General features: G+C 46.3%; 10 protein-coding genes, 2 long non-coding RNA genes, 1 other non-coding gene and 3 pseudogenes across 34 annotated transcripts; 4 read left to right on the top strand and 12 right to left on the bottom strand.

Moving 5' to 3' along the window:
• Positions 1–20,647: 20,647 nt before the first annotated feature.
• On the bottom strand, positions 20,648–41,250 carry LOC100936086 (olfactory receptor 7E24-like; annotated as a pseudogene).
• Positions 36,553–51,175, bottom strand: SMIM41 (small integral membrane protein 41). 2 transcript variants are annotated; one of them, XM_063712150.1, is made up of 3 exons: positions 48,616–51,175; positions 45,049–45,959; positions 36,553–44,924 (listed from the first exon to the last, which is right to left on the bottom strand). In XM_063712150.1, exon 1 carries the CDS (start codon positions 49,015–49,017, stop codon positions 48,736–48,738), a length of 282 nt encoding a protein of 93 aa, XP_063568220.1. In that variant the 5' UTR covers positions 49,018–51,175; the 3' UTR covers positions 36,553–44,924; positions 45,049–45,959; positions 48,616–48,735. The 2 variants fall into 2 exon arrangements, with proteins under 2 accessions (XP_063568220.1, XP_024112999.2); XM_024257231.2 differs by lacking the exon at positions 45,049–45,959.
• A 133-nt stretch (positions 51,176–51,308) lies between these two features.
• ATG101 (autophagy related 101) lies at positions 51,309–59,215 on the bottom strand. Of its 2 annotated transcripts, none has more exons than XM_009247750.4 (4): positions 58,931–59,215; positions 58,693–58,819; positions 55,278–55,605; positions 51,309–52,018 (listed from the first exon to the last, which is right to left on the bottom strand). In XM_009247750.4, exons 3-4 carry the CDS (start codon positions 55,527–55,529, stop codon positions 51,614–51,616), a joined length of 657 nt encoding a protein of 218 aa, XP_009246025.2. In that variant the 5' UTR covers positions 55,530–55,605; positions 58,693–58,819; positions 58,931–59,215; the 3' UTR covers positions 51,309–51,613. The 2 variants fall into 2 exon arrangements, with proteins under 2 accessions (XP_009246025.2, XP_054383245.1); XM_054527270.2 differs by having other exon boundaries at positions 59,088–59,186.
• Positions 59,216–69,639: 10,424 nt separating this feature from the next.
• Positions 69,640–91,936, bottom strand: NR4A1 (nuclear receptor subfamily 4 group A member 1). Of its 6 annotated transcripts, none has more exons than XM_009247735.4 (8): positions 91,763–91,936; positions 87,169–87,285; positions 73,931–74,808; positions 72,984–73,113; positions 72,499–72,650; positions 71,885–72,087; positions 71,614–71,792; positions 69,640–70,455 (listed from the first exon to the last, which is right to left on the bottom strand). In XM_009247735.4, exons 1-8 carry the CDS (start codon positions 91,854–91,856, stop codon positions 70,199–70,201), a joined length of 2,010 nt encoding a protein of 669 aa, XP_009246010.2. In that variant the 5' UTR covers positions 91,857–91,936; the 3' UTR covers positions 69,640–70,198.
• On the top strand, positions 77,861–84,471 carry LOC134759502 (uncharacterized). Its single transcript, XR_010135769.1, has 2 exons — positions 77,861–78,999; positions 84,145–84,471. It is a non-coding gene; the product is annotated as an uncharacterized LOC134759502 (long non-coding RNA).
• A 20,271-nt stretch (positions 91,937–112,207) lies between the features above and the next one.
• TAMALIN (trafficking regulator and scaffold protein tamalin) lies at positions 112,208–122,067 on the bottom strand. 3 transcript variants are annotated; one of them, XM_054527265.2, is made up of 8 exons: positions 121,747–122,067; positions 119,786–119,835; positions 118,090–118,144; positions 117,884–117,986; positions 115,562–115,650; positions 115,394–115,465; positions 115,136–115,202; positions 112,214–114,643 (listed from the first exon to the last, which is right to left on the bottom strand). In XM_054527265.2, exons 1-8 carry the CDS (start codon positions 121,990–121,992, stop codon positions 114,138–114,140), a joined length of 1,188 nt encoding a protein of 395 aa, XP_054383240.1. In that variant the 5' UTR covers positions 121,993–122,067; the 3' UTR covers positions 112,214–114,137. The 3 variants fall into 3 exon arrangements, with proteins under 3 accessions (XP_054383242.1, XP_054383240.1, XP_054383241.1); XM_054527266.2 differs by lacking the exons at positions 119,786–119,835; positions 121,747–122,067 and adding an exon at positions 118,309–118,455 and having other exon boundaries at positions 112,215–114,643; XM_054527267.2 differs by lacking the exons at positions 118,090–118,144; positions 119,786–119,835; positions 121,747–122,067 and having other exon boundaries at positions 112,208–114,643; positions 117,818–117,901.
• A 7,235-nt stretch (positions 122,068–129,302) lies between these two features.
• ACVR1B (activin A receptor type 1B) lies at positions 129,303–175,059 on the bottom strand. 3 transcript variants are annotated; one of them, XM_024257180.3, is made up of 10 exons: positions 174,894–175,051; positions 150,899–151,138; positions 149,827–150,075; positions 145,158–145,388; positions 143,512–143,634; positions 142,153–142,320; positions 140,971–141,127; positions 139,384–139,508; positions 134,352–134,482; positions 129,303–132,382 (listed from the first exon to the last, which is right to left on the bottom strand). In XM_024257180.3, the coding sequence occupies exons 1-10, from the start codon at positions 174,982–174,984 to the stop codon at positions 132,257–132,259; spliced, it is 1,641 nt and encodes a 546-aa protein (XP_024112948.1). In that variant the 5' UTR covers positions 174,985–175,051; the 3' UTR covers positions 129,303–132,256. The 3 variants fall into 3 exon arrangements, with proteins under 3 accessions (XP_024112948.1, XP_009246023.2, XP_054383238.1); XM_009247748.4 differs by lacking the exon at positions 143,512–143,634 and having other exon boundaries at positions 174,894–175,059; XM_054527263.2 differs by lacking the exons at positions 129,303–132,382; positions 143,512–143,634 and adding an exon at positions 132,394–133,872 and having other exon boundaries at positions 174,894–175,059.
• Positions 138,591–138,697, bottom strand: LOC112136046 (U6 spliceosomal RNA). The gene has a single exon (XR_002917246.1). It is a non-coding gene; the product is annotated as a U6 spliceosomal RNA (small nuclear RNA).
• A 28,412-nt stretch (positions 175,060–203,471) lies between the features above and the next one.
• On the bottom strand, positions 203,472–219,604 carry ACVRL1 (activin A receptor like type 1). 3 transcript variants are annotated; one of them, XM_024256126.3, is made up of 10 exons: positions 219,166–219,604; positions 214,341–214,406; positions 213,526–213,777; positions 213,106–213,317; positions 212,804–212,903; positions 212,292–212,438; positions 211,372–211,647; positions 210,617–210,814; positions 207,731–207,861; positions 203,472–206,069 (listed from the first exon to the last, which is right to left on the bottom strand). In XM_024256126.3, exons 2-10 carry the CDS (start codon positions 214,399–214,401, stop codon positions 205,935–205,937), a joined length of 1,512 nt encoding a protein of 503 aa, XP_024111894.2. In that variant the 5' UTR covers positions 214,402–214,406; positions 219,166–219,604; the 3' UTR covers positions 203,472–205,934.
• A 5,896-nt stretch (positions 219,605–225,500) lies between these two features.
• LOC134759477 (filamin-B-like) lies at positions 225,501–226,324 on the bottom strand (annotated as a pseudogene).
• An 8,763-nt stretch (positions 226,325–235,087) lies between these two features.
• ANKRD33 (ankyrin repeat domain 33) lies at positions 235,088–237,857 on the bottom strand. Of its 2 annotated transcripts, XM_009247747.3 has the most exons (4): positions 237,695–237,857; positions 237,378–237,518; positions 235,908–236,309; positions 235,088–235,707 (listed from the first exon to the last, which is right to left on the bottom strand). In XM_009247747.3, exons 1-4 carry the CDS (start codon positions 237,813–237,815, stop codon positions 235,553–235,555), a joined length of 819 nt encoding a protein of 272 aa, XP_009246022.1. In that variant the 5' UTR covers positions 237,816–237,857; the 3' UTR covers positions 235,088–235,552. The 2 variants fall into 2 exon arrangements, with proteins under 2 accessions (XP_009246022.1, XP_054383243.1); XM_054527268.1 differs by having other exon boundaries at positions 235,088–236,309.
• Positions 237,858–267,345: 29,488 nt separating this feature from the next.
• Positions 267,346–309,415, top strand: FIGNL2 (fidgetin like 2). 2 transcript variants are annotated; one of them, XM_063712149.1, is made up of 3 exons: positions 267,346–267,397; positions 269,415–269,496; positions 304,118–309,415. In XM_063712149.1, the coding sequence occupies exon 3, from the start codon at positions 304,129–304,131 to the stop codon at positions 306,088–306,090; it is 1,962 nt and encodes a 653-aa protein (XP_063568219.1). In that variant the 5' UTR covers positions 267,346–267,397; positions 269,415–269,496; positions 304,118–304,128; the 3' UTR covers positions 306,091–309,415. The 2 variants fall into 2 exon arrangements, with proteins under 2 accessions (XP_063568219.1, XP_054383233.1); XM_054527258.2 differs by lacking the exons at positions 267,346–267,397; positions 269,415–269,496 and adding an exon at positions 278,126–278,352.
• On the bottom strand, positions 297,134–298,779 carry LOC134759501 (uncharacterized). The gene is made up of 2 exons (XR_010135768.1): positions 298,164–298,779; positions 297,134–297,242 (listed from the first exon to the last, which is right to left on the bottom strand). It is a non-coding gene; the product is annotated as an uncharacterized LOC134759501 (long non-coding RNA).
• Positions 309,416–310,931: 1,516 nt separating the features above from the next.
• Positions 310,932–312,764, top strand: TMDD1 (transmembrane and death domain 1). Its single transcript, XM_054527262.1, has one exon. It carries the CDS (start codon positions 311,664–311,666, stop codon positions 312,627–312,629), a length of 966 nt encoding a protein of 321 aa, XP_054383237.1. The 5' UTR covers positions 310,932–311,663; the 3' UTR covers positions 312,630–312,764.
• A 5,230-nt stretch (positions 312,765–317,994) lies between these two features.
• On the bottom strand, positions 317,995–534,477 carry SCN8A (sodium voltage-gated channel alpha subunit 8). Of its 7 annotated transcripts, XM_054527257.2 has the most exons (27): positions 534,043–534,160; positions 463,078–463,407; positions 442,164–442,281; positions 440,027–440,117; positions 439,266–439,394; positions 437,389–437,480; positions 426,676–426,897; positions 425,267–425,330; positions 423,547–423,688; positions 420,851–421,057; positions 419,759–420,052; positions 404,718–405,080; positions 380,612–380,744; positions 375,036–375,274; positions 363,971–364,144; positions 360,613–360,969; positions 357,311–357,781; positions 356,661–356,778; positions 355,963–356,117; positions 352,273–352,446; positions 345,893–346,015; positions 339,784–340,068; positions 337,835–337,888; positions 337,166–337,303; positions 336,081–336,185; positions 331,953–332,223; positions 317,995–320,276 (listed from the first exon to the last, which is right to left on the bottom strand). In XM_054527257.2, exons 2-27 carry the CDS (start codon positions 463,351–463,353, stop codon positions 319,129–319,131), a joined length of 5,943 nt encoding a protein of 1,980 aa, XP_054383232.1. In that variant the 5' UTR covers positions 463,354–463,407; positions 534,043–534,160; the 3' UTR covers positions 317,995–319,128. The 7 variants fall into 7 exon arrangements, with proteins under 7 accessions (XP_054383232.1, XP_063568218.1, XP_054383226.1 ...); XM_063712148.1 differs by lacking the exons at positions 345,893–346,015; positions 534,043–534,160 and adding an exon at positions 534,403–534,477; XM_054527251.2 differs by lacking the exons at positions 345,893–346,015; positions 437,389–437,480 and adding an exon at positions 437,636–437,727.
• LOC103892040 (heterogeneous nuclear ribonucleoprotein A3-like) lies at positions 412,803–414,713 on the top strand (annotated as a pseudogene).
• Positions 534,478–571,568: the final 37,091 nt, after the last annotated feature.

The raw sequence follows: 571,568 nt of genomic DNA, 5'->3' as shown, positions 1-571,568 counted from the left end.
TTTAGTTTGTTTGTTTGTTTGTTGTTTTTGTTTCCGTTTTTGTTTTGAGACAGAGTGTCGCTCTGTCACCCAAGCTGGAATGCAGTGGTGCAATCTCAGCTCACTGCAACCTCTGCCTCCCAGGTTCAAGCGATTCTCCTGCCTCAGCCTCCTGAGTAGCTGGGATTACAGGCGCCCACCACCACCCCTGGCTAATTTTTGTATTTTTAGTAGATACGGGGTTTCACCATGTTGGCCAACCCTTCCCTCAAGTGATTCACCCACCTCGGCCTCCCAAAGTGCTGGGATTACAGGCATGAGCCACCACACCCGGCCTCATTGTGGTTTTATTTTGTATTTCGTTGGTAACTGGTGAGGGCGAACAACTTTTCATCCTTATTGGTTATTTGGGTATTATCCTTTGTAATGTGCCTGTTCAAATCTCTCAGATTTTCCTAGTGGGCTGTCCATCTTTGTCTTACTGATGTATAACAGTTCATTTTTATAGCTTTATTGAGAAATAATTGATACACAAAAAAAAAACCTGCACATGTTTAACGTATGCAATTTGACGAGTTTGGACATATGCATACACTGTGATACCATCACCACAAGCAAAATAAACATTCATCACTTCAAATATTTCCTGGTGTTCCTTCCTTTCAGCTTCTCTTGATCATCTCCCCACTCTCTCTCTCCCACCTTCCCCCGTGATCTCAGAGGTCCCAGCATCTCTGATCTTTAGAGCTCCTGCTTGCATCTCACGTCCAAATAATAATAGTCCAACAGTCACAGGTGCTTAAGAGGAGATCCGGCCTTTGCCAGGCCCTCCCTAATATCCTCTGGGACCATTTCTGAAGAAACTGTCCCGTTGCCAGTCTGTCCTCACATGGAAGGGCCAGGCTACCTTCTTATGGGCCTGGGCCCACCCTCAATCAAAGTTGCCCCAGGCTCTCAAAACCAGAGTCAGCATATACTCAATTCAGACCTGCCTCAAAAGGGATCAAGAAAGTCCCCAGGGATGCCCCTCTGCTCACAGTGAGGATGACCTTAGACATGCCAGTGCCAAGCAGCTGAGCCCCCACCCTGAATTCCTCCATTCCAGTGAATCCCAATCTCCACCTTCAGTGAGACAAAACACAGCTTACTACCCCCACGCTCTGCCTTCTAGGTTTTGTTGGGTTTCCAAATCCTTATCAACACTGTATCAACACTTATGGAGCTAGAAGTCTCCATAATACTCACCCCTCCCCCAATCCTTCCTCCATCCATAACAAGCATAATGCAAGCTCACATCTATTGAGCACTTACAAAGTGCCAACCTCTATTCTCACCCTTTGAATGTACTAATTTAAACATCCAACCCTTCCAACACCCATATAGCAGTTACTATTACTATGCTGATGCACAGAGAGGTTAAGTGACTCCCCCAGGGTCACACAGCTTCTGATTGGTGGAGCTGCAATCAGTGCCCAGATTCCTGGTCTCTCTGCACCGGAAACTGCTGCAGGGGCCTCTACCACAAGCTCAGGGCTTGCTGCCTCGCTTCTCTCACAACATTGCTCTGCTTCCTTCTTGCGGAGACAAGTCTTGTAAACCCTCCCTTTCTGCTCCAGCTGCTGGGAAACTAGAGACAATGCCGATCCTTAAGCACAGCAATGGTACCACCCCTCATGGCCACCAGGTCTGCTTCTTCCCTCATTTTCTATTTTATCAGTAATGACAGACTGAGAATGTAGGAGGCAACATCCTTCAAAGATGTAAAATGCTAGGCGACAGAAAACAGAGATTGTAAAAGGCAGACCTGAGCGGCAACAGATGCCATGATTACGTCTCGAGGCAGCCAAGGGGAAGAAGAAATCTGATCCATTACTATCTGCAGGAAGCAGACTGTTTGCTCTGCAGGAACAAAGTTTTCCCCTTACAATACATTCTCATAAAATTTGCTCACTTGGGCCTTCCTGTAAGGAATGCTGAGGGATGCGATGGATTGGCTGTGGCCTGAAAAATCACTTTTGCAGCAGAAGGAAAGCATACTTCATGTGACTGCTGACCAATGCAGAGGACACCACGCCAACAACCCTCAGGGATGCAGAGTCCTCCAAAAGACAGGCCAGCGTGGTCCAAGGACACACTCTCCCAGGGCAGAGGGTCTGGTCAGGGCCAGAACTCAGAGTACCCAGCAGCTGGCTGGACAGCTCAGCCCTTGAAAGCCCTGCTCCGAACACCCTCCACCCACTTTTGTTTGCCGAGGAACTGGTTGTCCCTTGAGTCAGAGACTGGTTGTCCCTTGAGTCCAGGAACTGGTTGTCCCTTGAGAGCAGGGACACAATCTTTCTATCTCTGTAACTCAGCCCCTGCCCCACCCTCAACAGCTCAGGTGACTGGAAAGGGTGGGTTGGTAGATGATCCAGGCAGGTTCCTCAATCAAAAGAAGTGGCAGACACTTCTTTTGTCCCCTAGCTTCTGTAGAAGTCATGGATCCCTACTTGTAGTTGGGCACATGGCTGCCCGTGGTGCTTCCTGGCACCCCTGGCGACTGGCAGAGTCACACAACTGAGTCCTGAGCAACAAGAGGGGAGTAGAGTGATAAGCTGGGGACACCCTCTCCCTGACTCGTCCCCTCTCTCTGGCTAGAACACAGAAGAGGTGGTGGCTGGCCATCTCAGATCAAACTTGTCCATCAGCCTTCAGAGCAACCAGACGGGAAGAGCCTGAGGCACTGGCCCTGTGCAGCTGCTGTTCCAGCCCTGAAAGCCTCCTGCCAAGACTGTTATGTGAGAGAAGTCCAAGCTTCCATGTTGTTTAAACCACTGTTGTTTTGAGTCTCTAATGCAACGACAAGTCTATAGATGAGCTCATGTCCCAGGAGCTACCAATGAAATGCCACTGCCTTCCCCCAGGGCCACCTGGCCGGCACCTGAGCACTGTGTCCAACTGCATGTTTTCCTCGCACAGTCTCCACTACCAACACTCCCAGAGGGAGAACAGCCCCCCACAAGGGACTTAACACCATCCCTGTTTTACAGATGGGGAAACTGAAGCTCGGAGGAATGGCCAAATCTGCCTGAGGGCTCAATAGCAATAGCTGGTGGAGCCAGTCCCAAATCCAGGCCCGCCAGCTGCATGATGTTTGCTCCCCTGAGAGAGCTGGGTCCTGTTGTTCACCTGCTCAACCAAGCAGAAACTGCTTGTGCAGTTAGCGGTGGAGGCCCTATTTGTGGGGAAATGCCTGGATAAGCCTGTCTGGAGGCCAGGCCAGCACCTAAGGTCTGCAGGGCAGGCTGTGACCAGGAATCAGAGAGAAGCTCCTTTGCATTATAAAGGGAGAAACAGTGGGGATGGGGTGTTGGGGGCTGGAAGGGAGGGGGAAGGGGGAAAGGGAAGACCAGTGAGAACAATGGCGGGAGGCTGCCTTCCGGACCTCTCAGTGAGGTCTTCCTAAACATCACGAAACACTGCAGTCACGGGATTTCTGTGGAGCCAGATGAAGACACTGAGCCTTGTCATGGGGTCCACTTGTGACCCGGCTGCCACGTAAGGGTGGCACATACAGTGGAGGGGAAGTGAGCCACACATTTGGCAGATCTCAGAAGGTGCATCTGGGAATGACTCTAACAGGGGCCGGGCCCCACCACAACCCACTGATGTTGGAGTCAGCAACCAGCCCACAGCAGGGCTTTTGCAGGGACAGTGACCCCACATTGCACTGAGGTGCTGCTGTGTTTTGAACCACCTCCAACATCATGGACTACAACAGCCATCACTGTATTATGTTTCAGAGTCTGGCAAGGTCAGGGGTTTGGAATTGGGTGTGGAGTGTGACGGGGTGAAGCCTGGAGCCTCAGCTGGGAGCACTGGAATGACTGGGGGTGACTGGGACGGCTGGGTTGGACTCACTGCTCCAACTTCTTCACTCCCATATCTGGACGGGACCATGGCTCAGCTAGGACTGTCAACTGAAGCACCTCCAGGGCACCTCCCCATGGCTTCTCATAGCTTGGCAATGAGGTTCTCAGAGGGAGTGTCAGAGAGGGACACCTGAAGAACAGCATTTCGAGAGACCCAGGCCAAAGCTGCCTGGCCTTTAATGACCTGCACTTAGAAGTCATGTGGCCTTTGGGCGCGATGGCTCACACCTGTAATCCAAGCACTTTGGGAGTCTGAGGTAGGTGGATCACTTGAAGCCAGGAGTTCAAGACCAGCCTGGCCAACATGGCAAAACCCCACCTCTACTAAAAATACAAAAATTAGCCAGGCATGGTGGCAGGTGCCTGTAGTCCCAGCTACTTGGGGGGCTGAGGCAGGAGAATTGCTTGAATTCTTGAATTCTGCCTCTGGGAGGCAGAGGTTGCACTGAACCGAGATCGCACCACTGCATGCCAGCCTGGGTGACAGAGCGAGACTCTGTCTCAAAGAAACGGAAGAAAGGGCCGGGTGCGGTGGCTCATGCCTGTAATCCCAACACTTTGGGAGGCCGAGGCGGGCGGATCACAATGTCAGGAGATCCAGACCATCCTGGCTAACATGATGAAACCCCGTTTCTACTAAAAAATACAAAAAATTAGCCGAGCATGGCGGCGAGCACCTGTAGTCCCAGCTACTTGGGATGCTGAGGCAGGAGGATGGCGTGAACCCAGGAGGTGGAGCTTGCAGTGAGCCGAGATTGCGCCACTGCACTCCAGCCTGGGCGACAGAGCAAGACTCTGTCTCAAAAAAAAAAAAAAGGAAGAAGTCTCTTGGCCTTGCATCCCCTGTGCTCTATTGGTGGCAACAGTCACAAGCCTGCCCAGTTTCAAGGAGGTGGGGACATAGACCTCACTTCCATGGGAGGAGTGTCAAAGAATGCGGGAGCTTGTTTTAAACTGCCATGCTCCATAACACCATAAGCGACTCCCTCTTGAGGTCTCTCCTTTGCCAGCTCAGGTCTATGATTTCAGCGTGTCCTAACATCAAAAAATAACTCCCCTTCCCACAGCTGATGCTTGGAATTCCCAGCGAGAGATCAAAGGCTTTGATCTGGAGGGGACTTTTATTCTAAAGCAGCTCCACCCAGCCCCTCTCCCACCACCACCCTTGAGACGGCACTGGGCCCTGACGCCCCTTCTGCCTCCATGTCAGTGGGCTCGCCAGGCCTCTGCAGGGAGCAGCTGTGGCTGAGGGAGGATGGAACACCTGGGCCATTGTGTTTTTACCAAAAGTCCATCCTGACAGGATCCTGGGAAGGGTGAGGAGAGAAGGAGAGTCTAAGGTCCTGAAGGTCAACTCAGCCAATGTCACCATTTAGCCAAAGGCTGCTCCTCCCAGGAGCTTCTGCTTTATGCCCCAACTACACTTTCCCCTCCCGCCTCACACTGGCTTCTATCACACAGGACTCCATCCAGCCCTGCACCTCTGGGGTTCCTCCTACTTCCTACCGCCAATCCACTGTGGCCCTCCCTTTTACCGCCAATGGTCCCAAAGATCTGTTTAGAAGTAGATTCAACATCCTGTTTTATCCATCCAAGCAGGCTTTTGCTGTGTACCTACTGCATCAGCAGTGCAGAGACAAACCACTCTAGGTAAAAAAAAAAAAAGTGGGGGCAAGTGAGGCACAGGAAATTAGGTGCTTGTAAAATCACGGGAGTGGGTGGTGGGTGGCAGCTGGAGAGTCAGGAGGCTCCCAGTGGGACTGTTGAGCTCGAGGACACACCCACCCACCACCATGCTGCCATCTGTGGATCAATAACCGCTGCACTGCCTCTGCCGCCACCACAACTGCCAGGACACCCAGGACACTCATGACCAGACACTAGAACACAGAATCAAAAGGCCACAACCACTTTCTACAACCCTGCTGGTCAGCAGAAGCAGCGGCAGGAAGATGGCCTTCACCACTCCAAATCCTGCCAAGCACTATCTATTAGAGGCGCCCAGTGTGCTCTAGCTGCAGGGAGTTTGGGAAGTGCATTTGGCTTTCTCATCTCAGCAGTTCAGAAAGATGTGTAGAAGGAGGAAGGATGGGTACTGAGGGTTGGGACACTGTGCCCAGCACACATGAAGGAACCGTCGTCATCTGTGCTCCTGGAGCTCCTGGGAAGCTGGAACCTTCCTTTTCTTCCCAGGGTGGGGTTGGCAGAATTCTCTGTTCTCTGGGCACCATCAGAAGACCTGGTCTCTGTCACCACTGCATATGTCCTCTGGTTTATTTCTCCCACTGCTGTTTTGCCACCTCTAGAGCTGTAGATTGCCCCATAAACCTCCTGGCTATTCAGCAGGCTGACATCTTCTCTGCTGGAAACTGGAAGAAGATGAGTGCCACGGGCTCCCTTTGCCTCTGCATCCATTAAATCTCCCGAGGACACATTTACCAGGCATGCACATTTCTTTACTGACATGTTTGAGCAATTTCAAGAGGGAATTATTTCTCTTCTGAGAGAAAACTGTTAAAGTCCCAACTGACTTGGAATTTCCCTTGAGTTTCATGCAAAAATGTACCTAAAGATCCCGGGCCTTCCCAAGGAAGTGACTCCCTAACCACAGTATCCCCACTCCAGCTGCTTTCGGGGTCTCCCCACCCTCCAGCAACTCCTTCCTTCTTTCCCTGCCCGTCAGGAAAACACCTTGCTCCCAGCCTCCTTCACCTTCACCTTCCTTCATCACCAGCGTCAGATCTGAGTCCTGCGGTTCTAAATAGCACCCCAGGCCTCAGCAAGGGGAGGGTAGGGGAAGAAGAGGCAACTCCTTGTTGCCGGCCCTCAGCAGCACCATGGGAGGGGGCTTGGAGGGAGAGAGGGGTGGGGTCCTGGGGCCACAATGAACCGAATCCTGGCATTTGGTTCCTTCTCAGGACCTCCCACTAGAGGGCGCGACGGTCCCGCCGGTTCCTTCCCAGGTGGCTCCAGCTGAGAGGGACATCAGAGCATCTCCCCGGGGACTAGAAGTTCAGACTAATGAGATTGAGAAAAGAGCATTTCCACATTTGCAAGGCGCCTGTACTGCTCCGGAGGTCCCCATTACTCTGTTCAGAATCCTTTATTGCTTCCTGGTCCCCGAGGGCCTGCTGGAACCAGAATGCTAGAAGGGCTCTGCGTGGTTGGCCTTCCAGGACTCACAGCTTCCCTATGAAGAACCTAGCGGGCTCTGCAACGCCCTGGTCACCCTTTCAGAGTGCTTGAGAGCTTATACGGGGTATGTTTAAGCTGAGACAGGTCCCCAGCCACCCACAGCACGGGCAAGGGAGCATGGGCAGGGGACCCTCAGGGGAAGTGTTCCAGGCCATAGGCCCAGCCTCAGAAGGCCCTGAGGCTGGCGAGGGCAGCGTGCTCAGAGGAGATGGAGGCCAGTGCAGCTGGAGCTGGGGGGACGGCGGGTGGGGGCCACCACCTCCCCAAACTTCTCCATTAAGTAGCTGTGGGCAGAGACTGTTCCTCCCCGAGGCTGGAGGAGGGAAAGAATGGGGGTGCCTCTCGGATTTTTACCCACTCCTACATGGGGCGGGGGGGTGGTGTTGCTGCTGCCTCCCGGCTAACCACCTCTGGGAAAGTCGACAGATCCTCCCCAGCAACCAGCCACTCCTCCTTTTCCTCCTAGCCAACTGTCAGAGGTATATGAACCACAGCAACTCCATCTTGAATAGGGGCTGGGTAAAATGAGGCTGAGACCTACTGGGCTGCATTCCCAGATGGTTAAGGCATTCTAAGTCACAGGATGAGATAGGAGGTCAGCACAAGATACAAGTTGTTCAAGACCTTGATTATAAAACAGGTTGCAGTAAAGGAACCAGCCAAAACCCACCAAAACCAAGATGGTGACAAGAGTGACCTCTGGTTGTCCTCACTGCTATACACCCACGAGCGCCATGACAGTTTACAAATGCCATGGCAATGTCAGGAAGTTACCCTGTATGGTCTAAAAAGGGGAGGCATGAATAATCCACCCTTTGTTTAGCACATAATCAAGAAATAACCATAAAAATGGCTCTGCCTATGGAGTAGCCATTCTTTTATTTCTTTACTTTCCTAATAAACTTGCTCTCACTTTACTGTATGGATTCGCCTTGAATTCTTTTTTGTGCAAGATCCAGGAACCCTCTCTTGGGTTCTGGATTGGGACCCCTTTCTGGTAACACAACCACTCCTCCTTTCCTTAGTAACATCCCTAATTTTACTTCTGGTGTACACACCTCCCCAAGCGATCCACGTCTTTGTTGGGAACTGACTCCCCCATGGGCTCTAGGTTGGGCATACAAAGTTCTCGCTCTGTCGCCCAGGCTGAAGTGCAGTGGCGCGATCTCGGCCTACTGCAAGCTCCGCCTCCCGGGTTCACGCCATTCTCCCGCCTCAACCTCCGGAGTAGCTGGGACTACAGGCGCCCGCCACCGCGCCCGGCTAATTTTTTATTTTATTTTTATTTTTTTTTTTATTTTTTTATTTTTTATTTTTTTTGTATTTTTAGTAGAGACGGGGTTTCACCGTGGTCTTGATCTCCTAACCTCGTGATCCGCCCGCCTCGGCCTTCCAAAGCGCTGGGATTACAGGCTTGAGCCTCCGCGCCCGGCCTGATGTAGGCTTCTTAGTTGGTTCCTTGCCCTCCTGGGAGAGCTTTCCAAAGCCTCTCCCTCCGGCCAGGGACCTGCACCAGGTAGCCCAGGCCCTGGGAGCAGCTATACTCTTAGGGCCACATGGGGGCGCCAGCCTCAGGCGGCTGCACCACGCCCGCCTGGAACAGGAGACCCCAACACCCCAGAGCGCAGTCAAACCGCCCTGCCCTGGCCAGTTACTCTGGCTGATAAGCCCCCTTAACTGCTTAGCCCCAAGTGAGTGAGGTGCTTCCTCGCAAATGAAAATCTGCGGCCAACCCTGAGTCATTTCTCAAGACGCGGGCTCCCATCAGCTCCCCAACCCCAGCCCCACCCCTGAGTGCCGCCTCCCGAGCTAGGCCTGGAGAGTGCAGACAGGAAGGAAGCGCAGCTGGACCTCACCCAGAGAGGGGGACAGATTATCAGCAGGGTGGGAAGTGCTACAAGGAGCCCTCTAGGGCATCCCGCGTGTGCGGGTGATGCAGGCAGGTGCATGGGGGAAGGTGGGGTGCTACCAAACCCCAAGTGAGCCCTGTTGGAACTGAGCCTGGGGTGAGCCGGTAAACAAAGTGTCGGGAGGCGCTCCAAGCTTCAGGGCCAAGGGCCCCGGAGCATGAAGGTAGAGACAGCCAGGTGGGAGTGGCTGGAGAGGGTGCACGTGAGGACAAACAGGAGGAGGAGCAGCAGGAGGGTGAGGTGGTGACAAGGGCGGGGAGGTAATCTGGACCAAAGATACTGGACTCTAGCAGGAGGGAAATGACCCCCAGGGCGGGCTTAGACAAAGTAAACATGATCACAGGGCAACATGCTCCCACAGGACTTTCTGCAGTAAGGAAGTGTGGCTATTGAGCCCTTGAAATAATGAGGCTAGTAAGACGCAGGAACTAATTTTTAAACATTATTTCCTTTTAATTAATTTTTTTTTTTTTTTTTGAGACGGAGTCTTGCTTTGTCACCCAGGCTAGAGTGCAGTGGTGCAATCTTGGCTCACTGCAACCTCCACCTCCTGGGTTCAAGCAATTCTCCTGCCTCAGCCTCCCAAGTAGCTGGGACTACAGGCACGCAACACCACTCCCGGCTAAATTTTGTATCTTTAGTAGAGACGGGAGTTTCACTTTGTTGGCCAGGCTAGTTTCGAACTCCTGATCTCAGGTGATCCACTACCTCAGCCTCCCAAAGTGCTGGGATTACAGGCGTGAGCCACGGAGCCTGGTTCCTTTTAATTAATTCAAATGTAAATAGCTGCACCAGTTAGGAGGCTGTGAAGATGGTCCAGGTGAGGGAGGGTAGGGGCCTGAAATGGGAAGGCAAAGAAATGGGGAGGGCATGGACTCTGGGATTGTCAGGGCACTGGCTATTTAATATTTAACTTAACCACTCAGCCAGTACTGAAACAGTTGTTATGGAGGCCTGCGTTCGTGAGACCTGGCATGCCACAAGTGAGCAGAGCTAGGAAATCGTGGAGACCCACTGAAAGAAGGGAAGGAATGCTCAGGGCCTCGGAGGTCTCCTGGGGGTCTGGCCGGGGCAGTGGGGTGCTTGTGTATCATCATTAGGAACAGGAACCCACGATGAATCAGCTTGGAGATGACAAGTGCGGTTTTGAACACGTGGAAACTGAGAGGCCTTAGGACATCCCAGTGGAAACATCTGGTAGGCTGTTCTGTGTATGGCTCTGATGCTCAGGAGGGAACTGAAAGTGAAGACAGCCCTGTCAGTCATCAGAGGTCAAAAACTGGCAGCCCATAGGCCAGCTTCAGGTCGCAGATGGAGGTTTAGACTGGCTCACACCATTGATCTCCCGAAGTGCTGGGATTACAAGCACTGCGCCTGGCCTCCTATCCCCCACTTCTTTTTTTAAAATTTAAGTTTTTCCATTTGCTGTGCTTCATGCCAAGTATACACTCCCCTCCTGCCTGTTCCCAAGCCAGGGACCAAGGACTATAGGCCGGTACAGGATTTGCGCTTGGTTAATCAAGCTACAGTGATTTTACATCCAACAGTACCTAACCCGTACACATTGTTGGTATTGCTGCCAGCTGAGGACAGCTGCTTCACCTGCTTGGACCTGAAAGACGCTTTCTTTAATATCAGATTAGCCCCCGAGAGCCAGAAGCTGTTTGCCTTTCAGTGGGAAGATCCGGAGTCAGGTATCACTACTCAGTACACTTGGACCCAGCTTCCCCAAGGGTTCAAGAACTCCCCCACCATCTTCGAGGAGGCATTGGCTCGAGACCTCCAGAAGCTTCCCGCCAGAGACCTAGGCTGCGCGTTGCTCCAGTACATTGATGACCTTTTGCTGAGACACCCCAGGGCAGTCAGGTGCGCCAAGGGAACGGATGCCCTACTCCGGCACCTGGAGGACTGTGGGTATAAGGTGTCCAAGAAAAAAGCTGAGATCTGTCGACAGCAGGTATGTTACTCGGGATTTACTATCCGACACGGGGAACACAGCCTGGGATCAGAAAGAAAGCAGGTCATTTGCAATCTACCGGAGCCTAAAAGCAGAAGGCAGGTGACAGAATTCTTAGGAGCTGTGGGGTTTTGTAGACTATGGATCCCAAACTTTGTAGTATTAGCCAAGCCTTTGTATGAGGTCACAAAGTGGGGGGACCAGGAACATTTTGAATGGGGATCCCAACAACAGCAAGCCTTTCATGAGTTAAAGGAAAAAACTTATGTCAACCCCAGCCCTGGGGATACCCGATCTGACAAAGCCTTTTACATTGTATGTGTCAGAGAGAGAAAAGATGGCAGTTGGAGTTTTAACCCAAACTGTGGGGCCCTGGTCGAGGCCAGTGGCCTACCTCTCTAAACGACTAGATGGGGTTCCTAAAGGATGGCCCCCGTGTTTGAGGGCCTTTGCAGCAACTGCCCTGCTAGTACAGAGGCAAATAAGCTGACTCCTGGGCAAAACCTGAACATAAAGGCCCCCCATGCTGTGGTGACTTTAATGAGTACTAAACGACATCATTGGCTAACGAATGCTAGACTCACCAAGTACCAAAGTTCGCTCTGTGAAAATCCCCATATAACCATTGAAGTTTGGGACACCCTAAACCCCACCACCTTGCTCCCGCTATCAGAGAGCCCTGTCAAGCATGATTCTGTAGAAGTGTTGGACTCAGTTGACTCTAGCAGACCTGACCTCCGGGACCAGCCTTGGGCATCAGTAGACTGGGAACTATATGTGGACGGGAGCAGCTTCATCAACCTACAAAGAGAGAGATGTGCAGGGTATGCAGTGGTAACCCTGGACACTGTTGTTGAAGCCAGATCGTTGCCCCAGGGCACTTCAGCCCAGAAAGCTGAACTCATTGCTTTAATTCGGGCCTTAGAACTCCGTGAAGGTAAGACTGTAAACATTTACACTGATTCTCGGTATGCCTTTTTAACCCTTCAAGTGCATGGAGCATTATAGAAAGTAAAGGGCCTATTGAACTCTGGGGGAAAAGACATAAAATATCAACAAGAAATCTTGCAATTATTAGGAGCAGTATGGAAACCTCACAAGGTGGCATTTATGCATTGCAGAGGACACCAGCGAGCTTCCACCTTGGTGGGTTTGGGGAATTCCCGTGCTGACTCAGTCTTGAAAAGCAGCATCTGCCCCCTTCCGGGCATCAGTTACAGCCCCTCTGCTCCCTCAAGCACCTGATCTTCTACCTACTTATTCTAAAGAAGAAAAGGACTTTCTCCAGGTAGAGGGAAGGACAAGTGATGGAGGAAGGATGGATTCGGTTACCAGATGGGAGAGTAGCTGTGCCACAGCTGCTAGGAGCTGCAGTTCTACTGGCTGTGCATGAAACCACCCATCTAGGTCAGGAGTTACTGGTAAAGTTGTTAGGCCGGTATTTCTACATCTCGCATTTGTCAGCCCTTGCCAAAATGGTGACGGTGACGCAGCGGTGTGTTACCTGCCGACAGCACAATGCGAGGCAAGGTCCAGCCATTCCGCCCAGCATACAAGCTTATGGAGCAGCCCCCTTTGAAGATCTCCAGGTAGACTTCACAGAGCTGCCAAAGTGTGGAGGTAACAGGTATTTACTAATTCTTGAGTGTACCTACTCTGGGTGGGTGGAGGCTTATAGAACACGAACTGAGAAAGCTCGTGAAGTAACCCGTGTGCTTCTTCGAGATTTTATTCCTAGATTGGGACTGCCCTTACGGATCGGCTCAGATAACGGGCCCGTGTTTGTGGCTGACTTGGTACAGAAGACAGCAAAGGTATCGGGGATCAAATGGAAACTGCATGCCACCTACCGGCCTCAGAGTTCCGGAAAGGTGGAGCAGATGAATCGGACTATCAAAAATAGTATTATTGTCTTCCCCGCTGGATATTAAAAACAATACCACAAGAGGCGTCAAACCACCTGCCAAATTTGAGGGAATGTTATCCTCTCCCCCGCCCCTGCCCCCGGATATGAGAGACAATAACACAGGGGTAATGTACACCCACTGCTTTATTGGGAGAAGTGCCATCCTCTCCATTCTTGGATATTAGGAACAATATCACAGTGTGCGTGTATGCCTGTCGCAAAATTCAATGGAATGTCATCTTGTGCCTCCCTGGATATGACGAACAATGTCACGGGGGATGTACAACTTCTGGGATATTGGGAGTGATATCATCCTCTCCCCTCTGGAAGTTAGGGACAATATCACAGGGGTAGTGTACACCCTCTGTGATGTTGGGACTAATATCATCCTCCTGCCCTCTGGATATTAAAAACCATATCACAAGGGTCGTGTACACACACTTCGATATTGGTATTAATACCATCCTCTCCCTCTTTGGATATTTGGTGCAATATTTCAGGTGGGGTATACACCACCTGCAATATTGGAAGTAATATTATTTTCTCCCCCCCTGGATATTAGAAACAATATCACAGGTGGTATGAACAACCCCTGTGATATTTGGAGTAATATCATCGTCTCCCCTCATGAATATTAAGAATAACGTAGGGGGAGCATACACCCCCTTTGATATTTGATATCATCCTCTTCCCCCCTGGATATTAGGAACAACATCAGAAAGGGATGTACAGACCCTGCGACATTTGCTGTCATCTAATTGTCTCTCCCCTAGATACTAGGAAAAATGTAACTGGGGATGTGAACACCCCTGCGATATTGGGAGAAGTATCATCTTCTCCCCCCTTGGATATTAGGAACAGTATCACAGTGGGGGTGTACTGCCTCTGTGTTATTGGGAGTAAAATTATCCTCTCTTCCCCTGGATATTAGGAAGAGTATCAGAGGGGGAGGGTGTACATCCCCTGCGGTATTCAATGTAATCTTATCCTCTCCCTCCCAGGGTATTAAGAACAATATTAGAGGAGGGGTGTACACCCTCTGCTATATTGAGAGTCATATCATCCTTTTTCTCTCTGGATATTAGGAACAATATCACAGGGTTGTGTACACCCCCTGCGATATTGGGAGTAATATCATCCTCTCTCCCTCTGGATATTAGGAAGAGTAGCACAGGGCTGTGTACACCCCCTGCAGTATTGGCAGTATATCATCCTCTCTCCCTCTGGATATTAGGAAGAGTTTCACAGGGATGTGTGCACCCCCTGTGATATTGGGAGTAATATCATCCTGTCACCCTCTGGATATTAGGAAGAGTATCACAGGGGTGTGTACACTCCCTGCAGCATGGGTAGTAATATCATCCTGTGCCGCCTGGATGTTAAAAACCAAATTATGGGGGTTGTACACCTGCTGCGATATTGGTAAACATTACTTCTAGTATCCCACAGAGGATACACACTGTGATATTTTTCATAATATCACAGGGAGATATTGCTTCTAATAACACAGTGGGTGTGCACCATGTGTGTACACTCTGTGATGTGATAGCTTATATCCTAGGGAGATATTCCTTCTAATATCACAGTGAGTGCACACCCTGTGATATCATTCGTAATATCCTAGAAAGATGTTGCTGCTAATACCACAGAGGGTGTGCCCCCAGTGACATTATTCGTAATATCCTAGGGAGATGTTACTCCTCATGTCACAGGGGGTGCACACCCTGTTATATTATTCATAATATTCTAGGCGGGTGTTACTTTTAAAGTCACAGGGGTGTACACCCTGTGATGTTATTCATAATATCCTAGGAAGAGGTTACTCCAAATACCACATGGGTTATCTTAGGAAGAGGTTACTCCTAATATCACACTCCTAATATCACACCCTGTGATAGCATTCGAAATATCCAAAAGGGATGTTACTTTAAATTTCACATGGGGTGTACACCCTTTGATATTATTCATAAGATCCTAGGGACATATTACTTCAAATAGCACATTGGGTGTACACACATGGTGTACATATTATGTGTGAACACCTCCTGTGATATTATTCATAATATCCTAGGAAAATGGGACTCCTAATATCACAGTGAGTGTACACACTGTGATATTATTTGTAATATCCTAGGGGAATATTACTCCTAAACCAAAGGTGTGTGTACCCCCTATGATATTATTCGTAATACTCTAGGGAGATGTTACTCCTAATGTAATATCACAGGGGTATACACCCCTGTGTATACTAATGTCACAATATGTGTACACCCTCTGATATTATTCGTTATATTCTCACGGGTTATTACCCTTATGTCACATGGGGTGTACTCCCTGTGATATTATTCGGAATATCTTAGAGAGATTTTACTTTTAATGTCACAGGTGGTGTACGCATTGTGATATTCCTCGTGATGTTCTAGAAAGATGTTACTCCTAATGTCACAGGGGGTGTACACCCTGTGATATTACACAGGCTAACCCCCTGTGACATTATTCGTAATATTTTAGCAGGATGATACTCCTGAAGTCACAGGAGGTGTACACCCTGTGATATTGTTCGGAATATTCCAGGGGGATGTTACTCCTAATGTCACAGGTGTGTATACCCTGTGATATTATTCACAATATACTAGCGGGATATTACTACTAATGTCACCGGGTGTGTACACCTTCTGATATTATTCGTAATATCCTGGGAGGATGTTACTCCTAACGTCACAGGGGTGTACACCCTGTGTTATTATTAGTAATATTCTAGGGGGATTTGACTTTTAAAATCACAGTGGGTGTCAACCCTGGGATCTTATTCGTAATATCCTAGGAAGATGTTACTCGTAATGTCACATGGGGTGTACACCCTGGGATATTATTTGGAATATCCTAAAGGGATGTTATCTTAATGTCACAGGGTGTGTACACCCCCTTTATATTATTCGTAATATCCTAAGGAGATATTACTTTAAAAATCACAGTGGGTGTGCACACATGGTGTACACCCTGTGATATTATTCACAATACCTGAGGGAAGTATAACTTTTAATGTCACAGTGGGTGTACACACTGTGATATTATTCGTCATATCCTAGAAGTATATTATTCCTATTGTCACAGGGGTTTAACATCCTGTGAAATTATTTGTAGTAATCCAGGGGGATGATTATCCTAAAGTCACAGGGTGTGTACACCCTGTGATATTATTCGTAATATTCTAGGGGGATAGTACTCCTAATGTCGCAAATGTGTACACGCTGTGATATTATTCACAATATACTAGCTGGATATTGTTACTAATGTCACAATGCATGTACACCTTGTGATATTATTCGTACTATCCTAAGGGGATGTTACTCCTACCATACAAATTGTGTACACTTTGTTATATTATTTGTAATATCCTACAGTGATGTTGATCCTCATGTTATGAGGGTGTACATCCTGTGATGTTATTCTTCACATTCTAGGAAGATGTTAACTCCTAATATCACAGAGGGTGTACAGTCTGTGCAGTCATTCATAATAGTTTCGGGGGATGTTACTATTAATGTCACACGTGGTGTACAAACAGTGATATTATTTGTAAAGTTTTTTTGGATACGTTATTCCTAATATCACAGGGGCTGTACACCCTGTCATATTATTCTTAATATCCTAAAGAAATGTTACCACTAACGCCACAGGCAGTGTACATCGTGTGGTATTATTCCCAATATTGTAGGGTGATGTTACTCCTAATGTCACAGAAGGTGTTCACACTCTGATAACATTCGTAATACCCTAAAGCGATGTTACTACTGATGTCACAATCCAGGTACACAATCTGTTATTATTTCTTATAACCTCGGGCGATGTTACTTCTAATGTCACAGGGGGTGTACATTTTGCGATGTTATTCGTAATATTTTAGAAAGATGTTACTCCTAATGTCACAGAGGGTGTACACCCTGTGAAGTTATTCATAATAGTTTTGGGGGCTGTTACTCCTAATGTCACCCGTGGTGTACAAACAGTGATATTACTTGTAATATTTTATGGACATGTTTCTCCTAATATCGCAGGGGCTGTACACCTTGTAATATTATTCATAATATCCTAATGAAATGTTACCTCTAATGTCACAGGGGGTGTACACTGTATGATATGGTTCCCCATATTGTAATGGGATGTTACTCCTAATATCACAGGGAGTGTTCACACTGTGATGATATTCATAATATCCTAAATGGATGTTACTGCTAATGTCACAACACGTGTACATCCTCTGTATTTGTTTGTTATATCCTCAGGGGAGGTTGCTCCTACTGTCACAAGGGGTGTACTCCCTGTGATATTATTCATAATATCCTAGGTGGATGTTACTCCTCGTGTCACAGGGGCTGTGTGATATTATTCACAATATCCTAGAAAGATGTTACTCCCCAGGTCACAGGGGATGTACACCCTGTGATATTATTCGTATTGTCCTAGGGGATGTTACTCCAAATGTCACAGAAGGTGTACACTCTGTGATATTACTCATAATGTGTCAGGGAAATGTACTCCTAATGTCACAGGGCATGTACACCCTGTGTGCACAGCCCCTGTGATGTTATTTGTACTATTCTCGAGGGATGTTAATCCTAATATTCCATATGCTGTTAACCATGTGGGAACACCTTTGTGGTATTATTCCTAACATACTAGAAGGATGTAACTCCTAACATCACATGGGGTATATGCCATGTGTATACACATTCTGTGATATTATTCATAACATCCTAGGGAGATGCTACTCCTAGTTTTACAAGGTGTGTACATTATGTGTGTACACCCCCTCTGATGTTATTCATAATATTCTAGGGGAATGTTGCTGCTAATGTCACAGGGAGAGTACGCCATGTGTATGCAACCCTGGTAATATTATTTATAATATCTTGGGGGGATGTTGCTCCTAATGTCACCTGGAGTGTACACCATGTATGTACACCTTCTGTGATATTATTCGTAAATCACAGAAAAAGATTATGCCTAATGTAACAGGATGTGTACACCGTGTGCGTCAACCGCCTTTAATATTATTCGTAATATACTAGGGGGATGTGACTTTTAATGTCACAAAGGGTGTACAAAATGTCACAGGGTGTGTATGCCTTATGATATTATTCCTGATATCCAGAAGGATGTTACTCCTAAGGTCACAGGGGGTGTACACCCTTCGATAATATTTGTAGTCTTATAGGGAGATATTCCTGTAAATCTCACAGTGGGTGTACAGTGTACACCCACTGTGAAATTATTTGTAATATCTCAGAAATATTACAGAGTTATAGCTCTCTGTGTTATATTAGAGAGCTATATCTCTCTAAGACAGCACAAATAATACCACAGTGGGTGTACCTCATGTGTGTACATCCACCGTGATATTATTTGTAATATCCATGGTAAACATTACATCTACTATCACAGAGAGTGTACTCCCTTTGATATTTTTCATACTATTATAGGGAGATATTGCTTCTAATATCAGAGTGGGTGTACACCATGCGTGTACATTCTGTGATATGATACCTTATATCCTAGAGAGATATCTCTCCGAATATCACAGTGTGTGTACACCTTGTGATATTATTCATAATATCCTAGAAGGATGTTACTCCTAATATGACAGAGGGTGTACACCCAGTGATATTCTTCGTAATATCCTAGGGAGATGTTACTCCTAATATCACATGGGGTGTACACCCATTATATTTTTCGTAATATTCTAGGGGGATGTTACTTTTAAAGTCACAGTGGGCGTACACCCTGTGATGTTGTTCATAATATCCCAAGAAGATGTTACTCTTAATGTCACATGGGGTGTACACTCTGTGATATTCCTCGGAATATCTTATGGGGATGCTACTCCTAATGTCACAGGCTGTGTACACCCTGTGATATTATTCGGAATATCCACAGAGATGTTACTTTTGATGTCACAGACGGGGTCCACCCTTTGATATTTTTTGTCATATCTTAAGGAGATATTACTTCAAATATCACAGTAGGTGTACACCCACTGTGATGTTATTCACAATACCCTAGGAGATATAACTTTTAATATCACAGAGGGTGTACACACTATTTGTGTATCCTAATATCCTAAAAATAAATAGGACACCTGATATCACAGTTGGCGTACACACTGTGATATTAATCGTAATATTCCAGCTGGATGTTACTCCTCAGGTCACAGGGGGTTAATACCCTGAGACAGTATTCCTCATATTCCAGGGTGGTGATACTCCTAAAGTCACAGGGTGTGTACCCCCTGTGATATTATTTGTCCTATTCTAGGGGGACATTACTTCTAATGTCACAGGAAGGTACATCCTGTGATATTATTCATAGTATATGAGAGGGATATTAGTACTAATGTCACAATGCATGTACACCTTGTGATATTATTCATAATATCCTAATATCACAGGGGGTGTGTTCCCTGTGATGTTATTCCTAATATCCTAGACGGATATTGCTCCTAACGTCACAGGCTGTGTACACCTTGTCATATCATTCATAATATACTAAAACTATGTTATTCCTCATGTCACAGGGGGTGTTCACCATGTGATATTATTCATAATAGTTTTGTGGGATGTTACTCCCAAAGTCACACGGGGTGTACACAGAGTCACACAGTGATATGACCTGTAATATTCTATAGAAATGTTACTTGTAAATCACAGGGGCTGTACCTCCTGTGATATTATTCGTCATATTCTAGGGGAACGTTACTACTATTGTCACAGGGAGTGTACACCCTGTGATATTACTCATCATATCCTAGCAGGATGTTACTACCAATGTCACAATGCGTGTACACCCTGTGACATTATTTGTAATATCCTAAAGAGATGTTACTACTAAGGTCACAATGTATGTACACCCTCTGATATTATTCGTTATATCCTCAGGGGATGTTACTCCTAATGTCACACGGGGTGTACTCCCTGTGATATTATTCATACTATCCTAGGGGGATGTTACTTTTGATGTCACCGGGGGTGTATATCATGTGTATTCAACGCCTGTGATACTATTCCTAATATCCTAGGGGCATGTTCCTCCTAAGGTCACATGGGGTGTACACCATGTGTGTACACCTGCTGTGATATTATTCATAATATCCTAGGGGAATGTTACTTCTGATGGCACAGGAGGTATACACCATGTGTGTAAACCACCTGTGTCATTATTCGTAATATCCTAGGGGGATGTTTCTTTTAATGTCACAAAGGGTGTACAAAATGTCACAGAAGGTGTACAGCTTGTGACGTTATCTGTAATACCCTAGAAGGATGTTACTCCTAATATGTCACAGGGGTGTACACCCTTTGACATTATTTGTAATCTCATAGAGAGATATTACTTCAAATATCACAGTGGATGTACACACATAGTGTATACCCTGTGATATTATTCATAATATCCTAGGGAGATACAACTCCTGATATGACAGTGCGTGTACCCCGTGTGTGTACACCCTTGATATTAGTCGTAATATCCAGGGTAAATATTACTCCTAATATCACACAGTGTGCACACCCTGTGATATTTTTCATAATATTTAAGGGAGATCCTGCTTCTAATATCACAGTGGGTGTACCCCGTGTGTGTAGACTCTGTGACAGTATATTTTATATCCTAGGGAGGTATCACTCCTAATATCACAGTGGGTGTTCACCCTGTGATATCATTCTTATTTGACCTTGCTGCCTTTTTTAACCCACACTACTAAAGGAATGCAACAGATAAGAAGATATTGAGATTAGACCGTGCTGCCGTGTGGCCGCCGCAGGACACTTTTAATATCCCTGTTTCTCGGGCTGTAGATAAAGGGGTTCAGCATGGAGGTGACCACTGTGTACATCACTGAGGCCACTGCACCCTTTCTCGGGGAAGATGACACATCTGAACTGAGGCACCCTCCAACACCTGTTCCATAAAATAAGCAAACAACTGACAGGTGAGACCCACAAGTGGAGAAGGCCTTATACTTCCCACCTGATGATGAAACCCTCAGAATGGAGGAAACAATTTTATAGTAAGAGAAAAGGGTCCCCGAGGTGGGAAGAAAACCAATGATGGCAGCAGGCAAATACATGATGATGTTATTGGTGAAGGTGTCACAACATGCAAGATGGGGGAGTTGAGAAGCGTCACAGAAGAAATTAGGAATTTCCACCTCCTTGAAGCAGGTCATTTGTAAGGCAATCAAGTTGTGCAGCTGGGAGTCTAAAAGACTGAGAAAAAAAAAAAAAAAACAGCAAAACTAGGAAGCCACAGAAACACGGGTTCATGATGGCTGAATGATATAGAGGGTGACAGATGGCTACAAACCGGTCATAGACCATCACACTCAGGAGCATGTCTCTCTTCCATGCCTCCAAAAATGGCAAAGAGAGACATCTGAGTCAGGCAGCCTGCATAGGAGATGACTCTGCTGCGAGACTGGATGTCCACAATCATCTTGGGGACCGTGGTGGAGGTGAAACCGATGTCAGGCAAGGACAGGTTGGAGAGGAAGAAGTACATGGGGGTGTGGAGGTGGGAGTCAGGGCTGATGGTCAGGATGATGAACAGGTTCCCCAGCACCGTGACCAGGCACATGGACAGGAACAGCCCAGTGAGGACTGGCTGCAGTTCTAGATCCTCTGAGAGTTCTAGGAGGAGGAATATAGAGACATCTGTTAGATTCTGTGGGTCTGTACAGTTTGAACACCTTTTGCCTAGAAAAGAGGGTTGAAAAATCAGAAACAAGTAAACCAACACCCAGCATTGTGTCTGCATTTTGAATACAAGCAATTCACAAGTAATGTTTTCAGATTTCAGAGCAATCCACACTCAGGAATATTTTGCAGTTCTGACAAACTCAATTGTCTTATAATGCTTTCATCATTGATTTCTGTGTTATTCACTTCTTGCTGTACACACCTGCCTTAGAGACACTAGATTCAAGAATGTTCCAAGAACCAGATCATCATATATAACAAATTCGTAATTGCTAGAAAATACAGCCTATCTTTTCCGAAGAAAATTATGTAATAAAACCATTCTCTTCACTTTAAGAAAAAGGTTATCCTAATTAAAGGAAATTAAGAACTCAAATTTTTTTATTCTAATAGATTGATACAAATTCCCTTGATTTAGAACATTTATAAACACTGTATAACAGCTGAGACCATGCCATCTGGAAGTGAAATTAAAGTTAATAGTTCATAAGCAGAAAATAGTTCCACATGCCAGTTAGGTCCTAGTGATTTCATCATTATGTTTTCTGACTTTTCTCCTTCAAGAGAGTAATTGCTTACTCAAATCGGTGGGTCTTGTTTTAAAATTCATGTAAGCTATAACTCCTGTCCTTAGCTTAGGTGAACTTAGAGTTTTCATCAGAAAGTTTGGCCGGACGCGGTGGCTCACGCCTGTAATCCCAGCACTCTGGGAGGCCGAGGAGGGTGGATCACGAGGTCAGGACATCAAGACCATCCTGGCCAACATGCTGAAACCCCGCCTCTACTAAAGATACAAAAACTTCGCCCTGTAAGGCAGCGCGCACCTGTAGTCCCAGCTACTCAGGAGGCTGAGGCAGGAGAACGGCTTGAACCTGGGAGGCAGAGGCTACGGTGAGCCAAGATCACACCACTGCACTCCAGCCTGGGCAACAAGAGCAAAACTCCGTCTCAAAAAACAAAAAACAAAAAGAATCAAGTAAGTCGAAGTCACACTGATGACAGCCAATTTTTGTGAACCAGGGAAGTGTCAATCCAATAATTAACATAGATTTTTACTTTTGCTATCTATCTCCTATGTGCCAAGCAAGATATAGGCTCTGGGGAATCAGAAACAAAAGAGACTCACTTGTTCCTCTCCCAATACTCAGTACTTACTGAGATAAGAACAAAATAAAATGTCCTGTCTGGAATGCAGGGAAACCAGAACTTCAGGTCAGGGGATATTTCCATTGAATTGTATGGAGTTTAAGCTTAAAATATTAACGAATGTATCTAAAATTCACTTTGCCTTTACTTTATGCATCCATCATAGAGATCACGCAGCGGGCACCCACAATCGGTGTAATCATCACTCACTTCCATTGGATCAACTAGAAATCAACTCAGATGAGAGTGCTGAGTCTCAGAGGGTGGACATCTCACCCTTTGCCATACAGATAAGTAGAAAGGGTGGTATTCAAAATTAATGGCCAGACTCTAAGTCCCAGGTACTATACTTCATGGTCTTCCAACTCACAAAAAGTTGTGGGGGGTTTTTTGTTTTTGTTTTTGTGTTTTTGAGATGGAGTCTTGTTCTGTGGCCCAGGCTGGAAGTGCAGTGGAGTGATCTCAGCTCATTGCAACCTCCGCATCCCAGGTTCAAGCTGTTTTCCTGCCTCAGCCTTCCGAGTAGCTGAGATTACAGGCGCCCGCCACTACGCCCGGCGAATTTTTTTCTATTTTTAGTACAGACGGGGCTTTACCATGTTGGCCAGGCTGGTCTTGAACACCTGACCTTGTGATTCGCCTGCCTCAGCCTCCCAAAGTGCTGGGATTACAGGTGTGAGCCACTGCGCCCAGCTTCAAAAAGTTTTAAGCAGAGCTCAGAGGTCTTAACCACAGGTACATCTGAGGAGCATTTTTGAAACGGTTTCCAGCTTCCTCAACAGGAACAGAAGCCAAACTCCGAATTTATGACTCCTTTGAGGAAGTGGAGAGCTGTAAGGAAAGCCAGGAACAGGAAGGGGCAAGGTAGAGATGCATCCCGAATGATCCTGTGCCAATTCTTTCTGGAATCTTTGATGTGATCTCAGCTGCCCTTTCTATATTTGACACAGTGATTGTGGCCCCCACTGTTCTAGCTGTGGTCTACAAGGAACCCCCAAAGGGAAGGGCACAGTGAGCAGGGGCATCGGCCTGAGTGACAAGGATTTGAGAGGGCAGGTTGGATGCAGGGAGAGGACTGGCCAAATGCCATGTGTCTGGACTTAGACTGCCTGGTTCAAACTGGACTTCACCCTTTTTGACTTCATGATCTGGTACAAGTTATATGAAAATGCGTTGCTCCTTTTCTAGTCTGTAAAATAATAATGAAATGTGCACTAATAACTGGGAGACTACGCAGAGGAAATGAAACAAGCTGCATAGACCACAGAGCTCAGAGCCTGGCCTTTAGGAAGCCCTCAGTAAGGGTTCATGATGCCACGGTGTCTGTCATCATCCTCTTTATCCTCATCATCACTTTCATAATCTTTTTATTATTCTTAGGGAATAGTTTAGAGGGACTCATTCCCTGCTATCATGGATGAGATGTCTATGAAAAAGACAACCAGTGGGGGAGGAAAGCAACGTTTTGAATAAGATTTCTGAGACCCCCACCACAACCAAGAACAGAAACTCCACAGTCTGCTGAGCCGACAGTTTGCACATTGGTCTCCTCCCATCTGCCCACCGCACTCTTCTGTTTTTTTCCTGAGGGTGAGGAAACAAAACAAGGCTCCCGACCGTCCCTCAGCACTCACTGAACTGCCCTTCCCCTCTGCTGGGCCATGACCACGGAGAACAGGTCCACTGTCCTCCCTGCGTGGTGCACGATGGAGGCTCAGACTCCGTCCTCAAAGCTGGCAAGAAGACAGGGTGAGACATGAGCCTCCTGATACAGGTGACGGGTGTGGAGCCCACAGGACTGGAACCTCACACTGCAGGGCTGGAGGCACAGACGGAGTATTTACTATTCTATGACCTGGGGGGCTCAAGGCACAGAGCTCCTCATTAGCCAAATTCGCCCAAGTTCCCCAACCTTTAAGGATTTCCTCATAATAATGCAAGAAGAAGAGAAAAGTGAGTGTCCATAGAAGCTTTGGGGCTCTTCCTCTAATCAGGAGAAAGCTGGTGTGTATTATTCGCTTCTTTCTTTTCTTTTTAAAGATCCAACTGCTTTAATTTTAATCTTTCATTATGGGAAAATATACCACGTATAAATATTAAAAATTATAAATATATATTATTTCATATAGAATGGCCAGTATAAACATTTACAATTTCCACTATTTTTCAGTTTACAGTTTAATAACATTAAGTACATTCACATTGTTTAGCAACCATCACCGCCATCATCTCCAGAACAGTTTTATCTTTCAAAATGGAAATTGCACCCATTAACCAAACTCTCCATCCCTCTTTCTCGCCCACCCCTGGGGGCCACCATTCTAATTTGCAACTCTATGAGTTTAACTACTCTAGACCCTTGATATAAGTGGAATCATACCGTGGTTTTTTATTTATTTATTTATTTTTATTTTTATTTTTTTTTATTTATTTTTTTTTTTTGGAGACAGTCTTTCTCTGTCACCCAGGTTGGAGTGCAGTGTCGTGATCTCAGCTCACTGCAACCTCCACATCGTGGGTTCAAGCGATTCTTGTGTCTCAGTCTCCCGTGTAGCTGGGATTACAGGCGTGTGCCACCCCACACACCCAGCTAATTTTTGTATTTTTAATAGAGACGAGCTTTCACCATATTGGCCAGGCTGCCAGGCTGGTCTCGAACTCCTGACCTTAAGTGATCTGCCTGCCTCAGCCTCCCAAAGTGCTGGGGTTACAGGTGCGAGCCACTGAGCCTGGTCGTGTTTATCCTTTTGGGATTTATTCATTTCACTCACGATAATGTCTTCAAGGTTCATCCATGTTGCAGCCTGTGTCAGAAGTGCCTGTCTGTTTTATTTTTTGGTTTTTTTTGTTTGTTTGTTTTGTTTTATTTTGTTTTGTTTTGTGTTTACATGGAGTCTCACTCTGTCGCACAGACTGGAGTGCAGTGGCACAATCTGGGCTCACTGCAACCTCCGCCTCCCAGGTTCAAGTGATTCTTGTGCCTCAGCCTCCCGAGTAGCTGGGACTATAGGCACACGCCACCACGCTCGTCTAATTTTTTGCATTTTCAGTAGAGATGGGGTTTCACCAAGATGGCCAGGCTGGTCTTGAACTCCTGACCTCAGGTGATCCTCCCACCTCGGTCTTCCAAGATGCTGGGATTACAGGCGTGAGCCGCCGCACCGGCCAGAAGTACCTGCCTTTTTAAGGCTGAATAGTCTTCCATTGTATGAATGAACTGCAGCGTGTTTTTTCATTTATCTGTCCACGAACCCTTGGGTTGCTTCCACATTTTGGCTATTGTGAATAATGCTGCTATGAATATGGGTGTACAAATATCTCTTCCACTCCTGGCTTCTAATTCTTTTTGGTAGGTACCCACAAGTGCAACTGCGGGAACATCTGATGATTCTATTTCTACTATTTCCAGTACACGCCATACTATTTTCCCTGTTCCTTCACGGTTTTACATTCCCTCCAATCAGATTCGAGCATTCCTACTTCCCTCTAGTTTCACCAGTGCTTGTTTGTTTATCATATCCATCCAAATGTGTGGTATCACATTCTTGGTTTGATTTGCGCTTCCCTATGATTAGTGATTTGAACATCACTTTAGATGCTTATTGGCTGTTGCTATATCTTCTTTAGGGACACATCTACTCGAATCTTCTGACCATTGTTAATGGGATGCTTTGGGTTTCTTGTTGTTTAGTTCTGGCTGTTCTTTATATATGATGGATATCAGCCTCTTTTCAAATATATGATTTGCAAATATTTTTCCTAATCCACGGGTTATCTTTTCACTCAGTTCACAGTGTTTTTTGATGCACAAAAGTGTCTGTCATTTAGATGTAATCCAAGGAGTCTAATTTTCTTTTGTTGCCTATGCTTTTGGTGTCACATCCCAGAAAGCATTGCCCAATCTGATGTCATGAAAGTGTGGCCAATGTTTTCTTTTAGGCATATTATACTTTTAGCACTTGGAGTTAGGTCTTTGATCCAGTTTGTGTTAATTTTTGCACCTGGTGTGACATAGGGTCCACCTTCATTCTTCTGCATGTGGAGATCAAGTTTCTCCAACACCATTTCTTGAAAAGGCTGCTTTTCCACCAATGAACTTTCTTAGCACTCATGTTAAAAATCATTTGAACATATAGGTGAGAAGTTATATCTGGGCTCAAAAACAAACAAACAACAAGAGACAACAGATAAGGATACAGCATGGGCCGGGCGCGGCTGCTCACGCCTGTAATCCCAGCACTTTGGGAGGCGGAGGCGGGCAGATCACCTGAGGTCAGGAGTTCAAGACCAGCCTGACCGACAGGGAGAAACCCCCGTCTCTACTAAAAATACAAATTAGCTGGGCGTGCTGGCGCATGCCTGTAATCCCAGCTACTTGGGAGGTGGAGGCAGGAGAATCGCTTGAACCCAGGAGGCAGAGGTTGCAGTGAGCCAAGATTGCACCATTACACTCCAGCCTGGGCAACGAGAGTGAAACTCCATCTCAAAACAAAAAAAACAAAAAAACAGCATGATTTCAAGAACAGAAAGAGAAGAGCTTAAAAACCAGCATAATGAGAAAGTTAGGAAGCTTCTTACCAAAGCATCTGGAAATATGCAAGAAATTCTTGTGAGCTAAAATTTTCATACTGTACTATCAAACACTAGAACTCACTTATCCATCTTTCTGTATTTTGGGACCCAATTATCCACTTCTCTTCATTCCCCATCCCACCCCTTTTCTTCCTAGCATCTGCCAACCCCCTTTATACTCTCCACCTTCCTGAGATTCCTTTTGTGTGTAGGTGTGCGTTGGAATCTCTTTCTGTTGCCCAGGTTGGAGTATACAGGCACAATCCGGGCTCACTGCAACCTCCGCCTCCCAAGTTCAAGTGCTTCTTGGGCCTCAGCCTTCTGAGTAGCTGAGACTACAGGCACATGTCACCACGCCCAGCTAATTTTTTGTGTTTTTAGTAGAGACGGGGTTTCACTATGTTGGCCAGGCAGGTCTCGAACTCCTGGCCTTAAGTGATCCGTGTGACTCGGCCTCCCAAAGTGCTGGGATTACAGGCCTGAGCCACCACACCTGGCCAAGATTTTCTTTTTTGTTCCTACATATAAGTGAGGACCTGTAATATTTGTCATGCTTATTTCACTTAATATACAGACCTGCAATCTCATCCATTTTTTCCTGCAGTGGAGAGGATTTTATTCCTTTTTAGGCTGAATAATACTTCATTGTGTGTGTATACTTCAGTTTCTTAATTGAAACAAATTTCTAAATCGCAAATATTTTTAAAATGTCTCAGAATGTGAAACTTTAGGGATACTGTGCCCATTTTATTCTTTTCTATTTCCCATTTTATGTATATGCAAGTGTATATAATAAAGCAGCAATCAATGTGTGTATCAATCTATAACTTCAACAAATGTAAAATGAAAATGCTAAGTGGTGGCTGGGCGTGGTCGCTCACGCCTGTAATCCCAGCACATTGGGGGGCCGAAGCAGGCGGATCACCTGAGGTCGGGAGTTCAAGACCAGCCTGACCAATATGGAGAAACACTGTCTCTACTAAAAATACCAAAAAAAAAAAAAAAATTAGCTGGGCGCGGTAGCACATGCCTGTAATCACAGCTACTCGGAAGGCTGAGACAGGAGAATCGCTTGAATACGGGAGGCAGAGGTTGCAGTGAGCCAAGATCGTGCCATTGCACTCCAGCCTGGGCAACAAGAGTGAAACTCTGTCTCAAAAAAAAAAAAAAAAAAAGAAAATATTACTCCCATTATCGCAGGGGGTGTTCACCCCTGATGATATTGTTTTCTAATATCCAGGGAAGGAGAGTATGATATTACTCCCAATATTGCAGGGGGTGTACACCTTTTTGTGATATTGTGTCTAATATCCAAGGAAACAGAGGATGATATTACTCTCAATATCGAAGAGGGTGGACACCCCCCTGGGATATTGTTCCTAATATCCCAACAGGGAGAGGATGATATTACTCCCCATATCGAAGGAAATGTACACCACCCCTGTGATATTGTTCCTGATATCCAGAGACGAAAAGAATGATATTACTCCCAACAGCATAGGAAATGTATACCTGCGCTGTGATATTTTTCCCAATATCCGGGGGGGAGAGGATCATATTACTTACAATATCGCGGGGTGTGTACACCCCCTCTGTTATCTTGTTGCTAACATCCAGGTTTGGGGAGGACGATATTACTCCCAATATCGCAGGGTAGTACACACCCCCATGTGACCTTGTTAGTAATTTCCTGGGTGGAGAGGATGATATTACTCCCAATATCGCAGGGGTGTACACCCCACTGTGATATTTTTCTAAATATTCAGGGCGGGAGAGGATAAATTACTCCCAATATTGCAGAAGGTGTACATCCCTCCTGTGATATTGTTCATAGTATCCAGGGAAAAAGAGGATGATAGTTTCAAAATAGCCGGGGTTTTCCACGACCCCCACGCCATGATGTTGTTCCTAATATCCAGGTGGGCAAAGAAGCATATTACTCCAAATATCGCAGGTAGTGTACAACCCCCTTGTAATGTTGTTCCTAATATCCAGGGAAGGAGGGAACGATATCACTACCAATATCGCACCAGCTGTACAACCCACTGTGATTTCGTTTCTAAAAACTGTGGAGGAGAGGATATTACTTTCAATATCACACGGGTGTACACCCCCCACCCCATGATATTGTTCCTAATATCCAGAGGGCGAGAGGATGATATTACTCCTAATATCACAGGGGGTTTTACACCAATATCCCAGGGGGTGGACACTCCCCTGTGATGTTGTTCCTAATATCCAGGGGGAGAGAGGATGATATTACTCCCAATATTGCAGCAGGTGTACAACCCCCATAATTTGGTTTTTAACATCCAGGGGGCAGAGGATGATATTACTACCCACGTTGCAGGGAGTGTACACACCCCTGTGATACTCTTCCTAATATCCAGAGGGCGACAGGATGATATTACTCCCAATATCACAGGGGGTGCACACATCCCTGTAAAACTCTTCCTAATATCCAGAGGGAGAGAGGATGATATTACTCCCCGTACCGCAGGGGGTGTACACAGCCCTGTGATACTCTTCCTAATAATATCCAGAGGGAGAGAGGATGATATTACTCCCAATATCGCAGGGGGTATACACAACCCTGTGATATTGTTCCTAATATCCAGAGCGAAAGAGGATGATATGACTCTCAATATCGCAGAGGGTGTACACCCCTCCTCTAATATTGTTCTTAATACCCTGGGAGGGAGAGGATAAGATTACATTGAATACCGCAGGGAATGTACACCCTCCCCCTCTGATACCCTTCCTAATATCCAGGGGAAGAGAGGATAATTTTACTCCCAATAACGCAGAGGCAGTACACCCCCACTGTGATACTGTTCCTAATATCCAAGGGGGGAGAAGATGATACTTCTCCCAATATCGCAGGGGTGTTCACATCCCCAGTTACATTTTTCCTAATATCTAGGGGAGAGACAATTAGATGACAGCAAATGTCGCAGGGTCTGTACATCCCTGCCTGATATTGTCCCTAATATCCAGGGGGAAGAGGATGATATCAAATATCAAAGGGGGTGTACGCCCACCCCTATGATATTGTTCTTAATATTCATGAGGGGAGACGATGATATTACTCCAAACATCGCAGGGGTTGTTCTCACCCCCTATGATATTGTTTCTAATATCCAGGGGGGGAGAAAATAATATTACTTCCAATATTGCAGGTGGTGTATACCCCACCTGAAATATTGCACCAAATATCCAAAGAGGGAGAGGATGGTATTAATACCAATATTGAAGTGTGTGTACACGCCTCTTGTGATATGGTTTTTAATATCCAGAGGGCAGGAGGATGATATTAGTCCCAACATCACAGAGGGTGTACACTACCCCTGTGATATTGTCCCTAACTTCCAGAGGGGAGAGGATGATATCACTCCCAATATGCCAGAAGTTGTACATCCCCCGTGATATTGTTCGTCATATCCAGGGAGGCACAGGATGACATTCCATTGAATTTCACGACAGGCGTACACGCACACTGTCATATTGTTCCTAATATCCAAGAAGGGAGAGGATGATACTTCTCCCAATAAAGCAGTAGGTGTACATTACCCCTGTGTTATTGTCTCTCATATCCGGGGGTGGGGGCGGGGGAGAGGATAACATTCCCTCAAATTTGGCAGGTGGTTTAATGCCCCTTGTGGTATTGTTTTTAATATCCAGCGGGGAAGAAAATAATACTACTCTCAATATCACAGGAAACGTACATCCCCCTGTGATATTGCTACTAATATCCAGGGGTAGAGAGAATGATGTTACTCCCAATATCGTCAAAGTGTCCATCCCCACTTTGGTATTGTTCTTAATATATGGAAGGCAACTATCATATGACTCCCATATGGAAGGGGGAATACACGCCCCTGTGATATTGTTCCCAGTATGCAGTGGAGGAGAGAATGATATTACTCCCAATATCTCAGGAGGTGTACACCCCTCTGTGATCTTGTTCATAAGGTTCAACAGAAAAGATGATCTTACTGGAAATATTGTAAATACACTGTGTGTCCCCAGTGGCTGCTAACGTGCAGGGAGGGACGGGGGTTGGTATCACTCTGCGCATCAGCGGGGAGTGTCCACGCCCCTGCGATGTGGCTCCTACTATCCATGGGGAAGGGGGGTAGATATTACTTCCCGCATCACTGGGGGTGTCCACCCCCCTGCGATATGGCTTGTAATATCCGGGGGGGGGGGTGATATTTCTCCCCGCATCGCGAGGGTCGCCCGCCCCCCTGCGATGTGTATCGTAACATCCAGGGAAAGAGAGGGGGGTGATAGTACTCCCCGCATCGTGGCGGAGCCTATCACAGGTCGGGATACTATACACCCCCTGGGATATTGGGAGTAATATCATACTCTTCCCCCCTGAATATTAGGAACAATATAATGGAGGGGGTGTTCACCCCCTGCCATATTGTGAGTCATATCATTTTCTCTACCCCGGACATCAGGAACAATATCACAGGGGTGGTGTACAACCCCTGCGAAATTGGGAGCTATATCTTCCTCTCCACCTTTGGATATTAGGGACAATATCACAGGGGAGGTCTACACCTTCTGGATTATTGGGATTAATACCCTCCTCTCCCCGCCTGGATATTAGCAATAAGATCACAGAAGGGATGTACACCCAGTGCGATATTTGGAGTAATGTCTTCGTCTACCCCTGGCTATTAGGAACAACATCACATGTACATTTTCTGCGATATTGTGAGGAATGTCACAATATTACGTATCGCAATTAATAATATCAATTATTAATTGATATAAATTATCAATGTTAATAACTGATAATATAATTTTTAAAATCAATACCGATAATAATGATAATATTCAATAGCTATACTGATGATAACAATAAATTATTAATATTAATTATTAATAATGCCTGATATTAATAACTGGTACTGGTCTTATTCATTAGAAAACAGTAATAGTAGCTCCTAATAATTGATATTAATATTAATAATCCAAAAACTTATTAGCAATAATTTCTTAATATTAATATTGGTAATTAATATTAATGTTAATAATAAATGAGTAATAATGAATACTAATACTATGCCTAATACCTCAGTGGGTGTACACCCACCTGTGATATTGTTCCTGATGTCCAGGGAGTGAGAGAGCATGATATTACTTTCAATATCGCAGTAGGTTTACACCCACCAGGTGATATTGATCCAAATATAATATCCAAGGGGTGGAGTATGACGTTACTCCCAATATAGCAGTGGGTGTACATCCACCCGGTGATATTGCTTCTAATATTCATGGAAGAAGAGAATGCTATTACTCCCAGTATCACAGGAAGTGTACACCCCTTCTGTGGTATTGTTCCTAATATCCGGAGGGGGAGAGGGTGATATTCCTCCCAATATCGCAGACTGTGTACAGCCACCCTGTGATATTGTTCCTAATAGCCAGGAAGGGAGAGGACGATAAGACTCCCCATACAGCAGGAGGTGTACACCCACCGTGGGATGTTATTCCCAATATCCATGGAGAGGAGAGGCTGATATGACTCCCAATATCGCAGGGGGTGTACATCCATTCTGTGACATTGTTCTTAATATTCAAAAGCAGAGAGATTGATATTACTCCCAATATCACAGAAAGTATACAAACCCGTGTGATATTGTTCGTGCTATCCAGAAGAAGAGAAGATGATATTACCCCCTATATCGCAGGAGGTGTACACCCACTCTGTGATATTTTTCCTAATATGCAGGGCGGGAGAGGATAATATTCTTTTTAACAGCACAGGGTGTGTACAGCCCCCCGTGATATTGTCCTTAATATTCCAAGGCGGAGAGGATGATATTACTCCCAATACCGCGGAAAGTGTACACCACCCCAGTGATATTGTTCCCATGATCCAGGAGAGAAGAGAATGATATTACTTTCAATATAGCATGGGGTGGACAAGCCCCCAGTGATATTGTTCCTAATTTCAACATGGGAGAGGATGATACTACACCCAATGCTACTGGGGGTAGAAACACTCCTGTGATATTGTTCTTAATATCCAGGGGGAACAGGATGCTATTACTGCAAATACTGCAGAGGATATACACCCATCTGTGATATAGTTGGTAATTTCCAGAGGCGGAGAAGATATTACTGACAGTAACGTAAACACGCTGTGGGACCACCGTGGATCGTAATATCCGGGGGGGAGAGGGGAGTGATATTACTCCCCGCATTGTGGGGGGCGCTCGCCCCCCTGCGATGTGGATCGTAACATCCAGGGGGGAGACCAAGGAGAGTGGATCACTTGAGCCCAGGAGTTCAAGAACAGCCTGGACAACATAGCAACACCCCATCTCTACAAAAAAAAAAATTTTTAATTAAGTGGGTGTGATGGCACATGCCTGTAGTCCTAGCTACTCCAGAGGCTAAGGCAGGAGGATCGCTTGAGCCCAGAAGGCGGAGGTTGCAGTGAGCTGAGATCACACCACTGCACTCCAGCCTAGGTGACAGAGTAAGATTCCGTCTCCAAAAAAAAAAAAAAAAAAAAAAAACAGGGGGGGCAGGGGTATAGGGGTGGGCAGTCTATGTTCCCTCTCCTTGAATCTGGACTGGCTTTGTGACCTGCTTTGACCATTGGTCATATTATAGCAGAAGGTCATCAACTAACCTCTTGGCACCTAGCACCACATGAAGACGCTCAAGCTAGACTTTAAAATGAGAGACCCAGAGGAGAGACAGAAGCTCCACTAAATCCAGAGAACACCTAGACTGATTGAAAACAGAGGAAGCAAGGACAGCAAAGGGCGCTGCAGAGGCCAAGAGGTGAGAGCACAGCAGGAGGGAGGAGCAGCGAATGGCCAGCCGCAAGTGCCTTTGGAGGCCAAGCCATAGCTTGACCAACATCCCAGGGGGTACAGAGACACAGGTTACCTGGATGTGCGTGGAAGAGTTTCCCTCTTTGAGTGAGCCTTAACCCAACAAGAACAAAGCTTTTTGTTGGCCGGGCGCAGTGGCTCAGGCCTGTAATCCCAGCACTTTGGGAGGCCAAGGCAGGCAGATCACCTGAGGTCAGGAGTTTGAGACCAGCCTGGCACACATGATGAAACCCTGTCTCTACTAAACATACACACCAAAAAAATTAGCTGGCCATGGTGGCGCATACCTGTAGTCCCAGCTACTCAGGAAGCTGAAGCAGAATTGCTTGAACCTGGGAGACAGAGGTTGCAGTGAACTGAGATTGTGCCACTGCACTCCAGCCTGGGTGACAGAGCAACACGCCGTCTCAAAAAAAAAAAAAAAAATTCAAAAAGCTTCATAGGAATTGTTCAAGTTAGATTTTTCTTTTTTTTCTTTTTCTTTTTTTTTTTTTTTTTTGGAGATGGAGTCTTGCTCTGTCACCCAGGCTGGAGTGCAGTGGCACAATCTTGGCTCACTGCAACCTCCGCCTTCCAAGTTCAAGCAATTCTCGTGCCTCAGCCTCCCGAGTAGCTGGGATTACAGGCGCCCACTACCATGCCTGGCTAATTCTTGTATTTTTTGTAGAGACAGGGTTTCACCATGCTGGCCAGGCTGTTCTCGAACTTCTGACCTCAGGTGATCCACCTGCCTCGGCCTCTCAAAGTGCTGGGATTACAGGCATGAGCCACCGTGCCCCAGTCGGCCAGATTTTTCCAAAAGGGTTGCTTTTGTTGAATGATAATCCAATTGAATAAAGAATCTGTCCATTTCTATTATGTTAGTCCAGCAATACAGCCAACCTGACAATCTTCAGCCATAACCACAGAAGCCAGCATTACAACCCAGAAGCTAAAGTTCCAAATGTATAACATGATAAAAACATACCAAGATAAGCTAGATTAATTTAGTAAAACATTACCAGTCTCTTGGCCAATACAGCCAACTTCCCAGCACAGACAGCGAGTCAGGCCTTTAGGCTCCCTGGGTTTGGCCCTGAATCCCCACACCTCAGCCAATGGCCCAGCCTACTGACCCCAGTCTCTGGGTCAGTTCATTTTAGACAACAGGGTTGCCGGGCTGCCACAGAGATCAGCAAACAAAATAGTCCACCTGCAAGGAACAGGCCTTCCTTGTGACAACCATGCTACAGGAAAACCAGCCAAGTTGCCGGAACCACAGAGCACAACAAAGTTTGGGTGAAATAGTTGTGGCAAAAATGAAATTCTGGGGCTACATTTCCATCCTGTATGAAATTATTGAATATCCTTGGCCAACACTCCCTGTAGAGATTTGTTTTATGTAAGTTTTAGTTCCAAAATGTGTGGATTTTTTTGCTTGTTGTTGTTGTTGTTGTTGTTGTTGAGACGGGGTCTCACTCTGTCGCCAGGCTGGAGTGCAGTGGCAAGATCTCGGCTCACTACAACCACTGCCTCCCAGGTTCAAGCAATTCTGCTGCCTCAACCTCTCGAGTAGCTGGGACTACAGCTGTGCACCACCACACCACGCCAGTCTAATTTTTTCTTCTTTTTTTTTTGTATTTTAGTAGAGACAGGGTTTCACCGTGTTAGCCAGGATGGTCTCGATCTCCTGACCTTGTGATCTGCCGGCCTCGACCTCCCAAAGTGCTGGGATTACAGTCGTGAGCAGCCATGCCCGGCCCAAAATGTGTGTTTTCTAAATCACTCTTTAAAAGAGTTTTTTTAAAAACTACTTTACTAAAAAAAAGTAAATTTAAATTTAGTAACATGGCATTACAATCCTTGGGAATAAAATTAATTTTATGCTGTTGTCCTGACAAAGCAAAGGAAATGCATCTGAAGTGTCATGGTTTTGTTTTGTTTTGTTTTGTTTTTTTCTAAAATTGTTCTACTCTTCCAAAGGGAAGGTTTTAGAATGTTTCCCAAAGCATGTCTGTTGGAATGGTGGTCCCATGAGATACTCCTCTAAAAAAAGAAGGAGGTAAAAGAATTATTTGGCCAAATCTTCTTTGAAATCCTCTCCCTTTTAGATTCATCCTAATATTGGCATAGTAATGCCTCTTTAAAGAACTACAATAAAGAAGCCTGTTTATCTTTGCTTAACACAAAATCCTCAAGTTATTAACCACTCTTTTTCCAAGTAACACCCACAAAAGTCCCTTGGCGCTAGAGGACCTTGGAACCCACTGAAAGAAACACCGCCTTGGTCTCTGGGGGAGGAGAAGTGGGACATAACTCTCTGCTTTCTGACAAATGGTTTTGAAATATTCATCCTTTCTCTCAAATGACAAAGGATGAAATATTGTTTCTGCTTTTAATTCATTTCCCCTACAATTCTTGTAACGTTTGGTTTGTAACAAAGACATTTTAAACAAAAAGATACATTCAGAATTGGGAACCAGCAGGCAGCAAAGGGTTCCATTCACCAGCCACCTGTGCCTTTGAAGTGGTTGAGTCTGCTCCCAATGTTTTCATAGCCTTTGGAACGCCCTCCCAGGTACAAGAGCATGCCGTTCAAATTTTCAACCAATTACGTGGCCGTATCCCTCTCCACCCCGCCTGCACACTGGGAGAAAATGCAAATCCATGAAGAGTGGTATTTAAAGAATTGACAGCCTTGAAAACATTTTGGAATTATTTGATTTCCTCACAAAACTTCATTATTGCTGAATCCAAAAGATGAGCCTGACAATATCTGTAAGTCTACCAACTGTCCTCCTTAAACTTTGCTATTGATACTTCCCTAAATCCTCTGTTCACGCCAGCAGCATATCATATGACCAACTCCAATGTGCCTCCATTAGATTCTGGGACATTTCTGGGAGTTCATACATTTTTGTTTGAGAAAGTTAAGGAGCTATCATACATTTACAGTTCCCCCCTCCTCCCCACTCTATGATCAAAGGAGAAATTTAAGGAGCAGTGCCACTTGTTCAATAACATATTTCCCCATGGTCCTCCATGTGCAGTGCAAAACGGCAGAAATCCCCATCCTAACGGAGCTGGCATTTGAGCAGATGGCTCGAGCAGGGAAGTTCCCAGCGAATATAGTGGCTCTTATCATGCAAACCAGTCCAAGAAGCAGACACATCCACCTTGAGCCAGATTTATTTGCAAGGAATGGGTTCAAAGTCATGAAAAGAGGAGAGTTCACATAGACTGTCCACTTCAACAAAGAGTAGCTCTCGTAGGGGTCAATGGGTTTAGGTTGCTCAAGAAGAGAGAGATTCCAAAGATGGAGCTTGAGTTGAAGCCCCCAGGAGCTCCATCTGCAGAAAGAGCAGAGGCTCAGGCTGAAGACTGCTCCCTGAATGGCCACCTGAAACCTGAAACCCGTGATGAGAACGCAGAGGGGACCGTGGACCAAAAACGCCAGGGAACTCTATATGGTGGAAAGGAGATAGCCAGATGTGGTGGCACACGCCTGTAGTCCCAGCTACTGGGGAGGCTGAGATAGGAGGATCACTTGAGCCCAGGAGTTTGAGACTAGAATGAGCCATGATTGTGCCACTGCACTCCAGCCTGGTGAAAGAGTGATACCCTGTTTTCATAAGAAAAAAATAACAAAAATAAAAACAAGAAAGGAGAGAGTTGTTTAAGCTTCATCACCTTTGTGGGTTTGGAACCCTTACTTGATCCTTCACTAAAGTACTTCTTGGGCGTCCAGTGAGGTTCAGTGTGTATTGGGAGGATGGTGAGGATGGCAGCCAGGCGTGGGACCTGTATTCAAGAAGAAGCTTCCCCACTCACTGGCCATCTATGGATTTCCAGCCAACAAGCATTTCCAGCCATCTATGGATTTCCAACAACAACTGAGAACTCATGAGACCGGCTGCCCGGTCTTTCCTCTCTGCCAGAGCATGAAGAGTCCTCTGTCATTTCAGGTTGACGCTCTGGTTCGAGTAGAGCACACTCTTCAGTGGCTTCCTGAGAAAATGTGCAAGACAAGTCCATTTTCTGGCTCTCCATGGAAGACCCACTTCACCTGCAGCCTCTCTGTGTTCTCATCGGTGCTCCCTGCTCACTCACTGCAGCTCCCTGGGCCTCCCCATGGTTCCCCGACCACAGCAGGTGTGCTCCTTCCTCTGGGTCTCAGCACTTATTCCATGGCCTGGAGTGCTTCCCCCCTGCCCCCTCCCCACTCTCTCTATTGCCCATTCTCTTTCAGGTCTTCGCTCAAATAACACTTTCTTGGCCGGGCACAGTGGCTCACACCTGTAATCCCAACACTTTGGGAGGCCGAGGCAGGTGGGCCACTTGAGTTCAGGAGTTTGAGACCAGCCTGACTCAGCCTGACCAACATGGTGAAACTCCGTCTCTACCAAAAATATAAAAAATTAGCCAGGTGTGGTGGTCGCGCGCCTGTAATCCCAGCTACTCAGGAGGCTGAGGAAGGAGAATCGCTTGAACCCGGGAGGTGGAGGTTATAGTGAGCCAAGATCACACCATCACACTCCAGCCTTGGCAACAGAGCAATTCTCCATCTCAAAAATAAATAAATAAATAAACAAACAAACAACACCTTCTTGGTGAAACTTTCCCTGATGATTCCATTTAAAATTCCAGCCTTTCCCCTGCTCTCTCCATGCACCCTCCCTGCTTTGCTTTGCTCCATAGGTTGAACTGTGTCCCCCCAAAAAAAGATGTGCTGAAGTTCTAACCCTGAGTACTTCAGGATGTGACCTTATTTGGAAGTAGGATCATTGAAGATGTAATTAGTTAAATTAAGACGAGGTCATACTGGACTGGGGTGGGCCCCCAAATCCAAAAGGACTGGTGTCTTCATAAGAAATTTGGAGACAGAGATGTGGGAAGAACACCATGTGATGGGACAGAGCTGGGCTGTGCAGCTGCAAGCCAAGGGACACCAGATATTGCCGGCCACCACCACCGGTCACTACCGGAAGCGAGGCGGAGGCAAGGACGGATTCTCCTGCAGGTTTTTGTTTTGTTTTGTTTTTTTGAAGGCGGGGGTCTTGCTATGTTGCCTGGGTTAGAGTGCATGGCACAATCATGGCTCACTGCAGCCTCAACCTTCCAGGCTCAAGTGAGTCTCTTGTCTCAGCCTCCAGAGTAGCTGGCATGCACCACCATGCCCAGCTAATTTTTTAATATTTTTGTAGAGATGGGGGAGGGGGTCTCACTATGTTGCCCAGGCTGGTCTTCAACTCCTGGACTCAAGTGATCCTCCTACCTCAACCTCCCAAAGTGCTGGGATTATGGGTGTGAGACACCCTACCCGATCCCCCTACAGGTTTCAGAGGGAGCATGGCCCTGCCAGCACCTAGATTTCCTACTTCTGGCCTCCAGAACTACCAGAGAATAAATGTTTGCTGTTTCAAGCCACCCAGCTTGTGGTATTTGTTATGGCAGCCCCAGGAGCTAATACACCATCTGACAGGCTCTATTTTTAAATTGTGTACTTTATCATCTGTCTCACCTCACAAGAAAGCAGGCAGCACAGGGGCAGGGAATTCCACTGGTTTTTTTCCCTTGGTGCCAGGAGCAGTGCCTGGCACACAGCACAAGCTTTACAAGCAGTGGTGGCTGGATGAGTGAGGGGTGAATGGTTGGAGCCTGGCACTCCTCCACGGCCACTGAAGACTCGGTGCCTGGCAGAGGGGTGGGCACAGCCTCCTCAAAGGCCCAGAAGACTGGAGATGGTGGAGCACATGAGGGACAGTAGTGAGAGATACAGGAGCAGGGAATCAAGAGGGCAACAGTTTGGGGAGCCACAGGAAGATGCCATCCTATGAGCAGTGGACACCACATTGAGGGAGTGTGAAACAGGGACAAGACAGTGTGGCCAGACAGAACGCTCCTCTGCTAAAGATGACTCTGACAACAGTGTGGAGGATGGGTGGGCTGAGAAGCCCCAAGGGACATGGGGACCAGGTGCAAGGCGAGGTGGCGGCCGGGGACATGAAACGAAGCTTTCCATCCGGCAGAAGGGACCATATTTGGTGACGCACTGGCTGTGGAGGGGAATCAGGGACAGCTGCTGGGGTGGAGAAACCATCCTCTAAGATGCAGAACCTGCCAGGGAGACGGCTTCCAAGGGAAGAACCTGGCTGTGGGTGTGCTCTGGCACCTTCCACAGTCCTTCCCCATCCGCACTAGCCTCTTGGTGTCCCTTCAGACACACCAGGCTCATTCCCACCCCAGGAGCTTCCCACCCCTCTGGCAGGAACACTGTGCCCCAGATCTTCCCTGGCTGGAGTCACCTCACAGGTCAGGTCTCAGCTCAAGTGTCACCTCCTTGGAGAGGCTTTCCCTGGCCACCTTCACGAAAGTCCCCCACAGGTCTCCATCCCGTCACCCTGCTGTCTTTCCGTTGCAGCACAATCACTCTCTGCAGGCACTTCACGCATTTGCTTACAGGTACACTGAAGGGCCCTTCCCACCAGCAAGTGCTCAGGCTCTGTGGGACAGCGACCTCTCTGTCTCATGTACAACACGTTCTCCGGTGCCTGGGACAGTAGCTGCTCAATAAATCTCTGTAGAATGGGTGGGCAGATTAACATGGCATTCAGGGGCCAGGTTAGGCTGGGGCTGCTGATTTCAGAGCCATGGGCCGAGAGGTGGTGATTTCCATCCGGGCAAGGGCAGGGAGCCCAGGGGAAGATCTAGGAGAGAGCCCAGAGGAACTTGGTGTTGGGACAGGGAAGAGGAAACCCTGGTACAAGACTCTCAAGGACAGACGGGAGATGCCCCAAGGGCAGGCCTAGGAGCTGAAGGAGCCTGAATTCAACCCGGCAGGCACTCCAGAGCCCCGGTGCCCAGACGCTAAGATGCCCTTCATCTCGTTTGAGTGTTGCCAAGTGGGCATGATCACTATCTCATTTTCCTAAGGATGGAGAGGATTTAACTCACACAGCAAGTGGCAGACTCGGGGAGAAGCCCCAGCAGTGTTCTTCTGGAGTCCACAGTCTCATCCTTTCCTGTTGATGGTACCAAGCTTCTTCGGGAACTGCCACAGGAGCAGGAGGAGATCTGTGAGAAGGGGTCAGCCACAGCAGATGTGGCCAGGAGAGCAGCCGCTGCAGCAACCACCCAGGGGATCTGACGACCTGGCCGTTAGCTTAGCCGGGTGGAGGCCAGGCTGGAGGCCAGGCTGCAGAGGATGGAGACATAAACAGGAGGCAAGGAAGTGGGGACGGCAAGCGTGGGTAACTCTTTGGAGAAGTTTGGCTGTAAAGACAAGTGAGACATAGGATAGTAACCGAAGGCGGCAGTGGGTGCAAAGAGCGCTATTTTAAGGTGGCAGAAACCGGAGTATGCTTGGACGTGACAGCCAGCAGAGGAGCAACTGAAGAATCGAGTTAAGGAGGAAGCGGGGTGGCTCAGCACCGGGGTGGAGGGGCTGCAGAGGCTGCAGAGGCAGAGGCCCGGTCCTCCTCTGGCCACTTATTTTCCATGGGAAGTAGGAGGAGGAGAGGGCACCTGAGCAGAGTTGGGAGGTGGGAGGGTCAGGTTTGAAAGAGCAGGGAAGGCTTGCAGTAATGCAGCAGGAGAGAGAGCTGGCTGCAGCGAGGGCCAGGCAGTGGGACCCCGTGACCATTCTCAGTGCCATCAGTCTGCTCAAGGGTGTGATGTTCTTCGGGGGCACCCAGCAGCCTGGGTAAAAGTTCAAAGGACAGAGAGTTGAAGTCATCCAGGGATGAGGTTTCACCGGGATGGTTCTGTGGATGGAGTGAAGTTAGGTCATGGACAAGACAGTGACTGAGGTAATGAGCCAGGCAATCTACACTGGAAGTGGGGCAGTCGGGAACAGGCTGAGGGTCAGGCAGGAAGCAGAGGTAAAAGAGGTCAAGGGACCAGAGTGACAATGTCGGAGTGAGCAGGTTGAAAGAGTAGAAGGCATGGCCATAAAGCACAGCCTCTCAAGGAGGGATCCCAGAGGGGCCGCAGCTCTGAGCTGGGGCAGGTGGACACCCAGAGGAGCCGTGGGTGTGGGCGTGCGGCTGCAGCCTCGGCCTCTTGGCAGGACACACAGAAGCCTGGTGGAAGTCAGCTGTGGCTGGGAAGGGCAGCCCGGCAGCTGTGGAGCAGGATGAGGATCCTTTTTGCGTGTTTGTTTTATTTTTTTATTGTCTTGTTATGCCTAGGTGAGACATGTGCCTGGGAAAGCATTCATACAGCATGAAGGAGTATATTCTAATAAGTCTGTTCTTCTCCCTGCAGTGGGCTCGCAGACCAGAGGCAACCACACCACCATCTTCCTCTGTGTGGAGCTTTTTTTGGAACCTGAGGGGTAGTGGTGGGAGCAGCTCAGATGGGCAGAAGCCTTCCCCACTTCTTCCTTCCAAGGTCCCAGGCTGCAGGTCCCCTCTCAGCACCCCAGAACTGCTCAGGGTATGGACGCCCCTGGCCAACCCCTCAGTTTCCGAAATCCTCTCTTCCTCAATTGCCAAGACAGCCCACTCCTCGGGCTCCCTCCCCCATCCCTGAGCACTCCTTCTCTGCTCCTGCCTTTAAGTGGTGGTCCAACAGGGCTGCGTCCTGCTTCCCCTGCCTTCTCGCCTCATTCTGATGCATTCCTGCAGCTTTACTTTCCACCTCCAGCAGCATCAGGGATCAGAACTCTCTCTCCTGAACTCCAGTCCTATATACTCATTGTCCACCTGACAGCTCGCCTCCAACTCAAGAAGCCACAGCTGAGCTCATCAGCTGCCCATCTGCCCATGGCCCCATCAGCAGCGGACACGAGTTATCTCACGGCCACCCAGCATCTGTTCACCCCAGGACTGAACAGGCCCAGATTTGGTGCACAGACAGCCCTCTGCTTTGGACCCTGTGGTCTCTGGTGTTCCCTCCACCTCTACCCCAACCCGAGTACAGCAAGTTACCAAAATCTAGAACATTCCATCCTCTCAGCATAGTACTGTTTCAGGGTTAGCACAGAGTCAAACAGGCCCAATAGCAGCAAACCCCAGGGTTTGGCCCGAGTGACGTGGGAGAAGACCTCCCTCTTTCCTGATAGGTTTGAACCTGAGAGGCTTAAAGCCAATGTCCTGCCTCACATGGAGGCCGGGAACGCACACCATCAACACTCACAGTGCATTTTCTTGGCATGAGGTATGTGCCAAGCACCCTACATGTGTGGATCTCACTTCATCCTAACAAAACATGGCACAAGCTAGGCCCTATTTTTCCCCACCCTAAAGACGAAGGAATTGAGCCACAGAGAGGTTCAGGGCCTTGTCAAGCCATGCAGCTAATAACTACAGTGCCAGAATCCAAATCCAGACCACGTGATTCCAGAGTCCTTGCTCTCGACCACCAGGCTACACTGCCAGAAGCCGACACAGGCAAGCAGAGCTACGAGAGGAGGGGAAACTGAGGCCTGCTCCCACCATAGAGCCCTGAATCATGATGGGCCTGCGGCCAGAACCACCCCTAGACTTTTCATTTACATGGGACAATACGCTCCCTTCTGCCTGAGCCAAATATAGTTTGGGTTTTCTGTAAATTCAGACCAAAAAAGTTCTAACTGATAACACATCCTCTCAGTGGGTGGCACCACCACACACACAGTATTCAGGCTGGAAACCAGAACATCGTCCTCCCCTCCTCCCTCTTCCTCATCCCTCACATCCAACCAGTGACCAAAGCTGGCATCCCAGCCCTGGCCCTCTTCTTATCCCTGGTCCAGGCGACTATCATTTATGTTGGGTTTTGACAACAGCCTCCTTGCCTCCTCTCTACTTCCAGCCTGCTATCCCCACCACAGGCTTACCCCCAAGTTCTTTAAGATCCAGAACTTAACATGTCACTTCCCACATGAAACCTTCCAGACACCTCACTGCTCCTGGGGTAAGCTCCAACTCCTGCCCAGGCTGGCCCTACCCACCACCCTGGTCACACCTCCCTCACCCGCCCTGCGCCAGCCCCGTTTCCAAAGCTCACTGCTTCACACCTCCAAATCTCTACCTGAAATGCTCTTGCCCTCTTCTTGCCAGGTAAATGCCCAGTGCTGATGCCACTTCCTCTGTGAGTTGTGCTTTGCTAATCCCAGCAGAGCTCTCACTCTCTGTTCTCGGCTCTTTCACTCTGGGCTCTTTTCATTGTCTACTTTAACTTCAGTTTTGTGAGCACCACTGCTTACTAGAATGTGAGCTCTTCAGGGGCAGGGGTTCTGTCTTGTTTTTTTGTGGGGTTTTTTTGTTTGTTTGTTTGTTTGTGGTTGATGTTGTTGTTATTTTGAGATGGAGTCTTGCTTTGTCACCCAGGCTGGAGTGTAGTGGCACGATCTAGGCTTACTGCAACCTCTGTCTCCTGGATTCAAGCAATTCTCCCCATTATAGGCACGCACCACCACACCCAGCTAATTTTTGTATTTTTAATAGAGACAGGGTTTCACCATGTTGGCCAGGCTGGTCTCAAACTCCTGACCTCGTGATCCACCTGCCTCAGCCTCCCAAAGTGCTGGCATTACAGGCGTGAGCCACTGCGCCCAGCCCTGTCTTGTTTATCTCCTCATCCCCACGTCCTAGAGTATGCCTGGCACAGAGCGGTCACTCAGTAAATACTCATGGAAAAGAGAATAAAATGAGTGTTCCCAGGAATAGAGGGCTGGTTCTATACCTCCTCTCTCCTCTCCACTTCTCTTCTCTTCTCTCCTCTCTTCTTCTCTTCTCTCCTCTCCTCTTCTCTTCTCTTCTTCTCCTCTCTAGGAATGGTCAGGTTCAGGGAAAACAATGATGCCACAGGATGATTACTATGCAGAAAGCCTTATCAATAAATAAGCATGTTACCTATTTGATCAATGAAAAACCTATGATATTGTCACTTACATTTTATAAACTAAGAGACTGAGGTTTAGGAAGGTTTTGCAATCTAGAACTCCATGCACATGCTCACGATACCCACTCTCATCTCAAAGCCGAGGCTCGGGCTGGACTCTGATGAGACAGACCCCAACAGTGACTGGTTGAATGAAGCAGTGCTCTTGCCCACACTGGCCACAGGGGGGCAGCCGAGTGCTGGCGTGAGGGTGGCTTTCTGCCCCACTTCACACCCACCCTCGGAAGATGTGGATCTGAGGGTGCAAGGGGAAAAGCCACCACTGAGGAGAGGCCAGGGGACAGGGGCTGGGGTTGCTATATCTGCTAGAAACAGGTAAAACTGGAGGGGAGTCGGGGAACAAACCACTAATTCCTAGAGTCAAGGGCTGGAGACATAGATCGTAGACCTGAAGCTTGCATCACCAGCGTATTTAATAACAGGCCACAGAAAGTGATGCAGCATTCCTGGATTGCAGGGGTGCTGCAGGCCTGCAAATGGGAGGCACTGACTTGCAGCGGGGGCCGGTCACTGTCAGACCATTGCTGACTCACACCAGACAGGACAGGCGCTGCACTCATGTCCTCAGAGGCCAGAAGGCAGGGGGCACAGCCAGCACCTGCTGCACCAGGCATCCAGGATGTGTGGCCACTTCAGTGCCCAGGACATGCAGCAGGCCTCAAGCGGGCTGGGAGTGCAGGTCTCCCAGGTCCAGGACCACACCGAGCACTTCCGGAGATCCAGTGGAGCAGTTCAGAGGCAGCAGCTGGGTGCAAGGATCCCAGGTTGAGGTCTCACCACAAGCCAGGTATCTCCCAGTCTGTCATCTGCAGCAAGAATGGGCTGAAGGTGGCAGGGGATCCCCAGAGCGGCAGCAGGAGAGCAGGCTCTCTTGTTGGCAGATGATGTGGGGCTCAGGAATCTGTAGAGAGAGCCACCCCCGTCTTTGCTGGAGAGGGAGCTGCACTATGTGGAGACTGAGGAATGGACTACATAAACCTCTCACAGCCTTTCCCAGCTTAGGGAAAATCTCAGGGGCTGGAGGAAAGTTAGGGCAAGATCTGAACCCATCAGCTGCCCCAGCCCTTCCCCTATGGATGGTGCAGTCTAAGTGAGCTGGCTAGTTCAGGTGCCTGGCTTCTCTCCCTGGCACTCAGACCTGTACCCATCCCCCACGTCTCACTCCCAGCTGGAGCCTGATGGGGTAACAGCAGCACCCACTTCCCAATTTTCCACATTCTTTCCTGCCCACTCAGCCTGACAGCCTTGACCAGGGTCAGAATTCCACAGCAAACATCTCAGTCCCTTCCCACAGGAACACTGAGGTCCCTGGCACACCCCACGCCCTGCCCTCCAAGCACTGGACTCAGGAACAGCAACGGGAGGAAGTTGGATGAAGAAAGCCTTTGCCTCCACCTCTACACCCCCACCCCAGCCCTGTCCTTGGTGTGAGCAGACATGATGATGCTGGGGGCACAGCCCTTCCCGGCACCAAATCATTCTACACCCTCACACCACAGGAACTTGAGCCCAAAGGCCAAACGGAAGGTCATCAGCCTTCGGCCCTGATCCCTCAGCTCTAACTGCTTGGATTTTTTTCCACGGATGTTTATTCCAGCTGACCCTCTAAGCCCATCCCCTCTCAGGTTCAGGCCAGGAAAGCTGAGCCCAGCTGGCTGAGGAGCTGCTGCCGGCATCTGGAAGACTGCTCCCCACAGCAAGAAGGTAGGCAGGGCCCCGGGGAAGCAGGATGGGAAGGGGGCAGTGACACAGGGGTTTGGGGGTCCATCCCTGATTCGCAAATGTATGAAGAGAGGCCGCGTTTTGCACCAGCATCTCATAGAGTGATGAGAAAATCAGGGAAGGGAAGAGGACAGAGTGAGAGGGGCCCCCAAGTACCAGAAGGGGGCCTGAACTTGCAATCAGGGCCCAGGGTCTGCTTCCAGCTCTGTCATTCATGTGAGCATGTCACTTACTGTTCTCCCGCATGTAAAAGGAAGGGGTTCCCAGTGATCTGGAGACCCTCTCTCCCAGCTGGGAAAGGAGAGGAGAGTATGGGGCCAGAGGGTGACAGGCAAGGCAGCTGGGTGAAACCGGGTACAATCAAGAGAGGAAGTTCCCACCCTCTCCCCCAGCAAAGGGAGGGGGGAATGTCCCCTGGGCCCAGCCCCCTGCCTGTGCCAGGTGCAGTAACAGACACACCACGCACACCCCTCAGGGCCCTGGACAACCCTCCCTCCTAGGGGGTGGAGTGGGGGGGTGGCGGGGCCCTGAGGTGAGAAGTCCCTGGCTCAGCAAGGCCAGTGTGGTGCCGCTGCGCAGGATTAGTGCCAAATCCTGGGCTGCTGGGCAGGGATCACACGTCGGCGTTAGCTTCGCAGCTGCTTAGCTGCACCTGCCCACATCCTCCCGCTGCCCCTCACAGGCACCCAGCCTGACTCCTTTCTCGGATGGAAACTGGGACCCTGCCCTACCCCAGATAAGCAGGGGAGGGGCTCCAGAATCGGGGGGGGGCACGAGAAGCCAAAGTCACCCCTGACAAACAAACACTCCCACCCACAGAAACCCCCAGGGGCTCCTAGGTGCAAAGCTGAACAGAGGGAACAGAGAAGACCTCTCCAGCCCCTGTGGCTCTGTCCCAGGTGGCTTTCGCCTGTAGTTACCTTGTCCTCAGGCCATCCAGGCCCTTCCCTCCAGATGGCTCCTGTCCTTGGAGAGACAGAGCGAGACACCCAGACAGAGCCCCCACAGCTGGAAATCCTCAGCCCCACTTCCTGGAGCAGCGCTTCCGAGGCCCCCCAGCTGCTGGGAACCCTGCCACCCACACCCCCCAACACACACCACACAAAGCTCCTTGCTCTGGGCTACATCTACTCCCCCACCCCTCACCACGACCTGAGCAGGGTCCAGGGAAGGGCCTTCCACACACCTCCCCATTCCTCAGGGCCACCCAGGCCCCTGGATCTGCCCTCAAACATGACCACACTCCCCTCCCTGTCTCAAGAGGGAGGCCAGGCAAGGAATAGCCCTCAAGCACCCTCCCAGGGAAAAGGCTTCAGGAAGCTGAGGCCAAAGGCTGGAGCTGTCTGCCTGTCTCCTCAGCCCCGTGGAGTGGGCAGTGCTGGGGCCCGCAGAGTTGGGCCTAGGACCTATAGCGGCTGGGGCAGATGCAGACCGTGGAGGTGAGGGTGGGGGCTAGGGAAGAAGCCCCCAAAGCACACTGTGGCCTCCAGACTCCCTCCTCTGTCATCCTCCTGCCTCCACAACCACCCCACAGTTACACAGCAGCCTCTGTTCCTAGAAAAAGAACATAAGGCTGAAACACTTAAGATGGGAGGAGGGGGCCAGAGCTGCAGGAGACACAATCCGGGGCGGGGCGGCCTCCTCCTCATACCGCACACCTGGGTGGGCTGCAGCCCCACCGGCCGTGGACTTACAGAGTTGGGAACCTGAGTCGCTGAAGAGCCCATTCTCCAAAGACAGGTGCCTTGCCGCGCCGCAAGAAGCCTCCTCCGTAAGGAAGCTACTGTAGCCCACCCGAACCCCCGCGCCCACACTCCCGCTGCCCTCCCTCTCACCTGTGTGGGGCGCGCGGCTTCGGGTAAGGGGTCGGGACCGCAGCAGCCGTCGGGCATGCTCCGGACCGCTCGGAGTCAGGGGCTGCCTGGAGGCCGCGACCACCGACCGCAGCTGGGCGCCTAGGAGTCGTCGTCGCCGTCCTCTCCGCTGGCACTGCCGGGTTCGGGCTCGCGGGACGCGCGCTGCTCGCGGGTCAGCAGCGCTGTCAGGCCCTGGGCGCGGAGGAGGAGGCCGCCGCCCAGGAACAGGACCCCGCAAAGCACCAGCAGGGACAGCACGCCGAGCACCACCGCCTGCACCGCGCGCGGCCCCTCGGGGGGCTCCGGCGGCGACCCCGACTGGTTACAGCAGGAGCTCAGCCAGGCGGCCTGAGCCGCGGCGCCCGCCTGAGAGCCGTTCATGCTCCAGCGCCGGCTGCCTAGATGTGGCGGGATCGCCAGATGTGCGGGAGCCCAGACTGGCGGGCGGGCCGGCAGCTGCGTAGGGGAGGGAACCAAGGGGCGGACCCCAGGCGCCCTACGCCCCTACCCCTTGCGCAGAGCGCTCGGGCACTTCCTAGACAAAGAGCTCCAGCCGTTGTGGCTACGGCCCTTTCTCCATAGGCCCAGACTCCGGGCCTGCTGTATTTCTTCTCATCACCAAGGCCCACAGGTACCCTCATGCAAGTCCAGTCAGCCAAAACCAGGAGCCCTGTCCCCAGGAGTCCCTCCCGTTCGCAAAGTGGGCCAAGAGGTACACCTGGGCAGAGCCCTGAGAAGATCCTCAGACCCCATCCCAGCTGCAGGCTGGGGTGCTGCCCCTCTGAGCAGGACACAAGACAAAAGTGATTGTCCCCATTCTTGCGCTTTTTGTCCCTAGATCAAAGTTCTATGCTGCTAGGTGGCCCAGGTGGCTGCTGAGCCAGGAGGCACACGGGCAGCCATAAGGGTGAGTCCCACCCTTCCTCGTCCATCATCCCCTTCAGAAGCCTCCTGGGGCTGGACAAGCAGGCCAATGCCTCCTGCACACTCCACAGCAGGGAGACATTCGGGTACAGCAGAGCAGAGCAGAGCAGAGCAGAGCATGGGGAATTTAAGGCCCGCCCCCACTCCTTTTCTCAGGCCCCATAGGCCAAGGAGAGTCACATTTACAGACCAATGGGAGAGCACAGATTTGATCCACCAGGACTCCAGTCCTGACCCTGGATAAATTAGTCCCCCACTTCAGAAAATCGCAATGCCAGAAGGGAAGGGAATGTTACTGTCCCGTCTACTAGGGTAGCCCATTGCCAGCTAGGTGTCCCACAGCCAAGCCAGGGTGGGAGAGTGGAGCAGAGTCCAGCTGCAGAAAAGCAGAAAGACTGGAAAAGTGGACAGAGAAGCAAGACCCTCCTGCCAGGTCTACCAAAAAATTCTGTAGCAAGCCTTGAGTCCTCTTCTAAAAAATAAAGTCACTGCCAGCCAACCACCTGTACCAGTCCCCTCAGGAGGGATTAGATTAGCTGATGGCTGTCTGGTAGGAAAACAGGAAGAGTCCCCAGACTGCAGCAGGCCAAGTGGGGGGTCACATGCTATCAAGGACTTGCTAGAAATTGGCCTTCTTCAACTATAAACCCCCCTCCTGAGTCCTCCAACTCTCTGATGCCCCAGAGATCAAGAGTAGAAACATCACGTGGCCAAGGGTGACTCGGAATGGGAAAAGCGCATTCCAAGTGCAAACACTTTCTGGTCATCCTGACTACCTACTCTGCTCCAGGACCATGGACAAGACCCCCCACTCCCACCCCATTTCTCCCTCAGCATCCCTCCCTACACACAATTCATTTAGTCTGGTTAGAACTGGCCCAGAAGCAGCCAAAAAGCATTGTAAAACATGGACTGTATTGATGAGAGCATAGCACACAATGGGGGCTTGAGTATGCGGGTGTAGAAATGAATGTGAGTTACCAAGGCAATGGCAAGGGCCAGCCCAAGCTGGAAGAAATGTCACCAGATGCCACATAGTCTCAAGCTGGCCAATGTGTCTCCAGTCATGACCCACATCAAATGACCTTTCTGGTGCACATGGGGATCTGTGTGCTCTATGAAGACAGAGAAGGTACTCTCTGGGGCCATGGTGAAGCAAGACCAGGCAACATAAAGGCCAGGGATATCACAGCTTCCTTAGAAAAGGTGGAGATAACAGGGGAACAGAAAACCAAATACATGTTCTCACTTATAAGTGGGAGCTACATGATGAGAACACATGGGCACACAGCAGGGAACAATGCACACTGGGGCTTTTTGGAGGGTGCGAAGAGGGAGAGGATCACAAAGATAACTAATGGGTACTAGGCTTAATACCTGAGTGATAAAATAATCTGCAAAAGTTTACAAAAAAAAAAAAAAAAGGAAAGTGAGTTTGGAAGTGTTGAAATAGGGAGTCGATTGGTGGGGGGAAAAGGGAGGAGCAGCTCAGTCACATCCAAAAGCAACAGACCCTCACCCTACAATGCACCTTCCTTCATGAGATTGGATATGGCCACGTCTGGGTAACACCTGTTTTGTGTGAATATCCAGCCAAGTGCAAAATCTGTCCATTTTCATACACCTTTAATCCCTTCCACCCACCCCCCTCATCTTGGAGCAATGCCCTCAACACACACCTGTGTCCTCACAGGAATGCCAGAAAGTGTTAACATGTCAGGGCAGACAAAAGACAAGGGAGAGATGGCTCAGCCCAAACTCACGTTCTCAACTTTATTCCCCATCCCAGTGGTGGCTCTTCTGTACGGTGGAGAAAGAAGGGGAACCCCACCAGGGCTATGGAGAGACAGTAGAGGCAGGACTGAACCGTCAGCAAAGATTAAAAGGATGACCAGAGGCTGGCAACCACAAAACCAAGAAGCCAGCAGGGGCTGCCCCTTCCAAGTCTCACCAACGACCCAGAGCAGGTTCCAGAGCCTAAAGGCCCAATAGTACAATCCCCAAAAGCCAAGGTCTGGGAGCCATCAAGGAGCTCCCAGGGATCCGGCAACGCTCAGAGGGCAAGGGTGTCTTTGATGAGCCTGCGCATGGTGGTGGTGACTGAGGTGCCCAGGGCATCGGTGATCTGGAAGGAGATCTTGTAGAGGTAGGGCTGCACGTCCCGCAAGCCTGTGTCAAACACGTTATCCACCTCCGACTGTGTGGGCATCTTGGGCAAGTACTCATGCCGATTCATCACCTCCACGATGTTGATGATCTTCTCGCAGAGTTTCTCGCCTACCTTCTCCCGGCAGATCTGCCGCTCCTGCTCCGTGGCCAGGGCTACCACATGCACCTTGACCGTCCACACTTCCCATGGGATGCACTCGTCTGAGAAAGGCCAGCGAGACTTCTTCTTCTGGTAGAACTCCAAGGACATCTGCCCCAGCCCATCGCCACCAGAGTTGCGCAGCGCATCCTGGGGAAGAAGGGAACGAATGAGCAAGCCAAGGCCTCTGAGTTCCCACCTGTGAGGGCCTGCTTCCCACACCCCAGCGAATTATGGTCTCTTAGCTCTAGTCATCACCCAAGCATGGCAAGGAAACAAGACTGGGAGAGGGTAAACGATTTGGGTTTAGTGACCCAGCAAACTGCCAGCCTGAAATTGTGGAGTTCAAGCAAACCAACAAAATCTGTCTCCAAGCCCAACTCCTCCAGCTTGGTGAAGAACTGATATTACAGGAATAACTACTGGTCTGCAGGCACGTATGCTGTGCTAGGAACTTAACACACACAATCCCACTGGCTCCTCCCAACAACCTCATGAGCTTTCACCAAGGCACGATGAGGCTTAGAGAAGTAAGGTAACTTGCAAGTCACGTGCCTATGGATGGCTGGACCAGGGTTTGAATCTGGATTGTCTGATTTCTAAATCCTTGCTTTTCACCTTTACATTGCATTAAGGGTCTTCTCCTTCCACACCACCCCTTTAGCCCATATCCTTCAAAATGTTCTAATCACCTCGTCAACATCTCCCTCTTCCCCTGTAAACTCTATTTGTCTTCTCCACTGCCAATTAAACATAATTCTTTTGATATTTTTTAAAGAGACTGGGTCTTACTCTGTCACCCAGGCTGGAGGGCTGTGGAGCAATCATGGCTCACTGCAGTCTCGGACGCCTGGGCTCAAGCGATCCTCCCACATTAGCCTCCTGAGTAGCTGATACTACAGGCACACTTGGCTAAGTTTTAATTTTTTTTATTTTGTTAGAGACGGGGTATTGTTACATTATCCAGGCTAGTCTCGAACTCCTGGGCTCAAGCAATACTCCTGCCTCAGCCTCCCAAAGTGCTGGGATTACAGTCACAAGCCACTGCGCCCAGTTCACAGTCTCTTTTATGAGCTAAGGAAGAGGGAACTGTAGAGCCCAGAGTGGTCCTTGCTCAAAAAGAGGGAAACCAAGCAACAGAATGGGGAAGGGAAGTTGAAGGACAGACCAGACCTGGTGCTTCTCCCTCTTCTCCCCTGAGAAGCAAACAGGACCATCCAGTCCAATGATTCTGCCCTTGCCACCCCATGGGTGTCAGTGGCCCCATACTCCTCTTCCTAGGGCAGCCAGGACCCTGAAGTTCCTTTCCATCTGAGTTAATACCAACCCAGAGGGTAAGGATGCCTGAAATCCTGAACCATACTCATTAGGGAAGAGGCTCTCCTTCACTGACAAACCAAGGTCAAGTAACCTTGAATGGCTACCGCATCTGTAATGTTTACTGTGTGCCAGGCTCTGTTCCAAACACTGGGCATATTTGACTTATTCAGTCCTTGCAGTGCACACACCCTTTGAGGTAAGCAGGATTATTATTGCAATTTTGAGTGGAGCCACTAGCCCAAGGTCACACACTTGCTGGGTGGTAGACCCCAGCTCCAAAGCCCATGCTCTTCACCACTCTGCTCCACCTGCCTCTCACGGACACCTGGAGGACACAGGGCTGAGTGCTGCTGCTGCTCTTAAGGGTGACTAAGAAACCACTTATGAACTTGCCCTTTCTGGGTTTGGTGGGACAATGAGGGACAGCTTTCACCTGACACTGGGCAACCCCCCGCAATGAGCACACGGTACCCAGCACAGTGAAGGGCTCTGCAAATATTTATGGAATGAAAGTCAGACACACAGCTCCCCCGTGTTCTAACCCCAGAGCAGATGCCTTTAGGCTCATGCCAGTAATTCAAGACCAGCCTTGAGTTCAAGACCAGCCTGGGCAACACAGTGACACCCCATCTCTACAAAAAAAATTATTTTTTTTGGAGACAGGGTCTTGCTCTGTCACCCATGCTGGAGTACAGTAGAGTGATCATGGGTCACTGCAGTCTCGAATTCCTAGGCTCAAGCAATCCTCCCGCCTCAGCTGCTCAAGCATCTGGGACTACAGGCATGTGCCACCACACCCCACTAATTTTTGTATTTTCTGTAAAGACGGAGTTTCATCATGTTTCTGGGGCTGGTCTTGAACTCCTGGGCTCAAGCAATCCGGCCATCTCAGCCTCCCAAAGTGCTGAGACAACAGGCATGAGCCACCAGGCCTGGCAAAAAAAATCTTCAAAAATTAGCCGGGCATGGTGGTGGTAGTGTACACCTGTGGTCCCAGCTGCTTGGACGGCTGCAGTAGGACTGCTCAAGCCCAGGAGTTCAAGACTGGGGTGACATAGTGAGACTGTGTCTCAAAGAAAAAAAAAAAGGAAAAAAGAAAAATTATCTTTGCTACTTTAAAATTTAAAAGTACGCACTCAATGAAATGGTCAAACACTGTGACTCTGAACAAAGACCAGAGGAGAAGGCACACTACCACTCCCACCTCCTGAGGTGACCAACAGCAGCAGCCGGCCGTGTCCCTTCCACATCTTTCTCCTACCCAGGCACACAATGCCACACTGCCAAAAGGGATACTCGCATCTTGGATGGCAGCCACCTGAACCAAGCAAGCCGCCCTCTGGGGGAGTTTCATGTGGGAAAGGAAAAGTGGATGCAGAAGCAGAGAGAGCTGTAGACAGAGAGGTCAAGACCACAGAAGCAAGGATGGCCCCAGAGGACCTGGCCGCCAACACTGCTCAGCTTCCTGCTCTCCCTTTTCCCCCAGGCACACTTATGAGTGTCTCCCTCCCCCAACACACACACACACACACACACACACACACACACACACACACACCCCCTCCCCTGAAGAGGAGCTCACACACACACACACACACACACCACACACATTATGAGTGTCTACACACACACACACACACACACACACCACACACATTATGAGTGTCTACACACACACACACACACACACACACACACACACACCCTCCCCTGAAGAGGAGCTCACACACACACACACACACCACACACATTATGAGTGTCTCCCTCCCCCAACACACACACACACACACACCCTCCCCTGAAGAGGAGCTCACACACACACACACACACACCACACACACACACACCCCCTCCCCTGAAGAGCGCGCGCACACACACACACACACACACCAACCACACACACACACACCCCCCAACCACACACACACACACACACACCCTCCCCTGAAGAGAAGCTCTCAACATGCCTGTTTCTCAGAACCTGAAAGAACCTGATTCACACACTCAGGAAGAGAAGGCTGGTTCAACAGCAAGCTGGGGTGGAAGAGCACTCGAGGCCCCCCTGCCATCTGCTATGCCACGCCCTTACCTTGAACTCCCCAACAACCTTGCGCAGGGCACGATCCAGTTCCTCAGAAGAGACACGCACGTAAGTGAAGTCGATGAAGTCACAGTCAACATCCTGGGTGCCCACGGTGCCAATGGAGTAGGTGCCCTCCTTCTTGTAGTGGAACTTGCCAGTGCTGCGGTGCAGAAGCACCGTGTGCAGCACAGCCAGCATGGCCTCCTCCACCTGCCGCCCCTCCACCGACACCTCCAGCACCTCCGAGCGACAGTTCATCCTGCACCCAGTAACCCACACCAAGGTGCAGAACTAGGATAAAGACAGGGGATCTTCACCCTACCCAAGGGCCACCCTGCAAGAGGAGCCCAGGTCAGAATGCTGACAAGAATAGTCCACATGTTATCTGTTCACTTCCTTCTAGGCTCAGCTCAGCCTCTGCCTGCACTGGCCCTTCTCTGCATTTTGGCAGCACACACTATCAAAGAATCATCAACTCTCCGGATCAGAAAGCGCAAGAGCTTCAAAGTTATCAGTCCAAATGACAGGCTGGGATTCCATTTTACAGCCTTCAATGTAGTTTACAGCAGATGCTCACTGTGCAAATTTGTCAGGTACTAGACATCAAAGGCAAGCACGGCCCCTGCCCTCAGGCTGACAGGATGAAGAAAAAGCACGCAACTAAACATTATCACCACGGAGAGAGTACAGGGTGGGAGTAACAAGTACAGAAAGATTGGAGTCTGATTTCCTGGGACCTTGAATGAACAGGTTAAGGCATTTGGACTCTGTCCTAAAAGCAGCGAAGAGTCAATGCATCACTGTGCCAAGATCAAATCTGTTCATCAGAAAAGTACCTCTAGGCCGGGTGTGGTGGCTCACATTAATCCCAGCAACTTGAGAGGCCGAGGCAAATCACTTGAGCTCAAAAGTTCAAGACCAGCCTGGGCAACATGATAAAACCCCATCTCTACCAAAAATACAAAAAATTAGCTGGGCCTGGTGACAGGCACCTGTAGTCCCAGTTACTTGAGGAGCTGAGGCAGGAGGATAACTTAAATGTGGGAGGCTGAGGCTGCAGTGAGCTGAGATCATGCCACTGTGCTCCAGCCTGAGTGACAAAGCGAGACCCCATCTCGAAAAAAAAAAAATACAAAGTAATGAAATAAATTGAAAAAAAAAAGACAAGTACCTCTGGCTAAAGGGCAAAGAATGGCTCTAAACCGTATTGGGGTCACAAACTGCTCTGAGAAGTGAATGAAGCCATGAAGGCTGGGCTTTAAAAACATGACTCTCACACACACACATATACCAAATCTCACCTATTTCTAGGGACACCCACATCCACAGAATCCAGGGTAAAAACTTGTGGATTTAAGGCACAAAGGCTGGGCAGGGACGTCCGTTAGAGACCACTACAGTAGACGTAGTTACAGAAGCAGCATAATCAGGTGTGGTGGGTTTTTCATGTCCTACAGTCCTGGGTTTGAATCCCACCTCATCTACATCTTGCTCTGTGACCTTAAGCAAATCACTCAACCTCTCTGAACTTCTTATCCATAAATGGGGATAGTAGTGAGAATTAAGGTAACACATGTAAAATACAGTAGAATAGTGGTTAAAAACGATGATTTGAAAGCCAGACAAACTGGACTGGAACTCCAGCTCTGCCACTTGCTCCATGCTCATGATCTTGGGCAAGCTGCTTAACACCTATCTGCCATATATATAAAAGAAATAATAATGGCTACCTTGAAAGGGTTGAGGGCTGAATGAGTTAGCATGTATAAAACACTTAAAGAAGTACCTGACAAATAGTAAATATCCACTAAGTATTAGCTGCTATAATTCATTATTACATTGTTACTGCCAAGAGATGATGCAAGGCTATACCACAGCAGTGGTAGAGAGTGGGAAGGAGAGAACAAGAGACTTGAGAACTAGAACATAATAACTAAATACATGCCCAGAGGGAGACGGAACTTCAAGTTCCTTATAACTCAGAATATTCAGCTTGCAAACCTCCCCTGACAGGGAATTCACTAGCTCTCACAACAACCAGTCAATGTTCAGGAAGTTCTATTCAGTTATTCTGATTTATTTATTTATTTTATTTATGAGATGGCATCTCACTCCATCACCCAGGCTGCAGTACAGTGACACAATCTCTGCTCATAGCAACTTCTGCCTCCCAGGCTCCCATCCCATCCTACCAAGCAGCTGGGAACACAGGCGCACACCAACACACCTGGCTAATTTTTTTGTATTTTTGGTAGAGAAAGGGTTTTGCCATGTTACCCAGGCTGGTCTCGAACTCCTGAGCTCAAGAGATCCACCCGCGCTCAGCCTCCCAAAGTGCTGGGATTACCGCACCGAGTCCAGTTATTCTTTCTGCTAAAGAATCTGTCTCTTAGTGCTTCAAACCACTTTTAGTTTCAGTTTTGGTACCCAAAGCCACACAAAATAAGTCTCACCTCTTTTCAACAAGTGAGTTTTTATTTAGGGGCAGCTATTCCACCACCCCCTCACCCTTTCTACAGGCTGAAGGTCCCCAGTCCTCAAAAACATGCCTGTTCCACATCACATCTTATCTGCATGGAATCCTAGCAGTTCTCCTCTAAGTATATTTCACTCATCTGGTTGACAGATGGTGAATATAAAAAGTATATTTCAGTTTGTGTCTGCTCCTTTTAAACTGCTGCTCAGTACAGGATACAGGGCAACGGTCTGTGGACTGCACAGAGATCAGGCCAGCTCTGCCTCTCACCTGGCGATCAGCTCGCGTCTACCTGTACTATCAAGCACCATCACGTCTTGTTTCTGTCTGTACCACTAGGCAGACAATTCCTATATTCTGCTTATAGGGCGGAGAGTATATTCCATTCATCACTATAATGGTAATTCCTAGTACCTTCTGCAAAACAACTACTCAATTCATCCCAACCCAGGAATTCCAGGTTCTTCCAGGGGTTGCTGGATTAGTTTCTCCTACATGCTTGGATCAAGAATGAGAAGGGCTCTCTTGCTCGTTTTGCCCTCCAGTTTTACTCCATCCAGCAGTTTTCTTCCCATCTAGAGACTCCCGGGTCTGGTCCGGCTCCCTTTCTTCCACGACTTCTCCCTCTTGTGTCCTCCGCAATCGTTCATACAAGCCACACATCTCACTAGTGCCCCAAGCCTGGGCTCCTCTCTCATTCTACGTGCTATTTTAGGATCCACTCCTCCAAGAAGTCAGTCCTGACCAACCCCGTGCTCCTTCCCACAGCAGCCACATTTGGTCTGTGAAAACCTTGTTGTCCCCTGCCCCACACAGTGAGCAGTGAGCAGCAGGGCCCACCAGAGCAGGGTCTGGAAAGTCTCGTCCCTCTTGTCCCCTCGAGTGGCAGAGGCTACCAGCCGCCTTCTCAAGCCTGGCTGGAGCACAGGGTGCGCCCATTCCCACCTTGAGTGTAGAGTTTGGAGCACCGGTCCCTCAAGCTTGGCTCATGCCCTTCCTCCGCCTCACGCCCTGGTGCGACCTCCGCAGGTACGCGTCAACCTCCGCACGGCGCTGAGCCACAAGAGACCGGCTAAAAGCAAAACCAGAAAGCTTACTTGGCTCCATATCAAGAGACTCGGGACGAACGCAGGAAGGAATTCCCGCCCGGGTCCCGTACCCCCCGCCGCCACTACGCGCGAACCTCCACAGTCCACGTAACCAGGGAGGAACGGACTCCTCGGATGTCTCGGGGGCGGCGCCCCGCGCCCAGGCTGGCTGGACTCGGAAGCTGGAGGAGCGCCCCCGTTCCGCCGCCCCGGGGGATGCCCACGCCGGCACACGGTTAAAACAGCTCCCACCTCCCCCAACCCCCGTCGGCGACCAGCCTCTCAAACGCCACCACTCTCCCGGCAGGGTCCAGACCCCCTGGGTCGGAGGCTGAGCCGGGACCGGAAGCCGCACCGCCCCCCGCGCGCCGGGAGGCTCACCAGATCCCACGGCCCCGGAGGGGGCACCTGCCCAGCTCGCCGGGCCCCCGCACGCATGTAGCCGCCCACATCATCGCGTAGTCACAGGAGCACACACAGATAGTCATGCGTTGCTCTCTGATCTGGGGGCTGCTCCTTTCGTGGTTATGTCTCGGATTTTAAGAGTTGATGGTGATGAAGATCCCCCTGATGTGGACGAGTCCATTCAGCCCACCACCGAGAACGCTGTGGTGTTTCGGCCGGGACAACTCACTTCCGCCATAGAGACTGGAGTGAAGGAGGAGCCCTATGGGCTCTCGGCCGCCTCCCTAGGCGAGCGGAGTCATCGGCGGCGAGCCCGGCCGCGGGACGCTGACGCGGTGCCCAACTCAGTCCGGACTGAGAGGCCTGGAAGGAGCACTGATGCCCACAAGATGAGGGGCGTACCTCGTAGAGAGAGGTCCTGGAGATGAGCCCACACCGCTGTACTGCAGGACGCCCAGTGGATGGCAAAACTTGAGTTTGTTCAATGTGCGTAACAGACGGGATCCCTGGCCCTCCACCCACACGGATGCTGGAGAAAGGGGCTTCATCTCTCAGTGTTGCCTTTATGCAGCAGCACTGCTTGATACTCCACGGTGACCAATCTGGTGACAGTCCTTCGGAGGCTAGTAATTCGGCCATTGCTTCTCTGCGTGACCCTTAACATCACTCATCCTTTCTGATGCTCTCTATAAACAGGTGGCTGTTGTGAGGATCACAGGAGACAACTCATATGAAACATTTTTGTGACCTGTAAAGTGTAATATGAATACAATTGTATTTTTAGTGCTGCGTAACTTCCTGGAGCGCATTTGGTTCTCTATGTAGATTGTGAGCCCAGAGCAGACAAGGGTTCGAGAGCTCTGTTAATACACCCACCTCCAATAAGAGGCAGTCTTTTTTTTTTTTTTTTGAGACAGAGTCTCGCTCTGTCTCCCAGGCTGGAGTTCAGTGGCGCTATCTCGGCTCACTGCAAGCTCCGCCTCCCGGGTTCACGCCATTCTCCTGCCTCAGCCTCCCGAGTAGCTGGGACTACAGGCGCCCACCACCACGCCCAGCTAATTTTTTTGTATTTTTTTTTAGTAGAGACGGGGTTTCACCGTGTTAGCCAGGATGGTCTCGATATCCTGACCTCGTGATCCGCCCGCCTCGGCCTCCCAAAGTGCTGGGATTACAGGCGTGAGCCACAGCGCCCGGCCAGGAGGCATTCTTAAGATGTTAGCTGGGGATTACCATGCTCATTTTCTGGCCATTGGGGTGCCTCACGCCTGTGATCCCAACATTTTGGAAGGCTTAGGACACAGCATCACCTGAGGCCGTGGGTTCAAGACCAGCCTGGTCGACATAGTGAGACTCCCATCTTTAAAATAAAAATTAAAAAATTAGTTGGGCGTGTTGGTGTACCCCTGTAGTCCCAGCTACTTCAGAGGCTGAGGTGGAGGATCACTTGAGCCCAGGAGGTTGAAGCTGCAGTGAGCTATAATCACACCACTGCACTGCAGGCTGAATGACAAAACAAGATCCTGTCTCAAAAAAAAAAAAAAGCTGGGTGTGATGGCTCATGCCTGTAATCCCAGTACTTTGGGAGGTCGAGGCTGATGGATCACTTGAGGTCAGGAGTTTGAGACCAGCCTGGCCAACATGGTGAAACCTCATCTCTACCAAAAATACAAAAAAAAAAAAATAGCTAGGTGTGGTGTCAGGCACCTGTAATCCCAGCTACTTGGGAGGCTGAGGCAGAAGAATTGCTTGAACCTGGGAGGTGGAGGTTGCAATGAGCTGAGATTGCACCATGGCACTTCAGCCTGGGCAACGGGCTGAAAAAATGCACACGGCACTTCAGCCTGTCTCGAAAAAAAAAAAAAAAAAAAAAGTTCATTTTTCTAACACATGCTTTTATCTCCCAAAATGATAATAGATAACATTTATTAGGTGGAATGGAAAGGTCATGATTTTAAATACCATATATATGTACATATAAATTTAAACCTGATACTAATCAATCCTGCAATATAGATAAGAAATTGGGCCGGGCATGGTGGCTCACGCCTGTAATCCCAGCAATTTGGGAGGCCGAGGCAGGTGGATCATTTGAGGTCATGAGTTCGAGACCAGCCTAACCAACATGGTGAAACCCTGTCTCTCTACAAAAAATACAAAAAAAAAAAAAAATAGCCAGGCTTGATGGCACACACCTATAATGCCAGCTACTCTGGAGGCTGAGTCAGGAGAATCGCTTGAACCGGGGAGGCAGAGGTTGCAGTGAGCAGAGATCACACCACTGCACTCCAGCCTGGTGAAAGAGCGAGACTCCGTCTCAAAAAAAAAAGAAAAAGAAAGTGACTGGGGAGAGGTTAAGTAAGTGGCCCAAGGTCATTCAGTAAATAACAGAGCCTTGAGTACAAATCCAAAGCTCTTTGCCACTATGGGAGCTCTCTTTCTGGCTGGCTTCTCCAGCCAACTCTCTCCTATGTACCACCACTCTCCAATACACCCCCACCCACCAGTGGTGTCCTGATAAATGCTTCACACCTGCTCTCTGGTAGGGGAAATGAGTTGGTTTGTAGCATTTGCCCATTTCCTACCATAGGTAATTTCAAACTACAAGACATCAATGAATGCAGAGTCCAGAATGGATGGATGATTGCATCTTGATCGTCAAGGTTAAAATCAGCCCTTGAGGGCCAGTGCCAGCTGGCTCCAGCACACCATTGTCACCACCTCACCCTTAGGCTTCCCCCTCCCATTCGGTTCTTCCAAACCTGGCTGCACAAGCTCCTCCTCTGGCTGGCCTTTCCCCCATCATCTGTTCCCTATCCTCTTTCCTTCCTCCCCACAGTTCTGCCCTTTTTCAGCCCTTGCCTCTTATCCCACGTGTGGGTGCCTCTCCTGGGAGAAAGAGAAAGCTGCCTGCCCTGCAAACCAGCAACCTCTTCGGGAGGCTGCACAAAACCAGAAGGCAATCAGGAGGAAATATTGAGAGAGAAGGGTCTGTAAGGAGCTGAGAGAGGGACCAAGGGAGGTTGGAACCAGTCCTGGAGTGGAGGAGGTGCCAGAGCCCATCCCCAGAGACTGCCAGTGAATAAGGGAAGTGACTGATCTCTCTGGCCATCCACACACTCCACCTCAGAGTCCTTTGTGGCCACTAGCCTGACATCATCATCATCATCATCATCATCATCATCGTCATCGCTACTACCAATCACTGAGCCTTACTAGGTACCATGCCAGCACTCACAGGCCCTATTGTGCTGATTTTTCCAACTACCTTTCAAGGTAGATACAGTCCACCTCCCCAACACTCCACTCTCTGATTTACTTGATATTATAACTGAAGCCCAGTCATACATAGTGATGCATAGTGGTTTGCTGTGATGCTTAATTTTACGTGTCATCTTGACTGGGACACAGGGTACCTAGACAGTTGGTTAAGTATGATTCTGGGCGTGTTTGTGGGGTGTTCTGATGAGCCTACCATTGGAATTGGCAGACTGAGTGAAGCCGATTTCCCTCCCCCGTGTGGAGGGGCTTCATCCGATCGGTTGAAGGCCTAGTAGAACCAAAAGGTTGACCCTTCAGTGAGTAAGGAGAACTCCTGCCTGACTGTCTTAGAACTGGGACATTAGTATTTTCCTGCTTTCAGGTTCCAACTGCCTTCAGATAGGTGCTTCTCCTAGGTCTCAAGACTGCAATGACACCCTCAGCTTTCCTGACTTCAGATCTTAGGACTTGTCAGCCAGTTCCTATCCCTCTCGGCCGGGCACGGTGGCTCACACCTGTAATCCCAACACTTTGGGAGGCCAAGGCAGGCAGATCACCTGAGGTCGGGAGTTCGAGACCAGCCTGACCAATATGGAGAAACCCCGTCTCTACTAAAAATACAAAATTAGCCAGGTGTGGTGGCGCATGCCTGTAATCCCAGCTACTCAGGAGGCTGAGGCAGGAGAATCACTTGAACCTGGGAGGCGGAGGTTGTGGTGAGCTGAGATCTCGCCATTGCACTCCAGCCTGGGCAACAAGAGCGAAACTCCATCTCAATCAATCAATCAATCAATCCCTCTCTTTCTCCTGCCACATATATATGGGGGAGAAACTCTCTCTCTATAGTATGTGTGTCTATGTCCTACTGCTTCTGTTTCTCTGGAGAACCCTGACTAGTACACGTCCAAGGCCATGCAGCTGCTCTTTCCTCCTTCCACCAGTCTTTTCACCCACTTATGTCCCTACTCCGGCACTCACCCTTTCCATGGAGCCTTGCCTGCTGGACCGAGGAACATAAGGAAGGCTGAGTCCTCTCACCTCTTTATCTCACATGCTGACCCACACTTGCCTCTTCCTACCTCCCTGAATTCTTACAGGGAAATTCTCACTGCAACCCTGGGTCTCAGCGCCTCTGAGTAGTCCCATCAGGGAGGACAGGGAGTGGTTAAAAAACTGGGACTGTGTGGGATGAATTATCTCATTCTATGCCCCTACCTCTGATGATTAAGACGTAATCGTCTATTCATTCATTCATGCCACACATGTGGAACTGTCCACATGCCAGGCCCTTGTAATACCTTGTGATGCCAAGGGGGACAAGTCACAGTTCTAGCCCTCTGGGAGCTCAGAGTCTTCAGAGGAGGTGGATCAGGAGATACCTATGGGTAAGAAAACCCAACAAGTGGTATGAAAGAAATGGCAGCAGGTTTTGTGGGGACCCAAGAGGGCCAGGATGGAGAGATGCTGGTTACCTGGAATAAAAAGTGACACATTCATGCTGGATGCGGTGACTCACACCTGTAATCCCAGCACTTTGGGAGGTCGAGGCGTTGGATCACCTGAGGTCAGGAGTTCAAGACCAGCCTGGCCAACATGGTGAAACCCCATCTCTACTAAAAATACTAAAAGTAGCTGGGCCTGCTGGCGCATGCCTGTAATCCCAGCAACTCGGGAGGCTGAGGCAGGAGAATGGCTTGAAACTGGGAGGTGGAGGTTGCAGTGAGCCAAGATCATACCACTGCAGTCCAGCCTGGGCAACAGAGAAAGACTCTGTCTCAAAAAACAAACAAACAAAAAACAGAAAGCGACACATTCAGAGTGAAGAGGAGTCCCAAGCCCTGCTCTCAGCAAGTTGGGAAGTGACCAGGCACCAGGAGCAAACCAGGACAGCTTCAGAGAGCACCAAGCAGCAACCTAAGGAGATGGCAGGGAAGGGGGTTGATTCCAGGAGGAAGTGGGAATTATTCTAGGAAAGCTCCCTGGAGAAGAGGGAAGAAAAAAACCAGGGGGAGGGGGCAGAGAGTGGAAACTGAGGGTTCTGGGGGTGAGAGAGGCAAAGATAAGAGAGCAGACTTTTCAGCCTGAGCCCAGAGCCACAGCTGCCAAGCAGACAGGCGACTGGCTCAGACTCTCCGAGCCATGCCTGCAGCAAAGGCCTGTAGGGAGACCTTGAAGGCCAACCCAAGACCTTGGGAGTAGGCAGCTGGCTTCGCCTGGTGAGTGTGGCCTCAAATGGCCCCAACTCATCCTGGTGTGTGCCCAGGGGAGAGCTGAGCCCCAAAGCTGCCCCTGCAAGCCACCCCAGCTGCTCCAGCGCTGACCCCAGTGGCGTCACAGGGAGTGACTCAAGCCCCAGCAACAACAATGAGTGGGACTGACGTCAGGCCAGGGCTCCTGATGGTGGCCAGGCTGGCGGGAAAGCCAGCACCCTGCCTGCTGACCCTCCAGCCCGGGCAGGCTGCGGGGGTGAGGAGGACCAGCTGTCCCTCTCTGACATTTGCCCCCTGGACCGTGGGCAGGGGCTCTTCCACCTCCCACCCTTTCTGGGATGTCACTTCCAGCCCCCACCCTCCCTGACGGGGAAAATGTCTGGGCGGATGAAAGAGTGTCAGAGAGCGTGAGAAAGGGGTGCCTCCCAGCCCCAACCTGCCAACCTCACCAGGCAGCCCGGAGACCAGGACCAGGCCGGGAGCAGCATGTGTGCTGTCTGTTCTCCTGAGGACCCAGGGATCTGTCCATGTTGGGAAAGTGTTGTGTGGCTTTTTTTTTCTTTTTTTGTGTGTGTGGTTTTTTGTTTTTGTTTTTGTTTTTGTTTTGTTTTGTTTTTTCAGAAAGGTCTGTGTTTGGCCAAGTTGGGGTAGGAGCCGGGCTTTATTTCTGTGCCTCTGTCCCTCGGGGATGCAGGACTGTCTCTCCTTGCTGCAAGATCTGTTCCTTCGGCAGGCCATTCTGAGCATCTGTCATTCTTTAAGGAAGAGGATTCTGGGCGACTGTGCTTGCAAATGGTTAGGGGGCTGTTTATCTGCCCCAGATAAGGCAGTCTCTATATCTGCCTCTGGGGAGCTGTTTTTCTGTCACTGCTTTCTTGCGGGGCAGGGGGCATCTCTATCTGTCCTTGTGGTATCCCAACTACCTGGGGCCCTGGGGTGGAGTCCAGGTTTCCTGCTTGGCTATGCCAAGGCTGGGCTCCCTGGTTGGAGGCCTCTTTCCTCTGATGTTCTCCAGGCTAGGAGTGCAGCAACAGTCAGCAGCCTGCCCGCCCGGCTTGCAGCTGGGCACTGCTCCCTGCTAACGCAGCATGTACCAGGACAGGCCCCCCCGCACTCCCCTCCCTGTCCCAGCTGCCACCCCCAGCCCCTGCGGCCACGCCAGGCCTGATTTATGGTCCTGAGTTGGGACTGGACAGTGCCAGCGCCTGGGTCAGACCTTGAGGAGACCTCAAGTGGCACCCTTGGTCTGGCAGGGTCAGGGCCCAGAAGGAGACGACGGGGAGCCAGGGTGCTGGGGAGGATGAACACAGCAGGGGCCCAGGAGTGGCAGGCAGGAGGTGGAAGCCAAGGCCAGGGCCTCCAGGGGCCCATAGGCTTCCCGCCGGCTCCGAGTCCAGCTGGGGATCCAGAAATGTGCCTCCTGCCTTCAGAAGGTCTGTGGCTTGTGTGGGAAAGGAGACATTGGAGAGTGAAATGGGCTTTTCCTCTGCTTTGCACTGACTCCTTCCTGTACCCACCATCGGAGGCTGGAGGTTTCAAAGTCCCACTGGCCAGCCTAGGCCAAACCAGACAGTCTCCCAGCCTGGGGCCCAGGAAGAGGCCTGAGAGCCTGAAGCTGGAGCAGGGATGGAGGCAGAGGTTTGGGGCAGAGACTGCAGCCCGGAGCTGAGCACTGGCTTCCCCGGGGAAGACAGAGCAGCTGCTCCCTGAGCTATGAGGCTGCAAGGCCAGGCCCCTGAAGGGCTGGGTGCCAGATAGACACCCAGGGCTCACACCTTCAACCTCATCCTCTGAGGAGGCCCAATGGCCCTGGGGCTCTGCTGCACTCAGGGACTTGTGAGAGAGGGGCTGGGGCTCGTCCAGATGTCCAAGCTAAAACTCTCTTAGGATCCCAGGCCCAGCTCACACAAGACCACCCAGCACTGCCTCACCAGGGCACGACTCTGACGTGCCTGGCACAACTGCCTCATGGCTGCAAAAGGATGTCACTGCTGACTGTCCAGGGGCCACACAGTGGCCACCTGCCTCTGACAAGTGTCTCTCAGGCTGCCCTCTGCAGCAGTGGAGCTGCCGCCACACAGCTGAGCATGCTGGGTGCTCAGAGCGGGCCATGTGGACAGGACACCCCATTATAGCACGGTCTCCCGTGACCTTCAGGAGCTTCTCACCTCCTGGAGGCTGACCCTTGCCACATCCCTCCATAACCAAGACCAGGTGGCTGGAGCCCAGGTGTGGGGCAGCTTTCTCCACAGTGGCCTCAGGGAAGGGCTACAGGCAGAGACCCCCCAAGTACAGAGCTCTCCCTCAGTCCCTAGACCTCAAAGCCACCCCTCCCCAGTCACAGTGGCACCTCAGGGCTGAGGAGGGGGCCAGGGGCCTCTAGGCACTGGGCCCAGCGTGGGTGGGGTGGGGGAGACAGAGAGGCAGGCTTCCTGGGTCTCCGCATGAGGACAAACAGCAGACTTTGAGGCCTTGGAAAATCCCGCCTGGGATTCCAGGCCCTGCCGGCGTCACTGCCTTTTGACTATTGTCCCCGTCGGAAATGGGCCCAGCCCCCGGCCAGCCTGGACAGAGCAGCCATTGTGAGGCCCCATCAGGCTCAATGCCCCCTTGTTTGCCCTCCCATCCCATAGCAAGAGTTGGAGGCCAGTTCTTCCAGTTGCTGAGTGGAAAGAAAGGGCCTGCCTCCGGGCTCCAGCCCTTGGGCGGGGCAGGGTGGGGCAGGGTGGGGCTGGAGGAACTAGCCCCCCACCCCGTACCCTAATTGCCAGGGTCCTGAAAAGGAACCACCATCAATGGAGCTTCTTATTTTTGAGGCCCTGGGCAGGGAGACCTAGTGGTTAAGTAGCCAGACGCACCCAGCTCAGCTACTCACAAGCCAGGTGACCTTGGGAAAGTCATGTCCTTTCTCTGAAATGAATTCTCCTCTTTTGTAAAAACAATAGCTAATATTTATTGGGTGTTTGCTGTGTGCCAGGCACTGTTAAAAACACTTTGTATGTATTCACTCCTATAATCCTTATAGTAACTTCATAAAACAGATTCAATTCGTTTTCTTATTTCTAGGTGAAAACACTGAGGCACAGAAAGATTAACAAACTTGCCCCAAATCACACAGCTAGTAAGAGCTGGAGCCAAGATGTAAACCCAGGCCTCGGGCTCCAGGGTCCTTGCTTTCGCCACTCTCCTGTGGTGCCCCTGTGAAGTGGGAATAGCCAGGCTGTCTTCATGGGATGGCAGCTAGGGCTGGAAATTAGCCTCATCCATAGATAGAGAGATGCTCCCTCGGCCCCACTCCACTCCCAGCCCTGGCCCCCCCTGAGCATCTGAGCAGCCCTCTTGCCTTCGCCGGTGCCTGTCCCGTCCTCACATCTGTCTGTGCTAAAGGCAGGGAGCTGGAGGCAAGTGACACAAAGGAAAAGGACTCGGTCCAGCCAGCTGGCGGGAGATTTCCCAGCGAGCTCTGCTCCTAACCAGCCTCACCTCCCCACTGAACAGATGGGAAACCGAGGCTCGGTGAGGAGGAGGGACTTCTCAGAGAGCAGCATGGAGTTGGAGGCAAACAGAAGCCCACCTACAGATGGCCCCATGTCGTCAGGTGTGGGTGCAGCTGACAAAGCCTCGCTCAGGGGTCTGGGGCTGCAGGGGGCGATGCCAGGGATACATGTTTGGAAGTCCACAGCACTGCTGGGAGCATGTCCCACGGTCGGGACCATGGTCTCCCTACCCCAGCCTCACTCAGACCTTCAGCAGGCCTGAGGCTGGACTGTGCTCCCAGAACCCAAGTGAGGGCATGTGGATGGGGGATCCCTGCAAGCTGTGGCTGGAGCACCGGGGAAGGCCCTTGCTTCCCCCAGTCCACAGCTGAGAGCCCTATTCTGTCGGGCCCCATCCAGTAGGAGCTGCCCCTCAGCCAGCCACTTCCCAGGAGCCATGGAGGTGGAGACTTGGGGGTTCTGGGCCAAGGGCTGTGAGGAACACGTGTGAGGGCACTGCCTTCAGGCCTCCTACCGGGTCCTAGAGAAGGAAACAGTGAGGCTGGGTGAGCACTGAGCACAGGAAGGTGCCAGACCCTGCATGATGACCAACTCCCATGGGCCTCAGGTTAGGTCCATCTACGTCTGTTTCTTAAAAGGGTGGCCCCAGGCCACCTGCATCGCAAGCACCTGCGTACTTGCTAAACCTGAAGGTTTGTGGGCCCCTTCACCTCCCCAAATCTGAGTCTCTGGGGGTAGATCCCAGGAATCTGCATTTTAAGCCAGCTGACTAAACAACTGATGAGCCTGGGGGGCTGGAGGGCCTACATGGGGACACGGGCACAGGTAGGGACTTCAGTACAATCTTCTTGCCAAGAAGGTGAGGGCCGCCAGATCCCTGGATCTTCTTGCTGGGGTGGCAGGAGAGTGGGGAGGAATGTTGAGAATGGGGATGTTAAAACACTGAATATGACAGCTACTACCAATGTGGGCTTACTTAAACCCAGCCCATGCTAAGCATTACACACACACTCCTCTGATCCTAAAAGCTCTGTGAGGCTGGGTCTATTCCTGTTTTATGGATGTGGAAATCAAGAATCAGAGAATAATATGTCCAGATTAGGAACCATGACAACCCTGAGATCTGCGGCTAAGTCTATTGCTAGGGCCCTGCAGTAACCCCTGGGCTAGTCGGCCACTGCAGACCCCAGCAATGAGCCAGGCACATCCAGTGCAGGCTTCCCATGTGTTAGAAATTAGTCTAAGTGCTTTGCATAACAACCTCGTGGAGCAGGTGTCATTATTATCCACCTTTTACAAATGAGTACACTGAGGCCTGACAGCTCAGGCTGGTAACATCCAAGTTTCATCTTGAGCGGCCCATCTCTTATGTAATGATGGGGTGTGTCTGGTGGGGGAGTGGGGAGGGGGCATCAGAGACAGACTGAATCCCAGTTCCAGCTACATGTCTATTTTTTATTCAATATATTAAATATATTAATCAGAAAAGTCACATACTATAAATCCAGGAAAATACACAAATATAAATGTCAGAATCTGTCATTTGTCTTCTTCCTAGAGTGACAGTTTATGTACATGTGGAAGGAGGCTAGGAAGAGAGAGCCAGCAGGAGGCTGGAAAGGCTGCCCAGGCAGGTGGGGCCCATCCCTTCCTCCCAACCCCGCTCCCACCTCAAGCTCTTTCTTCCTGTATTTACAGCAGCACTGGGCTTATTTACAGCATGGCGCTATGTGTTAAAAACGGTTTATCTTACAAAAAACATAAAGGCCGGGGCCAGGCTGGGGGGATAAGACAAATCGTGGGGTCACCCCCATGAAGGCATTCCCCCTCCCCAAGGGCTTGAGCTCCCTGCCAACCTCCTGGAGCAGGTGAGAAGGTGGAGTCATTCTGCAGCTCAAGCCCAGGCTTGGGGGTGCTCTGGGGGTCCGTGGACTAAAGGCACGTGGGGTGGCATATGAGAGTGCACATGTGCACGCGTGTTCCCAGGCGGGGGTCAGAAGGGCAGTGTGTCCATGAAGATCTTGTCAATGATGGGTGGAGGGGGCACCAAGTCCTCCAGCTTGAGGTAGAAGATGCGCTGCAGGCCCTGGGTGCACAGGGTCCGCAGCTCGGGCAGTTTGCCCAACAGACGTGACAGGCAGCTGGCTGGCTGGGGCTCGCCCGCCACAGCTGCCACGTGCTCCTTCAGGCAGCTGGCGATGCGGTTCTGCAGCTCCTCCACCCGCCGCGGCTCCTGCAGCCCATGCCGGTCTTCGGGAAGGGTACAGGATTAGCTGCACATCTGAGAACCAGGCCCCCAAAGCCCCAGCCTCCCCCAGGCCCCTAAAACTGCTGCCCCTGACCACCCCTCATGCTCTGCTGGCACTTCACAAAAGTGCATTCACATGTTGGCCATTAGTAAGCATCGTCACAAGTCTGAGAAGCAGTAACTCTCATTATCCTCATACTCCAAGTGAGAACCCGAGGCCCAGGAGGCTAATGACTTGCCCAGGGTCACAAACGGGAAATAAAATCCTAACCTAGGTTTTCTGGCTAGATCATTGGGTTTTTAAAATCTAGACTGTTCTGAGAAACCCAGCCTCAGAACTCAGCACTCCCTCAGCCCAGAGTACCTCTGATTGTGTTCTATATAGTTGGGTCCCCTGTGCAATTTAAGTGAAAAAAGGAACGAGGGTGGATTCTTTCCTTTAAAAAACAGAGAAATCTGAAAACCTCTGCATTCAACACCAGATTCCATCCTGCAGAACTACATTTACATAAAGTCCAAAACAGGCACAACCAATCTGATCTGCACTGTCAGAAGTCACAGTGAAGGGCTGGGTGTGGTGGCTCACGCCTGTAATCCCAGCACTTTAGGAGGCTAAGGCAGGAGGATCACTTGAGCCCAGGAGTTCGAGACCAGCCTGGGCAACATAGTGAGATTCCCATCTTATTTTTAAAAATATTTAAATAAAAAGTAGTGGTTACCCTTGGGGAGGGCAAATGACTGGAAGGGGGCACAATAATGGGTTCTGGGGGACAGTTATATGCTCTTTCTTGACCAAGGCGCTGGTTGGGTAAGTGCGGTTTATGAAAATTTACCATTTGTGTACTTTTCTATATACAGCATAATTGACAGGAAGGTTTTAAAAACAAGCCAATACCCTAGGCCACATACATGACACCTGCAGTCTGGATCCTGACAGTCTGGGGCCAAAGGCTGTCTTGGGCTTTAGAGCTGGATGCAGCTGAGCCCATCTGCAATTCCTGTGGTCCCTACTTTACTGTTGATATGAGCCCAGGGCAGTGCAGGGGCCCAGAAAGTGCTAGATCCCGGCCCACCAAACTCCCTGGGACAGTGCCCTCCTGAGAACCAGTCAACCCCCTGACACCCATTCCCTTGGACCTGGTGTGGTGCTGGTCACTCACCGGTGATGAGGACAAGGGCAGAGAGGCAGGCGAAGGCAGGGACATCGACAACCAAGCTGTGCAGGGACCTTGAGAAGGCCAGGATGCTGTCAATCCAGTCGCCGAAGCCACGGGCACACTGCAGCCGGTGTAGCACCAGGCCTGAGCAGAAGATGAGCTTGCCCTCGCCTGGCTTAGACCTGGCAGGCAGATGGGCATGAAGAGCGATCAGGGTGGTTCACAGGCAAGTGTATCAGGGAAAGGGGCTGGGCAGACAGTCAGTAGCTCTCACCTGTATGCCAGGCGGAGGATGAAGAGCTCCAGGAAGGCCGACTCCAGCAACAGGTCCTGGTCAGCTGGTGACAGCTCAGCAAAGCCAGGGATCTTCTCCGCCCACTTGCGGATGACCTCCAGAGAACCGGAGAGCAGGTCGTAGAACTGCTGTACATCCCCAGCATCTTCCTTCCCAAAGCGGGGCAGCACTAGCTCCTGGAACTAGGAGGACGGTCCAGTGGGGTCAGCACCCCAGGCAGGGTCCTGCACCCACTGCCACATACGGCTGTGTCAGACACTTGGATGCCAGATCCCGGGAGTGGGAGTGGATCTGAGATCCTGCCCAGGCTCTCGCTTGCCAAGTCTCACATATTAACCCAGGGTTGCAGCTGCCAGAAGGACACATTTTTCTAATTGGCCACCTGCCTGAGGGGGTGCATTTTCCCATCTGGTCAGCCGAGAAGGGGCTCCTCTCTTTGATCTGTCAAACTAGAGGGAGTAACTTTTCTTTCTTTCTTTTTTAAACTTCCTTTCTCATTTAGTCCTTCCAGAGGAGGTAGCTCTCCCAACACGCACAAAGGCACTGCATGTGCTCATAGACCTCCCCAAGGCAGATGCGGGGTGGGACCTCACCTTGGAGTAGTCCAGTTTGGCAGTGCTGGGCCCTGAGTCCAGGTGTGCACGGACCAGGGAAGTGAGGAGATTGGCAGGGGAGGCATCTGGGGGCTGCTTGGGTTTTGAAGGTAGCCGGCCCCGCCGCCCCTTCAGGCTGTCTGTTCGGACAACTGCAAAGGAATGGGTAGGGGTGAGGAAGGAAGGGATCTGAGGAAGGGCCTCTCAGCCCAAGCCGTGCACACCACTGCTGAGATGCGCCCCACCGAGTCCCTAGGACCCAGAGTCCCTGAGATCCAAGGTACCCTACAGGAACCTCCCCCTGCCACCACCCTCACAATCCAGGCAGGTGTAGGCTGCCTCCCTCCAAGGCCTGGGGTTCAGAGGTGGGGTGGAAATAAGACGTGCCCTCCTTTGGGTCCTCCAGGGCAGAAGCCTGGGGGCCCTGTGGTCCCACTCCACTCAAGCCTACCCTTGCCCCGCTGGGCCGCACCCCAGCCACACACCTTCCTTCACCATGCCCACCGCCAGGCACTTCTGGAAGCGGCAGAACTGGCAGCGGTTTCGCCGCCTCTTGTCCACAGGGCAGTCCTTGTTAGCCAGGCAGATGTACTTGGCGTTTTTCTGCACTGTGCGCTGGGTGGGGGGGGGCAACACGGAACAGGCTGTCAGAGTGTGGGGTGGGGAGGGGGGAACCTAGGGGAGGGGACTGTCCAGATCCTGCTGCCATTGCAGACAAAAGCGCTCTCTGTTCACAGCTATTTTTCTAACATTTGGGTGGCAAGGGAGGGAGAGATAGGGGGTTGGTGGGGAGAGAAAAGTCTTGAAGACACTGGGGGAGGTTTCTCGCTCTGAGGAAGACCCCAGGACACAATACTGGGGGCCAGGGTCTCCCTGGCAGTCCAGACACCTGTATTTTTTCATGGGCCCTTGTCTGCCTGCCCTCTCCCTAGGGCAGATAGGAGAGGGCCAAGGGGCTGGGGGGTGGGGATGGGAAGCTAAGCAGGCACCATCGCTGGGACAAACACACAGCCTGTTCCCAAGTCCACCCCCAGCCCTCAGGAACCAAACCCTCTGCAGGGATCCTTTCATCTCATGCCAGGAACATGAGAGCCTGGGGGCACCCCTTCCCACTAGAACCTTGAGTTGGGGGAGGACAGGCAGAGGAAAACCAGAGGCTCGCCAGGCACCCCTGCAGCTCCTATCTGCCCCTATCTCACCCCTCCCTCCAGCTCTGTGCAATCCCATGGGCCTGAGTGTCCTGGCAAATGAAAGCTTCCAGCCCTGGCATCTACAGGTCTCCAGGAAGGCGGCCCACCTGGCAGGGCTGATACCACCCTGCGGGACAGGACTTAGCTACGAGGAGAACCCAGGGGAGACCACAGGACCCAATGGGATGAAGCCAGCCTCTCTCCATTTCCAACAAAAAGCCCCACCTGGGGCCGCGCAGTACCTTGAAGAAGCCCTTGCAGCCCTCGCAGGTGCGGACGCCATAATGCTGGCACGACGCGTTGTCCCCACACACAGCACAGCGGCCTTCACTTCCACCTGGGGCCCCGCTCCGGGCCTTGGTTGAGGTCACAGGTGCATCCAGTATCCCCGAGCCCTCAAGGTGTGGAGAAGTGGATGCCAAACCTGGGAAGGCCGTAGGCATGGAATAGCTCTCTCCCTCCCCCAGCTGGTGGGTGGCCTGTGAGGGGAACAACTTCAGGGGGCTCTGAGCCAGGCTGGGGCTGGGACCGGTGGGAGGACTGAAGGAAAAGAAGGCTGGAGGCTGTGGGGGCCCAGAGGCTTTGGGCAGCTGCTCTGTCCATGCCCGCAGGCCTTCGTAAGTCTGGCTAGGCGAGAAGTGGCCGAATGAGCCATCCCAGGGAGAGAGCTGGGGCGGCTGGAAGCTGGGCGTGGAGGGTGATGGGGCCGAGCAGGGGCTGCCATAGTAGTCAGAGCCACTGGAGGACAGGGCCTCATCCACCGGGCCGCTCAGGGGGCCGGGGTAGCAGCCGTACACCTGGAAGTCCTCAAACTTGAAGGAGGCAGAGGCAGGGGAGGTGGCTGAGGACGAGGATGTGGAGGAGGCTGAGGAGGAGGCTGAGGAGCATGGCTGGACTGTTCCCGGCAGCTGATAGAGGAAGGTGTCAAACTCTCCTGTGTAGCCGTCCATGAAGGTGCTGAAGCTGGGCAGGGCAGTGGGGGCAGCGGGGGCCGCCTCGGGGCTGGCCAGGTCCATGGTGGGCTTGATGAACTCAGGGGTCAAGGGGTCGCTTGCCAGGTGGTCACGGGGTCCTGGACTTGGTGCTGGTGTCCCATATTGGGCTTGGATACAGGGCATCTCTGGAGAGAGAGGAGACCGCAGGGAGGGAAAGGAGAGTCAGTGGGAGAAGCCTATAGCCTGGTCTCAAAGTATTTGAGCCCCAGAGCAGCAAGGTGGCAGGAATCCCAGCCTAAAGATGGGACAGAGGCACCAGGACCAGAGCACCCAGGAATCCTGACCCCTGGCCTGAGTACCATCTCGACCTAGGTGCCACAAAGCCCCTGGGCAGCGGCCCAGCATGAGTGGGCTCCATCAGAAGGCCTGCCACACCCTAGTCAGCCTGGGAACCCTAGGGGAGGCATCCAGCCAGCATTTCTCTGCTGGAACAGGGGGAAGCTGTGTTCCTCCAGCCCCCTGCCCCTCCCCACGGGGGAAGGCGTGGTGGGGGCTGGGAGAAGGGTGACTGGGAGAGGCAGCCCAGCAAAGCCTCAGCCCAGCTCCCAGGAGCAGCTCCCTGGTTGTTTCACCAGCCAGGCACTTCCTGGGAATACTCCCAGGCACACCCCAGCCTCTGCAAAGCCCCTTTTCTCCTCCCCTCGCAGTGCCTAGGAAGAAGGACATCGTGGAAATGGAAGAGGAGCTGGGAGTGAAAGCCCAGCTGCCTAAGAAGGCAGCCTAATGCAGAGGCCCTAGCCTATCCCCCATTTCCATCCCAACCCTGCACACTGAGCAAAGGCAGCAGATCCCAAACCCACCCCAATCCTGCCATCTGGGGCTGGGAAGCCACTCTGCACTGCTCAAGATGCTCCCAGAAGCAAAGAGGAAGGGAACCTAGGCCTCCTCATCAGTAACCTGGCTGCAGACCTTTAAAGCCCATTTGCTGGGGACAGGGGAAGGGGGAGGAAGGAGATCACAGCCCCCTGGACTCCCAGGACAATGGACAACAGTACCTAAAAAGAATGTTCTGCTGCCCCCAGTTATTTTAATAAGAGAACTCTGAGAGTCCAGCAGAAGACTTAAGGAGAAGCCTGCTGGTGGGTGGGTGGAAGACATTCTGCCCCTGCCTGGGTCCCTCCACTAAAGCGGGGTCTGTGCCCTGAAGAATCCAGGAGCTCAGGCAAAGGGGGTTACACAGCCCCAGTCCCGAGGAGCCTGAAGAGAGCCTGAACAGAGATAGCATCATTCAGGCAGATCCTTACATTCACAGAATGGTCAAAAAATAACGCAGAGGAGGCTCCAGGACAGTCTCCCTCCCAACCTACACGCCAGGGGTCTGCATAACTCTGGCCTCACCAGTCAATGAGGGAAAGCTGGAGAAGAAATCACGCAGGAACAGAGTACCATAATCAAGGGGGTGCAGTGATGGGGGCAAAGGCTGTCACCACCTCCTGGCCAAGAGCCCAGGAAGTCCTCTCTGGTCCTAGCCTTCCTTCTACCTCCACAGGCCCTGAACAGGGCATCTCCACCCCTAGCCTGACATTCACATAACCAACCAAGACAACAGAGACCCTCGTAGCTTGGGCCCCACACACCCAGTAGCACCAGTCCACAGGCATGCAGCACCCTGCAAGAGGTGAGGGTGGCCACATCTGCCTGCACTAGGACAGCCTGGCCAGGGATGGGCTGGGGGTGAAGGAGGAAAGACAGCAGTTGGGCAGAACTGGGCGCTCGTTCCTGCCTTATTCAAATCCTGTTTCTCCACCTGGACGTCCCACATCCGGATCAACCCCCATCAATCCCTCCCCTTTCATGCAGGTTCTTAACAACACAAGATATAGACCTACATCTAGCCTCACGGGAGGGGGAGCAGTCCCACAGGAGGAGGAAGAGGCGGGGTTGAAGGAGGGAGTGGGGAGAATCCGGCTTCAGGCAGGTCTTGGCAACAATGTGGCTTGCACCTGTTCTGCTGAACAAGCCTCAGGCTGCACCCTACCTGTAAGATCCAACAGAGACTACTGGGGGAGGGGGCATAGGGATGATCAGCATCTGGAGCTGGAATGGTTGGGCGGTATCCTCTAGGCAGCACCACCCCAAGACTCCAACACTGGCAACTTCTATCCAGGATCCCCAAGGACAAAGGTTTCCACCTCTGTCTGTCTGTCTGTCTCTCTCTCTCTCCCTCTCTCTCTCTCTCTCACTCACACCCACACACACGTGATCCAAGCCCCAGCGAAATCAATTCTCCCTGTGCTTACAGAGACCCTGCCCCTGACCCCAAGAAGCCTCCTTTATTCAATACACAGCAAGCAGCCCTCCACAGCTCAGCCACCAAGCCAGTCACTTCCTTCAACGATCCGGAGGCTTCCTAACTCGCCTCAGACAGAAAGCTCAGGGTGGGGAACCCCTGCCAACTCAGCCACAGCCTCTAAAGTGTTAAGAAAACAACCGGGGCACTGGGAGGAGGCTGACAGGCTGGGAGGAAGGAGGGCCTTTTGGAAATCCAATCCCAGTTGGAGTCGTATGGATCCTAGCAGCGCCAAAGCTCTGTGTACCTGTTCCCCCACGGTGCTGTGACCCCCATCCACACCCACCCAAGTTCAGAGCACCGTGCGCCCAGTTGGGCACCCTAGGAGACTGAACTAAGGCCAGCGCCTGCTGGACAAGTCCCTACTCCCGGCGCCAACCCCAACCCCCTACAGCTTCCACTTTGCAGGTAGTCAATCTCCCCTACCTCCCACCCCGCACCCAGTAGCTTCCAGTCTGACCTGGGTTCTCATCCCGTTGCGCTACAGCTGCACACTACACCCGCCCTCTTGCATGCCGGCCCTACAACATCCTCTCTGCCCGTGCGTACACCCATCTCCTTCATGCACCGCCCCTAAAAACAGATGCACGTTCCCCGAAGGGAACCTACCCGGCCGGCTCCCGCTGCCCCTGCCCGGACTGGCGCCCCGAGTCTCAGCCTGGTCCCTGGTCCCGCGTGCGCTCCCGAAGTTCTTCTGTGCACTCCCCCAAGTTTCGCAGCCTCCGCCACTGGGACTCCCCGGGCGAGCCCGACCCTCCTCTTAAGCGCTCCGTGACGCACGGGGAGGGGCGGGGGCGCCACTGACGCAGGCCGCCCGTCGAGCTTTGGCCATACAAGGGCGCGGGGGGCGGCGCGGTTCCGGCGGGAGGCGGCCAGGGGGAGGCGCGGCCCGGGGAGCCCGAGGGGGCGGGGCGAGGAGGGGGGGCCTGGAATGTCTGCGCGCGTGACGCACGCGGGGTTCCATTGACGCAGGGAGCGCGGATTGTTTGATCTATAAATAGGCTCCTCGCGCCCGCCGCGCCCGCTAAAAATAGCAGCTCCCAGTCCCACTAGGCTCCACGCACCGGACTCGGGTCCCAGCTGGGGGCCCCCAGGTCCAGAATAACCAGCGGGAGGGCCAGAGCCCGAGAAGGGGCGCTGTAGAGACGCGGCCGCGGGGCTTCCCCGGATGAGTATCTCCTCGCCCTCCAGTTGCTCCCGGGAGCCAACCGCGCCCGGTCCCTCCGGCTCCCTCCGAGCCCAGCCCTGCCTTTGCACCTTCCCAAGCCCTTCTGGAGCCCTAGGGTGTCGCTGCTGCCGCTGCGGGGCGGTCAGGACAGGCCGCGGGCTGGGGCGGGCAACTTGGACACACCCTGGGGAGCCTGCGCCCTCACCTCAGCCCTACGCACAGCTAGTGCACAGGACGCGGCTTCCCCAGCAGGGTCTCAGGCTGAGAGGCTGCCCCTGAGACGTCAGTTAGAGCCCTGGCTTAGTCCCTCCAGGCAGTCTCCCTACACAGGACCTTCCCGAGGGCAGGCGTTGGCCAGGCCCAAGCTCGGCCTGAACTTGGTTTCGCACCATCCCCTCCCCAGCCCCTTAGAGGGGGAGTGCACCTTAGTTGGGAAATTACCGAATTTTAGAACCGGGTGGAGCCTGAGAAATCTTTTCAAACTTGTGCCAGCTCTTCCCCATTTTATAAATAAACAGGCTCAGAGAAATAATGGCACTTGCTGAAGGTCACACAGGCAGGTGGTGGCACACTGGGTTGGAACCCAGGGCCACAGACTGCATCTCTAGGGATCTCTCCACGCCTCTTATCAATACCCCTCCCCCTGTCCACATCAGGGAGCACTGGCCCTCCCACCCCACCTCCAGCACCTGTGGGGAGGCAGCTCTGACCAGTTATCACCTGCCCGGTGGAGTGTGGAACAGCCCGCCAGGGCCCCGCTGGGCATAGACCAGGCTTCAGCCACCTGAAGCCTTCCCTGGTTCGGCCGTCACCCCTCCACCCTGATCTCTCCTGAGCCTGGGGAGCCCTCACGGAGAGGTAAGAGAAGAGGGAAGGGCAAAAAAACAAGAACAAGGAAAAGAGAGCCCTGCCACCCCACTGTGACCCCCATCCATTCCCTTTCTCCCATGTAAGTCAATATCCATGAGTTTCTGCTTCCATTGAGCCTGCACCCACCCACCCAGTTCTCAACTCATCTGGTCACCCCATAGGACTTCCTCTGCCCCGGAGGCTCTGCCTGCCCCTGATTTCCGCCCTCAACCCCCATCACAGGTTTCCCACACCCTTGTCTCCAGCCCCCGCTTCTGCCCACTCAAAGGTCCCACAAGCACCTCAAATTTCATCTGTTCCAGACAGAACTTGTCATTTCTGCACCCCCTGCCTGCCACCTAATCTCTGCTCCTGATGCCCCATTTGCAACTTTTCATTGTTTCCTGAAATTCTTTTTTGGAACATCTCTTGGGTCCTTTCCTCTCCCCGTTTTTGTTTTGTTTTGTTGTTTTTGAGACAAGGTCTTGTTCTGTTGCCCAGCCTGGAATGCAGTGGCACGATTACGGCTTACTGCAGCCTCGACCTCCCAGGCTCAAGCCTCTTGCCTTGGCTTCCCAAAGTGCTGGGATTATAGGCATGAGCCACTGCACTCACCCTCTCCCGCTTTCCTACTGCAAGCCACAGCCCATGCCTCACTGGTCCCACAGACCAACTGCCTGCGCCCAATGACCACTCCTCCTTGCCCACACCCATGAAGACCATCCATTAGCCTGCCTGTCTCCTCTTTCTAAAGCCTCACTGTCCACCACAGATGAAGCAGTCTTCATACACAGTTGACGCTTGAACACCACGTTTGAACTGTGTAGGTCCACTTATATGGGGATTTGGGGATTTTTTCAATCCAACATGGATCCAAAAACCCACATATACAGAGGGCCGACTTTTGGTATCCACAGGTTCCACAGGGCCAACAGTGAGACTTGAGTATTCGCAGTACAAGTTGGGGTCCTGAAGCCAACCCCCTTCATATACCAAGGGGTGACTGTAATGCTGATGGCATTCAGTCATCTGGTCAGAACCTGCCAGAACCCTCCATCCCAGCATACAGTCTCAACGTGAATGCGTCTGCAGAGAGCTCTGGGTTGCTCCAAACCATCTTCCTTCAAGGCCACTGGTTGAATGTGAAGTGTGGGCAGGATGATGCCAATTGGACCCTACCTCATTTCAGCCAAAGTTTTGCTTTTCTTTCTCTTAGGCTTTTCCGTAAGATTTTGCTTAGATTTTGTGGAATCCTTTTGTGGAAAATGATCCCGCGGCTTAAAAAAAAAAAAAAGGTTTAAAATCACATGTAGAATTCAAGTCCTCCCATTTTGCAGATTAGGAGTCAAGGGTTCCAAGAGGAGCAACACTTTGCTCAGGAGCACACAGCAAGTCTTGGCTGGGTGGAACTGATCCCAGCTGTGTCACAGGCTGGCTTCCTCACCTAGCACCCGCTTTGCCCCAGGATGTCTCCCTCCACCCCAGCAAGGCCTTCCCTAGAAAATAAAACTAACTTTTTTTTTTTTGAGACGGAGTCTCGCTCTGTTGCCCAGGCTGGAGTGCAGTGGCACAATCTCGGCTTACTGCAAGCTCTGCCTCCCAGGTTCACGCCATTCTCCTGCTTCAGCCTCCCAAGTCGCTGGGACTACAGGTGCCTGCCACCACGCCAGCTAATTTTTTTGTATTTTTAGTAGAGACGGGGTTTCACTGTGTTAGCCAGGATGGTCTTGATCTCCTGACCTTGTGATCTGCCCGCCTTGGCCTCCCAAAGTGCTGGGATTACAGGCATGAGCCACCGTACCCGGCCAAAATAAAACCAATTTTGATAGGTAGCAAAAGATGATCAGCCAAGCCATTGTTCTTCCTGCCAACCAGCAAGAACAAGTGCGTTATCTGTGGCTTGACCAGTCTGTGCTCAATCTCAGCCTTGTTAGCTCTTGTTTTGTTTTTTGTTTTTGTTTTTGTTTTTTTGAGATGGTGCTGTCGCCCAGGCTAGAGTGAAGTGGTGCGATCTTGGCTCACTGCAAGCTCCACCTCCCAGGTTCATGCCATTCTCCTGCCTCAGCCTGCCGAGTAGCTGGCACGACAGGTGCCTGCCACCATGCCCAGCTAATTTTTTGTATTTTTAGTAGAGACGGGGTTTCACCGTGTTGACCAGGATAGTCTCAATCTCCTGACCTCGTGATCCGCCTGCCTCGGCCTCCCAAAGTGCTGGGATTACAGACGTGAGCCACCGCCCCCGGCCCAGGCTTGCTAGCTCTTTGAGAGTTGAACCAGCTTCAAGCTCAGGCACCCTCCTCTCCTCCTCACAACTTGGCATTTGTAAAAAGCGGCACAGACCATCTTGTGGGGTAGGCCCACCCATAAGCCCAAGGAAAACTGAGTGTGGTGAGGAGCTGTCCAGGTCCCTGGTCTGAATCTCACCATCTAGCCTCCAGATCTGGGCCTGCAGCCCAGGCCCCATCTCCCCAAGCTGCTGCAGGTTATGGAGGCTGCAGTCCTGCTGCCCCAAAGCCTGGAGGAGGATAAGGAACTACAGCTGCCACCTGGTCATGCTTGCAGGGGTGGGAGATGGTGGGGGTGCTCGACACACCACATTCTGAAAATAAGTAAATAAGGAGAAAAATGCAAAGTCCCTCTGTGGAAACACAGCTGGGGCCACCAATGCAGGTTCCCGTATGGAGCACCTAGCCTAAGATAGAGGCGAGAGAGGTGAAAGGGGCTTGGGGATCCCAGGCCTTGTGGGCCCTCCAGGGAGGATGGCCTGGGCCTCTGAGAGACTGGGGTCCAGCTAGTGGAACTTTGGAGAAAGGCACAACTGACGTGGACTTCGGGAGGCCTAAAACAAATGCTGGTCCCAGACAGGCCAGAGACTCCCAGCACACACCCCTCCAAGTCTAACCTTCAAGAACAAGGTCAGAGTGAACAGCTAATTGTCGGGGAGATGGGGTAGGAGGGAACAGGTAATAATGGGAGAGGTATCCAAAACTAGAGACAGGGACCTGGAGGTAAGGCAAGGCCGTGACAACACGGAAGGGCGGGGAGAGATGTCATGCTGGAGACAAGAAACAGCCCCACCCAGTCAGGCCCCCACACCACGGCCCAGCCTATCCATCTGCCCTCATCACCCCAGTTCCCCACCGACCCCATATAAGGACCTTGAGCTAAACCTTCCCACCACCCACTTTGCACATACTGTTTCACCCACTGTGCATACTGTTTCCCTTCCTCCTAGTAGCCTCCTGAGTAGCTGGGACTACAAGTGCCTGCCACCATGCCCGGCTAATTTTTTGTATTTTTAGTAGAGATGGGGTTTCACTGTGTTAGCCAGGATGGTCTCGATCTCCTGACCTCGTGATCCACCTGCCTCGGACTCCCAAAGTGCTGGGATTACAGGCGTGAGCCACCGTGCCTGGCCCAAATTTTATTTTAAAATAGCCACACCTGAATGAGAGGAACATATTTCTTCATATGGATCCAGATGCAGATGGAATTTATTGAGAACAAATTCTTTCAAGTGTGTTCTTCTGAAAGCACAGTGGCTGTTTCTCATTATGTATTTGTTCTATCAACAGATAGAGCACAAGTATGGTTAGCAGGGAATGCAATATCTCATAGTAGAAAGGGGTCCTCCTGCTGACAACACAGTTTATTTTCTGAGCAGTTCACCAGGCCCTTATCCCTCTTAGTCAAATCTTATGGGGCCCAGGGATTTATCGTGTACTCAGACCCATCCCTCACCCACCAGTATGTGAACACCATGAGGACAAGGGCACTGTCTCTTAGTCCGTGGTGGAAAGATCCTTTGTACATCCTCAGTAGTAAGTAGCCCAGGGCAGGCCCCAAAAGAGCAGCCAATGTCCACCACCATTCCCCAGCCCAGAAGGTAGGGGTGGAGATGGGTAAACAGGGGATGAAGGAAGTAGAATTACACAGCCCTTTTCCCACGCTGCCCCTCCACCTTGGGCTGGGCCCCACCCCTACTGAGTAGAGGTCAGGAACTTGCCCTACTTTCACTGAGACCGTCCCCACCCATGGGCCTCCACACCCTTCCCCTGGGGTGGGCAGAAGGAGTAAGCTTCGCCTTCTCCAGCTCATAAGTGGCCCTGGGAGCTTCCCCTCCTCGGCCCCAGGGCCTATTGCCAGACCTGACCTGGCCACTTCCTCTTCCTGCTCTGGCAGTGGGCAGGGGATTTGCACTGTGGGCAGGGAAGCACTGCCTACTGCCCTGGGGGCTTCCCATGGGCAGCTCTGGGAACCAGGGATGAAAGGTCACGCCCAGGCCCCTGGCTCTGCTCTCCTGACCCTTGCCCAAGCCCTACCATGAGCACATCTATCACTACCTCACCAAAACCAGCCTCCCAGGGACCCAGGCAGGTCAGCCAGTGGCTGCACTCCTCCCCTCAGCTCTCAGCAGGGGCGAAAGATGGAAGAGCTATCAGAGGCATCTTTGTCCAGGAGCTAGCAAGCCTGATGGGTGACCTGAGGCCAGTCCCTTGTCCTCTCCAAGACTGCTTCCTCATCTGCCTAATGCAGACATCACCAGTCCCAGTGCTGGTAGAATTCAGTTCACAATGGAAAGGAGAGGCTCAACATCCAAATGTAGCACTGCCTGGGGCCTGGGCTCCCCCACTGTCGTGGGAAACCTGTAATGGCAAGTGAGGGTGGAAATCGGGAGGCAGGCAGTACCTCCAGGGCACAGGGAAGTGCTACAGGGGGATGGGTTCCAGGACCCCGACATATACCAAAATCCATGCACACTCAAGTCCCGCACTCGGCCCTGTGGAACTCATGTCTGCAATGGGACAACCACAGCGGCCTGCAGCAGAATCCTGGGGCTGGCAGGGAGGGCGGCAGGGGCAGGAGATAGCAGGGTCCTCAGCTGGTCGGGGAGCCAGCAGCCTTCCTGCTCCAGGAACTACAGACAAACAGTAACCCCATCTCTACTTCTCCCACTCCTGGGCTGAGTGAGAGGAAAAGAGAGTGTGCCCAGAGATGTGGCTCTACCCAGCACTGGGAGAATTCCAGACTGTGTATGCAGCGAGTGGTCAATTAATACTCTGGAGGAGCTAGTTAATTAAGGAGGTCAGGCTGTGGCCACAGAGGCTATCTTCAGTCCAGTGATTTCTCTACCCCTCCCTCCCTCCCTCTCAGGCCAGAAGAAATTAACATACAGCACAAAAGAATAAGATCAGACTTCAGGAAGAACAGCCAGACAGGGCTGGAAAACACAGACAAGATCACGGAGTTCCTTTGGGAAAGGTTGCCCCATGCCTTGAACCTCCCTCAGTTTCCCTCTCAGTCTCTTCAGCTCCTGGCCAGCTCTCTTCTCCTCTCGCCTTGGAGGGTCTCCCACTACCTTGCAGAACATCAACACCCACCAAATTCCCTTGCCTCTGCCCAAGGTCTCCACCCAGCCTATGTGGGCAAAATTTCAAATTCCAAAATAAAAACTCTCTGATAACGAGACCCAGCCGGAAAGACTGATGCACTTTCCTATTGTTAAAGTATTTTTAGTCACAGGCTCTGGATTCGTTTAGAGACTCACGTTCAGAAAGGGGAAAATTTTTTTTTGAGAACTGGGAAGGAGAGCACAGGAGCCTCCCACGTAAGGAGCTGCTGCCTGTTCCATGCCAGGCCAGAGTCCCTGGCCCAGGTCCCGGAGCGTGTTTGTGGCAAGCTGGTTGGCGGACTTGCCAGACCTCTCTCCAGCTCTGCTTCTCAGGCACCCAAAGCAGCTGGGAGGCCCAGCAAGGGCCCGGCAAGCGGGGCAGGCCAGGGACTGAGGGCTCAGCAGGACGCCAAGCCCCTGGCCCAGCCACTCAGTCCCAACTAGTGGGGGCTCAGGGGCCCCACTCAGAAGCCAATCCTGAGATACCCCAATGGACACCAAACTCGCCGCAGTGACCAGTGCCTCATCCAGGCGGGGTGGAGAGGAGAGGAGGACGGAGACCCTGTGGGGAAGCTCTGAGGAAGGAGCTAGACTGCATTAGCTGTCTCTGTACACCTCTCCCAGTTCTCAGTCACAGCGTTCACAAGTCCAACTACCATCATCCAGCTGTGGTCAAGCTGCACACTCATGCCTCCAGTTGTCGGTCACCCTTGCTTCCTCCCCGCAGCCCAAGGCCAAGGGGTTTGGCATGACAGTCACAATGGGAAAAAATCCAAACAGCCCAGCTCCCATTCCTCAATGTCCCTGTCCCAAGACTCACCAGCTTCCTCCTCACGATCTGCTTTGACCCTGGAAAAAGGTCCCAGACAACCGCACGAAGGGAGAATCCCAATATTGGTTGGGGGCTCTTCCTGGCGGCCTCAGGGAGCCCTGCGGGGAGAGACGTGCTGCCCAGCCAGCCTATCCTCACAGCCGAGGCTGGACAGCAGCTAAGCGAGCTCTGGATGTGGTGCTGCCTCCAAGCCGGCGTGTCCTTCTCTGTTTATATAGCAGAAACCAGAGCTGGCCTCTGGGGATGGGGGGAGCCACTTTGGGCCCTCTTGGCTGGACCTAACTTTGGCCCAGGTCAGCAAGAGCCCAAAATAGTCAGCTGACGGGAGCCCCAGCATGAGCGTGACCCTGGGCCCGTGCCCAGGCCTGGAAGACAGGTGCCCACGTCACAAGACCAGCAGCTCTAGCACTCATGGGGCCCCGGTTGGCAGCCCCTCAGGGTGGCCTTGGCAGTATATCTGGCATGGGAGTTCCACTCAATCACCACCATCACCCAGACAACGAGGTAAACACAAGGAATTCTGCCCACCAGGGCTGCTGTGTACCCAGAGGGAGGGCTGGGTGCTCAGGAAGCTGGGTCTGGACTGGGGGCGGATGTAGGGGCCGAGTTGAGGGAGGGACACCTGGCCACTGCTGTCATCTTCACTCACGTGCTTCCCAAGTCCAGATCTCCAGCTGACCAGAGAACACCTGCCTCTCCCCCTTACAGTAATTCCTCTCCCTGTCTTCAGCCCGAGGTTGGTGGTACAGCACCTGCTGCCATCGGGAGGCCAGGCGCACACCCAGCCCCACCCCCAGAACAGGAGGCCCTGCTTCCCAGGGCTTCCCCCTTCCCTCCAGGCTGGGACCAGACACCCCATCCTCCCCACCCCAGGCACCTCTCTGGGGCTCTCTGCACCCTGAACGCTGACCCCCCATGAGGCAACAGTATTTGGGAAGCTGAGGGAGATACTGAGCCAGTGCGTGCTTCATCCGGGATTTCTCAAGGCCTGGGAGGGCTGCTGCTCAGAGATGGCCCTCTTCCAGGGAATCTCATGACCCCTGTCTGGGGTGTAAGGCGGAGCTCCAGCTCCTTTAGGCACAGAACCAGGACTACAGTGCCCTTGGCCGCATCTCATGTCCCCAGGAAAGGCCTTCTGGAAATCCCATTCCCGTCCTCTACCTCTCAGCCCCAGATCAGTGTGGGCCTTCTCTGGAAGCACCCTCAGTCAAGGAAGGTATGTCTTCCACAGTCAGACCAGGTGCCTGTGCTTGCCAGCCACCCAGGAGGCATGGTTCTGGGCTTGGCTCTACACATCCTCACCGCAGGACCCCTGGAAAAGTCATTTCTCCCCTCTGTACCTAAGTCTCCTCTTCTGTAAGTGAAGGAGATGTGCTAGAACACCAGTAGTGGAAGGGCTGTCCCTGCCTTCCCATTCAGAGGCCACCCCCCACACCACAGACTCCATAGGCCCTCAGGCCTGCCACAGTGAGGAGGGGCAGGCACCATGCTTTCCACGAGGAAGGGGAGGTCCCGGCCTTCCCTTCATGCACTCACCTGTAGAAATGGCTACACCTGGGAGACAGGCCAGTTCCCCGCTGCCACATCTGCCCCATGATGCTCCCAGCCCAGCCCCCAGATACCCTATTCTACCCTATCTGCTTCCTGGAATCAGGCACATGCTGCCTTGGGAGCAGCTGTCACCCCCTACTCCCACCAGCCCGTGTCACCTGGGCCCAGAGCCCTCCAGCCTATCCTGCCAAGAAAATAAGGCTTCCCCAGTCCCCACACTCACATTACCCCCACCTCTGAAGAAATCAGATCCCGCACACTGAACAGCACCTCGGCTGCCACCTCCCCAGGGCTTCCCCTCCATCCCCCTAACCACATCCGCTTTGGGCAGCTCTACCCCCACCTCTGCCCCCCAACCCCACCTGCTGGAGGGGTGTACAAAGGACAATAGCAGAGCACTTACCACTCTGGATGGACCAACAGGCCTTGGCCAACCACATTATCCCGTCTGCCTTCAGGGCCCAGCAGGAGCCAGGCTGCCTGGGAGGGGCAGGGCCTGGCCTCTGTCCATGGTGGAGGCCTACAGAGGGAGAGTCGATGTGAGTGAAGAGAAACCAGCCAGCAAGCACATTCCCTGGAGACAGCATGACCAGGACACGCAGGAATGGGAGCAATGGCAGGACCTAGGCCACAAGAGGGGGACAAGCCAGCGCCCAAGGACCTCCCTGGGTTAGGCATTGGAGCCTGGGGGCCGAGGCCCCAGGCAATCTGCTTCCAGGGGTGTAGGGTGTGGCCAGGAGCTGCTGATAGCATCTGGGGCATTTCAGAGCCATATAGACACATCAGCATCTAGCCCCTCCACCTCGTACCCTTCCCGGCTCTCGGCCTTTGACATGCACAAAAGGGCATGCTGCAGGCACAGGAAGGGAGCTATTGTGAGGACAGAGCGGAATACCCCACTCTCCTTAAGGGGCTCCAGTTTGGCCCCTAAAGCCTCGGAGGCCCCCAAGAGACAGGGGCTCCACTCAACTTAGAGTAGAGTGAATGTGGGATCCCAGACTGTCTGGGTTCGAATACTAGCTCCACTGCTTATCACCTTGGGCAAATTACATAATCTCTTTGTACCTCATGCTCCTCATCTGTAAAAATGATGACATCTGTAAAATTAACAATCACAGGGTTATCAGCAGGCTTAAAAAAAAGTTAATGTGTAAAAGACTTAGGACAGTGCTGGATACACATATCTACTACATATCATTATTAGGAGACGTTCAATGAGGACACACACATAAAAGCTAGCCCCAGACCCTGGTTCCTAGTCCAAGGCACCCTGGGCACCTGGCATCTCCTTCCAGGGTGGAAGTCAACTGTGTGCCTCACCCCACACCCCAGCCTCTTCAGCTCTCCCCCAACCCCGGTCAGCCAGGGAACCTTGACCCACATCTCCCCGTCTCTTCTTCCATCCCCTCCAGTGCTCTCTCCTCTCGACTACGTGCCAGAGTGAGGGCAGGACCAGGCCTTCACTGGCTATTGGACTGCCCTTCAGACTGAGATGAGGTCTGGGAAAAGAGAAGGAGATGATGGGAGCTAGGAGGGGCAAAGAGGAGGAGGACCCTAGAGGGTGGGCAAAGGGCTTCCTCACCCTCCTGACCGAGATGAGGTCTGGGAAAAGAGAAGGAGATGATGGGAGCTAGGAGGGGCAAAGAGGAGGAGGACCCTAGAGGGTGGGCAATGGGCTTCCTCACCCTCCTGACCTCTGCCCAAGGTCTACAGGCCAAGGGGAGATCCTCTGGCCTACAGTACCCAGGCTCTCCCCTTACAACATTGCCAGCACCCCTCCCTCCCGATCCTGTGGGTATGATGGGAAGCAGGAAAAGGCCACAGGAGACAAGGAGGGAAGGGAGGGCAGACTGAAACATCTGGAGCACCTTTAACCCCAAACAGAAAGCAAGACAAGGCTTCCAACCTGCCCCGGCACGTGGACTACCCCTGCTTTCCAGGATGACAGTCATCCTCCCATCCCCTGGAAACTGGTCTGTAGTTTCCCCCAGCCTTGTCTTTTCTCCCTACCACCCCACTGCTGAGGAGGAAGGGTAGGGAGGGCCAAATACCACCTACCATAGTCAGGCCCAACCTGAGCGCCCAGGTCTTCCCCATCTGGTTCTCAGAACGGGGGCCAGAGTCTGGCACCAGGTGGTGCCCACAAATGATTCATAGCATCTTCAAACAGGTATCTGTTTCCCCACCTGTTCCAGATCAAAATGCCCCCCTCAACAGTCACACCACAAGCATTTACTGAGGACCCCCTGGGAGCCAGGCAGTGTGCCCCGAACAACAGGAGAGCCAAGAATGAGCACACCAAGATCCCAGAGCCCCAGGAGCTGATACGGGATGAACCAAGGTCAAGTACAGTGTGCACTGTGCAGAGAGCAAACCAAAGGCTGAGTGGGCTTGGAGGAGGAGAAAGTGACCCCCAAAATGGGGTGGGCCATCAGGCCAGACTTCAGTCCCCAGCTCCTGCTCCCCACCAACCTCATTTCCCAGCCACTCACTGTGGTACCATCATGTGGGCCTTCTCTCCCCACTCAGGGCCTCTGCATCTGCCATTCCCTCTGCCCAGAACTGGCTCTTCCTCATCAACCAGATTTCCATTCCCATGTCACTTTCCTGAACAGCTTGCATCCCCACCCCACCACACTAGCCTGATTTTATTCATCATAGGTCTAATGTTCACATCTGTTCACTGGTTTATTACCTGTCTACCCAACCAGAATCTAAGGACGCTGTCCATCTCAATCACTGCAGAGTCTGCAGTCTCTAAACCCTGCTCAGCACTGGCAGGTGCTCAGTAAGTGTGCGTGGAAGGGTGGGGGATGCACATGCCTGCATTGGAGCTGTGCTGGGAGGAAGTTCAGCTAGGTGGGGAGAACATTCCAGCTCAGGAGCTGTCCCTTCCATTTGGGGGCAGATCCAAGAGCCAGAGCAGAAGTTCTTCCTTATGTTGAATCACATCCCTGACTCTAAAAGTCCCCAGCCCTGGATCCCAGCTCTGTCCCCTGCACTGGCCCACAGGAAGCCTCATTCTAGTCCTTCCTAGCAAGTATTTTAGTCTTTTCTTAATAAACTGCCCCTTGCAACAGGACACCGCTGACAGGCCCTCTGCCTGACAGGTCCTGGTGGCCCCCTGAGTACAAGCTCTGCATTGGCCAATATCCCTACCCAGAAGTGGGCATATTACTATTATTAGCAATAACAACAGCAGCTAATATTTGTTAAACAACATGTGCCAGATACATTAAGCACTTTACATGCATTTTCTCATTTCAGCCTCACAATGCTGTGAGGAAGGGATTATTATTATGCACATTTTACCAATGAGGCAACTAAGGCCCAGAAAGAAATGTTAAGCAACTTGCCCAAGGTCACACAGCTAGGAACTGGCAAAACTGGGATTAGAACCCAGAGAGCCTAACCAAGGAGTCTAGAATCAGGCATTCTTGCTCCCCCTGCCACCCACTTGGACCTGTGTAGCGGATGGAGGCTTCACACTGCACAGAGCAGTCCCACAGCCTCCATCCAGAGAGCAGGGCAGAAGCTAAGGGCCTGGGTCCCTGGGCCTTTGAGCCAGGCACAGGGCCTGAATTCCTCAGCTGACTTTCTTAAGTCCAGCAGAGGCCTCAGCACAGGCCTTGTCAGTCACATTCACATCGTTAATCTCAGCCCATCCTTCTGCCCAGTTACCTTCAATTAGAATCTTGATTTTATACTGTGCACTTGTCATTCCTCACAGCTCTGGATGACTACAAAGAGTCGGCTGACTTCCTTTTTAAGTCTCCATCCAAGTCACTGATCTTAAACGTTCACTTGGAGTAGGTCTAGGAGCAAGGCTTGTAGCCCCACCACTAGGGCCCCAAGCCAGGCCGACGACAGCCCCCAAATCCATCAGCACCCAGTGGGCATAACTGTTGTGAACCTACCAACCTCTGCCCAGCCTGTGTTTTCCCAATGTGCCCCTAATACTAGCCCCACACCCAAATTAACAATTCACTGTAAATAAACCACCTCTGCAGCATTTCTCCCATCCACCAGGTCATCTATCAAAAACGAAGGCATAAAAAGGGAATGAGCCTGCCAGGCGCGGTGGCTCACGCCTGTAATCCCAGCACTTTAGGAGGCCGAGGCGGGCGGATCACCAGGTCAGGAGTTCCAGACCAGCCTGGCCAATATGGTGAAACCCTGTCTCTACTAAAAATACAAAAATTAGCCGGGCGTGGTGGTGGGTGCTTGTAGTCCCAGCTACTCTGGAGGCTGAGGCAGGAGATTCGCTTGAACCCGGGAGACGGAGGTTGCAGTGAGCCGAGATCACGCCACTGCACTCCAGCCTGGGCAACAGAGCGAGACTCCATCTCAAAAAAAAAAAAAAAAAAAGGGGGGGGGTCGGGGGGAATGAGCCAAGTCAAGGAACTGCGCCCTGCCCTCCACACAGCCCACCATGGTAAGGAGGTCTGGAAATACAGACCCCCCCCCCGCCCCCACCCCACCCAATATAAGGATAGAAAATGCTGCGGCAAAAAAACAAAACAACAACAAAAAAACACGCCTGGGAGACACAAGCCCCGAGTCCTAATCCCCAGCTCTGCCTGACTCCACGAGACCTCCAGCCTTGGTTTCTTGACTCAGTCCCGCGAAGGGGTTGCATCACGCAGCATCGGTCCCTCCCGGCTGGATCTCCTGGCAGACGAGCTCCCGCGCTCCTGGAACCGGTTCCCGCAGCCGGCGGAGAAATGGAAGGAATTTCTCTGGCCTGGCCACCTCCAGCGCCCCTCGTGGGCCAAACCCCACCCTTGGCGGGCTGGGGAGAGAAAGCCTTGGCCGTCGCCCTTGGGGGCTGACTCGGAGCCAGCGGTTCCGCTGGGAATCCAGTCCCTCCCCCCGACTCCCCAGTTTCCAAGCGGGACTCCGGCGTGGCCCCGAGCCCGCCCCAAGGCATCCACCGAAGACCCGAGATTGCCCGGCCTCTCTGGGGCCCACCTCCCGCCACCCTGGCAGCCCCTCACCTGGCCCCGCGGGCTCCGCTCGCCTCTCCACCCCCGCTTTCCGGGGTCGCGCACCAGCCGGCCCTGAGCTGCTCTGCGCCGCAGGGGCGCCCATGCCTGCAGGCCGGGGGTCGCGGGCGCCGCGAGGGGACCCCCGCCAGTTCCGCCGCCACCGCCTCGCGCTCCTGCAGCCGCGCCGCAGCCGCTCGGCGCCCCCCGCCCCCGGGAAGCCCCCCGCCCGCAGTTCCGGCCGCGCGGCGCCCCCCGCCCCCGCGCCCGCGGCCGCCCGCGCGCTGTCCCAGCCCCGGCGCGCCTCCCCCGGCGGGCGGGGCGGGGACAGTGACGCGCGCCCATTGACGTCTCCGGAATCCCGGCGGCGGCGGCCGACGCAGCCTCATCAATGGGGCTAAAAATAGCGGCGCCCGGAATAGCCGCGAGCGCCCCGCCCCGCGGCTCCCCCCACGCCGCACACCCTGTTACATAACCCGCGGCCAGAGCCGGGCAGCTGGTTCTCAGGTGAGGGTGTCGAGGCCTCGCTCACACCTCCCGAGGCTACGCACCTGGGGCTAGGTTATAAATAAACTTAGCCGGGGCTTCCCCAGGAAGAGGTGGAAAGAGCGAGGCCCAGAGAGACTCGGTGGCGTTCCAAAGTCACACAGCGATTCGGCTGCTGGCGAGGACAGGGCCTGGCCTTTGAGTCTGCGGGCGCCCTGCCTGCATCGCTTGGCATTCATGCCACCCCAAGGGCAAGGAACCCAGGTAGCAGGGCACCCAGCTTCCACACGAGAAGGCAGCTTACAGAGAAATTGGACTTTCTCCTGAAGAGGGCACTTCCCGAGGCGGGGGTGCAGGCCCCAGCAAAGCCCAGGTGATGGATTCACTGATGTGGCTGCTCCCATACCACTGTGTGACTTAGGACAGTCACTTGACCTCCTGAGCCTCAGCTTCCTCATCTCTAAAACAAAGATGATATGATCAGATTATCCACCTTATCTGGCTGTCAGGATGATAACAGCTGTGGAGGTGCCTTATACACAGTAGATACTGAGTTAGTTCTCCCTGCTCTCCCCAATCCAAAGAAGTGCTTAATGCACTCAGAGGCCCACCACCGTGGCCAGGAAGCCCTGGGAAGCCCACCCTCCTCTGACCAGAGTCTCCAGGCCCAGGCTTCCATGGTAAGAATCTTCCTGGGGGTGCAGGCACTTGGAAGGTTTCTCTCTCCCATGTGACTGGAGCCCTCTTTGGAAATGGGAGAACCATCCTGTCCTGAGCAAATCCTTCTCCCCCAGCAGCTGCCCACTCAGGAGAGGCTGGTCAGGAAGGCCTGGCCAAAGTTGGAGCAATGGGGTTGGGGCTGGCTGGGTGGGGTTGGGGGTTACCATCTCTGCTCCTATACTCCCATACAGGCAAGGTCATTGGGGAACATCCATTAGGGAGGATCCAGTCATGTGCTCTGCTGTGCCAGCCACTAGCCTCTGATCCTTTTTGGAGCCACCTTAAATTATGAGCATGCTATACAATCTCCAGCACCCAGGCCAGGCCCCACGCAGCAAAGAATCTCTTCTGTGCTCAAAATTCTCCAAAAGAGGCCCCACACCTCCACTCAGCCCTCATTCCAGGGGCTGCATTCCTCTCTCCAGCTGCCTGCCCACCCCCAGAAATCCTTTGCTGGACAAATCCTAAACTCTTGGTGCAACTCAGAATTCCCTTTCTCTCATTCTTCGTAATGATTCCAAGAACCTCTGCAGAGTTTGTCTCAAAATCACCTCCCAAGAACCTGTACATTTCTCTGCCATGTTCAAGTATTAGGTCAATTTACCGATAAAGAAACTGAGGCTTCAAAAATGACAAGGTGTCGGGGTGGGGGAAAGGGACTGGCTTTTCCTCACTCACCCTGTGCCCTCCTGTTTCCTACCCCAGCAGCTTCTTTCACATGGGCTTCTTAGAGGAGCAACTACCCCACCCCCTCTTTTCCTTTCTTTTTCCAGAAGTCTAACTTTTGAAATACATTTTAAAATATTTGCCTGTGTGGGAGAAATACATTTATTTAGACAGGAAGGGAAAAAAAAGGGCTCAGTTACCAGTTTTTCCATGAAGGCTTCCAGCCCACAGAGGTCTCTCCTTTCCATAAATACTTTTAGCATAACTTGTCTTTATTATATATTCTCCTATTTATAATCAAATAAAACATATTCTAAAATGTGGAATGCCAGAACACGCACGCTTTGGGTGGCATGTGGAGGCGGCGTGAGATGGTGGAAGAAGCAGTCTCTAGAGGTCTGGGATGGACACTGGTTGTCGGAGGACCGAACAGCTGTGGAGGTGCCTTGTACACAGCAGGCACTCAGAGTTAGTTCTCCTCCCTGCTCTGCCCTAGAAGTCTGATTTCCCTAACCTACAAGAGTCTCTACCTCTTACCAGCCGCATGACTCCAGGGAAGTTACTTGCCCTCTCTGGGCTTCAGTTTCCTCACCTCAAACACAAAGATGATAAGAAACCTGTCTCACAGGGTTGCCATGAGAGTGCCTCTTTGATAGCAGACATAAAGCATGAAGCGGAGTCTGGCACATCGTGGCAGATCTGCCATTTCCATACAGGAGGACTTGGAGGACTTGGGACCTTGTCTTAAAGCTGTACATCCAAGGTGCTTACCCTAGCTTTGCCCAGCCAGTATGTTTATTGGGAATACTGGGGGCCTTGGGGGCTGGCACAGATAGGAGCAATGTCGCCTCTTAGTCATTACAAATGTCCAGTAAACGTCTGCCCCGTTGTTGTCTCCCTGATCCAGGTCACTCAGCTAGTGAGTGGCCCAGCCAGAACCATAGCCCTGGTCTTCTGTGTCCATAGCCCTGGTCTTCTGACTCCCAGGCCAGTGCTCTTTCTACCCAGCCTCTTGTTCCTTCATATCTAATTCCTCTCCTTTCTACAGGCACTGCTTCACAGCCCCTATTGCAGATAGGAAAGGTGAGGAGAGAAAAGGTGAACAACGTGCATGGCCCAGGGAGTCAGAGCAGAGGGGAGACAGGCCCCAAGGCCAGTGACGCCCCACACTGTGGGAGGTTCCTAGAGGACAAGCTCCTACACAGAAAGCTGGCTCCTAGTCTGATGGGGAGGCAGGACACAAGAATAGGTATGGAAACATTGCCAGGACATCCAAGAACTGGCCTCCAAGAAGCCTTGAGCTGGCATTGGGGTAGAATCTAGAGGAGTAGTCTCAGAGGTCTCCCTGGAGGAAGAGAATTAGGGCCCAGTGTGAAAGAAGAGACAGAACCAGGCAGGGTATAGAGAAAAGGCACTCCATGGAGGAGAAAGGCTGCCCCCAAAGCTTAGGTATGCGGCAGGGCAGGGCTGACATCCTGAGGGTGGGAAGCAGTGGGCCAAGGTAAGCCACAGGACCCAGGACCATCAGCCAGACTCTCAGTGGCCCTCCCCAGGTGCCCTTCCATCTCACAGCATCTGCAACTCCACCCCGCCTAGGAGACACCCTTCCACTCCACCTCCATCCTGGCCCTCTGGGGCAGGGGTAAAAGGATGTCAAGGGAGTTCCCTAGGGCATTTGGGCCGAGAAGGGGCTCCCCTGCTCAGGCCCTGGCCCTGAATAAGGAGAGGGGCTGTGGAAGGGATTCCCTTCATGGTTTCCTTCCTCTTTTTGAGGGTCAAGAACTACCTGGCCGGGGTTCCCCAACCTCTCCCCAGGCTTAAGAGCAATTCAAGGACCGAAAAAATAGAGACACAAAGACGGGTCTTCCTGGGGCTGTCTCAGGGCTCAAGGGCTGTCCAGAGACACCGCCCAGATGGGGTTACATTCTCCAGATTGCATAAGGATGAGGAGACCCCACTTGGTGTTTTCGAAGCACTTCCACGTTTGCTCTACTTAGTTGCCATGGAAGGCGTCAGGGCCCCAAGAGAAAGTGGCCAAAGTCTCCAGACCTGAAATGGCAGAGCTGGAATTAATGCGAGATTTCCCCTAAATCCAGGCCAGGGCTCTTAAAAATCCTCTGCAATTTTATTTGTTAAATTACAAAATCAAACACGCTCGTGGTAAACAAATGTGAGCGTTTCAGGCCTGCGTAATTTACGAAGTGAGAGGCCCGTAATCGCACTCCCAGAGGAGCGAGGATTTGGTCATCCTCCGACGCCGGCTTCCAGATTTCTCTCCGCGTCGCCAGAGATGGGATCTGGCCCGGCGGGTCCTCCCTGAGGGGCCCGCGACCGGAACACCGGGCCGGAAGGAACAGGGCCGAGCCCCAGCTACGCTCCCGGGGGCGGCCGCGCTGCGCTGCGCCGCGCCAGGCCCGACTGGGCGGGGTGGGGCCGGGGAAGCCGCTACGTCACTAGCCAGTCCGGAGGGAGCCGCAGCAGGTCCAGCCAGGATTCCATTACCTCACCCGGCAGCGCGGAGCTGCGGCTGGGTCAACACCCCTGCACACCATTGGCTACCGTGCCGCCCCTCCGACCAATAGCACGGGCGCATGCAAATGAACCATTGAGCCAAAGCTTCCTTCGGGTCTGCTGTAGGCAAATAGACGTCATTGGGAGGATGGGGGAAATGAGTTAAGAGGGGTCCTGAAATCTGTAGAGTGCTGGTTTGGGGGCTCGCCATCCCAAATCTGTTCCAGCCTGTCCTGAGAAAACTGGAGTGTAGTTAAGAGTGAGCGCCCTTAATTCTTGAGCTGTCTTTCCAGATACACCTCGCTGCTTGGAGATTCAGTGAACCTAAGAAAAGGTGCAAAAACTATTTAGGTCAACTTGGAGAGCAGGGGAAGGAAGAAATAAGAAATAAAGAGGTACGGAAAGGTGGAACATACTTCGGAGAAACACCTAGGCCAGCCCTCTCACTGGAAACACAGCACAGAACAAAACAGACACAGCTCCTGTCCCCGGGCTGACAGCCAAGCAGGAGAGACGAATGTTCAACAATCTTGCACATAAGTAGTAAGTGCCATGGTGTTAGCCAGCGTTCTCCAGAGAAGCAGAACCAATAGGATGGATATACAGAGATATAGAAAAAGATTTATTATGAGGCACTGGCTCCCATGATTATGGACGCTGAGAAGTCCCCAGGATCTGCCCTCCGCAAGCTGGAGTAGTTCCAGTCCGCGTCTGAAGGTTCAAGAATCAGAGCACGGATGTCTGAAGCAGGGAAAATAGGATGTCCCACCTCAAAGAAGAGCAAATTCGCCCTTCCTCTGCCTTTTTGTTCTATTCAGGTCCTTAACGGATTAAATTATGCCTGCCCATAGCGGTGAGGGCGGTCTTCTTTTCTCAGTCTACGGATTCAAATGCTAATCTCTTCCAGAAACAGCCTCACAAATACACCTAGAAATAACATTTTACCAGCTATTTGAGCATCCCTTAGCCCAGTCAAGTTGACACTTAAAATTAATCATCACGGTTGTTCAATCCTGTAATCCCAGCACTTTGGGAGGCCGAGGCGGGCGGATCACTTGAGGCTGTGAGTTCCAGACCTGCCTGACCAACATGGTGAAACCCCGTCTCTACTAAAAATACAAAATTAGCTGGGCGTAGGGGTGGGCACCTGTAATCCCAGCTACTCCGGAGGCTGAGGTAGGAGAATTGCTTGAACCCAGGAGACGGAGGTTGCAGTGAGCCGAAGGTTGCAGTGAGCCGAGATTGCGTCACTGCGCTCCAGCCTGGGCGACAGAGCGAGACTCCGTCTCAAAAAAAAAAAAAAAAAATTAACCATCACAACCATAAAGAGAAAATGAAATGGAGGATGTCAGTGAGATATTTAACAGGTAGCTATAATTTTCGCAAGGGAAAATTTAACAGGTAGCTATAATTTTCGCAAGCTACTTCTCCAAGGAAGTAGCTTTTTTGTTTGTTTGTTTTGAGACGGAGTCTCACTCTGTCACCCAGGCTGGAGTGCAGTAGCATGATCTCGGCTCACTGCAACCTCTGCCTCCCAGGTTCAAGCCATTCTCCTAGCCAGGTGCATGCCACCAAACCTGGCTAATTTTTGTATTTTTAGTAGAGATAGGGTTTCACCATGTGGGCCAGGCTGGTCTCACACTCCTGACCTCATGTGATCTGCCCGCCTCGGCCTCCCAAAGTGTTGACATTACAGGCATGAGCCACTGTGCCTAGCGGGAAGTAGCTTTTAAACTGAGGGAAGGCTGGGCACCACTGGAGGCTCATGCCTGTAATCTCAGCACTTTGGGAGGCTGAGATGGGAGGATCGTTTGAGCTCAGGAGTTTGAGACCAGCCCGGGCAACATAGAGAGACTTTGTTTCTACTAAAAATAATAATAATTATTAAAAAATAGCTTGCTTGGTGTTACGGGCCTGTGGTCCCAGCTACTTCAGGGCTGAGGTGAGAGAATCACTTGAGCCCAGGAGTCTGAGGCTGCAGCGAGCTGTGACAGCACCACTGCACTCCAGACTGGGCGACAGAGTGAGACCCTGTCTCAAAATAAATAAACTGAGGGGAGTTTGTCGATGGAGAGTTAGGGGAAAGGGATAAGTTGCAGGGAGAGGAAACAGTAATGAAAGAATGCCAGCTTGTTAGAGCAGCAGAGTAAGGCGAGTGGCTGGAGCCCAGTGACTAAGGGGGACAGAGCTGGGGATGCTGCGAGAGGAGCACTCAGCCCAATCCACAGGTCCTTGTGCCAGGCTCTGTGCTGATGACTTTTTTCCTTTGTCTCTTCTTTCAGCAGCCATCTAAGGTGGGCACTATTTTAGTATTGAGGAAACTGAGGCTCTAAAAGGTTAAGTAGGCCAGGTGTGGTGGCTCGCGCCTGTAATCCCAGCACTTTGGGAGTCCAAGGCAGACGGATCACATGAGGTCAGGAGTTTGAGACCAGACTGGCCAACATAATGAAACCCCGTCTCTACTAAAAATACAAAAATTTGCCCAGCATGGTGGCCTATGCCTGTAATCCCAGCTACTCAGGAGGCTGAGGCAGGAGAATCACTTGAACCTGAGAGGTGGAGGTTACAGTTAGCCAAGATTGCACCACTACACTCCAACCTGGGCAGCAGAGCAAGACTCCGTCTCAAAAAATAATACAAAATAAAAAATAAATAAAAGGTTAAGTAAACATGTCCAGTGTCACACAGCTGAGAAGTAGCAGAGCATGGATTTGCATCCAGACCAGTGTGGCCTCAAAGTCCTTACACTGAGCTGCTATGTTATTGCCTCCCAGAGAAGAAGTTGAGCTTCCCAGAAGTGAAGGGATTTGCCCTTCATTTCATTGCTGCAGAGCTGGGACCCCTGCCTCAGAGAGTTCTGTAGATACTGTGAAGGGAGACAGGGCCTAAGAAAGGGGAGAGGGACAGGGAGGGTGGAGAAAATGCTCCCGCAGCAGCATTCCCTGAAGACCCTGCCTGTGCCCAGACCCTGCCCATGCCTTTGCGCCTTTGTGTTCAAGAGTCCTTCTTGCCCAAGCTGGAACTTAGGGTTTTTGGGGTAGAAAGATGCAGAAGTTTGTAAGTGTCCACTTCTAGGGGTGTGCTGCTGACCAGCAGCCACCGCCCTGAAGGCTGTGGGAGGGCTGGCCACTGGGGCAGCCCAGATTAGCTGGATTTTGTGTGCTGTGTCTGTTGCTAAGTAACGCTGCTCCTGCTCTCACCAGGGGAGCCAGCTCTGGTTACTGGAGACAACCCTCAAGGGAGAGTGCCTGGAGAGACATGAGGCAGGCAGGAGGGAACTGAAGGAAGCCAAGCCCTTCCCCACACAGGTTTATCTGGCAGAGGGGTAGGTATTCCTTAGCTCTCTGGTGTTCTGTTGTGTGCGTGTGTGGTTTTTGTTTTTGTTTTTTGAGACAGGGTCTCATTCTGTTGCCCAGGCTTGAATGCAGTGATGCAACCATAGCTCATTGCAGCCTCAGCCTCCCTGGCTCAAGTGATCCTCCCACTTTTGCCTCCCAAGTAGCTGGGACTACAGGCGTATGCCACCATGCCTGGCTAATTTTTGTATGTTTTGTAGAGATGGGGTTTCACTATGTTGCCCAGGCTAGTCTCAAACTCCTGAGCTCAAGCGATCCACCCACCTCGGCCTCCCAAAATGTTGGATTACAGGTGTGGGCCACCACACTGGCTGTCTCTGGAGTACATTAGGGGCCTGTTTCCCCTGTGCCTTGCCCATGGGCTCAGAACTGCAGGACCCACAGGCACACAAGGAGGGTGCAAAGGCATGGGCAGGGTCTGGGCACAGGCAGGGTCTTCAGGGAATGCTGCTGCAGGCGTTTGGAGGGGAGTCCTGCCCCCACATCTGAGCACCAAGGAGAGAGGTGGAGTGTATGTGCATGTGTGCGTCCCTCCCATCATCGGATAGGCAATCTGTGGTCAGGCAGGTGGGGCAACTCACTCACTTTCCACTGCTCTTTTAGAAAACGTCCCACACTTCTCCAGCTGGGGGCTTCCCACCTGTCAGAGGGTCCCGGAATCAGAGTAAACAGGTCCTAGCTCCCTGGGAGTGCCTATTATGCCTATTCCACTAAAGGATTTGGGGAATACTACAGAGATAATTTCACTTAAAGCATTAATATTTTTAGGGAGAAATTGAATTTTGGTCTTTTTGTTTTTGTTTTTTTTGAGATGGAGTCTCGCTCTGTCACTCAGGCTGGAGTGCAGTGGCACCATCTTGGCTCACTGCAACCTCCACCTCCCAGGTTCAAGTAATTCTCTGCTTCAGCCTCTCAAGTAGCTGGGATTACAATCACCCACCACCACGCCCAGCTAATTTTTGTATTTTTAGTAGAGACGGGGTTTCACCATCTTGGCCAGGCTGGTCTTGAACTCCTGACCTCGTGATCCACCCACCTCGGCCTCCCAAAGTGCTGGGATTACAGGCAAGAGCCACCGTGCTCGGCCTGGTTTTTTTGTCTTTTAAGCAGGTATCTTTTTTGTTTTTTTGTTTGTTTTGTTTGAGATGGAGTCTTGCTCTGTCACGAGGCTGGAGTGCAGTGGCTCAATCTCAGCTCACTGCAACCTCCGCCTCCTGGGTTCAAGCAATTCTGCCTCAGCCTCCCGAGTTGCTGGGACTACAGGCATGAGCCACCACGCCCAGCTAATTTTTGTATTTTTAGTAAAGACGGGGTTTCACCATGTTGGCCAGGATGGTCTCGATCTCTTGACCTCATGATCCGCCTGCATCAGCCTCCCAAAGTGCTGGGATTACAGGCGTGAGCCACTACGCCTGGCCCCTTAAGCAGGTAGGTATCTTAAAGGCGCAGAATTGGCATGGCCATAATCATTCATACTTCTCTCTCTCTTCTTTTTTTTTTTTTTTTTTTTGAGACAGGGTCTCACTTTGTCACCCAGACTGGAGTGTAGTGGCACAATCTTGGCTCACTGCAGCCTCAACCTCCTGGGCTCAAGCGATCCTCCCACCTCAAACTCCCAAGTAGCTGGGACTAAAGGCACATGCCACCATGCCCGGCTAATTTTTGTATTTTTTGTAGAGACAGGATTTCATCATGTTGCCCAGGCTGGTCTCAAACTCCTGGACTCAAGCAATCTTCCCACCTCAGCCTCTAAAAGTGCTGGAATTACAGGTGTGAGCCACCGCACCTGACCAACATAATCATAATTCTTAGCATATGATCACCATATGCTGGGAGAACACCCTCCTGTACTCCTGAGCCTAGCCACGGTACTCTCAGAAGTAAGGGTGTATGTGCCTAGTCCCTGGAGGGGTGTGTGGCTCTGCCCTCTGCAGTGGGCATCAGAGTGTGTGGGTGCCCCCCTGTGTCCAGGGCCACGAGTTCAGTAACAGAGTGGGCCGTGAAACAGGAGGCATGGGGATGTGGGTGGAGTGCAGCCCTGGAATGACACCTGCAGCCCCCACGTGCACCCCGAGTTTCTCAGGCTCCTCTTCCTCTTTTCTTGGGGGCTCTTAGCACAGGACCCGGAGCAGCAGAGCTCTCAGCCCTCCCAGTGCTGACTGTCTGCAGAGATCCAAGTGCTTGCTCTGGGCAAGGCCCTGGCTCCCGCATCCAGAGGCTGCCAGTGGGCACGGCGTGGCTGGGAGCTGCCTTAGCTGCTCAGGCTTGGGAGAGGGACCATCCCGCGGGCGCTCGAACCATAAATGTCCAGACACAGAATCACATCAGAGCCATCCTCAGCAGACCAGGCAGGGCTACCTCCCAGGGAGAGCTGGGTAACCCGAGCTGCTGGCAGGCTCTCAGGTCACTTCAGGAGCACAGGGCGGTCAGCTGATGCTCCTGGAGACCATTCATCACGTCTCCCAGCCCAGCCAGTACAGCCTCAGCTATTTCCAGGCCTGGGTATGCAGCAGCTTATGTAACGGGCTGGAAGTCAGGGCTGGGCTAAGGGGCACTTGTGGTAGGGATGGGGCTGCTCCCACCCCCCACTGTAAGGCCCACCCCTCAGTCCCTAGTCTCCCTATGGAGATTTGTGGGGAGCCCACAGGTCTGGCTGGAATCCCTGTGGACAGCCACTGTGCCTATCAACACACCCCCCACTTCCTGGCCAGAAGATGCCTGGCCATCGTCCATCCATGGAGTTGAGGCCACCAAGCAGCCTCTTCTTCAACCCCATCAGCCCTGCCCAGCCTCTGTGCTCTCACCTTCCCCTCCGCCCTCAGAGGAAGAGTGGGTATGTCTGCTGCTGCCCTCCGAGAGAACCTATATGTCTGCTGCTGCCCTCCAAGAGAACCTGTGCACATTCCCGAAGCCCCTCCTAGCTCCTGCAGGCCTAGTTTGGTGGGTGGTTAAGCTGAGCTCAAATACGCATATTCCCAGTGTGGCTTTAGGCGGGCGTTGTACATCTGCTGAGCCTCAGTTTCTTGTTTGGGAAATGGAATGATAATAATAATATCTCCCTTTTGGTGTGGCTGTGACTGTGGGGCTTTAAGAGCACATTCCAGGAGGCAGATTGCCCAGCCCTGTCTATCTGTGTGGCCTTGGGCCAGTCACGTAAGCTGTGCGGGCCTCAGTTTCCTCGTGTAGAACGGGACAGCGATATGACCTACCTCCCTGAGTTGTTGTGAGGATCCAGTGAGTTTTTACGCATAAAGCACTTAAAGAGTTCCTGGCATGAGGTCAGCACCATGTAAGTGTTGGCTATAATTAGACAATGTTTGGAGATCACTTTCCCCTGCCTTGGCTCCTAATAAGCTCTTGGTGAAAGGTAGTTGTTATTTTTAACTTCTTCGTTCTCCTTCACTGTCTTAATTCCCACCTTCATTTAGCCTTGCAATTCCCTTTAAATACCTTATCTTCTCCCCTCGTTTGTTGTCAATCTGCTGCACTACCAATAAAGGCGTGCATAAATTATATTTGTCCCATGTTTACATTCATAAAACATTTCCCATGCACTCCTGTCCCGACCTCACAGCAAACACGTGAGCGAGCAGTGCGGCTCATGTCATTGCCCTCATTTTGAGAGCCCGGGACAGGGTGTGATCTGTCCAGAAGCATCAGCTGCTCAGGGGTGTGTCCAAGCCACCAGTGAGGGTACTCCGACCTTGGGCACCAGAGCACACCGGGATGATGCACCCAGGGCGTGCCAGCTCGGTGCTGCCAGGGCAGATTAGCGCAGGGGGCCCTCCTGCTTCCGGTCCCAGCTGTGGGAGCGCCCACATTATGGGAGGAGAGGCCTGTGGGCTTTTTAAATACCTCCCATCCCAGCAGGATCCCCTGCGGCCCCCAAGTGCTGTACGGTGGTGTCCTCTGCTGGTAACAGGAGGTACTGCTACCTCTTATAAGGGAGGCAGGTGGATCCCTTCACATTTACGCAAAAAGCTAGCCAAGGCCGGCTATGCGCCAGGCCCTCTTCTAGGAACCACAGAGGAAAAGAACCTCGGAAAGCCCTGGCCTTTCATGGAGGTGCCTTCTATGGGAGGGATAAAGACAAAAACATATATAAGAGAACGGCACATAACGAGAAGTGCAATGAAGAAAAACAGAGCCGGGTGAGCTGCTAGCGAATGATAGAGGGCGCTAGCGATACGGAACGGCCAGAGACGGCTTCTCCGAGGAGGCGACAATGTAGCAGGGACCTGAAAGAAGCTAGGAAAAGAAAGGCCCCTACCCGGGGAAAGGCCATGGAAACACAGGACGGGTGGGAAGGCGCTGAGATGGGGAAAGTCTGGGTACGCCGGAAGAACAATGAGGCCCATGTGGTTGAGGGCAGTGCCGAAAGAGGCCGGGCGCGGTGGCTCACCCCTGTAATCCCAGCAGTTTGGGAGGCCGAAGCAGGTGGATCACCTGAGGTCAGGAGTTCGAGACCAGCCTGGCCAACATGGCGAAACCCCATCTCTACTAAAAATATGACAAATTAGCCGGGCGTGGTGGCGGGCGCCTGGAATCCCAGCTACTCGGGAGGCTGAGGCAGGAGAATCACTTGAACCCGGGGGACGGAGGTTGCAGTGAGCCGGGGTTGTGCCATTGCACTCCAGCCTGGGCGACAGAGCGAGACTCTGTCAAAAAAAAAAAAGCAGCAGTGAGCAAGGTCCGAGAGGCGGAGGCCTCCAGCTCCTTCCTTACCACGTGGTGCGTGAAGAAGGCAGAGCTCGTGCAGGCTCAGGAAGCAAAAGGAGAGCCCTAACCAGCATGCCCTGGGCTGTGTGCGGGGCCTCACCGCTGCCTGTGAGGTGGGTATTCCTGGCATTACCACCATTTTGCAGAGGAGGAAACTGAGGCTGAGGAACGTAGAGGTTGTGTGGTTTGCTCAAGGGTGGAAATATAAAGTCACAGAGCAAGGACCTAAATCCAGGTTTGTCTGACTCTAGTTTTTTGGTTGTTTCTTTTCTTTTTGGTTTTTTGTTTTCTTTCTTTTTCTGTTCTTCTTCTTCCTCTTCCTCTTCCTCCTCTTCCTCTTCCTCTTCTTCTTCTTCCTCTTCCTCTTCCTCTTCTTTTCTCTTCTTCTTCTTCTCCTTCTCCTTCTTTCTTTCTTGTGACAGTATCTCACTCTGTCACCCAGGCTGGAGTGCAGTGGCCAGTGGCACAATCACAGCTCACTGCAGCCTGGAACTCCAGGATTCAAGCGAGCCTCCCATCTCAGCCTCTCCAGTAGCTGGGACTACAGACACTCAGATCATTTTTAAAAATTTTTTGTAGAGACGAGGTCTTGCTATGTTGCTCAGGTTGGTCTTGAACTTCTGCTCAAGAGATCCTCTGGCCTTGGCCTCCCAAAGTGTTGGTGAGCCACCCCTCTGGCCGAATCTGGGCTTTAAACCATAAGTTAAGCACTTGGAGAGAGAGAAAAAAAGGCAGCACAGAACAGCACGTAGAGAATGGCCACAATTGTATTAAAATACTTACATGTATAATTTATATCCAGAAAAAAGGCTGAAGGCAATCCACTGCATGTGATAATCTCTGGAGGTGACTTATGTTCTCCTTCCACTGTGGGGCTGGGGCAGGGAGAAGGATGGTCGTCACCCCCGCAGAAGGCAAAAGACTGCCCTTAGCGTTGATAACAACCATACCTCACACTCACAGGCTCCTTTGCGGTTACAAAGTGTCCTTCTTCACTGCTGAGCGTTTGCTCCTCACCACAGCCGTTTCACAGGAAAGGAAGCCAAGCCTCAGAGAGGCCGCGACTCTCCGTCAGATAGCTCGTGGCACGGCTGGGGCCAGGACCACCTCTGCACGTTCCGAGTCCTGCAGGCGCATTTCCAGGAGAGAGGAGAGCTGGCAGAGAGGTCCAGGAGGGTCCAGGAGCCGGGCCGGGGGAGGGGTGACGAGTGTGGCCGTTCCCGAGTCTGCCGGCAGAGGGCGCCGCCGCCCCGCAAGTCGGCCAGGCCACGCCCCCTACCAGGACCCGCCCCTTTGCAGCGGGGAGCCCACAGCACCTTGTGAGGAGCGGCTCGGCAGGCTGGGGTTCGAGGCCATGGGGATAAGGGCGGTGGACGGGCTGGGCCGGGGCAGGAGGGGGAGCAGCAGGGGAGGGGCTGGGCCGGGGCAGAAGGAGGAGCCGCAGGGGAGGTCACCGGCGGGCCAGGGTCTGCGTGGGTGAGGGTTTGAGCGTGCAGAGGCGCCCGAGTCTGCGGATGGGAGCGCGAGATGGAGGCGGGGTGGGGGCGGGCTAGTGCGAGGGGAAGGTCCTGGTGTGGCGGGCGGCGGTGCGCTACGGCGCCAGGACTTCCTGAGGCGGCGGGACTAGCTGCCTCGGGAGGCGGTTACTCACTCCGGCGCTGCCACCTGCTTCCTTCCCAGATCCCAGCAAAGCATAACCCCGAGGCCCCCTCTGCGCTCCCACCCGACGCGCGGCGGCGGCACGCCCAGGAGGGAGCTCGCCTCTGCAGCTCAACCCACAGCCTCGCGGCCCCGGGGCGGGCGAGGGTGGAGAGGGAGGGCGGCGCCCGGCGGACTCCACCCGAGCGGCACCGCCAGCCCCCAACCGCCGCAGTCTAGCCCGGGCCTTGAAGGCCAGCCTGCAGCCTCTTGAGCAGCGCGTGGGGCTCCAACCCCCAGCACCTCCACGCGTCCCATCTCTCCACCTGTCCCATCTCTCCGAGCTGAGCCCCAACTCTGGTCTAGACGGGAACTCGTGAAGAGCAGACTCCGGCAGGGAACCCCTGCCGGCTGTGCGCCCCAGCCCCGCCTACTCTCCCTTCCCCTCGCCCCTGAGCACTGGCGACACCCAGCCAGCCGGCAGGGGCTGGACAGTGTGTTGAGCCCCGCCCCCACCCATACCTCCCTCCAACCAAGACGAGGATACACATGTGTCAGCTAGGATCTCTGCCCTCTAACAGCTCCCAGTCTGTAGGGAGACGGCCACCATCCATACCAAAGCTTACACCAGGAAGCAGAAAGTGGTTCCGGGCCAGTGGGAGGCACAGGTCCTTAGCTCCCCAAGAAGACACAGCCTCAGGGGGCCGAGTTCGGCCAGTATTTAGAGTCCCAAGGATCTGTGTGGGAGGAAGCTCAGAGATCTCCAGAATTATCTTCAGTCAACATCCTTTCAATAAAGACTCATTGAGCACCTAGGGTGCTTTAAAAATACCAACGCCCCAGCCCACCCTAGAACTCCTGGATCAGAATCTCAAGGGAGCCAGGAGTGGTGGCTCACACCTGTAATTCCAGCACTTTGGAAGGCCGAGTTAGGAGAATTGCTTGAGCCCAGGAGTTTGAAACCAGCCTGGCCAACATGGCGAAACCTCTCTCTACAAAAAATACAAAAATTAGCCAGGCATTGTGGCCTACGCCTGCAGTCCCAGCTACTCCGAACGCTGAGGATCGCTTAAATCCAGGAGATTGAGGCTGCGGTGAGCTATGATTATACCACTGCATCCAGGTTGGACGACAGAGCAAGACCCTGTTTCCTGTTTTGTTTTTTTTTTTCTTTCTTTCTTTTTCTTTTTTCTTTTTTTGAGACAGAGTCTTGCTCTGTTGCCCAGGCTGGAGTGCAGTGTCCCAATCTCTGCTCACTGCAACCTCCACCTCCCAGGTTCAAGCGATTCTCCTGTCTCAGCATCCTCAGTAGCCAGGTTTACAGGCATGTGCCACCACGCCCGGCTAATTTTTATATTTTTAGTAGAGACTGGGTTTCACTGTGTTGACCAGACTGGTCTTGAACTCCTGACCTCAAGTGATCTACCAATCTCCCAAAGTGCTGGGATTACAGGCGTGAGCCACCGCACCCAGCTGACCCTGTTTCAAAAACCAAAAAAAAAAAAAACAGAAAAGAATTGCAAGGGAGAGGGGAAGGGTAAAAAGAATGGCAAGAGTAGGAGTATGGCCCTATCTGCTGTTAAATGTCCCCCACCCTACTGACTGCTGTAGCTGCCAGCCACTGGTCTTGCCTTATTTGCCCAGAGACCACACTCCTCAGAGAGAGTGGCTCGTGCCAAGCCCTCAATTAGAGTGAGATTTGGGGGGCTCCAGAAAAAGACGTTACGTATGCTGGGACCTGGGTGGGCTGTCACTCTGTGTGTTGCTGAGTGGACCAGATCAACTGTGAGTCACTAAAGGCTAAGTGACTCTGTAGGGGAGCAGCTGGGAAAGAGACCCAGAGGCAGTATTTGCATTTTTATTTTTTGCATAAATTTATATGTTCTCCCCACAAAGGCCAACTCCAAGATGGAAGGATCACTGAAGCTTAGGAGGTGTCCCTGAAAGCAAAAATTCATGTGTCTTAGGCAACCTGGTGGCCTCCTGCTCCTGGGAGGTCCCCATATTGATTGCATGCAAGACACATCTCTAAAAATAAAAATAAATTATAAAGAAATAATAAAAACACTCTTGCATCTTGCAGTTGAAAAGTGTGTTTCCTCTCCGCTATCAACCCTAGTCCATGAGCTTTCATACCACACAGGGTTCTGTGCAGAGAAGATCTGTTGGTTGGAGTCATTTAGTCATTTAGTTAGATGTTCTGAACTCAACTGTTCATTCATTCATTCATTCATTCAGACGTACCTGCCTTCGATCAGTGCTGGCATGAGATGGGGTTCACTCCCTTGGGAGCCCACAATCTGGGTGGTGGAGTAAGGAGAGGCCCTGGGGACCAGAAGCAGTGGGAGGGTGTCTGAGCACTTCAGATAAATGGTTGTGGGGTTCAGGGGAGGCTCCACTTTGTACGAGCCTGCAGCAGGCTGAGGAAGGGCTGAAGAGGTGGGCTCTAAGGAGGGAGGGAGGCTGCTCCCAATGGTTGGCTGATGGGAGAGCCCTGCTCTGTACCCCTCTCCACCTGGTATGGTCCCGGCTCCCCACCAGGGGTCAGCACACTGCTGCACTCTGGCTGTTTTACTCGCTTGAACTCTCCTGGGTTTCCTTGGCCCCTCCACAGCCCTCAGCTTCCTTTCTGTCTCACTTCTCTGAGCCCATCACTCCCCAGTTACAGTCATTTCATCCACCCGTCGGTGCAGGACCAGGCAGCCTCCCAGCCAGCCAGCCTGACTTCTCTCCTGAGCTGGGGAATCCCACAGCCTCCCTCACTTCCCAGCCTCGTGAGCTTGGGCTGGGCAGCAGAAGGGGCCTCCTGCTGTCCTTCTTCTTCTCCTGCTGCCATTCAGTGCAAGGTCTCTGGTTTGGTTTCCAGGGGAAATGGGAGGGTCCAGAGGTTCACTCCTTCTAATAAGTTTTCCCACATGTGTTAGCAAAGCTCTTTTCCAAGCCCACCTCCCCTGTTTTGTGGACCCCACCAAGTCTCCAGAGCCCCCCTACGCTCCCCTTAGATGGGAATGCTCTCCCTCCCTCCAGCACAGCACCTGCATGCATGGAACCGGGAACTCTCTGGGCTGGCCCCTCCTCCTACTTCTCCCTGGCAAACCTTGGACCTGCTCTTTCGGGTCCTACCTCTCATATACCTCATATACCCACCATGCCAACACCACTTTTTCCACAGGCGAGGCCCCTAGCCTGAGAGGCTCAGCTCATTACTCACCATCTCTTCCACCCTGTCCTCACACCCTTTCCTCCAGGAAGACTTCCTTCTCACCACCCTAAGCTATAGAGACAAACAGGCATGAGAGCATCCTGGTCTTGCCAGGCGCCAGCTATGCTGCCTTCGCCTAATTCTCAGTCTCTTTATCTGTCAAATAGAGAGAGCTTTCAGATGTACTGTGAGGTCTCAGTAAGGTAATGGATGTGGAAGTGTTAGCCCAGCACATAAGGACACAGAAGTCACCTATCCTTTTCTTTTTTTTTATTTTTTGAGACGGAGTCTCGCTCTGTTGCCCAGGCTGGAGTGCAGTGGTGCTATCTCGGCTCACTGCAATCTCCACCTCCCAGGTTCACGCGATTCTCCTGCCTCAGCCTCCCAAGTAGCTGGGATTACAGGCACCCACCACCACGCCTGGCTAATTTTTGTATTTTTAGAAGAAACGGGGTTTTGCCATGTTGGCCAGGTTGTTCTTGAACTCTTGACCTCAGGTGATCCACCTGCCTCGGCCTTCCAAAGTGCTGGGATTACAGGCATGAACCACCGCGCCCGGCCACCTATTCTTTTCTTGTGGTGCAGCTGCCACCCCCACTGCCCACCCCCCAGCCTGATGATGGGAACCTGCCCTTGCTAGGCACACTGGCTGCTTCTGCAGGGCTCTGTGGGGACCTCAGACCAGAACCCTATCAGCAGGGCCATGTCCCTCCCCTGACCATTCATGAAGCCTGGAGTGGAGGCCTCTGTCCTTCCCTGGAATTGTTGGGAGCCCCTTCTGGCCTAGCATGGGGGAGGGGCTCCCACAGAGTTTCCTGAGGCTTTGAGAGGAGCAGAAGGCCGGTGGGAGGCAAAGGAGGGGCTGCAGGGCAGGGGGAATACCGACCACACAATATTCTGAGTCCCTGCTCCTTTTCCCATCCACCCCCACCCCCTCCGCCAAACACGATCCCTGGGTTAATTTTTAGCATCGCAGCTCGCACATTAGTCACTCCCTGTCACCCACCTACACGGCAGGAGGCTGCTGTGCTGGTGCCGTCATCCCATCAGCTGAGAGGTGGGATCTAGCCCCGCCCTGGGCACCCCTCACCCTCCCCTACGAACTCACGGCTGGCCAGGAGTCCCCTCAGCCTGGGTGAGGGGGCACCGACATCACTCCTGGGACTAGCTACATGGCAGAGGGTGGGGACAGACTGGTGGCCAAGGGACTTGGACTCTACTCGGAGGAGAAATCTAGGGAGGCCCCTGCAGCCTTCCACCCCCTGTAAGGTGCCAGGCTATGCCCAGGCAGTTGGTCTCCGGGCAGCCTTGTATCTGGGAACAAAGGTGTGAGGGGGCCCCTCCCCTAGACCTGAGCCCCTGGGAGCCAATATTTGTCATCGCCACAGAGCAGCTGTTCAAACAGGGAGCTTGGGGAATCTCCATTTTCTTAATCAAATGTCCTCCCTTCCTGGGACTAGGGAGGACAGGGTGGCCAGGTGCAGGTGCCCTGGCTGGGGCCACCACCCAGCCCCAAAGGGATTTTCAGAGAAGGGCCTACAGATGGAGCAGAAGAGGGGCCGTCTCACCCAGCCCCTGGGGCTCAGAAGTGGGGAGGTGGTGGTTATCCCTAGGCAGGGATGGCCCCAAGGAGGCATTCACTCATCGGCATGAGTTAATAGAGCCCCTCCTGTGTGCCAGGCTCTGTTAGACCCTGGAGGTGCAACTTCAAACAAGGCTGGGTTCCTGCCCGTCACAAAGGCAAGACAGAAACAAAAGAAGTCAGTGCGATTCCCAATTGGGAGAAAGTGCTATGAAGTAAAAAAGAAAATAGACGGGCGCGGTCGCTCATGCCTGTAATCCTAGCACTTTGGGAGGCCAAGGCGAGCAGATCACCTGAGGTCAGGAGTTCGAGACCAGCCTGGCCAACATGGCAAAACCCTGTTTCTACTAAAAATACAAAAATTAGCTGGGCGTGGTGGGCGCCTGTAATCCCAGCTACGCAGGAGGCTGAGGCAGGGGAATCGCTTGAACCCGGGAGGCAGAGGTTGCACTCCAGCCTGGGTGACAAGAGTGAAACTCTGTCTCAAAAAACAAACAAACAAACCCAGAAGACTCAAGATAAAGAATAATGGGGTCTGCAGGGCACAGTGGCTCACACCTGTAATTCCCAGCACTTTGGGAGGCTGAGGCGGGCAGATCATGAGATCAGGAGATTGAGACCATCCTGGCTAACACAGTGAAACCCTGTCTTTACTAAAAATACAAAAAAATTAGCTGGGCCTAGTGGCGGGCACCTGTAGTCCCAACTACTCGGGAGGCTGAGGCAGGAGAATGGCGTGAACCTGGGAGGTGGAGCTTGCAGTGAGCCGAGATTGTACCACTGCACTCCAGCCTGGGCAACAGAGCAAGACTCTGTCTCAATAAATAAATAAATAAATAAATAAATAAATAAATAAATGGGGTCAGGGAACTACTTCCTATTTGATAAGGCAAACCTCTCTGAGGAGGTGATGTTTCAGCTGAGGCGTGAGGATAGAGAAATCATTCTTGCAAAGAAGAGTGTTCGAGGCAGAGAAGACAGCACGGGTGAAGGCCAGAGGCAGGAGAGAGCTTGACATATTTGAGGAATAGGAGCAGAAGGGATAGTGTGCTTAGATGTAACAAGTGACATGGAAGGAGAAACAATTTGAGATCAGAGGGAGAGGCAGGGACCAGATTCTAGAGGGATTCATGGACGGCATCAGGATATATAGTTGCAGAGGTTGGGTACTGCACAAAAGGCTCCCAGCTACCAAACTGTTGGGCCTATGCGACTGCTGTCAGCCTGGAGAAAGGGAAGCTGTGTTGTTATTTGTCTCCCTGGAGGGACGTGTTATGGATAGGCCATGGTAAAGAGTTTGGACCTTATTCTTTTATTCCAGGGAAAGGCATAATGGGTTTAAGCAGAGGAGGGTTGTGATCCAGTTTCCTTTTTGAAAAGATCACGCTGACTGCTGTGTGCAGAAGGGATGCTCAAGGAGCAAAAGCAGAAACAGAAATGGGACCCACTCAAACAGCAAGAACCATGGTGCAGGACAGGCGAGGAGGGTCCGCTCAGACCTCTCTCAAAGCCACCCTTTGCATGCTGGTTACTCCCCGAGAGGAGCACTGGAGCAGGGGCCTCAAGTCCCAGGCCCAGCTCTGACACTAGCTTGCTGTATGACCCCAGACAGGTCACTTCAAAGAGGTCATGACCACCACTTGGAGATGCTTGAGCACACACCATGTTGACACACACTGTATTGAGGGTCTACCATGTGCTAGCATCAGTCAAGAATAAAGCAGTGAAGACAGAAAAGGCTCCTGAGCCCTGTGCAAGAAGCGTGCATCCTCCCGGGGTGGGGAGGGCAGGCAAAGATAAACCCATAAAAGTCAAGACAGTCTCGAATGGCGATGCATAGTCTGATGGGAATAAAACAGGGCTGTCACAGGGGAGGGTATGACTGTATTTACCACTGGGTGGGAAGGTCTTCGGGAGGCAGGGCTGAGGACTGAAGGAGCCACCTGTGGGAGGGGTAAGAGCAGAGACGCTGATAGAAGGGGTCTGAAGTGTGCCAGGTACAGCCAGCAGTGCAGCCAGAACAGGGAGTGAGAAGCAGAGGCCGGCAGGGGTCAGAATCTCATCCTGGGAGGCCGGGCACGGTGGCTCACGCATGTAATCTCAGCATTTTGGGAGGCCAAGGCGGGCAGATCACGTGAGGTCAGGAGTTCGAGACCAGCCTGGCTAACATGGTGAAACCCCGTCTCTACTAAAAATACAACAATTAGCTGGGTGTGGTGGCGCCTGCCTGTAACCTCACCTACTCGGGAAGCTGAGGCGGGAGAATCACTTGAACCCAGGAGATGGAGGTTACAATGAACTGAGATGGGGCCACTGCACTCCAGCATGGGCGACAGAGGGAGACTCCATCTCAAAAAAAAAAAAAAAAAAAAAAAAAAAAATCTCATCGTAGGAGTATGGGAAACCGCTGAAGACTGCTAGAACAACAGAGTGATCCGTGATTGGGCCCGTCACAGGCCAGGTGGTAATGCCTCAGGTCCCTGCAGATCTGGCTTGTGCCCCTCAAGGGAGACCTCAGAAGCTGGGAAGAAAGGCATGCCAAGCACACGTATTTCCACAGGGATGGCTAAGGACTGGAGGCAAGCCTTGGCCACCACCTGCTTGGGTATCTGGGGAGGGAGGCTCAAGTTGTGAAGAAGCGTGGGGCCTCCAGCTCAGGCCCATACATGTAAGTTTAAATCTCCCAGCCTATTTCCCTGGCTTCAGGCTGCAAGAAAACAAGATGTGTGTGTGCGTTGGGCGGGGGTTGGGATGGTGGAGTCAGAGCTTGCCCCAGCCCAATCCTCCCCCTCAGGCAGTCACCACACTGACACAGATGCAAAAAACCATCCATTTTATACAGTTTGTGGTTCAGAAGCAACAATATGCAGAACGGTGGAACAGTCTGTGCTGTCCCCACCCCACCTGAACTTGCCAGTTCCTGTCTCCCAAGGGGCACAGAACACAGGCCCCCTGCCTGGCAGGACCCGACTTAGTTACAGGCCCCTGGGAGGGGCGAAGCCCTTAGGGGTCAAGGCCGGGAGGGAGGAGGACCAGCACCTGATGCCCCTGGGGGCCCGCTGGGTCAGGGAACTGTGTGTGTGGAGGGTGGGGGGTCAGCCCACCACGGGCCATTTCTCCCCAAGGCTAAGGGCGGGGGAGCAAGTAAAGCTGAGGAGAGGGCTTCAAGGGACAGGGTTCCCATCCCCTGCTGGGAGGGTGTTCCTGGACACCCCACAAGGCACTACAGATGCAGACTGTAGGCGAGCACCCCCATCTTTGGCCCCCGATTGCCTGGCTCTCCCTCTGCCCCAGCTCCCACTGTGGTTTGGCGGGGGAGAAGAGAAGGGGCTGGGCCCCCCACTCCCTCAGCAGACACCAGCCAGGAACCGACCCGGCGGGCCGAGGCTAGCAAGGACCCTCTCCCGCTGCTCTGGGCTCCTTGGGTCCTCTTGGCTCGGCCTCCCCCTCTTTTAGCGCTGGCTGTTGCGAATAAATAAATAAATACCTCCCTGCCCGCCCCCGCCCCTACAGCTGGCTCTCCTCCTCCTCCAGGGAGCGGTTGAGTCCGGGGATGAACTTGAGCAGCCGCCGGCGGAAGCTGCGGTACTTGGTTTTGCGCAGGCCGGGGCCGCATAGGGCCTGCTCGCGAGCCTCAGTCCAGAGCGCGCCCGGCGCGCCCCCGCCTCCACCCCCGCCAGGGCCCGCGCACCGCACACTGGCGCTGCGGCTCAGCGCGGCCCGCGGCCCAGGGCCCGGCCCCACTGGAGGGGTCTGGGCGGGGCCCGGGCCCAAGGCGCGGGCCGGGGGCGGCGGGGGCGGCAGCGCCGGCGGCTCGGAGTCCCCGAAGAAGCACGTGTGGTAGACGGCGTCGTCGGCGTCGCCCCTGGCCCGTCGGGCGCCTCCGCGGGGACGCCCGGGCACGGCGAGCAGAGGCCCGAAGGGCAGCGAGCCCGGGAGCAGGCCCGCGCCGTAGAGGCAGGAGCGCACCGACTCCAGCGTGTCGTAGATGCTGGGGTCCTTCACCACCAGGCCTGCACAGAGACGGGAGAGGTGGGGGGCGGGTCAGGCCTGGGCCGTGGTGTCCTCCGCAAAGGGTCGGAGGGCATGGGCGGGGCATCCCTGCTCCGTCCTGCTGACCATCTCTGTGGCCCTGGCCAGGCACAAACCTGAGACCCTACTTCCCACACCCGCAAATCAGGAATTATCACTCAGATCCTTATGGGGGCTGCTTAGCACAAACGGGCCTCGGAAAGAATTGACACAAACTCTTTGAGCCCTGGTGTTCCCCTCTGTAAAGTGAAGATGACACTATCTGTTACTTACCTGCAGAGGGCTAGTGTGAGAATAACCAGAAATGTGGCTGCGGCAGTACCCAAAGTAGTAGTAGCTCAACAAATCTTGCTTTACTGTGGAGGTTTACTAGTAAACCGTTCTTTACTAGAACCCGCCAGTTCTGAGGGGGAAACGCAGATGGGGTGTCTGTAGCAGAACAAGTGGCCCCTGACACCCCAGGATCTACTCACCATGCACCAGCCGCTGCTCCTGCACCATTAGGGACCTGTACTCTCCCCACTTCTCATACAGGGTTTGCTGCAAGAGACAGTCCCCACCCCACTGTCACAAGCTAGCAGGAAACTAGCAGGACGTGGGTACAGACGAGGGATCAGGGAGTAGACAAAAGAAACCTTCAGTTAAAGGAGATTCAGCTATGAGTGACCCCCCACAGGGCAGAGGCTTGGGAAGAGGAGGGTGGAGGCTGGACATTATCTAGGTTCCCCTACCTTCAGGTACTGCAGACGAGCCTCCAGTTCTGCCTTCCGAATTGATGTCCCATATAGAGTTTCCAGTCTGAGGTTGGGGAATCAAAGGCTGAGTGAGCCACAGGCTGAGGAAATACCAAGAGGCTGAGCTCAGGAATTCAGGCACCTCGGCTCCCAGACATACCTGAGAACATTGCCTGATGCCTTAATGATGTCCACAATCTCTCGATGCCGGATGCCTTCCACATTCAGGCCATTGACGCTGGCGATGGTGTCCCCTGCCAGGCAGACAAGGGGGTTAGATTTGCTCCATGGGGCATGCTAGAATTCCAGCCTCCTACCTTAGCCAGAAAGGGGAGAAGGGTGGGTAGTAACTCCAAGGAATACTCCTGAACTCCCTCCTCCAACTCCTCATGGTTCTCAGTAGACCTCCTCTGACATCTCTCACACTGGATCCAAACACACAGAACCACAGCCATCCTTCTGGGCCTGCAGTGACTACCAGGTTGTCCAGGCCCAGCACCCCAGCCAAAGGGCAGGGACCTCACACACCCAACACCCTCACTCTACCCTCAAGAAGTTCTGTCCCAGAGCTAAGCCCACCCAGGACCCTGGGCTGCCCTCAGATTTGGTTATTTCTGTCCCGTCCACGCTGGCCATAAGACCCAGTCAATTCAGGGAAGGGCAGGTGAGCAGCACCCAGCTGGGAACCGACCCTGGCCCCAGGCATGGCAGGGCCTCATGGATCCACAGATAATCAGTCCAGCCTCTGGTGGTGGGAGAGAAGCACAGGGAATGACTGGCCCCCAGAGGGATAGTTCTGCTACTCTGCACCACTGGAGAGCCTCCTGACCTCAAGCACAGTGTGCCCCATGTGAGGGCCCCATTCCTATCTGTAAAAAGGGGTATGGATCCCTGCTGTGGATGCTTCAGGGATGATGGGGAGGGAGAGTGGATTTGAAACTACCTTGAGAAGTTGTAGTATACCACTTGGCTACTGCTACCATTTAAATATGGTTTGTCCCCAAAACTCATGTTGAGGCTTCATCCCCAACGTAACAGTGCTGAGAGATGGTAGGACCTTTAAGAGGCATTTGGGGCCGGGCGCCGTGGCTCACACCTGTAATCCCAGCACTTTGGGAGGCCGAGGCGGGTGGATTGCCTGAGGTCAGGAGTTCGAGACCAGCCTGGCCAACAAGGTGAAACCCCATCTCTACTAAAAATACAAAAATGAGCTGGGCTTGGTGGCTGGTGCCTGTAATCCCAGCTACTCGGGAGGCTGAGGCAGGAGAATTGCTTGAATCTGGGAGGCAGAGGTTGCAGTGAGCCGAGATCACGCCCTTGCACTCCAGCCTGGGCAACAAGAGCGAAACTCCATCTCAAAAAAAGAGGCATTTGGGCCATGAAGGATCCGCCCAGTGAAGGGATCTATGCTGTTTTTGGGGAGTGAGTTCTTGCTCTGGCAGGACTGGTTTAGTTACCTGGCGAGTGGGTTGCTATAAAGCAAGATCACCCATGTTTTGTCTCTTTTGCATGTGCCTACTCACCACTCTTGCAGGCGTTCCTGCCATGAGATGCCATCCATCATGTCAGAACGCAGCATGAGGCCCTCAACTGATGCGGCCACCCAGTCTTGAACTTCCCAGCCTCCAGAACCATGAGCTAAATAAATCTCTTTTCTTTATAATTACCCAATCTCAGGTATTCTGTTATGGTAACAGAAAACGGACTAAGATAGCTAGCACGGGCTGCTGGTAAGTGGGAAGGAGGTAGGGGCTTAGGGGCAAAGATGGTGGAGGGGGGATTGATTCATACAGTTTCAGGCTGCCCTTCCTGGAACCTGGGGACTCTAGATCTGCTCAATCCAGGGGCTCCTACTGAGGCATAATTTCCTTGTTAGAGGAAGTAACATATTGCTTTGGGAGGCAGAGGCAAGAGGAGGATCGCTTGAGCCCAGGAGTTCAAGGTTATAGTGAGTTATGATCATGCCACTGCACTCCAGCCTGGGTGACAGACTGAGGCCCTGTCTCTTAAAAAAAAAGTTTTTAATTTTTTAAAAGGGAAAAGGGAGTAACATCGGTTCCTCAGCACTGGGCCCATTTTGGGGCAGGATTGGCCTGATCCCCAATATCAAGCAGACTTAATGGAATGTTGCTTCTTCCCCGGCTCCTGCCCATGCTGACTGCCAGGTTGCTGGGAGGAATCAGAGCAGCAGCAGCAGCATCCACCATTAATTATGCCCTGGCGCTGTGCCCAGGGAATCCCCTTGCTGCACTGTGATGTTTGGATGCATTATTACCCTCATTTTGTAGATGGGGCTGTGCAAGATCACACAGTACATGGCAAATTTGCCTAGATCCAAAGCCCAGATTCTATCCATTCTTCTTTCTGGCCTTCTCAAAGAAGGAAAAGGAAGAGGAATTGATTTCAGGAGAGATTTCTCACCCCCTTTGCTTGGGAGTAAGGTCATATCCCCTTCCCAGACCTGGGTGTCCTGGGCTCAGGCCCCACCTGGTGTGAGCCCAGCCAGCTGGGCAGGGCTAGACTCATGAACTCGGCAGACAAAGGTCACCATTTCCACACGCTGCTCCTCCCGGTGGTGAAGGCCATAAGTCTGTAATGGACAAGGGGACCCTCAGCCCAGGGTTGGGACAAATCCGTTCATCCCTCAGGCTGGTCATCCAACCCCCCCGACCCCTGTGTGCAGCTTCTCCCACCTGGATCTCAAAGCCGAAGGTCTGGTTATCCTCCTTCTCCAACGTCAGCACTTTCCTGCAAAAGACACAGGGGTCAAGACAATCAGGATTAAAAGGTGTAGCAGTCCCATAGCTTGGGCCTCCCTGGATACTGGCAACTGGTCTAGAACATTCCAGCAGGACTCAGTCTCCAGTGACAGCTCAGTCTCATCACAGATTATTGGAATGTCTTTCCCATACCCAACTGAAATCAGCCTCATGGAGCCACAGAGAACCAATCCAGCCTCTAGTGGTGGGAGGGAAGCACAGAGAAGGGCCGGTCCCCTGAAGGATGAGCCGGCTGAGTTTTTTAGCCACATCCCAGCTTTCCAGTGAGCCCTACAGTACCACTTACTGACTAGCTAAGGCCCCAAATTCCGCCACAGCCTGGAGCCTCCTCTGTTCCACAGCTTTGGAGAGAGGACTGGCCCCACCCCCAGAGGCCAGTCACGAGGCTCAGCAAGACCACAGCTGCTCCTCCCAGCTATGCTGGGGCCAGCCCACCAGATGTGGGGGCTGGGGGAGGGGAGCCTCGAGGCCACCCCTTCCCGCACTGAAGGCCTGCCCGCTGGACACAATGGTCTGGAGCTGCTCCAGATCCTCGCCTGCTGGGGGAGCCCAGAGTTTCCTCTGCCCACTCCCACCCCCTTCCTTCCCGCCCAGCCAGAGACACAGTTAAAGCAGCCTCCAAAGGCCCCTTCAAGTAGCTCAGCCTCGGAAAGGCCCTGGAGACCAGGCTTCTCCGCTCCCAGCCTGACCCAGATATTCTCCCAAATGCTGAGCAGCACCTCCCCACTCCAGCTCGAGCCCCTCTCACTGTGAACAGCAGGGCTTTCCCCTCTCTGTACTATTGGGGCAGGCAGCAGGGTGGCTGGGAGTTCCGCGTCTACCCCAATGTTCTAGGGTCTTTTGGAAGGGTCAGCAAACTTTTTATGCAAAGGGCCAGATGGTAAATACTTTAGGCTTTCTTTGCAGGCCCCTTATGATCTCTGTCATATATTGTTATTTGTTTTTATTTTTACAATTCTTTAAAAATTATTAGCTCAAGGGCCAAACAGGCCAATCTGGCCAGCAGGCCAGTTTGCTGATCCATTTTAGAGAAAGTCAAGCCCAAATCAGGGATGGGACATGAGTACAGAAGGGAAACCGTGGGGTCCCAGGGCCTGGAGTCAGCACCTACTTCTGCCCACACTCAGATCCCTCCTAAGAGGGCTGCCACAGGCTGGGACCAGAAGAGGACTGACATTCTGGAGGCAGGGGCAGCCAGCCCCAAGCAGCTGGACACAGCCTGGCTAAGGTCTGGGCTCATGGGGTTTGCCAAGGCTGGGAGGGCTCAGGGGAGCCCAGGAGGCCTGGGTTAGGACGTTCCCCATAGACTTTGCCTACACCCCCTCCCAACTCCCACATCCGTTCATCCAGATCTTCCCAGGGAGGGGTAACTGGCAGGGACTGGGGGTGTGTTGAAGAGCACCTAATGACTCAAAAGTCCCCACCTCCTTTCTCTGCCACCCCCTTCGCACAGCCCACACCCCCACCTGCCCTCACTCCCAGCGGGGGAGCCATGCTTAAAGGCTAGGAGAATGACTACCCTTGCTAGGCTGAGATGCTGTCCTGGCACCCCCCATCCCAGCACCTCACCCCTTTGGACCATGGCAGGGGCTGGGTGCTGGTGACTCACCGCTGCTGTTCAGGACTCTGGCTGAGATTCTTCCAGCGGAATCCTGAGCCCTGGGCAGTAAGATGGTCAGAAGGAGCAGGTAAGGCGGGACTGTCCTTGAGCAGACACTGAGAGCGCTACCCTGGACACAGCGACCCACTTCCTGTCTGCCCCTTCCCAGCTCCACATCCACACCTGTTTTGGTGCTGGTGGAACTATTTGCCAAGTGCCACTACTGGCACCACTCCTCAACTTTCTCTACAGGCCTTACCTTCATACCTGGGACTGCAGGGACACAACCATCCTCCTGGGTTCCAGATCCATGAACCTCTAAGCCCTTGCTGGTTTCCACACTGGCAGGTGGGGAGATCATTATTCTAGAATGGTCTCCACCCCTAGGGCCCATGTCTGTAGAGGCTCAGGCCATCCAGACTCCCAAAGCTGAGGCAGGGGCTGTTCCCCAGTGGGATTCAGAGGATAGGTGTCCCCTGGGCTCACCTATCAAGATGCTCCGAGGACCTTCTGCCAGTTGGGTCTCTCCGTCTAATTTCTCAGCTACAGACAGTGGCTTGGGAGGGCTGGGGTCAGGGACCCTGCCCTGAAGGGCTGGCAATCCCAGCCAGAATGTGGGGTCAGAGGTGCCAGGTCTCCTAAGGTACAGGCCGTTTCAAGGACCAGTTGTGGATCCCAGCTGCAGGTGAGCAGCTGTGCCCAGCTATACCTGGGTCTCTCTCTCCATTGCCATATATTTTGTGCTTTCTGGGACAAAACATCTTAGATGTCAAACTTGTCAGCAAGTCCCACTAAAGGAGCGAGATTGGGAGTTCTTTAGGGGTGGTGGTTGGGGGTGTGGAGGAAGGATGAGAGATGAAGGTCCCTGTCTCTTCAGGGTCCTTGATAAACTAAAGTAGTCTCTCACCCTCCCTAACTTTTTGGTCCTTGGAGGAGGTCCAGTCCCAGAGCAGCCCTTTTCTTTGGAGCCTGCACAGCCCAGGGCCTTTCTGTTCTGTGCCTTTGCTAACCCTCCCCCAAAGCTGCCCAAGGCGAGGAAGAGAAGGGTCAGAACCAGATTGGCCTCAGGGGTGGGGACAGTTCCCAAACGGCCAGGGAGGAAGGACTGGGCAGCACAGAGAGACCCCTTTGTCTTTCAACATGATTTTCATAAAATGCAAATTCTCAACAAGCTGTTCATTGTGTGGGGGCTAGCTGGGGGCCAGGGGCGAAGGAGGGCGGCTGGGTGAGGAAAGGCCACCAGGCCCCTCTCCTTAACCTGGTGTTGTGTAGGTTCTGAGCCTCAGGTCTCCTGGGGCCAGAGGAAGAGGCTGGCAGAGGGGACTCAGAGGTGGGCGCGGCCCGCATCCTTCCTGCCCCGCGGGCGCCCTGCGACCCCTCCCACTGCGTCCGGTTCCGACAGAAGTCCAGGGAGCCGTGGCCCTCGCGCTCCGCACGTCAGACGTGGGGCCAGGCGGCAGGCCCCGAGCCCAGGAATCGGGGAGTCCCCTCGGAAGGGTGTGCTATCCGGAGTCAGCGGCTCCCCACGCACTTCCTCAGAGTGAGAACGCACGCGGCGCAGCCACCGGCCCGCTTCTCCCACCGGGGGCTCTCGGACCTTCAACTTGCCCGGGGCTGTCTCTGCCCCTCGGGCGAGGGGATCCTGGGGACCCAGGACACCTGGCCACGGGGAGGCGGGGCATGGGGGGCAGAAAGCCAGATGGAGCGAGTAGGAGAAGGGGGGTGCTGGGAGGAGTCAAGGAGGGAGAGAGGGGCGCGGAGTTGAGAGCCACCGAGCCTGGGCGCGGTATGCAGGCGAGGGCCACGGCCTTCGGAGCAGCGGGGAACGCGGGGAGTCGAGGCACCCAGCGGGCCGGGGAAGAAGGTGGGGGACTCCGCGGACGCCGAGGAGAGGGCACTGCGGAGTCAGCAGGCCCTGTAGGGGGTCGGAGAGGGGCTGAGCAGGTCCTGAAGGCGGGCAGGGGACGCACCTTTCGGCGGGGCAGGGTGCCCCCGGACACGGCGAGCGCGCGGTACAGCTCGGCAGGGTGATAGTCCTCCAGCGCCGCGTACAGCTCGTCCGATGGGGGCCCAGGGGTGGCGGCTGCAGCAGGGGGTCCCGGGGTCGGGGCCGGAGCGGCGGGCGTGACTTCTGAGTCGGGAGCCCGGGCGGCGGGGTCCGGGGTGGCCGCCGCCTCCTCCTTCTGCTGCAGCTTCCTGAGTCGGCGGAGGGTCATGGCTCCGGCGCCGGGCGCCCCTCAGAGACAGCGCTGACTCCCCTCGGCGGGGCTGGCGGCGGCTAGGGGATGCCAGCCGGGCGGGCCGCCGGTCGCCTCCCTTTATAGGCTCCGAGAGTGGGGCGGGGTTGGGGGCGGGCGGGGAGCTGCCTCGGGTGGCCTCGCCCCCAGCACGGAGGACCCTCCCCGCTGGGCGCCACCGCCCTGGAGCCCCGCCCACGGCGCTCGACGGCCGGGGAAACTGCGGGAGCTGGGCGCTCAGTGGGGGAAAACGAGCCGCGGACGCTAAGGGGCGGGGTGAGGCCCCCGGGGCGGGGCTCGGGGCTGCGTGATACCTGGAGGGGTCTGTGAAGGGACATTGCGCAAGGTTTGAAATTTAGGGACGAATAGCTCTGGCGATTCATGGAGTGAGGCACGGTAAGAGGCCACTGTAAGAAGCCTGGGGAGTCGGGGAGGTAGGGAGAGTCACGGAGATCCAAGGGTCAGCAGGAGACTCTAGGGCACGGAGAGCGGCAGCGGGGCTGCGCAGGAGTAGGGGTGGAGGCCCGATGGAGGAGGGAGGAGACTCCCTGAACTCACTGCGCAGAAGCCCCCAGGGATGAGAGGGCCCAGGATTTTCCCTTGACACAGCTGCCCCAGAAGAGCTGAAAGAGGCTGCCCCCTCTTCGCACGTCTAGGAGAAAGGGAAGAGGTGGAAACCCTGAAAGCAGTAGGCTTAGTTCTGGCCTGTCCCCTCCGAGGGGCTTGAGTGATCCCTGCTGGAAACACCTTTCCTCATCAGCTCCTGATGCCGGGCTCAGATCCCCCTTCCCAGCACACAGACGCTTACTATGGACTTGACTCAGGAGGTTGGGATGAGCCCAGGCTGAGTGGGAGTTCAGGGCTGGGGGGATGGCCAAGCTCAGCCGTTCTCTGACCCCATCTTAGGGACCATCCCCCAGGCTGTTACCATGGCTGCCAGGCGGTAGGAGAGGCGGGAATGGCCCAGCCGAAGTCTCTGTCGTCAGTGGTGCCCGAATAAGAAGTGAGAGGAGGAAGTGGAAAGCAGCGTCTGGTGTCTAAAGAGCGGCTAGCCACCACAGGGCGTCAGCAGCACAAGCTGGGGACTCCATGTCCCAGCACCCATCGGCCAAGAAGCAGAGGAGGCAATGCGGTGCCCTTGTCTGTCCCCTCCTCCCGCAGTCTTCCCAAATCTGTTATGCCTTCACAGTTAACATTTATTGAGCACTTACCATGTGCTATGCACACTGTTTGTTCTGTGTGTCCTTTTACATATGTGCATTAACTCACTTGGTCTTCATAACAACCCTACGAAATAAGCACCATTATCCTCCCTTACAGATGAGGAAACTGAGGCCCAGAGAAGATAAGTAATTTGCCCTAAGTCACTCAGCGGCAGAGCTGAGATTCAAAGCCAGGCGGCCTGGTTCCAGAGCCTGCAATCTAACCACTCTGTGATGTTGTCCAACATTTAAGCCCTGCTGTGTGCCAGGTACTGGCTGGGCACTGGGGTTACAGAGGCTCTTGGCCTGGTAGGGAGTCGTACCTTGCACATGTGCTGTGTTAGACACGTGGCATAAGGAGCACAGAGGGGCAATGGCCATGTCCACCTGCGAGGCCAGGAAAGACTTTCTGCCTCCTGCCTCTCAGTTCTCGCGCCTGGCTCAGTCTTCTTCTCTAGTCTCCTTGACTCTGTGTTCTCCTCCCCACCCCCAGTCCTCTAGGCCCCCATCCCCTACAAGAGGTGTGGGTGGAAGAGGGTGCTTTTCCGCCCCTCAGTGATTGCACAAGTCCAGATGGCAGGATGCTTGTTGGGTGGGGGGCCGGGGTGGATTGAGGACTGCCAGGAGCTAAGAGGTAGCTCTCTTAGTGCCTTCTTCTCCCTCCTCCCACCTCCTGCCTTGGCACCACCAAGTGGCCATCAGCTGAGGGGCCGAGGGGGTGTCGGTGGGGAAACATGGGACTCTATTGTGAAGCATTAGCACAGATGGACCCCGGGACCGTCTGTTGCCTGCTCCTGACAGACAGCATCTGTGGGGGGCGGGAGGGGGAGACGCAAAGCGGAGAGGCAATGATATATATTCCATTCATTCCATTGCTTATCCCGAAGGGACCCAGGAAAAGGGCATCTTGCACAACCTCCTCTGTGAAGGAGCCACCCCAGCTATCACAGAGGGTTACCTAATGGACATGTCTCCTTGCCTGAAACCTGGAGAAGTGGATGCCACAGGTGTGGCACAGCCCCTGTGTCTAACAGTCTGTGGAGCCAGTCATCCTTCAGCTGACGTGGAGGCAGACTTCCCCAGTTTATGCAGGGCAGTCCACCTCCAGGCCTCCAAGTGAGTGAACACCACCAGAGGACTGAAATTCACACCTTGTTTCCTCCTCTTGCTAGGCAGAAAGCCCTAGAGAACCCCAGAGTAAGGGTGGGCCCAGGAAATGCAATTTTTATCAAGTTCTTTGTGTGATTCCTTAAATCCTGGGATTTCAGAGCCAGAAATGGCCTTATGGTCTGGAAAGGATACCGTATGGTCCAAGCCCTCATTTAACAGAAGCAACTGAAGCCAGAGAGAGAAAGACAGAATCATAACAGGGACTAGAACCCACTAGAACCCAAGTCTCTTGACTCCAGAGACTGTTTAATTCAGCTGCTGGTAGCTCCCTGAGAGCTCAGAGATTCGGGCCTGCTTCCTCCTCCCAATTTCCCCAGTTTCTCCAAGGAGGGGCCCCTGGAGCCCAGGATGCCATACTGTGGAGTGGTTATGCCCTCTGGTGGCCATGAGTCTTGGTGGAAAATCTTCAAGCCAGGCGGAAAGGCTGGAATCCTAGCCCTGTTTCAAGATCCCCCACGGCTCCTCTTCCTCCCAAGAGGATCTGGGCACAACTGGGATGCCAAGCTCCACTTTGGTCACTGAATTCTGGAATCTCACAGCCGTCAGGAAGTTTTCTGCATCAAAGCTGCTTCTGCTGCAGGTGAAATTCAGCAGGGAGAAGGCAGACAGCTGGCGGGCCTTCTTGGTGCACTAACCTTCGCATGCCAGGCAGTATATATGAGGCCTCTAAAGCTTTGCGTTCAACTCTCCACAGCTTTCTTCTAAGCTTGAGTCTCCTGGCTAGCATCTGTTCTCATCCTATCCTCTGCAGCCCTTTAAAGCTTGGGCGGTGGGGGAAGCATTCTGCACACCACCTGCAGCTTCATACCAGGATACATCCCCCTCCTCCTCCCTCCAGGAAGCCTCCCCACAAAACCTCCACCACTCTGGCTCCTCAGACATCTGTACTCAATCTGTACCTTCTTCCCAAGCCAGCCTCTCTCAGAATGAGCTCTCAGGTTTCCCTCCCTTTGCTCTGCCTGCCCTGGCTCCTGACACTCGTGGCTGGCCTGGGGTGGGGGCTTAGACAGTGGGGGCCCAGCTAAAGGACAAGGCCTAGGTAACACTCCTTCTCTTTAGGGCAACCCCTCGCCTGGCTATGTAACAGTCAGTAGCCCCCCATGGAGGAAATTAGGAGAGCTGAGTCTTCCACTGAGCAGCTTAAGCTCTAGGGTACCATGATGAAGTCAGAGCACTTGGGGCTAGTGCTGGCCCCTCTGGAGTCTGACCTAAGTCTCAGAGCTCTAACATGGGCCTTGTCCATCAGCGGGGCCCGGAACTGGCAGAGATGAATAGTTTACTGGGAGTTCCTCACTGGGTACTGTCACTGCTCCTAAGCTGGGGAGGTGGGAGGGAGAGGGCCTGGGGCCCTGGCTCTCTGGTCTGCCAGGAATGAGGGGCTGGGCCCCCAGTTGCATGACATCACCTCTTGTGGGCGGTGGACAGCTGGTGGGCAGCTGACTGGGCGGGGAGTGGCTGTTATTCTTCGTGACTCCTATTGCCTGACCATTTCCATGGGACAGTGTCTGTGCGTGTTCGGGGACCTAGAAGAGAGAATCTAGCAGTATGGTTGATCTGGCACAGTCCAGAGATCTGATCCCAGGGGGTCCTGGAGTAGGATCAAGGTAGATGTTGCAGTTTATTTGCATTGAATGTGGGTGGTCTCTGGGTCTAGTCCTGTTCAAAGGCCAGGGATCATCTGGCCTCTTGGATGAAAATGGCAGGGCATCTCTGGCATGAATGGGTTAGAGTGGCAGAGGGAAGGAAGGTTAAGTCTCCAGGTTTCCTACAGCATCTGCACACAACTCTTTAAGACACAGGGTATGTGTTATCTTACCCTGCCTCATTTCAGAACAGGTGCACATAGTGAAGAAAGAAAATGGCAGTTCTTAGGGCCCTAGACTGCCCACATCTCTTTCCGCTTGGCAAACACACTTGCTCAGCTGTTTCATCCCTGGTTCCCTCTCCTAGGGGACAGTGTTGTGCACCGACCCCCCTAACCCCCAAACACATATGCAGAACTGCCAGGCTAAGATTCTCTCTTTTACCCCAAACTGAAGTCAGCTTTCCTCTTTCCCTCACCATTCACATCTGATTATGCCCCAAACCTGAGTATTCTACCCACTGTCTCTCCTGCTGTTCTTCCCAGCTTCTTTTTTTTTTTTTTTTTTTTTTTTGAGATGGAGTTTCACTCTTGTAGCCCAGGCTGGAGTGTAATGGCACAACCTTGGCTCACTGCAACCTCTGCCTCCTGGGTTCAAGCGATTCTCCTGCCTCGGCCTCCCATGTAGCCAGGATTACAGGCACGTGCCACCACGCCCGGCTAATTTTGTGTTTTTAGTTGAGACGAGGTTTCACCATGTTGGTCAGGCTGGTCTCGAACTCTTGACCTTGGGTGATCTGCCCGCTTCTGCCTCTGACAGTGCTGGGATTATTGGCATGAGCCACCGCGCCCGGCCCTTCCCAGCATTTCTTTCTTTTTTTTTTTTTTTTTGAGACGGAGTCTCACTCTGTCGCCCAGGCTGGAGTGCAGTGGCGTGATCTCGGTTCACTGCAAGCTCTGCCTCCCAGGTTCAAGCGATTCTCCTGCCTCAGCCTCCCAAGTAGCTGGGATTATAGGCGTGTGCCATCACGTCTGGCAAAATTTTTTGTATTTTTAGTAGAGGTGAGGTTTCACTGTGTTAGCCAGGATGGTCTCGATATCCCGACCTCGTGATCCACCCATCTCGGCCTCCCAAAGTGCTGGGATTACAGGTGTGAGCCACCGCACCCCGCCCCTTCCCAGCTTTTCTTACTCTGCCACCACTACAGTTCCTTTCTAAAGTCAGCACTGTGATTTTCCCAAAAGACAAACAGGATCACATCACTCCCTTGCTTAAAACCCTGTACCATGGTCTGAATGATGGTGTCCCTCCAAAATTCCTATGTTGGAACCTAATACCCAACGTGATAGTATTGAGACATGGGATCTTTAGGGGGTGATTAGGTCACGAGGGCTCTGCCCTCATGAATGGAATTAATGCCCTTATAAAAGAGGCTTGAGGGAGCCTGTTTCCCCCTTCCACCAGGTGAAGACACAGAAAGCGCCATCTAGGAGAACAGGCCCTCACCAGACACTGAACCTGTTGATCCCTCGATCTGGGACTTCCCAGCCTCGAGCACTGTGAGCATTATATTTATATTGTTTATAAATTACTCAATCCATATTACCTAATCCAAGGAACTTTTTTTTTTTTTGAGATTGTGTCTCACTCTGTCACCCAGGCTGGAGTGCACTGGCATGATCCTGGCTCACTGCAACCTCCACCTCCTGGGTTCAAGCAATTCTCCTGCCTCAGCCTCCTGAGTAACTGGGATTACAGGTGTATACCACCATGCCTGGCTAATTTTTGTATTTTTAGCAGCAATGGGGTTTCACCATGTTGGCCAGGCTAGTCTCGAACTCCTGACCTCAAGTGATCCGCACATCTCAGCCTCCCAAAGTGCTGGGATTACAGGCATGAGCCACCATGTCCAGCCATGAATCTAAGGTACTTAGCAGCAGCAGCCAGAGGATTTAATCAGGATTTAAAAGTAGTGACAGGCTGGTGCAATGGGCATGGTCTATAGTGAAGTTTAATAGAGTAAAACTATAAGGTCCTGCACTTGAGTTCAAAACACCAACTTCCCTTATACAAGGAGGAGAGGGTAGCTGGATTTTACTCAATCAAGAGATGAGATGCAGTCCTGGGATGTGATCTGCGGCATCAAGCACACAGTCTGTGGGGTTCTTGTTCTAGTCTGTGATGTCTGCTAATACCTGGATGGAACATTATGTACACATCCTTTGTGGCCCCAGACTCTAGCTGGGTTCAGAAGAGAGAGGCCAGCCTGGGTGAGGAACATGGAACCAGAGCAGGATAGTGCAGTGGGGGAAGGGCTGTGCTCTGTGGTCAACATCCTGGACCCAAGGTCTTTTCCACCAGTGAGCTACGTGATCTTGGGCAACTTATTTGACTTCTCCAATCCTCTGTTTCCTAATCCATAAAGAGAAGATAATGATGCCCATCTCATATGGTTGCTCTGAGGATTAAAACAGTTAATATACGTAAAGCAAATTTTGGCACATTGCTTAGCATGAAGTGAGTTTTCAATAAGTATTCACTAATATTAACTGAAGAAACTCGAAGCTTTGCCAGAAGATTCATGACAGTTGCCTGTAAATATTTTAAGGGACCTTATAAGGGAAGAGAGAGTAACTGCTTAGAAAACCCTGTAGAAGTCTCATGGAAGTTGCCCAGCTCTACAGAAGGAAGGGTTTTCCACTGAACCACGGAGCCTACAGATGGAGCTGTGGTCCAGCATTAGCAGGAGGCCACACAGGCACCTGACAGGGACATCGCAGGGAAGTTGAGTGCGTGACAGTGAACTAGGGGATCTTGCGGGTCTCATCTAAACTGGAGACTATGATTCTAGGACTTGTTATTTTAGATTCCCTCAGCCTAGAGAGAGAGAGGACATTCACACCCACCACATGCTGAGAATACCAGAGGAGTAACCACTGAAGACTCCCTCCTCAAAGTCACCTAAGCATCCCAGAATTCACAATTTCACTTCAGCTTAGGAGGAGGGCTCATGCCTCTAAGACATGAGTGTGACTAACCAGGAGCATGACCCTCTTTTGTAAATAGGAAAAAACGTGAGAAGACAAATTCAGACAAAGCCCAAGAAAAGGGTGCTTGGTGTCTTCTGTCCCTTACATGCCAGACCCGCCCTCTAGGAACACAAAGCAAGTCTCAGGAAGACGCAGGATGTTGGGATCAGCATTCCTCTTGCTGGGGTCTGCTACAGCTGGTGTGAGCACTAGACCCTGCTTAGAACATCCACCCCATTCCCAACTCCCCTGACAAAAGCTGGGTGGCCGCACTACATATGTGGGACAGATGGCACCAGAGCAGCTCTGTGAATAAAACTTTTAATAATGTACAGCAGAAATTGGACAGGCTCATTCTTATATTAAAACAAAAGATTTCCTATATTACAATTTATTTACATTTGCATACTGAAGAGGTAAAGTGTCTAAGTGGCTATTTTACAGTCCTTTCTAATAAAATGTACAAAAACAAACAGAAGTACCGAGAATGCCGTTCGGGGGCCTTTATGGCGACATAAGAACGGGCTTGGACTTGGTCTGTGAATCCAGAATCCAGAGGTGCAGGTAGCACTATGGATCGGGGTTAGCCTCGGGGGGCCAAAAACACAGCTTCAGTTTCTCCCCAACTCTCACTTAGTGTTAAGAGTGGCAGGGGTGGGCGTGGGAGCTTCCCAAAGACCTGCTCCATCTTCCCCAGAGGTGGAAGAGTCGGACTGTGTGTGGGGTAAGGGCAGAAGGGCCAACTGGGGAGTGCACTAGTGGCTTGGGAGTGGACGTGTGTTGGCAGATCCCAGAGGCTACTTGTGACTCTGGGAAGAGGAGTCTATGTTCCATCATCACCTATAAACCGCCAAGGTTCTGCTGCAGGGCGGATAGGTGGGAGGTCAGCAGGGGTAAAGACGGTCCCCCCAATGACACAATGGTATTTAAACGAAATTAGTGGCCCAAAGGTTAGGGGAAGATCTCCTTTAATGCAAGGAAAGAAGCAATAATCAGTCAAATAAATAGAAGGGCCAGGAGCACTGGGGAGCCTGAGGACAGGGACAGGGCTCTCCCTCCTCCACAGGCTTTGGCAGAGAACTGCTGGGTTGGAGGCAGAGATGCTCTAAGGCTGCATACACAATACACCTCCCCTGGGGACAGGAAGGGGGCTCAGAATGAATGCAGTGATTTGAGGTCTCACCTGGGGTTCTAAACCCCAGGTCTCATCACCCGCCTCTGGTCTCTTTGTGGAGGGGGTTGTGGGGGTTCCTCTTTCTTCAGTGATCTTATATAAGAGCAATAATTCTAGGCTCAAAAGGGTCGTAGAACCAATTATGAAACCTTCTGGTCTCAAAACAGGCATCTACTTACTTGAATCAGCTCTTTTTACAGTGCTCCAGGAGTGGGACCCAAGCATGTCTTGTCCACAGATGTATTCCCAGCACCTGGCACCCAGCAGGCACTTCACACACATTTGTCAAATAAATGCCTGGAGAGGGTACAACCAGCTGGACAGTGCAAGAAAGGGCCCTAGAGCAAAAACCACTCATGGAATTGGGGGTGGGGACAAAATGCGAGAGACTGAGCCTCACGGCAAAAAGGAACTCTCACTGCTGAGTGGGAACAGGCTCAGGTGCAAGGACAAACATTTCCAGTGTGATTGAGCTATGTGCGTTCAATTGGATAATTTTTTTTTTTTTTTTGGGATTTCTTTAAAAACAAATAGATTGAGAGGTAATCACAGAGATGGTTTTCCTTTTACAAAAACTTAATATTTAACAACATTAAAAAAAGTTAAAATCCAAACCCTCCCAATAAAATTAAAAAAAGAAATCAAACCACTCCAGTTAAAAGTTATGGCTTCAACGTTATTATATACCTAAGATATGCTGACCAAATCACCACCCACAGCCGTGCTTCTAGGCTTCGTTAAATACTATACTCAGGTTAAATAACATGTTCGGCTCAGGCTGTTCCCTTCAGTAGGGCTCCTGAAGTGGATGCAAACCTCTCACCTTCCCTCCACCCTGATCAGACAGTCCAGTAAAAGAAGACCCATGCAGATGCCTCCCTCCCACCCCAGACTCCCTCCCCACTCCTTGCCCGCCCTTCCCTTCCCCACCCCAAACCCACCACCACCAAAAATATACACTGCTGTTTCCAGGATCTGGGAGATGAAAGACAGATGTGACATTCCAATCTGAGTCCCGAGATCTGGCTTCACATTCCTCGGCCCTTCCTCGATGCTGCTGAGGATGATGCCCTTGGGCTGGCTCATTTCCCACGGCTGACACTAACACCCAAGACTTCCACCAGGATTCCTTCCCTGCACATCCCACCCGCCACCCTCACATTTTGGCCCAAAAGCCTCTTTTGTCATGGACAACTGGGCCAGCTTTGGTTCCACAGTCTGAGATGGAGGAGGAGAGCTGTGCTGATGCCGGGGTGGGCAGAGTAGCCTGCCGGACACAGAGTACCACTGTGGCATGAGGGGCTCTGGGGAGGGAGAGACCTCCAGGGAAGGGCACCAGGGAAACTAGATGCTGCTCACTACTGAAAAGAGGCACCAGCACGCACGGACAGCATGACGACCACACCCCCGACCTGCACATGCACAGAAAGCTCAAGCAGGTAAGTGCGCACCTACAGACACACACACACACTCACACGCACGTGTAAGGGCATGGCACGAACCAGGCACAACGGGGGACGCACCTCGGCACATGCACACACGGCTGGACAGACAAGCGGCAGATTCCGTCTCCACTGGCAGTCTCCCCGCAGCGTCCATCCCAGGGAGGAGGGGAAAGCGCGGCTCAGAGCTGCCTGTGAGAGGGGCTGCACTTCCGGTTCTTCCGGGCCACCTTGGTGTGCTGTGGGCTGGTCCCCGAAGGAAACCCTCAGCGCAGCTTAGCACTGGCAACACCTCGGCTCCTCCGGCCCCTCCCAGCCACCCCCGTCACCGCTCCTGGCCACGTGCCAGATGCACCGGGTTTCGCGGGACTTCCCACTACAACCAGTTCGAGTTGTGGCACTGAGTTCTCCACACAATTCGCTCTCAGAGTCTCCATGCCATTAGGAGGTAAATAGAAAAGGTGTCTGTCTCAAACCCAACATGGGAGTGAGCGAGTCTCCCGGGCTCTGTCCCTCTTGTGGGCCAGGGCTCCTGGCCACAGAGGGCTGGGCAGAAACGAGAGGTAGGCCTCCATCGTACGCTCGACGCGGCAGCTGTGCGTAGTTCTCGCTGCCAGGAGCTCCGTGTGGAGAGAGGGAGCAGTTAGATCTTCACGTCTTCCTGCACGCTGAGCTGGGAGAGGGTCTTCTTGATGCGCAGGGCCGTCAGGCGGGCCGCGCCGTTGGCATACCAACACTCTCGCATCATCTTCCCCATCACCCGCAGCGCCTGCGCAGAGACCCAGGAGCCATCAGCTCGGTCATGCCCTGGAGAAGCCTTTCTGGTCCCTAGGCTCTCACTCATTTCCCTGCCACCTCCCGCTCAGTGCAGAGTCTGGCAGATCCACATCCACCCGGCAGCCGACCTTAGGGAAATGCTCTGCAAGGCTCCCTTTGTCCCTTGGCTCTTCCTTTTTTTTTTTTTTTTTGAGAAGGTGTCTCACTGTGTCGCCCGGGCTGGAGTGCAGTGTCGCAATCTTGGCTCACTGCAACCTCCGCCTCCCGGGTTCAGGTGATTCTCCTGTCTCAGCCTCCCCAGTAGCTGGGAGTACAGACACACGCCACTACGCCCAGCTAATTTTTGTATTTTTAGTAGAGACGGGGTTTCACCATATTGGTTGGCCAGGATGGTCTCGCTCTCTTGACCTTGTGATCTGCCCGCCTCGGCCTCCCAAAGTGCTGGGATTACCGGCATGAGCCACCGCACCAGGCGGCTCTTCCTTTTTAAGGGACAGCTCGCACAAGTGAAAGGCAAACCCTGCAGCTAACGGCCAGCTCTTTTGGTCTCACCTGCCCGCTGAAGCAAACCCTGCCCCGAGGGTTCCAAGGAGTGCGGTGAGAAGTGCTGCTCTATGATGCAACACGAAAGCATCAGCTAATATGCAATTCTGTTCTGAAATGCAGAAATGCCCTCTAGTGGTTAGACTCTTTAAAGGCAGAGCCAAACTCTACTTGACTAGGTAAGTTCTGGGGCTCTAATGGACAGCAAGGTGACTAGAGTCAACAATACTGTACACCTGAAATGTGCTAACAGTAGGTCTCAACTGCTCTCACTACACACACAGGCAACAAGGTGAGGTGACAGATGTGCTCATTAACTTGAGTGTGGTAATCATGTCACAATACATACATGTATCAATTCAGCACCTTGTACACCTTTGTTACAATTTCATTTGTCAATCACACCTCGATAGAATTGGGAAAAAAATAAGTAAAAGGAAATGCAGAACCGCAAGTGAAAAGGAGGCCCATAAGCACTTAGCTAGGCGAAGCCTGTTCCCCTGAACACTCTTAAGACCCTAGAATTCCATGTTTATTAGTACGTATGTCACAAACATGTCCTTATGTCAACTCTTTCCACCAAATGTTGTTTCCCCCACACCCCTGATTTCATCTGCCATCTCTCCCAAATTCACATTCTCCATCCCAATCCCAGCCCTGTCATACACATCACCTCCCTTCTGAGTTTCTGGAAAGACCACTTTCCTCACAGGCATGTCCTCCTCCTCTGTCTGGTCTCAGGACTTCTCTTATGGACGCCTCCTCCTCACTCTTCCATGGAGCTCAGCTCAGCTCAGGCTCCAGAGCTGTTTTCCTAGTTTGGTGTCTAACAGCTCTGGGTTCAGTCGTCACTTGTTGACCACCTCCCTCATCTGCGTCTTGGAGACAAAGCCTTGTCCTTTTTCTTTTATGAGACAGGGTCTTGCTCTGTTGCCCAGGCTGAAACGCAGTGGCCCAATCATGGCTCACTGCAGCCTTGACCTCCTGGGCTCAAGCAATCCTCCCACCTCAGCCTCCCAAGTACCTGGGACTACAGGTGGTATGCCACCAAGCCTAATTTTTTATTTCTTGTAGAGATGGGGTCTCCCCACATTGCCCAGGTTTGTCTCGAACTTCTGAGCTCAAGCTATCTTCCTGCCTCAGCCTCTCAAAGCGCTAGGATTACAGGCCTATGCCACCACACCAGGCCCAAAGCCTTTTCTTCTTCTAGGCTGTGAATTCCAAATGGCACCCTACAGGGTCCAGGACAAGAGGCTGTAGCTCCAAAGGGCTTGGGATATGTATAATAGCACCTAACAGTAAATAATAACTGACACTCTCAGGGGGCTCCTCTGGGGCCTGACCCCATTGTCAAGAAACGCTTTTCTAAGGTGGAGAAATCAGGCTGATGGGAAAGCCGCAGGAAGCTGGCTTCTTACCTCATAACTCTGCCACCAGTTGGGGATGTTAGGACGCAGCTTCTGATCACATACAACCTTTCGCATTTCCTCAATGGAAGGGTCAGAGGGCACTAAGTCGTAATATGGCAGCTGATATTCTTCATGGACTCCTGGGAGAAAAGAAAATATCTACCTGAGTTATCAACAGCAGGAAAAGATTACTCAGAAGCCAGTGACAAAACCTACATTGTGCTCTGTAAATACCACTACCCCCTAAGGTTCCTTAGAAAGTTAGTTAATTCTAAGTATGGAACAAGAAATACACAAAAGGGGCCGGGCATGGTGGCTCATGCCTGTAATCCCAGCACTTTGAGAGGCCAAGGCAAGCGGATCACCTGAGATCAGTAGTTTGAGACCACCCCCTGCCAACACGGTAAAACCCCATCTCTACTAAAAATACAAAAATTAACCAGGCATGGTGGCAAACACCTGTAGTCCCAGCTACTAGGGAGGCTGAGGCAGGAGAATCGCTTGAACCCTGGAGGCAGAGGTTGCAGTGAGCAGAGATCGTGCCACTGCACTCCAGCCTGGGCAAGAGTGCAAGACTCTGTCTCAAACAAAACAACTAAACAAAAAGAAATACAAAAGAGTAGCCAGGAACATTTTTTTTCATGGCCAAAGCAAGGAATCTATCAAAGACTACTGGGGTCACATCAAAAGGCACCAACTCGATAAGCTCCCAACTGAGCAAAGATGGGAACCTTTAAAAGTAACAATAAGACAAATAACTTCAATGGAAACAAATATTTTTAAAGTCTAAAAAAGGAAACTTCAGTCACCTCTGTGGGAGGCTACAGAACCACCTCATTATTTTGAAAAATGGTAAATAAGTGGAAAGAATCAAGTATTTTTTCTGCCTCTCCTATTCCAACTATATATCATGGGAACCAAATACATATGTAGGGGAAGTAATCATTCGCTTAGTTTTGGACAATATCACCATGGCACGTTAACAACACAAAAATAGAGAACCAACGCTATGCAACTTGTCACGGAAGGACAGAGGAACCCCTGTGAAGGATACGTGTCCCCGAACCCCCAGAAATGATTCTAGCTGCCAGATCTAACTACCAATTCATAGGAAATACCAGGAAGAGTAGAATATGTGAACTCTACCTAAGCAATCTGCAAAATCTAGCCTGGGAAATTCTACAGGACAAATGACCTGGATTCTCCGAAAAAACAGAGTGGGAAGAAAAAATGAGGGGGAACATGTAGACAAGAAGAGATGTAGGAGGTGTATTCATCAACTGCAGGGGATAAAACTTATTGGAACCCCGATTTGAACAAACTACTTTAAAAATTTAGGAGACTGGGGAAATCTCAACACTGACTAGATGTTAAGTGATATTAATGTTTGCCAGGCACAATGGCTCACGCCTGTAATCCTAGCACTTTGGGAGGTCGAGGTGGAAGGATTGCTTGAACACAGGAGTTCAAGACCAGCCTGGGCAACATGGTGAAACCCCGTCTCTACTAAAAATACAAAAATTAGCAGGGCATGGTGGTGCACCTGTAGTCCCAAGCTACTCAGGAGGCTGGAGTAGAAGGTTCGCCTGAGCCTGGAGAGGTGGAGGCTACAGTGAGCTGTGATCACGCCACTGCACTCTAGCCTGGGTGACAGAGTGAGACTCTGTCTCAAAAAAAAAAAAAAAAAAAGCATTAAATTTTTTTTTTTTTGAGAGTTTCACTCTTGTCACCCAAGCTGGAGTGCAATGGCACGATCTCAGCGTAATGCAACTTCCACCGGCTGGGTACAAGCGATTCTTCTGCCTCAGCCTCCGAGTAGCTGGGATTACAGGTGCCCGCCACCACACCCGGCTAATTTTTGTATTTTTAGTAGAGACAGGGTTTCACCATGTTGGCCAGGATGGTCTTGAACTCCTGACCTCAGGTGATCTGCCCGCCTCAGCCTCCCAAAGTGCTGGGATTACAGGTGCGAGCCACTGCACCTGACCCCTAATGTTCTTTTTTTTTTCTTTTTTGAGACGGAGTCTCCACTGTTGCCCAGGCTGGAGTGCAGTGGCACGATCTCGGCTTGCTGCAATCTCCACTTCCTTGGTTCACGTGATTCTCCTTCCTCAGCCTCCCAAGTAGTTGGGACTACAGGTGCACACTACCACACCTAGCAATTTTTTTGTATTTTTAGTACAGACGGGGTTTCACTATGTTGGCCAGACTGGTCGCAAACTCCTGACCTTGTGATCAGCCCACCTCGGCCTCCAAAAGTGCTGAGATTACAGGCATGAGCCACCGTGCCCGGCCTAATGTTCATTTTTTAAAGTGTGGTAATAGCATTGCATTTTTTTAAGTCCTCATCTTTAAGAACTACAAACTTAAAGATTTTCCATAATAAAAAGATAGTTTTAAAAAGCCAATATAGGCCAGGCACAGTGGCTCACGCCTATACCCCTAGCACTTTGGGAGGCTAAGGCAGGTGGACCACCTGAGGTCAGGAGTTCGAGACCAGCCTGGCCAACACAATGAAACCCCATCTCTACTAAAAATAGGAAAATCAGCCGGGAGTGGTGGTGGGCACCTGTAATCCCAGCTACTTGGTAGGCTGAGGCAGGAGACTGGCTTGAACCCAGGAGGTGGAGGTTGCAGTGAGCTAAGATTATGCCATGGCACTACAGCCTAGGTGACAAAGAGAAACCCTCTCTCAAAAAAATAAAAATAAAAAGCCAATTAATTTTTCTCAAGCCCTTTTCCAGAAAAAGAAAAACAAAACAAAACAAAAAAACCCTGCTGTCTTGAGCTAAGGAGACAATTTTATTTTATTTTTTAAGCAGAGATGGAGTCTCTCCTACCTCAACCTCCTGAGTAGCTGAGATTACAGGCGCCCACCACTACACCTGGCTAATTTTTGTATTTTTAGTAGAGACAGGGCTTCACATTGGCCAGGCTGGTCTCGAACTCCTGACCTCAGGTGATCCGCCCACCTTGGCCTCCCAAAGTGCTGGGATTACAGGTGTGAGCCACCATGCCTAGCCTTTATGTCTGGCTAATTTTTTATTTTTGTAGAGATAGAGTTTCACCATGTAGCCCAAGCTGGTCTCGAACTCCTGGCCTCAGGTAATCAGCCCACCTTGGCCTCTCAAAGTGCTGGGATTACAGGTGTGACACAGTGCCCAGCCTGGGCAATATTTTTAAATAGAGAATTGGACTTGGTAATTACCTAAGGGGTAGTTAACAGGCTTAAGCTCTGGCCTCAGCCTGTCCGAGTCTGAACCCTTGTTTACTAAAATAGTTATGTGACCTTGGACAAATTTCCTAACTTCTCTGTGACTCATCTGCTTCATCTGTAAAATGGTGATGATAATAGCACCTACTTATTATTTACTTGTAGTAGTAAAGATTAAATGAGCTTATACATAGCAAGTGGTGAATAAATGTTAGTATTATTATATATTTAGCCTCAATTTCTGGATGTCATAAGAAGAAATAAACTTATTCACAGTTTAAGACCTGTGTGACCAGATTTTTCTTAGTCTGTTTTTTGTTTGTTTTTTCTTTGAGATGGAGTCTTGCTCTGTCGCAAGGCTGCAATGCAGTGGCTCGATCTTGGCTCACTGCAACCTCCACCTCCAGGGTTCAAGTGTTCTCCTGCCTCAGCCTCCCAAGTAGCTGGACTACAGGTGTGCACCACCATGCCCTGCTAATTTTTGTATTTTTAGTAGAGACAGGGTTTCACCATGTTGGCCAGGATGGTCTCAATCTCTTGACCTCGTGATCCGCCCGCCTTGGCCTCCCAAAGTGCTGGGGATTACAAGCGTGAGCCACTGCGCCTGGCCTCTTAGTCTGTTTTACTGCATATACTGATCAAAATTTAAGAGGTCCAATTCCATGAATACTACCTGGGCACTATTTCCATAATTTGGATTTTACCAAACACATCATAAATGGAAGCTGGAAAAGGGTATTAATATATAAAACAGTTCTGCTGGAAGACTTGTCATATTTTTTGTAGATTAGATTTTTTTAATTTTTAATTTTTGTGGGAACACAGTAGATGTATATACTTATGGGGTACATGAGATGTTTTGATACAGGCATGCAATGCATAATAATCACATCAGGGAAAATGGGATATCCATCCCTTCAAGCATTTACACTGTGTTACAAACAATCCAATTATATTCTTTCAGTTACTTTAAAATGTACAATTACATTATTGACTATAGTCACCCTGTGCTGCTATCAAATACTAGGTCTTTAAAAAATATGGAACACTTCAGGAATTTGCATGTCATCCTTGCGCAGGGGCCATGCTAACCTTCTCTGTATCGTTCCAATTTTAGTATATGTGCTGGCGAAGTGAGCACCACCAGTTCTTTTTTTCAATCACTTTCACTGCCCTGGAATCTCTTATATCACAGATAAATGGCTGAGAGTAGGGATCTAGAGGTCCTGGAACTTGATCATGTGGCAGAATATGTGGAAATTATCATAAAATACTGATATACTAAGTTGACAATAAAAAGTGTTTCTGCTAAATCTGATACTATTTCTTACTGGATTCTGTCATGAATAAGAAGCTGCAAATGCCAACGATTTTTAACTATGGGAGTGCACTTTTATGAATCTAGAAATTAGCACTATTACCTTAACAAGGAAACAGCAGGGTTTCCCACGAATGTGGCTTGGGAGCCACTGCGTTAGAATATGCTGCTTCTGCTGTGAAGGAGACCACTGCATGAATCCCGTGCTATTCGCACCGGGCACTCCCCGCCACGGACTAATAAAACAATGTTTGTTTGTTTATAAAGCCAAACGAGCCTTCAGAATGGTTACCACAACACACAACACTATTCAACGAACTGATCCCTGAAGAATAAACACACCCTAAGCACAGCTACCTCCACACCTTTGATGGCAACCTTAAACGATGATTCAGGCTCTGGCAACAGGCATCCAACAGGTTGTAAAAAGAAAGGGGGCAGTAAAACAGCTTTGGGTGATCCAGCATCCTGGAATGGGAGGTAGGAGCAAAGGCAAAAAAGAAAGGTACCTCCAGAATTGCATCTTCGAGCAATCTCCCAATATACAAGCCCGAGGGCATAAATATCAGCACATTTAAAGGAGTCAAAGTGTTTCATATTAATGGTTTCATCAAGTACTTCAGGGGCCATGTATCTGCAATAGCAAAACAAACATGGTCACGCACAAAACATGATGATTGCTCTCTTTAAATCAAAGTATTGATTCAGGAGCCCTCTGAATGTGGAAGAGTATCACCCTGATAAAGTCCCTTGGGGCAGAAGAAGTGTACACATCTCTTCATTGCAAACTCCCATGTTTTAGATTTGATTCTAAATACTTCAGCACAGATTTGGCAATACCAGGCTACTATGATGTGTATCTCTATTTTTAACCATCAAGATTTGTTTATTTGGCCAGGTGCGGTGGCTCACGCCTGTAATCCCAGCACTTTGGGAGGCCAAGGTGGGCGGATCACCTGAGGGCAGGAGTTGAGACCAGCCTGGCCAACATCGCGAAACCCCATGTCTATTAAAAATACAAAAAATTAGCCAGGCATGGTGGCAGATGCCTGTAATCCCAGCTACTCGGGAGGCTGAGGCAGGAGAATCACTTGAACCCAGGAGGCGGAGGCTGCAGTGAGCCACGACTGCGCCATTGCACTCCAGCTTGGGCAACAAGAGCAAAACTCCATCTCAAAAAAACAAAGAGAGAGTAAAGATTTGTTTATTTGAAGCACGTTTTGACTTCTTGGCAGAAGTCCTTGTAATGTGGGTCACAGGGGCAGTAACAGTACATAATGTTTGGCTGACACCAGGGTCTTTCACTTTATTGAATGTAGTCACAGTGATGGGTTAAGCTTAAGTTTCATTCCGAACTTCTTTTGTTATCTTACCTGACTATAGATATGTCAAAATTAATTCTAGAGGTGGTCAGTGGCACCCTTAATGACTCTGAGTAGTAATTATGAATAATTACTATGATTCCAGCCACCCAGCCCCCACAATAAATCAGGGGATAATCTTAATTAAATTCATTTAGATTCAGCAGATTTCCACCTCTTCCACTCTATTGCAGTCCCATTTCCAACTCATGAAGTCAATTTGCAATCACAGCTCCTTACTTCTTACCTCACTTCTGCATGAAGTGGGAAGCAGGCCCATAATCTTGAAGGGTGCCCCAAATCTCTATCCTGGGTTACCTCTGCTATAGTTTGGCAAATCTGCTCTCCAGTCCCTAAGCACATGCTCCCTGCCTCCTTCACAGCTCTCTGCACAGGAGATGACAGTGTTTTCCCTCTTTCCCGAGCCACACCTGTTGCCTGCTATCCTTCTAAATCCTGCTCTAGATTGTCCTTCTCTACCCTCCGACCTTAATACCACCAACACCAATGTGCATACAGTTTATGGAGCTGTGCTCTCAGCACTTTTATCTGTTAGATGCAGTGATGCAACTTTCCAATGTGGGGAGTGCATGTTCAATTCAACTTTCAGTGGGCTGAGAGCAAGGTCCTCGCCTCCTTTTTTGACACCTCCTTCTCCTGCGCATACGGGAAACGGCACAGATGGGATACTCAATAGAAGCTGCTTAGCAAGGGCAGAGTATCAGGCCCTCCTACCGTTTGGTCCCCACCCTCTGATTCGGGGCAATGTCGATGGTGTCAGTGACTGCATCGTGACGGACAGCCAGGCCCAGGTCTGCTATGGCACACATGCCATTTTTCTTCACCAGAATGTTCTTTGACTTTAAGTCTCGATGAGCAATTCCAGGCTTCCCTGGCAGAGAAAAAAACAGGGATCTTTACAAAGAGATGTTATAAATGTTAAAAGCATAGACTATGCAGCCAGACTGTATAGGTTTGAGTCCTGGCTTTGCCTCCTGCTAATCCAGTGACCCTGGAAAAGTAACTTTAGCCCTCTGTACCTCGGTCTTCTTATCCATAAAATCAGAATGACAGTACTTATTTCATGGGACTGTTGTGGGGATTAAATGCATTCATGTAGCTAAGTTAAGACCACAGAAGGACATGTGTATTTAGCTAATATTTGTATTAATATTTACTACTACTACTCGCCTTCCCTGAGCAAATATGCTCAGGAAGAGAAGTGCTGAGGGACTGAAGGGAAGTTGCTGCGATGCCTAGTTCTCAGAAGGAAACAGGCCTGATGATGAGAACTGGCACTGCACAGGCTATAGGAATAGGATCTAACTTTCATGGGTGATTTTCCATTGTGGCCCTGGTCAACCAGGCATCAGGGATCACACCTGCCATTGTGACAAGATCCAGGATCTCCCAAAGAGCCGACATGATAGTCAACAAGCAGCAGAGCTTCAGGTCTTCTTCCTCCAGGAAAACCTTCCCAGATTAGTAAGGCCCAGCATCTAATCCACCAAGTGGCCTTTAAGCCAGCTGTCCCCATCAATGAACATGGAAATCACTAAACTGATGTTCCCCGTACACTGGTTTATCTTTTTAGTTCCATTTTTTCTCATGTCTATTGTGGGATTCTAAGATGATTACTCCTTCATAACAAATGACTATGTCAAGCCATTGATTGACACGTAGCTGAATATTGATGTTATAGGGTTCCTGAGGGAGTTCTAAAGACAGAGGTGAAGGGAACACCCTGTAGATGCCTCACTTAAGTGAAGCTCAAACCTCCTTTCCTTTAAATTAAACTAGAGTTCCTGAGGTCCAGCCCCAACTTCCTCAGTAAAAAGGAATTCTAGGAACTAAATCAGGACACTGCGGACCTTTCATGCCTACATCACTTCACCGCTCCTGTGCTCGTCCACTCACCTTGGGTGCCCACGATCTCCATGTGCAGGTGTGCCAGCCCACTAGCAGCAGACAAGGCCAGCTTAATCATCCCCTCAATTGTCACTGTGTACCGGTTCAGATAATCAAACAGGGACCCATGCTCATGATAGTCAGAAACAAGCCACAGCTGTGTCCAGGTGCCATTATCTGCAGAGAACCACAGATGAGTTCCAGAAAAAGCGTAACTATCAGCAAAACAGTGAAGGTTAGTAAGGATGAGTGTGTACAACACAAAATCCAGTTAGACTCCTGAATTCACATTTCCCACCTCCACGCCCCCTGAAGCCCCATCTAGCATCCTTTCATTTATAGTGGTCTACCAGTTTGGGACCTCAGCAAGGACAGGGGAACACCATTTCTTTCTTAGGACTGCTCCTGATTTCTTTTAGGTGAGCTGTAGGATTCTGAACATTATGTCAAATTTGAAATGTGAGGTACTCAGGAAAGAGGACGCATATGCCCGGGGAAGGTAACAGCTATCACCAGCTTTGTCTGCAGCACTGCTTTGATCCTGACCAAGACTTGCTCATCTGCAAGGGAGAACCACAATGAGCTGGATCTACCACCACCAAACAGGAAAGCCTTGGAGGGCCTCCTGTGTCCCAGCGACCCCCTGAACACAGCCCAAACACAGCACCTGTCTCATCTGTAATGTTTCTTTTCAGTCTGTTGTTCTTACCAGGCTATGATACCTCTGTGAGTAGGAAAGATCTCCTTTATGCATTACTGGACTCCAGGCCAAAAAATGCTTTTCAGTGCATGAACAGCCCACTTCCAAGTATTCCCAGAAAGGCATCTCATCCTTCACAGGAGCAATAGAAGGTAGAGTGCATACACTTTATTTTCTCTTTTACACTACGGACAGCAGGAAGGGGGAGAGCAGGAGGAGGGAGAAAAAGAAACACCAAAGCCAGGAATCGAATTAAGCCATGCCGCTGTCAATTGGAAGACTGGAAATTGAGTTGAAATCTCCAAAATTCCAGGCTGGCGCTGATTCCAGGGCACCATACTATATATACCCCATGTTAAAAAGGCAAGAACGAGGGAGTCCGATTGTTTCCCTTTCCTGGCCTTAATGTGGGTTTTGAAAGCCAGATCCCTACTCACACAAGCTACCAGAATCAATAAAGGGAATGGATCCTAGAAACGCACACATCTTGGCTTCTCTTATCACAAACAAGGGGCCCACCCAACACACTGCTTCTCGCACTCTAACCAGCCCCAAAGTCCTGAGGACCCTGCAAACAAGTTCGAAGAGAAGACATGATTTGATCCTTTTAAAACATGTAAGATTTAAATTTTATCAAAAGGTGATAGTTTTAAAAAGGAATAGCTTACTCAGCGGGAATAAAAATCTTGCTCTTCCCCTTCCTCCCTTGTATTGGAGTCTAAAGCTCCTCAGCTTGGGGGCAGCAGAAGCCATTACAACTTCCCATAGCAATGTGAGGAATGAGCAGTCTGCTGTTGTTTCAGGAATGAAAAACAAATAGCATCTTCTGTAGGCTTTGTAGACACTAACTTCTAAATTGCACCGTGCCACAGGAGCAAGTCATGTCACAACTTCTAGAGAGACCCTTACACAATGTGAACCAGCCACTCATGGCATCCTCTCTGTGCTCCGGGTGCCACTACCTGTCCACGTGTCTGTCCCCTTCTTCCTGGGAGCTCTGTGAGGGGAGGGACTGTGTCTTGCTCTTATGTGTGATGGTCCAAGCAGCCAGCAGAGGTCTGGCCCACAGCAGTCAATAAATGTTATAGAATTAATGAATGAAATTTTAATTACTACCCACTATCTTCAGAATGGAATACAATCCTCTCAAAAAGGCCCCTCATAATCTGGCCTCTGCCTCCCTCTCCACCCACAGCCATCCAAGTTACTTGCTGGGTCCCAAACCTCACCTTCGCACATGTCTGCAGGGCCCTTCCCTGCAAGGAAGGTTTTTCTTCCTGACCAATTCTTGCCACCTTTGTCTCAATTGGGCTCAGGTGCAAGTCAGCCCCAATTTGTGCTCAACAGAACAACTCGTGTTTACCTCCTCTAATCACCCTTACTCGTCATCCTTTGCTAGTCAATGAGGTCCTCAAACATAGGGAGGTGCCCGGCACACAAGAGATTCAAAAACTAAAGCAATAAAAGGGAGAGGAAGAAGGAAAGAAGAATCCTCAGGGACAGGACTGACCAAGAGCAGAGTCTGAAGGCGACACTTTGTGGACTACAGGCTTTTCTGTCGTATCCTCCTTGCCAGGGTTGAGGCCACAATTCCTCACCCTAGTGATTTTCTTTCTTTTTTTTTTTTGAGACGGAGTCTCACTCTGTCGCCCAGGCTGGAGTGCAGTGACGCGACCTCAGCTCACTGCAACCTCCGGCTCGCTGCAACGCGACCTCAGCTCACTGCAACCTCCAGCTCGCTGCAACCTCCGCCTTCTGGGTTCAAGCAATTCTCCTGCCTCAGCCTCCTGAATAGCTGGGATTACAGGTACGTGTCACTGTGGCCAGCTCATTTTTGTATTTTTAGTAGAGATGGGGTTTTGCCATGTTGGCCAGGCTGGTCACGAACTCCTGACCTCAAGTGATCTGCCTGCCTCGGCCTCCCAAAGTGCTGGGATTACATGCGTGAGCCACCGTGCCCAGCCCATCCTAGTGATTTTCAAAATAAGCTTACAGGACCCCCTGCAGGAACTACACTGGAGGTGGGTTTGGGGGAGTGGAGAAAGAGAAATTGAACAGGTAGGGTGAGGGGATGTATCTTGTTTATCTGAGTAAGAACTGCTTGTTTATTTGCTTGATAACCTGGATTTCTGTATAAGCTTTTCATGGAATAAAAGGCTCCACACTTTAAGGAAAGCATGGAAACCTTGACCTTACTCAAGTTTTCTCTCTACGGGTTACAATGATGAAGGCAAACAGAGCTGTGCGCCCCACAGCTATGTACTTTCTCTAGCATCCTCCATCTGGGAATGCTGTATCCAAGCCCAGCCCTTACCTTTATTGTCAGCGGCAATAAATCCAAGGATGTTTTCATGGCGCAGCATGACTGTCTGGTATATCTCTGCTTCCCTGAACCAAGACCGTTCTTCACGAGAAGAGAATATTTTCACAGCCACATCACCACCCCTCCAGCGGCCCCGCCATACTTCCCCAAACCGACCCTTGCCAATAATCTCTTGTAAAACGATGGTTCGGGCCACTGTGCGCTGGACAAAGAGGGGTAACCCTGTGGACCAAAGAATAGGAAGAAACCTGACATTGCAAATTTGACAAATTTTCCAACCCCCACACTAATTGGCACAACGGAAACACCCTTAACATGGTGTCTTCATCCTACACTGGTCCACTAACCATGGAGAGCTGCTGCTGCCCATACACATTTCTAGGTAATCTACCAGAGGGCTGAGCCAGGCGGAGAGATGGGGAAAGAGTGAACACAAACAGGAAACGTGTATGATTAGCTACTCCTTATCTAAGCAATTTCTCCTCTCAGTAGGCACGGATGGTAGATTTGAATGTAAATGTTTGACCAGATTTACCAACTCTTCAGCCAGCCACCTGTGGGCCGAACCACCCACATCTGCTTTATTTTGGTGGAGGAAGGAAAAAGGGCAGAGAACATGAAAGTGTGGGCTCATGTGCTGGGGGCCACCTTTTGGCTGTTCTGCTTATTAGCCACTAGAGGGCAGTGCTGTGAGGCCCATGGGTTCCCATCTCCGAAGAGAGCAATGCTCTGCTCACAAGTGAACTCCAGATGTAGAATGGAGGACTATCTATGTTTAGTCTAAGATTAACTTTACTGTCTTTATAAAACTCAACATTGCTTCATTTGACTCATTCAATGTATCTCTATGTATCCAATCACCCTTACCATCACAAGTGACTCTTAACTGTCTTACTCCCACCTCCAATCAAATAAATAAATACATTATTAATCCCTAGGTCTGGTAGATGGGAACTACCATTTACTGCATGCTTACTATGCATTAGGCTCCATGCTAAGGGCTTTACATAAATTATCTCACTTCCCCAAACCACCTGGAAGGTAAGGCACTGTTATCATCCCCATTTTATAAACAAGAAAACTAAGGCTCAAAGAGGAGGTTATGTAATATTCAAATTCATACAAGCAGTAAGTGGCAAAGCAGGGCTTAAAATCTAGGACTGTCTGACTCTATAATCTATGCTTTTAATGACAACAGTATAGAACCACCAAAATGTTTCTCAAATTAGCCCCCGCCTCTCCATCTCCGTCCGCCTGTCCTACTTTTGGACCTTCTCTAAAAGACTTCCAACAGGTCTTTTGCCTTCCATCTCAGCCTGCTCTTGCCCTGTGCACCCACACACACCCCGCCTCACCCCACCCTTCCCAACAGAAGGCTGGTAGTGAATGAATTCATCCTCCACACCACTGCCAGAATTCCTTCCAAAGGAAAAAATGAACATTCATTTCCCACATGGAAACTTTCAGTAGAAGCCCCTTACCTAGAAGATAAAGGTCAGCCCTCAAGATCCTCTACACCTGGGCCTGACTTCCCCCCTGCTTCCCCAGCACAAGCACATCATGCTGGTCTCCTCATCATAAAAGTTCTTTAAACATACAGTGGACCTTCATGCCTTTGTCTTTTTACTCAAGGTATTTTCAATGGCCTGGAATGTTCTTTGCCCTCTTGCCTCTCTTAAAAATTCCAACTCATTCTTCAAGACTCCTTTTTTTTTTTTTTTGAGATGGTGTCTCGCTCTGTCACCCAGGCTGGAATGCAATGGTATGATTTCGGCTCACTGCAACCTCCACCTCCTAGGTTCATGTGATTCTCCTGCCTCAGCCTTATTACAGGTGCCCGTCACCACACCCAGCTAATTTTTGTATTTTTAGTAGAGATGGGGATTTCATCATGTTGGTCAGGCTGGTCTCAAACTCCTGACCTGAGGTGATCTACCCGCCTCGGCCTCCCAAAGTGCTGGAATTACAGGTGTGAGCCACCATGCCCAGCCTTTTTTTTCTTTTTTTATTTTATTTTATTTTTATTTTTATTTTTTTTTTGAGACGGAGCTTTGCTCTTGCTGCCCAGGCTGGAGTGCAATGGCATGATCTGGGCTCACTGCAACCTCCGCCTCCTGGGTTCAAGCGATTCTCCTGCCTCAGCTTCCCGAGTAGCTGGAATTATAGGCGTGCGCCACTACACCCGGCTAATTTTTTGTTTAGTAGAGACGAGGTTTCACCATGTTAGTCAGGCTGGTCTTGAACTTTTGACCTCATGTGATCTGCCCATCCCGGCCTCCCAAAGTGCTGGGATTACAGGGGTGGCTGCCTGGCCTCAAGACTCCTTTAAATGTGCCCTCTTCTGTGAGACTCTTCCCAACAATTCCTGTGTCTCTGATCCAATCCTGGGTCAGCCTTTTCTTTTTTTTTTTTTGAGACAGAGTCTCGCTCTGTTGCCCAGGCTGGAGTGCAGTGGCTTGATCTCGGCTCACTGCAAGCTCCGCCTCCCAGGTTCACACCATTCTCCTGCCTCAGCCTCTTGAGTAGCTGGGACTACAGGCGCCCGCCACCACGCCCGGCTAATTTTTTGTAGTTTTAGTAGAGACAGGGTTTCACCGTGTTACAGGATGGTCTGGATCTCCTGACCTTGTGATCCACCCGCCTCGGCTTCCCAAAGTGCTGGGATTACAGGCGTGAGCCACCGCGCCCGGCCGGGTCAGCCTCTTTCTAATCTGTTTAAAACCATATCACCCAGAAGGTATTCAGTATATACTTATTTAAATGAATTGAAAGTCATATGAGCAGCATGGACTTACTACTTTAAAAACCACATTATTAGAAACCTAACACCTTGGAAGCTCTGCATATTCTGAATGAAGAATATACTAAACCACTCAGAAGGAAATAGTTATTAACCATTTTACCACAGACGACTAAACAACTACCATGGCCCTTCCCTTGTTTCAGCTGGTCTGGGTCTTAAAAAGACTTTGGAAAACCCAATCTACCCTCCTCTAGCAGCAAATCAATTCCCACAGTCAGCCAGGAGGTTCTAACCACTGCCCTACCTCTTTCAACAAGGAACAAGCCCTAGATTTTTGCTGTTTCTAAAAATATGCAGCTTTTAAATATATCCATCATTTTGGTGCTCTCTACTGCAGAGCTTAATAAAAGCAAAGCCACTGAAATTCAGGAGATGTCACAGCTCAAAGTACTCCTGTGTCAAGCAGAATGTCTGGGCATGACTGATGGCATAATTTCCTCACAGAACAACAGTCTTGTCCCACGTCAAGGAAACATACATAAAAACACGCAAAGCTCTCACAAATAAGATCCTCTGCGTTTTAGCTAGAATGGCAACAGTGATCTTTGTGGATGTTTTTTTTCTTTTTTAAGAATGGACTTGAAGCCAAGAATTTGAGACCAGCCTGGGCAACAAAGTGAAACCTTCCACCAAAAAAAAAAAAAAAAAAAAAAAAAAAAATTTCCAGGCTTGGTGGCACATGCCTGACATCTCAGCTACTCAGGAGACTAAGGTGGAGGATCTCTCGAGCCCAGGAGGTTGAGGCTGCAGTCAGCTGTGATTGCACAATGGCACTGCAGCCTGGGCAACAACAGAGCGAGACCATATCTTAAAAAAAAAAAAAAAAGGAATGCAATACCATTGTCACAAAAATAACGGTTTATCTTCATTAAAAAAATTATTTGCGAGGTGGGTGGATCACTTGAGGTCAAGAACACAAGACCAGCCTGGCCGACGTGGCGAAACCTTGTCTCTACTAAAAATACAAAAATTAGCTGCTGTGGTGGCGCATGCCTGTAATCCCAGCTACTCAGGAGGCTGAGGCAGGAGAATCACTTGAACCAGGCAGGCGGAGGTTTCAGAGAGCAGAGATTGCGCCACTGCACTCCTGCCTGGGAAACAGAGCAAGACTCTGTTTCTAAATAAATAAATACATAAATAAATAAGTAAAAAAATTCTTTTGCATTCATGTTCACATTTAATAGCTAGCTGAGCTATACCCCGAGACCTAAACAACCCCAAGCCCCTTTATCTTAAATTCTCATCTTATGCCAAGGTCCAGTGTTTGGTTCATTTCCCTCATCTGAGAAAGACTTGGTCAACAAAAGGCAGTACAGGAAATAGTGCTGATGCTATGCTGGAGGCCCACACTGCCTTTATTTTCACCCCCACCAAAAACCCTTGGGCAACTGGTACAAGTCAATGATTCACCAAATCCCAACTCTAAGCTTTACTGGATGTCCTTAAACTCCCCTTGTGGTTGCTCAGAGATCAATGATTAGCTGTCACCACCTCACAGGAATCTGGCACACTCCTGTTTCTCAAAAGGGGCCCTGAAATTGAGCACTCCACTGCTCAGGTGGAACCAGCTGAATTTTAATAGATGTACGTACAGTTGCAAAGCTTAGAGAGGCAGGACTTCTGTAGTGGATAATTGTGTACTAGACCTTGGGAATCCCAGGGAATGAGAGATTTTCTGTGAACTCATTATCTTATCTTATTACACGTCAGACTCCAAAATAAGGGGAACTAGGAAACCAAATGACTCAATGCTGGTAGAAACAAATGCAGGGCCCCCAGCCTTCTCTATAAGCACTCTATCCTGCTGGGAAACTGATGAAAGCCAACCACAGACACGATGCCCGGAGAACTCGGTACCTGAGCCAGACCCTGAGGTGGAGAGATCGTAGACAAGATCCTGGAGCGTCTTGTCTTTGGAGAGACACATCTCACATGAGGGATCTTCCATGTCCAGTCTCTGGCGGTTGTGATAGACACGCTGATGATAGTTAATGACAAGGAAAACAATGATGATGATGAGGAACAGGAGGAACACCGGGCCGGCGATGATGCCTACCAGCTCCACCGGGCCCCACATGGACGGGTGCTCAGGCTCCTTGAGGTGACCTGGGTCAAGTGAGAGAGGAGAGGGAAAGAATGAGAAGTAAAAACAAGGGAAAGAGTAAAAACACCTCCCTCAAAGCGAAGAGTGAAAAAGACCCCTTTCCCTGTCGATGTGTTCAGGCTCCCTTGATCTCTCTGATCTTCCTGGGTTAGTCTTGTCTGCCTAGATGCTCTCAAATGCCCAACTTCTTTAGTTAAGGCACCTCTCTCCGCAGTCAAACCCACAACCCACTTGGTAATCTCATGCATTTCGTGGTACTATCCCCGCCTCAGGCCCTACACAGATGCCTGTTTCTGCTCTTTAATTTCCCACAGCTCCTCTAAGCTCTGCTCTAGTTTCTCTCCTTTTCCTGTGGGCTCCACAGTAATGCCTCCTGAATGGTAGACTTGCAAAAGGGTGGTATGTGGTGTTTCTCAGCTTTGGTCACTGGCCTTTTCCTATTCTGTTCCCTCCTCACATCTAACCATCATCCTCCCTTGAGGAGTCACCTTTGCTCGGCTCTGGGGCCATCTCTTTCTGGATCAGTCCCACATCCTCCCGTGGGGATCCCTGCCTGGTTCTTCCACTCCTCACCGCTGCCTATGGCTGCTAAGCCACTACTCAAAACACTGCAGGCACCTCTGGGACGAACTTGAAAATCTGCTTCCTCACCCTCTAATCTACAAAAGCAACTCCTGAGAAACCCCAGCCTTTGTCACCTTGGGGAACATCCAAAAGGCATCTTTATCGTCAAACCAAGTGAGTGGGCAAGAGTAGAAAAAAATGAAACGACGGGGTGCCCTACCTGCAAGCTGAGCCACTAGCCCAACAAGGGCATGCACTCACCACTGGGCACCCTCAAGTCGATCCTGTTGCAGTAGTCAGTGTAGCAGCAGTGGGTGTTGCGCAGGTCCTCCGAGCTCAGGCAGTAGAAGGGCTTCCCGGCAGGGACCAGCTCCACTTTGGGGATGCAGGTGCGCACATGGTGCTCCATCCCATCCAGATTGAAAATGGAAACCATGCAGGCCCCATCTGTCTCACACGTGTAGTTGGCCTGGAGGCAGCTGGTGCACGCACACAGCAGAGCTGCAGGAAATTGGGGAGCAGACATTGACATCAATGGTGAGATCTTTTGCAGGTCCTTTTCCAAACTTAGAATATAATCCCTTAGCATATCTGATGTTCCAAAACAGTTTTTATAGAGATGGGGCCAAAAAGATATCCTTAACTGAACACAACTTCACCTGTTTATTTAGCTCACAAACAAGGCTTTTGAGGCTCCACTATTATCCTCTAAGTGCTCTACTTTATGCCTGTGAGAGACAGAGGAACTACCTTTTCTTCAAATTGAGATGCCTGACAAGAGGAAAGCATCTTCCTTTTGGAGAATGTGGGGCTGCCCCCACTTCATGCAGAGCCACCTAGGGTTCCTGGAGCTATCACCAGCCCTATCTCCCCCAGCAGGAACCAAGCACACCCACGGCTTCCTGCAGCATGCATGCTCTCACACATTCTTTTGCTGCAATGCTTTTTTCCTGCCTAATTCTTACATATCCTTCAAAATTCAACTCAAATGTCACTTCTTTTGAAAAGCTTTCCCTGACCACTCCATTATTGTCCTCCTGCCTTTAGAAGTCCAAGTCAGGTGCCCCTCTCATTCACGAGGGGCAAAAAGGATATCCTCCAAAGAGGAGAACTTGAGAGCCTCCCTCATGAAGTTATTGTGAGAATTAAGGGAGATAATGCATTAAAGTGCTCAATACATTTAACCCATCCTGAAAGGCCCCTGGATAGCATGGACATGTGTTCACGCATGCGTGCATACATACACATGCACACACAAATTTTTTTCAAACAGGCAGTGTACACAATCACCTCTGGGATTAATGAGTTTTGCTGGGTAAGTATCATACATAAGTATGTCCCATTTGACAGGGAATTACTGCAAATGAATTTGGCGCCTCTGAAAGTCTCTTCAGCAGCCCTGGAATCTGAAATCCTTTATTTATTCAACTAACAAGAATAGCACAGACAGCGGCAGTTGGTTCTCCCCAACACTGTCTCCCATGAGACTAACCTAGCTCTGACCTCTTAGCATGGGCAGGAGTGTTGCTTTGCCCACTAGAACACTGAGGCTGGGGCTCGGAAGTGCTGAAGGAAGCACTCACACATTGGCGGGTGGAGGTGGTGGGGGCCCAACTGAGTCCCAGATCACACACTAAGTAAATACTATCTGGATAACAAGTGGGAATGCATTCACACTATGGCCCCTGGAGATGAGACACTTATGGGCAGTCCCATGAAAAGCTACCCTGTCATAACTCACCAATTTAGGCTGTACATAGTCTATCTTCGTCTCTTCCTCCAATATTCTGAAAGGCATCTCTTGGCTTTTCAAATCCAAAGACAGATTCTAAATATCTCAGTGCCCGACCCCTCCTTCCTTAGGCTTTCTATAAATGAGCCGATTCCTTGGTAGTCCCACCCGAGGAAACCAAGGAGGCAGCCCTGGCAGGTGGATAGACAGTGTAGACAGTGCAGATCTTCACTTATGGCCTGTTGTATTTTTTCACGTTTCATCAGATCCCTTTCTTCTGGGAGAAATTCCAAAACATGCAGCCTCTTGCTTAAGAGTTTGGGTAATGTTATTTCTTAAAGTCAGAACATTTAAAGTAGGTGCCTATTAGACTAGGATCCAACTCATAAAAGGGATTTTTAAAAGTAAATTTCTCCTGAATTTTTATTCTAACCCATTTAGACACAAAAAAGACTAAGGAATCACTTCATTTTCCCTTCCAAATACCTTTGTTTGCTCCCTCTCTTATTCTTTCTGCTTTTACATTTACTTCTGAAACTCTCAGAATACTTGATCCAAACCTCTTTTACTCACACTGAAATCTTAACTCAAGAAAGCTAACTCCCATTCCCCTTTGTGGCAGTGGGGACATTCAGGCACTTTAAAAGGGGTTCCCTATGGAAAGCATACCTCTCAATATTTGTGTTGTGATGTCCAGCAAAGAGAACAACATTGGTTCTATTTTGGGAAGCAAGAAGGGAAAAGTAACAACTTCAAGAGAGGACTATTCTGAGCACAGTGAGACACAAGCCCAAACCCACAGTTGCCTTTCAGAAAAGCGCTCACTCCAGAGCCCACCAATTAGAGGGATTGAATAGTCAGCAGCCTCTGCTTCCAGATACTTATGCTTATTTCGTTAGTTCACAACCTCTTTCACAGTGATTCATTCTGGAGAACGAACACACCCACACGTGGCTCATTATTTTTGGGAAGTACTTAAACAATCTTGGTGTAAGACAGGAAAGAACAAAAGTGGTGAAATCTATGCTAGACAGGACGAAGAACGGAACTGGGGGCTGGGCCGTGTGGGTTTGTGATAAGGCGCTGGGTGAGTCCCTGAGCCTATCTGGGCCTCAACTACCCAACCAGAAAACACCATTTATCTTACAGAGATGGTATGAAGATTAGCCAAGCAACTGCTAAGAGCTGCGGGTCCTCTGAGAAAGGCCACTCTACACATATCTATGTCTAATTACATATTTTACAGAGTGAGAAGTATGAAAAAGATATATTTTAAAGATAACTACCACCGCTGCCCATACCCCTGAAAAGGTCAGAATTACCATCACTAGGAGCCACAGTGGGGATCATAGCAGGAACAGGTCAGAAAGGCTCAAATGCCAGCTTTAATATTAACCACATGACCTTGAGCAAGGTATTAACCTTCCTGCACCCGTTTCCTAACCTGTAAAGTGGGGCTGTTAATGTGCAGCGTTAGGCAATTTTGTTGCTGTGTGAACCTCACGGGTGTACTTACACAAACTTAGATAGCATAGTCTAAGTGGTGTAGCCTCTTGCTCCTAGGCTAGAAACCTGTACAGCATGTAACTGTACTGAATACTGTAGGCAACTGTAACACAAGAAGTATTTGTATCTAACACAGAAAAGGTGCAGTAAAAATATAGCATTATAATCTTATGGGACTACCATCATATAACAGTGTGGTCCATCACTGACCAAAATGCTGTTATACGGCACATGACTATATTTCACAGGGCTATGTAAGAATTACACGAATAAATATATATCTATTTTTTAGAGACAGGATTTTGTTATGTTGCCCAAGCTGGACTCGAATTCCTGGGCTCAAGGGATCGTCCAGCCTCAGCTTCCTGAGTAGCTGGAACTACAAGCATGTGCCACCACGCCCAGCTAATATATTTTTTAAAGTACTTAACAACCAGTAGATCTATTCAATAAATATTAATCCCCCCTCAATGTAAAACCTAAAAACAAAACAAAAAAACACCGCCCAAGTAAAAATGTGTCTCCTTAACCACTAATTAGGAAGTGGCAAGTTTCAGTAAGAAACTGCTGTTCAAGTTTCAGCTCTATCAGAAACTAGTTGCATGGCTTTGGGCAAGTCATTTAACCTCTTTGAACCTCATTTTTCTCATGATTAACCAGAAAGAAGGGATTGAACTATATGACCTCTAAAATCCTTTCCAGCTATGTTTGAATCTAGTTTTGTTTTTAAGTTCACACTGTTTGATCACTGACCCAACACTGGACAATTCTGCTCTGTTTTATATGCCTTTTCCTAAACATCTTTTAAAGATAGACATTTTGGCTAGCCTTCTGTTAACATTCATTTTCCACTGAAACAAAAGTGATAAATTATAAAAACATCTAAATTTACTGTAAATCTTAGTTCATTAAACCACGCACACTAAATTCAATTCTTTCTGAAAAGCTAAATCTGGACTAATGATAACAGCCTCTTAGAATCTGTTTCATAGTGACTCATCAGGTTAAAAATTTTACACACCATGTATATAAACAATACATACCTAAAACTCTCCTTATTCTAAGGCGGAAGAATTACGTAGTAGAAATAACACAACTCGGAAAACCAAATCACAGGAGTAACAAAATCACTCTATACATAAACAAGTTAGGAAGTGGTCAGAACAAAAGCCCTACTAGCATAGACTTTTGTCATTAACAAGTTAGTCAAATTTAAACTAAAGACAAAACCACCTTGGCAGGGTTTGAACATGGTTCCAAAGTATGATTGGAAGGTGGTTTGTGGTAGGATGTAAATGCAAATTTGATTCATGAGACAGGCTGTGTTTTGAGTAAGGCTGACAAGTTCCAACCTGGGCAGACTGTCTAGCTCCGTGTTATGGAGGCGCCTAACACAGCTGGAACTCAGAAAAGACAGGCCACTCAGTGACACCATAGCCCAGCTAAGAATTCTCAAAAACTGCCACACAGGGTCAGACTCACCGCCATTTAGCCCAACATCCCACCTCAGACCCTCACCAGGTGCGGTATGGGAGAGTGCAGCATGATGGCGCCCCCTGTGAAAGGGAAGAGGCACAGCACACGATGTCTAAGTTTGTCCTAACAGATGAAGGTCCAGGAGTGCACCTAAAACTTTTTTGAAGCTACAGTAATTTTGAATTTTAACTTAATTACTACTTGGGAATAATAAATTTCATAAATTTAGTACTGGTTGTGGAGCACTGTCCTGTTTAGGTATGCTAGACATTTTCAAATTTCACCGGGCAACCTTCTAGTTCTGCCCTTACTCTTCGTGATTTTATGATTTGATCATAAACTGCTTCTCAGCACTCTTTCCAGATGAGAAATTCACCAAACAGCCCAAAGTGACAAGAATAGCCTAATACAACCACGATTATTTTAATTATTCTTCCCTGGCCCTTATCCCAACCCCCTCCAGTTTCTCTGGGATAGAGCAAAGACCATAACTCTACACAACTGTGATTGCAGGATCAGAGACATCAGTTTTATATTCAGGTAGGATGTTTTCAGTTTGTTTCCCGCAAGAAAACACTGTGCGGAGCTACGCTGTGTTATTGTATCAAGAGTTTTCACTTTCATCCTCTCCTGTGATCCCCACAGGAACTCAGGAGCTGAGGCAGGTATAGCTGTCTCACTTTATGGATAGTAAAGCCTCGGAGAAGTTAAGGGGCTCACAAGCGGTAAACCAGTAAAACGATGGAGCACATCTCCAACTCAGGTCTCCAGGGTCTAAGTCCGATCTTTTCCCCACAACACCACACAGCATTCTACCACACTCTTTCTGACAACACCTGGCACACAGAGCCAGCAGGGCCACGGCCACACTAGGAACACCTTCATGTGATCAGATTCAGCACCCTGCAAATATCATTCACATCACTCTCAACACATTCTTACCCTCCTCGTATCAAATGCACTATTGGTTTTCTGACCAAAGAGCCACACCATGTCTTCCTGCAGTTCATCTCCAGGAATTTAGTGTGTTACAGCCTGGGATAACAATGCCACTGGAAACCTCAAGGTTTCACCATGAATTCCTTACTTCATATTGGTGACTCTACCAATATTACAGAAGTGGTGCTTTATCCCTACTTTATTTTTTAAGACTTTTTAAAAAATTTTCTTAGAGACAGGGTCTTGCTATGTTGCCCAGGCTGGAGTGCAGTGGCTATTTACAGGTGCAGTCATAGCTCACTGCAGCCTCAAATTCATGGCCACACACGATCCCTTCTGCCTCAGCCTCCTCAGTAGTTAGGACTACAAGTGTACCCCACCACGCTGGCTAAGATAGTTCTTTATACACAGTGTAAATTCCTTTAATCCCTTTGTGACTTTAAAATAACTACCTGTACAGACTTTATTAGGGTCTTTCAAAGTCCAGATCAAGTCTTTCTCTTTATTCACATGCATACTTACCTCTATAAAAAATTCCAATTAGCCTGCCTGGGCTTTAGAGAAACCATACTGCCACCTTCTCTCGAGTGGGTAGTATAATGTTTTCTTAGATTCAGTAGCCCTAACTTTTATTATAGGTCTCATCAGCATAGCAACCAGGGTCTTTCTGGAAATCTCTTTACACATATAGGAGTAGCAGGTCAATTTAACAGTCTTCTGGCTGCAGTGCCATTTAAAGAAATAGACTGTGTTCCATTCACCTTTGCATCTCCAGGGCTGAGTTCTAGTAGGTCCACACTAAACATCTGCTCAAAAATGGCCATTTATGATGACAACATTAAAGTCCTTTGAGATGGGAAGAAAAATAATATTGTCCCAGTTACTATGGCCATGTAACAAATTACCCCAAAAACTTGTGGCATAGAACAACCATTTAATCTATGCATGGATTCTATGAGCCAGGAACTTGGGCAGGGCAGCAGGGACAGCTTATCTCTACTCCACAACATCTGGGGCTTCAGGTGGAAGACTCCAAGGCTGGGGCTGGAATCATCTGAAGGCTTATTCACGCTTACATTTGGCGCATGATGCTGGCTGTTGGCTGGGGACCTTCGTTCTTCTTGATGTGGTCCTCTCCAACTACAGGATGAGCATCCTTTATCCAAAATGTTTGGACCAGAAAGTATTGCAGATTTCTGATTTTGGGGGATTTTAGAATATTTTCATATACACCTGACTGGGCAACCCTAATCTGAAAATCTGAAATCAAGATGCTCAATGAGCATTTCCTTTGAGCACGTTGGTGCTAAAAAAAATTTTGGATTTTGCAGCATTTTGGATTAGGGATGTTCAACCTGTAGTCCCTTTGTGTGGGTTAGCTTAGGCTCCTCATAGCATGACAGCTGCCCTTCTCCAGAGCAAGATCCCAAAAGGAAACGAACCTGGCAGAAACTGTATCCTTCTAGCAGCCTAGCCTTAGATACCACAGAGCATCACATCCACCATATACCATAGATCAAAGCTGTCAAGCCTCCACCCAAATTCAAGGAAGGGAGACGGGTAGACCCTGCCTATTGGAAAGAGTGTCAAAGTCACATTGTAAGAAAAACATGTGGGATGGGAAATATAGTTGCAGTCATTTAGGAAATACAATTTGCCACAAAGACCCACTTCTTTAGGTCTAAAACGTCCCATATATTTATCACTACTTAAATTCAGAATAAAATAACATTTATTACAAGCCAACTATGAATATAAGATTGGTTTTAAACCTTTACCTCGAGAGGTATCTAACATCTACAACTTGTCCACTTCGAAATAATTTGGACTTGTATGTTTCCATAGCACGCTTCTCCACACAAGCGAAGACATAATTCTTTTTTTTGAGACAGAGTTTTGCTCTTGTTGCCCAGACTGGAATGCCATGGTGCAATCTTGGCTCACTGCAACCTTTGCCTCCTAGGTTCAAGCAATTCTGCCTCGGCCTCCCAAGTTGCTGGGATTACAGGCACCTGCCACCATCTCTGGCTAATTTTTTGTATTTTTAGTAGAGACTGGGTTTCGCCATGTTGGCCAGGCTGGTCTCAAACTCCTGACCTCAGGTGATCCACCCGCCTCAGCCTCCCAAAGTGGTGGGATTACAGGCATGAGCCACCGTGCCCGGCCAGAAATAATTCTTTTAGTTTCTCTGCTATCTCCTCTATCACTGAGAGCACCTTTAGGGAGATATAATTACATAGTGATTAACAGCCTGGGCTCTGAGGTCAGACAGCCTAAGCTTAAATCCTGGTTCCATCGCTTGTTAGCTTAGCAACACTAGGCAAGTTTCTTAGGCTCACAGGACTCGGGCTGCCCAATTAGAAAATGCAGAAAACTAAGAGAATCAACTTCATAGGGTGGCTCTGAAGAATAAGATAATCAGTATATAAAGCTCTTAGCCAAGTGCCTATACAGCTAAGTGTACAATTAAATGCCAGACATTCCCACTAGCACCAGCCACCGATTCTCTAGCAGGTTTCCCCCAACCTTTAATATTTTTGTTGGTTTGTTTCTGTTTTTAAGACGGAGTCTTGCTCTTGTCACCCCGGTTGGAGTACAATGGCACGATTTCAGCTCACTGCAACCGCTGCCTCCTGGGTGCAAGCAATTCTCCTGCCTCAGCCTCCCAAGCAGCTGGGATTACAGGCACCCGCCACCACACCCAACTAATTTTTGTATTTTTAGTAGAGACGGGGGTTCACCACGTTGGCCAGGCTGGTCTCGAACTCCTGACCTCAGGTGATCCACCAGCCTCGGCCTCCCAAAGTGCTGGGATTACAGGCGTGAGCCACCGCACCACCTTTTTGTTTGTTTGTTTTGTTTTGTTTTGAGACGGAGTCTCACACTGTCGCCCAGGCTGGAGTACAGTGGCACAATCTCTGCTCACTGCAAGCTCTGCCTCCTGGGTTCATGCCATTCTCCTGCCTCAGCCTTCCGAGTAACTGGGACTACAGGCGCCTGCCATCACATCCGGCTAATTTTTTGTATTTGTAGTAGAGACGGGGTTTCACCGTGTTAGCCAGGATGGTCTCAATCTCCTGACCTTGTGATCCACCCACCTCGGCCTCCCAAAGTGCTGGGATTACAGGCGTGATCCACCGCGCCCGGCCTACCTTTAATGTTTTTAAGTGCCTTTAATTTTTTGTCATTGATATTGCAATCTTCCGCAAGTTATATTTTAAATTGCAGTTTCCCACAATATCATTATCATACCTAAAATAACTGACAATAGCCTTAATATAATCAAATATCCAGTCAGTGTTCAAAAATCCTTTATTACCTTGAAAAAATTAACAACTGGCTCAAATCCAGATTCAGGAAGGGCACAGTGGCTCACACCTGTAATCCCAGCACTTTGGGAGGCTGAGGTGGGAGGATCTCTTGAGCTCAGGAGTTTGAGATCAGCCTGGGCAACATAGTGAGACCCTGTCTCTACAAAAAGTAAAAATATCAGCTAGGTGTGGTGGCACATGCCTGTCATCCCAGCTCTTCAGGAGGCTGAGGTGGAAGGATTGCTTGAGTCCGGGAGAATGAAGCTGAGGTGAGCAGTGACTCTACCACTGCACTCCAGCCTGGGTGACAGAGCTAGACTCTGCCTCAAAAATAAAATAAAATGAAAATCCAGATCTAAACGAGGTTCTTCCACTGCACTCAGCTAAGAGATCTCCTAAAACCTTTTTTAATCTATAGGTTCCCCCTTGCGCTGTTATTTTTCCTTGCAAGTTACCTGTTGAAGAATCTAGGCCATTTGTCCTGCAGCTTCCCACATTCTGGATTTTTTGGGTTGACTCTCCAAGGTGTCATTTACCATGTTCCTCTCTCCTCTGTATTTTCTATAAGCTATTAGCTAGAGTTAGAGGTTTGATCTGATTCAGGCTCAAATTTCTGGCTAGAATACTAACAAGTGATGAATGCCACCCCTACCATCCCTCGCAAGGCACAGAACTTCCAGTTGTCTCTTTTTGTGATGTTAATTCTTTTTTCTTTCTTTCTTTCTTTTTTAGTAGTGTTTTCCTCTTCTACTTTTCCAGGTCCTGTGTATGCATTCCCTCTGTCTCCACACTCCCCTCCTCAACCCAACACCATTAGCTACACAGATTTTGGCATACACACATCTTTGGTCTAGAAAAGACTAAGTATTCCCTCTTCCAGACTACTTGAAATTTAGTCTGTAATCGATTTCATCCAATATGCAAGATCAAATTCAGTGTATTTCCTTAAGTAGTTCTAAGACTGCGTATCCTAAGGATGGGTTCTTAACCAAAACTGCTATATTCCTCTCTTGTTCGTGTTTGGATAATCAGTCTCTAATCACTGATGTCCGGCCTAATTCTGTGGCTTCTCCAAGCTCATTATCCCAGTCAGATGGTCTGCATCATATCTCCCCTAGCCCACCTATACACCATCCATATAAGGAAAGGACCTCGCTGAGCGATCTCACATGGTACTGTCTTTATCTAGTAAAGCTTCTACCTCCCATTGTGCTTTGATGCAGCCGCATCCTCCCCACAGGTCTGTACTCTAACATCTCCAACCTACTGGTTGTCCTCCCACCCAGCTGCTGACACTGAATCAAATACATCAAAGCTCTTACTTGCTACTAAGCATTTCAATTCTAATATTTCATTTTGAGGAATTCTACTTGGTGGGGGGGGGTCCAAAACTATAAATGTTAGTTGTGCTATTATGAATATCATATATCAGGGTTTTTAAAAATATACTTTATCTTTACTAGCTTTTTTTCCCCTGCTTACCAAATTAATCCATGTTTCCTTGTTTAAAAAGAACTTCAATCACCACAGAAATATATAATGTAGAGGTTGAGAGCCCCTCTAATTCCTGCCCCAGAGATAATTACTACTACATGTTTGATGTATATTCCTCCAGGGTTTCTTAGGCATACTATTTTTCAAGAGGAATTTTTTTTGCAAACTGATACTGAAAAACTGAGAACCGAACTTGTCCACCAACATAAATTAAATTACACATAGAGTAAACATATGATCATATACGTAAATTATATACATCAGATGAGATTCAATACAATCCGTATCAGAATCTCAGTGGCCTTTTTTTTGTTTTTTTCCAGAAATGAAAAAGCCGATCCCAAAATTCATATGGAATTGCAAGTGACCCTGAATAGTCCAAACAATCTTGGGAGAAAAAAAAATAAAGTTGGAGGACTCATACTTCTTGATTTCAAGCTTACAACAAAGCTACAGTTGCTAAGAATAGACATACAAACCAACAGAACGGAATTGAGAATCCAGAAATAAACCCATACATCTATGATTAACTGATTTTCAACAAGAGTGCTTAGAATATACAGGGGGGAGGAAAAGTCTCTTCAAAAAATGGTGATGAACAAATGGATAACCACATGCAAAAGAATGAAGTCAGACCCTTACCTAATACCATGTGCAAAAATTAACTCAAAATAGATCAAAGACCTAAATATATCAACTAAAACTTAAACTTCTAAAACTCTCAGAAGAGGGGTAAAACTTCATGAACTTGGATTTGGCAATGGTCTGTCAGATATGACACCAAAGCACAAGCAACAAAAGTAAAATGGATAAACTGGACTTCATCAAAATTAAAAACCTTTGTGTATCAAAGGGCAATATCAAAAAAGTGAAAAGACAATGGACAGGAGAAAATATACGCAAATCACATATCTGAAAATGGTCTAGAATCCAGAATATATAAAAAACTTTTCGGCCGGGCGCAGTGGCTCACGCCTGTAATCCCAGCACTTTGGGAGGCCGAGGCGGGCGGATTACGAGGTCAGGAGATCGAGACCATCCTGGCTAACATGGTGAAACCCCGTCTCTGCTAAAAATACAAAAAAATTAGCCGGGCATGGTAGCGGGTGCCTATAGTCCCAGCTACTCGGAGGCTGAGGCAGGAGAATGGCGTGAACCCAGGAGGCGGAGCTTGCAGTGAGCCGAGATCGCGCCACTGCACTCCAGCCTGGGTGAGAGCAAGACTCCGTCTCAAAAAAAAAAAAACTTTTCAAACTCAACAACAACCCAATTAAAAACTGAACAGGAGCCACTCAAGGTGGTGCATGCCTGCGGTCCCAACTATTCAGGAGTCTGAGGTAAGAAGATCTTTTAAGCCCAGGAGTTCAAGGCTGCGATGAGCTAAGAATACAACACTGCACTCCAGCCTGGGTGGACAGAGCAAGACCCCTTCTCTAAAAAACATAATTTTTAAAAAACCAACAAAACTGGAAAAAGACCTGAACAGACATTTCTCCGAAGATATACAAATGGCCTGCAAACACATGAAAAGATGTTCAACATCATCTCTAATGTACTGCAAATTCAAACGCAAATCAAAACCATAATGAGATACTACTTCATACCAACTAGGAAGGCCATAACAATATGAAAAAGAAATTTAATAAGTGTTGGTGAAGATTTAGAGAAACTGGAACCCTTGGTGCATTGCTGGGACATAAAAGGGTACAACTGCTGTGGAAAAAAGTTTGATGGTTCCTTAATAAGTTAAACCTAGAATTACCCTATAACCCAGCAATTCTACTCCAAGGCATATACACAAAATAACTGAAACTAATGTTTAAACACAGACTTGTACATGAATATTCTCAACAGTATTATTCACAATAGCCAAAAGGTGGAAACCACCCAAATGTCCATCAAATGATGAATGAACAAAATGTGGTATATTTATGATGGAATATTATTCAGCCATGAAAAGAAACTATTGATACGTGCTATAATATAGATGAAACTCGAAAACATTATATTACATGAAAGAAGCCACACATTAAGATTCTACGTATATGAAATGTCGGCCGGGCGTGGTGGCTCATGCCTATAATCCCAGCACTTTGGGAGGCCGAGGTGGGTGGATCACTTACAGTCAGGAGTTCGAAACCAGCCTGGCCAACATGGTGAAACCCCGTCTCTACTAAAAATACAAAAAATTAACTGGGCGTGGTGGCACATGCCTGTAATCCCAGCCACTCAGAAGGTTGAGACAGGAGAATCGCTTGAACCTGGGAGGCAGAGGTTGCAATGAGCCGAGATCATGCTATGGCACTCCAGCCTGGGTGACGGAGCAAGGCTTTGTCTCAAAAAAAAATAAATACATAAATAAAAATTAAAAAATAGTGGTGATGGTTTGCACATTATGAAGGTACTTAACACTACTAAATTGTACAATTAAAATAGTACATTTTATGTTATACGTATTTTGCTACAATTTAAAACTACTACCATAAATCCATATTTGCCAAACAACATATACAATATAATCTCAATAACAAAAACAAAAAAAACTACAGTGTTTTTCAAACTGTCTTCTTCCTGAATCTCTAGACTCTCCATCGTGTCCAGGAATCTCTGAACTCACAAAGAGGAAACCAGTGTCCTTTTCAACAGTTTCTCACTGGTATCTAGTACAGCACCTGGCAAATAGCACCTTGCTCAATAAACCTCACTCAACAGATCTCCGCCTAATAATTTCAGGGGCAGAGGGGCCTCTGCCAGAGTTGCTCAGCTTTTACTCACTTTATATACATTTCTACATTTTCATTTTTAAGAGTTCTGCTGTCTTAAAAAGAAAGACAATTGTTAATAGCTACTGATCTAGACAACTGCCAAAATGTTTATGAAAATCTGAATCAGGTTAAAAAATATCTGGCATTAAACTGTTCACAAAATAGAGGCAATGTGTGGCTTTCTTGGGGGACGGGAAGGCAATAACTAGGAACTGATACAGTACTAGCAAAGTTCTAACTAGCCTAAATAGAAAAATCTTGCAGCAGTAAAGCAATCACATGCCATCTGGTTAAAAGAAAAAAAGACCCAAGTTACATTTTCACCTTTCACAATCATCAAAATTAGATTTTAAAAATACATTAAAACAAAAAGCTTTCAAGTACCCACGAGCCATAATAAAGTCAAATTTTACAGGTGCCAATGGTGGTACATAGAAAAAAAAAAAACAAAAAAAATGTACTGGTAAAAAGCACTTATGAAAAAAATATAACTGACTTAATAAAGGAAGCTATTTGTATGGTGGGGGGTGGGGAGAAACACAGATTTAACAATAAGACACTTGATAAACTTGGTATTTAATTCCAATCTGGGAAAAGGTCTTGGAATGGGGTTTGCATAAGAGAAAGGTGTTTGGAGAGCCAGCTCCACACTATATCCATTCTACAAACTGCCTTTCTGACATTCTACTTGGAGACAAACCCAGCCCTAGAGAGCTGTTTAAACAAGTTCAACCTTAAGTCTCAGTTAGAGAATGAAAGCTTTGTTCTCACTCAGAAGAGACGTTTGATGTTTATGCTAAGGAGACCTGTCATTGCAACTTAATTTATGGCTGACTGTAAATACCTGAACATCTAGCAAGGGCCCATCTGCTGCCCAAGAGAATGTCAAGGTAAGACTGAAATGAGTGGGCCTCATTATGAGGGAGTGTGTCCAATGTTCCTGGGACCTATGTGTGCAGACTCAGCTGTCATATTTAGACAATCAGGAAATTGCATTTCTCCTTTGATTTCAGTTTATGATGAACATGTAAAATCACTGTTTTCTTTGTTGGAGTCTGAATAAACATACTTCTGGCTCAATAGAGCAGGGAAGGATATTTATCCCTGGTATTTTCTTCCTGACCTATTTATTATAGTATGGACGAATGGAGAGGAGACAGTGTATGTCACAGTTTTGAGTGAGAAGAGGGATAGGAATGATTGTTTCAGGCAACTGGGACAATGAAAAAAGAAAAATGAAATCAGCCAAACTGAGAATAAAACTAATGAGGTTGAGAGATCAAGTTCATTTGGCTGGAATAAAATGGGTAGGTGGTAGGATAAACAGAGATGAAAGAGGTGAGGTAGAAAGAGAGATGATGATGTTCCAAGTAACTCACAAATGTTTGCGGCATTTTTTGAGTAGGATTAAAATACTATATATACAAGATTATAATAAAATTAGAGCAAAACAGAATTGGAATTATTTACCTAGGATTTTACCGAGAGGATGGAAAAGAAATGAATTAATTCAATTAAACAAACTTATTAAGTACTTAAAACATGCAAGGCTCTGTGCAGGCCAAAGCCATATAACAAATAAGCCAGCTCCCCGCACCAACTCTTTGGGCATGGAGAGCGGGAGAAGAAGACAACTATAAACAGTGCAACTCCAACTACCAATACAGGCTGAGGGGAAAAGCAGAGAGGATGGAATCACTGACCGGGAGAACACAAGAGGACAAAGGTCCACACTGGAGGACGCTGGGTTTGGCTAGGAGGAGAAGTGGGGAGAAGCATTCCAGAGAAAAGGAAAAGGGAAGGCAAAGGGCTGTGAAAAAATATTAGCTATACTGGGTTCACAGTAAATTGACAGTTCAAACAATGCCAAGGTTCCAGCCAAAGACAAGAAGAGTCAGGGAGACTAAGACCAGATGAAACTGACTGCAATGCTAAGCTAAGGGGTCTAGGGTTGATCCTAGAAGCCACACAACCTCTAGGTCAGACAAACAGCGTGCATTTCCAAAGTTAGATCTAGCCGTAGGATGGAAAACAAACGGGAGATTGAAGGCAGAGAGCCTGGTTAGAAGGTCACTTTTACAGTACTCACAGTTTATAGTACAGTACAATATTTAGAGCGCATGTTTTAGACTTGGATAGACTTTGGACCCACTGCTTAACTTCTCTATGCCCTAGTTTTCTCATCTGTAAAATGGGAATAAGAGCCCCTAGTCCCTCAAAGAATAACCACATAGAGTAAATAATACAACACAGGTGCTTAGCATAATACTTTAGTATATATTAAACATTCAGCAAATCAGATGCTTTTATTACAATTGTCACCTGAACTCCTCATAGTCTGTGGTAGTTCCAACAAGCAGAAAAAAAGTCCATTTGTGTGTAAACTTTTTTTTTTTGAGACAGAATCTCACTCTGTCACCCAGGCTGGAGTGCAGTGGTGCAATCATGGTTTGCTGTAGCCTCAATCTCCTGGTCTCAAGCTATCCTCCCACCTCAGCCTCCCAAGTAGCTGGGACCACAGGCGCACGCCACCAAGCCCTTGTAATTTTTAAAAATGTTTTGTAGAGACGAGGTCTCACTATATTGCCCAGGCTAGTCTCAAACTCCTGGACTGAAGCGATCCCCTGTACCTCATTCTCCAAAATGTTGGGATTACAGGCATGAGCCACTGTGGCCGGTCTCTGTGTGTAAACTTCCAAAGGGCAAGGACAGACTCTTTCCTCAGGATCCCTCTCAGCATTCAGCTTGGTGCTAGGCACGTCCTGGATATCAGAAATGAACACTGACTGATTACAATTCAATCTTATCTTCTACAGGTATAAAAGGTAATATGCAAACATATACCAAGGCAATATAAAAGGATGTGGGGCAAGGTGAGTCCTCTACTACCAAAAAAAAAAAAAAAAAAAAACCCCAGAAAATATTTCAATTCCCAGATTCCTCAACTCAAACATCCCAAGCACCTAAAAAACTTATTTCCAAAGCATCCACAGTCCCCTCTCCCCTCCACTCACAAATATCTAGAAAAAACTTATAGTCAGATGAAAGCCACATGTAGTCAAAGGATTTATTTTTGTATGTGAGTGATGGGATGGCTGGGCACCAGGTCTCAAGTACCCTCATGCCTATCTTGGGGTATTTCTCATTATTCCCCTCTTGCTTTACCTATTTTCACCATCACCATTTGATTCACCCCCACCCAATGCATACATTTTTTAAACCACCACCTAGTTACTATTTCACAGTTCCTACAGGTCAGAAGTCCAGGCACAGCATGGACAGTGCCAGTTAGGGCTGCCTTCTCATCTAGGATTGGGTCCTCTTCCAAGCTTACTGGTTGTTGGCAAGATCCACTACCTTGCAGATGAAGGACTGAGGTCCCCATGTTCCTCCTAGCTGTCAGCTGGGAACCACTCTCAGCTCCTAGAGTTTGCCTGCAGTTCCTTGCCATGTGGCTGTTGGGATCAGCAGTTCACAACATGGATGTCTGCTTGCTTCCAAGCCAGCTGGAACATCTGATTTCCTCTTGTGCAATCAGCTGAGAAATCTCTCTGCTTTGAAAGGGCTAGTTCAATCAGGACAGACCCACCATGATAACCTCCTTTAGATGGCTAAAGGTCAACTGATTGAGACCTTAATTCTATCTACAAAGACTAGCATTTGACTGAATACCTGAAGCAGGTGTGTGTACACCAAACATGGGGAATCTTGGGGGAGTGAGGGGCAGAAGGTGGACTGTGGTAGGCACAACTGCCTTACATTTCATACTTTTGTTTATTGTCCACCTCACCTGGCAGAAGGTAAGCTTTCTGAGAGAAGGCAATTTTGTCTTTCGTTTACTACTGTATCCCTAACACCTGTAACAATGCCTAGTCTATGACAGGTGCTCAACAAATATGTGTCAAGGGACCCTTTGGATCAGGGGTCCCCAACCCCTGGGGCCACAGACCGGTACTGGTCCACGGCCTGTTAGGAACCAGGCCACGCAGCAGGAGGTAAGTGGCAGGCGGATACCTGAGCTCTGCCTCCTGTCACATCAGCGGCGGCATTAGATTCTCATAGGAGTGGGAAACCTACGGTGAACCGCGCATGCGAGGCATCTAGCTTGCATGCACCTTATGAAAATCTAACATGCTTGATGTGCCTGATGATCCTTTTTTTCTTTTTTTTTTTTTTTGAGGAGTCTCACTCTGTTCCCCAGGCTGGAGTGCAGTGGCGTGATCTCGGCTGACTGCAACCTCCGCCTCCCGGATTCAAGCTATTCTCCTGCCTCGGCCTCCCGAGTAGCTGAGATTACAGGCATGTGCCGCCACTACCATGCCCGGCTAATTTTTTATTTTCAGTAGAGATGGGGTTTCACCATGTTGGCCAGGCTGGTCTTGAACTCCCGACCTCAGGTGATCCACCCACCTCGGCCTGATGTGCTTGATGATCTGAGATGGAACAGTTTCATCCCAAAATCATATCGCCCCTACTTCCCCCGTGGGAAAATTATCTTCCACGAAACCAGTCCCTGATGTCAAAAAGATTGGGGACCACTGCCCTAGATCACCATGGTGGGTACTCAACATGCATATGTTTAGTTTGCAGTCTGGAAATGGGACTTCTAACTACATGTATTGAAATTCTGGTTTAGTGAAATTCTACAATTTTATTTCTACCACTTTTGTATACAGTTCTAACAAAATAAGGTTAATGCAAATTTATTTGTAACCCCAATATCAACATTCATGGTACCTTCCTGCTCACTGACAGCCACGCACAGAATAGTCACACATTTGAAACACCCACCACATGCGTTCCCAACTGAGGTCAAACAAGGCAACACCCTGCCTTCTTGTTTCAGCTGGCATACTGTAAACAAGTTATCCTTTCTGCAGTATATTTAGTGTCATGCTTTTCATTGATGATTTTGCTGTATAAAATGGTCCCCCACAAGTAGTAAAGTGCTGTCTAGTGTTCCTAGGTGCAAGAAGATAGTGCTATGCCTCACAGAGAAAATACATGTTAGAGAAGCTTAGTTCAGGCATGAGTTAATAGTGCTGCTGTCAGTAAAGTTCAATGTTAATGAACCAACAATATGTATTAAATAAGGCGTCTTTAAACAGAAACAAAGCCAGGCATGGTAGCTCAGGCCTGTAATCCCAGCCCTTTGGGAGGCCAAGGCAGGAGGATAATTTGAGACCAGCCTGGGCAACAAGTGAGACCCCATCTCTACAAAAAACATTAGCCAGGTATGGTGGCATGTGCGTGTGATCCTAGCCACTTGGGAGGCTGACAAAGGAGTATTCCTTGAGCCCAGGAGTTTCAGGCTGCAGTGAGCTATGATGCTTTTTTTTTCTTTTCTTTTTTTTTTTTTTTGACAGAGTCTCACTCTGTTGCCTAGGCTGGAGTGCAGTGGCGCAGTCTCGGCTCACTGCAACCTCCGCCTCCCAGGTTCAAGTGATTCTCCTGCCTCAGCCTCCTGAGTAGCTGGGATTACAGGCACACCACCACACCTGGCTAATTTTTGTATTTTTAATAGAGACGGGGTTTCACCATGTTGGTCAGGCTGGCCTCCAACTCCTGACCTTATGATCCACCTGCCTCAGCCTCCCAAAGTGCTGGCATTACAGGCGTGAGCCACTGCGCCCGGCCTATGATGCACTCTTGTACTATACAGCCTGGGTGATAGAGCAGGACACTGTCTCAAAAAAATAAAAATTAAAAATAAAAATAAACAGAAACACATGAAACAGGCCAGGTTCAGTGGCTCATACCTGTAATCTCAGCAGGTGAGGCCCAGGTGAGTGGATTGCTTGAGTCCAGGAGTTCAAGACCAGCCTGGGCAACATGTCGAAACCCTGTCTCTACCAAAAAGTAAATAAATACAAAAATTAGCCAGGTGTGGTGGTGTACACCTGAGGTCTCAGCTACTCAGGAGGCTGAGGTGGGAGGACTGCTTGAGCCTGGGAGGCAGAAACTGCAGTGAGTGAGATCATGTCACTGGACTCTAACCTGGGCAACAGAGCAAGACCCTGTCTCAAAAAAAGAAAAAAAAAGAAACACATAAAATAAGGTTATGTATTGACAGGTTGAAAAAGTGACCAGAGGCTCGCAGGAACCTAACCCTGTGTTTCCCCTAGGAGCAATGGTTGAAGATTTGGTAATTCAGTTCTACAATTCAACTTTATAGAACTACCACGAATAACAAGACTGTATTAGCCCCATTTTACAGATAAAACAATGAAGCTGAGAGAGAGGTAAAGTGGCAGCTCCAGGCACACTATGGCACAGCATCCTGTTTTATTTTCTTCACAGCACTCACGGACTGATAATTGTGTTTACTTATTTATTTTCAGTCTAAGCCATTGCAATTATAAGTTCCATAACAGCAGAGATTTAGGGACTTTTGTTCATCTTGTTCTCTGTTATTTCCCCATGCCAAAAACTGTTCCAGGCACATACCCAATCCAATGAATAAAGAAATCTCCTATATGTTAACTGTGTAAATATTAGGGGTGATGTTATGGTTTAAAGGGAAAGGCAGTTACTTTCATTATGCTAAATTCAAAATATTTAGGGAGACAAATGCAGGCTTAAGACTGGGTGGACACTAAAGAAAACCAAAAAGCCCAGAGTTGCCTAAAGTGGCACTGTCTCTGAACCCTAGAGAGCGGATAAAGATTGCCTGGGATGGAAACTTCACAGCTAAACCAAACTATGGCAACTCTACAGAGTAAAGGAAAGAAAGATACTCTCTGAAATCATATTTTTGCTTAGCACACCATTTCTCCATAACAGAGAAGAGAGAGCAGACATGGACAGAAATGGTGCCTCTGAAGCCAAAGCTCAAGTTAAACCTGCATGAGAGTGAAAAACTGAGAAGAACAGAAACTCAGAGCAGGTATCTGAACCTGGCCATGAGGCAGTGCCTGCAGAGTGAGAGAAATGCAAGTTGGACTTAAAAGGTTCCCGCATTCCCAGTCCAGGTGGAACTGATGGGCTGTGGCTACCTGCAGTTATGTCCAGCATCAGAAGCACTGGTGAGAAAGGACTCTAGGATTCCCTTTTTATGAATACAGAGAGGAAAATGAGATTAAGACCCTCTTACACCAACTTCTACAACAACAGCTAACACAAGAACTGAAGACAAAGAGGCGAGATCCCAGAATTAATGTTCACTGCTACTCTGAGCAAAAATTGAACAGTAAACAATAAAGATTTCAAAATTATAAAGAGCCACTTCAATATTCTAATTTAACCTTCAAAAATTAAGATGACCTAAAGCACCATGAACTGAGAATTCCATTCCACCTTAACACCCTGTGCTCCTCAGCTATTATGAGAACAGACTGCAACCCAATTCAACTCATGTTCCAAAATGCAACAAGCAGCTTCAACAGGACATGCTGGAAGAAGCAGCACGTCTCGTCGTTTACTGATTCATATTTTGGTAGCAAGGTTACAATTAGCTCACCGGTGGAGAATAAACCTATTTATAACACAGCAGTCCACCTGAAAGACATAATCATCTAAAAAGGTTCTTAGAGGAAAATAAAGTGCAGGTTCTTCCTGTACTGATTGCAGATTCCCAAGGTCCTTTTGGATAAAGTCCTCAGTCTAACCTTCCTGTGTTCACAGTCACCATTCTGGCCACTTCTCAGCCTCCATGTTCTTATGTAACATTTACATAGTGCCATAAACATACCCAGAGTTGCGTAAGAATTAAAACGTTGCCAAACCAATAAAGCCTTAAAGCAGGTCACTCCCTCCAGACTGTCTTTGATTAGCACAGGTATGCTGCCTAGTCGACGATGTAAGAGCCTGCCAGAGACAGAAATTAACTTGAGGAAATCTGAAAGGGGTCTACAAAAAAGCACAAAAAGAAAATAACCACACTGTGACATACTGTACGTCTATCAATCACAGAGTATGCTTTTCTGCTCCTTAAGATAAAAAAGTAACCCAGCATTGCTTATTCACTGAAGTCAGAAACTGTGTCTAAAAATACCTCCCTGCCAACTGGCTATCAGTAAGTCAGTCTCACAAATGTCCCAATAAGAGTGACACAAAATATTTCCTTATTTTTACAGAGGGAAAACTGAGGCAGTCACAGAAAGGTTAAGTTACTTGTTCAAGGACAACTTGTAAGGGAGCTAAGTTCTAGGGCTGAAAACCAGCCTCCTCCCTCCATCTGGCTTTAACCTTTAACCAGAGTAGCCATTTTAATATGTTTTATCACATCTGTTCCAGGAGCTGTTTGAACAAAACTAATCAGAGGTCTCTACAAGACTGCACTTCCACTGTACTTAAAATCCATGTCCACTCAACAAAATTACAAGGCTTGGCTTGAAATTAGATTTTTAGTCCGCTCACAAAATTTCAAAATGTTCCTATAAGAATGTCAAATGTCTCTCTTGTTGCTTTTGTCTTAAGAAATGAATGTCATGTTCTCCTGCTACTAACTCAATTTTACATTTTTAAATGTGAAAATTCCAAAGCCAGGCCTTAAAACATGTACACCTATCAAATGGATGCTATTTTTAACTGAAACTCATTCTCCTTATCACTGGCCTTTTACTAAGTCCTAGTTAATTCATTAATTAATAGAAACACCTATCCCCTTACTGCCCTCATATCATGTCCAAGCATCAGGCATCAGAGCTGTCTGGCTCTGTCACTCCTCCAGCCCACGTAGGGGAGCACTATATAGGAAATGCAGGGGAGGGGAAAAAAATCAACTTCTTGTTATCCCACAGCCTCTATTTTCCCAGAACTGACGTTTTACTTTAAGCCCTTTGCAGCAGTGGTCTCCATAGCATGCACTATTGGCAACTAGACGTGTCCCGGAAAAAACTGTAGTGTCTGGCCAAGAAGTTTAAAGGCCCTGGAGAATGTTTGCTGGACACACAACCTAATTTCCAATTTACCAAAAAAAGAAACGAACTCCCTATTTTACCCACCCACCTTAACCCCCACAAACATCCATTTTAGGAAGGTTACAAAAAAATGAACTCTGCCCCATTCAGAACCACTTGGATTATCAAACATTCTTAACTAGGCTCACAACCAGAAAAACCCCACAAACACTACATCAAATCAGCAGGGAAATGACTGTTAAAACTCCTGGATATATTAGGGGCAGGATAAAAATTCCTATATGAGGATTCAAAGATTTATACATACACACATAAAATGACAAACCTAGAGGTTCAAACTCCTTTTTTTTTTTTTTTTTTTTTACTATCCAGTAGAGAACATTATGTTACACATTCCAAAAACATGGCCCTTAAAAAGGCCCGACGAACATCCTTATTCATGCAAATCATTATCTCACCACAAATGTCAAGCTCTGTTCATACACCTTCACCGTGTTTCTCAAACCCCACAGCACAGATACCTAAGCCACAGAGCAGTGAGGCCGAAGAACACACACGAGGTGCTTAGGAGAAGCATTAGCCCAGGAACAAAGACCCCGCTGCACAGGCTCCACCACTGGGAACAAATATCAAAGCCGGAGATAATGAACTTGTTTTTGAGATTCCAAAGTGGCATGGTGTCTTTTCTTGACTGTCTGGTTTATTAAAGACGACTGAACCCACCTGAGAATCATTACTTTTAGTGTAAGAGAAGAGAGCCACAGAACACACTTTAGCTCCCATTGCTGGAATAGTGTAAGAGAAGAGAGCCACAGAACACACTTTAGCTCCCATTGCTGGAAGGTTAGGGGCTGCTGAGAAGTCAAAGCATCAGGCTTTGTACATCAGGAGCGAATACAATCCTGATCATCTCTCCCAGATCCATCTGTGGGTCAATAATCGCTTCAATATAACTGCCAAATATAACCTTCATCTGCTACCCCAAGGCCAAAACACATTCGCCAAGACTCTCTTAAATGAAATATTTTAGGGTTTCATCTGCTCTTCTCAGCCCCCAAAGCCTCAAAAACAACACAGCCAGCGGAGTGTCCCGCAAAAAGGTACCCGCTTCTACAGAGAGGAGAGTGGGGGTGGTATAAGGCGAGCCGCAGACTGTGGAGATTGGAAGGTGAGGGGTGTGTGAGGGTGGGCGGGCTGGGAAGAGGCATCTTGTAGGAAGGTAAATAAGTACTGACCAAGGGCCGGGGATACAGTCCAGTGGTGGGATCTTTAAATAATCTTGGGGGGTTGAAGACAGGTTCTAGGATTTCACCTGAAAGGCATCCACAAAGTGATTAAGTGAATGGGCCCCCCGGGGTAGGGTGGGGGAGGCGAGGAGGAAAGCAAATACACCTAGATTCAGCTCAACCCTTGGGGAACTCGGTTCCATAATGTTAGGGATTCCAAAGCCAGGCTCCAAAAAGGTTTAGGGGCCTGTTCGTCCCACTTCCTCCAAATAGCCTCCACGGGGCATGAGTGCCGGAGGGCGGAGGGGGGATTGCCCCACTGAACTCAAGGGATTGAGTGAAGGGGAAATGTGACTCCCTTTCCCAGAACATTAGGGAGGCAGTGGAGGGAGGGGAAGAAACACGCCAAGTGCAGGACCTGAAGGAAAGGTTAGAGACCCGTTCCCCTACAGTCTGAGGTGCGCGGGCTCTCAACATCAGGATCCCTCGGAGAGGCTAAGACCCCACCGCCCGAACCCCACAATCTTGGCGGGAGAAAGACTCCCCCCAGGAGCATCTGGAGGGAGGGAAGAAAGCCCCCCGCCCCTGGACACGGTGAAGGGCAGAAACCACGGACCTCCAAATCTTGGAGCTGGAAGCTCAGACTCCCCTCTCTGGAACATGAGGGGGCTGGGAGCGCGACCCCTGAGAGCTGCCCGAATCCAGTTCCGCCTGGAACAGGGCTCGGGTCCCCAGGGGCCCGGCGTGAGCTCCGTCGCCGCCGGGCGGCCGCGCCTCGGAGATCGGGGAAGCTGACTGGGGGTCACCCCGACTCCTCTGCGCCCCCCACCCGGCCATATTGTGCGCGTGGGGAGGGGGCGCGCTGTAGTCCAGCGGCTGCGGCTCGAGGCCTCGCCCTCGCCGGGCCCTCTCCATCCCGGCCCCCGCCCCCCGCCCCAGGACTCACCCTGGATCCCCCGGGGCCCGGACCCGCCGCTGCCGACGAGCAGGAGGACAACAAGGGAGAAGAAGGAGGAGGCTCCGGCCGACTCCGCCATAGTAACCACCACCGCCGCCGCCGCCGCCGCCGCAGCCCAGCAGCGCCCAGCGCGCGCGCGCGCGCCCCCGGCGCCTCCCCTCCTCCCGCGGCCCGGCTCCCGCCTCCCTTTCCTCTGCCCGGCGCCTGCACGTGCGCTCCCGGCGGAGCCGGCGCCGCGGCCGCCGCGCGCGCCCCCGAAGGGCGGGGCCGGGGCGCGCGCGGGCGCCCGCCTTAAAGGGGAGTGTCCCTGTTAAAGGGGTGGGCGGGGCTCACGCCTCGGCCAACCTCGCGGATCGGTGCCGAGCCCGGCGCGGAGGAGGCCAGAGCCGAACGTGCAGTCTCCTCCCTCTCCTGCACCCCACGCAGCGCAGAATTATCTTATCAGAGTCGATCCTCCGCCCCCGTCGAATATTCTACGAATCCCGTGCGTGTTCCAGTTCCTCCATCCCTGCGCCTAGCCTCAAGCCCCCAGCGCGTCCCCTGGGATCATCGCCGCGGTCTCCTAACTGGTTTCCCTGCCTCGCCTTGCCCCCTGCCATCCTCTGGACGCGGCAGCCTGTGTGATGGAATCGCGGCACGCGCCTTTTCAGAACATAGCAAGGCTCTTTATTGATGACAGTATGGGTGAGGGTGCCGTGTGAGGCACTCTGATTGGGCTGGTAGGTAGAACCCTTTTGGTAAACAATTGGCATTATGCATCAAATGCTTTAAAATCTTCATATCCATTTACCCAGTATTGTCCCCTGTCCTCAAGAAATAGTAAGAGGACAGATGTTTGTGAAAAATGTTAACTGTATATTTATCATTGTAAAAAGGTGGAAAATAAGTAGACAATAATAGAAAATGTTAAATTATGGCCCATGCGTATGATGGAACATTATTTAGTAATTTAAAATCCTGTTTACAAAAACTAATGACATGAGAAAATGCTTACAAGATGTTAAAAAAGCAAAATGCAAAACTGTTTACAGTATTATTCAAATTGTACTGATAATATGTGTTTATAGGAAAAAAAGACTGGAAGGATATTTACCCAATAGTAACAGTAGTTATTGCCATAATTTTTTTACTTTTTCTTTTAACATTTCAATAATTTCTAAATATTTTTCAAATAAATGCTACTTTCAAATCTAGAAGAAATGCTTAAGAAAGCAAACAAATCACGCCATATCTTTCTGAAAAGAGGTCAGTTTCTTTAGCTTGAGAAAAAACTTGATATAATGGAAAGGGCAGAATTTTTGCAGCCAGAGAATTCTGGATCTGAATTCTGCTTCTTACTAACTAGCTGTGAAAACTTGGGCAAGGTTTGAACCTCTCTAAGCAGTTTCACCATCTGAGATCTAGGGGTGGAAAGGACGGCCAAGAGATAGGGGGAACAGTTTCTTAAATGGAATTCTCACCTAAGTTTCACCAACCTGAAGAACTCCCATCGTCATATCCGGAAAAAATAAAGCTGAAGACACACTTGCCAGACACAGTGTACACACAATCACATAAAGTCATGGGGAGGCATTGTCTACAAGTTGGTCAGTGTAGCTGGATGAGTAAATAACTTATTCTCCTCTCCCTCATCTCCCCCAAATAGGCACACCCCACCCAGTCCATCTAAGTGGTTTCCAGTCCATGCTCTATCCACCCAGCTGTGGTGCACACAGTGCTGGGTTACTGTGTTAGTTTCCTACCACCAAACTGGGTAGCTTAAAATAACAAATGGATTCTCTCACTGTTTGGGAGGCTAGAAATCTGAAACCATGGTGTTGGCAGGGCCATGTGCTCTCTGAAGGCTCTAGGGAAGAATCCTTCCTTGCCTCTTCTAGCTTCTGGTGGTTCCCAGGATCCTTGGTGTTGTTTGGTTTGCGGAAGCATAACCCCATGTCTTCACATGGTTATCTTCCCTCTATGTCTACATCTCTGTCCACATTTCTCTCTTCTTATGAAAAGGATACCAGTCATTGGATTAGGGCCCACCCTAATCCAGTATGAGTGCAAATGATCTTAATTGGTTACATCTGCTGCTAAGATCCTCGTTCCAAGTAAGATTACATTCACAGGTTCCTGGTAGACACGAATTTTGGGTGGACACTATTCAACCCAGTACAGTCACCAACCCCTGCAGTTAAGAAGGGAAAGCCAACCCCTCAGGAGAACATATCTGAAGCCAAGGGGGAGGGAGGTGTCTTTCCTTATTCCTTGCTAAGTGCTGCCACTGGGGCTTCGAGGCCAGGGGTCCCAGAGGGGACCTGTGGTTGCTTCACTCCTAGACAATAAAGTCAGCCACACAGCTAAATATACAGATCAGGGAACCAGAATGCTGGCTCCACAGAACAAATGCCACCTCTGTCAGCTCCATCAGCTCACTTGACAGCATTGAACTTTGGACAAGATACTTTACCTCCCTAAACCTCAATTTACTCATCTTGTAAAATGGAGCTAATAATAGTTCTATGTCATAGAGATGTTGTTAGTATTGATAAAATATGGTAAAGCATTTAGCATAATCTCTGACACATAGGAAGTGATCTAAAAAGAATAGCTATTATTATTATGAGTTGACCTTCACTACAATCCTAGGAAGTGGTTGAGGCATGTCAGAGTGTGCCCCGATGAAGTGACTGAGACTTAGAGAAGGTAAGCGATTTGCCAAGGCTCACATACAATCCATCATTAAAGCCACAGCCTACTGGTCCTGTGCTTTCTTCAACACCATAGCATCTCCTGCTTTTGTAGGGACTGGTCTTCAGGACCCAGCTGAAGGTGGGAAATGAGGTGGAGCAGGGGAGGGGTTAATCATATACCTCACACCCCATTTGTGAGAGTTTGGGGCATCTCCAAACTAAAGCTTTCCTAGGTGATGTGTCTACCTTCCTTTTAGGTCCCGCGCTACATAGAAACTGCCTAATCCCTACCTGTGCCCTTCGCTCCTTCCCACACCCTGGCCCAAGGATGCTTCCTCCTAGTTCTCCTCACCATCCCTGAAGGCCTCAGTAAGTGTCCATTTTTGTAAGCCTTCTTTTTTTTGAGACGGAGTCTTGCTCTGTCTCCCAGGCTGGAGTACCAGTGGCGCGATCTCAGCTCACTGCAACCTCCGCCTCCTGGGTTCAAGCGATTCTTCTGCCTCAGCCCAAGTAGCTGGGACTACAGGCACGTGCCACCATGCCTGGCTAATTTTTGTATTTTTAGTAGAGACAGGGTTTCACCACATTGGTCAGGCTGGTCTCGAACTCCTGATCTCGTAATCCGCCTGCCTTGGCCTCCCAAAGTGTTGGGATTATAGGTGTGAGCCACCGTGCCAGGCCTCATAAACCGTCTTAATCTTAGGGCTGGACCCACATCACAATCTATGAACTTCTTTTCCCCTCTGCTCTGTCTCTTTGTCATGAGAGTCCCCAGAGCTAGCGGAAGCCACTTCTCCAGGAAAAAGTCTTACTCCTTAGTCCCACTGACTAGAGTGACAAGTCAGTGTGACAGCTGCCACATTGGTCGCAACGCACAGAGACACCACTGCCTAGGGGATCATTTGCCTTGGTGAGCAGCAGGGTCATTCATCCCAAGAAGGCAATAGCTCATCTTCACTCATCCATTCCACAAGCACTAAGCACCTACAGTATATCAGGCATAACATATAGACGTGGATAAGTCATAGTCCTTGCCTTCATGGAACTTAAAATCTGATAGAGAAAAGCATGAGAAAAAAGAGCAACAACGGGTTATCTCTGTGAGGACACAAGCCTATAAAGAGCCAATGGGGGCCACTCAGGGGACATGAATGATTCAGCTGTGAGGGGACAGGCTGAGGAGTTGAGGAAGGTTTCACGAAGAGACAGGCTACGCTGATTCTTGGAAGATCAAAGAGTCCTCCCCAGATAGGCCTGTGTCAGGAGGGCAGGAGATGGCGGGAGACTGTTTTGCCTGGCATTTAGGAGAACCATGAGCAGCCTAGCGGCACACCCAGAAGATGCAGGCTGAAGATGATGGAGAGTGGAAAGGTAATGTTGGTGAGCTAGGCAGACATGGAAGTCTACTTGGAAATGGAGCACACTGGAGTGGGAGTCTAATAAGATACCCTCTTCAGTACACTTGGAAGGGTTCTAAGTGTAAATTGATCATGTTTGTATTTTAGGAAAGGCTAAACTGATCATATTTGTAAACTGATCATACTGTGTTAGGAAGATCACTTTGCTGAACCAAGTGAATTTGAACTTTGTACAGAGGCTGGTTGGAGGAAGACAAGACTGGTTGTAAGGAAACCAAAGAGGAGGCAAAGCCCAGGCAAGATAGGAGGTGGACCTGACCCCAGGCAGCAGCAATGTGAAGGTGGAAAAGAGAAACAGATTCAAGAGTTCAAAGAGGTAGAAATGACAAGATTGATTAGATACGGGAAATGAGGAAAGGGGATGGCCCCATATGACTCTAGGATAATCTTAGGTGACTAACTGCCTGGTAGTTTCATTCAGCAGACTAGAATGGGCAGGTTTGGGAAAAAGAAAATGAGTTCCTTGGCTGGGCGCAGTGGCTCATGCCTGTAATCCCAGCACTTTGGGAGGCCAAGGCAGGTGGATCACCTGAGGTCAGGAGTTCAAGACCAGCCTGGCCAACATGGTGAAACCCCTGAAAATACAAAAATTAGCTGGGCATGGTGGTGGGCACCTATAATCCCAGCTACTCGGGAGGCTGAGGCAGGAGAATCACTTGAACCCAGGAGGCAGAGGTTGCAGTGAGCCGAGATTGTGCCACTGCACTCCAGCCTAGGCGGCAGATACTCTGTCTCCAAAAAATAAAAAAATTTAAAAAATGTAAAAAAATGAGTTCCTTGTCAGGCATACTGAGTTTGAGGGTACCTGGAGCCACAGAGATGTGGATTTGGAAGTTAGCAGCATATCATTGTTGTTCAAGCAGCTCAAGGGACCAAGAGAATTCTGGAAATACAGCAATACCAGCAAAAAAGAAGACAGAAGGAACAGTGATAGAAGTAGGAAGAGAACCTGGGAAAAATAGAATAATAGAGACCACGGCAAGAGAGGCTTTCAAGAGGTCCATAGTTTGTAATGTTGAGAAGAGGTCAAGTAAGCTGAGGAACAAGAGTCTCTTAGGGCTTTGGTAACTTCTGATTGGTGACATTTACCTGAGCAGGCTCAGTGGAGGATGGGGTGAAGGCCTAACTTCAGGAGGCTACAAGTGGGGGTGAAGGCTTAGAAACACTGAGCATCATCTATTATTTAAAATAACTTGGCTATGATGGGAGGGGGAAATTTGGATTTCCTTTGGAATGGTAAACCAGGTTCCTTGAGCAAATCTTCAGCTGAAAACAACTCAAAATGCTCAGTAAACTAGCAAGAAAGTGAATACTCAAGTAAAAGACTAAGAATCAAAGAGGAAAGCTGATCACCAAAGCTGGCTTTTCTGTTCAGAGCCTTTGCATATGGGTGAGCTCAGACTTTGGTTTTCACAGGCAAGCAGGATATAGGGGACAGGAGACAGAGCTCAAGCTCATCCAAAGTGGGAAGTCTAATAACAGATCCTGTGCACAAGGCTGTGACCCACAAAGAGTAATACACGTCGTCTAAGGAGGGACCAGAAATAATTCACTCCTCAGGCTGGGCGTGGTGGCTCTCACCTGTAATCTCAGCACTTTGGGAGGCCAAGGCAGGTGGATCACCTGAGGTCAGGAGTTCGACACCAGCCTGGCCAACATGACGAAACCCTGTCTCTACTAAAAAAAATACAAAAATTGGCCAGGTGTCGTGGCGTGCACCTGTAATCTCAGCTGCTGGGGAGGCTGAGGCAGGAGAATCACTTGAACCTGGGAGGTGGAAGTTGCAGTGAGCCGAAATCACGCCATTGCATTCCAGCCTGGGCAACAAGAGCAAAACTCTGCCTCGGAAAAAAAAAAAAGAAAAAATAAAAAGAAATAATTCACTCCTCCAGGAGACTACAAGGAAAACTGCCTGACTTAAACCTTGGCTCTTGAGATCGCACCACTGCACTCCAGCCTGGGTGACAGAGTAAGATTCTGTCTCAAAAGAAAACAAAAAACAAAAAACAAAAAACCTTTGGCTCTGAGTGAGAATGAGGGAAAATATCCCCTGAGAATTCATAATGGCAAGTTGGCCTCCATGATGTGATTTTATTCAAAATTCACCCTATCTAGGCAGTCTGAAAAACTACACACTATTTAGATTCAAGTGGTCTGAGGTCCATAGTACTTCCTGGTAGTATGTGGAAGAAAGAAGAGCAAATCATCTGTAGAGGAACCCAAATTGAACTCAGGCTACAAGGAATTCTCACAGACCAAATTTTAAGAAATATAATCTGCATAGACAAAAATCCAAAATAAGCCCAAGGGAAAAATAACAGTCAACTTAAAATTGTATACTCACAGAAATGGCTTTAAAGATCAAGGGCTAAATAAAAAATATACGTTATGTATGAATTCATGCATACTTTACTAACAGTTAAGTATTCACTAATAGAAGAGAAACAGAGTGTATAACTTATAGGTTAAGAGAATGAAGAAATAGAATTATACAAAATAATCCAAAAGGAAGTGAGAAAGGAAATAAAAAGGACAATATAGATTGAGCATTCCTAATCCAAAAATCCACAATCCAAAATGCTCCAAAATCTGAAACCTTCTGCACTGACATGATGCTCAAAGGAAATGCTCATTGCAGCATTTCAGATTTTTTATTTTTGGATTAGGAATGTTAAACAGGTGAGTACCATGCAAATATTTCAAAATCTTAAAAACTCTGAAATCCAAAACACTCTGGTCCCAAGACAGGTGTTACTGAATCTATGGTAAAGTGGGATAAATAGAAAGAAAAAAATAAGAGGGTGAAAATAAATCCAAATATATCTATGATTACAATAAACGTAAATGCACTAAATAATCCAACTTAAAAATAAAGATTTCCAGACTGGACAAGAGAAAAAGAAAAGGGGATTGCAGAAGGATACACAAGGTGAAGGGAGTATTTACTCCCTTTTGTTGCTTTAATAAGAGGAGAAAGATCGCAGCTTAGACTGCAATAAAAGAGCCAAGAAGAGTTCGTAGATACAGGAAGAAGTAGTAAGTAATGGAGCCAGAACCCAGGGTAGATGAGAATCATAGGATAAAGATCCAGAGGTACAGTGATTAGCCTTGGCATGGAGGAAGTTACCTTGCTAGAGCTGGAGGAACGAGGTAAACCAAGAGAAAGTTTATAGGCGTGAAGGGTCATCCTGATGTTCTCAGTCAGGCCCTCTGTTTTGGTACAGTATGCTCAGGGGGCATGGTGGCGTATGATGGTAGATGTGCTTGAGGAAGGTGGTAAGGATTTGTAAAAAGCCACTGTGGAGAATGGGAGTGGTGTCCAGGGACATAGAAAAGCAGAAAGGGATTGTCACAGTGGCACTGGGGCCCAGGCAGGATTACAGAACATAAAGTTGAGGTCATAACAAGCCTCTTTTATAATACCATTTCCTCGGGAAATGCTCAGCATTCCAGGCTGGGAGCAGAAGAGGGGCCATTCGGAGGTTGAAGGTGTAGGGGTGGGGCCCTGGTGAAGGGACAAATGAGCCAGGATGGTGAGGGAAGCAGAGGGAGGGCAGGTTAGGCAATGAAAAGAACTTGGATGGGATATGCCTGGTGACTGAGGATGGGGGCTAATTAGAGGGATTGCTGTGGGCCCGAGAAGCCCAGAGGCCAGAGTCAGTGTTAGGGTCTTGCTGTGGTCAGCAGCCTGTAGTCTGTGTTTAGCAGTCCATGGGATGGTGCGGAGCTGTGGTGTACTTGGAGAAAACCCTCCCAGGCTTTTCTTGCTCACTTTCTACTCCAACGGCAATTGCATGATTTTTAGAAGCAAGCCTTCTTTGGTTCTTTTAACCCGCACACTGACCTCATCCTCCCCCTACCCCATCCATTCCTCAGTGCCTCCTTGGAAATAGGCCCTGTGCCCTCAGCCTTGATGATTAATACATCAGTTTATATCTATCTGGGATGCCCAGTGGCCACATGGGATTGCTCTCCTGGTCATTTTCCTTTTGTTGTGAACGTCACAGCTTTTGCCGATCTGGCTGGTCCCCTCCTGCGATGCTACAGTCCAGAACCTTACACAACACATCTCTGGGACTACTGGTGGTGTAACCTCCCTGCCTCCTGGTCACCCTCCTTCCAGTCCACAAGGCACCCTGCGACATAACTGTATTCTAAGAAAGCCTCCTCCATTTTGTCTGTCATCTGCCTTCTTCAGAATCCACAGGCTCCCTATGGCCAAGCCAAAAGCATGGCTTTCTAAACTAAGAGGAGATTTAAGAAATGGTTCAGTTGGACTCCCTTGTTTCACAGATGAGGAATCCCAGGCTCAGAGAAGATGTGTGACTTGCCCAAGACAGAGCCAAAACTGGTAGTGAGGCCTCTAAATGATGAGAACTTACTATCCATCCTAACTCTTCTGCACATCACAATACATGCAGAGACTGCATGCACATGCTTAACCTCTGTGACCTTTGGGTTCCTCATCTGTAACATGGGAATGATAATCTTTAATTTTGGAAAAATGTTGTGAGGATAGAATGAAACTGTCATTTATCAATTGCTAAAGGCTGTAGAGAACATTGACTCCTAAGAACTTGACACAGATTATTTACTCAATCTTCACAGCAACCGCATGAGAGTAGTATTGTTCACCCCATAGTAGAGACAAGGAACTGAAGCATAGAGGGATTAAGTAATTTGCCCAAGGTCACCTGGCTCACCCCCGTCCTGACAGCTCCTCTTTTGTCCTGGCTTCCCCCATCCACCTCCTTCTCACACACACATGCCCACAACTACACACACACACACACACACACACACACACACACACCACACAACCAAGTGCCTCATGTAGTTTTCCTCCTGTCTGGATCACCAGAGTCTGTCGCTGTCACCTGCTACACCCACTTCTCCTAGGGGAGTTTGCATGGTCTGCCCTCTGGCCACAGATGATCGCACCAGGGCTGGGCATTGAACCAAGGGAAAGCAAGAAATAAACTGGCTGAGCCATGCAAGTCCTTTCTCATGAGCATTTGAACTAAGAAGTTACAGAAACCGAGTTACTTAGGTGGTGGCGGGCAATGGAGACTAGCTGGAAGCTACCCTGGGCCAGGGTGAGCCAGGAGAGGAGAGTAGAGCAGAGGCCCAGGGAAAGGAGAGACCAGAGACCCCCGGTGTTTACCCCAGGTGTGCTGGGAATGTGTCCATGCACACACACCCTCTGGCCTCGCCCACTCTAACAGAATCCCCAACATATAACCAGCCCAGCGTCTTCTCAGATCCCATGAGATCTGACTGTATTTTCCACTGCTGGGTTCTCTGAGATTCCCATCTATCTTCCTAGGAAATCCTCTTTTCAGTTCCACTGGTTTGAGTGTGTTTGTCCTTATAGCCTGTGAGCCCTGGCTAGAACACCAGCTCAAGTAATTCGACAAGCTCAGGGCCTGACTCCTCTGGGAAGCCTTCTCCCCACCTCTCTGTATTTGTCTCATCTTCCCCAGAAAGATCCCAAACCCTACCACAGCGGCGGTCACTTCCCTTTCCTTCTCAGCATCCAGCACGTACTTGTGGATTGGCCACATCTTCTAACTTTGGGGTGCCCATTTCCAATTTTGCTCTTTGAAATTATACCATCCTTATGGTTACCACTTAATGTTCTAGCAAATCCATGTATCCGTCCATCATCTATTTATTCTTGGAACATGTATTTAGTGTCTGTGTCAGGCACTGGGCTAGGCCCTGGGAATGATGAGGATAAAGTTCTTAGTTCTTGCCCCATAGGAGTTCACGGTCCAGGAGGGAAATCCAGCTTCCTCTTGCCAAACTGGTCACACCAACATAGCCTTTGCTTTCATGATCCCAGCTACACATAAACACACACTCCAGACATGACTATTAGCCCTGTCACGTTGTCACACACACCCAAAAACAGGCTCTATCTTGTTTTCTCCTCCCCATTCCCCTTCTTCACACCGAGTGCCACCCCTGTTTCCTGCCTGGCCTCTCACTGTGCTCAGCTCTGGAAGATGCCCTGAAGTCCTCGTTCCACCCGCTACTCTCCCTCCTTTTTTGACCCTCATTCTGTGGTACGGGAATTGACACTATAGTCTAAATGTGTGTGTGTGCGTGCGTGCATGCGTGTGTGTGTGTGTGTGCGCGCGCGCGCGGGCCTTTATGCTATTTTAAGACCCCAGCACTTTGCAAAAACCTGATGGAGAATCCTGCCAAAGCCCAAGGGTGGGGGAGGGGAGGCTGGGCAATCTGAGCCTGGGGCAGACCAGGCGTCTGGGGAGCCAGGTTAGCAGCCGCCAGCTGCAGAGCCTGGGCTCAAACTGCCGCCGTCGACTGCTGGTTTCCTGGCCCGTGCCAGCACAGCCCGACCCGGTCCGTCCACCTCCTCTTTGCCATGCCCAAGTCCTCATTCCTCTCCATGGGTTTTTGGGAGTTTGCACACCAGGCATCATGTAAAATTGTTGTGTTTCTGGAAACACATATACACGCAGAGAAGCCTTGAAATTCTTCTTGGAACAGGTCCAGGGATTTATTTATGAAATTCCCAAGGGGTGAGAGAGACAGAAGTCTGGACTTCGCAGACTGAGTGCTGTGCCGTCATCTTATCAACATAACTACCAGCTCTAGTGTGCACTTACTAAATGCCCACTGCGTGCCCAGGCCAGGCTGGAGGGGGCTTGTGGGGAGCACAGGTGCTCAGTACTGCAGGCAGCAGGGATGCCTTCTCTCCCCAGAGGAAAAGAAAACAGACATGGTATTGACATGTTTTGGGCATGGTCCCCAACTCTGACCTCCCTGCTGTCTCTCCCAGCAGCCCTATCTCCTCACTTCCTTGCTCTCTTTCTCTCTCAGTCTGCAGCCTCTCTCTCTCTTACCCACCTTCACTTTGGAGTCCATGCTGTCCTGTGGATGGATGTGTGGGTCTTCCAAAGAAGGGCTTCAAGGGTAACATCCACAGCAGGGAGAAACCGTAGTGTGCTCAATGTGCTACTCCAATTCTTTGCAGTATGGCATGGAGAAGAAATGGGGTTTATGTACAGGCATGGCAGGGTCTGCAGAGGCTGGAGAAAGCTGGGGTGTCCAAGCCTCTTAAGATAGTTTCCAATGGGCACGGTGGCTCACACCTATAATCCTAGCACTTTGGGAAGCTGAGGCAGGCGGATCGCCTGAGGTTGGGAGTTTGAGACCAGCCTGACCAACATGGAGAAACCCTGTCTCTACTATAAATACAAAATTAGCCGGGCATGGTGGCGCATGCCTGTAATCCCAGCTACTCAGGAGATTGAGGCAAGAGAATCGCTTGAACCTGGGAGGCAGAAGTTGCAGTGAGCCGAGATCGCGCCATTGCACTCCAGCCTGGGCAACAAGAGCGAAACTCGGTCTCAAAAAAAAAAAAAAAAAGATAGTTTCCATGTCCTCCCCAGGGACTTTAGGTGGACACTTCACTGGGAACTAGATGGTCCCCAGTCTGGTCAGACTGATGATGTTGGGGATAGAACCTTTGCTCTGCTTCCAGGAACCAAATATGGAGAGCTTTCTGCAGCAAGACAGGTCAACAGGTCTCTTCCCCTTATCTAGCCCACCATCTCCAAGAGAACCCGGCAGGACTTGAGGCTTCTGTTGCCTCCCTTTAATTCAGTAGGGGTGGGTCTGAATGTGTCTTTAGTTTCCCATGTACACCCTGCCTTTGAGGGGAAGCCATATGATCAATATCTGTGGAATGACTGATCTTATGCAAATGTGATTTTAGGGGTAAGCTCCCAGTGGAAAATACAGACTAGTCTATCAGAGATGAGATAGACATTGAGGGCCACTGCACTTACCACAGGAAGTGGGAGACTTTTAAAAATCAAAGGTGGCTGGACGCAGTGGCTCACACCTGTGATCCCAACACTTTGGGAGGCCGAGGCGGGCAGATCACTTGAGGTTAGAAGTTCGAGACCAGCCTGGCCAACATGGTGAAACCCCGTCTGTACTAAAAATACAAAAATTAGCCGGGCATGGTGGTGGGCACCTGTAAACCCAGCTACTTGGGAGGCTAAGGCAGGAGAATCATTTGAACCTCAGGAGGCAGAGGTTGCAGTGAGCCGAGATCGCGCCACTGCACTCCAGCCTGGGCGACAGAACAAGACTCCATCTCAAAAAAAAAAAAAAAAAAAATCAAAGGTCACCACCATCTAGAAAATAATCAAGTCAGGGGAAAGGTAATGAAATATACTAAGTCACTGGAGCGTGAGCAACATAGTGAGACCCTGACTCCACCAAAAAACATTTAAAAATTATCCGGGCATGGTGCTGCGTTCCTGTAGTCCCAGCTACTCCGGAGGCTGAGGCAGGAGGATCACTTGAGCCAAGGAATTTGAGGCTGCAGTGAGGTGTGATCACGCCACTGCACTCCAGCCAGGGCAACAGAGCAAGACTCCGTCTCAAAAAAAAAAAAAAAAAAAAAAAATCAAAGGCCACCGTCTAGAAAATAATCAAGTCAGGGGAAAGGTAATGAAATATACTAAGTGAAAAATGAACACTGGATCCTGAGCAACATAATGAGACCCTGACTCTACCAAAAAACATTTAAAAATTAACCGGGTATGGCGCTGTGTTCCTGTAGTCCCAGCTACTCGGGAGACTGAGGAAGGAGAATCACTTGAGCCAAGGAATTTGAGGCTGCAGTGAGCTGTGATCACGCCACTGCATTCCAGCCTGGGTGACAGAGCAGGATTCTCTCAAAAAAAAAAAAAAAAAAAAAAAAAAAAAGACAGAAAAGAAAAGAAAAAAACAAACACTGGAACAACAATAGGAAGAGTCCTTTAGGGATGACAGAACTTTCCCTACTCTACTCTAAGCAGCCTAGGCTCCAGGCTCTGAAGTTTAGGCTCCCACTTGGTTTAGAAATAAAAAACCCAAAACGTCCCAGGGGTCTCACAGACCTCAGGAATTCTCTCCCTTCCTTGGGAAGCCCCAGCCTGGTTACACAGAATGAGTTGGGGTGGGGAGATATGCCTTCCACGCCTTCCAGCAGCCTCTCCCAGGTGAGGCAATCAGGTGTGGGCAGGCTCACCAGCCTGAGAAGCCTGTTGTGAGTAGGCGGGCCCATTCCTGGCTGAGAGGAGGGCAGCGTCTGCCTGCCAGGGCCTGTGTTCACGCCCATGCGTGCGTGCATGTGTGTGTGCATGTGTGAGTGTGTATGTGTTGGGAGAGGGTTGGCACGGCACTGAGGACACAGAAATGTATCCCACTCATATCTCTAAAGCTAGCCTACGCTACATGACCCTTCTCCCAGGCTTACGGGAGGAGAGGAAGGCTCAGATCTATTTCCTGGCATCTTAGTAGCAACCATGAGCTTTGGGTTCAGACACATCTGAGTTCAAATCCCAGCTCTATTACTTGCTAGCTGTGTGATTTGGGACACACAAATTGCTTAACCTCTCTGACCTTTGGGTTCCTCATCTGTAACATGGGAATAATAATCTTTAATCTTGGAAAAATGTTGTGAGGATAGAATGAAACTGTCATTTATCAATTGCTAAAGGCTGTAGAGATGAGAATTATGACTTCCAAGGGGTCCATAATGCAGGTACTGACGTCAGACTGCCAGGTTTGAACCTCACCATACCTCTGTCACCTCACCTGTAAAACAGGGATAACAATGGTACCTACCTCATTGTCATGAGGATCAAATAAGTCAATACGTGCACAGCACATTTAATAGTATCTGGCTATTGTAAGTGCTCAAAATGTGTCAGCTCCTAGCACAGAGCTGGTGCTCACTCCTCTCTCTGGTCCATGTCCCAGGACCCAGCCCCACTGCAGAGCCCCTGTCCCAGCCTGCCCGGCCTGTGGCTTCTGGCCAGTTTTTTCTTACAGTAAAATCTGTTTTTTCCTCAAGCTGGTCCTTCCCAGGCATGCTGTTGTCATGGGAACCTACAGAGGCCGCCTGGGTTTGGGGGAGAAAGGGGTTGTGGATTAAAGCCAAAGAATCCTGCTACTGCTATTGCAGCCAGTGCAATAGTGGGATAGCCACTATTCTAGCCCTCCAGAATAGAGCCAGATGGTGGGGGGCCAGAAGGGGAGTTTATCTGGAGGTTCACTCCTGCCCTGGCCTCATCTGCTGTTGAGTGGGCCCCTAATCACTTAGCACCGGCTGAGTGGGTAAGACCCTATGATTCAATACTCTCTGCCACCATTCCTCTAGCACCTTTTCAAAAATGGAGCCAGTACTAAGCACTATTGTTTCCTTGTCCTTGTAGGGCTAAACAGAATCATGGCTTAGAGTAGGGCTTTAGAATTGATTTACTGCTCCTCTTTACCTTCAAGACAAATGCGCATCTCCAGAGCAGAGACAATTAGCTTCATTTAACAGATGGGGAAACTGAGGCCTCGGGCACCCAAGTAACCACCTGAGTCATTTAGCCGGTGAAATGTGGAACCAAGACCTGGAACCTAAGTGTTTGGATCTTTGCCATTACCCCCAAATGCCTGGGATCTCCATCTCAAAAAAAAAAAAAAAGAAAAGACCTATCCACAGAGATGTACATTGCAGCATGATTTATGATAGAAAAACCAGAAAGCACATCTATATAGGGGATGGCTTAATAAATTAGATAATACACTATTAAATATTATACAATCATTAAAAGGATTGCAAAGTCTGTGCAGAAATATTAAAACGTTTATACGTTAAGTAAAAAATACTAGACACAAAATAGAATATGCACCATGATTATAAGTATGCAAAGTATGTATGCAATGAAAATATCTGCTTCAATTTGATGGGGTGAGATTATGTGTAATTTTTTTCTCTTTTCAAAGTTACCAAAATATAATACTTTGCCTTTTCAAGTAAAACAAAACAAAACAAAAAAACTCTTGGGATGATATAGGGTTAAGCACTGGGCCCTATGTCTGAAACTATTATAAATAAATGGGTGCAGAGAGTTCCAACATCCCTCCCTCAGTCCTTGCCTCATTCATCTATTGAGTATATATTAAGAATAATATTTTTATTGAATATCTACTATATGTGTACATATCTCGTTTCTAATTTTCACAATAATTGTTTCACAAAATAGGTTAATTATTTAGGACTTTGTTGGTTTCATGTAATAAAAATCCATGCTAGCTATTTAAGGGAATTTTTTTTTTTTTTTTTTTTTTGATACAGGGTCTCACCCTGTTGCCCATGCTGGATGCAGAGTGCAGTGGTGCGATCTTGGCTCGCTGCAACCTCTGCCTCTTGGGCTCCCACCTCAGTTCCAGAGTATCTGGGACTATAGGCATGTGCCACCACACCCTCCTGACTAATTATTTTTATTTTTATTTTATTATTATTATTTTTTTTTGAGATGGAATCTCACTCTGTCACCCAGGCTGGAGTGCAGTGGCGCCATCTGGGCTCACTGCAACCTCTGCCTCCTGGGTTCAAGAGACCTCCTGTCTCAGCCTCCTGAGTAGCTGGGATTACAGGTGCCCGTCACCACGCCTGGCTAATTTTTGTATTTTTAGTAGAGATGGGGTTTCACTATGTTGGTCAGGCTGGTCTTGAACTCCTGAACTCGTGATCCACCTGCCTCAGCCTCCCAAAGTGCTTGGATTACAGATATGAGCCACCACACCCAGCTACTTTTGTAATTTTTGTAGAGACGGGGTTTCCCATGTTGCCCAGGCTGGTCTTAAACTGCTGGGCTCAAGCGATTGGCCAGCCTCTGAACTCCCAAAATGCTGGGATTACAGGAGTGAGCCACCACACCTGGCCTTAAGGAGATTTTTTTGTTTGGTTTTTTTTTTGGTTTAAGGGTGCGGGTTTCTCACAAGCTCAGTGCAGCTGGCCTCAGTCAGTCACTGAAACCAGGACATTAAATGTGCAAGACCCTGTCTCTGTTTCCACCCTCTCTTCCTCTCTGGGCCTTTGCTTCCTTCGTGCATTGGCTTCCATCTACTCTTATGCAGACCAGCTTTTTCTGCTTCCCAGCCACACGGGAACATATGGCTACTGATATATAGCCATTGGGTCTACAGTCAGTTTAGCTGTATGGGAAAAGAGTCCAGTGTGACTCTCTCTGGGTTCCAATTCCTAATTGGAGATGTAGCAGCTGATGGTGCCAACCTCTGGCCCAATCATCTGTGGGGAGTGGGCTGCATCCTGTTGGACTAACATGGTGGCCAGGAACCACCATCGTCTCTGTGTGCATAGGGAAGAAGGGTCAGTTCTCAGAAAAAGCGGGTGAGAGAGGATGGGTGGAGATGGGTCAAGTGATTGAAAAGAGAAATCAACATATGGAGACATGGTGAATATTATGATGCCTCTCTCTGCAGATGAGGACTCTGAGGCTCAGAGAGGTTGGTTGACATGCTTAAGTTTTTACAGCTTGAAAAGAACAGAGCTGGAATTCAAACCCATACCTGCCTCTCTCCAAAGTCCACTCCATCACACCACCCACACGTGTGCTGATAAATGCAAGTTGGCCAAGCTAAGAGTGTCCAAGAGGGGAGAGTATGTGTAGAGGCCTGGTGGCAAAAAGGAACTGTGGGTCTAAGGAGCTGAAAGGGACATGAAGAGAGAGGAGGACTATGGAGGCAGATGTGGCCAGAGCTGTAGGCCAGGTCAGATCAAGCAATAAGGGCCTATTAATAAGGAGTTTGCATTTTAACCTGAAGGCAGTGACACTCAGCGGATAGCATTATGGAATAACAATTTGCATTTTACTTTATCTTATTTTATTTTATTTTAATTTTGGAGACCAAGTCTCACTCTGTTGTCCAGGCTGGAGTGCAGTGACACAATCTTGGCTCACTGCAACCTCTGCCTCCCTGGTTCAAGCAATTCTCATGCCTCAGCCTCCTGAGTAGCTGGGACTGCAGGCGTGTGCCACCACGCCCACCTAATTTTTTGTATTTTGGTAGAGACGGGGTTTCACCATGTTGCTCAGGCTGGTCTCAAATTCCTGAGCTCAGGCAATCCACCTGCCTCGGGCTCCCAAAATGCTGGGATTACAGGCATGAGCCACCACACCTGGCCAACAATGTGTATTTTAGAGGAACTTCTCCAGCTACAGTGTGAAAGACGGACTGGAGGGGTCAGGATGCAGGAAACCAGGAGGAGGTCCCACCACCCTAGGTGAGAATGATGGTAGCTAGGACCAGGGTAGGGATGAAGAGAGGTGGACAGAGTTAAGATATAACAGAAAGTAGGATGGACAAGACTTTGTGTTCATTGATTGATTGGGGATGGGGCCTTTGGTGATAAGAGAGAAGGAAGTACTAACAAATCTCATGTGTTTATTGGCTAGTTATACCAGTCTTGGAATATTGAGGACAGAGCAGGTTTGGGGAGTTCTGTTTCAGACATGATGAGTTTGGGAGGCCTGGGAGCCATCCAAGGAGCCATCCAGAAGGAGCTGGGCCTTGAGGTCTGGAGCTCAGGAGGATGGCATGAGCTGGAGACACAGATCTCAAAGTAACCAATGAGCACTAAAGGCAAGGCATGATGTGCTCACCCAGGAGATGTATGGAGAGGCAGCAGAGGAACTGGGCGCTAGGAACACCAGCATTTAAAGAAGAAGCAAAGAGAAATCTACAAAGAAATCTGAGGAACCCTGCAGAGAGGTAGGAGGGAGATGAGCTGAGTGGGGTAGGAAAGCCAAGAGGCAGAGTGGTCACTGGAATAAGGAATGACTGGGAGTGTCCGCTGGATTTAGCAACAAGACCAGTGGTGACCTCCAAATGATCAGTTTCCATGGCAAAATCAGGGGGCGTGGGCTGAGGAGTGAGTGGGAGGTGAGAAGCTGGCTTTTCCAATAAATGTGAGCAAGAAGGGGAGGAGGAGGGAGTCCAGAGTGGCTGGAGGGGTGTGGGCTTGGGGGTTTCTCTTGGCAGCCAGTTGATGCCTTGTGGGAAGGACCTGATGGAGAAGAGTAAGTTGAGAATTCATTCAGAAGAGTGAAAGGTTATTAAGAGTGAGGAACCTAAGGCCGGGCGCGGTGGCTCATACTTGTAATCCCAGCACTTTGGGAGGCCAAGGCAGGCAGATCACCTGAGGTCAGGAGTTTGAGACCAGCCTGACCAACATGGAGAAACCCCAGCTCTACTAAAAATACAAAATTAGCTGGGTGTGGTGGCACATGCCTGTAATCCCAGCTACTCGGGAGGCTGAGGCAGGAGAATCGCTTGAACCCAGGAGGCGGAGGTTGCAGTGAGCTGAGATCGCGCCATTGCACTCCAGCCTGGGCAACAAGAGCAAAATTCCATCTCAAAAAAAAAAAAAAAAAGAAAAGAAAAAGAGTGAGGAACCTGAAAGGGGGGCTGGAAAGGTAGAAGGAGGAAGCAATAGAGATGCAGGTGAGTTCATAGGTTTGTTGTCTGCCATTGAGGGCATCTTAGGGCTTCTCTTTTCTTTTCTTTTTTCTTTTCTTTTCTGATGGAGTCTTGCTCTGTCACCCAGGCTGGAGTGCAATGGCGCGATCTCAGCTCACTGCAGCCTCCACCTCCTGGGTTCAAGTGATTCTTGTGCCTCAGCCTCCCGAGTAGCTAGGATTACAGGCGCCCACAACCTTGCCTGGCTAATTTTTGTATTTTTAGTAGAGACAGGGTTTCCCAATGTTGTCCCGGCTGGTCTCGAACTCCTGGCCTCAGATGACCCGCCTGCCTCGGCCTCCCAAAGTGCTAGGATTACAGATGTGAGCTACCGCGCCCAGCCTAGGCCTTCTATTTTATTTATGAAGAAGCAAAGTTAGCGTGGGGAGTTTCAGTTGTTGGAGAAGTATAGAATGTTTGAATGAGACTTATTGGAGGATCTGAGAGCCACAAAGAGGGTTGTGACTCTCAGATCCTCCAATAAGTCTCTTATTAAAGGAGTGATTGTGATAAATCTGTTTTTGTGGTTTTACCTCAACACTATGGGGATTAGATTCTCAAATTCACACCTGAAACACAATAAAAGTACAAATCTGGAAGAATGGTGGAAAGACCAGTTTGAATAATGAATATTGATCAAAAAAAATAAAAGAAGAAGAAAGAGAAGTAATTTTATTCGTTTCAGGTACATACAGTAACACAAAATATTACCTAGTGGTTGGGAAAGAATCATTTGTAATTAGCATAGAAATTGTTTGCAATGTAAATGAGTGTTTCTGAAGTACTTGACTATGCTTAAAAACAGTACTTTAGTATTTTAAGAATTCCCCTTGTGGGGTGAAACCACTTTATATCTATTTTAAGACCTTGTTAAGTCTGCTTAAATGTAGTTAATTTTTTTTTCTGGAAAAGATACTGGCTACATCAGAAAACAGTTTCTGGCAAAGGTAAGATTGTGCAACTGCACACTGCACAAGCGCTTTCCAAAGGCCATTTCCACCAGAGAGCAGATCTGATTGCTGGAGATTGTTACTAAGGGAACAGCGGGGCATGAATATAAATTTCATTTCTCTAAAGACCTAACTAAAGTATTGATCCAAAGGGAGCAGCCAGTGAATACAGGATAAAGAGCCTTTTTCTAATTGAAATAAATAAATATAAACAAAGAAGTATACATATATATAATCACAGGTTTTCACCTTTTCACCTTGCCTTGCAAATCTCTCCTATTTAGCTGCAGCCCAGATGAGGAGACCAGGGAGATAAGAGAGCCAGGAGCTGGGGAACAAAGCAAGAGGTGTTGACACCAGGCTGGTCTGCAACTCTGCAGAACTGAATCTGCGAACACTATCAGCAAGGATAGCGTAATATCATTAGCATTATTTTTATTATTGAACAACAATTCTGGCCAGGCCTCTTGCCCAACATGATCACAGTCCTCACAACCACCTTACATATTATCCCCATTCTGAATAGAAGGAAACTGAGTCCCTGGAGGTTCTGTTATGTTTCATGCCCAGGATCTCAGGCTCTGCAGTTGTTAATTTTTTTTTTCCTTTTCCCTCTATGGTCTTCGGGTTAACCACAGGGTAACAGGTTATCATCCTTATTCTGTGCAAGGTAGCGAGGCCTCTCTTAGATTTTATTTTCCAGCTCCTTCTCCAATCTCCCTTTCCATCTCCATCTATCTCGCTCTCCTCACCCCCAGGCACTCTGGTGAGCTTGCTCCATGTCCTAAAACGTATGCATATCCTTGCTAAGCATATAATGTTGTTTTGAATATGTATGCATCCTAAACTTATATAAAAGGCATTGTGTTATAACCCTCATTCTCTTTATTTGCCAATAAATTCCATATTTTTAAAGTCTATCTATGTTGCCGCATATATGTCTGGTTAATTGCTTCCAATGGATGACATCGTATTCTGAACATTTTGCTTATCTGTTCCCCTGGGGATGGACACCAAGGTTGGTTCTAGTTCCCTGCTGCTACAAGCAACAGTGTGTTGAACTTCATCATGTGTCTCCACTTGTGGACTTGTATAAGAATTTCTAGGAGATACATGGTTGACCCTTGAACAAGGTGAGGTTTGGGGTGCTGATCTCCCATGCAATCAAAAATCTGTGTATGACTTTTGACTCCCCCATAATTTAATAATAGTCTATTGTTGACTGGAAGCCTTACTGATAATGAACAGTCAATTAACACATATGTATGTTATATGCATTATGTACTATATTCTTAAAATAAAGTAAGCTAGAGAAAAGAAAATGTTAAGAAAATCATAAGGAAGAGAATATATATATGTGTGTGTATATATATATATTTGAGATGGAATCCCGCTCTGTCACCCAGGCTGGAGGGCACTGGCACAATCTCGGCTCACTGCAAGCTCCGCCTCCCTGGTTCAAACAATTCCCCTGCCTCAGCTTCCCGAGTAGCCAGGATTACAGGTGCACACCACCACGCCTGGCTAATTTTTTTTGTATTTTTAGTAGAGACAGGTTTTCACCATGTTGGCCAGACTGGTCTCGAACTCCTGACCTCAGGCAATCCGCCAGCCTCGACCTCCCAAAGTGCTGGGATTACAGTCGTGATCCACCGTGCCTGGTTGGAAGAGAAAATATATTTGCTATCCATTAAGTGGAAGTGGATTATCATAAAGTCTTCATCCTTGTCTTCATGTTGAGTAAGCTGAGAAGAGGGAGGAAGAGAAGGGGTTAGTCTTGCTGTCTCAGTAGTGGCAAAGGAGGATGGAAATCTGCATGTAAGTGGATGCATGTAGTTCAAACTTGTGTTGTTCAAGGGTCAACTGTATACCCAGGAATGGTATCATGAGGCCAAATGGCATAGGAATACCCATTTTTACTAAGTAATGCTAAAAAGTCTATGCCAGTTTATACTTCTACAAGAACTGCACAAGAGTTCTTATTCCCCCACACCCTTGACAACTCTTAGCATTATCCACTTTTCTCATTTTGCCATTTTGGTGGATGTTAGTTGGTATGTCATTTACATGTACAGTTCTCTGATTATTAGTGAGTTTGAGCATTCCATTCTATACTCATTAGCCATTTGGGCTTCCTCTTTTGTAAATTAATTCTGCGTGCCTCTCACCTGTTTTTCTCTTGGGTCTTACTGATTTGCAGGAGTTTTTAATATGTTGTAGATATTAATGCCTCAACAGTTTTAAGGACTGTAAATATCTCCTTCTAGTCTACCATCTATCTATGAGTTTTATTAATTTTTCAATGTTATATATATAGTGTATAATTGAAGAGTGAACTGATATATTCACATTTTGTTTTACAGTTTGCACTTCAAGGGTCTTCTTCTTTTTTTTTTTTTTTGAGACAGATCCTCCTGTGTCGCCCAGCTGGAGTGCAGTAGCGCGATCTCGGCTCACTGCGACCTCTGCCTCCCGATTCACACGATTCTCCTGCCTCAGCCTCCCGAGTAGCTGGGACTACAGGCACCCGCCACCACGCTTGGCTAATTTTTTGTATTTTTAGTAGAGATGAGGTTTCACCGTGTTAGCCAGGATGGTCTCCATCTCCTGACCTCGTGATCCACCTGCCTCGGCCTCCCAAAGTGCTAGGATTACAGGCATGAGCCACCGCGCCGGGCCAAGGGTCTTCTTTAAGTCTTTCCCCAACCCTGGGTCACAAGGATGTTCTCTTACGTTTTCTTTTACTAGCCTTATAATGTGGCCTTTTACACTTTGGTCCTTAATCCATGTGGAGTCCATCTTTGTAGACGATGTAAGGGAGAGTCCCAACTGCATTTTCTACCTGAACAGTGATCCAGTATTTCCAATACTATCTAAAAAATCTCGCCTTTCTTCACCATATTTTAACAGCTTTATTAAGATATAATTTACATACCATACAATTCATCCATTTAAAGCACATAATTCAATGACTTTCAGTATATTCACAGAACTGTAAAACCATGATCACAGTCCATTTTAGAACATTTTCATCACCCCCTCACAAAACCCTGTATTTTTTAGCCATCATCTTCACTTTTTTTTTTTTTTTTTGAGACAGGGTCTCACTCCATAGCCCAGGCTGGAGTACAGTGGTGTGATCTCAGCTCACTGCAACCTCTGCCTCCCAGGTTCAAGCAATTCTTGTGCCTCAGCCTTCTGAGTAGCTAGGATTACAGGTGTGTGCCACCACGCCTGCTGGGATTACAGGCGTGAGCCACCGCGCCCAGCCTTCATTAATTTCTGATGCAACCTTTATCACATATCAGTTTTCAGATGCATATGGATTTGTTTCTGAGTTCTTTGTTTTTTGTTTTTTTGTTTTTAAGATAGGATCTCACTGTCACCCAGGCTGGAGTGAAGTGGTGTGATCACGGCTCACTGGAGCCCTAGACTCCCACCCGACCAGCGAGCTCAAGCAATCCTCCCATCTCAGCCTCCTGAGAAGCTGGGACCACAGGCATATGCCACCATGCCTGGGTAATTTTTTATTTTTTGTAGAGACAGGGTCTTGCGATGTTACCCAGGCTGGTCTTGAACTCCTGGGCTCAAGCAATCCTCCTGCCTCAGCCTCCCAAAGTACTGGGATTACAGGCATGAGCCACTGCGCCTGGCTGTTCCTGGGTTCTGTTTTGTTTTGTTTTGTTTTGTTTTTCAGACAGAGTTTTGCTCTTCCACCCAGGCTGGAGTGAAGTAGCGTGATCTTGGCTCACTGCAACCTCCACCCTCCAGGTTCAAGCGATTCTCCTGCCTCAGCCTCCCGAGTAGCTGGGATTATAGGCACCCACCCCCACGTCCGGCTAATTTTTGTATTTTTAGTAGAGACAAGGTTTCACCATGTTGGCCAGGCTGGTCTCGAACTCCTGACCTCAGGTGACCCACCTGCCTTGGCTTCCCAAAGTGCTGGGATTACAGGCGTGAGACACCGTGCCCGGCCTGTTCCTGGGTTCTTTATCATGTTCTACTTGTCTACTTGTCTACTTGTCTGGTACTATTCTATTTTTCTGTGACTTGTCTTATTGTCTTCTGGGGCAAGTCTCCCCCTTTGCACTTCTCCACAACTGACTTGGCCAAATTCACATATCCTTTGAACCAGGAATTCCACTTTTTAGAATGTACTTTACAAAAATACTTGAATAAAGGAAAATAATGTATACACAAGTTTATTCACTGTAGCCTTGCTTATAATGGCCCCAAACTGGAAAAAAACAAAACTTCCAGAAATAGGGGACTGGTATATTCAAAGAGTGGAATACTACACTGTTTTAATTTTCTGTAGGGACTAATTCTTTCTTTGCTGCCCAGGTTGGACTCAAACACCTCGGCCTCCCAAAGGGCTGGGATTATAGGCATGAGCCACCACACCCGGCCTTTATTTCTTTATTTTAATTTAATTTTTTTCGTTCCCACACTACTCCAATGTAGATGCATTGGCTTTTGAATCATGTGAATGCATAACATAGAAAATAACCTAAAATAAAGAAAATTGACTTAGTTATTCATGAACTTATACTCTCCCATATAAATTTAGAATAAATTTGTTGAATTACTAAAACAACAGGTGGGCTAGGCGTGGTAGCTTGCACCTGTAATCTCAGCTACTCGGGAGGCCCAGGTGGGAGGATGACTTGAGGCTGGGAGTTTGAGGCCAGTCTGAGCGACATCTGAGTAAGACTTCTATCTCTAAAAAAAATTAAAAGTAAAAAAAAATTAGCCAGGATGGTGACATGCACCTGTAGTCTCAGCTACCCAGGAGGCTGTCTCAGGTGGATTGCTTGAGCCTAGGAGTCTGTGACCAGCCTAGGTGATATAGCAAGACCCCGCCTCAAAATAAATAAGTAAGTAAGTAAGTAAGTAAGTAAAATCCAACAAAACAGCTGGAATTTTGTTTTTGTTTTGTTTTGTTTTATTTTTTGAGACAGAATCTCACTCTGTCTCCCAGGCTGGAGTACAGTGGTGTGATCTCAGCTCACTGCAACCTCCACCTCCCAGGTTCAAGCAATTCTCCCACCCTAGCCTCCAGAGTAGCTGGGATGACAAGTGCCCACCACCACGCCTGGCTAATTTTTTGTATCTTTAGCAGACATGAGGTTTCACCATGTTGGCCAGGCTGGTCTCAAACTCCTGGCCTCAAGTGATCTGCCCGCCTCAGCCTCCCAAAGTTCTAGGATTACAGGAGTGAGCCACTGGGCCCGGCTAGAACAGCTGGAATTTTGACTTGGATAAAACCCTTTGCTCTTTACTCCTCTGCTCCTTCCATCAAGTGTCAAAAATGCAATGAGAGATGTGAGGGCCTGAAGCCAGGATAAGGCCCTAGCTGGGTGGCAACCAGGACTGGAAAACAGTTAAATCAAGAAAATCTCCAAGTTGTATATGCTGGCTGTTGTTTTTCTTTTAAACGCTGGCCACTTAGAACCATCTATTCCACTTTTCTATGTGTGCCTTACTGTCTTATTAAGGAGTTGCATCTCTGGAGAAGAGGGGGAAAGAATCATTGAATATAAAATCTTTAAAACATCTGTCCATGAGCAATGACTACTTAAAACACCAGTAGCAGGCCAGGCCTCATCACCCACCTGGTGGCAGGTTATCTCAACCACAGGCCCAGCGCTTTAGGACAACTACCTTTGTCAAGCTGAACTTAAATTTCCAACCCAAGAAGGGTGGTAGGGCCTGCCTCGAAAACTTGTTTGCTTTGTTTATTTATCTAAACCTCAGTTCTGCCTCTTGGCCTGAAGGATCATAGATTCCAAATTAGTAGACTCAAAATTAATGAGATTTTCCAGTAACAAGCTTGAGACTAAAATTAAGGAAAATGCACTAATTATAGACTATCTAGCCACCTAACCACCACTTGGATCCAAGCCTCTGGGAGGAGAGGAGGAGGGTAGAGGACGGTCCTCGATGAGACCAGCACTGGACTGTCTTTCCTCTAGGTGCTGCTGCCCATTTCCCTGGCCTGGGGCCTCCCAGCACCCAGTGCTTACTGCCTCAGGTCTCCCATCCTGACCCAGGCCAAGCTGGGACCCTCTTCTGAGACCTGTGTAAGGCTTCAGGCCAAATTCCTGGAGACTATCAAATAGGGCCCACGGTGGAGGTAGGGGAATCCTTTCTCCTCAGTTCTGGGAAGCAGTATGAGGTGGGGGTGTGGAGTGGGTGGTGCTGGGAGAAGGAAGAGGGGTAGAAAAGGCAGACAAAATGCCCATTATACCCAAGCCTGTCGATTTCCTTTTTTCATGTCTTTATCAGTGTTTGTGACGGAGCTTCTTATCAACAGGAAACGCCTGCCTGAGGGGATGAGGCAGGTCCTGGGGGCTGGACATGGGACAGGGAATTCTGGGTAGTGCGTGGCGGCTGGGCAGCCAGACCAAGTGGTCTCCCCTTTCCCAGGACCCAGTAAGGTTCTCAGGCTCTTTGCCTTGGCATCTGGTGGATCCTTTGATGTACACAGGAAGACAGCACACCAGACATGCCCCAAAGCCAGAGGGTCTACAGGAGGGAGCCCTGGGTGGGGCTCCAGCCCTGACCCTCTGTGATCAAGGAAGGTCGCCAAACAGCTCAAACTGTAATATGGGAATTGTCTTTGCCCCTAGTCTCCACCAATCACCAATCCCCCTCCTTTCCAGATGAGGAGGCCGAGCAACTGGCCAAGGTCCCAGATAACTTAGTGACAGTCACCTCAACTGGCCCTTGTAAGTCTGTTTCTGCATCTGAGCCCTCAGAGGCTGGTGTGTGTGTCGAGCATCCAGGCCTGGGACAATGAGGTACTTGGTACAGACCTCTAGATGAAGAAGAGGAGGGGACTCCAGCACTGACTGACCTCCTACTGTGTGCCAGGTGCTCCAAAAATATTGATCATGAGACTATGATCCTTATCTCTCAGATAAGCCTCCCAGGAGAGGAACAGACTGCAGGTCAGATTTCCCAAGAGGTGAAGATCTAATCTTAGCGCTGAAAATAAATGCCCATGAGGGATGTCTGGGCCAAGCAAGGCTTTATGGGTGGCTGAAAGAAACAGGTTTATCTATCTAGACATCTTTCTTCAACCCTTCAGAAGACTGAATAGAGAAACAGGAACTGGCTGCTCTCCTGATAGGAGAGGTGGGAAGGGTTTGTGCAGAACAGAAGATGGGTTACCTGGCTTCCCCTTCCTTACTCTCTGCCTATCAGTTGACCCTGAGCAACCAGATTCTGTTTCTGGTGATGCTGGTAATAAGGAAATTCCCTTTATTTCCCTGCCTATGTGTCTCCCTGGACAACCCCATTCTCCCCCTGCCTCACCATTTGCTCCTGCAGCTAGGGATGTAGGTCAGTAAGAGTGGGTGGGTGAGAAAGAACAGAGAAGAGACTCATCCAGACATGATACCCTGTAGGGCAGCAGTGACAACACTTTAACCTGAAAACTGCCTGAAAATAGACTGTGTGTCTATGACATTATGCAAATCATATGCAAAGTCAAGAAGCCCTCTGTCTCTATTTCGAGCAAACTGAATGTGGCCCTGGTGGAAGCAGCTCATTCCAAGAGTCGCCCACCCAGAGTGACGATTGCACAGCTAGCATCAGTCCCAGCCCTGGGAGACTGGACGCAGGACGTGTACCCCCCACTCCTCCCCCAGGACAGGGACTTCTAGGCCTGAGGACTTTGCCATCTCTTGGGCTGTTGATCTTAATGTTGGTGACGATATGGAGGAAACAGCACCCTCCTTGGAGGCTGGTGCAAGGCAGGACTGAGGGAGGATGGTGCCTTGGAGGGTAGAGAGGAAAACTGTTGGTGAGGCCTTGGCAGGGGAAGGGGTGGCCCTCCACATCAAGGCTTATATTCCAGGAGCTACCCTCAGCCCCGTTGTGGCATGCTATGGCACCTATCACCCCTCAGGGAGGGCCTTTACCACACAGATGGTCCTTTCCCTCTTTGTCTACATAGGGAAATTGGCGCCTGGGGTCCCCGAGGAAGTCAGGGCAAAGCTGCAGAGAAGCAAAGTGAGCAGTGGGTTTTTTTCCTCCAAAAGCAGGCAGGTTCCCTGAGGTCTACTTCTAGGCAGGGGCTCGGACGGGGTGACTTCCCAAGGGCTCTTCGCAAGAACTGGAGAGCAGTGAGCCAATCTTGCTGCAGATCCTGCTCAGCGTTCACGTACCCCTTTCTCTGCAATTTCCCCACTGCCCTTCTCCCCACTCTCCAACCATAGCCCGGACATCATGGGGAGGACGTAAGGACAGAGTCTGGCAGGCACAGGGGGAGGGGAAAGGCTGCCTTTGCCGGATGCTAGCAACACTCCTATTTCCTCAAAGCTGGTCTAAGGCTGGGTGCCCGAATCCTCTGGGAAGGCACTGTGTTGTGGGGGGATCCATGAACCCAGGGTAGGAGGTTCCAGGCATGAGGCCGCCTTGGGGGTGCAAGGGGGCACATGGTCATCTGTGGTGTAAGGTGTGCCCTTCCTATGTTTCCCTAAGAGGGCATCTAGCACAAAGGCACAGATTTTCTAGGCTGGGCAGTCCCATGGGCCAGGACCCTCTCAGCTTCTTTTAGTACCTGCCTCCCCCACGGCACGTCCCCGCCCCTAATTTCCGGGTGTGAGAATGGGATGTGTGTGTGAAGTGCTTTCTGATCCCAGGACAAGGAAGGGGATCTTCCCATGCTGGGAATGGGGACTGACTCCTGGCAAGATGGGGACCCCATTTGAGAAGGGAAGTGAGAACAAGGAATTGAGGAGGGAGGGTCCAAGGTGCCGGTTCGGAAGCAGAACGCTCTTTGCTAGGTGTGGTGTTCGGGGGACAGTCCCTGCAGAACAGCAGGTCAGTAAGCACACGGACGCTGGCGCCCAGCGGCGGGGAAGGCTGCCCCACCCTGCCGGGAAAGACCCCGCGGTTCCTGTGTGGGGATGGGAGGCGGCCGCTGGGCAGCCCTCGGCCAGCAGAGGGCGACGTGGCAGGTGCGGCGACCAGGCTGCTCCCAATCTGGGGTAGGAACTGAGATTTGGGCCCCCGCGGGGGTCTGAGCAGGGGCGTGAGGAAACTGTGACCTGTCTAAGGGCAAAGCTGGGCGTGTATCCTGGGACCCTCTCCTCCCCCGATCTCTCTGGTTCTATCTGGACCTCTGCGACGGGCCACTGCAGAGGCATCGGCCTGGGAAGACTCTGGAGCTCAGGATTTAACCATGGTTTATTGCAGACCTATTGTGTGCCAGGCACGAGCCCAGTGCTCCCACAGTGTCTCCAGGTACAAGAAGTGGAATTTCGACCCTGGAACACCTTCCTGCACTCAGACAGAAGCATGTGCAGACTGCTCTCAGCAACACCACCTCCTTCGCTCCCTGGCCATTGGGCCCCCTTCTCTCTACCTGTCCCCTGTCACTCCACTTCCTGCCCCAGGCCTTCTCTTAGGGATTTTCCAGCCTTTGGGGAGCTGCTGCTTTCAGTTTCTGGCTGTGGGGTCTCAGCAGGAGTTTGTTCCAAAACCCAGTAGAAATAAAATCCTTCAAGAAGGAGATGATTCGTGGGCTGGGTGGAGTCCAGTGACCAGAGGACGTGCAAACTATGGCCTAATGATCTGGGAACCTAGCCCATCCATTGAGCTTTCTGTTTTCACCCAGTTTCACTTCCTGGTTCTCCTCCGAGCCTTGCACAATGCTGGGAGACAGGCCTAGAAAAGTGCCACCATGAGGATGGTGGAAGACACACATAAGATGCTGGCCTGGGGAGGCTACTCTGGGTCATTACAGCAGGAGCGGGGAGAGCTTTCTTCACAGCCCTGCCCCTAGGCTGAAGACTACTAGGACAGGTCTTCCCAAACTTGAGGCTGTCCTTGTCCATAGCCTGAGTCCCCACCTCCGCTCCTTATATTCCTCAAGCTCCCCTCCAACTCACTTCCCTGCAGCCCACTTCCCTGCCCCCAGGGGCCAGGACAACCTGCTCCATACGTGAGCATACATACATCCTTGAAATTTCCAAATGCCAAACTTTCTGTGTGTCTCTCTAGAGCCATTGAATTCTCCTGAGACACACTCTCTGGGCCTGGCCAGGGGTGTGGGCCTGAGCCAGGGGCCAGTAGGGGAGCTGGAGGCTTCTTGGATGGAGCCAAATTTCTTTTGAGCCTTGGAAGCTTTGGAGGAAGCCGCCCTGTAGTCCTGGGGCAGAGGAGACTGCGCCACAGAGAGGGCGAGGGGCTGGCTTGTGGTCAAAAGGCCCAGAGCTGTCTGAGCCCAAGAGTGGCCACTGGCATGGTTTTAGGCAAGAACTGGAGCTTGCAGACTTAGACTAGGAGGTGCTCCAGACACTCCTTGAGTCAGGTAAAGTTATTTTCAAACCCCCATCTTGAGGCAAATTGCCAGGGGCTGGAGCATAAGGAATAGATGAGACTGAGGAAGTTAGCTCTGATATAGGCTGAAATGTCAGAGAACTAGAGCTAAAGAAGCCTCAGAGGACATCAGGACCAAATCTTCCAATAAGTAGATAAGAAACAAAGGTCCTGGCCGGGCGCAATGGCTCACACCTGTAACCCCAGCACTTTGGGAGGCCGAGGTAGGTGGAACACCTGAGGTCAGGAGTTCGAGACCAGCATGGCCAACGTGGTGAAACCCTGTCTCTACTAAATATACAAAATTAGCCAGGCGTGGTGGCATGTGCCTGTAATCCCAGCTACTCGGGAGTCTGAGGCAAGAGAATCATTTGAACCTGGGAGGTAGAGGTTGCGGTGAGCCAGGATCATGCCATTGCACTCTAGCCTAGACAACAAGAGTGAAACTCCGTGTCAAAAGAAAAAAGAAGGAAAAAAGAAAAGAAAAGGTCCTGAGACAGGCCTGCTTTTGTCACATGGAGCAAACATGCGGGGTCAGACCTGGGTCTCTTGACACCCACTGACCTTCCCCCTGCCATGCTTGGCCTTGATATTCTCTCAGTTAATCTGAAAGTCCTGGGCCTTGCCCATCTGACCTGCCCCTTTTCCACTGCCCTGTGATCCTGCCACACTTCAGTAGGACCTCTTAGGATTTAATGCCCTAGTAAGTCAGGCCCCAGCTCTCTCAGGCAGCTGACATTCAGCAAGCTGCGCTCTTGTTGAGGAGACAGAAAGCCCAAGGCATCATGGAGCTGAGATACAAATCCACAGAGAGAAACTGATGGGCCCTGGCTCTCTGGAGCTTATGCTAGAGGCTGAAGCCTGGAAGAGAAGTGTGTGCCAAGGGCTGGACAGGGCCCTGTGCCACCCTGGCAGCTCTGGTGGGGCAGTGGGGTTGATCAAGGGCAGAGGGCAAAGTGCAGGCCCAGGCTCTGAGTCTGGGACTGGGATTCCCTGGCTTGGCACTCTGACTCTGAAGCCTCTTTTGCATCCTGTCCTGGGAGTGGTAGGGGGTGCACCCTGCTGGCCATAAGGGGTGGGGAGAGAGCCAGCGTCAGGGAGCCTGCCGCTTTGAGCAGGCCAGACAGCAGGGGATCAGATTTCAGCCCAGCTGTATTTTTGGCTGGGTGGGCTGGGGGCAGAGCAGGCAGGCGCAGCTGCCCATCCCCAGCACACACCACACTCACACTACCTCTACCCAGATAGGGCACCATCCACTGCCCCCCACCCCCCCAGCCCCCTGCGGGCAGAAGGGAATCAGGTGCTCCTGGGCTACTGAATCACTTTAGGCTTCTCTGGACTGTTGCTAATTTTCTGTAGTGTCTTCTTGATCCGCAGCGCGGTGAGTCGGGCAGAGGGGTTTGGGTACCAGCATTCCCGCATCATCTGAGCTAGGCCTGAGAGGACCTGGGGGTTGGGAGAGAGGTGCAGAGGAGAAGAGGCAGAGAGAGAGATGCAGAGAAGAGGAGGGGGTTGGGAGAGAGATGCAGAGGGAGGTGGGTCAGAGAAGATGGGAAGAAGATGAGGAGGATGGCCGGTAATGGGGAGACATAAGCAGGAAAGAAAGGATGAGAGGAGGGAGATGAGAGCATTGGAAAGGAGAGCGAGAGGAAAGACAAGTGGTGAGAGAGAGAACAGAGGATGACAAAAAATCAAAAATGGAAGAGGAAGAGAGTAGAGTGAGAAAGGGATGGAGAAAGACAGGGAGGACAGAAAGAGAGAACTCAGATCTTCAGGAGCACTCAAGCCCCCTTGGGCAAGCAGTGTCTGTGAAACACCTTACCCCCATCCCCACCTTTGCCAAGATGCACAGGAAGGGGCCGATTCTTCAAGCCTGGGGGCTCCCACATCCCCATCCACAGCCTAAGACCCCAGTGCAGAGGGCAGTGTCTTCCAGCCCCTCCATCAGCCATGGCTGGGCCCTGGGGACTGTGGAAGTTTGAGAAGTGGGAACTGCCCGAAAAATGCAAGTGTCCAGGGAGCAACCCATCCCAAAAAGCTCATCAACCCATCCCAGGAAGCTCATCAACCCATCCCAGGGCCTGAAATGAGCTGGCCCCACTTCTGGCTCCTGAAAGTGAGTGTATGTGTGTGAGTACAGGAATGCATACATGTGGCTTTTTGCGGATATGTATGTTGTACAGAAATGTATGTCTATGTATACATACATGTATACATATACGTATACATGTATGTATATATGTATAGAATATATTCATTCTTTCAGTAAATATTTATTAGCACCTATTGTGAGCCAGATACTATGATAGGTAATAGGGACATAAGGGTGAGCAAAAGACACGTTCTTTGTCCTCACGGGGCCAACAGTCTGGCATATATGCGCATGTGTATATTTCTGTGAGTGTATGTTCAGAAGGATATTCACGCTTGTATGCGTTGATATACGTGTGTGTCTTCGTACAAGTGAAGTGTTTTGAGAAAAAACAAGGACAAACAACAACAAAACAGCAACAAACAAAGAAAAATAGCAACAAAAATACCACAGTGGTCAGGTGTGGAGGCTCACACCTATAATCCCAACACTTTGGGAGGCTGAGGCAGGAGGATCACTTGAGCCCAAGAGTTTGAGATAAGCCTGAGCAACATAAAAGACCTTGTCTCAACAAAAAATTTTAAAAATTAGCCAGGTGTGGTGGTGTGCACTACACCTAGCTACTGGGGAGGCTGAGGCAGTAGGATCGGTTGAGCCCGGGAGTTTGAGGTTACAGTGAGCTATGACTGTGCCACAGCACCCCAGCCTGGCTGACAAGAGCAAACAAAACCCTGTGTCTCAAACACACACACACACACACACACAGAGCCACAGATAGCCTCTGACTTTTCACAGGGAAGGTGAAAGTTCTTAAAATCCCAGAATGACCAGATGGCCCTGGGGGCAGGGAGAATGGGCCAGGGTTGAAAGAGGGAGTACCTAGAGAGGTGCCCTAACCAGGACACTCAGTATCTATCTGAGATGAAGCAGAGGCCTCAGACACAAGTTCCTGGGCCCAGAAATCCCAGCTGTGAGCCACCACCCCACTCCATCCTAGTCCCAGCAGAGGCCTCACCGGGTCTGCAGCCAGCCGGTTAGGGATGGTGGGGGTCTGCTGATCCACACACACCACCTTCTTCATGTCCTCAAAGCTGGGGTCATTGGGCACCACATCATAGAAGGGTGGTCTATAGTCCTCCACGATGCCTGGAAATGGAGAATGGACAAGACAATCACTTGGGACTCCAAGGAGGCCCAATACCACCCAGAGGAGAGCCTTTTCTACCCTCTATCCAAGGGCCAGAAACCAGTGGCCTGGACATGCTACCCCTGAGAGGGACAGTATAATGCAATAAATGTGTTTCTAACTAATATTAATGACTGCCATTTGTTTTGCACATGGCATGTGCCAGGTATTCTGCTGTAAACCCTTTATGTGCTTTACCCTCTTTGTCCTCACAACAGCCCAATGGGGTGGGGACTAGTATTACCTCCATTTTACAGATGAAGAAACTGATGCTCAGAGAAGTGGGGCCCAAGGTTCCACAGCTAGTAATGGCAGAGGCAAGACTCAAACCCATCTCGGATTCCTAGGCCAGCCTTGTTCCAGTCTTTCCTCAGCTGCCTTCCACCCAGTGCCCGGGACTGCTCCCAGGCCCCAACTATCACACATGCCTGATAATAATAACACCAAATGTTTACTGAGCACTGTATGCCAGGTGCCGTCCTAAGAGCTCTGCATGAAATCCTCACAGCAGCCCTATGAGGTAGGTAATACTATTAGCTCCACTTTATAAGCCAAGAAATGAAGACCAGAGAGTTTGAGAAACTTGTCTAACTAAGATCAGCAGATAGTAAGTGACAGGGCTAGGATTTAAGCCCACAGTCTAACACCAAAGCATGTGCTCTTTACCTCCAAGCTGCACTTATTTTTTACCCAGGTCCACGTAACATCACCCAGTGTCAGGGATGGCACAGGCCTCTGCTGACTCCTGCAGCCAGCACTGACCCCCTCCTCTTGGTATCCCAAGTTCACAGTTTTTGGTAGGAGCTTTCTGAAAACAATGCCTGTGGAGCTGCAGACAGCCCCGTGCCCCATCCTGTTTCCCAGCCTGAGGCTGGGGGCCATGGCCACACAGGCCGCAACCTTGATAGAGCCTTCGCAAGCTGTTCTCCCCATGGCCAGCTTCCAGGCCGGCCCCTGTGCCGCTCACGCCCTAATCAGTGCTGCACAGAGGCCTGAGTGTGTCTAATGGGCCTTTAATCAGTGCCGGGGCTGACACCAGATTACAGTGTTTATAATGCGCCGCGAGTCCGTGTGGGGCTGATGGAGCTTCCCCCTCCACCCCAGGCAGCCTCCTCCCAGCCTTTCTTTTCTGCCCTGCAGCCTGGTCCAAGGAGCCTTGGCTTCTTCCAGGTTCCTCTTTCCCCCGATCCCAGTCTCCTTAGAGCCCACTCTGGCAATTCACGCCTGGAGTCTTAAGGAATCTAAGCACCTCGTGAGTCTCCCCAAGGGACTGGTGACACCACAGCCTCTGTTTTCAGTCGATGACCACCAAGGACAAATGGAGTCTGGCATGGGGCTGGCTCCTGGTAGATGCTCAGGAAATGAGGACATCTTTGTCCCCCAGAAGCAGGGCTCCAGCCATATCTTGAGGATTGTCCCCAACCTGTCAGGACTCCTGGAAGTCCCTCACCATGGAAGCCTCCTCAAAGGTTGACAATGCTCCCACCAGTCTAGACGAGCCACCCATCCTCTGTCCACTCCAGGGCTGAGAGAGCATCGACCTCAGGGCTGCCTGCCTGGGGCAGGTCCCTCTACCTGCCGCAATCCCTCTAAATCAGAGTCCCCTGCGGCAACCAACAGTAACAACGAGGCAGCAATAAGCAGGCAGTGCAGGCACTCACATGCATTGTGTGCATGAGGAAATCAAGGGCCAGAGAGGTTTAAGTGCACACAGTGATAATGAGCACTGGCCCCGGGGCAGACTGCCTAGTTTCGGACCCTGATGCTGCCTCAAGCCCACTGTCATTCTGTGCCCCCGTCTCCTCAACTGTAAAATGGGGACAATATGAGGTCAGGCACTCATTCTATCTACAACAATAACAGCCACTAATATGTAGCTCTAGATATTGTTCTAAATACTTAGATTATCTCAACAACTGGAAGCTATTTTTATCTCATTTTATTTATTTATTTTATTAATTTTTTTTTTTGAGACAGGGTCTCACTCTGTCACCCAGACTGGAGTGCAGTGGCATGATCTTGGCTCACCGCAACCTCTACCTCCTAGGTTCAAGCGATTCTCCTGCCTCAGCCTCCCGAGTAGCTGGGATTACAGGTGTGTGCCACCACAGCCGGCTAATTTTTGTATTTTCAGTACAGACAGGGTTCCGCCATGTTGGCCAGGCTGGTCTTGAATTCCTGACCTCAGGTGATCTGCCCGCCTTGGCCTCCCAAAGTGCTGGGATTACAAGCATGAGCCACCGCACCCATTTTACAAATGAGGAAACTGAGACACACAGAGGTCAAATAACCTATGCACGGTCATGGCAAAATCAGGAATAGAACCCAGGAAGTCTGATTCCAAGCCTATGCTCTTAGCCACTAAGCAATACCACTGCCTTGTCCATACCAAAGAATTAAATAAGACAATACATGTAAAGTGCATAGCATGGCATCTGGCACATATTTAAGCTCAATCAATATTAGCTGCTATTAATATTTCTATTATTATCATGTACCCAAGATTTCACAGCCAGACTCACAGACCCTGTTATCTGTTTTTAAGGTTTATACCTTAAAAGGTCACTCAGCTGAACCAGCTGGTGGGCAGCATGGAAGGGGTGCCAGGAGGTCTGGCTGCAAACCTCCCAGGCCATGGGCACTGGCCATGGCAGGAAGCCCCTGGCTCCACAGGCTGATTCCCCTTTCCCTACCCTGTGTAGGGTGGGCCCTCACCATTCACGATGGTCCGGCGGGCGATCTCCCACAGCACCAGGCCAAAGGCCCAGATGTCAGTCCACTTGTAGGACTCAAAGCAGTCCGTGCGAATCTGCTCATCCAGCACCTCAGGCGCCATGTACCGCTTGGTGCCCACTCTCGGGTTGTTGCCGATGTCCAGGTAATCGCTGCCCTGTGAGTGCATCACAGCCAGGCCTGTGGGGGTGAGGCCTGTCACTCCTGCCCCTCTCCCGAACCTGGGATCCAGGGGGCAGGCAAGGTGGGGACTGAGAGAAACAGTGGGACAGAGAGGGGAAGGCAGATGGAGACGTGCACGGAGATGGGCTGGAAGGCAGTGGCCACAGAGAGAACCACGGCCCCAGATACTCTTTGCTTGTGTAGTGCTCTCTAGGTTGCCAAGAACCCAGCGAGATGTGAGTGGGCAAGGCAGCCATTATGAGCCCACTTCACAGAGCAGACCCGGAGGCTAGTGATGGGGAGGGATGTAGTTAGCGAAACCAGGATGAGAACCCAGGTTCTCGGCTCCTGCCTCCTTTACCCCAACTCCTGGAGCCAGGATGGTATGGTGGAAGGAGTCTGGGTTTGAAAAGGGCGTTCAGACAACTTGTGGGGTCTTGAGGAGGAGAACTGAGACAACGTGCACCTATAAGTTTTCAAGTGCTAATCATGGTCACCGCCCACAGGCAAAGGAGAGGAGAGCGCACAAGCTCCACCCACCTGTGAAGGGCGCGCCCCTGCCCCGCCCGGCTCACCCAGGTCGGCGATGCAACACTGCAGGTTGCTCTTGACCAGCACGTTGCGGCTCTTGAAGTCGCGGTGGGCAATGGCTGGTTTGCCCTGTGTACCGAAGATCTCCACGTGCAGGTGCGCCAGGCCGCAAGCTGCGGACACAGCTAGCCTCAGAGCCAGATGGGGCTCCAGCGTCTGTCTCTGCAGAAAGTCGTAGAGGGAGCCGTGTTCGTGGTAGTGCGTGATGAGCCACAGCTGCGTGCTCGAGTTGCGGGAGGTCATGTCCGAGGCGATGAAGCCTGTGTGCAGAAAGGTCGGGTGACTCAGCCAAGGGGCTGAGGCTAAGGGAGGCTGGAGTGGTGAGGGTCAGGGTGGGGTTGGGGGAGAGGGAATGGGCTGGGTCACTGCTAAGCTAGATCTGGGGGTGGGGGTTGATGTGGCTTAGGTCAGAGGCAGAGCTGGAGTCAGAGGTTGGGTCTGGGCCTGGCTTAGTGGCTTGCACCTGTAATCCCAACACTTTGGGAAGCCAGGGCAAGAGGACTGCTTGAGCCTAGGAATTTGAGACCAGTCTGGGAAACACAGGGAGACCTCGTCTCTACAAAAAATAAAAAAGTTAGCTGGGCATGGTGGCACATGCCTGTGGTCCCAACTACTCAAGAGGCTGAAGTGGGAGGATCGCTTGAGCTCAAGAGATTGAGGCTCCAGTGAGATTGCACCACTGCATCCCAGCCTGGGTGACAGAGCAAGGCCCTGTCTCAAAAATAAAATAAAAAAATAAAATAAAATAAAATAAATAAAATAAAAATAAAAATAAAATAGGTTGGTGCTGCAGGTGGGCTGAGAGTCCTTCAGGGTTCTGTTAATGTCTGGAGGTCTGCGAACTTGAGCCCTGAGTGCAGGAGGGCAAAGCCCCAGGCCTGGCACAGCCGGCCTCTCCCCTTGCCTAGGATGTTGTCGTGTCTGAGCAACACTGTGTTGTAGATCTCAGTCTCCCGGAACCAGGACTGTTCATCCCTCGAGGAGAAGATCTTGACGGCCACACTCTCACCGTGCCACAAGCCCCGCCACACTTCACCATAGCGGCCTTTTCCTGATGGCCAGAGGGGAAGGTAAGGGTCACACACTGGGCACACAGAGCCCTGGAAGAGCCCCCCATCTTGATGCTGCGCTGCCTCCCTCGCCCACCCCACCCACAGAACCCCAGACCCTTAGGTTTAACTTAATCCAGACCCAAACCCAGCAGCAGGCCACCCCCAGCTGCCTCTCGTTCCACCCCGGTCCTGCAGAAAGAAGAACCTAGCCCTGGCCCATCTCCAGCCCACTCCCTGCCCAGCAGAATTCCAATTCTGACCCAGGCCTGGCACTGCCTGTGATTCCAGTAGCCAAGAACTCCCTCACCCCTCCAGGCTCATGAGAGCCCTTGGTCCTCATCCACTGGGCTCACCCACTGCTCACCCACACACTCCACCAAGGCAACCTGCCGTGCCACTGTCCTCTGCACCAGGAAGGGGAGCCCCGAGCCACTCCCTGTGGTGCAGTCACTGTCCAGGAGGTCCTAGGGGTACGGAGAGGCCACTGAGAGGCTGTCACAACCAGCCACAGCCCCCTTCTCTATCCTTGACCTGGGACCTGCTGGGTCACTGCAAGCTCCTCACTCGCCCAGCTCCCCACCGGCTCTAATCTCTGGGTGACCCCTCTGATTCTGCAGTTCCTATCTGCCCCCCTCCACCCTGCGTCCCAGGTCCCCAGGCCCATACCCCCAACATGCTGTCACCCTGCTCAGATGCTTTCAGGATGAGACTGGACTCTCCCAGCTCGCTGTGCAGGCCACGCTGCTTCTCCTGCCTCCGTCGGACATGCCACAGGCCCAGGACACCCAGGGCCACCAGGGCCAGCAAGGCCAGCACGGGACCCAGGATCAGGGCCAGCTGGCCATCTGTTCCGGGTTGCTCTGAAGGACTTTGGGTGGCTGGGGGAGGGGGACACTGAGGCTCAGCTTCCACTAGGTCAGCTCCCCCCACCTCGGGCCAGACCACTCTGCCAGTTAGATCCCAGAGTCCTGCCCACCCGCTCCCCCGCCCCCAGTCCCTTTATTGGCCAGAGCATGAGAGGAAAGGAGGGAAGGGAGGGCAGGGGCCGAGAAGATGGGGAGGGAGTGCTAGGGCAGCTGGACATACCCTCCAGCACCAGGGACACGTTGTGGTTGCAGAGGTGGCTGTCGCAGCAATAGTGGTTGACGAACTCAGTGGGGCGCCCCCTGCAGAGCTCCCTGTGCAAGTTCCCGCAGCCCCGATGTTCCTGGGGGTGCCTTCCCTCCTCCCGCACCAGCACTACTGTGCACCAGGCCCCCCGGCAGGTAGGCCCCCTGCAATGTGGGCTCTCACACGTGCAGGTCACCAGCGGGCCCCGAGACGGCTTCACAGGGTCGCCTGGGAGACACACCGGAAGCTCAGCCACTGTGGGCCCAGCTCCCCCAGGCTGAGCCCGACACCCATTTCTGTCCCACTGTCTCTCTCGCCTGACCCCTCAGACAAACACCTTGAAGCTTTGGTCTCTTACTTTCATCCTCAGTCATCCTTCCCTCAGAACCCTCCCCTCAGGGCAGCTGACACTCTGAAAAGCAGTCTTCTGTCCCCTCCTGGCTCCTAGGTCCTCCCCTCCCAGTTCCAGGCTGGGCTGGGCCCTCAGCCCCAGCCCTGAGAGCTCTCCCAGGCTTGGCCTGACAACACCTGCTCTCCCTCCACTCCATATATAGGCTTCCACCCTAGCCTGACAGAGCTCCAGCCTGCAGGTCTGGACCAAGAGGAGAGCAAAGGAGGGCTGGGGTAGCTGGGGGCTGAGTCCAGTGAAGCCTCACTGTCCTCCACTCTCCAGTCAAGCTCCTAAATTCTCCCCAGCTTCTCAAGTTCAGCCCCAGGCAGAGCTGATTCGGGCCCTGATAGCCCTTTCTCTATCCAAGTTCCTGTTTCCTAACTGCTCCCCAAGTACTCACCCTGGGTCACCAAGGCCATCAGCAGCATCAGAAGGCCTCTCCTGGGGGACCCCAAGGTCATGGTCCCTGCAGAGAGGACCAAGAGAGGTGGAGTAAGAGCCACAAAATGTGACAGCCGCTGGCTGTGGCTCCCTCCTGCCCAGAGGAAATCACGGAGTTTTTTTTGGAGGGGAGGCAGGGAGGCCGCCTCCCTACTCCCTGCCGCCTGGCTTTGGGGCGGGGCCTGCAGGGGAAGTCCTGGTTCACTTCCCCATGGAAACCATCCTGTTAGAGGTGAAGGGTGGAGAGCAATGTTTAACTGAGAGCTTGGGGAAACCCTAGCTCTGCACCCCTGCTGCTGAGCTCAGACTGGAGGCAGGTTGGGAGAGCCGCAGGAAGCACCCAATTGGGGTAGAAGGAGCATCTCTCCAGCAGCTCCCCTTCTGTTCTGTGTCTCTTTCCCACTCCCTCACAGCCTCCACCCCTGCCTACCCTTTCCCAGTGCCCCCCCAGCCCTGGCTGCCTCAAACATAAACAGGCTCCTGTCTTCACTTCCTGCCATTCAGGGTCCTGCCAAGCCAGGAACAGGAATCAAGATTGTTTAGATTGGGGTCTGGATAGAACAGGCAGGAGTCACGCACAGCAGGGAACTAGGGCATATTTTCAGGGTGGGCTGCAGCAGCCACAAGGTCTGGAGGGGCTTTTTAAATATGCCCTTAGTTCCTTGCTACACTTAGTTCCTTGTGCCTGGGACACCCACATGGCAGAATTCTAGGTGGTCATCCTGTGAATCACAAAATCCAGCTCCTTGTTTTACAGAAGAAAGGAGTAAGGCTCATACAGGGAAAAAGACTTGTCCCGGGTCAGACAGGACTCACTGGCACCAGCAGGAGTACATCCCAGGTTTCCAGACTCCTAATCAAGTGCTCTCTTCGCTCTGTCCCTATCCAGCGGTGGCAGCCCATGTCTGAACCCTCAGGGCTATAACAACCACGCAAAGCTTGGACAGTGCAGGGTCATGCCAGGTGTAGAGGAACCTCTCTGCAAGCTCACCAGAATATAAGCTGCCCTCTCGGAGCCGTTCCCTGACCCCCTTCTTTCCCCTTGCCATCTAGGAAAGGGTGGGTGGAGGGCCAGTGATGTGGCAGGGGAAGTGAAACACACTTAGACACTGAATATTTGACCTTCCATGGCTGACTAGGGTTGAACTTTTCCAGAAGTTTGTTGGAGAGTGTTAGGGGGAGTAATTCTGGTCTATGATAGTCCCCAATCCAGGTCCCACACCAACTAGTGCTTCTGAAGCCACCCAGTCTTCATTTCTCAGAGGTTTAGAACCAGAAGATATCGGCTAAAGCTGCAGCAAGAAGGACCCTGGTCAGACAGCAACAGGACTTTCTGAATGGTAGAGCGTGTGCAGGTGTGTGTCTGGGGACTGGATCCTCAGGCAGGGCACAAGGCAGGGAGACTGTCCTTTGGCATGACTTGGTGAGCCTGATAGGGCGGGGCACATGGCCACAGAGGCTTCAGAAAGCCCATAGTCTAAGAATGGTGCCAAATGAAGACCCAAGATGCTGAGGCTCTGAGGGCAGTATGGCTAGGGGTGGGGTAGGGGGGCTTCATAGGCCTCTCTGGCTGGTGGCAGGCCTGGCCTTCCTGCCTGGGCTTCCTCTGCCCCAGAGGCCCAGGCTGGGGGAGGAAACAGAGCCCTGGGCTGCTGCAGCTGTGTCCCCAGCCTCTGCCTGACCTCCTGCCTCTTGCCCCTCCCGCAGCCAGTGAGGACTCTGGCTAGCACTGTGCGGCAGGACCAGCAGTGGGATGGGATGGAGAGAGCACCCTAGAGGAGCTGAATCTGCCCACTGGGGTACTAGCAGGAAGCCATCCTTGGCGGCCTTTGCTAGCCCAGAAAGCTGCAAAGGAGAGAGTTTGAGGTGGAAAAAAAAAAGTGGCTAAAAATAAGGCTAAAATCTGGCATTCCTCTAGGACTCTCTGTTCGTACCTCTACTTCTCTGGCCGTGCCCCAGTCCACCCTCCTTCTACTTTATTACGCATCAGAATCACCTGAAGTGCTCAATGAGAAAAGCATATTCACTGGTTTCACCCTCACTCCAGACTCTGATTCAGTCCTGGAATCAGCAAGAAACATGCATTTTTTAAAAGTTCCCCAGGGAATTCTGATCAGTTTGTGTGGGCACAACGCTAAGTCTGGTTCCTCTGCTTTCATTTTGCTGTACAGGGCCCTGCTGGGTGAGTGGGAGTGGGATGCAGAGGGAGGGGACATTCACTCCCACCCAGGATCCTCCCCATCTACTACAGAAGGGACAGCCAAGAGTAAACACCAAAGCTGGGATTTGGTGACACTGTGGAGCGAGGCTGTCTGCATCTGCAGAACCCATCTATGGTCTAATCCCGGGAATGTGATGGAGTAAAATTGGGACTGTCCAATTTTTAACTGGACCCAGTGTGAGATCAAGTACAGGAGGGTGCTGAGTCCTGATCAGTCCAAACTCAGAGCTGACTCTGTACGATTTGCCCTGAAATCTGACTGTAGCACAAACAGACTCCTGGGGCCTGGCAGGATCTTTTCACTCCTAAGCAAAACTTTGTGAAAGATCTCCTGCTGACAGAAGCATCACTATTGTTGGCCAGAAATTACAGACATTAAACTAATTTCAAACGTTAGCTAAACACTATGAAATACTTAATAATAACAGTTAACCTTCTCTGAGTACTAATTATATGCTAAGTACTGAACTTGAATGGTTTATCTGATTTAATCATCACAACAGTCCAGTGGGAGAAAGTGAGGCTCAGAGATGTTAAGTTTCTTGTCCATAGTCACTGAGCGTGTCTTAATAAACTTAAATTGCTGATAATAAATCCTTCCTTGATCATTGTTATTCCTCCAGTTGTTTGGGGTTAGATGAGTCCCTCAAAGGAAGACAAAGCCATGGGTCTCAGTGGACATGTACAAATTGCCCACTACTGTTGTTTTTAACGGGTGCCCTGCTCATATTTGTTTAAATGCAGACAGCGTTTTTGTTTGTTTTTAATTTTTTTTGAGACAGGGTCTTGCTCAGTTGCCCAGGCTGGAGTGCAGTGGTGCAATCACAGCTCACTGTAGCCTTGAACTCCTGGGCTCAAGTGATCCTCCCACCTCAGCCTCCCAAGTCCCAAGGGACTACAGGGGCACAGCACCATGCCCAGTTTTATTTTTAGTAGAGATAGGGTCTCACTATGTTGACCCAGGCAACAAAGGTGGTGTTGCTGCCCAGAAATCATCTGTTTGCCGTAGGCTTAGTCAAAGTCTGAGCCTCAGATGGGGAGAGCCAGAGTAGTGGTATGCCCGAAAGGTGCTTATCAATCTTTTTCTCCCCAGCACACCTGAAGGATTGATAAAACCTACTCCCATCAACGGCAGTGGCTCAGCACAGCAGTGATTTTCACAGGGCTGGAGAAGCGCCATATCAAGCACAACCTTCTGGACTCACTCTGCACTTCAGTAGGCCTTACCCCAACAGCAGAGGACCAGACCCAGCTGTTCATACTGGGTTGCCCTTACGATTCATCCATGTAATTTATTAGCCCTTCACAGCGGGGTGATGCAGTGGAACAAGCCTGGATTTTCAGGTCTCAGGCAGACCACGGAGGCAGCACAATGTAGCACAGAGGTTAGGGTGTGGGCTCTGGAGCATGGAGACCTGGGTTCAAATCCTGCCTTTGCCACTTAGAGGTATGAAATTTGAGACAAGTTACTTAAACTTTCTGAGGCTTACGCTTCCCATCATATGTAAAGTGGGAATAATAATAGTGTTATCTCATAGGTAAAATGTAGTACAGTTATTTAGCAGAGTATAAGTAGTACACAGTAAGCACTTAAATGTTATCAAGACCCCAACCATGCCATTTACCCCACCATCCAAGGAGTTTTGGACAAGTCCCATATTCATGTCTGTTTCCTTTTCTGTAGAATGGGCATAGTAACCCCTCTTCCACTAGGTTGCAACCAGGATTACATGAGAAAAATATATATATATCTAAGTGTCTACATAGTACTCAATCAGTGGTAGCTATTTCTAACAAACCAATGAAATGGGAGGACAGGTGAGAGGACAGGTATTACGACAGACCCTGACTCGGCCAGAAGCTGGCCATACATAGAGAGGGTGAGAGCAACTGTCCATTATGCCCCTGTCCTTGGAGAAGGAAAGAGGAGCTGGGGCAGCCAGCCCAGCCATGGGTTTCACAGCACTGGCCTCCATGGAAAATCTGGGGTCCCAGCCTGGAGGGAGACTGGGATCCCCTTTGGCCTGGATCCTGAAGGAAGGTCGTGGCAAGGAGATGACTGACCATGCGGGGCTAGGGTGAGACTCCTGGGTTGGAGTGATAGTGTCAGATTCCTCAAGCAACAGCTGGAAGGACTGGTCTGGGAAAGGTGAGCTCTGCCGGGAGGCTCAACAGCTGTGGAAGTAGGCATTCACTCCAGGTCCACTCAGCGGCCTGGAGGACGTGTGATCCCTTCTATGTGAATAGAGCAAGACAAGAATCCCACTGCCCATTTTATGAAGAGGGTAGGAGAACAGAGAAGTGAAGTCACTGACCCCAGGTCACCCGACTATAACCAAGTTTCTGATTTCCAGTCCGGTCTCGTCCAATCCCCTCCAAGTCTCAGGTAGGGTCATGGGTAGCTATGCGCGGTCAGCCAGGGGCAGCTTGCCTTTCTAATGAGCTGGGACTGAGCCTACCGCGACCACTCTGCGGTGACTCTGGGGTCCGCCCGAAGGAAGGGCCCACTGAAGCGGGGGTCAGGCCGCCCGCCACCCGGTCCCGTCCGCGGACCTCGACTCACCTCTGGGCCCGCTCTGCGGGTGGCGGGGCGCAAGCCTTCGGCGGACCGGGGCCACCTCCCCTCCACCGCGCGGCCGCAGTTGCACCGCGAGCGCTGGACGGCGGGCTGGGGTCCGGGCGCGGCCCCGGACCGGGCTGGAGCCGGGGAGGGGCTCGCTCGGCGCGGCTGGCGCGGCAGCCTCCCGGGACTGGGATGGGGGCTGGAGCAAAAATGTTTCTTATTCCAGCGTCTTCCTGCCTGGCCCAGCTCCACTACTCCCTCCTAATAAACCGTTTCCTTATTGCCCAGCTCGCCGACTGGCCGCCGCTCGCCCTTTGCTGGGGCTGCAGGACCGGGACCCTCCCCCGCGCCGCTCCCAGCCCCTCAGGGCGGCCTCCCCTCCCAGCCACCCGCAGCTCCCGGATCGCTGGCCCGCACCCGGGCCGGGCCTCCCACATCCGCCTCCCCGAGGGGGCGGGCCTTGGACTCAGGCCGTGGGGGTCCTGTGGGGGTCCCATAGGGGTCCCGTGGGGTCCGGACCCACAGCCGTGGGAGACAGAGCCGAGACTGTAGGCAACGTCTAGCGGCCGGAGTAGTGGGTGGGGGTAGAGGGAGATCGGCTGGCAGCAGCAGAGGGGCCGCCTGGAATCGGGGCGCCGGGAAGGGGCCACCGAGGAAGGGACAGGCGGGGGTGGGACGGGGAGGGACATTACCTATCCTTACCCCACCCTCAGCCCGGGGGTCCTCGGTCTAGGAGGCTGGGAGCAACGAGGGCAGAGTTTGGGGCTAGCAAAATCCAGATACGTTTTGGCCCCGCCCTCGGGAACTCCCGACTTGGCCCAAATCCTTCAGTCCCCTCCCTCGGGCCCCTTCATCCCCCATTTGTCCCCTCCTCTCTTCAGCAGCCTCTCCCCATCCGCACTCAGCACAGGGGTATACAGGCCCAGAGGACGGCCTTGGGTTAGCCCTGAGGATGGTTTGAGCCCTTCCTGGCCGCTGTGCAGCTGGGTGACAAAGACACCCCCGCCCTGCCAGTGACGGTCAGAATGGAGGGACACTAGGGGAGCAGCCTTGGACCTTCCCCTTCCAGGCAGGGCCCCCACCCCAGCAAATGGAGCTTTAGATAGAGGTGGGGAATGGAGCCTCCCTGGAACACTGCTGACACAAGGCAGCTGGGGAGGGAAGCAGAATGGCTTCATACCAGCAGGGGAGGGGGACGCAGACTCTTCCTGATGCTCCTGCACAGACTGGGAGCACTGACCTCGCTGCCCTGCTTTGCTCCAACCATCTAAGTACCTGCAGGACTCTGATCTTAGTCCTAGCCTCCTGGTTATCCACAGAGACTCTGAAGTCAAACTACCTACTAGGAATGCAGGCTGGTTGTGTTACCGTAGGCTAGTGACACCTCTCCATGCTTCAGTCCCCCATCTGCTAAATAGGCATAGTAAACCGTGCCAGCCTCATAGGGTGGTTGTGAGAATAGAAGGAAATGATGCTTATCTCAGCTCATAGCAAAGATGCTGGCTGGCTGAGCCTGACTCAGAGGAGGCCCTCAATGAAGGCGTTTGTTAATTAAACGAATAAATGAAAAGGCTGGGGAGGGGGTGGCCTCAGAGACACTTGGAAAGACGTGGGTATTAGAAGCAGGAGTAGACCTCTAAGGTGTCTTACTCTAATGTGGGGATTCTACAAGATGAGCCAGGGACCCCTCCTCCTGCCCCGCCCCACCTTTTGACAGGAATAGAGCCTGGGGGAGATAATGGCTAAAAGCTCAGACAGGCATCAATTATTGACTGACCTCACTTCCTCTGCTGAAACCCTCCCCATCCCCCACCCCACAGCTGCTTCACAAGTTGTGAGTGTTGTGAATTCCCAGAACCATGACACACCCAAATTTCAGTGTCAGGACAGAACTGTGTCCTGCAGCTAATAGGAAGTACTATGGGATTACGATATCTGCTCTTTCAGATTATAGCGGCCACTTGGGCTCTCTACGAGCTGGAGAACTGGGAGCCTGGCCGCGGGTCTGTCTTTCACACTCTCTCTCCCTGCTCTGCTATGGCTTCTGGTCAACTTTTTCCTCCCCCAACCCCTGGATCTCTGTCCTGAGAAGTGAGAGTGAGGGCTTCCCAAAGGAAGCCTTCAGTCTGAGAGGCACACTGAGCACAGAAACTTCGAGATGGACAAAAGCTGAGAGTCACTTCTGACAGTCAGCAGGGGATGGAAGACTATCTGGACAGAGTTTGTGAAACAGATAAAAATAGAGTACATTTTGGGAGTTGGAAGAGGGGACCCGGGGTGGGGCTGGGGTCTGTTCATCAGTGCTGGAATCTTCCCCATCTCCCCAGAGCACTGAGCCCTCTGGCCCCTGACTGGTGCTCTTTGGGGCTCTTGTGAACCCCATGCCTTCCAAAGCACACAGAGAACCTGGGGGAGGTGTCAGAGTTGGAGATCCAGAGTTGGAGAAAGCCCTGGAGAGTCATCCCAATGAGAAGAGGGAAAAGGAATTACAGACTGTGTCCAAGTCTACAAGAATTAATTACTCAGAGGGACCAGCTGTTCCCCATATTCAGTGAGGACAGAACAAGAGGAAACAGGCCCAAAGGACAAAGATTTAGATTTAGATACTCAGAAGGATTTCCCAACAGTGCAGGAAGCAGAGGCCTGGAGATTCTGTGTGGGGTGAAACCTCAAGGAGATTCTCATCTGTGGAAGGCAGGTGACATGAAGTCTGTCAGGAAGGCAGGGCAATGGACACCTTCGCCTTTCAGGACCAGCTATGAGTGTTAAGTTCAAGCATCATTCTTTTTTTTTTTTTTTTTTTTTTGAGATGGAGTCTTGCAGTGTCGTCCAAGCTGGAGTGCAGTGGCGTGATCTCAGGTCTGTCTCCCAGGTTCAAGCGATTCTCCTGCCTCAGTCTCCCAAGTAGCTGGGATTACAGATGCACGCCTCCACGCCTGGCTAATGTTTGTATTTTTAGTAGAGTCGGGGTTTCACCATGTTGCACAGGCTGGTCTCGAACTCCTGACCTCAGGTGATCCACCCACTCGGCCTCCAAAGTGCTGGGATTACAGGCATAAGCCACCCTGCCCAGCCTCAAACATCACTCTTGATACTAGTGCAGGGCTGGCTTCATGGGAGTTAGACCTGTGCAGATGCACAGGGCCCCATGCTTGGTTTAATGCACTGTCATTGCCATCTTAAAATTCTTGATGATATATTTTTTTCCCTTTATTTAGGTCTCTTTTATTTATCAGTGTTTTTGTAGTTTTCAGCATTTAACTCCTTTATGTGTTTTATTACAGTTATACTTTTTAAAAGCAATTATAAACAGGATATGCTATTTTTAATTTTTGTGTCCATTTGTTCATTGAATTATATAGAAATATAATCGATTTTTACATATTGATCTTGTATACTGTGACCTTGCCGAACTCACTTATTCAAGGGGGTGAGGTATTTGGGTTTTCTAGCCCTCATGGATTCTTCGGGATTTTCTACATCAACAGTCATCTGCATCTGCAAATAGAGACAGTATTATTTCTTACCTTCCAATATGCATATCTTTTATTTCCTTTTCTTACCTGACTGCACTGGCTAAAACTTCTAGCATTATGTTGAATAAGAGTGGTCAGAATAGCCATCCTTGCCTTGTTTCTCTTAGGAGAACACACTCAATCTATTAATCATAATGTTAGCTGTAAGTTTCTTGTAGTAACCACTCTATATCGGATTGAGAAAGTTCCCCCATTCCTCTTTTTTGTGTGTGTATGTATTCTTATCATGGATGGCTATTGAATTTTGTCAAATGCTTTTTCTGCATCCACTGATATGAATTGTGTAATTTATCTTTGTTAGTCTGTTAATATGGTAGATTATGTTGACTGATTTTCTTTTCTTTCTTTCTTTTTTTTTTTTTTTTTTTGAGACAGAGTTTTGCTCTTGTTGCCCAGGCTAGAGTACAATGGCGTGATCTCGGCTCACTGCAACCTCTGCCTCCCGGGTTCAGGTGATTCTCCTGCCTCAGCCTCCCTAGTAGCTGGGATTATAGGTGCCTGCCACCACACCTGGCTAATTTTGTATTTTTAGTGGAGAAGGGGTTTCTCCATGTTGGTCAGTCTGGTCTTGAACTCCCGACCTCAGGTGATCCACCCACTTCGGCCTCCCAAAGTGCTGGGATTACAGGCGTGAGCCACCGTGCCCAGCCTATGCTGACTGATTTTCTAATAGTGAACCAGGCCTTGCATCCCTGGAATAAACCCACTTGGTTATAATGTGTACTTCTTCATTATATATAGCTCAATTTTATTTGCTAATATAGTAATTTGCTGCATAATGAAGTTTCAGTCAAAAATATTCCACACATACGATGATGGTCCCATAAGATTATAAATGGAGCCAAAAAATTCCTGTTGCCGACTGACGTCGTAGTAACGCATCGCATTACTCATATGTTTGTACTGATGCTGGTATAAACAAACCCACTGCTAGCCATAGAAACGTATACAGCACGTACAACTATGTTCAATAAACAATACTTGATGATAAATGACAATGCTACTGGTTTATGTACTTAATATCCTATACTTTTTATTATTATATTTTAGAGTGTGCATCTTCTATTTTTAAAAAAGTTAACTGTAAAGCAGCCTCAAGCAAGTCCTTCAGGAAGTATTCCAGAAGAAGGCATTGTTATTACAGGAGACAGCAGTTCCACACATTACTGCCCCTGAAGACCTACCAGTGGGACAGGATGTGGAGGTGGAAGACAGTGATAATGATGATCCTGACCCTGTGTAAGCCTAGGCTAATGTGTGTGTTTAATAAAAAAAAAAAAAAGGTACAAAAATGAAATTAAAAGTTTTAAACGTAGAAAAAAACTTATAGAGGCCTGGTGCGGTGGCTCGTGCCTGTAATCCCAGCACTTTGGGAGGCTGAGGTGGGCAGATCACCTAAGGTCAGGAGCCTGAGACCAGCCAGGCCAACAGGGTGAAACCCCGTCTCTACCAAAAACACAAAAAATAGCCAGGTGTGGTGGCGGGCACCCGCAAGCCCAGCTACTAGGGAGGCTGAGGCAGGAGAATCACCCCAACCCAAGAGGCAGAGGCCGCGGTGAGCCGAGATCATGCCATTGCACTCCAGCCTGGGCGACAAGAGCAAAACTGCATCTCAAAACAAAACAACCAGTTTTTGTCCAGTTCAAGGATTATTTTCTCTGTCCTTCCACCCTGCTATTGCGCTCATCCAATGAGTTTTTATTTCAGTTACTGCAATTTCCAGTTCTAAAATGTCCATTTGGTTCTTTGTATCTCCTAAATTTTTATTATTATTTTGCTGGGACATTCTATTTCTTTGTTGAGATTTTTGATTTTTTTCATTCGTTTCATGATTGTTCTTAATTGCTTACTGAAGCCTTTTTTTTTTTTTTTTTTTTTTTTTTTTTTTTAAGATGGAGTCTCATTCTTCCTGCCCAGGCTGGAGTGCAATGGCCTGACCTTGGCCCACTGCAATCTCCGCCTCCTGGGTTCAAGCAATTCTTCTGCCTCAGCCTCCCACGCAGCCAGGATTACAGGCACCCAGCTACGCCCGGCTAATTTTTTGCATTTTTCACTAGAGACGGGGTTTCATCATGTCGGCCAGGCTGGCCTCAAACTCCTGACCTCAGACGATCCACCCGCCTCAACCTCCCAAAGTGCTGGGATCACAAGCATGAGCCACTGTGCCCGGCTACTGAAGTCTTTTTTTAATGGCCACTTTAAAATTTTTGTCATACGATTCTAACATCTCTATCATCTCTGCTTTGGCATCAACTGTGTTTTTCATTCAGTTTGAGATCTTTCTGGTTCTTGGTATGACAAGTGATTTTTTTTTTTTGAAACTGGATATTTGGGGTATCATGTAATGAAACTCTGAGTCTTCTGTAAATGTTCTGTTGTAGCTGGCGTTTTATGATACCATTCTGGCAGGGGAGGAGAGGGTACACATCTCGTTACTAACAGTGGGGGAAGAAGTCTAGGTTCTCCAGTCAACCTCCACTGATGCTCATTACTGGCATGTGGGGGTGGGAGTTCCACTGGAGGGAGTAGGAGTGCCTCATTACTGCTCCTCCACGGCCTCTACTGACACCTTCCTGGGGAATGGCTTCCTTATTGCTAGACTGTGGTCAAAGTCTAGGCTCCCCTTTCACCTTTGCGGGTGTAAGTGCGGGACTGCACAGTTTTTTCTGTGGTGTGGAGCTGGAGTACAGCAGTGATTGTTTAAAAGTTTTCTACCTCACTGGGCTGCTCCTTCCTGGTCTTCTGGCTGGACAGGGCAGCTTTTGTTGGCACTTTCTATGTTTGTGCCCACTGGCATTTTCAGGATGTCGGCTTCTTTGGCTCCAATTCTCTGCCATAGGCCCTGGCTTTCTTCGGGTTGAGTTTGGGTTTGAGAGGTGCCCCTGGCTTGAGCTTGGCTTTGGGGAACTGGGATAGGTAAGTCATAACTGAGTGTTCGTCCACATCCGGGTGAATGGTTTCTTCAGGAGTGGTGACCTGTGGGACACCCAGCCATTGCCTGCCTGCTGCATGGCTTCTCCTGCATTATCCACAGGCTTCTGTGGGTGCCGGGATTCCCAGTCTGGGCACAGACCTGGAGCACAGTTGTCTACCAGGGCTCTCAGGGCTTTGCTGTCTTGCCAGTTCTGGCTAAAGCTGGTGATGGGCAAGTAGGGGATCTTGTTCTGAATCCACCCCAGCAGCCTCTGCTTCGGCATCTGCTTCTTGGCATCATCATCCCTTTCATCCTCACACACGGGCGTGGAGATAGAGTAGCGGAGGATCAGCGTCCACACCAGACCCAAGATGAGCTTCAGGTTCCCATCCACAATGGCTTTGCTATGGATGGACACGAGCTTGATGCTGTCACGGTCCAGGAACTCGAGTGCCACGGACACGTTCTTGAGCTGCATCTGGCGAAAGGTGGGCCGCTGATGGTACTTGAGGTACATGTGCTTCTGGCTGAGCACCTCGAGCAGCGCGATGGGCCGCAGCCCGTCGCTCAGATCAACGCCAATGCCGTTTGTTCACGCACTTGAGGTGCTCGTTACACCAGCATGTGAACGTGTTCTGCTGGATCTTCTTCCATGGCGCGTCCTCCGCCAGATCCTTCTCGGTCACCGGCATCCTGGTGGCGGGGAGAGCGCAATGCGCAACGAACTGCCGGGAAATGGTGTTTGGAGTCCCAAGGGCCGAGAAGCGAGAACCGAAGCGGAGCGGGAGCGGGGTTCGAACTTGCTGCTACCGGAGCCACGGCCGGGCGTGCTGCTCTGCGGCCGCCCGCCCCTGCCCGCGGGAGGCGCCTGGCCCTGCGCCTGCGCGCTGAGCCGCCTCTTAATATTCTTACTGATGTTTGAACAAAGGGCTGAGCATTTTCATTCAGCAATGGGCCTCACAAATTATATAGCTGGTTCTGCACCAGGGAGGGTAAGGAGAAACAGCAAGGGAGGAAAACTAGCAGGGCATGAGATGGGCTTTGCTCCATTGAAATTGCAGGATGGGAGAATTATATCAGACAACCTAGGGATTTTTTGTTTGTTTGTTTTGTTTGTTTTTTGTTTTTTGAGACAGAGTCTTGCTCTGTTGCCCAGGCTGGAGGCTGGAGTGCAGTGGCACGATCACAGCTCAATGCAACCTCCGCCTCCCAAGTTCAAGCAATTTTCCTGCCTCAGCCTCCCAAGTAGCTGGGATTACAGGCATGAGCCACCACAGCCCGGCTAATTTTTTGTGTGTTTTTAGTAGAGGCGGGGTTTCACCATGTTGACCAGACTGGTCTCGAACTCCTGACCTCAAGTGATCCTCCCGCCTCGGCCTCCCAAAGTGCTGGGATTACAGGCATGAGCCACCACTCCCAGTCAACCTAGGGATTTTTTAAACACAAGAAACATGAAATCAGTAGAACAGGGTACCCAAGGAGGAAGAACTGTGGGTCTCCATTAGGGGAGAAGTGGGACAGATGTCTGTAAATTCCATTTATCCATCTATTCAACACATAGGAGAGATGATCAGTTTTGTGGGCAAACGGAGTCTGGGTTTTGCCTGGAGGAAAAGGGAGAAGAAATGACTTCTCTAGGTCTTCTTCAGCTCAGGGCAGAAAGCATGATGGTGTCCTGAAAGAGCATAAACTGTGGGACATGGGGCCTGGGTTCCAGGCCCGAATCATTTATCTGGGCCTCAGTTTCCTCCTCTGTACACTGAGGGGTTTCAACCAGGCAATCCTGAAGGTCCTTGCCTGCCTTATATGCTCGCTTTTGGCTCTAAGATTCGGGAATACTACCCGGTCCCAGAACTGGTCACTAGAACTCAGGTAAAAAAGACAGTTTGGCTGGTGCCTAGGTTTGGGGAGGTTGGGGGGTAGCCAGAGTTCTGCCCCGAGACTCAGGAAGAGGCTGGCAGATTCCCAGACTTTGAGCCGCCAAGTCATCTTCCTCTTCCTCTCCAGCTCTTCCAGATCTCCTCCAGATGGGCTCATCCACTCCCCGCCCACCCCCCGCCCTCAGGATGACTCTTCTCAGGATGGGAACTCTTGGGGAAGGGATGCCACGTCAGGGCAGGAGAGTCTTAAGGTTGGATGGTGTCCACATGATGGCATGGAGGTGGGTGGGCCTGAAACCTGGTCTCTGTGGAGAAGCTGTTTTAGCACTGCCTGCCTGGCAGTGCAGTGAGCTGTGCATTGCCTCTCCCTGCAGGCTTCTCATGGGCTCTAACTGTCACCCTCCAAATTGGCCTCAGCACTGAGGAAGAGGAGAGTTAGTGGAAAGAGCTCAGACTTGGAGTTGGAAAACCTGTGTGTGAGCCTCAGTTTTCATTCCTGTAGGAAAGCGTTGATAATTCCTTCTCTACCACATTCTCAAACTAAGCAAACTATGTGCAAAAGCCCTCAACCAGCTGGCTGCAAAACCCACAGGGACACTGGTTTGTGTAGAAGGAGGGGAAGAGGTGTGGGACAGGAGGAAGGGCACTGAACCAGGAGTCAGGAGACATGAGGCTTGGCCGTACACAGTGGAGGAGCCCCTATTTCCTTGTCTGCTCAAAGACAAATAATACATATTGCCTTTTCTACTACTGGCTACATGAGAGGTTATGATACAGATGAATATAGCCCCTGAAGAGGCTGCAAAGGAGGAGACAGCTGTTTTGAAAAAAAATTAAAAGGATCCCAAATAAGTTCAGGGTAAAATAAATACAACTTTGCAGAAGAGTTTATAATGAGAAGCAACCGTACCCATCCCCAGACCTCATTGCTAGGGCCAACACTTGTCTCAAAGTTCCAAATACTAGTTTTTCTGACATTTACTTCAACAAACCCTCAGTAATAGTGTACACTGCTGTCTCTAGATTTAAAAGGTTCAGGATTTAGGCCATTTAGGTAGTCTCTCTCTAATTTTTTTTTTTTTTTTTGAGACAGGGTCTCACTCCGTACTCTGTCACCCACGATGGAGTGCAGTGGTGAGGTCATGGCTCACTGCAGCCTCAAACTCCCTGGCTCAAGTGATCCTCCCACCTCAGCCTCCCAAGTAGCCGGGACTACAGGCATGCACCACCATGCCCAGCTAATTTTTTAATTGTTTGTGGAGATGAGTTATTGCTATGTTGCCCAGCTGGTCTTGAACTCCTGGGCTTAAGTGATCCTCTCACCTTGGCCTCGTCTCCCTCTAATTATTGATCATTATATTATTATTTTATAAATTTAAGTAATATAGCCCAACCTCTAGTTCCTATTTATGGTATTAGAAAGTATCTCTTGACTGTACTGATTGAGGATAGCGGCACCCTGCCCTTCCCTGAGCTGCAATGAGGGAAGACATGTCAATCACCTAAGATGAACCATCTTGTTATGGGGGGTGTTCAGCTGGAACTCCTGAAGGTGCAGATGCTCTGACGGCCGTGCTGAGCATTCCAGATGGCATAGGAGTTCCTGGAGGCATCAAGACTTCCCCATTCCAATGAACAGCAAGGTCTGAGTCTGCTTGGATGAGGAAGGGCAGAGTTGACTGGCAAGGGGGTGGGAGCCCTGCAGGCTCTTGGGTGGTGTTGAGAGAACCCTTACTGCATGGGGAGAGAGTCTGAGGCATTAAGGTGACCATCCCCATTGTGGACCAGAAAAGGTCCCCAGCATCTGAGAGTAGGTAATGGCCCCGGCTGAGAGAGAATGTTTGGAAGGGGGGCTGCACGTCTGGGAGAGGTCAGAGCCAGCGGGATTTCCTTCAGCTCCAGCCACTCCGGTGGGTGGGACCGGATTGCTCATGCTGGACACAGGAATCTGCCTTTGTTTCCAGCTGGAGGGGAAATGCCATAAATCCTGCCCCGTTCCCACCCCTCCAGCATCCGTGCCCAGGCTCTGCCCTTCTCAGGACTAGAGGGCCTGGGACTGAGGGCCCTCAGGTGAGTGCTTATTTCCAGGACCCCCAAATCCACAGGCCTCTTCCCCTTATCCCCCAAAAGCAGGGCACTGGCATGGGTGTAGGAAATAGGGGTCGGGGTATCCAAGGTGGGTCTGGAGTAAACAGGAACAAATAAGGAGTGAGGTTTAGACCTGCTCACTGCTCTCCTCTCCCTTGGAGGGATCATGGCCTTTCACAGTTAAGGAGGACACCAAGCTCTGAAGGGAGGACTTAAAGGCAGGGCCTGGGCCCCCCTAGCACCCCAATTCCTGCTCAGATAGATGGACCATGAAACTCCGACCAGTCACACAGACAATTTTTGGAGCTGGATGGCTGGGGCAATGGATGCAGTGTTGTGGGGCAGAGGGGGCAGAGCAGGGCATGGGCCAGGAATCTAGGGAAAAGGGGGCCCTGTTTTTATTTTTTCCTGGTCAGTGAGTGTTTGTGCACCTGTGTGAACAAGTGTGTATATGTGTGCCTGCATGTGAAGCCTCGCTACATGCAACTGGGTGTTTTTGGGCCAATGGGCCTGTGTAGATGTCTGTGCCTGTAAGCCCTTTGCTGACGGCTTGTCTGCATGTGTCTGTCTAACCATCTGGAGTAGAAGTTGGCAGGAGCAGGGGTGTTGAGGAGGGCCTAAACCTTGTCCTCAAGCCCTCTCCTTCAGATCTGGGTATTTTCCTTAGGGATGAAAAGGTCTCCCTGTGGGAAAGGAGAGAGGAGAGCAGGTGTAAACTTCTGTGTGAGCTGTAGCCAATTAGGTCTCTCTCGTTGTGACCAGCTGAGATCTGATAGGTGGAAGGTCAAGATAGGCCAGGGTAAGGGTGTGGCTGGCCTGGTGGTTGATGTGGTGGAAGATGCATGTGTGGTCCCAACCACTTGGAAAGTGTGACTGCTGGAGAGAGGGCATTCTGTCCAGGTTCCCCAGTATGGAGAAAAGAGGACACAGACCAGTGAGTCCCCACCTGTCCTCTGTCCTCCCTATATATACGTACTCCCTTGCCTTTTCCTGGCGAGGGGTTTCCTGGGGCATGCCCTGGAATGCCCACTGCCGGTCCATGGATAAGAGCGGCCCCTGAGAGAAAGAGGGAGATGATAAAGACCCCCCTGAGCATCCAGGACCTTAGAGGAACCTGAACAAGGTTCTTCCCTATGCACATGTTTTGAGCCTGGGATGGGCCCCATGCTGAGCCAGGGGCTAGGGACACAGACATGGTCCCTGCCCACATGGGAATGAGTAGGGTTCCCCAGGAGTCCACACAAGCCTGGCTGACATCCCAGTGTGTGTCGGGACAGCCAACTCTGCAGTCCCAGGTATAGGAGCCCTCTTGCTCCCAGGTGGAGGGTGGACATGTGCACACTCCGGGAGCAGCTCCTCCAGCTTCCAGCACTGTGGTGATGAGGTGGGCTGGGAGTGGGCCTAGGGTGGGGGATGCAGAGATGTGTGTTTTCATTTCCTGGGCCACCAGAATTGTTTCCTAGAATCACAGGGGAGGCCATGGGGCCCCAAGGGCACATCCGCCAGCCTCCTCCACGGAGCTGCACCCTGGGCTGTTCTCTCACTCGCTGCTGCTCAGGTACCATCCCAGGCTGCTGTTGACCCACCATGCCCTGACCATGTGCCAGGCGGTGCCCAATGCCTCTCAGACCCCTCACTGCTCGGGCTACAGACAGCCCTGGGTGGCAGCAATTGTGGTCTCATCATTTGATGTTACACATGAGGTGACTCAGGTTGGGAGAGGCAGAGCCAGGACTGAAACCCAGGTCTGTCTGACTCCAAAGGCTTTGCCGTGCCCGCATTCTGCACAGCCAGGGGCCTCACTATGGATTTCTTGGCCTCTGCTGACAGGGACTGAGTTCGGAAGCCTCAGGAGCTGTGATGAGGGAGGGGGAGGCAGGGATATTAGAGGAGAGGTTGACTTTGGGAGGCACAGGCCAGAGCAACTCCAGGCCTCAAGGCTTCTCTCCCTCTGATCAGCCTGAAAGGGTTCTGGGAGGGGGAGGGAAGGCTATTGTCAGGATCTATTAGAGGATTAGAGAGAAATGCCTTGGCATGGGAGGGGGAGTTGCTAGAGTGAAGTCCGGGGACTCTAGCTGTCCTGGAGATGGCCAGGGATTGGAGGGGTGGGTCTTCTCCAAGGCGGAGAGGCTCCCTCTGCTGGAAAACATGCTCCAACCTGGAACCCAGGCATTAATGTGGGTTCCACCAGATACACCACAGCCAGGACAGAGGGGCCAAGGGAACCACAGAGGGCTAGTTCCCTGGCCTTGAAGGTACAGTAGTCGCCCCTGAGCAGGTTGGAGGTGGAGGGAGAGGCTCAAAGAATCAGAGGCTCAAAGTTTAATCCTCCCTGGCTGCAAGCAGATGCCATGTGCTACAGTGGAATGAGCGCAGGCTTTGGAATCTCACAGACTTGAGCTCCAAGCACTGCTTTGCCGCTTACCAACTGGTGACATTGGGCAAGTTGCCTAAACTTTATAGCCTCAATTTCCTCAACTGCAAAATAGGAAGGCTGTGCAGATTAAATAAGAAAACGGAGGCCGGGCGCGGTGGCTCACGCCTGTAATCCCAGCACTTTGGGAGGCTGAGGTGGGTGGATCACCTAAAATCAGGAGTTCAAGACCAGCCTGGCCAACATGGTGAAACCCTATCTCTACTACAAATACAAAAATTAGCCAGGTGTGATGGCGCATGCCTGTAATCCCAGCTACCTGGGAGGCGGAGGTTGCAGTGAGCTGAGATCAAGCCACTGCACTCCAGCCTGGGTGACAGAGATGAGACTCCATCAAAAAAAAAAAAAAAAAAAAGAAAAGAAAAGAAAAGAAAGAAAGAAAGAAAAAGAAAATGGGCCAGGCGTGGTGGCTCACAACTATAATCCCAGCACTTTGGGAGGCTGAGGTAGGAGGATCGCTTTAGCCCAGGAGTTTGAGACCAGCCTTGGCAACATAGTGAGACTTTATCTCCACAAAAAAATTAAAAAGTTTTCCAGGTGTGGTGGCACACACTTATAGTCCCAGCTACTTGGGAGGCTGAGGCAGGAGGATCCTTTGAGCTCAGGAGTTCAAGGCTGCAGTGAGCTATGATCACAACCTTGCACTCCAGCATCAGCAGCAGAACAAGACCTTGTCTCAAAATATATATAGATAGATATAGATATAGATAGATAGAGCCAGGTACGATGCCAAGTGCTGCATCATCTCATTCAATTCTTATAACAGCCCTATGGTGAACATGTTACTCTTACCTCTATTCTGCAAGTGACACCTGTGAGGCTCAGAAAGTGTAAGTAACTTGTCCAAGGTCACAGGCCAACTCCCAGGGAGGCATTTTGCCATGATGCTGATCCACGACTAGCGACGTAGCTTCTTTCTCTGTCTATGATGTCCAATGCCAAGGCTGGCTTCCAATGCCAAGGCTGGCTTCCTATGCCATGATTTCAGCAGTGGGTGGGGAGGAAAGAAATCTAGCTCCATCCTGGAGGCCCTGAAGCAGTTTAATCCAACTCACTTCCCCGGGGCTCTTCCTTAATACGTCACCTCTCGATAGTACTTTACAGTTTATGGAACTCTTTCACCCATACTAGCTAGTGGATCCTTCCAATAGCCCCATTTTCTCCACTTAACAGATGTGAAAGCCGAGGCAAGAGAAATTTAAGTGCCTTATTCGGGATCAAGTTACCCTTGAGTCCCTTCCAGTCCACCATAGTGGCCTTCAGAGCCCTTCTGGGAGAAATCATATATTATCTGACCCTATTAGTCATTTTCATCTCAGTGTGTGTGTGTGTGGGGGGTGTATTTTCCCTGTTCAAAGAGTGGATTTATTTCTTAATGTTTCAAAATTTGGTAGACATAATTAGAAAGTCAAAACGCCCTGTGCAGAATTCCACATAATTTATCTAGATACTCTACCCTCAAGGAGATGGTGTATAACTCCCCACTCTGTTAGTGTGGACCTTGTATAAGACTTCCTTCCAAAGATGACAGTGCAGAGAGGGAGAAGAAAGAGAAACTTTACAGTGGAGAAAACTGACAAACTACCTGAGCCAGGTGATTGAGGTCTATATCAAGTGATAAGTCATGTTCATACCATATGCCTCCCTTGACATGATGTGAGAAAAACTTTACCTCTGTGGAATCTTCCCTTCTGAAAACCCAAAGACCCAGTCTTACATTAATTATAAGAAAAACATCAGACAGGCCAGGCGTGGTGGCTTACACCTGTAATCCCAGCACTTTGAGAGGCCAAGGCAGGCGGATCACTTGAGCTCAGGAGATCAAGACTAGCCTGGGCAACATGGTAAAACCACGCCTCTATCAAAAATACACACACACACACACACACACACACCAACAACAAAAAATCAGACAAACCTCAATTGAGAGACATGCACAAAATACATGACCAATATGACTCAAAACTGTCAAGATCATGAGGAACAAGGGAAGTCTGAGAAACTGTCACAGTCAAGAGGATTCTGGGGGATGTGATGATGAAATGTAACAGGGGATCCTGGATAGAATCCTGGGATAGAAAAGGGACATTAGGGCTGGGCACGGTGGCTCACCCCTGTAATCCTAGCATTTTGGGAGGTCAAGGCAGGCAGATCGCTTGAGGTCAGGAGTTTGAGGCCAGCCTGATCAACACGGTGAACCCTGTCTACTGAAAACACACAAATTAGCTGGGCATGGTGGCGCACGCCTGTAATCCCAGCTACACGGGAGGCTGAGGCAGGAGAATCGCTTGAATCCAGAAGGTGGAGGTTGCAGTGAGCCGAGATCACACCACTGCACTCCAGCCTGGGCAACAGAGGGAGACTCTGTCTCAAAAAAAAAAAAAAAAAAAAAGAAAAAGAAAAAAAATTAAGGAAATCTGAATAAATCTGTTCAGTCCTTTTCTGGAGAACACTACTGTGTTCTTCCCAGGGATGCTCCAGTACTGCATTGGGGGTTAGCGTTAAAGCCTGGAGGCCACACTGGATGGCTAGATCTCAATCTTGAGCCCTGCCAGTCTAGCTGTGGGACCTAGGCAATTCCTTAACTTCTCTGTGCCTCATATCCTCAAAGATAAAATCCTCAGGATTACCGGAAGGGTTAAATGTGTTACTATAAATAGTAAGCACCTTCTAAGTAGTTGCTATCATTATTATAAACATACAAGCAAATATATTTTACACAACAAAAGTTTGAGAAAAATATCCAAAGCTTGTAAATAAGGCCCCCAAAAAAAGTTGGTGCCCTTTCAAAGATATTTTAGATCATTGGCTAATAACCCCACCTATGGGTCATCTAGGGGAAGTTAACTTTGTTTGACATGCTATTAATATTTACTATTGATAAGGACCCAGGCTCTCTAAAAGGACAGATTAACCTGTTAAAGATTGATAAGTGGCAAATTATTTTGGTCTAGTAGAAAAAAATAAAAATGGTTATGGCTTTATTGCCAGGTGTCAATTAACTTTTTTGTGTCTAACTTTGCAATCTTATTCCAGCATTCATTTTTTCACTGATTGTCAATAATGGCTTTTCTTTTCTATTTTTTTTTTTTTGATCCATCCTGCTGGTTCACTCATTAAGTAGTTAAATAAATCTTGGTACTCGCTATATATTTGTCTTAGTCATGTTTATCTTCGTGAAAATTTTACTTCGACAAATAATAATATGCCATATACACTGTTCCACTCCTTAGTTATTTTTACTTTATACATCTTGATGGTAGTTTCATATCAGAATATAAACAGCTTCCTTAGTCTTATTTTAGAATACACTGTAGAGTATGCACTGTATGGATGGACAGCAATTACATCCGTAATCAATCAAGTGTCCCTTACTGATGGACACTTCAGGTGTTTCCACTCTTTCACTCTTGTAAACAATGCTGGAATGAATGACCTTGTATATATACAGGTTGAGAGCAGATTTACTTAGGTAGAGGTGGATGGGGAGGCCGGAGGCACTCCAGAGGGGAAAGAAGCCTTGGGAGGGGCCTGACTACCTGTTCCCAGCCTGTCCTATCCCATCTTCCCCTACTTCTGTGCCATTCTGGCCTCCTCCTCCTGTTTCCTCTTCTCTATCCTGAGCTCCTGGTATCGCCAGAGAGGAAGGGCCAGACTTTGATGTCCTGCAGGACTGGGCTTCGGCTGGCACTGGTGGGGGGATGAGGATGCCTTGGAGAGGAGGATCTTGGGGACTTGGGGCCTGGGGCTGGTGCTATCCCTGGGTTGTAGCCACTGAAGACACTTGCTCAATATGCCCTGAGGGCTCTGGTAGGGGATGAAGACCCACGGGGACCTCTGGGGACTCCCTGGCGGGGACTGGGGAACCAGGGGAGGGGGCGGGGCAGTACCTAACAGCTCTGGCACGGACTTGCTTCGGGTGCCCAGCGAAGGTGGGTGGTCAGGGCACAGAGTGTGGCAGGCAGTGGTGACGAAGGGACTGGCCAGGCTGGTTGTGGCAGTCACAAGGTGGTCCAGAACACCCCCCTCCTGAGGAGATGGGGCAAAGGGGAGGCTCAAGGTAGCCTGCAGCCGCTCTAGGAGTGAAGGGGCAACCTGGGCCTGGGCCTGGGCCTGGGCCACGAGCCCGGACAAGGCCGGCCACTCGGGGTGGTAGTGCTGGCTAAGCTGCTCCACTTGGGGCCGCCTCAGCAGCTGCCGAATCCTCCACACGGTGTCGAAGCTGTCAGTCAGCACTGCCCATTCCAGGGCCGTCTTGCCCCGAACAGGGTCCACTGCTGTCAGGTCAGCACCTGGGAAGGAGCACAGCGGGTGACATGGTGCGGGATAGGGGGTGGTGATTTGTGGAAGGGCAGATTCTTTAGGAGCAAGACTGATGTGGGTTACACTCAAAGCCATAGAGTCCCATCCTGTTGAAGGTGGAATCGGGGAGGCCAGTGTTGCAACCTCCTGTTTAAGAGAGATTAAGACACTTAGGTCCAGAGAGGGGAAAAGACTTCAGAGAGACCTATTGTGGGTCTCCACCTGGGGCAGAATAAGGATCTCCTCAATCCAAGGAGCTGAGCAGAGCAGTGGTGCAGGCTGCCCAGGACAAGCAGAGGCCTGAGCTGCACCCTCTGGGGCAGGTGGGTGGGGATGGTCAGCTGGTTCCCTCTCCTGGTTCTTCTCTTCTCACCATCTCCCTCTCCCATCTTGGGGTTGTGGGAGAAGCGGTCACTCTAAGACAAAGGAAAGGGTGTAGAGTGCCCTCCTTTTTCATTCACTCCTTTTTCACTCCAAACCCAGTGGGGTGTGTGGGGAAGGGAAAAGTGGAGGCGGGGTCCCCCAGAGTGACCAGCAGAGGGCAGCCCCACTGCGGGGAAGGAGGGCCCCCAAACAACTCCAGGGACAATGTGGACTTCACTGCACCTCCCCCTGAACAACCCCACAGAGCCACAGGCCTCAACGACACTTCCCTGGATCCCCTAGAAGCCTGGCTTGTCAGAGTTGGAGGTCGTCCCAGGGAAAGCTAACACCCTCACAATACTGGTGAGGCCCAGAGAGGGAAGCCACTCAGCTAGGAACAGGGGCTGGTTCCAGATGCCAGCCTTTTTTTGTGTTAGGTTTTCCAGCTGGGCTAGGTTCCCCTCCCACACTTTCCTTCCTGGGACCTCCACACACAATGTCTGAGCTATCAATAGCAGGACTTGGTTGATTGTACGAAGCCCAAAACATGCGCCCCCCTCCAGGAAGTTGAACTAGATTGACCCTCCATCTCCACCTCTCTCCTCTCTGCAAATAATCACAGCTGACTTAGTGACTGGTGGGCAGGCTTGGAGGAGGGACTGGAGGCCACACACCCCGGTCCAGGCCCCACACACCTGCCATGAGGAGGGTGGCCACGCACTCACAGCGGTTCCGCATGGCAGCCTTCATTAATGCTGTGAGCCCCCGCTGGTCCCGGCGTTCCAGGTCCAGGCCCACATAGTAGTTGAGCAGGAGACTCACCAGAGGCACGTGGCCTGCAGGGCAGCAAGGGTAAGCTTGGTCCCCAGGAAAGGGGGTGATGAAGCTCCCAAACCGCCCTCCACCCAGCATGACAGAGTCTGGTATAGAACGCCGTGCAACAAGGGTGGGGCTGAGGCCCTGTCTGCTTCAAAAGGGGGGCTGTCGGAAGTGGGGTGCGGCAGCCTCACACCTGCTTGGGCAGCCAACATGAGGGCCGTGTCCCCTCCTTTGTCCTGCTGGTTCACATCAAGGAAAGGACAGTGGCTGAGCAGGGCCACAACACTCTGGAAGCCGTGGTAGCATGCGACCATGAGGCCTGTCTGAGGGAGGGGCAGCTCAGATCTCCTGCTTTCCCCCTGGGCCACCCCAGGGCCCCTTGCACCCTCTAAACCCATATCTGTCCCAGAGCCTGCCCCAAACCCTGTGAAGACCCGCCCTTAACCATTCCCTTCCTCCTTAGGACTGCAGGGGGTATTGCCCCTGAACCCCTCTCAGGGAGCCAGGCCAGGATGGTGTGGTGGGGATGCAGAGATGCCCCCAGCTGTCCTGGGAAGCCAGGACATCTCACCCTCCCATTGCTGTCCACCTGGGTGGCCTCCTCTGGGGAGACCCCACCATCCAGTATGGCTTGGAGCTGGGTGGGATCATTGTGGACACAGGCCCAATACAGGGCCCCCAGCCTGCAGCCTGGGGTGGGGGTCTCCTTGCTCAGGCAGGGCAGTGCCTCAGACATGTCCAGCCGTCTCCTGTGCAATGCCAGCTCTTCCTCTTCCAGGCAGGGGGCCAGAAGGTGAGTCCCTCTTCTCATGCAGCTGGCATCTAAAACAGGATGGAGAGGGGTAGTGAGTGTCTCCCTGGATCCTAGGGAGGGGACCCAGCAGCTGCGAAGTGCACAGCCCTTGCCCCAGGGAAAACATTTATCCCAGCAGGGGTCTCGCCCCGTCCACCCTGAGAAAGGACAAGCTCTGGGTCAGGAGCCCTAAGCAGGCAGGGTTCACTCTAGGTCAGCACCCCAGTGAGACTCACGGAGAGAGGGTCGTCGTTTTTTCTCACTTGGGGTTCGGAGGGTATCTATGAGGCAGTCAACGCGGGGCACAGCCCAGGCTCCACGGAGCACAATCACCGGGTCTCCGAATGCCTCCAGGTGGACTATCCCTCCCCAGGAAGCAACGCAGGTAACAGATGGCTGGACTTTCAGAAAGAGCTGCTGCAAACACCTCGGGGCTGAGCCGGATCAAGCAACTGGGATTGGGGGCCCCGGCGGGGCGGGTGGTCACGTCTCAGGAGCGGACCCAGACCAGCCCCAAGATCCTCCGGGTGGGTGGGGCCTGAGCCGGGCGGCTCCTCCCCGCCGGGGCGCGCTCACAAAGACGACTCGTCCTGACCGACGCGCCCACCCTCAGCCTTGGGGACGCCGGCGGAGATGCAGCCTCGTGGGGTCTCCGCCCAGCTTTTTAGGCCCAGCCTAAAGCCCCTCCTCATTGGGTGGAGCGCGACTTGCTGAAGGGGTGGTTGTGGGAGAGGGTCTGAGTGAATGCAGATATCTCATTAAATAGGGTTGGTACTCTCAGAATGACCCTGGGGTGGGGTCTCCAGGGGTCACCTGAACTTATTTTTTGAGGTTCTGGGGAAATAAAAACGTAATTGTCAAATTATGAGTATAAAGCTGGGCCCAGTGGCTCACGCCTGTTATCCCGGCGACTCAGGAGGCTGAGGTGGGAGGATTGCTTGAGCCCGGGAGGTCGAGGCTGCAATGAACCGAGGTCGCGCCACTGAACTCTAGCCTGGGCAACAGAGGGAGACCTCCTTTTAAAAAAAAAACTGTGGCCAGGCGGGGTGGCTCACGCCTGTAATCCCAGCACTTTGAGATTCCAAGACGGGTGGATCATCTGAGGTCAGGAGTTCAAAACTAGCCTGGCTAACATGGCAAAACCCTGTCTCTACTAAAAATACAAAAATTAGCTGGGCTTGGTGGTGGGCGCCTGTAATCCCGGCTACTCAGGAGGCTGAGGCAGGAGAATCGCTTGAACCCGGGAGGCAGAGGTTGCAGTAAGCCGGGATCGCACCATTGCTCTCCAGCCTAGGCAACAAGAGCGAAACGCCTTCTCAAAAAACAAAACAAACAAACAAACAAAATTGTGAGTACAGACATTATGTGTCTAGTGCAGGTGGGCAGTCGGGGCACAAAGTGCGGCAGGCAGTAGTGAGGGAGGGATTGGCCAGAAATTATGACCCATGAAATTTAATAGATGAGTTTCAGTGTGATAAATTAAATATGAAATATTTAAATTAAATGATTTGTTAATACAATGATAAATTGTTATCAAAATATTCTTTAATATTTATATTACATATTAAGCTTGATGGATTGGTCTTGGTCCACAGATGTAGAAAATGGAGCCAATGATATTCCCCCATTGGTATCACTCCCATCATCAGACTGTACAAGACTTCTCGCTTGTTTTGTTTTACTTTCTTTAGTTTCTCTCTTTCATCCTTAATCCCCACATCCCATTCTCCTCCACCCTTTACCAACTGGCACTTGTATATCCTTGAAAATGTACATTTCATTGAAAAAGATAGTATTGATTTTTGTGTTTTTATTTTATTTTTTTCTTTTTAGAGACAGGGTCTTACTCTGTCACCTGGGCTGGAGTGGAGTGGCATGATCATAGCTTACTGCAGCCTCAAACTCCTGGGCTTAAGTGATTCTCCCACCTCAGCCTCCCAAGAAGCTATGAGCTTCTCGGAGGCACACAGGTGTGTGCCACCACACCTGTCTAACTTTTTTATGTAGAGATGGGGATCTCACTTTGTTGCCCAGGCTGGTCTCAAACTCCTGGCATCAAGTGATCCTCCTGTCTTGGCATCCCACAGTGCTGGGATTGCAGGCATGAGCCTCCATGCCCTGCTTGTATGTGTTTTTAACTAACATGTTATGAATTGTGCTATAGAACTTATTCTGTTAGTTTTTTCTTTTTCACTTAAGCTCCATCCTTATTGCTTTAAGTGCAGTGTGTCAGTTGGATGTGCATTTGGTTTTTAGTAACCAAAAAAGCTGAGTGGTATGTTGTCCATAATAGACAGGCTCCTCAACATTAATCTAAAACTGCTTTCAGTGTTTCTTCTGCGCTGCAGAAGTTGGAAAGCTGAAACAACACTTCCCAGATTCCCTTGAGCTATGACTCTGCGGTTTGGGTTCTGCTCTTGTGCAAGATATAAATTTGGAACAGAGCTACATAGCATGGGACATCCGTTTTACTGTCACAGGTCATGGCAGCAGCAGCAAGGCTCTGGTGAGCAGCTTCCTGATTCATCAGCTTCCTGTAGTAGTGACTGTTGTTTTCTCAATCACAGGCAGAGGTCATGTGACTCTCAAAGCTGGGGGTTGTTCCTGGACCTAAGCCTGCTTCTCCATCCCTTTCTGTTTAAACTGATCAGATTTCTTTCTTTCTTTCTCTCTTTCTTTCTTTTTTTTTTTTTTTTTTGAGACAGAGTTTCACTCTTGTTGCCCAGGCTGGAGTGCAATGGCGCAATCTTGGCTCACCACAACCTCCGCCTCAGGGGTTCAAGTGATTCTCCTGCCTCAGCCTCCCCAGTAGCTGGGATTACAGGTATGTGCCACCACCCCGGCTAATTTTGTATTTTTAGTAGAGACGGGGTTTCTCCATGTTGGTCAGGCTGGTCTTGAACTCCTGACCTCAGCTGATCAGCCCACCTCGGCCCCCCAGAATGCTGGGATTATAGGTGTGAGCCACTGCACCAGGCCCAGATTTATTTCTGTTGTCTGCAATTGAAATCTGACACATGTAGCTTAAACAAAGAGGTGCTTGTTTTTAATATATGATAAAAAGTTCAGGAATAGGAAACTGTTGATGTTGATTAAGAAACTTGTCAGGGCCTTCTCTGGGATTCTCTTGACTTTTCCTCCTAGGCACGAGATGGCTGCTAAACCTCTAGCCATCACAGCAAAATGGGATAGATGCACCCTATGGAATTCTACACAGCAGTTAGAAAAAAATCTATCAGATGATAAACCAGACATCTCTGATTATCTAACACAATCCCTGTTCATAACTACCCTTCTCTCTAGTTACCTTTCAGTTAGATGTTATCATGTAACGCAGTTTTGGCCAATGAAATGCAAACAGAAGTCTCATGGGTAGGGATTCTAGGAAAAAAGTTCACGCTGTTGTTGTAAATAAATTTTCAGTGCTGCAAGGAAATAGCACTCGAACATAAATTTAATTTTCTCAGCAAGGCAATTTTTACTTCTATAGAAGGGTGCAAGTCGTGAATGGAACAATGGCAAGAGCACACCTGGACAGGGGAGGAGAAGGAGTTCTTATTCCTGACACACGGCCCTACTGCTGTGGCATTCCCCTATTGGCTAGGGTTAGACCGCACAGCCTAAGCTAATTCTGATTGGCTATTTTAAAGAGAGCAGGGATATGAGTTAGAGTGGCGGGGTGGGTAGTTTGGTGGGAAGGTTGGTTAGGAACAGGGAACTAAAGGTGACTTAGGTCAGAGCAGGTGACTGGGGTGACTCAGGTCAAAGCAGGTGACTGGGATGACTCAGGTCAAAGCAGATAAACGGGATGAGTCAGGACGGAACAGCTGACCAGAGAACAGATGTGAACTACTGATTAGGACTAGAGGGAAAGTTGTTTACTGAAACCAGGAGCAAGGGAACCGAAGAGAACCAGGAAGCTAAACTTTAAAATGGATAGTCAAAGAATAAGAGAGCTGAACATACTGACATATTGATTCTTTGAAGAGAAACTTGGGGTTCACTATAATTAACACTGTCTTGATGAAAGATGTGGGGTGCACCACTTTTTTTCTTTCTTTCTTCCCTCTTTCTTCCTGCTTATAGAATTCCATAGTGTGCCTCTACCTCATTTAACCTATCCCTTCTTCCTGAGATAGATGCTTAGGTTGCCTCCAACTTCCTGTCACTATAAATGATGCCAAAGTGAACACCCTCATACGTATCTAGTTGTGGACCCATCGGGGTCTCTGAGATCACTAGATCACAGGGCATATACACACTTACTGAGTGGATACTGTCAGGTTGCACTCTGTTTCACCATGTGTGCCTACCAGCACTGCATAAGAGTCTCCCTACATCTTAGACAACACATGTCATTATTCAGCCTTCTAATGTTTGTCAGTCTGGTAGAACTATGAAGTGATATTGCTATTTTACATTGAATTTTTCTGATTATCAACAAGGTGAGCATCTCTTCACATGCCCTGCTGGCCACTCTTGTTTTCCCTCCTGTGAATTGACTGTTCATGGCTTTTGCTCAGTAGTCTATTGAATTTTCCTATCCTTTTCTTATTGATTTTTCAGGAATTCTTTTAATATTCTAGATAATAAACCCATTGTCAGATGGGTTATAGATGAGGCAACTGTACTATATAAACCTTTCTGTTAGCTTTATCTATGGTGACCTTCATTGAAATAGCTCCTGAATTTTGATATGGTTAAATTCACCAGAATTTCTCCTTATACTTTGTGCTTTAGGATCTTGTTTACTAAGAACTTTCTACTCCAAGATCACAAAGATCTTCATTTCTTTTATTAATCTTGCAGTTTTATTTTTAATATTTAGTCTTTAATTCATCTGGAATTCACTTTTATAATATTGAAGAAATAATCTGTTATAGACTAAATTGTGTCTCCCTCAACCAACCCCAATTCATATATTGAAGCCCTGACACCAAAAATGACTGTGTTTGGAGACAGGGCCTTTAAGGAGGTAATTAAGGTTAAATGAGGTTATTAGGGCAGGGTAGGGCCCTAATCCAATAGAACTGTTGTCCTTATAAGAAGAGGAAGAGACACGAGGACTCTCTCTCTCTGTGCCTGCACAAGAAAAGGACACGTGAGGACACAGTCAGAAGGTACCATCTACAAGCCAAGGAGAGAGGCCTCTCTGGAGACCAACCCTGCTGACACCTTGATTTTGGATTTCTAGCTTCCAGAACTGCAAGAAAATACATTTCTGTTGTGTAACCCATCCAGCCTGTGTATTTTGTTAAGGCAACCTGAGCAGACTAATAAAGGATCCAACCTTATTTTTTTCTCCATTTAGCAAGATAACTCCATCTGTTAAACAATTCTCTCTCCCTTGATTTGTGGTGTCGTTTTTATCACATGTAAACATTGAGTTCTCTTTTATGTTTTATGCTATGTTTCAGTTATCTTATAGCATCTTATGAGGGCATTCCTGTGCCAGTGCTACACTGATTTTATTACTGTAGCCTTGTAGTCTCTCTGACTACCTGATAGAGTGAGTTCTCCATATCTGATTTTCTTTTTCGAAATTGATTTTTATTCTCTCATATAAAGTTGCATATAAGATTGTTGGGTTCTTTTAAAATTTTTGCTAGAGTTTTGATAGGCATTTATTTGAATTTATAGAGTAATTTGGAGAAAATTGACTGCCTCATAATGTTAAATCTTCTCTCCTCCCTGAACGTGGGATACGCTGTGATCTGAGTGTTTGTTTCCCCCAGAATTCATATGTTGAAATCCTAACCCCCCCAAGGTGATGGTATTAGAAGGTGGGACTTTTTAGGGGGTACTTAGTGCCTTTATAAAAAAAGACCTCAGAAAGCTGCCTCACCCCTTCCACCATATGGGGACTGATATGGTTAGGCTGTGTCCCCACCCAAATCTCATCTTGAATTATAGTTCCCGTAATTCCCACCTGTCATGGGAGGGATCCAGTGGGAGGTAATTGAATCATAGAGGCGATTACTCCCATGCTATTTTGTGATAGTGAGTTCTCACAGGCTCTGATGGGGTTTTTGTTGTTGTTGTTTGAGATGGAGTTTCGCTCCTGTGGCCCAGGCTGGAGTGCAATGGCACGATCTCGGCTCACTGCAACCTCCATCTCCTGGGTTCAAGCGATTCTCCTGCCTCAGCCTTCCGAGTAGCTGGGATTACAAGCGTGCACCACCACGCCTGGCTAATTTTTTTTTGTATTATTAGTAGAGACAGGATTTCACCACATTGGCCAGGCTGGTCCTGAACTCCTGACCTCAGGTGATCTGCCCGCCTTGGCCTCCGAAAGTGCCAGGATTACAGGCATGAGCCACCGTGCCCAGCGATCTGATGGTTTTGTAAGGGGCTTTTCCCCTTTTGAATGGCACTTCTCCTTCCTGCTGCCCTGTGAAAAAGGTTATGATTGCTTCCCCTTCTGCCATGATTGTAAGTTTCCTGAGGCCTCCCCAACCCTGCGGAACTGTGAGTCAATCCCGCCAAAGTGCTGGGAATGCAGGCATGAGCCACTGCGCCTGGACTCAATCTTGATAATACTTTACAGTTTAACATGATTTCCCTGATATAGCCCCAGCCTCTCCTCATCCAAGGCAGCTATAATCCTAGTCTCCTGTCCATTATTCTTTTGCTCTCCTTTATATATTGTTTTACTACCTCTTCATGTATTGCTTCAGAGTATTTATATTATGTATATATACATATACAATTTTAGCTATTTCATTTAGAAGCATATAATGCTTTATGACGTCATTTGCTGTCCACTTTTATTTCTTAATATCATATTGCTAAGATTCATTCACATTGTTGTGTTACTATGGTCTACTCATTTTGATTGCTGTATAATACTCTATTGTGTTGATGTACCATGGTTATTACGCACTGTCTTTTTTTTTTTTTTTTTTGAGATGGAGTTCTGCTCTTATTGTCCAGGCTGGAGTGCAATGGCGTGATCTCGGCTCACCACAACCTCCGCCTCCCAGATTCAAGCGATTCTCCTGCCTCAGCCTCCCGAGTAGCTGAGATTACAGGCATGCACCACCAAGCCCGGCTAATTTTGTATTTTTAGTAGAGACAGTGTTTCATCATGTTGGTCAGGCTGGTCTCGAACTCCCGATCTCAGGTGATCCACCCATCTTGGCCTCCCAAAGTGCTGGGATTACAGGCATGAGCCACCGCACCCGGCCTATGCACTGTCTTATTAATGGATATTTGGGATGTGTCCAAGTTCCTGCTATTATAAATTCTGCCACTATGAACACACTTGCATGGTTGTTTATGGAAAAATATTCCTTGATGGCCAGGTGTGGTGGTTCACACCTGTAATTCCAGCACTTTGCAAGGCTGAGGCAGGCTGATCACCTGAGGTCAGAAGTTCAAGATGAGCCTGGCCAAGATGATGAAACCCCGTCTCTACTAAAAATGCCAAATCAGCCGGGCAAGGTGGCACATGCCTGTAATCCCAGCTACTTGGGAGGCTGAGGCAGGAGTATCGCTTGAACTCCAGAGGCGGAGGTTGCAGTGAGCCGAGATGGCGCCACTGCACCCCAGCCTGGGTGACAGGAGCAAAACTCCGTCTCGAAAAAAAAAGGTATTCCTTGAGTCCAGGCACAGTGGCTCACACCTGTCATCTCAGCACTTTGGGAGGCTAAAGCTGGCAGATTGCTTGAGCCCAGGAGTTTGAGACAAGACTGGGCAACATGGCCAAGCCCTGTCTCTACTAAAAATGAAAAAATTAGCTGGGCTCGGTGGCACATGCCTGTAGTCCCAGCTACTTGGGAGGCTGAGGTGGGAGGATCACCCAAGCCTGGGAGGTTGAGGCTACAGTAAGCCAAGATTGCATGACTGCACTACAGCCTGGGCGGCTGGATTGAGACTTTGTCTTAAAAAAAAAAAAAAAAAAAGAAAGAAAGAAAGAAAGAAAAAAAAGTATTTCTTGAGTGTATACCTACAAGTGGAATTGCTCTTATTTTCTAATTTTTTGAGATATGTGTGTAGCTAATTAATTTTCATCCTTTCTTCAAGTCTTTGAATATAAGCCTTATAGACCTTAAATTTCTCATTGAATACTACTTTAGTTGTTCCATTTTTATTTCCTCTTTGATCAATGAATTATTTAGAAATGTCTTTAATAACTTTCAAACATATGGAAATTATTTTTGTTACTTATTTCTAGCACTGTGGTCAAACCTTTAAAATCAATCGAGACTTGCTTTATGATCTAGTATATGATCAGATTTTGCCAAATACTTCATGTGTGCTTTAAAAGACTGTATTTTTCAGTTGTTGGGTGCCGTGATGTGTGGAAAGTATTTCACTGGTTTCTGGCTTTCATTGTCTTGTTGAGAGTTCAGTGTGTCCCCTTTAAAGATTGTCTTTTCTTTTTTAAAAAAATTTAATTATTATTTTTTTGAGACAGAGTTTCACTCTTGTTGCCGAGGCTGGAGTATAATGGCACAATCTCGGCTCACTGCAACCTCCACCTCCCGGGTTCAAACGATTCTCCTGCCTCAGCCTCCCGAGTAGCTGGGATTACAGGTGCCCACCACCACACCTGGCTAATTTTTTGTAATTTTAGTAGAGACGGCGTTTCACCATATTGGCCAGGCTGGTCTCAAACTCCTGGCCTCAGGTGATCTGCCTGCCTCGGCCTCCCAAAGTGCTGGGATTACAGGCGTAAGCCACTGTGCCCGGCCTTCTTTTCTTAAGTCTTCAAGGTATTCTTCTTGTCTTTGGTGTTCTTAAGTTTTACTTCAATGCTTAGGTATGGATTTCTTATGATTTATCTTTTTTTTTTTTTTGAGACAGGGTTTCACTCTATGAGGTGATCCTTTCACCTCAGCCTCCCAAGTGGCTGAGACTACAGGCACCTGCCACTATGCCCAGCTAATTTTTTTTTCTGTTTTATAAAGAGGAGGTCTCACTACGTTGCCCAGGCTGGTCTTGAGCTCCCAGGCTCCAGTGATCCTCTTGCCTTGGCCTCCCAAACTGCTGGGATTACAGGTATGAGCCGCCACGCCCAGCCTAGAGATTTTTTTTTCCTCTGTGAGCTATTTATTATTTTCCCTAGAAAATGATGTTGGAAATTTCTTGAGGCTGAGGACTAAGGTATCTTCCTTCTGAGAATATGAGTTTTTTTGTTTTGTTTTTTCCTGCCAGGCATGTAGAGGTACTAACCAGTCCTGAACCACTTTAAACTAAATACCTAACTTGGATAGTTTTGGGTCATCCAGGGCTGCAAATAAGTGCAAAGATCAGCTGGTGGTTACAACTCAGGGATACAGCCTTGCTATCAGCTCAGCACTGAGGCAGTTTTCATTAAAGTCCTCTGGATGTGACAGTGGGACATATTTATTTCAGGTTCAATCTTACACGAAGGATGAATCCTTCGGAGTCACAGCTTTTTAGAGAATCTGCTATTAGATTCCTTACCTTGGTTCTATCAAAAATAGAGACTGTGAAAGTTGAAGTTCAAGTTTGCCTAATTCGACAAATATCCTCACACTAAAGAAGGATTCCTTTGTCTGTTTCCCTGAGTTCCTGCCTTCCCTTAGACTTTAACCTAATACTTTCTTGCTATCTGGCCAGCTCATCTACACTTTTAAAATAATTTGCGTACTTCAACCAGCATTTTTACATGACTTATGCTGAAAAATCAGTCCAGAATCCAGCCAGTCATATTATTGGAAATAGAATTTCCTCGATTCCTAATTAATTGTAAAAAAGCCCAATAGGAGACAGATGTGGTGGCTCATGGCTGTAATCCCAACACTCTCGGAAGCCGAGGCAGGCAGATCACTTGAGGCCAGGAGTTAGAGACCAACCTGGGCAACATGGCGAAACCCTGTCTCTATTAAAAATACCAAAAAAAAAAAAAATTAGCCAGTCATGGTGGCCTGTGCCTGTAGTCCCAGCTACTCAGGAGGCTGAGAGGTTGGCTTGAGCCTGGAAGATGGAGGTTGCAGTGAGCTGAGATTACACCACTGCACTCCAGCCTGGGCAACAGAGCAAGACCCCCATCTCAAAAATAAATAAATAAATAAATAAATAAATAAATAAAATAAAAAGCCCAATAGGAAATGGGCAAATAGCATGGTCAATTAATTCATAAAAGAAATACAAATGGCCAGGCCAGGCGCGGTGGCTCACACCTGTAATCCCAGCATTTTAGGAGGCTGAGGTGGGCAGATCACCTGAGTCCGGGAGTTTGAGACCAGCCTGACCAACATGGAGAAACCCTATCCCTATTAAAAATACAAAATTAGCCAGGTGTGCTGATGCATGCCTGTAATCCCAGCTACTCGGGAGGCTGAGGCAGGAGAATTGCTTGAACCCGGGAGGCGGAGGTTGCAGTGAGCTGAGATCGTGCCATTGCACTCCAGCCTGGGCAAAAAGAGTGAAACTCCGTCTCAAAAAAAACAAAGAAAAGAAATACAAATGTCCAATAAATATATGAAAAGATGCTTAACTTCACAAATAGGCAGGAAAAGGCAAATTAAAATAACAATGAAATATTGCTTTTGGCCCATCAGTTTGGTAAAAATTAAACATTAATAATATTAAATGCTTACACTGTGGGGGGAATGTAAGTTAGCGAAGTATTTTTGGAAAGCATTTTGACAGTATCTATCAAAATAACAAATGTACATACACATTGACCCAGAAATTCTGCTTTTAGAAATCTTTTTCAAAACAGTGCTTGCATATGTGAGCAAAGATAGACTGAGTAGGCCTGGCATAGTGGTTCATGCCTGTATCCTAGCACTTTGGGAGGCTGAGGCAGGAGGATTGCTTGAGGCCAGGAGTTCAAGACCAGCCTGGGCAACACATGGAGACCCTGTCTCTACAAAATAAATAAATACAAATAAATAATAAAATAAAATTTAAAAAGACATACTGAATATACCTGAAGCATTGTTTGTAACAGTAAAAAAAAAAATAGGAACAATTTAAATGTTCATCAATAGAGGAAAGGTTAGAGGCACGTGTAGATTATGCCTCCATTCAATGCCTCCATTTATCTTCAAGAAGAAGATACATATCTACATGGTTTGCCCTGAAAATCTCTCTGAGCCATCTTGTTCATGATTGGAAAAAAAGCCAAATGTAACGACACACACATACAAACACACAGGCACACACTATACTGTATACATATATACACACACACATACACACACACTTGAGGCCAGGAGTTCAAGACCAGCCTGGGCAACATAGTGAGATCCCATCTCAACAATATACATATGTGCGTGTGTGTGTGTGTGTGTGTGTGTGTGTGTGAGAGAGAGAGAGAGAGAGAGAGAGAGAGAGAGAGAGAGAGAGAGAGAGAGACTGGCTATTTACCTGTTTTTTGTAAATGCATAGAAAGAGCTGGAGTGGTTATTCTTTTTTATTTTATTTTATTTTATTTTTTGCGACAGGGTCTTGCTCTGTCATCCAGGCTGGAGTGCAGTGGCACAATCATGGCTCACTGCAGCCTTGACCTCCCCAGGATCAAGCAATCCTCTCACTTCAGCCTCCTGAGTAGCTGGGACTACGGGCATGCGCCAGCACACCCAGCTAATTTTTGTATTTTTTGTAGAGACGGGGTCTTGCTATGTTGCCCAGGCTGGTAACTCCTGGGCTCAAGTGATCCACCCGCCTTGGCCTCCTAAACTGCTGGGATTACAGGCATGAGCCACCGTGCCCGGCCAGAATGGTCATTCTTAACATTGGCTGCACAATGTAATCACTTAAGGACTTTTTAGAAATAGTGATGCCTGGAACCCACTCTGGAGATTCTGAGGCTATTGGTCTGGGGCACAACCTGGGCAACAGGATTTAAAAAATCTCTCCATGTGATTCTAATGTACAGCCCAGATGGGGAACCACTAGACAAAATGATGCTCTTTAAAACATGGTTAACTTAAAGAAGAGGAATAAGAGAAGGGTGAAGAAAAAGGTTTTTTTTTGTTTGTTTGTTTGTTTATTTTGAGATGGAGTCTCGCTCTGTCGCCCAGGCTGGAGTTCAGTGGCGCGATCTCCACTCACTGCAAGCTCCGCCTCCCGGGTTCACGCAATTCTCCTGCCTCAGCCTCCCGAGTAGCTGGGACTACAGGTGCCCGCCACCACGCCCTTCTAATTTTTTGTATTTTTAGTAGAGATGGGGTTTCACCATGTTAGCCAGGATGGTCTCGATCTCCTGACCTCGTGATCCGCCCTCCTCAGCTTCCCAAAGTGCTGGGATTACAGGCATGAGCCACTGCGCCCAGAGGGTTTGTTTTTCAAACTTGTATAATGTTTGAATCTTCCACCTAGATAATTACTACTTGGTAATATAGAAAAAATATATAAAAGAATCAGAAATATTTCCCTGTTTCCTTCTTTTCCTCTGCACACAGAGTTCGTCATCCCTTGGTGGTAGCTCTAATTCATTCATTCAATCACTATTAATTGAAAACTACCCTGCGTCAGGCACACAGTTCAGCACTTGTGTTTTTCACACTAGTTATCATTAATCTCATTCTTGGCCAGGTGCCATGGCTCACACCTGTAATCCCAGCACTTTGGTTATCTCTGTGTCTCCTGCAACTAGTACCTTGTCAGCCATTCAGTAAATGTGAGTTCCCCGCCAGATTCTCCTCTGGCCTGAAGATCACCCCCAGCATCATGCAGGAGTGATGGTCAGGGACAAGGAGTCTTATTTTTGTTTGTTTGTTTGTTTTGAGAGGGAGTCTCACTCCGTCGCCTAGGCTGGAATGCAGTGGCCCGATCTCGGTTCACTGCAACCTCCGCCTCCCGGGTTCAAGTGATTCTCCTGCCTCAGTCTCCTGAGTAGCTGGGACTACAGGCACACAAATATGCCCAGCTAATTTTTGTATTTTTAGTAGAGATGGGGCTTCACCATGCTGGCCAGGCTGGTCTTGAAGTCCTGACCTCGTGATCTGCCTGCCTCGGGCTCCCAAAGTGCTGGAATTACAAGGGTGAGCCACCGCGCCCGGCCTAGGGACAGAGTCTTTAACCTGTGCAGAGAGACCGTAAGAACACGTAGGTAGATGAATGGGGATTTCACATTTTGCTTTTCAAATCCTCTTTCCCCCAAGCCCAGAGTAGCTACTTCTAGCACCAATCACCCCAGCCTCAGCAAGGGTCTTGTTACTGCAAGGCCACTGTCAGCCAGCAGGTGGCAGGCCTGGGCAGGAATTGGAAGAGCATCCCCACCCCCACAGGCTTGAGGCTATAGCTGAGGGTTCTAGGGTCAGGTGCAGTGTCTGGGTCTTGGCAGGGCAGATGCACAGGAGGGTGGTGGGGTTCCATTTCTGGCTCAAAGGAAAGGGAGTTATTTCTGTAGTTATTTCTGTAGATCAGCTTTAGCCAACCTGGATGGGTACCCCAAGTGTGAGGATTTTTTTTTTCAGAAGAAGTCTTGCTCCGTTGCCCAGGCTGCAGTGCAGTGGTGTGATCTTGGCTCACTGCAACCTCTGCCTCCCAGGTTCAAGCGATTTTCCTGCTTCAGCCACCCAAGTACCCGGGATTACAGGTGTGAGCCACCACAGCCAGCTTACTTTTGTATTTTTTTTCGTTTTTTTGAGACAGAGTTTCATTCTTGTAGCCCAGGCTGGAGTGCAGTGATGCCATCTTGGCTCACTGCGACCTCTGCCTCCAAGGTTCAAGTGATTCTTCTGTCTCAGCCTCCCGAGCAGCTGGGACTACAGGCATGTGCCACCAAACCTGGCTAATTTTTGTATTTTTAGTAGAGACGCGGTTTTACCATGTTGGCTAGGCTAGTCTTGAACTCCTGACCTCGGGTGATCCGCCCATCTCAGCCTCCCAAAGTGCTGTGACTACAGGTGTGAGCCACGGCGCCTGGCCAAGCGTGAGGATTCTTCTACCTTCTACCTGCATTGATGCCGTGTCTTGAAGTGCCCTGTCCAGGCCTCCCTCCTCAAGAGGACTCCTTAGGGATCCCTTCCCAGCCCCTGCCAAGTTCCCCAGGCCTGGTCTTGGCCCTCTCATGTATGCCTTTGTTGATAGAAATGACTGTGGTAGTGGGGCGTGGAGTTGTTGGTTAATGAGTAAAATAATGGATAGCTCCTGGATGATACAGGTACACTTCAGCCAGGGCCTTCCACAGTCTCAGGTTGGTGGTCTTAAGGATTAAAAGCAAAGGCCCTTTATGGATTACCCTCCTTTGGACCTCTCAGCCGCTGGGGTCTGACAGGAGTTCACAAGGATGTTCCTTTGCCTGCCGCTCCTATTTCTCAATCACTCTCTTCAGTGTCTTCTGCTGGTACTCCTCTTTCTGCCTGCCTGTCTTCCCCTTTTCTTCAGCTTGATCTTTCTCATCTCGCCATCTGGCTCTTTCCATCTCCCTCTCCCTCTGATGCTCTCTCTTAAGCCCTGATAACATACACTGCTTGCTCCCTAACTTGCTCTCTGACTGCCCTGCGTAATCTCCAGCCATCTAATCCTTTGGGCTGGATTTTTGACCGGAGTCTTGACTTGCGGAATTCAATCAGAAGAGGTGGTGGGGCGGGGCCAGGGGGACGGTGAGGGGGCAAATCTACAGAGAAGGAACTCAGGAAACTTTTGAGTCTGGTTTGGGAACCAAATACTGTGTCATCTCATCCCTTTCCTTTCTTCTGGGATCTTTTTCCAGCAGAAGCCCCTCTCCTCCCAGCCTCCAGGCTTGGTGGCAGTTACAGCTGGAGCCGGCAGTCAGTGGGGAAATGGCCCAGCCCAGCTGAAGGACTAGATGCAGGATGGGACCAAGCAGAGCAGGGCAGAGAATGGAGGAGGTGACCTCTGACCCCAGCTCTGGCCCCTTCTAGGGGTCCTGTGTGACCTGCCATAGGTCATGCCCCCTACTCCCCAACCATGATCTACATCACAAAGCCCACAGCTCGTAACTCAGAGCCAGCCAGGAAGGTCTGGGATTGATTTAGGGTCCACTCTGACCAGCTCACCCTCACTGGACTATGACCCCTTGGGTGGGGGTGAGGACAAGGGTCATGGGTGAAGTTCAGGCAGGGGTGTCCTGACCACCGCTACAGCATACCTTTGCAAATCCTTCTGCACTCCTAGTGGACTGGAGGGGAGGTCTGGGACATGAGTTCAAGGCTCTCGCTAAATAACCCATTCCCTCTGGCACAGCTCAGGGCCTTGGTGAGGGGCCACGGTCATTGCCTAGTGGGCGTTCAGGGACAGCATTCTCAGGAATCAGGCTCAAGGTATCTTACAAAGCAGAGAGAGTTTCACTGCCCACCAAAAGGGCAGTCAGTTAAGTCCTAAGTAAACCCTTCCACCCATCACCACCAACCGCAGTTACACTGAGCTGCTCAGAGCCGGTGTATATTTTTGTTTACAAAAATTTTTACATTTATGTTTAGCTTGGTATATTTCATGTTGTCAGTTTCCATTCATCCACCATTCCCTTCTGGAGATATCACTGAAGAATATTCTCTACTCTGAGTATTTCACTTTTTTGACCGTCATCCACAGTAAATACATTTACTTCTGGACCCAGGACACATGAATGCACATGTAACTACAAGCAGCGTTTCCTAAAACTGTAAAGCACTGTGATGTTTTCTACTCTATTCTATTTTGTTGTAAGGAAGAAAAGGTTTTTAAAATGATTCCGTCAACAACCAGTGGACCGGCACTTAGAGTTTCCAGTAAATAACCTCTTACATCTTTATACCTTTGCAAGTATTTAAAGCCCATTTTTCAAATACAGAATCCATATAATCTTCATAAAAGCCAGTGAGGAAGATAAGGCAGGGTTTTTCATTGACCCATCTTACAGATGAGAAAACAGAGACTCTGTGAGATCTGCTGAAGATCACCCAGCTGGTGTGTGGCAGGGATGGGATTCTGAGTCAGGTCTTTTGTACACCTGTTCATGGTGCCCTAATGCCCCGTCGCTTCTCTCTTTCCCTGTCCTCTGACAGCCTCCTGATTGAGGTCATTGTCTGTTTCCAGTCCGAAGGCCATCCCCTTCCATGGGGAAGATGGAGAGACACAGCAGCTGAGTAATTTTGTTTCCTGTCATCTGTTAACACCGCACCATCTGTCAATTCCACCCTCAGCCTCCCACCCACTACCCAGAGGCCAGCGTGGGGGAAGAGGCCATTTTCTTAGAGTCTGAGCCTTCAGGCCCCCTCCCATAAAGAGACTCAGAATATCCACAGAAAGCTCATTTTTCAGCTCAGAACCAACAGCTGTGGACTAGAATTACGGGGGACAGCACAGGAACAAGATTAAGGACTTTCTGAGGTCAGAGGTATAAAGCAAGGTGAGTCACCCCTCCCTGACCACCAGGTCTTGTCTTCATGCCCCCGCACCTCCACCCCCCATCTTGCTGAGGATCCAGAGCTGTGAGGAAGGTGAGCTGATCCCAGCAGCAGGAGCCCTGCAAGCTGCTTCAAGTGCGGCAAAGCGAGTCCATCTCACAGGGGCCTGGGCAGATTTATGGGGCCTTGGGTGTGGCTAGCTATTGCTCAGCTTCTGTCTTTCTAATTCTCCCGTCTCCTCGATCACCCCGCCCCCTCCTCAAGAAAGCCTTTGTGCAGGACAATGAGGAATCTATAAATTCCGGGGGACAGGGATGGGGGGAAGGGAACACTGGTCACTTCAGCTCTCCCCGTCCACCCTGGGGGCCCTGCATAGATAGCAAGGAGGGGCTTCCATGGAGTGGCCCCATCTCGTCTGATTCACACTGGAGCCCAGAGACAGAAGTGGGCCAAGCCCCACCACTGGCTTTCACAGATGAAGAAACTGAGGCTCAGAGGCAGAGGGCGTCTCCAGTCCCTGCTTCATTCACTCTGCCTCTCGCTCATGTATTTATTCTCCTCCTCTTACCTATGCCCTGGTCCTTCCCTCACTCAGCCATTCACTCCACAAACCCCTGTGGAGTTCTAGGTGAGCACCAGGCCAGGTACAGAGGTGGCAATGGTTGGTGAGACCCAGCCTCTCCACCAGCTCCCCACTCTGGAGGGTCATACAGCAGTGAGCTGTGTGGTTCCAGAAGAGCCAAAGCATAGCTCCAGCCCCAGTTTTCCTGGCTGGCAACCTGTACTCTTTCATCAGCAAGCCCTACACGGCTTTCATGAGCATTTTGGAGTTTGATCCTGGTGGGGGCCCTGGGAGACAGGTATTATGTACGCCTCCCCCACCACTTTGCTAATGTGGTCTCAAGAGGGTAAATGGTTGCCCTCTGATGGGCGAGATCACCCCTCTGGTGGGTAGCAGAAATGAACCAGGAACCATCCTCTGCACCACTCCAAGTGCTGTGGGGACCCAGAATATGGGCGTGGGCTGAGGCTCAACTTCCTCTTCTACCACTTGTCCAGCTGGTCCTGTGCCTGACCCCCATGCTGAGCTTTCGCTGGTGTTCTTCCCATCTTCCCGCAGTAGTTATTAAATGTCCCAGGCTCACCCTGATTTCTTTACACCACTCATCTATCTGTTGGATAGTAATAATGAATTCAATGTTTATGCTGCCTGTGTGTTGTGGTGTGGATCTGTGTGTGTGGTATATCTGCTTGTAAACTGAAGCTATTAGTGTCTACTTCACAGGAGGATGGAACGAATTAAATTAAACTATGTAAAGGACTTAGAATGATGTCTGGCACAGTCAGCTGATTAGCTGTCAGCCAAGATTATTGTTATCGTAAGCCACGGGTCTGCCCATGTGTGCAAGGCATCTAGGTGTGTACCAGGTGAGTACAGGTACTCACCTGTTTGTAGCTGGCCCCACCCAGAGAGAAGCCCTCTCGGAGGTGACCAGATGAACTAGCATCCAGTTTGGTCCCAGGAACTCCTTTCCTGGAATGTATGGAGCATGTATTGAGTGCTTCTTGGTTTGCACCAGGCATTGTGCTAGAGAATAAGAAAGACAAGGTCCCCGCATTCATGAAGCTGACATTCTGGTAAGTGAAACAGACCACAAACCAAGTGAATAAGAAAGATAATTACAGAATGTGGTGAGTCCAGTGGAAGAAATACATAAGGTTAAGTGACAGACTGGATCGGGCAGATGGGGCTGCTTTATTATTGTGGTCAGGGATGATGGGAAGGTGACATTCCTGGGAAGGATCTGGGCAGAGCAATCCAGGAAAAGCACCAGCAAAGCCAAGGCCAGAGGTGGGGGAAAGCTTGTCAAGTTCAATGAACAGAAAGGTAGCCAGTGTAAGCAGTGTCTGGGCAGTGGGGAGAAGGATAGGAAGAGAGGTCTGTCTGTGTAGGTAGGGGCTGGGGGAAAAGGTTTGGGCTTCCTTCGCAGGGAAGCTGGGGATGGCTGTTAAGCGAGGAGTCACATGCCCTGGTGTTTTCCTGATTTGTATTTTTAAAGGTCTCTTTGCCTGCAGTGTGAACTGATTGTTGGGGACCCTGGGAGAGCGGACAGGAGTCTTTTCGATTGTGCAGGGAAGTAACAGGAGCTTGGGCAGTTGAGTAGGGGCAGGGGCAGGGGCAAGGGCTGTTTTAGGAACTATGTTAGAGACAGAGGAACAAGATTCAGGGTGAGGGTGGGAGAGGAATTCAAGAAGAAAGAAAGGCCCAGGGAGCCCAGTTGATCCAGTTGTTTCTACTCTGGGCCAGGAGAGTCCCCTTGTCCTCTTTGGCCCTGGCCCTGACCCACAGGGGCCAACCCTAGCCATTTGCTCTCCCGCTGTGTCTACCCTCAGCAGCCCTAAATCAAGGGCAGGCCAGGCTGGCTCATCCGAGACCTTTGTGAGAAACGGTGCCCCCTGTCCTCCTTCAGAACGAGTCAGCACCTGCCAAGGCCCAGCTTGGAATCCCATTCACCCACAACCACGCCTCCTACCTTGTATAGGTCACAACCTGCACAACCGTACAGCTCCCCTCTCCCTAGCCTGGGCCACTGGCTCGACCTGAAAATCTTCGGAACTTTGAGGACCTGCAGGCCCGGAGCTGGTTGCGGCCGGCCCTGGCCTGAAACAACTCTGGGGGTGGGGGCGGCCGGAGACTCGGCCTTTCCAAAGGGAATCTCTCAGCCCTCGTCCCGGGAGAAGGAGGTGTCTCCACCCGGCCCTCACATCACTCTCCCCTAGAAGCCGGGATATCCGCGCCCCAGCGGCCAGAGCCGCCCCTCCCGGACCCCCTCCCCGCCGGTTCCCGGCCGGGGAGGCCGCCGCCCCTCCCGCAGGAGCGAGCTACCGATCCGATCTTCCGGCCCCAGGCTACGGCGGGGGAGGGTCCGAGCCGTAATTGCTGCCATCTGCTCCCTCCTCCCCACTCTTCCCCCACAGCCTGGGGGAGGCTCCGAGGCTCGCGCGCTGGCCCCGCGCCCCCGCGTCCGAACGTCCCCCTTTTACGCGCAGCCCTGGCCACCGAGGGACGGGAGCTCCAGGTTGCCCGCGAGCCCTGGGGCGAGTGCGGGGGTGAACCCAGAGCACCCACCAGCATCTCTTTTGGTGGGGGGCGGGCCCTAGTCGGAGCCACACGGCATTGCGAGACAATCCCACCGCTGGGGTTCTGCTCCTCGTGGAACCAGGCCTTGGGAAGCACGGGGGTGTCCCTCGGCCACTCGCTCGGCCGGCGTGCACACGGATGGGTAGTTCACGCCCGCCTCGGGATACGGAGGCGTGGATCTGGATCTCGGACCTGGACAGACGTGTCCGGGGTGTGTAGGAGGGAGGCGCAGAGCCGAGGCCCGAGCCTGAAGTCGGTGGGGAGGAGGCAGGACTCTCCTCTTAGGGCCTGGCGGGCTGGAGTTATCCTCGGCTGGGGAACCTTGGGCAGCGCTCAGAGCCGCGTCCTTATCTGTTAAATGGGGACCCAGTACCTGCTTCTTGGGTGCATCCAGAGGATTTGATTCCACAGTCTGGGAAGCAACACCTGCGGGTGGGAGAATGGTTAGGCCTGGGAAGACCAGGGGCATCAGGCCTGACCCTCGCCTTGGGAAGGTGCTGTGACAGAGCTGCGAACCGGGAGGCGGCAGGGACTGTGGGGGAAGAGGGAGTGTGGGCTGGGGATGGGAGGCTGGTATCAAGGCCATTTCCCGGGGTCTCCAGCAGCATGGGCTTTAGAGGGTGAAGATGTCTGATGACAGTGCTGGGGGGCATTGGAGGAGTTCGGGAATGTTTATGGATCACCCCCAGAGCTATCAGAGTCTCAAATAATCTGTCACATTTTTCTCATAAGAACACTTCTGCCTAGCACCCTGAGTTCTGATGTTTTGCTCCTCTTTTTTTCTTCTGGATTTCTGCTCACTAGAATACTCACAGGGTAGCAGAGAGCACCTGACTGCCCTGGTACAGGAAGCCACTCACCTCGGTCCCCTGGTGACACAGACAGCCGTGCTGCCCAGGATCCAGAAAAACTCACCTTGTGGCACAGAAGGTGCCTGCTGCCTCCCTCTCCTGTAGCCTTGCTGACTCCAACAAACCTGTGTTTGTCTCAGAGGCCAGCTCCTGCAGGACTGAACTACACCTCCTTCCCCTAACTGTCACTGCCACCAGTCTGATGGCCTGACTCCTCAGCACAGTGAGCCTTGGGGTGCCGAGAGCAGGCCTCCTCAAAACCCTGGAGAGGCTGTCACTACAGGGAGGGGATACATTGTGAGAATTCTGGAATCACAGGGACCATTGGACAACCTGAGGGTAACTGACTTCTGCAGGGGTCAGGAGGATGCCCCAGAGTCAGTGGCTTCTGGGCTGGGGTTGGAGGGAGGAATAAAATAAAAGTTCACCAGTGCCGGGAGGCTCAGCCCCAGGGAGGATTGTTTGAGGCCTGAAGTTCTGGACCAGCCCAGGCAACACAGTGAGATACCATCTCTGAAAAGAAAAAAAAATTAAAATATTAGCCAGCTGTGGTGGTACGTGTCTGTAGTCCCACCTACTCTGGAGGCTGAGGCAGGAAGATTGCTTGAGCCCAGGAGTTGGAAGCTGCAGTGAGCTATGATTGTGCCACTGCACTCCAGCCTGGGTGACAGACTGAGACTCCATCTCTAAAAAAGTTTAAAAGTTCACTAGAGAAGGAAGAGAAGTGGTGCTCCAGGAAGAAGGAGCAGTGTGTGCAAAGATGGGAGTGTGAAAGTCCAGCGCAGCCTGGGGAAGCATGGCAAGTGTGATGTACCTGCAGGAAGAGTGTTGGAGGGGGGGAGTTGACTGGGATATGGAGGGGAACCATGTGTGAAGGGAGTCTGAAGGGACACAAATACCGGGTCAAGGAATTTCGACTTGAGTTTGTTACAACAAATTGAAGTATCTGCAGGAAGGGGTAGACAGGAACAAAAATGGCCAAAGACGTGAAGCTGACAAGAAGTAAAATAAGGCAAGGGCCAGCCTAAGTGATAAAAAGGCTATTCACTCATCTGGGCCTCAGACCTGGGAGACAATAGGGATTGGTGAGGTTTCCAGAATTCCCTCAATGGTGCATAGGTAAGCCCCAGGGATCCCTTCTAAAGGCCACAGTTGTTACTCAGCCCCAGCCAGTTGTTGCCATCCAGGAATGCAAACATATTGCCAGTGTTTTCAAGAAAATTTAAAAATAGAGCCATGCGCAGTGACTGGAGCCTGTAATCTCAGCTACTCAGGAGGCTGAAGCGGGAGGATCACTTGGGCCCAGGAATTAAGGCTGCAGTGAGCTATGATTGCACCACTGCACTCCAGCCTGAGGGACAAAGCAAGACTCCGCCTTAAATTTTTTTTTTTTAAAAAACAGGGTTTCACTCTGTCACCCAGGCTGGAGTACAATGGCACCACGCCACTCAGCTTACTGCAGCCTCTGCCTGCTGGGCTCAAGCGATCCTCCCACCTTAGTCTCCTGAGTAGCTAGGACTACAAGCACACACCACCACACCTGGCTACGTTTTTTTGTTGTTGTTTTCTTTTTTTTTTTTTTTTTTTTTTGTAAAGACGTGGTTTTGCCGTGTTGCTCAGGTTGGTCCCTAATTCCTGGGCTCAAGTGATCTGCCCACCTCGCCTCCCAAAGTGCTCTGATTACAGGCGTGAGTCACTATGCCCAGCCAAAAAAAATTTTTTTTAATAAATGTAGATTTTTGTGTTGCCTCCTGGCTTTTAAATCTTGACAACTATTTTTAAAAAAGTTTAATCATGTAAGTGCCCTAACTACACAGGACACAAACATAATGGGACTAGATTTGGCCCACTGGCCACCAGTCTTCAATGGCTTCAGAGTTGCTGGAAAGCTATTGGAAGTCTTGCAAGGAGGGAAATAATCTGAATAACAGGCCTGAGTTTTAGGACACTCGCTCAGGGGCAGTGTGGAGGAATGGACTGGTAGCAGGTCAATGGGGGCAGTTGCAGTTGTCCAGGCCAGAGGGGCTGAGGCCTGAACAAAAGTGGCTGACCGGGAGATGGGGAAGACTCCCCAGGCACACTTGTAGGGATCTTCAGGGATTAGCCCACCCTGGGAAGTTAAAGGTTTAAAGTCTTTGTCCCCTCTGAGGGATTGCAAAATATCATCATCTAGTGGGTGGAGAGGCCTATTTAGAGTTGGATACCCCTGGAAATCCCCAAGGGTGGGTGCTGGCAGGCCACCCCACGGGGCTAGTAAGACATTCCAAACTGCCGAAGAGGGAGGGGTTGTCCTGGGGGAGGGGCTCAGGAATCTGGCCTGGCCTTCAGGAAGACCCCAGCCAGCCCTAATGGGAACCACACGTGGGGTGAGTTTGGAATCCCGGATTGCCTGTGACGTTTGGCTTTGGAATCGGACACTTGGCTGGGGTCACTCCTGACCTGCTGAAGTCTGAGGCCTCCCAGCCCCAGCTCTCCTCCTCCCAGCCCCAGCTCTCCTCCTAATCGCTGCCAGACGCATTCTGCCCTGGGGCCTGCCTGGTTTCTGGAGAGAGGGTGCTTCTTGGACCCCACTTGCTGTAAGAAGATCATCATCTACGCCCTGGGGGAGTAGGGGTCCTCAGGCAGGAATTCCAGGCTTCCTGCACGGCCAAGGGTTGATGCCCTCAGAGATAGCCGACCAAGAAGTTCCTTCCAGTGTCCATCAAAACAGTATTCCCTGAATTTACAACCCTTTTGGAGTCCTGATGGCTTCTGGCCTTGTAGAGACCAGTACCCTCAGCCTCCACCCGTCCCCTGCAGCGTCTGCGGGTGCTCTGTGGCTCTGGCAGTCGGAGCCTCCCCCCATGCCCCACAGGGTTAATTCCTTGTACCGTCCTCAGGCACTAGGAGCAGGGAGCAGTCCAAAGGGCAGGGGACAAGCCCTGTGAACAGGTGGTTTGCTCCTGAGGAGTCCCTGAAAAACCAGAGGAGGGAAATGAGTCTCTCCTAGCACACTTCCCAAGACTTTCTCTTCCTCCCAACCCAAATACCTCCTTGTCTGAGGACTAGAGCTGCCGCGTGAAGAGATGTGTCAATACATCATAGAGGATCTAGAAAAACTCTTGGTCTTTATTTGAGTGGCTCACCCAGTCCTTGAGCCATGGCTGTCATCACATCTGCTAAGCCCCCTTCATAACCCTCTGACTATTGTGTGTGTGTGGGTGGAGGATGCACTTTCTGCTTAAGTCCCTGACACTCCCAAGGGCCCCCTCAGGCCCAGCCCCCTCCCCCTTGGTACCCTCTTTGAGAACTTCCAGGCAGCCTGCTCAGCATCAGGCCAGGGGCCCAGGAGCTTGGACAGGCTGCATTCCTGAGGGCAGGGAAGAGGAGGGGAGGACTGTACAAAGCCCACTACTCCCTTCCAGCACAGACCCGGAGCTGCCCAGACTGATGCTCTGTCTAGCCACGCTGAGGATGGCCAGTGTAGCTCCATAAAAACCCGGCAGCAGGGCCAGGGAAGTAGGGGCTCTCCTAAAGATTAAGCCTTCTGTGCCCTGGAGCTCTTCCACTCCCGGTGGGACCTAAGTCCAGCATGATAGGAGCTCATGGTGGGCACTGGGTAAAGGGTCGTGCGGCGAGGTGACCAGGCGTGGAGGAGACACAGCCCCCTTAGCATAACTTAACATTCCTTCTGCAGGGCAGCTCAGTCTCCCAAAAGTCTCTAGAGAGGGCGCAGAGACTTCCAGAGAGAAATCAGGCCCAGCCGAATGGGAAGTCCGGCAGCCGCTGCAGAAGCTGAGAGCGCGCTGGCGAGGAGCGGCACCTCCTCTGGAGCTGAGGATTCGGGTAGTCCCTCCAACCCAGTCCGTCCCCATCCCCCAGCCCGATTTCGGGAAGCTCTCCCAATGAATATTTAATAGCTCAGCGCTAGGCCTGATTGAATTTTAATGCTGGCGACCCGAGCCCGGAGCCCAAGTCCAGGCAATTAGTCAGGAGCCATTAACGCTGACGGAGCTGATTTACGGGCGGGACCCGGCCCCGGGCCGGGGGCGCCCAGGCTGACGGGCGGCCGAGGATTGGGCGAACTGAGCCTCTGCGGCAGCCAATCTTCGCGGCTGCCTTGGCCTACTTTACATCTCATTTGCATAGCGTTCCCAGGGGCAGCCCGGGGCACGGCTTGGGGAGGCCCTGGGCCGGGGGTCGGGGAGGCGGGCGGGTGATGGGGAGTGGGGCCCAGGCGTGGCCCTTCTCCCGGGGCCGGACTAGAATTTATGGCAAAACCTCCCTCGGTTTGCACGTGGAATTCCATCAGACAATCCCGCTGTTTCCTGGTAGGGTCCAGGTCTGAGGGCAAATTCCAAAGGCAAAGGAGGGGAGCAGAGACCAGGGCCGACCTGGAAGCCAGGCAGCTCCGCTGCGTCTCGGGACCTAACAAAGGGCTCCGCGGTTAGCAGAGCGAGGAGCCTTTCCCGCCTTTGCTGTGTGCCAGGCGCTGTGCCTGCCTAGATCTCCACCTTCCTGCCCTGCTGCCCACCCCCTCCCTGCCCCGCCCTCCTCCCCCGGCCTCTCAGAGGGGGCATCTACGCTGATGGGAATGGTGCTGGTGGTTTTCAGGGTTTTTGTGGTTTTCAGGCTGGATTATGCCCCAGAAGGCTAGGGAGGAAGCCAAGGGCCTTCGGAGGAGACGGCCCTCCTCTCAGCCTTGCCCCTCATCCCTCTGACCTGTGTGAATGAGCTGGGACTCTGCCTGGAGTGCTCTATTGAACTATGCCCGACCCCTTAAATCATAGGTCAAGGATTTAGCTGGCCTGTCTGCTGCCACTCTGGCAGGTGGCCTCCTCCTCGTCAGCCCCACCCCTTTCCCAGCGGGTCCACGGAGCTGTGGTGGTGCTGCGGTGGAAGGCGGCATCCTTCCCTTTGCAGGCAGGCGTCCCCATGGGTTCAGGCCTCCCTTGAGCTGGCACGGAGGAAAGCCCACGGTTTGTACTGGGGGCATGGGCAATGGAGTGGGGTGGATAGAGCTCTGGGTTGGAAGGCCAGAACCTACACGGAGGCAGTGGGGAGGTTGGCAGAGAATGGAGAGACGTTAGTCAAGGAAGGCTTCCTATTAGAGGCAAGGCAGAGTAGAGACTGGAAGGGAGGGAGGGAAGGGGTTAAGGAAAAAGGAAAAGAGAAGAAATCTTCCACAGGGGATCATCCTGTTTGAGGCAAGAGAGAGTAAGCTGAAAGCCCAAAAAGCCCCACGCTGAGTTTGGCATTCTAGTGCAGAGGCTCAGCAGGAGGCTGCCCTCCTAGGCCTAACCCGAAGACGAAGACGCAGGCTGTGAAGGGATGAAGGGATGATGACCTTATTATCACCGTTTAAGGAGTACCTGCTATGTGCTAGGCACTATGCTAAGCACTGCCAATATATTGTTTCATCTAATCTTGTTTTTTCTTTTTGTTATGTTTCATCTAAAGTTTTGTTTTGTTTTGTTTTGTTTTGAGATGGAGTCTTGCTCTGTCGCCCAGGCTGGAGTGCAGTGGCTGATCTCAGCTCACTGCAACATCTGCCTCCTGGGTTCAAGTGATTCTCCTGCCTCAGCCTCCTGAGTAGCTGGGATTAAAGATGTGCACAACCACGCCCAGCTAATTTTTGTACTTTTAGTAGAGACAGGGTTTCACCATGTTTGTCAGGCTGGTCCCAAATTCCTGAACTTGTGATCCACCAGCCTCAGCCTCCCAAAGTGCTGGGATTGCAGGCATGAGCCACTGTGCCCTACCTCATCTAATCTTTATAGCAACCCAATGAGCTAAGTATTTTTAGAATTCCCATTTTACAGATGAGGATACTGAGGCTCTGAGAAAGGTGGTAGTTTGACCTAGATCACATAGCTAGTGGGCGGCAGAATGCTTGCTCTTGTCCACCACTCCGTACTGCTCACAGATACCTCAAACTTACACTTTTTTCACCCCCCAAACCTGTTTCTCCTACTGTGTCTCTTCTCTCCTTTTACCGGCACCTACTTGGTGTTGAAAACAGATCCTGCATGTAATCTTTGCCAAAAGCCTGAGAAGTGATCCCATCCACATTGTCACCCATGCCCGAGTGCTTGGCGTTATCGATCATTTACAGTCCCAAAGGTTTCTAAGTTCTGTTCCCTCCTCTCTGCCTGCCCCTGCTTGCTTCATGCTCAGGTCATCCTTGCCAGGGCCAGGGGAGGTACACCACATTGAACCTCCGCCTGTGCCAGGCTCTGTGCTAAGAGCTTTCAGGCATTGTCTCTGCATCAGCCCTCTCCAGAAGCCTAAGACTAGGTCCTTTGATTACCAGGGTCTCCATTTCACAGATGGGCTGGGGAAGGTTGGGGAACTGTGGGAAGAAATCCCCAGCTATACTGGGCCTGATGGTGGAGCAGCGAGCAGACCCCACCGGATCAAGCGCGATTCAGAGTCTCTTGCCTTCTCAGCTGCTCCTCAAAACCCACTTCCCCAGGCTGGTTCTGGACGCCTCTCCTCCCCCTTGACATAAAGGTGTTTTGGGTTTCCAGCTGTGAGAGACCCAACTTAAAAATGGCTTATACACCATTTATGATGTCACAAAACTAGAAGTCCCAAGGCTGTTGGTGAAGTCAGTGGCTCAACAGTGTTATCAAGGACCTAGGGTACTTCTGTACTTCTTTGTTTCTTGTTTTTTTTTTTTTTCTTTCCTTCTTTTGTCAGCTTTATTGAAATACAATTTATATGCAGTAGGATGCACAGATTTTATTTTATCGTTTATTTATTAAGACAGTGTCTCCCTCTGTCACCCAGGCTGGAGTGCAGTAGCACAATCACACCTTACTGCAGAATTGACCTCCTCGGGCTGAGGTGATCCTCCCACCTCAGCCTCCTGAGTAGCTGGGACTACAGGCATGCACCATCATGTCTAGCTAATTTTTGTGGTTTTTGTAGAGATGGGGTGTCACCATGTTGTCCAGGTTGGTCTCGAACTCCTGGACTCAAGAGATCTGCCTGCCTCGGCATCCCAAAGTGCTGGGATTATGGGGCATGAGCCATTGTACCTGGCCAGGATGGACAGATTTTAAAACTACAGTTTGATGAATTTTGACAAGTGTTTACCTGGTCACCACCATTCTAATCAAGATGTGGAATATTGACATCATGCAGCAAGTCCCCTCCTGTCCATAGGCAGTCAGTCCCCCTACCCCCGGCCACCTCCTGCTACAGGTAATCTGATGTTTATCTCTAGATCAGTTTTGCATATTCCAGGCCTTCCTGTGAATGGAATTATATTGTATGTACTCTTCTGTGTCTGGCCCTTTGGCTTCAGACAATGGTTTTGAGATTCACGCATTTTATTGTATCAATAGTTTTTTTTTCTTTTTTTTTTTTTTTTTTTGAGATGGAGTCTCGCTCTGTCGCCCAGGCTGGAGTGCAGTGGAGTGATCTCGGCTCACTGCAAGCTCCGCCCTCGGGTTCACGCCATTCTCCTGCCTCAGCCTCCTGAGTAGCTGGGACTACAGGCGCCTGCCACCACGCCCGGCTAATTTTTTTGTATTTTTGGTAGAGATGGGGTTTCACCATGTTAGCCAGGATGGTCTCGATCTCCTGACCTTGTGATCTGCCTGCCTCGGCCTCCCAAAGTGCCGAGATTACAGGCGTGAGCCACCGCATCCGGCCTCTTTTTTTTTTTTTTTTTTTTTAGATACAGGGTCTCGCTATGTTGCCCAGGCTAGTCGCAAACTCTTAGGCTCAAGCAATCCACCTGCCTCAGCCTCTCAAAGCATTAGATTACAGGCGTGAGCTCATGCCCGGCTCATTGTTATTGCTGAATAGGTTTCCACTCAAAATATTCCACCACATTTCTTTCTCTTTTTTCTGCCATCCTTATCCTCTGGATTTTTGTCCTTGTATCCTGACTTCCCTCAAAGTCACAAGGTAGATACTGCAGCTTCAGACACCACAGGCAGGCAATGACATTCAGAGGCCAAGAAAAACTGTTTCTCTTTCAGCCTCTGTGAAATCTTTTTAGAAGCTCCCCACAAAACATCCCCTTATGTCTCATAGGCCAAATCATGCCACGTGTCCATTCTTAAATGGAATTTGAGACCAGCCTGGGCAACATAGGGAGACCTCGTCTCTAAAGAAAACTAAAAAAATTAGCCAGGCATGGTGGCACACACCTGTAGTCCCAGCTACTCAGGAAGCTGAGGAAGGAGAATCACTAGAGCCCAGGAGGTCGAGCCTACAGTGAGCCGAGATTATGCCACTGCACTTCAGCCTGGGCAACAGAGTAAGACCCTGTCTGAAAAAAAAAAATAAATAAATTCTGTAATGTCGCTTCTGCTATTAGGTTATAAAAAGACTATGGCTGCCAGGCACGGTGGCTCACACCTGTAATCTCAGCACTTTGGGAGGCTGAGGCGAGTGGATCACCTGAGGTCAGGAGTTCAAGACCAGCCCAGCCAACGTGGTGAAACCCCATCTCTCCAAAAATACAAAATTTAGACGGATTAGACGGGCATGGTGGCAGGTGCCTGTAATCCCAGCTACTCGGGTGGCTGAGGTGGGAGAATTGCTTGAACCTGGGAGGCGGAGGTTGCGGTGAACTGAGATTGAGCTATTGCACTCTAGGTTGGGCAACAGAGCAAGACTCCATCTCAAAAAAAAAAAAAAAAAAAAAAAAAAAAACCTGTGGCTTCTGTCTTGAATGCTTACTTGTGCTTTCTCTTGGATCATTTGCTGTGGGGGTGGGAAGCCAGGGCCATGTCATAAAGACAGTTAGGAGGCCTATAGGGAGGCCCATGTGGTGAGGCCCTGAGGTGGTCTCTAGCCAGTAGCCAGCTAGGAACCAAGGTCTGTGCGCAGCCATGTAAGTGAACTTGAAAGCGGGCTCTCCAGTCCCACATGCCTGCAGCCCCCAGAGGACAGCTTGAGTGCAGCCTCATAAGAGACCAGGAGCCAGAACCACCCAGTTAATACATACTCAGAGTCCTGACCCACAGAAAGTACAATATAAAATGTTGATTGCTTAAAGCTGCTAAGATTTGGGGTAATCTTTTTATTTTTATTTTTATTTTTGAGATGGACTTTCCCTCTTGTTGCCCAGGCTGGAGTGCAATGGCGTGATCTCTGGCTCACCGCAAACTCTGCCTCCTGGGTTCAAGCAATTCTCCTGCCTCAGCCTCCTGAGCAGCTGGGATTACAGGCATGTGCCACCACACCCGGCTAATTTTGTATTTACAGTAGAGATGGGGTTTCTCCATGTTGGTCAGGGTGATCTCGAACTCCCAACCTCAGGTGATCTGCCCACCTTGGCCTCCCAAAGTGCTGGGATTACAGGCGTAAGCCACTGCGCCCAGCTGATTTGGGGTAATCTTTTATGCAGCAATAGATGATTTGATACAGCACTTTTTTTTTTTTTTTGAGACAGTCTCGCTCTGTTGCCCAGGCTACAGTGCAGTGGCACAATCTCGGCTCACTGCAAACTCTACCTCCTGGGTTCCAGCGATTCTCCTGCCTCAGCCTCCTGAGTAGCTGGGACTACAGGAGCCCACCACCACGCCTGGCTAATTTTTGTACTTTTAGTAGAGACGGGGTTTCACCATGTTGGCCAGGCTGGTCTCGAACTCCTGACCTCAGATGATCTGCCCACCTTGGCATCCCAAAGTGCTGGGATTATAGGCATGAGCCACCGTGCCCGGCCCACTTTTTTTTTTTTTTTTTTTTTTTTGAGACGGGGTCTCACTCTGTCACTTAGGCTGGAGTGCAGTGGTGCAATCTCAGCTCACTGCAACCTCCGCTTCCTGGGTTCAAGCAACTCTTGTGCCTCAGCCTCCCGAGTAACTGGGATTACAGATGTGTGCCACCATGCCAGGCTGATTTTTTTTGTATTTTTAATAGAGACGGGGTTTCACCATTTGGCCAGGTTGGTTTTGAACTCCTGACCTCAAGTGATCTGCCCACCTTGGCCTCCCAAAGTGCTGGGATTACAGGTGTGAGCCACCATGCCCAGCCTGGTAGAGCACTTTTAAGAAATGTTCTGTATCACCAGTACTTGTAAGATGGCCCAGATGCTGATTCTGTGTGGAAAAACAGATATTGACAGCTGGGAGTTGAAAAGTGATCCAAGAATCAGACTCTGAATGGGGTAAAGTTTTAGGAAAACCTTAACCAGTTTATTTCACCCATGTTTTCCTTGTTACATAAGTACTAAGGTAGCTAAGTTTAAGAGAGCCTTTTCAGTAAGTGTAAAATAAAAATTCTAAGTGACAAGAAGTCATCGTCACTTTAATCAGCAGTTTTAGTGTTTTTTCTTTTTGTTTCTTTTTTTTTTTTTTCAGATGCAGTCTTCCTCTGTTACCCAGGCTGGAGTGCAGTGGCAGGATCTCGGCTCACTGCAACCTCTGCCTCCCGGCTTCAAGCAATTCTCCTGCCTCAGCCTCCTGAATAGCTGGGATTACAGGCGCCTGCCACCACGCCCAGCTAATTGTTGTATTTTTAGTAGAGACAGGGTTTCACCATGTTGGCCAGTCTGGTCTTGAACTCCTGATCTCGTGATCCACCCGCCTCGGCCTCCCAAAGTGCTGGGATTACAGGCGTGAGCCACCATGGCCGGCCAGTGTTTTTTCTTTCTAAAGTACATGAAGTATGGTGGTTCATGCCTGTAATCCCAGCACTTTGGGAGGCCGAGGCGGGAGGATGGCTTCAGCCCAGGAGTTCAAGACCAGCCTGAGCAACATAGCAAGACCCTGTCTCCGAAAAATCAATCAATCAATCAATCAATCAATCAATCAATCAATCAATCAAGTACATGAAGCAGCAGTGCTTCTTAATATCATTGGTGTCTAAATTGGATGAAATACGATCATGTATTTTCCTTATTGTAGGAGCCACTATGAGGGGAGTTTTCTGGCACTTGCAGCAGAGGATCTGAATTCAGGGGAGCATAGGAATAGGGCTGAGGAGGAGGTGAGTAAGGGGAAGCAGGGAACAAGTGTATGAGGGAGAGTGAGCAGGGATTTGTGGCAAAAAGCTCAGGAATATTTCCAGGGGTAGCTTTGTGAATGGGTCCCTGTTGAAGTGTGTTTGTTCTAACCCTCCAATAGGTTAATAAGAGCCTGGGGTCTATGCCACCCATGATGCCTAGCAATTGCTGGTGGCATTGGAAATGCCTGCATTTCCCAAACAAAAATAAGGACATATGACCTAACATAAGAGTTTTCTGGCTGGTGCAGTGGTTCATGCCCATCATCCCAGCACTTTGGGAGGCCAAGGCGGGCGGGCAGATCACTTGAGGTCAGGAGTTTGAGACCAGCCTGGCCAACGTGGCAAAAATTCATCTCTACTCAAACGAACGAACGAACAAAACCCACAAAAATTAGTTGAGCGTGGTGGCGCCTGCCTGTAATCCCAGCTACTCAGGAGGCTGAGGCAGGAGAATCACTTGAACCCGGGAGGTGGAGGTTGTAGTGAGCCGAGATCACACCACTGCACTCCAGCCTGGGGGACAGGGTGAGACTCCGTCTCTAAATAAATAAATAAGAGTTTTCCTATATTTAAAATTTTTGTGTGCCCCAGTAAGCCTTTACCATTTACAGCTTTAGGGCCTTATGACTGATGCAAGGGAAGATGCAAACACGCTGGGGAAGGATGCTTCTTCAGGGGCATCAGGTGCCCGTCGCAGCTCCCAGAAGTGTGGCCAGTTGTTGGGCAAATGTCCAGGGGCCAAAATCCGCACAGGGCATGAGGGGGCCTGGGATTGGAGATCTGGTTAGTATTTTGAGCAGAGTTACACATGGATCGGGATTCATAGACTTAGAAGAGTTTGCCTTCCCATCGGGAGGGAGTGGAGCTGTATCAATAAACACACTTTGCAGAGAGGGAAGCAGGCAACCCAGGGGCTTAAGTTCCCAGGGTAAAGGGCAGCCCAGAATTTGAACTCGGGCAACCTGGCTCCAAAGCCTGTGCATGCCTTAGTCACTACATTTCGGCCTTTGAGATCTGTAGGGAGTTTTGCAACCACTGAATCCAAGCTCCTGATTTTACAGTTGACGGAGCAGGACTCGCCCAAGGTCCATGGGGATGGGGTGGCTGAGCAGGACTCGGCTGCGGGGCGTTGTGGATTAGTGCTGGTAAAAGGAGGGGCGGGGGTTGTAGGCATGGATGCTAGCTGGCCTCCCCACCCTGCCGCAATGCGAAGTGCCCCTGCTTTCCATCTGGGGAAAGGGCGCAACTTGATGGGGGTGGAGGGCGCAGGTTCGGGAAGCCGCCCGCCTCCTTCATTCCCGGGATTCCCAAGGCAGCCATTGTCCAGGAGGAATGTTGGGCCAGCAGCACGGAGGGCGGGGCCTCTTCCCTTGCCCCAGACAAGCCTGCTTTGTGCTCTCCACCCCGGCCCCTCCTGGCCGTCACCAGCCAGACCTTCCCAGCATTTTTCAGGGGTCTCAGGGCAGGTCTCTAAGAGATGAAGCTACTTGGAGAGGAAAGGACCATGGGAGATGTACTCAACCCTGGAGGTCTGGGAGGGCTGCCTGGAGGAGAGGTGAGAGCACTGCCCAGAGGCCTGGGCTCCTGGCTCCTCAGAGATAAAAATATGCATTCCTAGCCTCTGGTCACTAGAACTTTATCCTAAGGCAATAAGTAGACGCGTGCACAAAGGTGGAAGTTACAGGTTTGTTCATGAAGCTTTTATTTCTGGAAAAAAATCAACAACAAAGGAAACTTTTTTTTTTTTTTTTTCCCCAGAAGAGTCTTACTCTGTTGCCCAGGCTTGAGTGCAGAGGTGAGATCTTGGCTCATTGCTACCTCTGCCTCCCAGGTTCAAGCTATTCTCCTGCCTCAGCCTCCCTAGTAGCTGGGACTACAGGAGTGCGCCTCCATGCCCACCTAACTTTTGTATTTTGACTAGAGATGGGGTTTCACCATGTTGGCCAGGCTGGTCTCAAACTCCTGACCTCATGATCCGCCCGCCTTGGCCTCCCAAAGTGCTGGGATTACAGGCAAGAGCCACTGAGTCTGGCCAGGAAACTTCTTAAATTAATTTAGACATGTCCACTTGATGGAATATTAAGCTGTCATTAACAATTGTGTGGTATAAACGTATTATAGACAGGAAAAGCTGTTCAAAATATTTGTCCATTGGCTGGGTGCGGTGGCTCACGCCTGTAATCCCAGCACTTTGGGAGGCCGAGGCGGGTGGATCACTTGAGGTCAGGAGTTTGAGACCAGCCTGGTCAACATGGTGAAACCCCGTCTCTACTAAAAATGCCAAAATCAGCCAGCTGTGGTGGCACATGCCTGTAATCCCAGCTACTTAGGAGGCTGAGGCAGGAGAATTGCTTGAACCTGGGAGGTGGAGGTTGCAGCGAGCCGTGATCACACCACTGCACTCCAGCCTGGGCAACAGAGCAAGGCTCCCTCTCAAAAAAAAATTGTCTATTAAGAAAAGTATATTATAAAACACTGTGAAGATCTCTCTATATATACATGTGTGTGTGAGTGTGTGTGTGTGTGTGTGTGTGTGTAGAGAGATAAATAGAACAATATCTAGCTGACTCCAAAATGGTTTTTTGTTTGTTTGTTTTGTTTTGAAATGAGGTCTTGCTCTGTTGCCCAGGGTGGAGTGCATTGGCGCAATCACGGCTCACTGCAGCCTCAATCTCCCCGGCTCAAGCAATCCTCCCACCTTAGTCTCCCAAGTAGCTGGGACCACAGGCCCCCCACCACTGTGTCCGGCTAACTGACTCCAAAATATTACTGGCGGTTATCTCTGGGTGGTGGGATTAAAGGCGTTGGATTTTTAATTTTTTTGTTTTCTGCTTATCTATTTTTTCTTATTAGTGTTTTTTAAATAATAGAAATAGGTTTCACTATGTTGCCCAGGACTCATGCAATCCTCTTGCCTCGGCCTCCTGAGTAACTGGGGCTGTAGGCACATGATGCCTTTCGAATTTTTGTAAAAAGATGTTCTGCTTGTGTAACTAAAGTGTGTGTGTGTGTCTGTGCGGGCAGCTTAACTGCCCACTGCTCCAGGGTGGGTGTCCTTCACCCTCAGAAGTTTCTCCAATGTGGTACCTGCCCTGGGAGGGTAAGAGAGACAGCTGTTGAGGCATTAGAAAAATGAGTGTCAGATAGGCAGCCCCTGAGCCTAATCATAATAGCAACAACTCACTTAGCACTTTGCAAGGCGTTTTCACACACATTATCTTATTTGAATCCCACCACGACCCTGTGAGGTCACATCATCGTCCTTTTCCAGGTAGGAGACAGGCTCCCCAAGATTAAGTGGCTCCCCAGAGACAGTGCAGAAAGTGACAGAGGTGGGATTCAGTCCAGGGTCTCTGAACTTCAACCTTGGCACCCCTCTGTCTCCCTGACTCATGTCCATTACAGCATGCAGCATTTGTTCATCCACCTGTCCCTGTCCCCCACTGACCCTGGGATCTTACTTGAGTCACTGTTCCTAGAACTTAGTACACTCAGGCATCAGTACATGCTATTGAATAAAAGAATGAATGAATATTCAAACCTGGAGCCCTGGTGGAGCAGGTCATGGTAGGTTACAAACTTGTTCTTTAGAGTCCGTGCATTCTTTTTTTTTTTTTTTTTTTTTTTTTTTGAGACAGAATCTTGCTTTGTCACCCAGGCTGGGGTGCAGTGGCGTGATCTTGGCTCACTACAACCTCCACTTCCGGGGTTCAAGTAATTCTTCTGCCTCAGCCTCCCAAATAGCTGGGACTACAGGTGCCCGCCACCACACCTGGCTAATTTTTGTATTTTTAGTAGAGATGGGGTTTCACCATCTTGGCCAGGCTGGTTTCAAATTCCTGACCTCATGCGATCCATCTGCCTCAGCCTCCCAAAGTGCTAGGATTACAGGTGTGAGCCACCATGCCTGGCCTAGACTGTGCATTTTTATACTTGCTATATTCTCTGTATTTATTTCTCTTTTGTTCTTTAACATTTTGCAAAGCCTTTGGAAGACGGCTGACAGCAAGAGTTGCCAAAGGAATGGCTCTGCCTGGATCTGAACTTGTTCCTCCCCACTGTACACACCCATAACTGGAGACAGCCACCCCTGAGGCCAAGGGAGCAGAGGGGAGGCTCTTGCCTGGCTCCTTTCCTTACCTGAAGGGAGGGTTTCTGTCTAGGACCAATGCTCGGGAAGGATGAGATTCTACACACTGAGTCTTGCTGAGCACACACCCTCCCTTCCACACCCTGGCAGACTCCAGGCCCAAAGAGGTGGAGGTTCAAGGGTGGGGTGCAAATACCGAGGCTGGGCAAGTTAGGGAAGGCATCCTGGAGGAGAGACCTGGAAGGCTGGTTTAGGAAGGGGAGGAGGCTGGGGCTGAAGGGAGAGAAGCAGGGAACCTACTCCAGTAGTGCTGGATGATTTAAGTACAACCAGATGTGCTGGGAATCTCCTGTCAGGCTCAGGCCCAGAGAGGGCAGAGTGGGGGTGGAGAGACCTCTGGGCCACCTGGATTTGCAGTTCCCTATTTTGCCCTGGGTCTGTAAGCTTTAGGGAGCGAAGAAGCCCAGTAGGATTCCAGAGGTTCCAGATGGCCTCGCATGTTAGAGGGAGGATCATGCACGACTTGGAGGAGGCTTCTGCCTTTGGACAGGGTGGAGTGGGCTCAACCCCTAGAACCTAGGGGGAAAAAAGATTGGAAGTGCTCTGCTAGGATGCAGGACAGATAGGGAAGACTTTACAGAGAAGGGCATACCTGAGTTGGGTTCTGAAGGATGAATAGGAGCTCAACAGGCAGAGTAGGGAAATGAGATTCCAGGCAGAAAGATTCTGAGGTATTAAAAAGGTATGCATGTTTAGTGAGAGTTTCTGTGTGACTGTAAGGTATATGGTGGGATCAATTTGGGGTGCTGGCTGAAAAGCTATGCTGCAGGATGGTGCAGGGTGTGCCTCTGTTCACAGAACAAACAGCAGGGCCATGTGTGGGGTAACGATTTTGGAAGCAAGGTATCAGGGTCCCCAAGTGTTGGGCCCCAAGGAGTTAGCGGAGACTGATAGCCACCCAGCTCCTCCTCCCAAGTCTGAGCTGCATAGAGGAAGGAACATGTTTTCTAGTTTGCCTACAGGCTTTCGAGGGCTCCTAGGCTGGATGTGGGGTGGGGATAGGATCCAGACCAGACACAGCTGCTAGCACAGTGGGAAGGCAAAGCTGGTATACGTTCATGAAGAGTAAGAGTTTTGAGAGTGGTTTGATCAGGGTTGGGGAGGCACTGGGAACTGGGCCTTGATGGGCAAACAGCAAGAATGAGAAGGGCTAGAGCTTCCATTTGTGGGGACAGCAGCCTGAGTCCCGGGCAAGTGTGGTTGGGGGGAAGCCCAGCTGGGTGTGGTGCCCTCTGGGCACGAACCCCAATCCCCAAGCCAGGACACATTTCCTTCCTTTCCTGCTCATAATGACTCCTGAGTGGCCAGTCCAGAGGACCACAAAGAGGCCTCCCCGCCCTTTCCTCTTCCTCTCTTCCATTTCTTTCTCCCTTCCTCCCCCCACCCCATCCTTCCCCCAACCCGGGGCCCTTTTCTTTCCTTCCTCCTCACCCTACTTGCTCCTCCTGCCCTCTCTCTCTAGCTTTTACTTCCTCCCTCTAACTCTCCCCCCTCCCTCCAAAATCCTTAGTGCTGATTCTCCCTAGACCCACGGAGTTATTTTTCTTCTTAATGTTTTTAGAAAGCCCTTGTTGCAGGTCTCTGGACCAGGAAGGTCACACACTCCCACACTTCTGCTGCACACCCACAGGCATGCGCCCGCAGCAGGTGCCTGCACTCAGCCACACAGCCAAGCATAGCACCTGTTTCCCCTGGGGGCGGGACGGGTGTGGGATTCTCCACCTTGGATGTGATACCAGCAAAAGGGCTGGGAAAGAATGGAGGGCCCTCTGCAGAAGCCACACATTACCACCATCATTACCACTATTATTATCCAATCCATTGCCAGGCACTTGACCTGCCTGTGGATGATCACAACCACCTCAGCAGGGGCTCTCAGGGCACAGATCCCTTGACTGGGGACAGCCAGGAGTGAGGTCAGCCCAGAGTCCTCAGAGATCAGTCTCTCAGGGCCCCGCCCAAGAGGGCAGGAGGTAGAGATGTGATGAACGGCCTTCTGCCAGGACGGAGGATTTGTCAGCCCAGGAGGCTGGATGATGTATTAACAGGACTTTAATGAGCTCTGGGAGGGGGAGCCACACTTCATCGCCCAAGCACTAGTGCAGGGTGGGAGGTGGAGGGGTGAAGTGATCAACCTCATCCCCACCTGCTAACTAAACCTCTTAATGTCACCCACAGCAGTCTGCCCATTGGAAACAACTCAGTACTGCCAAGCTGCTGGCCTTGCCCCTGGAGTCCAGCGAAGGCCTTCTCCAGCAGGCTGATGTCTTCCACTATCTCACTAGCAAGGCCTTCCTTAGCTTTAAGCTTGTCCTTCCTTTACTCCTGGACTCCTAGAAGATGAAGGAGAACTGGATCCCCACTACAGGGGAGCGCATGTTCAATTCCTTCCTTCACGCTGAGCCCCTCAGTCCAACCCCACTTCTGTCATCCCCCCTTGCCTGGAGCATGGTGGAGCAGGATCCCCATTGGCAATGCCAGACTTGGCTTCCTGGCACTAATCCTGCTGGCTGAGGCACCCAGCTCATGAGGATATTAGTCTTTCCCTTAGTTCCTGTCTCTGGCTCTCGGGGAACCTGACAGGTAGGGGTGGAAAAAGTGCAGTGGATTCTAGATCCAGCTTTGCCGTGTGACCCCAAGTGTGTCACTTCTCCTCTCTGGGCCTCCAGTGCTCCAACGATAAGGAAATATTCAAGGAGTTCCTTCCAGCTGGTATCCTGGGATTGTCCCTCCAGCAAGGGTTCCAGTCTCCTAGCATGGTGGCTGTGGCTCCCTTCATCCTGCCTGATTCTGAAGCCAGGGGCTACTCTAGCACTCTGAGCCTTGACACATCCCTCCTTCTGTGCCAGGGCAGGGCCCTGGGGGTGTGGAGTGGCAAGGAAGAGAGAATTCTGGAGGTGGAAAAGACACTGACTTTGGCAAGTTCCAGAACCTGCGTGGGTGCTGGTTGCTTCCATATGTGGGCTGGGAAAGAAGTGGGAGCTACTGAGGCCCTCCCCTTCTGTTTCCCTGAGTGGCACCTAAAGAAGTGCCCCAGACCTGTCAGACCCCAGAGCCTGCAGGGGAATCTGCATCAGAAGAAGGGAGGGGGTAGTGTTTGGAGTTCTACAGGCTAGTGGGTGAGGGCCAATCTTGCCCTACTGACACTCAGGCTAGGCAGCCACTCAAAAGGAAATCAAGCTCTCAGGAGAGAGGACCCTTAAGCACCGCCCTTGGGTGGAAACACGATTGCCTTGGGACGTCTGGAGGCTCAATATCAGGAAGGTTCTCTGGACCCTCCATCATCAGCACAGCCCTCCTCCTACCTTCTCCTGGGGCAAAGCCGTTTCCTGGCCTTTATCCCTAATGAAGCCTTGAGTGTGTGTGTGTCGGGCAGAATTCTGTCTACCCTTCGACTGGGAGCTTCAGGAAGACAGGGCTGTGCCTCTTGGACTCTCTTGGGTATCCCTGGTGCCCAGTCCAATGTTTGGCACAAAGTTAACACTCAGTATATATCTGTTGAACGGATGTCTTTGGACACTCTCAGTGGACTAGAGGTCTGGGACTCATTCCTCATCTTTTCTTCCTGCCAGTCATCCTGCTTGGCTCAGTGTGACTGCCGCCTTCTGGGGAAGCCCTCCAGTGGAGCCCTCTGTTTAGATCTCACACCCTACAGTCCGCTGCCCCCGTCCAGTGCTCGCCCTCCTCCCCCGCAGCCACCCACTCCCGGAGTGGCATCAGCGCAGAGCCGCGGCCTTGCCTGGCGGTGCGTCCTGCCCTCTGCAGCCCGGGAGGGCAGGCGCAGCAGAGTCCCGCGCGCAGTGGGTTCTCAGCTCACCTGGGGGCGGAGGAAGTGAGCAAGAGTCCTCCAGACTGTGGCCAGGGGGCCAAGGCAGTCCTGGGAAAGGGGGTCTGGGGCGGCCCGCGGACGGGGCGGGCCCAGGCCGGCTGCCTTCCCCTTTGCCCTTCGACCCAGGAAGCCGCCCACATCCAGCGGACACGCTCGACGGGCTGGGCTGCTCAGTCCCGGCCTCGGCCTCGGCCCCGTCCCCGTGCCGTCCCCCACCCCTACCCGCCGGCCCGACCCCCACCCCTACCCCAACTTCCCGCTCCGACGGCCGGGAGAGGCGGGGCGGACGAGTCTGAGAGTGGCGAAGGACACTCTCCACACCGAGGGTCATTTGCTCTTTTTTCCCCTCTGTGGCTAATTTATTTTAGAGCCAGGGGCGGGAGGGGGCGGGGCCAGCCGGGAGGGTGGCGAGGAGGGGCTGGGCGAGCCCAGGGGAGGTGGGGGCGGGGCGGGGGCGAGGTGGGGGAGGGCGGGGAAGAAGCCGGGGGTGGAGGGGCCAGAGAAGGGGCGGGAGCTGGGGGAAGAGAGGGGCACTAGGAGAGGGAGGAGCAGGGAAAGGGGAGGGGAGCGAGGGCCTGCGAGGGAGGGCGCTGGGGGCGGGCGAGGGGAGGCGGGGGTGGGGGTGGGGGTCTTGCCTGCGGGGGGAGCCGGGGCCGCCCCTTGTCCGGCCACCCCCACTGCCCAGTCCCGCTCCCGCCCGCGGCGGCCGCAGCCGCAGCAGCAGCGGCTCCAGGATGGTGAGCGCCACTGCCCCCCAGCACAGGCCTGTCGCCCCCGGCCCGCGCTGCCGCCCCGGTCCCCGGGCCGGACGCGCCCCCAGGCCGCGCACACTCACCTAGGACCCGGCCGTGATGCCGAGGTACGGGGCCGCGGGCGGGCCGGGATGGGGCGGGGGGAGGTGACCGTTCGGTCAGGGTGTCCGGAGCTTTGTCCGCCGGCGCGGAGCCAGAGAGGGCCGAGAGGGCGGGGGCTGCGGGTTGCGGGGTTCAACTCGGCGGGGGTCGGAGGGCAGGGCCGGCGAGAGACCCTAGCGGGTACGTGGGAGCCGAGGGTCACTTCCCGGGGGGAGGGGGCGGGCAGAGCAGGGGATCGCCGCCCGGCCGCCGACGGGCACCCGTCTCGCAGCCCCCTCTGGTGCAGAGGCTGCAGCGAAAGCGAGCAGCCGGCTCGGGGGCGTCTGCTGGCCTGGGGGTGGGGAGCCAGGATTTGCGGGTTCGGGTCCCAGAAGGATCCATCGTCCGGAGCCCGAGGGCCGGCCCGCAGGCCCCTCCCACTCGGTCAGGTCTTTGTCCAGCGGCCCCTGTGTGTGTGTGGGAGGGGTGGGGGCTGGGTTACTGGCCCGGAGATTCCCCAGCATGGTGACGGGGCAGTGACAGGAGGCCGAGGCTACTTAGGGTCCCCGCGCCCCTAACGCCCACCCTCTTCATGTCTTCTCCTCTGGCCCGGGAGAACAGAGCCCGCGTCTCAGAGTCAGGGGGTTGTAGGAGGCTGTACTCACCTTCACCCTAGGGCTACAGGCAACAAGGGGGACCCCCGGAGCGCCCAGCTCTCCAGAGAGGGCCCCTCAAACTTCCCCACCGCAAGAGCCCTCTCCTGTTCTACACAGAGATTCGCATGCTAGCAACCCCCCTCTGCAGAGGGTCCTTCGCAGATTGTTGAGCACCCTGTAGGTGATCAGCAAATGCTAGTCCTCTTCCCCAGCCCCGCTGGTCCCCCTGCCCCCGCCAGAGGAGAAGACCTGGGAAGGGGTCTGCGCCGGGCAGAGAGCGCGCGGCCTGGACCCTGCGCCCAGCGGCGGCCCGGAGCGCAGGGGTGGGTGGACGGGTGGGTGGGCTGTTAAAGGGACGGTCACTAAATCAGGATTAGGCCGTAGGGCTGTCAGGCTGCCGGCCCTGTCTCCATGGATACCTAATTTGGAGGAGAATAGAGGACGGAAGAATGTTTGTGTTGTCGTCCGCACTGGCTGTGGCGGCCGAGCGGTCTCCTGCTCTCCGCCCGGCAGCAAGGAGTGGGGACCCGGTTCCAGCCCAACTCTGGGCTTACGGCGCAGGGGGGCTTCTCGGTTCCTGGGCCCTGGGGCCTCCCCTGTGGAGCCGCCCAGTCTCTGGAGTGGGCTGGGTCCGCAGATGCCACGGTGCGAAGTCCTCTGACCCTGCTGAGGGAGTCCCAGACCCTCCCGGAGCCTACCCCGAAATCCCATAGCATCCTCCTAAAGCCTCCCCGAGCCTCTCAGTCCGGAGCCGACGCCATTCCCCGCTGTGCCTTAGCCCCCAAGGACGGGCGCACCGGGCAGCCCGGTGCTGTGGTGCCGCCGCCACCCAGCTGTGGGACGCGGGTACCGGGCGGCCGCGCGAGCTGCGGGCAGGGGGCGGGGCGGGACTTCCTGGGGTGGGCGAGGAAAGGGGCGGCGCTTGCTGGGGTGGCTGGGCTGGACGGGTGACAGGCCTCGTAAATCCCCTTTCCCATGTTTAACACCATTTCATTTCTTTCCACTTGATTCCACTGGCATCCAAGGCAGACAGGAGCGACACTCTTGTCCTCGCTGTAATATCTTCTGGGCGAAGCCCTTTTGGGCCAAACGGAATTAGGCTGTGTGGGGCAGAGGAGTTGCTCCTGGGGAGGCCTAGATGACCCGCATTCCTCGGGGGGATTCCTGTTGCCCCCACCCCCGCCCCAGAAGAAGAAAAAGAAGGGGCTGAAAGACACAGAAATGAGTTTGGCTTCTGAGGCCCTGCCCGATTCTCTGGCAGTGATATGGCTGAGGGCTGGGCTGAGGATCCCGTGACTGTCAATTCCAGTACCAGCCTGGGTGAAGGCTGGGGAGAGCCACCCAGACTGAGTGTGGTGTCGCAGAGCCCTTTCCTGCCTTTCTTCTGCTCACCCATGGCCACAGCTTTTTATGGATCAGGACTCCCCTCCCTGCCCTGCCTGGGCCGCAGCTTTATTGCTGAGATCTAGGGCTCTCTCCACGCAATTTCACGCCTCTCTGCCTTGGCTCCCGCTGTTCCTCCAGCCAAATGCCTTCCCCATTGTCCCTGTCTTTCCACAACCTCCTTATTCTTCAGGGCCCAACTCAGATGTGCACCTCCTCCGCATCACCACCCCCACATCACCTCTCCAGCCCCGAGCTTCTGTCACTCGCTCCTCCCTCCGTGGCCCGCACCTGTGCTCCCTTCTGCCTTTGTGGCGGGGTCCACTCAGGGCTTTGACTGAAATGGAGCATGTACTCCCTGACCCTGCCCCCACTGGGCTTGTCACAGGGCTTGACACCTTGTGGGTGCTCCATAAATATTGGTTGGCTGAATAAAAGGCCTTTAGCCAGGCAGTCTGCATAGCATGGAATCTGGCCACCTTCAGGTAAACAGCTCTGTGCTCTTGAGTGGTGGAGACCCCTGGGTGGGGTTCCTCCTCTCCCTTTCCCTTCTTCGCCTCCTCCTCCTCCCCATGACCCTACCCCACCCCACCAAGTCCGGGGAGGACTTTGCCCCTTCCCTTCCCCACAGACCAGCATTCTTTCCCTGCCATTCTCATTCTGTTAAACAGAGAGGCCAGTCAGGGTCCATATGGATCACATTAACAATTGCTTATTATCTGGGCCAGGACTCCCCCGACTCTCCCCCCAGCTCCGACTGCTGCCATTGCTGGACCCTTAGGAGCCCTGCCTTCCCCTCCCCCTGCCGTCGGTCAGCCAGGGAGGGCAAGAGACAGGCTGGTCTCCCTCACCTTCCCTGTGCCTTCTAGCAGAACTTTGCCTCTTCTGGACTTGGCAGTTATCGACTCCTTTACCCGATTTAATGAAAACCAGGTTCCTGGAAGGAGCATGGCTCTGCGAAGCTCCAGGGCTGCAGCAGGGAGATGTGGACTCCAGGCCCCGGTGCCCCTGTGCTCTGCAGCCCTGAGACCCCCTTCAGGGGACAGAGACTGTGGCGGGGGGAGGGGTGAGCCACAAGAGGTCAAGCATGGGGTGCTGGCATCTGCCACCTTAGCCTTGGGCTGGGCCTGCCCCCTTTTGGGAGCTGGCTGTCTGGTGAGGGAGATCAGGGCAGAGGGACCCTGTCAGGCTCTGTGGTGTTGGGCTCCCAGCCTTTCCCTGCAGTCAAAGAAGCGAGAAATCTGTTAGAGCTTCCCAGAGCAGCCACTGAATTGGCCTTGAAAGATGGGGAGTGTACTTCACGTTTAAACCCATATATAACCCAGGAATACTAGGGCATGGAAGAAGCCTCCAAGATTACCCATTCTGGGGGTCCATAACTTTTTTTGATTTACAGAGCCCTCGGAGGCACTGATGAAAGCCATCCCCAGAAAAATGCACTTCCATTAATCGACACCAGACTTTGCATTCTGCTTTGGAGGATTCTTGGATCCCCTGAAGCCCATGGGGACCTTATGTCAAGAAACCCTCACCCCAGTCCAGCCCTCTCTGATGTGCTGAGGGCAGAGTCATGCCTGCAGCCTGGGTTTCCTGACCTCCCCACTCAGTGCTCACTCCACGGCCTTATTACTGGCAGTAGGACCACCAGAACCAAGGGACCAGGGGTATGAGACCGAGGTGCTAGGCCAGCCTTTAAGTGGGAAGAGTTCACACTGGCTGGGTCAGGGTCTTGGCTGGTCATCTCATCTCTGACTATGTGGCTTGGAGAGAGGCTGTCCAGCTTTTTTTTTTTTAGGGTCCACTTGTCTCCAGGAACAAGTGGCAATTGCTCTTCTCCGAGCAGTTTCATAAGCATCTTGATGAATCATAGTTAACGCTTCCACACACTTGTTAAACACTCTGTATCTCATCTGTGAGGTGAGAAAATAGAGTGAAGAATGGTGTCCACCTCCTAAGCAGGATATTGTGAGGATGAAAGGAGTCAGAGTTGGGAGACCTGAGCCCTAGTCTTGAATGACTCTAGGTGCAGGTGCTCAGGGCTGTGGTTACTGTTGAGGCCAGCATTTCCCCAGTTTGCTTAGCCAAGGAAAGGGGACTGCAGTGCGAACCCCCTGAGTGCCTTCTGTCTTTTCCTTTAGTACCGAGGTATGGACAGTGTCAGCCTTTGGAATATTCATCTTCAGGGCTGGAGGCAGAGTGGGGGTTCTCAGTGAGTGGGAGAGCTGAGCAGTGGCCATGGTGTGCCTCTGTAGCCCCAACCCCATTTTATGATGACCAGTCATGGCCCCTACCCTAGAGACCAAGCCTTGTGCTTCAGCAACCCCTTGCTGCTAATCAGATGTAACTCTGGACAAGGGACTTCATCTGTTTGGGTTTCAATTTCATCATTTCTAAAATGAGGATAAGAACCTCATATGATGGTGATGTGGCCCTGGTTTCAAATAGTCTGCTCCTTTGATTCTGAAGCCTACCTTGGGTACCCGCTTAGTGACTCAGGGCCCAGGGACTCCAGAGAGCGACCTTCTGGCATAAGAGTGAGGATGGGGAAAGGACATGTGTGTGTGAAAGTTCTGGCCCACGGCAGTGCTTGCCCAAGCCATCTTAAAAAAAAAAAATTATAGAGGCGGTGGTCTCACTGTGTTGCCCAGGCTGATCTTGAACTCCTGGCTTCAAGTGATCCTCCCATCTTGCCCTCCCAAAGTACTGAGATTACAGGTGTGAGCCATTGCAACCAGCCTGCCAGGCCATATTTGAAGCCCCCTCCAACATGGAGTCAGGGCAGAGAGGGGGTGGGGAGGTGGATGGGAGGAGAGGCAGCATGGATGCCTGCAGGAATCTGGAAGGTAGCAGTATACCTCCCTCTGTCCCCTCTCACTGCCAGGGCAGACTCAGGCCACATGGACCCCAGCCCAATGTTGTGATTAATCAGGGATGGATGTGAAGATGTGACAAACAGGCTGCATTGACTCTTTTTTTTTGAGATTGAGTCTCTTCTGTCACCCAGGCTGCAGTGCAGTGGCATGATCTTTGCTCACTGCAACCGTCACCTCCTGGGTTCAAGCAATTCTCATGCCTCAGCCTCCTGAGTAGCTGGGACTACAGGTGCACGCCACCATACCAGCTAATGTTTTTTTTGTTTGTTTGTTTTTATTTTTAGTAGAGACGGGGTTTTGCCATGTTGGCCAGGCTGGTCTCGAACTCCTAACCTCAAGTGATCTGCCCACCTCAGCCTCCCAAAGTGTTGGGATTACAGACGTGAGCAGTGAGACTTCATTTACTATTAACAAACCTGTGTTGAGCACCTACGCACTGTGGCCAGTACTGTGCAAGGCTCTGGGTGAACCTCAGCTGCTCCCGCGGGTGCCCAGCCAGGACTGGCCTTCCTGAGCCTCCCCACACATGCAGTGGACACCTATGGACCAGGCTCTGGGCTGGGGCTTTTATGCTTTGGCTTCCTTAACCACCTGCAGCCTCCCACACGGCCAGGGAGAGCCCAAGGGTGGCCCCAGCTTTGGTGTTGCTTTGCCACAAGTGCCCAGCATGTATCATGGCTGTGAGGCCTTGAATATTTTATCCAGGTAGCTATTCATCCAGCAACCGTTATTTTCTGATGTGGTGCCACCTTCAAGGAGCTCACAAGATGTTGGGGACCAGCGAAGAGGCAAAGGGACAGGCTACACTTTTAGGACCACTGTCCCTGCATTCTCTAAGCAGAAGGAAGCCACAGAGGGCATGTGAGCTGGGGAATGGCAGCCTCTGAGCTATGGTGAGGGTACAGGACAGGTTTCAGAGGCTGTAAGGGGGAGGACCAGCGTTTGACAGCAGGGGCTTGCCTCAGAGGAGTCCTGAGCAGATTGCCTTTTCCTGGGGGAGGCTGTGTCAGTGGGCATTAGAAGCAAAGTGAGACAAGGGCCACTGCGTGGGGAGGGTCCACCTGCAGCCGACTGCCCTATTTGACCCTTGGATGCTTAAGAATCTGGAGGTGTTTGTTCTTTCCAGGCCAGTGGGGAAAGAAAACTGGTAGGATTTAGGTTATACCTGAAAAAGGATCCCTCTTCCCCAGCCCTCATATCATGCGGCTCCCTCCCCACCCAGCCTGTCTGTTGGCTTCTGCTGGAGCAAAGGGGCTCCCTGGGAACTCTATGGACACCAGGAGAAACTGCACCTTCCTCCTTGCTCTCTGGAGAGACAGCATTTCATCAGTGGCCGGGTCCTCGCTCCTCTAGGAAGGGGCTTCCTTTCCAGGCACACCGTGTCCGGCATGGGCTGGCCATTCTTGTACCATCGTCTGCCACACTGTGACTCTCCTCAGGCCTGAGTTTTGGGGACTGAGCCCCTTGTTGAGAAAAAAGGTGCTGCCTAAAGTGGGGAAGGCAGCTGGGAGGCTGAGGTAGGAGGAGGTCAGGAGTCCATTCTGGGACTTGTTGAGTTTGTAGTGATCGTTAGATATCAGAGAAGAACTGTGGAGAGGAGGGGAGAGCCCTTCCACCTGCCCGGCAGGGCTCCTCCCGGGAAAGGCATTCTCTGGTGCTGAGTGCCTCCACTGATGGGGACTCAGCACTTCTAGAGATGGCTCACTTGTTCTCAAATGGGGCCAAGTCCTTCCGTAAAGCCAAAAATCTTTCATGGAGGATTTGCTTCTTTTGAGGAAAAGGGGAGGAGGGGCTGTGCAGAGCTGCAGGCGCCGCCACGGTCATGCAGAGATCTGGTCCTCGGGAGCCCTTCTCCTCCTCACTCCTCTGAGCACAGTCTCAGGCTTGCCGTCCTTTCTGATCACTCTCTGCAGAGTCTGGCTGAGACCCTAACCAGAGTCCTGGGTCCTAGCCTTGAGGCCAGCGCCTCTCAGACCTGGGCGAGGATTTATTTGGTCCCATGAGAACAAGTTTGAGATATGCTAAGCTCCAGGGTTGGTGGCTAAGTGTGGGAGGGGGTTCAAGAAAGGAGGGCTGGGGGAGCAGGGGAGGTTGAGGAAGAGGGTGGGAATGAACTGCTCCCTCGGTTTTCTCAGCTGTTCGATGGGAACACCACCACCTGCTGTGGCAGGCAGAGAAGTATCTGGAGCAAGACTGCTGGGGGTGGCATCTGTCCCAGCTTGGTGACTTAGACGAGTTAATCAAGCCTCAGTTTCCTCATCTGCAACATGGGAATAATGTCCTCACTCAGGTTAAATGAACTGATGTGTGTGAAGCACTCAGGGCTGGACTTGGCTTGTGTAGAGAATCCCATATGGGAGCAGGCAGACAGGAGCTGCTGTGGTCGCTCAGTCTTTTCCTAGCACCCTCCCCCCAGTATCTTTTTCCCTCTGTGTCCCTGTGGCCCTGCAGGTGTGGGGGGCCACCCCCATGAGGACAGCCCTGCCCACTCACACCCAGGTGGACCGGCCGGGCTGCATAGCTGGAGTTACTCGGTTCAGCACCCCCAGGGCTGGGAAGAGGGCAGGAGGGGCTGAGGCAGCTGCTGGGGACTCCTGGGTGGGCTGCCTGGGCCTGTTTCCTCGCCTTTGGTAAGGCCTGGCCCTGTGGGGGCATGTCTCTCTCCCACCCCCATGCATGGGAAGGGGCCATATTTGGGGCCAGGGCACACAGGATCACCCAGACTTTAAAGCTTAAGACTTTTGGAGGCCACCTGCCACGCAAACAGACTCAAGTCAACCTTGGATCCTAAAACTGGCTACGGGGAGGGCAAGTGTGGGGTCCTCCAGGAGACTCTAGGCTCTTGGGCTGAGCTTTGTGGTCCATGACCCTGAGGAGTTCCTGCAGATAACTGTATTCCAATGTTTTTGTTTTTGTTTTTGTTTGAGATGGAGTTTTGCTCTGTTGCCCAGGCTGGAGTACAATGGTGTGATCTTGGCTAACCGCAACCTCCGCCTCCTGGGTTCAAGCAATTCTCCTGCCTCAGCCTCCCAAGTAGCTGGGATTACAGGCATGTGCCACCACACCTGGCTAATTTTGTATTTTTAGTAGAGACAGGGTTTTGCCATGTTGGTCAGGGTGGTCTTGAACTCCCGACCTCAGGTGATCCGCCTGCCTCAGCCTCCCAAAGTGCTGGGATTACAGGCGTGAACCACCATGCCCGGCCAGTGTTACTAATTCCCTACGTAGTCCCATGTATTTTTCTTTTATGCATTGAGAAAGTATTTTTGAGAACAGGTCACGGGTTTTCCAGGCTGCGAAAGGGGCCTAAGGCTGAAAGTGGTGAAGAGCTCTGGCCTCATCCTCCATCTCTCGCCCATGCAGGGCCAAGTCCCAAGCAAAGAGGAGCCCCAGATGCAGACCCAAGAGGAGACAGGCACTGAAAGGACCTCACCAGCCCCAGATCACAGGGGCATCCCAAGTGGACAGAGGACAGTCCACGGCGGCCTCCACTGAGCACCTGCGCCCTCCCCGCAGTGCCCCTCACTGAGTGCACAGGTGCAACGCGTTGTGTGCTAGAAATAGAGCCTCAGGGAGGGGAACTGACTCCAGACAGGGCAAAGCGCAGAGTCAACTGCAAATCCCTGTTCCTCAATGAAAAAGCAAGTCATCTTTTAAAAAAATAATTGCTGACAAAAAGTCATGACTATCATTAAAAAGTCCAGGTCATCCTCATTCCCAGTGGCCCTGCTCTTTCTACCACTGTGTGTCAGGGAATGTTTTCTGAGGGAGGGGACTTTGGGAAAGAGCAGGTCAGGGTAGAGAAAGAGCTGCAGAAAGGGCTAGAGAGCTACTTGCACCAGGGCTCACAGACAGGGGCTGGCTGAGCAGCCGAGGGAATGGGAACCCAGTTAACAAGTGATGTCACCTCTAAATTTAGCATTGGAGTGGAAGGGCAGAAGTGCCCGGAACATGCTTCGGGGCACCAAAGAGGGAGACAGGAACAGCCTCAGAGAGAATGGGCTGATGTGACTGGAGGAGCTGGAAGGGGCCCGAAGCTGGAAGGAAGGACAGACTCATCCACCTCTAGTGCCAGGCTGAAGGTTTAGCATCGTCTCTGTGCTTGGTAGGAGGCTGATTCTGTTTTAGACAGAAAGACCACCCTAGCAGCCATACAGAAAAAGGATTAGGAAAGCAGAAAACAGAGGCAGAGTTCAGAGGTGGGGCCAGCTGTGGTGGGGAACATGAGAGCTGTGGGTTGTTCTAGAGAGAGAGTGTTAACCTGACTTCATGGCCAGCTAGATGAGTGGAGGCTGGAGAGACAGACACAGGGGCTCCTAGGTTTCCAGCCTAGCTGAAGAGATGGAATCAGGAGAGAGGAGGTGGAGACGTTTTCCTTGGGCATGTTGAGTCTGAGGTCTCTGTGGACCCTCCCAGAGGGTCCTAAGATCTCACCTAGATTCCTATACATCTCCTCTTAAGATTCCTGGGGACAGTGAAGAATGTGGCTCAATATCAAGTTACATCTGGGCACGATGGGCTGTCAAGAGGGACCTGAAGCAGGAGCATGAGACTTGCCTGGCAGTTTCTAAGTGGCAGAGGGTGGGCTGGGGGGGGGGGGGTCATGGGAGGGCCCTGGTGCTCCTCCCTCTATTAGCAGAGGAGAGGCTGGTGACAGATGTCCCAGGACACAGGTCAGAGCAGCCAGGGGTCAGGCGAGGACATCCTGGGAAGCTGTGGTTTGGGACTGCATTTTCAGCGATGGTCAGCTGGTCAGGGCAGGACAGGGAACTCACTCCTGCAAGGCAGAGCTCTTCTGGGGCCCCGCAGGCAGCTCCAGGATTGTGTTTTCTCTTTGGAGTCCTCTGTCTAACGAGTCGGGTCCTTCTGGGCCTGGAGAGCAGCCCCTCACCTCTTTCCCAGGCCATTGCACCTAGCCAGTCTCTAGGAGCGAGTTGGAGCCTGCCCTGGGTCCTGCATGGGTGGCCCCTCCAGCTAGTCAGGAAAGTTCCACCTCTCCTTCACTGCCCTCAGGCCAGCCTGTGAGGGGGATGCTGCCTCTCCACCCCCCATTTCACAATGGAGGAAACAGATCAAGACATTGTCCCGCATCTCAGAGGCTGACTCTGAGGCCAGTGCTCACTCCCTGCAATGCCTGAGTCATGGCAGGGGGGAAGGGCTTGCTAGAATGGGCTCAGAGACCCCTGCAAGCCGTGGGTCAGTCTTTCAGGTTGCCCTTCAGACACCTGCCTTACCCAGGTTACTAATGGGTCCAGGCTCTATTGGGGTGAGGTACCTGGAGCAGCCAGTGAAGTGGAGAAAGGGGAGAAGGGAAGGAGTGTGTCTCACGGTAGAACAGGCTCACACCACAATCCTCCCAGCAGCCTGCTGAGGGGACTAAATGAGACAATGGAGATCCAGCCCCCAGCCCAGTGCACAGTGGCCTCTGGGAAGCCCAGAGACAGGGCAGCCCTTACTCCTTTCTTCCCCCAGGGCCCAGGAGCTGACATCCATCTCTGACCTGCTCCAACATAGCTCACGTGTAGTGAGAAGTGGGGTGTGGTGTGGTGGGCAATTCCCAGCCCCAAAGACTCGCTTTCCCCGGCCTCCATGAACACTTCTAGTGGCCCATACAGCTCACCTCGAGCAGGTGGGACGGAGAAGAAGAATCAGCCTTGCTAATCCTCCTGGAGGTGTGACTGGCTGACAGCCTGGAGCCTCCCAGAGGTTCCATTTGGTTTAAAAGAGAATCCTTGTTAACCAGAATGGTGTTCTCTTGGTGAAATTGCAGGCAGCCTAACCAAGGGGAGCAAACAACACCTAGGCAAGAGGGAGACACATTGTGTTTTCTTTGGCAGCAGGGACTAGGGTAATAACAAGGCTATTTCTCTCTACCTGCTTTCTCCCAGAAGATGGGCTGGGGACAGAGCACCAGCCTGGAGCCCCTTGTGTTCCTGGATATTGCCTAGCTTTGGGGTGAGACGAGACAGTGGAAGGAAGGCGGCCTGAGCATCCCAGGGCAGCTTCTGGCGGAGGGTCCAGAGAAAATGTGGAGGGGCTGTTGGGAAGAAGGGGGCAGGAAGGAGAGGAGAGCTGGAAAAGTGATTAGCAGCTCTGATGAGGCTGGAGTCAGGCCTGGCGGCCCCAGGGCAACACAAGAGAAAAAAGGAGCTGTTATTCACAGAGGGTGGACAAAGATGGCTGCCTGACTGAGGCAGCCCCCCAGCCCATCCCAAGGCAGCCAGGTCACAGGGGGTACCGGCAGGCCCCACGCCCTTGGCATGGATGCCCCTCATGGGGATTGGGAATGGGACTGAGTCTGCAGGGAAAACATTGGGAGCCTGTGTCCTATGAACAGTTCCCAGCTCCCCCAGACCTTCTTTGAGAGCAGGGGAGGCCCAGGAGCCAGCCCCAACCTCCTGGGGTAGTAGATGGGCTGTTTGATCAGTGAGTGTGTAAATTGAGATTTTATGGATCGCTTATTCACGGCTGGAGCTGGGGCCCCCAAATTCCTGTGTGCCCCAGAATGCTTAATCTAATCTTGAGCTTCTCCCTGAGAGGCAGATGGGAGGAGAGCTCCCCACAGGCCCCCACCCCTCCTGCTGTGTCCCCTCCCTAGGCCCCAGGCTTTGTCAGTTGCAGGTTGAGCGGTTCAAATGTGCTAATACACTCCCTGGGGGCCACCGGACAGTGGGACTTACTCCTCAGTGCTGTGATTGGCTAGAGAGACCACAGGAGGGGGGTTTCTGGCAGCAGCTGGGAGTGTGTGTGTCTGCGCACCCACCCACCGGCATGTGCGCCTGTGTGAGGGGAGGAGGGGGCTGGAGGTGTCCACCCTGCTCAGACCACTGGGCAGAGACAAAGGACCTTGATCTAGCCTGGGACGGGGATTAAGCCCACCAGCCATGTCCCTACCTGGTCAAGCTGGTTAGGAAGTCCACTGCCCACCTCTACATCCTCCTATTACACTGTGACATGGTGGGGGCTTATTCAATGTGTGTTGAATGGATGGATGGATGAGTGACCACAAGAATGACTGCATTTCTAACTGGGGTGTGTCTGCTGGAGTAATCCGGCACCAACAGATTCCTCCATCTCCCCTTAGGATTCCGAAGTATCCGTCCCCCACCAACTGAGACTCACTTTAGCCCAGGCCTGACCAGACATCAAGGCTGGACATGAGAGACTGGCCAGGCCTCGGGGGACACAGCTGTGACCCCCGGACTGTGTTACCACTTGAGAGTGCTTTCACTGTGGTCACGTTTCTCCCTCTCTGCTGGCCTCCATCTGTCCTTGTGATTGGATGAGGATGAGGATGGTGGGCGGGGCGGGGGAGGGGTGTTGAGCAGCTGATGGGGGAGGGCAGCGCGGCCCAAAGGCCAGATGACAAAGTGTCCTGTCCTACCTTCCTCTCCTCCTCCTCTGCCTGTCCCTCCTTTCCTGAGGCAGGGCAGACAGGCGAGGCTGGGGCGGAGGGAGTTGACTCAGCTAGCCCATCCTCCCTCCCCTGGTTCTAGGGAAAGCTCCAGTCCAGGGTAGCTGTAAAACTGCCTGGGAATCCTAGGAAAAGAAGCCTGCAGGGCGCGGTGGCTCACTCCTGTAATCCCAGCACTTTGGGAGGCTGAGGTGGGTGGATCACCTGAGGTCAGGAGTTCGAGACCAGCATGGCCAACATGGTGAAACCCTGTCTATACTAAAAATACAACAATTAGCCAGGTATGGTGGTGCACACCTGTAATCCCAGCTACTCAGGAGGCTGAGGCAGGAGAATCAATCACTTGAACCCAGGAGGTGGAGGTTGCAGTAAACGGAGATCACACCACTGCACTTCAGCCTGGGTGATAAGAATGAAACTCTGTCTCAAAAAAAAAAAAGAAGTCTAAATCTGCAGGAAGTCTACCTGAAGACCTTAAGAAGCGAGACTCCATGGAAGTTCAAGATAGAGCAGCTCCGTCTGCTAGAACTTTCTGTGGTGATGGAAAGGTTCTGTGTCTCTGATGTCTACTATAGTGGCCACTTCCACATATGGTTGTTGAACATATGGAATGTGGCTAGTACCACTGAGGAAGTAAAATTTTTATTTTATTAAATTTTAATGACTGCAAATTTAAATAGTTACATGGGGCTAGTGCCTGTCATTGGACAGTACAGGATTAGAGGTTGTGTTCAGGGCTGAAGCAAAGTCCTTGAGTGCAAGTGCCAATTCTGCCCCTTTTTGGCTGGTGGCCTTGGGCAGTACTCTTCCCACCACACTATGTTCCTTCCCCAGGTTGCTGGGCTACCTGGAAGGGGAATGCGGTGTGGGCCATCTGAAGTTAGAGAATCATCTGTTCCTTTGGGTGACTGGGCTTCCCTCAAGAGGTCCTGGATCACAGAGGAGATAAACATTCAGGGACAGCATGGCAGTCACAGTGGGAAAGAAGTGGCTGCAGGGAGCTCTAGACTTTGAGGCATCTAAGGAACTTCCTTGGGGGTCAGTCCAAGAAGGCTTCCTGGAAGAGGGGGTGGTGGGGGAGGGTTGGGCAGGAGCTGAGCCCGGGGATGGGTGGGAGGCTGTGCCTCAGAGCCTGGCCCTGGAGATCTGCTTATTTTGAGCCTGAAATGAGGACCCTGTGCTTTGAGGCACCTTGGAAAGCCTTACTGCCTCTAGGCTGGGGTAGGCAGGTGCTGACACATGGGCTGAGTCCCACTTCCCCTCTTACAGCTTGTATGACCTTGGGAGAATCTCTTTCCACACTTGAGTCTCCATTTCCTCTTCTGTAAAATGGGGAGAATAATGCCCATCTGGCAGGGACGTTGTGAGGACGAAAACGATGGATAACTATGAAAGTTCTTTGCAAACACTAGAAGGCTGGGTGAAAGGGAAGGTTCATTCCTCAAGGGTGCTGGGCCCCTGGCCTGGCCTCTCAGAACAACAACAGATGGTCACAGCTTGGCTGTGGCCCTGACCGCGGACACAGGCAGGGATATCTGTGCTCTCCCCTCCCGTCAGCGTGTGCACGCGTACACAGAGCCCAGATGGGGGCCGCTTGGCCAGCTTCTCCCGGGCCGACCTCCTGCTGTTTGGCATTTGACATATGAGAAGACCAGGGCCAGAGCACACCCCTCACTACACCTCCCACCCCAGAGAGGAGCCAGACTGGCGGGGCGGCCTCCGCACCTCCAGGAAGCAGGATCCTGAGGGCCCTGATCTCTTTACCATGTGTCCAGAGGCCTTTGATGGGAATTCCAGCACCCCTTTTGTCCTCTCCCACAGAAGCCCAATGGGTTGGGGGGGTAACAGAAGGAGAGAGATTTAAAGAGAAAGAGGCCCTGTGGAGTCTCTGGGGGGCTGAGATAGGTGCCTTTGGGGGCTGGACACTTTCCTCTGGTGTTCACAGACACAAATGCCCCTTCTGGACTCCCCTCCCCCATCCATTCCTGAGGTGATTCCCTGGCTTCACCCCTTGCCACCCTCACCATCACATGTGGACTCAAATTTAGTCACCCTGATTGCTTTCTTTATTTGGACACAGAGGCCATTTCAAGCCTCTGGGATCATCCATCCATCCATCCATCCATCCATCCATCCATCCATCCAACCATCCATCCACCCATCCGTCTGTCTGTCTATTCATCCATCCGTCCATCTGTTGGTCTGTCCACCCATCCATCCATCCATCCATCCGTCCATTTGTCTGTCCATTCATCCATCCATCCGTCCATCTGTCTGTCCATGCATCCTGTAGTCTATTGAGAACTTAATCTGTGCCGGGCACTGTCCTAGGTGCTTGGGATAGAACAGTGAACAAAACAAAGTCCCTGCTCTCATGAACTTTCTAGTGGGTACACAGACAATAAAGCAACAAATAGGATTGTCTCCTTCAACCTGTTATTCCATAATCTGATGGATGAGTGTTACAGGGAACATCAGGTTGAAGGGGACAGTGTCTGCTGAGGCAACAGCTAAGCAGAGACTTGATGCTAGGAAGGGTGCGAGCCCGGGGAAGGTGTGTTCCAGGCAGGGCAGAGGCGGGAGCGCTGAGGTGGGAAGCAGCTTGGTGGGAGGAGCTGCGAGGAGTCCAGGGTGTGGAAGGGAGGGAGGAGGGGCAGTGGCAGCAGGTGAGGCCGAGAGGTAATGGAAGCCAACCGTGAGGACCCTGTATGCCAGTGAGAGGACTTTGGCTTTTATTCTGAGTGAGATGGGAGCCACCGGAAGCTTTTGGTGGAAGAATGACTTATGGAACGTGTTTTCAAGAGTTACACTGGCAACTGTGTTAAGAAAAGAGAGGACAATGTAGAAAGGGGGAGGTGAGATGGAAGTGAGGCCAGGCACGGTGGCTCACGCCTGGAATCCTAGCCCTTTGGAGGCCAAGGAAGGAGGATAGCTTGAGCCCAGGAGCTCAAGACCAGCCTGGACAACACAGTGAGACCCCCATCTCTACAAAAAAATTTTAAAAATTAGCTGGGTGTGGTGGCCCACCGCACCTATGGTCCCAACTACTTGGGAGGCTGAGGTAGGAAAACTGCTTGAGCCCGGGAGGTCGAGGCTGCAGTGAGCTGTGATCACACTGCTGCACTCCAGTCTGGGCAGCAAAGTGAGACCCTGTCTCAAAAAACAAAACAAATAAAAGACAGAGAGGCTGCTGCTGTCGTCCAGGTGACAGCATCCCTGGAGGTGGTGAGAAGTGATTGAAGAATCTGATTTGCTGTTCTGAAGAGTGAAAGAGAAGTTAAGGATGACCGCAAGGTTTCTGGCTTGAGCAACTAGAAAGGATGCAGCTGCCATTTCCTGCAATGGGGAAGACTGAGGGAGGGCTAGGTTGTGGATGTGGGAGCCCGGAGTTTCACTTTTGGGCATGTTAATTATGCCAATTAAATATTCCAGTGGAGATGTCAGGAAGAAGGTTGAATAAAGTGCGGAGTGCAGGGGAGAAATCTCAGCTGGAGAACTATGTTTAGGAAACATCAATACACAGGTGATGGTCAAAGCTAGGAGATGGGATGGGATCATGCAAGGAATTACCATGGAGTGGGAAAGGAAGGCTGCAGGACTGAGCCCTAGGTCGACAGGGTTTAGAAGGGAGTGGGTGACGGGAAGGCAGCAAAGAGGCTGTGGAGGGGACGGCAGCAGGGGCCAGGAGAGCGCAGGGCCCTGGTTTTGCAAGAGGAGGGAAGAGCATCAGATTCCGCTGTGTGGTTATGAGGCAAAGGTAGTGGAGTGTTGGGGGTAAATGCCTGCTTGGAAGGGGCTCAAGAGGGAATGGAAGGACAGGAATCAGAAATAGTAGCATAGAAAAGGTAAAAGCAAGCAGAGAGAGAGAGATAGAATGTAGCTGAAGGGGGACTCAGAAATTATTTTGGGGCCAGGCATAGTGGCACACGCCTGTAATCGCAGCACTTTGGGAGGCTAAGGCAGGTGGATCACCTGAGGTCAGGAGTTCAAGACCAGCCTGGCCAACATAGAGAAAACCTGTCTCTACTAAAAATGCCAAAATTAGCTGGGCGTGGCGGTGGGCACCTGTAATCCCAGCTACTCAGGAGGCTGAGGCAGGAGAATTGCTCAAATCCAGGAGGCAGAAGTTGCAGTGAGGCGAGATCGTGATACTGCATTCCAGCCTGGGCGTCAGAGCAAAACTCTGTCTCAAAATAAATAAATAAAATAAAATAAAAATTAGCTAGGTGTGGTGGCATGTGCCTGTAGTCCCAGCTGCTCAAGAGACTGGGGTGGAGGAATGCTTGAGCCTGGGAGGTGGAGGCTGCAGTGAGCTATGGGGACACTTCTACACTGTAGCCTGGGCAACAGAGCAAGACCTTGTCTCAAAAATGTATATATATTTTGGGCTTTTTTTCCTAAAACGGGAACTATAACAGCATATTTGCGAGCTGATGAGAGTGACCCAGCAGAGAGGGAAATGGATCAGGTAGGAGAAGGGGGAACTAAGGAACAGTGTCTTTGTTGAAAGAGGGTGGGATCAGTGCACAAGAGGGAGACTTCAGACACCTCACCCATCCTCTGTTCATCCTTTGTTCTATCCCCTCTCCTGCCAAGGAGTGAGCTTAGGGACAGGGAAGGAGAGTGTTCGGCTCTCATGCCCCGCTCAGGGGTGTGCTCCCTGACTTGTATCCTTGCCTTTCCACAGCCTGTGGAAGTGGGAGGAGATCTGCTTTCAGGTCCCAACTTGGCCTCCAGAGGATTGTGTGACCTGGGGCCAGCCACATCTGTCTGGCACTGTTTTATCTGCAAATACCTGCTTAACTGGGGTGCTGTGGGGAGCGGGTGCCAGCGCTCCCTGCTCAGCTCTGCACTTTCCTTGTTTTCTCCTGGAGCCTCCGAGCTGGGACCTGCTGTCCCCTCCATGCCCCAGTGCTCTTCAGGACTGCTGCAAAATGAATTCCTGACTCCCCAGCGAAAAGTACCTCCACTGTCTCTGAACCTCCAGCATTATTTCTTTTCCTCTTTTTTTTTTTTTAGCTATATGACCTTATTATTTTTTTTAATCTATCAACTACATTTATTCCTGTAATTCTTCATTTGCACAGAAAATCAACAGTTGTCTCTGTTTTAAGGGTAATACAGGCTGGGTTTTGTGCTCACACCTGTAATCCCAGCACTTTGGGAGGCTGAGGGGGTGGGCTGCCTGAGCCCCGAAGTTTGAGGCCAACCTGAACAACCTGGTGAAACTCTGTCTGTATAAAAACAAACAAACAAACACAAACATTAGCCAGGCTCAGTGGCATGTACCTGGCACCTGTGGTCCCAACTACTAAGGAGGCTGAGGTGGGAGGATCGCTTGAACCTGGGAAGTTGAGGCTGTGGTGAGCTGTGATCGTGCCACTGCGCTCCAGCCTGGGCAATAGAGTGAGACTCTGTCTCAAAAAAAAAAAAAAAGTGTAGGCGGGCGCAGTGGCTCACGCCTGTAATCCCAGCACTTTGGGAGGCCAAGGCGGGCGAATCACAAGGTCAGGAGTTTGAGACCAGCCTGGCCAACATGGTGAAACCCCATCTCTACTAAAAATACAGAAAATTAGCTGAGCGTAGTGGTGGGCGCCTGTAATTCCAGCTACTCAAGAGGCTGAGGCAGGAGAATCTCTTGAATTCAGGAGGTGGAGGTTGCAGTGAGCCGAGATCGCACCACTGCACTCCAGCCCATGCGACAGTGTGAGATTCTGTCTCAAAAAAAAAAAAAATTTAATATTTTTATTTTAAAATTTCTTTTTTTAAATAAAAATGGGTATATTTATGGTATACAAAATGATGTTTCGAAATATGTACCCATTGTGGAATGGATAAATTGAGCTAATTAACATATGCATTCCCTCACATACTTATTTGTGGTAAGAACACCTAAAATCTACTCTCCGTAATTTTCTTTTTCTTCTTTCTTTTTTTTTTTGAGATGGAGTCTAGCTCTGTTGCCCAGGCTGGAGTGCAGTGGCGCGATCTCGGCTCACTGCAACCTCCGCCTTCCAGGTTCAAGCGATTCTCCTGCCTCAACCTCTCAAGTAGCTGGGATTACAGGCACCCGCCACTACACCTGGCTAATTTTTGTATTTTTAGTAGAGATGGAGTTTCACCATGTTGGCCAGGCTGGTCTCGAACTCCCAACCTCAGGTGATCCGCCTCCCCCAGCCTCCCAAAGTGCCAGGATTACAAGCATGAGCCACCACACCAGGCCTACTCTCAGTAATCTTCAAGTATACAATACACTTTTATTAACTCTAGTCACCATATTGAGCAATAGATCTCTTGAACTTATTCCTCCTGAAATTTTGTCTTTTGACCAACCCTCTTTTTCCTTCCTTCCTCCCTCCCATTCTCTTTCATTCCTTTTTTTCCTCTCTTCTCTCTCTCCCTCCCTCCCTCCCTTTTCTCCCTTCCTTCCTTCCTTTTTTCCTCTCTTCCCTTCCCTCCCTCCCTCTTTTTGAGGAAACACTTTGTTTTCTCTTCCCTGTTAGCTGATCAAGTCTGCAGGCACAGGTCCCAATGTGGTCCGGTTTGCCTCTCAAGCTGGGAGTCATAGCTGGCACACAGTGGCTGGCACACTGAAGGTACATGGAAGGAAGAATCATGCAGTCACCCCATGGCATCCTCTAGCTCATCCCTAAACATGTGTTGAGCCCTACTCATACTAGGCCCCTTGCCAGCTCTAGGGCAGCCCCCAGGCAGGTTTTGAAGGCTATTCTCTGGCCCAGAACTGGGGAAAGAGGTTCCTGTATGGTAGGTGCCAGGACTATGGCAGGTGACCAGTCTTCCAGAGTCCCCTTGTTACCCCTCCCTCTCCTCTCCTCTTGCAGTAACTGGGGGGTTGGCATGAGGAAGAGGGCCTAGAGGAGGGGGCACAGTCCTGTTCAAGCTCTGCCAGGCAGCCAGAGACCCCCTGGGGCACCCGTTGTAAGCAGTAGACAAAAAGCCTGGGACAAAAGGCCTGTGGGAGCCTTGGTGAATAGATTAATGAGATTTCCATAAGGGAGACCGACAATGGGATTCTCCCTTCCAGCCTCTTTGTTCCAGGCTGATATAATGGAGCTCAGAGGAGGCTTGCCCAGAGGCATAGCCCCTTCTCCACACCCGCCTGGAGCCGACTCACAGCTGCCCATCCTTGCCTACCCTGCCCCCAGCCCAGTTTGGTCCAATCCCTTCCCTCCCCTATGGGTGATGGAATCCAGAATCAGAGAATTTCTGGAAGATCTGGAAGGAATCTTAGGGGTCTCCTTCGGGGGTTGGAGGAGGGTGTTGATGCTGTGTTGTTGGGGTTTCTTCCTACCTCACCCTGTACAAAATTTATTTCAGTGTTTCTAATGAGAAAGGAAGGTTAGAGGTCCACCGATCTAAACCAACGGTCTCAATGGACAGATGAAGAAAGTGGAGCTTAGTGAGGTTAAGTGTCTTGGCCATGATCACAGAGTGACAGCTCAGGGCATTTGCTGCCCCAGGAAGCCAGGGTGGGCTGGGGGGATACCTACCGCCTGCATCGGGCCCTGTGCATGGAGAGCCTGTGGTCCTCAGGGATGGGAGAGGCACCCAGAGGACCCGACGGCAGCAGGACCACGGGGGACATCGGTGCCTGACTGTTCTGGCAGCTGTGAAGGCTGAATCATCTCTCATGAACCTTGTAAGACTTCCTAAAAATGAGGGGAGGGGTTTTAGGAATGACTTTACTCTTCCATCCAGTAATTCTTTCCATAACTATTGATTGATTGCCTGTGAATTTGAAGGACTGCGTCCTGTGGGTAGAGTCAAGCAGGGTTCCAGCTTCCTATGTGCACAGCAGCACTTCACCTTCAAGGTCTGCAGAGAAAGAGCTGCCGCAGGAACAAGACCTTGCTCCCCAAACCAGGCAGTTTGAGAGAGAGAGTGTTTTCTCCACAGAGTCCCAGCTACCACCTGGGAAAGCCACAAAACCCAAATAAGGAACTGTGTGCCCAGCCCAGGGGTGTGTCTGGTTATCTGATGGCCCTTCACAGGGAAAGACAGGCTCTACTTGGGCATTTTACCGGGAAGGAACACAAATTCTCCTGCCTGCTCTGAAGGGTAAATACACAGCACTTGGGGGCACAGCCACTGTTTCCACAGGCCCAGGAAGTGAGTATTGGTGAGTGTAGGTGTGCAGTGTGGAATGACTCAGGCTCTTCTCTGGCTGTAAGAACAAAGGGCTGGGCCAGAGAGCCCTTGTAGGCAAGTGGTTCAGGGCCTGGGCTTTGAGTCCTGTCTCCACTCTGTAACAGCCATGTGACCCTGAAGATGTGTTAATCTCTGTACCTCAGTCTCCTCATCTGGGGAGGCGATGGGGATGACAATAACAGTATTGATCTCAGAGCTGGTACGAGGGCTGCATTAGAGATGTAAAACATAGGACAGGCGCTGGTTCTGTACGCAGTGCTTGGGTTTTGGGGAAATGGCGTCAGCTACTGGCCCGTCATATTAGAACTGGAAGGAACCTCTTTTCACAGAACATTCATCAAGTTTCCCCAGCCCCAAGGAGAAGTTACTTGTTTAGTGTCACTCAGCAAGGTTGGGGCACTGCTTGGGTTCTGAATTTGTAATTTGTGCCCCACGCTGGACTGTGTCCATTATATACATTATCTTTAAATCCTCACCCCACTTAGCATGACATACGTTATGCCCTTTAACAAATGGATAAATTGGCTGGGTGCCGTGGCTCAGGCCTGTAATCCCAGCACTTTGGGAGGCTGAGGCAGACAGAACACTTGAGGCCAGGAGTTTGAGACCAGTCTGGCCAACATGGCAAAACCCTGTCTCTACTTAAAAAAAAAAATACAAATAGAAATGGGGAAATTGAGGTTCACTGAGGTCAGGCAACCTGTCCAGGGTCACAGAGTGTGTGTTTGGCCTGGATTCAAATTAGGTCTCTGGGATTCAAAGCCTATACTTTCCCCCATGTCCTCTCCTCACCTCCAGCATCACTGATCATTAGAGTGTGACTTGTGAACCTGGACAGGAGACAGGGGGTCCCCGTCCTGGGGAGATCCTTCCTGAGGCTCCTGTGGGAGGGAAACTGGCAGCAAGCCCAGGGTCTCTGTGTTAGAGCAAGAGGGCTGTAACTGGCCTGGGGGTGGGGGCAGGGAGACAGCATTTTCCACCTATAGCGGGCTAGGGGAGGAAGGCAAGGCCTGGCAGGCCTGGGTCTGTCAGGAAGCATCTAAGTGAGATCGCACTTTAAACATGCACGTGCCAGGAACAGGCACGAACATATGCACATGTGCCTGCAGCTGCGCACATCCGTACACATCCCTGGCAGTGTGCACATGCATGTTGGTGTGTATTCAGACTCACGTGAGACATCGTTTTGAGCCGGTGTACAGGTAAGGCAATCTCACCCACTCTTCTCAAAATTCTGCCCTCTTCCCGCCCTTAGGTTGGGGCTGGTCCTTTGGCAGCTGAGTTCTTTCTCTTGGAAGGGGTTAAAGGAAAATGTAGCGCTATGGAACTAAGTTTAGCAGAAGTTGCTGACCTGGTGCCCTGCTTCCCGGTTAGATTTTTTTTTTTTTTTTTTTTTTTTTTTGAGATGGAGTTTCCCTCGTCGCCCAGGCTGGAGTGCAATGGCGTGATCTCGGCTCACTGCAACCTCCACCTCCCAGGTTCAAGATATTCTCCTGCCTCAGCCTCCCAAGTAGCTGGGATTACAGGTGCCTGCCACCACGCCCAGCTATTTTTTTTTTTTTTTTTTTTTTGTATTTTTAGTAGAGAGGGGTTTCACCATGTTGGCTAGGCTGGCCTTGAACTCCGGACCTCAGGTGATTCACCCGCCTCAGCCTCACAAAGTGCTGGGATTACAGGCGTGAGCCACTGTGCCCAGTCCCTGGTTAGATTATTGAAAGGATCTCTAGTAGATGTCATGTCACTGCATGTAGACAATGATGCCTTAAAGAAGGAAGAAGGGAAAAAGGGATGAGCTGGCAGCTAGTGGGGAACCCAGGGTCAAGAGAGATCATTTTGAAGATGAGAATTAATCAAGCTAACTGTGGGGTGGGGGCGGGCCCGGCACCTAGGAGGGATAATTGATGGGGCCGAGGACTGGGGTGGATGGACCCTGAGGCCTTCTGGGTGCAAGATGGATACAGATACAGATAAAGGTAAAAAGAGGGCCAGAGGTAAGGGACCTTCGACCAATGACTTCATTTTTTGCCCTGGCTAATATGGGAGGAAATTCACCTGAAGTGGAAGGGCCAGGTAATGAAGGGCCAAATGAAGACTGAGAATAGAGATCGGGTGGTCTAGATAAGAGTGTCATGGACAAGGTCCCCTCTCTGGAAGGGCGAGAGGGTCTGAACCGTGGAGTAGAGGAGACATCGTGGGTATGAAGCTGGGAGGACGGGGTGGAGGATTGGAGGTGGCTTACTGGAGTCCAGTTTCCAAGGTGGAGCAGTTCTCAGTGATGGCCAAGGCCAGAGGATCTTCGTTGGCGGGTGGAGGTTTCAGTAAGGATTGCTGAAGGCCAGGCCAGGGGCTAGTGAGAGGGAGCCTGGCCCAAAAGTCTGGGGGATGAGGGACATCACTGACAGCTTTAGGAACACAGGGGCTGGCGGTGGGGAAGCAGATGTGTGTGGACAAGTCCAGATCTGAGCCTTCTTCATTTACTGTGTCTGTGCCCTTGGGGAGGGTGTCACTTTTTCCCCAGCTTGTCCAGTTTAATATGTTCAGGGTAAATGCTATCATCAAGGTCAAATCTCTCTTTCCATATTAAGTAAGGAAACAAAGCACAGAAAATAGTAAATAGAAAAAAAACAGATTTGTGGTCTGAGTAGTAACACAATACTTGGATTTGTGTAACTTTTGTTTGTTTTGAGATGGAGTCTCACTCCTGTCGCCCAGGCTGGAGTGCAGTGGTGCCATCTCGGATCACTGTAACCTCCGCCACCCGGGTTCAAGTGGTTCTCCTGCCTCAGCATCCTGAGTAGCTGGGATTACAGGTGCCCACCACTATGCCCGGCTAATTTTTGTATTTTTAGTATAGACGGGGTTTCACCATGTTGGCCAGGCTGGTCTCGAATTTCTGACCTCAGGTGATCCACCAGCCTCGGCCTCCCAAAGTGTTGGGATTACAGGCATGAGTCACCGAGCCTGGCCAATAACTTTGATGTTACCCCCTAAGACTCTGCTGCCAGAACCATTTGTGATTTTTGATGTTCCAGGAAATTACCCTCTTTCACACCAGGTAATGCCTCTCGATCTTTGGAGATCCTTCTCAGCAAGAGCTGGAGGGCTGCATATCTGCCCCCCAAGAACCTCGCACTCAGCTCTGTTACTCTGTTCTCCCTCCTGCCCAGTGGCCAGCATCACCTCTCAAATGGGGGCAGGACAACCTCAAGAACTCAATATACCTTCCTTTTTAAGCTACACTTTTATGGCTCATGCCTTCCCTAGGGCAGTGGGGATGAGAGTAAATAGCTTTATTTTCAAATGTCTTCTCCCATTGATGTCAGGTCACACCCACATGAAGTAGAGAGCATCAACACAGGTGGGGTGCTGTCAACAAGCTGCTGCTAGGAAGGCCAGCTGTGGAGAACTGAGAAGCCACCGGGTTATCTTCAGCTTTCTCTTCTACTATATACACTCACTTTCAAAGCTCTGGTGACCCAACATTTCTTGATGTTCTCTATGGACTCGAAGTATATGCATGGTTATGTAGGTTGTGCACAAGCCTTACTTCCAACAGGGCACAATTCACAATTCCAGTGCAGCAGACACTAGATTTATGAGCTTTCCAGAAGGTGGCAGTAAAGTGCCTTGAGGAAGGGAATATGGCACGTGAGCTAGCGCAGCCCTGGCTTTCTGAAGGCACTGTGCCCTGCACCTTTGAAGGTGTTGTTCTTGTGATCTGGGATGCCCTGCTCACTTTAGCCTGTCTGGTCGACTTGATCCCTCACTTTTCATGGTGCAGCAAAGGCACCACCTCCTTGGAAAGTTGCCCTGAGCCCCAGTGCCCTTGGCACATACCTCTGTTTTCTCACTTCACAGAGGCCATTGTCTACCTACCTGTCTTCTCCACCCGGCTGACCCATCCTATTCACCTTTCAATCTTTCCCATGCCTAGCAAAACACTTGGGATTTGCTCCATAAAAATCCGTTGAAGAAAGAATACTGAACCTATGAGAATACATGAACCTGTTAACTTGTCTTATCAAAAGCTTAGAGAAATCATCATCAGCATCAACTGTCGCTGGGTGTGCCATGGGCCTCTTAGTCTTCGAGATATTTTATCAGGCTGGCCCACAGCAGCCCTGTGCCTGGGTAGAGCCATTCCCCAAGCCCCAGATCCCCTTACCAGACTCTTTGGCTCATGCTGGGAGGTGCTAAGGGAGTGTCAGGAACAGCCAAGGAACATCTCTGCTGTGTACAGCATGGATGGCAAGAAGGAGGTTGTTTATTACATCTCACAGGTCTGCTTCCTGAGGACCACGAAAAAAAGTTCTATGATCTCTAAGACAGGAACACTTTTGCTTTGAGTAATGGTGCTTTTTTACTTTGCAGTGAGTCTGATGACCTCTCCCTATTTGGCTACTGGGAAGCTCAGACAAATTGTGGTCCACATCCTATGACGTGCATTGTGTATTAACTTTCCCCAGTCTTCTCCAGCATATGACCTATTTGTTCTACATATTTTTGTACTGTGGTGATACCTGTTGGGAATAAAGCAGGTGGCAGCACCTGCCCCAGGCACACAGCCATTACATGCAGCTGGGTCTGGAATCCAGGTGCTCTGACTTCATCAGGCAGAAGCCAAAACCAAGTAGGAAGGAAATGAATGCTCTGGGTCAGCCACTGAGGTTTCCGATGGATAAGGCAGTGCCACACACGCCAGCATCTCTGACCTCAGGCCCAGAGGGGGCCTTGGAATCTCAGGAAAGGCTGAGGTGAACAGAGCATTTAGGAGTAACAAACTTCTGGGTCACTAGGCCAGGGACTCTGGGCAGGCCTCATACATCTCTTTACATAACCCTGGTGCCTCTGTAGTGGCCAGCACACGGTGGGTGACAAACATCTCTTACTGAGCGAGCTTCACCTGAGTTTGACTATTCCGAGGGCTGGGGTGTCCTGCCCATTGTCCGATCCTTCACTAGAAAGTAAGGATCTCGTGTCCTACAGAGCACATGGCTGGAGTGGCCAGGACAAAAATAATAACCATTGCCTACAAGGTGAAGTTAGGGCCAACCACATCATTTCCAGACCCCTTTGGGCGCTGAGGAAAATATTTTCAGACAACTTTAATCCTGGGACATAAGAAGTGTATTTTGTGCCTGGAGGGAGGGCCCCTAGAGAGTGGGGCGGTAGGTGGTGGATGCCGGAAGCCCAGCCTGTCCAAGCTGCAGTCTAGGCGGACTGGCCTATAGCTAGCAGTGGCCCACTGGGTCCTCGGTGGCTAGACCTCACCAGACCTCCTGTCTCTTGCCCGCAGCTCTGTTGAAGATGCACTGGACACCGGAACACGCCCAGCCCCTCAACCAGTGGCCAGAGCAGCACCTGGACGTCTCCTCCACCACCCCGTCGCCGGCCCACAAGTTGGAGTTGCCCCCTGGGGGTCGCCAACGCTGCCACTACGCTTGGGCACACGACGACATCTCCGCCCTCACTGCCTCCAACCTCCTAAAGCGCTATGCAGAGAAGTACTCTGGGGTCTTGGACTCTCCCTACGAGCGTCCGGCCCTGGGCGGGTACAGCGACGCCTCCTTCCTCAACGGCGCCAAAGGGGACCCCGAGCCCTGGCCAGGGCCGGAGCCACCCTACACCTTGGCCTCACTCCACGAAGGCCTCCCAGGAACCAAGTCGGGCGGTGGCGGCGGTTCCGGGGCCCTGGGGGGCTCCCCAGTTTTACCCGGGAACCTCCCTGAACCCCTCTACGCCGGCAATACGTGCGGGGGCCCGTCGGCGGCGCCCGAGTACGCGGCGGGCTACGGCGGCGGGTACCTGGCGCCGGGTTACTGCGCACAGACGGGCGCCGCGCTGCCCCCGCCGCCCCCGCCCGCGCTCCTGCAGCCCCCACCGCCTCCGGGGTACGGGCCCTCAGCGCCGCTGTACAACTATCCCGCAGGGGGCTACGCAGCGCAGCCCGGCTATGGCGCGCTCCCGCCGCCCCCAGGCCCACCCCCGGCCCCCTACCTGACCCAGGGCCTGCCCGCGCCCACGCCCCTGCCCGCGCCGGCACCGCCCACCGCATATGGCTTCCCCACGGCCGCGCCGGGCGCCGAATCCGGGCTGTCGCTGAAGCGCAAGGCCGCCGACGAGGGGCCCGAGGGCCGCTACCGCAAGTACGCGTACGAGCCCGCCAAGGCCCCCGCGGCTGACGGGGCCTCCTACCCCGCCGCGGACAACGGCGAGTGTCGGGGCAACGGGTTCCGGGCCAAGCCGCCGGGAGCCGCGGAGACGGCGTCGGGCAAGTACGGTGGCGGCGTCCCCCTCAAGGTCCTGGGCTCCCCTGTCTACGGCCCGCAACTGGAGCCCTTTGAAAAGTTCCCGGAGCGGGCCCCGGCTCCTCGTGGGGGGTTCGCCGTGCCGTCGGGAGAGCCTCCCAAAGGCGTGGACCCCGGGGCGCTGGAGCTGGTGACGAGCAAGATGGTGGACTGCGGGCCCCCGGTGCAGTGGGCGGATGTGGCGGGCCAGGGCGCGCTCAAGGCGGCGCTGGAGGAGGAGCTGGTGTGGCCCCTGCTCAGGCCGCCCGCCTACCCGGGCAGCCTGCGCCCGCCGCGGACCGTCCTGCTCTTCGGGCCGCGTGGCGCGGGCAAAGCGCTGCTGGGCCGCTGCCTCGCCACGCAGCTGGGAGCCACGCTGTTGCGCCTGCGCGGTGCGACACTGGCTGCGCCCGGCGCCACCGAGGGCGCGCGCCTCCTCCAGGCCGCCTTCGCGGCCGCGCGCTGCCGCCCGCCGTCCGTACTCCTCATCAGCGAGCTGGACGCACTGCTCCCCGCCCGGGACGACGGCGCGGCGGTAGGGGGCGCGCTGCAGGTGCCGCTCCTAGCCTGTCTGGACGGGGGCTGCGGCGCGGGGGCTGACGGCGTGCTGGTTGTGGGTACCACCTCGCGGCCCGCGGCTCTGGACGAGGCGACCCGCCGGCGCTTCTCTCTCCGCTTCTACGTGGCGCTGCCCGACAGCTCGGCCCGCGGGCAGATCCTGCAGCGGGCGCTGGCCCAGCAGGGCTGCGCGCTCAGTGAGCGGGAACTGGCGGCGCTGGTGCAGGGCACGCAGGGCTTCTCTGGGGGCGAACTGGGGCAGCTGTGCCAGCAGGCGGCGGCCGGGGCGGGCCTCCCGGGGCTGCAGCGCCCCCTCTCCTACAAGGACCTGGAGGCGGCGCTGGCCAAGGTGGGCCCTAGGGCCTCTGCCAAGGAACTGGACTCGTTCGTGGAGTGGGACAAAATGTACGGCTCCGGACACTGAGCGCGCAGGGGAGGCCGCGGGAGCCGCCGTCCCTCCGTCCCCGCCGCCTCCGCGTGGGAGGGATGTCACTGAAAACCCAGCTGGCAGGGGCCGGAGTGGTGAATGTGGGATCCGGGACCGGAGGGGTCTGCCGGTGGATTTTTTTTTTTCGTGGGAAGGAAAATGCTTCTGCCAGGCAGATAGATGCCATTTGCGCCGTGTACTCAGGTTTTTCCTATTTATTGTGGACTGGAAGCTCGCCATCTCCGCCCGGCGGACCGGGCAGATCCGGCATGGGCTGGCACCCGGGGCCTTAGGAACTCCTGCTCTCTTGCCACAATGCTTTTGTCTCCTCGCTATCTGAATGGCACCCTCCTTCTCCCTCACTCTCTCCACCCCATTCTCTGCATTCTCTTGGCTTTCTCTCCCTTTTGTTTTGTCGCTGACACCCCTGCCCCCCATGCTGGCCCTGTTTCTCTCCTGCCCCTCCCTCCCCAGCTCTCTATCCCTCAACCTCTGTGCTTCTGTCTCCATCCCTGGCTCTCCACCGTCCCTGGCCTTTTGGTCCCTGAGCTTTAATGCCTGTCCCTGCCTTCTGTTCTTATTTGGACTGCAGTGGCCCTTTGCAGGAGCTCTGGAGGCCCAGGGGCTGAGGAGGAGGGTTACCCCTCTACCCATCTGAAACCTAGGGTCTAGGGGGATCAAAGAAAAAAAGTCCCCAAAGAAGGGGAATTTTTTGTTTGTTTTTGAGGGGAGATCCCAGAAATGTAGCTTGTTTCATATTTTAGGCTTCTTATTTTTGTAAAATGTGTAGAATTTGCTGTTTTTCTTTTTATTTTGACAACTCAGGAAGAAACTGACCTCAGAAAGAATGTTAGACTTTGGCTGCTCTCCTGTGTGCCCCTCACACCTGTCCCCCCGCCCCCTCACACTCCATCCAGGGGACCAAATTCTCCCAGAGACTCAAAAAATGAGACTTAGGGGAAGGGGAGAGGAAGACCCAGAGGCCTCACTGAAACCCCAGCTATTCCTGGTCAGAAGCAGAATGTATTCCTAAGGGCTTCCTCTCCAGGGCCGAGGCCTAGGCATGAATCTGGGGAGTGGGCTGTGGGGTTTGAGAGAGGGGAGGCCTTATTCCTCTCCTGCTGCTCCCCACCCCCTGCCCCACCCAACCCCTCCGCTGAGTGTTTTCTGTGAAGGGCTATCCAGAGTTAGGATGCCCTTGCCCAATTCCTTCTTGAGACCCAGAAAGTAGGCTGGGAGGGCCCAAATGGGAAGGTGACCTAAGCAGAAAGTCTCCAGAAAGGTCATGTCCCTTGGCCCTGCCTTGGCAGAGGTCCCCAGTGACTTATGCTAGGAGGATTCCATCTGGGTAGACAGTCTGGCCACAAAATCAGCTACTGGACCTCAGCCGCCTCTGCTGGAGGCTCTGAGGAAGAGTGAGCATCCCTTACTTGGGGGGCTCTATGAGGAAATGTGCCTTCCCCATTCCCCCGGAGTCCTAGGTCTGGAGCTCCAGGGCTGGGAGAGGGTGAGGGAGATGGGCAGGGGTGTTTCCTCTGACCTTGGGGGCTTAGTCTCAGTCCTGCCTGAACTTTCCACTAGGCTTGGAACCCTTCCGAGAACCATATTTCTCTCCTTCCCACCAATTTTCCCTTGATGAGGCTTTAGCAGTTTGCTCCCACCACCCCCCAGCCCATTTCACAACTCTGATCTTTGTCCAAAGCAGGGGACATGCCCCCCCCCCCACCACCACTTTTTCTCTCTCCCACCTCAGCCTTCTGTGCAGTTCCTTGCCTGCCCGTGCATTTCTTAGAGTCTGCTGCCTCCCCCGCTGGCTGGGAGGGTGTCTGGGGGGGACCTTTCAGGGGCCCTGGCACCCAGGGCCTGTGCTGGCCTAGGAGTGCTGACCGGAAGGCTGCTCTGTTTCACCCCCTCCCCTCCCCCTGTTGCTTTCTGACCCCCTCTTTGGAGCCAGCCGCCCGCAGGGCTTTGGTGCCTCAGAAGCAGTGGGCTGCAGGGTCACAGCCGCAGGCTGCAAAAGACCCTCAGAGGGAGCAAGGAGTGAGGGGTTCTCTCTCAGGTGTGTATGTACTGGGGGGTGGGAGGGTGGAGGGTGTCAGGGAAGTTGGGGTGGGATCCCAGCCTTCCCTTCAAGAGGCAGGGAGCTCTGGGAGGTGGAGTCCCCACCGCTTCCTCTACTAGGCTCCTCCTGTTCCCCAGGCTTGGGGAGCTTTGCACAAGGAGACTGCCTCCAGCCTAGTGGCACCTACCTCATGGGCTCTGGGGCAGGTAGGGGAAGGGGCCGGTCCAGCTCTGGTAATGTTGGGGGGAGGCATACCAAAGAATCCAGGGGCAGGGAGTGGGGAGGGTGACTTCTGAGCTGGCCTCTCCCCTTCCTCTACCCAGACTGGGGCTGGGATCCTCTCCTCCCGCTGTAACCATTTCTACCTCATTTTGCTGCGTGTTGTACATGGACGTATTTATCTCCTGTCTGACGATGCTCTGCAGTTGTGGTCTGTCTACCTCAGAAGAGACTGTATTTTAAAAGAAAGTATTACACAGTATTAAAGTGATGACATGTGGTTTGCAGAAGATTTCTTGGGGGCAGTGGGATGTGGGAGTCCTCTGGGAGATGTCTGGACACGTGGGTATGCCGGTGCCCCGGGCAGGGTGTTCCTAATCCCTTAGTAACAAGGAGCAAGGATTCCTGTGACTCACTGTGATACAGTGAGTACCTACAGGAACGGGCACTGAGGCTGTGGGGAAGAAGCCATGGGTAAGGGGCCTTCCTGCCGTTCTGAGCTCTGACATTCAGCACTGGGGCAGGCTCATTGTATCCCCAGAGCCACAAAGTAGGGGGACAAGGAAGGGCTCACATGTTTGTTGAATGAGTGAAGAAATGAATGCATGGAGGAAGGGGGTTGCTGAAGAGAGGGAGGAGCCATCCAGAACCTGCAGCAGCCTTCACTGAATAGAGCTAGGGTTATACTTGTATTCCATTCTCAGTGGAGATAAAGTGGGCAGAGGGCGGGGTGTGGAGACGGCCGAGTTCCAATGTTTCAGGTCACGTGGTGTCCTTTGTCTACCATCCCCCCATCCATTAGTCCCCTAACTCTGTCTGTGACAGCTCATCATAAACTGGGAGACTGAACAACCTAGCAACACTTGCCGAAAAAGCTCTGTAGAGATGCCAGTGAGAGATTTGGACCCACAACTCCTAGGTCCTTGAATACTGTAGGCAAGATTGCTGAGCATGCGCAAGAGCACAGGGGAGTAGTGCACCCAGGCTCCCTGCTATGGCTCACTGCACACATACAGGAGGCAGAGTGAGCACCAGGGAGACCCTGCAAAGCAAAGAGGACACGAATGTGAGTGTGCCTGGAGGTGGGGGCTCTAAGGCACCGCCCCAGAGTCCATTACCACAAGCCTCTCCAGCCCTTGCAGGTCTAAACCCACCTGCCCCCACTCCTCTATTTTGCACCTTACTGTGTGCAGACATTGGGCCTGGCACTGAGGATACAGAAGGGGTCAAGCACAGCTGCTATTCCTGGAGCCCATGTCTAGGTGGGAAAAGCTCAGAAATTGATCATTTAAAAATACAACTGGATAAAGCTGCTGGGGGTGGGGGACCACATCAAATTAGTCTTTATATTCATACACCTAGTGCAATTATCTGGTACATAGAAGACATTGAATAGATGTTTCTTGAATAAATCCTCTAATTTCCAGATGAGTGCCCTGGTGGAGGATGCACAGGTTATCTTCAGAATGCCAAGAAATGGCTGGGGGCGCGGTGGCTCACGTCTGTAATCCCAGCACTTTGGGAGGCCAAGGTGGACGGATCACTTGAGGTCAGGAGTTTGAGACCAGCCTGGCCAACATGGTGAAACCCAGTCTCTACTAAAAATACAAAAATTAGCTGGGCATGGTGGTGCACACCTGTAGTCCAAGCTACTCAGGAGGTTGAGGCACGATAATCACTTGGACCTGGGAGACAGAGGTTGCACTGAGCCGAGATCATGCCGCTGCACTCCAGCTTGGGTGACAGAGGGAGATTCTGATACAAAACAAAACAAAACAAACAAACAAAAAGAATGCCCAGAAAAGATTCTGACTTGTGGTGGTCTTGGTGGGGTGTCAGGAAAACTTCCTACCCAGGAGGGGAGGGGGATAGCTGGGCAAAATATGGAGGCTGGAAACTGCATCTTACGTGCTGTGCCACGAGCGTTGATGTGTTACAAGATAGTGAGGGCAGGAATCGGAGGAGTGAGGCCGGAGGAGTCAGCGGGGACCTCACTATGGAGGGCCTTCCATGCCCTGTTAGGAGCTGGGGCTCAATGATGAAGCCTTTGTGGGAGCTTAGGGGGCTGAGGACAGGACTGATTTGCAAGTTAAGAATTCACACAATGGCCCTGCCTCGTGGCTCATGCCTGTAATCCTTGCACTTTGGGAGGCTGAGGCAGGAGGATCCCTTGAGCCCAGGAGTTCTGAGACCAGCCTGGGCAACAGAGGGAGACCCTGTCTCTTAAAAAAACAAAAAATTCACACATTGACTCAACAAATCTTTACTGAACACTTATTATGCTCTAGTTGCCATGGGGACAATGTATGGACCTTGCAGTCTAGCGGGGGGAGACAGTAAAAAGGCCGAGCTGCAGTGTGCTGTGGGGCAGATAGGAGGAGTCCCTAATGGGGACACCACTAAGGGGTGTGACTCGGAGTCAGGGAGGGCTTCCCAAAGGCGCCTGACAGCAGGAGTAGTGCAGGCCGCGATCAGAAGGAGAGCCAGAGCCAAGCTTCCTTGGGGGAAATGGAATAAGTGCAGGTAGGCAGGGCCCCAGTGTCGGGGGGCAGGGATGGGGGCGGGAGGACCAGCAAGAGAGGAGGAGGGTCTGGACTCGCACCGGAGTGGGGGAATGGGATGATGGATTCATTTAATAAATACTAAACTTTAGTATTTGGTAGACAGGAGAATTTAGGAATTGAGGCCAGGCACAGTGGCTCATTCCTGCAATCCCAGCACTTTGGGAGGTGGTAGCAGAGGCGGAGGCCGGAGTTGGAGACCAGCCTGAGCAACACAGCAAGACCCCCATCTTCACAAAAAGAAAAGAAAAAAAAGAGAATGTAGGAATTGATTGAATATCGAGGTTAATGGAGAGCAAGGGGCCTAGGGCTTCTCGTAAAGAGGGGAGCGGTTGGGGAGTACATGAATTAGAAGAGATGTTGGTAACTTGTTCAGTTTGAGGTATTAGTGGCTATTAGGAGGCCTAGGGCAGGAGCTACAATGTAAAGGCCCAGAATCCTAGCTTCCTGGGGGGCTGAGAACCCCCTTCCTGGGTGTTGCAAGCCCTCTTACCCCAGTTCCTGAGTTTTGTGAGACCCTCCAACAAGTGCCATGTCGGAGTCCCCGTCTCCGTCGCTGGGTGTTGGCAGCCCCCTCGTCCCCAGTCCCCTCCTCCACTAGGCTTCCCGAGTGTTCGGAGCCTTCTTCCTCCCACAATCCGCGGGCGTTCGGAACCCCTCCCCCATCGCCGGCGCTCGGAGCCCGTCCCCGTCCCCGCACAGTCCTCGGTCCCTGGTTCCCGCCAGGGATGGCGGCGCGGACTCTGGCGGGCGCCTTGGTCCTGGCGCTCTGGGTTTGGGCGCTGGCTCCGGCGGGGGCCGTGGACGCTATGGGCCCTCACGCGGCCGTCCGTCTGGCCGAGCTGCTGACCCCGGAGGAGTGCGGCCATTTCCGGTCGCTCCTGGAGGCGCCGGAGCCCGACGTGGAGACCGAGTTGTCCCGGCTTTCTGAAGACCGGCTGGCGCGGCCTGAGCCGCTCAACACCACGTCGGGGTCTCCGAGCCGGCGGCGGCGGCGGCGAGAGGCGGCCGAGGACCCGGCGGGCAGGGTAGCCGGGCCTGGAGAGGTGTCCGACGGCTGCCGGGAGGCGCTGGCGGCCTGGCTGGCCCCCCAGGCCGCGTCCCTGTCCTGGGACCGCCTGGCTCGGGCCCTGCGGCGCAGCGGCCGCCCAGACGTGGCCAGGGAGCTGGGCAAGAACCTCCACCAGCAGGCGACGCTGCAGCTGCGCAAGTTCGGGCAGCGCTTCCTGCCGCGGCCCGGCGCCGCCGCCCGCGTGCCCCTTGCTCCGGCCCCGCGCCCCCGGCGCGCCGCGGTCCCCGCGCCGGACTGGGACGCCCTGCAGCTGATCGTGGAGCGCCTGCCGCAGCCCCTGTACGAGCGGAGCCCCATGGGTTGGGCGGGGCCGCTGGCGCTCGGCCTCCTCACCGGCTTCGTGGGGGCGCTGGGCGCCGGGGCGCTGCTCGTCCTGCTCACGCTGTGGATCACCGGCGGCGGCGGCGGCGACGGCGACCGGGCGTGGCCCGGCAGCCCCGGCCCGCTCGCCACGGTGCAGGGCTGGTGGGAAACAAAGCCGCTCCTTCTTAAAGAGCGGCGCGCGCCCCCGGGGGCCTGGGCTGTAGATGGGCCAGATTCTCCCTCACCTCACAGTGCCCTTGCCCTCAGCTGTAAAATGGGAGCACAGTCTTGGGACAGTGGTGCTTTGGATGGTTTATAAACGTTATGAAATACCGAAAGGGCAGAGAGTTTGTTAATCCGTTGGAAGGGAGCAGCAAAGCTCGTGGGACTGCCGGTGGAAGAGGGTCTCAGGTACCAGGCTCCCAAGGTGGCAGGTGCACCGAATTCTTGTCAGCTTAGCTTTTTTTTTTTTTTTTTTTTTGGTAAGACAGAGACTCACTCTGTCGCCCAGGCTGGAGGGCAGTGGTGCGATCTCTGCTCACTGCAACCTCCGCCTCCCGGGTTCAAGGATTCAAGCGATTTCTCCTGCCTCAGCCTCCCGAGTAGCTGGGACTACAGGTGTGCGCAGCCACGCCCCGCTAATTTTTGTGTTTTTAGTAGAGACGGGGTTTCGCCTTGTTGGCCAAGCTGGTCTCCAACTCCTGGGCTCAAGTGATCCGCCCGCCTGGGCCTCCCAGAGTGCTGGGATTACAGGCGTGAGCCACCGCGCCAGGCAGATTCCTTTTTATCTTGCAATTATTCTTCCACGAAGAGTTACCACTTATTGAGTACTGTGTGCCAGGCCTCATGCTAACCAGTTACATACATTATTTGATGTACTCTTCAAAACCCAAGGAGGAGGGTATTGGCTCCATCACACATGCGGAAACTCGGCCACAGCTAGTTAGTGGCGTAGTCATGTTCTCGAACCTACGGCCGTCTGACCTGAAAGTTTGAGCTCCAGAAGGAATGGTGTGTGCGCAATAAGGGGCTTGAAAAACATGATGGGGACCAGAACAAGATGTGCAGCTCCCCCTCGGGGCTACTCTGGGGCTCTGCTGGAGTGTGCAGAGGCAGCACCACTAGAGAGGGGCGTGCCCATGTGCAGGGCGCCGCCTCCAAGGTGCTGCCCCCCCAGGCAAGGCCTCCTGACATGCTGAGTGGAGTCCCAAACCTTTCCCACACACCTGGGAGTGGCTAGGGCACTGCCTGCCCAGCTAAGGGGCTGAGCCGGGGTGAGCCCTCACGCAGACTCTGTCCCCGCCACAGGACAGAGTCGGGTCCTGCGAGGTGGTGGCGCCTGTCCACCTTGGGCTTCAGTGTGAGGGCAATGACAGAATGACAGGCCAGTCCAAGAGGAGAGTTGAAAACAAGATTGACGTAACCGTTTATTGCAAATTCTAAAGTAAAAAGATGTACAGTACAAAGTAAAATTGAAATTTCATACTATAAACTTCCAATCCACTTACACATTCTCATTTCTCAAGCATTTCTGCCATTTCCGCATAAACAGAACAGGGAACAAGTCGAGGAGGTGAGGGAAGGAGATACAGCAAGGGGAAAAAATTGTCTTGAATAATCACAAACCCCAGAAGCAAGTGAAAGGAAAGACATTTTCTCGACCTGCTGTCCTGGTGATGAGAAGCGGGGGTGGTTGGAGCAGTGCAGTTTAAAATGGCTCTCAGAATAGCAGCATTTATGGTACCATTTCAGCTTCCTTAAGTCCAATAATACTTTGCCCTTCCCTAGCGCCTTTGCCTCTGTATCTCAAAACGCTTTACAAAACATTTAGTTAAAGCCTCACAACACCCCTGTGAGGTAGGTCAGTATTATTATCCCCATTTTACAGACGGGGAAACTGAGGCACAAAGAGGTTAAGTGACTTGCCCAAGGCCACACAGCGAGCCAGCGGTCAAGCTAGGGATAGAACACAGTTCCGTCCCTTTTCTGGAACCACTGGACCACACTCCCCTTTACCTATATACATTCTTCACACACACACACACACCACATGTGCACACCCACCCACCCCACCCCACTTAGCCTCTATGTACAGCAAACAGCAGTAGGGGGCAGGGACAGGGGGTGTCTCAGGAGTTTTAATGGAGGAAATCTTGGTAATCTTGGAATCCAAGAAAGCACAGAGCTGAACAATGGAAACTCTGTTGCAAAACTTGGGCCCCTCCCAACCCAGACTTCCTCTTCTCTCCTGATGTCCCCCTGGCTGGCAAGTTACAGCCAATTCTTTAGGGGGTGGGGGGGTACCTGAAAATGAACGAAGCTTTTTGCTAAACTGTGGGCAACATCTGAGAAAAGAAAGAGGCATCATTACAGAAGATGCCAGGACTCAAGTCACAAAGTCATGACCCATGGCGATCTCACCTCCACAGCAGGCCTGGAGGCTGGGGGCCGAGGGGAGGAGGTTGGGGACTGACCTACCAGCCATCTCGCTCCAGAGTGGAGCTTCTGGAGCGGACTAGAGTGGGCACTTCGAGATCCTCCTGAGAGAGTGTTCCTGAACCAGGAGACATGGCCTAGGCCTAGAGGGGGATGTCCCCAAAGGGGGACAGGGAGAGAAGGAAGAGGAAGGGTGCCCCCACCCCCACACAAATGTGAAGGAGACCAGCCCTCGTCTGTGGGCCTGTCTGGGGCGATGGAGGGCAGGGCCCAGTAGGAGCTTGCAGAGTGGAGGCTGTTGGGCATCGCGCATGGCCTAGCTTTGAGGCATGGGGATAGGTTTGTTTTTTTTTTAACATACAGGCGAAAAAGGCAGAAGTAAGGCCAGTCCAGCTGGGTTGGCTGACGTCATCTCTGAGGGCTCTGCCAGGTGGATTAGGTGAAGAGAGGTTTTATGGGCCTCTAAGCACCGGCCAGTAGTGGGGAATGCCACATGCAATGGGTGAGTGGGGATCTGGGGGGTCAGGACCTTGCTTTTCTTCCAATCTCTCCTTCTTAGCCAGAACTTTCCGAGAGCCCCTTTGATTTCTCTTCCCTCCATTCCCCTCCTTTCCCCAAATGTGCTAAGGTCCCAATTCCCAGACCTCTCCCAGGACTCAAGAATTGGGATAGTCAAGCAACAAACACACCAAGACAGGCTTCCCTTGTACAGTAAAAAGGGTCATTTTTATTTTGTTTCCTTTTGGCTTAGAGGAGTGATGGACTTTTTATCACGTCTCATTAGGGCAGCATTGGCCTCCATGCATTCACTAATACACTAATCTTCACGGTTGATCTTTTACAGGTTTACGTTGGTTGCAGCAAAAAATAAAAGAACTCTGGGCACTGTCGCTTTAGGGGTTTTGACTGGGAGTTTGTTTATCTCTCTCCAGTCAACTTCTGACGCCAAAAGTGGCTCGTTTAGAAAGGAGTGAGAGGCCATGTTAACATGGAAGTTTCTTCCTCCTCTCGTCCTCTGCTTTAAATTACAGAGTCTCCTCATACTAAGCAACAAGGAGGTTAAGGAAAGAAGAGGGGGAAAATGTTTTTCACACACAAACCAGCAACCATGTCAGCTGCTGCTCAGTGGCTTTGGCTCTGCGTTTTAAATTAACAGCATCACACATCTTTTTGCTTTTTGTCCTTTTTTTAAAAGGTGGATTGTGGAGTATAAATACTGCACCAAGGACCTGGCTACAAAAAATAAATATTTATATTATATTTATATATCTATATATATATGTGCAGTGATACTGTGGCTGCGCTGCTTTTTGATTGGCTTCGTTAATATTTGGCAAAGCATTGCCACTTACCCACTCAGCGAAGATGCACAAAAACGTCATCGCTGATTCTTTCAGTTCAATGCCTGTTAACTGCGGGTGTAAACTGCTGGTGATGGTGTCATTTACTACCAAAGAAGTGTGGAGCAGGATGGGTGAGAGAGTGAGTGAGTGAGCAGGTGGAAGGACAGTGGGTGAAGGATAAAAAGGTGGGAAAAGTTTTTTTTTAAAAAGTGAAACTTCAAATACAGCGGAGGTGGCTTCTTTCCTGTGAGGCTGGCTGATGGGTGCCAGATACCAAGGCCCATGTGTTACTGAGGAGACAGCCTGCTGGGCTGGGGTCAGGAGCTAGCGGAGGGAAACGGTTAGATCTCAGAAAAATCTCATCACTATGCTCTAGTAGCTTAATGACATCACTAGCATGAGCACATGGTGTACTTGGCGGGATCTTACAGCTCTGTTGCCCATCTCAAGACCTAAGAACAATTATTAAGTTTAGCCAAATCTTGCATAGACGTGGTTAGAATTTATTGCACATTGGAACAAAAATATATATTTTTTGTTGTTTTGGAAAAGACCATTAGCAATAAAAAATTTTTTGTCTGTCTGTCTGGTTTGGGGATGTACATTGGCTGACAGCATCTAAGTTCTAAGAAGAAAGAAAAGTATAAAAAATAAAAATAAACATGACAATGGCATAAGCCAGAAGCCATTTCCTATTTAATAAGTTAATAATTTGTATTTACAAAAAGGCATGCCAATAAAATAAAATTATATATTACAGTATTTATAATTCTCTTAAAAAGAATAACCACACATGTCAGCTTCTGTTTTGTGCTGTTTACAATGTAGCCTGTACATGTTACTATACATTCATCCTAGCAGTTAGCAGGGTCACTGAAAGATAGGCCTTCCCAGTCTGGTATTGGGTGTAGTACAAAAATTCTACGGATGCTGCTGCAGAAGCAGGCTTTAGAGAGCTGGACAGAGTTTCTAGTGGTCCAACAAGATAGAAAGCTCTGCTTACCGACTTACTGTGGTTTGTTCTATGCAAAACTAGTCAGGTGGACTGTGAAATTACCTTCAAAGTGCTTCTACTGCAAGGCAGATCGGTGTGTCTGATTATGGGTTGGTTCTTCTTCCCCCTCTAGTGTATGGTTCAGGAAGAATTTATTTTGATTTGGTTCACATGCTAAAGTCTCTTTTCACTCTTTGTATAGACTTCCTGACACATTCAACTGCAGCATCTTGGCTTTGAAATCCAGTCATTAGGTGAGAAACCCCTGGACTAAAAACTGTCTTTCCTAAAGCAGGAGATGGAATGGAAGATATGACGCTCCCCCAGAAGCCACACTTCAATGACAATGGGCAGGTCGCTAAGCAGATAGCAAAACTGGCTGCAAGGGAATGCACTGAGGGAAGCTGGAACATCCTAAAGAATTAATATTAAATTGCTTTCTCATGAAAACCAGTGCAGTAAAGAAACCAAGTGGGCTTGGTTCAGAGGCGGCTCCATCTCTACCTCAGGTCCCACCAGTGACTATTATTCTAATAATAAATGAAAGAAACCACAGCCGTAACCCCAATGCTGCTACCCTCACCCACCTCTGTGAGCAAGGGAAGCCCTGCTCAGTGGAGAAATGTGATGGAGGCAGGGGGAGCCATGCAGTGTGTGAGTACGCGACGACCCCTCTGCAGAAGAGAGAGGTCAGTTCAGAATATCTGAACCCCTCGCGGTATCAACCCATGCCTGGAGAAAGCCACAATGCAGAGGACATGATACGAAATGAAATGAGCACCCCATAACTCCCAATGAAAGGTCGTTTTAAGTTCCCCAAATTACCCCTAGAGATAACTGGTGCTACTTTGAATAGCACTTTTATCTCTACCCCAAATAAGTGTCAGTTCTCCAGTATGAAGGCTAAACGATCATCATAAATATTGCAAGATACAAATGAATTTTTTTTTTTATCCCTAGGATTTGGTTTTACAGTGACATAAATAGTACAAGCCATTTGGGATCAAAGTCTCCCCCATGTACTGGACACAGAGCAGCATTAAATAGTTCATCTTGCAAAATGTGCAACAATGGCTGTATGTTAGAGATGTCTGTTAAACATATACACGCAACGGATCCATCTGCTTGTTGGATTGGGTTTGTTTTTTGTTGGTGGTGGTGTTAGTCAATTAGTTGGTTGTTTCCCTACCCAGAAGGTGTATGAAGGACTTTTAAGAACTCATAATAAAGAATTGTAGCCGGTATGGAACTCTTACCATTTTCTCCAAATACAGTGAACGGTGCAGGGCTGGGTCCTGTCCAAAGGCTGACCCAATGCAAGGGACTAGATTAGTAGTGTCCTGTGGTGTATGGATCTCATGCATGACTTCTGATCACGGCATGCCATCATGCAAATCATTTCTACGCATTGAACGAGCACAATGTTTGGAATCGGCCTGAGCAAGTCCTCCTCAGCCTGAAGAAACCTGATTGTTTTCCCCCACCCATCTCCAAACCACGTGAAGCCCATGTGGAGAAGATGCGCTTTATGTCAAAGAAACTGACAATTAAATGACATGGGCTAAATGTGAGTGTGTGTGTGTGTGTGTTTTCTTTTTGCTGCTTAGCTTAACTAATGTAAGAATGCAAATATAGTTTGCATGAACAAACGAACTTTTAAAGTGATGCTTTCTGCTTCTGAGAATCAATAAAATGAAAAAATAAAATCCATTTGGCTGCAACGGAAATATGCTGGTCCCGGCAGCCTCTCTTCTGTTTCTGTATCTGGTTAGTTTTGTCCTAAGTTGCATTGACTGATGTGGAACATGCAGTAACCACCTGCCCAAGCATTAGAAAATCTGTAAGTCTAAGGAGCGGGGTCCTTTGCCCTTGGCAGGTCACTGCTCAAGATGCAGCTGTGTTGCGTGGTAAGCGGACGACGTTTGGTATAGATCTTCAGGTTAGAGTCTCCACAGCTGTTCTGCATTGATAATATTCAGGAAGTTTGTAAACAATCTTTCACTTGCGAGTTTTAGATCTGTATAATATTGAATTTTTGTTCTCCTCTAACACTTGGATTCTCTGACCTCTTTTTGTCTTTTGGCTTTTTCCCTTCTTCCTTCCTCTGCCCGCTGCTGTTTCTCCTTTTCAGGTTTAGTTACACTGTCATAGGATGGGAGGGAGGCTGTAGATGGGGTGCTCTCTTTTTTCTCCCGGTGTGTGCCTCCATTCTCCAGCTTATTAGAAGTTGTCTTTTTGCAGATGAAGCCCCGCCTTGCCAAATGTCCCCGGTAGGCACGCTGCAGGACCACTGCAGATACCTCCTCCTGCTTGCGACGCAGCGTGGTTGTGATTGGCTCGTAAGACACTTTGGAAGGATTGGATGCCACGAACCGCTCTTCCATCTGCTGCCGCAGGATGTCCAACTCCCCGCTATCTCCCAGGACCCGCTTGGTGAAGGCAAAAAGGATGTCCAAGCAGTGGATGCGATCCCCGCTCACCATTGGCAGATCCATAGCGATGAGCTCAATGGTATTGGGCTTGGGCACTCGGAGAGGATGCTCCAAGGCATCTGCAAAGTCTGCCAGCTTACAGTACTCAATGAACTGGGTGGCATCGGGGTCGAACTTCTCCCAGATCTCATAGAAGGTCTCAAAGTCATCCTCACTCAGAGGGTCTGCACTTTCCTCTGTGGCTACACTGAAGTTCTCCAGGATGATGGCAATGTACATGTTCACGACAATTAGGAAAGAGATGATGATGTAGCTTACAAAGAAGAAGATGCCCACTGAGGGGTTCCCACAATCTCCCTTAAAGCCACTCCCTGGGTGTTCCTTATCTAGGCTGCAGTCAGGGGGGCGGTTTAGGATGGGCAGCAGCAGGCCATCCCAACCAGCTGAGGTTGTGATTTGAAACAGGCAGATCATGCTGTTGCCAAATGTCTCAAAGTTGAACATGTCATCGATACCAGCCTCGTGCTTCACATATGCAAAATTGGACATCCCAAAAATGGAGAAGATGAACATGACCAGGAAGAGCAGAAGGCCGATGTTGAACAGGGCAGGCAAGGACATCATTAAGGCAAAGAGCAGGGTACGAATCCCTTTAGCGCCTTTGATCAGACGCAAGATGCGCCCAATACGGGCCAATCGGATGACTCGGAATAGGGTTGGGGAAACAAAGTATTTCTCAATTATATCTGCCAGGAACATTCCTAAGAAGAAGAATAGAAGAAGTTATGTTATTGAGATTGGAGACACCCTTTCTCTTTTTTTTTTTACCTGGCATTGTGGAACCCTTAGGTTCAAAGGGCTTTGCAGAATAAGTGCCTTACTATTCGGTCTGAACTCTCAAAAAGTGACATTTTGGCTGGGCACGGGGGCTCACGCCTGTAATCCCAGGACTTTGGGATGCCAAGGCAGGTGGATTACTTCAGGTCAGGAGTTGGAGACCAGCCTGGCCAACATGGTGAAACCCTGTCTCTACTGAAAATAAAAAATTAGCTGGGCGTGGTGGTGCACATCTGTAATTCCAGCTACTTGGGAGGCAGAGGCACAAGAATCGCTTGAACCTGGTAGGTGGAGGTTGTAGTAAGCCGAGATCGTGCCACTGCACTCCAGCCTTGGCGACAGACCAAGACTCTTGTCTCAAAAAAAAAAAAAAAAAAAAAGTGACATTTTAAACATATAGGAAAGTAAACAATAAAATAGACACCTATGTGCCTAACACACATAACACACAAATTTGTCTTTTGATGTTGTTGTTTTTTGTTTTGAGATGGGGTCTTGCTATGTTGCCCAGGCTGGTCTTGAACTCCTGGGCTCAAGTGATCCTCCTGCCTCAGACCTCCTGAGTAACTGGGATGGAACACAGATTTAATAGAGGATAGCATTTTACCAATTTTTCTTCCGCTTTCATCATTCCCAGATGAAGCATCCACAATGCTGAAGATGGTATGTATCATTCTAGTGTGTGCCTTTATAGATTTACTATGTAAGAATCCTATATATATATAATTTCCTACTATGGTTAGGAAATCATACTGTATCTGTCTTATTTATTTATTTTAAATATTTTGTAGAGATGGGGGTCTTGCTATGTTGCCCAGGCTTGGTCTTGAATGCCTGGGTTCAAGCAATCCGATCCTCCCTCCTCAGCCTCCCAAAGTGCTGGGATTACAGGTGTGAACTGCCACATCCAGGCTGTATTTGTCTTCTGAGGTCCATCTATTTAGGTCTCTACCTTGTTTTTGAGATTTAACATTAGAATTGTGAGATTGATCCCTCGTGTTGAAATAATTTTAGATTACTCATTCTAACAATTGAGTGGTATTCCCTTTTATGAATAGGTCCTCATTTACTTGTTTTTCTACTCAAGAATGATTAGTTTTTTTTCCCAGATTTGTGCACATATGATTTTCCAAGATGTTACTGATACTCTCCACAATGGAATCAAATTTCCATATCCACAAACAATAAATGAGAGGTCCTGGCTACACCTCATGACCTCATTATCCTTTAACTTTGATGTCTTACTTATTCTCTAATGCTAGCAATTTTCAAAGTATCTTCCTCTTTGCTCTGAAAAAACATCTTTGGTTTCCCATAGCCCTACCTCCCTAGTCTACTAAACTAGCCTAGAAAACTAAAGGGACTCTCAGGAGTGACTTTCAACTCTGAGCTGATAGATTTTTGTGCTGCAAGTCGTGAATCAGAAACCAGTATCAGGCTGGGCGCAATGGCTCATGCCTGTAATCCAGCACTTTGGGAGGCTGAGGTGGGCAGATCACTTGAGGCTAGGAGTTCAAGACCAGCCTGGCCAACATGGCAAAACCCAGTCTCTACTAAAAATATACAAAAATTAGCCAAGTGTAATTCCAGCTATTCAGGAGGCTGAGGCATGAGAATCACTTGAACCCAGGAGGCAGAGGTTGCAGTGAGCCGAGATCACACCACTGCACTCCAGCCTGGGCGACAGAGTGAGACTCCATCTCAAAAAAAAAAAAAAAAAAAAAAAAGGTATAAAAATTAGCCGGGCGCGGTGGCGCATGCCTGTAACCCAAGCTACTCAGGAGGCAGAGGCAGAGGTTGCAGTGAGCTGAGATCACACTCCAGCCTGGGCGACAGGCAGAGACTCTGTCTTAAAAAAAAAAAAAAAAAAAGAGAAGAGAAAAAGAAAAGAAACCAGTATCAGCAGGTAAAGATGCCAAGGCATTAGGATATAAAGGCAGAAGGTGAAAGTGTACAAATCGGAGAGCCTTTTTGTAGTTATATTCATCCAGGGATTCACCTCAACCAGGCCACTTGTTCTTTAAAGCTACAGAGCAATGAGGGGACCCAAATGAGCGGCTACAGAAGGAAGGAAGAGGAGTCGAAAAGTCTGGGAAATGACAACCGAAGGGAAGGCACTGACATGTTCTCTTCGTTCAGTACCTTCTCTTATTGTCCAGGCACTAACAAGAAAATGGGAGCTTCAGCTGACATGAGGGATTTAATTTAAGGAAACATTTCTCAATCATAAGAATGTATAAATACTGGGGCAGTTAACTGCAGAAGGCTACAGAATCCCCTTTGAAGAATTTTAGCTTTTCAGGAAAAGACAAGATGCAGTAAGTTCAGAGAGCGGGTCAGGTAACCTCTTGGAGCCTCTTCAGGAGCTAGAATTCCATGGGATATTTGAGCCTTCAAGAAAATCTCTACCTTAGCCAGGACCCACCCATGATGATTTCTCAGCTTCTCAATTAAATCATAACCAGTGACCAAAGAAGTCAGGTTATGTAATACATATTCAAGTATATGTGATACTTGTAGCCCATATATGGTGGGCAAGTAGGGCTTCAGAGAGAAGATGATGGCTGAGGTAGGTTTTGAAGGATGAATGTGTGTTTGTCCCCATAGAAAAAGGGAGAGAAATGGGGCAGACAGTAATGTAGGCAGTAGAAACACCATTTAAGGGGTACTGGAGGTGGTTTCAGAGCTAGTTTTACCCCAATTCCTTGTGATGGTTAATATTGTCAACCTGATTGGAATGAAGGATGCAAAGCATTGTTTCTGGGTGTTGCCAGAGGAGATTAACATGTGAGTCAGTGGACTGGCAGAGGAAGACCTACCCTCAATGTGGGTGGGCACCATCTAACTGGCTGCCAGCTCGGCTAGAAAAAGCAAGCAGAAGAAGGTGGAAGAAGCTGACTTGCTGAGTCTTTCGGCCTTCATCTCCTCCCGCGCTGGATGCTTCCTGCCCTGGAACATCAGACTCCAAGTTCTTTGGCTTTTGGACCCTTGGACTTACACCAGTGGTTTTACAGGGTCTCTCAGGCCTTTGGCCACAGACCAAAGCCTGCACTGTCAGCTTCCCTACTTTTGAGGATTTGGGACTCAGACTGAGCCACTACTGGCTTCCTTGCTCCTCAGCTTGCAGCTGGTCTGCTGTGGGACTTCACCTTGTGATCATGTGAGATCACATCTATCCTATTAGTTCTGTCCCTCTAGAAAACCCTGACAGATTTTGGTACCAGGAGTGGGTCTAGAGGAACAGAATTTTAAAGATAGATTTCTTTAGTTGGTTTTGGGGTTTCTGGAGTTGGCTGCTTAATCTGATTCGACCCGAAAATGCTAAGGACTCTACTTCTGATAGTATGGAGAACACTGATAGTCCCTGGTGTGAACTGTTTAGAGAGTTATGCAAAATAGATGGTATTTGATATTCCTGATTCGTCGTTCTTGAGAGGCAAGGAGTTTAGTGACTCTATACGTAATACCTTTGACCATATGTGGAGAACCAAGGAATATAATGAAGTTGGTTGGTTCCCCTAAGTTCACTGGAGAAAGTAATGAAAGAAAAGGATGAGCTCAGGGATTCTAACTCCCAGCTCCAGAGCACATAATGAGCCTCAAGTCTTCTAAGATTTCCCTGAGTCTTATCTCCCGTAGACAAATGGCTGAAATTGCGGAAAGTCAGACACAAGCTCTTACCATGCAAGTGGCTGGCCTGCAAGGAAAGGTGCGTGCGTAGCCTCCCTAGGTATCTATTGTTAAAGTGAGGGCACTGATTGAAAAGAATGGGAACCCTGCAACTTGGAATAGGGATGTGTGGGAGGACCCTGATGAAGCTGGGGACACTGAGCTTGTAAACTCTGACAGCCTTTTTTGCCAGAGGAAACAGCCTCCTCACCCCCAGTGGTGGCAATATCCCTTCCCCCACCCAGGCTGCCACCAGCCTTTCCACATTTGTCTGAGATTAACCCTGCAATGCTTGAGGCAACAGTGGTCTCCCCTGAGGCAGTTGCCAGGCAAGACAATGCTGATTCTCCTCTGAACCCACCCCCAACACCCCTGTTTGTTTCTAGACCTGTAACTAGACTCAAGTCATGGTAGGTCCCTAGAGGTGAGGTTCAGAGTGTGACTCATGAGATGAGCTACACTCCAAAAGAACTGCTTGAGTTTTTTTCTTTTCTTTTTTTTCTTTTAAGACAGAGTCTTGCTCTGTCACCCAGGCTAGAGTGCAGTGGTGCAATCTCCACTCACTGCAACCTCCACCTCCTGGGTTCAAGTGATTCTCGTGCTTCAGCCTCCCAAGTAGCTGGGATTACAGGCACAAGCCACCATGCCCGGCTAATTTTTGTATTTTTAGTAGAGACGGGGTTTCACCATATTGGCCAGGCTGGTGTTGAACTCCTGACCTCAAGTGATCCGCCCCCCTCAGCCTCCCAAAGTGCTGGGATTACAAGCATGAGCTATGGCGCCTGGCCTGCTGGAGTTCTCTAATTTGTATAAGCAGAAATCTGGAGAACAGGTATGGGAATGGATATTAAGGTTGTAGGACAATGGTGGAAGGAACATAAAGTTGGATCAGGTTGAATTTATTGATATGGGCCCACTAAGCAGGGATTCTGTATTTAGTGTCGCAGCTCGGGGAGTTAAAAAGGTTCTAATAGTTTATTTGCTTGGTTAGCTGAAACATGGATCAAAAGATGGCCCACTGTGAGTAAGCTGGAAATGCCTGATCTCCCTTGGTTTAATGTAGAGGAAGGGATCCACAGGCTTAGGGAGACTGGAATGCTAGAGTGGATTAGTCAACTTAGACCTACTCATCCCAACTGGTAGGGTCCAGAAGACATACCCTTCACTAATACCTTGCAAAACAGATTCGTGAGGGGAGCACCTGCATCCTTGAAGAGCTCTGTGATTGCTCTTCCCTGTATGCCAGATCTTACAGTGGGAACTGCAGTCACTTAACTGGATAATTTAAATGCAATGGGAATAATTGGATCCCAAGGTGGCAGGGGCTGAGTGGGGGCACTCAACTGTCAAAGGCAAGGTGGGCGTAGCTACCATAATGGATAGCAGAGGCAAAGCAGCATTCAGAATAGTCTGACTAGTGTAGAGCTCTGACATTGGCTAATTAATCATGGTGTTTCTAGAAGTGAAATTGATAGGAAGCCTATTACATTCTTCTTGATTTGTGTAAGCAGAAAACTTCCAGGTCAAGTGGACAAAAGGCTAATTTGAATTATAAAAAAAGAGAATCATGCCCCCTCAACCAATTTCCAGACTCGAACCAGTATACAGACCCAGAATAATATTCCCCTTGAATAAAGGGGAGGCCTGGTCCCTTTGAGGAAGGACCCCACTACACTACCGACAATTTATACTGCTAATCTTTCTCCCATGCTTCCCCAAGGAGACCTCCGGCCTTTTACCAGGGTAACTGGTCCCCTTTCGGGGACTACTGGACACTGGACACTGGACACTGGCTCTGAGCTGACAATGATTCCAGGGGACCCAAAACATCACTGTGGTCCTCCAGTTAGAATAGGGACTTATGGAGGTCAGGTAATTAATGAAGTTTTAGCTCAGGTCTGACTTACAGTGGGTCCCAGATTCATCCTGTGGTCATTTTCCCAGTGCCAGAATGTGTAATTGACACAGACATACTTAGCAGCTGGCAGAATCCCCATATTGGCTAACTGGTAGTGTGAGGCCTATTATGGTGGAAAAGGCCAAATGGAAGCCATTAGAGCTGCTTCTACCTAGAAAAACAGTAAATCAAAAACAATACTGCATCCCTGGAGGGATTGCAAAGATTAGTGCCACCATCAAGGACTTGAAAGATGCAGGGGTGGTGATTCCCACCACATCCCTGTTCAACTTTCCTATTTGGCCTGTGCAGAAGTCAGATAGATCTTGGAGAACGACAGTGGATTATCATAAGCTGAACCAAGTGGTGACGACTCCAATTGCAGCTGCTGTACCAGATGTGGTTTCATTGCTTGAGCAAATTAACACATCTCCTGGTATCTGGTATGCAGCTACTGATTTGGCAAATGCCTTTTTCTCCATTCCTGTCCATAAGGTCCACCAGAAGCAATTTGCCTTCAGCTGGCAAGGCCAGCAATATATCTTTACTGTCTTACCTCAGGGGTATATAAACTCCCTGGCTTTGTGTCATAATCTTGCTCGCAGAGATCTTGATCGCTTTTCCCTTCCACAAGATATCATGATGGTCCATTACATCGATGACATTATGCTGACTGGACCCAGTGAGCGAGAAGTAGCAAACACACTGGACTTAATTGGTGAGACATTTGCGTGCCAGGGGATGGGAAATAAATCAGACTAAAATTCAGGGACCTTCTACCTCCGTGAAATTTCTAGGGGTCCAGTGGTGACAGGCCTGTCAAGATATTCTCCTTCTAAGGTGAAGGATAAGTTGTTGCATTTGGCCCGTCCTACAACCAAGAAAGAGTCACAACGCCTAGTGGGCCTATTTGGATTTTGGGGGCAACACATTCCTCATTTGGGTGTGTTACTCCGGCCCATTTATTGAGTGACCTGAAAGGCTGCCAGTTTTGAGTGGGGTTTAGAACAGGAGAAGGCTCTGCAATAGGTCCAGGCTGTTGTGCAAGCTGCTCTGCCACTTGGGCCATATGACCCAGCAGATCCAATGGTGCTGAGGTGTCAGTGGCAGATAGGGATGCTGTTAAGAGCCTTTGGTAGGCCCCCATAGGTGAATCACAGAGGAGGTCTGTAGGATTTTGGAGCAAGGCCCTGCCATCTTCTGCAGATAACTACTCGCCTTTTGAGGGACGGCTCTTGGCCTGTTACTGGGCTTTGGTGGAAACTGAACGTTTGACCATGGGTCACCCAGTTACCATGTGACCTGAACCGCCTCTCATGAACTAGGTGCTCTCTGACCCATCTGGCCATAAAGTTGGGTGCGCACAGCAGCATTCCATCATCAAATGGAAATGGTATGCACCTGATTGGGCTCGAGCAGGTCCTAAAGGCACAAGTAAGTTACATGAGGAAGTAGCTCAAATGCCCATGGTCCCCACTGCTGCCACCCTGCCTTCTCTCCCGGAGCCTGCACAGATGGCCTCATGGGGAGTTCCCTATGATCAACTGACAGAAGAAGAGAAGACTAGGGCCTAGTTTACAGATGGTTCTGCACGAAATGCAGGCACCACCCAAAAGTGGACAGCTGCAGCACTATAGCCCCTTTCTAGGACATCCCTGAAGGACAGCAGTGAAGGGAAATCTTCCCAGTGGGCAGAACTTCGAGCAGTGCACCTGGCTGTGCACTTTGCATGGAAGGAGAAATGGCCAGATGTGCGATTATATACTGATTCATGGGCTGTAGCAAATGGTTTGGCTGGATGGTCAGGGACTTCAAAGAAGCATGATCGGTGACAAATTTGGGGAAGAGGTATGTGGATGGACTTCTCTGAGTGGTCAAAAACTGTGAAGATATTTGTGTCCCACATGAATGCTTACCAAAGGGTGACCTCAGCCGAGGAGGCTTTTAATGATCAGGTGGATAGGATGACTCATTCTGTGGACACCACTCAGCCTGTTTCCCCAGCCACCCCTGTCATTGCCCAATGGGCCCATGAACAAAGTGGCCATAGTGGCAGGGATGGAGGTTACGCATGGGCTCACCAACATGGACTCCCACTCATCAAGGCTGACCTGGTTATGGCCACTGCTGAGTGTCCAATTTGCCAGTAGCAGAGACCAACACTGAGCCCTCAATATGACACAATTCCTCGGGGTGATCAGCCGGCTACTTGGTGGTAGGCTGATTATATCAGACCTCTTCCATCATGGAAAGGGCAGCGGTTTGTCCTCACCGGAACAGACACTTACTCTGGATATGGGTTTGCTTATCCTGCATGCAATGCTTCTGCCAAGACTACCATCTGTGGACTCATGGAATGCATTACCCACTGTCATGGTATTCCACACAGCATTGCTTCTGACCAAGGCCCTCACTTTACAGATAAGGAAGTGCGGCAGTGGGTTCATGCTCATGGAATTCACTGGTCTTACCATGTTCCCCATCATCCTGAAGCAGCTGGATTGATAGAATGGTGGAATGGCCTTTTGAAGTCATGATTACAATGCCAACTAGGTAATAATACTTTGCAGGGCTGGGGCAAAGTTCTCCAGAAGGCCATGTATGCTCTGAATCAGTGTCCAATATATGGTACTGTTTCTCCCATAGCCAGGATTCATGGGTCCAGGAATCAAGGGGTGGAAATGGAAGTGGGACCACTCCCCATCACCCCTAGTGACCAGCTAGCAAAATTTTTGCTTCCTGTTCCTGCGACATTATGTTCTGCTGGCCTAGAACTGGAACTAAGGTTCCAGAGGGAGGAATGCTGTCATTAGGAGACATAACAATGATTCCATTAAACCTGAAGTTAAGATGGCCACCTAGCCACTTTGGGCTACCTCTAAGTCAACAGTCTAAGAAGGGAGTTATAGTGTTGGCTGGGGTGACTGACCCAGACTATCAAGATGAAATCAGTCTACTGCTCCACAATGGAGGTATGGAAAAGTATGCATGGAATTCAGGAGATCCCTTAGGGCATCTCTTAGTATTAGCATGCCCTGTGATTAAGGTCAATGGGAAACTACAACAGCCCAATCCAGGTAGGACTACAAATGCCCCAAACCCTTTAGGGATGAAGATTTGGGTCACTCCACGAGGTAAATAACCACAACCAGCTGTGGTGCTTGCTGAAGGCAAAGTGAATATAGCATGAGTAGTAGAAAGTAGTCATCAGTACCAGCTACGACCACATGACCAGTTGCAGAAATGAGGACTATTAATTGTCATGAGTATTTCCTCCTTATTTTTTTAAGAACATGTTTGTGCATGTATACACTTGTACTAGGAAAATATCTTCATTTTAGTTCTTTTCTTTTTCCTTTATCATGTGACATAAGATTTGTTGACTTCGTCTCAGCATTTAAGTGTTGTTAACTTTATGTAATAGCATTCAGGTTAAGGATTAGTGCGCTTCTGGTTGTACGAAGGATAGCTGTATTATGTTAGGCATAATTAGGACCTTATTATTGTATTTATTTAGAGATTAAGTATGATTTCAGGAGATGTGTATGGGTTCAAGTTGGCAAGGGGTGGACTTGTAATGGTTAATATTAAGTGTCAATTTGATTGGACTGAAGGATGCAAAGTGTTACCAGAGATTAGGCTGGTGCAAAAGTAACTGCAGTTTTTGCCATTACTTTTAATTTGAGTCAGTGGACTGGGAGAGGAAGGCCCACCCTCAATGTGGGTGGGCACCATCTAATCGGCTGCCAGCTCAGCTAGAAAAAGCAGGCAGAAGATGGAAGAAGCTGACTTGCTGAGTCTTCCGGCCTTCATCTCCTCCCACGCTGGATGCTTCCTGCCCTCGAACATGAGACTCTGAGTTCTTCAGCTTTTAGACTCTTGGACTTTCACCAGTGGTTTGCCAGGGGCTCTCTGGCCTTTGGCCAGACCAAAGGCTGCACTGTCAGCTTTCCTACTTTTGAGGATTTGGGACTCAGACTGAGCCACTACTGGCTCCCTTCAGCTTGCAGATGGCCTATCGTGGGACTTCACCTTGTGATTGTGTGAGTCAGTTCTCCTTAATACACTCCCTTTCATATATACATCTATCCTATTAGTTCTGTCCCTCTAGAAAACTCTAATACATTTCTTACTTTAAAAAGATGATTTCTATACTTTTGTTTCTGAACAAATTAATGATTAATAAAAATCCCCATCATCAAAAACATCTTCCTGTTTTTAGAATACCATTTGAAAATAGGGGGCATGATTTGGTCTGTGGATTTTCTGTGTCACTCAACGATGAGTGGCCAGGAAAGTTTCAAGAGCAGTGGACAAGGGTAGCATTGTCCAAAGTGTGTTTTGTGAGAAATTAGGAGAATGGACTTGAGGCCAGGGGGCTGGGCTTGAACCCCCACTTGCTCACTTACCAGCCAAATGTCTTGGGAACCTCTCTGTGCCTCAGTTCCTCAGGATTCTTAGAGGTTTGTTGAGACGATTATATGAATTAACATATTTAAAGCACTTATTATGGTATCCGGCACATAATGTGTTCCATTTAAATATGAGCTATCATTATTATTACTGAAAAAAAGGAAACTGTGGTCTAATAAAGGTGGGATGCTATGTTACATTTAAACAGAATTCTTTATTTTTGAGACTAGGTCTCTCTTTGTCATCTAGGAAGTGTAATGGCGTGATCTCAGCTCACTGCAGCCTTGACCTCCTGGGCTTAAACAATCTTCCCACCTCAGCCTCCCAAGTAACTGGGACTATAGGCACATATCACCATGCCTGGCTCATTTTTTTTTTTCAGAGATAAGAGTTTTATCATGTTGCCCAGGCTGGTCTTGGAACTCCTGGGCTCAAGCTGTCTGCCCACCTTGGCCTCCCAAAGTGCTGGGATGACAGGCATGCACCACTGCACCCGGCCCAGAATTCTTTACTGTAGGACTTCCAAGAGAATTCAGTAATGTGCACTGTGAACCCTCAAAGGAAAATTAAAGGCAGTGTTACCTAAAGTAATTTCCTTACGAGATTCTTTTCTTGGGGAGAAATGCATAGGATTAGTGTTCCACATATCAACACACTTTTGGACATGCTGCTCTGGAGGACAGAACTAGAGGGTGGCATGGGCCAAGGGGAGACCCCTGCCTTCTGGTACCTTATAACCACTGCACTAGGCCCAGCATGGCCACTGGAGCTCTGGGGCTGGTCCCATGGGTCTCGAGCACTCTCTCTAGTGTAAATGAGTCAAACTTACCTGGAACTAAGGCTGAGTTTTATCACACAAGATGCGTTTCAGGAAGGCAAGGTAACATTTTGGGAGGGCAATCAACAGGGTGGCATTTCCTGCTGCCTGCCTGCCAGGACACCATCCCCCCAACACTTTTAGGTTGTAGCAAAATGCACACAGTCACTGTTAAAAAACATGGACTTTGGGATCAACTTGAGTTATGCCTCCACCATCTCCTAGCGAGTGGCTGTGGACATCTATACAGTCCAGATAATAAAGAAGCTTGCTTCCTGGGATGTAATAAGAATCAAATAAGATAACACAGGTGAAGAAACTCTCAAACTGTAGTTGGCCCGTAGTAAAATCTCAGTAAACAAGCCCTGCCAGTAACAGCAGCACTACCATGGCCATCACCACCAGAACTTACCTAGACTATTTCGTTAACAGCCAAGTTAACAATCATTCCTTTTTTCATTTTATACTTCTATTGTGCTACATTTTTTAATGACAACTTTCTTTTACCTTCCCTGTTAGACTTTAAACTCCTTAAAAGCAAGAACCAATCTTTTTTTTTTCTTTTTTCCCTGAGCCACAGAATTTATAATCCAAGACTACTAAGAACACTCAGTAGAAACTTCACTGACCATGGAACCCGCTAGGCAGGCCCCCGAGATGACTCAGGGCCACACATGGGCTTAAGCTATGAGGGTATCTTGCCTGCACTTCAGACCTGTGTCATTCATTCCTCTCACGGGAAATCTCATCCTCATAATCAGTCAGGTCCCCTTTCCCCTCGCCTACTTCCCCAACCCCACTCACCCACAATGGAGAGGATGACTACCACGAAGTCGAAGATGTTCCAGCCAATGGTGAAGTAGTAGTGCCTCAACGCAAACATTTTGAGCACACACTCACAGGTGAAGAAGATAACAAACACCAGGTTAATCCAGTAGAGGATGTTCTCCATCTGCTTGCTTTGAGTGTCAGTCTCCACCATCATTGTCACCATGTTAAGGCAGATGAGCATCATGATAACAATGTCAAAGGCTTGCTGAGTGACAAAATCAAAGACGATTCCTTGGATTTTGTTCTGGGGAGGAAGGGAAGGAAAAGATAAAAGATTCATGAAAACCTTTCCAAGCCAACCTATGGAAGCTGTCACCCTGCTAATCGAGGTACCCTCTCCCTTCTTTTCTGTAATACTGGTCAGCTCTGCTGCTCTGTCAGGAGCATGGCTGGAGACCAACATCAATATTACCTCACCAAGAGCTTTCCAAAGTTACCAGCTTCTCTCTTTCTGTTTTTTGGTTTTTTTTTTTTTGAGACAGAGTCTCATTCTGTTGCCTAGGCTGGAATGCAGTGGTGCAATCTTGACTTACTGCAGCCTCTGCCTCCTGGGTTCAAGCAATTCTCATGCCTCAGTCTCCCGAGTAGCTGGGATTACAGGCACACATCACCACGTCTGGCTAATTTTTTGTATTTTTAGCATAGACGGGGTTTTGCTATATTGGCCAGGCTGGTCTTGAACTCCTGGCCTCAAGTGATCTGTCTTCCTTGGCCTCCCAAAATGCTAGGATTACAGGTGTGAGCCATCATGCCTGGCCTTTCTCTCTGTTTTTAGAGACGAGTCTTACTGTGTTGCCCAGGCTGGAGTGCAGTGGCTATGCATAGGTGCGATCATAGCACATAGCAATTCAAACTCCTGGCCTCAGGTGATCCTCCTGCCTGAGCCTCCCAATAAGCTGGGCCTACAGGTGTGCACCACTATACCCAGCTGACCCACTTCTCTTTTGCATCTGTGACAGCACACACTCTGGTTGTCGTCCTACTTACCCAGCTGCTCCTTTTTTGGTCTCATCTGCCAGCCATTTCTTCTCTTAATCCCTTCTTTAAATTTTTGCTCTATTAGAGCTCATCTATTCTTGCTGCTTACGTGATACCTATGTACTTACGCTCAAGCTTTTCTTCTCCAGCCCATACCTTTCCTCTGAACCTGAGTTGCTTACTTGCCACTTCTTCTTGATGACTCATAAGCATCTCAAACTTACCATGTCCAAGCCTCTTACAGTTAAGTCTAAAGCAGAGCCAAGTCTGTTCCCTGCCCCTCACCCAGCTTGTTCCTCTCATCTCAATTATTCATTCAGGCTCTCAAGCCAGAAATCTAGGCATCATCTTTGTCTCTTTCTTCTCCCTCATCTGATCCACTGAAGGGCCTATTGATTCTTCCTCCAAAATTATAACTTGGGTTCATCCATTTCATTCCATTTTTATTGGCTCTATGCTAACCTGAGCCACCATCATCTCTCATCTGGACTTGTCTGGCCACTTAACTGGTCTCCCACTTCTTCTCTTGCCCTCATCCAATGCAGTCCTCATATAATAGCAAGTGTAATGATTTAAAACAAATGGATCATGGCCAGGTGTGGTGGCTCACGCCTGTAATCCCAGCACTTCGGGAGGCCGAGGCCACCCAAAATTGATCACTTGAGGTCAGGAGTTCAAGACCAGCCTGGTCAACATGGTGAAGCCCCGTCTCTACTAAAAATACAAAAATTAGCCGGGCATGGTGGCAGGCACCTGTGGTCCCAGCTACTCGGGAGGCTGAGGCACGAGAATTGCTTGAACCCAGGAGGCAGAGGTTGCAGTGGGCCAAGATCACGCCACTGCTCTCCAGCCTGGTTAACAGAGAGAGACTCTGTCTCAAAACATAAAACAAAAAACAAATGGATCACATCATTCCCCTACTTAAAACCTTTCAAGAGCTTCCCACTGGGCTTGCAACACAATCCCTATTGTTAACCTGGCTTACAGGGAGACACCTGGCACAGTCTGACTCTGCTCATCAATGTCCCTCCTCTGGCTCGCCACCCCCTGGCCCCACTGTTTTCTGCTTCTGGGGTCTTGTGTATTCTGCCAGGCATCTCTTTCCCCAGCTCTTTGGTTCCATCTTTTTTTTTTTTTTTTTGAGATAGGGTCTCGCTGTGTTCCCCAAGCTGGAGTGCAGTGGCATGATATAGCTTACCACATCCTCTGCAGCCTTGACTCCTGGACTCACGCCATCCTCTCACCTCAGCCTTCTCAGTAGCTGGGACTACAGGCATGCTACCAGGCTCGGCTAATTTTTTTTTTGTACAGATGGGGTTTCACTGTGTTGCCCAGGCTGGTCTAGAACTCCTGGGCTCAAGCGATCTGCCTGCCTCTAGCTCCCAAGTTGGGATTACAGTATGAGCTACCGTGCCCAGCCAATTCCTTCTCATCCACTCAGGTAGACCCTCCTTAGTGAGGCTTTCTCTGACTACTATATTAAAGTAGATCCACCACTTATAGCCCTCTAGTTAGTTTTTTTCCCACAATCTTCCACATTTTATTGTAGCTGTTTGCTTACTTATTTATTAGCTATCTCCCCAACTATTATAAGCCCCATGACAGCAGTGTCTACCTTTTGTTCATCACATAATGCTTAGTGCCTGGTACATAGTAAAGACTGATAAATATTTGCTAAATGAATGTTAATCACTCTTTATTAATGTTTCCTACTTTTTAAAATATTTTATTTTATTTTGTATTTTTTGAGACAGGGTTCCTCCCTATTGCCCAAACTGGAGTACAGTGGCACAGTCATGGCTCACTGCAGTCTTGGCCTCCGAGCTCAAGCAATTCTCTTACCTCAGCCTCCTACATAGTGAGGACCACAGGTACCCATAACCATGCGCAGCTACTTTTTACAAAATTTTTTTTGTAGAGATGGGGTCTCATTATGTTGCCTAGGCTGGAAGTTATATTTTAATGTGGAAGAAAATACACTCAGGTTCCCATATTTAAAGTACTAAACAGAACTTTAGAAATGTTAACCCTTTTCTATTCCCTTTAGTCCCATTTCTATCACAAAATGAAGTCTTAACATCAAGGAAATAAAAAACCCCAACTGTTCTCTTTCTTGAGATTCCTTGCTTTTTTGTTTGTTTGTTTTTAAGTACCGAGATAACTTGGGCTGGTGCTTATTTTCAGGATTACTTTAACTTGGTGGTTTTCAACCTACTCTGCAAAGCCCTAGAATTTCTTTTCCTTCAAAAGCTGATGCAGTACATGTGCCACGTGCAGCGTGTGGGGGTGAGGGGAGAAAACATTCTGGAACTGTAACTCTTGATTCAAACATAGTCACTCTACTTTTATTTCTACAAATTAGATTGTCAGGGAAGCTTTTGTATTAAAGGTTCTGCTGGGGTTTTTTTTGGTGGTGTTGTGTCTGTTTTTTAAAGTTGCTAAATGGAAGTTACAGAAGGAGGAACTTTGGGCCTGGCTTTTGGGGGTGATGTCCCATCCAACCGGATATATGGAATCAGGGGCAGGGCATCTCCTTCTCCTTCTCTGAAACAAGACAACCATCACCAATGGAACAATGGAGCAGAATCTCAGCCCCCTAATCTGTTTTATAAAAGGCTCAGCTCAAGAGAGGGAATCAGGGCACCAGACTCACATAGTTTTACCCTCTTCTGCTCCCACAAATAACCAGAAGCACGATTTTAGCTTCTAGATACATCCTGCAAAGACATACTTATTGAGCAGAGAGAAGCTGAAAAAATTATGACGAAATCCTATCTTGAACTGGTAGGAAAGAGAGCAACTTTATTTCATTTTCTCTTGTTGATTTTTGGTTGTCTCTAAAAACATCTCTCAACCAGGGCCAAAGCCAATGTGGTTCACATGCTGATTCTTGGCGGCTGCCCAAGGAAGGCTCAGAGGATAGGTCGAGGATTGATGTAAAAGCCCCCATGCCTTAATCCCTGTTCTTCTGCTGTCCTATTCAGATCTTTTGGATGGGTGGTGAGGAGAGGATTAGGCACAAAGCAGTCAATCACTTACCTTTTTCCTTCCTTTGCAGTAACTCTAGCAGTACTTTTCCTATATGGGCTCTCACCAAGGCCTCAGCCTGCACCATGCACTTACCAAGGGGCGGGGAATAGGTTTCTGTGGCTTCTTTGAGCCCAGCTTTTTCATGGCATTGTAGTACTTCTTCTGTTCTTCGGTCATGAAGATGTCCTGACCTCCGAAGTAAAGGAGGGAAGAAGAAAACAGACAATTACAACTGGCTCTCAACATGCTATGGGTTTGGACCTAAGGTTCAATACTGAGAACTGAGGGGGAGACCTATCCCTTTCCTTTGTAGCTAATAGCTGTCCCAGAGTGGGGTAGACCTGCAATAATCATTCAGCTCTAAAGAGATACCTGCCTTTGTTTTTAGCTCAGGATTTCTAAGATCTTCCAGTCCCAAGGTAGAAAGGAAATGGACTATCCAATTATACACCCTCATGAAAGGGTGAACTTGAGAGCAGTGACTCTGAAGGCAGTCGTATCTCACAGTCTCATTTTCTGGGGGCCAGCTTTCCTGATACATTCTAGAAAAAACATTTTAGAATAAAAAGATCTTCATGTCCTGGCTGATACCCAATTTATTTTAGATGATACCCAAAATTTGGAAATTCTGGTGCAAGAAAGCAATTTGGAGGGTGTCTTGGAGCATGCTGGGATAGACTTGACTTACAAAATGAGCAACAAGACAGTTTTTTCAATTTGCTTTGTAAAACTTGTTAACCATCTAGAACAAGTAAGGAAGTAAACTTTCCAAGCGTGGTCTCTGAAATCCCAATTTGCTTGTGCTCAGAGATTGACTGATAATCACAAGTCTAGAGAGTTTCTACTTCTTGTGATAGCTATTCATCTGTTTCTTTCCTTTTCATCTCTGTTGCTAGACTGCACTCTCTGACCTACCTGCTTCTGGTGGGAGACCAAGACCAGTAATAGGCCTCAAGAATAAAAGACTGCTAGTAAGTGTGGTAAACTACATGCTGCAAAATCCAGCCCCGACCAGAAAGAGTGGGTTGGGGCTAACGTATGGGGGCCAGGGTCACAGTGAGCTAACAATACAGATTTTAGAGAAACAAAGAGGGACATTTTCTTTCTAGAGACAGGGACAAAGGTGCCTCTTATCTGGGCTGACTTCCAGCCACTGGCAATGAGGGGAGGAGACCTATCTTTTTCTTTTGTTGATTGAAGTTATCAATGATGACACCAATGAACAGGTTCAGGGTGAAGAAGGAGCCGAAGATGATGAAGATGACAAAGTAGATGTACATGTAGATATTGTCCTCATACTTAGGCTGCTCATCAGGCTGTCAAAGGACAGGATAAAAGAAAGAGAATCAGCTCCTAGTTTGGAGTTGGACACACCAAGGCCATCAGCCGTAACTGTGACCATTTGAGCTGCTGAACATCCTGGGGTGGGAGAGCCCTAGATTCTTTCTGCCTGCCTCCTTCTCTACACTGGCATGGCCTGCCTTGAGAGGACACTAGTTGTCCTCCGACTCATGTGGAGAACATGCAAATCATGAGGCCACAGGGAGGGAGGGCTGTCTGCTAGGAGCCATACTTTTGCTATGAAGCAGGATTAAAGCATAGACCGCTTCACTGGGGCCACGTAAAAATCAACAGTCTAATCATTGGGGGCCAATGTAAGAGAGTGATGACTTACTGAGACAAGGAAAATGATCTATAATCAATAAAACAAGCAATAAATGTTCCAAAGGGAAACGTCAACTCCTCCATTCCTTCATCCCTTCCTCTTTCTTGGTGGGCTCGGTATACCATGCTGCTTGCTTTCCAGCCATCTGAGAAGGTGGTATTTTCGCCATGTACATCCTTACCTTACGGGAGTCTACAGCTGCATACATGATGTCCATCCAGCCTTTGAAGGTTGCCTGGCAAACAGAGTCAGTCATTAGACGGTGCCTAATAAGGGAGTGGATGGGAGTCTAGGCAGGGGTCCCAAAGGCCAGGCTTAGGTTCAGTGAGAACACAGAACAGGGGTTTGGGTGCAGCCTCCCTTGGACACAGAATTTTCTGTTTGTTACTACAGGTCTCAGGAGGGCTTTGTTCCTGAAAATAACAACAAAGTTTGGCAAATAAACATGTTGAAAATCGTAATAGGATTAAGGCTTTACAAAAGGACTCAAAATCATGGGCCTGAGAAGCCTGCCTAAAGTTAGGGAAAAGTTTTATGAGTGAATGGCAGGAATCTACTGAAAATGCTTGGAACTTAGCACTCCATTCCATTGAGGAATCATTTTTTAAAAAGGTGGTAAGCAAAAAAAAAAAAAAAAAAAAAAAAAAAAAGGTGTTAAGCGATGGGGGTCGGAAAAACTCATAGTTGGATTTAAAAGAAAAACAAGATCAGACTTACTCTTTACTAATATACACATGTGTAGCCTATGTAGTGGCAATACTAGCTTTATCCTTGACAGTCCCTTCCCTATTCTACTCCTTCAGTCTACTATATCTAGACCGATTTTGGAAACACATATGGATAATCCATGTACTATTCACCGTGTTTTATGTACTCAACCAGATTCTAAGGTTTTTTCAGGGCACAGGAAGGTCTTTATTCATCTGAGGGCCCTAGTACTGTATTGTCAAGCACAGCATCTTGCATATGGCAGGGACTCTGTGACTACCATGTTTGACTGGTTTGTGGATGTGCACTGGTTTTCTGGAGATGCTCCAATTCAGATTCAATCTGTGGGTCCAATTTTTTGAACTGGGATACAACAGCAAAAAAGCTTTGGGGTAGGAAAAACTACAGTTCATTCCATGAACTTTGCCTTCTATTATGAGTTGACAGTGAGTGTTTACTATATGTAAGGTTAGGTTGAGAGCTTCATCTGTGTTATTGCAGTTAGTCTCCCAAGAACTGTATGATATAGGCATGGCAATATAGTAACAAAAATACTTAATAGCAATTTTCATTAATTAAGCATGGTTATATGCTGGGAATTGTGCTAAGAAATTTTTAAAAATCACAAATCCTCTTAACAACCATGCAAGGTATCATTATCTATATTTAATAGATGAAGAAACAGAGAATCAGAGGGGCTGAATAATTTGTCCAAAGTTACATATCCAATAAGTATCAGAGTATGTTCAAATCTGTAACAGTCTAATTTCAAAGCCTACGAGCTTTCACTGCATTACGTTGTCTTGCCACACATTCCAAAACACTGGTGAGAGAGGCAGTGAAAACTAAGCACGAAAGAATGAAATTAGGCAAAAGAGAATTATCTAGATAGTTAAATCCTTCCTTACTGTGATACATTAATCTGATACCTTTCTCTGGGGTGGAGCTGAGGTGAGTGTGGCACCAACGCACTGCCATGGTTTTTTCCTAAGTTAACTGGAGTGTAGTGAGTATGTACTATTATTTTGTTCCATCACAATTGCCATTACTTTTTTGTCTATGTGCTTATCTTGAATTTTTTTGCCCTTCTCTTTAACTGCACTCTCTGACCGGGAAGGGAAGATGATCTCTCTGCCACTTTATTACACTGCAGGGATCTTTATTTGTTGCTGGGCACAGCTCTGCTCCTGAGCACAATGAGAGATTTCCTTTGAGTGAGATCTTGTAGAAGTCAGAGAATACTCAGGAAAGGGTCTCTCTGAAACTGGTTTGGGGAACAATACTGTTTTCTTGGACTTATTGAGAATAATCCTGATTCTAGAAGTAGGGTTGAGAAGAAGCCAAATGGGATTTGTGCTAGCTGCCTGAATTTCACAGAACTGAAAAAACAAAAACAAAAACAAAAAACAAAACATTACTTACTACTTGAAGAAGGGCCAGGTATCCTGCCCCAACATTGTCAAAGTTGATCTTCACGTTCTTCCATCTGATCTCTGTATTGTTCCCCTCCATAAGCTTTTCACATTCAGTTTTATTGTTGACATCTTCAATTTCAAATCGGATTTCAGAAGTCTCATTAAAGCAGTAGTGGTACTTTCCCGCAAACAAGTTAACTCCCATGATACTGAAAATCAGCCAGAAGATGAGACACACCAGCAGCACATTCATGATGGAGGGGATGGCGCCCACCAAGGCATTCACCACCACCTGCATTGGAAGGGGAGGTTGCTGAGTGTTGGGTGGAAATGAGAGCAAGCACATTTTTTGATTTCCAGGAGGGGAATGACATTGTGTGGCTTGTTCTGTATGGAAACATTACATTCCCTTTGGAATTAGAGTAACTGGACAGACTGACAAGTAGGACCAAAAATTTCTGTCTAGGACTATATTGAAGGAATTTTAAAAAGTTACATCTTTATTTTGACTAACACAAATTCCCCAGCCAAGCTGACCTAGGTCTTCTTTCCTATGCATCAGCCTGGGACTGAAAAATTATTTCTTAGTCCAGTCTCCCTCTTCCTCAATTCATAAAATATGCCCAATGGGAAAATATGAGTAACTTTCAGCTTGCTAGTTGCCTTTCAACAGACATTCCCCCTCTGAAAAACAAGGTATAATTGTTCAAAATCACAGAGAACTACCCGTTGTGGTTAATAGAGAGCCAGTTAACAGTACATAATGTCTCTTTTATGACTACACAAGGCCAGTTATTTTATTTCAGGCAATAGCTGAGCATGCATATTTTGCAGGCTCAAGAAAAAAAAAAGCTATATTCCCTCTACCAAACAGTATAAAATAAAATCTGAACAGATGTGCTTTCACTCAAGGTTCATTATACTTCTCCAGCCTTTTTATTCTGACTTTGTAGGCTTTTAAATCAGAGTCGCTCCCTGCTTGGCTAATCCTGTTGTCTCTCTGCTCATTCCAGGGCTTGACTCCACTCATCACAGTGTATTAGAAATAGGGATGACTTAAGGTTTTTAAAAGAGTTTTGGGTTAGATCATCACTGCTTTTGAAACTAAAAAAATTGGCGTATTGTTAAAAGTCACTGACTACAGTAAGCTCAGGAATTAAAAAAAAAGCAAAAGAAAAAAACCCCTTAGGAATCAAAGTTTCTGGGTTGTTTTCAACTTTGATTTTGCTTTACAGTATCAGTCAGAGCAGCACACAATTTAGAGTTTAGGTTTTCCTTATCTTCTGGTTTTGCCTTAGACTGCATTGTCACTCATCAGGACGTGGCTGATCAGAGCTACCTGTTCTATCTTGTGTAAAAAATGCAATGATATCCTTCTGCTAAGGAGTCACTCTTCCTTTTAGATTAAAATATTCATTTTGTGTTTCTCCAATTCATATATTAAGGCCTTTAGAATGAGAGGCAGTTATTTCTTAATTCTTAGACCAAGAAATCTCTTCTAGATCTGACAGCTCTGTCATTAGTATAAAGTGTTTATTACTTTGTTTATTAAGTTGAGCAAGGAAAGCCAGGATGTCTGAAATCTGGAAAATCTTCACTTTTTTTGGAGAATGATATTCATATTTATTTATGTTACCAAATTTGTCATGTACTCAGATTTGAATTTATCTCCTCATTCTACAGTTGCTCACCCTTTGGCGGGAGCCAAAATGCAATGAAATGTGCAAAAGAACAGGCAAAAGGAGGATGATCCGCAAATGGAAAAATAATTTCTCAAACAATACGGGAGTAGATTATGTAAAGATTCAAAAGCGTAAGTCTATGTGACAGCATTTCGCAGCAGACCTTAGGTGGGAGATCGTGACTTTGTTAGACCATTACAAATGTGGCATAGGAAGTAGGCCCCAAAGACTTGAAACCGAGGCATGCTGCTTTTTAACCTCAATTCAGAACGTACTTCCTCCAGGAACTCTTCTGACTATGCAGAGAATGATCTTAAGCTTCTACTCAAACCCAGTCTAACCTGTCCTACATACTATGGGTTACAGTTGAATATGGGTTAATATTTACCACAAGGAAGAAAAATTAACGTGATCTCTTTGAACTTTTATTCTCATAAAGTATATAGAAAATTTTATATATTGATCCATTTGATCAAATGGATCAATATACAAAAATATTCAGAGCCTCATTCTCTGATATAAAATCCAAAGTTTTATAAGATGCAAATGTACTTTAATCATAACCAGAGGAAAACTTTTTACCTTAGTATTATGAATAAAACAGAAAACAGAGTTGATTAATTTTTAAATTTTATTTATTTACTTTTTTTGAGAAAGGGTCTCACTCTGTCAACCAGGCTGGAGTGCAGTGGTGCGATCTTGGCTCACTGAAACCTCCCCTTCTCAGGTTCAAGCAATTCTCCTGCCTAAGCCTCCCGAGTAACTGGGACTACAGGTGCGTGCTACCGTGCCCAGCTAATTTTTGTATTTTTAGTAGAGGTGGAGTTCTGCCATGTTGGCCAGGTTGGTCTCGAACTCCTGACCTCAAAGTGATCTGCCCACAACGGCCTCCAAAAGTTCTGGGATTACAGGCATAAGACACCATGCCCAGCCCAGAGTTGATTCAATGTACTAATAATTCTTCCTTGCTTTGAACATTAGCTGATAAGCTGCAATATGTTAAGTAGAAACTATTTAACTGTGCTCCGTATGTAATGATCATTGTGCTGTTATTCTCAGCAACCACTGGGCAAGAGATCATATTTCTTATTTTGAACTCTCACACTAAAGATACATTATAAATGATAATTCAAATTTCCATTGGTAGTCACTTAATGAATTTGATCCTCTCTTCTCTACACAAGCTCTCTAGTTATTCTACACTGCCTTTAATTATCATGAAATCTATTATTGTTAAGAACTAGACATGGAAATATCGCTCAAAGCTAGGTTTTAGTAATCTATAAAAAGTTACTTTTATCAATGGAAGTTTACACTTAGCAATTGATACAAATCCCATTTAATTGATAGAAAATTCCAATGGATATTAATTCTTACAGTATTTTTGTCTTCTCTATAATGTCTTGGACATTATTGTTGCTCATTAAATACTATAAAATCTGTCAGCTGGCTTTTAATATCTGGCAGAGGGAACATGGCTTTAATGGACAACTATGTACTGACAATCAACAAAAATGCATGCATGTTTCATGGCACTAATATTATATACCCTCAAAAATTTAACAGCACAGCGAAATCTTTAAATGAAGATTACTATGGAGGAGAGAAAAGCAAAGAACTACATTAAGTATTCCTTTGCCTACAGCACAAGTGCTTCAGTTTTCCTGGTCTTTGGTTTGAGGAAGAAGAGGAGACTGAAGTCAGTGTCCCAGGACAGGCTTGGGTCATATGCTCCCTCTCAAGTGAAGCTCTGAGTCTGTAATTGGAGCAGCACAGTGACAGTTGAGCCTATCTGCATGGATGGTGTTCAGTTTATGAAGATTTCTTATTTAAAATATTCTAAAGGTAATCTCTCAAGTGTTGGCATATAGAAGAACCAAAACCAAAGAATAAAAAAAAAATGCCCCATAGAAAAACATTTAAATAAAACATGTGTACCTAATTCTGTTTATTACTGGGGGACTTACTATACGCTTAGCCAAATCCAATCTTTTCTTCTTGCAGTTACTCTCCCACAGAAGGGCTAGGAAACCCGCAAGGCAGGAATGGATCCCTGATCCCTTTTCACCTGCCCAACCAGCCATGGTCAATACTGTCTGTTAGTTGGCTGGAGTCAATCAAATGAGGTGGCACTCTTATTCCAAAGCTTCCCTTAATGCACATTTATTGTTTTAAATTCCAGCTTTGGGTTCAAACTTGTTCTTGACCATATTATCTTACCGAAAAAAATCTTGATGTAGACGCTTTTCAAATAAAACATCATAATGCTTTTCAAATAAAATTATCTACTGTTCTGATTATTCATTCGGGACCTCCAAGCTCCTAAACTACTTTCAAGTTGACAAATGAAAGTTTTTAGGGGACTGGAAACTGAGGGTCCAGGAAAGGTACAGAAAGAAGGGGCAGCTAAAGGGAAGAGGTGTGGCTCCCAAAACGGCTCCTGCATCCAGGTTATTCAAGTAACTGCCTCATGAGCAAACTGGCCTCAGCGGCCATGAGGACAGTTTCTGTCTGCCTGGACAGGACTGACAGTAATGAGCATCTAGATGGAAATAGTTAGTAACAAGCATCAGATGGGTAGGATGGACATTTCTTTTGTAGGGGGATGGGGGGATTTCTTCGGGTATTACCAATCTCTTTTTTGGAAGATCAGGGATCACTGTAAGGGGATGCGGAGGAGCTCAGGACAAGTACTGTCTTCAGTGGACTTCTTTTGGTTGCATCTTGTCCTCAGTTTTTCAGTCACCAAAGTGGATTATCAACTTTATAACAAAACCAGTATAGTTTATTAAAACATTTTATTAGCTCCCTCTGGAAAATGCGCAAAGGTGCAGGGAGCAGAGAAGAGCATTTTAACCACATTTTCAATCTCACTGTGGCTGTCTAAACCACTGAATCTTGTGTAATAAACTCTCTTCCTAAATTTAGCCCGAGCATAGCAATGACCTTATTGCGCACATTCTAAAACCTCTCTTATCTGTGGGACAAAGTCTTAAAATCCCAAGTTTTTTGAAAAATTAAAATAAATTTACACTACTGTGGAACTGCCCTTCCTGCAGATGGTTTCAGGAGAGTTGCAGAAAGCTTACATTTAGTAAACCAAACTGTGACTGTGCTACAGAAGAAACATGAATTTGTTGCAAAAAGCATTTGTCTGGATAAATTAACATAATAAAATTCCCGAGTCCCAATTAAGTTTTCATCTTCCTATACAACTGTGGGTGGCTTCATAGAGTAACAGCCAGGGATCACAGATGAGGAATGAATGTAGCAGCACTGTCCTGGTATCTAGTTTTTCCAATCGGTCTTGCTTCATGTAGACTATTGTAACAGTTTAATTTTTATTCCTACATTCTGACGTTTGCACATTTAAAAATATATCCTCTGGTTTGCTCTCCTGCATGTATTCAACATCTGAATTGAAGCGAGTTTTCTTGGTCTCGTTAAGTATAACAGACCTCTCTCTGATCACCACAGGACAACTATTACCACCAAAGCCAGTTGCCCCTTTGATTTTAAGAAATTGACTTTTGTGTGTGTGTGTGTGCGCGCGTGCGCATGCACGCATGCACACGCACAATTGTTTAAACCAAAAGAGACAAGAAAATGGCACCAAGAAGGCACCTTGTTTCTAAGTTGGTAGGGTGACAACACCTTGTATTGTTTTGGGTGGAGTATCACCAAAGCAGGAATAGGAGGTATCAAGAAATTTCAGGAGAACTAGCTGATATTCAGTCATCTAGCATTATACCTGGTTGTCATTTTGACAGTGTTAGGGGACCATACAGCATGGGCAGAGGGGTTGGGGGTGAGGAAAAAAGCTTTGCTATCAGACAGAGGCTGCCAGTCCCTATGGGACTGGGCTGAGAACAACAAGGTGCAATAAGAGGAATCTGAATAGAAAGAAAAGCATTTCTTCTCCCAGGGCCATGCCAAATTCTGCTCCATCCCCAGTTTCAGGCCTGCCATCATGTCTTCAAGCCCATTCTCAGCTGCTTTCTCAGTGACCCCAAGGCCACAGTCCCCACCTGGCTGATGCCCCTACACAGCACTCTCCCTGCCTGAAGCCTGTGCTTTTCAGTGGGTCTGTGGGTTACAATTCCCCTTCTTTGCACCTGGTGATTCTCCCTATTAAATCAACAGCCCAGAAAGCCGCCCCGAGTGCTACAGGTAAGCCAGGCCAAATGAGAATAGCCAATGTTAACATGTTCTGCGATGGCATGTTGTTGGGGGTGGGGCCAATATTAATGTGATGAGGCAGCTTAACGCAATTCCCCTTTGCACAGGGCAGGTGTGGGAGAGAGTGGAGGATCAAATCAGCAGCTGCATCACAGAATTCGTGTTTGAATGATCTTTCCACCATGTGATCAGTTCTAGCATGCTTAAACAGTTTCCACTGGCATGCAGAAGGATCAGCTGCTCTTAGTATCTTACCCTCATCCCTTCAAATCGTGATAAGGCTCTTAAGGGTCTCAAAGCTCTTAGGGTCCTAAGGGACTTTATGGCACCTAGTTCCGAGTAGCCCAGGGCATTAGCTATAAGGCTGACTAAAGAGACCTACACAGAAACAGAAGAGAAAAACAAAAACAAAAAAGGTAACAAAAAAAAAAAAAAAAAAGAAAACAGAGGTTCCAGAGTGTTAGAATAAAGCCCCTAGCACTGAAGACACAGATTGGGCCCCCCAGGTAGAGGAAGTGGGTAACACCAGCTGCCTATTTCAACTTGACTCAAACGACCTGGAAGGAAAGGTGGTTGAGAGGCAGAAGAAAAAACAAGAGGGAAGAGAAAATTGAGAAGGCAGTAGAACATACACACAAGTTGGAAAAGGGGAGAGGCTGACGGGAGAGGGAGAGAGTGAGGAAGTTCCACTGGAAGGAGAGGAGCCTGAACAGACGACAAGAGCCTTACCCTCGCCCTTTACAGTCTCTGCAGGTCCCAGAAGTCCCCATTAAATTAAGCCAGACAAATTTAATGGTACCTATGGAAAAGAATACAGATAAATACACATACTCCACACAAGCTGCCCCCTCCTCAGCTCATTCACCATTGGCTTTCCAAGAGGGACAAGCTCTCTTACTCCTGGTTGACAAAAAACCATTTGTTTGAGAATTTGATGCATCACGACATTAACAACAATGAAAACGTTCAATAAATACCATGGCAGACTTGCAGTTCCCAAGAAGAACTGTGGCTCCATGAGAACTCACTTAAGTGAGTTCTATCTGTATCTTTTAAATACATCCTTCTATCTCTCACTTTTAACTATAATAACCCTTCTGACTTTTAACTATAACCAGGACCCCTCCGTGGCCACAAGAACTTGGGTGAGTCTGGACAACTGAATCTATACTTTTCCTTATAATTCTCATTCTTTCCTTCCAGAACAGTCCAAAATGAATTATCCTCAGGTCTGTCATTTCCATGTCAATCTTCTATAACTTTTATCATTAGAATAATAGCTGGAAGAATTATTGGAAAAAAAAAATTGATAGATGAGGAAATTGAGACCCGTACACAAGAATTTGCCCAGGGTTACACTGGCAGTTCTGCAGCCAAGATTAAAGACCTCCACTGCCTGACTACCAGGCCAGTGCTTTTTCTTCCACAGACAGGTCACGTCCCCAGTGGGCAGGTTACATGACAACATTCCAACAGGACTATCTGGACAATCCAGAGTTGAATATGTTGCCGTACCAGGGGGAAGAAGCCTGCAGACCTCCAGGCTTAGATGTATGGTCAAACACTTTCCTGCTCTGCCAGAGGCAAACTTACCTTGTTCTACCAGAGCTCTCAGAGCAGTTACCACGATGCTTTCTCAACACCATGCTAACTACATTTATGCCTGCCTGGGCCTGAGCTGAGAGTTACAGAATTCTTCACGGGAGAGCAAACCTAAAAATACCTTTAGTTAGTCAAACTCCAGAATGTTTGGGGTCTGGGTTTCTATTTTTTGAGACGAAGTCTCACTCTGTCGCTCAGGCTGGAGTGCAATGGCACAATCTTGGCTCACTGCAACCTCCACCTCCTGGGTTCAAGCAATTCTCCCTGCCTCAGCCTCCTGAGTGAGTAGCTTGGATTACAGGCATGTGCCACCATGCCCGGCTAATTTTGTATTTTTAGTAGAGATGGGGTTTCACTGTGTTGTCCAGGCTGGTCTCAAACTCCTGACCTCAGGTGATTCGCCTGCCTTGGCCTCCCAAAGTGCTGGGATTACAGGCTTGAGCCACCATGCCTGGCTGGGTTCTGGGTTTCTTACAACACAAATTCTAGGATAAGTTAAGATATTTCCATCAACAGCTCTTAAATTCTTCCTACTGGGAAGTGGTGGTTGCAGATCAGCTTAGCTTACTTAAATTGATGATATTTTAAAGAAAATTTAGAGAGGAAAAAAAAAGAAACAATCTACAAATTAGTTTCATTTGCTGCTTTTTATCTCTATCCTAGGGCTTTAATTCTTTGATCCTGTGTCTGTGAATTGCACACACACAATTTTTAAAAGAATTAAGACATTTATAATTAAGCAACATGACTGGCAGGGGGTAGAAGTGGAATGTGAATGACCTAGCAAGGGTCAGGATGAGCAGGTTTAAAGGTTTCGATTTAAAAACAGGTATGGCCGGGCGTTGTGGCCGAGGTGGGTGGATCACCTGAGGTCAGAAGTTCGAGACTAGCCTGGCCAACATGGTGAAACCCCGTCTCTACTAAAAATACAAAAATAAATTAGCTGGGCGTGGTGGCGCATGCCTGTAATCCCAGCTGCTTGGGAGGCTGAGGCAGGAGAATTGCTTGAACCCGGGAGGCAGAGGTTGCAGTGAGCGGAGATGGTGCCATTGCACTCCAACCTGGGCAACAAGAGAGAAACTCCATCTCAAATAAATAAATAAATAAATAAATAATAAAATAAAAAGGGGTATGGACCTTGATCTATGCATGTGCTCATAATCCACCAGTGTAGTTATCTTCTCTGAAGCCCTGGGCAATGTCCAAAGCAAATCTGGAAGTAAATGTTGCCCTATTAGGCTACCCTAATTTTCATGAAAAGGCAGATGGTCCAGAGTTCAATGTCTACCTAAACTATAGTCCACAAAAGCCCTATCTAGAACATAGTAGCACCAACTAATCCCTTTCTCTCCATCCATCCATCATTATCAATAAGAATTTATATGGAGGTATCTACTTCCCTATTATTGCCAAGTGCAGCCAACTCTTAACTCCAAAAGAATTGAAAGTTGCCAGATTCTTCATGAGGCCTTAATGAGTATATCTGAAGGGAAGCTATTCTTTCTCAGCCAAGTACCTGGACTCAACAGTCCCCTGCGTCAGCTTCATCTTACGAAACTTTGTCAGGTAAAGATTGCAAGAAACTAAGCTTTGAGTGGCTATAGGCACCATATAAGGTAAGAAGATCCCAGCTCTTCAGGGTGGGTGACTTATCTGATAACAAATAGGCCCACAGTGTGGAGAATGAAGGAGGAGGTCTAAAGGCCAATTCAGTGGCTGGCTCTAAACGTTGCTGAGAGATAAGCTGTTACTCAGCTGATTAATCTGGCCCAGGACAGGATCAATAAGGGTCTTATCTGGGTTATTCTTTAGCAGTTGAGGGCTCTCTTATAATCCTCTGAGTCTCTGTTAAGCCCTTACTGGAGATAATCCTAACATTGCTTAAAGTATTCTTTAAGGAAAGAATCAAACCTAAAAAAACAAACAAACAACAACAGAAAAAAGGAACTGAGGAGACATCAAATTCAGGGCATCAAGCTGGGCGCCATGGCACATGTCTGTAGTCCCAGCTACTCAGGAGGCTGAGGTGGGAAGGCTGCTTGAGCCCAGGACTTTGAGGCTGCAGTGAGCCACGATTGTGCCACTGCACTCCAGTCTGGGCAGCAGGGTGAGACCTACCTAAAAAAATTTAAAAAATGAAAAAATAAATAAATAAATTCAGGGCATCTATGGTTGCAGGCTGGAAAAAAAGGGGGAAAGACATTAGGTGATTTTTCCAAAATGATGTGAATATTTTCAAACGGAGAATGTTTTCAGCAGTCTGAATTCAGGATGAGGCAAGTGGTCTCTGCAAGTCCCCACCTCCGGAACTGACGGGCTTGCTGATCTCCACATACAGTGGGATAAATGTCCTGGGGAAAAGATGCCAAAATTCTTTTACAGGACACAATCTCCAATGCAGCCAAGGACCTGAGCAAAACAGAATGTTTTACTTGTTTGGGAACTCATACGGCTTATAAATAAAAGGAATTAACCTTGGAAGTCATCTGGATAGTCCCATGACTCTGAAAAGTACTCACAGCTTTAAGCGGCAACAAGGAAGAATGAAAATCAATCAGGAAAACAAATGCGATGAGTAACAGACTCAGACATGGTGCTAAGTTAGGACCTAATCTTCTGGATGTTCTAAAATGCCAAGGAACCAGACACTTTACTCAAATGGACACCAAAAAGTCCAGCAGTTCCAGCTGTTCAGGTGACAGGCCAAGACTAATTGTCCATCCACAACTCAAAAGTGGCAGCAACTGGAGCCACTGTGATGGCCTGGGAATGTCCCCCGACCTAGCACAAGCCTGGAATCAGGCCATAGTTGCTATGGAAGCTAGTGTAAGCTCCCCAGGGGCTGGGAACATGCTTGCAACAAGGATAACCTCTATTTCTCCTTATTGCTTCTGGAGCAATTCTACACAGTTAATGGCATTCAACTATATTATTTACTAATAACTGGCACAGAGGTCTTCACAGGAGCCAGTTGGCACCACAGTAATGTAATGATCAAGCAACCCCCAAAAGCTAGAGGAGCTTATGAATTAGTGTCAGTTGGCTGCATGCCCATCCTATGCTCTTTACCCCCTTCCACCTCGTATAAAAAGTCATAAAAACGTTTGTGAAATAAATGCTGGCTGGGCACAGTGGCTCATGTCTGTAAACCCAACACTTTGGGAGGCCAAGGAGTTCCAGACCAGCCTGAGCAACATGGTGAAACTCCATCTCTACCCAAGATACAAAAATTAGCCAGGCATGGTGGTGTGTGCCTGCAGCCCCAGCTATTCAGGAGGCTAAGGTGCGAGGATCATGTGAGCCCAGGAGGCAGAGGCTGCAGTGAGCAGAGATGGCGCCACTGCACTTGAGACTGGGTGATAGAGTAAGACCTCATCTCAAAAAATAAATAAATGCTAATGTGTAGGACTGTTAGTGCTTTAACAGCTTATTTGTTTAGCAGGGGCATGTGGGATACCTGATCAATATCCTCAAATTCTGGGTAGCTCACCCTAGGGAAAAAAGAAGAACGTGTTCTGGTGAGGGTAGGTCATGGTGGGGAAGCTCTGTTTCAAATCACAGCCTCCCCAGGCAGCTGGGAGTACCAGTTTGAGTTCAGGCGTCCCGCCTGATGCCAGGTAGTCCTGAGGAGCTATTGTGAAATGAAGACTCTATGGCACTTCCCCTTTCTCTAGAAAGAGAACTGGCCCAGTCTCACTTTGGCTCTCTGGGTCTCATCTCAAGCCCATTCTTTAAGTCTTAGAGCTCCAACTTTCTGTTTGTGGGAGGTACAGGTCCTTCCACCACAGGATGGTATCAACAGTTGCTGGAGGGAGTGCTAACATCTCTCGCTGCGAGGGTCTCACACTGGTACCCTCTAGGGCTGGGCTCCTCACCTCATTTAGGCATTTCCCAAAGGCTGGCTTTTTGAAATGGGGATGCAACTGAGGGCACAGTGACAGTTCTGGGAAGGGGGCCATTAACCATAGAAATTGCAGACAATGTATTGGAAAAGAAATCCATTTATAGAGCAGAAATCATGGCTCAGTGCTGGGCACCTGCCATCAGAGAGATTTCTATGCTGCTCTATTCTGGATCCCAGAGGTACTCTACAGATAGTTCACCACGCAGCCAATGAAACCTGCATTCTACATGACCATTCTAGTCTCCACCATTCTACTTTCTTGGCACTTAACAGCCCTCAGAAAGAAGTAAATTTTCCACAGGCCCTGGTCCTACAAATCCCATTCATCCTTTCTTTAAAATGCTGATTTGGCTGAAAGAGAGAAGCTTTAATTATTATATAGAATAAGAGAACAGTCATCATCCTTAGTAAAGCTGACGAGGGACAAGTAATGGTGGGGTGAGATAGAGTTAGAGAGGATGTCACTTCCAACCTGGAAAAAACTCAGGAGGTCATGGCCAGCAAACCTCAGAGATAGTCTTGGAACCTGGAGGAAAAAAGGATTTCTCAAGTTTCATGATCACTGTAGTATGGCAACGTGTGGGAAGAAGGGGGTACTTTATTTCAGTATGAACTCTCCTCAACTAATAAACTGACTTGTTTGGATGAGGCTGGTATCAAGACTTGAGTTGGATCGAAGTGCTCATGGAAACAGTCAGCAGGAGAGACCACAGAGATCCCACAACCACCTTCGTCCCAGCAGCCCCCATCTCATTCTCTCACCCCTTCTCCCAGCCACAAAAAGAGGACATCCTGCTGGCCTGGGGCAAGAACTTTCCTGTCCCCAGCCTAATAACAAGGGCCTTTGAGATCAGTGATTCCACTTCTCCTAATCTCTGAATCTAAGTTAAGCCAAACCCACCAGACTAAACAGTTGGTTGGTTAGTCCCCCTGGAGCAAACGCAGGGACTTCAGAGTTCCCCTTCCTAAAATGAAGATCTGAGTGCTATGAAAGGAACTTTACCCACACCTACATCTACATCTTGATCTGTAACCTGGGCCCAGGGCAGCTACTGCCATTAGAAAAAGAGAGACCCCTGTTTCTGTGTTCCTGCTGGAAGGGGTGGGAAACAGAAAGCAAGACACCTACAGCCACAATGAGGAAGTCCAGCCAACACCAGGCATTGGTGAAGAACTTGACGAAGCCATAGGCTGTCCACTTGAGCAACATCTCCAGGATGAAGATATAGGTGAAGACTTTGTCAGCATATTCCAGGATGGTGCGGATGGTCTTTCTCTGCTCAATGTAGATGTCCTCGAAGGCCTAAAAGAGAGGCAGCAGCTGCCTATGACAGTGCCTAAAGGCAAGCAGGCCACAGGGAGCACTGCTTTCCTCAGGCAGCCCTCCCACATGGGCTGGCCTGTCATCAGCTCCCTGTCTCCTTCGCTTTACTCCCCCACTACATAGGCTTTTTATTTTGTAACAGGTTTATTGAGATACAATCCACATATCATAAAATTCAGCCATTTAAAATGGCTTTTAGTATATTCAGAGTTCTGCATCCATCACCACAATCAATTTTAGAACATTTTCATTACCTCCAAAAGAACCCCCACACCCTTTAGCTATCACCCCCTAAACCCCCAACCCCCTAGCCCTAGGCAACCACTCACCTACTTTCTCCCTCTAGATTTTCCTTCTTACGGCTGAGTAATAGTCCAATATATGGATATACCACATTCTGTTTATCCTTCATCAGTTGATAGACATGTGTGTTGTTTCTATTGTGAACAATGCTGCTGTGAACATCTGTGTATGGGTTTTTAGGTAGACATGTTTTCATTCTCTAGGGCATATGCCCAGGAATGGAACTGCTGAGTCATATGGTAACTGTTTAATTTTTTGAGGAACTGCCAAACTGTTTTCCAAAGTGGTTGCATCATTTCACATTCCTACCAGAAGCATATGAGTGTTCCAATTTCTCCACATCCTCACCAATACTATATATAAAAGACATGACAAAATCTTTCCTCCTTTTAGTCCCTTGACACCACAGTATGGGTGGAGGGTCATATGGGTGGGAGATATTCAGGTGAAGAAAATCTTATCACTATTTTATTTCTTTGGCATTCATGAATGGGATAATCCCTTATATGGTGGTGTGAGCATTCCCATCTGCAGAGTGGTGGACTATACAGGTGTGGTGCCAAGAGGAGGGAATTCCTAAAGCATAGGAAAACCTCTGGAGGTGGGGAGGAAGTCCTCTGTGATACAATGGGAAGTGCCTGCTCTGAACATCTCCAGAAGAATAGAATTGGGTTGTCTGCAGCCTCACCTTCCAAAATGGAGGCACATGCATATCAGGTGCTCCACTTTCTCTTTTTTTTTTTTTGGAGACGGAGTCTCGCTCAGTTGCCCAGGCTGAAATGCAGTGGTGCGATCTTGGCTCACTGCAACCTCCGCCTCCTGGGTTCACGCCATTCTCTTGCCTCAGCCTCCCGAGTAGCTGGGACTACAGGCACACACCACCACACTCGGCTAATTTTTTTGTATTTTTAGTAGAGACGGGGTTTCACCGTGTTAGCCAGGATGGTCTCAATCTCCTGACTTCATGATTCACCAGCCTCAGCCTCCCAAAGTGCTGGGATTACAGGCGTGAGCCACCATGCCCAGCTAATTTTTTTTGTATTTTTAGTAGAGACGGGGTTTCACCGTGTTAGCCAGGATGGTCTTGATCTCCTGACCTTGTGATTCGCCCACCTCAGCCTCCCAAAGTGCTGGGATTACAGGCATGAGCCACCGTGCCCGGCTCCACTTTCATCAACAGGCAGTGGGGGGACAGGGGTTATGGGTTCCACAGTCCTACTCAGGGTCTCGGTGCAAATAAATCCCCTTTGCTCAATCAAAAAGGCAACAGCTTCCATGTCAGGTTTCCCCTTAACCCCATCTGTTAGAAATCCCTTCTATAATCCAAGTTATGTGAGATGCCCAAGACTGATCTCATGTCACTGAGGGCCCTAATCCCCACCCTCTTTAGTCCCATTGTAACCACGTTCTAGTTTCTTCTTGGACATTTTAACTGTGGCTTCATTTTGTTATTCTTTTTTTTTTTTTTTTTTTTTGAGATGGAGTTTTGCTCTTGTTGCCCAGGCTGGAGTGCAATGGTGCAATCTCGGAACACTGCAACCTCCACCTCCCAGGTTCAAGCAATTCTCCTGCCTCAGCCTCTCGAGTAGCTGGGATTACAGGCATGCACCACCATGCCCGGCTAATTTTGTATTTTTAGTAGAGATGTGGTTTCTCCATATTGGTCAGGCTGGTCTCGAACTCCCAACCTGAGGTGATCCGCATGTCTTGGCCTCCCAAAGTGCTGGGATTAAGGTGTGAGCCACCACACCCGGCCACTTTGTTATTCTTAAATCTCATGCCTACTGTTGCACAGGGTCTGCAGGTACTGAACCAAATATCCTTTGCCTAATCATTAAGACAAATAAAAACTGTCAAAGGTGAGCAGTAAAGAAAGTTCAAAACCTTTAGTTCACTACTGCTTTATTCTTTTTTGTAGAAATGGGAAAGAGAAGAGCCAAATGATGGGTCATACTGTTTAGATTTTTGTTTACTAGATTTGAAGAATAACAACGACAGCAATAATAAAACGCCTTTCTCCAATCACTCGGCTTAGTCTGATCCTCTCTTTTCTTAAGGGCAGAGACCATGCTGTCATTTCGGGTGCCTCTGCGGCACCTCAGGAAGTGTTGTGTGAATGCTCGCTGATGCAACAAATGGCCCAGGGGCAGGCGGGGCGGTCTGGCTCCCCTTCACTCAGATCAGTGGCTACCAAGCTATCTTTTTTGCCTCCTACTTTAATCCTGACACCTTCCTGTGTAAACCTTCCCCTTACTTCCCATGGTCCTTTTCATGAAAGCTGTCTTCTTCATCCTCGCGCTTGTATTTAACACACACTGCTGCCTCTCTCAGCTTTTCTTATTCTCCTGCCTCACATCACAAGTCAGTGAAACTTCCCAAGTCACTGTCAAAATCTTTAACACTGAATTTGGGGTTTCTCCCTTGCTATGTTTTTTTTTTTTTTCTTCCAGATTAAGCTTTGATTCCACACCTACATGAATGTGCCCACCTTCTTTAAATATACTTCAACATTATGCATTCTTCACCTTTCCCTTAAGGAAAGTGTGTACTGTTTCTAGTCCCTGCTGTCCTCAAAACTATTCAACCAGCAAGCAACTCCCTCACACCACACCCCGCCCAGGTCTCCTCAGTTATAACCCAGCTAAAAATAAAAGCAAATGCCAAGATAATTAGTCTCACCAGTGGAGGAGCCTGTATGTTCAGGGCCTTGTATGTTTCACTGATTAATAAGCACTTATGACAATGTGAATATAAATAACCTTTGTACCAGAGATCTGACTCTAAACATTTGCTAATGCCATGGGTTCTCTAAATCCAGTAGGCTGTGAAGGGACAGTGAGTGGAGGAATAACACCTCCCTCCCATCCTGGGTAACTGAAAAGCAAAGAACAAGAGATTTGGGGTATTAGGTAAGAGAGGGAAGTTCATTTTAGGGGCTGCTAAGGATGGGGTAAATCAGGCAGTGGGGACACATGAGAGGAATAGTGCTAAGAGGATCACAATGTGAACAAGTGTGGATTCTAATCCCACAGGCTCAAAGTAGCAGCCTAAAGCACTTTAACAGATCATTATTCTTGGGACCACAGCCAATCTGTTTTCAGAGCCACTGGGCTTTGGCCTCAGCCTTTTCCCACTGGCTTCTCTACACCCTTCCCCAGCCAATCCCTCCTCACACTTTCCCCTGGACCTCACCAGGGCGCCACTGCTCAGCAGAATCATGAAGATGATGAAGGTCTCAAACCAGTTGTGCTCCACGATGAGGAAGCAGGTTTTCCTCAGGATCCACCAAGACTTGCCTAGCCCTTCCTCGATGTTGACCTGGCAGCACTTGAACCGCTGGACACAACCTGGCACCAGCGGGAGAGGCAGGTCAGACCATGGAAACGTGCCCCGCCCAGACCTGCCCTCTCTTCCATCTCCCAGGCCCTGCCAGGTGCTGCCCCACCACACAGCCAGGAGGACAGTGGCTGAATCAGAATGTCTGATTCAGAAATGGAGAGGGTGGCAGGGCTGGGGCTATGCTACAAAGGCTAATGGGGCAAGGCCCTCAGGAGTCAAGAAGATGTCCTACAAAGAAGCAGTGAGAGGGAGGAGAAAAGGGTAGTCAGGAGGCAGGCACAGCCATGACAGAAGAGACCATTCTAATGGAAATTTTCAGGCTGATGCCAAGAGAAAATGGACAATGAAAAGTGTAAGAATAGAAACTTGTTATATACTTGTCAGATACAAATAGGGGAAACAATCTAAGTTTCCTTCAAAATGGTGGGGTGGGGAGCAAAGTTCTTGAAGATAGCCACTGAGCTGCCCCTCGCCCACCACTAGCCCTGGCACAACTGTGTCTGTGAGCAGCACGAGTATCCCAAGCCCATCTGCTCCTCATCCCCTTTCACCTTCTGTGAAGCAGGCGTCTGGATCCAAGTATTCCTCAGGCTGTTCCACAGGGACCTCTTCTACTTCTGGTTTGATATCAATGGTGCTTCCTTCAGAGGAGCTGGTGTCATCTAGTTTCTAGACACGCAAGGAAACGGGAGATCAGGCAGCTCTGCGGCAACATGCCCACTCCACACTGAGAACTCTGCCTCTGGTGGGGATGAGGCGCCAGCTCTGACTCTTCTCTAGAATTCTTACTACAACTCGCAATAAGCAAACCATATCCACGGGCCCTCAAAACTTCTGTCCAGATGGGATATAACATCAAAACCTACTCACAGACAGCAATGACCCACCCAAAGCTAAATGCGGCTATAGGTTGGTTTCAGGGCTATAACTCGGATGAATGGCAGGGAAGTACTCGAGGGCTTATCCCAGCCTCTGACCCAGATGATCCAGAAGTGACAGAGGTGGGTCCAGGATCATCTTAGGATTCCACCTCATTTAGGAAAGGCCTAGAATGATACTGGGAGGGTGGAATTAGTTCTCCAAGTAAATTGGTTATTCCAGAATCTCTCTACCAAGCCCATAGCTGAACCAGTCCCCAAGGCTGACAGCACCCTGTTTGTTCTCACACAGGATCAAGGCTGTTTCTAGGCTGGGACCTTACATCTTTGCTGCCTTCAGGATCCGACTCGCTGCTAACATCCTCTGTGTTGAGGTTCTCAAAGTCAGACTCGCCCACAGCAATGGGTACCCGCACAGTCAAGTTAGGGTTGTTGATGAAGGACATGTGGTCCTCATCAATGATGTACTTCTCCACGCTGCTGCCAATGCCGCTGGTTGTGCCATTGCCATTCTTCTGGAAGTCGCCATTCCGGTGGATGTCTGCACCGGTGTGATTGGCGATACAGTTGGCCTTCTTTTCATACAACTCATCCAAAGGCTTCACCTCATCTGCCTCACGCTGTTTAAAGTGGGCCTGCATGAAGGCATGCACCTTTAGTTTCGTCCAGGCCACACCCTTCTTGATACGGATCACTGAGATCTGGAGGTTGTTCATTTCCCCATCATCATCTGTGGCAGCCAGGTTGTCTGCACTGAAGGAGCTCAGGAGCAAGGCCAGAAACAGGTTCAGCACCTATACCAGTAGCATTGGAAAAAAGGAACAAATGTAGAAAAGTTATCCACCGAACTCAGGGTTGCAAACTGGAAGCCAACGGACTTCACGTGACAGACTCAAAGAGGCTCTGTTGTGTTGTGTTTGGCCCACGTAGTATTTTAATGCTCATGTTACCAGGTGGGAATGTGTTTGGTTTTGGTTGTAATACAAGGAGTTTAGCACCTCTTTTCTTGGGTCTTTTATAGTTTTACATACATATATATGTACCCAAAAATATATTACTTCTCTTATAATCGGAAAAAACAAAGGCTGTATCCATTTTGGAAGGACATTTCCCCAAAATAAAAAGGTGAATATACATTATTGGGGAGGGTCACAAAGTACATAGATGCCACATATTCATGAGCAGAGTTCTTAGAGGACCCACGTCAGAAAAAAAAATTAGGCTTGAAGTGCCATCCTTTCATACAAAAAAACCAAGAAGGCAGAACTGAAATACACTTCATGTCATCATATTTTAAGAACAAATTTTGTTTTCCTAACATTTATAAAAATAAAATTGCTTTAGCAAGACAGTGATGGTGACTTTTATATTCTTTTGCATAGCCAAATGTCAAGCCATCAGATACAAGCTTTATTTATTTTTGTTTTAATCTCCTATTTTACTACATTGAACATTGAGATTAATTAATTTATTTTTATTAAGACTTACTTTTTAGGAGTGGGAGAGGTGCTCACTTCTTGATTTACACTTGGTCCTTACTTTGTCATACTTGGGAAGAAGAGTAAGGCATAGATTTTAGGAGGAGGTAACAGTCATGTGCAGACTGGGAGGGTGGAAACAATAAATGAACTATAAGTGCTTGGATTATCTGCACCATTTGTAGAGTTAAAAAGGAATATGGTTGGTAAAATGCGGGTGAGTTGGAGAGGGCTTTGAAGGCCAGGCTGAGGGATCTGAATTTTATTTAATTAGATCCACTACTGGTTCTTGAGTAAAGGAGTCACAGATGATGACAGAGATTTGAGAGTCATTCAGACTAACTATATACAGAGGGGAAGGGCAGAAGTTAGGAGGCTGTTACATGCATGAATTGATAAGGGTCTGGATTAGGCTACAGAAATCCCAAATCTTAGCATGCATTAGAATCTCAGGGAGTGAGGGGTGTGGATGTTTGTTAAAAATATTTCCTTAGCCTAATCTAAAGATATTTGGATTCAGTAGATTTGGTATAGAGCCTGGGACTTGGCCTTTTTTTGTAAGTGAAACTTGTGTAATTATGATGCAGGTGGTCTTGAGACCACATTTTTATAAAGTACTGAATGAATTATAGAAATGCAAAGGAAGAGGCAGATCTTAGATACTATGAAGAAAGATATCCACAGAAATACTATGAAGAAAGATGCATTTAAGACACATCAGATATTTGCTGGGAGTGGAGAGAAAAGAGACAGAAAATACTCCAAAGTTACAGGTTCCTAGAAACTAGATGGGCAGAAGGACTACTGAGCAAAGGGGAAACTGAAAAGTCTCATCAGGGGGTAGTGGTAACAGCTGATTTTTGTCAAGTGCTCAAGTATCTGGAGACAGCCATGGTGAGATGTCTTTGAGACAAATAAGAACAGGAGAGTGAAGAAAGGGTGGCAAAGTCAGGGCTTGGAAATGTTGATCATGCTACATACTGGGAAGCCATTGTTATAGTCACTGAAGTAGTGAGAAGACTAGAGGGATTAGGAATGAGGGAAAGGTGGCTGGGAATGAAGAACAAGAAGAATTAAACATTACAGTAGCTATTTTTTTGTAGGTCAAATGGAAGAACAGAATAGCTGTAGCTGGTTCAGAGGCTGGTGAGTAGGAGCCTTTTACTGTCGTGCTTCTCTATGGCAGAAAAAGGAAGAGAACTAAAGTGGATGAGCATGTAAGGGACAGACAAGCTTGTCTTCTTCCAGTCCTCTTTGCCCTACACTTGCAGGTGGGATTAGGGGCCTGATCTGTAAGATAGTCCTTTTTCAAACTTTAGTGTACTTTTGAGTCACACAAGGATCTTGTTAAAAATGCAGATTCTGATTCAGTAGTTCTGATTTGGGGCCTAGAATCCTGCATTTCTAACACACTCTCAGGTGATCTTGCTGCTGCTAGTCCTCAGATCACACTTTAAGAAGCAAGGTGTTAAGATCTGTTGGTGACTCTTCTAAAGACAGAGGTAGAAGAGAGCAGGTGGATAGATCAAAGTAAAGCAATAAAGTGATTTGTCATTTATATAAATTAAATAAAACTCTAAGATGGTTTAGAGCAGTGGCTCTCAATGGAGGGTAATTTTGCCCCCCAGGGACATCTGGCAATGTCTGGAGACATTTTTGGCTGTCACAGCTCTCAGGATGCTACTGGCATCTAGTAGAGGCCAGGAGGGATGCTGCGAAATCCTACAATGCACAGGACAGCCCATAACAAAGAATTATCCAGCCCAAGATGTCAACAGCACCAAAGATGAGAAATTGTGGTTAAGAAAAAGGAAGGCTTCTGTAGGCGAACGGGCACAGACTTTGAAGTCTAGGTTCAAATATAAGCCCTATATTTATTTGGGAAAGTCACTTAATTTTGCTGAGTTTGCTTTCCTAACTCTAGGAAAAGGGTTGACAAGTTGTGGGGGTCATGACTAAGTAGGCACTCTGTAAGTATCTCTCTCCTCTCCTTCATTTGTACCTTAGGGTTTCTGGGCCAAGAAAGAATAAAAATCAACAAACATGATGGGTAGTAGAAGGACTAAGTAGTAGAAGGACTTGGGCTTCTGGGCCAAGGGTAGAATATTCAGGGTGTAGAATAAAAATATCTACAAATTAGTACTAACCACCAAGTTGCCAATCACCATGACCATCATAAAGACAATGAGGCACATGGCCTGGCCTGCCACTTCCATGCAGTCCCACATGGTCTCAATCCACTCCCCGCACAACACTCGAAAGACAATGAGGAAGGAATGGAAAAAGTCATGCATATGCCAGCGAGGGAGTTCACAGTCCTGGTTGATCTTGCAGACACACTCTTTGTAGCTTTTTCCAAAGAGTTGCATCCCCACCACGGCAAAGATGAAGACAATAATGGCCAGCACCAGTGTCAGGTTGCCCAGGGCACCCACTGAATTTCCAATAATCTTGATTAGCATGTTCAGGGTGGGCCAGGATTTGGCCAATTTGAAGACTCGGAGCTAAGGAAAAAAAAACCCAAACAAAAAAATAAATGATACTCAATCAGTTTTCTCACCACATGGCTAAAATAAAAACACAAAATTAGGAAGATCAGATTAAATATATTGAGCACCCTTGAAAAATTCCCAGGACTTTCTAACAGTGTCTCAGACTAAACGGGGAGAAACTGAGACATAAATAAGGGAAAACTGATTAATTTCAGAGTAGTTGAAAAAACTGTAACTAGAAACCAGGAATACTGCCTTAGTCCCTTACTTTATATCTGAGTCAATCTGCTTTTTGAAAACCCACACATGAACATATCCCTTTCCTACTAATTTTCCCTTGATTTCTCACAGGACAAGTGAAATAAAATGTGATTTGTAGGAAACCAAAAGACTAGTATGGGAAGGACAGTTTAAAAAAAAATCTGTCTCCTTAAAAAAGCAAACATTAAAAAAATTCTAAATACCTATTTTGCTTGCCAATAAATAATCAATGGCTGATTAAAAAAAAACCGTTGTGATATGCTTAGAATAACTTGGAGGAAAAGCACAACTCTCAAACAGGGGCAGTTCCACATACATCAGTCATCTTATGAAAAGCGCCTATACTGGCCAGGTGCAGTGGCTCATGCCTGTAATCCTAGCATTTGGGAGGCTGAGGTAGGCGGATGACTTGAGGCCAGGAGTTCGAGACCAGCTTGGCCAACATGGTGAAATGCCGTCTCTAATAAAAAATACAAAAATTAGCCAAGTGTGGTGGTGCAGGCCTGTAATCCCAGCTACTTGGGAGGCTGAGGCATGAGAATCGCTTGAACCTGGGAGGTGGAGGTTGAGGTGAGCCGAGATCACGCCACTGCACTTCAACCTGGACAGCAGAATGAGACTATGTCTAAGAAAAAAAAAGAAAAGAAAAGAGCCTATACTGTTATTCAGAGGACAGAACTTTTAGTACTTGTCAATCATGAAATATCTATATTCTGTAATAAATAATTACAAGATCTTGGCTAACAGCCTGTTAATTATTTATTTATTTATTTATTTATTTATTTATTTATTTATTTATTTTTGAGACAGAGTCTCACTCTGCCGCCCAGGCTGGTGTGCAGCGACGTGATCTCGGCTCACTACAACCTCCGCCTCCTGGGTTCAAGTGATTCTCCTGCCTCAGCCTCCCAGGTAGCTGGGATTACAGACATGCACCACCACGCCCGGCTAATTTTTGTATTTTTAGTAGAGATGGGGTTTCACTATGTTGGCCAAGCTGGTCTCAAATTCCTGACCTCAAGTGATGCGCCCGCCTTGGCCTCCTGAAGTGCTGGGAATACAGGTGTGAGCCACTGCGCCTAGCCCAGCCTGAGAAATATAATGCATAAAGGCTATGGCAGTGTGGCCAATAAAATTATAATTATGAGATCATCATTAGATGTCATATGCTAACAAATAACTAACATAGAATGTAATAGGAATTTTGGTAGAAGGCAACAGCACAATTTTAACTTTTTTTTTAATTGAAAAGTTATCTTATCAGAGAGTTCAAGATTTACCAGGTGTTACCCTATATGCATACATCTGGGCCACTCATATTGTTTTCAACTGAGTGGCTTTTTAATTTATTAAGAATATAAGTTCTAAGGCTACTCTCAATCCTTTCTTTTGTCACCTAGATAATAACTATTCTCAAAAAAGTCCACTGTGGACTGGATCCTAACCAAAGAGTAGTAAACAGAGGTTTCAGAAATTTGGCAGTTATTTGTGACTTTGACTGAGTGAAATCTCTGTTTTACAAATAGTTTCACTTTTTCCAATTCTCTTTCTTAGAACTGCTGAATATCTCAATGAAGAAACTTTAAACCTTCTCAGTTGCAAGTGCTTATTTTCCCAATAGGGAGTGAAAAACCCGAGCTAATTCTAATGCCAGGCAAGCAGTAGTGACCTTTGTCTGAGTAGGATACCCCCAGGGTAACTCAGTTTCTCAGAGAAGTTAATCAGGATATCACTTACGCTTATGTTTACGGACAGCTGTTTTGAAGATACCATTAACTATTCTTTCAGAGTCATTTTAGTAACTTAAACACTAACTTCTTCAAATTCATTAATACAAACTCCTTTTTAGCTAATGATAGAGAAAATAAAGCCAATGTTCAACAACTAATTTCAATATAATACAGATGCTCCTTAACTTATGATGGGGTTATGTCCCAATAAACCCATTGTAAGTTGAAACCGCTGTAAGTAAAAATGCATTTAATATACGTAACCTACTGAACATCACATCTTAGACTAGCCTACCTTAAACATGTTCTGAACACTTACATTCGCCTACAGTTGGCCAAAATCATCTAACACAAAGCCCATTTTATAATAAAGTATTGACTATCTCATGTAATTTATTGAATACTATACTGAAAATGAAAAACAGGATGGTTGTATGGGTACTCAAAGTATGGTTTCTACTGAATGTGCATTGCTTTTTTGTAGAATGTAAAGCTGAAAAACTGTAAGCTGAGCCTTCGTAAGTTGGGGACCATCTGTATTAAAAACATTATTTTATTCTCATTTTTTGGAAGGGCCACCACGATAGAAGAAATGAAGAAAGTCATCTTTGAACAAGGAGAAATTCTTGGCATTTCAAGGAGATGTTCAGATAAAAAAAATAGATTCACTAGCAAACCCAAATTAGACCTCACACTGGGCCTTGGGGGAGTTCATTTTCTTCATCTAGTATCTTGGGTCTTATTTTTCACTTAGCATCTTAGACATCTCTTAGATTAAGCAGCATTTTCTAAAGAGCTTCTTAAAATTGATTTCTGTTTGCTTATTGATTTTTAACAACTAACTTCCATATCAGGTATTTTAGGAAAGTTTTCAGTATTTTAGTAGCTAAGCCAAATAACTGGAATTGGGAGTAAAATACAGCTAATACATTTTCTTAAATCACCAAATTAATTTATGCAGAACTCTTTCTAGTAGCTGCAAGATAGGAAATGTTAAAAGAAATTGGAGAAATATGGAATACCAATCGGAAAGATCGCAGCACTGAAAGCCCCTCCACGTCTGCTAGACTCAGTTCCATTAAACTGAGGGAGACAATAAATCCGTCAAAAATGTTCCAACCTTCTTGGAAATAATAGTAGGGATCCATGGCTATGAGCTTCAGGAACATTTCCGCTGTGAAAATTCCAGTGAAAACCTAAATAGGGGGATGCAGGGGGTAAGAAAAAGAAATAGTAGAAAGAAAATGCCTTTATCATTATTTTTGAATACAACATGTCCAAGAAACCTCAAGAGTTAACCTTAGTTAAATTCTGCATCTGAAGATATCAATACCTGGATGTCTCATGAGCACCCCACCTGATGCAGGAAAATCTTATTCTCCTCTTGAATGAAGTCCCCAGCCCCAAAGTTCCCATCTTTGTTGCCAGAACCACTCAATTTAAATTCTTCAAGAGTGCAGTTGAGAAAATATGCTAAGCAATGGCAATACTACACAAGGCGACTCCTTTCAAAGGGTCAGCAGTCATTTTGAATGTATATAATACTTGTGATGTTTGCTTAAAAAAACACTCGTGTTATAATTAGATTAGAAAAATAAAGCATTAATGCTAATTTGACATTATATCTTACCAAACCTAGACATTTGCTGCAAGGTGTAAAAGCATACAATATTACCAAAATGTCCAAAATATAGGAAATAATATCTATAATCTCACCACCTTGCATACAACTATCATTTTTATGTATTTTCTTTCTGGGTTTTTTTTCAAATACACATGTGTTTTGACAGAGTTGGAAAATCATAGAATACATAATATCTTGGGTCTGATTTTTCACTTATCGTTAAGTCTATCCATGCTGCTATTCACAGTTCTCCCAACTCTCACTCTTACTGCCTGTATAAAATTCTACTGGCAGCTGGGGACGACGGCTCACTCCTGTAATCCCAAAACTTCTGGTGGTCGAGGCAGCCAGATTGCTTGAGTCCAGGAGTTTGAGACCAGCCTGGGCAACATGGTGAAAACCCGTCTCTACAAAAAATACAAAAATTAGTCGGGCATGGTGGTGGGTACCTGTGGTACCAGGGACTCAGGAGGCTGAGGTGAGAGAATCACTTGAGCCCGGGAGGCAGAGGTTGCAGTGAGCCAACCTGGAGTGCCATGGATCGTGCCACTGCACTCCAGCACAGGCGACACAGCAAGCCCTATCAAATAAATAAATAATAAATAAATAAATAAATAATGAATACAATTCTATTGGGTAAATACATCCTCAAAGAATTTTCCTATTGTTGGAGACTTTGGTGCTTCCATTTAATTTTTTTCAATAGGATAATCAATGACATAATAAATGTTTTAGATTTGTAGCTTATTGTGTGCAAAAATGACATATTCCCTATGTTACCCATCTCCCATGTTTCTGCTGACAGAGTGCCTGCACTTCCCGATGACTTCTGTATCCTGCAGGCATTAGGAGGTGATATGCAGGATGAAAGTCAAATCCCATGAATGCCAGTTTTGACAAAACCAATACCTTCATTCTAGGCTAACCATATAACAGACTCTTATTGAATATTATGTTTTTAAAGGAGAGGACTTATTTTTACAATAGATTTAAAACTGTCATAATATATTAGTACTTGTAACTACCTGTTTACCAAGTTTCCATATGAAACAGTTTAAGGAAAACTGAAGATGTAGTCTGAGAACAGAATTAAAAATAGTAAAAAATATTTAGATTATAGATGCTGTTTGGAAATATACTGAATTAATAAACAGCAATAAAAAAACAGAATGATGACTGAAATACATCAAAATGGATAAGTGGGCTATAGGTTTTTGGTGTTCATATGCTTTTCTGTAGTTCCTCATGTTTCTAAATTGAAGACGCAATATTCTAAAATTGAAAAAAAAATTCCACAAAGAGATCCAGTTAAGTAAAATCAAAGTTCATAGTACAAGTTAAGCATCTATAGATGGAACATCCCTCTGAGTGAGTTCAGGGAAAGTACAGACAGCTCATCAAATCCTGACGTACATTTCACTCTTAGTGTAAACCCATCGGAGGTTTCTCCACATAGAAATGCTAGCCTGCCTAACACACACTTAAGTAGAGACTTGATTTGTTATCCCACTGGTTCCTGGTAAACACACAGGAAGTGCTCATGAACAAGCACTGGCTGATTGACCATGGAATATCTATACTGTGGGAACTCTGGTTCCTAAGGGAAATCAACAATGACACAGTTATGTGGTGTTGCCTATCACCAGGATGAATGGCCCCAGGCATCAGGAATTGTCTGTGACAGAGGTCAGCCACCGTGTTGCTTCAACACATGGTATGTTGCCATCAGTTGGGTGTGTGTCAAAATACATCTATAACTATTAGCTGTGTGAAGGAATTGCTTTTTAAAAAATTGAGAAGAGCAGATTTAAGGTTATCCTATGATGCTCTTGTTTGCACTGTGATATGCTTCTCAAAGAGGAGAAAGGGAAGAATTACATGCAGTGTATCAGCAATTATATATAAATGTTTGCTATGGTTTGAATGTGTCCCCCAAAGTTCATGTATTAAAACTTAATCCCCAATGCAACAGTGTTGGGCAGCAAGGTCTGATAAGAGGTGATTAGGTCATGTGAGGACTCTGCCAATCATGAGTGGATGAATGTTATTGCAGGAGTGGGCTGGTTGGATGAATGTTATTGCAGGAGTGGGCTGGTTATCTCAATAGTGGGCTTTGTGATAAAAGCAAGTTTGGCCCTCTCTTGCTTTCTCACTGTTAGCTGCTTCTGCCCTTTGGCCTTCTACCGTGGGATGATGTAGCACAAAGGCCTTCACCAGGTACTGGCACCATGCCCTTGTACTTTTCAGTCTCTAGAAATGTCAGCCAAATAAATTTCTGTCTGTTATAAATTACCCAGTCTATGGTACTCTGTTGTGGTAACATTACTTAGACAGTGTTGCTCTCCTGAATGTCATCAAATATTCACTTTAGAATTTATGTTCTTATGCAGCAGTTCTCAAAGGGTAGTTGAGGATCCTTAGAGTCCCTAAGGCCCTCTCAGGAAGCACATGGTCCTCTCTTTTCCAACTTCAGAAGTACCCCCATCTGTGGTTTTGCTTTCTGCAGTTGCAGTTAGCTACCATCAACTACAGTCCAAAAATATTAAATAAAAAATTCTAGAAAAACAACTCATAAGGTTTAAATTGCATACTGTTCTGAGTAGCATGATGAACTCTTGAGCTGTCCTGCTCTATCCTCCCAGGATGTGAATCATTCCTTTGTCCAGTGTATCCATGCTGTATTAACTACTTGCCCTTTAGCCACTTAGCAGCCATCTTGGTTGTCAGATTCACAAAACCCAGTATGGTCATGCATTGCTTAATGATAGGGATATGTTCTAAGAAATGTGTTGTTGGCAATTTAGTCATTGTGTAAACATTAAAGAGTGTACTTACACAAACAAATGTCCCAGCACCTTTACTTAACAACAATCATTTCCCTTACTTGACCTGCAAGGCCAATATCAAATGGCATATAACAAGTTTTTATATATGTTCCATTATAATCTTATGGTATTACTGTCAGACATGCAGTCTGTCATTGACCAAAATGTTGTTATGTGGTACGTGGCTGTACATATACACACACACACATATATATATACACACACACACACACATATACATACATACATATATATGTGTATATGTGTGTGTATGTGTTTGTGTATGGCTTGGTACTATCTGAGGTTTCAGGCATCCACTAGGGGCCTTGGAATGTATCCCCCTTGGATAAGAGAGGACTACTGTACATATCTGTGTGAGGCAAGCTTTTCTTCCTATACTTTAGCTAGAATAACATATCACAACAGAATGAATGTAGAAACAGAAAAAGAGAATCTAACTATCTTCTATTAAACCAGACATGAGGCCGGGCACGGTGGCTCACACCTATAATCCCAGCACTTTGGAATGCCCAGGTGGGTGGATCACTTGAGGTCAGGAGTTCGAGACCAGCCTGGCCAACATGGTGAAACTCCGTCTCTACTAAAAATACAAAAATTAGCCAGGCATGGTGGCGGGCACCTATAATCCCAGCTATTCTGGAGGCTGAGGCAGAAGAATCTCTTGAACCTGGGAGATGGAGGTTGCAGTGAGTCGAGATTGTGCCACTGCACTCCAGCCTGGGCGATAGAGTGAGACTCTGCCTCAAAAAACAAACAAACAAACCAGACATGAAAGAGATTTGCATAATGGCGAACAATGCCATTCTTCCAGTTTTTCTTAAAAAATATAGTTTCCCCACACCAATGTGTTATTTATGTTCATGTGTGATAGGTGTATTATTGTGATACTCACTTATTTATTTATTTTACAGATAGGGTCTTGCTATGTTGTCCAGGATAGTCTTGAATTCTTGAGCTCAAGTGATCCTCCCATCTCAGCATCCTGAGTAGCTGGGATTATAGGGATGAGCTGCATGTCTGGTTAATTTTTTTATTTTTGTAGAGATGGGGTCTCACTATGTTGCCCAGGCTAGAAAGCAATGACTATTCACAGCCATGTTCCTGGAGCACTTTGGCATCAAATTCCCGGCCTCAAGCCATGCTCCTGCCTCAGCCTCCCAAGTAGCTGGGACTCACCTAGCTATATTATTGTAATTCTTTAATTACAAAATGAATGTTTAGAAATTTTCTCAGTTTTAATTCAAATATGATAAATATCAATAGACACAGCACTTTTACTTAAGAGTATAAAGGAGTCCTGATCTCCTCAGAATATTCTATAAAACAATGGTTCTCTATTCTCTATAAAATACTCTGAATTCACAGTCATCATAACTTTTTAGTTTGGGTTTTGTTGTGTTTTGTTTTTTGAGATAGGGTCTTGCTCTGTCACCCAGGCTGGAATGTAGTGGCATGATCATAGCTCACTGCAGCTTTGAAATTCTAGGCTCAAGTAATCCTCTCACCTCGGCCTTCCAAAGAGCTGGGATGACAGGCATGAGCCATGCCTAGTCTAGTTTGGACAAGCCCGTGGTCATATGCCTGATAACTTGTAATGCCAGGTCAACAAGAAAGGCCTATATAGTCCTAAGATTGGGGTATATTTCACTTGGGTGTCACAATGGGGTCTGGGGAGAAGTCGCACACCTCCTTCAGCCCTAATTGCATTTGCAGATAAAATTTAGCCTTATTTGAAAGTGACGAGTGTCTGGCTTGCTCCTCTCTTTGTGCTCAGAAAAGGGCTTGTCAGCTCCTGTTCTGTAGTAGATCCTCGCCCAAAGTTAATCAAATTCAATTTGATTAAAAGTTCTATGTGTACTGCAATGGAGACATGAAAAAAAAAATGTGACCATGAAAAATAATGGTTCCTTACGAACTCAGTCACCAGAATGTAAGTAACTCATCCTGGTTTGCCACTTTTCACACTGAAAGTCCTGCATCCTGCATCTCCAGTTAGGGTGATCAACTCGTACCTGTTGACAAGGACTGTCCCAGTTTTAAAACTGCAAGGGCTTCCTCAGGCCTCTGCAAATTAAGGTGGTTGGTTACCCAACCAGGAGGGGACAGAACAATAACTAAAAATCATGTGATAAGTGTTTAAAAAGAAGTATCCATATGGGGCTATAGAAGCACAGATGAAAGAAAAATTAAAATCTGAAAAGAATTCTTTTTAGCTGAAAATCTAGGTAACCTATAATTAAGAAATGATAACATTCATTTATGTTTGGTGAAGGAGGAAAATAACTTTCTGCTTTTTTGCTTTTGCTTAGAATCTGAGAACTTAAACTTACATGTCAGATTAAACCCTAGTTTTTCTTTCCATCCCCTTCCCCCTGAACCACTCAGTCCTGAAGGCTGTAGGTGGGCATGCCGGTAGAGGGAGGCTGCTGTCCAGTGCTGGAGCCCCAGGAAGGGCACGGCCCAGCAAGGAGAGTCAGACATGGAGGGGAGCGAGATCCATGCAGGGCAGCAGCCTGGCGTGGGCTGTCTGAGCCTGTGGGCCAAGGAGAGGCATCCACTTTGGGCAACAGTCTAGGATGGGCAGTCGGAAGTGGTATGAGGAGTGGCTACCCCACATAGGTGTTGAGGCCCAAGTGTGATGGGAGGATGTCCACACTTGAGGGGGTGGGGGACTTAGCAGAGAGAGTCAGAGCTTATTAAGCAAGGTAAAGATAGCATCTCCAGGAGAAGATCCCAGAGTGGGCTGAGGAGGGACTCCCTGCAGGGAAAGACTCACAAGCGGTGCCAGAGCCAGGTGAGCTGAGGAGGGACTCATGTAGGGGAAGACCTGATGTGGAGTGTCAGATCCCGAGTGGCGTGAGGAAAGAGTCCAAACAGGGAGGCGGACAGTGAGGGTGTGAGAGCTCATCAGGGTGAGGAGGGTGTCACCTAGTTTGGGATAAAGTCACTGGGCCAGGTGAGAACTTTCAGGAGTGTTCATATAGACAGGTGGCAGCATGAACAGGGTGAGGAGGGGTGGCCTGGTGAGGGGTGTTAAGAGTCTGTGCAGGATAAACAGAGCTTCTATGTCGGGGGAGAGTCTGGTGTGGGGTGAGAAGGATGTCTATGCAGGCAAAGGCTTACTTTGAGGCATCAGGGTCTAAGCAGGGTGGGGCAAACCATGTGTGAGTTGGACTGGTGTGGGTTCCAAGATGAGGAGTGTGAGCAGGTGTCCACATGGAGGACACAGCTCGGGTGCTGAAGGGGTGGGGGGCACCCAGAGCCTATACAGGGTGAGGAGGGTACCCATGCCGTAAAAGGTAACAGTGGCTTTTTGATCAAATAAGTATACCAAAGATAGTGGCAACGAGGTTTCTTATTGTTGGAGGAGTTACAAATACAGAAAGGGAGAAAACTAGAAAGAATCTTGCAGTGCTGGATTAGAATTGGAAGTGACAGGATCAACTCATGGTTTGCAATATCCACGGCTAGCTCAATATAAATAGCTCATCATGTCCTAAGAGGGGCTGCGTGCTGCTCCCATAGCAATATGCATACCTAGATCTCAGATCTCTACCTCTTCCTTTTTTTTTTTTTTCTTTTCTATTTTGTTTTAGAGATGGGGTCTCATTGTGTTGCTAAGGCTGGTCTCAAACTTTAAGCGATCTTCCTGCCTCAGCTGATACTCAGCCTAGATCTCTACTTCTAAATGCCATTTTTCCACTAAAAGACTCAGGGCTTCTTGAGAAATGGCTGACTCCAGCCCTGGGGCTGGAAAAACACAAAAGTATCCTGGAATACCCTGTGGTGCCAGAAAGCCAGGAAGTGATGAAGACATGTCAAAGGGATCAGAAGCCAGCTTGAAGGGATTCCCACTGGCCACATCAGAGGAAGTCTAAACATCAAATGGATTATAACTCAGATAAAATAGAAAACCGTTAATCCATACTGATATAAATAAAGGAAGAAATCAAAATCTGAACGAACAGGAAATTTAAATCGTTTCAAACGGTCTTCCTCACAAATACCCATTAAGTATACAGTAAGTCCTCACTTAATGTCCTCAATAAGTTCTTGAAAACAGCAACTTTAAGCCACATGATGTACTATATGCCATAGGAACTTAACTCTTGTTTATATCAACTGGCCTATGGTAAGACTGGTTTTGTTATACAGTATATCATTTAGCTTAAAGTCACAGTTCCCAAGAACCTAGAACCTAATAGAGGATGTTAAGTGGGGACTTAGTGTAAATGGAAAAAGTGTAACTTCACAGATGAAAAGCGTGGCAGACACCTCCTTAATCAAGTGATTAAATGAACATCACCAGTAGTGGGACAAATGGAAGCTATGTGCCAACTGGTAGATACAACGTGAAGAAGATAGTCTCACTTATCTGATATTCCTACCAAAACGCAGAATCTGCATCTAATCATAAGGAAGCATCAGACAAGCCCACATTGAGGGAATTTTACATAACAAATGGCCTGTAGTCTTCAAAATGTCAAGACATGAAAGTCAAGGAAAGACTGAGGAACTCCTCTAGGCTGAAGAAAATTAGAGAGATATGATAGCTACATGTAATGGGGTAATCCTAAAACTGCATCCTTTTGTTATAGAGGATACCACTGGGATCACTCGCAAAACTTGAATAGGGCCTGAGAATTAGACCCTTAACTTAACTCACAATCAGGGCTATAGGAAAAGCCTCACATTCCAACCACAGGACAAGGTCATACTTTACTTCACAACATTGTAATGTATCAATGTTAATTTCCTGGTTTTGACAGTTATACTATGGTTATGTAGGAGAATGTGCTTGTGTATAAAAAATACACACTATAAGCATTTGGGGGTGATAAGGCTATGTGATAAGACTTTTATTGTAGCAAAAAAAAAAAAAAAAAAAAGAAGTTTTTTGTACTGTACTTGAAACTTCCTGTAAGATTCAGAATGTTTAAAAAGTCACCTCATAAACTTACTATTGTATTCAGTTAGTTGCAAAAAAGGCAGGAAAAGAATCATTACATTTATCTACTGTATAACACAAAGGCTGTATAAGTCACACAGCTTCCCCGGGCTTCAATTTCCTCTATAAAACATGCGGATTGGATTGAATTATCTCTAAGGTTCTTCCTACTATTATTTTCTCTTTTGGGGAGGGTAGAAGAGGCAGGGATCTTTGATTTGCAGAAGACTGTTCTCATCTTTCTTTAAAAACACCTTTCTGTATGTCTACAGACAAAGACAACTTAACTCACAATTAGGGCTATAGGAAAAGCCTCACATTCCAACCACAGGACAAGGTCATACTTTATTTCACAAGTCAGTCTCATTTTTTTTCCATCCTCTTATTCTCAGGTTCAGTCAAAGGCTCTACCCAATTCTCCAAATCTTTGAAAATTCTCCTATCGAATTATACTAACATAGTTCCTAAGATTTATAAGGTACTTTTAGCTATCCCAAAGACTTCCGTATAGGTTCTCATTTTATCTTCCCAACCAGTGATGGCATGGTATTATCCTAACTTTACAGATGTGAAACATTTCTGGACAGAAATCAATGACTTATTTAAGGTTATATGATATCTAATAGGAACGAAAACCCAAATCTTCTGACTTCTAATTCTGTGTTCTTTCTGCCAATCTCAGTGCTCGTGTTGATTGGCAACAAAGTATATCTTTGAGTTTCTGGTATTGTCCAGAAAACACTCATGAGGTCCAGCACGTACCCAACTTCCTTATTTGGCATCTCCACTCAGTGAATAGACACTTAATATGTCCAAAACAGAACTCTTGATTTTACACGTCAAGCCAGTTCCTTTGCAGTCATTCCATTTTTCTCTCAGTTATTAAACCCCCACATCTAGGCACCATTCTTGATTTCTTTCCTTTACCCTCACATCTAGTACAAAGTATGCTGGACCATATACTACCCTCCCTCTCCACTGCTAATTGTACATTTACTTGCCGTTTGAAAACCGTTGCCACCTAAGAGCTTTCGTATTCTAGAACTTGGTTCTGGGTTGGCTTGTCTCATGGAGTTCCTGAATATTAGCTGTCGACCTTCTCTTATTTCCTCTTTCTTTACTGATGGTTCTGAGCAAAGTCTTCTGCATACTTACAATTCTAATTTAGATGTCATCCTAAATCTCTAAATTTTCATGAAAGGAAAAATAACATTATTTGCTAGCCTGGTCTGACTGGAGTTCTAGTGGGGACAGGTGAAAAAGCCTCTCAAAATCCCTTGAAAATCAAAGACTGGTTCTGTAAAAAGTAAGGAAAAGTAAAGATTTTGAGAAAAACAAAACTCTACAGGGAAAACAGAACCACCTACATCAACAATAAAAATTATCAAGACATATTTCTCATTACTTAACTCTTGGCTACTAAAATCAAGCTTATATCTATATGATATTGTTGACAGGCTTAAAATTCTGCTTGATGGCCAAGGTACTGTGTCAGCCAGTCACAGCATGTACCCACCGACAGGCACCTTTCAGAGCCAGTCAGCAGACTTCTTGGACAGTCTGTGGGAGTGTCCCATTTCAAGACTACAGGCATTCCACTGGACTGCACACAAGGGCTTACATCATAGCAGAGAGCCTGGAGCATGTCACCAACCAGACATGGAGACAGGAAAGACCACAGAATCATCTTGGATGTATACCAGGGAACACAATGGGCCACAAAGGATCTCTTTGCCATGTGTTTTCAGAATGAGAAGTGAAAATGATATTGTAGTGCTCTAATAGTAGAGTAATAGGACTTAAGGTCAAAACTGTGTGGTGTGTGTGTGTGCGTGTGTGTGTGTGAGAGGGAGAGAGAGAGTGAGAGAGCACACGCAAGAGAAACTGGGCAGAAATCATGCTCAAATCATTAATAAACGGTAACAGCCAGATTTGGAAATGCCTGTGGTTAACACCTAAGGAATTAGGGGGCCCAGGTGACCTAGGGGATTCTTTCTCACTACTTCTTTACTATCTATCCAAATCCAATTAACTCTTGATTTTTGTAGTAAAGAAAGCACATAATCCTCAAATCACAACTACTTAATTTCAGAATACACACTTTGTAATCTATTTTTTTTTTAAACTACACACTTTAATGGCCTAGAAGTTGGATTAGAGGGGGAAACCAGCCTTGAGTGAAAACTTTCCCATAAATAGTATCCATTTAGGTAATTAAGGCCTGACAGAGCAGGCAAATCCATAGTTACATGTAGTGTACTATAAGAGCTCCCCTATTTTGTGGTAGATGTTACTTAAGGTGAAAGGGGAACTGATTTGCTGGAGCAATGCAGGAATCAATGTGAGAAACAGAATGAGGAAAAAAACCAGAAGTACTTGGCTCAGGCTGCTGAAACCAACCCACTGTACCAGGCCTCCCATTCTGTCGCCAACATTGGTTTTCTGCCAATAGCTCCTAAATGACGTCTTCAAAGTTCTGCAGAAAGAGGAAAGGGATCACAACAGTGAGCAGAAAAGCAGCTGGTGTCCTGGCATATGTGGAAGCATTTGTCTTCCAATTAACTATTACTTTCTTTTCAAAGAAACTCCAGCTTTCAGTACCAGAAAAAGATATCCTACAGGCAAAACACATTCCAATCCTAATATCAGGAGACAGTGTTCCATCTTACCAGATTTCCTACAGCCAAGACATGTTCAAATTGTGGTGTCATAGGATGGTGCTCCATTGCCATAAACAGTGTATTCAGGACGATGCAGATGGTGATGGCTAAATCCACAAAAGGGTCCATAACTATCAAGTTCACAATCTCTTTCAGTTTTATCCAGTAGGGGTGGCACTCCCAGATGAGGAAAGTGTTGGCAAATTTATACCAGCATGGCGGGCACTTTCTCTGAGACTCTTCCAGTTCTACAGTAAGTAAGAACAAAGATGGCCCCTCAATCACAGCAAGAAAACCAGGGGGACACACTACTCACTCTCACAGTCATTATCACTGTTATTAATATGGAATCAAGGTTGTTTTGAGTGCTGACATTCCTAAGTGTTTTCTTTCTCTCTAAGGTAGAGAGGAAGCATGATCCATACAAGTTGCCTCCCTGTTAATAATGATCTAGTTATAAATGAAACTCCACCCATCAGTTATGGGAGTAGAACACAGAGGTCAAGAGCTTGGCCTCTCAGGTCTGACTCCCTGGCCTCAACTGGCTTGAATGCTTACAAGTTGTGTGATCCCAGGCAAGGTAACTGACTTCTCTGCTCAGCTGCCTCAGCTGTAAAACAAGGCATTTACTTTACAGGTTACAGGACTGAATGAGTCCTGTAACCTCATTTTTATGTGAGTTTGATTAAATTAGATGCTGGTGTAAAGCAGTCACCACAGTATCTGGCACAGGGTAAATCCTCAATAAATGGTAGGTATTCTATTATACACTATATTATTCAATTATTGTCAGAGAAGCCATCAAAAGTATGGACTCAAGCCAGACATATTTGAGTTCAAATACTAGCTCAGACACTTGCTAACTGTGGGACCTTGAACAAGTTACTTTGATTTGCTGTGAGAATCAAAGAGCTAAAATATATACAAAGTGCCCCAGAATACCCTGGCAGATAGAAAGTGCCATGGAAGTGTTTGCTATTATTATTATCTTCATTAGCAGAATCAGCATCATCAACCAAGCCACCATGTAAAACACATCTGCTATGTTCTCAAAGAAGTACAAGTTACTGTCTCCACCCTTAACAAGTTTACAGCTCATGGCTGAGTCAGAAATACAAGTCACATTCCTCTCCCCTTTTCACCCTTCCTTCCTTGTTCTATCTCTTGTCTCCTTCTTTCTTGCCCCTTTGCCCTTTCCTGCTCTCATCCTTTGCTTTTCTCTTTCTTTCTACAGCTTCTTCCTCCTTCCCTCCCTGGGTCATCATCTTCTTTCCTTTTTCTTTCTCTCCTTTGTCTTATCTTCTCTGTCTCTTTTAGAAACAGAATGTGTTATTTTCAAACAAGATCTCACATGACCCCCAATACATAAAATACACCAGGAATTGCCCTAGATGAAACAGGAGCCCACTTGGACAGATTTCTTCCTCTCCTGAGGCACTCTCCTAGAATCCCAGGACTCTGATACACACAGACTGAAAAATCACTGGACTAGACGATCTCAAAGGTCATTTCCAAAGCAAAGATTCAAAAGAATTATCAGACATCAAAGACAGACACTCAACTGGCAGTTACAATAATCTAAGTATGAAGCCCTACATAACAAAGCTCTCCTCAAATTAAGCATGAAATACAACTGTCAGGATTACAAAATTCCAAGGACCCTGAGCTAAGAGGATGCTTTTTAAGAGGTGAACTTTCAAAACCTGTCAGAATGTGAGGTATCGATTCTACAGGGTTGGCTGTAACAGCTACTCTCTCCCTGCCCAATTCTGCTGACACTATCAAATCATTTAAGGAAAAAAAAAAATTCCCTAACATTTCACCAAAACCAAGATGGCTGCCTTAAATTAGCCTACGTTCCCTTTTCCAACCAGCTGGATGGCGATGCTTTATTTTAGACAAGGTGGTTTTGGCTGAGTTTCTGATTGGTTCCCTGGTTGCTAAGAAAATGGTTGCCTTGGTTTTTCAGATTTAAGGACCCCTGTAAGCGCCACGTGGGAGGCTGCGTGGGAAAGGAAGTCTGTGAGGAAAATCTGCTGTGGCTTCTTCCTCAGAGAACTCCCTCCCTTCCTAAGGTAAATATAGTTTTCTCCCCCCAAAAAGAAAATGACAAGGTTCTCTTATTTCCATAAATTCTTACAGTACATATTTGGAAATTTAGTTCCGTTCCCTTTTTTATCTCCTCCCTTCTCCAAACGACTGCTGCTCATTGGCACATGGAGGTTGAAGCTGCGACTGCTCACATTTATGACAGTTGACACAATTGTAATGTTTTAAAATGAACTAGGTCTTGAGTCTTGCCACACAGCAAAAAGGGGTTTTCCTGCCCTACAGGGCACCAAGAAAATTCCTCTAGGGATACCAGACATCTCTTAGCCACATTTACTGAGAAGGGAAGATCCTCAGGATAATCTTTCACGCCTACAAAAAGTAAGACAATGTGGAGCTTCAGGAGCTAGAAAAGATCATTTGGGGAATAAGAAGGCTTATCAAGTGACTTATGACTTTGCAAACTGTTACTGGTTCCACATGCCTGGAATGACCCAGTATTTGACTTGGGGGAATGGGTTAACATCTAGAGGTGAGATGTCCAAAGGTTTGTGGGGTTTCTCTTATTTTGCTTTTAGACATTTTCAGAGAGGTTACTCTAGGTCTCAACCTCAGGGGTACTGGGAATTGTTTTCAGAAAGGACCTCACAATTTCACCAAGATAGTGGCTTTGGTAGACCATGAGGTTTCTGAAGGCAGGAGCTTCCCTCAACTCAATTCAACAATTTTTAAGCACCTGCAATGTGCTAGGCACCGAGGATACACTGATGAAGAGCTCCCACCCTCACTAAGGTTACTGCCACACAGTAAAGGCTGATATCAGTCAAGTAACTATACTGACACTTGATGCTGGTCAGTTGAATAAAAGAATACATAAATAGTGGCAGCAATAGCTATGGCCAGTTACCTCTAGGGGAGTTTTTGGAATTGTTTTACCTGAGAATCAATAATGTCAAATACTTCCTTGATACTGAAAATCAATAATGTCAAGTACATCACTACTTCCTCTTTCTTACTTCACCACGATCTTCCCTTCTCCCACAGCTTTACTGCTTTGAAGAGTGAGACTACACTACTCTACCTACGCCCCACGCCCAGTCCTCTGAAATATCCCCAAAGCTTATAGCTCTGCTAGTGGTGAACTCTACTAAATGTGCTGGATCCTGGTAAGCATGTTTGTAATAGGAATGGGGTGGGGCAGAGCAGGCAGGGTTTTCTAATTATTGACAGGATTCTAGAATTCTCCACTGTGGTTTCTAAACTATTAGGTAAGTCGTAGCCTGCCTCTTGGGTTTTAAATAATAATTATTTTAATCTTTGGATTAAAATAATGTCAAAGTTTCCTAACTGAAAGTCTGAGAGCAAGAACTGCAATTCGTTCAATGCTGGCTTTTAATGCTGTAGCAAACATTAAATACAGAGGGACCAATGGTTAAACAGACATGGACGTTTCATTCCCTCTTACGTGATTCTGGTCAGCCATTCATTGCTCTTTGCTTATAGCAGTTCTGTCCCATCAGCTTCAACAAAAGGGTCAAATACAAGCGGAGAGGACAGGAGGAATGCCTGAGCAGGAAATGGCAGGACAGGTACAACTATGTGAAAATCAGGGCTTACGAAAGAGGACAAAGAACTGGAATAATATTTTCCTACTCAGGAACACAACTACATCTGTCTCTGTCTCCTGAGCTACGCTTACATCTATTTTTTTTTTTTTAATGTGTGTGATGGTGGGTAAAGGGTGGAGAATAAGCACAGCAGGACAGAAAGAGAAAGAACAGGGAGAAGAGGGAGAAAAGAGAATTTTAAAATGTCCCAGTGGTTTGTATCCAACTCTGTAAAGGGATGAAAGCTCTAAGGCCTCCGAAAGGAGCCCTGCAGCACCAGCACTCCTACCATTCTAAGCACAGCCAATGTCTGCTTGACAAACATTGTTTGAGCATCTACTTTTGCTGGGACCTGTGCTAAGCCAATGCAGTAATAAATAAGTAACTGTTGCACTGTATTGATAGTTCTGCTGTTCTGATGTCTCTACCAATAATAAAATGTACCTGTTGGAGGTTGTTAGTTTTTCTTTCTCAACTGCCACAGATACCCAGAGAAATCCTGTCTTGGTCTCTATGTGAATAATAAAATTAGCCAAAGTTCTTAGGCTAGGATTTCTTAGCTTGGAATTCTTAGGACCTGCAGTTATTTGCCCACAATCTCAAAGTATAAGCTACAAAGCTTGAAGATGTTCTATCACACAATAACCTCGATGGTAATTAAAGAAAACAGGAATAAATAGAGGTTGTTAAGGCAGATGAAAGCAGTTAATTCATTTTTTTACTTGATATATTCTCAAGGTCAATCTAGTTATAGCCTCATTCTTTGCACATATGTGGGGAAGTAGGCACCCTTAGAGAATTCTTTTCTAGGGACTCTCCCTCCACTGCAACCCCCTCCCCAACACACACATACACACACACACACACATACATACACACAGAGTAGAAGCGGCACTGGATTTAAATGACTAAAAAAATAACTTGTCTCAAGGATACCGGGACCATTTTGAGTTTTCCTGTCTCAGGGACTTTGGTTATTCCAGGCATCTGCATTCTGAAGAACAGCAATTTGAGGCCTCAAGAATAGTCTAGATCTACAATGAGACAACTCAGCTAAATCAACATAAATCCAATGAAGAAGATAGGTGCAGAATCCATCAGAATCTTGGGAGAGGAAATCTGTCACTGAATTTACCTCTAAAGAAAGCATGCAGATCCTGGACTACAGACCACAACTGGAGAGGAGCTGATTGTTGCTAAGGGGACTGTGGCCTAATGGAAAATCTTCAGGTATTCCTCAGCACGCCAGGTTGTGTCATAGAGAACCCACCTAATACAGAGAACTCAGGCACTGACAGCAACATTACTGCAGACGTGCTATGATTCAACAGTGGCTGCTCTTTCCCTGTGGCATGGAGCACTCAAAGTAAGAAGGGTTTCAACTTACCTAGTCACACATCAAATTTATTTATGGATATGTGGGGGTGTTTGAAGAGAGACAGAACTAGGTGCAATCAAAACGCACAGTACATTCTTCCTTAAGGGAAAACCAAAAGGGCTGTTAAGTAGTTAAAAAGGAAAAAAAGAAGGTATGTTTTGGGGTAGAGGCCATGAGGGAAATTCTATGATTTTGTATCTTTGCAGTTCTTCAGTCTACATTCCTTTATGCCTTACAGCACCCCACTGACTCCTCATGATGACAATGACAGGGGTCTTGAGTTCCTCTAGGTCACTCATGCAGGTCCTTTCCTATCTCTTACCTACCTGTGTACAATGCTGGCAACATATCTGAAGCCCATATATTTGATTCTCTGCATGTAAATTTAGGAAGAGAATTTGTGATTCTAGTTTCTATATAGGAATAGGTTCCATTCCTAAAGCTCAGAGACAGTCTTTGCAAAACTCAGACCAAGGGACAGGGATTATATTTACCATGCACATTACATATTTATATCTCAGCAGGTTGGACTGACATCATAGGGCACATACCTTCTACTAGTGTATTTGTAACAACACTCATTATACTGTTGATTCTGTCCTTCCGCCCGTAGGAGGCTAATTGGTCCATGGAAACTAAAAGAGATCCAGGGCCTTTCTTCTTAATTTCCACCTCAGTTGTAGCCTTTAAAAAAAAAAAAAGAAAAGCAAATAGAGTGAGTTAAGTCTATAAAGGTAAATCTGGGCCTTACTTGATAGACAGTCCAGTGTGTGATCTTCATTACAGTCTTTGACTTTGATCCTACAGTCCTATTCACTTCAAGAAGTAGAATGAAATGAATTGGCTATGGTTCATCCTTATTTCTGTGGGTGATAAGATGAAGTCATTTAAGTCTGTGTGAATCTACAATGACCCCAAGAATCTGGCTGGGACCCAAACATCTCACCTGGTTCATTCCAAGCACAGAGTAGAAAGACCAGATCCTCCTGGGGTACTATCATCAGAAGTAGACCCTGAGTTTTCCAGTCCTAATCTCAAATCCACAATATTTGGCTAGAATTGGTCCACATGACAAAGTAAGTCAAATTTACTTCTATTTGAAATTTCATTAAAGTCAAGTCCCTGATCACACTATTATAGATGCTGTTTCTTCCTTGAGTAGGAGCACCATTATTCTAATAAACTGCCTCTTCCAAATACCAAATCTAGGCCTAACTGAACATTAGCAAGTTGAAGATCTGCTCCAGATCTCCTACAAGCCATTGTAAGAAAGTACAGAAAGGTTTTGATATCTTAAATATATTGTATCCTATGTTTATCTTGTCCTTTCACAGTTTTATGAGTTAACCTGCAATGTTCAAATTCCCAATAAAAAATGGCAGAAAATATAATCAGATTGTTATAAAAATACGATTACATGCTCCACCCTGGGCAATAACTGGTATGGTAGAGTACAGCAAAGGGTTTCTTAATGTCCCTAACTTAAGTTCTTGTGACTATTCCACATCAGTTCAGGCTTAATGGGGTGGCTTAAAACCTAGCTCTTTGGTAACCATGTTGTTCACTGTACCATATCACCCATGTGGACTTGGCTCTTCCTTCTAAGATGGTGAAGGTAAGAGGACAGAGATAATCAGCAGCCCTCAGAGGACAGGAGAGATTGTATGAGGCTGGAGAAGCATATGTCTGATCAGTAAGAGAATGATCCTAGCTGTTTTAAAAAGAAAATAATTACCTCTAGAGAGCTACATCAAAAAGCCCATCTGTTCTAAACATCTTCAATTTTAAGGACTGAACAGAAGAAAGTTCTAGCAGATTATGATTTATCTTTTCAAAGTGTTTCATTAGCCTGTAGTCCCAGCTACTCGGGTGGTGGAGGTAGCAGGATTACATGAGCCCAGGAGTTAGAGACCATCCTGGGCAACATAGAGAGACCTCATCTCAAAAAAAAAAAAAAAAAAAAGTGTTCATCAGACCGTTTCACTGATTCAGATTTGGATCAGTGACCTTGGGGTCTTGTTTGTTTTGTTTGTTTGGCAAAGCTACAGAAGAAATACAAGAAAAAAAAAAAAAAACAATTTCCCTGGGAATTCCTTGCTGCATTACTATACTAACATTTGTGTATATAAGAATGACTTGTGGTGGTGGCCACAGGAAGAGGCTTCTTGCCTGTGAAAAAAGGAGAGAAGAGCAGGAAGGACTTTGTATTGTGGTTTGAGTGCCAGCATAGAGCTGCAGAATAGAACATCAGGCAAATCTCTAAGGTTTTTTGTTTTTGCTTTTTGAGAGATCCTGCTCTGTCGCTCAGGCTGGAATGCAGTGGCATGATCTCGGCTTACCGCAACCTCTGCCTCTGAGGTTCAAGCAATTCTCCCACCTCAGCCTCCTGAATAGCTGGGATTACAGGCGTACACAAGCACACCCAGCTAATTTTTGTATTTTTTAGTAAAGACAAGGCTTTGCCATGTTATCCAGGCTGGTCTGGAACTCCTGGCCTCAAGTGATCCTCCCACCTCAGCCTTCCAAAACGCTGGGATTACAGATGTGAGCCACCACGCCCAGCTAAAATTTAATTTTATTTAAACAAATACTTATTGTGTGCTAAGTGGTGTGGATACAGTGGTGAACAACACATACAACATGGTCCCTGTTCTCTTGATGGGTTTCGCTATGTTGGCCAGGCTGGTATCAAACTCCTGGCCTCAGGTGATCCACCCACCTTGGACTCCCAAAGTGCTAAGAAATCTCTAAGGCTTTTTGCTCCAATCCCTGCCTTCCAGACAACATGTCTGGACCCACCTGGGACCTGGGGGAACTTGCTGCCCTGAAGGGGAGGACACAAACCTGGCTGGCTTCACCACCTGCTGACTGTAGAGCCCTAGGGCCTTGAATGAACATAGCTGGCAGCCATGTAGTGGTTACAGCGGGCCTTGGGCAAGACCTTGTGCTGTGCTGGCTTCAAGTCTGACCCAGCAGTCCCAGTAGTAATGGCCAGAGGGGTGCTTACATCAACACACTCCAGTTCAAGGTGGCTAAGCACAGAAAAAGAGACACCATTTGTTTGGGAGAAAGTGAGGAAAAAGAACAAATCTTTGCCTCATAATCCAGAGAATTCTTCCAGATCTTTATTATCCAAGACCACCAAGGTGGTATTTCTAAGAATCTGCAAAAATCACAGCATTATTGGACTTGGGGCTCAAATTCCTTCGAATACCTGGAAAGCCTTCTACAGAAGGACAGGCACAAACAAGCCCAGATTGCGAAGACTATAATAAATACCTAGCTTGTCAATGCCCAAACACCAACAAACATCTACGAGCATCAAGATCATGCAGGAAAACATGGCCTCACCAAAAGAACTAAATAAGGTACCAGGGACCAATCCTGGAGAAACAGAGATATGTGACCTTTCAGAAAGGGAATTCAAAAGAGCTATGTTGACGAAACTCAAGGAAATTCAAGATAACACAGAGAAGGAATTCAGCATTCTATCAGATAAATTTAACAAGGAGATTGAAATAATTAAAAACAATCAAGCAGAAACTCTACAGTTGGAAAATGCAACTGAATACTAAAGAATGCATTAGAGTCTCTTAATAACAGAATTGATCAGACAGAAGAAAGAATTAATGAGCTTGAAGAGAGGCTATTTGAAAATACTCAGAGGAGACAAAAGAAAAAAGAACAACAACAACAACAAAAAAAACGAAGCACACCTGCAAGATCTGGCAAATAGCCTCAAAAGGGAAAATCTTAGAGTTATTGGCCTTAAAGAGGATGTAGAGAAAGAGATAAGGATAGAAAGTTTATTCAAAGGAATAATAACAGAAAACTTGCCAAACCTAGAGAAAGATATCAACATTCAAGTACAAGAAGATTATAGAACACCAAGGAGATTTAACCAAAAGAAGACTACCTCTCAAGGCATCTAATAACAAAACTCCCAAAGGTCAAGGATAAAGAAAGGATCCTAAAAGCAGCAAGAGAAAAGAAAAAAAAAAAAAACATACAATGGAGCTCCAACAAATCTAGCAGCTGGCCTTTCAGTGAAAACCTTATAGGCTAGGAGAAAGTGGTAATGATATACTTAAAGTGCTGAGGGAAAGAAACTTTTACCCTAGAACACTATATCCGGCAAAAATATCCTTCAAGCATGAAGGAGAAATAAAGACCTTCCCAGACAAACAAAAGCTGAGAGATTTCATCAACACCAGACCTGTCCTACAGGAACTGCTAAAAGGAGTTCTTCCATCTGAAAGAAGACAGGATGTTAACGGCAAGAAGAAATCATCTGAAGATACAAAACTCACTGGTAATAGTAGGCATACAGAAAAACACAGAATATTGTAACACTGTAATTGTGGCATGTAAACTCCCACATGCCACAATTACAGTGTTATGATAAGCCAATATAAATAATAACTACAACAACTTTTTAAGACGTAGACAGTACAATAAGACATAAAGAGAAACAACAAAAAGTTAAAAAGCAGAAGGATGAAGTTAAAGTGTACAGTTTTTATTAGTTTTCTTTTTGCATGTTTGTTTATGCAATCAGTGTTAAGTTGTCATCAGTTTAAAATAATGGGTTATGCCAGGTGCAGTGGCTCACGCCTGTAATCCCAGCACTCTAGGAGGTCGAGGTGGGCGCATCACCTGAGGTCAGAAGTTTGAGACCAGTCTGACCAACATGGAGAAAGCCTGTCTCTACTAAAAATACAAAATTAGCCAGGCATGGTGGCACATGCTTGTAATCCCAGCTACTTGGGAGGCTGAGGCAGGAGAATCACTTAGGAGGTGGAGGTTGCAGTGAGCCGAGATCACACCATTGCAATCCAGCCTGGGCAACAAGAGTGAAACTCTATCTCAAAAAATAAATAAATAAAAATAAAATAAAATAATGGATTATAAGACATTAATAATATTTGCAAGCCTCATGGTAGCCTCGAATTGAAAAACACACAATGGATACACAAAAAATAAAAAGCAAGAAATTAAGTCTTACCACCAGAGAAAATAACCTTCACTAAGGGGAAGACAAGGAAGGAAGGGAAGAAGTAAAAGAAGACCGCAAAACAACCAGAAAATAAATGACAAAATGGCAAGAGTAAGCCCCAATTTATCAGTAATAACATTGAATGTAAATAAACTAAACTCTCCAATAAAAAGACATAGAGTGGCTAAATGCATGAAAAAATAAGACCCAATGATCTGTTGCCTACAAGAAACACACTTCACCTATAAAGATACACAGACTGAGAATAAATGGATGGAAAAAGATATTCCATGCCAATGGAAACCAAAAAACAGCAGAAGTAGTAGCTATACTTACATTAGAAAAAATAGATTTTAAGACAAAAATTATAAGAAGAGACAGAGATCGCTATTACATAATGATAAAGGGGTCAGTCTAGCAAAAGGATGTAACAATTATAAATATACATGTACCCAACACTGGAATACCCAAATATGTAAAGCAAATATTATTATAGCTAAAGAGATAGACCTCAGGCTAGGCACAACAGCTCATGCCTATAATCCCAGCACTTTGGGAGGTCCAGGTGGGTGGGTTTCTGGAGCCCAGGAGTTTGAGACCAGCCTGGGAAACATAGCAAAACCCTGTCTCTACAAAAAAAATACAAAAATTAGCCAGACATGGTGGTGCACGCCTGTAGTCCCAGCTAATCAGAGGGCTGAGGCAGGAGAATCACTTGAGCCTGTAAGGTTGAGGCTGCAGTGGGCTGAGATCGCACCACTCCACTCCAACCTGGATAACAGAGCAAGACCTTGTCTCAAAGAGAGAGAGACCTCAATACAATAACAGTTGGAGACTTCAACATCCCACTTTCAGCATTGGACAGATCTCCTAGACAGAAACTCAACAAAGAAACATTGTACTTAACCTACACTAAGGATGACCTAATAGAACAAATGGACCTAACAGATATTTACAGAACATTTCATCCAAAGGCTACAGAATACACATTATTGCCCTTAGCACATGGATTATTCTCAAGGATAGACCATATGTTAGGTCACAAATAAGTCTTAAAATACTCAAAAAATTTGAAATATCCAGCATTTTTTACCACAATATCAAGCATCTTTGAATAAAACTAGAAATCAACAAGAGGAATTTTGGAAATGATACAAACACATGGAGATTAAATATGCTCCTGAATGACCAGTGGGTCAAAGTCAATGAAGAAATTAAGAAGGAAACTGAAAAGTTTCTTGAAACAAATAGCAGAAACACAACATAACAAAACCTATGGGATACAGCACAAGCACTACTAAGAGGGAAGTTTAAAGCTATCAGCACCTTGTTGGGAGCAAGCCCCCCAAAATCTGGCCATAAACTGGCCCCAAAACTGGCCATAAACAAAATCTCTGCAGCACTGTAACATGTTCATAATGGCCCTAACGCCCAAGGTTGTGGGTTTACGGGAATGAGGGCAAGGAACACCTGGCCCACCCAGGGTGGAAAACCGCTTAAAGGCATTCTTAAGCCACAAACAACAGCATGAGTGATCTGTGCCTTAAGGACATGCTCCTGCTGCAGTTAACTAGCCCAACCTACTCCTTTAATTCAGCCCTTCCCTTCGTTTCCCATAAGGGATATTTTAGTTAATTTAATATCTATAGAAACAATGCTAATGACTGGTTTGCTGTCAATAAATATGTGGGTAAATCTCTGTTTGGGGCTCCCAGCTCTGAAGGCTGTGAGACCCCTGATTTCCCACTTCACACTTCTATATTTCTGTGTGTGTGTGTCTTTAATTCCTCTAGCGCCCTGGGTTAGGGTCTCCCCAACCAAGCTGGTCTCGGCAAGTGGCGTCCATTCGTGGGGGCTCAAATCCAGGTCAAAGGGTCGCCGAAGCGATGGCTGGAATGGAAAACTAGCTGGAGGACACCCAAGTACTCTTAAAGCAGTCCCCATGGTAAGAAGGGGAGCTCGGACGCCTCAGGGTAACAATGGGACAGGTATGGGGTCTGGTTTGTTTCACCTTAGAACTTTTTCACACTGATAATGAGGAGGAACAAGAGAATAGTGAAGTAACAGACGAGGTTACAGAGCAGGTTTATTTGCCAGCTAAAGCTAAAGCGGCAAAGGAAGGAGAGGTTCATCCCTACCCTTCTGCATCCCCTCCTTATTATTTTGAAGAAAATGACCTCCCAGATCTTTCTTTTCTGGACGACATTGGGCGAAAAGTAGTTGCCCCAGTGACTGTTTGAGCAGCACCTCGAGTGACGGCTCTTAGTTCTATTCAGGCAGGAATTCAGCAAGCTAGACGAGAGGGTAATTTAGAGGCTTGGCAGTTCCCTGTTAGAACAAACTCCCCAGATCAACAGGGAAATATTACAGCTACATTTGAGCCTTTTCCTTTTAAATTACTCAAAGAATTTAAGCAAGCTATTCATACTAAAAAAGAATGTAGAAAAAATCAGCGAGTCAGGCCACCAGATAGGGGAAAAAGGAAAACTGTTGAGTCTGAAATAGGTCCAACATGTAAAAAAGGAAAACACTGGTCTAGTCAGTGTCACTCTAAGTTTGATAAAGATGGGAACCCGATTTCGGGAAACACTACGAGGGGCCCGTCCCAGGCCCCGTTCTAAACCAGGGCATTTCCAGCTCAGGCCATTCCCTCACCCCTGTACAATGTCTGTCCCCCACCACAGCTGGTAGAGCTGCAGTAGATTTATGCTGCACAAAAGCTGTGAGCCTTCTGCCTGGGGAACCCCTGCAAAAGGTCCCAACAGGAGTCTGTGGACCCTTGCCAGCAGGGACAATAGGATTACTTCTAGGAAGGCCTAGTTTAAGTTTAAAAGGCGTACAAATACATACAGGAGTCATTGATTCAGATTACAATGTGGAAATTCAAATTGTTGTATCTACTTCTGTTCCCTGGAAAGCAGAGCCAGGAGAGCGCATAGCACAGCTCCTGATTGTGCCGAATGTGGGAATGGGAAAAAGTGAAATTAAACGAACAGGAGGATTTGGAAGCACAAATAAACAAGGCAAAGCAGCTTATTGGGTAAATCAAATTACTGATAAACGTCCTACCTGTGAAATAACTATTCAGGGAAGGAAATTTAAAGGTTTGGGAGATACAGGAACAGACATTTCAATCATTTCTCTATAGCACTGGCTGTCCACGTGGCCAATTCAATCCACTCAATTGAACACAGTTAGAGTTGGTAAAGCCACTGAAGTATATCAAAGTAGTTATATTTTGCATTGTGAGGGGCCCGATGGACAACCTGGGACTATTCAACCAATTATAACTTCTGTACCTATAAATTTATGGGGAAGAGATTTATTACAACAATGGGAAGCACAAGTTCTAATTCCAGACCAATTATATAGCCCTCAAAGTCAACATATGATTCATGAAATGGGGTATGTCCCTGGTATGGGACTAGAAAAAAATTTGCATGGTTTGAAAGAACTGCTTAAAGTGGAAAAACAAAGTTCCCGCCAAAGATTAGGAAATAATTTTTGATGGCGGCCATTGTTAAGCCTCCAGAACCTATACCTTTAAAATGGTTAACAGATAAGCCAATTTGGATAGAACAATGGCCGCTAAGTAAAGAAAAATTGGAGGCTTTAGAGAAATTACTTGCTGAACAATCATAAAATGGGCACATAGCTCCAACATTTTCCCCTTGGAATTCTCCAGTTTTCGTAATTAAGAAAAAATCAGGTAAATGGAGAATGTTAACTGACTTAAAAACCATCAATTCCTTTAATAGTCATAGATTTAAAAGACTGTTTCTTTACTATCCCTTTAGCTGAGCAACACTGTGAATGATTTGCATTTACAATTCCTGCAGTAAACAACCTGCAGCCTGCTAAGCGTTATATGATCACTTGCAAAATTCGATTTCTCGCGCTGGTTTAATTATAGCTCCAAACAAAATTCAGACTGCTACTCCCTACTCCTACTTGGGGACCTGAGTAAATGACACTACCATTGTGCCACAAAAAGTAACCATATGTAGGGATCAACTAAAAACATTAAATGACTTTCAAAAATTACTAGGGGGTATTAATTGGATACGACCTGCTCTAGGCATTCCTACCTATGCCATGAGTAATCTGTTTTCTATCCTTAGAGCAAATCCTAGTCTCACTAGCCCTCGGCAATTAACAAAGGAGGCAGAGGCAGAGTTACAACTAATTGAGAAGCAAGTCCATAAAGCTCAAATAAATAGAAGAGATCCAGAGAAGACTCTAGATTTGCTAATTTTTTCAAAATTACTGGTGTTATTGTCCAAGAACAGGACTTAGTAGAGTGGCTTTTTCTTTCACATACTAATTCACGGACTCTAACTCCTTATTCAGATCAAATTGCTACAATGATAGGGATTGGGAGAATTCGGATTGTTAAATTACATGGATATGATCCTGGAAAAATTATTGTCCCTCTCACGAAGGCACAAATACAGCAAGCTTTTATAAATAGTCTTACTTGGCAAACCCATTTAGCTGACTTTGTGGGTATTCTCGATAATCATTTTCCTAAAGCGAAGCTGTTTCAGTTTTTGAAATTAACTAATTGGATTCTCCCTAAAATAACTAAATTTTAACCAATTGAAGGTGCTGAGAATGTTTTTATAGATGGGTCTCGTAATGGTAAAGCTTCTTATTTTGAATCAAAAGGTAAAGTTTTTCAGACGCCCTATACTTCAGCTCAAAAAGCGGAGCTTGTAGCTGTAATTGAGGTATTGACTGCTTTTGATATGCCTATTAATGTGATTTCTGATTCTTCATACGTGGTTCACTCCACACGGTTAATTGAAAATTCTCAGTTACGATTTCATATAGATGAACAACTGATGACTTTATTTACCCAATTGCAAATAGCAGTTAGAAGTAGAATGCACCCTTACATCACTCACATTAGAGCTCATAACATCTCTTCCAGGACCTTTGACTGAAGGGAATCAAATGGCTGATGGCCTAGTTGCTATTGCAATATCTAATGCTAGACACTTTCACAATTCAATCCATGTTAATGCTTCTGGTCTCAAACGCAGATACAGCATTACCTGGAAAGAAGCTAAAGCTATTACCCAGCGATGCCCAACTTGCCAAATGGTACATTCCTCATCTTTTACAGGAGGAGTTAACCCTCGAGGACTGGAACATAACTCTGTTTGGCAAATGGATGCCACACATGTTCCCTCGTTTGGGAAACTAGCTTATGTACATATATGTGTGGACACCTTTTCTCACTTTGTCTGGGCTACATGCCAAACAGAAGAGTCTTCTGCCAGTGTTAAATGTCACCTTTTGCAGTGTTTTGTGGTGATGGGCATTCCAGCTTCTATTAAAACAGAGAATGCCCCAGGCTATACTAGCCAAGCTCTAGCTACATTTTTCTCTATGTGGAATATTAAACACATTACTGGTATCCCATACAATTCTCAAGGACAAGCCATAGTGGAAAGAAGGAATCCCTCTCCCTAAAACAGCAGTTGCAAAAGCAGAAAGGGAGAGATAGAGAATATGGAACCCCCACAAATGCAACTGAACCTAGCATTATTAACTTTAAGTTTTTTGAGCCTGCCCAAAGGCCAGATGTTATCAGCAGCTGAAGAGCTTCTACAGAAACCAGCTGCAAAGACAGAAACAGAACAACTGATTTGGTGGAGAGAGCCAATAACAAAACGTTGGGAAATAGGTAAAATAATAACTTGGGGTAGAGGTTATGCTTGTATTTCTCCAGGCCAAAATCAACAGCTGATTTGGATACCATCAAGACACCTGAAACCTTATCATGAGCCAGATGCCAAGGAAGAGACTCCAGGAGGATCCCGAGGACCCCCTGGTTGCAGCCATGTCGAGACCGACGCTGAGGAGGACCCCAACAGTCACGAGCAACACCCGTCGAACACAGCCACCCACCTGGGGACAGATCAAGAAGCTGTCACAGATGGCGGAAGAAAACCTGAGGAAAGTGGGACAACCAGTCACAATGAATAATTTAATGGTAGCTATGATAGCGGTTATCACCACTGTCGTGAGTACTCCTTCAATAAGGGCCGGTAATAATGCCTGGACGCAATCACTCTATGACACAGTTACACATGCTTTCTGATCTCGGTATTTACCATAATAAATCTGCTCCTATAATTGAGGCAAACCGCCCTCAAAAACCTATTTGTAAACAGGATTGGACCCAGTTAGAAAAAATGAATGTACTTGTTTAGTAAGATTGCTTTGCAGAAGATTGCTTTGCAGGTAGAGGTGCTGCACAACGATTCCTATGGAATCATTATTAATTGGTCCCCTAAGGGGATGTTAAGCTTGAATTGCACCTCTCAGTCTGCGTGCCACGGCCAGACTATGTTCAGATGATCTGAACAAAATTATCAGATGGTAGAAATGGCAAAAAGTACCGCAAAAGTTCCTATTATCTGGAACCATGGTGGTATAGTGGCACCTCAACCTCAAATGATAGGGCTCGTTGTGGGAACTAAACATAAGGATTTGTGGAAACTATTAATAGCTCTTAATAAGATCAAAATTAAGGAAAAAATAAAAACCATCTACAAAGACACTCTACAAACTCGCCTTTGGATATTGCAAAATTAAAGAACAAATATTTAAGGCATCCCAGGCACACCTGACCTTAATGCCAGGAACTGGAGTGCTTAAAGGAGCTGCAGACAAATTAGCAGCTAGTAACCCACTAAAATGGATAAGAACACTTGGAAGCTCTGTGATTTCAATGATGACTGTACTTTTAATCTATGTTGTTTGTCTTTGTATAGTCTGCAGATGCGGATTCCAACTCCTGCGAGAAGTAGCTCACTGTGACAAAACTGCCTTTGCTTTTATCTCTTTGCAAATCAAAGAAGGGAGACATGTTGGGAGCAAGCCCCCCAAAATCTGGCCATAAACTGGCCCCAAAACTGGCCATAAACAAAATCTCTGCAGCACTGTAACATGTTCATAATGGCCCTAACGCCCAAGCTGGAAGGTTGTGGGTTTACAGGAATGACAGCAAGAAACACCTAGCCTGCCCAGGGTGGAAAACCGCTTAAAGGCATTCGTAAGCCATAAACAATAGCATGAGCGATCTGTGTCTTAAGGGCATGTTCCTGCTGCAGTTAACTAGCCCAACCTATTCCTTTAATTCAGCCCTTCCCTTCGTTTCCCATAAGGGATACTTTTATTTAATTTAATTTAATATCTATAGAAACAATGCTAATGACTGGTTTGCTGCTAATAAATATGTGGGTAAATCTCTGTTTGGGGCTCTCAGCTCTGAAGGCTGTGAGACCCCTGATTTCCCACTTCACACCTCTATATTTCTGTGTGTGTGTGTCTTTAATTCCTCTAGCGCCACTGGGTTAGGGTCTCCCTAACCGAGCTGGTCTCAGCAGTACCTACATCAAAAAAGAAGAAAAACTTCAAATTAATAACCTAATGGTGCATCTTAACTAGAAAAGGGCAAACAAAACCCCAAATTAGTAGAAGAAAAGAAATGATAAAGATCAGAGCAGAAATGAATGTGGAATGAAGAAAATACAAAAGATCAGTGAAACAAGAGGTTGTTTATCTTTTGGAAAGATAAACAAAATTGACAAACCTTTAGCCAGACTAATGAAAAAAAAAAAGGGAGAAGACCCAAATAAATAAAATCAGAAATGAAAAGGGAAACATTACAACTGATACCACAGAAATTCAAAGCAGCATTAGTGGTTACTATGAGCAACTATATGCCAATAAATTGGAAAATCTAGAGAAAGTGAATAAATTCCTAGACATATTCAACCTATCAAAACTGAACCATGAAGAAATCCAAAACCTGAACAGACCAATAACAGTAACAAGATAGAAGCTGTAATAAAAAGCCATTTAGTAAAGAAAAACTCAGGACCTGATGGCTTCACTGCTGAGTTCTAACCAACATTTAAAGAAGAACCAATGCCAATCCTATTTAAATTATTCTGAAAAATAAAGGAGGAGAGAAACTTCCAAACTCATTCTATGAGGCCAGTATTACTCTGATACTAAAACCAGACATAGAAATAACAAAAAAAGAAAACAACAGGCTAATATCTCTGATGAATATTGATGCAAATATATATTTCCAAAAAAAACTCAACAAAAATACTAGCAAACCAAGTTCAACAACACATTAAAAAGATCATTCATCACTACCACATTGGATTTATCTCTGGGATGTGTGAATGGTTCAACATATGCAAATCAATCAGTGTGATACATCATATCAACAGAATAAAGAACAAAAACCATATGATCATTTCAACTGATGTTGAAAAAGCATTTTATAAAATTCAACATCCTTCATGGTTAAAAACCCTCAAAAAACTAGGTATAGAAGGAACATACCTCAATATAATAAAAGCCATTATGTGACAGACTCTCAGCTAATATTATACTGGATGGGGAAAAACTGAAAGCTTTCCTCTAAGATCTGGAACACAACAAGGATACTCACTTTCACCACTATTACTCAACATAGTACTGGAAGTCCTACTTAGAGCAATTGGACAAGAAAAAGAAATAAAGGGCATACAAATTGGAAAGGAAGAAGTCAAATTATTCTTGTTTACAGGTGATATGATTTTATACTTAGAAAAATCCAAAGACTCCACCAGAAAACTCTTAGAACCGATAAATTCAGTAAAGTTGCAGGACATAAAATCAACATACAAAAACCAGTAGCATTTCTATATGTCAAAGGTGGACAATCTGAAAAAGAAATAAAAAAAAGTAATCCCATTTATAAGAGCCACAAATAAAATTAAATACCTAGGAATTAACAAAAGAAATAAAACATCTCTACAACGAAAACTATAAAACACTGATGAAAGAAATTGAAGAGGATGCAAAAAAATGGAAAGATATTCCATGTTCATGGATTGTTCAATATTGTTAAAATGTCCATATTAGTCAAAGCAAGCTACAGATTCAATGTAATCCCTATCAAAATACCAATGGTGTTCTTCACAGAAACAGAAAAAAAATCCTAAAATTTATATAAAATCACAAAAGATCCAGAACAGCCAAAGCAATCCTGAGCAACAAGAACAAAACTGGAGGAATCACATTACTTGATTTTAAATTATACAATGGAGCTATAGTAACCAAAACAGCATGGTACTGGCATAAAAACAGACACACAGACCAATGGAACAGAATAGAGAACCCAGAAACAAATCCACACACCTACAGTGAACTCATTGTCAACAAAAGTGCCAAGAATAAACACTGGGGAAAAGACAGTCTCATCAATAAATGGTTCTGGGAAAACTGGATATCCATATGCAGAAGAATGAAACTAGTCCCCTGTCTTTCACCATGTACAAAAAATCAAATCAAAATGGATTAAAGAGGTAAGTCTAAGATCTCAAACTATGAAACTACTATAAGAAAACATTGAGGAAACTCTCCAGGACACTGGTCTGGTTAAAAATTTCTTGAGTAATACCCCACTAGCACAGCCAACCAAAGCAAAAATGGACAGATGGGATCACATCAAGTTAGAAAGCTTCTGTACAGCAAGGAAACAATCAACAAAGTGAACAGACAACCCAAAGAATAGGAGAAAATATCTGAAAACCATCCATCTGACAAGAGATTAGTAACCAGAATATATAAGGAGCTCAAAGAACTCTATAGGAAAAAACAGAATAATCCAATTTAAAAACTGGCAAAAGATTTGAATAGACATTTCTCCAAAGAAAACACACAAACGGCAAACAAGTATATGAAAAGGTGCCTAACATCATGAGAGAAATGCAAATCAAAACTACAATGAGATACAATTTCACGCCAGTTAAAATGGCTTTTAACCAAAAGATAGGCAATAATAAATGCTGGAGAGGATTTGGAGAAAAGGGAATTCTTGTACACTCTTGGTGGGAATGTAAATTAGTACAACCACTATGGAGAACAGTTTGGAAGTTCCTCAAAAAACTAAAAATAGAGCTACCTTACGATCCGGAATCCCACTACTGGGTATATGCCCAAAAGAAAAGAAATCAATATATCCATTCGGGCGTGGTGGCTCATGCCTGTAATCTCAGCACTTTGGGAGGCTGAGACAGGTGGATCACATGAGGTCAGGAGTTTGAAACCAGCCTGGCCAATATGGTAAAACCCCATCTCTACTAAAAATACAAAAATTAGCCGGGCGTGGTGGCACATGCCTGTAATTCCAGCTCCTTGGGAGGCTAAGGCAGGAGAATTGCTTGAACATAGGACCCAGGTGGCAGAGGTAACAGTGTAGTGAGCCGAGATTGTGCCATTGCACTCCAGCCTGGGTGACGGAGTGAGACTGTCTCAAAAAAAAAAAGAAGAAGAAAAAGAAAAAAGAAATCAGTATATCAAAGAGATATCTGCACTATCTGCACTCCCAAGTTTGTTGCAGCACTGTTCACAACAGCCAAGATTTGGAAGGAACCTAAGTGTCCATCAACAAATGAATGGAGAAAGAAAATGGGGTACTTATACACAATAGAGTACTATTCAGACATAAAAAAAAACTGAGATCCTGTCATTTACAACAACATGGATAGAACTGAAAGTCATTATATTAAGTGAAATAAGCCAGGCACAGAAAGACAAATATCACATGTTCTCACTTATCTGTGGGATCTAAAAATCAATGCAATTGAACTCCCGGGGATAGAAAGTAGAAGGATGGTTACCAAAGGCTGGGAAGGGTAGTGGGGCAGGGTAGCGGGGAGGTGGAGGTAGTTAATGGGTACAAAAAAAATTGTTAGAAAGAATAAGAGCTAGTATTTGATAGTACAACAGGGTGACTATAGTGAAAATAATTTAATTCCACATTTGAAAATTACTAAAAGAATATAACTGGATTGTTTGTAATACAAAGAAGAAATGCTTGAGGGGATGGATATCCCATTTTTCATGATGTGATCATTAAGCATTACATGCCTATATCAAAGTATCTCATGTACCTCATAAATATATATACTTACTATGCACCCACAAAAATTTAAAATTAAATAAAATTTTATAAGGACATGCAAAGGCTCTAGCATAGGAAAATAATCTCTTGAGATGATACTTAATAATCTTAAAAATATTATTATTTTTTGTTCTTAGGGCTTATACTACCTCATTTCAAGAATTAAAGTTACAATACTCAAGACAAATGTATATTGGCATAAGAATAGACAAAACAGATCAAGGGAACAGAACAGAGTCCAGAAATAGACCCACACATATACATCAATTGATTTTTGTCCAAGGTGCCAAGTCACTTCAATGGAGAAAGGAAAGTCTCTTGAACAAATGGTGCTAACAGACTGGATATCTATCCAGGTTGACTTCTATATCATTTCACACACAAAAATTAATTTGAGATAAATTGGAGACCTGAATGTAAAACTCAGAACCATAAAACTTACAGAAGTAAAATATCTTCATGTTCTTGGGGGTAGGCATCCTTGAACAGGATGCAAAAAGCCATATCATAAAAGAAAAAAATTGATATACTGAACTTCATTAACATTAAACGTTTTTATATCTGACTTGTATCTGGAACATAAAAAACTAACAAATCAATAATAAAAAGTCAAAAAATGGGCAAAAGATTTGAATAAACAATTCATTAAAGAAGATGTATGAGAAACCAAAAAACATAGGAAAAGATAATTAGTCATCAGGACATGCAAATTAATGGCACAATAAAATAACATTTTATATGCATTAAAATGCTAAAATCAAAGACTAACAACAGCAAGTTTGGCTAGGATGTGGAGCAAGTGTAACCCTAATACATTGTTGGTGGGATAAAAAAATGGTGTAACTATTCTGAGGAACTGTTTGGCAATTTCTTATAAATTAGACATACATTTGCCATATGACCCAGGAATTTCACTTTGATGTATCTACCCAATATAAATGAAAACGTTTATGTTCTAAAAGAGTTTTATAAGAATGCTCATAGCAAGCTTATTCACAGTAGTTGCAAACTGGAAGCAACCTGAATGTCTATCAACAGGAGAATGAATAAACAAACTGGGGTATGTTTATACAATGAAATACCACTCAGCAATAACAAGGAACGAACTACTGGTATATAAAACATGAATATGTCCCACAAACAAAAATATCTTGTTGATTGAAAGCAGTCAAATACAAATACATATTGTATGAGTCTACACACACACACAAAAACAAATCTATCTATAATGATACGAGTCAGAAGTGGTTGCCTGAAGTGGAAGGAACTGATTAGAAAGGGGTAGGAGAGTACTTTTTAGGAGAGTCTTGTGGTAATGATGGGTTTAGGGGATTATCCTCAATTGCTCAGATAACTCCTTCTCCACCTCCTTTTTACCCACAACTTTGGTTAACTCTTGGGTGAGGCTTACCCAATGTCCTACCACAATTTGATTATGCAGAATTCCTTTGAGAAGAAATATGGAATGCAAAAATATAGAGTATAAAATATGTATAAAATATTATCTGTATTGTGGAAATAAAGATCAACCAAATGAGAAAAGCAAAGGCTATTTAGACCTTGCTATACTGAGGAAGTGAGCCACCATAACTGCCATTTGTGTTTTGGCAGAAACTCAAAGGCAGGCAGAGGAGTGGCAAAGATTTACAGGTGAGAAAAGGGAAGGCTTGAAATGTGGCTTGATTGGAGGCTGTTGGCATGGGGAAGCTGTAGTCAAGGTAATAAAAAGTGGGACATCTTGTGTGATGGGTTGGGGGGTGCATGTTTGGCTGTCTCTGGTTGAACCTAAGTTGAAAATGGGAACAAAAAATAAGGAAAGCTGTCAGTTATGAATCAAGTCCTGGCCATTTGGGAATTTTTTTTTTTTTTTTTTTTTTTTGGGAAACAGGGTCTTCCTCTGTTGCCCAGGCTGGAGTAAAGTGATCACTGCTCACTGCAGCCTTGACCTCCCAGGCTCAAGTTATCCTCCCATCTTAGCCTCCCAAGTAGCTGGGACTAAAGATGTGTGACACCACACCCAGCTAATTTTTAAATTTTTTTATAGAGATGAGGTCTCACTATGTTGCCCAGGCTAGTCTCAAATTCCTGGGTTCAAGCAATTTTCCTGCCTCAGCCTCCCAAAGTGTTGGGATTACAGGTAAGGGCCACCATGCCTTGCTCTCATTAGGGGACTACTGTTACAAAAATTATTACTTAGCTTCCTGGATTGTCATCAGAGACAGCAACCTGGCTTCCTGCAAGTTTGACTTATAACAGGCTGGCTTCTTGGACTGTTCATTGTAGATAAGGGGGTTGGTTTCTTGGGCAGGTCATGGGTCAACGTTCTATTTTTATATATGGTCTAGTCATTGTCCATTTGTAGATGTCTCATATTATTCATCAAAATAGGCTGATTCATGCAGAGAGAGAGGGCAAACATATATTCACCAGTGTTAACTAACATGACACAAACTAAAATTGTCTATGAAGGACATCACTAAAAGTGCTGAGAGGGGGCTAAGATGGTGTCTAGAGAACAATATATCTGTACTACCAGGAAAATCTAATCTGTTAAAGTTAGGGTACACCAAGACGGGTGAGCAGGCCCTCTTCCCTAAGTGAGGTTTTGAAAGCTGGGATTTCAAGGCTAGGTTCTTGGCTATTCTTTACTTTTTCTTTTTTTTTTGAGGCAGAGTCTCGCCCTGTCACCCACACTGGAGTACAGTGGTGCAATCGTCACTCACTGCAACCTCTGCCTCCTAGGTTCAAGTGATTCTCCTGCCTCAGCCTCTCGAGTAGCTGAGATTCACCATGCCTGGTTAATTTTTGTATTTTAGTAGAGACAGGGTTTTACCATGTTGGTCAGCTTGGTCTCAAACTCCTGACCTCAAACGATCAGCCCGCCTCGGCCTCCCAAAGTGCTGGGATTACAGGCATGAGCTACCGTTTATGTTAAATCAGACAACTGAAAGGAAGAAAATCTGGAGGAGCCCCTCTCCCAGGTAAAGCAGCTTCACTGTCAGCTTCTCATAGTCAGCTTCCACCTAGAATTCTGCTTGGGCTTCTGTGAGATATACCTTTGTTACAGGCTCAGCTGCTCAATTCTCATCACCTGGCAGTGGGAAGAGGGCTTCTTCCTTCAACTATGTTGAGATCCAAGGGCCAGAGGAAAGATCCCATACCCTTTCCCTCCCCTTCTCTATCTCTTCAGTGTTTTTTGTTTTTGTTTTTGCAAATGGAGGTGTATTTTGTGTGTGTGTGTGTGTTGTGTTGTTGATGAGTGGGGAGGAGAATTAACATTTTAAAGTTAGGAGCCTTGTTTTTTTTTAATTCAACCTGTAAGAAGCCTTGGAGGAAAACCCTCAGTAACTGAGGAAGCAACTGAGAACCTTAAGTAAGTTCTTTGCAAGTTAAACCCAGTACAAGTTTGTTCCATTTCTCTTAACCCAAATGCTGTTTATTTGGGCATTTAGCCACTGATTTCCAACCTCCTAAATACAGCAGTCCTTTTCAAAGAGATACCCTACAATAGCTGCAGATGGCAGATTCTGCCCACATTTCTAGAGATCTGCCCAAGGAAGCTTGACTTCTTATTGATTCTAAATTGTTTTCACATGGAAATACATAACTGGAAGTTTATTAGCCAGCCACCTTTCTTGGAATTAAAATTTATAGCATTTTATAAGTATCCTTAAAGCCTAGCCATAATCCCCTTCCCAAGCCTTTCTCAAATTTGCATAATGTTTTGCTTTAAAATAATTGTAAAATAATTTCTCTTTCTCAAACAAAGGATTTTTAGAAGTAGCCCCACCTTCTCCAAGTCAAGCAATTTGGTACTGTTTACTTCTCAGAGCTATCAGGGCCAAAAATGAGTAAGAAAAGGAATGAAAATTGGCTTTCTGAACAGCAAGAATGGGCCACATAATATGCTTCACATTTTATATATGAAGAATATTATATATGAATAACATACATGTGTTATATTTTATCTTCACAATAGCCCTATAACAGAGGTCCTTTTATCTCTTTTTACAGAGAAGAAAATGGCTTAGAGAATTTCCCAGGATCATAGGCACAAATACAGAACTTGGGCTTCAGAGTTAGTATATTGTAATGGTTAATGGTAAAAGCTTAGAAGTCAGATTGCTTGGATTCAGTCCTAACTCTACTGCTTACTGTGCAATCTTGGACAAGTTACTTTATTCCTCTAAGCCTTGGCTTCCTCTTCAGTCAGACGCAGCCAATAGCAGTATCTGTTTCATAACGTCCGGGCTGTGAGCATTAAATGAGATAATGCTTATACATTTGCAAGCTGCCTCAACATGATTTCTCAATTGCATGCGATTTCTGGATTGCCAGTGACAATGAGTGAAGAGAAATGATTCTCACCTACTTTCCCAGCTCAGAGATGGAGACGCAGGAAAAAGTCCCTTTATCCTCTGCTTCAGCAAAAAGCAAAGGTGAAATTCCAAAATGATCAAAAAATCTCAACACTCAATCACAACTGAATAACTAATGAAGATATAAAATAATTTTTGATGAGACTATCTAATGAAGTGATGTCTGAACGTCTTTTTTTCTTACAGCCTATTTCTTAATTTAAGCCTGAAGGAAAAAATGTAGATTTGGCATAGCCTAAGCAGGAATATTGTGTGAGACCAGTGCATGCACTATCAGTGGCTCCTATGCCACTCTGTGAAGCATGAGTATACACAACTGGATGCATTCTAATTGCTCAGGTTAATCCTTGGCTGTAGATACATCCAAAATGTTTGCTAGTAACAATCACTACATCCTAGCCCAAAGAGGTATTAATTTTCATCTGGCTTGGGCTTCTAGTTAATTTAAGAGATATTAAACAATTAGAATCTCTTAATATTTATAATTAAATTTATAATCCTGAATAATATAAAAGCCTTAATATACTGTGTCCTTCTAAGATAAGTGACCATTTTTCCCACTTTCTAAAGGAGCTAATATTTAAGCTGTCAGGAAGTTCCTTTTGGTATCAGAAAGACCTTGGTTTAAGGTCCAATTCCCCAAGTCACTAGAGTGCTCTCTGAGTCTCATCTGCTAATAGGATAAAACTACCTACTGAATAGAGTGATTATAAGAATAAAATGAGATAATGTACATAAAATGCTCAGCATAGTATAATAAGAACTCAATATATGATGGCTATAATCATTATGCTCACTACAGAAAACCAGAAAGAACAGAAAAGTATAAGGAAGAAAAAAGTCAATAATTTCTTCTCTCAAAGGCAATTATTGTTAACTTTTGGCTGGTCATCTTTTTTCTCTATGTGGTTTGTCTTTATATAATTTGGTATCATACCACACAAACTATATGCATCTTGTTTTGCTGTTTTCTTCCTTTGGGCCTATTAATGTAATTTAGACATTTTCCCACACCGTTAACAACTAGCCACAACAGTTACTTTATGGCTTCTAATAACATGAATACATAAATAAAAATAGTTTTTCCTAGTTATGAGGCCCTTGGGAATGATATGGTCTTGCCTAACTCATCTTCCTGCCACTGTGACCTCCTGACCTTGGGAATTCTCAAGTCTGTCACCATTCTCACTTGACGTCACTACAGAGAACCTCCTAAGTGTTTATAGGGTGCTGGGTATGTAGGTTCCCCAAAACCCAAATGCAGACCTTTATAGACCACAGTGTAAAGCTGTACAGAAAGCCTTACATTCCACAGCCATCTACTTAACTGACTCTCAATTTTTTCTCCCACACAGTGTAACAGAAGGTGCTAAAAAAACAAAAACAAAACCCCCAAACCTGATCATCTCTCTTCAGCTGAAGTTTAAGCTCTTTCTTCCTGAATACCTTCTCTAATACCTTTTTGTTCAGAGAAAAGGCAAGCTGCATTATTTGGCTTAAATATTTTTAAAAACCGCCCGTATATCAAAATTCAATTTGGTTCTAAACATTTGAATTGCCCCAACTCTACTGTCCATGTTGATCCATCCTTCATTTGCCATTGATATTATCTCTCGTTTTTTCAGAGAACATAATTATCTAATTGTGGAGCCCAAAATTTATCCCTATTCACAGAATTAGTGAAAATCAAATAAAAATTAAATGTAAAGATAAGCATCTATAACATTTATTTTGGCCAACTATCTGGAGCCACTGTTTTTGTTTTGTTTTGTTTTTTTCTTTTTTCTTTTTTGAGACAAGGGTCTTTCTCTTCTTGCCTAGGCTGGAGTGCAATGGTGCAATCTTGGCTCATTACAGCCTCCGCCTCCCAGATTCAAGCGATTCTCGTGCCTTGGCTTCCCAAGTAGCTGGGATTACAGGCGCATACCACCACGCCCGGCTAATTTTTGTATTTTCAGTAGAGACGGAGGTTTTGCCATGTTGGCCAGGCTGGTCTCAAACTCCACACCTCAGGTGAGCTGCCCACCTCAGCCTCCTAAAGTGCTGGGATTACAGGCATGAGCCACCATGCCCGGCCCACTGTTTATTATTGTTGTAAAAAGTGAAAGATTTATACAATCTAAAGAGAAACCAGAGGATTATTATTGTTCTTACTGTTACCGATCTTAAATAAATAGGTCTCCAGAAGAGCAACGGCCAAGTGTCTAGGCAGAGAACAAATTAAAATTAACTGGCACACGGGAGATTAGGGTCTCTGAGGGGTCTGAGATTCCGGCTCTATGAGTGATGAGCTGTAAGACCTGTCTCAAAAACAGAAATATTAATCTTCACTTAGTCACCCTTACAGATTTTTTTTTTTTAAGATGGAGTCTTGCTCTGTTGCCCAGGCTGGAGTGCAGTGGTGCAATCTTGGCTCACTGCAGCCTCCCCCTCCCAGGTTCAAGCGATTCTCCTGCCTTAGCCTCCCACATCTGGCTAATCTTTTGTATTTGTAGTAGAGATGGGGTTTCAAATCATGTTGGCCAGGCTTGTCTCGAACTCCTGGCCTCAAGCAATCCACCCGCCTCGGCCTCCCAAGGTGCTGGGATTACAGGCGTGAGCCACCACGCCCAGCCCAGAATTTTTATTTAGGACAAATTAAATAATGTGTGCAAGAGTAATTTGTAGCTTATAAAAAGCTATACAAACGTAAGGGGGAGAGTATTTTTGCTTTATTTTATTTTTGATACAGAGTCTCACTCTGTCACTTAGGCTGAAATGTAGTGATCATAGCTCACTGTAACCTCAAACTCTTGGGCTCCTGTGATCCTCCTGCCTCAGCATCCCAAGTAGCTGAGACTATAGAGGCACATGCCACCATGCCTGGCCAATGTTTTTTATTTTTATTTTTTGTACAAACAGGGTCTCACTGTGTTGCCAAGCTGGTCACCAACTCCTGGTTTCAAGTGATCCTCTTTCCTTGGCCTCCCAAAGTGCTGGGATTACAGGTGTGAGCCACTATGCCCGGCTGTATTTTGCTTTTAAATAAAAGGGAAGGGCGAGACTAGACAATCCCAAACACATACAAATTGCTTTTTGATATTTTATCTATACATTCAATAAACTTTATCCATGATTGTCCAGTTTTCCTCCATACATGCATCATGCTAATCAAAGGATTGGCTATCTTCATGCTGTGTTAGAAGAAACTGAAGTGTTAGAACGAAATAGACTAACATGCTATCTCAAGGAGCTTATACCAGCTGAAGAGGGACTGAGGAAAGTTAGAAATTAGAGGTATGAAGGATTAGGATCACTGAGATTATAAGAATTTTAAAATAAAAAAGATACAAACAGCTTAGAATTTAAAGAAATGTTAGGAGATGGCTCTTCCCAAAGAGGGGCACCATTATCCAAACCTCTAGATAACTGATTTTGTGAAGCTATTATATGCAACTCCTCCAGAGCCTGACATTTGATTACATTTAAAATTCATCTTTTGCTTCCCTTTTCTTTCCTCCCCCATATACAATGTGTTCTTGCCCCAACCTCCCACTTTTTCCTTCTTTGATTTATTTCAATTTCAATCCCTTTTAAAAGTCTGAGTCCAGTTTCCTATTGGCCTCTTTAACCTCTCCTTGCCTGGCTCTGCTGGCACACACCTCCCACCTGACATCACATGAGCATTCCTCTTTAGAAAAAGCACATTTCATTTTTGCAGAGGAGACTTAGAACATTATCCAAAACTCAATTGCTTTTTTGAAATTTGAAGGATAAGATCTCTAAATTCCAAGCTGTTTCCCTAGGAGGGTAGAAGACGTGGGGGAAGAGAAGCAATGGTAGTTCCAAACCGGCTCAGACTTGGTCATTGGTGGTGGCTCGATGGCATTCTCATTCCATCCGGGCAGGCTCCGGGGCCAGAGGCATTCAGTCAAAGCAGGTGGGAGGAGGGAAATACAAGCACACAGACTAGCAAAGATAAAGATGGAGAGAAAGAAAACGGTAAAATAAAGGAAGGAGTTGATAGGGGAGAAGGAATGTCAGAAACAAGGAGGGAAGATGGGGAAAATGGAGCAAAGAATAAAGGAAAGGAGAAGACAGGGTGAGTAATACGGGGAAAACTCAAGAGAGAAATAGAAATAGACCAGGAAGAACACAGAAATGGCTGGGGTCTTAACAGGAGTGGGGTCCAGACAGACCAAGTGGGATGGGCAGAGCAGGGAAAGAGGAGGGGAAGGAGCGGCGGAGACTGCCATGCCTAGCCTCGATCTATTTGTGTTCTTCCTTACACTGTCATCGGTAGCTGCCTTATCAATTTTCACCTCTGGCAGGAGACGCCCGCCGATGTGGGAGCCGGGGCCGCCAATGAGGGACACCACGCCGTTGCAGTCCACCGTGCTGTTGCGCTTCACGCTGCGCCGCAGGCTGGGGAAGATGCGTGAGGAGCGGCTGCCCTGGCTGTAGCCGCTGTAGCCGCTGTAGCTGCTACGGCGCTCGCGGGCCCGGATGGGGATGAAGAGGGAGTCCCGGCGGCCCTCGCTCTCCTCCACCGTGCTGTGCTCGTCATCCGCGAACTCATTCTCGGAGCCCGGGTCTCGGAACCGCCCAGGTCCCCTGAAACTGAAGATGCTGCTCTTGCTGTTGTGGCGGGAGAGGAAGGGCGAGCCTGGGATGCTGAGCAGTGACTGCAGGGGCAGAAAGGGAAAGAGAGATGGAGGGGGAAATGAGACGGGAGTGGACCTTTATACTGAGCAAAGTGGTTAGGTTCCCAGCCGGCCCCACCCTCGCAGTCCTGTGATCAGAACACAAGTGTTTCCAGAAAGCACTTCTGCATGTTGACTGCTACAGTTCATCACCCATTGTTACTCACCCGTGCTTGACCAGTTACGGATTCAAAACGTCTACCCACTGTTCTTGCATGCATCCCTAAGATGCTTTTATCTCACATTATACGCAACTTATCCAGGGGGAAGCACATGGCTGTGTATTTCCTTTTACCATGGGCTCAGAGGAGGTGTCTTTGACTTAAGTTAGACTATGCCACACTGGGCAAAAAGACAGAATTTATTTATTATCATATATATAACAATAAATAAAGATTTTATATATATACACACATATACACACACATATATACATATACACACACATATATATACACATATATATATACACACACACACATACATATATATATATATATATATATATTTTTTTTTTTTTTTTTTTTTGAGATGGAGTTTTGCTCTTGTGGCCCAGGCTGGAGTGCAGGGGCGCTATCTTGGCTTACTACAACCTCCAGCTCCTGGGTGCAAGAGATTCTCCTGCCTCGGCCTCCCGAGTAGCTGGGATTACAGGCGTCCACCACCACGCCCTGGCTAATTTTTGTATTTTTAGTACAGACACGGTTTCGCCATGTTGGCCAGGCTGGTCTCAAACTCCTGACCTCAGGTGATCCACCCGCCTCGGCCTCCCAAAGTGCTGGGATTACAGGCATGAGCCACTGCTCCTGGCCAAAAAGACAGAATTTAAAACGTGCCTGTATCATTTGCCATTCTCTCCAAGTACATGTCCTGGTCAACTACTACTCCAACAGTGGCCTTCAAGCCTTTTAGTTCAGTTGAAAATTATGTATGCCCCCTCCAACCCCATTTTATTTATGTATTTATTTATTTTTCCTTTTCTTTTATTATTATTATACTTTAAGTTCTAGGTACATGTGCACAATGTGCAGGTTTGTTACATATGTATACATGTGCCATGTTGGTGTGCTGCACCCATTAACTCATCATTTACATTAGGTATTTCTCCTAATGCTATCCCTCCCCCCTCCCCCAACCCCACGTCAGGCCCCAGTACGTGTTGTTCCCCACCCTGTGTCCAAGTGTTCTCATTGTTCAATTTCCACCCAACAGTGAAAACATGCAGTATTTGGTTTTCTGTCCTTGTGATAGTTTGCTCAGAATGATGGTTTCCAGCCTCATCCATGTCCCTACAAAGGACATGAACTCATCCTTTTTGTGGCTGCATAGTATTCCATCCACCCCATTTTAAACATATTTTTTTCATCAAAAGTTTACATAGTTGTAAAGTATATAATTCTCAAACAGCTGTAAGTTATATAATGTCCGGCATTGATGTTTTTAAATAAAACTCTTCTTTACCGTAAAGTTTGTGGTAAAGAAATTTACTTAAAGAATTCTTTAGCATAAATTTTTTCTTACTTATTCTCCTTCAATTTCATACTTCCTTTCCATATTCCCTAGAGAATTTTATTTGAATGTACACTTTTATGTTTTAATGTATTTTACTGCTCACCACTGAATTTACTTCTCTATGTTGCCCAGGCTGATCTCGAACTCCTGGGTTCAAGTGATCCTCCTGCCTTGGCCTCCCAAAGTGCTGGGATTAAAGGAGTGAGGCACTGCGCCCAGCCTGTTAACACTTTTGATGTTAGCACTGGAAGGGCCATGGGGCTCCTCTTTAACATTTCTGCCCTTATCTTTTTGTTGGCTACGATTCCAACAAATTATACAAAAAATTATAAATAAACTGTACTTACTATTAAAAATTTTCTATGACCATGAGTCTCTAAGACATTTAAAAAATTCTCCCGGATTGAGTTTTTATTAATATTCTTATGAATACAATTGATCAAGCTATACAAATATATTACATATTTTATAGGTAATAGACTTAAGAAATAAAATTGTATTAAAATGCATTTCTTAATAAGATGGACGAGATTTTCTTTTCAATTGGTGTTTAAATATTTGTTGGTAGTATTACTTATTATTAGAATGAGACATGGCTCAACATCAATCCTCCCCACCTTTCTAATAATTGATTTTATGTGCTAAAACCTTATTCACATAAATATTATCTTGGAATGGAAGAACTTTGTTATAGTAATGTCACTCAATTCTTTGGACTCCTTCCAAGTTATATACCAAAAATATATAGCAGACTATCAGCAAAATTTATTGTAATAATCTATCGGCTGGCAATTAAGTCTTTTTTCAATTTTATTGAAAGCAAAGAACTGAAAACTCAATTTGCCAAAAGATTTGTTACCTACACACATTCCCTTTCTTGATTTCTGAGGACATCAAAAAGCTTTATTATTTACTAATAATTATGTGGGTTATTCTCACGAGTTACTCTTGTACTTAAAGGAAGCTCGTTTAACCTAACAGATGGTTGAAATAATCAAAATATTATTAATGTCTTTCCATCATTGCCAACATTTATTTTTTAATATGATTTTATCTTATCACATGATTTAAATATATTTTCATCAAAATCTACCTTAAAGTCACAGATTTAGCTCATTTATGAAAATGTTCAACCACATAATCTAATGAGCAGTCAGTCCTCAATGTCAGAGCAATTGGCTAAATTGGATTTATTTTCATTTGAAACAGCATGATCCCATTTTTCACTGTTAATAAATGTATTAGTATGTATCGCAAGGGCAACAATCTCCTGAAATTAAAACACCTCAACATCCCCAGTTATAATTCTGTTTCACTCGTAACAGAAATATGTAAAACAGAAATATGCAAAACAGAAATATGCCTCAAACCCCTGGGCTCACGGCATGCTCCTGCCTCAGCCTTCCAAGTAGCTAGGACTACAGGCTTGTGCCACCATGCCTGGCTAATTAAAAAAAAATTTTTTTTAATAGAGATGGGGTCTCTATGTTGCCCAGGCTGATCTTGAACCCCTGGGTTCAAGTGATCCTCCTGCCTTGGTCTCCCAAAGTGCTGGGATTACAGGAGTGAGGCACCGCGCCCAGCCTGTTAATACTTTTGATGTTAACACTGGAAGGCCTATGGGGCTCCTCTTTAACATTTCTGCCCTTATCTTTTTGTTGGCTACAATTCCATTTCTGGTTCTATACTTTAGTTCCTGTCTCTTCTTGTAATGTACAAAGCCCCTGTCCCCAGATTGGTATATTTTCTTTGGATAATTCTAGTTGCATATTCCATTCTCTCACCCGTGTCTTTCACATGTTATGTTGGCTTTTCCTGCTTTGGCTTTAAGCAACCCACAAACTTCTAAGACAATAAATGAATTTGATCACTAGGGACCACATCAAGAAAAGCACTAATCGTAGATAATTTTATATAAATGTCATTGTTAGATACACACCATATGCCATATATAGGTCTCTAGAAAACAGGATCACCCTGACTTATTTTATTCTTCTGCCTCATCCTTGTACCAGAGAGAAGGAGCTACATTGGTTAGATTACAGAACGTTGACTGAGCCTCATTTATGAGTAGATGTTGTCACTGTGTGTTAAAAGGACACATACACTGTGTGGTAAAGGAGCACATAACAGAGGAAGCCCTTGCACGTCCTTCTTCCATGTTGCTGGATTGGTAAGCTTACTATTCTTCCTACATATATATTTGGGCACCCCCACTGAATCACTGAATCACTGAATCACTGAATCATTGAATCACTGAACCAGCTCTGCTCGGTGTGATTCACAGGCAGCTAGTACATGACTTGTTATTGGTCTGCAATGAGACAAGTAAGGAAACTGAGAGGGGCATTTAGAAACTTTTATAACAATTAGACACAGTCATAACATCTAAGAATGTGATGATTTTTCTAGAAATTGATTGTTACTATATTTTACAATAGTATTAGTTCATGAAGAATTGGGAAAAACAGAAACGAGTCCTTTACCACAGGTAACTTGAGAAACACTGCTCTGAACAATGTGGCTGGCCAGAAGATGGTGTCTTAAAATGTACTTGGGATTTTGTTTTAATCAGATCACTCTGCCTTTGAAAGAAGAGTTCGTTACTTCGGTTCCCAAGAGGAGTGGGGTTGCCATGCCATGGAGGGCCATATGGGGAAATATAAGTGTTGGTCAGGAAGCAGAAGGAGTGAGGGGGAAAGTTTAGCCTGAGCCTGTGGTTTCCTCAGGAAGGAAGGGATGAGGCAAGATAGGTAAGTCTGAGCAAGTTTAGGACTGGGGAGTTTGAATAATTTTGGAAGGCTCTGGCCTACAGAGGTGGTAACTACTTGTCTGATATCTGGCTCTGGGGTGATTTAGGGCAGGAAAATATTGGCTTAGTGAGTGAGTTAGATAAAGGAGGTAGTTGGGAATGTGGGCTTTGGACTGGTTGATCTGTACATGAAAAACATGTTTGAAGGCAAGCGTAACAAAGAACACTGAGGTTCAGGGTACAAGCCCAGGTGTTAATAACCGGTGCCTTGGCCACATATATCTCTCTTGAGGGCACATCACTGGGGAGAAATATGGCCAGGACAACACAGGACTCAGGTACCCATGGCCCCTTTGCTAAATGCCACAATCTCCTTTAACACTATCACACCGTCCTAAAAATGGCATTCAAGACCCTCCCAGCTTTGACTCTAATTTACTTGTTCTACTTTATCTTTCACTGTTTTCTCATACACCCTACCATGCAGCCACCCTGCCGCAGGTCTTTATTTCCTCTGTTTGCAGTGCACGCTCCATTTTCAGCTGGGGAAATCCTCTCAGTTCTCCATGATCCAGCCCTTCTGCTTCTTCCTCTACTAACTTCCTTAATCTTTCCATAGCACCAAACCCCCTTTCAGAATATTTATGCTCTACTTTATTTTTTATTTTTTTCTTCAAGACAGGGTCTCACTCTGTTGCCTGGGCTGGAGTGCAATAGTGCAAACACTCACTGCAGCCTCAACCTCCTGGGCTCAAGTGATCCTCTCACCTCAGCCTCCCAAGTAGCTGGAACCACAGGTATGTGCCACACCACGTGGTATGTGCCATACCACGCCTGGCTAATTTTTATATTTTTTGTAGATAATGGGGTTTCACCGTGTTGCCCAGGCTGGTCTCAAATTCCTGGGCTAAAGCAATCCTCCCGTCTTGGCCTCCCAAAGTGCTGAGATTATAGGCGTGAGTCACTGTACCCGGCCTACGCTCTACTTTTTACAACAGTTCTTTATATACATGTTCTATCTCTCATTTTTAACCAACTACAAATTCCTTAAGGGCACATTGACTGATTCATCCTTATATCTCCTAGAATGCTTTGCACATAGTAACTACAATGTTTAACTTAATTAACATTCACTTAGATTAGGTACTGCCAGCTTAGCCACCCATTTTAGGGTTGCTCCACACCTGCACGGGGTCACTGCTTCACTTCTCACAGCAAGCTAAACTACACTGAATTCATAATTTTGTCTTAAGTCAGTGCTGGGTGCTGACACTACCTGGTACATTAGGCTTTCACATTAGGAAAGAGGTTTTATGCATTTTACAATAAAATTTAATTTTATATAATTTTTTTTTTTTTTTTTTTTTTTTGAGACAGAGACTCGCTCTGTCACCCAGGCTGAAGTGCAGTGGTGCAATCTTGGCTTGATGAAACCTCCGCCTCCCAGGTTCAAGCTATTCTCCTGCCTCAGCCTCAAGTGATCTGGCCTCAAGTGATCTGCCCACCTCAGCCTCCCAAAGTGCCAGGATTATAGGCATGAGCCACTGTGCCTGGCCAAAATTTAATTTTATTTAACCAAATACCTATTGTGTGCTAAGTGGTGTGGATACAGTGGTGAACGAGACATACGGCATGGTCCCTGCCCTCTTGAAACTTGGAGGCCAGGAGGAAATATCATATACTACATGAGATCTAATATATCAGACTATTCTTAACCTTAAGGATAGTGATAAGGACAATAGGACAGTGATGAAGGTCATGACCAATTCAGTGAACCTATGAACACTTGATAATCAGGATCCTAAGATGATACATAATACGAGGAAAAACTCTTCTATTATTTTCTAATTCCTTGTTTCACTCTTTGCAAAAGAGTAGTCTGCAATGAACAAATGTGAAAGGGGTAAAGGTGACTTGCCCCATTTCTCCTTGTACCCAGGATCTAATCCTGATTTAGGGCATTCCCTAAGGAGCTACGTCCTGAGGGCTGAAACCCCAACCCTTCCCCAATCTCAATTTTCCTAGACTAGAGGTTTTCAGTGATGACTCAGGATCCATGGCTCTATTAAATCCTGGGATCCTGTGTAGTTTATGAGATGAGTAGGCCTTACTTCCTCTTTTCAAAATCTTCCTGTCAACCAACCAGGAGCTTTTAGTCCTTTTCAGGCAGTCACAGTTAAACTATAAATTCCAACTTAGGTTTAGATGTTTGCTTGGGAGAATGCCTCCGAGATGTTCTGGATTTGAGGGTGTAACTTTTGCATTCCACAGAAAAAGTATCTCTAGGGATCTCAGGGGATACACGTAAATTGTCTGTCAAGATGAGGCTTACGTGACTGGGATGTTTGGAATGTGATGAAGGAGTGATTTTACATGTTCTATTTCCATGCCATATTTCACTTTTTCTTTGTAGTATAACAGTGGTTCTTAAAGTGTGGTCTGGAGACCCCTGGAAGTCCCTGAGACCTTTTAAGGAAGGCTCATGAGGTCAAAATTCTTTACGAATAATACTGAGATGATATGTGCTTTTATTACTCATCTTCTCATAAGCACACAGTGACACTGTGAGCCTGACAGCTTCATAATATTTAAATAGTTTTCTGATGAGACTGGTGGTAATAATAAATATAGTTTTAAAATCTCATGTATATTTGGAAGATTTGCATAAACTCAGGAAATGAAAATTTCTCAAATGATCAATGCATGATGCTAGAAATCATTCATGGGTTAAAGATCTATGGCACAAAATGGAGCAAGGGATTTTACTATAACAGAGTACAAAGTTACTGTTACAGTTTCCACATCACAAGTAACTGTTTAAAAAATTGTCACCGTTAAGTTTTGGAACAGCATCAAGGAGGAACATTCACAGTTATCTGAAAAGGTTATTAAAATATTCCTCCCTTTTCCAACTACATACCTGTATGAAACTTGATTTTCTTCAAATACTTTAACCAAAGAAAATCATATTGCAACAAACTGAATGCATGCATAAGCCAGTATGATATTTCAACTGTTTTCTATTACACTACAGATTAAAGAGATTTGCAGAAATGTAATACAAAAAAAAACCCTTTTTTTTTGTTTTGGAAAACAGTTCATTTTTCTTAAAAATATATAATTTGTGTTAATCATGTAATGGGTTTATCGTTACTATATTTTTAAAATTAGTAAATATTTTTTAATTTTCTTAATTATAATTTCTAATATGAGAAATTAAAAGCACATTTTAAAAAGGTTTTTAGGTCCTCAAAAATTTTTAAGAAGATAAAGGGGTCCTAAGACCAGAAAGTTTGAAAACTGCTGCAATAGAGCAATTAAAATACTTTGAAAAAATAGGCTCAATTTAATACTTATAAACTGCCCTGAGCCTTAAAAATATAGAGAAATAGGTCTGAGATGGGTGAGCAGGAGATGTCTCAAGAAGAACTCAGGCTCAAATGGAGGTAAAACCGCTGCCTGGTCGCCCCTAGCCCGACTCCGGCCGTCGCCATTGCTGCCGGCAGGAAGAGGGCCATGACCCAAAGGAACCACAGAAGTTGAGAAAACTGTTTATTGGTGGTCTGAACTTTGAAACTACAGATGATAGTTTAAGAGGACATTTTGAGAAATGGGGCACACTCACAGATTGTGTGGTAATGAGAGACCCCCAAATAAAACGTTCCAGGGGCTTTGGTTTTGTGACTTATTCTTGTGTTGAAGAGGTGGGTGCGGCAATGTGTGCTTGACCACACAAGGTTGATGGGCGTGTAGTAGAACCAAAGAGAGCTGTTTCTAGAGAGGATTCTGTGAAGCCTGCCCATCTGACAATGAAGAAAATTTTTGTTGGTGGTATTACAGAAGATACGGAGGAATATAATTTGAGAGAATACTTTGAAAAGTATGGCAAGATTGAAACCATAGAAGTTATGGAAGACAGGCAGAGTGGAAAAAAGAGAGGATTTGCTTTTGTAACTTTTGATGATCATGATACAGTTGATAAAATTGTTGTTCAGAAATACCACACTATTAATGGACATAATTGTGAAGTGAAAAAGGCCCTTTCTAAACAAGAGATGCAGTCTGCTGGATCACAAACAGGTCGTGGAGGCGGATCTGGCAATTTTATGGGTCGCGGAGGAAACTTTGGAGGTGATGGAGGTAATCTGGGCCGTGGTGGAAACTCTGGTGGAAGAGAAGGCTATGGTGGTGGAGGTGGTGGCAGCAGAGGTAGTTATGGAGGAGGTGATGGTGGATATAATGGATTTGGAAGTGACGGTGGCAACTATGGCAGTGGTCCTGGTTATAGTAGTAGAGGGGCCTATGGTGGTGGTGGACCAGGATATGGAAACCAAGGTGGTGGATATAGTAGCAGTGGTGGAGGATATGATGGTTACAATGAAGGAGGAAATTTTGGCGGTGGTAACTATGGTGGTGGTGGGAACTATAATGATTTTGGAAATTATAGTGGACAACAGCAATCAAATTATGGACCCATGAAAGGGGGAACTTTTGGTGGAAGAAGCTCGGGCAGTCCCTATGGTGGTGGTTATGCATCTAGTGGTGGAAGTGGTGGATATGGTAGCAGAAGGTTCTAAAAACAGCAGAAAAGGGCTACAGTTCTTAGCAGGAGAGAGAGCAAGGAGTTGTCAGGAAAGCTGCGGGTTACTTTGAGACAGTCGTCCCAAATGCATTAGAGGAACTGTAAAAATCTGCCACAGAAGGATGATCCATAGTCAGAAAAGTTACTGCAGCTTAAACAGCAAACCCTTCTTGTTCAGGACTGTCATAGCCACAGTTTGCAGAAAGTGCAGCTATTGATTAATGCAATGTAGTGTCAATTAGATGTACATTCCTGAGGTCTTTTATCTATTGTAGCCTTGTCTTTTTCTTTTTCTTTTCATTACATCAGGTATATTGCCCTGTAAATTGTGGTAGTGATACCAGGAATAAAAAATTAAGGAATTTTTAACTTTTCAATATTTGTGTAGTTCAGTTTTTCTACATTTTAGTACAGAAACTTTAACAAAATGCAGTTTTGAAGGTGTTTCCTTGTGAGTTAACAAGTAAAGATCATTGTTAATTACTATTTTGTATGAATTTTGCTAAAGTTAACTGTAAAGAAACACCTGCTGACTTGCAGTTTAAGGGGAATCTATTCTCCCCATTTTCAAACCATGATATGAATGGGTACTGATGTGGAGAGAATAGATAATTTGTGTGTTTGCAATGTGTGTTTTAGATAAATAGGACTGAGTATTTAAATTAGCATTTGTGAATTTCATAGCATTACGATTACCTTCAAATGAAAAAAACTCAAAATTTCTAAAAAAAAAAAAAGAAGAACTCAGAAGCTATGGAAATAAAAGAAACTGACACATAACTGAACTATGTTGTGAGAAAACTGAAGCCACATTCATCATTAAGCTAACAGAAGAAATGATCATGCACGTGTGCAGGAATAAAGAAGGGGTGGTTAGGAGCACAGGCTCTGGAGCTGGATGAACCTGGACTCAAATCTTGGCTTGAACACTTACTAGTTATATAACCTTCTACAACTAGTTATGGTTATAAGTTATTCTTTCTAAGCCTCGATTTCCTCAGTCACTCTTCCAGAGAAACTGCAGGAAAGTCCTGGGACAAAGAATACTACTATACTTTGTAGCATCTAAGCTACTCTTGGCAGTCAGCCTTGGCCTCTAGGAATTTACTATTTTTTTTGAATGGAGAAATTAGACTAAGTGAATATTTTCATGCAAAGCAGGACATCTCAAAAACCTGGTTTTATTTTTTGAGTTAAGGAGCAATCAGTGCACCTTTGTACTAAAGCCTATAGAATAATCAGAGACCATTCAATAGCAAAGCGTTAACAGCGCTAAGGTATTCATAGCTTAGTGAGTCTCTCAAGACAAGGGTAAGATTACAACAAAGCTACTATCATACTTTCCCCAAAAGAGGCTGAACTAGAAGAAAGGAGAGGTGAAGGTGAGATAGAGATGGCTTCAGGCTATAAAGAAGTCTCTCAGAAAGGGTTAAATCAAATTTCTAAAAGTCTTGCATTCATTTGTCTAACAATATCTAGCCATGTGCTAAGAAGCAGACCTTGACTTTAACACTTTATTTAGAGAGAAGAGGATATGAACATAAATAAATATGCACACAGAGTATATGTAGAGTACTTTCTATATGTAGAGTAAAAAGCAACAAATAAAGAGGTACATATAAAACATAACAGAAAGATAAAATGAAGATTTCCAACTAGAAAACAGGAGAGTCAGGGAACGTTTCTTGAAAGGAAGATATCAAGAATAACTATGATGTAGAAATTCAAAGACAGAAAAATAGGGCATTTTATTTAATTTTAATTTTTTGGTTTGTTTTTGTTTTTGTTTTTTTGGAGACAGGGTCTTGTTCTGTTGCCCAAGCAGGAGTGTAGTGGTAAGATCACAGCTCACTGCAGCTTCAACCTCCCATGCTCAAGCCATCTTCCTGCCTCAGACTCCCGAGTAGCTGGGACTACAGGCATGTGTCACCACGCCCGGCCAATTTTTTGGTAGAGACAGGGGTCTCTCTATGTTGCCCAGGGTGGTCTTGAACTCCTACCTCAAATGATTCTTTCACCTTGGGCTCCCAAAGTGCTGGGATTACAGGTGTGAGCCACTGTGCTGGCCAACAGGACATTTTAGAGAGGGTGTTTCTTGAGCAAACCACAGGGGGTAGAAAACAAACATCATATATGAGAAATATCTAGTAGCTCATTCTGGTTTAGGTATAGGGTGCTTGATGGGGCACAGAGACTGGAGAATGAACACATAGGTTGTGTCCATACTAAGGGGATGGGGAACGCTATGAATTCCAGGATAAGGAGTTGGGACTTAATTAGTAAATAGAATGAATCAGATTAGGGGAATTCCCTCTCCCATTCTTCTTAAAAACTATTCTAAACTGTCAGTATTTTCTTTAAACCTCCAAACACAACCTCTCATTCCCTTCAATAAGATGTTTAATTCCCTACATTATCAAAAAATTAATTCATTTTTTGTAGAGACAGAGGTCTCACTATGTTGCCCAGGCTGATCTCAAACTCCTTGATTTTTATTTCCCAACATTATCAAAACACTAAACTGTCAGGGGTTATCTTCCTCAACTTCCTACTCCTTTTCTACAAATTTATCCACCTCACCCTTCCCTGTTTTCTTAAGGTTTCAGGGAGCAAGGGTCCCTTTTCTGTTAAAAACCACATCTATTTCGGTATCTTCCAAGATTGTGCTGTACTTCTATCTATTCTATTTCATTTTCTAATGTGTCTCCCTTTTCTGTTTTTTTTTCTTCCACAAATTATAAACATGATTATTTCCACCCACACTCTTTAAAGAAGCTGGGATGAGAAGTCTATACTCATTGTCTCCACTCCCCACTCAACATGGCATCCTTCCTTATTCTGGACTAAAACGTGTCTTTAAAGTCCTCAATGACTTTATATTGCCAAATCCGATGGACACTTTCGATTCTGCGCTCACTAAGCATCTCTGTTAAATTTCAATCCATTGATCACGGCCCTGCCTTCTCCAACATTGCTACTCTCCTGACTTCACTAAACTCTTGGCCCTCTCAGCTCCTCTAACACTGTTTATCTGTTTTCTTTCCTGAACTCTATCTCCTATGTCGGTGAACAGCAATGGTCATATCTTTGGCTCACTGTTCTTCCAACTGACACATTCTCTTTGAGTACTCTCCACAAGTCTCATGGTTTCAATCACCACCTCTCAGCTCAGGACCTCTTCCCTGAGCTATCATTTGCCTATCCTTGTCTAAAAAAATCTTTACTTGGTTATCCAACAAATAATTCAAACTTTGGATACCTAAACTGGAATATGCTTCCCTTCTAAACCTAGACCGTCCTTTTTTTCTTATTGCTCCCTCACCAACACACACATACACTACCTAATTCCTGTCTATCCTTTAAGCTTAGACCGTCCTTTTTTTCTTATTGTTCCCTCACCAACACACACATACACTACCTAATTCCTGTCTATCCTTTAAGCTTCAGCTCAGAAATTTACGTTTCCCAGAAAATCTTTACTGAATCTCCATGTTGGGATAGAGCTGTGCTTTTCTAACACCCCCAGCATATCTCAATTATGGAATAATACATGCTACTACATAATTTTTTAGTGTATTCGGCTGTCTCACTGTACTGTAAGCTCTCTAGGGTAGGAATGATGTTTTAATCACCTTTTAAGCCCTAGGACCTAGCACAATCCTTGATATGTAGTAGGTACTCCATAAATGCCTACTACATGAATGATGAGAACTACATTTTAGGACGTAATCTGTTGACAGTATATAAAATACAAAGGAGAAGGAAAAAGACTAGAGAAAACAAAACGGCAGTGGACAAACACAGTAGAACAAAATAATACAATTGCAAAGCCAAAACTAAGATAAGGCTAAGGAATGAAAAGAAAGGGATGGACATGAGGGATTTTGCTCATCCCCTGAAATGAATAAGACTGGCAAAAGACTGAACCGGAAAGTGAGAGATGCAAGTGGGAAAATGAATCATCTCTGGGAAAAAAGAAAAGACACTGGATATACTGCCATAAACAGTAACTACAATCTATTCTATACCTACCAACTTTCCAGCATTTCTTTCAAATGGGAAATTAAATGGCCTAAGAATTGGATTTTGGTGGTGTTCTCTGAAATTCAAAAATACCTATTTATGTGATGACATCTATAGTAATAGAATGCTCAACAATTACCCTAAGTCTTCTCTTCTCTTTTTTGTTTAGTTTCCTTATTTATCAAAGTTGGGAAAAACTGGAGGCTTTCAATCTACCATAGGCTAACTTATCAGTGTGATACTACATATCCAGAATAATTAATCAGTAGAACTTGCCATGCTCAAATAAGATGTCTTGTTTCATGACTCCTATTATTACTATCCCCTATAATTAAATGCAATTCTTAAACAGAGATGTTTGAGCTAAATTCTGATGCTTAGAGGAGAAAAGCTCTCCCTGATGTTTTAGAACATGAAGATTGCTGGCGTGACATATACTTTACTGCCAAGCAAGTCTGCCAAAGGTGATCACATAGTCTAGGGTTGGCTTTTACATCAGAGAAGGGAGGGCAGGATTAGAATGGAGAATGTTCCAAATGTGCTGGTAACACTTCCTCCCAGAGGAGAACAATATGGAGCATAGTGAGGTAGAAATGAGGATGCAGGGATGGGCCTGGAAAATACAGGGCCAAAGGGGAAAATAAAAATCAAGTGGGATTAGAAAAACCAGATGTTTTTAGGCTTATTGAGCCAATGCAAAGAGTTTACCTGTTGTAGGAATGCACGTTAGTACAATGAGTTTGGAGAAGAGTATGGAGGCTCCTCAAAAAACTAAAAATAGAATTACCATATAATCCAGTGTGACAGTTAATACTGCATGTCAATTTGATTGGACTGAAGGATGCAAAATATTGATCCTGGGTGTGTCTGTGAGGTGTGTTGCCAAAGGAGATTAACAGTCAAGTCAGTGGGCTGGGAAAGGCAGACTCACCCTTAATGTGGTGGGCACCATTTAATCGGCTGGCAGTGAAAATAAAGCGGGCAGAAAAACGTAAAAAGGCGAGACTGGCCTAGCCTCCCAGCCTACATCTTTCCCCCATGCTGGATGCTTCCTGCCCTCGAACATCCAACTCCAAGTTCTTCAGTTTTGGGACTCAGACTGGCTGTCCTTGCTCCTCAAGTCTGCAAACAGCCTACTGTGGGACCTTGTGATTGTGTAAGTTAATAATTAATAAACTCCCCTTTATATATTTATATACTAATAGGATATATAAATATATCCTATTAGTTCTATCCCTCTAGAGAACCCTGACTAATACACAAGCAATTTCATTATGGGGTATATAACCGAAAGAAAGTAAGTCAATATATTAAATAGATATTTGCACTCCCATGTTTATTGTAGTACTATTTACAATAGACAAAATATGAAAACATCCTAAGTGCCCATCAACAGATAAATGGATAAAGAAAATGTGGTATATTTACATTATGGAATACTATTCAGCCATTAAAAAATGAAATCCTATCATTTGCAGCAACATAGATGGAACCAGAGGTTATTATGTTCAGTGAAATAAGCCAAGCACAGAAAGACAAATATAGCATGTTCTCACTCATATGTGGGAGCTAAAAAAGTGGATCTCTTGAAGGTAGAGAGTAGACTGGTGGTTACTAGAGGCCAGGAATAGGAGGGGATAGAGGGGATGAAAGAGGAAAAAGAAGAATATAATTGTACTTAACACTGAACTGTACACTTAAAATGGTAAAGATGGTATAATATATATACACACATTTTACCTTAATAAAAAATACATTTTTGAAAAAGGTATAGAAAAAAGAAGAGTTTACCTGATTCATGATGGAAAATTTCCTCCCTATTCTGTTGTCTGGCAGCCGAAAGGCCTTCCTTCTCATGCCATCTTCTGACTCTGACTTAAACACCTTCTCAGGATCCCCTTTCTCCTCTCCTTCAGAGAGTTCCTTTTGCTTCCTCTTCTTTCTCCTGTTACGTCTTTCCTTTGCACTCTTTGAGCTGAGTTTAGAGATTTCAGAAGAGCTCCGAGGGGAGCCCCCTCCTTCTTCACCTTCTTCCTCTATGGCATCTTCTGAGACAGTTCCTGCTGAAGTGGCCATCGCAGCAGCCTAGGAAAGAAGCCACAGCAGGGAAGCCAGACCAGGGCAATTAACTGGAGCCACCCAAAGCCAACCAGTTAGTACAGAACATTTCCCTACCGAAGGGAAAGGAGGAAAAAAGGAGGCAGGAAACCTAGACTGTTAGAGGGTTTCTGGGTATTCTGGCACACAGCCCTAAGTGAACACAGCAGAACCCAGTGGTGAGAACTTTGGGAGTTATTCTCTTGAGCATTTCAGACAAGAACTTGGCTGCTGCCTTGGTACCAGAGGATCCCTTCTGAGCAAGTCTGGAAATGAACGCTAAGTAACACTATATATTATGGGTCCTAAAAATATATAAATACATGTACATTTAGATAAGGATTAGAAAGTTAAGTGTTAAGGTGATGAGATCACAAATGTCTTTCAAGTTTTACTTTAATATTTTGCCTGTATCTTCTTTTTAATTAGAAATAATACTTTTTATGACCACAGGAATCTTAACGTTTTTCCCGAGAAAAGGAATATGCTTATGTGAAACACTATGTAAACTGCCCTGGTCACTTTTTTCTTCCCAGTCATCATGGCGGTTGCACACTGAACAGTTGAGAAATTCAACAAAAGATGATATGAACAAACAATTTGGCTGTTAAGACAAATGGAATAACTGGATCAACCATCTGCACTTGTTACTTGGGTTATTTTCATCAGACCAATGGCCTCTATTTGAAAATATGCCTAGAAAAGATCAACTGCAGTGAAAATCAGATGGGTCCTTAGTCACCATGATCTGGCAGGAAGGTCTATTGCAAAGAATTCATCACCAACCTGTGCCTCTTCCTGTTGCTTCTTAAGTTGCTCCAACATTGCTTTAAATTCAGCCTCTTTTTGTTCTGCCTCCTCCAGTGTTGCCTGATTCTGTTCTTCATAAGCCATGGCCACCACAGCCAAGATCAAGTTCACCAGATAGAAAGAACCCACAAAGATGACCAAGACGAAGAAGATCATGTATGTTTTCCCGGCTGCTCGTAAGGTCTGCAAAGACAAAGGCCATTTTCTGAGTCACTTGTACCAAATGAACCAGGCTGAAAATAGCTAATGGGCCAAGTTCCTCTGTAAAAGGGCACTATTTGCATTTTGTACAGGACTATGTTTAATTGTGCAGTACTCCTTACTATTGTGGGCACTTGGTACTCCCAATGGTTGAATGGTTTCACTTATCCTCAACTCATATTAAATGGCAGTAGTTATCTCCCAACCATTGTGACAAAAAAATCCCCTCTCACTTCTAAATATTCCCCATACACTCCTTTCATAAAAAAAGTTTGATTTTGGGCTAAGACAAGTATAAAGAAAAGAATACAAGACTGCAGCTTATTTATCTACGGATCCTCAAACAGCATTAACAGACAAATTATGTCTCTGAAATCAGGTCCAAGTTGCAGGAAATCCCATCTTTTTTTTTTTTTTTTTTTTTTTTGAGATGGAGTGTCACACTATCGCCTAGGCTGGAGTGTGATGGCACGATCTCGGCTCACTGCAACCTCTGCCTCCCAGGTTCAAGTGATTCTCCTGCCTCAGCCTCCCAAGTAGCTGGGATTACAGGTGCCCACCACCATGCCCAGCTAATTTTTTGTATTTTTAGTAGAGACGGGGTTTCACTATGTTGGCCAGGGTGGTCTTGAACTCCTGACTTCGTGATCCACCTGCCTCGGCCTCCCAAAGTGCTGGGATTACAGGCGTGAGCCACCACGCCTGGCCCCATCTTTTTTTTTTTTTTAGATGGAGTCTTGCTCTGTCACCCAGGCTGGAGTGCAGTGGCATGATCTCAGCTCACTGCAACCTCCGCCTCCCAGGTTCAAGCAATTCTCCCACTTCAGCCTCCAGAGTAGTTGGGATTACAGGCATGTGCCACCATGCCCAGCTAATTTTGTATTTTTAGTAGAGACGTGGTTTCACCATGTTTGCCAGGTTGGTCTTGAACTCCTGGCCTCAAGTGATCCACCCGCCTCGGCCTCCCAAAGTGCTGGGATTACAGGCATGAGCCACTGTGTCCAGCCAGGAAATCCCCATCTTGAGTGACACGCTTCCTTATTCTTTTGCAATAGGATGAGTTTTAAAAGGATATGACAATATGACATAAAGGATAGTGGGGAGGTTAAAAAAAGGCAGAAGGAAACTAGGTTTTAGGTTATGTACATGCAACCCACTGTTACAAAGTTTTCATCTTTATTCTGTTAACCACAAAATGTGCCAGGCATGGTGGCTCACACCTGTAATCCCAGCACTTTGGGAGGCCAAGACAGGTGGATCACCTGAGGTCAAGAGTTCGAGACGAGCCTGGCCTCTATTAAAAATACAAAAATTAGCCAGGTGTGTCATGCCTGTAATCCCAGCTACTCGGGAGGCTGAGGCAGGAGAATTGTTTGGAGGCTGCAGTGAGCTGAGATCGCGCCTCTGCACTCCAGCCTGGGTGACAGAGCGAGACTCTGTCTCAAAAAGAAAAAAAAAAGAAACAGCATCAATCACAAATATTTCATGAGAAATATTCAACCTGAGGGAACTCTAGGCTGTGCAACAGAAAGGTAAGAATTAACTCAGATATTTGAACTACAAACTTCCCTTAAAGAGGGTCCTTCATGCCTGAGGGGACATGTTTTTCATTTTCAAAGTAACTGGTATCACCAAATGACACAAAGAGAAAACAATGGACTGTCATAAAATTTCTAAGCTGTAAGACACTTAGCAATCACTTACACTAACTTCATTACAACCAGCAAAGTTAAATGACTTGTCCAGAGTCACCAGTGTAGCCTAACAGAATGTTACTGACCTTATTTTTATCTGTACAACCTGCTTGAACAAGTCCAAATGTGTTACAAATCTCAAAAATGTTGATATATTTATACTCCAAGGTCCTTATGGAAATTCCATCTATATAGTCCCTTGCACAAAGAGGTGTTTAATTTTTCTTAAACAGAAGCCCTAATGGTGGCTCACGCCTGTAATTCCAGCACTTTGGGAGGCCACAGTGGGAAGATCACTTGAGGCCAGAAGTTGCAAGACCAGCCTGGGCAACAGAGTGAAACCCCAACTTTCCAAAAAGTAGAAATATTAGCCAGGTGTGGTGGTACATGCCTGTAGTACCTACCGCAAAAACAAAACAAAACAAAACAAAACAAAACAAAACAAAACAAAAAAAAAACAAACCCTAACCCCAAATATCCAAAAGGAGATATGCTGCAGAGGATAAACAATAGGAAGTAGATAGAGATAGCAGATTCTCAGGCCAGACAACAGGCCATCAAGGCTGTAAGAGTCTACAGCTATACATGACTGAGCATTCAAGAAACAGGGATAAGAACTGAGAAAATTCACTTAATATCAAAAACCAGCTGACTGTGGGAAACACAACAGTTAGATCTTGTACAATGTCTTCACTAAATGTCTCTCACACAGAATGTCCCCAACCCCATATATGCTCATGCAAACTCTATGGCCAAAGGAAAAGAGGTATTACTCACCAATTGATACAAGTTTTCCCAATAGTCCTGGGTCATAAGGCGAAATAATGCCAAGAAGGCCCAGCTAAAAGTGTCAAAACTTGTGTAACCATAGTTGGGGTTCCTTCCTGCTTTCATACACTGGTATCCCTCTGGGCATTGCCTAAAGAAAGAAAGGGAATTTCAGGACTTTTCAACATAATTCCACCCAGCCATGACCTTGGAGATAATAAATAACATAATTCTATTTACTCCATGACCTTGGAGATAATAAATAACCATTGATAGAGCCAGGCCAACAAATTGGAAGAAAAAGAAGAAGGAAATAAGCAGCTAGCCAACTTCTGGGGACAGCCTAGGGTCAGAATCACCTGGCACGGTCTTTAAAAATGCAGATTCCTGCGTCCTTACCCAAACTAGCAATTAAAAGTTCTGGATACGGGATCTACGAATCTGCATTTTTAAGAGGTATGCCAGGTGATTCTTATGCATGCCAAAGTGTGAGAAGTACTATTCTAGATTCATATCAATGTGCAATTCAATCAAATTTAACACTTAGCTATTATCCCAAATGACAAACAGCTAGAAGTTCCTCCTTTTTTTTTTTTTTTTTTTTTTTTTTTTGAGACAGAGTCTAGCTCTGTCGCCCAGGCTAGAGTGCCATGGCATGATCTTGGGTCACTGCAACCTCTGCCTTCTGGGTTCAAGCGATTCTCCTGCCTCAGCCTCCCGAGTAGCTGGGATTACAGGCACCTGCCACCACATCTGGCTAATTTTTGTATTTTTAGTAGAGACGGGGTTTCACTGTGTTGGCCTGGCTGGTCTCGAACTCCTGACCTCGGGATCTGCCTGCCTCAGCCTCCCAAAGTGCTGGGATTACAAGCGTGAGCCACCGCGTCCGGCCAGAAGTTCCTCTTAATTGTTTGTTTTCTTTACACTCACTGTGACAACCTAAGTCATAAGGAGGATTTCAGTTACCTCAGTTACACCATTTCTCCTGCTTTTAGATTCATCTCATATTTCTTTCAATGTAATCTCTAGTAGTCTAATACAGAAATTAAATGGATTTCTAGACATTGTGGTCATGTTAAAACACCAGTTCTTAGAGGACCAATATACTCTGAAAAATGACACTACCACCCTACATTTATAAAGCCCTCTGTTTACAAAGCACTTTCATGTAATGTAAGTGGATCCTTACAGTAACCCTGTGAGCAAGAGAGAGCATGGCTTATTAAATAAATCCATTTTATGGATGAAAAAAACCAAGGCTCAGGTAAGTTAAATGGCTTGCCAAAGGTCTTAGAGCAGGAAGTACCAGGATCAGGACTCAAATACTACGTTGCTACTGTTTTTCCTCCTCTATGCTGCCAGGTCAAGCATATTTTGGGTCATCCTTGGATCCATAACCATCACTAAGATGGTATCTTTGCTCTCTATTGTACTATAGGATGAGAGGAGTCCCCAAGAGGCAGGTAAGCTATCTGGTGTTATTGATTTTATCCTTAGATTCTTTCATTTTGGCTCGAGACTACAAGCACAGGCACTTACTAGTGAAATGTCAACTTTAGATGGACAAATGTGAAACAGAAAGAAAATCTATGCCAACCGATAGGTCAGATGCAATTGTAAGGTCTACTACTTGAGCACAAAGAAAAGTAAACATATTGCCTATTTTGACCCAACTAATAACAGGTACATTATTTTAAGGAAAGAGAATAAAACTAGGTGAGCTACTTACCCAGCATCAGAACTGTTCCCACAGAGTAAAGGTTCCAGCATGCCAGGAACTGTGTAGAAATTTGCTAGAAAAGTTTGAAGAGGCAGGAAATGAACAGGCAGATTTAAGTGAATGAGAGAATAAGGTTACACTGTTCCTAACTAGCCCCAGCAGAAACAGTTATTGACTTTAGCTCATAAATCTTTTCCAACAGCTGTGACAGCTGATAAGAATTCTTTCCTATTAATGATTTTCTTATATATATTTACAAATTAAAAGTGCTACCCCAAAGTTCTTGATGCAATATAGTTTTCACAGATACCCAACTTCCATTCATACTTCAAATCCATATGCCAGATTCTGGTACTTGAATCAAAGGGGCCTAAAAGTAAGTTTTCTGAGTTCTACACCCCTTTATACCACTCTATTCTTCTATCCTTACAACGTGTCTTTATCAAAGATATTTTAGAGCTCATTGGTCACTAGATACTAGGTCCTATTTTAAATTACAAGGCATGTTTTCCTTTCCAGCATATGTCCCCGAAATCTCCTTTGCAACACTTTCTTATGGTTACTAGACTGACTTTATTTTCTCAGGAATGACTAATAGTCACATCGCTAACTTTTTTCATGAGTCTAAAGAAGTATCACTACATCAAATTTTCCTTTGGTTCCTCAAATAAAATGATTAAAACTCCTCAACTGTAATAGGATTGAATAGTGCCTTGGAGATCACCTGATTCCCTAGGCTAGATCGACTGCGATAGTCTTAGTAGCATTAAGAAAATTTGAGTTCCATAGATACATTCTGGACTAAATGTGTAAATATCCCAAGTAACTCAGCTAGGGAAAAAAATAATTTTTATCAAGCTTCTAAGCCTGAATTTCAAAGCAAATTTTAGGGGTACATGCGAAAAAGGGAGAGAGGGCTGATGTTTGAGAGCTTCTGAACACAATCCTACGTCGAGGAAAGGAATAATTTTACAAGGCTAGTTCTAGTAGCACTGACATTTCTTTCCAGCTCCAACTACCTCTTTTTTTTGTTTGTTTTGAGATGGAGTTTTGTTCTTGTTGCCCACCCAGGCTGGAGTACAATGGCGTGATCTTGGCTCACTGCAACCTCCACCTCCCGGGTTCAAGTGATTCTCTTGCCTCAGCCTCCCAAGTAGCTGGGATTACAGGCATGTGCCACCATGCCTGGCTAATTTTGTATTTTTAGTAGAGAGAGGGTTTCTCCATGTTGGTCAGGCTGGTCTCAAACTCCTGATCTCAGGTGATCCACCCACCTCAGCCTCCCAAAGTGCTAGGATTACAGGAGTGAGCCACCGCGCCCGGCCTCCAACTACTTTTTTAAGCCCTGTGGTAGCTTCTGACCATGTGAACTAGGAACAGACTTTTCCTATTCCTCTTGCAGAGAAGAGGCCACCTACTTTTATTGTTGATATACTCTTCCCAATCAAAGCCTTTGGTGCCATTTTCAAGATAGCTCTCGTTGAAGTTTATGGGCCACACAACACACTTGTTTCGAAGGTTCCCCATGAACAGCTGCAGTCCGATCAAGGCGAAAACACTCAGGCAGAACACTGTCAGGATCATCACATCTGACAGTTTCTTCACAGACTGAATCAGGGCACCCACAATTGTCTTCAGGCCTGAGGAGACAGAATCCTCAGAATCAGAGGCCCCTCAAAGCCCTCCCCACCTCCCCAAGCCTCCCTCTTAGCCACTGGCTGCTACTCCTCCCCACAGCACCACTCTTGAAATATGGCCACTTTATATTTATACCATGAGAATAATAACAGGTCAGCAAAACTATCAATATTCCAGAAGTATCCATTTTTAAGTGAATACATCTTAAAAAGCAAAAGAAAGGTTCTTCTGCCAACAACATGTGGCTCCTTTCTTCCTGGGAACACTTTCCCGTCTCTGACTACTTTTTAGTTCCCCATATGAACCCAGCTCTTACTTGCCATAGGGCCTTCATACCTGCTGTTCCCTCTGCCTGGAATGCTCCCTGCTATATTATCTTGCCCTCTGTGCCTAAATCCTACTTATCCTTCAAGGCCCAGTTTAAACGTCAATTATTCCAGAAAGCCTTCTCTGACTTTGCAACTCTTCTCCCTCCCCATTGTTACTAGTGTTTCAGTAGCATCTTATACTTTCTTCTGTAGCATTTGTCATGGTTATAATTGATTTTTTACATCTATCTTGTTCGCAGCTGTATCTATAGTGCCTAGCCCACAGTAGGTATTTAGTAAATATTTGTCAAAGAAACAAATGGAAAAATCAGGAATTGAGGAGGCCTCCAGGTTAAAAAGAAAGCCACTGGGAAGTTTAAAAGCCAATAATAAGTGAGAAGGTACAATAATATTTTCCCAAGGATTCTGGAAATGCCAAGGTATTGAAAAGGTTATTATTAATCCAGTATTTATACTTTGTCTTTTTCCATTTAAAAATATACTTTTTCTGTATCACGTATATTCCCTGCTTTCTACAATGATCTTTTTTCTGTCCTAAATTAAAAACAAAAACATTAAAAACATTTTAATTTGAAGTTTAAATGTAAGACACTGGCTCAAATGTAGACTGAAGGTGTATTTCTTAATTGCACACGGAGAGATCAGTGACAGAAGAGACAGAAAAATATGGTTGTAGGTTCATGCTTTTTGGGTCCAAATGAGTCTTTACATGCCCAGATATCAGGCTATCCATAGGTTACGGCCAACAAAGCACTGAGCACTCTTGGTAGCCAATGCAGCAGGATGAGCAAGAGGCAGGCACTAAGCCTTGACACACAGGCCTCAGGAAGAATCTCATCCCTGCTCACTTCTGAAGGCAAGACCACTGAACTGAAATTCAAGGGAATCCTAATCCTGGCTTTGAAGGGTGTGCCTGGGTAGATAATCACTAATCTTAACTAAGTTATGCTGCTTACTTGTCTGACCTACGCAATACGCCTTCTAACCTCTTAGAATCTCAGTTTTTTCATCTTTAAAGTAGGGAAAATTATAGTTGAGTATCATAGGGCTGCTGTGAGGATTAAGTGTGGTTCATATAAAACACTTGACAAAGCAGCTGGGCGCCGTGGCTCACGCCTGTAATCCCAGCACTTTGGGAGGCCAAGGAAGGTGGATCACCTGAGGTCGGGAGTTCAAGACCAGCCTGGCCAACACGGTGAAACCCCGCCTCTACTAAAAATAAAAAAATTAGCTAGGTGTGGTGGCATATGCCTGTAATCCCAGCTACTGTGGGAGGCTAAGGCGGGAGAACCACTTGAACCCGGTGCGGGGGTGGAGGTTCCAGTGAACGAAGATTGGGCCACTGCATTCCAGCCTGGTCAACAGAGCGAGACTCTGTCTCAAAAACAAAACAACAACAACAACAACAACAACAAAAACTTCACAAAGCATTTAGTACGTAGCAAATGAGTCAAATGTTGACCATTATTGTCTGAACCTCAGTCTACTCATCTATAAAAATGGATTTACGATACCAACCTCATTGGGTTATTGTTAGGTTTAAATAGATAATTTATATAAAGTACCTAGTAAAGTTCCTGGCACATAGCTGGCACTCAACACTTGTTATCACTATTTTACATATGGTAAAATATGTAAACATGTCCCTCAAAGGGACATGACTGGGAAAATGGCACTGCTCAGGGCTAACCTCATATAATGGTGATCTAATGGGTGATATGGACATGATTCTTCTTTTGCTGTATTTTGCAAGTAATCACCTAGACTTTTCAAAGTCGAGCCCAATAGAATTTTCTGAGTCCAATAATAGAAATGGATGCTCTGCCTAGCACAGGACCTGGCACAAAGGCAGCCACTTAATACATTTTTATTGGGAGAGTAAATGAATGAGAAAGTTCTCTCCTCTTACACAAATATCTTAAAAGGGATCTAAGAGGAATTAAAGAAAAAAGAGCCAAGAGGTAGACTGTAGAGATAAAGTATGCAGAGTCCTGTGCTTTCTTAGAGTGAGCCTTCCATGGAGACTGTGGCCACAAAGGGATTATGAAGAGTTTGCTTGGGCTCCAGGAAACAAAGCATTTATAATCTCATTATTTTTCTCCTCACAGGGCTGTGCAGAAAGAGCATCAGACAGGGAATCAGAAAGCTGGTATTCTGGCCCTGGCTCAGTCACTACTTATGACCTATTGTGTTTCTTTTTTTTTTTTTTGAGTCGGATTATCGCTCTGTCACCCAGGCTGGAGTGCAATGGCACGATCTCGGCTCACTGCAACCTCCGTCTCCTGGGTTCAAGTGATTCTCCTGCCTCAGCCTCCAGAGTAGCTGGGATTACAGGTGCCCGCCACCATGCCCCGGCTAAATTTTGTATTTTTTAAGCAGAGATGGGGTTTCACCATGTTGGCCAGGCTGGTTTCGAACTCCTGACCTCAGGTGGTCTGCCCACCTCGGCCTCCCAAAGTGCTGGGATTACAGGTGTGAGCCACTGCGCCCGGCCTGACCTATTGTGTTTCAAATCAAATTTAAGGTTACTTCTCAGAGTCTCATTTTCTCATCTACAGAACATGGACAAACACACCACTACATAGCAGTGGGCAGTAGTGGAGAAGCTGAAGAATCTTCTCTAAAAGTCTTTCAAAATAAGGCAGAGATGTTTATTTGTTTGAGATTAAGTAATTGAAATTTCAAACTATCTTTTAAACCTAAGGCCCTGGGAAATCGTATCATAATCGCACAGCTAGATAAGAAGGTACTGGTGGAATAAAGTAGAAGGCAGCCATCAAGAAGTAAAAATTGTTCCAGTGTAATGGAATTTATTTCCATTTAGTTGCTAAGGAACAGAGAAGTCCTCATTATGTTTTGACTGGGTTGGAGTGGGCCTATATTGAGTCAACAATTCAATCCTAGGCTTCTAAAATAATGCAAGTTTACTGATTTCAAAGTCAAAGACTGATTTAAAAAATAATACTTGAATGGGTCACTAAAAATGGTTGTACAGTTTCTTTTTCCTGGACTTTTTTATGAAGCATATACAACCATCTCTCCAGACGATTCAGACAATCACCTTTCCAAACACCAGACGACTGTTAACGGACTTTACCATTGTTATTTTACTGAATTGAGAAATGAGCTGTAAGCTGTCCTTTGTATTAGCAACAAGAGTATAATACTACAAAATAGCCAAACCACTGAGTTTGTAAGTAAATAATTTGAAAAGCATACAATTTTAGCATGAGTAGAATCTGATTTTCCTGGGCTGAGAACTCTTTGACAGTTCCAGGCCCACATAAGTGGAAATTCTAGGCCATGAGCTCCAACTATCCCTTGTTCCTTAAGAATGAGCTCTCAGCAGCCATGTCTGTACAAGGTCACCTTCTCTCAGTCGTTGCAGATGTCTGGGTGGACATCTGACCTAAATCCAGATCCTTTCCTACAGGAATTTGGAACAGGATAAGAGACAGTTGAGTAATATTTTCATGTGGTGAGAATGGTAATAAATAAATTTGGAAGCTAAGTGGTAGCCATATTCTGTCATTATATTAAGATGTGACTGAGCAGTAAAGGAAGTTAGTATGCTGAGAGAGAGAAATGGACACGTGGAGAGAAGAGAGACGGAGACAAAGTACTTCCTCGTACCCGTGGCTTTCTGGCTCTGCATTCTGGTTTCTACTGGCTTCCCAGAAGCACAAGTGCATTCCAGCCCTTGGGTTCCCTGAATTATTCCTGTGTCCTGCTACTTGCAACCAGAGATGACCCCCACTAATATGATATGCCAAGCCTGCATGGAATTCACTTTCCTGGAGATGGACCCAAATGCACACAATCAGCTGGTTTAACATCTCTTCTCCATAAACCAGATGTTATTGCTAAAGAAATATGTAAACATGAGTCAAGGAAGCTAAAAAGACACTTTTTCAAGCCTCAGCTTTGAAGTCTGGGGCTTAGATCATCTCATTGGTGAGTTAGCTTTCAAGATGTTTAAAGTAGAAACTTAATTGGAAATGTTATTCAGCTGCTTATACTTCACAGAGGGTCAGATAAACAAATCTTAATTAAGCAAGGATAATCACTAAATAACACTAACTACAGCAATCTAAAAGGTTTACTCTCCAAGATTCCCATCCAGATCACCAAGAGAAAATGAGAAGGCAAAGGAAAAAGAAGAAGAAAGGTGATGTGGCTTCATGTTTTCAGGTAAAGGAAGGCACATGATCACACAGCAATATTAAATAATAAACAGTCACTGAACTATACATTGGTCTCAGCCAAGACTCTTCTTCCTTGCATTAGGATAAATTGCAAATGGCCATATTTGCAGACATCAATGCCAATTTATGGAGATGATGCCATCAATTCATTTCCTAAGCTCAAGCTCTACAGTCTTGCCAGCTGTGACCGCCTGAAAGCGCTCCCTCTTACCATCAACACCTGTCAATAAAGGCAAAAAGTTGTTAGTAGCATTCCTGACCTGACACAAGCCAGAATGTAGAATGCCATCACTCTGGCTATACAGAGACACTGTCTTTTTATTCTATTGGCTCACAACATCACATTCCAGAACAAGCAAGATACTGACTGAAAACCAATTATCCAAAACAGCAGAATGCTTCTTCAAAAGACTCCTACACAACAGAGTGTGCAACAGAAGCCACGTGGGGGCAAATTGGACAGTGAGAACTCTTGGAAAAGGCTAACATTAGCTCGCTTTGGTACATGTCTGAGTAGAAACAGTTAATACATTTACCACAGGCCAAGAAAAGACAGCTGGATTCAATGTAGAGAACGGTCAGTGACAAGAGGGAAAGCTGGATATTTAAGGAATTTTAAGAAGCAGGTGAAGAATTTTACTCTATGTCCAAAGGTACCTCTGAATCTCCTGTCACGTTTCACAATGCCCAGGAATCCTTTGAACAAATGAACAATGCCTGCCCTATGTGCTATGTCCAGAAAAATCAGTCAAGCATATTGGGGTCAAAGTCTTCCACCACTGGATGGCCAGATTATAAATAAAGTTAATTTGCCAGGCACAGTGGCTCACACTTGTAATCTCAGCGCTTTGGGAGGCCAAGGTGGGTGGATCACCTGAGGTCAGGAGTTCAAGACCAGCTTGGCCAACATGGTGAAACCCCATCTCTACTAAAAATACAAAAATTAGCTGGGCGTTGTGGCGCACGCTTGTAATCCTAGCTACTCAGGAGGCTGAGGCAGGAGAATCGCTTGAACCCAGGAGGTGGAGGTTGCAGTGAGCTGAGATCAGGCCGTTGCACTCCAGCCTGGGTGACAACAGCGAAACTCCATCTCAAAAAATATATATGTATAAATAAAATAAATAAATAAAGCTAATTCATATTCCCTAGTTTGTAGCTCAGGTTGAGAAATCTAAGTGGTTTGAAGCAATGTGAGCTAATTACCCTAAAAAGTTAATATTGGAACAGGCCTCAGTAGCAGTAACAAGCAGTTCTCAACCCAGGGAAAGAACAACTGCCCTGTTCCCAGAGTCAGGCTTGGGTTCAGACAAAGCGTAGGGGTAAAGTAGTGTGCTGTGTTGACTTTTCCTGCTGCAACTGCAATCCTCATGATAATATTTATTTATTTATTTGTTTATTCATTAAGAGACAAGATCTCACTATGCTGCCCAGGTTGGAATGTAGTGGCTACTCACAGGTGTGGTCACAGCTCAATGCAGCCTCGAACTCCTGGGCTCAAGTGATCCTCTGCCTCAGCCTCCTGATTAGCGGGATTAAAGGTGTGAACCACTGCACCCAGCCTACAGTGATAGTTCTTGAAGATTCTTTAGAGCAACAGTAATTTGAAAGAGATTGGGGGACTCCAGATTTATTTACTCGAGACCTGATTCACATCACAAAGTGAGACCAAAACTAAACTAGCTCTCAAAGATGGGTCAGTGGGATCCTGTGAGCATTTAGTGTTTTTTCACTTAGGACCACTGTTAAACTTTATCTTTCCTAAGAAGCAATGTGGGAAAAGGAGAAATACAAAGGCAAGAGAATAACCAGAATAGTTTAAAAGAGACAGTGAGTCAGGATATAGTCTTAAAACAGTTTATATCTCCCATCATTATGCAGCAGAAATAGCCACATTCACAAAGTATACGTTTAAAGAAAATGCTTTCTTTGTGAATACTGGGATGGGAAAAAGAAAGGCCTATCATTTTCCCTACTTCCTGTCTGATCCCACTGGTTAGGAGTGAAAGTAACAGAAATGAAAGCTGAGAAATAAAATTGCCAAGAGAAAAATAATCAAGAAAGTACAATTCTAAAGAAGGTGGAATGAAATTAAATAAGTGCTAATGAGCAGCAGATAAGCAGTGCTTTGGGGGAGCCATTTAAATGACAGAAATGAAAAAGAACTGACAAGTGAGTTTCTCCCAACCAATTCTATTAGTACTTATACTATTAAATGCTGCTGTCTAAGAAAAACCTGAGAAACTCTTTCGAGATTCCCACCCTTTCTTTGGGCATGTCAGCCCTGTGGCACATGATCAAAGCATGCAGAGGACGAAACTTCTGACAGAGTCACTTAGAAGTTCACTTTATGTGGGACTCAGACAAATACAAAGTGAAAACAAAGTTTTAAGACATATAAACTTTTAGGCAGAATATTTCAATGTCAAGGTGAACCTGACAAATTCCAGACTAAAGAAAATTTAGAAAGTCTCCTCTATAACTGACCCTTTTAGCACAGAGCTTGTGTACACTGTTCTCCAAGTTGCTGCCTCTGGAGCAAAATGGAAAGCATAAATAGTATGTATCCAAGTCAAGTAAAAAGGGTCAGAAGGTGGGTTTGGTCTTTTCTGAGCTACAAGAAGGCTGTAAAGCAAAGCATTTCTTACAGAAGAGGGCAGAGCTAACTGATGCACGTTACTGTCCAATCTTCGGGAGTCCTGGCGGCCCTGACATACTCAGAATATCTACCAAAGACACAAAGAGGAAGGACAGTATCAGCCCAGGTTGGGGGTGGGTGAGTGCTCTAGGAAAAGAAAAGCTCTCATAAAGGAAGTTGATACACAGGGAGCTTTGTGAGACTTTGCAGGCTCCAGGTCAGTAGTTGCTCTCACTTCCATTCTATTTTTGGCACCCTTGGCAGTAGCCTATAACCAAACTGGGAAGAGGAGAAGACAAAGAGAACAACAATTCCACTGAAGTGATCCACGAGAAAACTTGGTATACAAAACAATGGTTTTTACTAAAGGGGAATCATGGGCCAGCTCTACCACACAAAAATCAAAATGACATACTTCCAAGCAAGAGATGGCCCAGATCCACTGACTCATACACTGGTGCTCCCGCCTTGGAAGGAGACTGCATAGCAGGCTGGTAGGAATAGCACAACAGCCCTCTATGGGAGAAAGCATAATCAGCAATTTCAGAATTTCCCATGGGATGAGAGAAAACTTCCCATGAGGGAAACTTCATTAATGGATTTCTCTTGCTAACTCTAAAAGGTAGAATCGGGAGCAAAAAGATTGAGACTGAGAGCAACACTTTTAATTCAAGAACCAAATATACCATTTACTGACAGTGATCTATTATTGGCTTTACTATCCCTTAATGTTATTTTCCACCCCAGTTAGCCTCCCAAAGCCAGCTCAATTGGGGGTGCTTCTAGAAATAGGAATCTGGGACTCTATTTCAAACTGTGAAGCTGATGTCTAAATCTTGATACAAACCCTTTCTATTGGCTTAGGTTTCTTCTTTATAATCATAAGTGCTGCTACTACAATCATTTATGGAGCACTACTATGGGCCAGGCACTGTGCTAGATACTGCATATATTCCAGATATATATATATATATATATATATATATATATAAAGGATAAATAACGTGACATATTAAGGATATATACAAAGAATAAATAACATGACACCAATCAAGAGTTATCTTGCAGAAATGCCATGGTCAAAAGTTAACCATACAGCAGAGACAGAGACAGAAGCTATGAGCTAGACTAGAGACAGCATCTGCTGCCCTAGTTAGTGAACAGAATACAGCTTTCCCATTTAATTCTGGGAGAGAAGTTTTGAGATCACAAGAACATAAAGAGACAGATGCCTTGCAGAGTACGCTGAGGGAAGTGAGCAGAAAACACAAGATCATATTTAAAAGGGGCCAGAGGAGGAGCGAGACCATAGGAAAAATGAAAGTAAAGATTTGGCACCCCAGATGCCTCAAAAAATAAGACAGGGCTTGCCTAAAGATTAGGCCACCATCTATGAGCTATCTGAGGCTGTCTGGAGAATGAGCTGAGCCTTCTGTTAAGCACATTTAAAATGGCTAGGAACTAAATCTTGGTAAGTTAAGGTTGTAGTTTTTTGCCAAGAAGTATATACTCCAACTGACACCCAGCCTTTGGTTGATAGGGAGTCGGCTACCATCGCTAAAAATATAGGAATTCATCTTTGGTAGGGCACTAATTTACTGGCCAACTCCATGGCCCAAATTTGTAAGTGGTGAAGATGAATTTACCTTCTTTGAGGTTCTCAGTAAACCACATTCCAGTCTGCCCTCTCCAGGATTCTATCTTTGTGCTTCCCTCTCTATCTGCTATTGAGATAATGTTAAAAAGGGAAAAAAGAAATATTTCTGGGCCAGATGCAGTGGTTCACGCCTGTAATCCCAGCACTTTGGGAGGCTGATGCAGGAAGATTGCTTGAGCCCAGGAGTTGGCAGCCAGCCTGGGCAACACATAGGGAGACCCTGTCTCTACAAAAAAATTTTTTTAAAAAAGAGCTGGGTGTGATGGCATGCACCTGTGGTCTCAGCTACTTGGAAGGCTGAGAAGGAAGGATCACTTGGGCCCTGGAAGTCAAGGCTGCAGTGAGCCATCACCGTACCACTCCAGCCTGGGCAACAGAGTGAGACCCTGTCTCTAGAAAATAAAAATAAATTTTAAAAAGAGATATATTTCTGAGTCAGCCACAAGGGGAAGAGCCATGTAATAGGAATAGGATAAGAATAGGATGCCTCTGTTTTTTTTCCACATTCCTATTTCTACGAAACTGCTGTGGAAAGCCTGGTCTCTACGGAGTCTTCCTTGAAAACCCATGACCACAACTAACGTCCAAAGAGCAACAACACAGTCTTCACCTCTGCCAAGTTACTGCCAGTTTATCTTAGGCTCACAATACTAACAAAAATATCTTTCCTTTAAGATTTCAAGACTGGTCTCTAGAAAGATAAGTATTACCCAGTAGCAATGATTTAAATTAAATTAAGGAATCTTAACCTGGGGTCCATGGATGGGCTTCAGGGGGGTCTGTGAACTTTCATCTGATTCTCAAAGGGATCCAAAACCTTCAAAAGGTTAAGAACCACTGGGCTAGCTCAACCAGAACCAAAAAGAAAAAGGCACAAATTTTAAAGAGGTTGTCAGTCAACTAACTCTCAACCCACCCACTGATTCTGTTTTTCCCCCTCAAACCTCTATACTTTTTGTTGCCCATACCTTTAGTTGTATCTTATCTTACCTTTGATTTTTTTTTAACAGTGCCTGCATAAGCTTTCATTGGGATTTATGTTTGAGAATGAACCCTGAATATGTACAGTAGATGTCTACTGGTTCTTATTCTAGTGAGACAGATAGCAGTAGAACATGATAGACAGTGATTATTTAAGTGCAGTTCACTAACTCCAAGTCTCTTAAATTTGTCTCTGATACTGGATTAATTGGGTAGATCTCTTCTGTGATTAAAAAATTTCATTAATACAGTAATAGTAAATGTATAATTCTTTGAATAACGTCCCATCAGCAAACCATGCGATAGGAAGCCTAGAAATCACAAGCAATGAAATGACGGCAAATGTCAAAATTACTGTAATTCCATGGAGCCAGGAAGCAAATGATTTATATACAAAGAGACAGCTAGCTCTGTGACAATTTTTTCAAATATGGTGAGATCCAAGTGATTCTTAAGCACGTGCTTTTTCAATAGCATGGATGGAATGGGGGCTGCATGCCTGGCAAGCACTCAGAGAAAACTGCCTGAGGACCCAACGGCCATTCCAGAGAATGTCTCCCAGGAAAAACATGCAGAATGCAAGGCCATTATCAACTGTACTGATGCTGCTTTAGAATGGTGGACAAAATGAATGGAGGAGAAAGAGGAGATGTGGCAAAGTCAGTCTTATGTACAAATTTTCTCACCTGGAATTACAGAGATAGTTTTCAAAGCTCGGAGAACCCTGAATGTTCTCAGCGCTGAGACATTGCCCAGGTCCACAAACTCTGTCACATATCTGTAGTAAGGGAGGTCACACACAGACACAAGTGACAAACACAGACACAAACACAAACACCAAAGGAAAAAACAAAACCACAACAAAACAAAAAGTACAATACGTCACATCAGGGCCCTATCCCAACACCTAACACCAACCCCGGACCATCTTACCTGGGATTACCGAAATAGTTTTCAAAGCCCTCAGTACCCTGAAAGTGCGTAGAGCTGAAACATTGCCTAGGTTTACAAACTCTGTTATATACCTGCAGAATCAAACCAAAGTTAACTTGTAATGGTACCACTGGGCGAGGGTTTGAGAATGGGGGGAAGAAAGGGTCTTATATACAAACTATGGTTTCATTTTTTTTCCTTGAAAAAGAAAAGCCTCAAAATACAAACATTTAAGGAACATTTGTTTTTAACTGGGTAAGAAGAATTCAAAAGTATATTAGAAAGGAGGTTTTTGGGATTTACTCCTTTAATCAGCATAGTAATGTGCTGATCCCAATCAGAATGGCTTTACTGTCAGCCCATTCACATTTTTTAGTAAAAAGGAAGGCCAGGAGGTATCAAAGACTTATGTCCCCAGGTTTTGTGAACAATTTCTTAAGAGAGGGAGACAAATTTCTGCAGCAGGAGCCCCACAAAAACAAATCTACATTAAAGTAACTCCCTAGCTGACAATGGCAAAATTGACTAAATGTCTGTATATATGACTTAATCAAGAATTGCAATCATATGATTGTAGTCATGTCTATAAACGAAGTTTTGGCCTGTGACATACAAAAGCAGGGCTCAGGAAAATCCAAATCATGGGATCAGAGCAAATATTGTGTTAAGTGCTCATTTTAATTACAAGCTCTGTGCCTAGCAAGGACACTTAAAAATTTTAAATGAACACCAATGTGTATTCATAATGCTAGAAAGTAAGACATTGCCTTTATATAACAGAAAGTCAGCTTCAGTTTCAAGTATTCGATGCATATCATTTATTCACATTTTACAGTTGAAATATATCTTTCCACCAGATGCTCAGATCAATACATATTCAAATGCACTCTTTCTTACACATCATGCATACACGCAAAACCTATACACCACCCCCACTACACTCTCAAACCACAAAACGCTTTCCCAACCTGGAAATAAAAATATTAAAATCTGCTATAACTCTTCTATCATCAGCTAAGTTTCCCAAAGATACATTTTTATTGCTAAAACAACACAAATGAGCAAGAGCAGTAACATACCAATGTGGAGTTACACTGATCTTGAGCAATAGTTCGAAATTCTGGTTAGTAACTCTTCAGGAAGTGCCAGTGTGGATACCTTGGCTCATGTTTTGACTCTAAAATGTTCTCTGAAGTCTGCAACACCTGGCCAGCCTTATTAAATTACATACAGTAAGACATACCCAGGAAACTAATTTTCAGCTGAAAGTTTACAACTAAAAAATTTCAAGTCTTCACAGAGGCCTTGTAATGATAGGTGTGCAAACCGTGATCGTTACAAGGAGGAATAAAATACGAGAGAGTGCCAATGGGAAATCACCTCCTCCTTTCTCTCCCAGCTGTAAAGCCTCTGCTTGCCTTCTCCCACATAAACACATTATCATTGCCTGAACCACAAGAGGCCCTCACAAGCAAGAATCATAGACATAAGCCCATAGGGCCTTACATGGTTATCCATTAATTCCTCATACAGCTGTGTCCACAAATGCACACTTACAAACAGACCCAGGAGTACAACTCCACACATAGAATCACACCCAGAACACCAATAAAGTAAGGGGAGAACTTACGCCATCATGATGACACTGAAATCTAACCAGTTCCATGGATCCCGTAAAAAGGTAAAGCCATCTATGCAGAAACCTCTTGCAATGATTTTCACTAGTGATTCAAATGTATAAATCCCTGTGAATGTGTACCTGTCAAAGAAATGAATAGCTTGAGGTAATTTCTGGACAGAAACTTTAAATGAACCTTTTAAGTTAGCACTTGCCTGAAGTGTTGCTTCAACTAAGAGAGACAAAACAGAAAGGGCACAGCCAATGCAGCAGGAAGGAAGTGAGAAGGAGAAAGAAATGCTTTGAATGAAACTTACTGAAATGCACAAACTAAGACCTTTGGAATGTTGTACTGGGTCCTGAATTGTATTCCAAGGAAGTAACTGTGCTGCTATCTAGTACATGATCATTTTGAAGAAGGTAAGGAGGCCCCCCAGAGCTGTTTTTAACCTTAGAGAAGTCAAAAAACAGGGAAACCTAAAATTGGAGAAAACAGTATCACCAGGAACTGAGGATACAAGATGGTGATGGGGCTGCATGGCAACGGCACTGCCTGGCACAGGAAAGGGTGGAGTGAAGGGCAGTAATTTCTAGAGTTGACTTTTAGGGAAGGCTATTTCCTAAATTCCACATGTACTTTCAGCCTTCTCTGTGAAATAAAGAGAGGCAATAACTAATTTTTTTTCTCCTTGAGGGGTAAACTGTGGCAAAGCAAGATTCAGTGACTAAAAATATTTAAAACAAACAAGCACACAAATAAATGAGTTACTTACTCCACATTCTTCGACCAGTCAGGAGGGTTACTAAAAGTCATGAATACACAGTTGGTCAAAATAGTGCACATAATGATCATGCTAAATACTGTAGAGAAGAGTCAAGGGGCAATATTAAAATCTGGCCTGCCTTTTGTTTTCTCAAAAAACAAACACATTTCCATTGGGTATCAGATCTAAATCAATAACCTGAAAGATGAAGCACAGAAGAGAAAAACGCAAGATGACGATGAAAACTGTGGTCACCACCATAAACACAGAATACCACTGTGAACTTTGGATGGATGGGGCAGGACGGCTACTCTCCTTCTTTCAAAAGGGCCGTCACTGTTCTACTCCCTTTGGATGAAACATGTTCCCCTAACCACTTTTCAGCTCAACTACAGACTAGGCCTCTAAATGTTTTTTGCACTTAGTACAATACCTTTGCACTTTCTCAACCAAAGTTGTCAGATAAGAAAATCAATTAAATCTATATGACTAGGTATTCATTTATTGGCAAGTTAATTATCTTACATAGCTAGTTATTTGAAAATCTACATGCAATGGTTCACTTTTTTTCCACAGTTGTTGTTCTTTTTTAAGAGACAAGGTCTCTCTATGTCGTCCAGGCTGGTCTTGAAGCCCTGGGCTCAAGTGATCCTACATCCTCAGCCTTCTAAAGTGCTAGGATTACAGGCCTGAGCCATCATACCCAGCCTTCCCTAGTCCTTCTAAAGGGCTGAATTGTCTTTGGGGGCAAGGCATCAGCCAATACAGCCCATATGTGTTGAATATGTCCAATGTGGGAAACCAGTTGCGGCGTGTTAGGTAAAGATTTCAAGGACATCTGCACCACCACACTTCTGAAGATTAGGTAATAAGAGCAAAATCCATTCTGAAAGTGTCCAGGAATGTTTATGGATAGAAAACCATACTGCCATTTCATTTCCATCCAGAATTTTTCTCAGGCCTTTCTGTTCTTGTCTCTGAGAAAAATTAAACTATTTTAGGTCAGCACAAATTACTCAAACTCTAACTGTCACTTAACAGGCCTGGGAGCAATATCCCACTTGCCACTAATTCACTCTCTCTTGTTAATGGCATTCACTATCTTTATTCTACCAGTGGAGTTTTAAAAAGAGAAAATATTTCTTACAGCTGGATTTTTTTTTCTTCATTACAGCTGGATTTGTCTTCATGCTTTTTGGAACCAGAAGAGAAAAAACACTCCATCTTCTGATCCAACAGAAAGGAAGAAGTCCATTGTGAATTATTTATTTCCTTATAAAACTTGAGGTTTCAGAAGTGTGTTGCTTATAAACTACAGATTTCACAACCATGTTGCTAAATTCTTAAGAGTTAATAAAATGTGGCAAAAGCTTCTAAACCAATTCGCCAAGTTGTCACTGCTGGCTTCCTCATCCTACTTGGAGGATACAATAATCTTTGAAGCATGGGACTACATGCTGTTAAATATCAACCAGCCATGGAAGTTTCAAGTCACCATGCAACATCACTAAATCCATCAAATAATTTTTCATTTGCCACATGCACTCTCCTATGTTAATAAGGTGTAACTCAGGCCACTTGAATAAATTGGCATTTTTCTATTTAAGGCGAGTAAAAATACCAGAAAAAATTTCTATTTATCCTACAATCTGCATCTAAACCTCTGTAACAAGGAGGTTATTTCATCTGAGAACTATCTCACTTTCTAAGCTCACTGCTCAAAAAATTTTTTAAAAATTCAAAGCTGATTTCTAAAGCGTTCATCCAACTATTTGTAACTCAAGAAGTACTTTCAAAAACCTCTAATAATGGTTTTTAATATATTAAGCTGAATAGTTGGCCACAGAATGAAATCACTGAAGTCTGAGTACTAAATAAAGTTAAGATTTCAACAAAGGTTATTTTAATTTGTCCATACAATGATACCAACAAAATTTCAGATTCCCACAATATCATCCTAAGGAAAAAAAAATAATTTGCTGAAGCTTAGCTTGGGATGTGGCAGGAGTTCACTCTTAAACCTCTGACTGATGAGCTAGTTAACTACACTCTCAGTAAAAAACTTAACATATAATCCAGTTGTCAAATATTGGAAAGGTAAACATGCAATTGCTGCACTCACTCCACATTTGCCGAAAAGGATATGAATGTATCAAAATTTTAATAGCTATTCTTCTTATCAGGTTAAAAGGACTTAAAATGTACAAGGCAGGCGTGGCACTAAATCTGAAGAGAGTTTTCCCTCTGTTTAATACTACAAAGGTCTGTGGAGAAAGAAAAAGAGAGAAATTATTAAAGCATGGGTATGAGTCACCACATGAAACAACGATTTCTAGGTAAGGAATACATAAACTCAAAAGTCTTTAATAATTTTTACTTCCCAAGTTGGTTTTTAAACAAGCAACCTTAACACAATGTTTGCCCCACCTCCCTCCCTCTGCCCTGCCCAGATTATAATACAAATAGCTGGCGCAATCTTGGCAGTTTTACAGAATAAACTTGTTTCTTTCAGAAACAGGCCATTTGAATCATACCTAAGCTTCTATGCCAGCTCTGTACATGATACTGAAGTTCATTAATTTAGGATTCATTCACTCAACAAATATTGACTGGACATCTACTATGTGCCAGACAGTGTTCTAGGTGCTTGGGAATGGTCAGTGAACAAGATAGTCTTGGCCCAAAGAGTTTAAATTCTAGTGGGAAAGACAAACAATAAATAAAAACCGTAATGAATGAGTAAATCATATAGGCTGTGCTACACAGAAGACAACAAGTGCTATGGGAAAAGGAGGAAGAACAGGGAGAGGAAGATCAAGAATGCTGGAGTCAAGGGATGGGTGAATAAAGAGGCAACAGTTTTAAAGAAGGCGGTCAGGATAAGCCTATTGAGAAGAGAGATTTCAGCAAAGACTGGAAGGAAGTGAGAAATGTTCTTCATTCAATCAATATTTACTTACCAATATTCAATCTGCTTTATATGGCTTTCAAGAGCCCCCAATAGCAGCCTTGCCAAAATAATTAAATCATATTTCCCAGCATGAATGTTCCCATCTAGCCAAACTAGCTCATGTCCTCGGAACAGGTTCTCGTAATTCATAACGTTGGCCTTTGTTTATGTGGCTCATTCTACCCAGAATGCCCTGTCTTCTGAATTCAATTGAATTAAAATATTTTGAGCATCTATTCTGCGCCAAGCATTGTGCTAATTACCAGGACACAACATTCAATAAAACTGTACTTTTAAGGAAGACACATATGTGAGCTAGTAATTATGATGCAGGGTAAGTACAAAGTTCAAAAACAAAAATATGCATAATGTATGAGAGGCAGCAGGAGGGAGAGATTTTTTTCCCCTTGGCTGGGAAATAAAAAAGAGAGTGAGCTGGGAAGTTCACAAAGGAAGGTAACTAATATTTGGAAGGGGCTTTAAAGGATAAACAAGAATTAAGAAAAATTAATTGGGCAGATTTAGGGAGAAGGGATGGAAAGGTAAGGGAACAAAAATCACATGTATGAAAGCATAGTAGCATGTAGCTGCAGGTTTTTTTCAGGGAATTGACCAGTAATTCAGTGTTGATGGAGAATAAAATAGGGAAGAGGGAGAGCAGACTGTGAAGTTGAGAGATGCAAGGGCCTACTAGACTACAAGTTCCTAAGGAGACAGGCCAGTGGCAGATACATAGTCCTAACATCTCACTGTGTGAGTGAAAGAGCAAATGGCCAAATAAATGCTAGTCATTTTAAGTAGTTTTTTATTTTTAAATTTTGGAGCAATGCATGCTCATAATTTTTTTAAAAGAAAAAAGGAACATAAGACCAAGTTCCATCTCATTACCTAATGATAACCTTTGATGCCAGTTTTTGTATATCCTTCTAGAAATTTTCTATGTAAACAAAAGCATACATCTATGTCCTTAAAAAGTCTCTCTCACATGGGATTGTTCCATAAATACTCTTCTGTACCTTGCATTAAAAAATGAACCCCCACAAAGAAGAGCCCAGGACCAGATGGTTTTGCTGATGAATTCTACCAAACGTTCAAAGAATTAAACAAACTCTCCCACAAAATAGAAGAGAATAGAACATTTCTAAACGCATTCTAAAGGCCAGTATTACCTTGATACAAAACCAAAGACATCATAAGAAAACTCTATACTAACATCCCTTATGAATATAGACACAGAGCCTCAACAAAAATGCCAGCAAACCAAATCCAGTAGCATATAAAAAAGAGTTGCACACCATGACCAAGTGGGATTTATCCCAGAAATGCAAAGATAGTTTAGCATTTGAAAATCAACCAATGTAATGCAACATATTAATAAAGGAGAAAAACCACATGATCATCTTAATAGATGCAGAAAAATGCATTTGACAAAATTCAACACCTTTCATAATAAAAGTACTCAACAAACTAGTAATAGAGGTCCTTCTTAACCTGATACAGGTCATTTATGAAAAGCCCCCACCTTTTTTTTTTTTTTAGCCTCCATCCCCTACAATTAGGCTTTTGGTTGAGGGAAGGAACCAATCTTAGGCTTCCCTCCACAGTTCCAAAATAATGATCAGTCTATGTACTCCCAATACACAGTATTAGTGGATGTTTTTTAAAGTTCTTTTCTTATCTTCTATTCTTTCCTTTCCTAATCTACCAGAGTCACGTCATTCTCTTCCCAATGGAAAAGTATTGAGCTAGATTCATTCTACAAACGCCCACTACACCATCCCTAGTGTTTGACATTGTACTGCAGTGAAATTCTTCCTGTAATGGAGCATACTGGTTCTGGTGGGATATGCTGCAGAAAAAGCCTAATCCTAAAAGCAGAGAAGTAGGAGACCTAGGGTTCACCTGAAACACATCGAGGGCTGAGCTATAGCTCTTCCATATCTTGGCTTCTCGAAGAAACAAACAGCCCAGGGCTTCCCCCAAACCCCTTCTCTGAAGTACTTGTACCTCTCTGTGTTTCTATAGCAACTCCCTCTATGAAAATAGCCTTTTAAATAACCTCCTCATTCAACCTCATGAGGTTCCCATGAAGTATGGGTGAAGGAGGAATTATTATCCTCTATACACTTTACAAAAGCTCAGGAGAGGAACACCACATATCAAAGGTCACGCAGCAAAGAGCAGCATGTTATGCTGAGCTTCGAGCCTCTCAACAGCTTCTATTGTGCCAGATTGGAAGGCAGTTCAGTGGCAATGTGGCAAAGAATGAAGTTGGTGTGGGAGACAAATTCTCTGGTGAATGAGAAATTTGAGTCGCCGGGGTAGATAGGGCAGCTAAGCAACAATGAAAGAAGCACTGGCCCATGCCCCAAGACCTAAAAACCACCAGGCCAGGCCTTTACAAAATCACCTACAAAACCTCTCCTTAGGAGACAGGCAACAGGATTTTTATTTTTTAATTATTATTATTATTTTTTTGACACAGAGTTTTGCTTTTGTTGCCCAGGTTGGAGTGCAATGGTGCAATCTCGGCTCACTGCAACCTCCGCCTCCCAGGTTCAAGCAATTTTCCTGCTTCAGCCTCCCCAGTACTTGAGATTACAGGCACCCGCCACCATGCCCGGCTAATTTTTTTGTATTTTTAGTAGAGACAGGGTTTCACCATGTTGGCCAGGCTGGTCTTGAACTCCTGATCTCGGATGATCCACCTGCCTCAGCCTCCCAAAGGGCTGGGATTACAGGCATGAGCCACCGTGCCCGGCAGGATTTTTAAAAGTAATGTACTCTATACTTTCCATTTTTCTTGTCTCTTGGTTTGGTCGTGATGGAAATATAGGTCTAGAGGTAGCATGGAGGGTATTTCCTATCACCGAATCAGTGCCTGCAGTGCTTGGCATACAGCAGGTGCTTCATAAATGTCTGTTGATTGGTTCATGAACAAATGCTTATGTTGTTTTAGGTTAGGGAAAAGGAGAAGAAGAAAAACAAAAGGAAGCCATTAGGAAATGGAAACTGTTACACCTTGGTTGAAGAAAAACTAGGAGGTAGTAGGATTCTGAATTAGGATCAGTCATGAGCTGTCAAGTGGGAGACTGATGATTCTGGGGGAAACTAAGCATCTTTAGTGAATTCAAAAACTATTATTTTATAAGCAGAAGGCTTTACTAAGGACATTTGATGTGTGAAATAGAAATTTCTTAATTAATTTGGGTACTGAGTGTTGCACTTAAAATAAAACTCATTTACCATCACCCCTTTCTAAATATTTACACCTTATATCTTCATCAAGTATAAAAACAGTTCTTCTTTCTATTAACAAAAATAAACATCTAGCACACTAAACTCCTGAAATGAAGGTAAATCTCCCATACTTTCGTAGGAAATTGTATTACAATAAAACGTTTTATTATTGAAATAATTAGATTTACAGATAATTTGCATGCTATTTTTCACAATGGATCTTTTTTGAAAAGCAAGATAGTCCACCTCTAAGCGCAGCACTTTGGGAGGCCGAGGTGAGTGGATCACGAGGTCAGGGGTTCAAGACCAGCCTGACCAATATGGTAAAACCCCATCTCTACTAAAAATACAAAAATTAGCCCGACATGGTGGCACGCACCTGTAGTCCCAGCTACTCTGGAGGCTGAGGCAGGAGAATTGCTTGAACCCAGGACGCAAAGGTTGCAGTGAGCCAAGACTGCACGACTGCACTCCAGCCTGGGCGACAGAGCAAGACTCCATCTCAAAAAAAAAAAAAAAAAAAAAAGACAAGCAAGATAGTCTTTGGACAAACACAAGTGCTCAAAGCTTAGGAATTTCCCTTTTAATACTGGGGCTTGCAGTAGTTACACAAGAAAGAGATAAGTAATATACCCGGCACCAGCAAGCTTTTTCTGAAAGGGCACAGGCAGTCAATACTGCAGGCTTTGTAGGCCATACAGTGTCTGTTAAAACAACTTACTCCTGTAACTGTGGTGTATAAGTAGCCATAGACAACATGCAACCCAACAAAAGTGGCTGTGTTTCAGTAAAACTTTATGGACATAGATATTTAAATTTCGTACCATTTTCACACATCCAACCATTTAAGAATGTAACTACTCTTAGCTTGTGGGCCATACAAAAACAGATGGCAAAGCTGATCTGCCCCAAGGGATACACTAATACTAGTTCCTGACTAAGTCCAGACTGACTGCATAAGAATCATCTGACTAGCTTTCTATTTTGTCTTATCTTTTTATTTTTTGTAGAGACAGGGTCTTGCTATGTTGTCCAGGCTGGTCTCGAACTCCTGGCCTCATGCAATCCTCCTGCCTTGACCTCCCGAAGTGCTGGGATTATGATTATAGGTGTGAGCCACTGCACCTGGGATGAGTAGCTTCTTTTTTTTTTTTTTGGAGACGGAGTCTCGCTCTGCTGCCTAGGCTGGAGTGCAGTGGTGTGATCTTGGCTCACTGCAACCTCCGCCTCCTGGGTTCATGCCATTCTCCTGCCTCAGCCTCCCGAGTAGCTGGGACTACAGGCGCCCACCACCATGCCCAGCTAATTTTTGTATTTTTAGTAGAGACGGGGTTTCACTGTGTTAGGCAGGATGGTCTCGATCTCCTGACTTCATGATCCACCTGCCTCAGCCTCCCAAAGTGCTGATATTACAGGCGTGAGCCACCGCGCCCGGCCTGGGCTGAGTAGCTTTTTAAAAAACACAGTCATAAATCCCTTCTCCAGGTGTTCTATTAAATAAGGGTGCAGAATCCAGGAATCTGTGCTCACCAGATTAGGGGAACCACTAGATCATCTCTCAGGTCATGTGCTAAAACATTTGTGTTCTCCTTCTTCCCTGCCTCTACCTAACTGTATGGCCTGGCTGGGCCACTGCATGTCTCTAGGTCTCATTTTCCTCGTCTATAAAATAAGAGAGAGGGCTGCCTGATGGGCATACTCAGGTCCTTTCCAGCACTGATATCTGTAATTCTACGATTTAGAAAATTCACAGAGCATCCAGGATTAAGTGCAACAAAGCAGCAAACCATAAATTTGAGGAGAAAGCCTATTATTATTTATTCTTTCACATTTTATCCTTGTAGAACTCTCTTGAGTTAGTTATTCTGCTTCCTTATGTTGAAGTCTGTCAAGTCCAGGGTCAACAGGGCTTGATAGTACCATACTTACGTCAGCAGGGGGGAGCACAGAGCAGCCCCAAGGCAGAACTGCATCACACAATGCTTTTCCCTGCACTATCTCCCCTACTTTTATCCCCTGTTCTCAGGAGAACAGTGAATATGGGAGAATGGAAAGGAATGACTGGTGATGGGTTGACTTTGAGAGAGATATACGTATATATGTTTCACATGGCGGATTAAACGTTTGTAATCATTGTTAAACTGCTGGTGGGAATCCAGAAAAGGACATTTGTCCTCTCTTGTTCAACACTACGCTCTAACGCCAGATCCTTCAAAGCCTAGATGTAGTGGAAAGGACAGCAAGCTTTGGGTTTTTACAATACTTGTTAAACAACAATCACTTGGTGCCCATGAAGTCCAATAATATTTTACCTAATCTGTCTCAAATTAGATCTTTGTGAAGTAAATGAGTTAAAAGGGAAATTGAAATTGGATTGCGGTTACTGCCCAAGGGGAAATATTAGTTTACAACAACAGCCACTGAATGTGTTTCAGCACAAGGCCCATTAAGAGCGGTAGAACAGTTCTTAATGAGTTATGGCATGGAGTATTAATAAATGTGTCATGTGGCACAAAATGAGCCTTCTGAAAAGCACAGGCTTTTCATTTCTAATTAGCAATGCGGGGCTTGGAGCACACAATGTAGGAGCATTGCCATTGTTAACTCAGGGTAAGATATCTTCTCTTTGGGGCCCACTATTAGGGGAAGGAACATTGTGCACGGCCAGGTAGAGCACGTTCATATACATACCAAACAAATCCTAGCATACTGCAAATGCAAAACAATAAACACACAGTCATCACAGTACTGCAGTACAGCTAGTTTGTTAGCATGTCTCCACCGCATCCCAAGACTGAAATAATTTTTTTAGTCACACAAAAAGTGTAAATTTAAAAAAAACAGGATGGGCTCACATCTGTAATCCCGTAATCTCAGCACTCTTGGAGGCCAAGATGGGGAGACTGCTTGAGCCCAGGAGTTCGAGATCAGGCTGGGCAACATGGCAAAACTCCATCTCTACAAAAAAAAATAAAAAAAATTGCTGGGAATGGTGGCATGTGCCTGTAGACCCAGCTTACTTAGGAAGCTGAGGTGGGAAGATCGTTTGAGCCTAGGAGGTTGAAACTGCAGTGAGCTCTGCTCTCCAGCCTGGGAAACAGAGCAGGAACCTGTCTCAGTAAAATAAAATAAAATAAAATAAAACAAAACAAAACAATAAAGGATGCATATACATGAAAAGACTTTATATAGAAGAGTACTCAATGCAGGGGTGGAGCATACCATAGAAGAGAAAGCTTCTTCGAGAAATATTTATTATCCACCCCTGGTTTGCTGTGAAACACATGGCCCAGGAGAGAAGCTCTTCACTCAACCAATTCTCCCATCCTAAGAGGTCAACATCTCAACTAGGGCAAAGGTAATCTGCAGGCATCTGATGAGCTTCTGGCTATAATGAACACCTAGGGGCTCAGAGATTTAGCTAATCAACAAGAGGGCAGCTGGGAACCTTTGAGTCTATCTGACTATAATTATTATTGGCAATGACTTATGACTGTCCCTAGATCTTAACTGTTTTGATCTCTGGAACTAACTGGTCCTCTCATTTTTAGCCAACTTCTCTGGCCTTAAATTCTTGCCTGCCTAAACAAAATATATGTACTTTATTCCCCCAGGCCTATGCACCTCTTCTGAACTAGGCAACTGGCCAGTTGTTCATTAATCAACAGCAATTTGGCATTCATTTCTGAGTATGCATACAGCCAATATAGCAAGCAACAAATAAGTGTCTTTTCAAAATTTCCCTGGTTTAATAATGGAAAATATAATGCAGAATCTAAACAGATTCTATATCAGGCTAGGAAGCTGTTCAGAAACAAATGACCTGTTATGTAAAAATGACTACGCCATGTTGAAAAGAATCCTGATTTATGCTAATCTGCCTAGTGAATTCCTCAAGTAAAATTACAACATAGGTTATGTTATATAGCCCCAGTGTGTCCCAGGAAAGGCTCCAGCAAAGGCATAACTGGAATGCATTTCCAGAGTACCCGTGTCCTGGTACTATCCAGCTCCCCTTAGAAATACTAAACCAAAGCAGGACATAAGGACACCAGCAAAATTTTTCCTTAGGCGTGTACTTCTATTTGAGCTGCATGACTATTTAGAAACATCATTTTCCACGCCTTTATTACACTATACTGAGAACGGAGCAAAAGAGACCTCTAAATCCCGTATTTTAAAAATTCCTTCTTAGTGACCGATAATTTTACCTGTGAGTCTATTTGAAGAAATAATAACATTCAATATTTATTAAGCATTTACTATGTGGCAGGCAGGCACCCTACTAAGATACTTTATATAATAATTGTCTCACAACTACTCTATGAGGTAGGTACTATTTTACAGATGATAAAATTGAGGCAGGAGGTTAAGTAACTTGCCCAAGACAACACAGCTATTACGTGGTGAAATTTAGCATTGAACTGAGGCAATCTAACTACAAAGCCTACACTCTTAATTATCATGGCATACTACAATTTTAAAAAGCTTCAAAACTATTATTCAAATCTAACTATTCATTTCACAAACCAGAAACCAAGCACGGAATGCTCTGCCTAAACTAAGGTCACATAACTAGTGAGCAGGAGGAGGGCGGGGGAATTGCCAGGGACTAGATCTCCTGGCTTCTAGTTCTAAACTCTTTTTACTGCACCAGGTCATCTGGTCCAACCCTCAGATCAATGAACGCATCTCCTCTACTTAATAACTTTAACTGTTGCAAAACGGAACCCCCTACGTGTGCTGTTTATGGTCTTTTCTCCAAGTTCAGTTTGATGAAGATAATGCTAGCACCACATCTGCCTGTGGCTTTACAGTTTTCCAGGTGCTTCTGCATACACTTCTTCAGTTGCTTTGACCTTGTAACCCCATGATCTCCAACCCACATTTAGAGTAGCTGCCATCCTTTCTGCTTATGTTCTGGTCACAGGAAGCCATACCTGGCAGAGCAGCAGCACTGTGCACCTGCTTCAATGCTGAGCCAGCACAATGCTGCTTCCCAGGGCAGGGCAGGTCTGACTCTCCTCCATGGCCATTCTTCCTTGTTGTCCTTCAATATAAATTTGACTTTGATCGCCTTCTCCTTTAACCTCTTAAAGTGCACAGACTACAGTTGCTCTAAGCAAAAGCAAAATGCAGGCTTATTATGTAAAGCGTATTAACCCCTCTATTTACTGAATTCATATTCTAGAATCTATTCTCACTCTCCTGTCTCTTAGAAAGCAGCAAAGCAGAGTGGTTTACAGGCTTTGAGGCCAGAAAGACCTGGATTCAATACTCAGCTCTGTTGCTCATTAGCTGTCATGATCTTAGGCAACTTATGTTAAGGTTGCTAAGGCTCAGTTTTCTTATTGATAAAGTGGGTGCCATCAATCACTATTCCAATTTTATCAGGTTGTTATAAAGATTAAATGAAGGGTCATAAGGAGTCCTTAACACAGTGGCTGGTACAGAACAGGCACTCGTTAAATGTGGTTATGATGCTGCTGCTGCTATCACACGATACTGTCACTCCTTCAGCTCTTTGGCTCCAAACACGGGGTGGCCATTAGAAGACAAGAAGGGGCTGGCCAGGTGCAGTGGCTCACGCCTGTAATCCCATCATTTTGGGAGGCCGAGGCGGGTGGATCACCTGAGGTCAGGAGCTCAAGACCAGCCTGGTCAACATGGCGAAACCCTGTCTCTACTAAAAATACAAAAAAATTAGCCGGGCGTGGTGGTGTGCGCCTGTAATCCCAGCTACTAGGGAGGCTGAGGCAGGAGAATCGTTTGAACCCGGGAGGCGGAGGTTGCAGTGAGCCGAGACTGTGCCACTGCACTCCAGCCTGGGTGACAGAACAAGATTCTCTCTCAAAAAAAAAAAAAGAAGAAGAAGACGACGACGACAACAAGAAGGGGCTAACATTTCTGTTAATTTGGATCCACATACTTGGCACAAGCCTGCAGGACACTAGTGCACAAGTTAGAGCAAGAATCCAGAGCAAGGCTGCACTAGCTCAAAATGGGTCCCAAAGGTTATTTCCAACCTGGGAACTCTGGAAGTGAGAGAAAACAAAACCCCTTAGGATGCACTCATTGGCTCCAACCTGCCTCTAGGCTTTATCTCCTTTCTTACCAAACCACACTCTATGCTTCTGTCACAACTACACTCACTATTTTAAACAATTAAACCTGAGTCATGTCTCTTGGCCTTTATATGCACTGTTCCTCACACCTGAACTACTCTGTCATCTCTTCTCTGACAGGTGAATTTTTTTTTTAACCATACTTTAACACTTAAAGGTCCAGGTCAAAGATCACATCCTCTATGAAGACAGCCCCATTCAACTCTCTTCAGTAGAACTGTCCTTCCCCCTGTGTGTCCCTTTAACACTTGTACTTACTTCTATTAGAGCAGTTAACACAGAATATTGTTATTGAGGTTTACATACCAGTATCTCTCACTGGACCCTGAGATCTGTGAAGGGGAGGGGTTTATCTTCCATCTACTATGATTTTCTCAGCTTAGCAAGCAGAGTACATAATGTGATGCCTATCTGGCACAAGGTAGACAGTTCATACATGTTTGTTGAATATATGAATCTCTTCTTTCATAAAGAAACACTATAGCTAAAATCACCCAACCTTTAACTATATCCAACTTTCTTCTGGGTGCCCAGTTGAAACTATACGGTCACTTTTCTACCCCTTAGCTCATCTACCCATAAAAATTCACTAATTTTAGTTTGAAAAGTCTTCTTTTCTATGTCTCAAATACCATGCTGAAGATATGGTATGAAACAAATGAACTAAACACCACAACGTACAGTTGTTCCTCAGTATCCACAGGGAATTGGCTCCAGGACTCCCAGGGATACCAAAATCCACAGATGCTCAATCCCTGATATAAGATGATATTGTATTTGCACATAACCTATGCACATCCTCCAGTAAATTTTAAATCATCTCTAGATTACTTATAATACTTAATACAATGTAAATGCTTTATAAATAGTTACACTATATTGTTTGGGAATAATTACAAGAAAAAAATGTCTGTACATGTTCAGTACAGATGTGCTTTCTTCCCCAAATACTTTCAGTTGGTTGAATTCTTAAATGTGGAACCCATGGGTATGGAGGGCTGACTATACTAACTTCATATTGAGGCAATGCAAAATGATAGAAAATTCTCTAAAAATGATAGGAAACAAAACCAAAAAAATGATTCTGCAATATGCTGTATATATACAGCAGGGCATGGAAGAAAGACCATGAAGGTGAAATTCACAGATCCCTGGAACAGAAACCTGACTCTACCACATACTAGTTGAGGGAACTTGAGGAAGCAAGTTAATGTTTCTGGAGCCACAACTGTTTCATACTTGTGAAAGCGTGCATCATTACACTGAGATATCCCTAGTATTGGCAATCCTCAGGGACTGAAGAAAATTGGGGAGTCAAAAATGATATCTAGAATTTTGATGGTGCCATCAACTAGGAAAGTAGAATAAAGAAGATAAGCAGGTTTGAGGGGAAGAAAATGAGTTCAATTCTGAATATACTGAGTAACCTGTGGGAAAATCCAGACACAGATGACTGGCAAGGTGTTGAATATTTAAGGAACATTCTAGGCTAGGCTAGAGTCAGGAGTCCTCGAACTGAGGCTGGATGAGATCATCCAGGGAGAATATGCCAACTGAGAGGACATGGGCCAAGAACTGAATTTGGGGGAATATAAACATTTTAGGGAAAGGTTGAGAACATGAAAGAGAAGGAAACATTTGAGATAAAATGAAAATTAGGACAAGGAAGTAAAGAGATATAAGAGTCAGGGAATAATAAATGGTGTCAAACACTGCAGAGAGGTTTAGTGAGTTAAGAACTTAAAAAAAAAATCTTAGACTTGGCCATTTGAGATGTTATTGGGAAGATCTTATAATATCATGAAAGGGGTGAGGATGCAGTCAGGCTTCAAGGATGGAGGAGTGGGTAGATATGTGTATGTGGTGAGTAAACGTTCCTCTTTACAATTTTCAGTGGCATGGGAAGCGATTAGACTAGCTGGGAACAGGAGGTCAAGTGAGGATTCATTAGGATGAGAGAGGCTTTCAGTGTGTTTACAGACTATGGGAAAGGAACCTATATGAGAGGAAAGATGGAAAATACAGAAAAGAGAGAGGGCAACCAAAGGAATGAAATTCCAGAGGAGGTAGAAAGGCACAGGGTCAAAGACAGGGGTGAGGGATTGGTCTTGAACAGTAGATGGGGCACCCTAGTCACTGAAATCAGCACAATCTTTTATTCTAACTTGGTTCCATAGGCCAAACTTTGCAGGCTCAACAGTGTCTGGAATAGAAATGCATCTTCAGAGCTTGTATCAAAAATTCTTCTGGTAAAATCAGAGTTAGCAGAAATTGTCATATGATGGGACAATCCTGATCTTAAGTTGTGTCAAATAGGGTTATATGTAAAGAAACATTTACAACTCATTTGTCAATTTGGAAACAATTCAAAAGAGAAGCATCCCTCTGTAAAATAATAACACAGTTTTCTCTCCTTGACTAAGAAAGCACTTAAAATATGTTTATTGTCAGAGATGATCGATATCATTATAACCTTGAAACATTCTTTAACATTTAAATGGCCATTATTAAATAGTCCCATTCCACAGGTAGATTTTTATTATGATAAGAAGATTTCACAAATCACACCCTGGAGAAACCAACAGAAACTAATTCCTAAAATTACCAATCAGTGGAATTTTATGGCTGAGGTGACTGGCTAATAACACACATCCTAGAATTCAGGTAAAAGCTGTCTATGTCTATACCCTATGTGGCTCAGAACTTTGGAATCACAGCTTAGTACTTGCATGAGAACTTAGGACTGGAGAAAACTGCAAATATTATTGGGAACACAGGTACCCTCCATATCTAACCCGAGTTAAACCTGGAGAAAATGCTGGGTTTCTTTGTAAGCACCCCAATAGCTCACACTGATGCTCAAGTATATTTGATTCCTGTCTGTATAAAAATCCAAGAGGGGCAAATGCTCTCAAAATTGGCTCTTTTAAAGATTACAATTTAGTACTTGCTGAAGGCCTATTTAAGATACTGAATATTCGAGAGACCATATAATCTTTGATTCTTCTGGATTCTCCAAGTTTAGTCTCTGTACCAAATTAGAGCACCATAAGCCTCTAAAGTAGCTGGAACATATTATCTTCATTAATGCACATATCATTATCAGTAATAATTTTATTTCCATATTTGTTTGTTATGCGTTTCCCCAACAAAAAAACTAAGTTCCAACAATGTATATGGCTTGTCTGTTTTGTTCCCAAGGGCACGGAACACAGCCCGGGCATATAGAAAACACTCAGTAACAATTTATCAAATTGTCAAATGAATAATTGCATGCTCGATTCCTTCCTTAACCCTCCATAATCTATCATAAATCATATTGAATTCATCCAATCCCCTTAATTTCCACTCCCACCACTGTAACTCAGACCTTCATTACTTCATAGCTGATCTGACTGTTTCAGTTCTCTTTCCCTCTGGCCCAGCTTACATACTGTCATCCCATTCACCTCTCTAAGCACAGCTATCATCACGTATCCTTACTCCCATTCCAGAACCTTCAGTAGTTCTCTACTGCTTCTCAAACACCACACCTCTGAGTCTAACATTCTAAGCCCTCCAGGATTTGCTCCAGCTCACCCTCCCCAGCCTCATCTTCCACTGCTCCTCAGTCACTTCCCCACATTCCAATCAAATTAGATGACCTGGATTTTTCTTACAGAAATGGTCTATACTGCAACCTGTAAAATAAGTGACATGTTAGCTGTTAGCATAATCTTAATTTTCTAGATTGGAGGAATTGAGATCTTAAATGGTTAAATGGCATGCCCATAATTGAAACATCATTTTGTTTCCTTATATTGTTGGGAAAAAATTTTTAACAACAAAATAAACCAAAGTTTTAAAATATGTAGTTTTTATTTAAAACAGAAAGCAGCATTTAGACTTATTGTGCAAAAGCAGGAAATACAACTTATTAGCAATACTTCAAATCACACCTGATGAACATAAATCCTTCTGTAATGGTCTCTGTGCTGCACACCTGTTGAAAGTGTGTCAGCACAGTTTTGGCAAGGATTTTCTGCCAGGAGCTCATATAGGGCTGCATGTGTGTGTATCACTTAAGCTGATGGCACTAATATTAGTGAAGTAAGGAGAAAATTGCAAACATTATTGGGAACACAGGTACCCTCCACATCTAACCTGAGTTAAACCTGACACCAACTTCTTATCCAATGTAGGACTGAAGATCCTAATGTGTTTTAAAAATTTGAAAGGAGGAATCAGTTCTCCAAGTGTAAGATAATTAAGTTAGGCTACAAGGAAAAAGAGGCCTCTGGGCTGGGCCTGTGCGGGTAGAATATCAAAAGGTAAAACTAAAAGACAGAGTACATTCCAACAGGAAGAGAGGGAGACCAGAAGAACGTGGGTGGGTGGAGGGGTCTTCCACACTAAGGAAACAGGAAGTAGTTTGCCACAGCTAAAATACAATATGTGACAGGCAAAAGCATGAAACACAATTAGAAAGATACAGATATGGGTCTAACTCTATTTTGCAAATATTGTAGGTAAGGAAATTAAAGTGATTTGGCCAAGTACAAACATGAAGCAAAGCCAGAACTAAAACAAGGTTTTATATTCCCAGTTAGGCACTCTTTCCACTATAGTCAGACACCACATAACAATGTTTTGGTCAACAATGTTTGGGATGGTAGTTCCGTAAGATGATTATGAGGCTGAAAAATTCTTATTGCCCAGTGACCTTGTATCTGTCATAAAGTTGTAGCTGTAGCACAATGCATTACCTTTTCTATGTTTAGCTATGTTTAGATACAGAAATACCATGGTGTTTCAAATGTCTACAGCATTGAATATGGTAACATGCTGTACAGGTGTGTAGCCTGGGAGCAAAAGGCTATACCATATAGCCTAGGGGTGCAGTAGGCTACGCCATCTAGATTTGTGTAAGTACACTCTGTGACATTCAAACAAGGATGAAATGGCCTAATGACTCATTTCTCAGAATGTATCCCCATCGTTAAGTGACACATGATTGTATACTATCCTACCATAGGTTGGGGATGGACTATCGCAGATAGGAAATACTCTTCCTTTAAAAAGTAACAAGTGGTAGAAAGGTTAAATAAATTGCCTCAAGGTCACATGTCCAGTTGAATAACTGGCGGTATCGATAATAAGCCCAAGTCCCTGGAATAGCGCACCTCAGAGCTCCTTCACTTGAGAAGATACAATACAGGGGGCTAACATGAATCCTTTCCCCCAGAAGCACTGCTCTTACCACTGCACTTTTTAGGACCTGTCCTATAAACCACAGGGATTATTAAGGAATAAATGAAAATGGAGCTTATTTTTCTTCTATTTGCCTGCCCAGCTTCAGCAGAACTGAGCCAATTGAGGCTGAGAATCAATTAATAAAAAATTAGAAAAGTGGGGAACTAGAAATATGTTGTAATAAATGGAGGGTCAGGAGGCATGAGCTCTAGTCCTGGTTATACCACCAACAGTGGTGTGGGCTTTTGACAAAGTACTTCACCCATAAAATTTATAAAATGAGGAGGATGAACTAGATGATGTCTAAGGCTACCAAATTATAACTTTCTATTATTCTAATAAGTAGATATCTCTTGCAGAAAAAGGTACACCTGAAAAGTTGAAGGTAAACTGAACTTTAGGAAGCTACATATAATTTTTTTTTTTTTTTTTGAGATGGAGTTTCACTCTTGTTGCCCAGGCTGGAGTGCAGTGGCGTGATCTCGGCTCACCGCAACCTCCACCTCCCGGGTTCAAGCGATTCTCCTGCCTCAGCCTCCCAAGTAGGCGGGACTACAGGCATGCACCACCACACCTGGCTAATTTTGTATTTTTAGTAGAGACAGGGTTTCTCCATGTTGGTCAGACTGGTCTCGAACTCCCGACCTCAGGTGATCTGCCTGACTCAGCCTCCCGAAGTGCTGGGATTACAGGCGTGAGCCACCACGCCTGGCCATATATAATTTTTTAATGCAATAGGAGTGTGCCCTATTTAAAAACACATCGATCAATCTTGTAATTTAAATTTTTGTTTATATGACTTTAACACGGTATCCCCCTTAAACAAAAAAGACACATATATCAATTGTCAGTTCTAAGAAATTGAAAAGGGATAGGAGTCAATTCTGAAGGCCTTGTTTCAGCTTAACCTACAGATTTCCTGGCTGCCTACTTAAGACAGTCATTAGGAGTATATATGGCCATTTTGTATTCAACAAATTATTAAGCATTCGAGAGCATTTTTTTAGTGAGGACAGGCACTTTGTGCAACAGAGAAAAAGTCCTTAATTTTTCACTAAACAAGAAAAACTTTTAAAAGTGGGAGAAATACAAAAATTAGCCAGATGTGGTATGATCATAGCACACGCGTATGATCCTAGCTACTTGGGAGACAGAGATGGAGGTTGCCCAGGAGGTTGAGGCTGCAGTGACCTATGATTGCATCACCACTCCAACCTGGAGTTAGACTGTCTCCAAAAAAATAATAATAATAAAAAGTAAAAACAAAAAACAAAATTAAGACTTCAATAGGTTTAAGAAAACAACAGGAAAAAACCAAGAACAAAGGCTTTTAATGGAGTTCAAGTTCCATAAAATACATATTTGTTTTTGCTTGCATACACATAAAGAAACTCTGGAAGATACTACTATCAGTGGTTGCCTGTGCAGGGAGATAGGAAATAAGACAGATGAGAGACAGGTGTAAAAAGGAAACTTATTTACCAAGTACCTTTGAATTTTTAACCACTTAAATATATTACCTATTTCAAAAATTGAATTTAAAAATTTAAATGTTCCTTGAACAATTATTTGTAGCAAACAGCTGAAAAACAAGAAAGCCAAAGAAAGGAGGTATTAGAACGAAGTACCAAGAGACAAAGAAAATGTAAAGTAGCACTGAGAAGTCTGAGGCAATTCAAAGAGAGGGTGATTCAGATTGTTTGCAGGGACCAGCTGAAAAAGTCAGTGTGAAACCCAACAAGGACCTCAGATACTTATGATAGCCAAACCAGTACCAGCTGGAATAAATAACAGTATCTTGAAAACATGGTGCACAACTTTTAGGGCCCTGTGTCCCTTGGGAGTGTGAAATCCGAGCTAAAACCAGAACTTTACTAATAGAAAACGAGTTCTCTCTTACCCACTAGGAGAAAGAGGGAAGGAAATGAGAAACAAGTTTTTGTGAGAGTCACAAAGACAATTTCATCAGTTAGAAAACAAGACCTATGAGGAAAAGATAAAGGATTCCACTGGTATCATTTAGCAAAGAAAAGAGATTCTATTTTGCCAAGAATTATTTAAGGCAGTCCTTGAAGAGCAAACGGAAAGGAATGTCCTCTTAAAGTCATTTCTACCCTTATGACTTTTTGATTTGTGGGTTAATTCCCAGTGTGCTTCCTTGTAGAAGAGATCTTGCTAATTTAGTACAAGGCCTAGTTAGCAAGAAGTGAAGGGATTAAGATATACTAAGTTAAAGACATTTGTATAACAGCAGGTGCAAAAAGATCACTCTGACCTTCTTGTTGTTTCTTAAGAGTGGAAGATGAAATTCCTGTGTGGAAGACACTCCCTGAACCTGAAGGAAAGGCAACATGCTTATCTTCAAGGGCAAGAAGGTGAGACCAAGAGAATACTGTACTGACCTTGTGAGAATAAGTCTTATCTTTTAAGCCTGCCCACATAATTTAGTTGCTTCTTCACAATTTACTATTTTTTGTCCAATCTAGTATATAAATAACTGACTCTGCTTCTTTAGGTCTTCATTTCTTTCTTTTTTTCTTTTTTGAGACGGACTCTCACTGTCACCCAGGCTGGAGTGCAGTAGCGCAATCTTGGCTGACTGCAACCTCCACCTCCCGGGTTCAAGCAATTCTCCTGCCTCAGCCTCCTGAGTAGCTGGGATTACAGGCCCGTGCCACCACACCCAGCTAATTTTTGTATTTTTAATAGAGATGGGGTTTCACCATGTTGGTCAGGCTGGTCTCAAACACCCGACCTTGTGATCCACCCACCTTGGCCTCCCAAAGTGCTGGGATTACAGGCGTGAGCCATTGCACCCAGCCTACGGTCTTCATTTCTTCATGAGGGTTCCTGTGGTACATAAAGCAAGTATTATGCTTTTCTCCTGTTAATCTATGTTATGTCAATTTAATTCTCAGATCCAGCTGGGACCCTAGGAGAATGGAGGTGGAGTTTTTCCACTCCTATAGAAGTATCAGCACTGCTGGTAAAGATTTACAAATAAACTTGAGCAACAATATTATTTTTAATCAAGTAAAATATCCTTCATTTAAAAGTACAATGAACATATCTAAAGTGCTAGCAAAGTTCTTTCTTGACATGCTGTTAGTTTGTAATCATTATGCTATGCATTTATATTTTATGAGCTTTTCTGTATGGTGGTATATATTTTTTCAAGATTACCAAAAAAATATTATTAAAGTTATCTTTTCCAGGAACAATTTACCCTTGTGATGAAGCCGAAGGCTGAAGTCAGAATTTCTACCATGAAGAATCAGTCTTCTAATGGAGCACCATCAAGAACAATTTGGCCTATCCAATGAATGACACCCATCAGGTCCAGAGACCCACTCTCTTTGGTAAGTCCCCAGTCTCAAGCCAGGCCACTGAAATCTGAGGCATTGGGAATGGAAAGAGGCTGTCTATAGGGCAGGAACCAGGGAAAAAGAATATGCAAAGGAAAATTGGGCTCTAACAACTATTAGCTCTGTATATTTTTTCATATCTGCTGTCAGGTTTAAGAAAATGAGGAATTAGAAACGAGATCATGTCCTTTGCAGGGACATGGATGGAGTTGGAAGCCATTATCCTCAGCAAACTAACACAGGAACAGAAAACCAAACACCACACATTCTTACTTATAAGTGGGAGCTGAATCATGAGAACACATGGACACATGGGAGGGATCAACACACATCGGGGCCTGTCAGAGATAGGGAATGGGGGAGGGAGAGCATCAGGAAGAATAGTTAATGGATGCCGGGCTTAATACCTAGGTGATGGGATGATCTGTGCAGCAAATCACCATGGCCCATGTTTACCTATGTAACAAACCTGCACGTCCTGCACATGTACCCCGAACTTAAAATACAAGTTAAAGGAAAAATAAAAAATAAAAACTACAAAACAAAAAGAAAAGAAAATGAGAAATTAATTTGCATTTGAGTTGGAAAAATAGTTTAGGTCCAGAGATATGAAGTGTCTTGCTGAAAGTTACAAACTAGTTTTGAGAAGGTTTTTTTCTTCATTTATTTCCCCATAAATTATCTGTGGTAGCTTGGACAATACATTTACTAAAAAATAAAAATGTAAATAATAAGGCCAGGTGCAATAGCTCACACCTGTAATCCCAGCATTTTGGAAGGCTGAGACGGGTGAATCACTTGAGGTCAGGAGTTTGAGACCAGCTTGGCCAACATGGTGAAACCCCATCTCTACTAAAAATACAAAAATTAGCCGAGTGTGGTGGTGCATGCGCCTGTAGTCCCAGCTACTCAGGAGGCTGAGGCAGCAGAATTGCTTGAACCCAGGAGGCAGAGGTTGCAGTGAGCTGAGATCGCGCCACTGCACTCCTGTCTGGGCAACAGTGCAAGACTCTGTCTCAAAAAAAAAAAAAAAGTAAATAATAAACATGGTAAATTATGGTAGAATCGGAATTTCTTACTTCCAATCTACTGTTCTTTACATCATATCATTTTGTTCATTAAACTTTCTAGATTTCCCAGTGAAAGAATAGACTAATGGTTCCACTTTTTTCTATTATGTAGCTGCTCTGAGCCTGTACTCCCAGCTACACAGGAGGCTGAGGCAGGAGAATTGCTTGAAACCAGGAGGCGGAGGTTGCAGTGAGCTGAGATAGCGCCACTGCACTACAGCCTGGGCGACAGAGCAAGACTCCATCTCAAAAAAAAAAAAAAAAAATTCTGTCAAATGAGGGGTTCCCTAAAACGGTGTCTGATGCCAGTCCTCAAGATTCAATTATTTAGCTGGTGGATCACCCAGGAGGCTTTGTTTCTCTACTTGTTGCCTTGTTTCAGAAGATAATCATGAGAAAGTAGCTCAAGATTTAGTCAAATATTTGTTCAGGAAGTTTGAAACTCTTGGCCAAATGAAGATTGGTAGTTCTTTCACCTGAGCTCCCTACTTGCAGGAATAACAGAATTGACTCTACTGCAAGAATCAGTGCTGGAAGAATCAATCCAGGCAACTGTGTAACAGGGCCAGTAACCTGGGTCTGTCCTCAATGGTTGTTTGCTTTACTCAGTTTTATTTCTGTCCCCAGCAGCTATGCTCTAACATCACAAAGGGAGCTAGACAAGAGAGCAAATACACCATCTCCACCACACTACTCTACTGATGTCACAATAGTAACATCATCTTTATATTAAAGATAGAATTTTGAATGTGTGTTTGAGAGAGGGAGGCTGTACTATCTTTTACTATCCCATCTTTTAAAGACTCTTTTAAATAGTCCCATTTCATTTACATCCCCTTTTTCTGATCTGGCCTGGAGCCAAAATCAGAAGTCTTATTAATAGAGTTGACGAGTGCCAAAACCACAAATGACCCTTAGTAGCAATTAAAATGAAAAATAATCCCCATAAGCCAGAACTGAAACAAAAGGTTAACTACTTATCCAAACTTTGGCATAGAGACACAGTTCTTTCTCCCCCATCTCCCTAAAGCCTGTTAGGAAACGGGTATCTGCAGCTGCTCCTCCTCCTCCAACTCACTTTCTGCGTCAAATAGTATGGGTCAAAGTCCTCCAGGGGAACTGCAACCAGGCCTTGGGGGATGTCCCCGTAGATGAAAGGCAAACTCTTCCCTGCTTCCAGGTCGCTGTTTGGCTTGGGCTTGCTGTCCTCATCGTCCTCCCGATGACTGCCATCAGCCTTTGGTGGTTTCTTGAGCTTGCTCTCAGCAATGCGCCTCTCAATGTTTGCCAGCGACTCAGGGGTGAAAGGCTTGAAACTATCAGGGCCTGGTGGTGCAAGCAGCCGCGCTGCCATCTTCTCATCCTGCAGCAGCTTCGTTAGTTATGCTGCGTCCAGGACAGGTCAGCTCTGGAAGAAACAGCAACACAGACAGCATTAATCAATCACTGCTCTAAAAAGAGGCCAGACTAAACCATCTCACTCTCAACCTTAATTCACAACCTTTGCAAAAAAACACATAGTTTCTTCCATGACATGCTTATTTTTCTTTTCAGGAAATCTGTGGCATGGACTGATCTGCCAAGGGAGATCAAAGATCAGGAGTCTCCTGAATTGCTAGTATTTATTATATTCACTTAGATGCAACTCACTATTAGGAACCACATACAACAAAAAGGATATATTCTATTCCCTCAAGGAATTTCTATTCTAAACAAATAAGGAATATGTAACGTTACCCAGGGGCACATATTAGCTGTGAAGTCCTTATAGTTCAAGTCACCTTCCTTTCCTAAAGCTCCACTCCCCAAAGAAAAACTCTTCCTTTCAAGGGCAAGATGAGGATAAATTGTCATTCTTCTCAAATTTCAGTTTCTGAAAACAAAATAAACCCTTCAAACTTTGGAGACATAAAATATAGATAAAATCGCTTCCATCTGCTTTAGTTCTTCCATTTCAAGTTATTTTTCAATCATCAAGTTGTGTAAAATCATCCAGCATAAAAGTCCAAAAGTATCTTCTTCAGCGATCAAGCTCAGAGGGCAGATACTGTTCTAAGTGCCGCCTGCTTAGCAACTAGAAAAAGCAGATGGGAGTGGAATCCTAGAGAACTTCCTCTGATGCAACAGCACTGCAGCACTGCAGGCAGAGCAGCAGCAGAAGGGCCTGCGTGCGACTCCTGAGAGGGGCTCAAACCAGGAAGGACGGAGACGTGAGAACAGTCGCAAACAAAAATTCCCTTCTAAAAAGAAAACTGAAGTAATGTCTTATGAGAGCCAATGATTTCTAAGCATGGTATTTCAATAGCCCATTTTCCATTTATGTTTATAAGAGTCCTGGATTATTTAAACACATGCAGTAAAATGGAGGAATCAATCCCTGGTTTCAAAAGCAGCAGTATTCAGTTTCAGTCACAAAATGACCTGAGCAGGTAAGTTTACCGTGAAAGCCTTAGGGCTTTGCTGGCAGTTCATTGGGTGCTCATGGTACTGCTTTTTTCTCTTTAGTTTTGTGAACACCATAAGAACAATCCAGGAATTTTTTTTTTTAAGGCTAAAGATTGTTCTTTCCCCTCTTGCTTAGCCCTCAAGGTCCACTTCAAGGCAACTAAACCTTGAGGCTCCTCAAGAGAACAGTAGTAGAGTTAACTCTAAATAAGCTGGGAATGAGATACCCAAGAGCTCCTTCCACAAATCCACCTGCTGAGATTCCAGATCTCTGGAGAAGTGGTGATTGCTAAGTGTTGCAAGACAGTGTGTAGTGTCTGTATGAGGGCCAGTCAGCTCGCTCACTCACAGCAGGGGGCTAAAGAGGCCATAACCACAAGTTTGCCCCACATAGACCAGATGGCTTCACGCTGTGCAAAAAACACCACCATCCTACAGACAGTGGGGTCAGAGAAATCATTTCCATGTAGGAATTATCTAAGGAATTCAGAGCTGTAAGGATTTTACAAATTTAGTCCATTTGATTTTAGATGAGGAAAGGTGGGGTCCTAAGACATCAGACAACTTGCCCTGAGTCACAGGGCCAGGATAAAAATCACAACCAAAATGCTCTGGTGCCCCATCTCAGAACTTCTTTAATTATAATAAATATCAGTTATCTATCCTCCTTTCCTATCTCCCACTACTCCCTAACAGGAATAGTTTTGTTTAGTAAGTAAATCACATAGATGTTATGGCTTTACTGATCTAAGACTAGTTACAATGCTTTCCCCAACCTAAAATTCCTTTTCCTTCATTCTTCTCCTACCCATCCTTGCATTGCCCCCCAATAAATCCCTACTCCTCCACAGTCTTCCCACCAACTCAGCCTTGACTAATTATTTCCCTTTCTACACTCCTACAGCACTCCACCATGACCTTAGCTAACATTTATCACATACTATGTTTCAAGCGTTATTCCAAGCACCTTGCTTGTATTAACTCGTTCAATCTCCAGAGCAGCATATGAGGCAGGTATTATTGTCACCACTTAACAGATAAAGAAACAGAGTCAGAGAAAACTAATGTAGCTTGCCCAAAGTTATACAGCCAGAAGATTTGAAATACACTAAATAAACTTGTTTTGGCACTTAATCATTGCTGAATTGTACCTTTTAGAGAATAAATTCCCAGAGGCCTTAAACTTCTTTTGTATCCCTTTCACAGTGAATAAGATTATGCCTGAAACCCATAATGAGACCAAATACATGAAGACTCCTTGGCTCCTACATTCACACTCATTCTCAATCCTAGGTCACTCTCTGTTCCTATGCAGAGGACAAAGAACACTGCAAGAGTAAGTCACTGAAGATGCTGACAAATTCTTGTGATCTAATTGCAGGCACCTGGGTTCTTCACAGCAGCCCAGGGCTAAGTTCTCTGTCTTTGCTTTCAGATCCTGTTCCTTCCTGTCTTCTCCAAGACTGTGTCCTCTCAATTACCCCTGCTCTTCATCCCATCTTCAACTGTACCTTTTCCTATATCTTCTCCCTTTACATCTCCACCCCCACTCTCTTTGTTTGGCTTAAGTGACACTATGTTATCCTGGTTGAACTACAGCTGCAGTCTCCTCTTCCTCATCAACTCTTCCTTCTCTAAGGGCTGGCCTTCTGAAATTTCTCTGTTACAGTCTTTTAGGGATCTCATTTATTCAAAATAATTTGTAGATTGGTAATTTTCAGATTTCTCTCACTGGCCCTAATTGTTCTCCTGAGTCCCACAGTTGTCTCTAGGGGCCTGCTATGACTTTCAAACTAAAGCATTTAAAAACTTCTCATCTTACTCCAAAACTGATTCCTCTTCCTGACTTTCTTATTTCTGGACCAGCCATCCGGCATGGAATCTCAGTCATCTCTGCCAAGTCCCCTTTTGCTATCCATACCCAACCAGTCATCAGCCTTTCCAATTGCTCTTCCTTCAGAGCTTCCATTTTCAATAGTATTGCCCTAATTCAGGTCCTACTGCAATAGTCTCCCCACTAGTGGACCGGCCCTCAGTCCACCAGGCATATTTCCAAGGATCCATTTCCCTAAAAATCTGCTCTCATTAAGTCATTTCCCTCCCTCAAACTTACCAGAGTTATAGGACAGATTCCAAATTTCTGCCATTTCACTGCCACTCAAGGCATTCTACAACCGTATGCATCATAGACATTCTCTTCTACAGCTTCTCTGCAAGAACACCTGCACTGGTAACTGTATTCTGAGTTTTAATTTTTTTGAAGGTATAAAACAATAAAGTACACAAACCTTAAGTGCACAGCTTATTTTGCACATATGTATATGCCTGTGTAACCACCACTGAAATCAAGATGTAGAAAATTTATTTCCAGCATCCCAGACAGCTCTCATGAGCCATCAATAACCACCCCCAGCAAAAGCTATTCTGACAGTTATCACCATATATTAGTTTTGCTTCTACCTGAACCCCATATAAGTAGAATATAAACATACTCTTTGGGTTCTGGCTTCTTTCACCCAACACTATTTCTGTGAAATTCATCTTCTTATATGTGTAGCAGTAGTTTACTCTGCATAGTATTCCATGTATGAATGTAGTACAATTTATCCATTCTACCTTGATGGGCATCTAAGTTGTTTATGGTTTTAAGTTATTATGAATAAAAGCTGCTAAGAGCCTTCTTGTAGGTGTTTTTTGGTAGCCATACCTTTATTTCTTTTTGGCATATAGCTAGGAGTGGAATGCTGGGTCAGAGAATGGCAGATATTTAGCTTTAGTAATATTCCTACCAGCAATATAAGAGGGTTCCAGTTGTTCCAAATCCTCATCAACACTTGGAATGACAGTCTTCTGAATTTTACCCACTCTGGTGGGTATAGCAGTATCTCATATTTTTTAAAAAAGTAATTTATTGGGATGAAATTTACATAACATAAAATTAACCACTTTAAGGTGAACAATTCAGTGGCAATTAGTACATTCACACTACCACTGTTATCTAGTTCCAAAACATAAGCAGTTTCTCTCCATTCCCAACCTTCAGCCTCCACCCTGTGCCACCAGCTCCTAGTAACTATCAGTCTTCATTCTCTCTCTACTGATTTATCTATTCTAGACGTTTCATATAAATGGACTCACACAATATGTGAGCTTTTGTGTCTGACTTCTTTCACTTAGCATAGTATTCTCAAGGCTCATCCATAATGTAGCATGTATCAGTACTTCATTCCTTTCTATGGTATTTCATGAAGGGTACAGAATCAACGTACAAAAATCAGTAGCATTTCTATACATCCACAACAAACTAGCAGAAAAAGATATCAAGAAAGCAATCCCAATTATAATAGCCACCAAAAAAACAATAATAATAAGACCTAGGAATAAATTTAACCAGGAAGGTGAAAGATCTCCCCAGGAAAACTATAAAACACTGATGAAAAATCAAAGATCACAAAAAAAAGTGAAAAGACATCCCATGTTCATGAACTGGAAGAATTAATATTGTGAAAATAACCATACTACCAAAGCCATCTATAAGTTCAATACAATCCTTATCAAAATACCAATGAAATTATTCACAGAAATAGAAAAAACAATCCTAAAATTTCTATGGAACCACAAAAGACCTTGAGAAGCCAAAGTAATCCTGAGCAAAAGGAACAAAGCTGGAGTTATCACACTATTGGATTTCAAAATATACTACAAAGATACAGTATCCAAAACAACATGGTATTAGAAAAAGACACATAGACCAATGGAAAAGAATAGAGAACACAGAATTAAATCCACATACTAATAGCCAACTGAGTTTTGACAAACGCACCAAGAACATTCATTGGGGAGGGATAATTTCTTCAATAAATGGTGCTGGGAAAACTGGATAACCATATGCAGAAGAATGAAACTGGAAACCTATCTCTCACCACATACAAAAATCAACTCAAAATGAATTAAAGACTTACATGTAAGTATGAAACTACTAGAAGAAAACACAGGAGAAACACTTCAGGACATTGGTCTGGGCAAAGATTTTATGGAGAAGACCTCAAAAGCACAGGAAACTCAAGCAAAAATAGACAAATGGGATTATATCAAACTAAAAAGCTTCTGCACAGCAAAGGAAACAATCAGCAGAGTGAAGAGACAACCAGTAGAATGGGAGAAAATATTTGTGAACTATTCCTCTGACAAGGGATTAATATCCAGAATATATAAGGAACTCAAACAACAGCAAAAGACTAAATAATTCAATTAAAACATGGGCAAATGAACTGAATAGGCATCTCTCAAAACAAGACATACAAATGGCCAAAAAGTATATGTAAAAATGCTCATCACTTATCATCAGGGAAACGCAAAACAAAACCACCATGAGATATCATCTCATCCCAGTTAAAATAGCTATTATTAAAAAAACAAAGTATAATGAATGCTGACAAGGGTGCAGAGAAAGGGGAACTCTTTTTTTTTTCTTTTTTTATTGTACTTTAAGTTCTAGGGTACATGTGCACAACGTGCAGGTTTGTTACATATGTATACATGTGCCATGTTGGTGTGCTGCACCCATTAACTCAACATTTACATTAGGTATATCTCCTAATGCTATTCCTCCCACCTCCCCCCACCCCACAACAGGCCCTGGTGTGTGATGTTCCCCTTCCTGTGAGAAAGGGGAACTCTTATACACTGTTGGTAGGAATGTGAATTCGTACAACCATCATGGAAAGCAGTATGGAGGTGCCTCAAAAAAATAAAAATAGATCTACCATATGATCCAACAATCCCATTACTGGGTATATATCTAAAGGAAAGAAAATCAGTATGTCAAAGAGATATCCACACTCCCATGTTTATTGCAGCACTATTCATAATAAATAAGATATGGAATCAACCTAAGTGTCCATCAACAAAGGAATGGATAACAAAAATGTGGTATATATACACAATGGAATACTATTTAGCCATTAAAAACGAACAAAATTCTGTCACTCGTGGCATGAATGAGATTGGAGGCGATTATGTTAAATGTAATAAGCCAGGGACCGAAAGAGAAATACAGCATTCTCACTCATATGTGGAAGCCTAAAACGTTGATCTGATAGAAGCAGAGAGTACAATAGTGGCTACTAGAGTTAGGGAAGAATAGCAGAGAGGGAGGGATAGCCAAAAGTTGGTTAATGGATACAAAAGTATAGCTAGCTAGAAGGAATAAGTTCTATTGTTCTATAGTACTAAAGGGTGACTGTAATTAACAACAACTTACTGTATATTTTTAAATTGCTAGAAAAGTGGATTTTGAATGTTCCTAATACAAAGAAATGATAAATATTTGAGATGGATATGCCAATTACTCTAATTTGATCATTACACACATTGTATACATGTATCAAAATATCACACTGTATCACATATTATGTGTCAATTAAAAATAATAAAATCAATAAAAACCCAAAATATATATCCCAAAAATCTATATACCACAATTTGTTTACACATTCATCTGTTGATGGACATTGAATTCTTTCTACCTTTCGACTACTATGAACAGTGCACACACATGTACTTGTTTTAGTACCTATTTTCAATTCCTTTGAGTCTATACCTAGGAGTGGAATTGGTAATTCTATATTTAACTTTTTTGAGGAACTGCCAAACTGTTTTCCTGAAATATTTTGCATTTTGTAGCTGAACCATTTTGTACTCCCAACAGCAATATAAGAAGGTTACAATTTCTCCACATCCTTGCCAACACTTGTTATTTTCCCTTTTCTTATCTTTTTTTTTTAATTGCTGCCATCCTAATGGGTGTAAAGTGGTACCTCACTGTGGTTTTGATTTGCACTTCCCTAATGATACTGATGCATTTTCTCATGTTTGTTGGCTCACTCTTGTCTAAATTTGTATTTGTCTGATGATATTGAGCACTTTCTCATAGGTTGACTGGCCATTTAGACATCCTCCTTTGTGAAGCGCTGATTTAAGTCTTTGCTCACTTTTTCCTATTGGGTTAAACTGCATTTTTCTTACTACTTTGTAAGAGTTCTTTGCATATTCTCCATTGAAGTCATTTGTCAGATATAATATTTCAAATATTTCCTCTCTTTCACCTGTCTTAATGGTGTCATTTGATAAACTGTAGTTCTTAATTTTATTGAAATCCAATCTATCAGTCTTTTCCTTCATGTTAGTACTTTTTTGTTCTAAGAAATCTGTGCCTATTCCAAGGCCATGTAGGTATTCTCCTCTGTTTTACAATCTTTATTATTTTACCTTTCTCATTTAGTTTTGAAAACCATATGAACTGATTTTTACCTATGGTTTGAAGTGGAGGACAAGGTTCATTTTTTTCCTATGGTTATATAATTGACCCAGCATCACTTAATAAAATGTCTGGTCACTGTTAATTTCACTGACTCCTAAAAATATTTTCATTTGCTTATTTTAAACCTCCTGACATCTTTCTTTCTTACCTAAGTTCTATTCATCCATTAAAACAAGCTTAAATGTCTTCTGTTTCTCAGGAAGTCATCTTGGACAGTAACAAACTTGTTAGATTTAGAAGGAACTTAGAGACCACCTAGTTCAATTTGCCTCATCCATAAGATATATAAGAGAGGCTGAATTGTCTAACTGCCAATTAGTGACAGATGCAAAGCTACGACCCACATTTCTTGGCTTCCAATATAATGCTCTTTTCACTAAAATACCCAATCTCTAAGTCAATGACCTTGTCCATCATACCACTACTATATCATTCTGCATCTTCCTGCAGTGCTAAAGATGACACAGGCAGCCCAGATGATAAAGGAACAACAAAAGCAACTTTTGGCTCTGGCAGTTCTAAAAGAGATTGAACTAGACTCAAAGATACGGACAAACAAATGGGTAGGGCTCTCTTCTTTTGGTTGTCCAGGAGGATTAGGACCTTAAAATGCAACCAGCCACAGTGACTCATGCCTGTAATCCTAGTGCTTTGGGAGGCTTAGATGGGAAGATGGCTTGAGGCCAGAAGTTTGATACCAGCCTGGGCAACATAGGAAGACAACATCTCTACAAAAAGTAAAAAAATTTATCTGGGTCCCCCTGGTGGTCCCAGCTGCTGGGGAGGCTGAGATGAGAGGATCACTTGAGCCCAGGAGTTAGAAGCTATAGTGAACCATGATGGTGCCACTGCACTACAGCCTGGGTGACACAACTCTTGTGTCTAACACTGTCTCTAAAAAAGAAAAAAAAAAGACCTTACAATGCCAACTGTGGCCTGAAAACAAACAAAGAAGAATCCAAATTAAGGGATACGGCGTGAAAGAGGAAAAGAAAACCAGTATTGAAATGCGGTTATAACAGGAATGAAAGGAAGAGAAGTCATCTAGGAGGGGCTGTTAAAGCAAACACTCCAGGGCCAGGTGCGGTACCTCATGCCTTACAAAGTGCTGTAATCCCAGCACTTTGGGAGGCTGAGCCAGGCAGATCACTTAAGGCCAGGAGTTTGAAACCAGCCTGGCCAGCACAGCAAAAACCCATCTGTACTAAAAATACAAAAATTAGCCGGGCATGGTGTACATGCCTGTAATCCAAACTAGTTGGGTAGCTAAAGCACCAGAATTGCTTGAACCCGGGAGGTGGAGGTTGCAGTGAGCTGAGATCACGCTACTGCACTCCAGCCTGGGTGACAGAGTGAGTCTCTGTCTCAATAAATAAATAAATAAAGCAAACGCTTTACGCTAGAACACACAAAAAAATATGTTGGGAGGAAGATCAAATAAAAGGTAGCAAGTAGCATTAAGGTCTTGTCTCAGGCTGGGTGCAGTGGCTCACACTTGCAATCTCAGCATTTTGGAAGGCAAAAGCAGGAAGACTGCTTGAGGCCAGAAGTTCGAGACCAGCCTGGTCAACTACAGTGAGACCCCGTATCTACAAAAGATTTAACGGGAAAATAAAAAAGATCATGTCTCATACTTGAAAAAAAACAAAATTGGAGGACTCACATTTCCTGATACCAAAACTTACTGAAAATCTGTAGTAATCAAAACAATGTGGTACTGGCATAAAGACAGACATATAGACTAATGGAATAGATTAAAGAGCCCAGAAATAAACCCTCACATATATGGTCAAATGATTTTTGACAAGGATACCAAGACCATTCAATGGGGAAAACAATCTTTTTAACAAATGTTGCTGGCAAAACTGGATATTCACTCACAAAAGAACGAAGTTGGATCCTTACCTTATACCATACACAAAAATTAACTCAAAATGGATCAACGACCTAAATGTCAGAGCTAAAACTATAAAACTCTTAGAAGAAAATATAGAGGAAAAGCTTCATAACATTGGATCTGTCAATGATTTCTTAGACATGACACCAAAAGCATAGGCAATAAAAGAAAAAATAGATAAATGGAACTTTATCAAAATGAGAAACTTTTGTTGCTCAAAGGATACTATCAAGAGAGTGAAAGGGCAACCCAGAGAATGAGAGAAAATATTTGCAAATTATATCTGTGATAGAATTAATACCCAGAATATATAAAGAACTCCTAAAACTCAACAACAACAAAACCCAATTAAAAATAGACAAAAGACTTGAATAGACTTTTCTCCAAAAACAGATATAAAAATGACCAACAAGCACATGAAAAGATGTTCAGCATCATTAATCATTAGGTAATGTGAATCAAAATCACAATTAGATACCACTTCATACCCATTAGGATATCTAATATTAAAACACAAACAAAATTTCTTACCTAAAAACACATACACACAGAAAATAACAAGTATGGGTGAGGATGTTGAGAAATTCAGCCTCTAGTGCACTGCTGCTGGTAAAGGAAAATGGTGCAGCTGCTATGGAAAACATTACCGCAGTTCCTCAAAAAAATTAAGCATAGGATTACCATAAGATCCAGCAATTCCAAAAGAACTGAAAGCAGGAACTCAAAAAGATATTTGTATACACATGTTCTTAGCAGCATTAGTCACAACTGCCAAAAGGTAGAAACAACCCAAATGTCTATTAATGGATAACAAATGGATGAATGAATAAACAAAATGTGAAATATACATATAACGAAATATTTATGTAGCTTAAAAAGGCAAGAAATCCTGACACATGCTACAACATGGAAGAATCTTGAAAAAATGCTAGGTGAAATAAACAAGATACAAAAGGACAAATATTGTATGATTCCACTTATATGAGGTACTAAAAATAGTCAAATGCATAAAGACAGAAAGCAGAATAGGGGTAATCAGGGGCTGTGTGGGAATGAGAAGTTACTATTTAGTTGGTACAGAGTTTCAGTTTGGGATGATGAAAAAGTTTATAAATGATCCCGGCTCACTGCAACCTCTGCCTCCCGGGTTCAAGCAATTCTCCTGTCTCAGCCTCCCGAGTGGCTGGGACTACAGGTGCCTGCCACCACACCCAGCTAATTTTTGTATTTTTAGTAGAGACTGGGTTTCACCTTGTTGGTCAGGCTGGTCTCGAACTCCTGACCTCAGATGATCCACTCACCTCGGCCTCCCAAAGTGCTGGGATTACAGGTGTGAGCCACCTCGCTTGGCCCAGTTTATATATTTAAAAATGGTTACGATGGATAATGTTATGGATATTTTACTACAATCTTTTTTAAAAGAGAGAAAAAAATTTACTATGCCCCCCACCATATGCCATAAATGATACTCTGATGAATAATAGCTCACTCCTGCCTTCAAAGGACCTGATAGTCTTCTGAGGTAGTAGACAAGTAAACAGGCAAAGTACAGTATGCTAAATCTTCCAATAAAGTAAAACAGGCTTTTACAGAATATACAAGCAAGACATCTAACCAAGTTTGGAGAGATCAAGGAAAGCTTCCTGGAGAAAGTAACATCTTAGCTAAAGCCCACAGATGGGCTGGTAGGGTGGGTTATGGGAAGAAAATGGGTAGAGCTTTGCAGGAAGAATAAATAGCATATTTAAGAGACTACAGACAAGAGAGATCAAGCCACTTGGGTACTGCAAGCAGTTCAGTGTAAGTGGATTTCAGAAAATCAGCTAACAGGTAAGCAGGTACCACATCAGGAACACAAAGCCCTGCTCTCATGGGAAGGAGTTTTGCTTTTATTCTGAAGGCAATAAGGAGACATTGAAAGCTTTAAAGTAGAAAATGATTTGATCAAAGTTACATTTTAGGAAGGTTATTCTAGCTATATTGTATAGAATGAGACGAGGGAGGAATAAGATCAGAGTGAGGAAGACCAGGAAGAAGACTGTTGTAGCAATTCCATTGAGAGATGATAGCCTAAGCCAGGTAGTAGCAGTAGGGATGATGTACTGGACAGTTCTCTTGACTAACTAAAAGAGGAAAGTAAGATATAAGTAAAATCAAGCAAGACACCCAAATCATGAGCAAATGGATGAAAGGTAGTGAAATTCACTGAGACAAGGAATAAGATGTGATGCAGAGTGCTCAGGTTAAGATGATGACCACTTTTGAACATGCTGAGTCTGAGGTGCTTTGGTACCTCCAAATGGAGGCATCATAAAGGCAGCAGGATATGTGCTTCTGAAGCTCAAGGGAATGATTTTTTTTCTCATCCATACTTGCTATTTATTTAGTCTTCTTGTGTGGAACTGAAAGTCAAGAATTCACAAATACCACCAGCTAAGCACCTGTTTCAAATGAAACATCACCTTCAGCTTAAAAAATAGTTTCTTTATAATTAATTAAGTAGTAGCAGAAGAACCATGTCAGCTGCTCCTTTCTTCCCTGGAGAAGTTGGCAGGATAACTGCAATCCTAGGAGCTCTCAGTGTTGAATCTGGGAGGTGGAACAAAAAGAAAAGTGGTCTCTTCCAAATCATAGAGGTAATGGGTAGAGAAGAGATATCCACTGATATGGTTCGGCTGTGTCCCCACCCAAATATCATCTTGAATTGTACTCTCATAATTCCCACATGTTGCGGGAATGACCAGGTGGGAGATAATTTGAATCACGGGGGCAGTTTCCCCCATACTGTTCTCATGGTAGTGAATAAGTCTCCTGAGATCTGATGGTTTTATCAGGGGTTTCTGCTTTTGCATCTTTTCATTTTCTCTTGCTGCTGCCATGTAAGAAGCGCCAGCCAGGTGCAGTGGCTCACGCCTGTAATCCCAGCACTTTGGGAGGCTGAGGTGGGTGGATCACGAGGTCAGGAGTTCAAGACCAGCCTGGCCAACACAGTGAAACCCCGTCTCTACTAAAAATATGAAAAATTAGCCAGGCATGGTAGCGGGTGCCTGTAACCCCAGCTACTCAGGAAGCTGAGGCAGGAGAATCACTTGATCCCAGCAGGTGGAGGTTGCAGTGGGCCAAGATCTGCTGTGAGCAGGCCCCCAAAATCTGGCCATAAACTGGCCCCAAAACTGGCCATAAACAAAATCTCTGCAGCACTGTGACATGTTTATGATGGCCATAAAGCCCATGCTGGAAGGCTGTGGGTTTACCGGAATAAGGGCAAGGAACACCTGGCCCACCCAGGGTGGAAAACCGCTTAAAGTCATTCTTAAACCACAAACAATAGCATGAGCGATCTGTGCCTTAAGGACATGCTCCTGCTGCAGTTAACTACCCCAACCTATTCCTTTAATTTGGCCCATCCCTTCATTTCCCATAAGGGATACTTCTAGTTAATTTAATATCTATAGAAACAATGCTAATGACTGGCTTGCTGTTAATAAATACGTGGGTAAATCTCTGTTCGGGGCTCTCAGCTCTGAAGGCTATGAGACCCCTGATTTCCCACTTCACACCTCTACATTTCTGTGTGTATGTCTTTAATTCCTCTAGCGCTGCTGGGTTAGGGTCTCCCCAGCCAAGCTGGTCTCGGCAAGTGGTGCCCAATGTGGGGCAGGCCAGGTGTTCCTTGCCCTTATTCCGGTAAACCCACAACCTTCCAGCGTGGGCCTTATGGCCATCATGAACATGTCACAGTGCTGCAGAGATTTTGTTTATGGCCAGTTTTGGGGCCAGTTTATGGCCAGATTTTGGGGGGCCTTCTCCCAACAAGATCACACCACACCACTGCACTCCAGCTTGGGTGACAGTGCAAGATTCTGTCTCAAAAAAAAGAAGTGCCTTTTGCCTCCCGCCATGACTGTGAGGCCTCCTCAGCCATGTGGAACTGTAAGTACAATTAAACCTCTTTTTCTTCCCAGTCTCGGGTATGTCTTTATCAGCAGCATGAAAACGGACTAATACAGTAAACTGGTACCAGTAAAGTCGGGCGTTGCTGAAAAGATACCCAAAAACATGGAAGCAACTTTGGAATTAGGTAACAGCCAGAGACAGGAGCAGTTTGGAGGGCTCAGAAGAAGACAGGAAAATGTGGGAAAGTTTGGAACTTCCTAGAGACTTGTTGAATGGCTTTGACCAGAGGCCTGATGGTGATATGGACAATAAGGTCCAGGCTGAGGTGGTCTCAGACGGAGATGAGGAACTTGTTGGGAACTGGAGCAAAGGTGAATCTTGCTACGTTTTAGCAAAGAGACTGGTGGCATTTTACCCTTGCCCTAGAGATGTGTGGAACTTTGAACTTCAGAGAGATGATTTAGGGTATCTGGCAGAAGAAATTTCTAAGCAGCAAAGCATTCAAGAGGTGACTTGGATGCTGTTAAAGGCATTCAGTTTTATAAGGGAAGCCGAGAGTAAAAGTTTGGAAAATTTGCAGCCTGTCCATGTGATAGAAAAGAAAAACCCATTTTCTGAGGAGAAATACAAGCTGGCTGCAGAAATTTGCATAAGGAATCAGGAGCGAATGTTAATCTCCAAGACAATGGGGAAAATGTCTCCAGGGCATGTCAGAGTTCTTCATAGCAGCCCCTCCCATCACAGGCACAGAGGCCTAGGAGAAAATAATTTTGTGGGCTGGGCCCAGGGTCCCCATGCTGTTAGGGACTTGGTGCCCTGCGTCCCAGCCGCTCCATCTGTGGCTGAGAGGGGCCAATGTAGAGCTCAGGCCAAGGCTTCAGAGGGTGCAAGCTCCAAGCCTTGACAGCTTCCATGTGGTGTTGAGCCTGCGAGGGCACAGAAGTCAAGAATTGGGGTTTGGGAACCTCTGCCTAGATTTAAGAAGATGTAAGGAAATGCTGGGATGCCCAGGCAGAAGTTTGCTGTGGGGCAGGACGCTTATGGAGAACCTCTGCTAGGGCAGTGTAGAGGGGAAATGTGGGGTCGGAGCCCTCAGACAGAATCCCTACTGGGGCAATGCCTAGTGGAGCTGTGAGAAGAGGCCACCGTCCTCCAGACCCCAGAATGGTAGATCTACCGACCAGTTGCATTGTTCGCTTGGAAAAGACACAGACACACAATGCCAGCCTGTGAAAGCAGCTGGGAAGAAGGCTGTACCCTGCAAAGCGACAAGGGTGGAGCTGCCCAAGACCATGGGAACCCACCTATTGCATCAGTGTGACCTGGACATGATACCTGGAGTCAAAGGAGATCATTTTGGAGCTTTAAAATTTGATTGCCCCGCTGGATTTCAGACTTGCATGGGCCCTATATAACCCCTTTGTTTTGGCCAATTTCTCCCATTTGGAACAGCTGTATTTACCCAATACCTGTACCCCCAATTGTATCTAGGAAGTAACTAGCTTGCTTTTGATTTTACAGGCTCATAGGCACAAGGGACTTGCCTCATCTCAGATGAGACTTTGGACTGTGGACTTTTGGGTTAATGCTGAAATGAGTTAAGACTTTGGGGGACTGTTGGGAAGGCATGTTTGGTTTTGAAATGTGAGGACACGAGATTTGGAGAGGCCAGGGGTGGAATGATAAGGTTTAGCTGTGTCTCCACCCAAATCTCATCTTGAATTGTACTCCCATGATTCCCACGTGTTGTGGGAGGGACCTGGTGGGAGATAATTTGAATCATGGAGGCGGTTTCCCCCATACTGTTCTTGTGGTAGAGAATAAGTCTCACGAGATCTAGTGGTTTTATCAGGGGTTTCCGCTTTTGCATCTTCTCATTTTCTCTTGCTGCTGCCATGTAAGAATTGCCTTTCGCCTCCTGCCATGATTCTGAGGCCTCCCCAGCCATATGGAACTGTAAGTCCAATTAAACCTCTTTTTCTTCCCAGTCTCAGGTATGTCTTTATCAGCAGTGTAAAAACGGACTAATACATCCACATTTCAAGAATAGAGAAAGTGGCTTAATAAAAGAAACAGGACTACCCACTCTAGGAGACTACATAGAGACACATATACACACCAGGAGTGGTGGCACGCCTATAGTCCCAGCTACTCAGGAGGCTGAGGCAGGAAGGTTTCTTGAGGCCAGGAGTTTGAGACCTCAGTGTGCCATGGTCACACCTGTGAATAACCACTGCTCTTCAGCCTTTGGGCAACATACTGAGACTCTATCTTTTCCAAGTTCTGAGTTCAGAATTTTGTTTTTGAGATGAATGTAAAAGCATCTAAAGGTTATGAAAAAAATTCTTCCTGTGATAAAGAACCTCGCCCAATCCTGTAGATGTATTTGGCCTCCCATGGGTCAGCGGCCCCCCACCCCTCTCCTCCCCAGAGGCCAGTTTGCGGCAGCACATCTCACGCTGCCATCTTTGCTCCTCAAGGGAAAGATTTAATAGCAAGAAGCAAAAGAAGATAAGAAGCTTGGTACAGAACTATAGCTAGACTCTGAGGACTGCGAGACAGCTCTTTGCATGTTGATATATAGCTCATTTGGAACTAGCCAGAGGAGCAGCTCTGCACTGGGAGGAAGGTGGGTGGCTCTTATCATAGGAGAAGAGAAAAATGCAGCCAGATGGATGGTTTACACTGTCCCCACTCCCTGGGTTCCTCCTTTCTCCAATGACAACGAGATGCTACGCTGCCAATTTTCTACTTTGTCACTTACAGATTTCACTTTGGAAAATCTATAACAGTTCTAGAAATTGAAATAAAAACAATTTTGTCAAAGCTTAGATTTAATCATTTTAAACATTAAAAATTGCAGTCTTCAGCCTCTCTTGATAACATCAAGATCTGCTCTCCCTCCTACCAGGTCTCAGGGACCTCGTCAGCATGGTGAATGTCTGCATCCATGTTAACAGGGAACTGCCCGTGCATTCATCTGTCTCCCTGGATTTCCACCTAGTGAGGCCACTTCTGAAGTCTTTCCTTCCTATGTCTCACTCCACCAAATTTACCCAAAGCTGAGCTATTTGCCTCTGATTCTCAAGAACTGGTCTCTTCCTAATCCTTTTGAGATAGTCACTCTTGGTTGACTTACATGTATGTCTTCCCCCAGAAACCCTTTGAAGGATCTGTTCATAGAATACTTTGACAGAGGCCTAGTGTGGATATAAATGTATGATTATCCATAAGTAACTATCAGGAGATACTTGCGAAGCACTTATACTTTGAGTACTTGGATATTTTTTTTCCTTTAATTCAGAGATGGGGTCCCACTGTGTTGCCCAGGCTGGACTTAAACTCCTGGGCTCAAGCAATCCTCCTGCCTCAGCCTCCCAAGTGGCCGGGACTACAGGTGCATGCCACCAAGTTAGTACTTAGATATTTTAATCTAAAAACACTAAGAAAGATTCTTAAGAATGGATCCTATTTAATGAAGTCAATCCAATGATTATAATTATTATAAATGTATCCCAAAGCTTCTCTGAGCAAGTTCCATTAGTTCAAAATGAACACAGGTTTCCACCTTGTATATACAGCCATATAGCTACCAAGCTACTAGTATCTGCTTCCATCTCCCTGGCCCTGCAGACACTACAACTCAAAGCTGTCCTCTATTTTACCTCCCCATTCCCCCATCACCTATTTTTTCTTCAAATTTAACTTGCTTTCCATGTTTCTTTTATTTCTTCTACAAGGCACAAGAGCCTTTCCCTTTATATCGCAAACAGAAAACCCTTTGTAGTCTCTAATTGTTGCCTCCACACCTATTCTCATTTTCTTCACCAGTTTTCTTGATTCAAGTTATGATGCAAACAATTTTTCCTGCCCATTGTTCTATAACTGAAAAGTGTTTCATTGCTTCTCACAAAGTTTTTTTGTGGTAAAATATACATAATACACAATTTACCATTTTAGCCATTTTTAAGTATACAGTTCCATGGCATGGAATACATTCACATTGTTGTACTGTCATTGGCACCATCCATCTTCAAATCTTGTCATCCAATACTGAAACACTGTAAGTCAAGTTTTACTAGAATGCAGCCATATTTATGTAAGTATTGTCTGTGGCTGCTTCTGTGCTACAACAGCAGAGCTGAGTAGTTGCAAAAGGCTGTGTGGCCCACAACGCCTGAAATATTTACCATCTAACTCTTTCCAGAAAAAGCCTCTCTACTTCTTGTATAGTTACCATAGCAACCGTCTAACTGGTCTCACTGCCTCCAGTTTCATTCCTTTTCAGTCTACCTGTCCCAAGAGTGACTTTGAAGATATAATTCTGATCAATTAACTTCCTTGGTTAAAATCCATTAGTGGCATCCTGTAGACTAATGTGTTCCTGAATGTGTTCCTGGGGGCCACCATTTCCTCATTTGAGGGTTAAATGAGCTGATACGTATGAAGTAGGTCTTCATAATACTTCCAATAATTGTTGTTAATGTGGACCACTAACTACCTGCTAGATACAGTTCTAATAGCTTTATATATAATTCTTTTGATGCTTCCAACAACCCTCTGAGGTAGTTATTGTTCTTATCCCATATCACTGATGAGAAAACTGAGGCATAAAGAGGTTAATTAAGTAACTTGCTCTACGTCCCACAGTGGGATTCAAACCCAAGCTGTTTGGCCCCAAGGTCTGTGTTCTTAACAACTTCACCACACTACTTCTTGTGATCAGCACTCTTTTCCCTTCCCTGCATCCCTTCTAAGATCCCTTCCAGCCCTGTGAGATCATAACACTTAACTAATGAGCTCTCCTGGAATCTGACAGACTAAGCAAAGTTGGTTTCTCTGACAGGATTACCAAGATTCAAAATACATAGAGGCTTAAATCAGAAGGAATAATATCCTGACTCAAAATCTATCGTCAAATAATTATGTGTTGAATAAAGTAACGAAAATGCACACACACAGGCTAGAACAAAGGTCCAGCACTATTCAGTTGACCCTTAACACAATAATGACCAAGAATTTATCCATTCAATGAGAATGTCTTGAGTGTCTACTACATTCCAGGCACTGGAAAGCTTAGAATTTAAACCTGGTATCAGGATACACTCTCCTAAGTCATTAGCTGTCTGTCATGATGGAAAATAGATTTCTGTGTCAGACAGGAAGAAAGTTGCATTAAAATTTTAAAGTTTTTTTGTTTCAATCAGTGGAAGTCTTTTTCAAATCATATCTTACATGAAATGTCAATATATAATATAGACAAAAGTATTTCTGCTCTGGTTGAAGCAGGAATGAGCCTCAAGTCCACCTCATTCCTCTCCTGCAGAGTATAAGGATGGCTCTAAACTATTATACAAAATAACAATTGGCTCTCTTTCAACTCCAGAATTCAATGGCAATTCTTTCAACAATATAGATCTGGAGTTAATTACTAATAAAGTTCTCTGGAAATAGACATGCCAAAATACACAGAAGTAAAGAAGATACATCAAAGTGGTTATGGGCCTGTCTGCAAAGCAGGTGTAATATCTATGAACGTTATAATAATATATACAGGCACTCTATAAACATTACATTTAATCTTCATAACAACCTAATTACGCAGGCATTGACAGCTTCATTTTACAAGTGAGGAAAGAAAGTGAGACTCGAACTTGAAGAAAATACAGGAATTCCTAGGATCACACTGGGAGCAGCCTCTCTCCAAAGTCCACATGGTTTCCCTGAACCATGACATCTTTGACAATGACTAAGATCAAGTTCTTTCCTACTCCAAAGAAGCTCTGAAAACAAGATGAAGACTTCTAATGACAACAAGAGAACTGACAGCTCGCATGAAGTTTTGCTACTCAGGGAACACTCAGGTTGCTTCAATGAGAAAAAAAGATTACTGTGAAACTGGGTTAAACAATAGGGCATTAAAGCAATATCAAACTCCAAATCAAAAGCTGTGAGGCCACCCAGCCTTCAGTGTGGCTAAGAGGTCTGGATACAGGCATCACAAAGGCCATGTCAGGCTTGTGTGCTTTTTGCTCTTCATTTGCTCGATCAATCGCTAACAGGCAGAAGAGCAGACCCACTAAATGGTTACTGGAGGATATCCTACTGACCAAATTCAGAAGCATCACTCACACGTCTATGAAGTTTTACAGGGGAAGAGAAGATGGGTTACCCAAGTAGCTGTAGTGGTGCTCAAATAAGGTGACTGCAAGCAGAAGAGGCAAAAACGATGGGGAGGCCTGAAGTACAGCTTCAACCATGGGGGTGATAAAATCATCTCACAGGGTACTGTGAGGATCAGATGAGAGAATGTTTGTCAAAAGCTTACAAAGTGGTATACAACTATAAATATAAAAATACACAGTAGCCTAGCTATGAATGGCAGCAACAATCCAGTGTGGTCAGCCATGATTAAAAACAGAGTGGAACTTTCCTGAACAAGATTTCAGACTTGTTAGGATCTTAGGAGATTGAGCTGACAGAGTGACAAACTGCAAACAGTTGCTGACGCTACAGATTAATGCAACCTCATATTTGTATAGCACTTTCACATTTACAGAGCATTTCCTTATCCTTTACCTCAACTTATCCTTACTTGGAGTTTAAAGGAGCAAAGATTGCTAGATCCAGCTTCATAGAAAAGGTGTTTGGGGTTAAAGAGGTTGCCTTGTATCAAACAGCCAGTGACACAGGCACAAAATATTAAGTGGCCCCCTGTCCATTTTCTAAGAAGAGATAATTCCTTTCTTGTTTCAATTAGCTATTTTCCTTATGCTGAAAAGAACAATAGGTAGGAAGAGAAAGTGGAAAACTCTCCAAATAATGATAATGACGGCAATGATAAAAAGGCCAGGAAGGAGCAATCTAGGAATGTGGCTGATGCTGCAGAGCATGGTGCAGGAGAAGGAAAAAAAGGAGATAGGACAACTAGTATACAATGCAGGCAAAAAGTACTTTTTAAGAAGTCTAGTAGTAGAATGTCCAATGCATCTTCTTTTCAACAGTTCTCCAGTAAAGATCTGCATTGTTCTTTAAGTCTCTTGGAATTGAATTTGAGTGTGTGTGTGTGGTTTCTGTTGTTTTTGTGACTGTTGTGTTTTGTTTTTACAGTACCTTAAGACAAAAGCAGGGTAGCTTATGAGGTCGTAGTTACATTTGAGTTACACTGCCAGGGGGAGGGTGTGGGCTGGAATTCAGTGTTTCTGCTCTCCGCCCCAGTGATTTTCTGTAACACACTGCCTTTCCGCACAGTGGATAAGATGTGGGACACGCATTGGTCTTTTCAGAAACATCTATAAACAATGTCAACAATGCCTACAGGAGACACTATCTCCGAATACAAGCAAGGCAACATACATCCCAATTTTGTTAATAATGCTTTCACAACTACTTTCCAACTGGAATCTCCTGACCGCCATATGACAAGATCACAAAGGTTAAGTAACTTGCTCAGGGTCACAAAGATAATAAGTAGCAAAGCTAGGACTTAGACTCAGGAGTTGACTCTTCATTCTGTGTGCTTTTTCTGTACAGTATGGTATTTCTCATTCAGGAAAAAAATGTTAAAATGGGAAAAGCACAGTGGTAGTAAGATAAGAATATACAGTCCTTCCTTGGTATCCATTGGGGATTGGTTCCAAGATACACACACTCCCACTACCCCTTTAGATAGCAAAATCCCCAGATGCTCAAGTCTCTTATGTAAAATGGTGTACTATTTGCATTTAACCTATGCACAGCCTCCTATATACTTTAAATAATCTCTAGATTCCTTATAATACCTAATATGATGTAAATGCTATGTAAGTAGTTGTTACAGTGTATTTTTAAATTGTTACTGTTATATTATGTTTACTGTTTTTTCTCTCAAATATTTTTGATCTGCAGCTAGTTGAATCTATGGATGGAGAAACTACATATATGGAGGGCCAACTGCATTTCCAATCTCACTTGTATTGTATTAATAAAACTTACTCTTACACTTTTCCCTGAGATGTTCAAAGTTATCTCTCTCATCTACTCAGAGAAGACCTGACTAGCAAAAGATCCTATAGGAAAAATTAAAGAAGATTGTTTATAATTGCTATGGTACCTTAACTATTGTTAACCACTTCATTAATAACAAATGATTTCACTAATCCTCAAAGTTGGCCCAACCCATTCAACCTCAAGGATGGTACAGTAACCTTGGCTGGTGGATGAATCAGAAACTGACAGGAAATTTGGGTTTGATAGCCATGGCTCCTTTCTCCTCAGAAACATCAGACTCTCCACTGCTTGTTGAATAAGTCCCAAATCCTTAAATGAGCACTCAGGGCTCTTTTCAACCTATTAATAGACATTCTCTGCTGTGTCTAATGCTTCACAAAAACATTCCTCACTCCTACTGTACTTTTCCACTCCTACACTTTGGCTGTGCCATTCCTATTGATTAGAATGCTATCTTACCTACTGCTGCCTGGGACAGTTGTTCTTATTCCCCCGGTCAAAAAAATCTCTCCCTCCCTCCTGGTATTTTAGATCACTTCTAAAAGACTACTTTAAAGTACAGGCATACCTCAGGCTTATTGTGGGTTCAGTTGCAGACCATCACAATAAAGCAAGTATCACAATAATGTCAGTAGCAAAATTTTTTTGGTTTCTCAGTGCATAAAAAAGTTATGTTTATGCTATGCTGTAGTCTATTAAGTGTAGGAAAGCACTGTCTTAAAAAAAAAAAAAAACAGGCCAGGCACATGTGCTCATACCCATAATCCCAGCACTTTGTGAGGTCAAGGCAGGAGGCTCACTTGAGGCCAATAGTTTAAGACAAGCCTAGGCAACACAGTGAGATCCTGTGTTAAAACAAAACAACAACAAAAAAAACTTTAAAAAAATTAGCAGACTGTGGTGGTGCACACCTGTAGTCCCAGCTACCCAGCTGAGGTGGGAGAATCACTTGAGCCCAGGAGGTCCACGCTGCAGTGAGCCATGATTGGGCCACTGCATTCTAGCCTGCCAGCCTGGGCAACAAACTGAGACCCCATCTCAAAAAAAAAAAAAAGGCATATACCTTAATTCAAAAAACACTTTATTGCTAAAAAAAAAAAAAACTAATGATCACCTGAGCCTTTAGCTAGTTGTCATCTTTTTGCTAGTGGAGGGTCTAGCCTTAATGTTGATTGCTACTGACTGATCAGGGTGGTGGTTGCCGAAGAATGGGGTGGCTGTGGCGATTGCTTAAAATAAGACAAAATGAAGTTTCCTGTATTGATCAATTCTTCCTTTCATAAAAGATTTCTCTGTAGCATACAATGGTATTTGACAGCATTTTATCCACAGCAGAGCATCTTTCACAATTTGAGTCACACTGTGGCATGCAGCCATAGTCCCACCTACTTGGCAGGCTGAGGTGAGAGGATCACTTGAGTCAGGGAGTTTGAGACTACAGTGAGCTATGATCACACCACTGCACTCTAGCCTGGGTGACAGAGCAAGACCCTGTCTCTTAAAAAAATCAAAAACAAAAAAACAAAATTGGAGTCAGTCCTCTCAAACTTTGCTGCTACTTTATCAACTAAGTTTAGGGAATATTCTAAATCTATTGTTGTCATTTCAACAATCTTCACAGCATCTTCACCAGGAGTAGATTCCATCTCAGGAAACGACTTTCAGCCCAGCAACGCTGTAATCCCAGCACTTTGGGAGACCGAGGCAGGAAGATTGCTTGAGCCCAGGAGTTCAAGACCAGCCTGGGCAACAAGGTGAACCTTGTCTCTACAAAAAAATACAAAAATTAGCCGGGTGTGGTGGCTGAAGCCTGTAGTCCCAGCTACGCTGTAGGCTGGGTGGGAGGATCACTTGAGCCCAGAGGTCAAGGCTGCAGTGAGCCATAACTGCACCACTGCACTCAAGCCTGAGTGATAAAGCGAGACCCTGTCTCAAAAAAGAAAAAAAAATTTTTTCTTTGCTCATCCATAAAAAGCAACCCCTCATCTGTCCAAGTTTTATCATGAGATTGCAGCCATTCAGTCACATCTCTAGGCTCCACTTCTAATTCTAGTTCTCTTGCTATTTTCACATCTGCAGTCCCCTCCCCCATGAACATCCTGAACTCCTCAAAGTCATTCATGAGGGTTAGAATAACTCCTTCCGGCCGGGTACGGTGGCTCATGCCTATAATCCCAGCACTTTGGGAGGCTGAGGAGGGGGGATCATGAAGTCAAGAGATCGAGACCATCCTGGCTGACATGGTGAAACCCCGTCTCTACTAAAAATACAAAAATTAGTTGGGTGTGGTGGCACACGCCTGTAGTCCCAGCTACTCAGGAGGCTGAGGCAGCAGAATTGCTAGAACCCAGGAGGTGGAGGTTGCAGTGAGACTAGATCACGCCACTATACTCCAGCCTGGTGACAGAGTGAGACTCCGTCTCAAAAAAAAAAAAAGGAATAACTCCTTCCAAACTCCTGTTGACATTGACATTTTGACCTCCTCTCACAGATGACAGATATTCTCAATGGCTTGTAGAATGGTGAATCTTTTCCAGAAGGTGTTCAGTTTACTTTTCCCAGATCCATCAGATAAATCACTATTTATGGCAGCTATAGCTTTACAAAATTTATTTTTAAAATAATGACTTGAAAGTTGAAATTAGTCCTTGCTCCATGGACTACAAAATGGATGTTGTGTTAGTTGGCATGAATACAACATTAATCTTGTATATCTCCATCAGAGCTCTTGGGTGACCAAGTATAGTATTGATGAGTATTAATATGTTGAAAGGGATCTTTTTTTTCTGAGCAGTAGGTCTCAACAGTAGGCTTAAAATATCTAGTAAACCATCCTGTTATCTAGGCCTTGTTGTTCCATTTATAGGGTACAGGTAGAGTAGATCTAGTATAATTCTTAAGAGGCCATTAATTACCATTTTCAGAATGGTAAATGAGCACTGGCTTCCACTTAAAGTCACCAGCTGCATTAGCTCCTAACAGGAGAGTCAGCCTGTTCCTTTGAAACTCTGAAGCCAGGAATTGACTTCTCCTCTCTAGCTATGAAAGTCCTAGATGGCATCTTCTTCCAATAGAAGGTTGTTTCTCTACACTCAAAATCCATTGTTTAGTATGGTCACCTTCATCAATTAATGATCTTAGCTAGATCTTCTGGATAACTTACTGTAGCTTCTCCATCAGTGCTTGCTCCTTCATCTTATACTGTCATGTTCTGGAGATGACTTCTTTGCTTAAATCTCTTGAACCAACCTGTGCTAGCTTCCAATTTTTCTCCTGCAGCTTCCTCACCTCCCTCAGCCTTCATAGAATTGGAGAGAATTAGGGACTTGCTCTGGATTGGGCCTTGGCTTAAGGAAATGTTGTGGCTAGTACGATCTTCTATCCAGACCATTCAAACTTTCTCCATATCAGCATTAAGGCTGTCCCACTTTCTTATTATTTGTGTGTTCACTAGAGTAGCACTTTTAATTTCCTTCAAGAACTGTTCCTTTGCATTAACAACTTGGTTAACTGGCACAAGTGGCCTAGCTTTTGGCCTAAGTTGGCTTTTGATATGCCTTCCTCACTAAGTTTAATCATTTCTAGCCTTTAAGGTGACAGATGTGCAACTCTTCCTTTTACTTGAACACTAAGAGGCCATGTAAGGCTATTAGTTGGCCTAATTTCAATATTGTTGTGTCTCAGGGAAAAGGGAGGCCTGAGGAGAGGGAGAGAGATGGGGGAACAGCTGGTCAGTGGAGCAGTCAGAACACACATAACATTTATTAAGTTCCCTGTCATATGAGTATGGTTCATGGCACCCCAGAACAATTACAATAGTAACAACAAAGATCACTGATCGCCATAACAGATGTAACAATGAAAAAAATTGAAATATTGCAAAAATTACCAAAATGGGACACAGAGACACAAAGTGAGCACATGCTTCTGGAAAAAATGGTCCCAACAGACTTGCTCAATCAATGCAGGTTTGGCACAAACTTACAATTTGTAAAAAATGCAGTATCTGCAAATTACAATAAAGCAAAGCCCAATAAAATAAGGTATGCCTGTATCGTTTTATATTTATGTATTTCATTTTCCTTACTTGGTTATAAGTGCCTTAAGGCAAAAAGTATGCTTATTAATCATCACATACTCCATAATGCCTTGCATTGCATCATGCTTTGCCCTGAAAGAGGAACACACTGGATAGTTGTTTGTGGCATAAATGAAAGAATGGTATCCAGCTATTGTCTTAAGTAAGACAATGTTGAAACTGGGAAGCAAACTGATTTTAATATCTCTTAAATAACAGACCCAGCAGTTTTGAGGTCTTCAATATCCAAGGAAACCAGGGCTCATGCCAAATAAACTATATAAGTAAATTTCTGTTCTCCACCTTTCTACATACCCATAGTTTAGGATCTCTGCAATAAAAGTTAAATGATGATTTGGGACTATGACATTTGTTGTCAATAAATGGAGCAGCCCTTCTTGGGCTAAAGTTACCATGCCTTCATTCAGATTACTAGGTAGAAGATGGTGATGGGCCAACAGGCTGACTTACTCCAGATACAAACAGGGACATAATGAGTTGAGGCATTCTATATTGTATTATTAAAAAACAAATACTCGGCCAGGCACTGTGGTTCACGCGTGTAATCCCAGCACTTTGGGAGGCTGAGGCGGGCGGATCACGAGGTCAGGAGATCGAGACCACCCCAATTAACACGGTGAAACCCTGTCTCTACTAAAAATAGAAAAAAAATTAGCCAGGCATGGTGGCGGGTTCCTGTAGTCCCACCTACTTGGGAGGCTGAGGCAGGAGAATGGCGTGAACCTAGGAGGCAGAGCTTGCAATGAGCCCAGATCGTGCCACTGCACTCCAGCCTGGGCGACAGAGCGAGACTCCATCTCAAAACAAACAAACAAAAACAAAAACTCTGGGTGTAGTAGTTATCTTTGGGGAAAGGCAGTGATTAGGAGAAGTTGGGGGGGCTTCTGGGTTGCTGTGCACTGAAAATTTATGAAGCTATACAGTCACTGCATTTTTCTATACGTATGTTAAAAAATGAATACTGATAAAACATATCTAATATCAAGAAATCATATCATTTAAGTCAAGATTTAAAAACAACACTTAAAATTAGATAAAATGAAGGAGGAACCACCTTAAACTTTTTAAATATTATTTATCTCTATCTTGGGTGTACTTTCTTTATTTCCCCATTTTCTCATTCATTATTTCTAGTAAGGCACCAGCATCTAAAGCTCTGGCTTTTCACTTTTCCACTTAAGAGTTCCAGAGAGAATTACTCACATCTTATTACTCAGCCTAATTACCATTCTTGTATCTATGAGTGAAAAACCTAGTTTAAAGTTTCCCATCAAATGGCTCAGTTTCCAGAATGTCCCCTTCAGTTGTGACCTTTTGTTCATTCATTCATTCATTCAAGAATTATTTACCAGTGCCTTCTATGTGTCAGACATTGTGCTAGGTACTGGCACTGATTCAATGATGAACAAAATACCTACATCTCATCCTTGTGGAGCTTAAACTCCAGCAGAGATAGATGGATTACCAGCCAATTACAATACAGTGACACAACAGCATTAAGGATAAGGTCCTAGAGGTTCACATAACCCAGCATTAGCGGCAAGTGTATTGTAGATAGGGAAGGGGTAGTTTTCTATAAAAGTGATACCCAAGCTGAGAAGAAACAGAAATCTGTTCTATGAACAGTAAGATGTATGAAGTCCTAGGAATAAGACAAACAGAAAATAACAACAAATCAAAATTATTTATTTCTCTGCAGTTTGATCCAGTCTGTCTCTAGCCCCATGAGAATTTCTTCTGACTAGGAAGTGGTTAACTTGTAGACTATTCTGTCAGTCTTTGAAAAATCACTATTTGTCATCACATGATTTTACATAATATTAAATAACATCCTTTGGCTTTAAAAATTCTAACAGTTGCTAGGTGTGGTGGCTCACGCCTGTAATCCCAGCACTTTGGGAAGCCAAGGCAGGCAGATTATCTGAGGTCAGGAGTGCAAGATCAGCCTGGCCAACATGGTGAAACCCTGTCTCTACTAAAAAATAAAAAAATTAGCCGGGCGTGGTGGCAGGCGCCTGTAATCTCAGCTACTTGGGAGGCTGAGGCAGGAGAATCGCTTGAACCCAGGAGGAGGAGGTTGCAGTGAGCTATGATCGCGCCACTGCACTCCAGCCTGGGTGACAGCAAGACTCAGTCTCAATAATAATAATACATATTTCATTGTAGAAAACTTGAAAAATATAGAAAACTATAAAAAATAAAAACCATCTATGAGCCTAATACTTAGAGAACCACTATTAAATCCATCCATGTTCTTTCCCTTGCCAATAACATTCAAAAGTTGTAGATCATATTCCATATACATTTTGAATCCTTTTTATTACAGTTGATTTGTTTTATGAAATATTGCAGGCATTACAAAAACACAGATAGCAATGGAACTTCGCAGACACAATAGATGCCCCTGTGTAATTCTTTTCCATACAATTCCTCTCTACCCTCCTCAAAAGCAACTACTATCCTGAATTAGGTGTCTCTCACTCTCTTGCAGGGTTATGTATTATTGCTATACAAACAGTGTATCCATATATAATAAGGATTGTTTTACATGTTCTGAAACTTTATATAAATGCAACATATTGATCATATCCTGAAATTTGCATTTTTCTATTCCACATTATGTTTGACATTTATTTCTTTTGATACATTTTCCTCTAATTTCATGTATTTTCCCATAGCAGTAGTTCATTGTTTGACTCTAAGATAATTTATCCACTCTCCTGTTACGAACCTTTGTTTCCAACAACTATGTGCTATCATCAACAATGTTACCATCATCATTCTTGTCCAGATTGCCATGTGCCCACATAATTTTCTCTTGAGTAGATACCTAGGAGTATAATGAATGGGTTCTAGGATGTGTTTGATTTCAACACTTGACCTTGAAAGATTTATTCTTGAATCTCAAATATTTTAAATAATAAAACTGAATAACTAGTTCTTAAATACAATTATACAGAGGTATCTTCACCAAAGTATCTCTTCCCTAGTCTGGGCCAGAGTATCATAATCAAATAAAATGCATATGATTACATCAACATGGAACACTAAGAGACAATGACCAGCAACCAGGACGTCTATAGAGAACAGACACATAGTGGTACAGAAACGATCCAACAGTGAGTATGCCCCAACTGCCTTCAAGTTTAATGTGCAACAGAGGAAATGCTGAGGCATCCATAATGCTTACACAGCAGGAGAACCTTTTTCAGACCACGTGCAGCAGGAGAGACAGAGCACCAAGGAGAGAAAGACATATTCTAGATTAAGAATTGGTGGGAGGAATTTCACAAAGCATAACTGGTGAAAGCAAACCTCCTCAGCCAAACAGTTGATGAAGATTCTTACTTAAAATGTGAACTTTGAGCAAACAGAAACTAAGAAACTGACATTTTTTATTGGCCATCCCAGTTTAAAACCATGTGGGAGAGAAAACACAGAACCTTGAAGATGCTAGAAGGGAATCTAGATAAAAGATTATTTCCCTTGGTCTCTACCTTCAAAATATTTCTAATTGTTATGTGTAAATCTATATGTGTATATATGAGTATGCACACACACACCACTGCTGGTAGATACATAGCAGTTTGAAAAAGCCTGTGGGGATTCTGATCCACCACTTCTCTTGGCTACCCTCCTCCCCTCAGCACCCTCTCCCACAGCTTGGAAAACACTGTTGTAGTTTCTCTATACAGATGATCGATGCCATGTGTAACATAGAGCTTAACAAAGTACTTCACATATATTGCCACATTTGAATCTCAAAATAACCCAGAGCAGGCAGGTGTTGTTATTATTCTTATTTTATAGATCAGAAATATAAAGCTCAGAGAGGTAAAGCAATTTGCCCAAGGTCACAGTGAGGGGTGGGAAGGGGGGCTGTAAAAGCACGGAGGAAACAGAATAATGAATATAGGTCATGGAAGGCAGACTTCCTACAGGGAAGCTAAGCATGCTGCAAAGTGCCTTGGACAAAAAAGGCTTGTTCAAAAGCACTGGGAAGAGGGGTTGACATGATGCCTCAGGCTTCAAATGTACTCATCATGAATTATCTTGTTCATAAAAGAAAGATCCAAAGTAAATATTATATTATTCTCTGTAGTTTGCTGTATGCTTCTTATATTTCATATTAAAAATAAATTCTATGAGCAAATTTAGAGATACCACTACAGTGTGGTTCAGGTGTCAGCCAAAAGAACTGTTATGATACGACCCTAGGGTGTAGACAATGCTTGAGGACTAGGTAGAAAAGATTTTACCTCTCCAGGGATGAGAAGAGGTGAAAGGCATAATTATGTCTAAGACTGAGGTTAGACATAAGAGTACACCCACAAGGGAGGGGAGTGTCACCAATACTAGAACTCAGAGGAGAACTAGGGAGGCCCCAAAGAAACCAGCAATGCCTTACACTGAGTCAAGCTGATTTCAGTAACCTGAGACTACATATATATCTAAGACTACTTATTCTATAAACTGTTGTTCTGAATTATTTCCCCCACTTAGCAGACAAATCATTTGTGCTTTTAAAAAGATTAATATACCCAAGCATAATGTAATAAGTACTGCAGGAAAGAAGCATTAAAGGTTTGAAAAAGAACAAAGACTAGGAATTCCAGAATTTCTTTTTTGATAAGAAATTCTTCCTTATCAGTGGAGGCTATGGTAAGTTCCTTGAACAAGTGGTGGCAACAAAACCTGGCCAGCCAGGGAGACATGGGTTTGGGAGCCATAATCTCTCTGGGAAAAGCATTTTTAAAAACTCTTCTGTTCTTATCTGTTTTACTTGTTTTACTTATTTCCCTGGATCCTCCTATATTAGACAGGGGAGTGGGGGGATGTATCTTGCTGAAGGTGCATAGCTGGGCCAAGAATAGAACTCTAGCATCCTGTCTCTCGGCTTACTTCTGGACTATGCTACCTCAGGAAGGAACATTTGAAAATAGTAATTCTCTCCCACCTTGCCACCAAGCTGTGCACAAGCACATGATCAATGAATGAAGTTGGCTAAGTGACTCAGCACTGGGCTGGCTCTCCTGTGAGTCAGGCCCAGAATCCTAAGTGCTTGGAAGTATGATCTCTTTAAATAAGACTTTGAAACAAGGGTCTTTACCACCAGAGATCATTAAAAGACTTCAGGGATATTTTATTTTGTTTGATCAAGGGTCAGGATCATCACCTCTAGCATCTTAGACATGAACCAGCTTGAGCAATTCTATCATCCATAATTTTCACAGATGTTGCTTTCTTGCTACACTGGAGGCTGCTTCAGGTAGGGGTCTTAAAGTACAGAGCCAGTTGAGTACGCAGAGACAAGAGCACAGACAGGACAGTTGACAAGTGGCTGGACCACAAGAATAAATCAACAACTTGGAATCACATCTGCATTTTTTCCTCTTTAATGCAGAAAAAGACCCCCAAGTAAGGTTTTCTCTTGTTCCTTTGAAGGATAACAACTATGCATACTGCTTGGGGAGCATATTGGTAAGCTGCCCCAACCTGACCCTGTCAATAGCCATTGGTTTTGACCACCTGCTCCCAGCAGGGAGGAAGCCAGCCTCTGAGCAATGACCCCTGTGACAGATGGCACAGACAGAAAAGGGCCAGCCAAAAACACGCCTTCCCACAGAGGGAGGGAGCCTGGGTGTTTAAAGGAAGAAGTCAAAGGAACAAAGCAATGAAATTCACCAAGTGTATCTAAAACTTGCCCTCGGGATACCAACAGTCTTTTGAATGGCAGATGAATCAAAACCCTTGATGATGGGACCTCAGGACCCTGGGCACAGCAAGCTGCCATTAGCAAGGCTTTGTAACAAATTATTTTAGAGAAAAGTGTAACAATGAGATGTAGTGAAGGACTCCCAGAGCCATTAAAGAGAACCTGAACATATAAGGCAGTATTAGAACAAACTCAAATTTCCAAAGATTGACAAGTCTTGAAACAAACAGTTCAGAGAACATTGATTGGAAATTGTCAGTCCTAGAATGGACTTGAATTGGCAGGAAAAAAAAATCCATTAGTCCCTGCTTGGGTTTGATTACTTATACTAGGAGGGAGACATAAAAGAAGCAAAAGTGCAATGAACTGGCATCAAAAAGGTGAGGAGAGGAAGTGTCACTTGTCATGAGCCAGTGCCCAGCACTCTACAAGGAGCCTTTCCAGACAGACGCCAGAATGCTGTGGAAGAAACATCATTTTTAAAATCATTTTACAATGAAAATGAAACAAAATGCCACAGCAACATCATTCACAATAGCCAAAGATGGAAGTAACCTAAAGTGTCCATTGACAGATGAATGGAAACAAAATGTGGTATATGCACACAATGGAATATTACTCAGCCTCAAAAAGGAAGGAAATCATGACACATGCTACAACATCGATCACCCTCGAAGACATTATGCTAAGTAAAATACGCCAGGTGAAGAAAGACAAATACTGTGTAATCCTTCTTATATGAGATCCCTAGAGCGGTCGATCCATAGAGACAGCAAGTAGAATGGCGGCTGTCAGAGGCTTGGGAGCAGGGAATGGGGAGTTCATGTTCAATAGCTAGAGTTTATGTTAGGGAAGATAAAAACCTTCTGGAAATAGATGGTGCTGATGGTTACATAACAATGTGAATGTACTTAATGCCAATAAGCCATACACTTAAAATAGTAAAAATGGTAAATTTTATATTATGTATATTTTACCACAATTTTTCAAAATGAAAAAATCATGGCACAGTGAAGTTAAGAAACTTGGCCAGGTCAAAACCAGGAAATGGAGGAGATAAAATTCAAGACAAGATTAAACCTTATAATTTCCCTGGCACTCCCTCCTCCACCATAGAATTGCACAGGCTTTGGGAGAGAAGAAGGATGAAGACAGCCATCAGGAAGAGAACCTCAGTGCTCTGCATGGCCATAACCTGATCTGGCTGCTACGACTAATTCACACCTCTCCTCTCTCCTCCTCTCCCTCATAGTAGTCATCCCAGGTGTCACCACTCAAACCTCATCTCAGCTTCTCCTTCCCACCTCTTAGCCCTCTCCCAAGAGTATGCCATAGAGAATATCCTGCAAATTCCAAGCTTATCACAATATCACTCAAAGATTCTGAAAAACTTCCATCCCCAGAAAGTCTCCCTGAATTGGAAGGAAACAGAACACCACCACATCAATTATGTACGTCCTCTAAACCATTCTCACTTTTTTTTTTTTTTTTTTTTTTTGCAAAACTGCTGCAGAATTCACTTGCAAAACAAAAAAGTATAAATTACCAGAGTTGCGAGGTACCTGAATTTCACCTAGCCTAGCGGTTCTATACCTGTGTGACTTTGTCCTTCAGGGAACATCTGGCAATGTCTGGAGACATTTTTGAGTGTCACAACTTGGGGGCTGAGGGAACTACTGGCAAGTAGTGGTAGAGGTCAGGGATGCTACTAAACATCTTACAATGCACAGAACAGCCCCACAAGGAAGAATTACTAGTTCAAAATGTCAATAATGCCAAAGGCCGAGATTGAGACACTCTGATAGCTCTACCACTGACTGATGCTTGTACTTCCTTCACAAATTACCAGGAAAAAATAGCCTCTGTCATATCAATAGCTATGACAGACAGAGAACAGTGACCTCCTAGGTAGCCCATTTCATCTGCTAACAAAAATATCTATTTCTCAAGTACTGTTAGAATTTGCCTCTACGAGCTTTCACCCATCAATTACTCTACTGCTAGTTTTTGAGGCCAAACAGTAGTCAAATCCTTGTTCTGCATGGCAGTTCTTCAAAGTCAGAAGATAGCTACTGCATCTTCCATTATAAACACACCAGACAGACATTCAGAAACTTGTCTATACACGCTTCTATGTTTATCTAGGTTTAAGAGCCCTGGACTGAAATTCTCAAGACCAGGTAATCATGTCTACATCGTGTTGCCCAGCTCATCCGTAAAAATACTATCCAGACTAGCACTTAATAATATATAACCAGTACTTACTAATATATAACTAGATTGAAAGCAAACATGAAACAGGTGGGTATCTGCCAACTTGCTATAATTCTTGAATAAGAAAGATATCTTTATTTCAGGGTAGAAGTACCAAATTGCTGGCCCACACAAACACCAGCCTGTTGACACCAATACTCAACTCTTCTTTCCACTTGAAACAGTCTCTGTAAGTCACCTACAGCTGGGGCCAGCATGCAGTCACCACCATCCCTTTCCCCTCACCACTTCCAGATTGTGAGAATCCCTACAGAGTAAGAATCCTCTTCACCCTCCAGAAGGACAGTAACCCAAACTTTGACACATCTCCATAAAGATTGCTAATTCTTGCCCTATCTGCTTAACCAGGCTACAAAACAGCTAAAAAACCTCTGACACTCTACATGGATTATATTATTAGTGACATCAGTAGCCTCAGAGATTTCTTCTGCAGAAGCAAGGGACTTTGTAAGCATTAAGTCTCAACCTTGAAGGGCCAGTCCACATAATCACAATGACTCACTTCTAAACAAAATTTGGAGGTCACTTGTCTATGATAAATGTAAAGTAGTCTTAAAAATTCACCAATTTGACCTTTACCAATTTGACCTTTACTGTCATTCCACCAGTCATTCATCTTCTAATGCCATTCTCATTCCTGCCTCTAATCATCCACCTGGCATGCCCTTCTGTTCCCTAAACTAAACCTACAATGCCTTAAAGGTCTGTGTCAGGATCTCCCTTGAACCTTCTATCAAGTCCTTTTTATCAACTCCATTCCATGATGATCTCTCCCAGCCTGTATACCAATTTCTCACTCACTTGCATATATCCTGCTTTAGCATTAGTCTCCAAAGGTTTTATTTGGATGTTCTACACATTCAACAAGTATCAACGAATCAACAAATAGTTGATAAGCAACTATAATGTACTTTGCACTCTAGGAGACAGAAAATATGTATGCTCCCTAGTTACTGTCCTTGAAGTGCTGAGACTAACTCATTCAAAAATATTACTAAATACAAGAAAGCACATGATTACTAAATTATACCTATAAATTATCGATACTAGACAATTCAGAAAAGAAGATCAAGGTCTCTCAGTGCTTATTTCTTGGAGTAAATGTCAGAAACAAAAGAAAAAAGAGGGCTGGGCACAATGGCTCATGCCTGTAATCCCAGCAATTTGGGAAGCCGAGGCTGGGGGGATCATGAGGTCAGGAGATCGAGACCACCCTAGCCAACATGGTGAAATCCCGTCTCTACTAAAAATACAAAAACTAGCTGGGTGTGGTGGTGCATGCCTGTAATCCCAGCTACTCGGGAGGCTGAGGCAGGAGAATCCCTTGAACCTGGGAGGCGGAGATTGCAGTGAGCCGAGATCGTGCCACTGTACTCCACCCTGGCAACAGAGCAAGACTCCGTCTCAAAGAGACTCATTCATTCCCTCAATATTTTCTGAGGCTTTTATGGTTAAGGCCTTATAACATACTTTACAATTGTATTGCACTTTAAGGCTGATATTTATTATCTCATTTCATGTTTAACAACAATATAAGATAGAACAAGTTGTAATCATGAACCTTGTTCTCTAAACAAGGAAACTGAGGCTTTAGAAAGAGGAAGACATCTACCCAGAGTGTGTATGTTAACAACAAAACCAACACTAGAATAAGTCTCCTGACTCCTAGTCCTTAGTCTCTAACTCTCCTCACAAGCTAATATTCCCCCACAGCACCTCATCTTCCTACTCCTTCAGCCACACATACATATAACTATGCTACTTCCCCCATTACTGCCTGTTAGAGGCAATAGTAAAAAGACAACTAAATGAAAACTTCTGAGTTTTTTTAAATATCTGCCCCAGATCCTTAAAAGAAAATCTGTCAATCACATGCTTTTGCTTATACGTTCATGAATGTGAAAACTCAAATCCATAATCCAAGCTAAAAAAAATCTAAATAAATATATAAATAAATCTAATTTACATATAATAGAATATATGATTAATATCAATTAATAATTTAATATAAATAAATATTTTTAAAAATCCAGAAAACAACTGGAGAGTGGAGGTGGGAGAGGGAAGAGAAAGAAAACACAGCAAAATGAGAGAATGTATTTTTGTCCTAAATACTAATGTTTATAAGGAAAAGAAACATACTCTATTTTGTTATAAATTTTCCATCTGTTTGATTAAAGCCCTGTAATCTTCAAAGACTAGCAAGTTCCTGGTGCATGGCAGATATTCAATAAATGTTTGCTTAATTAATGAATGAATGGTTTTTCATGATATATCATGAGCTCCTTGAGGACAAAGTTTTCATCTATAAATTTCTGTACCCATTTCAAAGTTGGCAGTCAATAATGCACTGAATTAAATAATTCAACTGGTAGGTACGGAGAGCTCTATGCAGGAAGGTCGTGTTGGGCATTCTGTGTTTTTGCTGATTCTGTATTTGTCTATCTGGCATCCATAGATCACAAGGCCAAACTAATGGCCAAAGTTGTTTAAACCTCCCCTGAGAGCCAAAGTCCATTCTCTGAACCACCTCCTTTATCTAACTCTCACACATCAAGCCAACATTTCACCTGCCCTAAATCAACCCAGGACCAGGTACCAGACAACTAAGGACAGCCCTAAAGCCCACTGGAATTATTCAAATTGGCCAATTCTAACCTGTTTCCCCTGCCCTGCCTTGCCTTTCCCAAGGAAAACATAGTAAGAGCTCTTGACCACGCTTTCCCCTCGCTCCTTCTGCCTCCTGACTGAAACTGGTGCTTCCCTCTGCGGCCCTGTGTGGTGCAGAATGCCCTCTTGTCTTGGGAAATGTAAGTAATACACTTTCTTTCAACGACATTGACCACTCTGTGTAGTCACTGAGTCACCTTTATAAATTACATCACTAGCCACAAATCAACTGGATACTACCACTACTATTGCCACCAGACACAAAGAACTAGAACCCAACCCAACTTAATCCTAAATGGTGGCTTACATCAGTGCTTACAAACCCTCACCTTCCGTATTAGATAGCAAACTCCTTTAAAAACTTCTACCACTCAACAAATTCAATGCTATGTATACAGCAGTTACTTGATAAGCTGAATTTTACATAGACAAGTAGATAATTAGTTGACATTTTTTGGCCTGAATCTTAGTGATTGTTTAATTATTCCCTCTGTCCAAAAAAACAAAAGGGGGGGAGGGGTGATTAAACTCTAATACTGCACAGTTTGACAACTTCCTATAAGGTTAAATATAAACTTAAAATATGACCCAGCAATCACAACCTAGTTATTTATCCAAGTTAACTGAAAACCAGGTTCACATAAAAACCTGTACACAAATATTTATAACAGCTTTGTGTATAAGCATCCAAAACTGGAAGCAACAACGTCTTTTGACAGGTGACTGAATAAAGAAACTGTGGTATATCCATAGAAAGGATGATTAGTCAACAACAAAAAGCAACAAGCCATTGATTCTTGCAACAATATGAGTGAATCTTAAATACATTTTGCTAGGTGAAAGACTACAAATTATATGATTCCATTCACGTGACATTTTGGAAAAGGCAAAACTATAGGGATGAAAAACAGATTACTAGTTATCAGGGTTTGCAGTGGAAGGTGTTTGACTACAAGGAGATGCACAGGGAAACTTTTAGGATAACGGAATTATTCTATGTGTTACTAGGGTGGAATATATGTTACTCTATGCATTTGTTAAAATCCGTAGAACTGTACCTTACAAAGAGTGAACTTTAAGGCATGTACATTTTTTCAAGAGAACCAGGATGTCAGTGAATTCCAGGATAGGATGTAGACTGTGACAAATGAACCTAACGTATTATAAATGTATGACATAAACTCATTGAAGGGGGTAGAGGAAAAAAAAAGCTGACCTATATAACCTTAGAAAATAGTGTTTTGAACAAGAAATGGGGAAAGGATTCCCTACTTAATAAACGGTGCTGGGAAAACTGGCTAGCCATATGTAGAAAGCTGAAACTGGATCCCTTCCTTACACCTTATACAAAAATTAATTCAAGATGCATTAAAGACTTAAATGTTAGACCTAAAACCATAAAAACCCTAGAACAAAACCTAGGCAATACCATTCAGGACATAGGCATGGGCAAGGACTTCATGTCTAAAACACCAAAAGCAATAGCAACAAAAGCCAAAATTGACAAATGGGATCTAATTAAACTAAAGAGCTTCTGCACAGCAAAAGAAACTACCATCAGAGTGAACAGGCAACCTACAGAATGGGAGAAAATTTTTGCAATCTACTCATCTGACAAAAGGCTAATATCCAGAATCTACAAAGAACTCAAACAATTTCACAAGAAAAAAACAACCCCATCAACAAGTGGGCGAAGGATATGAACAGACACTTCTTAAAAGAAGACATTTATGCAGCCAACAGACACATGAAAAAATGCTCATCATCACTGGCCATCAGAGAAATGCAAATCAAAACCACAATGAGATACCATCTCACACCAGTTAGAATGGCAATCATTAAAAAGTCAGGAAACAACAGGTGCTAGAGAGGATGTGGAAAAACAGGAACACTTTTACACTGTTGGTGGGACTGTAAACTAGTTCAACCATTGTGGAAGTCAGTGTGGCGATTCCTCAGGGATCTTGAACTAGAAATACCATTAGACCCAGCAATCCCATTACTGGGTATATACTCAAAGGATTATAAATCATGCTGCTATAAAGACACACGCACACATATGTTTATTGTGGCACTATTCACAATAGCAAAGACTTGGAACCAACCCAAATGTCCAACAATGATAGACTGGATTAAGAAAATGTGGCACATATACACCATGGAATACTATGCAGCCATAAAAAATGATGAGTTCATGTCCTTTGTGGGGACATGGATGAAGCTGGAAACCATCATTCTCAGCAAACTATCGCAAGGACAAAAAACCAAACACCGCATGTTCTCACTCATAGGTGGGAATTGAACAATGAGAACACATGGACACAGGAAGGGGAACATCACTCACCAGGGCCTGTTGTGGGCTGGGGGGAGGAGGGAGGGATAGCATTAGGAGATATACCTAATGTTAAATGACGAGTTAATGGGTGCAGCACACCAGCATGGCACATGTATACATATGTAACTAACCTGCACATTGTGCACATGTACCCTAAAACTTAAAGTATAATAAAAAAAAAGAAAATATTGTTTTGACTGACAACTATAGGCTAATGACAAAATAATCTGTACATAAACATGGAACTCTAATTGGTAAATCTGTAGCTCATAGGAGTATAAGTTAACAAATCTGAACCTGCTTTACATGTGTAAGGGTTTGAACAAATAAGTAAACTCCCCATCTACCACAGTGGATGATGGGAGGCAGGTTTCTCATTGCCAGAGAGTGAAATGCAGATCTGCAAGGGGGAAAGGCTAGAATGAACTCTGCAGTACTGAGGTGGAGTCAAAGATACCAGTGCAAATCCACGTTTAGCTTAGTATATATACAGACTGATAGATACAGAAATAATTAGAAATATGTATATATACATGGGTTAGCATACATACTTTTATTTCCTAGCTCTATTCACTGAGAGGGCCTACTAGCAGCGTGCAACCCAATGCTCATAACTTGGTTTCTCCAATAAAAAGAACTAGGGCTCTTTAGAAAAAGCTGATTCTAGAGCTGGGGCAAGGAAAATACAAGATGAACCTGGAACATCTACTTCTAAAAAGTAGGGAGGTGCTCAAGTAGCAAAAGGATGAGGGCATGTCAAAGTGACACAGAAGTTAACCTGGAAGAGGCCCCAGAAGCCAAAGCTAGAACAATTTCAGGAAGAAAATAAATAGCATGGTATTGTATTATAACCCAAGGTATAAAATAAATACAAATCCATAGAGATACAAATTAATGACTCAAAAAATAAACAAATAGGTAGAAGGGGCAAATCTTCCTTTGCAGAAGAATTCCAGATAATATAAGTAGATAATACCCTCTGTAGGAGGTAAAGCTTAATCCTCACTCCTCCTCCCCCAAGCGTGGGCTGGACTTGGTGACCCATTGCCAAAGAATGCAGTATAGAAAGAGAAAAAAATAATAATAACTTTATAATGAGAAATCTAGCAAACACTAACACAACCAAATGATCAAAATTAACATTATCTGTAATAAGTCAGGTTAGTATATTCTTCCAATATGATATGATGAGGAAGGCACTTCACCTCTGTAGTAGTCTTCCCAAAAATCCATAACCCCAGTCTAATCATGAGAAAAACATCATACAAACCTAAATTGAGGGGTGTTCTACAAAATACCTCATCAGTATCCTCAAACCTATCAAGGTTATTAAAAAACAAGGGAAGTCTGAGAAACTGTCACACACCAGAAGAGACTAAGGAGACATAATGACAATGCAATGTAGTACTCTCGACTGAATCCTGGAACAGAAAAACGACATCAGTGTGAAAAGTGGTAAAATCCAAATAAAGTGTGGAATTTAGTTAATAGTAATGTACCAACATTGGTTTCTTAGTTCTGACAAATACACCATGGTGATATATTAACATTATGGGAAACCAGGTGAGGCATATACAGGAATTCTCCATATTCCCCTTGCAACTTGCTGTAAACCTAAAATTATTCCAAAATAAAAAGTTGATTTTAAAAAATCTAATGCTGGGTTTAAGGTCAAGTTAGTGAGAAAAATTAACTGTTTAACTTATTAAAAATTTATTTGCAACATTTCTATGTGACAGAAGTATATGATCATGTTATTGGGTACCTCTTTCTACAGAGAACAAAGTGCACTTGACATACCGTCTTGTGAACTGAGTCCCCTGTAATGATACTTCTATTAATGAAGAGAAAGCTTCCACGGCACATTCAGTCAGATGCTTCAGAGGCAGACAGAATCCTGAAAACACAGGCGTACACATTCTTTCTTTGATGTGGACTCCTTTCTTCCCTTCCAAATCTCCGGATGAGATAAACTGGGTCTCTCTGGCCATTCTGCCTACATCGCAGAACTCAGGCCTCTGTTGGGATGCTCATCGTGTCTGGTCTGGACCCTAGACGGCCTGTAAGAAGCCCGTAGCTGTGGCTGACACTCTGCCCCTTCCTTCTTACTCAATACTGCTCTGACACAGAATTAAAGAAATCTGTACTGCCCTAGTCGCTCCACATCCAGAGGAAATTATTCCAAGAATCATCATCATATACATGAATAGATAATATACTAGCAATGTCCTAGTCTGTGGTCAAATAACTGCATAGGCTCTGCCTAAGACATCAGAACTAATGGGTAACATCTGATACCCATCCCACTATCTAAAAGGGGTCACCAATATGACGCACTTTGTATTTCTAAATGCAAATTAGCATGTTTTAGAGTGATGGTTTAAAACTCTAAGAATTCATTGGCTATCCTATGGGAAAGACGTACATTGACCATGTAAACTCTGATCTCTAAATCAAATTCAGGAAATAGCATTCGAGAGGGAATTTCCATACCCAAGTGACCTAAGTTTATAGTTGGCAAGAGCCACACTTGCTCAACTTGCTTTATATACTAAGCAGAGATGGCCAAAAAATTTTACGAAGTTAAAAAGAAAACGATATACCATCTAAGTAATAAAAAATTTCTTGACAGTCTTTCCTCTACTGCATTACTCTATAAAGCAGCTATCTGAGGAGAGACCAAGGATAAATACCTGAACATCTTCCAGAAAGCCAGCCCCACTGAAGCCATTATAAGAACCATCATATTTCTCCTTCATAGTCTGCTCCACAGTGGTTTCTGATCCCATGGAGCCCCACGTTTTTTTGAGACAGGGTCTCACTCTGTCACCCAGCCTGGAATGCAGTGGTGTAACCATGGCTCACTACAGCCTCAACCTCCTGGGCTCAATCCATCCTCCCGCCTCAGCCTCCCGAGTAGCTGGGACCACAGGCCTGTGCTACCACACCTAATTTTTTTTTTTTTTTTTTAATACAGATGGTGTCTCACTATGTTTCCCAGACTGGTCTCGAACTCCTGAGCTCAAGCGATCCTCCTGCTTCGGCCTTCCAAAGTGCTGGGATGATTCACAGGCGTGAATCACCACACATAGTTTTTTTCTTTTTTTTTTTAAGTCTGGCTGATGTGGAACAGGTTCAGAAGGCAAAATTCAAAACAGAAATTCCAAGAATGTTTTATACAATGATTGCTTCATTCTATTAAGTGCACAGCCTTCCAAGATAGCTGTTTTTCTTTCTTTTATATTTTCTACTGCATTGCATTTCTTTACAAACTAATATGTGCTCATCCCAATTTCTCAAATACAGAGTTATATAAAGAAAAAATTAAAGCAAGATGACTATTTGAAGAGCTACCAAAACCTGTTTTATTACTTAATAATCTCTCCAAGTAGAGTCCTCCCATATAAAGAACATATTATTCACTTTAAAATAGTCTTTTTCAGATTAATTTTAAAGCTAATTTTATTCATGATTTATTGAAATTAATTGAAGTAGAAACCAATACAATCATACCCAAGTAAACATGAAAAACTTTAAGCATCCACTGATCTGATTTTTGGTCACTAGTATAACGTTAAAATGATTGTTATTAAGAAAATGCTCCATTGTATTGAAAAATCTGCATCTCAGATTTTCCAAGAAAGCTTTGATTTAAAATAATCACCACAATCCATCACAACAACCCTAAATGACAACTCTTTGGTCTCCATAATATTAAATACTTCTCTAAGACTGTTTCTTGCACAAAATTTTTTCACATTGAATGTCTTGATCTAGGGACCAGGAACAAAATGATTATCACTTTTGCAGGGTTTCTATTCCACCATCAGTACATCAGTACAGTAAATAACAACTTCCACCTGCCCTCTCTAATAATCCAGACATGCTTGTGTAGGTGAGAACACATGATAGACAAAATGTTCTTAGAAGAAAAGCTTTAATCCAACCAACATTCGAGGATTGGGAACTGACTGTCCCATCAATTGGTCATCTAAATCCTCTTGACTGTCATATCCTTCCCTTTTGGTTGTTTACTGTTTAGTCATTTTACAATATTCTTTTCACAGCTTGTTGACACATCTCTTACTAGAATTAGAAGGGTAAGGAAGGAAGGAAAATGTCACTTAATCCTTTTTATTTTTTTCCACATAATTTTGGTAAAAGACTTGGTAAAACCTGAGTTAAATGTTAACCTGAGTTTGAATAAAGATTTAAGATTATATGAAGGCTTCTATTACCTATTCTAATATTCCTTACCATATCAAGGCTTAAAAGTTGATGGATTATTTGTAGTTATATGAAATAAGTTAACAATATGCTATTAACAGTTTTAAATGGACACACGTCATTAGCCCAGCAATTCTAATCCCAGGTATTTATTCTGTTTAGCCTCATATATGCAAAATATGTATACAAGGATATTGAATGCAACTTTCCTATAATAAGGAGAGTTTGAAATTAATGGAATAAGTATTTCTTTATTTACTGAATATTCATTAATGAAATAAATGCCCATCAATAAAGGACTTATTAAATAAATGATAGTATATCCATTTAATGGCATTCTGCACAGCTGCTAAAAAGAACGAGGCCTTCTATGGACACTGATATGGAAAGGCCTCCAGGACATATTAAGAGAAAAAGTAAGGTATATAATAGTGTGTACAGTACACTGCCATTTTTGTTAATATATGCACACTTATCCATATTCTAGTTTGGTAATAAGCACAAAGTCTCTGTAAAGACACATGAGAAACTGGGAAGTGGTTGCCTCCAGGGAAAGGAACTGTGTGGCTAGGAGGTAGGTAACTGAGGGAGACTTACCTCTCTTACTTTGTTCCCTTTACAGCTTCCCAATCTGGTGCTAAGTGCAGATATTATATATTTAAAAAAACTTTTTACTTAAATTTAAAAATTAAAAAGGAGGAGGAGAGGGCATCCTGCACCAAAAATACTGGAGTCATTCCTCGGGGTGTCTCCTCCCAGGACCTCGAGGCCTGTCAATCTAGTCACTTGATCTCACAAGGTTGAGAACCTGCCTCAAAGCCACCACCTTTCTCACGCCTGCCAGCCTTGTTCCTCTCTCAAATAACCAAAGTTTCTCACTCCAGATACGATGAAGTCCACTCTACCCTGTATCTCCCACTGTATTCAACTAAAATCCTTGGACAGAGCTGCTCCATCCATTACTTCATGACTCTGAAAAATAATTGATAGCAGATAGTTTAGGAAAAGAAACCCACAATTCAAAGTATCACAAAATCAGCAGAGTTTTGCCTTTTTTTCTTTCTCTCTCTCTGTGTGTGTGTGTGTGTGTGTGTGTTTTCTGGTATCTCTTGGCCTGGACTCAAAAAAGGCAGCCAAATCCAGAACTGTGACCCAAGCACAGACAGAAAAAGCTAAAGGAGAAGACCTCCATTTCTGGTCCAAGAAACAGAAAAGGGAGCCCCTAGACACGAAAGGGAGGGGAGAAAATCTGAATTGTGTGTGTGTTTCCTGCTCTCTCCTGCCCTACCTCACAGTAGTTAAGCAGCAGTGGCAGCCAATAGCAAAAGTTTTTCCCTGACCAGGGAAGCTGGGATCCCAAGAGCACAGGAAAGCCTCCCTTGCTTTGTTGACTCCCTGTATCTTGCCATTTGGTTCTCAAGGGAGATGTGGTCATAGGAAGTAAAAGGCAGAACAGAGAAACTAAAAGTCCAAGACTTCTAGGCAGGGTAGCAGGATGGGAAACCCTTCAGATCTGGAAAGTCTGGGAAACAACAAGAAGAGAAAGGAGCTCAATAAGGCTGTATATGAATTCTGGGGCTCATCTCCAAGCTGTGCATGCATGTATCTGGCCCTAAACAGCACACCAAAGGTTTTGACAACTAATCTCTGGAGTATACTGCTGCCCAGATCTGAAACTGGCCACTGGCTGGGACATACCTGGAATAAACAGAAATAGAATGGCAAATACTCTCAAAACTGAACTGATTTTGGACCCTAGCCCACAGAAGGCAGGAAGGAATTTGCAACCTGAATCTAACTGGATTGCCTGCTAAAACAAATAAGCAAGAAACATTCTCTATATGATTTAAACAAGACCCAAAGTCTTCTAACAATTTGAAAATGTTCAGGATACAAATTCAAACTAACATACAAAAAAACTTGAAAATCTCAACATCTTACAAGGAAAAAGACAATCAACAGATATCAACGCAAGATGTTAGAATTGGCAAAGGCTTTAATGCAGCTATTCTAAGTATGCTCGAAGAAGGAAAGGCAAACAGTCTTGAAATAAATGGAAAAATAAAAAGTCTCAATGAAGGAATAGAACACTTTTTTAAAAAAGAACCAAATGGAAAATTTAAAATTAGAAAATACAATAACAGAAATTTTAAAATTCATTGGATGGGCTCAATAGTATAATAGAGATGACAGAATAGTTGATGAAATTGAAAATACACAAACAGAAATTATCCAAGCTGAACAAGGGAGAGAGGAAAAAAATTAGAAAAGAAGGAAAAAAAGCACAGAATCCCAATGACCCATGGGACAACACCAAAAGACTTAACATTTGTATCAAAGGCCCAACAGGTAAGGAGAAAGTATAGTGCACAAAAAGTATTTGAAGAAACAATGGCTAAAACTTCCCAAATTTAAGAAGACATAAACTTACAGATTTAAGAAACTCAGTGATTACCAAACAGGATAAACTCAAAGAAATCCTTGTGCAAAAACATCATGATCAAACCAATAAAAACTAAAACAAAAAATCTTGAAAGCAGTAAGAGGAAAAGGATACATTACACATACAGAAATAATAATTTGAATGACTGAAATTTCCCATCAGAAATCATAACAAAAGACAGTAAAACTTTTTTTTTTTTTTTTTTTTGAGACAGGATCTCACTCTGTTGCCCAGGCTGGAGTGCAGTGGCATGATCATGGCTCACTGCAGCCTCAACTTCCCAGGCTCAAGTGATCCTCCCACCTCAGCCTACCGAGTAGCTGGGACTACAGGTATGCACCACCATGCCTGGCTAATTTTTTATTATTTGTAGAGATGGGGGTCTCCCTATGTTGCCCAGCCTGTCTCAAACTCCCGGGCTCAGGCAGTCCTCCCATGTCAGCCTCCCAAAGTGTGGAGATTACAAGCAGGAACCACCATGCCCAACCCAGTGAAACACTTTTTTTTGTTTGTGTGGAGACAGTTTCACTCTGTCGCCCAGGCTGGGGTGCAGTGATGCAATCTCTGCTCACTGTACCTCCGCCTCCCAGGTTCAAATGATTCTCCTGTCTCAATCTCCTGAGCAGCTGGGACTACAGGTGCCCACCACCATGTCTGGCTAACTTTTTTTTGTATTTTTAGTAGAGAGAGGTTTCACCATGTTAGTCAGGCTGGTCTCAAACTCCTGACCTCAAGTGATCCGTGAGCCAGGCGTGAGCCACCGCACCTGGCCTAGCCCAGCGAAACACTTTTAAGTGCTGGGGGAAAATGAAAAGAAACAAATGTCAACCCAGAATTGTATATCTAGTGAAAATATTTTTAAAAGATGATGATGAAATACAGAAATTCTCATATAAAGAAAACCAAAATAATCCATCACTAGCAGACTGCTCTAAAAGAAATGCTAAAGGAAATTCTTTAGATGGAGGGAAAATAATATTACAGTGAAATTTAGAACTTCAGGAAACAAGGAAGAGCAATAGAAGTGGTAAATACCACGGTAAATGTAATACCCATTTTACTCCTTTCAGGGTCTTTAAAATATAAATGATGAGGCCAACTGGGGCGGCTCACGCCTATAGTCTCACCATTTTGGGAAGCCAAGATGACAGGACTGCTGGAGGCCAAGAGTTTAAGACCAGCCTGGGCAACACAGTCAGACCCTCATCTCTGCAAAAAAAAATTTTTTTCTTTAAATTAGCCAGGCATGATTGATGACATGCAACTATAGTCCTATCTACCCAGGAGGCTGAGGTGAGAGGACCACTTAAGCCCAGAAGTTTGAGGCTGCAGTGAGCCATGATTGTACCACTGCACTCCAGCCTGGGTGACAGAGTAAGACCTTGTCTCCACAAAAAATAATTTTTAAAAATAATAATAAAATATAAATGATGGTTGAAAAGCACAAATTATAACATTATTGATGGGGTTTTCATGTATGTAGATGCAACATGTATGAAAATTACAACGTAAAAGGGAGACAGTAAAGAGATCTACATGGTACTAACATTTTTTTTTCTTTTGTTTTTGTTTGAGACAGGGTTTTACCCTGCTGCCCTGGCTGGAAGACAATGGTGTGATCACAGCTCACTGCAGCCTCAAACTCCCAGGCTCAAGCAATCCTTCACCTCAGCCTCCAGAGAAGCTGGGACCACAGGCATGAGCCACATTGCCCACTAATTTTTGTATTTTTTGTAGGGATAGGGTTTTACCATGTTGCTCAGGCTAGTCTCAAATTCCTGGGCTCAAGCGATCTGCCCACCCTGGCGTCTCAAAGTGTTTGGATTATAGGTGTGCACCACTGCACCTGGTGGTACTAACATTTCTATATTCCACTTAAAGTGGTAATATATTAATTCTAAGTAGACTGAACACTTAAGTATGTACATTGTAATTCCTAGTGCTACACTAAAATAACTATATAATGAAAACAGTAAAAAAAATAGAATATTAAAAATAATCCAAAAGAAGGAAAAGGAAATAGAAAACAAATAAAACGACAGACCATCCAAACATATTAATAACTACATTAAAGGAAGGTGGTCTAAACATACCAACTAAAAGAGATTGTCATGGGCAGTTACTAATCAATGGGCATAAACTTTCAGTTATGTAAGATGAATAAATTCTGGAGATCTCCTGTACAACATTGAACATATAGTTAACATATTACTGTATCGTACACTTAAAATTTGTTAAGAGGGTACATCTCATGTAAAATGCTCTTACCACAATATAATTTTTTCAAAAAGGAATAAGAAGAAGAGAGGTTGTCAGAATGGATTTTTGTTTTTAAAAAAAAAGAACATACAATATGCAATCTACCAGAAACTCACACTAAATACGATATATGTAAGTTAAAAATAGGATGTTAAATGCAATATGGTATCCTGGACCGGATCCTGGATCAGAAAAAAGGACATTAGTAGAAAATTTGGTGAAATCCAAATGAAGTCTGTAGCTTACCTAATAAAGTATTATACCAATGTAAATGTCTTAGTTTTAACAAATGTATCACTGTTATATAAGATGCTAACATTAGGGGAAGCTGGGTGAAGAAAATACAAGAACTCTCTCTACTATTTTTGCAACCCTTCTATAAATCTGAAATTATTTCAAGGGAGAAATGTCTTTTAAGTAAAAAGTGGAAAATAAATGCCATGAAAATATGAACCGACAGAAAGGTAGGATGATTATATTAATATCAGATAAAGTAGACTTCAAAGCAAGGAAAATTACCAGGGATAGAGACACTACATAATGATTTTAAAAAGTCAATTCACTAAAAGACATAACAATCCAAAATGTGTATGTAACTAACAAAAGAACCTTCAAATATACAAAATAAAAACTAACAAAACTAAGGATAAAATGGACAAATCCACAAGTATAGTCGATGGACAAAACTAAGGATAAAATGGACAAATCCACAAGTATAGTCAATTTTCCTTTCTTAGTAATCAATAAAACAAGTAGACAGAAAATAATCAGGGATACAAAGAAACTAAACACCACCATCAACCAAATTGAATAGATATCAATATTCATAGAACATTCCACCTAACAACAGAATATACATTATCTTCAAGTATACATGTACAGTCACCAAGCTAGATCATATCTTGGTCATAAAACAAACCCTAACAAATTATAAAATATTGAAATAATACAAAGTATATTCTCTAATCATAATGGAATAAACTAGAAATCAATAAAACAAAGAAACTGACAAATCTCCCAACACTCCAAACAACATACTTCTAAATAATCCACAGGTCAAAGAGAAAGTCTCAGGGGAAACAAAAATCAACATATCAAAATTTGTAAAACGCAGTGACAACAGTACCTAGAGGGAAATTTATAGCATTAAGAGATTATATTAGAAAAGAAGAAAGGTCTCAAATCAACAATCCAAGTTTCCACCTTAGAAAAACAGAAAAGGAAGAGTAAATTAAAGAAAGCAGAAGAAAGAAAATAAAGAACAGAAATCAACTACATTGAAAACAGAAAAATAGAGGAAAATTAATATAGGAAAAGCTGGTTCTTTGAAAAGATGAATAACATTAATAAGCCTCTAGCCAAAGGGGAAAAAAAGAATGAATATACAAATTATCAATATCAGGAATAAAAGAAAGTATATCACCATAGACCTCATAGATGTTAAAAGAATAAGGAAATACTACAGACAAATCTATACACATAAATTTGACAACAAAAATTAAATGGACCAATTCCTTGAAAGCCACAAAGTACCATAACTCACCCCAAAAGAAATGACAACCTGAATTGTTCTATATCTATTAGAAAAATCTAACCTATAGTTTAAAACCTTCACACAAAGAAAACCCTAGGCTCAGATGGTTTCCCTGGAGAATTCTACAAAATCTTTTTCCGCAAATTTTTTTTAATGTTAAAGGGAACATATCCCAACTTATCTTATAAGGTCAGTATTATCCTGATACCAAAACTAAACAAAGACAGGACAAGAAAAAAACAAAACTACAGACCAATATCCTAGTGAACATAGATAATGCAAAACTTCTCAACAAAAAGATTAGCAAATCGGCTGGGCATGGTGGCTCACACCTATAATCCCAGCACTTTGGGAGGCGAGGCAGTTGGATCACAGGATGTCAGGAGTTCAAGACCAGTCTGGCCAATATGGTGAAACCCCGTCTCTACTAAAAATACAAAAAATTAGCTGGGCATCGTGGTGGGTGCCTGTAATCCCAGCTACTCGGGAGGCTGAGGCAGGAGAATCACTTGAACCCAGAAGGCAGAGGTTGCAGTGAGCTGAGATCGTACCATTGCACTCCAGCCTGGTCAACAAGAGTGAAACTCCATCTCAAAAAAAAAGATTAGCAAATCAAATCCAACAATATAGGAGAATACATCACCACCAAGTGGCATTTACCCCAGAAATGCAAGGCAGGTTCAATATCTGAAAATCAATGTAATTCATTGTATTAACAGACTAAACAAGAAAAAAATCATGTGATCATATCAATTCATACAGAAAAAGCATTTGACAAAATTCAACATTCATTCCTTATAAAATTCTCAGTAAACTAGGAATAGAAGGGAACTTACCTGACCTGATAAAATGAATGTACTAAAACTAGCAGCTAGGGCATGGTGGCTCATGCCTGTAATCCAATAATTTGGTAGGCCAAGGTGAGTGGATCACTTGAGCTCAGGAATTCAAGACCAGCCTGGGCAACATAGCAAAACCCTGTCTCTACAAAAAAATTTTAAAAATTAGCCAAGTGTGGTGGTATGTGCCTGTGATCCCAGCTACTTCAAAGACTGAGATGGGAGGATTGCTCAAGCCTGGGAGGTAGAGGTTGCAGTGAGCTGCGTTTGCGCCACTGCGCTCCAGCTTGGCTGTCAGAGTAATACCTTGTCTCAGAAACAAAACAAAACAAAAAAACAAGCAGGGAATATCATACCTAATAGTGAAAAACTGAATGTTTTTTCCCTAAAATCAGGAAGAATGCATGGATGTCCAGTCTCACTACCCACATTTGATATCTTACTGGAAGTCTGTAAAAATGGGGAAAAAAAGAAACAAAGAAAAGGCATATAGATTAGACAGGAAAAAATAAAACTATCACTTTTCATGGACTATGATTATCTATATAGCAAATCCCAAGAAACCTGTCATAAAGCTTCTAGAACAAGTGACTTTAACAAGGTTGTAAGATACAAGTTCACATACAAAAAAATCATCATATCTCCGTATACAAGAAATAAATTAGAAACTGAAATCTAAAATAGAAACATTTACATTAGGCTGGGTACAGTGGCTCACGTCGGTAATCCCAACACTTTGGGAGGCCAGGGTGGGTGGATCACCCGAGGTCAGGGAGTTCGAGACCAGCCTGACCAATGTGGTGAAACCCTGTCTCTACTAAAAATACAAAAATTAGCCAGGCATGGGGGTGCATGTAATCTCAGCTACTCAGGAGGCTGAGGCAGGAGAATCACCTGAACCCAGGAGGCAGAGGTTGCAGTGAGCCGAGATCGCACCACCGCACTCCAGACTGGGCAACAAGAGCGAAACTCCATCTAAAAACAAACAAACAAAAATAAATTATATTAGCTTAAGAAATACTTAGGTATGGCTGGGTGCGGTGGCTCACGCCTGTAATCCCAGCACTTTGGGAGGCCGAGGTGGGCAGATCACGAGGTCAGGAGATCAAGACCATCCTGGCTAACCCGGTGAAACCCTGTCTCTACTAAAAATACAAAAAAATTAGCCAGGCGTGGTGGCGGGCACCTGTAGTCCCCGGTACTCAAGAGGCTGAGGCAGGAGAATGGCGTGAACCTGGGAGGCAGAGCTTGCTCCAGCCTGGGCAACAGAGAGAGACTCTGTCTCAAAAAAAAAAAAAAAAAAAAACACTTAGGTATAAATCTAACAAAACGTGCAGAATCTATAGGCTGAAAACTATAAAAAGGCTGAAAACTATAAAATGCTGATGAAAGGAATAAAATATTACCCAAATAAATGAAGAGATGTATCATGTTGATTACCTGAAATATTTGATATAGTTAAGATATAAATTCTCAAACTGATTTATAGATTTAATGCAGTTCCAATCAAAATGCCAGCAGTTTTTGCAGATATAAAAGCTGACTGTGAAATTTATATGCAAAGGCAAAAGGACTGAAATGGCCAAAACAACTTTGAAAAAAGAACAAAGATGGAAAAGTCACAATATCCAATTTTAAGTCTTGCTATGAAGCTACAGTAATCAAGAGAGTGTGGAAGACAAAGGAAAGAATCTTAACAGCTTTGAGACAGAAGCATCAGGTAACCTATAAAGGAAAACCTATCAGATTAACAGCAGATTTCTCATCAAAAACCCTACTAGCTAGAAGGAATTGGGACCCTATCTTCAGGCCTCCTCAAACAAAACAATTATCAGCCAGGAATTTTGTATCTAGTGAAACTAAGCATCATATATGAAGGAAAGATACAGTCTTTTTCAGACAAACAAATGCTGAGAGAATTCGCCACTACCAAGCCACCAGTACAAGAACTGCTAAAAGGAGCTCTAAATCTTGAAACAAATCCTGGAAACACATTAAAAGAGAACCACTTTAAAGCATAAATCACACAGGACCTATAAAACAAAAATACAAGTTAAAAAGCAAAAACAAAAAAGAAAAAAACCAAAGTACACAGGCAACAAATAGCACGATGAATGCAACGGTACCTCACATCTCAATACTAACATTGAATATAAATGGCCAGAATGCTCCACTTAAAGGATACAAAACTGCAGAACTCACCAACCATCTGCTGCCTTCAGGAGACTCACCTAACACATAAGGACTCACATAAACTTCAGGTAAAGGGGTGGAAAAAGGCATTTCATACAACCGGACACCAAAAGTGAGCAGGGATAGCTAGTCCTTTTTTTTTTTTTTTTTTTTTTGAGACAGAGTTTTGCTCTGTCACCCAGGCTGGAGTGCCATGGTGTGATCTCGGCTCACTGCAACCTCCGCCTCCCAGGTTCAAGCAGTTCTCCTGCCTCAGCCTCCAGAGTAGCTGGGATTACAGGCATGCGCCACCATGCCCGGCTTATTTTTGTATTTTTATTTTTTATTTATTTTTTATTTATTTTATTTTATTTTTTATTATACTTTAAGTTTTAGGGTACATGTGCACAACATGCAGGTTTGTTACATATGTATACATGTGCCATGTTGGTGTGCTGCACCCATTAACTCTTCATTTAACATTAGGTATATCTCCTAATGCTATCCCTCCCCCGTCTCTCCTCCCTGCACCCCACAACAGGCCCCGGTGTGTGATGTTCCCCTTCCTGTGTCTATGTGTTCTCATTGTTCAATTCCCACCTATGAGTATTTTTGTATTTTTAGTAGAAGCGGAGTTTTGCCATGTTGGCCAGGCTCATCTCGAACTCCTGACCTCAAGTGATCTGTCTGCCTCTGCCTCCCAAAGTGCTGGGATTACAGGCGTGAGCCACTGCCCCCAGCCTAGGGGTAGCTATTCTTATATCAGACAAAACAAACTTTAAAGCAACAGCAGTTAAAAGAGACAAAGAGGGACATTATACAATGGTAAAAGGCCTTGTCCAACAGGAAACTATCACAATCCTAAACATATATGCACCTAACACTGGAGCTCCCAAATTTATAAAACAATTACTAATAGACCTAATAAATGAGATAGCAACACAATAATAGTGGGGGACTTCAATACTAACGGCACTAGACAGGTCATCAAGACAGAAAGTCAACAAAGAAACAATGGATTTAACTACAAATCCATTTAACAAGGAATTTAAACTATAAATCCATTTAACAATGGATTTAAACTATACCTTGGAATAAATGGACTTAACAGATACATTCAGAACATTTCATCCAACAACCACAGAATACACATTCTACTCAACAATGCATAGAACTTCCTCCAAGAGAGACCATACGATGGGCCATAAAACAAGCCTCAATAAATTTAAGAAAACTGAAACTGTATCAAGCACTCTCTCAGACCACGGTGGAATAAAACTAGAAATCAACTCCAGAAGAAACCTTCAAAACCATGCAAATACATGGAAGTTAAGTAACCTGCTTCTGAATCAGCATTGAGTCAAAAACAAAATCAAGATGGAAATCTAAAAATTCTTCAAACTGAACGACAGTAATGACACAAACTATCAAAATCTCTGGGATACAGCAAAGGTGGTGCTAAGACGAAAGTTCATAGCCCTAAATGCCTACATCAAAAAGACTGAAAGAGCATAAACTGACATCTAAGGTCACACCTCAAGGAACTAGAGAAACAAGAACAAATCAAACCCAAATACAGGAGATGAAAGGAAATAACCAAGATCAGAGCAGAACTAAATGAAATTGAAACAAAAAAAATACAAAAATGAAACAAAAAGCTGGTTCTTTCAAAGGATAAATAAAATTGATAGACCTTTTAGCAAGAGTAACCAAGAAAAGAGAGAAAATCCAAATAATCTCAATAAGAAACGAAACAGGAGATATTACAACTGATATCACTGAAATACAAAAGATCATTCAAGGCTACTACGAACACTTTTACGCACATAAACTAGAAAACCTAAAAGAGATGGATCAATTGCTGGAAAAATACAACCCTCCTAGCTTAAATCAGGAAGAATTAGGATACCCTGAACAGACCAATAATAAGCAGCAAGATTGAAATAGTAATTTAAAAATTACCAATAAAAAAAAGTCCAGGACCAGAAGGATTCACAGCAGAATTCTATCAGATATTGGAAGAAAAATTGGTACCAGGCCAGGCGTGGTGGCTCACGCCTGTAATCCCAGCACTTTTGGAGGCGGAGGCGGGTGGATCACGAGGTCAGGAGATCGAGACCACGGTGAAACCTCGTCTCTACTAAAAATACAAAAAAAAATTAGCCGGGCACAGTGGCAGGCACCTGTAGTCTCAGCTACTCAGGAGGCTGAGGCAGGAGAATGGTGTGAACCCGGGAGGCGGAGCTTGCAGTGAGCCGAGATTGCACCACTGCACTCCAGCCTGGGTGACAGAGCAAGACTCCATCTCAAAAAAAAAAAAAAAAGAAAAGAAAAATTGGTACCAATCCTTTTGACACTATTCCTCAAGACAGAGAAAGAAGGAACCCTCCCTAATTCATTCTATGAAGCCAGCACCACCCTAATACCAAAACCAGAAAAGGACATAACCAAAAAAGAAAACTATAGACTGATATCCTTGATGAACACAGATGCTAAAATCCTTCACAAAATATTAGCTAACCAAATCCAACAACATACCAAAAAGACAATCCACCATGATCAAGTGGGTTTCATATCAGGGATGCAGGGATGGCTTAATATATGGAAGTCAATAAATGTGATACAGTACATAAACAGAATTAAAAACAAAAATCACATGATCATCTCAATAGATGCAGAAAAAGCATTCGACAAAATGCAGCATCGCTTTATGATCCCTCTCAGCAAAATCGGCATACAAGGGACATACCTCAATGTAATAAAAGCCATCTATGACAAACCAACAGCCAACACAATACTGAATGGGGAAAAATTGAAAGCATTCCCTCTGAGAACTGGAACAAGAAGACAAGGATGCCTACTCTCACCACTCGTCTTCAACACAATACTGGAAGTCCTAGCCAGAGTAATCAGACAAGAGAAAGAAATAAAGGACATCCAAATCAGTAAAGAGGAAGTGAAACTGTCACTATTTGCTGACAATATGATCATTTACCTTGAAAACCCTACAGACTCCTCCAGAAAGCTCCAAGAACTGATAAAAGGATTCAACAACGTTTCCAGATACAAGATTAATGTATGCAAATCAGTAACTCTTCTATACACCAACAGCAACCAAGCAGAGAATCAAATCAAGAACTCAACCCCGGCCAGGCACAGTGGCTCATGCCTGTAATCCCAGAACTTTGGGAGGCCAAGGCGGGTGGATTACCTGAGGTCAGGAGTTCAAGACCAGCCTGGCCAACATGGTGAAACCCCGTCTCTACGGAAAATACAAAAATAGCCAGGTGTGGTGGCATACCCCTGTAATCCCAGCTACTTGGGAGGCTGAGGCAGGAGAACTGCTTGAGCCTGGGAGGCAGAGGTTGCAGTGAGCTGAGATCATGCCACTGAACTCCAGCCTGGCAGACAGAGCAAGACTCTGTCTCAAAAAAAAAAATAAATACATAAATAAATAAATATAAAAACTCAACCCCTTTTACAATAGCCACAAAATAAAATAAAATAAAATACCTAGGAATATACCTAACCAAGGAGTCAAAAGACCTCTACAAAGAAAACTACAAAACTGCTGAAAGAAATCATAGACGACACAAATAAATGGAAACACATCCCATGCTCATGGATGGGTAAAATCAATATTGTGAAAATGACCACACAGCCAAAAGCAATCTACAAATGCAATGCAATCCCCATTAAAATGCCACCATCACTCTTCTTGGAATTAGAAAAAACAATTCTAAAATTCATATGGAACCAAAAAAGAGCCCACATAGCCAAAGCAAGACTAAGCAAAAAGAACAAATCTAGAGGCATCATACTACCTGATTTCAAACTATACTATAAGGCCATAGTCATCAAAACAGTGTGGTACTGGTATAAAAATAGGCACATAGACCAATGGAACAGAATAGAGAACTCAGAAGTAGACTCAAACTGACCTTCGACAAAGGAAACAAAAACGTAAAGTGGGGAATGGACACCCTTTTCAACAAATGGTGCTGGGATAATTGGCCAGCCACATGTAGGAGAATGAAATTGGATCCTCATCTCTCACCTTATACAAAAATCAACTCAAGATGGATTAAGGACTTAAATCTAAAACCTGAAACTATAAAAATTCTAGAAGATAACAATGAAAAACCCTTCTAGACATTGGCTTAGGCAAGGATTTCATGGCCAAGAACTCAAAAGCAAATGCAATAAAAACAAAGATAACAGTTGGGACTTAATTAAACTAAAGAGCTTTTGCACGGCACAAGGAAGTCAGCAGAGTAAACAGACAACCCACAGAGGAGAAAATCTTGACAATCTATATATCTGAAAAAGGACTAATAACCAGAATCTACAATGAACTAAAACAAATCAGTAAGAAAAAAAACAAACAATCCCATCAAAAAGTGGGCTAAGGACATGAATAGACAATTCTCAGAAGAAGATATACAAATGGCCAACAAATATATGAAAAAATGCTCAACATCACTAATGATCAGGGAAATGAGAACCAAAACCACCATGCGATACCACCTTACTCCTGAAAGAATGGCCATAATCAAAAAATCAAAAAACAGTAGATGTTAGTGTGGATGCAGTGAACAGGGAACACTTCTACATTGCTGGTGGGAATGTAAACTAGTACAGCCGCTATGGAAAACAGTGTGGAGATTCCTTAAAAAACTAAAAGTAGAACTACCATTTGGTCCAGCAATCCCACTACTGGGTATCTACCCAGAGGAAAAGAAGTCATTACATGAAAAAGATACTTGCACACACATGTTTATAGCAGCACAATTCACAACTGCAAAATTGTGGAACTAACCCAAATGCCCATCAATCAACAAATGGATAAAGAAACTGTGGTATATATATGATGGAATACTACTCAGCCATAAAAAGGAATGAATTAACAGCATTTGCAATGACCTAGATGAGACTGGAGACTATTATTCTAAGTGAAGTAACTCAGGAATGGAAAACCAAACATCATGTGTTCTCACTGATATGTGGGAGCTAAGCTATGAGGATGAAAAGGCCTAAGAATGATACAGTGGACTTTGGGGAAGAAGGCGGGGGATAAAAGACTACAAATATGGTGCACTGTGTACTGCTCAGGTGATGGGTACACCAAAATCTCACATATCACCACTAAAGAACTTACTGTTGTAACCAAATACCACTTGTACCCCAATAACTTACGGGGAAAAAAAGAAAGCTATGACAATAGAATAGCTAAATTAGGAACATGAAAAACTCGTATTTAAAACTCTGACTACATATGGAAACGAAGAGGGGAACAACAGACACCTGGACCTACTTGAGGGTGGAAGTTAGGAGGAGGGTGAGTACCCATCAGGTACTATACTTATAACCTGGGTGACAAAATAATCTGTATGCTAAACACCGGTGATACGTAATTTATCTATACGACAAACCCGCACATGTACCCCCAAACCTAAAATAAAAGCTAAAAAAAAAAAAAAAAACAAAACAAAAAACCTGGAGCCTGGTGCAGTGGCTCATGCCTGTAATCCCAGCACTTTGGGAGGCCAAGGCAGCGGATCACCTGAGGTCGGGAGTTTGAGACCAGCCTGACCAACATGGAGAAACCCCATCTCTACTAAAAAAGAAAAATACAAAATTAGCCAGGTGTAGTGGCGCATGCCTGTAATCCCAGCTACTTATGAGGCTGAGGCAGGAGAACTGTTTGAACCTGGGAGGCGGAGGTTGCAGTGAGCTGAGATCGTGCCACGCACTCCAGCCTGGGCAACAAGAGCAAAACTCCGTCTCAAAAGAAAACAAAACAAAACAAAAACCCATTAAAAAAACAAAAAACAAAAAACAAAAAAAACCTGGGAAAAAAAAGAGACCGTGTGGTATTGAAGAAGGGGCAGACACACACACAGATTGATGGAACAGAAGAGAGAGCCCAGAAATAAACCCACATAAATACAGGCAATTGACTTTTGACAAAAGTGCAAAATCAATTCAGGAGGAAGATAGTCTTCTGAACAACCATGGTGCTCAAACAGTTAACTGCATATCTATTAGCAAAAAAATAAAAATAAACCTAGGCCTAAATCTCATATCTAATACACAGATTTACTTGAATGGATCACAGATCTAAAGGTAAAATGTAAAACTACACAAAATTTTTAACAGAAAACCAAGAACATCTTGAATTTGACAAAGAGTTCTTATATATGACATCAAAAACATGATCCATAAATGAAAAAAACTGACAAATTGGACTAAATCAAAATTTAAAACTTTAGCTCTATAAAAACACTATTAAGAAAAGCAAAGCTAAATAGTGGGAGAAAACATGCCCATGTAAGTTATCTGATAAAAGATTTATATCTCGAAAACAACATTTTTAAAAACAAAAATCTCAAAACTCATAGTAAGAATACAAACAATCCAATTTTTTTTAATGGGCAAAAGATTTCAACAAACACTTCACAAAGATACACAGAGAGCACATGAAAAGATGTTAGACATCATTAGCCATTACAGAAATGCAAACTGAAACCACAATGAGATACCACTACACACCTATTAGAACGGCTAAGATAAAAAAAAAATTTAAACCTGACAATTCCAAGTGCCAATGAGGATACAGAGCACCTGAACTCGCATATGCTGCTGAACTCTCACACACTGCTGTTGGGAATGCAAAATGGTACAACCACTCTGAAAAACAGTTGGTAGTTTCTTATAAAGGTAAACATACACTTACTATATTACCCAGCAATCCTACTCTTAGGGATCAGCTTTGAGAAATATAAAGGTAGGGTCACACAAAAACCTGCACATGAATGTTTGCAGAAGTACTATTCATAATCACCAGAAACTGGACATTTTCCAAATGTTCTTCAACATATGAACAGGTTGACAAACTGTTATATACAATGTTATATGCATTGGAACAGTTACATACAATACTACTCAGCAATAAAAAAGAATAATTGAAAAATACAACAACATGGTTAAATCTCCAAGGTATTATGCTCAGCAAAAGATGTCAGTCTCAAAGGGTTATATAGTGTAGTATGATTCTACTTTTATGACATTCTGGAAAAGGTAACACCACAGGAATGGAGAACCACTTAGGTTTCCAGGGGCTGGGGATTAGGGAAAGTTTGACTGCAAAGGAACAGCAGGAGGGAGTATTTTGGGGTAATGGAACTGTTCTGTATCCTGATTGTGGCATGGTTACATGAACCTATACATGTGTAAAAATTCAGAGCTGTACACCAAGATTTGTTTCAATTTTACTGTCTGTAAAATTTTAAAAATAAGAAAAAATAAAACAGAAGCTGTTTAAAATGTTAAAAGGGAAAAATGAAATGCTATCTTGGGTAGATTAAGAAGAAAAAAAGGAAAATAATATTTGCCATTCATGAGCTAGAACTTCAAAATCTTTTCAAATATTAGTTTTATTGAGCTTATTCTTGTGAAGGAAGTAGTGGTTTATTTGGCTGTAGTACTCTAATAGGAATAGGTTTCCAACTAGGAAAGAGTACCCTGCTTGTCCCAGGGGCACTGTGTATTGGCCCAAAGTCACACTAGAATGCAGGGTTTCTGGTCCCTATATTTTGGCCATAAAAACACCACATACCCTCTTGTCCAAAATCTGGACTAGCATCCATACTCTATTTTTTGTTTTATATTGATTGATTGATTGTGGTAAAATATACATAAAATTTACCATCTTAACCATTTTTTAAGTATACAAGTATGTAACATTAAGTACACGCATTGTGGTACAACCATCATCACTACAAATCTCCAGAACAATCTCATTTTCTCAAACTGAAACTCTGTACTCCTTAACCAGTAGCTCTCCATTACCCGTTTCTCACAACCCTTGATAGCCACTATTCTACTTTCTGTCTGTGAATTTGACTATTCTAGGTAACTCACGTAAGTGGAATCATACAATGTTTGGCCTTTTGTGTTACAAACTTTCTCAAATTTTTACCTTCACTTTATTTTTAATTGACACATAATAACTACACATATTTATGGGGTACATAGTGATGTTTCAATTCATATATAGTGATCAGATCAGGGTAATTAGCACATCCATAATCTCAAACATTTATCATTCCTGTGTTGAACACCAATACTCTGAACTCTACAGATCCACACTGGATTTTTCTTAATACTACCAAAGTCAGCATTCAATTCCCACAAATAAGAGTTCTTTCTAGGTTCTAGGATTAAACCGTGGAAGGAAAAAACAAAAAAACCGGAAAGGCCTGACAACTCAACATCCATATAAACAGAAGCAATGCCTATAAGGAGCTAATGGTTCTAGAATCCTGGTTAGAAAAAAACCATACACACTCCTTCCTCTCTGGGAATGAGTTTTTTTTTTTCCTTGAGATTTTGCAACAGATTGCATTGAGTATTAAAGCCCGCATTGCTCTTTAAAAAAAAAAAAAAAAACCTTTCTCTGAGCACCACCCTTGGCAAAGGTAGGGCTCCAGGGTAGAGCCCAAGTGGGGCATGTAAGTGACATCCCCATTTGACTGCTGAGCCTCACCACTGGAACCAGCAAGGCAGCCTGTGGAGAAGTGCGAGGTGAAAGACAAGGCAACTGGCTAGGAACAAAGCACATCAGCCCCCAAGGGTCAGACTTTAATTTTAATCTAATTAAAATTAAAATGGAAAACACTCATATCTAACTAATAGCAAATCTTTGATATCCACTCATAACACAAAGATGAATTTATTTTCTTTGACCTATAAAGCTTTTGAGCAATTTCTAATGCCAGAAGTCTACCTTAAGATCCCAAAATAAGTCTTACCCCTTGGGCACTTATGGGTGAAGTTTCCCGCATGAGTCAGAAAAAAAAAAAAAAAAAGGCCTTGTTAGGTAAGTGAAACACTCATATGACCACTGTACTTTGTTTCCCTACTACACTACTCAATCATTCAGTCTGTGCACTTAGTAAAACCTTTCTTGGGTTTTATACAACCCTCTCCTGCATTTCTACAGACAAGGAAGAAGAAATACTACAAACAAAAAGATGGTTAAGAAATAAGAAAAATCTATAGATCTACTAAAATATTACTTGCATGAGAACATCCAGATTAATAAAACAGATTGTCATCATTCAGTTAAGTGGTGTTTGTGGACTTTCCTCATCCCAGGCTACCTTAAGAATGCCTTTCCAAGAGACTATTGTATAACAGTTCTTAATTACTGTTACTTTGAGCATTCAAACTAGGAGAAAGGTATGCACTTATAATGGGATTGCACAGAGAATCTCCTAATAGAATTACTGTAAGGGTAATTTGGGTAATACCCTAAATAGAGTGCTAAATTTATTAACATCTTGTACATGAACTGTGCCTGCTCTACTGGTTCCACAGCAAACCATGGGGACTTCTGCCAAATGTCTGAGTGCAAACTGTGGTAAATGTAATGGAATTTGCAAGAACTCAGTAACTTTCGTGGTGAGAAGAAAAATAATTTTAACAAATTAAATGAGATTTTAAAATTGCATTAAATTTCTGATTTTTTTTCTCTTGGTGTATTCTATTATTTTGATGTCCATGTTCTGATAATCCAGTAACCCTTTATTTTTTCTTATTCAATGATCATTTCTGACGAGAAAGGGCAGTAGCAGAACCCAAGCTCCCTGAGTTTGCCTTTGCTCTAAGTTACCACTGTATACTCAAGTTGTATGTTAGGGCCCTCTGGCCACCGTCTTGTACCCCAGCTATACCAAGAAGATCATGCAAGTCAGGTCTGACATTTTTCATCCACAGCCTAAGATTCAGTACCTGAAACAGAAAGCAACATCACTGGCTGATAAGGCCTTTTCTTTCCCTCTGCTTTCACCTACTAGAATCCTTTCAGTTACTACCTTTAACTCAGCCTGCAATTTCAAATAGTATGGCTGTCATGAAGCACATGGAATATAAACAAACGATCAAAAAATGAAACATACTGAGTTTCGGTAAGGACAAAAGAGTCATTTACCAAGTTTATAAAAAGGTATAGAATTCTTGTTCCTTTATCCTCCAAACTGAAGGTGAGTTGAGAATGCCAGAGAAAACGACAAGTGTCCATGAATGGACAGAACGTACAACTCCAAAACAAGGGTAGAGACCCACAGGCAAAGATTAAATAATCTTTATCAGTGAGAGCTTAGATAATAAAGTTCAGAAGATTCAGGTTTTCCTACAAGAAATAACATTAAAAGCTCAAGAAAACCCTCTGCAGAGAAACAATTAGAAAATTAGAAATAAAGAGAGCTTGTTTACTAAAATGCTATGGACCAGACTACCATGTATTACAGAACATACTTCCCCAGATTTTCAAAATAGGAGACTCTCTATCTCTAATCTTTAAAACAGTAAAATAATCTTTATTCCCTCTCCCTTTTCTCCCATGTAGAGTCATTCACTGAGTTCTACTGTCTTCCTATAAACTATTTCTAACATTAGAAAAATGTTAAACACACACATTCATGTAACACACATATACAAAGTTATATTTACTTTCCTTCCTTCCCATCCTTATCACCACTACACCACTCCAACCCTTCATCACTACACAGCTGGGACAAATCAAAGAGCCAACTAAGTAGATGTCCATTCTTTGCTCTATTCCATCCAATTAGACACTGCTGCCCAATATTCCTAAAACACTACAGCATAGCTTTGATCATCTGTCATTCTATACTTTCTAAATTCTACATTCTCCATGTCATGAATGAAACTTCAAAAAGTCCTTAATATTTGGCTAACTCTATCCTATCTTTGCAGGCTTATCTGCCACAAGGAGATTCTCACTGCTCCCCCAAAACACTTTGTACATTCTTGCCTTCTCACTTTGGCTTACACTGTTCTACCCAACCATTCTGTAAAGCCCAGCTCAAATCATGCTTCTTCCATCAACCTGTCTCTAATCATACCAGCTTGAAATGCTCTCTCTTTCCTAAAAAATCAATTTATTAACTATACCATTTATTTAGCAATAAATCCTTTCCAACTTTTTAATCATCAACCATTATGAAAATCTTTTATTTAACATTTTGTGTTTATGACTTATTTCACAAAATAAATAAGCTCCTAGAACATAAGGTCTATCTTTTATATATCCCACAGTTGCTACTCACTAAATATTTGTTGACTGATGTGGTCAATCAAGTGATTTAGAGTTCACTCATAGACAGCAATGAACCAATAGTTCTCAAGGCTATGTCTCCCCCTGCACTTTTATTTTTAACAGGTAATTCTATAAGGAAAACCCTAAAAGCAATGTAGGTTAGTAGGAAAGGCTGCTTCAGCCCTAACTAACTTGTACATTAAATAAGCCAAGAAATTAGAATATAAATTTTACTAAGAAAAATAAAACAGAGGGATTATGTATTTCTTAAGGAAAAGGGGTAGTTAATTGATCTAAGATGATCTAGAATGAGAGTCCAAATCCCCAAATTATTTTAAGTCTTCCTTAAAAGACAATGGAAGTAACTGTGTGAGGAGCAGGGGGAGACAATATGTATATGTGCATGTATGTATGCAGGAAGCATTACAAGAGAAATTAGTAACAGTAATTGCTATTATGGAGTGCATACTGCATGACTGGGAGACAGTAAAAGAAGACTTAACTTTGAACTTTTTGATTTTTGAGTTCTGTGCCTCTGTTAAATATTCAGACAAACATTTCAAGACAGAATGGAAGACAAACTGTCAACAGAGCGTTCTGAGAAAATGTTTTTTGTATTAAATGACTAAAAATCAAGAGGAAATGAAAGAAACATTTAAGAATATTACTACATTTTTTTCCATAAAGCAAGAAAATATTCTCCAGTTTTCTCAATGCAGAGATCAGATAAAGAAAGCAATTTGCAGCAAAGTTCTAGCAGAGCTAAGAAAATAAAACTAAACAACAACAAAAACCACTTTCCCAAGGTTCTGTGCCCTGTCCAGCAGATGAGGATCTGGTTCAGTAATACGGAGGTGTACCCAAAGGAATTGTTGGAGGGGAGTGAATACCTACTCTTAAAATATGAGCAGTTCCCCACGTTCACATCCAAATCCCCTTGCCCATTTTCACTCTGTCATTCACCTTCTTTTGCTTTCTCCCTATGATGATTCGTCACACTCCAAACAATTTCTTCCCTCCCTATCACAATACTCATCTTAAAAAATGACTAATTATCTTCAAGACATCTTTCCTACAAACAAGGCATTATGCCTCTTTAGAGTATTCACCAAATCTTAGGAAATCCAATTGAGAAATCTGTAGCAAATGTGATTTCTGGGTATTCTGACCTCAGAGAATGCCCTATCAGTCTAATTTGCAACCTGCTTGATTTTTTTTCTGCAATTTAATAATACATCAATTTTTTTCATTTAAAAGCATTCAGCTTCCTGCTAAGACAAAAAGACAGTAGTGAATGTAACACAAAAGCCTGTTGCATTATCCTTAATTGAGGAATTAATCCTGAAACAAGGAGCTAAATATATAATAAATTAAGCCCTACTTGTTTACAGGGTTGTTGCTCACTAAAATGAAAGAAAAATGCTATTTATACCAGCTTGCAGTGGACATTAAACTTGTAGAGGCTCAGCCTTCGACTGTCTATACTATTAAAATAAGGAGAGAAGAATAGATTAAATATGAGGTGTTTTTCATTGACAAAGTAGTTGCCATCTCTTCCTTTATCAATCATTATCTAAAAAGTAAAAGTAACATTTTGACTTTTTCTCCCTTCCCAAGTTCACGCTGGTAGAAATGCTAACGATCAGTTAAGTGCTCATAATGGAGTAAAAAGGAGAAAAATAAATAACTGTATAATTCACAAGCTTGATGATCCATCCCTGGATAAGTAAGCATCCACTATTTCTCTAGCATTCTTACTCCCTAGGAACCCAAAAAAATTTATAGCACAAAAAACTACACTAATCAGCTGAATATGAAAGGAGCCTGTGAATGTGCCTTTTGAGGGAATTCAGTGCTTTCCACTTCCAGATCCTGGGACACGCCCAGTGAATACAGGATGCCTACCATCAATAGTGAATATAAAGTGATCCAAATCTCTCCATCGCCTATTTTAGTCAACCCACCCCAATCAACTCCTTCCAGGATCAAGAGAGCTTCAGTACCAAACTAAAAGCACCTCTGAGACCCTCAGGCTTCTGGCTTTTATTTCATTCTATTCTCCTCATTATGACACATCTCCATATATCCAAGGAAAATCTTAACTATCATTCTCTCCAACCTTTGTACTACTTCTAGCCCAAAGTCCTCCCAGAATTTCTTTGGCCCCAACTTGCTGCCCATACCCATCACCAATCCACAGCATATTGTGTTCTCTGAGTCTCACACCAGTTTCAGCCTTGCATAAGCAAAGAAGTCCAGGTAACAATGGTCATAATTCCCTATAGTCCTGGTTACAACCCAGGTTGGCAATGGGAGACCTTTCATGAATAGCCAAGTATATGTGTTTACATGCAAGAGACATGGAGAAAGATAAGCAGACACCAAGATATGACCTTTTTAAAAGTAGCTAGGATAGCTGCAGAAGGAACATAAGTGTGTTACTTTGGTGCCTCCTGTTTTCATCCATATTCTACTTATTGATACATCTTCTGTTAATTTCCCCTCATCCTTCCTGCTTCCAAAATGCTTTCCTCCAAAGGCACTTTTGCCCTCCCTCTGTCTATCCCAGAATCTTTCATTATATCCACTCACGAAGATATGTTTAGCTACCTAAGTTAATAATATCTTAAAATAAAACCAAAATTGTTCATATTACTTGGTTATATGAACATCAGAATATAACACCATTTAATAGAAAGAAGTCATTAAACATGAGTCGACCAACCTAGGTACCAGTCTCCACTACACCAGTTAGATAGTCCTTAGCTTGGACAACTTCCTTCATTAAGCTCTTCGATACTCAATTTCTTCAGCTATAAAGTGGGTAGAATATTTGCTTTACCTCCTTCTCAATCGACTGATAGAAGGATTTTGAAAGTTTTTATAAATAGACAAACACAGAGTAACATTTACCAAAGGTGGCAGGTCACCTATGAGACCCATTCAAATAAAGCAGTTCAAAGACTATACAGTGGGGAAACCTAAAATGGTGCTGAAGACAAAACCAACTCCAAATATGTATAATCACTTACCACAATGTAAAAATCCAGCTCAAGTCAGCATAAAGGCAGGCCTCAGCCTTTGAGTCCATTTCACCTTCAGATCCCAGGCTACAGCTAAAAACAGCCCAGCTGGACAGTGCCAAAGCATTCCTTTTGGGTAAAGAGTCCTATTCTAGTGTAGTTTGGGAATGGACAAGGCAAGAGGTACTTTGGTAACCACATTTGCACTGTGTTGGTGGAAGCCAGCAGAGCAATTGTACAGTAAAACTTTTCTTAGCAATGTCCATCCAAGTTAGGGTACCTACGGGTTCCATCCTCTATGCCAGACTGAAGATAAAGCAACCGTCTGCTTTTCAGACTACTGAAATTCAATACAGTACATATATACTACATCAAATACATACATAAATACACATTAAGCTGCTAAAGCCCTAGAGGAAAGGGGGCTAATATATATTAAGCACTATGTGTCAGAAACCATAAGGAAACAGAGATTTCATTTAATCCCCACAAATACCCTGCAACGTAGGTATTATTATTCCCACTTTTATAGATACGAGCACTGAAGCTCCAATAGATTAAATAACTTGCCCAAGGTCACAAAGCTAATACATAGCAGAGTCGGGATTTGAATCTAGTTTTGTCTGATTCCAAAGCCCATACTGCTTCTGACATTTTCTTCTCAATGGTGTAACTATAGCAACCTTCTTGGGTTTTCATTTCACCTTAATCTCTAACATAGTACTTAAATATGTGTCCTGGCTGTGTCACCATAACTTCACGAAGGGATAATTTTTCCAGAAACCTTCTCCTTTGTCTTTTGACTGCATTTACTTCCTATTATTGCATAAACTATTCTTTTTTAGGTTAAATCACTGGGCTGGCCCTAACAGACTGCCATACATTTCAGCAATTAATAAACTTACAGGGTAAAAGTTCTGTTTCCTTTGACATCTTAATAGCCACAGTTTTTGAGCACAGTATTATTTTTTAAGCTGGTGCTCGCCAGCTTAGAGAGGCATTGTACTAGTGTTCAGTACAGTACCTTATATATAGTAGGTGCAGAGTGAGACTATTTGTTGATTCATTGAATAAGAAAAGGTTTATTCATTCCTCAGTTAATGTGCTAAATATAAACAAAGAGACTTTATGTAAGTCCAATTCTATGAGTGAATTCTTTCACATTAAAGTTTTTTTTGGAACATTTCTAAAGGATTAAGAAAAAGGTAAATTGAAATACAACAATCTGTTTAAGTCCCTAAATGACTAGCTAGTGAACTATAAAATTAAGAGCTTAAAGGGCTCAGTTTTAAAATACTGTCATTCTGGATAACTTTACAAGCGCTTCTTTCCCTCTCTACGGGAAAAAAAAAGACTGGAAAAACATAATAAAACACAGATAATTGTTTTGCTTGTGGTAGAAGCAAAGATGGTAAGAATGGTAAAACTAAGGATGACTTTTTCCCTCTGTTTTTACATATATTAAAATTTTTCTGCAATAAGTATATATTTTTATAATTATGGTAACTGATCTCACTCTGGATATACTTTGGATTTTTAACACTTTCTATATAGTATAGCTTTAGTGTCCTTAGATATAATCCATAGGAATTGAATATTCATTAATTCAAGCATGTGCCTTCTAGAACAATTTGTTACATAATACCAGCACATTAAAGATAATTATTTTTCTTTCCATTCACAGAATGTTTTTCTTGCTTTAGGTGGACATGTCTCTATTTTTGCATTCTTTTCAAGTGAGTGCAAGTTTCTTATATGCTCTCTAAGAAAAATGATTCTCAATCTTTTCTTGGAAACAAGCACAAGAATGGCATTTACCCCGATATAGCCCCAATTTATATGTCTTTCAACTTTATGTATATTACCTTTTGAATAAGATTAAAATACTTTGATCACAGTGGAATCCAAATGGAATGAGCTACGTTATATGGCAGTAAGTTCCCTACCAACGGATGTATTCAAAGCAAAGATCTCCCATAAAGGAGATTCCTGTATTGGGTGGGAGGTGGTACCATGTGAATTTTATGGCCTCCTTCCTATTTTGTGATTTTAAAATAGTTTTTTGGACAAATCTACTTTAGTAATACTGACCTCTGCTGTGTCAAGTGCCTTTCCCAGTTCACTATTCAAATCAACCCACAGAAGATGCTCTTCTGATCCAGTTTAATTTAGCCAGCTATCGGATTACTTCTTGTGGAGACCAACAACATTAACAGTTGCTTGCTATTTGAAATGTGTGCTGAAATAATGCAGTCAGCAAAATGTCACTTATGGCTTACATATGGATCTGTTGCAGCCTGTAAAACATTGTCTCCATGAGGGACAGCCAAAATGAAGAGTTATGTGGGAGTAATAAAATATGATAACTAGGCCTCAACCTCAAGTACAAACCCAGCTGCGCATGTACATACACATCCACGAGAAAGCCTGCTGATAATAAAAAGCAAAGAAAAACCCAATCATGTCCAGCGTGTGTGCACTTCGCCGCAGGACTGGTCGGGGAACTGTCCTTTCAGCACCACAGCAAGAAACCTGCGTACAAGCCTAAACACAGGCAACCCAAAGCTGGACCAGGAGAAAAATTTAAGGGTCCTACAAGGAAAGCAACAGCAACCGTACAGTTGTTTTTAAGGATGCTGTATTCCACTTGATTATCCTTTATTAATTTAAAACAAAATCCTCCAAGGATTTTGATAAAAGTTGACAAAACCCCAAATGAAAACCAAAGCTGCTCAAACTGAAGCCAAGAAACCAATAACCGACCTGCACCATTATGAACTGCTTTGCAATACCCACCACCAGCTCTACTCAGAAACACAACACATTTACATATACCCTGAATCAGATATTCAGAGAACACGGAACATGCTTGCAGCCCTCTCCAGGGAGGACCTCAATTTCTAGGACAGGGAATGCGTGCTGAACACCAAAGGATCACTACCCACAACCACCATCCCACCAACCAGCAACCAAATCCTCTTTCAGGGAGAAATGAAGGCCTTATGGGTCATGAGCTCCAAAGAAAAATGCTGCAGTATTTCAAGAACCAGGTTACATGTAATGTGCTATAAAGCTTTCAGCATTTTAAGTCTGATTCCCCCAAGATTCCTACCAGGATGGTACCGTGTGGTAATGTTATCCAGCCATTTGCATTACAAATCAAAAAAAAATTTTTTTTTGAGAAAAGAAGAAAAGCACAACATCCCACCCCGCCCCCCCGCCACATCTTCTAATGCACGTGGAGAAAAGAGAAGTGCAGAGGGATTTTGAGACAGTGAAAAACCTACCACACCCGAAATCTCCATTGGAAAGCTAAAACATCCCCCAGCCCTAACACACTGCTATCTCTCTCTAAAGGCTCTCCAGGTTCAAACTTGAGAAAACAGTTATAAAAAGCACTCTCCCCCTTTACCCCCATGGCCCCCACCCACACTTCCTGCTTCCATCCCTGACTCTCTGGTGCCCACTGTGCATGAAAAGCATTTTTCCTTGTGTGGCAGAGCTTGCTCCATGCTAATTATTTCTCCCTCCCCCTGACTTTAGCCAGATGCAACCCAAAGTTTCTTCTACCCTCCCCCCAAACAGATGACATCCATTTATTATGAACGCTGATGCGGAATCTTGGAATCTCCGGACATAAAATGTATTCCCCCATGCTTCAAAAACTGCAGTGTAAGTGAGGAAGAGGGCATAGGGTGGAGTAGTCGGATGGAATGCATGGTTTGAAGAATCCTATTTATCGGGCTGAAAAATGGTTCCCATTCCATCCCAACTCGAAGCTGGGGCCCCTGAAAGGGTCTGACAGTCCTGGCTAACCCCGGGAAAGTTAGCCAAGTCTCCACCGGTGGTTGTTGCTGGCAATGGAGGGGATGGTGCTGAGCTCTCAGGAGAAACTGCAGAGGCTTTGCGGTGCCCCAAGGTACCAAGTGAGAACTAGAGAGGAGGGTCCAAGCCCACGGAGCTGGGCAAACAGTCCTGTACCCCAACGCTAACAAGAAGCCAAGGGTGCTGCTGCTGATGGTAAGGTGGGGGAGGGAGAGAAGAGGAACAAGCTCTGCATCGGGTGGCGTAGGGGTGGGGGTGGGGGTGGGATGGGGGAAGGGGATATTCTCAAAGTGATGTGCTTCCAAATGCAGGAATCCTACCCTGCCGAGGAAGGTCCCGGGAGCCCCCATCACAACCCCAGAGCATCCTGTTGGGAGGGGGACGAACGCATCCGAGTAAAGGACAGAGGGAGTCGGGAGTGCTGGCTGCGGGAAGAACCCAGGAGCCTTTGGCTTCTGCAGTTTTTAGCAGTGTGAAGCCGGCTGAGGGAGAAGGATGCAGTAAGACATGGGGGAGGGGGAGGGCTGAGGGGCTGCTGTAGGAAGATACCGACAGCGCTGCCCTTCCCAGTGCAAGCCGGCTAGGGGCCCCAACTCTGCCCGGCACTGAGGGAGGGGTGGGGGGCTGCACCGCGGAAGGGGCACCAAGGACGGGCCGTGTCCCTCACTGTAGCCGAGACGGAGAAAGCAGGGTGTCCGGGGTGGGGACTGGTGGTCCTCAGTTCTCTTAAGAGACCCCCGGTACACACAGTAGAAGGAAGCAAGAGTTCCAAACACCTGTCCAAAACAAGGAGAGCAGAACCCCAGCTCCACATCCCCTCGAGCCCCGCCGCGCACTCTGCGGCAAAGCCCCTGACTGGAGATGGGCGAGCCCCGCTCAAGGGTCCCGAGGCGAGAAGGGAAACCCGGAGGGCAGGAAGCAGCGCCAGGGCGGGGGCTCTGGGGCGACTTACGGCAGCGGCGGCGGCGAGGGAGGCAGCGGCGGCCCTAACGCGGGGCCCGGGAGGCGCGGCCGGACTGCAAAGGCGCCGAGGCTGCGGCGGGCGGGACTGCGGTGGGCGCCATCTTGGAGCGCTCCCCGCGCCCGCCCCCCGCACCGCCCGGGTCCTTGCATAATTGATGACTCGCGCCCGCCGCGCGCCACCGCGCGCGCGCCCCTCCCGCCGGGCCCCCCGCCCGCCCCGCCCCCGCGCCGACCCTCCGCGCGCGCCCCCTGCCCGGGCCGGCCCGGGCCCGCACGCGCCGCCGCCACTGCCCCCGCCCCCGCCCCTGCGCTTCGCGCCCGCCCGCCCGCGCCCCCGCGGCCCACCTACCCCTGCAGGGCGCGCCCGCTCGCCCGCTCGCCTGCAGCGCGCCGCCCGCCCGCAGGCTCTCAGACTCGCGTCCCCGCGCCGCCGGGAGCGGATCAGGGGCAAGAGGGAACAGGGCGCCGGCAGGGGGCGCCGCGCGGGAGCGCCAGCGAGCGTCCCCGGACCCGCCTCCACGACGCCCCCGCCGAGCCGCCGGGAGGGGCCGCGGGCTGAGGGCCGGGACCCGCCGCGAGACGCCGGCTGGCTGCTCGCCAGCGCCGGGCGGCGAGACCCGAAAGCTGTCGTGGTGACTCGCGTGCTCTGTGGCCCGCGTCAGTGCCAAGTCTTACCTTTCTCCTGCCCCGCAACAGTGCCGCGCTCAGTGAAGTTTCTGACATCCAAAAGCTCAGGGAACTCAATTTACAGGATCTTGGGCCCACTGAAAAAACGAGAAGTCAATCAGCGGCAGGTGGAGGCTCGTGTTTCAGCCCACAGGGACCTGCTGCCAGGAGCGGGGTGGCGCTGCCTCCCTGACAGCCCCCAGGCCACCTCAGTCTTTCCGATCCTCAGTCTGTCCATCTGTAAAGTAGGCATGAGCATTTCAGCCGCTCACTCCACCCTCGCGAGTATCTAGGTAATGAGTGCCAGAGCTCTTGGCACTTTACTGTGCCTCTCCTCTACTTAATATTTTCCTACCACCAATCACAAGAGGGAAAAAGGGTGTAACAACCTCTCCAAACCTCAGTGTTCTCGTCTGTAAAAGGAGACAATCACAGTAGCAACCTTATAAACTTCTTGTTTGTACTAACGGGGAGCATGCACTTCACACATTGCTAACACAGCCAGGCACATGGTATGCATATCACATAATGTGTCCTCTACAATACATTTAAAATTAGCTTTACTGGGGTATATTTGCGTGTGTTTAGATTGTACAATTTTGACTTATGTGTACACTCATGAAACCATCACCACCAAGGTAATGAACACACCCATCACCTCCAAAAATTTCTCCGTGTGCTTCTTTGTAATCACTCCCTGCATCGCTCGCCCCCACACACCCTCTCCAGGCAACCACTGATCTTCTTTCTATTACTGTACATTGGTTTGCATTTTCCGGAATTTTAAATAAATGGAATCATACAGTACACACTCTCTTTTTTGTATGGCTTATTCCACTCGGCATAATCGTTTTGAGATTATTCAGTCGTTGCCTATCAAGAGTTCCTTTTTACTGCTTAGTAATATTCTTTATGGGGATACACCACAATGTGTTTATCCAGTCACCTGTTGATGACATTTAGGTTATTTCCAATGTTTGTCCGTTATGAACAAAGCTGTTATGAGCTTTCGTGTGCAGGTCTTTGTATGGATATATATGCTTTCGTTTCTCATGGGTATAAATATCTAGGAATGGAATAACTGAGTCCTGTCTTAGGTGTATATTTAACATATTAAGAAAGGGCCAAACTGCCTTCCAAAGTGGTTGTGCCTTTCCATTCCTACTAGCAGCATATGAATTTCAGTTGTTCTACATCCTCACCAACATTTGGAGTGATCAGTATTTTTAATTTTAGCCATTTGAATAGATGTGTAGTTTCATCTCGCTGTGGGTCTGTCGTCCATTTCACTAGTGACTAAAGATGTTGAACATCTTTTCATGGACTTGTCATCTGTAAATCCTCCGGGCGAAGTGTCTCTTCAAGTCTTTAGCCTATTTAAAAATTGGTGAGTTTTTTTCTTGTTGAGTTTTACGAGTTGTTTATATATCCTGGCTGGGCCCAGTGATGCATGCCTGGTGTCCCAGCTACTCTGGACACTGAGAAGGAATAATTGCTTAAACCTAGGATTTCAAGTCCAGCATGGACAACACAGGAGACTCTGATTCTAAAATTTTTTTTAAAAAATTAAAGATTTGTTTATATATTGTGGATACAAATCTTCTGTCAGACATGTGATTGGCAAATATTGTTTCCCAGTTTAGGCTTATCTTTTTATTCTTTTTACTCTCTTAACAATGTTTTTCCAAAAGCAGAGGTTCTTCAGCCAGGTGTCCTGGTGCACACTTGTAGTCCCAGCTACTCGGGAGGCTCGGGCAAGAAGATTTCCTGAGGCCAGAAGTTGGAGGCTGTAATGTGTTATAATTGGGCCTGTGAATAGCTGCTGCACTCAAGCCTGGCCAACATAGCCAGAACCTGTCTCTTAAAAAAAAAAAAAAAAGTAGACCTTCTTAATTTTTATGAAGTTCAGTTTATTATTTTTTGTTCTATGGATCATGCTTTTAGTGTCATGTCTAATAAGTTTTTGCCCAACACAAGGCCCCAAATATTTTATCCTATGTTTCCTTCTAGAAATTTTATAGTTCTAGAGTTTACATTTAGGTTTATAATCCATTTTGAATTGATTTTTGTATGTGGTATGAAATGTAGTTTGAAGTTCTTTTGCTGTTTTGTTGCATAGATATATAGTTGTCCCCATACTATTTGTTGAAAACACTATCCTGTCTCCACTGACTACCCTTGCATCTTTGCAAAAAATCATTTACTCAAGTATGTAAGAATCTAGTTCTAAACTCTCCTTCTGTTTCATTGATATATTTGTCTGTCTTGGCACTAATACCACACTGTCTGGATTACTCTGCCTTTATAATAAATCTTGAAATCAGGTAGTTTCAGCCCTTGACTTTGCCCTTCATTTTCAATATTGATCTTGCTAGTCTAGGTTCTTTGCATTTCCATATGAATTTTAGAATCACCTTGTCAAATTTCAACAAAAATCCACTGAGATTTTGATCAAGATTGCATTGAATCTGTAGATCAACTTGGGAAGAACTTATATCATAACAAAATCAAATTTTTCATTCCATGGACACTTTATTTTAGTCCTTTTTAATTTCAATATTTTATAGTTTTCAAGATATGGGTCTTGCTCACCTTTCTGGAATTTATTCCTAAATATTTCATATTTTTGATGTTATTGAATGCTATTTTTATATGGCAATTTGATTATTAATTGGTATGGTATAGAAATATAATTAATTTTTGTATATTAATCATATGTCTTGAAACTTTGCTAAATTCATTTAATACCTTTAGTAGAGCTTTTTGTCGAGTCCTTTAGATTTTCTACTGATAAACATACAATCTGCAAATACACAGTTTTACTTCTTCCTTTCCAATCTGGATGTCGTTGTTGTTTTCCTTGCCTTTATGCACTGGCTAGAACCTCTAATACAATGTTGAATAGAAGTGGTAAGAGCAGACATCTTTGTTTAGTTCCTCATCTTGGGGGAAAACTTTGAATCTTTGGCCTTTAAACATGATGATGGCTGTAGGCTTTTTTTTCTAAATACCCTTTGTCATGTTGAGGAAGGAATCTTCTATTCCTATTTGGCTGAGGGATTTTATCAATAATGGATGTTTAATATTGTCAATGCTTTTTCTGCATGTGTTTTTTATTTTTAGTCTTACATATAGTGGTTAATTTTCAAGTGTTAAACTAAACTCACATTCCTAGGGTAATGTATTGATCATCACATACTATCTTGTTTATATATTGCTGGCTTTGGTTTGCTAACATTTTGTTAAGAATTAGCGCATCTACGTTATGAAGTGCATTGGTCTGTAGTTCTCCTCTAATGCCTTTGTCTAGTCCTGGTATCACAGTAATGCTGGCCTCATAGAAAAGAAAGTATTCCCTTCTCTTCAATTTTCTGGAAGAATTTGTGTAAAATTCATATTACATGTTCCTTAACTATTTAGTAGAATTGCCTAGTGAAATCTTCTGGGCCTGGAGTTTTCTTTGTGGGAAAGTTTTTGGGTTTTGGGTTTTGATTTTTGGTTTTTTTTGTTTGCTTGTTTCTTCCTTTTGTTTTTTTGTTGTTGTTGTTGTTGTTGTTGTTTGAGATGAAGTTTTTGCTCTTGTTGGCAAGCTGGAGTGCAGTGGCGCGATCTTGGCTCACTACAATCTCTGCCTCCCAGTTCAAGCGATTCTCCTGTCTCAGCCTCCCAAGTAGCTGGGACTACAGGCACCCACCACCGCGCCCGGCTAATTTTTTGTATTTTTAGTACAGAAAGGGTTCCAGCCAGGCTGGTCTCAAACTCCTGACCTCAGGTAATCCACCCCTCCTCTTGGCCTCCCAAAGTGCTGGGATTACAGGCGTGAGCCACCGCGCCTGGCCTGGTTTTGTTTTTTTGAAACAGGGTTCCCACTGTGTTGCCCAGGCTGGAGTGCAGTGGTGCCATCACAGCTCACAGCAGCCTCAACCTCCCAGGCTCAAGCGATCCTCCCACCTCAGCTTCCTGAGTAGCTGGGACCACAGGCATGCGCCACCGTGCCTGGCTAAATTTTTTATTATTTAGAGACAAGTTGTCGCTATGTTGCTCAGGCTGTTCTCAAATGCCTGGGCTCAAGCAGTCCTCCTGCCTCAGCCTCCCAAAATGTTGTGATTACAGGCATGAACCACTGTGCCTGGCTTGAGGGAAAGTTTTTGACTACAAATTTATTGTCTTTAATATAGGCATTTTCAGATTTTAAATTTCTTATTGGTAGTTTTATCTATCAAGGAATTTGTCTATTTTATTTATATGGGCATAAAGGTGTTCATAAAATTCCTGTATTATTCTTTTACTATCTATAGAATTTGTAGTAATGTTGCCTCTCTCATTCCTGATATTGGTCATTTGTATTCTCTCTCTCTCTCTTTCTCACTCTCTCTCTCTCTCTTCCCCCTCTCTCAGTTAGTCTGGCTAAAGTTTAATCAACTTTATTGATCTCAAAAAATACTTTTTGGTTTCACTGATTTTTCTCCACTGATTTTCTGTGTTCTATTTCATTGATTTCCACTCTAATCTTTATTATTTCCTTCCTTCTATTTACTTTGAGTTTCACTTGCTTTTTTTGCCTAATTTTTTTTTTATTTTTTAATTTTTTTTTTTAGATGGCGTTTCACTCTTTTGCCCAGGCTGGAGTGAAGTGGCATGATCTTGGCTCACTGCAACCTCCGGCCCCCTGGGTTCAAGCAATTCTCCTGCCTCAGCCTCCCAAGTAGCTGGGATTACAGGTGCCCACCACCACACCTGGCTAATTTTTATATTTTTAGTAGAGATGGGGTTTTGCCATGTTGGCCAGGCTGGTCTCGAACTCTTGACCTCAGGTGATCCACCCAACTCAGCCTCCCAAATTTCCCCTAATTTTTTAAGGTAAAAGCTGAGGTCATTTATTTAAGACCTTTCCTCATTTCTAAAATAGACATCTAGTGCTATAAATTCCTCTGTAAGTACTACTTTAGCTGTATCCCACAAATTTTGATATATTGGATTTTCATTTTAATTCAGTTAAAAATGCCTTTTAATTCCCTTTTTGCTTTCTCTTTGACTCGTGGGTTATTTAGAAGCATACGACCTAATTTTCAAATATTCGGGGATTTTCCCAATTACTTTCTGTTGTCAATTTCTAATTTTAGTGCATGTAGTCAGAGAAAAAGATTTATAGGAATTGATTTTCTTCAGGTTTTTGAGACTTGTTTTATGACCCAGAATATGATCTATCTTGGTAAATGTTCTGTAGTTTGTTGGTTGGTTGGTTAGTTGGTTAGTTTTTTGGCTTGTGTTTTATTTTCCAAGACAGGGTCTCACTCTGTCAGCTAGGCTGAAGTGCAATGGTGCCATCTTGGCTCACTGCAACCTCTGCCTCCTGGGTTCAAGCGATTCTCCCACCTCAGTTTCCAGAGTAGTTGGAATTACAGGTGCTCCACCACGCCCATCTAAATGCTGTGTTTTCAGTAGAGACAGGGTTTCACCATGTTGGCCAGACTTGTCTCAAACTCCTGACCTCAAGTGATTCTACCGCCTCGGCCTCCCAAAGTGCTGGGATTACAGGCGTGAGCCACTGTGCCCAGCTGTTTTGTATGCATTTATGAAGAGTGTGTTCCCTGTTGTCATTGGATGGAATGCTCTATAAATGTCAATTAGGTCAAGGTGATTAATAGTGATGTTCAAGTATCCCATATCCCTACTGATTTTCTTTATACTTGTTCTGTCATTTATTGAGAAAGGACATTTCTGAATATAATTGCAGATTATTCTACTTCTTGCAGTTCTATCAGTTTTTGCTTCCTTTATTTGGAAGCTCTGTTATTAGGTAAATTGATGTTTAGGATTGTTGTGTCCTCTTGATCAAATCACTTCTTTATCATTATGGCATGATCTTCTTTATCCTTCTAATATTTTTTGCTCTGAAATCTACTTTGTCTAATATAGCATCAGCATGGTATTTCTTTTTCCCCCATTCTTTTAATTTTAAACTCTTTGTGTCTTTATATTTAAAATTGCTTCCTTAACAATAAACAGAATAATGAGACAACCAACAGAATGGGAGAAAATATTTGTTAGCCATACGTCTAACAAGGGGCTAATATCCAAAATATATAAGGAACTCAAACAACTCAATAATAAAGAAACAAAGAACCCTGTTAAAACATAGGTAAAGAACTTGAATAGACATGTCTCAAAAGAAGACATGCAAATGGCCAAGAAGTATATGAAAAAAACTCAGTATCACTAATCATCAGGAAAATGCAAATCAAAACCACAATGAAATATCTCCTCACACCTGTTAAAATGTCAATTGTAAAAAAAAAAGACAAATAAGTTTTTTCAAGGATGTGGACAAAAGAGAACTCTTGTACACTGTTAGTAGGAATGTAAATTAGTACAGCCATTAGGGAAAACAATATGAAGTCTCCTCAAAAAAATAAAAAATAAAACTAACATATGATCCAGCAATCCCACTACTGGGTATATATCCAATGGAAATAAAATTAGTACATCGAAGTGATACTGAACTCTCTTGTTCACTGCAGCATTATTCACAATAGCTAAGATATAAAGTCCACTAAGTGTCTACCAGTGGGTGAATGGAAAAAGAAAATTTGGTCTTTTTATTCAGCCTTAAAAAAGAAGGAAATCCCATCATTTGCAACAACATAGATAAACCTGAAGGACATTATGTTAAGTGAAATAAGCCAGACACAAAAAGACAAATACCATATGATCTCACTAATATCTGAAATCTAATAAAGTCAACCTCATAAAAGTAAAGAGTAAAATGGTGGTTATCAGAGGCTGTGGGATAAGGGGATTGGGGAGATGTTGGTCAAAGGATACAAGATGTCAGTTAGACAGGAAGAATAGTTCCAGAAATGTATTATACATCATAGTGACAATAGTTAACAACAATGTATTGTATACAGGCATACCTCCAAGATATTGCAAATATCACAGGAAAGTAAGTTACATAAATTTTTGGTTTCCCAGTGTACATAAAAAGTTATGTTTATACTATAATGTAGTTACTAAGTGTGCGATAGCATTATATCTTAAAAATGTACATACCTTAGTTTGAAAATACTTCATTCCTAAAAAGTGCTAACCATCATCTGAGCCTGCAGCAAGTCATGATCTTTTTTTTTGCTTTTTTTAATTATTATACTTTAAGTTCTAGGGTACATGGGCACAAGTGCAGGTTTGTTACATAGGTATACGTGTGCCATGTTGGTTTGCTGCACCCATCAACTCATCATTTACATTAGGTATTTCTCCTAATGCTATACCTCCCCCAGCCTCCCACCCCCCCACAGGCCCTGGTGTATGATGTTACCTGCACTGTGTCCATGTGTTCTCATTGTTTAACTCCCACCTATGAGTGAGAACATGCGACGTTTGGTTTTCTGTCCTTGTGATAGTTTGCTGAGAATGATGGTTTCCAGCTTCATCCATGTCCCTGCAAAGGACATGAACTCATCCTTTTTTATGGCTGCATAGTATTCCATGGTGCATATGTGCCATATTTTCTTTATCCAGTCTATCACTGATAGACATTTGGGTTGGTTCCAAGTCTTTGCTATTGTGAATAGTGACACAATAAACATACGTGTGTATGTGTCTTTATAGTAGCATGATTTATAATCCTTTGGGTATATACCCAATAATGGGATCACTGGGTCAAATGGTATTTCTAGTTCTAGAGCCTTGAGGAATTGTCACACTGTCTTCCACAATGGTTGAACTAATTTACACTCCCAGAGGGCTGGAATAAACTTTTTCCCACTCCTGTTGAGGTTGATATTTTGACCTTCTCCTATGAATTACAGATGTTGTTAATGGCTTTTTCAATGGTGAATCATTTCCAGAAGGCTCTGCATTTCCTTTCCCAGATCCATCAGAGGAATCATTACCTATGGCTGCCATAGTCTTACAAAATGTACTTCTTAAATAATATGACTTGAAAATTGAAATTACTCTTTGATCCACGGGCTACAGAATGGATGGTGTGTTAGCAGGCATGTAAACAATATTAATTTCCTTATACATCTCCGTCAGAGCTCTTGGGTGACCAGGTATGTTCTCAACGAGCAGTAATATATTGAAAGGAATCTTTTTTTTTTTTTTTTGAGCAGTAGGTCTCAACAGTGGGCTTAAAATATTTAATAAACAGTGCTGTCAACAAATGTGCTGTTATCCAGGCTTTGTTGTTCCATGTATAGAGCACAGGCAGAGTAGATTTAGCATCATTCTTAAGGGGCCTAGGATTTTCAAAATGATCAGTGAGCATTGGCTCCCACTTAAAGTCACCAGCTGCATTACCTCCTAACACAAGAGTCAGCCTGTCCTTTGAAACTTTGAAGCCAGGCATTGACTTCTCCTCTCTAGCTGTGAAAGTCCTAGATGGCATCTTCTTCCAACAGAAGGCTTTTTCTCTACACTGAAAATCTGTGTTTAGTGTGACCACTTTCATCAATTAATGATCTTAGCTAGTTCTTCTGGATAACTTACTACAGATTCTCCATCAGCGCTTGCTCCTTCACCTTGTACTGTCGTGTTCTGGAGATGGCTTCTTGGCTTCTTCCTATAAACCTCATGAACCAACCTCTGCTGGCTTCAAACTTTTCTCCTGAAGCTTCCTCACTTCCATCAGCCTTCATTGAATTGAAGAGTTATTGCCTTGTTCTACATTGGGTTTTGGTTTAAGGGAACGTTGTGGCCGGTTTGGTCTTCCACCCAGACCACTGATACTTTCTCCATGTCAGCAATAAGGCTGTTTTGCTTTCTTATTATTCATGTGTTCACTGGAGTAGCACTTTAAATTTCCTTCAAGAATTTTTCCTTGACCAGGTGCAGTGGCTCATGCCTGTAATCCCAGGACTTGGGAGGCCAAGGCAAGAAGATTAGTTGAGGCCAGGATTTCAAGACCAGCCTGGGCAACATAGCAAGACCCTCTCTCTACAAAAAACTTTAAAACATAGCTGGGCACAGTGACATGGGCCATGTAATCTCAGCTACTTGGGAGACTGAGACAGGAGGATCACTTAAGCCTAGAAGTTTGAGGTTACAATGAACTATGATTGTGCTCTGCCCTTTAGCCTGGGAGACATACCTTCCAGCCTGTCTCAGTTTTCAACATGTCTTCCTCACTAAGCTCAATCATCTCTAGCTTTTGATTTAAAGTGAGAGACATGCAACTCTTCCTTTTATTTGAACACTTAGAGGCCACTATAGGATTTTTTTCTTTCTTTCTTTCTTTCTTTTTTTTTTTTTTGAGATGGAGTCTCACTCTGTCACCTGGGCTGGAGTGCAGTGGCGCGATCTTGGCTCACCGCAACCTCCGCCTCCCAGGTTCAACTGATTCTCCTCCCTCAGCCTCCTGAGTAGCTGGGACTACAGGCATGCGCCACCCTGCCCGGCTAATTTTTGTATTTTTTGGTAGAGATGGGGTTTTACCATGTTGGCCAGGCTGGTCTTAAACTCCTGACCTCAGGTGATCCACCCACTTTGGCCTCCCAAAGTGCTGGGATTACAGGCATGAACCACTGTGCCCGGCCACACTATAGAATTGTTAATTGGCCTAATTTTAATATTGTGTCTTAGGGAATAGAGAGGCCCAAGGAGAAGAAGAAAGACAGAGAACAACTAGTTGGTGGAGCAGTCAGAGCACACACAACATTTAAGCTTGCCACCTTATATGGGTATGGTTCGTGGTACCCCAAAAGAATTACAACTGTCACATCAAAGATCACTAACCACAGATATAACAGATGTTATAACAGTTTAAAAGTTTGAAATATAGCAAGAATTAACCAAAATGTGACACAGAAACATAAAGTGAGCATGTGCTGTTGGAAAAAAGGCACCCATAGGCTTGCTCGATGTAGGGTTGCCACAAAACTTCAATTTGAAAAAAAAACACAATATCTGTGAAGTGCAATTTTAGAAAGTACAATAGGCCAGGCATAGTGGCTCATGCCTGTAATCCCAGCACTTTGGGAGGCCAAAGCGGGTGGATCACTTGAGGTCAGGAGTTTGAGACAGCCTGGCCAACATGGCAAAACCCCCTTTCTATTAAAACTACAGAAATTAGCCAGGCGTGGTAGCGGGTGCCTATAATCCCAGCTACTCAGGAGGCTGAGGCAGGAGAATCGCTTGAACCCAGGAGATGGAGGTTGTGGTGAGCTGAGATTGTGCCACTGCACTGCAGCCTGGGTGACAGATCAAGACTCCATCTCAAAAACAAAAATAAAATAAAATAAAAAATAAAAAGCACAATAAAACAAGATACACCAGTACTTGAAAATTGCTAAGAGAATAGATTTTAAGTGTTCTCACCACAAAAAAAAATGCATCTGTTAATTAGCTTGATTTAGTCATTTCACAAGGTATACGTATTTCCAAATATCATATTGTACACCATAAATATATATGATTTTTATTTGTCAGTTAAAAAACCCTCCCCGCCCCCACCACAAAAAGGTGGTTTATTTTAGGCAACATATGGTTGGGTATTACTTTATTTTCCAATCTGACAATCTTTTTTTTTCAATTGGGTTAGACAAGTTATAGTTGATGTGATCATCAATATCGGGGTTAAATCTAACATTGAGCTACTTTGTTTCCTATTTGTTCCCATCTGTTCTTTGTTTCCTCTCTTCTCTCTTTCTGCTTTAATTAATTGATATATATTTTATGATTCTTTTATATACATTGTTGGTGTATCAGCCATATTCATTGTTGCATTGTTTTACCTCTACATCAATTTAAATATCTGTCTTAACGTGAGTACTAAACTGTAAGTTCTTTTGAGGCAGGTTCAAGAATAGGGTCTGGAGGCAGGGAACCCAAGGTGCATTTGCGCTGACTTCCTAGAACTGAATCAAAAGGGAAAACCCCATCTCTCCACACCAAGTAACAAAAGGATCAGAGGCTATTCCATTTGCACACTCCCCTTTTCTGCATTGCAGATGAAAAATGAAAGTACCTGTGATTGGTCCCCTCCTGCAACTAATCAACAATCAGACTGGTCTTACGCCAAGACTTCGTTTGTAACTTTGTAACTTCACTTCAGCCTCTGATTGGTCACCTTCTGCAACCAATCAGACTGATTGCAGACCACTACTTCAGTTACATAGGGTGTAAACCAAGTAACCAATGGGAAACCTCTGGAGGGTATTTAAACCCTGGAAAATTCTGTAACCAGCACTCTTGAGCTGCTTGCTCAAGCCTGCTCCCAGTCTGTGGAGTGTACTTTCATTTCAGTAAATCTGTGCTTTCCTTGCTTCATTCTTATCTTGATTTGTTTGTGCATTTTGTCCAATTATTTTATCTGGACACTGTCCACCAGTAACACTTCGACTCCTTGCAGTTTGTATGCTTTGTACACAGTAGGTTTTCAATACATACTCACTGCATGAGTGAGCATTTGTTTCTTCTCATCTTACATCAACAAACATTTGGTGATTACCTGCTAAGGCTGCTCTAGATAGCTGAATTAGCAGTTGGCTTCAAATGAAGCAGACCTCATGCTAGATAAGGAGATGGAGGCCAAGGTGGTAGCTCACGCCTGTAATCCCAGCACTTTGGGAGGCCGAGGCAAGCAGATCACCTGAGGTTGGGAGTTCGAGACCAGCCTGACCAACATGGTGAAACCCCGTCTCTACTAAAAATACAAAATTAGCTGGGCGTGGTAGTGCATGCCTGTAATCCCAGCTACTCAGGAGTCTGAGGCAGGAGATCGCTTGAACCCGGGAGGCAGAGGTTGCAGTGAGTCGAGATCATGCCACTGCACTCCAGCCTGGGTAACAAGAGCAAAATACCATCTCAAAAAAAAAAAAAAAAAAAGAGATGGAGCATTGATTTCCAGTATGGTAACTAAATCAACGTGATTATAAACAGAAGGAAAGAAAGATAAATCCACAAATATGGTTAAAATATAATTACTAAAGGCTTTATGTAGTATAATTTATAAGAAAGCCAATGTGTAAATAAGTTAAAAAGAAAAGTTTGAGGTCATAGATTTAAAAAAATTCAATCCTATGACATAAAGTCTTTCCACGTAATAAACTTACTTTTGTTTTTATTTTGCATTTTCTGAAGTTCTATGGTTACAATCAGAATGTTATGTCCTCCTTGTTAAAGCTGCATTTCCTGAAAATCAGACCTTTTGGAGCTATCATTAAGCATTATTTGCCAAACAGGGAGAGAGGACGGAATTCTATATCCTTTCTCCAATATTTTAACAAACATGAAAATTACACCCTCTGGGACTATATCGGGTTAAGTAGTAATGGAATTGGTCAACTTTCAGCTCCAGGTAGCCAAGCTTACAAACTTTTCAAATATGAGGATATTGCTGACTCCATGAGAATCTTTAGAAGCATCAAAAATGTCAAGAATTTCTTTTAACAACTAAGCTCATATCAGGAAAAAAAATTCAATACTCTGAGAAAGGAGTTTCCATTTAGAAAGATGAAAGAGGGATTAGACTTACCCGGTGTTACTCCAGAGGGAAAACCAGGACTGCGGGTGGGAGTTCCTGGAGGATAAACACCAGCCCAATACGAGGAAGGATGTTACAACAGAACTGATCAGCAACAAGACAGGCCACCAAAAGAAGGAGCCAGCCGTGTTTATTCAAGGAAAAATTATACAATCAGTTGTCCTGGACATTTTTATGTTCAAGGGCCTCTTTGGAAATTGAACGGACACCATGGATATTTTTTCTTCCCAGAAAAATGCTCAGATCCATGCACATATACTCATGCATGTATGCACGTGCACACGCAGGCGCACACACACACACACACACACACACACACACACAGAGTAATGCATAATTTTGCATTTGACTGTGAAACTCATCCTTGAGGCCCAGGTTAACAATGTCTGGGGTATACAAATGTTTAAAGTATAAAGTAGGACTGTGCACCTTCCACCTCTGAGAGTCTGTGACCCTCTGGTTATATCCCCATTCTCATCACTACCTTTAGAGGTTATTTAAGGTTTCCTGATGGAAATCCAGCAGTGGAAGTTACCTTCCTTCTTTGGATGTTCTGCCTCACTTCTTTCTACCTTTTAACCCAATCATAGTTTACTTAATCTTCCATCCCTCATTCCGGACATTATTGCTTCCTCTAAATGTACTGTTCCCTTCAATGGAGATGGATTTTAATCCCTTAGCTTTCTATGACGCCAGCTGACTCCAGTCTGAAGATTTTATCTCTGAGATTACTCCTAATCTCCTCCCACACCAGCCAGCCCTGCAGAAATATTGGTGATGTGGAAGATGTCGCTCCCTCTAGCCCTCCTTTCCACTGCAACTTGTCACAATAGGCCTCATGTGTTAGCCTGTGGACTTTTCTTGGTTTATCCTACTTTTGGATTATTGTAGCTTTGCAAATAATTTGCCAATTAATTTGGTCAAGCTGCATCTACAAGAGCATACTTCATGTCTCAAAGTCAGCATCTGTAATGGCATAGATGGCACTGCTATGCATCTTATGTAGTAAGTACACTCTTCGATAGGCACAGTTGAGAGATAGTGTTCATTGTGGCCAGCCATGTGGACTGTGCAGCCAGTTGTCGTGGATTCAAATCCACACTTCACCATGTAGCAGCCTTTTAATCTTGGGCAGTTATATAACTATTGAGCTTTGGGTTTCTTCTTTCCTTCTTCTCTTTTCTTTTTTTTTTTTTTTTTTTTTTGAGACAGTGTCTTGCTCTGTCACCCAAGCCGAAACTCTGGAGTGCAGTGGCACAGTCATGGCTCATTGCAGCCTCGACCTCCCTGGGCTCAGGTGATCTTCCCAACTCAGCCTCCTGAGTAGCTGGGACTACAGACATGCACCACCATGCCCAGCTAATTTTTCTATTTTTTGCAGAGATGGGGTTTCACCCTGTTTGCCCAGGCCAGTCTTGAACTCCTGGGCTCAAGCGATCCTCCCACCTCTGCCTCCCAAAGTACTGGGATTACAAGTGTGAGCCACTGTGCCCAGTCTGGATTCCTTATCTGTAAAACAGAGATAATGGTAGCTCCTGTCTTATAGGGTTGTTATGACAGGTTGCATTAATCAGTGTAGGTAAGCACTTAGAATGGTGTCTAGGGCCTACTGCGCACCCTGTAAATATTAGTTTATAATCCATATTCCCAAGATAGAAACCTCACTTCTAATGAACCCTAAATCCTAGGAGCTGGTGCTGCTTAATACCTTTGATTCTATGCCTACCTTTCCACTGTTATTGTCCTAATTATCTCTTGTTTCTACTACAATACAGGAGGTTTTTTTTGTTTTTGGTTTTGTTTTTGTTTTTTGAGACAGTGCCTTGCTCTGTCGCCCAGGCTGGAGTACAGTGGCACGATCTCGGCTCACTGCAACCTCCGCCTGCTGAGTTCAAGCAATTCTCCTGTCTCAGCCTCCCGAGTAGCTGGGATTACACGCACATGCCACCACGCCCAGCTAATTTTTGTATTTTTAGTAGAGATGGGGTTTCACCATGTTGGCCAAGCTGGTCTCGAACTTCTGACCTCAGGTGATCCCAAAGTGCTAGGATTACAAGCGTGAGCCACTGCACTTGGCCAGTACAGGAGTATTGTTAATGGAGTGTTGTTCATTCTTCCCTCTCTTTGGTGTCATGTCAGTGACTTTGTTTTTGTTTTTTGAGACAGGGTCTTGCTCTGTTGCCCAGGCTGGAGTGCAGTGGCACCATCTCGGCTCACCGCAACCTCTGTCTCCCGGGTTCAAGCAATCCTCCCACCTCAGCCTCCTGAGTAGCTGGGATTATAGGCATGCACTGCCATGCCCAACTGATGTTTTGTATTTTTAGTAGAGATAGGGTTTTGCTATGTTGGCCAAGCTTGTCTCAAACTCCTGGCCTCAAGTGATCATGTCAGTGACTTTGGATTAGCTATGTGACTTGCTTAGTTCAACAGAAAGTAGACACAATACAAGCAGAGGCTTTACATGTGCCCTTGCACCATTTGGCTTAGTCTCTTGCACTAAGATCTACCATGAGAAGAGCATGCCCCCAAGTAGTTTCTGGTCCAAAGCTGATGTAGAAAAGTATGGGACAGACTTGGACCTACCCTGCAGCCTTGTGCCTGGACTCCAGCCTACCCCAGCTGATTTGCAGCCAACCCACAGACCCATAAGTGAGAAATGCTGAGAGAAACACTTACTTTTGGAGTGGTTTGTTATGCAGCAGTAGTGTACCACTAGCTAACCCATACAACCATCTTTCTAGCCAGTCTCCCTATGACTCATCTCTTTATATTCCAGTCAATCTTCATGCTACCAGATTTGTCTTTCTAGAACACAAAACTAATCAAATCAATCACCTCTTAGAAATCCTTGACAGCTTCATATAGTTATTGGAAGAAAGTCTAAACTCCACAGTATTGCATTCAAAACTACTCACAGTTGGCCCTAGGCAACCTTTTCATTGTTACCTCCTACAATTTTAATTCATTGGCCATACCGGTCCCGTGCAGTTCACAAATATGCCATGCACTATCACATCTGTTGATTTGCTTTTGCAGTTGACTCTTTTTTTCTGGTCATTTGTTCTTCATTCTTCAGGGACCAACCTGTATATTCTATACTTCATAACGCTTTCTCTAACCTCCTCCTGAGTCAAAAATCAAGCATTTAGTACATATTTTTTTCTCAGGGGAATAATCACAATGTATTGCAGGTATATATGTGTATGTGTGTATATATGCACACATATCTGTCTTTTAAATTATAGTGTACATTTCCTGAGACTAAGACCATGCGTTCCTGGTGTTCCACTGGCTGGATAAAACTTAACATGGCAGACAATGTCTTGCATAAGTTGCCCCTGCCTAATAGTTTGGCTTCATTTCCTCTCACTCTCCCCTGTACAAACATGTTCTCTCCTAGCATGAAAAATGCTTTGGTTGGGCACGGTGGCTCACGCCTGTAATCCTAGCACTTTGGGAGGCCGAGGCAGGCGGATTGTCTGAGCTCAGGAGTTCAAGACCAGCCTGGCCAACACGGGGAAACCCCGTCTCTACTAAAAAATACAGAAAATTGGGTGGGTGCAGTGGCTCACGCCTGTAATTCCAGCACATTGGGAGGCCAAGGCGGGTGGATCACGAGGTCAGGAGTTTGAGACCAGCCTGGCCAGCATGGTGAAACCCCATCTCTACTAAAAATACAAAAGATTAGCCAGGCATGGTGGCACGTGCCTGTAACCCCAGCTACTCGAGAGGCTGAGGCATGAGAATCTCTTGAACTCGGGAGGTGGAGGTTGCAGTGAGCCGAGATCGTGCCACTGCACTCCAGCCTGGGTGACAGAGCGAGACTCCATCTCAAAAAGAGAAGAAAATGCTTTTAGTTCCCCCAAATACCCAAGGCCTGTGGCTCCCAGAATGTGCACCAAGGCACCCCAGGACACTTAATTCACAGAGGCCTTGAAAAATATTTTAACTTTTTGAGGGAAATATACCAATACTCAGCATCTGTCAGATACTGCGTAACCTTTAACTTGAAGTAGCTGACAATTTCAACATAAGCATTCCTTTCAGTGACATTATCTCTTTCAAAACTGGGTTTTCAAGAGTTGCTATGATAAAACACAAATACCACGTGAAAAATCAGTGTGAAACAGGAAAGCACGGTGGTGGTGTCCAATCTGATCCCAACATCTGGGAAACTGAGTAGTACCCAACATGTGCACACATTCTGTTAGTACGTCATTGTGGTTATTTAAGAATGAAATTAAAATATTCTTTTCTTTCAATTTATGTGTATGATTTTTTAAGCAGCTATTTAGTTATTAGGACATAAATAGTTATTAAGTTGTTTGGAACTAATCAGTCAATCATGGAACAGTTAGGCATTATTTTTGGACTAGAAATGCCATGAAAAATTCACCAAGGGTTCAGTAAACTGAGAAGGTTTGGAAATGTCTGCTCTGTACTATTTCACTCGCCCAGACTTTTACTCATACTGTTCCCATGCTTGAAATGCCCAGCGTTCATCTGGCAAACTCTCATTTGTCCTTCAAAAAAATGAAATTGGATTCAGCCTCCTCTAGGAAGTCTGCCTTGACTTTCACAGATGGAGGCAGTGGTGGACAAGTTCAGCCCAGCACCTGCCTCAGAGTGAAGCTCATGTTCCCTGTTTGTCAGCATTCTGTGTGCAGTAATGCTCATCAGATAATAAAGACTTCATTCCTTTGTGGAAAATGTCCCCAAGAAGAAATCCTGGAGTCCTCCTTGACTGTTGTCTTTCTCTCAAGCCTCACATGGAATCTGTTGGCACATCCAGAATCTCACCTCTTTCACCAGGGCTATACCCCTGGTCCAAGTCACCATTATCTTTCACCTGAATTGTTTCAACAGATTCTTGGCTGGTCTTCCTGTTTCCACCCTGGCCCTTCTTTGGTCTTTTCTCAACTCAATATCAAGAGGGATCCTTTTAAATATAGAGTAGATCAGGTTACTCTACTTGAAACACTCTAATGGCAATAAAAGCCAAAATCCGTACGGTGAATGACAGGGCTCCCGTGATAGGCCCCATTAACGCTTCAACTTCATCTCCCTGTATCTGCTTGCACCACGCATGCTCACTGGCCAAACCTGTTACTCAAACACACCAGGCATGGTCCCTTCTCAGGACCTTTGCACCTGCGGATCCTTCTGCCTGGAGCTCTTTTCCTCCAGACAGCCACAGGGGGCCCTCTTATTCCCCTTAGATATTAACATTACTATCTCCTTTACAGTGAAATCTTCCCTGACCGAAACTCAAAATTCCAGCTCCATCCCCAACTCTTCCTAATCCCCTTCCCTGATTTATTTTTCTCCTCAGCATGTATTGTTATCTAACATACTATGTATTTTATTTATTTATCTTGTTTATTGTGTGACTCTCCCACTAGACCATAAATTCTAGGAGGGCAGGGCTTTATCTTCACTACCTAGAATGCTGTCTATTAAGCATTCCAAATAAACGTGTTGAATGAATAACGAAAACTGAAATGGGGAAAAAATGTATGGTTTTGGCACAGGGTTAAACAAATGAATCAATGGAGCAGAATAGAAATCCCAGAAATAGACCCCCAATATTTGAACTCCTGGTGTATGACCACACGGGGCATTGCAGATCAACTGGGAAACAACAGATTTTTCAATAAATGGTGCTAGAATGATTAGGTAATTACTTGGAAAATAATGAAATTAGAGCCCTAGTTCCAGGTGAAATAAAGATCTAAATGTGAAAGCCAGAACTATAAAGCCTTTGAATATAATACTAGAAAATAACTTCATGACCTCAGGGAAAAGGATTTCTTAAACAAAATATGAAACGCGCTCTCTATAAAGGAAAAGACAAATTCAGACCTGCTAAAATTAAGAGTGTCTATTTTTCAAAAGAAACAATAAAGAAAGTGAAAAGACGAGTTACAAGGTATGAAAAATATTTGAAACATATGTAATTGGCATGGATATAAGATTAACAACTACAATCAAGAGTAAAACAACAATTAGAAAATGTGAAGAAAGGCTGGGTGTGGTGGTTCACACCTGTAATCTCAGCACTTTGGGAGGCCAAGGCGGGTGGATCACTTGAGGTCAGGAGTTCGAGACCAGCCTGGCCAACATGGTGAAACCCCGTCTCTACTAAAAATACAAAAATTAGCCGGGCACGGTGGCAGGGGCCTGTAATCCATTACTCGGGACGCTGAGGCAGGAGAATTGCTTGAACCCGGGAGGCGAAGGTTGCGGCGAGCCAAGATCATGCTACTGCACTCCAGCCTGGGCAATAAGAGCAAAACTCTGTCTCAAAAAAAAAAAAAAGAAAGAAAGAAAGAAAGAAAAGTAAGGAAAAGAAAGAAAGAAAGTAGACAGAAGACTTAAATAGGTACTTCACAATAAAGAAAATCCAAATGGCCAATAAGCCTAAAAAGAGGCTTTAATCTTTTTAAACCTTTAAAAACATTCAAATTAAAACTAAAATGAAATGCCTATAAGATTGACTGAAAATTTTTTTAAATCTGAAAGCACCAGTGTTGGCATAGATGCAGAGCAAGGAGAACTTTCATATACCACTGGTGGGCACATGAAGTGGTACAACCACTTGCAAAATAGTATGGCATTCTCCAGTAAAGCTGAAGACTGGCGTAGGCCACATGCTGACAAGTTCACTCCTAGGCATATACCTAAGGAAACACATGCTCACCTGCACTAGGATATATGCAAAAGAAGAATCACAGAAGCAATGTTTGCAATAGTCAAAGGCACTTCAACAGTAGAATAAATAAGTGAAATGCAGTCTGGTCACAGAAGGGACTACTCTACAGCCATGAAAATGGATGCACTATTAATAGATCTACACAAAGAATCATGGATGACTCTCACAAACATAATGTTTCTGAACACAGAAATAAGGCACAAAATACATCTGATTACTCCCTTCCTATAAAGTTCAAAAACAGATACATTAGATAATTTAGGGATCACATATAGGTGGCAAAGCTATAAAGAAAAGCAAGGAAATGCTTATCCCCAAGGTCAGGATAGTGTCTACCTCTGTGGTAATTTGAAAGGGATGATGGGAGGGCTTCCTGGGGGCTGGAAATGTGCTGTTTCTTGACTTGGATGGTGGTTATCAAATCTTCACTTTGCACTTTTTTATTGAAAACTATTCTCTGCTTTGTGCACTCTTCTACGTATATGATAATATCTCTCATAACAAAGTGAAATTTTAAAAAGAAGAAAACTAAGAGGAAAGCTGGCAGCTGTTAACACTACAGACAGACATTAAAAGTCTAAGAAAATGTAGTTCTTGTGAGAAAATGGAAATATTGGATCACTTAGAGAGTGAGATGTCACATATGCCTGCATATGCCTATGCAGCTTTGTGATGTGGATGAGCCTACCACAAGCATTAGGTAAAAATAAAGGCCAGGCATGGTGGCTCATGCCTGTAATCCCAGCACTTTGGGAGGCCGAGGCAGGTGTATCACGAGGTCAGGATTTCAAGACCAGCCTGGCCAACATGGTGAAACTCTGTCTCTACCAAAAATACAAAAATTAGCCGGGCATGGTGGTGCGCTCAGGAGGCTGAGGCAGGAGAATTGCTCAAACCCGGGAGGTGGAGGTTGCAGAGAGCCAAGATTTCACCACTGCACTCCAGCCTGGGTGACACAGCAAGACTCTGTCTCACAAAAAAAAAAAAAAAAAAAAAAGAAAAGAAAAACAATTTGTGAATCTGTTTCAGCAAGTGTTCCAGTCAGTATACAAAAATATGATTATCAGGTGAGATAAATTGTTAAGCGCCTGAGGGGGTCACTTACAATTTTAGTTTGTGAAAAAATGAAAATTGTATACTAGAGTGGGGTATCAGTGAGGATAATACAAGCTGCAATACCAGGTAAACACTGTAATCTCAGTAGCTAAACATAATAGAATTTTATTTCCCATATAAACACACAGGGCAGCAGGAGGAAGGGGTGTGAAGTGGCTTTGCTCCACACGGTCATTCACTAACATTGTGGATGTGGACATAATAATAAGGACTGGGTCTTTTTATTTTAAACAAGTACACACACATACACACACGCAAAATTCTGGTTTTTTTTTTTTTGGTTTTTTTTTGAGACAGAGTCTTGCTCTGTCACCAGGCTAGAGTGCAGTGACATGATCTTGGCTCATGGCAACCTTCACTTCCCAGGTTCAAGTGATTCTCCTGCCTCAACCTCCCGAGTAGCTGGGATTACAAGCATGCGCCACCATGCCCAGCTAATTTTTGTATTTTTAGTAGAGACGGGGTTTCACCATGTTGGGCAGGATGGTCTCCATCTCCCGACCTCGTGATCTGCCTGTCTCAGCCTCCCAAAGTGCTGGGATTAAAGGCGTGAACCACCATGCCTGGCCACACACACACAACTTAACCGTCTTTCATATTTTATACAAAAGGTGGCATAGTATACAATGTCTTCTGTGCCTTACTTATGTTCATTTAACAATACAGCTTAGAAATCTTTCCATGTTCATATATAAACAGCCTCCTTATTCTTTGTTATAGCTGCATAGTATTCCACTCTATGGGTGTTTTGTAACTTATTTAACCAAGGACTGGCCCTCTCCCCAATGCCTAGTATAGTACCTGTTACATAGGGAAGGCACTTTACAAATATTTGATAAATGAATACCTCCACCCTCAAGAAGGTGGTATGCAATAAAGCATATAAACGTACACATGAAAAAAAGCCAGGAGCAAAATATATTAACATTAAACAGAGGTAATTTTTTTTTTTTTCTGAGACAGTGTTTTGCTCTTGTTGCCCAGGCTGGAGTGTAATGACACGATCTCGGCTCACTGCAACCTCCGCCTCCTGGATTCAAGCAATTCTCCTGCGTCAGCCCCACAAGGAGCTGGGATTACAGGCACGTGCCACCAAACCCAGCCACTTTTGTATTTTTTAGTAGAGACGGGGTTTCACCATGTTGGTCAGGCTTGTTTCAAACTCCTGACCTCAGGTGATCCACCCACCTCGGCCTCCCAAAGTGCTGGGATTACAGGCATGAGCCACCGCACTCGGCCCAAACAGAGGTAATTTATTTAAAAGGTAGTTATTCAGGCAACAAGTCGGACATGATGTCTAAGAGCCCAACTTCTAGAGTCAGACTTACCTGTGTTGGAATCCCCGTTGCACTGTCCACTCAGGTGTATGACCTTGGGCAAGTTATGTCCTCTCACTGTGCCTCTGTGTCACCCTTAAATGGAAATTACCAATTGGGATAATGCAGATAAAGCACTTAGCACAGTTCCTGGCACATCCCCAGCGCTCAGTACAGGTCAGATACTATTATGAGATGGGGCTAACAAGAGGAATCTCATGGAGGTATGTTTGGATGAGGAAGGAAGAAAGTGGCACAGATGTTACAAAGAAGTCAATGGGAAGGAACACCATGAGCAAAGGTGTAGAGATGGGATCCCCAGGGACTATGGGGACTATGTGGGAGACATCATCAGATCTGTGATTGGGGCATAGACAACCACATGGGGAGAAATGAAAAAATGAGATTGGTGAGATGTGGACTTTGATAGCAAACTGCAGTGTGTGCTTAAGACCACTGTAAGTCAGAGGAATGACATGTCAATATCTCTGTTTAATAAGCAGTATTCAGGATGGATCAGACAAGAAAAAGACCAGAGAGTGGGGAAGGAATTTAATATTGGGTTCCTACTTTGCATTGATTTTGGCATGTTACAAAGTTCATCTTGTTTCATCTTCACTCAACTCTATGATGCAGGTGTTATTAGCCTTATTACAGAAATAATGAGGCTTGAAGAGGCTACTTATATTGTCCATGGTTGGAGAGTAAGGAACTGGTAAAGTTAAATTTAAACCTAAAGTTGTCTGACTCCAAAGCAGAGGTATGCTGGAGCTGACTTATAAAGGCTTGCAAGACCTGATAGTTAAAATTTCAGGAATTTTGTGAGGGTTTTTTTTTCCCCCAAGACAGAGTCTTGCTCTATCACCCAGGCTGGAGTGCAGTGGTATGTTCTCAGCTCACGGCAACCTCCACCTCGTGGGTTCAAGTGATTCTCCTGTCTCAGCCTCCCAAAGTGCTGGGATTACAGGTGTGAGCCACCACACCCGGCCTGTGAGCATTTGTCAAACACAGCCACTACTAAAAATTAAATGATGTAAACTTACAATTAAGTAAGTTGTATTTAAAACAAGGTAATAAATATTCAAAGTGTATCATTTCTTAGTTATTATTACTACCTTTGACTATTGTCTGTGCTCCTAAGTTGACTTACACCTCTTCCATCTACATGGTAGAAATATGATACATCACTGTGCTGCTGAACATCTCTTTGCAACTCCACATCCAATAAGGTCACAATCCTAGCTTGAAATTGGCCAAGATAAGAGTATTTACAATGTAGCAATTGGCACATGTTACAAATTACGGCTTGGTTTGGCATAGTGTGGATTAGCTAGAGTTAAGAAAGTGGTAGGAAAATGTTAATAATACAGATTTTTAAAGATAATCTATATTATTAACATTACAGATTAAATTTAAAAGTGTGTAATGTCTATAGATTAAACTTAAAAATCTGTCATGTCTATAGCTGTTCCATTTTGCATAACACAAAAACACTGAAGAAATAGTCTTCTAGAATTAGAAAACTGTTAATCAATTCAGCAAAGTCACTCATGTCATTGACAAATGAGTGAAGTTCCAATATGTCTTTGCTCTTCCACTTTGATTTGATTTATTAATGTAAAAAAAATCAACCAACATTCACATCAGAACTGTACTCATTTGTCAGTTGCAACTATAGGTTAGTTATGGATACAGATTTCAGGAAAAATATCAACAAAAGCATTCTGTGAGAATCAAATGGCTATATGGTCATTTACAACAGAGCATTACATACAGACATCCTTCCTATTGTTGTGCTTTGCAGATATCATGTTTTTTCACAAATCAAAGGTTTGCGGCAGCCCTGCATCAAGCAAGTCTACGGGTGCCATTTTCCCAAAAGCATGTGCTCACTGTGTGTCTTGGTGTCACATTTTAGCAATGCTCCCAATTCTCATACTTTTTCATTATTATTATATCTGTTATGGTGATCTGTGATCAGTGATCTTTGATGTCACTATTGTCATTGTTTTGGGCACCAGGACCTGCACGTAGATAAGATGGCGAACTTAATCCATAAATATTGTATGCCCTGGCTGCTCCAGTGACCGGGTGTTCCCCCATCTCTCTCCCTTTCCTCAGGCATCCCTATTTCCTGAGACACAACGATATTGAAATTAGTCCAACTGATAGTCCTACAATGTCCTCTAAGTGTTCAAGTGAAAGAAAAAACATTCCTTTCACTTGAACATCTCTCACTTTAAATCAAAAGCTAGAGATAATTGAGCTAAGTGAGGAAGGCATGTCAAAAGCTGAGTCAGGCTGAAAGCTAAGCCTCTTTCACCAGTTAGCCAAGTTGTGAATGCAATAAAAAAGTCATTGAAGGAAATTAAAAGTGCTACTCCAGTGAACAAATGAATGTTAAGAAAGCGAAACAGACTTATTGCTGATATGGAGAAAGTATCAGTGGTTTGGATAGAAGATCAAACCAGCCACAACATTTTCTTAAGCCAAAGCCCAATCCAGAGCAAGGCAATAACTCTCTTCAATTCTATGAAAGCTGAGAGAGGTGAGGAAGCTGCAGGAGAAAAGTTGGAAGCTAGCACAGTTTCCTTAAACTTATGAGGTTTAAGGAAAGAAACCATCTCCAGAACATAGAAGTACAAGGTGAAGCAGCAAGTCCTGATAGAAAGGCTGTAGCAAGTTATCCAGAAGATCCAGCCAAGATCATTGATAACGGTGGCCACACTAAACAACAGGTCTTCAGTGTAAAGAACCAGCTTTCTATTGGAAGAAGATGCCATCTAAGATTGTCACAGCTAGAGAGGAGAAGTCAATGCCTGGCTTCAAAGCTTCAAAAGACAGGCTGACTCTCTTGCCAGGGGCTAATGTAGCTGGTGACTCTAAGTTTAAGCCAATGCTCATTGGCCATTCTGAAAATCCCAGGCTCCTTAAGAATGATGCTAAATCTATACTCCGGCTGCGCTCTATGCATGGGATAACAAAGCCTGGATGACAGCACATCTGTTGACAGCATGGTTTACTAAATATTTTAAGCCGACTGTTGAGACCTACTGCTCAGAAAAAAAAAGATTATTTTCAACATATTACTGCTTATTCACAATACACGTGGTCACCCAAGAGCTCTGATGGAGTTGTACAAGGAGATTCATGTTGTTTTCACGCCTGCTAACACAACATCCATTTTGGAGACCATGAATCAAGGAGCAATTTCAACCTTCAAGTCTTATTATTTAGGAAATGCATTTTGTAAGACTATGGCTGCCATAGATACTGATTCCTCTGATGGATTTGAGCAACATAAATTGAAAACCTTCTGGAAAGCATTCACTATTCTAGAAGCCATTAAGAACATCTGTCATCCGTGGAAGGAGGTCAAAATACCAACATCAGCAGGAGTTTGGAAGAAGTAAATTCTAACCCTCATGGATGACTTTGAGAGGTTCAAGATGTTAATGGAGGAAGAAATTGCAGATGTGGTGAATATAACAAGGAAACTAGAATTAGAAGTAAAGCCTGAAAATGTGACTGAATTGCTGCAATTTCATGATAAAAATTGAACAAATGAGGAGTTGCTACTTAGGATGGAGGAGCAAAGAAAGTGATTTGTTGAGATGGAATCTACTCCTGGTGAACATTGTTGAAATGACAATAAAGGGTTTAGAATATCCCATAAACTTAAGTTGATAAAGCATTGGCAGTGTTTGAGAGGCCTGACTCCAATTTTAAAAGTTTTACTGTAGGTAAAATGCTATCAAACAGCATTGCATGTTGCAGGGAAATATTTCATGAAAGGAAGAGTTAATTGATGTGGCAAACTTCATTGTTGTCGTATTTTAAGAAATTGCCACAGCCACACACACCTTCAGTAACCATCACCCTCATCAGTCAGCAGCCCTCAACAAGGTGAGTCCCTCCATCACCAAAAAGATGATGACTCACTGAAAGCTCAGATGATAGTAATATTTTTTGGCAATAAATATTTTTAAATTAAAGTATGTACATTGTTTTTTAGACATATGATGCTGCACATTTAACAGACTACAATATAGTGTAAACATAATTTTTATATGCGCTGAGAAACGAAAAAGTTCACGTGACTCACTTTGTTGCAACAGTCACTTTATTGCGTTGGTCTGGAACTGAACCTGAACTATCTTTGAGGCATGTCTGTATTTAACATTATTTGTGAATTGTGTGCTGCACATCTTTTACATCAGTAAAATTTATAATTAACATCTATTAAATCAGTTCTCAGGAAAAAAATTTTAATAAACGTAATAAACTAGCTCTCTGGAAAAACTACGTCTCCATGCACATTTGCTAATATTCACGAGCATTCCACTGCTCTAAGTTATATCACCTTGCCTCCCCAGCAGAAAGGGAGAGCAGTCATGCTTCTCTCTATCAAGTTAATTAATACCAACCTCCATCAAGCATAGTATATTTATTTTAGGCAAACTATGTTATTTTCATTTGGCCTATTCCCTGATTTTCTTCTAAGTCCTTGAAATACATCACTGCTTATTTTCAGCCCAAATTATGCAAGTATGTAAGACTTCCTTTAACTCTGTAAATAGTAATTTTCTGACTTTGCCTTTTCCTTCAACACACTGATTCATCAATTCTCGGATGCATATTTTTTCACATCTTAACATCTCTGAAATCGAGAAGCCTCTTCCAGCCACTGTTGGCCAGGCAGCAGCTGTGTCACTGCCTTCCCATGTGTGAACTTGGCCATAGCTATTACATTGGCATCACCATCGATGAGTTTGATTGCTGCTTAAAATGTCTTTTAAATGATTGCTCATTGCAACCAAGGGTTACTGTAGTCACAGAAAAGCAGGGAAATACAGCAGCAGGGGGAAATTGATAGTGATAAGGCAGACATTTCACTTTGGAGGAATGGCCAAAATTCCAAATTGTCTTGTAAAGACCAACAGAGAGTTATATAGGACCTAAGAAAGGAAGAGATCCATACTTTGATGAACTTGTGTTCCATTTGCTACTGAAATACATGCAAAAGCAAGGTCTATCATAAGCCAAGGCAACTGAAGGTAGGAAAATCTGCCAAATCCCTTGAAATAAATCAAAGAAATCTCAAGGCAGCAAGAAGCTGATACATAATCGATTCGTGCATCGCCCAGGACCATCATTAAGACATTGCTTCATACTTAATTGAAAGCATTTTTTCCCCTCTTAATGGTTTATAGAATAACGATGCATTTAATGGTAAGTGGTATTTGAGATTTGCTTAAATCTAAGAACTAGTTTTATTTTCCTCTTTCAGGTACCATTTTATATACCATGCATTTATTTGCATGTATATAAAATATCTTGTATGTTGCAATGCTTTGCTTGAAAAATGTGACAGCTACTTTGAAACTAAAAGAATCCCTCCATATATAATCTACCCTAATTCCATCACACCTCTCTGCAGTTTTACTTCCCTAAGGATGTAAGATCCAACTCTTTTTTTTTTTTGAGTTGGAGTCTTGCTCTGTCACCCAGGCTGGAGTGCAGTGGCACAATCTCTGCTCACTGAAACCTCTGCCTCGGTAAAAACAGGGAAAGAGTCAAGCATTTATCCAGCCTTTCCAATGGGAACTAGAAATATGGATAACCAAATAGCTAATGAGAAGTTTCCCTTTGTGGAAATATTTCAGCTAATAAATAAAGAAGGAATAATAGAATTAAAATATCACCATTTTGTATCCCCTAAGCAACAGTCCCAACCTTTTTGGCTCCAGGGACTGATTTCATGGAAAGCAATTTTGCCACAGACAGAGCAGGGTATGGTTTCAGAATGATTCAAGTGCATTACATTTATTGTGCATTTTATTTCTATTATTATTACATTGCAATATATAATGAAATAATTATATAACTCACCATAATGTAGAATTAGTGGGAGCCATGAGCTGGTTCCCCTGCAACTAGAAGGTCCCATCTGGGGGTGATGAAAGACAGTGAAAGATCATCAGGCATTAGATTCTCATAAGGAGTGTGCAACCTAGATCTCTCACATGCGGAGTTCACAATAGGGTTTGCACTTCTATGAAAATCTAATGCCGCAGCTGATCTAACAGCAGGCCGAGCTCAGGCAGTAACGCACACAATGGGGAGCGGCTGTAAATACAGATGAAGCTTCACTCACTCACCGGCTGCTCACCTCCTGCTGTGCAGCCCACAGGCCACAGACAGGTACCAGTCCATGGCCCAGGGCTTGGGGACCCCTGCCCTCAAGAACGAATAATAGATCAAACATGCTGGTTGACATCTCAAAAGGAGAGACAACCGTACATTTTGTGCCTGTCTGAAAAGTCATGCCCTCCTCCATCAAATATGAACTTAAAAGAAATAGAGGATATGGAGGACTATTTTAAATAACAACACAGGGGCACGCCATCAGCAAAATCCTGATGGGACAAATGACATGGTTTCCTCAACACACAAATTGCAAGGGAAAGGAAAGAGAGAAAGGAAGGCAAGAAGCTACAAGTTAAAAGAAACTTGAGGGACACAGAAATCAATTGCAATATATTGACCTTATTTGGGTGTTGATTCAAACAAACTAAAAATAAACAAGCATGCAAACCTAATCTGAGTGAATACTTGCTATTAAGTGATTATTGTTAATTTTTTTTCTGTTTTTTGAGACAGAGTTTCACTCTTGTTGCCCAGGCTAGAGTGCAATGGTGCAATCTCAGCTCACCACAACCTCCGCCTCCCAGGTTCAAGTGATTCTCCTGCCTCAGCCTCCGAGTAGCTGAGATTATAGGCATGCGCCACCATGCCTGGCTAATTTTGTATTTTTAGCAGAGACGGGGTTTCTCCATGTTGGTCAGGCTGGTCTTGAACTCCCAACCTCAGGTGATTCACCCACCTCAGCCTCCCAAAGTGCTGGGATTACAGGCTGAGCCACTGCGCCCAGCGGACTGTTAATTTTTAAGGTATGACGATGTTGTGATTATGTTCTTATAGTTGTGAGTTCTTATCTGTTGGAGAATTAGGGTAACATATTTACAGGTGAGATGATTTAAAGCCATGGGGAGCGAGGCATATGGTATATAGATGAAAAAAAATGGAAGTGAGTTGATAGTTGTGCTTGGGTCATGAGTCCATCAAACTTCATTATATATTTTCTCTACTTTTGTATATGTTTGAGATGTTCCGTAATACATTTTTAATACAAAAAAATTCCCTTCTGTGGCGCCTATATCAGTACTTTACAAATAGTAGTTACTCAAAAAATATGTATTGAATGATGGAATTGTCTGACAGCAGCCTTAGCAAAAGGGCCATCTTGGCTCCAACACACATTTTAGAGCTGATTTTCACTCAGCATCTTTCATACTTACAGTTTCTGCTCTTTCCACACCCACTTTTGAGAATTCCCTCGACCCCCAATCCCCTATCACTGAACAGGCCTAGGCAGCTGATCAGAGCTCAGTGCAGCTGTGTTGACAATTAATTCACAGACAGGTGGGGCCCATCAGATTCTCTCAGGGAGAGAACAAGGCTTGGTCAGACAAGAATGGGCTCTACAAACGCAAGGATTTGTCAGGCAGGAGCAAGAGTCTGTACCATATGTTTTGCATGAAAAGGTGTTCAGTTCACTCATAATAAGGGAAATGCACTTGAAACTACACTGAGATGCCATTCCTCATCCATAAGATTAGCACAGATTTGAAAGCTTTACCAACGTACGTGATTGGCAAGGTCATGGGGATACAGACACTCTCCTACATTGCTGGTAAAAACACAAAATAGTACAACACTATGCAGAGGAAGTTGGCAATATCTAATAGAACTGCTAGTTGGCCCAGCAATCCCACTTTTAGGAATTTAAATTCAAGAGACCCCTCCAATAATACAAAACTACATAGGCACAGGGTTATTTGTTGCAGCATTATGTGTAACTGCAAATTACTGGAAACCGCTTAAATGCCCCAAAGTAGGAGATTGGTTGAATAAACTACAGTACAGTCACACACACAGAGCACTATGCAGCTGTAGAAAGAATGGAGATGATCGCTACAAATTGAATTGCTAAACGCAAAAGAGCATGTATAGTACATCAATTTTGTGTAAAAAAAAGAGGAAATGAGAAAACAAACACATATCTGCTTATTTTTTACAAAAAGACACAGGCAAATTAAACCAGAAACCAGTGACATGGGTTACCTGCTGGGGTGGGGAGTAGACAAAGCAGAGGCCGTAGTGGGCGGGAAACCAGATCCACGCAAAACAACCTGCAAAACTCCTGCTTTGTAACACTGGCGTTTCCTTGGTGTAAATACTCCCACTGTATTCAAGTTACCTACAAAGGTGTATAGAATGGGCTCTTGCAAGCCAGGACAAGCTGGCTCCAGCACAATACTCAGTGGAAGGGACAGGGAAGAAAGTGATAACTCTGTGCATGCCTTTTTATATAGCTTTTTCATCAAATTTCTTGAAGCGTAATTTTATTTTTCTCTGAGACAGTCTCGCTCTGTTGTCCGGGTTGGAGTGCAGTGCTATGGTCTCTGCTCACTGCAACCCCTGCCTCCTGGGTTGAAGTGAGTCTCCCTGCCTCAGTCTCCTGAGTAGCTGGGACTACAGGCATGTGCCACCACGCCCGGCTAATTATTTTGTATTTTTAGTAGAGATGGGGTTTCACCATGTTGGCCAGGCTGGTCTCAAACTCCTGACCTCAGATGATCTGCTTGCCTCTGTCCCCCAAAGTGCTGGGGATTACAGGCATGGGCCTCTGCACCCGGTCAAATTTCTTGAAGTGTAATTTACATATAGTAAAGTGAATCCATTCTAAGGATACAATTTGATGAGTTTTGATGAATGCATGCACCCTTGTAACCACCACTCCTCACTAAATCAAAATATAGAACATTTCCATCACCTCATAAAGTTCCCTTATAACACTTCTCCCCAGGCAAGTCCCACATCTCCCACCAGCTTCAGGTAACCCCTTAGCTGCTTCTATCACCATGGATTAGATGTGTGTTCTTTGGCATTTTATGTAAATGGAATCATACAGTATATACTCTTTGGTGTCTGGCTTCTTTGGCTCAGCAGGATGTTTTTGAGATTAACATCCATGTTGCAGTGTGTATCAGAGTTCACTTCTATCTGTTAGAGAGTAGTAGTCCAGTGCCTGGATATGCCACAATGTATTGATCCAATCACCCGTTAATGAACATTTGAGTTGTTCCTAATTTTTTACAATTATGAATAAGGTGGCTATGAACATTCATGTACAAGTCTTTGTGTGGACATATATTTTCATTGCTCTTAGGCTGATATGTAGGATTACGATTTCTAGGTCACATGGTAAGTATAAAAACTTTCTAAGTGTAGCTATAAAAAATTGTTAATTTTTTTCAAAGTGGCTCCAACAGCAGTTGGTGTGCATTTTAGTCATCTGCATCTTTGTCGATGTTTTTTAATTGTCATTCTTTGAATTTTAGCTATTCTGATGAGTGTGTAGAGGTATATCATTGTGATTTTAATATGAATTTCCTGATGATTAATGATATTGACATGTTTTTATGTGCTTATTGACAGAGAACATATCTCTGTTTGTGAATCAGGGCTCCTTGGAGAAATTGCTGATTCCAGAGCTGAAGCAGGGAAGGCACAAGATGAGCCTGGAATGCCTTAGTGTGCCTGAGATTGAGGAAGTGCTTTAAAAATATGATGAGCATATGTAATAAAAGACACAGCAATCAGCTTTATGAGATTTCCACTGGCAAAATCTGGGCCATAAAAAATTTAAACATCAAAATAGTTAAGGAGAGTCATAACCCATTGAATAAAATAAAAATCCATGAGTTCATAGTAATAAGAAACAGATAAATGATAGACACTGACAGATAAATACGGAAGAAGTGACGTTTAAAAAGCAACAATTTTACAACTGCCACAGTAAAAATGGATTTAGGAAAGAGCCATCAATGCATCGAAATCAAGGCAGATATGGGGGGAGGTTTGATGAACAACACAACATTTACATAGTCTCAAAATATCCATTCACAAGTGAGTTATTAGTTACAAAGGAAAAATAGTAAATATATAGTGCAGAAACTAAGCAAAGCATTATCACCAATAAGGGACAAATGAATATCACACGCTCTCAGATGTGATTTCCCAAGGAAACATATATAACTTATATATTGTTCTAGCCAAATATGTATAACCTATGTCTAATCACAAGGACACATCAGAGAAACTCAAACTGAAGGACACTCTACAAAATAACTGGTCTGTATATTTCAGAAATATTCACTTGAAAGACAAAGACAGACTGAGGTGCTCTTCCAGAAGGAAGGGGGCTGAAAATGTGGGAGAGCCAAATGCAGCACTCCTTCCTGGGCTGGGTCCTGTTATAGCAGGGTCCCCAACCCCGTGGCCTGTTGAGGTTCATCCGTATTCACAGCCGCTCCCCAGAGCTTGCACTACTGCCTGAGCTCTGCCTTCTGTCAGATCAGCAGGGGCATTAGATTCTCACAGGAGCACAAACCCTGTTGTGAGCTCCGCATGCAAGAGATTTAGGTTGCATGCTTCTTATGACAATCTAATGACTGATGATCTGTCACTGTGTCCCATCACCCCCAGATGGGACCATCTAGCTGTGGGAAAACAAGCTCATGGTTCCCACTAATTCTACACTATGGTGTGTTGTATAATTGTTTCATTATATATTACAACGTAATAATAATAGAAATAAAGTGCGCAATAAATGCAATGAGCTTGAATCATCCCCAAACCATCCCCGCCGAGTCGGTGGAAAAATTGTCTTCCAAGAAATCAGTCCCTGGTGCCCAAAAGGCTGGGGACCCCTGCTTTTTGCTGTAGAGGGGAAGGATGGCCATGAGCGACATCATTAGGGCAAGTGAAGACACTGGAATATGCACCATAGATTAGATGAAAGTGATATGCCAATGTTCAATTTCCTGAACTTGATCACTGTAATGTGAAAATGTAAGAGAATATCCCTATTTAGCGCGCACACTGAAGTATTTAGGAGTAAAGGGACATGATGTATGCAACCTACTCTCAAACTGTTTTAGAAAACTATGTGTGTGTACATATATAATATAGGTACAGTATATATTATAGATATATGTATGTATGCATATAGCACATACATATACATAGAGGGAATGATAAAACAAATATATATGACAAAAATGTTAAAAATTTGGTGAACGTGAGTGTATACTCTGTTATCTATACCATTTTTGCAACTGTAAGTTTAAAATTATTTCAAATGTTTTCTAAAAATTCAGAAAATAAAGCACCATGGCAAAACAAAGCCCTGCAAGTCAAAGTTATACAGGAGCAGAAATTAGAAGCCAGAGGAGGGACCATCAGTGGAGAGGAGATTGGTGTGGATTCATCAAAGGGTGCGAAAGCCAGATGGCTCCAAGAGTGCCGACTGTCCAGTTCCTGGAGTCACTCCAGAATGCGCTTGGGCTCCCCAAGCTACTTTGAACAGTTTCAGCTTCTTGTGTGGTGAGAGGTGAGCACCTGGGCTGTGATAACATGGAAACGACTGTTTTATTTTCTCACCTCTGCTGTTGCTTTGGACACGGGGGTTCTGAAGCTAGCATCTGTGGAAAGATTTAGGGGGCCTGTGAACTCTAATGGGAAAAAATATTTATTTTTTCTGATTACTAACTGAAAATTAGCATTTTCTTCAATTATGAATGTAGGCAACAAACCCCAATAGGATTAGCAGTACCTATGAATTTGTCATCAATAAAACCCACAGATACTGTCATGTCACAGCACAGCTACTGCAGATGTCTTGAAATCTTTACTTTCATTGCTACTTGCAGCCAATGCATCTGGATTTGAACAACTCTAAATGAACCTACCTGAGGGCAGACACTGTGTTGTTTAACTCTGTGTCCCTATGTATGGCATATGGTTCTTAATAGGTGGTCAAAATTGTTTGCTGGAATGAATTGATTTCTGCAACTCTGCTAATACCTCACTATCTGGGAATCCAGAGACCCAAAAAAGATACAAAACAAACAAACAAACAAAAACAAAACAAAACACAAAAAAACACAACTTGCTGGAAATGGAAGCTATTCCATTCCTTTCTTGATTCCACAAGAGAGGCTGCCATTGGCCTCTCCCATCTGCCATGTTTCCTTTAGCTTGCTGACTCCTCCCCTCCCAATATTAGTGAGATACGCACCACTGAAGAACACTCTTCTTTACTGTCAGTTTCAGGCATCCTGTTTTTCTATGACAACTGTCATTTGAAACGGGGGTCTAGGCCAGGCACGGTGGCTCACGCCTGTAATCCTAGCACTTTGGGAGGCCGAGGTGGGTGGATTGCCTGAGCTCAGGAGTTCGAGACCAGCCTGGGCAACACAGTGAAACTGTCTCTACTAAAATACAAAAAATTAGCCAGGTGTGGTGGCGTGCACCTGTACTCCTAGCTACTTGGGAGGCTGAGGCAGGAGAATTGCTTGAACCCGGGAGGTGGAGGTTGCAATGAGCCAAGATCATGCCACTGCACTCCAACCTGGGTGACAGAGTGAAACTCTGTCTCCAAAAAATAAAAACTACAAATATAAAACAAGGGTCTAGTTTCCCAGCTTAGGCAGCTTGTTCCCAAGCTGGGCATACATTCCTAGCAATGGCATAGCTGATTGGCACAATGAGATAGCTGGACTCCCTCCCCCCATGGCAGGGGGCCCTAGGCTGGAGACACCTTGCTAAGAGAAGGTCCATAGATAAATATTTTATTATCGCAAGAGAACAAAATCCTCTGGGTAAGTGTAGAGCAAAAAGCACTTGATAAAAATGATTTCTACTATAAACATATCAGATATCTATTGCTGCATAATAAACTGCCCAAAATTCAGTAGCTTAAAACATCCACAATATATTATTTCATACTGTGATGTGGGTTGGAAGAGCAGTCCTGGTCTCTCCTGGCCCCACTCAAAGCTGCATTCAGGGCTGGATGGTACAGAACAGCCTCACTTGTGTGTCTGGCGCCTTGGCTACAATGGCTGGAATGTTCAGGATGGCCAGGCGTCTCACTCCACCAGGTCTCACATCCTGGACTTCTTCTTTGCATGATGGTCTTGGGGCAGAATCCCAAGAGGACCAAGATGGGAACCACTAGTCCACTCAATTCTGGCTTGGAAGTCTTACTATTCTGCCATGTTCTATTGGCCAAAGCACACCAAAATGCCAGCCCAGATTCAAAGCGGGGAGAAATAGGTGCCATCTCTTCATGGGAAGATCAGCAAAGAATTTGTGGCATTTTTAAATCCATCCCATTATGTGAAAAAGGTAGCATCCTAAAGCACTATGACAGCAACCACATAGGAAGTTGTCAGCAGAACGATAAAGAGTAGAAAGGGAACACACAAGAATTAAATGTTATTTTGGTTTTTGGCTCTAGGGTATCTGCATTATTTTATTTTGCTTTGTTTTTCTAGAAAGTGAAGGTCAAGAGAAAAATTATGAGGATGGTAAATGGAGTTCAGGGGAGTCACTGAGACACAGCAGAAGGAGCTAGAGCTGTTTGTCCTGGTGAAGAGAAGGCTTGGCAGGGATGGGGAACTGATTTAGGATGTCTAGAAAACTAGCGTGTATTATTGGATTTGTTTGTGTGCTGCCAGAACGAGGACCACTGGGTGGACATTCCAGGAAAGATTTTCCTTAATTAAGAGAGAATAACCATCAGAGATGTACACAAAATAAATGAATGCCAGATGAGTCACCTTCCACTTGGGTGTGCAGTGACAAGCAGACATTGACCACTTTTCCAAAATGGAGAAGTTATTCTGCCTCTGGTAGGGCCTCAGATTCCTCCCAACCCTGAGACTCAATGATGCCATCTCCTTCTGTGGTAACCTTGGGAGTCTGTGATGTTGGGATTACCCAAATGCCCATCCATGGGGCATCTTCCAGAGCCTCCATGCCAGCAGCTCCTCCCTGAACTCTGCAAAACTCCCAAGTGCAGGCTGGGTGGCACTACCTGTACCCATCCTTCCTGACAGCCTCTTACAGCTTTGATCCTTCATTCTGGTTTTGTTCTGAGATTTTCTTCTCAGCTTTTCCAGGAGGAACTTGCCTTACCCTGTTGTAAGGTGGAGCATGTTTCTTTGCACTGGTTTATGGTGGAATCATCAGCTCCTCTGCAAAGCAGCATCCATCCTATTCCACTGGTACCTGACTCAAAGTTATGACCAGAAAGGTCACTGGTAGATTCGGTGTCGTGTGGCACCTCCACTTTTCTCTGGCTTTCCTTAAGAGTACCCAGGGTAGGCAGGGTACAGTGGCTCACGCCTGTAACCCCAGCACTTTGGGAGGCTGAGGCAGGCAGGTCACCTGAGGTCAGGAGTTCGAGACCAGCCTGGCCAACATGGTGAAACCCTGTCTCTACTAAAATACAAAAACTGGCCGGGCGCAGTGGCAGACTCCTGTAATCTCAGCTACTCGGGAGGCTGAGACAGGAGAATTGCTTGAACCCAGGAGGTGGAGGTTGCAGTGAGGTCAGATCGAGCCACTGCACTCCAGCCTGGGTGACAGAGTGAGACCCAGTCTCAAAAAAAAAAGTTTCTAGAGTATTAGCCTAGAAACACATCTTGCTGAAGTCCGAGGTGAGAAAGATCTGTTTCCCCTGATTTGGGAACACACTCCACCACCCAAATGGCATGTGGGTGTTTTCCTTTTTCTTTTCTTTTCTTTTCTTTTCTTTTTTTTTTTTTTTTTGAGACGGAGTTTCGCTCTGTCACCCAGGCTGGAAGGCTGGAGGGCAATGGCGCGATCTCAGCTCACTGCAAACTCTGCCTCCCGAGTTCAACAATTCTCCTGCCTCAGCCTCCCAAGTAGCTGGGATTACAGTCGTGCGCCACCACATCCAGGTAATTTTTTGTATTTTTAGTAGAGACAGGGTTTCTCCATGTTGGTCAGGCTGGTCTCAAACTCCCGACCCGAGGTGATCTGTCCACCTCGGTCCCTCAAAGTGCTGGGATTACAGGCATGAGCCACCTCGCCCGGCCCATGTGGGTGTCTTCTATGTGGCATTGCTTTACATATATTATCTCACTTAATCCTAACAACACAGTCCTATGAGGCAGGTACAGAGAGAAAATGGAAGTAAAGAGAAATTCGGTAACTTTCTCAGGGTCACACGGTTGCCAAGTGGCAGAACTGAATCCCAGGCAGTCCAACTCCAGAGC

Source organism: Pongo abelii, chromosome 10, assembly GCF_028885655.2.
Source record: "Pongo abelii isolate AG06213 chromosome 10, NHGRI_mPonAbe1-v2.0_pri, whole genome shotgun sequence".
Classification (NCBI taxonomy): domain Eukaryota; kingdom Metazoa; phylum Chordata; class Mammalia; order Primates; family Hominidae; genus Pongo; species Pongo abelii.
The sequence above is the reverse complement of the archived record's forward strand: the minus strand, read 5'-3'. Positions and strand labels throughout refer to the sequence as shown.

Coding starts and splice junctions, on each gene's coding strand:
- SMIM41 (XM_063712150.1), bottom strand. CDS start 49,017: ATGAACGGCTCTCAGGCGGGCGCCGCGGCTCAGGCCGCCTGGCTGAGC.
- ATG101 (XM_009247750.4), bottom strand. CDS start 55,529: ATGAACTGTCGCTCGGAGGTGCTGGAGGTGTCGGTGGAGGGGCGGCAG. Junction 52,019..55,277: donor AGGTTGTTGGGGAGTTCAAG/GTAAGGGCGTGG, acceptor CTTCTTCCCCAG/GATGCGCTGCGCAACTCTGG.
- NR4A1 (XM_009247735.4), bottom strand. CDS start 91,856: ATGGGCGCCCCTGCGGCGCAGAGCAGCTCAGGGCCGGCTGGTGCGCGA. Junction 73,114..73,930: donor GCTGCAAGGGCTTCTTCAAG/GTACTGCGCGGC, acceptor CCCCCCACCCAG/CGCACAGTGCAGAAAAACGC. Junction 71,793..71,884: donor ATCCTCCGCCTGGCATACAG/GTGAGAGCTACT, acceptor TCTGCCTGCCAG/GTCTAAGCCAGGCGAGGGCA.
- TAMALIN (XM_054527265.2), bottom strand. CDS start 121,992: ATGACCCTCCGCCGACTCAGGAAGCTGCAGCAGAAGGAGGAGGCGGCG. Junction 117,987..118,089: donor CCTTCGGCTTTGAGATCCAG/GTGGGAGAAGCT, acceptor TGTCCATTACAG/ACTTATGGCCTTCACCACCG. Junction 114,644..115,135: donor GGAGCAGCGGCTGGTGCATG/GTGAGTAGATCC, acceptor GTCTCTGTGCAG/GCCTGGTGGTGAAGGACCCC.
- ACVR1B (XM_024257180.3), bottom strand. CDS start 174,984: ATGGCGGAGTCGGCCGGAGCCTCCTCCTTCTTCTCCCTTGTTGTCCTC. Junction 151,139..174,893: donor CGGGCCCCGGGGGATCCAGG/GTGAGTCCTGGG, acceptor AATTTCCTGCAG/CTCTGCTGTGTGCGTGCACC. Junction 145,389..149,826: donor CACCTCAGGGTCTGGCTCAG/GTACCGAGTTCT, acceptor TTTGGTCCACAG/GGTTACCCCTCTTTGTCCAG.
- ACVRL1 (XM_024256126.3), bottom strand. CDS start 214,401: ATGACCTTGGGGTCCCCCAGGAGAGGCCTTCTGATGCTGCTGATGGCC. Junction 213,778..214,340: donor GATGGCCTTGGTGACCCAGG/GTGAGTACTTGG, acceptor TGTGTCTCCCAG/GCGACCCTGTGAAGCCGTCT. Junction 212,439..212,803: donor TGCCTTGGTGGAGTGTGTGG/GTGAGCAGTGGG, acceptor TCTGGCCATCAG/GAAAAGGCCGCTATGGTGAA.
- ANKRD33 (XM_054527268.1), bottom strand. CDS start 237,815: ATGGTCGCATGCTACCACGGCTTCCAGAGTGTTGTGGCCCTGCTCAGC. Junction 237,519..237,694: donor CATGTTGGCTGCCCAAGCAG/GTGTGAGGCTGC, acceptor GCTGCCCTGCAG/GCCACGTGCCTCTGGTGAGT. Junction 236,310..237,377: donor GGCCACCCTCCTCATGGCAG/GTGTGTGGGGCC, acceptor GCTCCTTCCCAG/GTGCTGACCTGACAGCAGTG.
- FIGNL2 (XM_063712149.1), top strand. CDS start 304,129: ATGCACTGGACACCGGAACACGCCCAGCCCCTCAACCAGTGGCCAGAG.
- TMDD1 (XM_054527262.1), top strand. CDS start 311,664: ATGGCGGCGCGGACTCTGGCGGGCGCCTTGGTCCTGGCGCTCTGGGTT.
- SCN8A (XM_054527257.2), bottom strand. CDS start 463,353: ATGGCAGCGCGGCTGCTTGCACCACCAGGCCCTGATAGTTTCAAGCCT. Junction 439,395..440,026: donor GACTGGTCGAAGAATGTGGA/GTAAGTAACTCA, acceptor TTTCTTTGACAG/GTACACATTCACAGGGATTT. Junction 405,081..419,758: donor AATTTTCCATCATGAATCAG/GTAAACTCTTCT, acceptor CTGCCCCTGCAG/TCACTGCTCAGCATCCCAGG.